General features: G+C 41.3%; 3 protein-coding genes, 2 long non-coding RNA genes and 2 pseudogenes across 19 annotated transcripts; 4 read left to right on the forward strand and 3 right to left on the reverse strand.

Moving 5' to 3' along the window:
• The first annotated feature begins 215150 nt into the window (after positions 1-215150).
• On the forward strand, positions 215151-215247 carry LOC121480858 (annotated as a pseudogene).
• Positions 215248-230115: 14868 nt separating this feature from the next.
• SPATS2L (spermatogenesis associated serine rich 2 like) lies at positions 230116-390063 on the forward strand. 6 transcript variants are annotated; one of them, XM_041737254.1, is made up of 14 exons: positions 230303-230446; positions 251576-251625; positions 268560-268620; positions 309807-309867; positions 331723-331831; positions 335032-335081; positions 337704-337950; positions 352476-352682; positions 354040-354175; positions 374350-374408; positions 380821-380930; positions 383375-383477; positions 386330-386550; positions 389161-390063. In XM_041737254.1, exons 4-14 carry the CDS (start codon positions 309829-309831, stop codon positions 389554-389556), a joined length of 1677 nt encoding a protein of 558 aa, XP_041593188.1. In that variant the 5' UTR covers positions 230303-230446; positions 251576-251625; positions 268560-268620; positions 309807-309828; the 3' UTR covers positions 389557-390063. The 6 variants fall into 6 exon arrangements, with proteins under 6 accessions (XP_041593187.1, XP_041593189.1, XP_041593188.1 ...); XM_041737253.1 differs by lacking the exon at positions 268560-268620 and having other exon boundaries at positions 230116-230446; XM_041737255.1 differs by lacking the exons at positions 230303-230446; positions 268560-268620 and adding an exon at positions 230139-230188.
• LOC121480595 lies at positions 295020-299063 on the reverse strand. Its single transcript, XR_005985022.1, has 3 exons — positions 298935-299063; positions 296727-296805; positions 295020-295233 (listed from the first exon to the last, which is right to left on the reverse strand). It is a non-coding gene; the product is annotated as an uncharacterized LOC121480595 (long non-coding RNA).
• An 11437-nt stretch (positions 390064-401500) lies between the features above and the next one.
• KCTD18 (potassium channel tetramerization domain containing 18) lies at positions 401501-423172 on the reverse strand. Of its 3 annotated transcripts, XM_041737711.1 has the most exons (8): positions 423023-423129; positions 422277-422515; positions 420513-420748; positions 418837-419048; positions 416398-416591; positions 415163-415257; positions 409183-409285; positions 401501-402195 (listed from the first exon to the last, which is right to left on the reverse strand). In XM_041737711.1, the coding sequence occupies exons 3-8, from the start codon at positions 420670-420672 to the stop codon at positions 401781-401783; spliced, it is 1179 nt and encodes a 392-aa protein (XP_041593645.1). In that variant the 5' UTR covers positions 420673-420748; positions 422277-422515; positions 423023-423129; the 3' UTR covers positions 401501-401780. The 3 variants fall into 3 exon arrangements, with proteins under 3 accessions (XP_041593645.1, XP_041593644.1, XP_041593646.1); XM_041737710.1 differs by lacking the exon at positions 422277-422515 and having other exon boundaries at positions 423023-423172; XM_041737712.1 differs by lacking the exons at positions 422277-422515; positions 423023-423129 and adding an exon at positions 421118-421286.
• LOC121480794 lies at positions 402191-420659 on the forward strand. 2 transcript variants are annotated; one of them, XR_005985107.1, is made up of 4 exons: positions 402191-402509; positions 412997-413070; positions 419236-419336; positions 420532-420646. It is a non-coding gene; the product is annotated as an uncharacterized LOC121480794 (long non-coding RNA). The 2 variants fall into 2 exon arrangements; XR_005985106.1 differs by lacking the exon at positions 419236-419336 and having other exon boundaries at positions 420532-420659.
• A 543-nt stretch (positions 423173-423715) lies between the features above and the next one.
• Positions 423716-479548, forward strand: SGO2 (shugoshin 2). Of its 7 annotated transcripts, none has more exons than XM_041737761.1 (9): positions 423716-423878; positions 444768-444902; positions 446353-446528; positions 447295-447372; positions 456212-456297; positions 466054-466187; positions 467689-470856; positions 473007-473157; positions 479214-479548. In XM_041737761.1, the coding sequence occupies exons 2-9, from the start codon at positions 444770-444772 to the stop codon at positions 479227-479229; spliced, it is 3942 nt and encodes a 1313-aa protein (XP_041593695.1). In that variant the 5' UTR covers positions 423716-423878; positions 444768-444769; the 3' UTR covers positions 479230-479548. The 7 variants fall into 7 exon arrangements, with proteins under 7 accessions (XP_041593695.1, XP_041593691.1, XP_041593692.1 ...); XM_041737757.1 differs by lacking the exon at positions 479214-479548 and adding an exon at positions 474794-476231; XM_041737758.1 differs by lacking the exons at positions 423716-423878; positions 479214-479548 and adding exons at positions 439131-439216; positions 474794-476231.
• On the reverse strand, positions 458955-460049 carry LOC121480839 (annotated as a pseudogene).
• Positions 479549-506231: the final 26683 nt, after the last annotated feature.

Below are 506231 nucleotides of genomic sequence, written 5' to 3' on the forward strand. Positions count from 1 at the left end.
TTTCCTGGGTTTGGTCCACATTTTGGCTATAGCAACCCTACTGATGCTAACCTTCACCAAGTTACAGTTTCCTTCTGGGGCTTTTGGTCTCTACTCCATAAAGGGAGACGTGAATACATTCTCAGAGGAGACTAATGGTCTGTGATATCCTGAATTTAGATAAGAAGAGGAAATTTGGTTACTTAGTTCCAGAATCATTGTTTGTCCCAATTTGTGAAAATGAAACTTAAACAATCTGGATCCCCAAATCTTGACTGGCTAAATTCTATCATGATGGATGGCAATGTTTTCATCACAATAGAAGGAAGTTGGTCAATCTGCTCACCCAACCCCTTTTCATCAGTGTGGGTCCAACAGTAACATTTCACTCTGCTCTTACCTCCTTACTTGCCTTGGCCTAGCAAAGCTGTTAATCTTCTGTAGAGAGTAAATCAGCTATTTTACTTTTTTGACACCTTCCTTTTCCATCTCTGCAGCACTGATAGAGGCTATAAACTAACCAGCTGGCATTTTAAAAGAGCCCTTCCTCCTTCCATCCTAAATTATGTCTTCTGGGAGGTAGATGTATCTTACTTGGCTTTAGAAGTTTCTTTTTCAGAACTTAGTCTATCACGCTTGGTAGGTATATTGTAATCCATTGCTAGCTTTGCACTCTGTCTACCATGTCAAGGTGAGCCAAATAACATTTCTAAAGCCGCGAAAGCATTTGGGCTGAAGAATGTGCCATTCTTTTAGGATGCAGGGGCAATGCTTCTAGCCATTGTTGGAAGTAAGATGGAAGAGTATTGAAGAAATGCTTGCCAGGCATGGTTCGGTTCAAAACAATGGACAGAGAGGTTCCTGAGCTTCAAATGCCTCCTGCTGTCACATCTCTGTTCAGGGCCATTTTCCCTTTCCTTTCAAGGAAACGCCCCATGGGAAGAGTGGGTAGCCCTCAGCAGCAATGTTATATCAAGTTGCTTTCCCTTCTGGCTGAAGCTGAATGATACAGCAGTGGACACCTGACCTAAGCTAAGCAAATCAGATTCCAGAGGGAATCTCCAATTTGGGATTTTGAATGGAGACACACAGAGATGGGACCACTAGTTGCTGATTCATGGTGTAGAAAGAAGGTCCATGGAGTCCTGCTGCCAACATTTCAGCCAGCGGGCTTGGCTGTTTTCTTCATCTTCAGATTTTGAGAGCTGCTTAAGCACCCTTTCAATAAGTTACTTTTTTGACTTAACTTAGCCAGAGACTGTTCCTCTCACTCGCAACCAAAAGAATGTTAACTAACATACAGACTATGGCAGAGAATACCAATGTAGCAAAATGTCTGCCACACTTAATGATAGAGGAATGAAGACAGACAGCCTGTACGAAACAGGGCCGTCTTTTCATCATGGGTGTACTAGTGACCTTGGTCTCCAAATGAAGAAGCAGGAAACATGATCTGACTGATATGAATATGCCGATGGGGAAAATACATAACATTTGAAAGCAGAAGTCTCTAGAAATAATGTAAGATGTGGTTACTTGATGTCTAAGTGTACGTATGAGACAAAGAAAAACATAATGGGGCATAGAGAGGAGGGAAATAATAGAGGATTTGACAAGCCATTCTAAAATTAAAATGAAAAAACCCACTTTGCTTCACCCTGGGATGGCCTTGCTTTCTCCTGGTAACCCCAAATTCAACTTTCTCTCAGGAGTAAAGCAGGAACAGCATATTAATGAGAATTCGACTTTACATTCTTATGATCAGTGAGAACAGCCTAATATTCTCTTGATCACATGGGGTCACCTTCCTGTGCTGTTTGTTTGTTTTAAATGCAGCAGAAAAGCTGCTTTGTCTACAGCTCTGGAGGTCACTGGCTCCAAGGAGAAAGGACAGGGAGACAGAAGGAGCCTGTCACGTGTGGCTTGGAAAGGTGCCTTTTCAGATGTGAAGGGTAGTTTGACTTCCTAAACCTGATTATAGGGGGTTGTCCCTAAGGAGAACATACCCTACTCCCCGTCCCTTAAAACAGTTAATATTTCTCCCAAGTCCTGACTCAAAACAAAAGAGTACCATGATGTAGATGCCATGGCAATATTTATGATTTGTCAGGTGATCCATTTTTCTTTGTAAGTTTAATGTTTTCAGTTCGATAGGTGATAACTCTGATTGGATTTATGCATCCAATAATCAACTGGGAAATAGTCCTGATTCAATAAGATACATTATACGGTTGCATCCATTTCAGTAAGTAATGTCTCTGGATTCCTGTACACTACTAGGGAATTCATCAAATTTTTTTAAAGAGGGCTCTATCAGATTTTTAGGACAGTATATCTATCTCAGAACAAAGACAAACTCTTGCCAGTAATATAAGCTGGCTAAGTTAATCTAGTTTGCAGTAATGTAGTCATTTTGAGGTCTAATTCATGGATACCGTTGGTAAAATCTGAAGTGAAATGAAGATGTTCATAGCCTTTGATCAAATGAAGGATGAACCAATAAGAGCAAATGCACTATTCAATATTCCACTAGTAGTCTCACTAGCTATAGTTTATGTAATTTGGAGAAAACAAGCCGGCACTGTAACCACTTCAGTTAATGGGATGTTTACTTTATAGTCATTGGCATGAGAAGAAATGCTTATAACCCCAGTGGTCTTTCCCACCCAACTGTGATATGCAACATAGTGAAACCGTTACTACAATTCACAACTTCTTGACTTCCTGTGAAAAGTTCAGAACTATCTCTTCTCTGAATAGAAACCACCATTTTCAGAGAAATATATGGGCAGTTTCAAAATTCCAAAAGTCCATATATCTTTTTTTTACTTGATATGTTAAAGCTTGTTATAGCGAGTCTATGCATGAGGATCCACTTTAGAGTTCTTTTTTGTTTTTTTGTTTTTTTTTGAAGAACAAGATTCTAACATTTATCAAGTACTTCTTACATGCCAAGCACTTTTTGAGAGCCTTGCATGTGTTAAGTCACTTAATTCTTATAGAGTTCCCACTAAGTGAGTGCTCTCACTGTCACCATCACTGTTTTATAGCCGAGAGGTTAACTCATCTGGGGTCTCATATATTTCATGTGTGCTGGAATCTCAAGGTCAGTGTCTATTACCAGGGTCTCCAGGGGAAGCAGATGTACTAGGAACCCTGGAGTTGAACAACAAGCTGGAGCCTCTTTCCTCTGAATGTATCCCCCTCCGTTCTCCTGTTTTACCGACTCTGCCTTAGTAACTGTTTTTGCCCTCATATATTTTTTGATCAAATAATGTCTTTACTTTTCTCTCACAGTAAAGCACACAGATTGCAAATTCGATGAATTTTGACAAATGTATGCACTTGTAAACCAGTATCCTAATCAAGTTACAGAACATTGCCATCACCCTAGAAAATTCTTACCCTAGAAAGTTCTCTTCAAAGTCTGCAACCACTCCCCTCAGACAACCACTGCTCTGATTTATGTCTCCATATATTACATTTGCCTGCTACTGAATACACCTTAGGGTTCTAGCTCCTTTCACTCAGCAGTCGTTTCAAGATTCATTCATGCCATTGTGTGTATCAGTAGTTTCTTCCTTTTTATCACTCAGTAGCATCCCATTGTATGAATGTGCCATAACTGGTTTATCCATTTTTTTGTTGATGGACAGTTTGATTTTTTTCTGATTTTATGCTACAATAAATATACTGAAATGAATATTCTTATTTCAGTATTTTTCTGGACATGTTTTCATTTCTTTGGGGGTAAATATCTAGGAGTAGAGTTGCTGGATCAAAAGGCAAATATATTGTGAACTTTATAGAAAACTGTCAAATTGCTTTCCAAAGCGATTGTATCATTTAACAATTCCATCAGCGATGAATGGCAGATCCAGTTGCTCTGTATAATCCCTACACTTGGTATTAATATCACTTAAAAGAAAATAATTTAAAAATTCTTGACAACTTCTATCTCCATAGTGTTGTAGTCCCACTTGTGAGTAGAGTAAGCTGACTATGGGCCATGTAAAAATAATGTTCACCCACTGCTTCCCTAAACTGATTTGGAATCCAAACCAAAATGTACTGAGGCAACTACATTTCTGATATCTTCTTTGCTTGCTTCTCTCAGAAATTCTGGCAGAAAAATGTAAGTTATTGCCATCTTTAGAAGTCTTGAAGATTAACGTAGTGGTTGAACTGTTTCTTATGCGTGGTTGCAAGAAGAAATCCATTTAAGCTGGGCTAATTAAAGAGAAGTTTATTGTAAGGATATAGATGCATTTCAAGACCCAACTTTAGCAAGTAGAGTCAAATTTTACAGAATCAAAAAGTGATCAGTAAAATTCTTTTTCTTTCTCTCCCTCCCTGTTTCTCTGGCCCCATGTGCTGTCTCTGCTGCACCTGCTTGATGCTTTTGTCTTTTGAAAAATATACTATTACATATGTCCCTAAAAATAGCAGCTTCCATCTCTGATTACAAATGGCATTCTAGTTTGCATATCCAAAACCAAGAGAGAGAATGTGATGCCCTCAGATTTGGAGAGATTTCAACCTTGGTCCAATCAGCTCACACTGTCTGCTAGGCAAGGACACATTGTTCTAAGGTCCCTTCTGGTCACAGCCAGACATCTCCAAGAGGAGCAAGTGGGCAGCAAGAAAATGATTGGTGGGTAGAATAGTAATCATCTCTAATATGAGGTTTTGGCAAGCTGGTATTCATTTAATTTCTCAATTGCTGTTACCAATTATCAGTAACTATCTCATCTTTAGCTTGTAATTTGGGACAGATTCACCAAATACTGAACTACTCACCTATTTCCATCTGTCAAGAAAATGTTATTGTATATAAACTTTGATTATTATTCCTTCTAAATTATTATATTTATAGATATTATGGAAAAATATATAAATGGTTTATATCCTTCAATAATAATCCTATCTTAACACCTACTCTCAATACCTCACAACAGTGCTTTGTGAAGCCAGAATGATAATTATGCTTATTTTTATTGCCAGTGTAAGCTTTGATAAAAATCATGAAAATGATCATTCTTGATGAATTCAGCTGAGAAATGATACCTCATATGTAATATATATGTTCTCTTTCTGGTATGTGACATTAAAATCATTTACTTAAAGATTATCATCGAACTTTTTCCTTTAAAAACAAGAATTCTCACATATTCGAAGTTAGAGAGAGGCTAAAGAGAATGATTTCATTCCTAAAAGCAAGATTTTCGTAATTACCTTTTAGTGCTAAAATATTACCATAAAATTATCATAAAATCCTTCTTAATTTCTCTCTCTCTCTCCACACACACACACACACACACACACACACACACACACAGAATTACAGCTATCACAGGCATTTAACAATTGGCTCCTAACAAAAATATATATATTTAAAGATTCTCAGTTATCTGGGTGTGAATCACCCATTTGTAATTATTTGTGGCAAATGGCTAATCCTGGGCTAATGCACCACTGCCAACAAGCATATCTGGGCCATTCCAACACTTATAAATTAGTGTGTGGTCAGGGATAGCAAATGAATTTGAGCATTAACCTAGGGAATATGCAATTAGAAAGACCTAGCTGCAAGAAGAGGAAGTAATTGATTATGCTCCCAAACTAAAAAGCAATGCGTTTTTGAATGATCTACTGTTGGGCTTATCTCCATCTTGGCTCTCCCCTGCGAATGCAGCTGAGCAGGGGAAGTGTGTCTCTGACAACAGTACCTAAAAGCAGTCATGGCCTGCTTCTGTGCACTTAAGCACTACAGAGTTAAAAGTTATATTTCCTAAATATCAAAATTTTCTTAGATTCACAAAACTGATTTGATATCCTAACAAAAAAAAAACTTCTCCCACAGGAGAAAATGTCCTTCTAGTTAGTAGGACCTTTTCAAGTTCCTGTATCTTAACTTTCTGCATAGTATAGAGTGGGATAACCATGCAAGAAAAAAAATGGAGAGGAAAGCGATATGCTTGGACAGACTCTGTAATTGCTCATACTCTGGCTTTTCTTGGATTTCTTGGTGAAAATAATTCACTTTGATCACGTTCTTCAAAGCTTCCAATTACCTACAGGATAAGGATTACAGATACCAATTTACATTGATCATAATTTAGAGACTCTAAGTATTTAAATGTAATACTATAGAATGAATGAGAATAATTAATATTAATATTACATATTTATAGCACCTCAGTTTTCAGAGTGCTTTCATTATTGAATTCAATTTCCAAACACTTCTTTGTGATAATCCAAGAACATAAAGATCTGTGAAAATGTACCACTGGTTTACCAACAGTAAGTATGCACTTTGGTCTGTTTTGCCAATACTCCATTTCTTCTCCAGCTATTTCTTTTTTTCTTTTTTTTTTTTTTTAAAGATTTGTTTATTTTAGAGAGAGAGAAAGAGAGCAAGCAAGGAGGAGTGGCAGAGGGAAAAAAATCTCAAGTAGACTCCCCGCTGAGTGCACAGCCGCTGTCCTGGGTCTATCTCATGACCCTGAGATCATGACCTGAGCTGAAACCAAGAGTTAGACACTCAACTGACTGAGCCCCTCAGGCGCCCCTCTAGCCAGTCTTGCAATTGCTGCCTGATTAATCTTCCTTTTATCACTTCTCTCTCCTGCTCCTTGTCACCTTTCCTGGAAGGTAAAGTCTAGACTCCTCAACCTGCTCCATGTTTTAAGTCTTATTTCTCCCTCAACCTCTTCCAGTGAGCCTCGGTTGTAGTCCAGGTGACCATTTCCCAGGACGAGCACTGATCGGGTAATTTCTTTTTACTGAGACTTCCTCCTTCACTCTATTATCTTCTCAATCAGTTCAAATCCTGGTATTCCTAATAGTTTTGGATTAGTAAATTTTGATATTATTCTGAGGCTCATAAGTCAGTACTCTTAAAGCTTTTAATAGTTTCTAGCTCATAAGTCAGTACTCTTAAAGCTTTTAATAGTTTCTAGCTCTCATCGATATCAAATAATCCCTTTCTTTTATTTAATGCACTTCAACTTGAGTTTTATTGTTCAATAGTCATATTGCCATTGCTATTTTGTTGTTTGGTTTGGTTTAGTGTAGTTTTCCCAGTTCTTTGTTTTAAAAAATTTAACTAATTTTATTTTAAGGTGTTCTTTCCTCTCTTGCTCTCACTTTCACTTTTGCTCCCATTCTTCCCTTGCTTTAACATAACTTAAGACATAAGAATCTCTTTTAATTGAGGGATTTAACCCATTCACACTTATTGAGATAATTATATGCTTGGTTAAAATAGTCAATACTTGCAAAGCACTCCGGAGAGTTCCCAGGACAATGCAGGTGCTGGGTCTTTGCTAAATCTATCCTTAGTCACATTTCCTGCCTTCTTGTGTTTTCTATTTTGCAAGACTCTTGACTTTGTTTGGTCTTGCTTACTATTTTGCAATTGTCCTTGTTTTTCCCTTTTGTCAATAAAGTTTTCTTTTTCTCCCCATGGTATCTGAAATTTCTAAATCTTGCTTTTATTGCCTAGTATTCTTAAATTTTCAATAATCATATATAAATGTACGTGTTCTCTTGAAATTGATATTTAATCCCTATCTAAAATCCCATTCCCTACAAAACTAGTCAAATCTTTTCACTTAATTTCTCACCCCATTCCTTTCCCCAGGTTTTGTTGAAATTACTCTGAATTTTAAATTCTAATTATTATTAATTATTTTACATTATGCATACCTTTTCCTAAAAACTGTAGTGCATTTTATAGACACACTATAAATAGTTATTTAACTTTAATTAAAACGTCTTTTAGTTTCTATTTTTTTCTTGAATTGCACGTCTTTCTTTAAATGAAATATACAGTTTGCCCTATTTCATCTTCTAATAATTACTCTAAGAAGGGTTCTTTTTTTTTTTTTTTTTTTTTTTATTCTTTAGAAGAGTTTATTCTCAATTCAGATGTCGGTCCTAAAAAAATTGGTAGAAAATACCACCTCTGCCAACTTTGCATGGAAAACACATCTATTATTATAATTTCTATGCTGGAGGTGATGATTTTACCAAAATGTAAGCTCCATGAGAGCAGTAACTTGTGCTTCTTTTTTTTGTTTGTTTGTTTTATTTTTAATTAATTTTTATTGGTGTTCAATTTACCAACATACAGAAAAACACCCAGTGCTCATCCCGTCAAGTGTCCACCTCAGTGCCCGTCACCCATTCCCCTCCAACACCCGCCCTCCTCCCCTTCCACCACCCCTAGTTCGTTTCCCCGAGTTAAGAGTCTTTATGTTCTGTCTCCCTTCCTGATATTTCCCAACATTTCTTTTCCCTTCCTTTATATTCCCTTTCACTATTATTCATATTCCCCAAATGAATGAGAACATACACTGTTTGTCCTTCTCCGATTAACTTATTTCACTCAGCATAATACCCTCCAGTTCCATCCACGTGGAAGCAAATGGTGGGTATTTGTCGTTTCTAATTGCTGAGTAATATTCCATTGTATACATAAACCACATCTTCTTTATCCATCATCTTTCGATGGACACCGAGGCTCCTTCCACAGTTTGGCTATTGTGGCCATTGCTTATAGAAACATCGGGGTGCAGGTGTCCCGACGTTTCATTGCATCTGAATCTTTGGGGTAAATCCCCAACAGTGCAATTGCTGGGTCTTAGGGCAGGTCTATTTTTAACTCTTTGAGGAACCTCCACACAGTTTTCCAGAGTGGCTGCACCAGTTCACATTCCCATCTAAGAAGGGTTCTTAAGCGGTCAATGAAGACCTTATAGGTCCAAACGTTCTCTTCCCTCCACATGTAAATGCCAGTTTTTTTTAAAAAGACTTATTTATTGGGATCCCTGGGTGGCGCAGTGGTTTGGCGCCTGCCTTTGGCCCAGGGCGCGATCCTGGAGACCCGGGATCAAGTCCCACGTTGGGCTCCCGGTGCATGGAGCCTGCTTCTCCCTCTGCCTATGTCTCTGCCTCTCTCTCTCTCTCTCTCTGTGACTATCATAAAAAAAAAAAAATAAAATAAAATAAAAAAAAAAGACTTATTTATTTATTTATGATAGACAGAGAGAGAGAGAGAGAGAGAGAGGCAGAAACACAGGAGGAGGGAGAAGCAGGTTCCATGCCGGGAGCCAGACGTGGGACTCGATCCTGGGACTTCAGGATCGCGCCCTGGGCCAAAGGCAGGCGCTAAACCGCGGAGGCACCCAGGGATCCCTAAATGCTAGTTTTGCTCAAGAAAGAATTCTATGTTTAAAATAATTCCCTTCATAACTTTGAGGGCATCACTCCATTGTTTTTTCGTTGTTGTTGTTATCATTTTTTGTTTTTAGCATCCTGTACTGTAGGTAAGATGTCAATATGATTAAGTAATCTATTTTTCTTGTATTGTGGCTCTAGGAGTCTCTGTTTAATCTTAGACTTCAGAAAATTCAGTTTGAGGTGTCTAGGTTTATTTCTTTTAAAATTATTCCTGCTCAGCACTCAATTAATTCTTTCAATCTAAGACTTTTAAGTTCAGTGAAATGTTATATAATTTTTTCTTCTTAAAAATGTCTGTTTAAGTGAAAAAACAATATGTAATATATTTTGTTTTGCTTCAGAATTTGCATAATATAAAAGTTACCATTTTGGCTATTTTTAAATGTACAATCCAGTGGCATTAACTATATTCAAATGATGGTGTAACCATCACCACCATCCATCTCCAAAACTTTGTCATCTTCTGAAACCAAAATTTATAACCATTCACCAATAACTCCCCATCCCTCTTTCCTCCAGCCACTGGTGATCACTACTTTATTTTCTGTCTCTACGAATTTTACTACTCTAAACACCTTATATAAGTGGAATCATACAATATTTGTCCTTTTGTCCCTGGCTTATTTCATTTAAGCATAATATTTTCAAGGTTTTTCCATGTTGAAGTATGTATCAGGATTTCATTTCTTTTTATGGTTGAGCAATATTCATATGTATATACCACATTTTGTTTATCCAATTATCCACTGATGGACACTTGGTTTGTTTCCACTTTTTATTTACTGTAAAAAATGCTGTTGTGAATAACAAAGTTCAAATGTCTTTGGAGTCCTTGCTTTTGATTCTTTTGAATATATACCTAAAAGTGGAATTCCAGGATTATATAATTCAATGTTTAATTTTTTTGAGAAAACACCATACTATTTTCCACAGAAACACCACCATTTACCTTCCCACTAGTAATGTGCAAAGGTTCCAGTTTCTCCATATCTTTGCCAACATTTGTCATTTTCTGTTTTCTGTTTTGTTTTGTTTTTTGATGATAGCTATCCTAGTGCATTGAAGCGATTTCTCACTGTGGTTTTGATTTGCATTTCTGCAATGATTAGTGATGTTGAGCATTTTTTATGTGATTGCATAATTATTTATTTAATAATTTCTTCTTGGTTTTCTTCCCTTCTGGAACTCCAATTAGACAAATGTTGGATCTCCTGTAACTATCTTTCCTGTCTCTTAATTTTGCACCTATTTTCATCTCATTATTTTTTATTGCATCCTGAGAGATTTCCTTGGCCAGATATTTTAATTTACTAATTTTATCTTCTGCTATGTAAATTCTGTTATTTGAGCCATCTGTTGTTTATTTTGGGGATCATGTTTTTAATTTCCAAGGATTCTGATAAATTCTTTTTAAAGCCATCTGCTCTTCTTTTGGGTGTGACATGCTCTTGACTCTCTTATGTTTCTTCTATTAACTTTGTTTCTTCAGGAAGTAGTTCTTTCACTCCTGCTCTCTCTCTTTCATGTCCTTCATTTTCTTCAAATTATTGATGATCATTGGCTGTATATTCATATTTATTAATGTTCTATATTGACCTAGGTAGGTAGCTAAAGTGCATTTCCTTAGCCCCAGTGAAAATCTTTGCTTTTCTGGCATTGACAGGTTCTGAATATAGCAAACTTTCTTTTGGCAATTATTAAGTGAAGGTGAGAGAAAGATGTACAAGTTGCTTGTTTCTTTTCTACTGGCCATCACATAGTGATCATATATTATCTAGGAAGCTCCATGCTTTTCTTGTCCCAACAACTACCCTGAGAATACTCTGTATTAGATTTTCATTTATTTGGGCAAGAGAAGAGTATATCCTGGGACAAACAACAGAACCAGCAACTCTGAGAGCAGAGCACAGGTGCAGCTGTTCTGTAGGCTTTAATTATTTACCCAACCTACCTTTCCATACAGGCAAGGCTTCTTTTAATTCCTATTATCCTTGATCTTAGGATTTTAAGATTCTTTTGAAAAATTTATTTCCTTCCTTCCTTTTAAGATTTGTTTTCCTACCCTTGATCTTAGGATTTTAAGATTCTTTTGAAAAATTTATTTCCTTCCTTCCTTTTAAGATTTGTTTTCCTACTTTTTCTGTCTCATCTCTCTTTTTCTCTTTTCTGAGGGAGAATGTTCCTCTCTTTCAACTACATGGAATTACAGGTTCTTCAGCTTTGGGGGGATTTTCCATTTGCTTTATATCTTCCAGAAATTCTTTATTCACTCGGAAGTACTCCTTTCAGGTTTTCAGTACTACAATGGGTTTGTTTTTCCTTTGACATTATCTATATCATTTTGATGGGATTTGGGGGAAAGGGAGAGATAATTTAGATAAGGAAACTTAATCTGAAATGTTTGGTTTAAACTTCATCTACACACTTTTAAGTGATAGTCATGACTTTAAGTCAAATTTCTTTCCCAAAAACCCTTCCTTACCACTCGGCCCACAATCTTCCCTCCTTCATAGGCCTGCACAAAGCGGTTGTAACAAATATTAAAAATATTAAAATATTAAGATCTAGACTAACCATAACCATTTCTGCCTCCTTCCTTTTTTTTTTTTTTTTTTTTTTCTCTGCTTCCTTCCTAACTCTCAAGGATGGATGGTAAGATTAATATCCCTGGGGAAAAAATATTTATACTGGCCCAGTTCTCTTGTAGAGACCAATGAGAAACTAGATGACCTATTGTCCAACAGCTAGAGAATCTTTGGATGTGACAAGGGGGACACACAGTTCTAGATACCAGTTGTTTTGCTTTCACACACACATACACACACACACACACACAGAACACAGTATATTCAGACTCTGAATCATTTTTTTTAAAATATTTTATTTATTTATTCATGAGAGACACAGAAAGAGAGAGAGACAGAGACACAGGCAGAGGGAAGCTGGCTCCATGCAGGGAGCCCAATGTGGGACTTGATCCCGGGACTCCAGGATCACGCCCTGGGCTGAAGGCAGCACTAAACCACTGAGCCACCTGGGTTGCCCCTGGAGCCTACTTTAAAAAATTAAACAAACAAACAAATAATTAATTAATTAAATCCATAACAGTCTGCCCTATAGCTAGATATTGAGGCATTGAAAATGCTTCATTTTAATTAAATGTAAAGATATGTATACAAATAGAAAAATACACAGGAAATATAACCAACAAGTGAACTAAAATATGACTTACCTGTTTTGTTTAATAATCACGGATATTCTAATTCATATAAAAATTTTTTAAAAATCTCTCTAGAAATGGGTACTTGTATTTTTTGTTTTGTTTTTACCTACCCAGGATCCCTTCCCCTTTCTTTGGATAAACAATCATTTGATTTTCCTTTGAGAAATCATCCCTTACCTATTGCAGATTTGATGGGGCATTCAATTAGTGTGTTCCTCATTCTTTGGCCAAGATTTAAGTAGTGCCATTAAGACTCTTCTTGGAATTTGAATGTTAAGCCAATGACTAAAGTGTTAGAGCTGATTCATTTTACTATGCTGCCCTTAATAAGAGTGTCCATTCATTTCTGTTGCCATGATCCCAAGAGCTTCCCTGATTATTGTCTTTTCTGAGTTCTTTAGGTTGTTTGTTTGATTGTTTTTTCTAAACTACTCAAATGAAGTCCAACAAATTCCTTTTTTGCTGAAGTCAACCAGGGTCAGTTTCTGTTGCCTGCAACCAAAGAACTCTGATATAGCTCATATACTGAGGGTTTCTATTCAGAGTTTCTATAAATATTTGATAAATTAATTTTAAAAATGGATGGCAACATCTGCTCAAACAAAAATCGGCTTCCTCAATCAATAACTCTAAGTTACTGGTTATTGTGGCCTTCCATCAAAAGGAACAGAGTATTTTCCAAGACTTCATGAAGAAAAGGGGAAGGGCAGGTATGTTTACTTCCAGAGCATGTAAGTTGATAGAGTAAGAACATATACAAATCAAAATTAGTATTATTTGTATTATGTCGTTTCTACTTTTGTTCATTAATGACATGTCCTTGTGCAGTACAAAGACTAAAACTAAGGCCTAAAATGATGTGTTCCTTGCTTGACTTCTGAGGAAAACTGAGACCTAATCACAAATTTACCTCCCTGCTCTGCTCCTGTGGGTAAGGTCTTCCAGCCAGCAACTTCTCAACACAGAGACCACACATAGTGCAGACTTTAGTTCCCTGTCAGCTCATGGAATTATTATTATTCAAATAAATCAATTACATACTCCCATGGAAATCAAGGGCATCTCACCTACTTCATACTACTGTGCGTGTCTTCCACAGCCTGCCTGGTTGTTCCCTCTGCTCCTGAGTGAATTCTCATGTGGCCATGTGTGATGTACAGTGTCTTCCTTTCCTGGACTGTGAGTATATGTGACTCACAAACTTCTGTTGACCTCATCTGTGCAGTGTTGGCTTCACGTGTTTAGTCATCCACATAACTTTAGGGTGGCAATCCCTCTTTCACCAATGGGGTGAAAGAGATGATTAAAACAACTGCCTCTAGAAGAGCTCAAGGCTTTCTCCCTCAAACCAAGAGAAATGCACTTGAGTGTGAGACAAGGACATAATTTGGCCAACGGCATTCCCTGTGCATCCTTTCTTTCATTGGGAAATAATGCTAATGATTGGAACTGAAACTCCTGTGGGAGAGGCAAAAGCTAAAAGCTGTCACTCTTCACAGAAAACCTCATTTGTAATAGGGCAATGAGAAAGCCCAGGATTATCTTCTGCTTGGCTGCTCTTAGAAGACCACATGGGAACCAGGACTCACAGTGGCCCATCCTACCTCTCAAAGAAACCACATTGGGCTTTGAAGTCAGAAATCAGCCCTGTAATCAGAAAAGTAACTTTATTTAGAATGTTAACTGTACATGTCCTCCTCTCAGGGAAGGATTAAAAGATTCAACGTCTAGGCCATCTTTCTGTTGATCATGAGTGGCACATGCCATTCACAACCACACCAAATGAGTGGCAGTCAAACTCTATGGTTGACTAGGTTTTCTATCCCATTACTTTCACTACTTTTCCCCATCGAGGCCAATCCCGCCTTCTTTTATGTCCTGACTATCAAGATGCATAGAAGGTGTCAGTATCCTTTTTGCTCCTTTGAATATTATTTTAATTTTAATCAGGGGTTTGTTTCTAAGATATTTACTTTATAGCTCACTTACTTGATCTTGTAGTGGCTCAAAAATGGAAGTTGGAGTTTGTAAGATTGTACTTGAATCCTGGCTTGGTGAGGCTGTGAAACTGTGAGTGGGCTCTGGATGTGGGTTTCCTCTAATGTTAAAAGGAGATAATACACCTTCATGGGTGGGTTGCTGTTAATATTTAAGGAGGTCATATATGTCAATCCCTGGCACAGTGCTTGGTACATAACAGATCCGCAGCTCGTGTTAGTTTCTACTCCTCTCCATCCCTTTAATTTGTAAATCTGTTTCTTACTCATCTAAGGTTATTGAGTATAAACAGAGGCAAGAAGACTGTACCTATATGGAGTTTAAGACCCAAAAACGTGGATGAAAGTGTATTGGGGAGGAGGTCTAAGAAGAATGTATACTACTGCCACCCAGAAGTATCAGTAAAGTTAATTCAGCATAAAAGAATGGTCAGTGAGTAAGGCCAGTCCTGTGTGGGTATGAATGCCTTTTATAGGCAGAGGAATAAAAGTAGGCTTGCTCTAAATCTCTTCAGCTAGACTTGGCAGCAGTCATAGGGACTCTGGTTATAGCCTTCTTACAGACTCCCAAAGCCCCTCCACAACCTCATTGCCATCCTTAAACTTCTCATACTCACTCTCCTTTGTTTCTTTGACACACTTTCTCTCAGCTTTTTATCAAGTTATAAAGGATTTGGAAAACTCAGTGACACTGGAGTTGGTGATTAGTAATACCATAACACCTGAACATGTAATCCCCTCCAAATGAGATTGCCATTTAGTAAGGGACTGTATCTTATCCAAGCAAGTGGCTTTCTAATATAAAGTTTAAGAGTAAAGAGCTCAGCATATGGTTCAGAACTTGGACTCTGCAATTAATCATGCTCACATTTGAATCTTGGATCCATTAGTTAGTAGCTATGAGATATGAGGCAATTTACTTATCCTCTCTAAGCCTCAGTTTCATTATCTATAAAATAGGGATGATTATACTTACCTTATAGGATTATCACAAAAATTTAAAGAAATAATCCCTGTGAAGCATTTAAGCCTCAGGCTGGCACTTAATAAATGTTAGTTGCTATTGTCATTATTGTTTTTATTATGTGGAATCCCATTTCATTGGCAATGATCAGTTCTATTTCTATGTAAGGCCAACCCAGTAGCCAGGAAAGGTGGGGAATTCATTTAATCTGAATTACTTGTGGAAAGTGGCATATTCAGGTCATTTGCATTCCTGCCTGCCCTGGGTTGAATTCATGACTCTTACAACAGAGTCAGAACATTTCTTGTTTTTCTGGACAGAGTAAAGAAGCTGCATGTTTCACTGCTGATGACTTCAATTCTAAGATAAAATATCTTACCTGTTTAGCATATTGTTAAATTCGGCTGGTTCCCTATTTTCTAAAATGCACATGTTGATGGTTTGATGGATTTAGACTCACTTTCTCTCTCTCTCTCTTTTTTTTTTTTTTTTTTTTTTTAGGTTTTGCTGAGTCATTAAGCCTTTTCATCTCCTCTTACATGGATAAATATTGACAAAAATATAATCATTGAGTGGCCCATTTGAATAAAATGAAACCATCCAAGGAAGATATAATGAAGCTTAGGGTTTGGTGGTTCTTAGTTTCCAGGTTAGTTTTTCAAGTATAGCTAGTCGGAGGTTGGGGATGCTAGATTTGCCCTTTGTGAATGAACAGACAAATGACCTGGTCTTTCATTTGGCCAGGCCTTGATCTCTTGAGTTAAAGAAAAGAGTGTAAGTAATTCCTCCTTTGGAGCAAGAGCTTCCAGAGACAGCTGTTTTCCAGCTTACGGGGAAGAAGAATTTCTGGCTGCTAATCTAGCTTCAGCTGAAGGCTTTGCAGACTTCCTGCTCTTCCCCAGTTGGCACTAATGCATTCCTGATTGTCTGCAGTCACTGGACTGTTCTCTTCATTAAGAGAATAGGGATAAGGATCAATTTTCAAAACCACAGACATCTATATGTTTGCAGAATTTGGTGATTTTAGACATTTGTACCTAAAGCCTCAAAGGTAGCAGATTATGATTCAAGGTATGGAGTAAACTTTCCTTCTAAAAGAGCTGTCTTAAAGAATAAACAAGGCCTTAAATGAGAGAGAATACCAGTTTCAAAGCTTACATTTAGACTAACTCTACTGAAGCATTTTGACAATTCCAGTCTCTTCATCTCTAACATGAGTGCTATCATTTAAGCCAGACTCACAGACCAGTTGTGAGAATGGTATGATTTCATCCTATTATGTTTTTATTTTTGGAGACAGAAAAAAATTCTGAGCGAAATGAAAATTCCAGAGAAATGAAAGCTTAACATTCACAGAAAAACATGTGCACAAATATTCATAGTAGCTTTATTTGTAATAGCCAAACACTAAAACCAACCCAGATATCCTTTAATAGGTGAATGGATAAACAAACTGTGGCGCATTCACACCATATAATACTTCTCAGCAATAGAAAAGAATTGCTATATATAACAACTTGGATGGAACTCAAGTGAATTATGCTGAGTTTTAAAAGCCAATCTGAGAAGGTCACATACTGTATGATTCTTCCATTTATATGACAGCCTTGAAATGACAAAATCTTAGAGATGGAGAACAGATTAGTAGTTGCCAGGGGATAGAGATGAGGACTGTGGTCATAAAAGGGCAGTACAAGGGATCCTTATGGTGATGGATCCCTTCTGTCTCCTGACAGTGGAGGTGATTATGTGAATCTGTATATGCAATATAAAACTGCATAGAGTTAAATGCATGTTTGGGTGCTTGAGTGACTCAGTTGGTTAAAGCCTCCAACTCTTGATCTCTACTCAGGTCATGAGCTGAGGGTCGTAAGTCCAAGTTCTACCTAAAAAATAAATAAATAAAAATAAATAAATAATTAAATACACGTGAAACTCATGAAATATGTTAAGATTGGTGGATTATACTAATGTCAATTGAGATATTATACTATAGTTGCATAAGGTATTATTGGGGGAAACTGGGTAAGTAGTAGATAGGATCTATGTTATTTCTTTCAACTGCATATGAATCTACAATTATCTCAAACTAAAAAAAATTAAAATTTAAAATATATAGATGGAAAAAAATCTCTTTTCCATGACTGGCCCAGTAAGATATTAATCTCTCCTTTTTAGGTCAGTTGAATTTTTTGGTACTTTCTGTACTTTATCCATCATTGCTATGTGTTTGGAGCAGAGTGAGTTTTCAAAAATGAATTCACACTGCTATATTAGCCTAGCAGACCTAGCTTTAATGAACTAGAGAACCATTAAAAACAGTCCTAAGGCTATAGTCAGTCAGTTCTGGGCAGCAATTCCATTCAGACAGTTCTCCCATGGGGTTAACATCTTCATGCTAATTCGAAGTGTTCACAATTTACTAACTTCTTTACAACAGTTTTATTAAGTTACACGAGTAGTTCATGTTCTCTATAGAAAAGATTGAAATTCAAATAAGCAAACAAAAAAGATCAAAGAACCCAACTAACTTCTAATCTGATTTTAGAGCATAAACTAGTTACCTGAGAATAAATTCCAGGACCACTTGCTCTTAATTGAGACTTTTAGCGAAAGTTTATCAAGCTAGAACATGGATTTTCTTAAATAGAACTCAACTTACAGCCAGCGATGATTTGACTCTTTCCTCTTACTTTCTATTTCCCACCTCTCAATAGAGGTGGCTAACAGATTTTCACAGATCCAAAGGAAAATTTGTGCAGAATGGTAGAGTCCAATGTAAGCGATAGGACAAAACATCATAACATGGAGTATAATCTTCTGGAGAAATACAAAATAAATCAGGTAGTTTAACTGAGATATTCAGAAAAGTACTGCTTTAATGTTCTGGGCCTCAGTTTTCTCGATGGTGAAGGACAGCTGTTAGACTTAATGAACATAATCATATGATAGTAGTTCTATGAGGGAGTGGCATGTTGATATCCATAAAAAGAGATAGAAGACTATTAAAGATTCAAACGAGGTAATAATTCTTTAATAAGTTCTTCTAAGGCTGTAACATTTAGCCATTAGAAAAGAATTTGATGAGCAACTGTCAAGTTTCCAAAATAGTTACTAGTATTTGTATCAGAAGCAATCAAGCACATGTCCAAACCCTGCTGTTGTTACCAGAACACGCAGGGATGGAAATGGCTCACAGGGAAATGGCTCACAATCTTGGCTTAAGAACAAATCATCATCCTATGATAATGAAGTGGGGTTAATGCTGATGCTAGACATATGTGGAAATGCAAGCAGGTGTTTCGGGAGAGGTTTATCTGTGGGGAAATGCTGGTGTCCGCAAACAGTGAAGAGATGATGGGGCTGCCTGTTATCTGACTGGCTTGTGGAGATGCTCTACTTGGTTCTGAGGCCACAATTCCCTAAAGGCTATTCCTGGCAAATGCTGACTCTCTAATAAGCATCTAGGTCTTGCGGTTCGAACCTCCCTAACTTCTGTGCTGGCTAAGCAGACAGACATCTGGGACTCTGTTTACCCCCCATTAACTTAAGGTGGAGATAGATAGGCCTGACAGTAGGCTCAGGGCTCCCTTTCTTCTGGGTCCTGCCCTTTGCCCACCAGGCCCTCAAAAAGGAGAAGTACTTCTCAAGCATGTGGCACCAAGCCCCTCATCCACCCCAATCTTATCTCCAGTTGCCTAGGAGGAAAGAAAACTGGAGAGAACCAGAAGAGGGGGTTTAACTTCATTTTGCTCCTCCTGAAATACCTATACCCTTAGTACCGAAGACCCCTTATACCCTCTTAAACAGTGAGTGTAAGGGATGGTGTCTGGGTGGCTCAGTCGGGTTGTGATCCCAAGGTCCTGGGATCCAGCCCTGAGGTGGGAGGGAGCCTGCTTCTCCCTCTCCCTCTGCCCTGCATTCTGCTCATTCTCTCTCTCTCTCTGTCTAATGAATAAATACAATCTTTAAAAAAAAAAAAAAAGTGAGTGTAGGGGGAAGGGAAGTTATAAATGTGCCCTAGAGGTTGAAGTATTTGATCAAAAGTATAGGAGGAGGGAGCCATTCTCTTCCTGTCCCCTTGTCTATATGTCACCAGCCTGGAGCAGGACACTGGTGAGAGTCTCACGTACTTTGGGTCTCTCCTGGGTGGGTCTAATGTGTCAATGGCTCGTGTTAAACCTTGGCTCACTTTCTTTTACTGTTTGGATTTGTCTGACTTGAGAAGGAGTTGCTTCATAGAACCTGATCTTCTATAGCTACTTTAGACCTTTACCTGCTGGGAAGATCTGCATTTCTCCAGTTTTTTAGTTTCATCAGTGGATGAGTACAAACTGAAGTAAAAAGTCAAGGGTCTGTACACGTTACTCATATCAACTTTGCCAGTACTGTGCTATTTCTCATTTGACTTCTTAAGTCTATTTATAAATTGGTTACAACTGACAAATGAGGAATGAGTGACTGGTCCCTCTCCACTTCTAACAGCAAAGTGAAACAGGGGTGTCATTGAACCTAAATGGGATCAACAGCTCTTGAAAGAGAAGGAAGGAGCCAGCTCTGTTAATTGGAAAGAAAAATCTGACTGGGGCATGGGGAGAACATAGATATGCTAATGTGGTAGCAAACTTCAAGAACTACGTGTAGATGGAATGCCACGTTTGGGCATATTTGGGAAAATGTTGGGTGGGCCACCCAAAATCTATTTAGATGAATTTAAGGAACTTCCTGAGAGAAAACAAACTCATTCTAGAAAAAGGACTCAGTTTCAATACGCTGAATTAGAATGTTACTAATTCTTAAATATTAATGGGAAGGGCGATTCTGAGTAGAGTGTTCATCTTTTGGATTTGTCTCCCGAGCCAGATCTCCACTAAAAATATGTCTCGGTCTGCTGTATTGCCTGCGTGGTATTTTTTTTTAAAACAGTTCAATATGAACAATGTGATATATCTGTGTGAATTGATTTCAGCCTAAATCCAAGGGTTAGTATGTTTTTTGTTTAGCATTTGAAATTTCTTTATCTTTAATCCAAATTCCAAAAGTGATTAAGAAAGCATTTCAAATATCCTTATCAAAGTACAGCCAAGCACACCTCTTGAATACTACTAATTTCACCATTGAAAATTTATTTCCAATATCCTTTATGCTGATTAATCAAGTCACATTGCTCTGATGTCCCTTAAGAGAATCTCACACTGAATGGAAAGAGAGACATTTCCACCTACTCCCCAGTAGCAGCCTGGGAGTCACGTTCCCCTTGAATTGACCCTGGCAGAAGGCCTGTTGGATGAGTGGTATGATCAAAGCAGTGAGAGTGTCCAGCTGAGGCAGTGACATCCAGAAGAGGGAATAGAAACAGCAGAGACAAGGAGAAGCCTTGCTGAGTCCAGTGGGTTCAAGAGAGTCTGATGAACAGGGCAACTCCCAGGGGAAGGAGCAAGAAGAAAGGAACAAAAATATGAGAAGTCACTAATGAGTAATCTCGGAGAATTCCCAGAAATACTTGGTGGATATTTTGTTGGGAATTGAGGGTCAGAACCCTCAAACATAGATTGCATAGATATAATTGCATCGGAGTAGGAGGTTAGACATGAAAATACTTAATTGGCATAGAAATACCAAAAAAAATCTCCAAAACACTTCCAGTTACACACTTGGGCCAACCAAAAACAGTTGTCTCAAGTCCTTATAAAGAAAGAACGAAAGCTGCCTGATAGAAACAGGTTGTCATCGATGTGTCTAGTTCCCAGGAAGGCGTGTAGCTAATCCAACTGAAAAGGTGTGCAGCTGTGACTCCAGGTATCCTGTGAATGACTCGAGGCCTAGCTTGGGGTACCCACCTAAGGTTAAAGCAGTGATTTTTATTTGGGAGGCAGGTTGGGATGGAAGGGGCAAGTATTTGGGTCACCTGGAGAATCTTCAAAACACAAATTCTTCAGGCCTCACTCTGAATACTGAATCAGGATTTCTGGTGGTGGGATTGAGAATGAGTATGGGAACCCAGATAATTCTAATGTGTGTAGCCTACTCTCCTTCCCTACTCTTGTGGAAGACCAGTTTTTTTTTTTTTTTTTTTAAATTTTTTATTTATTTATGATAGTCATAGAGAGAGAGAGAGAGGCAGAGACACAGGCGGAGGGAGAAGCAGGCTCCATGCACCGGGAGCCTGATGTGGGATTCGATCCTGGGTCTCCAGGATCGCGCCCTGGGCCAAAGGCAGGCGCCAAACCGCTGCGCCACCCAGGGATCCCGGAAGACCAGTTTTATTTATGATGTACCATTATCCAAGGAGAGGGAGTTGCAAGAGGAGAAGAGAGAGAATAGATTCACAAGGAAACAGTCAAATAATATCAACAAAGGGAGAAAGTTTACATGTATTTTACAAACATAATCTCCAAAAAAAATATCTTCCTATACAAATATATATGCCAGAAGCAGTTTTCTTTTTCCCTTTTCTCTCTCTCTCTCTCTCTTTTGGATGCAATATATTGGATTAGTTATATCTATTTGCTTGTCTGTGTTTTTTTCATTAGTCCTAAAATCAAAATAAGTATATTATCTCAAATTTACAGACAAGGAAACCAAGAAGTATAGAAGGGTGAGTAAGGTGTTCTTGTTCACACAGCCAGCCAAGTGGTGGGATTGGGCTTTGAACATAACTTTACCTAATGTTTAAGACTCTATAATATAAATGTGAGAATAAAATGAGCAACATAGGGAAATATATTTTTATATTCATGAGAAACACACAGAGAGAGGCAAAGACATTGGTAGAGGGAGAAACAGGCTCCCTGGAGGGAGCCTGATACAGGACCTGATCCCAGGACCCCGGGATCATGACCTGAGCCGAAGGCAGACGCTCAACCACTGAGCCACCCAGGTATCTCAGAAAATATTTCTTTAAATATTAAAGTAAATGTTAGATATTAAAAAGAATATCCAGAGAAGGCAGTAATATCCAGAGAAGGTAAAAGTGAGAGCCAATAGCCCCCGAGTGTCTCCAGAATGAGGAGGTAAATGGAAGGCCAGGGAATTTCAGGGGAGAGATGGGGAATATTGAGATGGGGAATATTTGCTCATGTTGATGGGTGGTAGGGGAGAGGAGAAGCAGACAGCAAATTCAGAGACTGGGATTCCAGAGGCGGTGGGAGGGAAGAAGGGCAAAGACACAGATGGCCTTAAAGGGAACAAGAGGAGTGGCATTCCATTTTTTTGGAATAAAGAGGCAAGAAAAACTGTGGGTGTAGATGGGCCTGAAGCTGAGAGGGGATGCAGAGAGTCTGAGGCATGCCTGGGGGCCCCTGTTTTCTCTACACATGAGCAGGGCTGACGGCGGGCAGGGCAAAGGGAGGCTCTGAGAGGTGAAGCAATGTCCTCCAACTGCTCCCAGGCCTAGCGGCTAATCTGCACTGCGAACAGGTCTGTCCTAGTCCCGATCCCGGGTTTTCTCTGACTCTGGCAGTGGCCTCCGGTCTTATCTCAATGCAACATTGTCTGACCAAACCCTGCTATCACACCTTTCTAGGCAAGTACCTTCCTTGAACAGTGATTTTTGTCACAATTAATTTGGTGGAGGCTGGAGACAAAACCGCTTTTTACATTAAACTGCATGGTTCACGGGTCTCTACCCTGTATCTCTGCCTCCAAACCAGGCTTCCCCAGGTCCCTGGTTAGTTAGATCTGTGATCCTTGTCACTTGATGTGAACTTGAATTGTAAAGGAATCCCTCACTTTCTTGGTAACCATGTACAATCGCTGTACATTTTTGGTCTGCCCCTCTCTTCAATTGTCCTTCTAAAGGGAAGTCTTTCTCTCCCTCTCCTTCTGTCTCAATCTCTCTCTTATCTGGGATTTTTGGCTGCTCTTTGATTCTGAGAGAGCACAATAGGAAAAACAAATTTTCCGTTCCTACCAGCCTAAGCTTTCTCTAAACAAGCCACAGGGCACAGCCTTGCTTCCTCGGGCCAGCGTGTATTCATAGCCCCAGAGAAGCCACCGGACTTTGAATGCTGAGTCCCTGCTGCCCACCCAGCGTCTCTCCCTCCATGCCATCTATATGAAATAACGGTGCTTCCCCTGCTCCTCATAGAAACTCCACCCAGACACCCTAAAGAGAGAGCCCACAGATGTTCAGGAAAATGCACAATAATCCTTGGCTGATTAATTTAATATCCTTTGGAGACATTCTACAGATCACTGGGCTGCTGTTTTATTCTGGAAGCCATAACCTCCACAATTGTCACTCCTGTAATGTTTCATTTTGATTCATCTCTGGGCAAGGCAGATGATACCCAAACGTATGAACAAAGGGGCTGAAACATATATCATTGCCTCCCTGATAAGAATATCAGTGCCTAGGAAAGAAGCCTTTGGCAGCAAAGTTGAAATGACACATGAAAGGACAAATGATGTGGGGATTTGTAAACCATTTTACATCTTGCCAAATGACTTTGTGTATTTGTGATTTTTTTTAAAGATTGCAACTTTTTAAATTTCTATTTTATACATATTCTGTTATTTACCTAGAAAACAAACCTTACTTTAGTTTTCTGTACAATAAACAAAACAAGCGAAGATACCTATCTAAAATCTGACAAAAGGACACCGATTGTGTCGATTGGTTTTATTGCCATAGTAAGTGTGTCTCTAGCAGGGGTTGGCAAACGTCTTCAATACAAAGCCAAAGAATAAATATTTTAAGCTTTTCAGGCTATATAGTTTCTATTGCAATTAGTCATCTCTGCTGTTGTGATACAAGTGCAGCCACAGACAACATATAAATGAATGAGCATGGCTGTGTTCCAATAAAACTTTATTTATACAAATAGGCAATGGGCCAGATTTAACCTACAGGCTGTAGTTTGCTGATTCCTAGAATGTAAGCTATATAAGGACAAATGAGCCCTCTAACATATAAAGTTTGTTAATGACTGATGGGAAAAAATAGCTACTATTACTGAGAACTAATTGAGAACTAATTAGGTGCTAGGCATTGTGTTCAGGATATATAAATATAAATGTTATTTAATGAGGTGGATATTACTACCCCATTTCATAGATTGAAAAACTAAAGCCAGAAAGCTCAAGTCACTCAGCCAAGACCACACGGATAAGTAGTAGAATTGTAGGGTCTGCCTTTCCGTTGGTGAGGGTACTGCGTACTGGGAATAGTGAGCATTTTAGAGCACTGAGCTGGGGTTCATGTCACAGCACTTATGAGATACTAGGGCTCTGGAACCCGGGAATTGTACCCTTAATTTTATATAAAATCCGAGATACTAAGCAATTTTGGGACAAGAAGTATAACCAGTGTTCTTTACGTTTTCCAAGCTGCCCAGTCAGGTGGACATGAGCATGAGGGTCCAGGCTCAAATCTCAGTCCTGTTCTTCACTAGGTGTGACTGGGCAAGTTGATGGAGATCTCTGCACTTCAGTGTCCTTGTCTGCCAAACAGGAGTAGTGGTATTCCTACCCGGGAGGTTTGCTGTGTGGATTAAAAGAATCAATATGTGTGAATGCTTAAAATGGTGCATGATGAGCTTTGCTATTTTAACACCAAATATAGGTCATCGCCAAAAAAAAAAAGCTGCTTCTACCTGTGGCTGGCTGACAAGACTTGTGATCAGTGAGCAGGCAAAGGAGAGAAGGAAGAAAAAAAATGATAGGAAAGATGAAGAAGGAAGGTAAACGTAGTAGGAATATACACGATTGGCATGAGTATTGTTTAGAGTGGAGCTTTTGAAAGTGGCATTTCATGCCTGTGATCATAACACATGTGGATGGAAGGAAGAAATGAATATGCCCATAACCCATGACCCCACTTGCCCCTGGGCAATATTTGGCATATGCCCCGCCAGGATTTTATATCCGTCGCTCCTACCTGTTCCAGAGATGCTTCTTATGTTTTCTGGCCTTTTCCTCTAATGTTGAAAGAATAATCATTTGAGCTCCACTCAAAGTGTATGAAGAAGGGCGTCCCCTTCTTGGGTATTTCTGCCGGGGGGAAGGCTGAGTGTGTCACCCACTCATCCTAGTGGCCCCCCACCCTGAGCCGCCAGCTGCTCTGTGCTCCTCTCAACATCTCTCGTGAGTGCTCTACTAGGCCTCAGCTGCTCACTTACGCCTGCTTTGCTGCCGTGTGGGGACCGCCCCTCCTGTGATTTCCCCGTGGCCCAGCTACAAGGCAGTTGTGTTTAACAGACCTTATATGCCTGGAGGATCACACGAGGAAGGGACACTTCCAACAGGGTACCCTGTGTTGCCAGCTCCAGCATCCCTTAGCCACGTATCCTGCTGGGCGTCTCCTGCCAGACCCTGACTTGCTGCCACTTCCAAGAGGAAGGTGTTAGTAGACTGTGGGCTGGTGAGGACTGGCCAGACGCTGAGCTCCAGGAGCCAGGAACTGTGTTTCCGTGGCCTAATCCTATCTCCCCTTCACCGGGCACAGTGCTCAGAGTGGGGGCCTCAGGCACCCTTGCTATTTAGACACATGCAGGAGCTCTTTAGAGGCTTATATTGCCCTCAGTGAAGGCCGCCTTTGGTAGTATCAAAAAGAATATTTCTTGCAATTGGATTTGGATTTTTCTGCTGGTTCAGAGCTTCCCCAAGGACAGAGCCCTAGGCACCTGCATCCCTCTGCCACCTAATCCCTGACTAACACACATTTCAGCTTCTATCCTGGAATTCACAAACTGCTGAGGTTCTCAGAATAACATCTTTTGATGTCCAAAATGTGTTGGCTATATTATTTTAAACAGTCAAGATCATGGTATACCTATTGTTCTGTATCCTATTTGCACTCCTCCTCTGCTCTCAAAGGGATTTGTCGACATGATTTTGAATGATCGTGTGACGTCCCATAGAATGTGGTAGACATACACAACTTGCTTGATCATTCTTCTTTCATTGTGCATTTGGCTCTTATAAATGATATTGCAGTGAACGTTCTTAGATTTAAATCTTTATCCACGGTTTATACTATTTCCTTAACATAGATTTCTGGGAATGAAATGATGGGATCAAAATATACGAATACTTTTTACAGCCTTTGTATCTCTTGCCAAAATGCTGTCCAGAAAGATTGTTCCAATTTACATTCTCACCATAAGGTATAAAAGTGCTTATTTCATCAAATCCTCTTTAGTATTACCATCATTTAAAAAACCCTACTAATCTGATAGGTGAAAAATAGATGGTTAGTGTTATTTTACATGATGCTTCTTTGATTACTGGAAGGTTGAAAGACATTTTTGGAAGCCAGTTAGCAGTCAGAGTTTTCAGTGGTAATAGATGAATAGATATTACAACTACAACTATTAATATGGGTAAGCTTTTTGTACATAATTTCTTTAGGACCAATACCCCTGCTGCTGAACAGAAGGCTATGAGGGTTTATGCAGCCCAGTCTCTGCCATATGTTTGGTGTTTATTATTAAGCCCAACTACTGAGCAAAGAAAGGCATAATTAGCCTTTTTGGGAATTATTTTAAGCCTTCAGCAGTAAAAATCCTGAAGTTGATTTATTTCCCAGAATCTATTTGTATTTGATGCCTTTTTAAGTCGAGTCAGACTAAATGACCAGGCATGGTTTCAACCTTCTGTGAAGGAGTTTCTCGAGTTCTAGGAGATGTTCAAAAATAATCTCCTTAGTGCCTTTGCACATCTCTGAGATACCATCTGAAGACAAAAGATTGAGTCATTTGAAAGGAGAGAGAGCCACTGGGGCGCTAGCAGAGACAGCGCGAGCTGAATTTATCTCAAATTACCGGTGGCTGGGGTTGAGGCGGTGAGCCCTGGCTTGAGAGAGCCATGAGCTCAGCCGAGGGGAACTTGGCCTTTGCTTCTAAGGTGGGAATTAGGGGAAGGCACTCTCTGTAATAAAGACACATGTTCTTTCATGGGACTGGCTTAATCAAGAAAGCTGCTTCTGCCAGTGATTATCTGAGGCCAGACTTGAATCTGTGCTTCCAAAACAAAAGCAAGTTGTCTGATTCTAAAGCCATCCTACACATTATTGTGCTTCCAAAGACTTCATTGTTTTGCAATGATAGGAACGGATTTTTACCCTCAGAGCCCTTGGAAACACATTGTAATTCCCATCCTTACTTTCCACCCAAATTGTCGCCTAGCTGATTTTGCTCATTTGAGCCATTATTCATCGATGGCACATTTGGAAACAAAATCCTGAGGTTGTCACGGGTCTGCACATATTTACAAAGTTCTCAAATGCCAAAATGACAAACACTGTGCAGATGTTCCACAGGACAGTAACCCAGCCTGCCTTTGGCAGTTTCACACGCAAATGACTAAACACGTCAGCTCTGGAAATAGATGCTACAGCGTGAGTTCACGGACTTTTCTTTTCATGAAAAACTTAGGGGCCAAGATTAATTAAAACCAGGAGCCTGTTACTTTTAAAGATAACATGATGATAACAATTCCAAATGTGCTTCAATCTTGCAATCGCAGCATGCTGGGGAAGTCAGAAAGTTCGAACACAAAAACTGTTGATGGAAGCCTATAGCCAGAGGCCATGCTGATTTGCACACCCAAGCAAATATTTATTGGGCAGATGTAGCATGTAGCATTTTTTGAATGAACAATTGAGTAAATGTACAAACACATGGATGATTGGAAGAGCTTGTCCAGCTTATCACACTGCATATAATAATAAAACGCCAACATTTGGGGGGTTTAGGTGCCTAGCCCTGTGTAGAGTGCTCCCCATACCTCGACTCATGCATCCTTTATGATGACACTGTGAAAGCAGTTACTTCCATTTCTGTCTCAGAAATGCAGACTGAGGCTTAGGGAGGAAGATGTGAAATGTCAGGATCAGGATTTGAACCCAATACTTGGGCTCTGCTGGATTCCAAGGCCTGTGTTTTAAACCCACATCTGAGATTGTTGCTTACTCAATAAGAGGTAGTGTTCAACAAAGGTCAGCGTCTTTTCCTGGTCTCAATTATAATTTCTCCAGCCACCGAACCTGATGTACTAGATTGGGAAGGCTCCCGAGACACCATCATTTGGCCCAAGCTCCCTCATTTTGTAGGTGGAGAATCCGAGGTCCTGACCCACGTCCATGGTCATTTAGCTGACCTGTGCAAGGAAGATGTATGTCTGGAGCAGCTCAGCTGACACTTGATCTGACATTTTCCCCATCGCATCACTTTGAAGATAAGGTCAAAATGGGAACCATGTAAAGTAAAAGAATGAATTTAGATCCTTGCATATCTTCGTTAAAAAGTCACTTAAACCAACACCACAGTAGAATCATCCTTGGGCATACAACTCCCACAGTAAAAATAAACGTTAAGTGGACAGATGTATGAAAAGTACTTCCACTTAAAAACAGCATTAAAATGGCGAGAATATGACGAACTCACTAATTGTGTGGTATTTTAGCAAATATTTGAATATTGGCCTTTTTAAAAAATCAGTGTGTGCTGCTCATGGGTTCTTGACAGTGTGAGAAACTGATGATACATCACTGGTTAAAGCTAACGGCAGGGGGGAGGTTAAGTATGGAAAATATCAGCCACCAGTTCCTGCTGAGTTATCAGTCTGGACTGCGTGAAGGTGTCTCCTTTCCCATCCTACCTCCACGGCTCGCACTGAACCCCTTATCATCCTTCCATGGGACTAATACACCTGCTCCCCATCCCCAAGCTGCTTCCCTCTGGCCCTGCCCCTCAAGGTCCTAAATGGTACGTTTGCCTACAGCACACACTGGGCATGTCTGTTCTTCTACAGAAAGTCTTCGTCAGCTCCCCACTGGTCAAAGCTCCGTTGGATGGCCTCCCAGCCTCCTCTCTTTCCTCTAAGCTCCAGAAACACTTAGAATTGGTATAGCTTCCTCGTCAAGAAGTGGCCATGCGTGACACTCTTGGGAAGATGAGTCTCTGTACTCCAGAATTACAAATCCTGTCCAAGGGCCGACCAGAAGCTCCAGGCGTCTCCCCAGCTCTGTGATGCTATGGTGAGGACAGAGTACATAACTCCCAGCCACCAGAATGCTTATGGAAAAGGCACGCCAGCTGTAAGGAAAACTAGGAACGTTTCTCAAGGACTAAAACACAGAGCATATCCTTAATGCCGAGCCAAGTTCCTGTGCCGCCGTTGTCTGTCTGTCTGCATCTTCCACTGGTACGAGCAACATGGCAAAGGACACAAGGCAGGTTCTTGAGGAACAGTGGAGTCAACTGTGGTGGTTATTAATTTTGCCTGTTTAGAAAGCTCTCCCACCTAGGGTTGCCAGACTAAATACAGGATGAACTGTTATTTGCTAAGTCTGGCAACCGTACTCCCCACCCACCCCATTTTTTGGTTAATAGATGCCATCTCCCCGGCCACAGAAGTAAATATGTGCCAATTCCCATTCCAGCGGAGGCTGGCCCAAGTCATGTGCACATAAACCAATTAGGGACAGAGGCATTTCTTGGGGTGGAAATATGTCCTTTGGCTATGATTGCTAACCTGGGGTTTCCATGCCACCCCCCACCCCATTACAAAATAATGAGTCTAAAAAGGCAAAGAGAAGCAGACTTGAGCAGTGAACCAAATGGACACAGAACACTGGTAACTCTGAGTCCTTAGTTACTTTCTAAGACCCTGGTTCCTGCAGTTTTATCTTCATCGCTGCGCGCCCCCCATTCCAGGCATAGAAATGGGTAAATACTTTTTTTTACCCCATTAACCTAACCTGATTTGGGTTTCTATTACTGTCCTGAAAGAGCCCCTGACTCATATAGAGGGAATTCTATTTCTGGGCTTTATCATTCCCATAAGTAACACATGCAAGATCTAGAAGGGCACGCAGGATACAGGGGCACGATGCCATGAGCAGAGTTTGCCTAATGAAAGTGCTAATTCACCTTGTAAGTGGACCTAATAATTGCACTTGTAAGATTTTGGAAGCATTTGTGGCAAAAACTGAATCCCAGACTCCTTTGGGTTTTGGGATCATCTTCTTTCCCTTTTTTTACCTCATAAAATCAAAGACCTCATTTTACAGATGAAAAATCTTCAGCTAAGTGAGATGGAACAACTTATCTTAGACCAAATGATGAAAACCCAGGTTTAAAATAAATCATTGTGTATTGAGGTTTTGGCCGTCAATTTTAATATGAGCCTAAGATAGTAAAAAATAAGAAAAGCCACTTGTACATCTAAAACTCTAATGTAGGGGATCCCTGGGTGGCGCAGCGGTTTAGCGCCTGCCTTTGGCCCAGGGCGCGATCCTGGAGACCCGGGATCGAATCCCACGTCGGGCTCCCGGTGCATGGAGCCTGCTTCTCCCTCTGCCTGTGTCTCTGCCTCTCTCTCTCTCTCTGTGTGTGTGACTATCATAAATAAATAAAAAATTCATTAGGAATTTAAAAAATTTTTTTTAAAAATAAAACTCTAATGTAGGAGCACCTGGGTGGCTCAGTGGTTGAGCACCTGCCTTTGGCTCAGGTCATGATCCCGGGGTCCTGGGATCGAGTCCCGCATCGGGCTCCCTGCATGGAGCCTGCTTCTCCCTCTGCCTGTGTCTCTGCCTGCCTCTCTGTGTCACTCATGAATAAATAAATAAAATCTTTAAAAAATTAAAATAAATTTTAAAAAATTAAATAAATCCCTAATGTAGTCAACAAGAAAATGTAAATGCCTATACTTTTATGATTATTGACTGCAGCTAATCACATACGGGAAGGATTGATTGTCGGTTACTGAGTCTTCGGGCAGTTGTGTCTGCGATCACCCTCTTTCTTCTGCTATTAGATCCTACTGCTCTGGCAGCTGGGCTGGGCGTGCGACGTAGGTCTCCTCAGTCCTAATGCAGAACTCCATCCTCCGGGTCTGGGGATGGGTCATTGCCTGAAAAAGAAGTGACCAGTGACTAAAGAGCAGGATAATTAGACTCTTACCCCGAGCTTTGTTTTTTATTAGATCTGATGGGGAACACATCCCCTCTCTCTGGTTGTTGAACTGGGAGAATGTGTCTGGAATGCTCTGCACCCATTTCTCCTACCATATGGAAAAAATATGTTTGCATTTGGAGAAAAGAACCAATACAAAGAAAGAAGCAGAAACAAGTCGTAGAATTGGGGTTTATGACTTTCAAATCCCCAGATCCACCCATTTCTGAGGACCAACCCATCCCTGCCCTTTCTTGCTTTATGAGAACCAAAAAAACTGTCTTGTCTTACCAACGTTATTTTGACAGAAATTGCTGACACTTGAAACTAAAAGGGTAGTTTTATATCATGTGTGACACAATTTTCCTTTGTTGGCATTGATTGCTTAAAGTTGCCTGCTTGTAATTTTCTAAGGTAATAACAATCTGGTAGGAAGTAATGGAAAATCTAAGGGTGGGTTTAAATTCCACATACATTTGGGGGCAAAACTTATACTAACCCTGTGTAATATTAAAAAAGAAATTTTAGCTTTAGATTTTAAGGTAAAAAAATCCTTTAAGATAGAAGAAAATATTAGAAATTCTAGAATCTGTCTTAGGGTAGGGGAGGCCTTTACAAGCTAATCTACCACCTTGTAACTGGGACGCTTAAGTGACTCAGTGGTTGAGCATCTGCCTTTGGCTCAGGGCGTGATCCCGGGGGCCCAGGATTGAGTCCCTCATGGGGTCTCCCCTCCGGGAGTCTGCTTTTCCTCTGCCTGTGTCTCTGCCTCTCTCTCTGTGTGTGTCTCTCATGAATAAATAAATAAAATCTTTAAAAAATAAAAATACAATAAAACCTCATAACCATAAAGGAAAATATCGACAGATCTGACTGGGGAAATATTTAAATCATTGGAATATAAAAGTTGCTACCCACAAAAATAAAAGACAAATGACCTAATGGAGACTATGTTTGCAAAATACATAATATATAATGAGTTACTGTCCATAGTACATAAAAAGTTCCTACAAGTCAGTAAGTGAACATAACCCAAGAGGAGAATAGACAACAGTTATAAAAAGGCATTCCCAGAAGAAAGTAGAGTAATGGCTGATTTCAACCTACCCGTGCAAGGAATACGGACAGGACATGTAAAATAAAACTGAAGAAAAATCAGAGATTACAGTGTTTCTGGGCACCTGGGTGGCTCAGTCAGTTGGGCATCTGACTCTTGGTTTCAGCTCAGGTCGTGAGCTCAGGGTCTTGAGATCAAGCCCTGCATCTGCTTAAGACTCTCTCTCCTTCTCCCTCTGCCTCTCACCACCCTCTCAAATAAGTAAATAAATTTTCAAGAAAGAGAACAAAAAGAAAAAGAAAGAAAGAAAGAAAAAGAAAGAAAGAAAGAAAGAAAGAAAAAGAAAGAAAGAAAGAAGAAAGAAAGAAAGAAAGAAAGAAAGAAAGAAAGAAAGAAAGAAAGAAAGAAGAAAGAAAGAAGAAAGAAAGATAGGTCACAGCATTTCCTTTAAGAAAAACCCCGTACCCCTGCTCTCTTGCTGGTGTGCAGATTCATTTTTATTTTTCCATTTCGGGTCCAAGTAGAATCCACTGAGGAGGTCCCCTTTGTACCATCAGTATACTTTGTGCCTGCAGCACTCAGGACCCTTCAGCCACTGCATTCAGTGTTTGCGTGCAGGTTTGCTTTCCCTCTCTGACCAAGGGCTGCATCTGTCACTTTGTCTTAGTGACTAAGCCTTTTAATCTCTTTGAATTCCTGATACCTCCCCTAATATGCATCCATAGACTAGACTCTCCACAAATGTAAATGAATAAATATAATTTTGCAAATTAACAAATAACAAATAAATGTTGGGTTTTATGGCCACTGTTAGATTCAATACCACGTTCGATAGGAAAGTGCCTAACTTTCTATTTCATTTTGACTGTAGATATTAACACATCTTATTTTACTCGTACAAGAAAGGGGAAAAAAGTAACAGGGAAAATTCTCTATTTGATCAATTCTAATTTCCCAATTTGGAGCATCATTGCTGTGCATTTGTCAACTGGATTTTTATTCCTGAGGGTGGGCCTGTACGTTTCGGTCAACAAATGATTCAACTGTCATTTGAGGAAGACCTAGCCATCCTGGTGTTGAATGAAAACATTCTCTTATCATTTCAGAAGATCGAGGAAGGACCAGCAAGAAGAGTGTCAGTGGCTTAGGAGGTCATCCAGCATCTCTAACACTCTTGATGCCTGGGGGATACTGTGTGGAGAAAACACAGCCCTCAGCAGTTATGAGTCAAAAACCAATTCAGGGAGTCAGACTTAGAATGTGAAGTTTAGAAATACCTTAGCCAAATTTTCCACTCATATTTTTTGTATATGCACAAGTGCTATATGATAAAACCAATGCCTCTGTCTAAAAAGACTGTCTTGATGTAAAATAAACGTAAAATAAAAATTCTAAGTAATGAAAAAGCAAAAACTCTCATTTTATAGTTGCATAGTTGAACCAGCAGTGTTGGGTTTTCTTTCCTTTTGTAGTGGTTTATACCACAATGGTACATTTGCAGTCACTGACATTAGATTTGAGGAGGTATGGTAGGAATAATGCCTAACATACATCTAGGCCTGTTTTTCCAAGTCACTTATCCGAGACACTTTATGTCTACTATCTCATTTAATTGTTATACCAACTCTAAAGGCAGACTATGATTACCTTGATTTTATAGCTAATGAAATTGAGACTTAGAGAGATTAATTACCAGCAGAACTAGAATGCTTGCAAGCATTGGAGGCTGTGCTGCTAATCACCATGTGCAGGAAGAAGCAGCAGAGATTTCTTAGGACACATACATTTTTGCAGAGCCTTGGATTGGGGGAAGATTTTCTTGCAAACACAAGGATATATTTTAGTGTCTCTCTTGTTAAGATTATGATGAAATCCAATTAAATAAGTATGAGTGTGTACTCATGTTTCTAAATAATAAATATGAATGTGTCTTGTAAACATGACATGTCAAATGTAAATATTTGTTGTAGACGGAAGACATGTTTGCAGACCTGTGTATGTGCCAACCAGCACAAGTGTGACAGCCCCCCCCCCATGTGACAGATCCAGTCAAGTCTTGTCCCTATGAAGGTGACAGAGCACAGCTCACTCTCCTTCCATCACGGAGCGCCTAGACACCAGCTGCTCTCTGACATTTCAATGGCAATTCTACTGTATTTTAAGATTGACACTTACAGTAAGAGTTCCCAGAATTGGTTCAGTAGTAAATAAGTCAACCTGGAGGAGCCTCCTAATAATAAGTATAAAGTCAAGTTAAAAAATGCTGCAAATGAGAATCGGTTATTGACCTTGTGTAAATATAAACCATCTGGAATGAATCAGCAACCTTAGCTAGAAGTGAATTAACTCTTAAGACTTCTCTCCAACCGTCTAGGAGACAGTCTGTTTTAAACCCTGACTTGACCTTATTAGAAAATCATTTGGAAAACTGCTTTAGTAGCTACAGAAAATCTTCCCAGCTGGTACAAGTCAATACAGAAATGATTTTTAAGACTTCTCATAGGTGTCAGGAAAAGCTGTTTGCTTAAACTCTGACTCACATAGTTTTCTATTTATGAACATCTTCATCGCATGAACTGATAATAGAATGACAGCTTTGTCTGAATGTTAATTAGCTTGGGGATGAACACACGTCTATGTAAAGGTATTACCCGTCGCGGTTAAAAAGCATATTGCTTACTTCCCATTGCATCCAGGCTGCATCCCCTCCAACCATTTTGAGGTTAAAAATACAAGTTTGTATTTTTTTTTCTCTTCACATAATTTTCCTGCTGGTGGGTCGCCAGTGTCAGGAGCAACCGTCCTCGAGCTCTGAAGGTACAGTAAGATTAGTGGTTGTAACTCGGAGGCAGGGTTTTAGTACTTTCTATTTCAAATTCTGTCAACACTTAACCATTTGTGTCACCTAGAGGTGGAGATTTATCATTCCTGCCGTTCCGGGGAGAAATGTGAGGTCTTGGCCATGGGCCTTTGGAAACAAGGGGCAGTGCGTTTTTTGCATCAGGGGGCACGGAGGGGCATTGCTCCGGGTACTTTCCTGTGCATTTGAACTTTGCCAACAGTACAGAGGTGGGTTTGAGGTGGTGTTTCTGTTTCCTGGCACTTATCCCCTGCTCCCCCAACCCTCCTGCCTTACTCGGTTCTCTTGTTTCTATCAAGGAGGAATTTTTCTCAACTCCTTTTTGTAAATACAAATCTGGGCTCCTTACCAGGGTGTCAAACAGCCAGAGAATTTAATCTAGAACAGGTTTAGGTATAAGCCTATTAAGCGGTCTTCTGTGTCCTTTGAAATTCTGATTAGCCTGGGAGCTGGCCTTGTTGAAAGCCACAGTCTTGCATGGAAGGAATTATGCTCCTAGCTACAGTTGGCCAGTAGGATGGTGTTTTTGTTGTTGGTTTTGGAGTGTTTTGTTTTGTTTTGTTGAGCCCTACCCAGGATCCTTTCTCTTCACTCACTATTCTTCCCTATTTAAGAGTTTTTAACCTTGTGTGAGAAAGGCTCAGTGAGTAAACATGAGAGTAAATCTATCAGTTCTGTATCAGACCACAAAGTCTTCTCACTGGATTACTGTGTGTCATAATACTTCAGAGTTAGGAACTATGTCTTGTTGATGGCCAAATCCCTACTTCCTAGAACTGCAGCCGGCACATTGCGGGCATTTAATAAATATCCGCTGAACGAATGAAAGACTCAATGATGGTTTGGCTAAACTTGAGACCACCGTTGCAAGCTGAAGATGATCACTTATTTTCTTTATTTATGATCAAGTTTGAACAGCAGAGGCTAACCTAAATGTCTTTCGAACGACCAAAGTGCTAGAAAGCTATTTCATTATTGTAAGCAGACAGGTCCATCTTTGTGGGAATATCATCTCCAGGTTTGGTGAGGCTGAACTACATGATAAAGGCAAATGGTCCACCTCTGAATCCATCTTCCTGGTACTTCTACATGGACCAAAGGATTTTTGCATTGTCGCAGGGCTCTACTATTTCATTAATTCAAAGGAGGAGACACCAAGAATCCTTTGTTTTCTATGGATGATCCCCATTACCACGTCTGCTGCTCCCAGTTAGACTCCTAATGTTCCTGCTGCACTCTTTCCACTACTGCTTCAGAATCCAACGGTTAGGAATTGAGCAGCATTTGCTTCTGTGCTGGCTCACACAGGTCTTCCAAACAACAAAGAGGCTCCAGACTAAGGGAGTAAACTAGAACTCGTGTCGACAAAGGCAATTTGGAAGGAAGGGTGACAAGCTGGATCCTTTCCACTTTTTATTATAATCTTCCCTCATTTTTAGTTTCCTCTCCATCTTTTACTTGTTTCTATTTATTCCTTTTCTTGCTTTTGCCGTTTTTATCATTGCTTCTTCTTTCTTCTTCTTCTTCTTCTTCTTCTTCTTCTTCTTCTTCTTCTTCTTCTTCTTCTTCTTCTTCCTCTGTCATTCTAAAGAACTTTATTAACTTTGTCTGGATAATTCTTCAGCCAGTGCTGTTTATCTTTCTTTTTCTATAAAGACCTTAAAAAATTATTTCTTTTCCTGAAGATCATGTTCAAATCATTTTTGATCAAATCATTTTTTAGACATTTATCCTTTCCTTCTGCCTCTTTAAAAATCTATCAAATATATATCTAACAACCTATCAGAGCTTCTGATTGGCATGAAATAGTGAATATTAATGTTGATACTCTATCCAAAGTCAAGAAACTTGAAAGTTGGTCTTTTAGGTAACTTATGAAGCCTGAATCTAGGTGATCTTGCTGACTACTCAGGCAATGACAAAGTGTTTTTAGTTAAATTTATCTTTTACCTTGTACAGAATGAACCCAAAGAAAAGGAACCAATGGCTTATAAAACAAGATGGTCAGGACTGAATAATTAAAGAAAATAAAACATAGATTTATATTACTATATTGAAATTATTTAGCAAAATTAACTCATTTTATTGCAAATGTGATGCTGCCTGGTAGTCTTACATCTTCGTTGCTAACACAGGGATGATGGCATTTTCCCTCAGGGAATCAAAAATGAACAAACAAAAATACACTAATAATTTGTCCTATAGGAAAAAAATTTATCCTCTAGGAGTGTTATTAGTAACTTTTAGAAGCTTGTAGACACTGAGTTAGTAACAACTTGAGGACTTGAGGACTTTTTCCTTTTATAATCTTAAGTTGATGTGTTGCAATGTTTGTTATAGTTCCAAAATCATTGGAGGGCTTTCCTGAATTCAGTTACAGGGCTAGAATGTATTTCTGAGCAATTAAAAACATTCATTTATATAAAATATAATAAACTTTTAGATGCAAACAATGTTTATTAAATACAGGAGGAGAATGTTCTTTTCGTGTCTTTTACGTTTTGCTGGCTACATCCCTGAGAGGCTAAGTGACCTTATAGAATACCTTACATTTTCCACCAAATTTAGCAATTACTAGATGAATAATTCTTATCTATCTTGCACAAATGCGGAAGGAAATTATGTTCATTAAGTAATTCCAAACAGAACTATATTAATTGAATAGATCTGTTGTTGCAGCTTATTTAAATCCAAAAGATAGTGGTAGGCAAGGCACTGGATATAACCCAACAAGTTCTATTCATCTGTTACATTAGTTTGACTCTTTAAGACTGGGAGAAAAAGACAGACACCAATTACTCTCAGTAATGAGGATTCATGGTACAGATACAAGGAAATAACTAGCTTTTTAGGCAGCCTGATACTCCTGGCTCCAGACCTTCTGAAAGGGAAAAAGACACCACACAAAAGGAGACCCTCCATTTGGAATACGGCCTAGCCATGTGACCTACATCATAATTTGCATCTTCATTCCCCTAAAGTAAAGGTGCTTTGTTCCCCTCCCACGTGGAATATCCCTTTGGACCAACTTTCAGGTCAAGCTGTCTCAGAGACAGAATGGCAGAAGGTAGAATGGCAGAGAGCTGGTTTCACCCAACATAGAAGATGCTAGATAGGGGAGCTTAATGCAGACGAATATTTCTTGATTCTGTATTTTTTTTTTCCTTAGCAAGAAAGAGTGCTAACAAATGATCACTTGGAAACTTCATGGCTTATTCAATACAAGCGTGGGCTGCAAGGAGGCTAGATAATTTCCCTCAATTATCTGGATGAATCAGGCAAAGTTGTTGGTACTTGACCTCCAAAATGAAGATAATTAGAGCTTAACGGACTGCTTCAGAAGGACAAAAAGTCTTGGATTTTTATTTTCAAAATGATTACCAATAGACTTATGTATCATGTGTGAATTGTAAATGCAGCCTGAAGTAAGGCTCACTTAGTAAACACCAAAACAGCTTATAGGAATGTACTTTCCATCTCAGTCGCCCTCAGGTTTCTTGCCCGTAAAATGGGGGACAACAGCAGTAGCTACTGGGGAGGTGGTTGTGAGGAGTGAATGAGTTCACACACGTAATGCTCTCAGGACAGTTCCCGGTGTGCTCAGCACTTCCTGTATGCCAGGCATTACACGGTCACTACAATCGCAAAAATGAAACAAGCAGCATCGTATGCCAACAGAGGAAAGCAAAGCTCTCCGAAGAAGGTAGGAATCCTCGATCTGCTTTGTTAAGATTCAGTTTTTTTAAAGACAGACCGGGCAGGCATGCTAAAGCTCTGCCCCGCCGTGTGTGGCTCTATACGCGGCAGCTGCCTTAGGTGGGCGCCCACTAGGGGGGCAGGATGTCAGGGGCGCCCGGGGCGCAGCGGGAAGCTTCGCTCTTGCTCTCAGCCCAGCTCAGGTCTGCAAAACTGCTGCTCCCCTCCCCTCCTCCTTCCGCCCCTCCCCCGGCGGGTGTGCACACACACTCTTTCTGTCTCAAATAAATAAATAGTCTTTAAAAAAAAACCCAACGAACCAAAATGCAGGGTCTCAGGCCCCGGCGCGACCTCGCCGTCAGGGCCGCGGGCCCGCGGGACAGCCCGTAAGCCCTGGGGTCCTGGTGCGCGCTGGTCTGAGTCCCACCCGCCAGCGTCGTCTCCGCAGAGGCTCGGTCTCCAGGTTGCACCGCGAGGCCCATTACCTTAGACGTGGAGGGCGCTCACGTCCCGCAGCGTGAGGGCGGGGGACAGAGGAGCCCGGCTGGGGGGGGGGGGCGCAGCGTCCAGGGCCTGCCCGGCTGCCCAGGCGCGGCCCGCGGCCCCCGGTCCCGGCCTCTCCGGCCCGAAGCTCTTCCTTCCGTCCCCGGGGTCAGGGCGGTCAGGGCCCCCAGGCTTCTCGGGGCACGCGCAGCCCAGCCGTCTGCTGCTGCTCGGTCCCCTGCCTGGTCGCGGCGCCCGCCTCCCCCTGCAGGTGCGGGGTGACCTCCGCCAGCAGCTCCCCGCCTCCCCCTGCAGGTGCGGGTGACCTCCGCCTCGGGCCCCGCCTCCCCCTGCAGGTGCGGGTGACCTCCGCCAGCAGCTCCCTGCCTCCCCCTGCAGGTGCGGGGTGACCTCCGCCAGCAGCTCCCCGCCTCCCCCTGCAGGTGCGGGGTGACCTCCGCCAGCAGCTCCCCGCCTCCCCCTGCAGGTGCGGGTGACCTCCGCCTCGGGCCCCGCCTCCCCCTGCAGGTGCGGGTGACCTCTGCCAGCAGCTCCCCGCCTCCCCCTGCAGGTGCGGGTGACCTCCGCCAGCAGCTCCCCGCCTCCCCCTGCAGGTGCGGGTGACCTCCGCCTCGGGCCCCGCCTCCCCCTGCAGGTGCGGGTGACCTCTGCCAGCAGCTCCCCGCCTCCCCCTGCAGGTGCGGGTGACCTCCGCCTCGGGCCCCGCCTCCCCCTGCAGGTGCGGGGTGACCTCCGCCTCGGCCCCCGCCTCCCCCTGCAGGTGCGGGTGACCTCCGCCAGCAGCTCCCCGCCTCCCCCTGCAGGTGCGGGTGACCTCCGCCTCGGGCCCCGCCTCCCCCTGCAGGTGCGGGTGACCTCTGCCAGCAGCTCCCCGCCTCCCCCTGCAGGTGCGGGTGACCTCCGCCAGCAGCTCCCCGCCTCCCCCTGCAGGTGCGGGTGACCTCCGCCTCGGGCCCCGCCTCCCCCTGCAGGTGCGGGGTGACCTCCGCCTCGGGCCCCGCCTCCCCCTGCAGGTGCGGGTGACCTCCGCCTCGGCCCCCGCCTCCCCCTGCAGGTGCGGGTGACCTCCGCCTCGGGCCCCGCCTCCCCCTGCAGGTGCGGGTGACCTCCGCCTCGGGCCCTGCCTCCCCCTGCAGGTGCGGGTGACCTCCGCCTCGGGCCCCGCCTCCCCCTGCAGGTGCGGGGTGACCTCCGCCTCGGGCCCCGCCTCCCCCTGCAGGTGCGGGTGACCTCCGCCTCGGCCCCCGCCTCCCCCTGCAGGTGCGGGTGACCTCCGCCTCGGGCCCCGCCTCCCCCTGCAGGTGCGGGTGACCTCCGCCTCGGGCCCCGCCTCCCCCTGCAGGTGTGGGGCGCCGCGGCAGCAGCTCCTGCTCAGAGGAAATTCGGGTGGAGGGAATCAGGTGACGATGGGACACGCTCGGCTCACACGCGCACCCCCCGCACCGCCGCACCCCGCACGCACCCCCGCCCCCTGCATGCACCCCTGCACACGTGCGTAGCCCCCATAAACATATTCACCCCCCACACCGCACATGCTCCCGCCACATAGGGAAACCACACCACACATGTACGTATGACACACACACACCCCACACACCCCACACACGCGCACACGCACGCTCCTCTCCCAAGGACAAACATCAATTCTCAGAGAAAGTACGACCTGAATCCGTGTTTTCCGGGGGCGTCTGGCGGCCCAGCGGTGGAGCAGGGGTCTTGGGCCCAGGGCGTGACCCCGGGGTCCCGGGTTTGAGTCCTCACGGGGCCCCCTACGTGGAGCCTGCCTCTCCCTCTGCCTGTGTCTCTGCCTCTCTCTGTGTCTCTCATGAATGAATAAATAAAATCTTTTAAAAAATCAGTTAGTGTTTTCTGAACTGTCATCAATGAGCATATTCTCAAGTGTCCATGAGGACATTTTCAAAACAAAAGGGAACTTAGTTTAGAAACACTGGTGTGAACCACAGGAAGAGGTAGAGCTCTCTCCCTAATTGTCCCGTAATTGCTCAAACCTTCCTGTCCCACAATAGGGATATTTTATATGTGTCACAGCCTCATCCCCGCCTCATAATCCAAGGTGACACCCATCTCCTCATGGCTGCTTCCCTGAGCACCCCCCTCTGGGTGAGGACGCGCTTAATCTCCCCTTCCTCTTGGTCTTTGTGTCTCCATCTCTCTGTGAACCCACCTGTCCAGAGGGGCAGGAGGGCTGCGGCCTGGGGGCCCCCAGTGCAGCAGTGGTCTGGGGTCTTGCTCTCCTTGGAGGCCACTGGCGTCACATTGGGCCCCTTTCTTGTCTGGGGTTGAGTTGACTGAAGCATTGACAGGTCCCTGAGGAATTCAGATGGAGCGCAGGGAAAACTCTTCTTTCTACAGTACTAGGCTTGAGATGTTTGCAGACATTTTCCCAAATTCTAAAAGAAAACCATCTTTTAGAGTGTGTGATGTAGCAAAAGAAATACAGAATGGATGTTCCTGAGACCTGGCAATGCACCTCCTTTCTCAGCCTTGAGCCCCTTAACTATAAAATGAGTTAAAATCCTTCACAGTGCTGAAAAAACAGCATGTTGTGCTTAAATATATAGTATATGATTTATTTTATGTTTTTTCATACTACTTATTTTTTTAAATTTATACTCTACCTGTCTCAGAATGGATTTAAGGGGCTTTACAAGGATCCATAAAAAATAGCGAAATAGCATAAATTAGAAATATGTGAAGAACAAAAGGCAAAAGCAAAGAGAGGAACACAAAACGAAGCCAGGCTGTGGCTATCACGTTCAGGCGTCCGTTAAGGCCTTGCCCTCTTGCTTCAGGAAAATGCTGCAGATTGTTTTCACACCCAGGCAAGGCGTGTGGAAGGTAAGGGACATAACTCTCCCTATAGGCCTGGCAGCCAGTGATAGCATCTGCACAAGCCTGCGAGATCTTCTGTTTCTAAGGGTCACTGACCTGCCAAAAATTTCATCAAGGACTTCGTATGAGTCAAAGACTTCTTATTAGTGGGGAGTGATAGATGCAATAGTTCTTTATATTTCTTTTTCATTTAAGAGAAGGCATCTTCTACACGAGAATATTCAATAAATTAGTCCACACAGGAATACCAGTTCCATCGCACGGTCGGTGAAAAGGGGACAGCATCCCGGGGCCAGAACACACTGTCGCAGAGAGAAGGGACACTCGGCCACTGCTCTGAGGAGCTAGGAGGCTCGGGGTCTTGGGTTCAAAATGACTGAGTGGGCGGGCTGATTTTAAAATAAGGCAACCGGATGTTAAAATCTGATTTTAGAACAAGGGCTCACGAGACTGGTCAAAAAGTGATTACCAGAAAGGCTTTTGATGTTTGCCACCAGTTCTGCTGCTGTGGAGGGTGGGAAATACCCTTACTCTACGGACAAAGAACTAAGACCACAGACATCACACAGAAATGAGATAAGGTTCTTATCTCTCTTGCCTCATCCTTTGCTAGCCTCCAGGCTCCTAGACACACCCTCAACTGTATTCTCACACACATGCACACACTCACTACACACACACACACTCACTACATAAGTACACACTTATCCACCCGCGCACATACACATTCATACGTACACACACTGAGCCTTTGCAGAGTGCACAGGCCATGCTCCCACTCACGTCCACTTTCAAGCATACGCTGAACCCCTCTTTGCCAGAGTTTTCTCCCTTTCTCTATCTCCACTACCCTCACTTTTCCCAGCAAACCCCCCTTGTCGCTTAGGATCCACCTCAAGGGCCACTTCCTTCCAGAAGATTTCTTTCTGAATCCCGGAGAGATTCAAAAAGTCTCCTGTGTCAGAGCACATCAGCCCGGGCCCTGCAGACGCCCCTTGGGCCAGCTGTACATGCAAGTACATGGAGTGAGCTCAACCCAGAGAAAGGCCCAGAGAGGCAAAAACTCAGATGGATAGCAACAGATGGGATATTTATTTATTTTAAATGATTTTTGCTGGGAGAGCCACATGAGATGTATATCTTATTTCCAGAGAAGTCTTGGGGAAACAGCTGTCACGCGGCTTCGTTCCAGAACTCTTTAGGACGGTGCAAGCACTCTAACGCAGGACAAACGCAGCCTAAACAGCAGGCCACAGTAGAAAGCTGCCTCGACTGCAGCTCATTTTACCCTATAACTTCTTCTGAACACGAGGGGATATGTTCCCTACAATAAAACAGTGCAGTGACCTTTGGGTATTAAATCAGGTTTCATGCTCCAGGACTATGATCAAAATATCCTCATGCTATTTTTTTTTCCTTTCTGAACGGCACCAAAGTGCTTTAAGAAAATTTACGGGATCCTTGAAAAACTAATGAACCCTCATAGCCTCGGGTAAGTTGCTGTGAAATTTAATTTCTGCTAACCTACCTGAGATTGCAAATGGCAAAATAAATGCATGGTTCTTACCTGTCTGCTGCATTTCTGTTTTTCTCTCCTGACCCACACTCTAGAGTGTGTCATACTCTTGCAAGGCTCAGGGATGCCCAGCGTCTTGTGGTGACTCCTGGCACCTGTGACATTGACTTTTGTCCATCCCAGCTCATGGGAAGAGAGAGTCATGGTTCACCCTTTGCAAGCCCATTCATCTTGTTAAGAAGTTCATTTGATGACATTTCTTTTCTCAACTGGAATGAAAATCAACTTGTTTCTGAGAGTTTGACCATTGGGAAAAAAAAGATACTTAGGATTATATAGAACATTTTGGAAGCATTGCGTCTGTGTATTTAAGCATTTATTGCAATTTATGTATGTATGTATGTATGTATTTATATTTTTGCTGCCTATAATCTAGTTCTCCCTTTTTTGACAACAGCACCCTGATGTCCTTTTGGTGAGTTACCCTTCTTCCCTTTATGGGCCCTTGGTAGCACCATCAATCAAGGCATGCTGCCCTCCCTTAGCCAAAGGACAGCTCCTTGAGATAGTTGAGGCCAATTTTGAGTTAACGGATAGAAGAACAAAATAGTTGGCACTGACCCATTGCCAGGCTGGGACCCTGATGAATTAAGCTACAATTTGGGGCTCTACATTAGTTCCTGTTACTTCATCCTCCAGAACTACCTTGATTGCTGTTCCCTTCCCAGTTTATTTTGTCAGTCTTCCCATCAATTCTGTGAGCAACTGATATACCTTTATTATATATATATATACATATATATATACACACACACACACACACACATATATTTCTGCTTAATAAGCCAGAGTAGGTTGTAGGTTTCTGGAGCTTGGAACCAAAGAATCTTTATTACGAAAGAATTTGCAACCAGATAGGATATTGAAGACAAAGATAAGAAATGTTACAAAAAATTAAAAGAGAGAGAGAGAGAGAGAGACGATAGCTCAGTGTATTAACAGGGAACATTGGAAGGATAGCAGCTAGCACCATGGCCAAAATCATGCCACAGGCCCAGTCTGGGAGACGACCCCACTTTAGCCGAGTGCTGTCGCACGCCCTGGCTCCTGGATGCTACTGCTGCCATCGTGGCCACCGCTGTTTCTGAATAATCGACATGGTTGCTGCCCTCTGTACCGAATGGAACTCTGCATGGACCAGAGTCCGAGATCCGGGGGCTACATATACTTGACAGTTGGGGTCACATGTTCACGCTGCAGCTATCCAGGAGTGGGGGGTTCTCTGCCTCCGAGCAGCTCCAGTGGAAGCGTGAACTCGATGGCGTAGAGCTCTGCATATTTGGCAAGGAGATAGGAGGTTTTGCTGCAGGGGCAGCTCACATCTTCAATTTTCAGGAAACTTAGTTGGGTGGAGTCAGAAATGAGTCAAAAGTAAGGCATTCCAGAAAAATTGCAGCAATGTAATTGATGGTAGAATTTCAAATTAATGAACTTCATCAGACAGTCAAAACTAGACCTGGATGGAACATATAGAATGAAAACCAAAATGATTGATTAATAAATACAGGACTCATAAATTTATTTCCACGTTAGAAGCCCTGAAACAAAGGCATCCAGCTAAGCTACACCTGCATTCCTGACCCACAGAAACTGTGAGATGATAAATGTTTGCTGTTTCAACAAGCTAAGTTTTAGAGTAATTTGTTACATATCATTTGGTAACTAATATACACCCCAATTAAAAGGCAGAGATATTAAATGGAATAAAAAACAAGACTCAACTAGATGCGGCCCACAAGAAACATACTTTTATAAAGACACAAGTTAAAAGTAAAAGTATGGAAAAATCTGTCAGGTTATCATTAATCAAAAGACAGCTTGAGTGGCTCTACTAATAACAGATAAAATAGATTTCAGAGCAAACTATTACCAGGGAAAAAGAGAATTGTATCATAATGATGATGGAGTCAATTCATCAAGAAGACATAATATTCCTGTTTATGTACCTAATAAGAGAGCTTCAAATATACAAAGCAAAAATTGATAAATTACAAAGAGAACTAGATACATCACAATTATACTGAGGCATTAACACCCCTTTGTCGAATAGAACAAATAGAAAATAAATAAGGTTATAGAAGACTTGAACAATACTCTCAACAGATTGATCTAATTGATCTATGGAAAACTCCACCCCCAAGAACCAAATATACATGCTTCTCCAGAACATCTACCAAGACATTCTGAACCATAAAATAAGTCTCAGTAGCTTTGAAAAGATTTAATTCATACAAAGTATCTTGTATATAGTCAAGTCAATAACAAAAAGTGAGCCAGAAAATCACCAAATATTGGCTACTAAATAACACAGTATTAAAAACAAACAAATTCACAGGACAAAAAAGAAATCAAAAGGGAAATAATATATTTTGAACTGAATGAAAATGAAAACGTGCTTGGAGGGAAATTTATAGCTTTAAAGGTGTATATTAAAGAAAAGAAGGAAGGTTTCAAATCAATGATCTCAGCTTCCACATTAAGAAACTGGAAAAACAAGAGCAGAAATGAAAAAGTAGTGTATAAAAGAGTATTTCGAAGTAATGAGTAAGTAGTAAACATTAGAAAAAAGATATAATTAAGATTAGAGCAGAAGTCAATGAAATAACAATTGGAAAAACAATAAAGCAAATGAAGGAACCAAAAAATTTATTCTTTGATAAAAGCAATAATATTGATAGTCTAACTAAACTAATATAGAAAAAAGACAGAAGGCACAAATTACAAAATTATCCTATGTCTATTAGAGAAGTAAAATTTTTAATACAGAAATTTTAATGCTCACAAAGAAAACCAAGCCCAGTTGGCTTTCTGGCAAATTCTACCAAACATTTAGGGAAGAAATAATGTCAACTCAATGTAAAGTCTCTCAGAAAATTGAAAAGAGAGAAATACTTTTTAACTCATTCTATGCGGCCAGAATTATTTTGATACCAAAATCAGGCAAAGATATTACATGAAAACTGTAAACCGAATCCCATATGAACATGGGCATAAAGATTTTTAACAAATTTTAGCAATTTGAGTTCAACAATTTGAGTTCAAAGTAATGCAGCATGGCCGAGCGTGACTTATCTGAAAAATGCAGGGTTGATTTAAACTTTGACAATCATTCAATGTATTTCACCGTATTAACAGATTAAAGAAAAAAACGTATGATTATTTCACTCGGTGAAGAAAAATCATTTGTGAAATCCCAATCTATCCTGATAAAAACTCTGTGGAGCATACTAGGAATTGAGGGAATCCACCAAAAAAAGAAAAAAAAATACAACTAGCATCATACTTAGTGGTGAGGACTAAATGTTTTCCCCCAAGATTAGGAACAAGGTAAGAACATTCCCTCTCATCACTTCCACTCAATGCTGTACTAGAAGTTCTAGCCAAGCCAAGCAGCAGAGCAAAAAATAGAAGGTATCCCTCCTGACAAGGAAGAGGTAAAATGGTCTGAAGTCTCAGAAGACTATGATGGTCTTCAGAGAAAATCTGAAAGAATCTACAAAAAAGGCATTAGAGCTACTGAGTTCCAGGATGTAAGGTCAACATACAAAATCCACTGTCCTTTTCTATATTAGCCGTGAACAACCGGATACTGAATTAAAAAAAAACAAACTATCAGTTATATTATCAAAAAATATGGCTTTGGGATAAACCTCACAGAAAGATGTGTAATATCTGTTAACAGTTCTAAGAAAAAGCAAAAAAGATGTTAATTAAATGCAGATCTATGCCATGTATTTACAAGCACAGAGGACTTTATTAAAGTTTGAGGGAAATAGATGGCATACTTATTTTGGCAACACACACATAAACCTAGAATATTAGAACTTCAAGTTCTTTAACCTCAATCTGGTGGACCCATCGCTGGAGATTTCTCATTCACAGCCTTTCATCAGAGCTCAGAGTCCTGCTCGATGCTGGTTTCCCCTTCTCCTTTGTACCGGCCCTGCTGCCGTTTCTCCCCCAGACTCTTCCTTCTGCCCCTTCCTCCAATTCTGATGAATTTTTTTTGATGAATTTTTTATGAGGTTTGTTTGGACGGTTTGTTTCACTATGCTTTCATACTCTACCCTGAAGATGTCATCTTCTATGCATATCAAAGATGTTTGCTAAATGCAAACACTTCTGTCTAAAGGAACTCACTGGGCCAGCTGTTAAAATATGAATTGTTTCTCCCCACTACAGGCAAAGAAGAATGATAAACAGCACAAAATTTGGAAACTTCTGTACACAGATTATAAGATCTCCTACACTTTGAAGGGGTTGAATGTTTTTATTTCAAAGAAGTTTCACTATAATACACTTGGGAGGCTCATTTAAGTAGTTACTTAATGAGCTAAGGCACTGATTAAGATAGATGTGTTTGTTGCTGCTTCACTAATAAGAAGCAAATGGAAAAGTTTATATTTATGTGTGTGTAAGACATAAGTACGAGCTACAGATGTATATGTGTGTGTGTATATAATGCATTGAGTACTTTGCCAAGTGATGTGTATCAAGTATCTCATAATCCTCACCATCAGGAGGTAGCTACCGTTATTTCCTTCATCTCACAGATAAGGAATTGAGGCTGAGAGAGGTGAGGTGCCTCTCCGGAAGTTCAATAGTTAGTGATAGAACCTGTCTCCAGCAGCATCCCTGCTCTTAACCCTGTGATCTATCCCCGCTGAAGGACATATCCTAAAATGCTGGCAGTGGGCATATCTGGGGGCAGGATAACAGTTGATTAAAAGGTCCCTTTCCAGATTTGCCAAATTTCCTACAAAGAACATATATTATATCTGTAATAGGAAGTCTGCTCCCCCAGCACCAATAAGTGTTATAAAGAGACAACCACACTGGTTTCATAGCTGACTGAAGGTGCAGTTGCTTTTTTATGAAAAAAGTCAACATTAAACTAGAATAATAGAATATTAATGCCTGCTATTTTGTATAGTGTTTTATAAAATACAAGTTCATTCACTTGCATTATCTCATTTAATCCTTGCAATAAGTCTGTGGATTCCAGAGGGTAAATATGATGAAATATAATTATCCACTCACCCCCTTTCTTTTGTCAAATGAAGGTCAGAGAATGAACTGACTCTTTACTCTCATCCGGTCATGGAATGGCCTAGCTGGACTGGAAGCTTCCTGAGGACCAGGGCCCCGTCTGAAATGTCGCCATGGCCATATCTCCAGCCCCTGGAGTATGACACACAGAACACATCACATAGCAGGTGCTGAACGGATATTGGTTGATGAGTGAGTGAAACCCAGTGCCTCACTCTTAGACATGTCTTCTCCCCGTTGAACTCTGTCTCTGGTCAGCTGAGGTAGACTTTTTTCATTGCACTCCCTAGTTGGGCCTACAGGAACCCATCATCTTCATCACCGCCCTCAAAAGGAGTTGCAAGGAAAAAGTGAAAGACTTCAAGAACTGTTTAAGTCCTGCATATGTGGGGAAGTGTAAAATATGCATAACATAAAATTCACCATCGCGACTACTGTAAAGTGTACAATCCGGTGGCATTTAGTACATTTGCACTTTTATGCAACCAACACCACTATCTAATTCTATGACGGTGTCATTCCCCCAAAGGAAAACCCAGGCCCCTTCAAGTAGCCACTCGCCATTCCCCCCTCTCCTCCAGCCTCTGTTCCTCTGGATTCACCTGTTCTGGATATTTCATATAAATAGACTCATAGAATATGTGACCTTTGATGGATTCTTTCACCTGATGTAATGTCTCACTTCACAGTGCACAGACCAGCACTTCACTCCTTTTGATGGCAGAATAATAGTCCATGGCATGGCTATACCTTGTAAGCATTTTTTTAAAGGTTGACAATGGGTCTAGTAGAGCGGAAGACTGGGCTGTAGAAGAGGAAGCAAAAGCATCTGACTTGGACTTCCAATTTAGGAAGAGTTTCTTTAAGGAGATGCCGAGAAGGAAGGCACCTGGGTGGCTCAGTTGGTTGGGAGTCTGACTTCAGCTCAGATCATGATCCAAGGGTCCTGGGATCGAGCCCTGCATTGGGCTCTCTGTTCTGTCGAGAGCTTGCTTCTCCCTCTCCTTCTCCCCTCCCCCTGCTGGTTCTCTCCCTCCCTCCCTCCCCCCCCTCAAATAAATAAATAAAACCTTAAAAAAAAAAAAAAAGGAGATGCCAAGAAGGTATTCTCTCTCTGTGTTTGCAGAGGACAGAGTCAAAGGAAACGAGCGAGAAGGAAAACAAGAGATTCTGGGCTGAGATTCAGGGAGGATCTTCCTGAAGATCAGGGCAGTTAAAACAGGAAGGCACAGTAGAGAGGGAGCTGTGGAATTGGAATCTCCGACCTTCAGAGCGAGAAGGGCATCTCTTCATCCCAGATGCATATTTGTGGGGCATTCACCACCTAAAAGTAGGGGAGGCGTCCAGGCAACGTTTCAAAGTCATGCTCACACTGTAATTCTAGGACCATGAGAAGGAAAACTCAAAGAACAGAAAAGTAAATCGCGGAGGGTTTATGAAGACACAAAACTGACCATTTAGGTAACTGTATAAGTAGCTTAAAATTATGTAAATTTGGTATAAAGATAGAAAGGGGCAGGTGACATTTTGACAGAAAAACAAATTAATTAATGGAATAAAGCAGCAATTGATGGCCTTGATTATAATTTATGGTGCAAAGAAAAAGGTCAACTCATCTTCTGGATTTTATTTGGATTAGAGATAATTATGTTTAGGTAAAAAGAAATGAAACTCCTAATTGCAAGATAATGTCAGTTCTTTAGAGGACATTTTGTGCCTCCCCCAAAAGAGAAAAGAGAGTACAGTTATTATTTCCTTAATTTCAAACTCAAGTTGCATATAAATTACCTGGAAGGGAAAATTAGCTCTGAAGATTAAAAATATTGTAAATTCTCAAATCATTAGACTTCGATGCTTTAAGAAAAACACCCACCAGTGCTTTCAAACCAGTTTTAAGTCCTAATCCTTGCATGCTTAAATAAACATTCCACACACAGATGCAGTGTGTGAAGCGGGCTCGGCTTTAAGAGAGGAAAGATTACGTTTCTGTGTTTACCCAAGAGCCAGCTAAAACACATTCCATTTGGCCCTGACACACAGAAATTAGAGTTTTAGAAACTGGAAAGGGAGCTTTATGTCTTTAAACACACAGACTGAATGTGGTGTGTATTTCACGGATATCATGAGAAGTTTCTCTCTTCCACCTTTTTACTGAGCCATCAAAGAGGCGATTGTGTGAGCAAAATAACACAGTAACATGTCACATTCCATATACATCGATTTACCAAGTTCAGGAAGAAGCCTTCGCTCTTTCTGGACTAGTGATCAGCACTGGACCAGCATAAAAATCAGAGAAATTGAGAGAGTTCAAGGCAAATATGCATCAAAAATAAGCACCAAGAAGTCATCTTGGGGATACACTTTTACTTCCATTTACTTAGGCTCTGAAAAATTAGTCCAGGGCCTCATCATGACTTTCAGGGTTTCTGGCACCTTGGCTTTCGTAGGCCCCTTCCTGATTAAGAAAATAATAATAAAAATGACATTTTATGGCTTTGTTGGTACAGAGAGGAGTATAATCCAGGCTGGATTCTTTAGTATATATTCATTATTATGGCTGTATTCAGGGCTTTTTTTTCCCCCCTGATTTTAAAGGAAATGAAAACCAAACCACTTTCTCAGCTCCCTGGAAGTTTCGGAGGCCATGTGTCTGTGCCTGCAGCACCCAATGGGCCCCTGGGCCCTGAGCCATCTGTCAATAGCTCTCTAGCCCATGCACTGGACTGGGCCCTGGAGGGACAGCCTCCTCCTGGGGGAGGCGAGAAGCCTGCTGGGAACCACCAACGCAAGGGACACTTCCAGTGCAGTTGGGTTGAGGGAAGTTGAGGGGGGAGAGGAGGCCAAGAGTCCGTGGAGGGTGGGGAGAGCCACGGGTGTGTGAGAAGGCCAGGGGGAAACTAGAGGGCCAGGAGCTGGGGGTCATTTATCAGGCAGGAGGGGGTTGCTGCAGTCCCCGCTATTGTTTTAAGGGCTTGAGTGAGCTTGATGACAGTGAAAACCGTAAGAAGGAAAGAGATTTGAGAGAAAAAAACATAAAGTGCAGGAAGAGTAGGAAGTCCCTGATGATGCAGTGGTGTTGGGCGGCATCTTGTACCACGACTCTGAAAGGTTTAATGTCACATTAGTATGATTTCCTTGTGTCTTGGCCTTCAATATTTCATTTAAAATGTTCTCTCTTTATTTCCTCTTCCCACAAAAAGACAGGGCCAGACTTCTACGTATTATTAAAATGTGACTTCAGTTGAGCTATGTGACCATGTTTCCATCTTGTTCTTAGCAGCCAGCTCATTCCCCACCCCCGACCCCCCACCCCACCCTCAAACAATTTGCATTTGTAAAAAGGAAAAAGTGTCATTTAAAAGGAGATTGGTTCAAATTCATGTTCTGGGCCTTTTCTATTATAGCAGCCTGGGTAGAATGTCCTTGCCACCCACCACACTCTGGGCAGTTCCCTGGTAACAGTGAATAAATGACCTATTTGAAGGGGAAATTGAAATAAGCATTTCAATACTATTTTAAGTTTGGTTTCAAAACCATGTGCTCCTTCCTCTGAAACTGGCGCCGATCATGGTGGTAGCTTGTAGCACTTTGGATTAACCTTCCGGATATTTTTAGTGTTTTCTCTGTAAAAAATACTAATGTTCCAAAAAAAGGAGACAAGAGTGGAAAACCCAAGGCCCATGAGATGCTCAGAAATATGCCACAATATAATCAATTATTTAGGGACTAACTTCCCAGGTCCTGTGCTAGGAAATTCATATGCGATGAAGACGGGGCCTATCGTCAGAGAGTTCACAGCCACTGGAGGGGAGAAAGGAGCAAGCCAGGTGATGACGGTGTGATGCAACATACATCTCTGCAGAGATGCCCCTGGGTGCAGCAGGGACACAGAGGAGGATTGCCGGAGCAGGGAGGGACAAGAAGAAAGTGACTCAGGAAGGCTTATGAGGGAAGGTGATGCTGGGCAGACTGCTAGTTGCCTACCCAATATCCACTCCCTTCCTCATTAATCTAATGCCAGTTAGATTATTTATTCAGTGTGGCCATCTGCCGAGCTGAGAAGTTGCATTTCTCAGTCTCCCCAGTGAGCATGTGACCAAATTCTGACCAATGAGATGTAAATAGGCGTTTTGATCAGTTTGTCAGGAAGATGCCTTAAAAGGGAGGACAGACAGCTGGAACTGTCCCTTTTGCTCCCCCCCCCCCCCCCAATCTGGAATGAAGATGTAACCGCAGGAGCTCCTGGAGCATTCTTGTACCAGCAGGTGAACTTCAGGATAGGATCTGAGGACTTAGGATGGCAAAGCAGAACAATATAAAGACTCTGAGTTCTTAACTAGCATGGTGCCCACCGTAGAGCTTCTGGAGTCCCTTTACATAAAAAAATATAAACCCATATATCTTAGCTGTTATTATTTTGAGTTTTCTTAATCCTAAACTACATTGTGCTCATCGAGCTGAGGTTTGAAAAATTCATAGGAGTCGGCAGAGTAGAGAAGAGGCAGAGGATTTTCGAGACAGAGAGAGAACCTTTGGCAAAGCCACAGCAGCACCAAGGCACGTGGGACACAAAGAGACTTGTAGGCAGTTCTAGTTGGAGTTCTAGAGGGTGAAGTTAGGGAGTGGGGCGGTTTTCCTCTTTCAGGCTAGTGACTTCTACCAATGCAGCAATCGTGTAGCCACACCAGGGGATTGCCATTGACTCACTGGTCCTAGCACACGGTGGGGAGCCTTGGTCCTGTGGGGATAGAGAGAGCACCTGTGCAGTAATAGGAAGGAAAGAAGGGATGGAGCAGGTGCCAGCAAAGGTGTGTGCTCAGGACCTGCTGCTCTGGGTGAGCTGATGGTGTCTCTTTCCCCTGTGATGGAGGAGAGGGTGAGCCTGGAAGAGAAAGGATCTGAGGAAAGGAGAGGAAGTTTGAAACAGTTGCTGCTCATTATGTCCTTGTGTCTCTTTTTCTTTTTAAGATTTTTATTTATTTATCTGAGAGAGAGGGAGAGAGGACACAAGTGGGGGTGAAGGGCAGAGGGAGAGGGAGAAACAGACTCCATGCTGAGCAGGGAGCCCAATGTGGGGCTCAATCCCAGGACTCTGGGATCAGAACCTGAGCCAAAGGCAGATGCTTCACTGACTGAGCCACCCAGGTCAGGTGCCTTGCCTTTGTGTCTTGGTTCACCCAATTTTCCCTAATTAAAATGATTTCATGGTAAAAAAAAAAAAAAAAAGAAGAAGAAATTTTTTAAATGATTTCATGGTTTCACTCTAGCTTCTTTCCATCTGATGCAGAACTTGCTTTGATTCCCGTCTTCCAATCCCCACCGCAGAGTCCCCTGAATACTGGGATGGCCCCCCTTCTCTGAAGTCTTCCACTGCAGTCATCATACACAGCGCCGCTTAGTGTTGTGCTTAGCACGGTGCCTCATGTACAACAGGCATTTAACGTGAGGTTGCTTTTAGCATTATTTCTACAATACATAGCATGCACTTAGTACGCACTCTTGATTACGGTGGAGCCAGTCCTCAGGATCCCTGACCCAAGAGATCCTTCAGCTGGAAACTTCCTTCTATAACCCCTTGCCTCCTCAATGACCATATCATGTCTGGATCAGGGGAGGAATCCCACTGCTTGCTCTGGTTTTGGACTAAGGATCCTAGAATCTGAGATGGAGATTGAGGCTCCACAAGAGTAGGAACTGAGTCTGTTCTTCATTTCAGGGTTCATCAATGTGAGGAACATATAGGGGGCACTCAGTGCATATTTATTTGTTGAATGAATGGAAGGGAGGGAGGGAGGAAGGAAGGAAGGAAAGGGAAGGGAAGGGAAGGGAAGGGAAGGGAAGGGAAGGGAAGGGAAGGGAAGGGAAGGGAAGGGAAGGGAAGGAAGTGGGGAGGGAAGCAGAGGGCCTGAAGCAGCAGGGTTTCTCTTCGGCAGCAGTTCCTTTTCCTTTCACTTCCACTTGAATTACTGAAATAGCCCCATCCCCTCAAAAATTAGTACTTGCACATCCTTCAATCTGTGTAACTTAACTCATTTCTTTGTCAATTTTGTTTTGACAGAACAGTAATTAAAAAACAAAGGAAGATCTTTGGGAAAAATAGAACTCCTAAAACGTTTCGGAGAAGGGTGCAGAGCAGGCCAAGTGAACGTCCAGCTCCTACCTGTGCTTAGGCGGGCACCAGTGACACAAAAGCAGGCTCTGTGTTCCTGCTCCACAAAGCACCTGATTCATGATACAGCTTTGCAGGAATTTAATTAGTGAAGGAATGTGCAAAGCTTAAGCACTTCAGATGTCATTAAGCATCGGGGAGGGGAGAAGGAGGGGAGGAAAGCCCAACAGATGTTTGATTCAGCCTCGTTCCTGCGAAACAGATCGTTGCGCACATCGTTTTTCTATTTGGGTAGCTCTTGGGTAAATCTTGTTAATGATATTTCATTCTTTCTGGAGCCTGGTTTAACATGTATCCAGGTTAAAGCAAGTAGATGTGCACCTTCTGCCTCACGAGGGGAAATAAGCTGCTTTTTAAAAAACAAACCTGGATATTTCAGGGTTGCTTTGTAAAGTCATTCTTTCAAAACATCGAATGACTGCTGATGTGTGAGTTGGATGAATGTGAATCTTTAGTCTCAGAAAGTTAAGTTATGGTCAATCTGCGAAAGGAGCTGCATGTTCTCAGTATTTAGCAGCCCTTAGCTCCTCTTAAATCCCATCAGCATTCTCTGAGGTTGTTAGCCCAAGCCACTGGCCACCAGGGCAGCTTCCACCCCAGGCAAAGCTCTGCTAGAAAGGACCTGGGCTGGACTCCAATCTGCTGCAATGGACAGCATTTGCTGCTTTTTCACCAAAACTAAAACTCCCTTTCTACACAAAGGAACAGGCCACTAGGTTGGATGGCATCACTGAAACAAGAAATGTTAGTCTCGAAGCCATCTGATTTATCTATCTACCAACTCCTGTTTACAGCCTATTTGTCAGTGTCTATTCCGAGTTCTCTCTGCTGTTAATGTCTCAGGATACTCAATTTTGGGTGATAGAATTAGAAAAGAAAGGGAAAGATGCATACCAACTAGACCTGTTTTGAATTCCTTGTGTAGGCTCCAACCGACTTTTGAGAAATTCAAAAGAGCAAGTTCCTATGACTTTTTTCCCTAGAAATGTTAGCATAATGGTGTCCTGCCACTGATTGCTCCCAAGCCTAAATCACACTCTTTCAAAGCATAATACTAACCACTGACGAGATGAGAAAAGAAAATCAGCAAAGCAGAGTTCTTGTCCTGGGCTCCTTGATTTCTGGACTTCTGCACTCCAAACCCTTAGAAATTAACACTTAACTACCTGCCACTCTTTTCAGGGCCACTTTATACTCTTTTCTGAGGTTACTTCAGGGCCACTTTATACTCTTTTCTGAGTTAGTAGTGTATTGTCACTGAGGTAATTGCTACCAAGAATAAAAAGGTTTTATAATATTTAGAAATGACACAAAATATTTTCGACAGTTGGCTGTGTTTCTTCCATTGCCCTTCATGTGGAACATTTTTTTTAATTGCATGGATCATTTAAAAAATTTACTCCCTCATTCAACCAATAACTGTCTGTTGAGTGCCTACACTGAGTCAGGCTCCAGAACTATGAGGGAGAGTAAGATGCAACCCCTGTATTCACAGTGAGGGCTGCAAGGAGAAGCACTCAGAGAGAAAGAGAGCTGAAGCTGGCCTGGGGCTAGTTGCACATGAGAAATCATAAAGAGTTGTCAGGATCTAGGTTACCATGTACAGTTGTGTTGGTTGTGCACTGATGGTGCTGTCCAGGCAAAGCAGCCAGTGGGGCTTTGCACCAGTTTGAAAACACCTGGAAACTAGAGGAAGGGAACATTTTCCTAAATCTCACACAAGCATTATACATGTTAGCAGTGAACCAGTCAGGATGCATACAATCATTATTAACCATAGTTTTAAGGTAATTCTATTTTGTATTTCTACACAAAAATCTTTTAATCCTTGAATTTTTATTTTATATTCCTCAGTTCAACTCTTACAGAGTTTGTAGACATTTCTATTGTATGATTAAGTTAATACATCAAGGGGAAAGTGCATTTGTCTCACAGTTTTCATACTGCACGTGGATGAAAGAGCAACACTTCTATACCCCACTTTCAATAAGTATCAGAAAAAGCCAGTTGGTGATATTGCATGTACAATTTTCTGCGTATTTAAACAAAACAAAACAAAACAAAACAAAACAAAAGCAGGTTTAAAACACATTACATTTTTATTTTATTTTATTTTTTTTTCACATTACATTTTTAAATCAATAGAGGCGAATTTAAAACTTTAAAAGAAGATAGACTTGGGGTGCCTGGATGGCTCAGTCGGTTAAGTGTACAACTCTTCATCTCAGGTCATAATCTCAGGATCAGAAGATGGAGCCCCATGTTGGGTTCAGCCCAGAGTCTGCTTTGGATTTGCTATCTCCCATTCCCTTCCCCTCTGCCCTTCTCACTACTTGCACATATGGGCACGTGTGCACTCTTTAACTCAAAGAAAGAAAGAAAGAAAGAAAGAAAGAAAGAAAGAAAGAAAGAAAAAATTTTAAAGAAAAAGAGTATAGACTTCAAGAATAAAACTGTTTTGGCAAATGCTCTCTCAAATGGTAAGTTTTAAAGAAGATTCAAGACCTCTCCAGCTTTCCATCCCCGATCCGATGTGGGGACTTGAAAAGTTTTGTGTTTCTGGTCTCTGCAGTTTTCCCAGCCTGTGGCCAAAGAGGTCCTTGAAAGGAGGGCCATCTGGCCAGTAGATCACAGCCACTAACCTTTAAGGTATTTCTTTCACAAGATTACATAAGGCTGGGCCACCAGTATGTCACTGACTTGCTGATTTGGGATGATTCTCACTGATGTTGAGCACAGAAAAAGTTAGGGCTCTGAACTCTGAATGGTCTGCTGCACAGTCTTGGGCTAGAGCTACATTTGTGGGGCCCAGTTGGCTGTTGCCTTCCTATGTGCTGATCATGGTGCCATGGTCTATAGTACCCACATAGCCCCAGTGTCCTTTATTCTATGCACCTCTTCTGCTGTAGGCACCCAGGAAGGTCCCCTTACCCCTTCCGTGGGCTCTGTGCCACCTGTTTTACAGGCCCCCAAGGGTGCCTGTTCTGTGCTCCGAGAGCTTTTGAGGCTATTGACCCATTGCCCAATGGGCCCTTCTGAGTGATACAGTCTTCTGTCTCCAGTGGATATGATGCTGTCTTGATCTTCAGGGCACATCTTTGTGAGGGGCAAGCAATCCTTAAAGGAATAGGAATGCTCTTCTAACTCAGCTAAAGACTTGTTGCCTCTCTTACTCTCTGGTGATGGTGTACAGGGCTACATCAACATCAAAAGGGATACATTCTAGAAATTCAGTGATTGTAGCCTAAGAGCACTATCACACTACGCTTATGCTATAAAATTCCGAAAAGAAAACCTTATATGACCAGAAAATAAATTATTGTTCACATTTTTTTCTGCATACTCCAAGTAAGACTTGCCTGTTTGGACATTATCAATGAAGCACAGAAACGATCTTTGAGAGAACCAGCAAAGGAAGTCTTTATGGGGGCAGGCTGCATGATGCAGCATCAGAAGTGATTCTGGGACAGACATCAAACAGAGGCCAAAGATCTACATTGTTTCAATATAAACTGGCCCTAAGGAGCTATATCATCATGGGTGATAATGGTATTATTACCTCTTACCTGTGGTGAAAGATATAAAAATTCACAGGACCTGCTCAGTCGACAGTTAAGAACACAAGGAAATGGCTCCTGACCTTCAGTAGGAAAACATGGTGTCTGGACATTATGAAGACTCTTTATTTAAAAGATTTTACTTATTTATTTGACAGAGAGAGTGTGAGAGCACAAACAGGGGAGCAGTAGAGGGAGAGGGAGAAGCAGGCTCCCTGCTCAATGGGGACAATCCTAGGACCCCGGGATCATAACCCGAGCAGAAGGCAGATGCTTAACCAACTGAGCCACCCAGGCACCCCTATCAAGACTCTTCATGCGCTGATTGGCCTGCAAAGAAAGACGTAAGGGCTTCTTTTTTATCCATTAGTCAAAATCCTCATCACTTAATTACTCTACCTCACATGGGCCCATGAGTTTTGTCATTATTTTTATCACCAAACTACTTATCTAGACAAAACTCCCAGAAAAAAATATTTCCCTGGGCTCCACCTTGTCTCAGAGCAGCAGTGGGGGCACATTCTTGTGTCTATCCCCTGTTGCTGGGTGTGCTGAGGCTTGGGACTCCCCGAAAGGCCCCTAAAGAGGAGAACTCAGCCCCGGCCCTATGGGGCAGTGAGTTCCCCATTCACTTGTGATCTGAGGAGAGTGGCCACCAGTGTCCTCACAAGAGTGGCCCCAGTTGATGGCCACAGCTCATTGTATGGACTGGTTTAGGGTTTGGGGGCCTCTCATCAGTCCACGACTCATCCAACAAAGACCCCAAAGCAGTCAGTTCTTGCTAGGGACTGGGAAATGCCATCAGCACAGGACTTCACAAAGATGAATGAGACTTGTTTCATATCCCCTAGAGCTCCCAGTAGAGTGGGAGACAGATCAATGAGCAGGCGGTGCCACAAGCCAGAAGGACGGAGAGTACAGACTGGGCATGGGCAGGGCCTCCCTGCACCCCAGCTGCACACACAAGGCTGCCGACAGCTCCCCTGGCTCAGCCCCTGCCCCCCACACTCACCCCCAGGCCTTAGCCCAGGCCACCCAGCCGAGGGCCTTCGGTGAGGGTGCACCCCCAGGGACAAAGGACCAGATGGCGGCCACCGAGCAACCCCGAGCTGCGGGCCCTGGACGGTGGAGAAAGACAGAGGCACAGGTGGTATTGAGCTTGGAAGTCGGCCTGGAAGGGGCGCCGGGGTGGCTCAGTGGGCTAGGCCTCTGCATGGACGTGGGCCCTGACCTGGGGTCCCGGGGAGTCTGCTCCCCCCACCCAGCTCATGCTCCGTCTCTGCAATAAAGGAAATCGTCCAGCACATCTACCTGGAAGAGGTCAGATTAGGACCCGGGGAGAGACGGAGGGCAGAGGACGTGGGGGGGGGGGGGCTGTGCTCCAGTGTGTCCCCCACCCCTAGAAGCTAGAAGGGAATGAGGTAGGGCTGTGTCGGTGTGAGAGGTCCCATCCTAAGTGACGGAGGTTACAGGCAAGGAGGCTTGGGGAGCCTTCATTAGGAGGGCCGAATGATACCATGATTGATAACATTCACTATTTATTAAGCAATTTTCACGGGCCGTGTCAGGCACCACACTGAATGCCTTGCTTACTTTTTCTCAGCCGATTTCAAACTTGATGTAGATATTATCATCCCATTTTTAATAGGAAAATTGAGGCTCTGGGTGCTTCATTGCCCAAGACAATATGCAAGTCGAGGCATTCCACCTGCATCTCCAAATGCGGCCAGCTCCTCACTGTTGGGCAGCCTTGCCTGGGAGAACCAAGGCTCAAAAGTCTATCATGAGCTGTGACTTCAATGTTGGGGGAAATGCTACTGACCAGGCCAGGATCCTTCGGACAGATCACTTTCCTCTTAGCATCCTGTGCTCACCCCCGCCCCCCATCTGAAGGCAGGAAGCCCTCTGCATGGCCTAAGGGCACAATGTTTTCCCCTTTCCCTTTCCCTGAATCAGGTGACTAATTACCCTAGAGGCATCCTGACCACTGGCTCCTCGGCCAGACCTGCCCTAAGTCTGGTCTCAAACAGCTCTTCCTTGGCTCCCACAGCCCCTGTCAGCTCCCAGAGAATTGTGACTGTTTGCTTTCCTGTTAGAGCCTTGGCATCAGCATTCGCCGCCAACACTACCTCTATAGCATTTTTATATGCTTAAACCCAGCAGAAATGTTGTCAATACTAATTATAGGAAGGCTGGAATAATGAGTTCTTATTTAGAGAAAACTGTAAAAAGGGAGAGAGGAGATTTTTGCTCTTATTTTGGGAGGTCCTGGGTACTTTGATAGAGAGCTTGGAGAGATTAAACGTAGCAGAGGTGGAGCAGCGTGGCTTTGGAAGGAGAAGACGGTGAACAACGCTGGGTTCTTGCCCAGCAAAGCTGAAAAGCTGTCTCTCCTGGATTCCGACAGGGATCGGCTCCGGCACCCGGGCGTTGCTCGAATCGTCTACCGAATAATTGCCCTTAAAAAAAATAACAGCTGAATGCCTTTTCAAAGGCGATTATGGAATCCGTTCTGGCCCTCTTTCAATAAAGGACATTTGCTTATCTCCAGAATTGTTTTATTGGCTCCTCTGGAGGAGGGGGGGCTATGATTTAGGGATGCGGTAAATCTCTCTGAGCCCCTGGATTCCAGTCCAGTTTCCTCCATGGTGGGTGAAAGGCAACTGTAGCCAACCTCTCTGCCTTCTTTCTACTTTTCTACGCTGCCATCCTCCTCGGCTTTAGAGTGTATGCGTTCCCATGGAAACGGCAATGTCCTTGCTGTGGACAGAACTTAATCACAGCCGAAAGGGTGAAATAAAGTACATTTTTATCTTGGATTGAAATTTGTATCATGATTCATGAAATGGAAGAGAGAAAGGAGAAGAAGAAAAGCGGGAGGATAAGGAGAAGGGGGGGAAGGAAAGAGGAGGAAGAAGGGGGGAGCGAAAATGATTCTCTGCGCATCTGTCTGAAATAAACGGTTGGAGCAGAGGCCGGCTGTTGAAAAGCACTGTGTCCCTTACTACACACCAGGCTGGGACTGTCCCAGCTCTCGCAAAGGCCGTGTAGACCTGGAGCTGCGGCTGGCCCTGCAGGCTCTAGCCTGATGTGACTGATCTGAGAGGCACCTGCCCCAGAGTCTCTCCCCCCACTGGTGACCCTGCTTGCAGTTCACCCATGACAGGTCACGTCCCTTAGGAATATTTTTCAGTCGTGACACAGCTCCTACTGGATGAAGTGACAGTGTAAGCCATGATGAACTCATGTTTTTAAAGGATATTTTGCTAGATCTCTTGTTAGTTGAGGCACTCTGATACTTCGTAAACAATAAAAGCTACAAGTCTCCAGAGAGACGCCCACCTGTTCTTGCAGGTCCTCTCTCCTGCTGACTTCATCACCTGCTTCTTGCCATCCGAGGTACCTGGACGTACGTACCCTGTACGTCCACCTAGGAGCAGACCCAGGTTTGTGGATTTTAAAGCTCATCGGATTTTGCACCCTCTTTAAGAAAAAGGATGCAAAATTACAAATATAAAGTTAGGCACAAGGTCTTGAAAAGGGTTTGTGCAAATGAGGAACTTAATCTTCATTAGCTTCATGGTAATTCGCCTCTGCATCTATTATCCAAATTAATCTTTAAAACAACACCATGAGGTACATAATTATCTCTTTCAATACATAAGAAAGCTGAGGGTCTGTGAGAGTCATCAAACTTTACTAAAATTTTACTAAAAAAATCACTAAACTCATAGACACAGTTGGGATTCCTTGGGATTGATATTCAGGAATAAATCATCTGGGGATGTCTCTACAACTAGGTCTTTTTTGTTGTATTTGGGGGTTTTTTTGCATAAGCATCAGTAGTAACATGTTGAGTCAATCCCACTTTTCCTAAATGTGACTTTCATTTCCCCTCCAAATCCAAGCCAGTTGATGGAATTGGATTTCAGCTGTGGTTGGAGGACTAGAGATGGTATCGTGTATCCCACTTGCAAATAATCAATCGGCTTTCTGCAATGCATTGCTTGCTCTCGCACAGAACAGACATGGAAACTGAGACTGTCAATTGGGTGGCTGGTTAATAGCCACAGGAAATGTACGTCTGGTGTTCCAGGGCTGGAAATCAGGGCCCGCCTGCAAAGCAACTGGATAGGGCGGTTTCTGGAGTTGTCCTGGTTGCAATGAATCCCATGGATCCTCTCAGATTAACAATAGAACCAGCCTTCTTTTTCTTTCTTTTATTAGTATTAGCAATGTGATCCAATCTTCCATGTAAATCAGATCAATTTAGGGATGCCTGGGTGGCTCAGCAGTGGGGGGTCTGCCTTAGGCTAGGGGCCTGATCCCGGATTTCCAGGATCGAGTCCCGCATTGGGCTACTTGCATGGAACCTGCTTCTTCCTCTGCCTCTGTCTCTGCCTCTCTTTCTGTGTCTCTCATGAATAAATAAAATGTTTTAAAAAATAGTAAATCTGATCAACTTAAAATAGGTACTTGCACAAATATCCTCACATGCAAAGTTCCCCAGTGTGGCTCCTTTGGTACTATCTTCAAAATGGTAGAAACTCAAATAAGCCAGTAAAATTGAATGCTTTCCTACCTTGTCCTCCCCAGAAAACCATAGTGAGCACAATGGAGGAGGGCCATTTAGCAGCACGTTCCACAGGAGACCAGCTGCCATCCAGAGAGCGCACCAGGAGTGGGGGGCGAGGCAGGGAGCCATCCTGGACAAAGCCACAGAGAACAGGATGGGACAAAGAGATACCCTCCCCCATGGGGAGGGACAGGAACCCGAGGGAGGGTTGGGACCCCTGACTAGAATCTGGATTCACATATTATGGGAAATATTTGCGTCTGAGGCACAAACCTTCAACCCAAATCTTTCCTAAGGGCTTTTGTAAAATGAAGCACCATTCTAGTCTCCGTAACAATAGTTGCTAAGTGCCGGGTGCTGTATAGATATTTTTATATCTATGGTTGAATTTAATCAACCACCTAATTTATTCTCACAACACCATGAAAAGGGAACAGTGGTAAGTAACCCCTTTTTTTCAGGTAAGACAACTGAGGCTCTGTGAGAAAAAGTGATTTTCAAGGTCTCTAAGCTAGTTAGTCAGTGGTGGTTAGGGTTCATACCTAGTTCTGTTTGACTCCAGAATCAGTGTTCCAAACCTTGATGATGTTTGTGGAGTGCTTATCATGTGCCAATCCCCATGCTTGCAATTTACATAGTCTCTTTTTTGGTCTCCACGCTGATCTGTAAGGTATTTTATTCTTGTCTTCAATTACTTATAATCCAGTCTGGGGAAGGGAGTGAGGTCAGTGGGAATGAGGTATGTATTTTAACAACTCCAGTATGAATCAGTAAAGTAAGTGCAAGAGAAGGATGTAGAGCTCACCAAGTCGATGATTCTGGGATGGATTTATAAGCATAGTTGGGATTTTCAGCCCATTAAATTGAAGAAACAGCGGATTCCCCAGGGAAGTATCCATAGGATACAGGAGCATGTTTAGGAAATGGTATGTCTAGTTACTGTGGTCTCACTGCAGCATAGGTTGTGTGTGAAGGATATACGGCTGGGGAGGGGGCTGGCCCTGACCAGCAGGTCGAAAAATTCTCAATCTGGTAGACAGAGGGAGAAAGATGATCGGGTTGTTGGAGCTAAAAAAGAAATCACCACAGCATTTGTAGACTAGACCAATGCAATAACTTGAACAAGAGGTAGCCAAGGTCTGAATTTGAATTTGGGTGGGAATAGGGAGGATGGAGGGAGGGTCATGCAAGAGACATGTCTGAAACCTTGGATCTTCCGTTCTCAACCACGGGGGAAAGACTCCCACCATAACCCCATTCACTCTGCCGAGGGTCTGTAATTATGCCAGGATCCCCACTGGACCCGGAGAGTGTCTCTGGGGAAGACTGTTTCTTCAAAGATGTTGACTCCCTGGAGAGCCTGAGGCCTGCACCATACCACAGGGTGGCCCATCTGCAGTATTGACTGCACACTGTTTTTCCCACATCTGTGAGCCTGGACTCTCAAAGGGTAGGGAAGAGAATGGGAGAGTAAAGAGCTTAAGAAACAGTGTGTGGGTCTGGCAGGAATGTTGGCTGTCATAAGACACAAAATCTATATTTTGTCAGCATAATTGTTTTACAGATTTCTATATTTTCTTCGTTGTTTTTCCTTTCCTTCTCCTTTTGTGTTTTCTGTGGTGGTGCTTTTTCAGATGAAGTTCCTTCTGAAAATACTGCCTGCCTCAGCTAAGCTGAAAGGAAATAAGAAAAACAATTCTCTGGCGCTTGGATCTGTATGTTAAGGGTGCAAGAGCTTGAAGTCTCAGGGCAGGCTGGAGGGGGTGGGGGTCAGCGCCCCTAACTCCTGTGTTGTTCAGGGGTCGGCTGTAATTGGTCTCCAAGCCTAGTTTCTGAACCAGACCATGGACTCCTTAAATACAAACCAGAGTCTTCCTCGTGTTGGTATCACCATCCAGTAGTCACTTGTGAGTGCTCCATAAATGTTTGAAGAATGAATGAATGCTGAAGACTGTTGGGTGTGATGCCGTAGAGATGTGTTAATCACCTGCGCAAGGAGAGATGGCATTCGTGTGGAGGGCCGTTATACTCACTGGGAAACAGATAAAGATGAAAAATCCATAGATAGGTTAAGCGTAGGCTTCATTCGGAATCTCCAGGTTCGAAGCTCTGAGCCCCCTGGTAATTCATGTTTATTGATACATGGCAAAAATCTAGCTTTCTGTTTGGAGAGAAAATGTTTCTCACAAAGCTTTATTAGAATGTTCAAATGGTCTCTCCGACAACAAATTGCTCTCACAACACAACTCTTTAGTGTAAACAATCAGCAATGCAAGGATTAAATTCCCCTTCAAGTGTATGAGGGCTTAAAAAGAAAGAGCGACCATGCTTGACAAAGTAAGCTCTGAGCTTTATTGAACCTCTTTTTAGATGGAAGCTCGACACTGTCAGTCAACCAGAGACGCATCTGGGCCCCACCATGCTGACTGCGAGGAACCAGAGAAAGGGATGAGCCAGGACCCTGCAAGCCAAATATTTTCTTCCCTTATAATAAGGAGAAAAGCTTGAGTAGATGCCATTAGCATACCAGCTGCGCAGAGGACTCATTTTTATTTTTCAAACAATTAGACCTAAAAGGCCAGACCTCCTGGTTATCAGGGTATAATTCCCCATGACATGGAAAAGGGTAAGCAGTTATTTTGTTTCTTGTTGTTTTATTTTTAAATAAACGGTGGTCTGAGAGTCTGAAGTGGGGCACAGCAGGGAGGCAACAGCTACACCTGCTTTCTCAAAAATGCAACAGTACGTGCACACCGAGGCCATCGGTTGTCACCAGTATGTTGTTGTTTCCCTAATGTGACCAATGGAAAGCAAACAATTGGGAAATTAGAAGACAACTTTTCTTGAGAATCTCCCCTTCCGAGGGTCTAGACTGCTCTTGCTTGTGTGCACAATAGATTCACTAACAAAGAAATTTTTGAAAGCACAGCACATATGCCCATATGTACATTCTGAAACCACATAGGATTTTTCTACATTTTAGCTTACCCTCGGAAGCTGAAGCCGTCATAAGTAAAGGGAAAAGGCTGCTTTCAAGCATGAATCATTTTTCACAGACTTCATTAAAATAAAATAAACTTCTTTGCTCGTTAGAGAAAGGCAGTGGGGGAGGGTGGGGATGGAAATTCTAACTCTCCCTCCTGGGCTGAAGATAAGGAAAGATGGTTCCATTCTTGCCATTTGAAAGAGGCGGAAGACAACACAACCATTCTAAAGATAAATAAAATGAAGCATGAGGATGTCACTGGAGACAGCCTAGCCCAGAGACTCAAAATGAATCAACAGCAGAAATGTGAAGAAAATTTAGGTTTTCTGATTCCAAGGCCAATGCCTTTGTCCCCTAGGTTTAGGGATGCTTCTAGAAAATGTCATCCAAATTGAAGTGCAATAGTTAGGCTTACACATTTAAGGAAGATTCTCTTCCCAGATATCTGAAACACACCACAGTATCAGTCTCTAGTTATAATTTGTCTTTCTTTCTACAAGCGTAACAGTATACTTGAAATAGTTTGGGTGCCTGCTTTTAAATTTTGAGATATTTCTGATCCATTAAGAAATTATGTAAAAACATCTGTGTATCCACCACCCAGCTTAAGAAATAAGATATTCAAAATATAGGTTTATATCTTTCTCTTATACCAGTGACCATTCTCTGGCATTTCATATTTCTCATTTGTACTTATTTAACAGATGCAGTTACTCTGACAGGCACAGGTCTACGTACTTTACAAATATTAACTCATTGTTAGTCCCCATAACAATCCGATAAGTTGGATACTACAATTATCTTTATTTAACAAATGACAAAACTGTGACACAGAGAAGTTAAGTCACTTGTCTAACGTTGCACAGTTATCACAATACAGATCTAGGATACAAACCCAGGAGATGGGATCTAGAGTCTGTTATTAATAACCACTACACTACATTGCCTTGTGCCATCTATCATCTACCCATCTATCTATCATCTACCTACTTATCTGTCCATCCATAAATAAAACATCCTAGTACTTTGGCATCATCATAATGTCATCACTATACAGTGTGTATTCTTTTACAATTTTTCTCTTCCTATATTCATGAAATTCATCCACATTGCTGCAGGTAATCTAGCTCACTCATTTTCATTGCTGGCTATTACAGGATGGTGTGGACATACAGAATTACCCATTTTAATAGCAATGAACATGTAAATGTTTTCAGAATGATTTGCCGTTACAAACCTTGCTGCTATGAACATTTCTGGGCATGGTTTCTGTGCACACAGGTTTGTTTTCTTTTTGTCTCAAGAGTATGTGCCGAAGAGTAGAGGATATGTTATCTTGAGGTACACCACATCTTGCCAAATTATCTTCCAAAGGGTTGTACTAATTCATGCTCTTTCAGCAACTGAGTTTCCATTTTCCACATTATTGCCAAAACCAGGTATTGTTTGAAAACTAGTTTTTTAGGTATTAAGTATTTTAGACTTTTTAAATTGTTGCCATCTGGTATTAATTTGCATTTCCTTGATCTCCACGTACATAGAAGAGCTTTCTATATAGTCTCTTCTGAGCACTGCCTGTTCATGTTTGTTTGCTTAAGTAACCTCTACACTTGGTGTGGGTCTGGAACCCATGACCCTGAGATCAAGTGTGACATGTACCAGGTGCCTGGGTGGCTCAGTGATTGAGCATCTGCCTTTGGCCCAGGGCGTGATCCTGGAGTCCTGGGATCGAGTCCCACATCGGGGTCCCTGCATGGAGCCTGCTTCTCCCTCTGCCTGTGTCTCTGCCTCTCTCTGTGTGTCTCTCATGAATAAATCAATAAATCTTAAAAAAGAAAAAGTGTTGCATGTTCTATCTACTGAGCCAGCCAGTTGCGCCTGCCTCTTCATATTTTTTCAATCACTTTTCTTTCAGTTGTTTTTGTACTCTGCCCAATAACCAATGTCCATAATATTCATTGGAAATTTTTTTCTCAGTGTGTTCTTTTAATGAATGTAATGGATACAGGTGTGGAACAGACTACTTCAAAAGACAGATAAATACCTAGAAGTACGATCTCTAGGTCATATGGTAGGTATGTTTGACTTTGTGAGAAACTTCCAGATAGATTTCCAAATTGGTTGTAATATTTTAAACTCCTGTCAGAAGGGTTTAAGCATTCTGGGTGTTCCACATTCTTACCAACATTTGGCATGATGAGTCTTTTTTTATACCAGCCATTCTAGTGAGTGTATAGTGATATCTCCTTGTAGTTTTGATTTGAATTGCCCCAGTCATTTATGATGTTGAGCACTTTTCATTTGTTTTGTGGCCAGTGTGTATCTACTTTGGAAATGCCTGTTCAGACTTTAGGTTGTGTGTGTTTTTAGTATTGACTCGTGGGAAATGTAGTTATCTATATATCCTAGATGCAGATTCTTTGTAAGATAAATGTATTGCAAATATTTCATCCCAGTGCATAGCTTATTTATTTTTTAACAATGTCTTTTTTTAAAAGATTTTATTTATTATTTGAGAGAGTATGAGAGACAGAAGAGGAAAAGGAGATGTAGGCACCCCACTCAGTGGGGAGCCGGACATGGGGCTCAATCCCAGGACCTTCAGATCATGATCTGAGCTGAAGGCAGCCTCTTAATCAATAGCCACCCAGGCGCCCCTAACAAGGTTTTTTGAAATGTAGAATGCTTCTATTACTCCATTTCATCAACCTTTTTTTAAATTGACAGGGATTTCCAGAGGTTCTAAATCTTTCATTATTCCTAAGTTGTACATATAGTCTCCTATGTATTCTTCAAGAAACTTTAAAGTTTTAGCTTTTATGTTAAAGGTGTTAAGGTGTTTTGACATTTCAGCCAAAAGTCAGCAACTCATATAAGCATAGGTCTATTTCTGGTCTCTCTCTCTTTGGCTCCATTAATCTATTTGTTCATCTTTTCAGAAATACCACATCGTCTTAATTGCTCCAACTTATATTAAATCTTGAAATCAAATAGCTTAAGTCTTCTACTTTCGTTCTTCATTCCCAAGATTGTTTCGGATATTCTAGGTCTTTTGCATTTCCATATAAATCTTAGAGTCTGTTTTCAATTTCTACAAAAATCTTGCAGAAATGTTGATTGGCATTGCATGGAATCTACAGATCAATTTGGTAAATAGTGACATCACAACAATGTTTTGATTTCCAACGCATGAACATGGTATACTTCTCCATCTATTTAGGTTTTCTTTCATTTATTTCAGTAATCATTTGTAGTTTTCATTGCAGAAGTCTTAAATATATTTCATTAAACTTTGTCTCTAGGTATTTTGTATTTTTAATGATATAGTAAATGGTGTTTTAAAAATTTCATTTTCCAGTTGTTTGTTGCTAATATATAACATATAACACTATATGTGTTTCATACAGTGACTTGGATCTAGTAGACAGTTTCTTATAACCCCCAGTAATGATCCTCTCTTCCTGTACTCATATCCTTATATAATATCCTCACCCTATATGTGGGCTGGACCTAGTATCTTTTCTCTAACAAATAGAATATGGCAAAAGGGATGGGATTTAGGTTACAAAAGGGCTGACTTTTGTCTTGCTGCTTCTAGCTTGCTTTTCTTTACTCAGTTGCTCTGATGGAAGTCAGCTGCACTGCTGGGTCTGTTCAATGGAGAGGACAGTATGGTGAGGAACTGAGGGAATCTCTAAACACTGCCAGCAGAAAAATGGAAGCCTTCACAGTTCATGAGGAACTGAATCCTGCCAACAACCATAGATTGCAAGTGGATCCTCCTTCACCTAACCTGTGCCTCAACTTTTGATCAGTGAAACTGTGAGGTAATAGATGTTTGTTGTCTTAAGTTGCCAATTTGGAGGTAATATTATGCAACCATAGGTAACGAATATGCCAAACTTGCTAAACTCACTTATTAGCTCTAATAATTTTTTGTAGAGTTTGTAGCATTTTCTACATACAAAATTAAGTTTAATTAAAAGTTTTACTATTTACTTTCAAATCCGTGTTCTTTTTCTTTCTTTTTTTCTTTTTTGTCTTTTTTGTTTGATTGCATTGAGTAGGAACTGAAGTAAATGTTGGATAGAAGCAATGATATTGACTATCCTTTCCCTGTTCCCCATTTTAGGAGAAATGTATTCAACTTTTCACCACTAAGTTATAATGTTAGCTGTAGGTCTTTGTAGGTGTCTTCCATTGATGAGGAAGTTCTCTTCTGATCCTACTTTTCTAAGAGTTTTCATCAGGAATGGATGTTAAATTATTTTCAAATGTTTTCTCTGCATTTATTAACATGATCATATTATATTAATTTGATGATTTACATTAATTAATTGTAGAATGTTAAACCAACCAAGCATTCCTGGCATAAACCCAATTTCATCATAAAGTATCATCCTTTATACATTGTAGGATTAAATTTGCAAATATTTTAATAGGGATATTTGCCCTAATGTTCATGAGAGATATTGTTTCTTCTTTCATGTCTTATTGATTTTGTTATCAGGATTAGGCTGGCCTCATAAAGTGAGTTGGAAAATGTTTCCTCCTCTCTGTATTATAAAAACATAAATTTTAAAAATGCAACAGTGAAACAATCTGGATCTAGTGTGTATTTGTTTTCAATTTTAATTTCAGGTTGAAGTTGTGAAATGTTGATTACAAATTAAATCTAATGGATATGTATAGTGCTGTTAAAATTTTCTATTTCTTCTTGTATGCATTTTGGTGATTTTCTTTTCTTTCAAGGAATTTTTACACTTTGTGTAAGTTGTCAAACGTTTAAAACTTTTCATATCCTCTTAATGTTATTCTAAAGTTATACAATCTGCAATGTTGCTCTTTTATTTTTGGTATTGGTAATTTGTTGTTGTTGTTTTTCCCCCGATCTAGTTGGGGCTTATCAATTTTATTAACCTTTCAAGGAACCAACTTCTTATTTCACTGATTTTTCTCTATTATTTGTTGGCTTTTTATTTTATTTATTTCTGCCTTTATATTTAGTAATTCCTTTCTTCTGATTATTTTGAGTTTAATTTGCTTTTGCTTTTTAGCTTAGCTTTCTACATTGGTAAGTTAGATCATTATTTTTAATAATTTATCTTTTTCAAATAAAAGCATGAACTATAAATTTCCCTCTAAGCATTGCTTCAATCTACAGACTTTTTATGTTGTGTTTTTATTATCATTTGTTAAATATATTTTTCTAATTTTTCTTCACATTTTCTTCTACCCCAATTTATCTCTTTTTCTTTTTTCATCCTAATGTTGTCCCGTACGTTTTCCCATATGGTAAACTTTCTTTTTTTTTTTTTACTTTCTAGGCTTCAGTTTGGATAGATTCCACTGCCTGTCTTCAAATTCACTATTTCAACAGTGTCTAATCTATTGATAAATAATATTCAATCAATATATTTTGGATATTGTATTTTTTAGTTTTATAATTCCTGTCAACTCCTTTTTTATAGTTTCTCTTTCTCTATTGAAATTCCCTATTTATACCTTTAATATGGGTATGTTGTCCTTTATATCCTTAGACCTATTTGTAAAGTCTTTTTCTATGACTTTCATCACCCGTATAATTTCTGGGTCTGTTTCTATTGATTGATTTTCTTCCTGGTTAAGAGTGCCATTTTCTTACTTTTGCACATCTTCAGTAGATTAGATATTAGACATTATGAATGTTAAATTGTTGAAGGCAAGAATTTGTCTTCTTTTAGGGTGTCCCAACACTTAAAGGAACAGGCATTGAGTTACTTATGAATCTGTTTATATTTTTATTTTTTTTAATTTTTAAAAAAGATTTTACTTATTTGTTTGTTTGAGAAAGAGTGAGTGAGAGGGAGCACGAGCAGGGGGAGGGGCAGAGAGAGAAGTAGACTCCCCACTAAGTAGGGAGCCCGATGTGGGGCTCAATGTGGGGTTCAATCCCAGGATCCTGGGATCATGACCTGAGCCGAAGGCAGATGCTTAACTGAGCTGCGAGGAGCCCCAGCTTCATATTTTCAAGCTCATCCTTAAGCTGTATTGGAATGGATCTGATGTAGCTAGGACCAGTTGAGCTCCTTTCTAGGATCTCTCCAAATACCAAGTGGGTTCCGTGAGTTCTCACCATTCTGGCTGGTTGGATATCAAATGTATCCCAATCTTTGTGAGGTCTGCTAGTTGTTTGTGAGGTCTGATCATTAATTCATCCGCTAGTATTTCTTTCTTCCCTGGTCATCTTTTGTTACCCAGCCTGTGGAGTCTCACTCTGCATATGCACAGCTCAGTATTTGGTCAAAGACCCAGAGGATCTCCTGTCTAGGCTTCTGTTTCTGTTTAGCTCCCTTCTTTGGGTGTACTTCCCTGTCAATTCTAGCCACCTTAAGAGCTCTGAGTTCCAATGTCTCTCTCCTTTGTTCAGCAAGACTGCCACGCTGTTTGAGATTGCTCTCCCTATACCACAGTCTGCAAAGTGCATTCAGGTAGATAGCCAGGTGATCGTTTCATTTTATTCCTTTCTCTCAGGGCCTGGGTCATGTGTTATTTTTATCCAACATCTGAAAACAGTAATTAATATATTTCACTTAGTTTTATAGTTGCTTGCAACACAAGAGCTACTCTGCTCCTAATTACTTCATCATGGCCCAATAGTTTTTATTTTTTAGTATTTTATTTTATTTAAGATTTTATTTATGTATTCATGATGTATTCATCATCCCTGGGGAGCCTGATGCAGGACTTGATCCCAGGACTCTGGGATCCTGGCCTGAGCCAAAGGCAGATACTCAACCACTGAGCCACCCAGGTGCCTCGAGTTTTTAGTTTTTAATTGTAAATGTGTTTTAAATTATATTGAATGCATTCTTTTCACCTATCAAGATTATCTTGTGGCTTTTCCTCAATTTGTTATGGTGGTGAATTACTTTAATAACTTTTCTAATGATAAAATGTCCTCATATGCCTAGGATAAATTCAACTTGATAATGATGTTTTATTTTTTTAATATTTGCTTGATTTGTTTTGCCATTGTTTTGTTTAGAATGCTTATTCAAGAATGAGATTAACCTATATACTTTTGTTCTCACACTGACTTGGAATTTGGTAATCAAAATTATACTATTCCTTTAAAAGATACAGGGGGTGTGTTAGTTTCCTTTTGCTATTTTAATAATTTACTATAAACTCGGTGACTTAAAACAACACAAACTTACTATCCTACAGTTCTGGAGATCACAAGTCTAAAGTGAATTTCACTGGGCCAAGATTAAGGTGTCAGTATGCCCATGCTCACTCCACGGGCTCTAGGAGAGAATCAGTTTTATTGCCTTTTCCATCTTCTAGGGGTTTCCTGTATCCCTTGACTCATGGTCTCCTTCCAGCCAGCAATCACATCACTGACCTTTGTTCTGTTGTTACTTTTTTCACTTTGATTTTTCTACCTTTCTCTTTTATCTATAAGTACACTCATAATTCCACCGAATTTACATTGGACCTATATAATCCAGGATAATCTTTCTTAATCCTTGATTTAATCACATCTGCAAAATTCTTTTGCCACATCAGGCAAATATTCACAGGTTCCAGAGTTAGGACATGGATATCTTTGGTGGGGGTGCATTATTCTATCACAAGAAGAGAAAACATTCCCCAATTTTCTTTTTTTTTGAAAAATCTTATATAAAATTTGAATTATCTGTTTCTCGAATATTTGATAAAATTCACCTGCCAAATTGTACGGGTATGTTTATGGGTAGCTTTTTAAAAAGAAATATACCAAAATGTGTGAGTGTGTGTATGTGTGTGTGTGTATGTTTCAAGATAACCATAATAATATTATATTATGTTAATAATGTTTTCAGAATAAGATCATTGCTTTTTAGTGTTTTTGACCATAAGATATCTCTCTCTATGGTATAAATATATGCCATATGTCACCAAAATACTGTGTTTTTAAATTTATTTATTTATTTATTTTTAAAGATTTTATTTATTTATTCATGAGAGACACAGAGAGAGAGGCAGAGATATATGCAGAGGGAGAAGCAGGCTCTATGCGGGGAGCCCGATGAGAGACTTGGTCCCAGGACTCTGGGATCACAACCTAAGCTAAAGGCAGATGCTCAACCATGAAGCCACCCAGGCGTCCCTTAAAATCTCTTTAAATAATTCTTCTCTATGTAATTATGCCACCAACTAGAGATATAGTTGGGTTCTTTTGTCTTTTTATATTTCAGTACTCTTTTTGTCATTTTGATTTAACTTTGCTTTATAATTATGTAAACATTTTCATTGCTCCAATATCAAGTCTATAAAACAGGATTTATTCAGAGAAGTCTAGCTTCTGCCTCCCTCCCAATCCCCTAACCTTATTTCCTTCCTTACTATGTAAGTAATCATTTTCATCAGTGTTTGGTTTATTATTCCGTGTTTTATTTTTAATATGAGCAATTATGTATATGTGTGCATGTATGCATATTCGTTCCTAATTATATAAGTATATATGATTATATGTATTTTTTTACATAAAAGATTGCACAGTAAACACACTGTTCTAAATTTTACTTTTCTTATTTTTTTCATCACTGTATGCAGAGAACTCCCTTAAGACTTTTTATAATTTCATACTACTCATTGTTTGCATGTACCATGGTTTTTTTTTTTTTTCAAATAATTCCTTATCTTTGGGCATTTGGGTTATTTTCATTTTTGTCTAAAAGAGTGTTTCAACAAATAACTTTATGTTATTTCATATATTTGCCAGTGCATTTTGGGATAGCTTCCTAGAAGTGAGACCACCGGTTCAAAGAGTAAATACTTCCCTGGACATCCACAGAATCATCACAGAATATCTTATCAAGTTTTTTTTTTATTATTGCCAGTATGATAGGTGGGGAATGGTATTGCAGTATCTTTTTAATTTTTAGCTTTTGTATTAGTGAGGTTGAGCCTCTTTCCCCAGGTTAAAGCCATTTACATTTCTTTTTTCTGTTTTATTTAAGATAGATAACAGTATTATATGTACTTTTCTTGAGGGCCAATGGCTTTTTCCCTTAGTTTTTAAACACTAGGTATCAACCACTTTTTGTGCTATAGACTAATTTTAAATTTGTCTTTTCTTCTATCTATCTTTTTTAGCTGGACTCACTTTCCTTTGCCTCCTATGAGTAATCATCAAGACAAGACTTCTCTATTCACTTTCAGTTCCAATACTTAAACAGAGGCTCTTGAAAAATATTATTTTACTATAAAGTAATGTATACTTGGAGTAAAAAATACAGAGACATAATATGCTTCTGCAATTCTGTTATCCAAACACAAATATTAATACTTTAAAGTATGTTTTCCTTTTTTAAAAATATATTGTTTTACAATGGTAGATACATGTCATTACATATTTGTCAAGAACAATAGAATGTATAATACCAGGAATGAGCCATAATGTGTGTTAGAGACTTTGGGTGATGATAATGTGCCAGTGTAGGTTCATAGATTATAACAAAGGTACCTCTGTGGTTCAAGATGTTGAGAGTGGGGGAGGCTGTATGACTGTGGAGGCAGGGGGTATATGTGGACACTGTACTTTAGCTCAATTTTGCTGTGAAGCTGAAACTGCCCTAAAAAATAGTCCATTAACTTTCAAAAATATATGTATGTTGTTTTATGTAATATTCATATATTTTTGTGGGCAATATGCCATTTTCACTTAATAATACTATATATATATATATATATATATATATATATATATATATATCTTAAGATTTTTTATTTATTTCAAAGAAAGGGACAGAGTGAGACAGAGCATGAGCAGGGTGGAGAGGGAGAAGCAGGCTTCACGCTGAGCAGGGAGCCCAATGCAGGGCTCTATCCCAGGACCCGGGATCATGACCTGAGCTGAAGGCAGATGCTTAACTCACTGAGTCACCCAGGTGCTCCAATAATACTATATTTTGTGTAGGATTCTATTTTATTGCTTGTTTTTTTTTTCAGTTAGATATTTTAATCTTTTACATTGCAATCAAACGTCCTTATAACCAAGTCCCTGACCATTTCTTAATAAAATTTCATAGAAAAAGAAATAATGGCTCAAAAGAAATGCACAAGTAAGGGTTTGAGACGTTTATTATCATCTCTCTAAAGGCATAATAGATATCTGTTAACTGAATAAATGAAACTGGTAGCTTTTTGTGGGGAGGGAGGAAGTGAGGAGTCAGGACAGCTGCCTATTTCTTGTGAGGGCACCTGATACTGAAGAGAAAGAGGAAGAGTGAAATTTCAAATATTTTCCAAACCATACCCTACCACCCTATCTCCCCAAAACATGTGGCTTTTCTCCAAGGGGAGACTCTCAAATGTTAGGCAGCTGCAGAAATGCTTGTGTCATACCCCTCCTCCACTGAGCCTCTCTGCCCTAGAGGACTTGTGATTCCATGGCACAGAATGTAATGAAGAAGCAAAGCAAATGTATTCAACTTTCTGAGGTGGAAAATTCGATGAAAGAATTTCAGATTTTCAAAATGAGGTCAAATTAGTAGGGGCTTAGTTATCTGTAAGCCTCACGTGGGGCAGTAGAAGGAGTGGGGAGTTTCAGTCAGAGTTATTTCTGGGCTCACGTCTTGGTTTTGCTACTCACTGTCTTTGTGGGTGTGGCCAGTGGACTCTTCTGGGTCACAGAGGCCATCTGTTCCATCAGCTTGTGAGAACAGAGTGAGCACAGTAGTACCCCTTATCCATGGTTCCACTTTCTGTAGTTTCAGTTACCCGTGGTCAACCGTAATCTGAAAATATTACATGGAAAATTCCAGAAATAAGCAATTCATATGTTTTAAATTTCATGCCATTCTAAGTAGTGTGATGAAATCTCACCCCTGGGTATGTGAGTCATCCCTTTGTCCTGCATTTCCACCCCATATTCACTACCTGCTCATTAGTCAATTAGTGACCATGTTGGTTATCAGACCATACATCCTCATGTCGCAGTGCTTGTGCTCAAGTGACTGTTATTTTACTTAATAATGACCCCAAAGCACAAGAGTAGTAATGTTGGCAATTCAGAACATGCCAAGGAGAAGCCATAAAGAGCTTCCTTTAAGTGAAAAGATGACAGTTCTCAACTTAACAAGGGAAGAGAAAGCAATTGTATGCTGAGGTTGCTAAGATCTACAGTAAGAACGAATCTTCTATCTGTGGAATTGTAAAGAAGAAAGAAAAAATGTACGCTAGTTTTATTGTTGTTGATCTCTTTCTGTGCCTAATTTATAAATGAAATTTTATCATAGGTATGTATGTATGTATAGGAAAAAACATGCTACGTATAGGGTTTGGCAAGATCAGTGGTTTCAAGCGACCACTGGGGGGTCTATGGACATATCCCCACAGATCAGCCGGGGGCTACCTATGCTTGTCCAGGGCTTAGCACATCTGTAGCATAGTAAATGTTCACTAAATATGTGATCCCTCCTCCCTTCTGTGCCCCAGGATGTGGATGAATTGAGACGTGATGATCCTTTTCACAGCAAACCCTATTGTGCTTTCCTACATATAAAAATCCTGCTTAGGAAAAACCCGTCCACAGAAATGACAGTATCAGCCATCCCACGCTCCTCTTCTTCCATCCCTGCCACCAAACGCTCACTACTACTTCGGTGGCACTCTCTTCCCTAGCGTGATTCAAGCTCTCCCACACACAGGGTACCACAGACACACTGCCCTTTCTTGGATATCTACTGCCACCACCTCCCACCTGCCTGTATCGCCAGACCCTCCACACCCCCTTGGCCCAGGAGGAGAGCCTCAGCCCCAACCCTCTAAACACTGAACCCAAGGCTCTGTTCCGTTGTCCCTGGATCAACTTGGCTGTCCTCTGGCATTCCCAGTTTGAGCTCCAACAGTGAGAATCTATCTGCAAATAGTGGGGAGGTTGACCCGACTGTCCCAACTTATTTTGTGACAAGCAAGTTGATACGGTAGGAAGCCACCTTAACCATGAACTACCTGGTTTCTAGTTCCTGTTCGGCCACAATCTAGCTGGGGGCCATGGGCTTAGTCATTTTACTTCTCTGTGCCCCAGTTTCTGTACGTGTAAAAAGAAGAGGTTGGGCTAAGTAATGATTCCTCTGGTTCAGCATTCCTCATTTTCCAGTCCCTATGCTATTTTTTTTTTTTATATGATGGGGAGAAAATAGTGGGCATATGTGTAATCAGGTCTCAACTTGAGCTTCCAGGGTTGCAGAAACACTAATGCATCAAACCCCTTAGTCCCTGGGGTAACCCAGCAAAGTTTCAATCACTTGTCAATGCCACACCAAGGCTTCTTTGACATAACATGATCACGATAGGGTGACGAGAGCAAGAAGCAACCCAGCTTTTACATGTTGCCCAGGATCACCTCACTTAATCCTCATGACGAGCTGCGAGGTTGGTATTGTTCTAATACACAAGGAGAATGAGGTCCGGTGGGATTACATCCTCAGTAACATTACCCAGTTAGCACATGTGGTCTGACTTCAGAGCCTATACTTTCTGCCTTGGTGTGTGCTACCCAACCATCTCCAAGTTCTCTTCCATCTTTATGACCCCACACAGGCTTTTTGGGTGCTAACCCGGGAAACTTCTCTGGTGGTGTTTTGATGGATGAGCATGTTTAGATGCCCTAACAATTGACTTTCACATGAAAGTTGTTTGTTTTTTCCCCTGAATACAGGGGCACCTGGGTGGCTCAATCGGTTAAGCATCCAACTTGATTCCAAGTCAGGTAACGATCCCAAAGTTCTGGGCAGCCCTGCAATGAGCTCCATGCTCAATGTGGATTCTGCTTGAGGTTCTCTCCCTGTCCCTCTGCCCCTCCTGCTTGTACTGTCTCTCTCTCTCAAATAAATAAATAAAATCTTTAAAAATATATATAATCCAACTAAAATATAAGCTAAAATATAAGCTAAATATAAGCTATAAGGTTACTTGGTATAAAAACCCAGCAAATCAACCTTTGTCATGTTCAGCTACACTCGCAGCTACCCTCATGTCTGCTGTCCTGCCCTGCTCGCTTTCTTAGTTCCCAACAATGTCATCTTTCTCAGCCACTCTTGACCCTTAGCCATGGCCTGACACTCTCCCTGCAACCGTCCACCCCCTACTCTGCATACATCATCAGTCATCACAACTGAGGAGGTTCTTAAAATTGCCTCCAAAACCTGTCCTGTCCTACACGGCCTCACTGCCACCCCTCATACTTCCCCCATGGCAGCAGCCTACCAAATCCCACACTCTCCTTCCAGATGGCCGGTGAGTATGACTCAGGCACATCAAATGGACAGCAAGAATCAGATCAAGCGTAAGGGACAGGTTTCCTGAGACCTGAAGCCCTGGACCTAGCAACCTCCATATCTTCAAAGAGAGAGGTCAGTGCAAAAGTGGTGTCTAGTCCAGGGTGTCAGCGATGCAAACAACTATCTCCCTTTGAACAAGGACAAGGGGATCTTTCCAGGACAGCCTCAGAACAGAATAAATGATGTCCTTCAATCCTGGAGAGTAGAACATGTTGGGGGGTTCTGAATAGCCCTCTACATCTGAAATCAGTGCTAACCAACCCCATCTCAAGATAGAACTCAGAGTGCTCTACTGGGCAGGCATGTTATCACATAGATTTGGGGCAAAGGAAAGGGCTGGGAACCATAGGGAAGGGAATCTGAGTACTTTGTTAGCCTTCAAATTCTAGACTCTGGGAAGCCCGACTTTCTTTGAGTTTCTGCCCTGAGCCCTGCTAGGTTGCTTATTGTATGTCTTTTAATCCCTGCCCCTTTCTGGGAATGACCTTGAGAGCCTCTCTCTATTCCTTGTTATCAAACATAAGGAGCCCTTCACCTCCCAGCACTAGAACCAGCATTACAGCTGGTTCAGGGCTGTCAGTTTGTGGAGAATGGGACTCCAAACAGCTGCAGGGCAACCACAGCCTCTTAGCAGACTGCCTAGCACATAGAAAATTTGTTGAACTAAATTACTAAAACAAGGCAGGCAGAAGGATTACATTTAAAACACCCTGGAGCATATGTTCCCATGAGGTGCTAGGACTGCAGGCTTCCAGCAAACGGCAGCAGCCAACATCTCAACCTCATAATCAGAAAAGAAGATATCAAGGGGACCCAGAGGTCACAAAGCAGAGACACATATAAGTCCCGTAAACTACAGATTTGTGAGTCAGAAATAAGCCTTTTCAGACACACCCGAAGTCCTAGAGTTTCAGAACTGACAAGTACGTGGCACGCCTGCGGTCACTCCCCATCCACTACACTTAGAGCAAACGTTAATTGTGCACAGGTCTTTTCCACTGAGCCTATAAACAGCCTCAGAATCTTTCTCAACACAATAAATACTTCAGGGAGCTCTTACAAATCAAAAGGATGGCAGCTGGGATAAAACTTATTTGCCACCCCTATGTAACACATCCCTCTTTCTCAAAGGGGAGGAACCTGAGACAGTGAAGTTTACTGAATTTTCCATTTCCCTTGATTATTTGATAAAATAATTCAGAGTAGCACACAGAGCTTTTGACTCCTTTCCCGGTGTTCTTTCTGGTAACGATGTCTCAACCTTCAAATACCCATTTGCAATAATGATGCCTTGGAAACATAAGAGTTTCCCCAACACTTACTACTCAAGTCGTACCTTACAAACAGCTATCTAGCGTTCACCCCGAAATAGAAGAAATGTATACCCAGGATATCTCACAATTCCTGAAAGGATTTAAAGTCAGTGGTAACCATGGAAGGTCAGATGTAAACTTGGGCATATGCTTTTTGTCCCCATTTCTCATCTTTTTGCCTCTCTCATCATTTCTCCAGGGGAGTCTAGCAGCTGAACTCAAATGACCATATAAATGGCAAATACCTACAAAAGATAAATGCTGACGCAAAACTGATGTTTGGGACATTTTAGGATCGATTTCTGTTTTAAGTTTTTTGCTTTGTAACAAGATTACCTTTTGCATGATTTTTCTCTCTTTGGTTGTTCACCTCATAAGGAAAAAAATATTAATATATCTTTTGTCTGTTTCAAACTCTATAGATTAAATTTTTACCATGCTAATATACTATATTGCTGAAAGAAGATAATTACGTGGTAAAATTAAGACATTCTGCAATTATACCTTGTAATATCATTAATTTCCAGATGCACACAAATTATATCTACCTCAAGAAGGATAGTAATTTCCTTTGTTTCGTTCACAAAAGCAGATAATAACAATCTTTCTCCTGCAATTATTTTAGACAAATTTTCCAATTTGTTATCTTAGACCTCTCAGAGCAGTAATGATACATTATCTCAAGTTTCAAGTTTTACTTTTATCATTGTATCGCTAATGATCTTTTAGATTGAAAATGTTGTTTTCTTTTTGAAAAAGCATTGACACTCATTGTCATATCTCTTCCAGCCCCTTCATAATCTTAGGAGAGAGATCATTAATGGTAATGAATGAACAGGCTTATTGAAAAAATTATACCATAGACAACGTGTCCCCATTTATGCTAATACAAGATCTATTTCATGCAAGACATATAGAGAAAAAAATTAATGGCACAGAACAAAAAAGCTTAAAGAAGCATGTCCGTGAGTAGTTTATAAAGTTACTCCAATCTTTACTAGAATTTTGTATTCACACCAAATCAACAAATATTATTGAGCACTCATTCCACGCGACATGCTATGTCAAGGAGTAAAAATATCATTGGACCTCTAAGAGCCCATAGTCTAGCTTGGGAGACAAGAATGAAAGAATCAATATGGAAGAATGAGTTGCAATCGAATGCAAGAGCTGCATTAGTAATACAAGACTATTTACTAGGTGAATCTTAGAGAAAGGAATTCTGTGGTTTCCAAAGAAGAAAGCCCATGGAGTTTGGGAGGTTTAGGAGGAGGTCCTGGAGCAGGAAAGACAAACTTAACTAAATATAAAAGACCCCATGGTCAAAGTTGAACTTGATCAAGTAGGCCTTCTCCATGAAACCCTTTTTCATTGTCACCATCATCTTTCCACACCTCATCGAGACTCACCTCATCTGACATTGCTGTATTTCTCACTTGTTTTCTCTTTGCCATACCACTAACTCTTATGGGTTCAGTGACATTATGTCTTAAATCTGAGTCTCCAACAAATCTGTGTCTCTTCATTTGGACTTTGAATCCCACTATGCTTCCTGACTGCACTGATGCCTTTCTTTCCAACCCAGTATGAACAAATCTTTTCTTTCCAGCCAAGCCAGTTAAGTGCCACCTCCAGGAAGCTTTCTCTTGACACCACCCCCTCCCCAATTGGAAATTATGTGTGTCTACTTTGTTTTTTTTTTTTATTTTTTTTTAATTTATTTATGATAGTCACACGCAGAGAGAGAGAGAGAGAGGCAGAGACACAGGCAGAGGGAGAAGCAGGCTCCATGCACCAGGAGCCCAACGTGGGATTCGATCCCGGGTCTGCAGGATCGCGCCCTGGGCCAAAGGCAGGCGCCAAACCACTGTGCCACCCAGGGATCCCCATGTGTGTCTACTTTGAAGGTGCTGTAGGCAGAACCTTTTTTTTTTTATCACTAGCATGAACAACACTTATTGTTTGCTAGAACACTGAACTACGGTAATTTGCCTCCTCCTTTAAGCATTTGTGTATCCATGTCTCCACCACCAAAAGGCGAGGACCCAGAAGCCTGATTCATACTACATGATCCCATCCTCCTGGCCATAGCTGAACACCTGTCTCTTCTTGGGCAAAGTCAACTTTCTGGCCCAGCAATTGTGACCTACAGAAGCAGATGAGTTTCTGCTGGTTCTTGAATTAAAAATATATTTTGGGGGCTCCTGGGTGGTTCAGTTGATTGAGTGGCTGACTCTTGATTTTGGCTCAGGTCATGATCTCAGGGTCCCCGGTTGGTGGGGAGTCTGCTTGAGTATTCTCTCTCTCCTTCTCCCTTTGCCTCTCCGCCTACTCACTCACTCTCTCTCTCTCTCTCAAATAAAAAGTGGATCTTTAAAGGAGAAGGAAATATATATATATACATATATATATGTATATATATATATATAATCAAAGGACACTTTCAATAGCATGACAAGATGACTCAAGAAGCTAGTGGCAAATCATGTAAGGGTCTGGTGTGAATAATATAAGAAGAAATCTTACAAAGAGTGCAAATAAATAGGTAAATAACCCAGTTAAAAACTGGACAAAGGATTTGAATAGACATTTTCTCAACGATATACCAATGGCCAACTAGTATGTGAAAAGATGCTTAACATAATTAGTCATTAGGAAAATGCAAATCAAAAAAAAAGGAAAATGCAAATCAAAACCATAATGAGATACTACTTCACACTCACTACATTGGCCATAATTTTAAAAATTAAAATAACAAGTGTTGGCAAGGATATGAAGACATTGGATCCCCCACACATTGCTGGTGGGAATGTAAAATGGTGCAGCAGCTGTGGAAAAAAATTTAGTAGTCTCTCAAAAAGCTAAACTTAGAATTATAATATGAACCAGCAATTCCATTCCTAGGTACATATTCAAAAGAATTGACAATGGATGTGAAAACAGTCTTGTACACGAGTGTTTATAACAACATAATTAATCATAGCTCAAAAGTGGAAAAACCCAAATGTCCATCAGTGGATGGATAAACAAAATGTAGTTTATCCATACAATGGAATTGTATTAAGCCATAAAAACAAATGAAGTACTGACACATGCTGCGACATGGATAAATGTTGACATTATGCTACATGAAAGAAGTCAGACAAGAGGCCACACATTGCATGATCCCATTTATATAAAATATGCAGAAGAGATAAATCCAGAGAGACAGAAAGGGGACTGGTTTCAGGGACCTTGGAGGAGAGAGGAAGGAGTGACTGCTTAATAAGCATGGGGTTTCTATTTGAGGGAATAACAAGGATATAGACCGCAACAGTGATGATGGTTGCATAACACTGTGAATGTAATTAATGCCTCTGAAGTGTACACTTTAACATGATTTAAATGATAATTTTATGCTATGTGTATTTATAAAGTCATTCCAATCTTTATTCAAATGTATTCACATTAAATCAATAAACATGATTCCATGTATATTCTATGTGTATTTTACTCTAATAATAATAATAGTAATAATAATAATAATAAATGACATTTAGAGCAGTTGGGTGACTTTGTCCATCATATCCATGAAGAATTAGAAAAATCCAATCCACAAAGGGTGAATGATGAAGCAATTGAACAGAGAGAAATATGAAGCCTTGAGAACAGGAAAGAGAAGTTTCTCGTGTCCTTCAAGTGCTGGCTTCATTTCTCGTGAGGCTCACATATATTTTCAGCCTTCGGCTTCTACACTCTTATGAAATTCCCACTTCACAATTCAGTAATATGAGGGGGCTACTGCCCCCAAAGAGCTTGAGGACGCCCTATCTCAGCTCAAGGGCATAGGAGACTTCATCTCCATTGTTTGCCACAGGGCTCACATAGCCTAACACCCATAGTTTAACTGGCATACAGTATATGTGCATTAAAAAGAAAGAAGGAAAAACAGCTTCAAATGAGCACAGGCAAAAAAAAAAAAATCAAACTTTTTGACCTAAGTAAAAACAGACCTAATGGAAGAATTTCCTCCCATTTCTCATAATAATTTAAATCAGGTTGCTTAGTAACCATCTTCCTTAAAATGGTACATTTATAAAAAAAAATAGTGTTTTTATAAGAAGCTGTGGATTTCCAAGCCAGATTTTATAACCTCATGCAGGCCCATATGTCTTTTTTCCAGGCCAAATTCCAACTGGCTTGCAGAGGGATATGCAGGCTGAAAAGCAATGCCGAGAATGTTGAGGGTCGGGTCAATAGGGGAGGAAGGATTTCAGTGTAACAGTAATATCAAAGGGTGCTTTGAAATGAAAAAGGATCTTGATCTTTATGCTGTGTATTTATTTTCTGGGAAAGAAATTCATTGGATAATATTGGCCAGGGGTGTCGTGCCCCTGACTTTAGGGTGTATGTTCCTCCTATCAAATCACATGAAGGGGTGTTCAAAGGAGGGAGAGAGGAACTTTTAATGATTTGGATTTTATTTTATTTCATTATTATTTTTAAAATATTTATTTACTTATTTAAGAGAGAGAGAGCGAGAGCAAGTGAACACAGGGAAAGGCAGAAGGAGAGGGAGAGAATCCCAAACAGACTCTCTTCACTGAGCACAGAGCCCAATGTAGGGCTCAATCTCATGACTCTGAGATCATGACTTGAGCCAAAATCAAGAGTCAGATGCTTAACCAACTGACCCACTCAGGTGCCCCAAAAGCTTATGAGGTCTTTTTTTTAGTATAACATTGTATTTCTTTATTTGGGGTAGGGCAGAGGAAGAGAATCCTCAAATGACTTCATTTGCATTTTGTATGAAAACCCCAAAGCCCTGAACAAAGTATGACCTAGGAGATGCAACCATTTATTATGTTCTCATGTAATGTAATTTTAGTATTTATTCTCAACTGCACATCATAATAAGAATTGTCATTTAACATTATACTATTGCTATAATTCTTGCCAGATTTTACTGACCAGCTCCTAAAACAGAATATCTCGAGTCAAAGATCAAAATAGTATCTTGGTGTTTGTTAAAAAAAAAAAAGAAGAAGAAGAAAGAAAGAAAGAAAGAAAGAAAGAAAGAAAGAAAGAAAGAAACTAATCCATGCCAATTTTTTGTGCCCTCAGGGCAAAAAGTATATCTCATTGCATCCTTTCTGGATTATGTCTTCTTTCTTGCTTTGATTCGGGACAGAGGCAGAGACTAGAAGGGAAGACACTCCATCTGAAAACATTCTAAATCAAGGAACTCAAAAAGTCAAGTAGGCAGCCCTCAATTGGAGTAATTAGCAGAATAGCCCATCTGATGTTGAAGTGCCAGCAGGTAACCAGAGCCACATCTTGATTATTACACTGTTTAAATGCACTCATAGCATAATAGTGTACTACACCTAAAGAGCCCCTGGCATTTTCTAGGTCTGCTTCTCCCTAAGACTGCTGTTCAGTCATTTTCCCTGGGGTTAAAATGGGTGGACAATATCTCTTTGGAAACAACATGAATTTCAATAAGATCATAAAAGAACACATTTGAGGAGCTCAGCTGTGCTTGAGTTTATTAGTTAAATAATTCAGAAAAACGTCTTCTTTCTGCTTGACATCTCCCTAATTGTGTGACAGGGTGAACTTGTCAGAGAAACTTATGGGTGGCATGTGGAGTTGTCCACGCATGGTGCCAGCTTCCAGACGAGGTGGTTCATGTGAGCATGTGGCATCACGACTCTGTGCGTGTGTGGGTGTGTGCATGTGAAGAGTGAGCCATGAAGTTACCTACAAGGGACAGTTACACCAGGAAGACCCAGCTGAGAGGCCACCTGAGCGGGGCGGGGGGGGGGTGGTGGTGGTGGTAAGAGATGTCACAATGGTCTTGCTCTGGCAGCCGGCAGTGGTAGTAGAGGACTCCCGAGGTGGGTAGGAAACTCTGATGGCCACGTGATCCAGGAGCCACTTCTAGGAGCCACTGCTCCCAGCCCAGCTCGTCAAACAGTTTCTGAACAACAGCTGCCCACTCAGCATGGAACCAGTTACTCTTGGGGTAACTGGAACCTTGAACCTTATAGTTGATGGCTCCTCTTCTCAGACTGCTTACCAGTAGCAGCCACACCTAGATATCAAAAGTCTCCCATGTCTCACTGAATTCCTTTGTATGTACACTATACTATGCCAGGTGAAAAACATGTTTTTTCCCCTCAATTGATAACAAGCCAGTTCTGAGATTTAAGTCATGTACTTAGAAGATGGGGGTGGCAATCTCAGCTTTATCTAGTGGTGTGAACATGCTCACGTCAACTTCTCTGGGCCTCTAGTGCCTTATTTGTAAAATGACACATGGACACCATATGATCTCTAAGTTCCCCTCCAGCTCAAAATTCAGTATGAATGAGTTGAAGTCGTTAATATTTCCGTGGGACCACAAAAGTGACAAAGAGGTGCACTTCATTTTTTAGGGTTTAAGTCCCTCAATTCATTAATTTACAGTACATACAGTACATTTTCATTTCAGTTCCATTAAGAATTTAAGCACTTGAATATTTTATGTGTTATTCAGTTTGGAACATTCAACAAATATTTATTCAGTATCTGCTGTGAGTTAGGTCCTGTGCTGAGTTGGGGATAAATGAAGAATGAAGCATGGCCCCCACCCCCTCAGAGAGCTTACAGCCTCATATGGGAGAATTAAGCCAGCAGTGTGTTGTGGATCACTTAGTAGGTGCTGTGGGGCACAGAGAAGGGGCTTGAAGGCCCAGGTTCATGATGTCCAAGAGAAGACCTAATTGAGAGAAAGGTAGTCAGACAAGAGGGAGACAGAGATAGGGAGTAGTTTGTGCAAAGGCCCAGTGGCAAGAGAGAGCCTGGCAGCTTGGGAACTCTAAGTAGGGGCTGGAGCCTAGGGACTGAGGACTGGAGGGGAATGAGGCTGAAGAGGTTTGGAATTACTACTATTTAATAAAACAAATTGAAAATCAGAAAACAGGGCACCTAGGTGGCTCAGTGGTTGAGCATCTGCCTTTGGTCGTGATCCTGGGATCCTGGGATCGAGTCCTGCATCGGGCTCCCCAGAGAGAGCCACTTCTCCCTCTGCCTATGTCTCTGCCTCTCTTTCTAGGTCTCTCATAAATAAATAAATAAAATCTTTAAAAAACAAAAAAAATTCAGAAAATGGCCATCAGAACCACAATGATGTACTATTACACACTCAATGCATGGGCAGCAATTTTAAAGTTTGACAATACCAGGTGTTGTAAAGAAAGTGGAGCAACTGAATCTCCTACGTGTTGTAAGTACACACCCTGGTACAACCACGTGGTAAAACAGTTCTGAGACCACCTCCGAGCCAGCAAGCCTAATCCACCCATCACAACATTGCTCCTAACACCAGAAATGAAAGCACCTCAAAAGTCCTTTAATGGTGGAATCGATGTGGTAACTGAGCTAGAGCCCTGCAGTGCAATACTGCACCACACCCAGATAAACCATCTACGAAGATGTGCAATGATGTGATTGCGGGTCACAAACTTAAGTCGGGGGGGTGGGGGGACACGAAAATGCACATGGTATTATTCTGTTTACATAATGGTGAAAACTGGTGGAAACGAGACTTTGCCCTTTAGGGATGCATAACAGAAATCTGTTTCATATTTTATGAAAATCTAGTTTTAAAGAAGAAAATTATCACAACGGTCAGAGTAAGGTGACCTCGGGCGAGGGAGAGGGTCTGTGATGGGGGGAGGCCCGACTGGGAGTGTCTGGGGGTGCGGCAGGGTCCTACCTGCTTAGGGGCCCCACACGGAGTGCTGTCTTCAGACTTGTGGGCTGAACTGGACGTGGATGTTGTGCTCTTTTCTCAGTGCCCCTAACACTGCACAGGGACACTCCCGAATAAAAAAGGAAACAGCAGACTCGAGCATGACAAAGAAAGAGGCAGAACAGGAGGGACAGGAAAACAGGAGAGAAGGTTAATGGGGACCTGACCCCGTTACTGGGTTGGGGTAACTGGTACCCAAGGGGGCCTTGGCCAGATGTTCAGAAGCGATGACTGCCCCCACCCTGAGAAGAGCTCACCGTCCCCTCCCTCGGTGGGTCCCTCTCCTCGGGACTACAGCCAAGGACACAGGAAGAAGAAGGACACACAGAGCAGGCCCCTCCTCACCCACCCCGTGGGCCTCGTGGGTTTCCTCACTTCTCCTGGGAGACCTGTTGCCCAGTTCCTGTGTCCTCTCACCCCGACCTGGGACTGTTGCCAGGAGAAAATGCTCAGCCTTCCTTCTAGTCGGTTCTCTGGCATCTCAGGCAGACCAACCATGGGGCTCCAGGCCACTTACTCACATTTTCCCACTTTTTCTGCCGTATTGTTGGAAGCCCTTTCATGTTTTTCTCATCTGATGCTTCAAACAGTCTCCAGATGTGGTTAGAGCAGGTACAGTTATAGTCGTGGAAAAATAATCTCAAAGGAATAGTCCAGGGTCATACGGCAGAGACTACGATGTGGGCTCCCCCTTCTGAGTCTACCCCAGTATGCTGTCCTATTGACTCACATACCCCCAGGATGTAGGGTCCACGTCCCACACCCCAAGTTTATGTGGCTCTGTCCATCTGTGACAACCACTAAAAGCCCAGAGATGCAATGGGGGAAGTTACCTTGACCCACATATTTACACACTAAATGACAAAAACGCTGGTTCCCCCCAAACTTTTGAGTTGAGTCTAAATATCTCAGTAGAGCTTGCCGTCTCTGATGTGAACTTCACACGCTTGCTTCATTTCACAAAGCGCTGAAGAAACAAAAGATTCTGAGGGTTGCCACAGGTGTTACCCTTTCATTGTTTTATCTCAGAGAAAGAGAGAGAAAGTGGGAGATTCTCCTGTGTTTCAAAGACCTAATTTTTGGTGTGAAAGAGTAAATGGCTCAGAGCCGACCCCTTTGAAGCATGTGGCAAAGAATGAAAAAGGAATGGACAAGTGGAAATCAATACTTCTTCACTATTATCTACCAATGCAGGGAAGCCAATCCCAAATGTGCAGTTCTTTCACTGTTTCAGTTGCTTATATACACCATACACTAGTATCAAGTTTTGGGACAAGTTTTCCAGGATTATAACATCATCTAGGAAAATTTCCAATATTTAAAATTTCCTTGTAGTTGCACTTGATTTTTCAGAAATGTACTGTGCTAAAATTGTAACTGGTGAAATAGATGTGTTGGTGGACGATCATTTGTGTTGCAAGATGACTCTTTGCTTTACAGAGGGATTCACTGATCACATAAAATCTTTCTCACAGCTCTCACACTGCATTTTGAAATTGGATTCAGGACCACCTCCCCCACCCCACCCCAAATATAATTACAATCTCTTAGGATCTATCTATTGCATAAAGTGAGAACCATTTATATATTCATTTGATTACAAATTCAACAAAGTCCTTCTTAAACATACTCCAGAAATTATTTCATCACGTTCCTCTCTTTGAAGCCTAAAACCAGCTTGTGCTGTGACTGCAGAAAAAGAAATAAGAATATGGCCAACCTAATGGTCAAGCAAATGTCTTAAGTCTTTTCAAGAGGTAAAAATCAAGCTAGAATTCTTAATTGCAATCAAAATCAGACTGGTGGCAAGGGCACCTGGGTGGCTCAGTGGTTGAGCGTCTGCCTTCAGCTCAGGTCATGATCCCAGGGTCCTGGGCTCCAGTTCCCCATCGGGCTGCCTGCAGGGAGCCTGCTTCTCCCTCTGCCTGTGTCTCTGCCTCTCTCTGTGTGTCTCATGAATAAGTAAATAAAATCTTTTAAAAAAAGCAAACAAAAACAAAATCAAACCAGTGGCTATAATAATTGATTTAAACGATCATTTTTCTAAGTATAATAAATGTATCAATTTTTGCGGGGTTTTTTTTAAGCTCATATAGTCGAACAAAGAAAGTAACATCACTGAATTTTTCAACTTGAGCACATATTCCACCAAATTTTCCATATGAGCTACTTTGCTTATTCTGGCCTCTTCAAAGCCATCCTCCAGACACCAGCAACAAAGCCAAGGGCATCTTCTTCTTCTTTTTTCTTTTTAATAATAAATTTATTTTTTATTGGTGTTCAGTTTGCCAACATACAGAATAACACCCAGTGCTCATCCCGTCAAGTGCCCCCCTCAGTGCCCGTCACCCATTCACCCCCACCCCCCACCCTCCTCCCCTTCCACCACCCAAGGGCATCTTCTTCTGAACACCTACTGTACAAAACATAGAGCAGAAGAGACAGAAATGAAAAGCTTTGTCAATAGATTTCTACCACCATGATGATGAATTTCCTTCTCTCTCTAAATTTTAGTTTCCTTGTCCATAAAATGGAGACAATCATCAGGATCTAGCTCCCAAAGTTGTGAGGCTTAAATAAAGTAATAAGCAGAAGGCTGTTAGCACACCACCTGGCACAAAGTGAATGACAGCTGTTATCCGTCTTGGAGGGGGGGGGAGGTTAGGGAACATAGGCTCTACACTAGCTTTGCCACAACCAGCTACAGGGCCTCGGCGGTAGGGTTGACCCTTACCTTTTGTAGATCTTGGTTTCCTCATTGTGCCATGGAGTTCTTTTGGGGTCACTTATTCAAATGCCTTCAGAGATCAGGCAATAAACATAAGTGAAGCAGACTGGCTGTAAGACCATGAAACTGCTTGGAAGCCATCTGAACTTTGGAGTTTTTCCTAGCTTAATGGCATTTAAATTCTAAATTTGTTTTAAAAAAAAAAAAACCACCAAGCCTGGGGAACCAAACAAATACAAATCTAATTCTGGCAATGAGTTATCAACTTGCAGCATCTGGGGGACACCCTGTAATGCTCTTTTCAGCTGTCGCATTCTCTTCTTCTTCTTTCCCATGTTCTTCCTCTGCCCCAAATCTCCCCTACGTGTAGGGGGATTCGCGTAGTCAATCAACGAGTGGGTCAACCAAAGGGGTTGGTGATTTTTGAAAGTAACGCTGGGCATTTCCCCCAGCCCAGCCCACCCCTGTCCTGTTTCCCTACTTTCCACCTCCACAAATTCATATGTAACCCTCCCCACACATATACCATGTCCTGAAACTACCACTTTGAGTTTCGCATGAGCTATGTACACATGTAGCTCTCTGCTAAACTGCCTTTCTGTGTGTTTGAGGAGAGAGATGACATGTTTTATAGGTTTTGTTCCAGGCTCCACACTCTGTAGCCATTTAAGTCATGATGATGACAAGGAGGGCCATATAAGTTCCACTTAAAAGCATCTCATTTCAGACTTCTAGATTTTTCTTGCTTCCCTAAGCAGACAGCATAATCATATGGTTCATAAGTCTATAACAAAGAAGACATTTTCTCTCTTTTTGCTTCCCATTCAAGGCTTAATTGATGCAGGGCAATTACTTAAAGCTGTCTTTTTTTTTTTCTCATGTGTTATCCACAAAGTACAAACAATATATAGTAGCAACATCCTGGGCTCAGAATATACCAAGAACATCCTATGCCTAGAGAAAGGACTAAGACACAAAGACGAAAGGAGCTACCTACTTCTTTGAGGCTTTGTTCCTCGAGAAAAATCCTTTTCCTATCCCTTTCATTACCTCGGAGATGGAGGCAAATGCTTTAAGAAGGGTCATATAATACTTTGAAAGGCCTTTTGCCACAGTGTGGTTATTAAGCCCTTGGGAAACAATGGGCTTCTCTAAAAGTATATGGAACAATTGTACCCCCTGAGAGTCATCTCAGATTGGAATGAAATAAACTGGTTACTCTGGAGAGCAAAATATGATTGATGAAGGCTTAGAACCAGTGGTGTTTGGGTCTCTCACCTCTGGCTCCTTCTGACTTATTCTGTAGTACAACAGAATTCAGGTTGAGTCTTTGAAAAGCTCTCTGGCTTCTAGCTATAATGTAACATATGGTTAAATGAGCTCAGCACAGAGTTATGTTTTTCTTTTCTTAATCCTCCCAGGAAGACCAAATTCCAAGAATGAGATCGAAAAAGGGAGGCGGACAGCAGAGAAATACAAGCAGGCTGTGGAAGTGAAAACTACATTGCTGCTTTGAGACTGAAGAATCATGCAAAACTCATATCCATAATAAAGTAACTGAAAGCCCCGGATTGTCCCTCCCCAAACTATTTGTGCTCCTTTGCCCAGTCCTGAGGAATTAGGGCAATCTAAGTATTTGCTTAAGTACATGTTTAAGTACACTCAGCTTATAGGTCCAGGGGGAAAATACTAATGTGGCTCCCCTAATGCCATAGAGGAAAATATCTAAAACTTGAATCATCTCTATTTTTTTTAACTTACTCTTTAATGTCATTTTCTATTCTGTAAGATATTTTTACAAGTCAAGCCAAGTCTGTAAGAGGGAAGGGCCTTGAAACAGTACTTTCTCCCTTTTTCCCTGTGCTGCTAGAAGTTCACAGTCAGCTCTGCGGGCTATTTAGTTAGTGCGATTCTCAACAGGCTCTGGCCCAAACACCAAGGTTTTCCCCCTCTTACTGCACGGAGAGGGAAGAAGAAACAATATGCGGAGCTACCAATAGTTTGGGTAAAAAGGGCAGTAGAATGGAAGAAGCAGAAAATTAAATATTTTGACGTATGAAGAGGAGAAGCCATCTATCCAACCACCACGCTCTCAGTCACATGAAGCTGCCTCCCTTCCTACAGCCCCGAATTATGGACATTTACTGAGAGCTTCAGATTAAACGTGGAGCTCCACTGCACTCAATTTTGAATTTAGGAAGTAAAGCCAGTATCCAGTATATAAGGATTGATCGCGTTTTGCAGTCTGTGGAAGAAAGGCACTTGAACTTATACATTTATTGTGTTTTGAATCTGAATACACATCCATTGATGTCTGGCAATTGCAGTTAGTTATAATATTTTAATAAAGAGTTCTGTTTTGACTTTGAAAAATCTATATTAAAGGAATTATGTCTTCAGGATAAATTCTCTGAGATGAGATAATTGGACTTAAAGATATGAGTAAGTGCCTTCCTGCCTCTCTGGGTTCTTATTGCCAAACTAGGTTTCACGAGGACAATAGCAATGCACCTTGCCAGCTGCTGGGTGTGAGTGTACCAATTTCACTAGAACTTGGTCTGCACTGCACTTTTGTTTCACTTCTAAGTATAGAAGGCATTTCAAAGTTACTCTTTCACTGTATCTTAAAGTAGTTTTATCTCATTAATTTATACCAATAGGAAGAAATTGGACTCCTTCATAACAGCATAGTTTCAAGATCTAATTTTCTGTACTTGTGTAGTTGGTACTAAATTAGGCTCTGGATTTAAAAATGAAGCCTGGTATTGAGGCAATTATCTTTCTACTCTCTGCTCTATTTTAGGAACAACAACAACAAAATACTGGTGCTAGAAGTGGTGGTAATACTCTTTCCATCAGGAAACTGGTGATGAATCCTAGGTATTTCACTCATCAGCTAGATGAGCATGGTCAAGTACTTGACCTCTACCCTCAGGTTCATCTTCTGCAAGACAGACATACTATTTGCTTAATTATAATCACAGGACTGTTTTTAGTACTGAAGGAGGTAATAACTGTAAAAATGCTTTGCAAAGTAATGTTTATTTAAAAATTTATAACAAGTAACAAACGAATAATAATAAATAACAATAACCCAGATATTTGTCAATATGAAAGTTACAATATGAGAGAGGAAATAAGCTCAGAATCCAAGAGGGAGAGCTTAAAAGACCCAACAGAAAAAAAAATCATAAAGTAACAATCTCATTATTTCCTACACTCTGGATTTTTCTAAATAGACATGCAGTTTTCAACTGGATTTATATGTGGTGTCAATACTCCTGAAGAAAGTCAAGTAAATATGAATTAAATTCAATGTTTTCAATAAAATGCTTAAAAATTAACATATTTATATATGATGCATTGACAGATGAGACCCACAAATCCTCCCAAAACAGAGATATATTGGGAGAGCAGTATTTGCTAAGGTGGCTTACATTATAAGTCATAGGTTTTGGATTTTCTAATGCTATTGTATTTTTTATTTCATTTTTCCAATTGGTGCTTAAAATTAGAAAATATTGAGAAGAGAAATAAATGGACAAATTAAGACAAATAAAAGGAGAAATATTCCAAGTTCATGGTTTGGACAACTCAAGATTAAGATGTCACTTCTCTCCCAAAATGATCAATTCAACTGTGATTCAATGTAATCATGTTAGAGATCTAAACTTTTTAAAAGTTTTTATTTAAATTCCAGTTACTTAACATACAATATATTGGTTCCCAGTGTACAATATAGTGATTCAACACTACTTTATATCACCTGGTGCTCATCACAGGTACACTCCATAATCCCCATCACCCATTTAACCCTACCCACCTCCCTTTTGGTAACCATCAGGTTGCTCTCCACAGTTAAGGGTATGTTTCTTGGTTTGTCTCTCTTTCTCTCTTTTTTTTCCCTTTGCTAGTTTATTTTGTTTCTTAAATTCCACAGATGAGTGAAATCATGTATTATTTGCCTTTCTCCAAATGACTTATTTCGCTTAGCATAATACTATCTCCATCCATGTAATTGAAAATGGCAAGATTTCACTGTTTTTTATGGCTAAGTAATATTCCACTGTGTATGTATATATATATATATTATATATATATTATATATATATATACACACATATATATATGTATGTATATATGTGGGGGGGTGGGCACACACACACCATATCTTCTTTATCCATCCATCTATTGATGGACACTTGGACTGTTTCCATAATTTGGCTGTTGTAAATAATACTGCTATAAAGATAGGGCTGTATGTATCCCTTTGAATTAGTATTTTTTTATTCTTTGGATAAATACCTAGTTGTGCAATTGCTGGATCATAGGACAGTTCTTTTTTTTTTTTAACTTTCTGAGGAACCTCCATACCATTTTCCACAGTAAGTGCACCAGTTTGCATTTCCATCAATAGTGCAACACGGTTCCCCTTTTTCCACATCCTTGCCAACACCTGTTGTTTCTTGTATTGTTGATTTTAGCCATTCTGACAGGTGTGAGGTGATACCTTACTGTACTTTTTATTTATATTTCCCTGGTAAATGATGTTAAGCATCTTTTCATGTGTCTGTTGGTCATCTGTATGTCTTCTTTTGGAAAAAAATGTCTATTCATGTCTTCTGTCCATTTTTAAAGTTGGATTATTCATTTTTGGGATGTTGAGTTTCAGAAGTTCTATATATGTTTTGGATACTAACCCTTTATTGGGTATGTCATTTGCATATACCTTCTCCCATTCCATAGGTTGCCTTTTAGTTTTGTTGATTGTTTCCTTTGCTGTGTAGAGCTTTTAATTTTGATGTAGTTCTAACAGCTCATTTTTAAAATTTTGTTTCCCTTGACTCAGGAGACATATCCAGAAAGAGGTTGCTATGGCTAATGTCAAAGAAGTTACTGCCTGTGTTCTCTCCTAGGATTTTTGTGGTTTTAGGAGAGATCCAATTATTTTGTGTGTGTGTGTGTGTGTATGGGTGTGCAAATTGACAAGTTGACTCTAAAATGCATATGGAAATGCAAAAGGTCTAGAATAAAGGTAATCTTAATAAGAAAAAGTTGAAGGATTTACACTACCAGATTTCAAGACTCATTCCAAAGCTACAATAAGTAAGACATGATGATACTGGTACGAGGATAGACAAATGGACCACTGGAACCCAACAGAGTTCAGAAATAAACCCACGTGTTACAGTCACTTAACAACAGAGGCAACACTGTTGCCTCTGAAATTCAGTGAAGAGAGGAGGATCATTTGAACAAATGGTGCTGGAGAAACTGGATATCTATATGAAAAAAAGTGAACTTGGACTTCTTTCCCACACTATATTGCTAAAATTAATTCAAAATAGATCATAAAACTAAATGTAAAAACTAATATAATCAATATCTTAGAAAAAACAGAGTATCTTCATGAACTTGAAATAAGTAAAGATTTCTCAAACAGGATGCAAAAAACCAGAAATGACTAAAAACAGAAATAATAATTTGGGCTTCAGTAAAATTAATAACTACTATTCATCATATTGGTAACATAAAATAGAACATTATGTATGTTATACTGATGTACATACATAATTACATACATATGTACATAAATAATATAAATATAATTGTATAAAATTAATACAAATTAATAAATATATTAATGACAAAGACACATCCAGAATATATAAAGATCTTTCACAGATTCATAATTTAAAAAAACTAACAATCCAATTTAAAATGGGAACAAGGGGATCCCTGGGTGGCACAGCGGTTTGGTGCCTGCCTTTGGCCCAGGGCGCGATCCTGGAGACCCGGGATCGAATCCCACGTCGGGCTCCCGGTGCATGGAGCCTGCTTCTCCCTCTGCCTATGTCTCTGCCCCTCTCTCTCTCTCTCTGTGACTATCATGGATAGATAAAGATTAGAAAAAAAAGAAAAAGGCTGCCTCATGCCTGTTTGTACTAGATGCTGCAATAGGATGGTATCTGATGTAGCATGAAGTTATTTGTCTAAAAAAAAAATAAATAAAAAATAAAATGGGAACAAGACTTGAATAGGCATTTCTTGTCACCCATCATAAAAGAATGTCTAAATCATGAGAAAAGATCATTATAATTTGTGTGAAGGAATTGCAAATCAAAACCACAAATGGGAGACCACCACACATGGCTAAAGCTTAAAAGAGTGACAATAATCACTTCTGAAAAATATGTGGAGCAATTGGAACGCTCACACATTAGTCATAGGAATGTAAATTGGCAGAACCACTTTGGAAAATATCTGCAAGTACGTATTCCAAAGCTAAACATATGTTTACCCTATAAATTAACAATTCCACTCCTGGGTGCAAGCCCAGGGGGGGAAATGTGTGAATATGTCCACCAAAAGACATGCACAAGAATGTCAATGGCGGCTTTATTCATAATAGCTAAAAACTCAGAACAACCCAAATGTTCTTCAGTGTGAGAATGGATAAATGAACTGTGATATACCCATACAATGGAATACTATTCAGCAGTAGAACAAGGACTACTGATGTATTCAACAACGTGCATGAATCTCACATATATTATTATGCTGGGCAAAAAAACAAATCTAGACACTATACATACTAGTGGGTCCATTTAAATGAAATTCAAAACCAGACAAAACTAACCAATGTTTACAAAAGTCAAAATAGTGGTTTACTTCTGGGGAGCTGTTGATTGGGAACTTTCTAGGGTGGAGTTCTATATTTTGATTTGTGTGGTTATTACAGGGTGCATATGTATATAAAAATTTATTGATTTGTATGCTTAAGATTTGTGATCCTGACTGCATGTAAGTTATATTTCATCTAGGAAATAAAGAGGAAAAAAGAAATAAATGATCCTTCACTGTAAAGATATTAAAAGTTAATCTCCTTTTTGAAATGGAATTCTAGATTTTCAGCGTTAGAATATACCTTAAAGATCAGTCACCTCGTTTTATAGATGTACCTAAGAATGAGAGGTCACCCCATCCAGTCCAAGGGCAATAATATATTAGTGACAATGTTAGGATCAGGCTGCAAGACTTCCGATGACCCTGTCCAATGGTGTTTCCTCTCCTTCACTCCATTGCCAAAAGCACCCCTGAGAAAGATGCTAGACCTAAATGAGCTCATCAATCAATCCTTATGTCCTAATAAAATGCCTATGGAACTTAGTCCATGCATCCCCTCTGCTGGAATTCTCTTTCTTAGTTTGCCTTTTCTCTACCATGTTTCTATTACCAATTTATCTTTCAAGACTCTGCTCAAGGTTCCCCATTTTTTAGAGGGCTTTCTTTCTTCTTTTCCTCAGTGGAATTGATTCTCCTTTATACCTATGATAATAACATCTATTCTCTTCACCAGTATTTATTTGTCATCGACTATGTACTAGATGCTGTTATAGATGCTTGGAATTTATCAGAAGACACATAAAGTGCTTGTCTCTGTGGAACTTACATTCTGATGAGAGAGAAATAAGGTCAGGAAATGACAAGAGGCCATCATAAGTAACAGTGTCAGGACACAGTAATAGGAAGTACTCTTTAGATTAGCTGGTCAGTAAAGATGTCTTTGAGGAAGTGACTTTTGAGTCAAAGTCTAAATGAAGCAGATGACGAGTTTGCCTGAAAATATGACTCCTCAATGTAACTGTTTATGCAAGAATCTGATTCTGATTGAAGGCAGAAATAGTATCTTAACTTATCTTTGTATTTTGGATCAATACAGGGACTCAAAAATGTTGGTAAAAATAAATGAATGACATAAGCAATAAAAGGAACTATAGATAAAGTGGACTTCAAGATTTTGAATTTTGTGTTTCAAAGGACAATCAAGAAAGTGAAAATAAAATTCACAGAACAGGAAAAAATAGTTGCAGTGACATGTCTGTAATATATTTCAAAAATAGTTGTAAACTGCATGTCTGTAATGTATCTATACATCTAGAATATTTAAAGAATTCCTACAACTTGACAACAAAATGTTAAATAACCCAAATTAAAAATGGACACAGGATGTGAATAGATATTTCCTCAAAGAAGATATTTAAGTGATCAACATGAAAAGATATGTAAGACCATTAGTCATCAAGGAAATATAAACCAAAACCATCATGAAATACCACTTCTCACTTACTAGAATGGCTACAATCAGAAAGTCAGACAATAACAAGTGCTGACAAGGATGTGGAGAAACAAGCTGTTATACGTTGTTGGTGAAAACGTAAAATTGAGCAGCCATTCTGGAAAATAGAATTACACTGATAGGAATACACGGTTTATTGAAGGATTTTAGGGTTACAGTGGACGAGTAAGGAAGGTATCGAGTTCCGATTGCCCTTGAAGCCTGGCACTTCCGAGTACCGTCAGGTGTGAAATCCACAGTCTCAGCACTAATATAGTGATTTGTGTATAGTGACTGTGTATCAGCATGCCACGGCCGTGGTGGTGCGACACGACACGCTTTCGTGTTGGCCGTTGCATGCTGATGACGTAGTAGGCATGACCCGGAGGCGGAAGTGATGTCGCAGGACACAGCGTTGCCTGATGTGACGTCAGACTCCTCCCCCCTCTCTGATTGGGTCGCTCGAATGAACAAACTAACCAAAGATACACTCAAGGATTCGAAAAAAGGCTGGCGGAAGTGACGTCTCCTTCAGATGATACATGTACTCTGCCCACGATTTTGCTCATTTGACTTCCGGCTCTTGCCCCTATTTGGGCGATGATCCCTGATGTAGAAGGGGTCTTCCAGCCTTCTCCACATATGGGCGGGTTTGGTCTAAAACCTCCCCCACCTATGATCCTTATGAAAAATACCCCTGTGCCTGCAGATGTGCTTAACTTTACAGAAAGCCCAGTAAACAGCTTTATTAATCAATGTTCTACGGGGCAGATTACTGTTGAAATGACATGGGAATTAAAGAAAGAAGATTCTAAAGATGGAACCCTGAAGTGCAGCACACAGATCACTATATTAGTGCTGAGACTGTGGATTTCACACCTGACGGTACTGGGAAGTACCAGGCTTCAAGGGCAATTGGAACTCGATACCTTCCTTACTCGTCCACTGTCACCCTAAAATCCTTCAGTAAACCGTGTATTCATATCCGTGTAATTCTGTCTCTGCGCCTTTTTTCGTATCCTTGAGTGTGTCTTTGGTTGGTTCGTTCATTCGAGCGACCCAATCAGAGAAGGGGGAGGAGTCTGACGTCACATCCGGGAACGTTGTGTCCTGTGACATCACTTCTGCTTCCGGGTCACGCCCACTGCGTCATCAACCGTGTATTCGTTTCAGTTTGAATCTGTCTCCGCGCCTTTTTTCGTATACTTGAGTGTGTCTTTGGTTGGTTCCTTCATTTGAGCGAGCCAATCGGAGAGGGGGGGGAAAGAGTCTGACGTCACATCTGGAAACGTCATATCCTGCGGATAGTAGTAGTAGGAGGATCCAACAACTCAACCAAAGACAACCAACCAAAGACATCCTCAAAATGTTAAATATGGATTTACCATAAGACCAAACAATTCCACTCCATATGTTCATCCAAGAGATTTGAAAACTTAAGTCTACCTACAACTTGCATGTGACTGTTCAAGTTCACAATAGCCAAAAAGTGGAAACAACCCAAATGTCCATCAATTGATGAATGGATAAAGAAAATGTGCTATATACATACAATCAAATGATATTCACCCATAGAAACAAATGAAGTACTGATATGCTATAACACGGATGAGCCTTAAAAGCATATGGTAAGTGAAAAGAATCCAAACACAAAAGGAATATTGTATGATTCCTTTATAAGAAATGTCCGGAATAGACAAATCCATAAAGTAAATAAATGATTGCCAGAAGTTTGGAGGTGGGGAAACAGAGTGACTGCCAGTGAGTGTGGATTTCTTTCTGGTCTGATGAAAATATCCTGGAATTAGATAGTGGTGGTGGTTGCACAACTTTGTAAATAAACTGAAAACCACTGAATCATATAATTTCTTTAAAAAAAAAGATTTATTTATTGGGGCACCTGGGTGGCTCAGTGGTTGAGTGTCCGCTTTTGGCTCAGGTCATGATTACGGGGTTCTGGGATCGAGTTCTGCATCAGGCTCCCTATAGGGAGCCTGCTTCTCCGTCTGCCTATGTCTCTGCCTCTCTGTGTGTGTCTCTCACGAATAAACTTAAAAAGAAAAAAAAAGATTTATTTATTTATTTGAGAGAGAGAGTGGGGGGGAAGGAGCATAGGGAGAGGATAGAGAGAATCCCAAGAGCAGATGCCACACTGAGCATGGAGCCCAATCTGGGATTCATGAGATCATGACCTGAGCCGAAACCAAGAATTACATGCTCAACCAGCTGAGCCACCCAGGCGCCCCTGAATCATATACTTTCCAAAGGGAATTTTTCAACATGCAAGTTGTATCTTAATTTTTTAAAAGAACAAATGAATGAATATCTAGGAGACAACTTAGGCCTTGCAAAATTGTAATAGGAGCGCCCAAAATGCCATTTCATGGTATCCACCATGAAATGGCAAAATATCATCATTTAGTTCCCACAGTGTTTCCTGCACTTGGTCAAGAGGCTGCCAGCTGTACCATCACTGAAGACACTATTGGGCCCATCAATAATTGAAGCAGGGAGCCTAAACCAGGGCTCTGGCCCCAGAGTCAACATCCAGCGCCAAAAGCTCCTGAGAACATCTGGATGATGTCAAAGCCCATTCACACTTTACCCACATATCATCCGATCATCTGATTACAGTTCCTTTTAGCCCTAAAATTCTACAGGGGAAAAATTCATTCTGAACAAAAGATGTCTGGATGAGTTCATTCTATAACGAGCCAATCAAAGGAGTCAAACAAAGGAGAACGTAATAACGAAAGATAGAGAGAGGGACCTTGCACAAAACCAGCAAGCCCTTTGATCCAGTTGTTTGTCAGAAATCAATAGAAACGTTTTCTTCCACTTTAGAGAGTGAGAATTGGAATTTGTTGAAATTGGATCTTGAAGCACTTAGAATGTTTTTTTCCCCCTTGGTGCCAGAACAATGGCACACATTCTGTTTACCAGGAAGCTCTGACCACTGGGGCAAAAATTGTAGCAATTATAGTAATTCTATGCTCAGCTTTCTGTGTTCAGGGTTGTATAGAATAGGCTCAGAGATATTCACGGGCAGTATGTGAAAAAAGCCCGTAAGACACTTTTGAAAATATGTAAACTGTTTCCCCTTATATGAATGTCTGTTTCTGGAAATATCATCGGACTATGATGTTGACTGGTAGGCGTTAAGAGCAAGAACACCATTGTGAACTCCCAGTGAAAATTTCACCCCAGAAATAGGAAATGATTATGGTAAATGAATGATCTCAAGATAAAACAGTTTTATGCAATAAACCAAAATGAGTGTGGCGGCACATGTTAGCTAGCTTTGTACGGCTTTGTTTTAATTAAGGACTGATTCCACAGCTGCTGCTCGTTTACCTAATAATAGAGTTTTGGTGTATCCAAAGTAAAGGACCCCAGGGCTGGAAGTGCGGTGCCTGAGTGTGAGAGCGAGCATGTCATGGTTACCTTCAGTGCATAGGCTAGGAATTGCAGTAGGGTTTTGCCTAAAGCCCCATGAAATTCATGGCAAAGAGAGCATTGTGTTGAGCTCTGGAATAAAAAGCAGCTGTCCAATAATGCCTCCAAACAGGCCAGTGTGGGCCTTCTGCATACCCCTGCTGTGACTCAGAAAATTCTTCCTCTAAATCCCCCCTAGATTATTAGGTCTCTAAAAGATTCCCTGTCTTCCCTACAGCAAACACTGTGATCCAATTGAAATGAGGACATTCAGAATTACCTTTCTTCCTGTACAGTGACTTTATTTCCATGTCCCTTCATGTGAGTGGACATATGATCTGTAATAGGTTTTTCTGGGTAGATAGGCCCTTTAGGCTGATCTGCAAGGCAGTACTAGAGTGGACCATGGCTGCAAATACACAAAGAATAATTTGTCAGTTGTAGCATGTGGAACATTCTGTCTAATGGAATTATTCATCCCAGCCAATCCCCAGCAGGCCGACATCTTCTGTCCCCAAATCCCATCCTATCCACCCTTTAAGCTGGGCCTTCCTGAGCTCCGATGCCTAAATCTCCAACTGTGCAGAGGTCTATTCTCTCACATCAGGCAAGACTTGATAAATCCAGATGAAAAATTTCAAGATGAATCCTTTCAGTTTTGAAACAGAAGATGTTGGTCTAGGATACTACATGCGTTGAAAATGTTTTGTATCTGTCCCACCCTCAGCTTCAAGGCAGGTCTTTCTCCCTAAATGGCCATGATGAGGGTCACTGGACCCTGACTTCTTATCTAAAGCTGATTGGGCTGGAGGCCCCAGCATCTTAGCTAAACTCAGCCATCAATAATGGGTACCTGCAGATGATCACTCCCAATTTTGTTTAAGCTGGAACACTGCTATTTTAGTTATCCTTATATAATTTCTGCATCTGGGGTAGCAGATTTTGGATGAAGAGATATCATTGTTCAATTTCTCAGTAAGATAGGTCTCCATGGCTACTTATTTCCCTACATTTCCTAAATCTTTTCTGCATCTTTAGTATAAATCCACAGTATCTCTAAAAACCTGATTTTTATCTCATGGAACCTATTTCTGTTCCTTGTAACCTGATGAAGCTTAACAAGCCAAGGTGCTTGATAAATGCAAGGAGGGCGGAGATCACATCTATTTGTTCACCTCTATAGACATAAGGCATGGACTAGAGTAGGGGACTCAATAAATATCTGCTAAATGCATGGAAAGCAACCACATTGTTTCTGCTTTTCATCATGGATTTAGGATGTGGGAATATACATTAATCTAGGTGAAGGTTCTTAAACTCTGAATATTGTCAACAGTGCTAAATTAGCCTGTCTGAAAAGTATAATTTCAGGTCAAAATGAAAAGCTATTCAATTGAAGTTCAGCTGATAATTGGGAAGAATTTATTGGAGTTAGTAAAGGAGAATTCTTACTTAATGAGTTTCATCAATACAGTGTAGTGTTCTACTTGTCTTATTGATTGATGTAGATAAGAAACTGAATGGTCTCATTTAGGGAACATTTAGGCCTCCTGCGAATGCACAGATAGGTCTGGGGCTCAGAGTTCTTCAGCACTGAGACAAGGGTCCTGGGGCCTATAGGGCAGTGGTTCTCGAACTTGGCTTGCATCAAAAATCACTTGGAGGTACTTCTTAAAACTCAGATTGCTCCAGAATTTCTGAATCAGAGGTTGTACAAGTCAGAGTTCTCCAGAGAAATAGAACCCATTGGTTACATCTGTATTGTATTTATAGATACATATATATTATAGAGTATTATAGAGGATGAGAATTCCCCCCAAATAGACCATCTCCAAACTGGAGGTCTAGGAAGATGGGCCCAGTCCAAGTTCAAAAGTCTGAGATCGTTAGGAGAATGGATGGCTCAAGTCCCAGTCCAGAAGGAGACTAGTGTTTCAGAGCAACAGACAGAGAGAAAGAATTCTCCCTGCCTCCATCTTTTTATTCTATTCAGGTCCTCAATGGATTGGATGAGGCCCACCCACACTGGGGAGAACAATCCGCTCTACTCAGACTACCAATTCAAATGCTAAACAAAAGCAAAACAAAACAAAACAAAAAAAAATGCATTAGCATTTCCGGAAACACACAGACATACCCGGAAATAATGTTTAGCCAGATAACCTGGGCTCTCCGTGGCCCGGTCACTTTAAGGCATACAATTAACCATCACAAGTCCATCCCTTGTCAGGTTGGCAGCCATAAATATCTCCTTAAGCCACGATCTCTAAATGAAGATAATAACAATGTCATATTTCCAACTAACCTGTACTCACCATCCTATATACAACTGAAAATGCATTAGTTCCTTCCTCAGAAGAGGTGGTAAAAACTTTGAATGATGTTTACTGTCCCCTTGATATCCCGTCACTTAAATACTAATGAAAATTAACAGTACTTAAATACTATGACATAAAGTCTATACATTTTATGTTGGGTGATAAGGGGATAAGAAAGGAAAGGAAACAAAGGTACACACACACAGAGTCATAAGAAAATACTTGTGACGATTACAGTCCTCATTTCTGTAACTGGTCATGTGATTGTAGCTGGTATTTCTAACCACCTCCTTCCACCACCCATTCTGTATTACCTTTATATTCAACAAGCACCTCAACTGGTCATGGTTTTTTACTTGGTGGGGTGTCTCCAATCTTCATTCCTAAAGGGCCTGGGCCAGTAGTAGTCCTGCCTGGATTGAGTTGTCATAGTTTTCCATTGATCTTAATCCCAGGGTATGGATGCTGGGACCTATTGGACCTCCATTGTGGAATAGTTGTCCAATTTCCCCCTGTGGTCAGAATCACTCACTCCAGCCAACACCATAACTTCCTTCTTTGCCTTTTGATTGAGAAGCATCAGGATTCCAAGTGGCAAGGTGGCAATCTTAACTGCCAGTTCAATAGAATCATGGTTATATCTCCTGAGAGAAGTATTCTTCCTTCTGGAACTAGGACTACACTGCTAGTGGGTTACTAGGTGGAGTGTGGTGTCATGACACTTCCATTTCTACCTCTTAAATTCTGGGCCTGTGAATCTTGGCTAAATGAGAAACAGCACTATATATTGGAAATATATTAAACAATTGACTCAGAGCATCCACATAGTCTTCTGAAAGTCTGCCCCAGCGCTGCAAAGTATCGCAACCTTAGGTGGCATCATAATTGTCTTCAAAAGACACTTCCACTGCTCTTGTAAGCTAGTTGCTCTAGGCTGGTGATTTCCATGAGCATGAGCCCATTGCCCCACTTCTTTTACCATGAAGTCAGCTCCTTGATCAGAAGCAATTCTGTGTGGAATAGCATAATGATGGATAAGGTACTTTGTAAATCCACAGATAGTACTTTTGGCAGAAGCGTTGTGTGCAGGGAAGGCAAATCTGTATCCAAAGGAAATGTCTATTCCAGTAACAGCAAAACATTGACCCTTCTGAAACAAAAGCAGTCCAATGCAATCAACTCACCAACAGGTAGCTTAGCCGATTTTTTACTTGATAAGGTGACTCCACTGATCACCTTGGGGAATGGTACCGCTCTGGGGACTCGAAGTTGGTCTCTGCTGCTGCCAGGTTGGCCTTGGTGAATAGAAGTTCGTGTTCCTGAGCCTACACATAAACTCTATGGCTGCCACATGGCCATTTTGTTCAAGAGCCCACTCACTGGGTGATAAGAGTGGCTGGGCAAAGAGGCTGCTATCAACGAACAAGTCATTCTATCCAGTCTATCCACTTGACTAGTAAAATCTTCCTCTGCTGAGGTCACCTTTTTGTGACTATTCACATGGGACACAAATACCTTTACAGCTGTTGCCCATTCAGACAGGTCCATCCACATATCTTTACCCAAATTTCCTTGTCACCAGTTTTCCAGTCACATGCCTTCGAAGTTCCTGACCATCCAGCCAAACTGTTGACCACAGTCTATGAATCTGTCTTTAATTGCATATCTGGCCATTTTTCCTTAGAAACAAAGCGAACAACTAGGTGCACTGTTCATAGCCCTGCCCACTAGAAAGATTTTCCTTTACCACTGTACTTCAGGGATACCTCGGAAAAGGGCTAGAATGCTCCAGCTGTCCACTTTCAGTGGTGCCTGCATAGCATCTAGAGCCATCTGTAAACCAAGCCCGAGTTCTCTCTTCCTCTGTCAACTGACCATAGGGAGCTCCCCATGAGATCATTAATTGCAGGCAGTGGAGCAGTAGTGGGGACCATGGGCACTCGAGCCACTTCTTCATGTAAATTACCTGTGCCTTCAGTTTCTGCCCGGGACCAATCGTGTACACACCACCTCCATTTGATACTGGAGGGTTACTGTGCATGCCCAACTTTATCATCCGGAGAGTCAATAAACATCTAGTTCATAATGAATCACATGGTACCTTTGTGGCTCATGGTCAAATATTCAGTCTCGACTAAGACCCAATAGCCAGTCAAGAGCTGTTCCTCAGAAGGCAAGTTATTATCTGCAGAGGATGGGAGGACTTTGCTCCAAAGTCCTAAAGGCCTATGTTATGATTCACCTGTAGGGAGCTGCTAAAGCCTCCAAAGAGCATGGCTAACTGTCACTGACACTTCAAGCACCCCTGGATCTGCTGGACCTGGATCAGCAGCCTGGACCTACTGCAGACCTTCTTTTCTTCTGGGCCCCACTCAAAATTAGCAGCTTTTCAGGTCACTCAGGAAATGGGTTGTAACAGAACCAGATGAAGAGTATGTTTCCGCCAAAATGTAAATAATCTATTCCAAGTAAGCGATCTAGAGCTGGAGAAATAGCCACAGGATGTGTTCAGCAGCCTGTACCCACTGTGAGGTGGACGATGGACCTGAGATAAAACTCCATTGGTCTCCTGATCTCTAGGGGCCCTTACTTTGACCGGTGGACCACAGTGACATTTCAGATCTCCTGGAATCAGTGCTCGTTCAGAACCAGCGTCCAGTAGTCGCCCTAAAGCCCTGATTATTTTCTTTCCCTCAATTCACAGTTACTCTGGTAAAAGGCCGTAGGTCCCTTTGGGGAACACTAGGAGAAAGATGAATAGTACAAATATTTGGTAGCTTACCAGTGTTCTCCAGGGGATTTGGTTTCCCCTTTATTCAAGGGGTTCTGGGGCTATAGACTGGCTCAAATCTGGGAATTGATTGAGGATCCATGACTCTGTTTTTATGATTCAAGTTACACTTTGTTCACTTGTCCTAGAACTTTTCTGCTTATACAGATTAAGAATTTAGTAAGCTTCCTATCTGTTTCACTTCTAGAAACATCACAATCAACATACTAACACCACAGGTCTATGTGAGTCCGTTTATTCTGATTGCTGCTTTGCCTCTGCTGCCCACTGTGGCACCCACCCCCACCTTGCCTTGGGCAGTGGAGCAATGCCTCTTGGTCCCCGCTGCCCTGAAATCCAACTATTCTCACCGCATTTAGGTTTCAGTTCCAATTCACTGACTGCAGCTCCCACTGTGAGGTCTGGCCTCCAGAGAAGAGTAATCACAGAGCTCTTCCAGGGTAGGGATCCCCTCACAAATTCATCTCTCACAGTCATGATGAAAGGTGTGTCTTCTGAAGCCTCCCAGAGTGAGTAAGTAGGTCTTCAAGACAAATCCACTCTCACATCACCATCTCCCTAAGCCTTTGAATCCCTCCCTCTGCATTAAACAAAGGCAGGTCTGGCATTTCCAACTTGCTCAGTGTGGGCCACCTTCCGGTCCATGCTTCAGCCAACCAATCAAACAGAGTCCTTTCTAACAAGCTGTAGCATTAAATGCAGAAGCTCTGCTTAGTGAGCCGTATCAGTAAATTTGGCCTGATCCAATTTTATGTTCCTTCCTCCATTATCTTACACCCTTAATATTCATTCCCACACATGTTCCCTAGATTTCTATCAGAACAAATTAGAAAATGCAAGTAGTTCTCTTGGAGTATAATCTGCATTCCTGAGTTCAGCCAAACACAGAACAATGAGGCACCCAAAGAGCAGAGCAGCAGAAGGAAGTCACTACCGCTCCTCTACCTCAGAACAACAGGTGGAGGTAGTGTCATTCAAATTGAAGAGCGGAGGATGGGGGAAGCCAGAACCAAGGCAGGGCCTCTCTGGTGGAGCTGGAGCCATGGAGGAGATTTAGTAGCTGTGAAAGATGTTGTCCCGGCAGACAGAAAAGGAGGGCTAGAACCTCCTGGTTTCTCTGTACCCATCTCATTCTGTCTGTCTGTCTTTCTCTCACTCTCTACACACACACACACACACACACAGACCCACACACACAGAGAATGGATCTCAGGGCAGACAGGCACAGGTGGAGGGCTTTCCCAGAGAGTCTACTAAGTGACTTGTAGACTAGGATGAGATGGACATGGGCCTTGCCTTCGTTGATCTTACAGTCTAATAGATTGATTGTACAGAGCCTAGCAACCTGATAAGCTACTGAGGTCCATGCTCTGGAGCAAGGTGTTATGAACTGAATATTTATGTCCCTCCAAATTCATGTGTTGAAATTTAAGCTCCAGGGTCATGGTATTTGGAGGCGACATCTATGGTAGTTAATTGGGTAATGAGGGTGGGGCCCTGATGAATGTGACTCATGCTTTTCTAAGAAGAGGCCAGAGAGCTCACGCCACCCTTTTTCTGCCACATGACAATACAAGAAGTTGGTGGTGGTCTGCAACCCAGAAGAGAGCTCTCACCAGCGCCCGCAATACTGACACCCTGATCTCTGACTTCCAGAACTGTAAGAAAGAAATCTGTCATTGGTAAGCCACTGAGTCTACGGTATTTTATTATAGCAGCTCAAACTGACCAAGACAAGAAATATTTAAGTAAGTTGCCACTTTGTGAAAATGTGAAAAGCAAACATATCTATAGGAGAAGCAGGGCTTAAAAATTATTACAATTATAACATAATGCACTTCTGCTTGTCTATATAGGAAGAAAGTTATAGAAAGAAATGTTCTTTTCATTTGCCCAAATAACCATACTCTGTATAAAATTAATGTTTTGGAGTGGAAAGGCTCTGAAAGTGGCAGCGGTTATCTTTTGAATTTATGAATATTGTTACTATCACATGTTACATTAAAATTAATAGGAGCTGAGGATGTGTATTGAAGGGAAAGGAACGGATCCCTCGCTGAGGTTTTGTTGGGGACTGCAGTTGCACCGAGAAATGGGATTTGAGGTACGCTGCATAATCAAGCATGAATTAATAGCATGGTAGAGTGGGATCTACAGTAAAAACACATGGCTGTCTTTCACAGCTCAAGTGCTCTGCTCTGCTCGACATCCTAGAATTAAGCACTTAAATCAGATATCTTTAAGTTCTTGCCAGAAAAAAAAAAAAAAAACATTTCTCTTGTAAGCCCGAATTTTTTTGGAGGGAGTGGGTGGGTGGCAGTATTACAGAACTGTTCCTTTGAATGTTGCTTGTATGGAATTCATTTGAACGACATTGACATTTGGGGGAAAAGATTCTGTGAGGATATGAGAGAGCTGTAGAACTGTTTGCTGGCTGTAGTCATATGGTAATGATATCAGCTTCGCCTGGGAAAAATGACAGCACGAAATTCGGCTGATTTGCCTAGACAAAATTACATGAAATTGCACGTATTTGTCTACAGCATTCCAGTAATAAGCATTAGAGGGATAGATTTTTGTTTCTTGGAGAGCAAATAATTTGGAGGCATAGTTCATACCCAATATATCATTGTAGCAATAAACAAGTGTCAGAAAAACGTCTTGTCTTTCTTTAGGATTACATGTTACTGAGCAGCCTATTTAGCATGATGGCATATTTTCTTCACAATCTCATACGTTAAGTGGACTATTTTATACATCTTACTTTCAGGTCATCAGCTGAGTTTATCTTATCTTTGGGGAAATAATAAAGTAGTGCCTATTAGTGAAAGAACATTTTATTTTTCTCTTGACAGGATTGAGTCAGTGCTAGTCTGCATGCACAGTTATGCCTCACATGATAAAATAAATGTATTCCTAAAAGGTGGTGTGTAAATTGAGTCATTTTCCTATTGGCTTATATTATCTTGTCAAAGATGTTATATTTTCCTTCCAGACTGAACTTTAATTAACTTCCAACACTTTAACTTTCAATTTCTCTTTACTCCTGTATTCTTTCCAAAAAGGTTTTCATATTAGTCTTGGTAATTTTAAAAACTCAAGATTATGTAGGAAACTTCACAATTACTCCAAGAGAGCAAGAAAGAGTCTTGGATATTTCTCAACCTCCACCACTCTGGAAGAATCACTCTTTGAGGCTACTGAGAAAAGCTCAGTAGTCTCATATTTGCATAATTCTGCTTTTTTCCCCCTGGAAAAGTGATAAGGGATTGCTATATGGTACACACTTATGTGCAAAATCTTTTAGTCCCTGTTACCATATACTGAATGATTGAACTCTGAAAGCGCCTCTCTGAAGCATGCTGTTCATTTCTCGGCAACCAAGAGTCACATTAATTTCTCTTTTTTCCTCTTCTTCCATTGCACTCCAGATGTCTTCTATTAAAAAGCCTATCGTGTGGTAGAAAGACTTTGGATTGCAGGGCCCTACAAATCGAGGTTTGAATTCTATCTTTGAAGTCTACACGCCATAGGATGTGTCTGCCTCAATTTTCCTCATCGTTAAAATGGATTTAGACAGCACTATCTTTAGAAGTGTTGCAGAGATTAGTAATGATATATATTAAGTACCTAGAACAGTGCGCGGTGCACAAGTGATACACAACAAGTGGGAGTTATCAACATCATCTTCTTCCTCATGATCATCAGAGTCATCACTAGGGTTAGTTATTGATTTCTCTTTATCACTACTTGATTTGGAGACCTGTAACGTCGGAAGCTAACAGAGCTCCAGGGAGAGCAGGTGCTCAATAATTATTTATTGAAAGAATTCAGAGGTAAAATTGAGCATGTTAATTATACATCTGGGAACTCTGGATTCTTCATGCTCCACTAGCCTATGGATACAAAGTGATCCAGATTTGCTGACTCACACACCTGCTCACCTAGCTCTCTAGTCTCCTAAAATATGCTTCTTCAACATTTCTGAGTCTCCAGGGTTGTCTTGTAAATGCATAGAAAGAAGCTTGCTCCCAGAGGGCTCCTCCTCCATGGCCATCAGGCAGTGAGCCAGAGCCCTGAGGGTACCAGGCTGCGAGGACGTTGACAGCAAAGGGGTGTGGGAGTGTCTCTCTCCATTTGGTATTAAATCCATTACAGGGGCCCTGAAACAATGCTGCTCGGGAACAAACGTTACTGCCACAGGCTCTGGGCACGTGCACAAGATAGGAAGCAGAGACTGCACGGTGTTCAAAACCAGCCCTCCTCCGGCAGAGCTGCTGTGACCAGACCTGGAGCCTGACTCCTTCCTCCTGAGGCAGAATTATCTTCAGGAGGCAGCTCGGCCCTCGTGGAGGCAGGTGCTGCTCAGGTCAGGCCCCAGGGGCTCAGCAGAGCCGCCAGGATGCATTCCAACTCCTGTAGTGGCCACAACAGTCGTTCAGGTTGTGACTCCTGCTAGGTAGCTGCGTGCTGGTTAGAAACCTGGGATGACAATCCATGCTTTACCTGCCATGACAATCCATGCTTGCAGCCAACGGTTGATTTTTTGTTGATTTTCCCCAGCATCATAAGTGTCTTAGGGGAGAGCTGAGGTTTCTTTGTAGGAGCCTCTGTGAAGAAGGCTTGGCCCCAGGGCCAAGAGAACAAGGCCACAGCACAACCGTCAGTCCGAAGTGCCTGGTGCCACACGCATCCCAGGACTCCAGGGGCTGTCAGGGTGCCCAGGTTTCAGCATCCCCTGCAGGGGTCTGTGGGCAGAGCAGAAGCAGCGCCTGTGCAGGCGTGGCCCCAGGAATCACAGGGTTAACCCTCCGCCACCGCACTGGGAGCCAGGTGGCAGGACAGGCCAGATCCAGGGCTTGCTTCTTTATCAATCAAGTACCAGCTAATTGCTGGAGCTCTCAGAATGCTCGAGAACCTGTAAGCCCTGGGGAGGATCTGCAGCTGCTCCAGGAACAGGCTGGGAAGACCAGTGCCCCAGTTCAGGCCGCACACGAAGTGGGGGAATCTGGGTCAATGGCTAGAAAGGGAGCCCAGGAAAGAATCAGCTCTGAGGAAGCACATTTACCAACAAATGAGCGCTAAGCACTTTGCAGTTGTCAAAGTCCTAGGCCCTGAATAATAATGAGAAGGGGCTTGGAGAGGCTAATGACTAATGGCCCCTCAATTTCCTGCTGATGTTGGCAGTTTTGTGTCATTTTGTTTTTATGTTAATTTATGCACACGGGATTAGAATGTAGCATTATGTGGTCATTTAATTTAATTGAAGTATGGAACTTCATGGACCCAATTTTACATTTCCCTTATAGATTTCAGTGATTTTATCTTTAGCATTTAATCTCCCTCCCCCCCCCCCCCGCCCCCCAGATCACCATTCCTAATAGCAATAATAATACATTTACACTTGCATCACACTTTTCCTTTCTGGGAGCTCGAAGCACGTCATGGCCCATTACCCACCAAGAGCTCCGCAAGGCAAATGCCAGGGAGGATTTTAAGCACTTTCCTTAGGTTTAACATACATAAAAAGGTGCCGCCTTTATCACAGAGATAAGTTCCCAGACGGTTAAATTACTTTTGAATGCAGCGAGCAGCTTTGCTTATGCATGAGGCCTGCAGCCTCTGTGTTTCTCAAGCCTCAGAAGGACGTGACCTTTAGGCCTGACAGCCCTGCTGGGGTGCTTGCAACCTATCAGGGGGCTCTCACTGCTCATCCCGCCCCTGGGCTGAAGGCTGCGTGTCTGTGTCTGTGTCATGGGAGCGCCAGGGAACAGGAGGCCGTCCAGTCCCTTGAGCCCAGAGGGGCCCGGGCCCTGGAGCCTGACCCCCTCGGTCCGCTCGGCCCCAGGGCACAGCATCCACCCGGCGCCCTGGCATTCGGCTCGCTTTTTCCTAAAGGCCCCAAAATAAGGGGGACGTGGCAGTGAAGTGTGCCCAGGTGATGAGAGCAGCTCAGGAGCCCGGTGGGGCCCGCCCGTCCCTGGCCACGAAACCAAGGGCCACCTACAGGGGAAAGAGAGGGGGGTGGCCTTCTTCCCAGGCGCCCCGCAGTCGCCGGGGCTTCTCCTCCCAGGACATCAGAGAAGGCGCTACCTGACCCAGGCAGGGAGGGCTGCCAGACGCTGTACAGCCTGGAGGGGTCCCCGAGGCCCAGGAGCAGCCGGTGACAGGGTCCTGCGCACACGGTGGCCTGAGGTTCTGTTTCAGCCCCAGCCACTGGTTCAAGGTTCACTCCTCCTCCTCCTCCTTTCTCCTCCTCCTTCTTCCTTTTTCCTCCTTCCTCCTCCTTCTTTCTTCTTCTTCTACTTCTCCTTCTCCTTCCCCTTCTCCTTCTTCTTCGCCTCCTTCTCCTCCTCCTTTTTCTTCTTCTTCTCCTTCCCCTTCCCCTTCTTCTTTTTCTCCTCCTCCTCTTCCTCCTCCTCCTCCTCATCCTCCTCTTCCGCCTTCTCCTCCTCGTCCTCCTCCTCCTCCTCCTTCTCCTCCTCGTCCTCCTCCTCTTTCTCCTCCTTTCTTCCACTTCTTCCTCTTCCTTTTAAAATTTATTTATTTATTTTAGAGAGAGACAGAGATAGAGCAAGGGCAAGGGAAGGATGGGCAGAGGGAGAGGGAGAGAGAGAGAGTCCAAGCAGACTCCCTGCTGGCCGAGAGCCCGAAGATGTGGGGCTCGATCTCACAACCCTGTGGTCATGACCTGAGCCGAAATCAAGAGTCAGCCGCTTAACTGATGGAGCCACCCAGGCCCCTGGCACTTGAATTTCTAACCAGCTGGCTGCAAACTCAGGGGTGGTCCCATGACCCTCCTCAGGTTCGATAATTCACTGACTCATAGAACTTAAGAAAGTGCTATACCTGTTATTACAGTTTTATTGTGAAAGGTACAGATGAGACCAGCCAAGTAAGAGTCACATAGGGCAAGGTCTGGGAGGGCGCAAAGCAGAGGGGTCTGTGCCCTTCTCTCCATGGAATCAAGGCACGTGCTCTCCCAGTATATTGATGGGTTCACCAACCAGGAAGCTCCACTGAGTTTCCAGTCCAGAGTTTCTATTGGGATTCCATGACATGGTCATGATTGCTTGAATCATTAGTTATATGATTTAACCCAGTCTCTAGCTCCCCTCCGTCCAGGCCCCCCTATATCGTTCCCCTGAGGCTGCCCTGGCTCAGAGTCCCATCCCCCTGACCACTGGTTGTATTTCAGGTGAGCAGCCCCCATCCTGAAGCTCTCCGGGGCTTACCACTAGTCACCTCATTCACATAAAATCAGTTATGATCCCAGGGGCTCATGAAGAACAAAGAACCTGGGACAAAGGCCAGACAAATTCTTTATTAGTATACAGTGAGAGGCTTCTGAACCAGGAAGGGGAATGTGACACAGATATACCTGCTACAGAGGTTCAGAGCCCCAAGGGGGAGAGTGGAAAGAATGAATCCTTGAAATTAACGCCTTAGGAATAGTTATAGCCAGGGGCCAGAAGAAGAAAGACATTTGACTTACTTATTAAAATACTTGGATTCTAGCATCTTTTAGTTCCAGCAACTTTGGACTTATTGTCTTTATCAGCTAACGACTGATGCATAGCCTTTTTTCATTCATTCAACACTAATTAACACCTGGGCCTATATTCTTATTGTCTTTATTTCCTTGGTTTGCGGTGTTTTCCATTTTCTCAATCTAAGGAAATATTGCGTGTCCACTCAGAAGCGTGATGCATACCTACATTAGTAATTATGTGAGTTCTTTTGAAAGCACTTTGCTAAGTTTTCATAATCAAATCATAACTAATGCAATTGGGCATACGATATACCACAAGATAAGGTATACAAAATTATGAATTATGGGTTCAAAATACCTGTAAGCTGCATGAAGTGGACATGAATTGCCACCACAACTGGGTTTGCAAGAATTGTAACTTTATTTTATTTAAATCATATTTACTCTGACTCAGAAATCCCAATACTAAGTTGTAGAGAATTTCATTCTACATCGTTAGTAGGCCTTTCTTTCAATCCTCAGCCACAGAGTCATTACAATAAAATATTGGGGGATCCATGCCCATCTCTGTTCCATACTAGTCATAACTGATAAAGTCCACTGTCAGAAACTACAAGAGCCCTTAAATCAGGGGCATATTAGAAAAAATGTAAATTAAACCCACAAAGAGATACCATTACACACCTATTACAATGGGCATCATAACAAATGCCGACAATGATCTAGTGCTGACAAAGAAATAGAACAATCGAAAGTCTCATAGATTGTTGGTAAGAATGTTAAGTGGTACAGCTTCACTGGAAAACTGGCAACATCTTATAAAGTTAAATGTACTCTTACCATATGACCCAGAAATCTCCCTCATAGGTATTTACACCAGAGGAAGGAAATATATTCATACAAAAATCTGTATTTGAAAGCTCATAGCAGGTTTTGTTTTGTTTTGTTTTGTTTTGGTGATAGCCAAAAGCTGAAAACAACTCAAATGTCCTCCAACAGGTAAGAGATAAGGAGATTGTGGTAAATACTCCTCAGCAGTAAACGAAATGAACTGTTGACCTGCACAAAAACATGGATGAATCTCAAAGATACTGTGCCGGGTGAGAGAAACCAGTCTCAGAAGGATACTGACTTTATGATTCCAGTTAGTTGGCCATCTCAAACAGATGAAGCTATGACGGTGGAAAATTTGTCAGTGGTTTTCAGGGGTTATGGGTGGGGGTGGGATGACTCTAAGGAGATAGCACTGTGGAGTTTTGTGGGGTGATAGAATTGTCCTATATCCTGATTATATGACTCTACACATGTCTTAAGATTCATTGATCTGTACACTAAAAAAATGTTAATTTTGCCTTATGACCATTTAAAAACATTAACAACAAAAAATACAAGGACACTGTTCCCTCAGTGCCATGTTTGGATGTGATAACGCGCAGATCTTGGGGCTCCAGTGGCCGGGGTCCAGTCTCCTTAGGCACAAAGGACATTCCCCCTAGAGAACTTGCCACCTCCCCCTAGGAATGACAAGAGAGACTGTGGACCATTCCTGGCTTTCCAGAATGTTCATCTTTTCTCTGACATTTTTTTAATGGACTCCTTTCCATTCTCTCCCCTATCAGGGGATATTCTCAAGACTTTCAGGAAAGCCAGAAAGTGAGGTTGTTTCAAGCACTTTCTGCTTGAAACCGTGAGGCAAGAAGTACCAGCGCCTTGACCCCTTCCAGTAAAGAGAAAGGGGAAAATAAAGAGAATAAAGCACTAATGGTACTCATTCTTGGTGAACTTTTTAGAAGTAAAAACAAAACCTAAGTTAATAACTCAGTAAATTACCCTGCTGCTCAAGCAGTAAGGAGAAAGTTTTGCCTAGGCTCCTTTTGTTCTGGCCCCTGTAATCAACACAAGCATAAAGTACAGAAAAGATCAGTTAAAAGCATCGTGCACAACCCAAAAATAGGTGCATGAATTTGTGTAAATTGACAAAAAGAACAAGAGACGACCGAAGGTGAGATAGGCAGAGATATTGACCCAAGAGCCTCTGGTACTGATTGTGTAAAACCAGTAACTTACCTACTGGGAGGTGAGTGGTTTCAGGAGAATGTCAGTCCTAAATCCACATGTCTGACCCGATGGTAGAAAGGGGCCCAGGCCAGCAAGTGCTCTGTGCAGCCTGAGGTCAGGATCTGCCCTCAGACTAAGAGACTTACAAGATGGAAAACAGTCCCGGAGATTAAGGGCAATAAGCAAGAGCCATGGCTTAGGTTCATGAATATATTATATTGACAAGAGCAAAAGAGAGAAAAAAATGATGAAGTTAACGAGGTAAAATGTTCATAATAAATGAATCTGGGCAACGAGAACAGTTCTTTGTTTTCTTCTTATTCCTGGAAATTTAAAATTCTTTTCAAATAAGAAGTTTTTTAAACAAAATATTCTTTTATAAAAGGAGTCCTCTTAGTATGATACTATGTCTACACATCATAAATTTGTGACTACATGTCATAAACTTATTCAAACCCCTAAAATGTGCAACACCCAAGAGTGAACCCCAATGTAAACGAAGGACCTTGGATGGTAATGATTTATCAACATAGGTTGGTCAGTTATAACAAATGTACTGCTCTGGTGGGGGATGGAGATCATGGCAGAGACAATGCATGTATGCAGGGGGTATATGAAAAATCTTGGGTCCTTCTGCTCAAAATTGCTGTGAACTTAAAACTGTGAACTTAAAAGAAAAATAAAGTCCATTAAAAAAAAAAAGAGTTGTAATATTCAGAAAGGTTGGGAACCACAAACTTCAAAGAATGAGTAGTTAACATCATACTCCCAATGGCAGCCTTCCCTCTGTTAGATCACAGTAAATGTATGGTTAAATTCTGAAGAGTGACTGAAGTGTTGATAGTCTTTGTTGTGGATCAGAAAATGCCTCACTGTTTGGCTAGCAGACAGTTGGATGGCATTCAGTTATGAAAATGTGGAGTTTCCCCATTCTCAGACCATTGTCCCACTTTTTCAAGGTGGTGGGTCTCTATAATGTCTAGGGTCGAGGTGCCTCAGCCACAGAATTTAGAAAGATTTTTTTGCCTTTTTTTTTTTCACGTTTCAGAAGAAAATCTAAGCTACTTATAAACATGGACTGACACATGAAATCAGTCTTCTTTCCACGCTTTCTTCTTAAGCAATAACTCTGGAAAAAAAAAAAGCAATAACTCTGGGCTGACTCTTCAAAGAGTCCATGATCAATTCTGATGTACAAAAAGTATTAATAAGAATGTCAAGAAGATGGATCTGGCATTTGAGATTTTGATAGATGGAGAGTGACATGGGCAGGGCATCAAACTCAGATCAAACCGGGGGTCATTATCGTCGGGATATTGGTTTCCTATGTAGCTGTGACATTGGACATCTGGCTTCTCACTCATCAGTGGTGTCTTCCTGGCCTTCTAAACACCAAGGGGAAACCCAAATTGGGTTAAGAAATGTCAAACCCTACATCCAGAGGTGAGACTCTTACACTGTAAGAGCATTGTAAACCATGACTTGCCTTTCATCATAACTTCAGGGTCGTAAATCTTGTCCCAAGCTAAATCTGAATCTCCCCAAAGGAGAGGTAGGTAAGGGAGAGGACGAGATTCTGTATTATGTTACTTCCTGAGAATTCTCTTTCATTAATCTTTGCTCTGAAGGTGCCTTTGAATGGCTCTTGGTGCAATGAATAATGTTCACACACAATCATTCCTGTCAAACATTTTACTCACTCCAAAGTCTGACGACAGTTTGGGAGCAGTGTCTTTTGCTATTATGTTTTTCAATTGGCTTTCTATTGTCACTTCAAGAAGTGTGGAAACACCTGATTTATGAGAGCCTGGCTTAAAAAGTGTCATTTCCATTGCTTCCTTAGTAACCGCCTCAAATAAGCAGAGGACAGCAATTTGGCTCGAACTTTCCTTGAGGAGCTTTAAGTTTAATTTATACATTGGATAGAGCTCCAACTCATTGAAATTCTACATAATGCATCCTCAGAAAACACCTGGAAGACAAGAAAAACAAAGCTCTGGGACGCATGACCCTATAGTTAAGGCAACAGCTGTGTGTTTGTGAACACAGTCCCAAAGCAGATTCTTGTTTCCCTTTCTTCCCTACACTGTCAGAACGTATGATAAACAGAATTTCAATGAACTCAGAAACTACACCACAGTTAATAATTAGACCTGCTCCTCAAAGGTGCTTTAATCTTTTTATTTCCTTAAGTACCTATCTATAGTTTGTCCATGTTACTCCTGATGTATTTTCTCCAATAGCCTAATTTATGGGGCATGGCTTAAAAGGCAGCAGCAAAGAACTGACAGTTTGTGCAAAGAGGAGATTTGATTTAATATGTGCAGGCACCGGAGTCTCTTAGAAGATGATTGGTGCCAAGAAATTTGGAAGGTCATTATGTGGAATATCTGTAGCTCAGTATCTTTTGAACCTTTTTAATGGGTAGGGAGGAACATTTATGCATAATGATATGGAACTTATTGTACCCCGTCCTCAAAGCTGTCAGTCACCTGCACGATTTGGAGATTGGTTTTGCAAATGCAGGTTCACACCAAGCTGAACAAGCGGTTTGGAAGCTCAAGTGGTGAGAGTTTCTCAGACCCTACTTCTCAAACTTTAATATGCGTGCACATACCTGGGGAAGAAAGCTGAAAGGCGGAGCCCACTTCAGAAGGGGTAGGACCTGAAATTCTGCATTTCTAACATCGCCCCCAGGTGATGCAGAAGCTTCTGGTCCATTCCCACCAACTAGCAAGGGCTAGGAGGACAGTGCTCCCCAGCTTTGCTCTCATCTGTGGACAAAGGACTGCGATATTGGGGTTTGTACAGTCCTCCTGCTATGCTCTCCAGTTTTATTTCCCATATTAATTCATCCTTTTTTCCCCCCCTGACAGCTGCAGAAGGCCTTCTTGTGAAAAGTGAAGAAAGTAAGGCAAGAATTCAAAACATGTATTTGAATTGCTGAGATTATGGTCTTATGCTTTACTTTGGTTTAGAAACTTGATTTTGTGGGGGAGGGGGGGGTAGGTAGGGGGTGGTGCTCAGCTATTAATTTAAACACAACAGCAGACAAACAGTAATTTGGAGATGGAAAAGAAGCAAAACTTACATACAAGGATGACTTCTCTGTGCGGATTTTGTTCTCAAACGAATAAGAAGGCCAATGTGGGATTGCCAGGTTTTGCTGTAATTCAGACAATTGTTTCCATGTGTGGAAGTTGAATTGGGATTCTCTGTTGTGTTTGTCATTCCCTTTTCATGATTCCATTAGGGCAATGTATGCTTTCAAAAGGGCCAAGATCACACCATCTTACAGATATGTTAGGGATCCTAAATTTGAAAACAATTCAGACTTTTTAGATTTTTTTTTTTCTTTTGAGGAATACCTTTGCAGTTCTGGGTGTTCCTTTTTAGCCGTCAAGCATTTTTCAGTCATTCCACTTGAAGTGTGGAACTTCCCTGATAATTTCCACCAGCCAACAGCTCTTACTAAGTGGGTGTGTATATTAGCGGTGGATTTGGGAAGGGGTGGTCAAAGCCTAGGACAATAAAGCTCCAAAGGGTCAACATCAAAGTCACAATGTCATGGTAACAAACCAACACTGACGTATCTGCATAATAGTTTGCCCTTTATAAGGTTCTTTGTTGGGTGTTTTGATCCTGAGAGTAAGGTTAAAAATGGCAGCCCCGTCCTCATGGATTCAATTCTGGTATAACAAAAGATGACTGGTGTTACCACAGACTATAAAATCCTACAACTACAGAAAATACCTATTATAGCTAAACCAGCTAAACTCGGTTTCACAGAGATCAGCTTATAAATGCTATTCCTGCAGCGCTGATTTACCTTGGGCCAGTATAAAAGCTTTCTCTTCTCCCAGATGGTATTTAATAGTAATAACTGCTAACAGTCGCTGGAACTTGACCATGAATCAGGCACTGTGCATATTTAATATAATCCGACCCCTCCACCACCCAATGTAGTAGATACTATTATTAACCCCATTTCACAGATGAGGAACTTAAGATTTAAATAAGCCACCCATTCAGCTGGTAACCAGGAAAATCAATATTTTAAAAATAGGTGAACTGACTCCACAAACAGCACTCTTATCCAGGGGCTAAATTATCTTTGCTTTGGAAGAAAGGTTGAGGCTTGTTTGGTAAAAAACAAAACAAAACAAAACAAAAAAACAAAAAACCAACAAAGGTATGACTTCTCTTGCTTTGGACTTTGTAATTTTTGCCACAGCCTAGCTTCCTGTTGGCTCAGAACCCTTACTATATCATTATGTCTGGAGCTCCGCTTGATACCATCTGAATGTACTCAGCTAATGCTTTGGCCACCTCAGAGTACGCTCCAGGTTGTTTTTTCTTGTGTTCTGACAGGAAAAGTACTCATCTGAAACCTGCTGGCCAACATTTATTCATTCATTCATTTATTCATTCATTCATTCATTCATTCATCATTCCCCACTACCACCACTACCAAAACAGGGCTCATAAAGGTTACCTAGGACTCCAACATTGCAAAAGCTAAAGGTAACTTCTCATTTCTCATCTGACTTGACTCCATCATTTGACATTGCTAATCACTCCCTCCTCCATGAAACACTTCCTCTAACTGCCTTCTAGGGAACCATAATTTTTTCTTGGTTTTCCAGAAAACTACACTTTCTCCTGGCTTTCCTCCTATCTTTGGGACTGTCCCATCTTACTGCGTTGCTGATTCTTTTCATCTTCCTGACCCCTAGAATTAGTGTCCCAGAGTTCAGTCCTTGGACCTCTTCTCTTTCTTCATTCATGGCCTTGGGGATCTCAGCCAGCCCCAAGGTTGTGTGCTCTTTGATTTATGTCTCCAGCCTACTCCCCTCCCCTGAATGCCAAACCTGTACATCAACAGCCTGTTCCTGGATGTCTAGTAGTCATCTCCACCTTATAAGATCCTAAACTGAACTCATGGTTTCCCCTCTCAGATTCTCTCTTTTAACAGTTTTCACTACCGCGTAAGTGCCAAAGCTATTCTTCCAGTTGTTCAGGTAAATCTTGCATTCATTCTTTCCCTCACTCCTTATATCCAATCTATCACAGTGTCTCTATATTTTGAAAAATATATCCTAGATACCTGTTGACTCAATCTTCCCACTTTATAGAAATGCAGCTACTTACCATTTCTATTGTTACCATTCTGGACCAAGTGTCTCTCCTTAATTAGAAAAATATCCTCCAGACTGTTCTCCGTGCTTCTACCCTTGCCTCACCACAGTCAATTTTGAGCATAGCAGTTGGAATGATCTTTTGTAAATGTGAGTCAGATCATACTCCTATCACCTCCAGACTTCTCCTTTCAGAGGCAAGTCTCAAATTCTTTCAGTGGCCTACAAGTACCTACACAATCTGCACTCCTCCAGTACCTTTCTCAACTCCTTTTCTACCACTTTCCCTCTTGCCCCACATTAGCTGTGCATGTGCCCCTTCCCAGCATGTGCCAGGCACTCTCCTCTAAGGAACTTTCAGTTGTCTTTTTCCTTACCTTGAATAACCATCCAGCAGATATTGCATTGCTCCGTTTCCTCCTTTAGGGATGTTACCTTCTCAGTGTGGACTTCTATTTCAGTTGCTTTTATGGTCTAACAAATAAGCTCACAACGTGGCTTATCTTATTACACTCAAGGATCCTGGAGGTCAGGCATTCAGAAAGGACACAGTGCAGATGGCTTATCTCTGTCCACAATGACTGAGGCCTTCAAGGGTGACAGGATAGCAGGAGTAGAAGTCTCACTCACTCACATGTCTGTCAGTTGATGATGCCTATTGGTGGGTACCTCAGCCAGAATATCTCCATGTGGCTTCTCCATGAGGCTGCTTGGGCTTCCTTACAGTATGGTGACCAAGTTCCAAAAGTGGGTACCACAAAGAATACCGGGTGGATGCCCCATGAGCTCTCATGTCCTAGCCCCTGCAACTTCTAACAGGAAGAGTATCAACACTGCATTGGGAGGAAAGTATGTGGGATGGAAGATCTTACCGTAGCCATCCTTAGAAGATACAATCTGGCATACCTTCCCTGCTTGCTTTATTTTAAATTATAATCACTCTCTGCCCTTGCCCCCTCCACCTCAGAATTCTTGATCTCTATTCTTTGTTTTTCCCATTGCTTTTGTGTTAATTTCCTATTGTTGCTGTAGCTAATTATCACCTATTTAGTGGCTTAAAACAAGTTTTTGTTTGTTTGGTTTTGGTTTTGGGGTTTTGTTTACAATTCTGGGTCAGAAGTCTGAAATCACAGGGCCAAAATCTAGATGGGCAAGCCTGCATTCCTTGGGGAGGCTCTAGAGAATTCATCCCCTAACCTCCCCAGCTTCCATTGGCTGCCTGCATTCTTTGGCTTGCTGCCCCACATTATTCTAACCTCTGCCTCCGTGGTGGAGAACCCACACCCCACACACACACCACCTCTTGCCCACCGACTTGGACTCTCCTGACTCTGACAGGGACCCTTGTGTTACATTGTGCCCACCTAGATAATCTCCCCACCTCAAGATCCTTAATTTAGTTACATATACAAAGTCTCTTTTGCCATATAAGGTACCAGTATGTCAAGTTCCAGGGATCAGGATGTGGACATGTTTGGGAACCATTATTTAGCCTATCAGAGCACTTGTCACCATTTTAAAAACACTATATATTCTAAGTATTTGTTTACTTGCTGTTTATTAGAATATAATTTCCATTACACAAAAGATTTTTCTATTTTGTTATCTGCTGTATCTCATGAGCTTAGAACAGTCCCTGGCACATGTTAGGAACTCAATATATAGTTGCTGAATGAGCTATTTGCTTGTGCAATGAATGGTTCCACAAATCTTATCGAGTGCCTACTATGCACCAGATAATCTGCCTGAATTGAAACCTTGCTAACATCTTTTTTCCCCCTTTTTTCCATCTTTTTTGTCCCTTTTTCAACACCTTGTGTCCATAAAAGAAAGCCCCTTCTGTGGTTCATCAAGGTCAAAAGGAGTCCAGCCCAAAACCACAATAAAATTATAACTTTTTTCATTTCTTTTTAGGTATGATGCAAAAAAAAGTTATTGCCTCTCTGACAACAAGCAGGGAGCCTGAATCTCTGTGATCCCCTGGCCCTGTCACTTGTCCTATAGAAAGAGAGAAGACATCGTGGGGAGAGAGAGCTTCAGACCTTGGGTCTTAATTACCTACACAGGGTTTGGGCACTGCTATTCATTTAGCCCTTAACTGAACTGTCCCAGGGCCATGCTTAGAGTTTTGTTTCCATAACATTTCGTGATATTTCTCCAGACAATACACAAATAAAAATGGTTTTTATTTTGACTTTGAATTTCCTGATTCTTTCTGGATCAAGCCAGATGTGTGGAAATGTCTGTGTTTGTGTGTGTGTGTGTGTGTGTGTTTAGACACCCATCCATATGCTTGCACGGATGTGAATTCTGTGACCTTCTGTTCTTTCTTTTGCTTGATGACTCGTACACACAACCTCATAAGGCAAATCTCATAATTAAGTTGGATCTGGTTCAACCATGAATTTTTCAAAAGATCATAATCATCATGGTTTTCATGTTCATTTAAGAAACAATGTAGTCACATATGTCCACAAATGAATCTCACAAAATACTGCCCTTATCAATTTGGTTTTGGAACAGGGGCCAAATTGGACTTATTTATATTCATCTCAGATGTAATGCCTTAGCCTGTCACTAAACATCACAGAGAAAGCAGAATCTCAAAACAACACAAAATTAAAAGGAGCCAATATTCGTTTCTGCGTTAACTAAAGTTAGAGACGATAGGAGCAGAGCGACAAAGACGTCAAGAGTTTAAATTTCTCTTTAAGGCTCTGTTTTCACAGCTGTGAAATGGGAACACTAAAATCTTCCCTAGCAAACTCTATAAACCTAAATTCTTCATAAAATCGAGATGATGTTAAGACCTACCGCACAGGGAGTTGGTGGGATGAAATTGGTTTCTTTCAACCTGGTACTCAGTAAATTCAATAAATCCTAATCCATTATTATCATCTACTCATAGTATTAGGTGAATTCTAGACATTTGATTTACATTAACTAATTGGTAGCTATTATTTTTGCAAACAGAAAGACTCCTCTAGCTGAAAGACTGAAGAGTCACTTACATAGTGCCATCGCAGAAGCACAAAGACTATTCTACTTACCCTTAGAAGGTCCTCTTCCACCTTGGAAACAAAGCCTGCTGTTTCTCCAGTAAAGCTTAATTTTTCTGACCTAAAATGTTAAAGTGAAAATACACCTCGGAGAAATATTACTTTAAGCATCGTTTGCTATTTACACTTTAGAATGAGTGAGTTTTATGTCTTGTTCTGAGAAATTTCCCCAGGGGTAGGAAGAAACAACATGGAACGATTGGCAACGAGAAAAACAACTTCACCTGCTCCACAATTATAAATAACTTATCTGAATATCAAAGTTAATGACATATGTAATGTGTCGATCTCGGTGCACCTCCCACAACTTCCTCCTGATACCTCAGTTGAGTCATCGGGCCTCAGAGATATTACAAATATAGACAAAAATCCTTTTTATTGGCCTTGATTGGACATCAAAATTATGTTGTTATGTTAAATACTTTTCAAAGGGAAGTTATCACTGTTTCTGGGGGGCATCTATTTGTTGAAGATTGCATGGCTGGGACGAAAACTTGAGAGAAAATAGAGCATTGCTTTTTTGCCTATATACACTTGCTCCTGATTCTCCCTCTTTTTTGCCCTTGCCAGGCACCCGAGAACCACCCATCTCCCCCACAAGGCACCCCAGCCAGGCCTGGGCCTGCCAATAGCTTTCCTGGCGGAAGCAGAAGCACCGCACAAAAGCCACAGAGTACAATTAGGTAGATTGCCTATTGAGGAAGCAGTGAATATTTCACTCAGCTGTGAGGACCGAGGCGCTCATCCCAGCTTTCACAAATGAGCTAACCCTGGCAAATCACGTCCCTTCTCTTGGCCTTGGTTTCCCTACGAGTGAAGTCAGGATTGCACACAATAATTTGTAAGATGATTCCTCTAGTTCTAAGATTCTATGATTACTCCTTGACAGCTTTGTACTTAACTAGATGCCACAAGTCATTAGTTTCTAGGGTTTCACACCCAACTGGAAGGTGGGGTCCTTTAGGTCAGCGCACTGGGCACCAGTGCTCCCAAGCTCCTGGGACAACTTATCTTGTGTTGCCTACACACAGCAGAGATGGTGCCCAATGATTCCAGCCTCTCCTTTTCTCTCCCAGAGTCATCCAAGTAGAAACTCTGAAATCCCAGGCCTCGCTTGAGCAAGTTATCTAAATTCTCTGAGTGGGAACAATAATAAAATGGGAACAATAATCCCCATCTCATTGGGCTGGTGGTGAGAATTAGTTTACATACTGTTCGGAACTTGCCTAGCAGAGTGCCTGGCACATACTGACAATTGTCTCTTCCCTTCAATTACACTGCCCTGTACTTTTAAAATTCTAATTCTTCCTCCACATTAAAGGAAAGGAAACTATTTGGTGAGGCTGAAACTCATTTATACTGGATGATGGTTCCCCCAGGCTCCTCTGGGGTTCAGCCTTTTATCTCTGACCGTGGAAGGCTCTGACAATTCTAAAAAGGATCGCAAGCATCTGGGGTGCAGGTGGAAGTAGGGTTCCCTTGCTAAGCTGGGACATCTCTCTGGCTCTGAGCTCAAATGTCCTCAAAATCAGTTCCTAAGTCTACTTGAGTTATTTCCTAGGAAGCCAGAGAGCCGGGGAAGGCTGAGTCGGAAGGAATGGCAAATCTCTACCAGCTCCACATGCCAAAATGACAACTGTTTGGGCTCCCTCGGGAAGCAGTGGCAGCTGCTGGAGATTCTGGCCTGGGAACCGGTGGTGTGGAGGATGAGGTGCTGGCATCGAGGGTTGTTTGCTCTGAATCGTCTACTCTCTCCAGCTGGCCACAGGAGTCCGGTTGAGGAACAGGTGGAAAGAAGAGGATGAAGAGCCAGGAGCAGCTGGACTCTTGCAAGGATCCCACAGAAAAGGCTATTCCAAGATTTGAGCACTTGGACCCAGTTCAGGGAACTGAGTCCCAGGTCATTAGCAAGGGACTCACTCCCACCGCTGCCTGTTGCCTTCAAAGGGAAGTCCAGACCTCTCTTATGGTGTCCAGGCCAGTTCCCAGCATAACTGCTACCCAGCCTCATCTCCCACGCCAGCATCTCGTCCTCTGTTGGGCAGCCCGCCCATCTCCACGGCCCCTCAGTCTGGAAGGCCCCTCCTTTCCTATACCGAAAACTCCAACACAGTTACAAAGACCCATCTCAGTCTCACCTTCTTTGCAGAGGCCTTCGGGTCTCTGCCCTATGCGTCACCACATCCATATGTCTGCTATGACCTTTCACACCACTGCCTCATTGCCATCTACTTACATGGTCTGCTCCTCCTAGGAGGCAAGCTACTTGAGAACAGGGACCTTGCTTGAGCCTCCCTTATCTCCGGCCCTGAACCTGTGTTGGCACAGGGCAGTTGCTCAACAAATGCCAATTAAATGGCTTTTGAGCCCCAGTTGCAAGAAAATTTATTTATTTATTTTTTATTTTTATAAATGTATTTTTTATTGGTGTTCAATTTGCCAACATATAGAATAACACCCAGTGCTCACCTCAGTGCCCGTCACCCAGTCACCCCCACCCCCTGCCCAACTCCCCTTCCAACCCCCCCAGTTCCTTTCCCAGAGTTAGGAGTCTTTCATGTTCTGTCTCCCTTTTTGATATTTCCCACTCATTTTTTCTCCTTTCCCCTTTTATTTTTTTAAAACATTTTTATTTGTTTGAGAGCACACATGAAAGAGCACAAGCAGGGGTGGGATGGGGAGACGGAGACGGAGAAGCAGGGAGCCCAATCCAGGGCCCCTGGACCCTGGGATCATGACCTGAGCCAAAAGCAGATGTTTAACTGACTGAGCCACCCAGATGCCCCTGCAAGAGAATTTAAAAAGACAACTTGGTATCCCTCCACAAGTCAGTCTAAGAGGACCAAGTGGCTCACAGTACTAAGACTTTAGTCAGGACTGACACTGGGCAGAATCTCTTAGAAGACTGGCCACAAATAAAACTAGAAATCTGGTTCAACTGTTTAAAACCAGCATTCATTTTAGCCATTTTCTTCCATGTTCAAAATATTTTTTCCTTGCCTATGTAAAAAATCCTCGTATTGTGATAGCAGAATTGCCTGCTCAGCTTCCAAGGAGCCTTGTGGCACACTTCACCCCCTGCCTCCTTATCTTTGTTATCCTGGAGAAGCAACAGAGAGAGAGAGAGAGAGAGAGAGAGAGAGAGAGATAGAGAGGAGAAGAACATTCACTGATGGATTCAGAATTCTGTCACAAAATGGGCATCGGAGCAGCTAACTGAGGGTAATTTTTCTTTAAGAAAAAACTGTAATATGTATATTAAACATGCAATAGCATTTTCTAGATTCTCTATCCATTTCCTCCACCCATGGAGGAAATCCAAATCTAATTATAGGCATTTATGGGAACTGCTTTCATTTATGCCTAATTGCCATGTAGTACAATGACTATTATGTACACCACTCTATGTGTCAGATTAACTTTGCTGTAAGTTTTATTGGATTATCATATTCAAGTCTACCAAAGCATGCTTGGCCTAGTCCAGCAAGTTTGTCCACTTTGCATGGCTGACCATTTGCAAAGGACACTTTATCTACCCATATTTTAGAACAAGTGGCCAGGGATTTGGTGAGAGTTATTTCTGATCGCTCCTTTGCACTCTTTACACCTCCTGCCCGCATGCTGTGCCGCTGCCTCAGGAGATTTCAGGAACATCTGCTGCAATAGTCTCCTTACGAGAGAATGTGGGGCTCCGTGAGAAACGCTGGGAACGTGCAGAACCCTCAGGGGCCCAGAAGTCTTTGGAAGACTCCCTGGGACTTCTAATCTGGCAGGAAGAGCCACACATTTTTAAGGGGGGGGGGTGTCTTTAAAAGCCCCAGGGAATATTCGCTGCACCTGTTTGCCAGGCACAGTGTCACCTGCTATGTCCCTATAGCCCTCTAGGCCTTTGGGCCTCCTCTCTCCGAGGTATCCCTTCCTGATTTGAGCTGTAAATGATTGTTCACTCTGACATCTCCGGAAAGCTAAGGAAAGAGAACTTATAAAATCGCTTGTTTGGCTAGGCCTGGAAGGGGGGCGGCAGCCACCTGGCCGCCTAGGGGAGTCATTGGAGGGTCCGGAGCTGGGCCTTGAACCCCCAGTTACAGCAAGGACACAGTCCTGAAAAGCACCGTGTTTGCTGGAAACCACTAACTGAAGGAAGGAAATGCGGGGACGCTGGGGAAGAAGGACGTGGGCAGCCTTGGGGGCCACCTGGGAGCAGGCCTGCAGGTGGGCTTGGGGCTAGGTGCCCTCCTCCCCGGCAGCCCGGCCCCTGCTTGACACCAGGCCTGGAAGAAGAGACCTCGGCTCCAGAAGGCGCTGCCCCCGGGCCAGCCGACGTCGCCCAGGGTCTCCCTGCTGCCCATCCTCGGGCCTCCCCGCCTTGCTGGGTGGACGCCAGACCTACGCCAGCTGCAGGCTGGCCCCTGTCCAGCTGCTGCTGCCCTTTACCTTTCAACAACTTCCCTCAGTTGCTTACACTTCGAATTACGTCCTGCTGTCTGCTTCCTGGGGAACTTGAATTGATAATGGGTATATGGCCCCAAGAAAATCCGTTATAGCTTTAAGAGGCTATTTTGACTCAGAATACAGGTTCATAGTATTTTATTCACAGTTTAAAATCCAAAAATCTCTGACAACATCAAAACCTGATCTGATCTTCTATGAGGTTCGTTGTAGACCATAGTTATTCCACCTGAGTCATGCAGCTTCTTATAGAATTATAAGGTTGTGCCTCAAAGTCTGCTGGACGCATAATATAAGATACAGGATATGCATTATATCCTCTCTGTAAAATATTTTAAAAACCTGAACTCTGAAAAATATGTGACTCTAAGGGTTTTGAGTAAGAGATTGTAGATCTGAGCTATACAAAAATTGAAGTCAATGAGCCATTCAGTCTTCCACCCTTATGTGAAGATTCCAGGTCCTCTCTCCTTGAATCTGGGTGCTTTACCCAGAGCAGGTGACATAATCATGCTCTGAGCCTTAAGAGAGCCTACCACCTGATTCACCAGGAAATCTGGCTGCCCTGACAAGCAGATCATGTCAAGAATCCATGCAGAGAGGGGTCCTAAGGCTACTCAAGGAGCGCCCCATCTGAGTCCATCCTTCTGGCCATCCCACCCGGGAACCTGACACGCTACTTAAGCCATCTTGAATGTCCCAGCTCCTACCATCTGACTACGGTAGCATGAGACACTCTAAGTGAGACCAGAATAAGAACCAACCTCCCGAAGCCCTGGTGAGCTCACAAACTTGTGAGAAATAATAAATTATTGTTTTGAGTCACTAAATTTTGTGGCAGCTGTTGGTTATGTGGCAGAAAATAATTAAAACATATTAAAACCTTGGCTTACGAATGAGTTAAGGGTCACAGAACGGGAAAAAGAAAAGCTAGGATGGCACCAAAGGTATGTAATACTAACAATTTCCACTGACTGCCCTGTATCCCTGCTCCTGAGCTAATATATATTATCTCGGAGCAACCCTGGGAAGAAGGCTTTATTACCTCCATTTTGCAGAAGAGAAAACTGATGGGAAGAGGGGTCCTGTAATTTGTCCAGGGCTTTTCAGCTCATATGCAATGGAGCTAGGCGTCCCACCTGGAAAGTTCTCACACAATTCACCCTGCCCACCTCCCTGCTATTTAGGCCCTAGTGGAAATTAATTTCTTTTATGGTGAGCATGTGTCCTCTCTGCTTTCCTGCCTCCAAACAACCCAGGGCTGCATCCCCAATTTCTCTCTGAGGGATCACCCACACTACTGTCAATGCATATGCTTTGGGTGGAGCTCTGCTCCATGATCTTGGCCTCAGCCCATAAGCACATCCATTCCCGAGGACACAGCTCAGGCTAGGGCAAGGACAATGACATTTATGGGAAAAAAAAAAACAACTCTTCTCTACACTGGACTGGATGACATGTCCCCTATACCTGCCCTTCAACCTCATTAAGGTCTCCACCGGTTTTTTACACCAAGCCTTACTGCATCCTTGGCATTTCCCTGAGCATATCCTTGGCCCCTTGCCTGCAACACCTTCCCCCCACACCTTCTGTTTTTGTCCAGTTGTTTCTCATCCTCAAAGCTCAGTTCGTATGTCCCCCTGAGCCAGCCTGACCAGTCCCACCCACCGCCTCATCCCAGGACCTGCACTTATGCTTCTGTGGTCCCCGTAGAAACTCATATTACACCACTGATCATATTGCTGTATCACCTCTGGTCTACCTGCCTGTCTTCTCTATACTCTGCAAATTGCTCAAGGCAGACAGCATGTCCTACCCATCTCTATAGCCACATCACCTTGCAAAATGCTCAGTCTGTAAATGATAAGGTCAATTAGACGAATGGATGAATGACAGTAGGATTATCATGACCTTCTTCTCTTCAGGTAGCTTTCCTGTGTCATTTAATAACAGCAAATATCTGATGAAAATTTCAAAGTCTGCTTTCAGCTTTCCGGGTGCTCTGGGTGTTGAGAGTTGGCACTGGTGTGTGTGAGAATTGAAATACTGGTTACTTTTGGGGTTGAGAGATCATGAATAACATCTCCTTTTTCCAGTTAACTGAGAGCTGAGACATAAAACAAGAACCTTAAGATTCAGCTACCAGTTTCATTACGGTTAAAACCAAGCAGAGAACATGGCTTTAATTTGGTGGCCAAGCTGGGCCTTCAAATATTCTCTCTCAAAGGGAGAGTTTGGGTCTGCAGAACAAATCATTCATTCAGAATTACTGCCTCCCTTCATGATGGAGAAGGACACTTCAATGTTTGCAGTGTGTTAGTAGTTTCTATCCACACTCAAGGAGCATGACCAATAGATGTTAATTCCTTGCAAACCTGATCAATCACATCATGACTCCTCTCGTGTGGGAAAGTGAGAAGGGTCTCTCGCTCATGGGAGAGGCCAAGAGTATTACTTAGGAGAAGCCCCTTCCAGGAAACACAAAGCCAAGGACACGTATGCACATTATGTGACGGACATGCAGAGCTCAGGAACTCCAGAGCTCAGGAAGCTGGCACTATGTCCCTAGAGAAACACAAATGTGCTGGTTTCTTCGATAGTTGGAAGGAACAACCAAAATACCCAGTGAAAGTGCAATCATGAAGTGCCTATATGAGTGCTTGAAAACACTGATTAGGAATTTAAAAACCGTGCATTTTACCCACTCAAGCAATAGTATTTATGGCATGTAGAATAACAAGGCTCTTTGCTAACATATCCAATGACATTTCTGAAACATGAACAATTATAGCGTTCTTTAGTTTACTTGGATATGTGGTAATTTCTTGGTTTTAATGGAAAATGCTGAAATGCTATATTACAACATTCAGGCTGAAATAAATGAGTTTTTTTTTTATATATTGTTTAGAAAACTTGGGGGAAAAGTGCAACCCTGGCTTACTTCCTATTATAGATTCAAATGTAGCATGTAGTTGAATGATTTTTTTTACATTTCAGGCTCAATTTTGTTCTGAGGTAATAAATGGGAGAAAGAGTTGAGCTGTATATTTTTAAAATGGCACTGGAGACCTAGACTTAAGTGCTAACATGCCCAGGTTATCCATTTCCCTGGAACTCAGTCCCGTGATCCCCATCTGTAAAATGGGGATATTACAATACCTACACCCCTGAGAATTAAGAATTAAATGGGAAATAAGAATTAAAGAATTAAATAAGAATTAAATGGGAAAAAGTGCATAGAAATCTTCAGGTCAATGCCAGACATTGAGCTAGGTGTGTGATAAATGTTTTTAAAAGTGGTCAGCAGGTCATCCCAGGATGTGTTACTACTCCTCCAGCAGCCGAAGGACACGGGGGAAATCCGATTTTATGAGTTTATACCTTGGTGTGGGCTTGGCCCTGTGAACACAGTACAACTGCTAATGTGGTATTAGAGTAACACCAGTGTTCACTCTTGGAAAGTGTAGAGGGGGAAAAAAAACACTTCTAAGGACTTTTTCTAAGCCCTTTTAGTCTCCAGGGAATGGAGACTAAAATTGTTGTAGGGCTACTCAGGATGTAGGGACAAAGGGATGATGGGAACTTCAGGGAGGGAAGTATTTTCCTGTAGCGCATATGCAGTTGGCAAGTAGCTACAGTATGTGAGAAGTCATTCATTCGAACCTGAACACTCAGCATTTTTCATTAAATATTCAAGTATGCATAGTCAAGTATGCCAAGAGCTGAAAGTATAATTGAGGCTGCAGGATATGTGCTGTACAGACCAAGTGACAAGAATATCAGACAAAAAGAGAAGATCTGCAGGAATAGTCATTGCCCATGTGAAAGTTTTCTGTAAACACTGTTTACAATTCAGCTTTTCCCCAGTTGGAATTTTGGACAGTGAACGGAGAAAAAAACAACTAGATAACATGACTGAACACATTTCCCTAGCAAGGTACTGTGGTTCTTGTATTGAAGCACAATTGAACATGATGTGTACAAGATTTCTGTTCAAGAAGGAAGCACATTTATACCTGTCTTCAAATTGACATTCGAGAATTTCATTTCCTAATTTGATTATGTGAATATGAGATTTGCAGACTTAACTTGATCACAAATATTATTAAAACTGTATACAGGATTTTAAGTTCACTGAGTAGATATTATATCTTTCTAATCGTTGCATCCTTCTCAGCACCTCTTCTACAACAGACCCTCGATGCATATCAAATTGATATAAATAAGTATAAATAGGTTTTTAAATACAAATAAGTATAAATAGGTTTTTAAATACAACAGTCTGATTGTTTCTCATATTTTTCTGCATTCTATGAAAGAAAATGAGATGTAATAACACTCATGGTATTAGGGACACCTTAGTTCTGTTTTGAATAAGCGTAATTTCTGACCAATAAATACTATTCTTCCCAAATGGCTGCTTTTTGAGAATATGCTTGACACAACCAATAGGGCAGGTTAAGTGACTCAGGCCACTGGAGGAGCATCTCCTGTGTTGTAAGAGCGCTCAGAATCCCACAGCACGGCCTCCAATACCTCAGCCCTTTCCTGCCTGAGTGTCGCCCACCCCCCCCCCCCACCCGCCTCCTCTGGCTTTGCTATTGCATGGATATCTGGTTTCTCCATTAGAAAAGACAATACAGCTCATAAAAGGTGATCAAAATATTACCTCAAATAAAACCGTTTTAGTTGAGAAAAGAAAGCACCAATAACTTCTCCTCTTCGCCTGCCCTCAAAAGTGTCAGAAAGTTACTCTAACAGGAAAATGAAAAAATGCTCCATGCTGCCATTCGTGCAGGGTTTACTGTGTATTGTCTCAAAAGAGAATAATTACAGTCCACCACCTTGTTTTTCTTCAATATAGGAGGATGCCAGAGCTGCACAGCTCCACTCTGGAAAACTCTGAAATGAACAGTAGGGGAAGTGGATCACCTGGGATCAGAAGTGGGCTGCGAGGTTTTACTAAAAGTTGAGTATTCTTCTGTTTCATTTCCTCCAGGATTTATGAAGGTAGAGCCACCATAAAGTTTTATTTCCCAGGACATTCCCTGGAACACTCCAGGCACTGTGTCTAAGAGAATCGCCTCTAGGTTTTGCTCATTGTAACTTTAACTTGAACTCTCTTCTTTTGCTGTGGTTCACTGCCGGCGTCTCACTCTTATGTCATGATGACCCAAAGTTGGAGATTGATAGCCTGAACTTCACTGAGCCAACACGGTCTCCCAAGGAAACTCGTATATTTATTAACTAAAGAAAAATGAATACTTTTTCTGCTAAGCATGTGTCTCGGAAGCCTCTGAATGATGTCTATAAGACACAGACAATAGAATATCCAAGAAGCAAGCAGGAGAAGGGTAGATAGGATCAACTCAGAACAGCTCAAATGAGACTGAGAACAATACGGTGCTTTGATTGATAAGGTGATTTAAAAATTAAAAGAGGGGAGTCTATCTGTGAGCTGAATGCCAGTTACCAGAGATTGATGGATGGCATGAGTCTTCTTTCCTTTGTGGCGTCTCTCAGATAAAGATGTGTTTTCTTTTAGAGAGGATCTTTATGAGACAATTGCTTGACTAGGAGAGTATGAGTGTGTGTGTGTGTGTGTGTGTGTGTGTGCACGTGTGCAAGCACTGCAGTATTTTAGGGCAGGGCTCTAGACCTAGAAGGCAAGGCTGCTCCATAGCTTTGCAAACTGTCTATGCTTTCCGTAGCTCGTGCACAGCTCGTGCATTCTTTAAAAACATCCTTCCCGGATAAGCCTTCATTTCCAATTGTGTCTTTGTACCATGTGGTAGCCAGCATGATTAAGGAAAAAGTGATTGTGTGAACCTCCAAATCCATCTGTCATGTCATTGGCATTGAAGAGCCTCGCTGAAAAATTAGCCTCCTCCTTCCCCCAACTTGTGTTTTCCCATCCTCAAGACAATACAGGAAGCTCTTAGCTAGGAAAGAAAGGAACAAAGGGGCAAGGAATTCAATAAAAAAGAGATCCTAGGCAAAATGAAATATTGTTTCCCTGCCTGTATTGCTTTCTTTCTCTCCAATCCGCCCGAGCATTAACCACTTGCCTGCTGTACTATGAGGCAGCATCATTTCTAGGATTTGTCTGCAGAAGGCCATAGTCTCTGAAGACATGAGGGATGTCCAGAGTGATGAGTAGTCTGGAACACAAGAGACTAAAATGGACATAAAAATTATAGCCAAATGTGAGAAAATTCTTAGATTTCCTCCTTTGTAATTTCTCTAATATACTTGCTTATTATTTAACTGCACATACAGGCTCAAAGGCTTATTGGATTTTTATAATTCTCGGTACACATTTGAGGACTTTCTGGAATTGCATACCAAATTTTATTTACCTGCAAATGTGTGCATTTTTCTGGGGAGAGGATTTTTGCAATCTTCAGTTTCTTTAGAGGGTCTGTGACCCACAAAGTTAAAATTCACCGCAACAAGGCATTTGCTGTTCTGTTTATTTTCTGTTATAAAAGGTGCACCTTCCTTCTATAATTCATTGGAGATTAGGAGCTGGGGGGGGGGGGTGTGTGGCGAATTCTGGCCACAAAATACTTAGACCACGAATAAACCACAAAAAAATCCACAGGTAAATCGGGCAACAAATGCTGAATTAGAAGATGAAAGAGGATGAGGTGAGGGATATTAGATTTATAAGGCTTTTGTTTCATGTCATATTGCAGTTCATACTCAGTCAAAACATATAACATGAATCTTATATGGATTTGGGGGTTATTTTACTTTTTTTAAAAGAAATTTTCTTTTTAATTTCCCTTATTTCAATTGTTGAGAAGAAAAGATGTTGAGTTATTTGGACTAATGAACTCATTTAAAATTTCCTCAATTGAATATTAGATTTAAAGAAAGTTAATTAAAATGGGGAAATGACAGGTTAGCCAACTTGTTTCAGGTTTGGTGCTTTTGATGGAAAGGATGATTAACATAGCTTGCCACAAGCAGGTCAGTTAATGGTCAATGAAGTTTTTAATCTGTGTCCATTCATCTTCACCAGGATATTTTCTAAAAGTTAAAAAAAAAAAAACCAGCATTACTAGGTATATTTTACAATGGAGTATGTTGGCTACAATAAGAATAAAAGCTTTAGAGGCAAGAGAGAGACCCCTTAATATTGGGAATAATTGAGGGTACTATGTCTCATGAAGAACTGAACCCTAACACTAATTGCTCAGTTATCAGACTATGTTAAGCAACCTTAAAGAGACCAAAAATATCCTTTCATGATCAAAACACTCAGCAAACTAGAAATAGATGGAATTTCCTCAAACCAATAAAAGACATCTCTGAAAAACCAGAGCGAACCTCATTACTCAATGGGTAAGAGTAAAAACTTCAGTCATGAAGGTCAGAATGTTAATCTGAAAAGCCTATTGATTAACCATTTGTGGTAGATTCGATTACTTGTTCCAATTCTTTATTCTCTTGGATGATAATAGTATAAAGTCGAAGTACATGTTATTGACATTTTTGGATAAGTAAAAAAATGGTCAGGTATCAGCGATTTCGTATGGTTTAACCTGTTACTGCTCATACCTCTGGCATGTAGCTTTGCAGTGTTCCCCCAGGGAAGGTGGGGTTTCCTCCATCATCTCACTGATGTAGGGTTTAGGCTTGGCCATTTGACTTGCTTTCAAGTCAAGTTAGTGACTGTTTGTGAGCAGACTTTCAGTGTGCTGGTGTGGTTTGGTTTGTACACCAAACTGTTCACCATGAGAACTTTCCCTGGTAGTCCCTTAGTCCATGGAGGATCAAATACATATGGAGCACAACCCACCATCTGGAGTTGAGCGCAATAGACTTGCCCCCTGAAGCAGAGCCTCCTCTCCCGGGGCAACTGAACCCCAATCTTCCTGCAGATTCTCATGAGTATGAGAATAATTGTTTTTGTTGTAAGCCACTGAGGTTTGAAGTTGTTTGTTACTCAGCATTCTCATAGCTGGAGCTAACTAATACAGCACTGAACAAGGGAAAGTAGCTGAAACAAAAGTAGGGTGTCTGTTCAAGCAATATTCAGAGGAAATGGAATCTTGTTACTTCAACTGGGAGCTTCCCAAGAGGAGACAGGCAGATGGGTGGAGTGCAGCCGTGGAAGCAGACACCCCAAGCAGGAGACCATAGCTTGAAGATAGGTTTTGAATAGTTGGTTGTGTATCACACTAGAGGGAACCAATGACAACCATCAATTTTTAACACTTGTCAATCTTGACCAAGATCTCTATCATCGCCCAGGCTTTAAATTGGGTTCACATAAATAGGGAGGAAAAATCAAGAAAAGCAAGTTGGATTATAAGCAAGGGCATGACATTAGTTATGACTGTAGCATGCTGAGGAACAAACGCCTGGATTCTATATTGCTTTCATTTACTCTGAATTTTATGCTCAGTATTTTTCACTTCTGCAAGTCCTGGAGTTGAGAACAGTTTCAGAAATGAAGCGACAATTAACTGAAGTTGTCGGAAAATGTATAATCATGGGCTCATGCATTTATTTATGTCAACAGTTCCAGAGGAAATTGCTATTAAGTCTTATCAACTGTCATCCACTTGTGCTCTTTCATACCCTGGGTTAAACTATTACAACAATATCCTCCAGTGTCCCCAGTCATAACTGTAGCTGCGGTTTATAAAATGTTTATTACCATATTCCATGAACTCTGCTAGGCACTTTTTGAAAGTTGTATCTAATTCTCACAATAACATTGAAAGACAAGTATTATTATCCCCATTTGAGAAGTGAGGTATCTGTGACTCAGAAAGATTGAGTAACTTCACCAATAATACAAGCAGCTACCAAGAGGGGGAACTGGAATTTGAACCCTGGTCTAACTATAATCCTATTTAACCTTGAGCAAACATCAGTTCAAGCTGGAGGTTTAGTTGTGGAAATGCAAACATTCTATCCACGGAGATTTAGCTACTGGTATAGGAAAAAACCCTTTGTAATAAGTTAGTCTCAGTTACCTTATTTATCTATCTACAGTAATCTATCAACAAGTTACCAGAATTTTCCAATTTGATCTAGATTGTTTCTTCCTTTGTCCAAACATTTAATTCATTTTCACTCTAGTTATCTCCTGTGTCCTCACAACACGTTCATCATGGATCTTTGGATCATTCCAGAATGGAGTTGTTTTTCAAAAGCATAGTATAAATGAGAATTCTAATATTTACTTATATTTCTGAAATGTACAGTGTGGGATATGAGTACAAAATCCCTAACAGCTTTTTAAAATTCTGTGTCTCCTGGGAACCGCTTCCTTTCAACCCCAGAAAATCCCCTTCCCTTCCCTTCCCTTCCCTTCCCTTCCCTTCCCTTCCCTTCCCTTCCCTTCCCTTCCCTTCCCTTCTCCTCTTCTCTCCTCCCCTCTTCTCTTTCCTCTCCCCTCCCCTCCTTTGCTCTCCCTTCCTCTCCTCTTCCCTTCCCTTCCTTTTCCTCCTCTCCTCCCCTCTTGGGTTCTCATAAATAGGGGGGGGGGGGAATCAAGAAAAACAAGTTGTTGTAAGGAGGTTGGAGCATGAGAGGGACTCAACCTCTCCCTTCCCCTCTTCACCCCTCCCCTCCTCTCTTCCTCTCTTCTCTCTCTCCTCCCACCTGCCTTCTTCCCCTGTGCCCCTCTCCTTTTCAGCCTATCAGTCCTAGGCCCTGCCACCTCCTTGGCAACTCCCCCCACCCCTTCCCCACAATTCCCACCCTGTTCCCAGGCACTGGCTGACACTCAATCTATCCAACCCCATAGAGAATTTAGTGCCTCTTTCTTTATGCAGTAACAGCCCTTTTTTGGCAAAAAGCACCCCCAAGGCTCTGATGTCTTCTAACCTTCCCCCTTTCTTCTTCTCTTACTCACTTCTCCCTCACAAAGTTCCAATAAAGCAAACTGACCTTCAGAAGGTAGCACGTAGCTAAGTGGGTAACTCCAAATTATTCTATGTCTGGGAAATAGTCTGGAGTAGAAAAAATTAAAAGGCTGAGATCTCCCTCATTCCTCCATATGAATGTTGTTTGCCCCACCATGTGATGAATTAGTTTCTTCTTGCTGCTGTAAGAAGTACTATGCAGTTAGTAGTTTAAAAAAGGTAGTGTACTGTCTACACTTCTATGGGTCAAAAATCCAACATGGGTTTTACTGGGTTAAAACCAAGGTGCCAGCAGGCTGTGTTCCTTTCTGGAGGCTCTAGGGGAGAATCTATTTTCTTGTTTATTTAGTGTCATTGGCAGAACTCAGCAACTGGAACTCAGACATGGGGACTGATATCCCTGTGTTGTTGCTGCTGTCAGCTGAGAGGCCATTCCCAGCTTCTAGAGGCCACCCACATTTCTTAGTTCAAGGCCTCTTGCTTCCATCTTCAAAATCAGTAAGTGGTAGGTTGAGTCCCTCTCATGCTCCAACCTCCTTCCATCTCACCCATTGAACCGATCCAGGAGAGGTTCCCTGCTTTTAAGGACTCATGACTAGACAGGGCTCACTTGGATAATCCAACCTCTCTCTCCTCCTCCAGGTCTATATCCTTAATCACATCTGCAACGTTCCTTTTGTCATGTAAGGTAACATAGCTGCAGGTTCCTGGGATTAGGGTATGGGCATCTTTTGGAGGGTCATTATTCTACCTTATATACATGATAAGTTTCACTGTTATTTTTTAGATAGAAAAGCTGAGATCATGAGGGCATTGCATAGAAATGGAAGTCCTTCTATCATACCAAAGATAATAGCTGAGAGCTGGGCTAACCTGGATCATGAGCTTCTCAACCGAGGCTATATCCTCAGCCTATATATGACCCTTGTAGAAAAACCAAATAATCATCCTCAAAAGTCATATGATAACTCCGTTTTTTTTCCTTCCCTCCAGATATTTCTATTAAGCATTTAGAAAGTTTTTACTTGTAGTATAATAAAAGATATGAGTTAGAAGATATATGTTCTTAGGGGAAAAAAAAAACTAAAAAACTAAGTACATGTGGTCAACAAAGAGAAAGCCTCATTAATAGTTCTATTAGGCCACCTTTCCACAAGATTTGGTAAATTTTTGCCGAAAGTTCTCCTCACAATGGTCTTCCAAGAAGCTAAAATTTTCCTACAACATTTTCTCTAAATGTTTTGAGTTGGATAGGTTGAGATCATTCCAAAGTTTCAGGCCCCATCACACTGGAACATCTGCTGAAGATGCTGAAGATGAGATATTTTAAAATATGTGGGTAAATGGAAGTCTTGTCAGGAGGAGGTGGGGTAGGGAATATTTGTGTTTATACCTTTTCCGAGTAGCTACTGCTGATGCTTTATGCTGTCTAGGAAAATTAGAAGCCCAGATTATGGCAGGTAATTTCAACGTGCAGAAACAAAGCGAGATACACCACGGAGGCTGCCAGAAGCAACTACGATTAAATTATCAATGATGAACAGGTCCAAAGGAAAAATGTGAAGCAAATTGGGACACCAAAGCTGAGTGAGTTATCATCACACATCAAGAGCTAATAAGAAGGGATCCCTGGGTGGCTCAGCCTGCTTAGCACCGCCTTCAGCCCAGGGCATGATCCTGGAGTCCTGGGATCAAGGCCCATGTCAGGCCTCCTGCATGGAGCCTGCTTCTCCCTCTGCCTGTGTGTGTGTGTGTGTGTGTGTCCCATGAATAAATTAATAAAATCTTTATTAAAAACCCCAAAAAACAAAAGCTAATAAAAAGGAAAGCATGTGGGAATGGGAGGTGTGGCCTAAAAGTGAGATAAGAGGCTCTACATGCAGGACAGTCCGGGGTCTCGCGAACCTTTCTCAAAATAAATAGTGTTTCAGGAGTCTTGGCAGTAGATACAATGGAATGCTGCAGTGCATGTCTTGTTGTGCGGATTCATACGAGAGAGCTTTGTGCCGTATTCTTTGTTGTGTATTTTTATCCCACGTGCCAGAACTTTCTATTTATGCTTTCTCTTTTTCTTCAGCAGAGAACAGGAGAGTCATGATGGGCAGTTGATAAAAATGTGGGGCTGGATTTACATAGTCACTCAGTGACTGTAATGTGCCCTGATGCTTATGGAGTACAATTAAGAGAGCCTCTAATCGGAATAAAAATCTGTTCTTTTCGTTTCGTGTCATATATAATATCACTACAAGCTCATCTACATAGGCTATTATAATGCACACTTTTATACTACTATAGCCTTCACCTAATCAGTCCTCTACGAGCTAATCAGCTCAAATACTGTCACAAGTGGCATAATGCATGCAATTATCCTTAATTCAACTTCTAAACATGGAGGTGAAAGATCAGATTTAACCAAACAGGCTTATCAGGAATTCATGAATTGATAATCATGATTAATGGGAAATCACAGTGCAAAACTTGTTTTAATTTACCTGTTCATGTGTTAGAGAGAAATGCGAACTTTCATCCAAGCAAACAAAGAATGTCTAGACTCTCAAATGAATTTTAACCCCAGGGTAAGAAACATGCATTCACTATTTCAAGGATAATCTTAAATGACAGAAATCAGTGTGGCTAAGTCAGGATTATAGTTTTGAAAATATCCTGACCTTGACTCACTGAAAGAGAAATAATTACTCAGAAATGGAATCTCTAGTTATCACCAATAAACGTTTGAAGGGGAGATTTACTTTGAATGGGATAAACTGAACTGCGTGCCTCTGTAGATCCTCAGATTTCTGTAGAGCTGGCTATTTTTGAAAAATGGCCTTTGAAGATAACTGTGTTAGGTTTTGTGTTCCCCTAAATATCGACTACTTATAAGTCACTGAGAATACTGACCTACAGTTTATTCATCTATTGAAATATTTATTGAGCAAATATTATACAGCACAACCTATGCTAAGTAATGGGGATAAAAATACTGACAAAAGAAGTCTCATCTTTGAGAAACTTGCAGTCCAGCTGGCAAGATAATACAAAGAAACTAGAATAACTGATATAACAGGATGAGACATTGAGGAAAATGCTGCAGGCTATCTTATTTTGTTACTGTTTTGCAACAATGAGTTCACCAGGGAAGAGTACAGCACATGCTACCACAATGCCTGTGCTATGTCTCTGAAAGGCTTGGAATTCCCTTCTATACCTTCCCTGGCAGCCAGAGTAAACACCTTCCCTGTTCCTGGCAGGAATGTAAGGGTGAAAGCAGATTGCGCCAGCGGTGGAAGAGTTGGGTCTGGTGTCCCAGGTTAAAGTGGGAGCGTGGCCCAACCCCAGGGGGCAGCTTCCCCAAAACTGAAAGGGGATGGTGGTCTGTGGGTTCTCAAGGCAGAGATACACCCTCTTTATTCATATACAGCAGGGAGTGATGACCCAGAGGGTGGGATACATATGGGATACTCATGGAAACTGGAAATGGAAAGGTTATGAGTAGGGTCTGTGTTACCGAGTTGTTAGTCCACGGAGAGGACCCCAGGGAGGCACATCTCTGAGCCGACCCTGCTCACACACAGCATGTCAGTGGTGCACCCAGACAGCAGGGGACCCACACCGGGCAGAGCAAGGATGACAATCTTGGCCCCACTCTCTGGGAACTGTTCCAACACAGAAATCGTATACATCCCTGTGCATGTTTGGGGCTCCACAGACATGCCTGAGATTGAATTTCTTGCCTGAGGAATCTACTCTTGGGGAGCAAATCCATACCAGGTGGTGCAAACTAGATGCCCACAGGTATTACAAGTACTACAAAGGGATCTAGTGATGAAGTGGGCCTGGTTTGACTAAGGTAAACCAGAAACTATCCGCCTTTTACACAGAGTGATCGCTACCCAGTGCCAGCCGGTTATGGCCATGTGGGAATGCTGGTGGAGTATAGCGTGAGCTTTGATTTTTCTGATTTGTTTTTGAGAGAAGCTGAAGCATTATGTAAACATCCTGAATTTGAAGTGCTGCAAACTAATTCACATTTTAAAATATTGTGTACACCAAATAAATTTCATTTGCCATATCTGATCCAGAAACTGGTCATTGGCAACCTCTGGGCTACCAGGAGGATAAAAAAATTTTTTTTAATTATGGAAAGTTGTGGGAAGTGAGTAGAGATGTTAGATTTTGAAATGGGACTAGGAGAACGGACAGGGCTTCTGATAAGATGTGAGATATCAGAAACAACTGAAAGAATGAAGCACCAGAATTCTTGTTTATTTTTCACTCAATCAATATTTACTGAGTTCCCCCGATATCAGGCAGTGTGCAAAAAGTTGGTACAGTTGTAGGGGAGTATAAGCAAATGTTGGGCTCTGCAGAGCCCAAGAAAGTCTGTAATGGCTGGATGACAGAGTTCAAGGGGAATGTGGTAAGAGGAGGCCAGAGAACTGATAGAGGCCAGAGCCAGGAGTGCCCCCACACAGAGGCCCTGCAGAGGAGTTTGTTCCCACCCTAAAGGCAATGGAAGATTAATGAAGGTTTTTAAACAAAAGTTCCACAATCAGATGTGAATACTCAAAGATCTCTCAAGGTTAGAGTACAAAACATAGAAATAAAGGCCACGTATTGGACAATGTTATTCTGGTGAGAAAGAAAGGCCAGATAAAGCAGAAAGAAGTGAATGGAGAGAAGTGAATGGAATCAGAGCCAGTTAGGAGGTGGGAGGATGATAAAAGGTAATTGATGAGTAGAGAATGAAGGAAGAAAGGATTTAAGGCTAATTTCCCCAAGTTTCTGATTTGGGCACTGTGTGATGATGGTGTCATTCCCTGAGATAATAAGCTCTCATCCGAACAAACAAACAAAACAGAAGCAGATTTTGGGGGGAAAGTTTATTTGTTCAGCTGTGCCATGTTAAATTTATGATGTCAGAGAAACATCCAAGAAGAGATCTGCACAGGCAATTGGGTGTATGGGCTACGAAGTTAAGAGGAAGCTTTGCACTAGAGATGTAGCCTTGGGCTCCGTCAGCATGTAACTGGGACCTAAAGCTGGGGAGAGAGGGCACTGTCCACAGTTTAGAGGAAGGATATCAGACAGTTAAGGGAAGATCCCTTGGGACTAGTGGTACTTAAGGAATGAGTAGAAAGGAAAAGATTGTAGAGATATGTAGGAAGCAGCAGCCAGAGAGGCAAAAGAAAAATAAGATGATTGTAGCTAGAAGGCAAGAGAAAGGAATTTTTTTTCAAAGAGAGCAAAACAGGGGCCTGGGTGGCTCAGCCAGTTAAGCATCTGCCTTCGGCCCAGGTCATGATCCTGGGGTCCTGGAATCAAGCCCCGCCTCCGGCTCCCTGCTCTGGGGACTCTGCTTCTCCCTCTTCTCCCCCACTTGTGCTAGCTCAGTCACTATCTCTGTCTCTCTCTCTCAAATAAAGAAATAAGATCTTTAAAAAAAAGAGAGAGAGAGAGAGAGCAATACAACTAAAATATCCTTGAGACTTTATGACATGTAGGACACAGGGAATTTAGGCAAGAGTAGTTTCAGTGGTCAGGTTTATCCTTATCCTTGGTGAAGAAATACAAACCCCAAATGTAGACAGTTCTTTAAAGAGTTTATTGTAAAAAATAAAAATAAAAATAAAAATAAAATAAAAATAATTTAAAAATAAATTTTAAAAAAAAAGTTTGGTTGTGAACAAGAAGGATGAGGTTGCTGGAGCCTTGACCAAAAGGTAGCATGGGATTAAGAAAAGGAGTGTGTGTGTCTGTGTGTGAACCGTGAGCTTATCTATATGTGGATAGGAAAAGGAACCAGTAGAAGAAGCAAGGGCATTTTCTCCAGCGTAAGAGATGCCGAGGGGTTTGTAGATGTGGAGACATAGACATATTTCACTCTCACATCTCTTTCCCCGTGCAATGGCAAGCAAGGATATCAACTGAGAATGGAGTGGAGGAGATGGGTGGCCGGAGACTGGAAGAGACTGAGCAAGGTGTGACATAGATGTTGTGAAGAATGAGGATGGGAAATAAAATGTTGGGAGGGTTCAGGAGCCCTGCTGAGATTGGTGCTCATAAACGTGTGGTGACACAGATCTACTGCACTGTGACGTTCTCTTTGGCAGAGCTCGGTAGCCCAGGTAACGGCTACAGCATCAGGAGAGGGGCAGCTGGGTTCCTCCGGGGTTGGGGTATCACCAGAGGACACAGCAGAAGGAGACTGGGGATGGGGGTTCTGGAATCCTAGAGAAAAAGTAATTAAAATCTTGGACTTAACAATCTAAGAGGCCTCCACTAATAATAATATTATAATAATTTTTAAACTGTTATTATTATTCCTACTTAGACAATGCTCTCTATGTTCCAGGCAACATTCTACATACTTCACGTAAATGACTCACAACAGTGTGATGTCAGGGGGAGTGTGTTCCCCATTGTACAAGTGAAGAAACTAAAGCACAGAAGATTTGATTAACTTGCCCAAGGTCACACAGCTAATAGATGAAGAGTTAAAACTTGGACCTAAGCAACCTGGAGGTCATGTTTGTGACATGTTTGTTGATAACAGGTTTGTCACTGTCTCCATCCTCTGCCTCTTTCTCTGACATCCATGCACAGGCATTTTCTACTCAATGGGAGAAACAGATGAGCCAGGCTTGCCTCGTGGAGAGATGAACACATACAGACATAGCCCGAGGCAGGAAGCAGAGTCCGGAGGGTCTCGACTCCTTTTTTCTTTATTCTAAAATACCTAGATCAGACATGAGACTTGCTGTTCCATCCCAGAAGGACTCGGAAGCGCCCTTCTCTGAAAACCAGCATATGACAGTTGCAGCCACACCCCATCCTGACCGCCACATGGGCAGTGCTGGTGGGTGGAGCATCTATCAGTCCCTCATGCTGCTGAAGGGATCACTATCCCCCACCCTCCTCCACTCCACAACATCCCACATCCCCATGGAGATGCACTCCTTTGCATTCAGCTAAAATGCGCACACTCTGCTGAGCTCTAACAGCCTAGTCGTTTGCACCTCCTGGAAGTGTTTTCTGAACTCCAACTTTAATAGATAGGGTTACAGATGACAAGGTCACGCACGAAGGGGAAGGAATAGAGAAGCATAGAGTGGACAAAACGTTGTGCCTACTTAAAATTTTATCACCCAGCTGATGGTGACCATGGGGTTTATCGTTACAGAACAATTAGATTGAACTATTCAGACCAGCTCTAGGACTTAACCTGGACTGTGATTCACTCCTAAATTAGAGGAATTTTTAGAATGAATGTATTTTCAGTGTCTTTTAAACAATGGATTCTTGCTTGGTCTTTTTTTTTTTAAGTACATGTAATATAGCATTTTTTTATAAAGCGTGGTTTCTTTGAGGTCTTTAAAAAGACTCCAGCTGTATAGAAATATCTCATTAGTGACAAAGACAAAGCAGATTTTTTTCTCCTTTGTTTGATCTAACAATGGAGGACTCATCCTACATTGGTGCCTCGGCTTACAATGGATTGTATAAGTTGGGCATTTTTTTTACCATTTTTTAAACATTTCCTCCTCCTAACATTTGTCCAGGTGCTCAGATTTCCTTCCAAAGTCACAAAATACAATATGATTTGAACATCTGGTTCATAAAAGTACTTTGAAGGCAAAGCAGAGTGCCTCTCCAGCCAAAGAAAGATGCAGGAGAAAGTATGCCCAAGGATTCCTACCAGGTATGGCTTGGAGGCTCATCTTGTTCATTGAAAACTGGAAAGTAAAAAAAAAAAAGAAAGAAAGAAAGAAGAAAGAAAGAAAGAAAGAAAGAAAGAAAGAAAGAAAGAAAGAAAAGAAAAGAAAACTGGAAAGTTATCGTCTGTCCTGGATACTTAGCTGCTGGGTATTATAATCAGGAAGTATTCAAAGAATAAGCATCCAGACAAAAGACAGAGTACACAGCGTCACGCCCTAAGCATGCTGCCTAGAGAGGTGTAAGGGGTATTTCCTGCACGCTGTACAACTAGGTGAAGTTGCTCTTGACACAATAACCATCTAAAACCTCCAAGTGTTTAATGACCAAAATATAGAGCTCAGGAAGCAAGAAGGAAAATGTCGAAGCCACTCACACGAAAGGATTATGAAAAAAATCTATATTTGATAAATCCTATATGACCTGTTGAGCTTGAGGCCAAGTCTCTGCTATTCACTTCACAGTACACGTAGGGGTCGTGGGTTTTGCGCGGCCATCCATGTGTCAGCCAGCATGCGGGCCTCTGAGGGCAAGGATCTTGTCCATCTTAATCAACAATTGCATCTCCTTTGCCTTAGACAAGGCCTTGCACCAATTGGGCCCTAAATGATTTGTTGAATCCTTTAAAGACCAAATTACCTAGACTAAACCATTCCATAAATTACCTATGAAACAACTGTCAAAAACACATATTGAAATGTTGTTACTAAGACTTGGCCTCCAAATAAATACCTTATTAAATGGATTTTTTCCCCTCAGCTTTGTCCATGTTTTAATAGACATACTTCATTTACCTCGTGGTCTTCTGTTCCAACAGGAAAGAAACAAAATGATCTTTTCCCTTAGGTAAGGCCTTCCAGAAGGATATATTGCCTCCAGAATTCTTTAACAAATTTCTTACCCTGTTGGGTTCAAATCCTGGACACCCAATTTAGTCAGAAAAGAAAAACTATTGTCTCAATAATTAGAAGGGCGAAAAAAAAAAAAAAAAACAACAACAACCCAAACCCAGGCTCCTATTGCCCAATAAACCTCCAAGCTATGTGACAAACAAATATCGAACCAGCACAAAGCCTGAGAGAAATTCAATAGCATCCACCTTGAGAACAAGCTGGTCTCAGGGGAGGACAATTATCAAGTGACCAGCGCTTACCTCTTGGTTATTTAGTGCGGTCAAGTACGGAGGCATCCCTGAGATGCCCTGACGCTCCCTCCTGCTCACCCGGAGCCCCTGACTCTGCAAAGTCACAGGCACTAACACTCAGACGTGTCCTGGGCTTCAGCAACTTCAAACACACCCCAGTTTCTCATTCTCTCTCTCTTCCTCCCTTCCTTTCCTCCCTCCTTCCTCTGTTTATTTTGATGGTTCAAGGGCTAACACCACACAGCAAGCAGAGGACACATGAAAAAAAAAAGATCATTTGAGAAGAGTTTACTGAGAAGGCTGCGAACAAGAGTACGGCAGCCAGGGACAGTGCAGCACGCACCCCCAGGGGAGCATCGGTGGGACGCCCTACTAGGCCCGAGGGGGCAGGGTGGGCTTGGTGAGACCAGCTGGGCTACGTGGAGAGGGCCTCCTGACAGGAGAGTGGCTCTCCCATCACTTTCCAGGGACCCCACAGGGAGGCAACAGCCCCACAAATACCTGCTTCCCATAGTCTCCTTTCTGTACCTGCTGTTGACCTAACCCAACAGGAAGCCAAGGGGCCAGCAACCTGTTGACATGTTTGGTACAGGTCAGACTCCGGAGGCACACAACAGTGCAGAAAGAGGTCGGGGGAAGAGTCTGGAAGGGGAAACAGGAGACGTCCAACATGGAACTAGACTCCTGGCTCCCACATTTAATTTCTGGCTTCATGACATAATTAAGAAGCCTCTGAGCCCAATTTTTCCCTCTCTCAATTAGATTTCAAGGCATCTTTATTCTTCTGTCTGCTGACTATATGGCCTATTTTATTTTAATTTCATAGACTTTGATTGCCTGCTTCCCAAACTCCATGATTATTTTAGAAGTCACAAACCAAAGTGATCATTTAGAAAACCAGTCTGGTATTTAATATCAGACAGACAATGACGGGTATTCAAATACTCATTGTTAGCATTTTAAATATCTAGGGTTAACTTTAACACACACACACACACATACACACACACACGATATCCTGGAGCCTGCACTAAGAAAGCAAAAACGAAAACCCCTCAGTCCAAAGCTAGACAAAAATGCTAGTTCTCACAAAGTTAACCACATAGTCCTCTCTGTGCAAAAATTCATCCAGGGCGGCTTATGCTGCTAATGCAACAAGGGCTTGAGTCTGGAATGATACTTGGAATTCGAGCTTGGAAACCAGAAAGAACATTTTACCTGCAAAGTTTTTACATCAGGTCCTCTCCTCTCTGCTCCAGCACCATAGTAGGGGCAGAGGTTCTGCTCCCCTCCTCCACATCCCACCCTCACATGACCATAATAAAACTCCCCCCAGTTCAGTTTCCCAGGAGAACCATCATCTGATGGTATCTAGCTAGAGAATCATTTTGTTTTGTTTTTAATTATTTTTAATTTTTAATTTTTTCGTTTTGGTTTTAAACAAAAAATTACTTCAGGTCATACATGGGTCATTTGTCCAGCATGTATCCGTTTATATGAGCGCATTTTCAATCAAAACTCCACGTCCTTCAGGCTAGCTATTTTGGATACCATATTTCGCAAGTGGAAAATAATCACGGTAGATCAAGCCACGTGGCCAGGCGCTCCTTGCCCAGCACTGGACATCCAGCAACCATGACTGAACGCAGATGCCAGCCAATGCCCGAGACAAGTGAAAGTAAATACAAGGAGACACTTGACGAGTAGACATTTGATGCTATCTCTCAATTTGTTCCACGTATCTATTCTCAAACCAGCGTTCCTTGAAAGTAATTGAAGGCCTATCTAGTCCACAATAATGCCAGGAAAGAGGAGTCACTAGCTCTTTAGCACAGATCTCTGTATCTCTAGCTATAGGTACCAGCATTACCTACTGCAGGCCCCAGTTACGTTGTGCTCGGAGTTAAAGCTACGTTAGACATCTCCATGTTTGGTCAAGAATATCTTTACGGTAAGGATTCTAAATGTCCCCCACGATTATAGTTGCCTGTTGTGGAGTTGTGCGTGTCATGTTAAATATTCCTTGACATCTACCCTTGCTCTGGAAGTCATGCAGCAAACTGTAGTCAAAAGCAATACAGTTCTGACTTCCTAGTACACTTGGCTTAATTCTCAAAGCATTTTTTTTTCCTTTGTCTAGTCATTTGGTCCCTTTATAAGTAATCAGATAATAAGCATTTTTAGGTCCCAGCATGTGCAGTATGATGTGGTAAAGAGAAATAAACCTTAGGGAGGGTGCCTGACAGGAAACCACTCCCCCCACCCCGGGCAGAGAAGCAGCCAGCCTTGAAGACCCCCACATGGAGAGAGCTAGTGAAATAAATACCTGATCTCACTACCTTCCCTCTACTTAGCTTGAATCCCACTTTCTCCACTTATCAGCTCTGTGGTCTCAGACACATTTATTAGCCTCCCTTAATCTTGAATTTTTTTTTTTTGGCAAATTTGGGATGGTGATAAAAACCTATTCCACTGGGTTGCTGTGAATGTTGCTGATTAAATGAAAATGTAAATCCCTTAGGATGTCACCTATAATACTGACAAAATGAATAATAGCTTCCATCCCTCTTCCTTCACTTCCCCACTCCACAGAACCAGGCAGAAGCAGCACTTGCTAACAAGCTGGGAATCACAGAATTTGATCCTTCAAAAGGATCGTAGCGGTCACGTACCCTCCCTTCCACGTATCATTCCCATTCAAGCCCCTCTTGCATAAGCTGTGGGGTTTAGGCCTCATTTGGACTCTAGAGAGCTTTGTGGCCTTGAATAAATAAATCAACTTCCCTGGACCTCAACAGATCTAGGAAATGGGGGTGATGACACCTGCACAGACACCTTCGGGGTGGAAGTTGCAAGGGCTTGTGGGCACCAGCTGACAGCTCTGTCATGCACCTCTCTGCTGGCCATGCTTCAACATTTCTCCACGCGACGACGCCCTTGTTTCTTTTAACGGGTTTCCTTTTGAAAATTTTAAAGGACAGAGCATATTTAAAATAGGAGCTGGTGACTAAAAATGCTTAATAAAAAGTAACAGTGAGCAAGGGTCTTCCAGACAATAGGCAGCAAAGAAAAGGTTCTGACTTTGAGAAAAGCACGCAGGACAATAGGGAGATGATCCCAATATTAATAAGGAAATAGCATGCCCTCCTGAGAATGTGGCTGATGGATTTGGGATCCAGCTAAAAAGTTTAAAAGAGATATAATAGAAAATTGGAACTTCTAAAAGTCTTGAAGCCAGAGAAGGACATAGTAAAAGTGCCACAATAAGAAGCGTTTTCTCCTTAAAGGAGAAGACCTTGGTCAAAGCCTGCAGGAAGGATGGGGACCATGAAACCCCAGAGTTAGAGATGCCAAATGTATACCGGGTAGGAATGCCCACGTGAGCTGCTGGAGCCTGCACTAGTGGGGTAGTCGTGACATAAGTCGATAAATGCGCACACAAGACAATCTGAGGAAGCATCCGGTGGGATGTGGGAACTTCCAAGATGCAGGAGACAGCAAGAGGAAGCGTGAGGGTCCATTCCAAACTTTCAAATCCACACACCTGGGAGAATGTGGGGACTTGGACCAGAGGCAGGAAAGTGAGAGACAGAGTTCTGTGGAGTCCACACCAGTCTCCCAGTCCTGTGTGCAGTGGTAACAGACATGGGGCAGAGGGGGGAAGCATAGTTGGTGGCTCTCTCCAAGGGAGCACAGACATGTGGCCCAGTCTGGCTCCTATGCTACACTGGCTTGGTTTATTTTGATTTATTTCTCATCTTCAAGTGGCGGTACTATTGCTGTGTCTTCATCACTCTATTCGTACAGTTTATGAGTCTGTGTGTTATTGTAGCTATTTCTGTCTATCTTGTCCTTAGCGGACTGTAAGCTCTTTGAGAGTAGGGATCCTGTCTAGCTTTTCTTGATATCCTCCAGGATGTCTAGGAAAGCGTTTACGCACAATAGGTGCTAATCAATATTTTGAATAAAGGATGAGCCTAATTGGCTAAGATTCAACGGAATCCTGGAGAGAGACAAAGTGGGCTGCAGCAGTCTCTGATGACATTGAATTCCCTAATACAAAAGACATGAAGGCTGTACAGGAAACTGGTGACATCCGCTAGATCTGAACGCTGAATGACAGATGTTTCTCGTATTAGTCTGGAGCTTTGGTGAGGAAGGGGTTACAAAGAACCAGTTGTTTTTTGGCCCCGGAATAGAAACAATTGTCAGCCTCAAAACACCGTCCTCACTCTTTCTGCCTGTTCCACTCTCTGTCACCATTTTGAAACTGTTCCAGATATGGATGCAAGGCAAATTAGACCAAAAAAGATTACGAAGAATGAGCAAACTCCATTCATCTCATTCTGATCACTTGTGGGCTTTGGTTTTAAATCCCAGACACAGACTGCTGCTGTTCTGTGACATGTTTGGCTGCTTCATGAGTCAGCAAATCCAGTGACTAGGACACAGAGTCAAGGTGCCTTTGTGGAGAGGACTGAGCGTGGACAGGGTGATTTCACTCACCTTTGTACCTTTTTTAATTAATTGTTTATCAGAACACCTCAGAGTCTCTTTCCATCCCTAGGGGAAGGAAAAGGATTATTAAGGAAAGAAAATGACACCCAGATTTTGTTAGCAAATATTAGGAAAATTTTCAATCATGGCAAGAAGAAACTGCCAGTTGCCCTGGAAGCATATAGTAGTGTCGATGTGGGGGTTGGAAGGTAAGAGGACTGCAAAGCCCTTCACTTTGAACCTATGAGCAAAGCAAAAGTCAGAAAAAGAATATTGATTTTTTAAGTAATATAAGGTTCGATACATTTTTTCCCCTGCAGAATTAAATTTACTGTCATTTTCACTGTGATATTTCACTCTAAAGATGTGGATTTGGAATCGAAATGTACATGCATATGAAAAAGCATATAAAAATTGCACAAGCATAATGTGGCCTTTCTAGATGGTCTCTGCTGTTAATCCACGGATGGCTGTGCTAGTAGGTATTAATGGTAAACCGATGACATGTCTTTGAAATAGGTGCTTAATTGAAGAAAATAGGATTGTTGGATGCAAGGCCACGAAGGTGCTAGCTGGCTTATTTTCCAGAAGCACTCAGCCCAAAATGAATATCCTTGCCTATTTGCAACATTATATTCAACATTAATCTGAATGATTTTTCAATGGAATAATTTCAGAGTTGTTAGCTGTGATTTTTGAAATTGCTCATGGTGGTTATTAATAAAGAAGTCTCTCATCCCTCCTCTTACACCCCTCTGGAATTAGTTCTCATATAGTTCTACTTCCAAAGACCTGCCTGAATTTTTCCACTTTTCCCAACCCTCATCCAAGCCACCCTCCTCTCTCACATGACACTCTGGTCTTCCCATATTCACTCTGGCCTCCTCTCTCTATCTGTTCTCCATACAACAGCAGGAGGAATCTTTCTAAAATATGAAACTGGTCATGCAATTTCCCCTTTGAAAAAAGTTTTCTGGCACTTGCTTCCTATTGACTTTAAAATTCATAATATGGCCTAGAAGATCCCACCTGCTGCTTGTGACTCCAGACTCTGCTCAGGCTGCTCCCTGCTTCCTCCAGACACTCCTGCTACTGTGTGGTTTTTATTTTCAATCCAAGTTATAATACACTTAGAGAAGAAAGGAAAACAATTCTGTGAAGTTTGTAATCCCCCCATCTGAGGAAATGTCACACGCCCCTCTTCCCACAGTTTCCATCTCCTCAGGAGCAAACACTTAAAATTATTTCAGCTGATTCCTTGGAATTTTGTGTTCATATCTCTAAACACTATGGTTTTAAGGCTACTTTTATTTTGGTTTTTATTTATTTATTTACTTATTTTTAATAAACCTCAAAGCCCAACGTGGGGCTTGACCTCAGGGCCCTAAGAATCACATGCTTTACTGACTGAGCCAGCCACGCACCTTTTCTTTTGGTCTTTATGTGTTTCATTATTATTATTTTTTTAATTTTTAGAAGAATTTTTTCAGGAATCTCTTTACCCACCATGGTACTTGAACTCACGACTCTGAGATCAGGAGTTGCATGCTCTACCCACCGAGCCAGCCAGGTGCTCCCTATTTTTGTTTTAAGCATATTCTATTGAGTTCGTACTATGCAACATCAAAATTTGTTCTTTAATGCTATTCTCCAGTTCTGTCCCCAACACCATCCTTCCCATTCCCAACATAGTTACCTGGTGATTGTGGTTAGATAATACCCTGTATTTACATTATTTGGGCTATGTAAACATTTTTACAGCTAAGCAATGTGCGTCAGAGATTACTCTTCCTTTCCTGAATTCCTTGTACTTTCCCTGGAGTTAATATTTGTCATTTTTTTTCCATTGGCTTGATTTTCTTATCACTAAGTCAACCCTACACTCCCCCTTAGGTGTGTAAACATCTTCTCCATACTCTCAATTAAGTGTATGTCAATGTTTATTAAGATATTTCCCTTGCCCAGACTTCTACATCTGATGAGTAGCTGTCATCCTGGGTTCTCCCTTTATTCTCATTTTAGTGTAATTTCAGGGAAAGGCAAAGTAAGGGCACATGTACCATTTGCCATCTCAACCCACACTTCTGGCTTTCTTTCAGATCCTTATTCAGAGGCCCCAGGGCCTTCACACATGCTCTTCTCTCTTCCTCAAATCTCTTCCCTGGTCTTTGCCTTATCTCTTCTTGTACCTTAGATCTGAGCTTAAAAATCACTTCTTCAGCAGCATTCCCTGATTTCCCAACCAGTCATCCTCATTACACATTTTCTTAATATCCTGTGCTTCACCTTTATAACACTTACCACAAGTGTTAGTGCAGTGCGATAGAAACTTGAAATATTAGTTTTTTTCCCTCCACAACTTACACATGACCTTTTCCCTAATCAGACACTTCCATTTATTCAAAGAAAGTAAAATTTATATAAAGGGAGTGACAAGAGCAGGAAACATTTCATGCTCAGTTTTTCCACTTCCAATAGAAGCTTGTAAAAATTAAAAGGGCAAGTCATGAGGATGCAGGTAGAGAGCAGAGCTGATGCTGTAAGCTGGGGACCAGATAAAGAGGAAAAGTGGAGTTGGCATCAGGACCCTGCCAAGCATCATTCTTGGCCACTACAGAGAGCCCTGGGAGGGAGCAACACCATATAGTCAACTATTTGGCAATCTGATGCTAATATCCACTAGTACATAAACCAATATATAAATAAAAAATTTTAAATATTCCCTCTTATTGTCAAAATTATCTAAACTAGAGTATGAAAATGCATGTGATGAATGCAAATTATAGTACAAGTTAGTCATTAACTCATTCTAACAATTGCCAAAGCATTTGTTGGGTTGTGACAATTGGTGCACCCGTGTGTTTGATGCAGCTGTCACTAACTGAGGAAGATTCTCCGGGCACCCCCTACCACCACCCCGGGGCCTCCCTCTAATTTCAGTTGCAGCTGAGGTAGTTGGCTCCCGTGCACACCATCAGCATCCCAACACAAGTGTCTGCTAACCTCTTCGCGTTTCTGCTTCCACGCTTTCTCCGAAGCCACAATTCAACCAACCCTTGTGCAGGCAGATCCTGGGAGTACCCAAGAGCAAATACCCCAGGAGCCAACCTCAAACAACAATAACCAGGCATCAATGGGAAACAGTGCCCCAGACTCCCACCCTTTGGGAGGACAATTTTGAGGTGTTCTGCATGGTTTCTCAAAGTGTCCTGGCAGGATCTGGCCCCAGTCGTCCACAGTGAAAACCACCACAATAACAACATCTCATCTGTTGACATCCCTTCTTTTCCCATCCCATTCCCACTCCCCTACTCTTGCTCTCTTGGGTCGACTTCAAATGCACTCCCTGTACCCAAGAGAGTATCCTTGTCTCAGGCTCTGCTTTGGAGAGAAACCCAAGCTAACATGCTCTCTAAATTATTTCCTGGAATGAGTCATGGTTCGATATTGGGTATTGCAGCAAACTTTTCAGTGACTTCTCTCTTGCTGTGATCATCATTAGGTGACTGGAGACCCTGTGAGGACCTGAGTGATGATTCAAGCAGTGGCACTATCTCAGCTCAGCTGTGTGGTGCTATCATCCCAGGAAGACTTCAAAAACTAGAGTGATGGATATGTTCATGAACTGATGGGAGGAAGCCTCCCGTAAGGCCTATCAAATCACGAGGATGTACACTTCACATATCATTTTGTATGTCAATTTTACCTCAATAAAGCTGAATTTTTTAAAATAGAAGACAAATTAAAAAAAAAAAAACAACTTTAAAAACCAGAGGCATCTTTCCAACACCTGAAATAAATAATCTAAAACCCAAAGCAAGTTCCAGTAATCTGCACTCAAATCCAGAAAAACAGTCTCAGTACTCCAGGGCACGGGGTTTCTGTGATAAAGCTCACGTTCTGGGATGTATATTATTTATTCAATTTCATTACATATTGTAGTTATTCTTATATTATTTTACAACTGGTATGAAAGTAGTCCCATACTTTAGCAGTCAGTGCAGTCATACTAGTGGACCTGCCGATGATCGGTCCTGCCTGCAGACTTTTATCTCCATTCCAAGATAGCCCTGTACAGGCCTATGGATAACCCGGCAGAAGCAAAATAAGTCAGTCAGAGAAAGACAATTATCCTATGATCTCACTCATATGTGGGATTTAAGAAACAAAACAGAGGATCATAGGGGAAGGGAGGAAAAATAAAAATAGGACAAAATCAGAGAGGAAGACAAGTCATAAGAGATTCTTAACTCTAGGAAACAAACTGAGGGTCGCTGGAGGGAGGTGGGTGGGAGGATAGGGTAACTGGGTGACGGGCATTAAAGAGGCATGTGATGTAATGAGCACTGGGAGTTACATAAGACTGATGAAACACTGATCTCTACCTCTGAAACCAATAATACATTATATGTTAATTAATTGAATTCAAATTTTTTTTAAAAAGATAAACATACAGATCACCTCTCCATTCCTATGTCTGTTAAGCCCCATCCAAATGTCACCATGTGGAATTTCACCCACACCACCCCTTTCAACACCCCTTTAGGAAGATAAGTCCAGGCCTTGTTTCAGTTTTCGTCTTCTGTATAAAAAAATGCCAAAACCTATGGCTTAAAACAAGCATCTATTATGACCTTTAATGGTTCTGAGGATTGACTGGTCCCAGCTGGGTAGTTCTCAATTGTGGTCCCTCACTGGGCTGTAATAGAATGTCAGCTGGGGCTGCTCATCCAAAAGCTTGACTGGCTGGGACAGCCAAGACGGCTTCTTCACCACATGTCTATACCCTAGCCTGGGATCCTTGGGAGAACTGGAGGTTGTAGAGGCATTTCTCTCCCCACGTGGCCTCCTCACATACTAGCTCAAGCGTTCTTGGTGCCTAGTGGACTCAGGTAAATGACTGGTTAATGTTTCAGCAAGTCTTCCATGAGACCAGGTGAAAGGCTTCTTCTGGCCCAGTCTAGAAGCCACACCATGTACCTTTTCCCATACCCTCCTGCTTACAAGCAGGTTATAGATTAGCCAGATTTAAGGTGAGAGGAAGACTATATGAATCTGAATCGGGATCCTTGGGTGGCTCAGCAGTTTAGTACCTGCCTTCAGCCCAGGGCGTGATCCTGAAGTCCTGGGATCGAGTCCTGCATCGGGCTCCCTGCATGGAGCCTGCTTCTCCCTCTGCCTGTGTCTCTGCCTCTCTCTCTCTGTATCTCCCATGATTAAATAAATAAACTTAAAAAAAAAAAAAAGAAACTGAATCCTGGGAAGCCCATTTCACTGGGGGCCATCTTTTAGAGACTTCCTACCATAGGTCTGGATATTAGAGGGGCTGAGAAAGGTAGTTGGGTAAGACCAGACAATAGTCAAACCCAACCACTTTGCTTAAATATCTATTTACTTGTGTAATCATGTGTTTGATGAATTCTATCAAGACCAGCGGTTGGCGAACTTTTTCTGCAAAGGGCCATATAGTAAATACTTCAGGTTTTGGGAGCCCTGTGACTCTGTCACACTTACTCAACTCTGCCCTCCTGTGCGAAGGCAACCAGAAACAAGTGAGCAAGTGGGCTACACAAAATAAAACTTTCTTTATGAACACTAAAATTAAAATATCTTATAACTTTCATGCATTGCAAAGTACTGCTCTTCTTTTGATTGTTTTTTTTTCAATTATTTACAAATGGAAAAACCATTCTTAGCTTGCAGGCAGAGCAGAAGCCGGCAGCGGGCCAGATCTGGCCTGGGGGCTCTAATTTGCCAACCCCTGGTCTGGTCTGGACTGAAGCAGGGACTATGTCTGCCTTATGCGCCCTTACAAGCCCTGTATTTAGTACATCATAGCAGTGCTCGGTAAATATTTATTGAATGAATAGTTGATTTATAAACAAATTATAAAACCCTGAAATAAGAATTTCTTTGAAACATCTCTAGTGTTCACCTCAACATCAATCTCCTCCACTTAAAACCTAGGTCAAAAATTACATTTGCAGCTTTATTGACATTTTCCTGGAAATATAGCAGTATCAGTACACCCAAGTCTCACTTACCCATGCTAAATGTGCCCAGAGTACCTTGAATAATCTGAGATTTCAATACTGAAGAGTGATGGAGGTTTATTGCCTTCTCAGCTTCTCAGAGGCGCAGGCCGTGAATCAGTGGTCTCATAACTCCTGAGCCACACATCGCTATTGAGGTGCTAGCAATATGACACCGTCGCATCCTAGAATTGCCAAAAGTCATCCTGGAGACTCTTGGTCATGTCCCCTCGTTCTCCAGCCATCCCGCCGGCCATCCCTGCCATTGATGCCCTAACCACAGGACCCGCTGCCAAACCAATGGTCTTCTCTCTCTGTGTTCCAACCTGCTCCTTCTCCTTCCTTGTTTCTATTAAGGATACGGTCAATCCCCAGTCCCTGTGGCTCAGAACTTTGGAATGTCCTCTTTCTTCTCCCTCTCCCCCATTATCCCATCTTCTCATTGCCTCAGACCCAATGTAGATCCTATTAATTCTTATCTAGACTCTAGACTAATATAATCTCCTAATTCCCCACCTCCCACCCCCCTACTTCCCCCACACACACACCTGCCTCTTCTACCTGCAACACAACCTGTAGGTGCTAAACTAGGAGTAACCCTCAAATTACACTTAGTTGTTACTGCCTTACTTCTTAATCATGTTAGTAGCAATCTTCCTAACGTATAAACCTCATCATGTTACTAGCCTGCTCCCAAACCTGTAATGTAGTCCATTGCCAACCAAATTAAACAACATTGGCCTAACATTGAAGTGCTCCTAACCAAACTTTCTAGCTTCACCCATCATACAGAGTCTACCCTTTGGGCAAAGTGGGAGTGGAAGTGGAAGAGACTGTCTGTCTCCCAATACTTGTTCTTTCCTTTTCCTTAGAAATAGCACTCGTGGGGGCAACCCGGGTGGCTCAGCAGTTTAGTGCTGCCTTCAGCCCAGGGAGTGATCCTGGAGACCCAGGATCGGGTCCCACATCGGGCTCCCTGCACGGAGCCTGCTTCTCCCTCTGCCTGTGTCTCTGCCTCTGTGTGTGTGTGTGTGTGTCTCTCATGAATAAATAAAATCTTAAAAAGAGAAAAGAAAAGAAAAGAAAAGAAATAGCACTTTTAGTTTGCACACAGGCACTGGGCCACTGCATTTTCCAGCCTGCCCTGAAGTTAGGCATGTCCATTTGACAAAGTTCTGTCAAACAGGATGTGAGCAGAAATGTTGTGTGCATCTTGTGAGAAATACCCTTAAAGTGTGGAGGGTGAGCCCTTTTTCTGTTTCTTCCATCCAGTTAGGCAGAATGTGAGTGTGACGGTTGGACCTGGGCAGCCATCTTAGGCTGCAGAGTGAGCAACCACAGATGAAGGATGGCGCAGATGGCAATGCGACATGATGGAAGGAGCCTGGGTCTGTGATGCTTGCAGCCATCCTACAAACCCTGAACTCTCCACTCCTTTGCATGAGAAGAAAATAAGCTTCTATCTTGCTTAAGCTGTGGTTATTTTGTCGTCTGTTCTTTTGTTTTATCACTTGCAGGCAAACCTAATCACAGGGATGTCAGGGATCACTCCTCATTTTCTCAGAACTTGTTCTTGCTTCCAGGCCTCTCTTTTGTCAGTGTTCCCTCCTCCCATTGTACTCAACCATTTATGTCCCCATTCCCTTCTTCTACGTATATCTCTACCTTTACAATCGACTCATGATCAAGGTCCATCTCCAGTGTCTTCTCCATGAGGCCTTTCCTAATTGTTCAGTCACTAGGTTCTCCTACTCCTTAGATTCCTCCAGAACTTTCAGTTCCCTTATGCAATGCCTTCCCTCATAGGGGTCATCTGTAAACTAATCTTACCCCATGACCCTCCTTTTCTATGTGAGGGCAGATAGCCACCTATGATAAGTAGGTATCTGTTGAGACATATTTTGGGTGCTGCTCCAGCTCCCAGAGACTCTCCTGTTTTTGGCAACTGCCACTGCCCCACACCCTCTCCCATGACCCCCCCCCCATGTTGTACTATATGACTGCCCAGGGCTCTGGCGGAGTGGACACATGGACACCTCTCTCTCAGCTGACCTAGTCAGAATCTCTCTTCTGAGAAACGGATGTAGAATTCTGAGGCAGCACGTAGACTTGAGAGCTGTGGGCAGCCATGTTCTACCACAGGGGCAGGAGAAGTGGCAAATGTCAGTCTGCAGTATGATAAAAGGTAGATAAGAGATGGACAAAAGTTCTGATGACTTTCCACCTTCTTGGCATTTTATTTAACTGAAATTTCTAGAGAGTCACAGATTAGTTAGCAGCAAAGTAAAGGAGCTCTTCAGCTCTACCGGTTTGGTGGAACAACCACATGGGCTGGGAACTTCATAAATTTCTTTTTCTTTCTTCCTTGGCCCGAACTGTGCCCTCTTTGGGCTCTCTGTGACATTTGTTATCTGTGGCACTCACATGACTTTATCAAGTATTTACTGCCTTGTTTGGTTGGTCTCCACGTGCAAATCTAGCTCATAAACTACAGTGGGGCATGGCTTTCTTACTTATCCTCCTGTTCCTAAAAGCTCAATGAATCCATTGGTGTGTTAGTTTTTCTCTATTTGCTTTAGGAATAAACTGAACACTCACAGGCCAGTGTTTATTATCCAAATTAGATTAATACCAAGATTGAATTTATTTTAATTTAATTTAGTAGGAAACTAAGTCCACAGATGGAAAGAAAGAGAGAAAATGCTATATTTTCTGCACTACCTAAAAATCCTGACCCAAAAGAGAAGGAAAAAACAGAAGTAAGAATGTTGAAGAAAAATAAGTTTCAGTAAGTGAATAACTTTAAGCTTTAACGTGAAATTCACTCTCAAGTGTGCTGTGCAACGGAACACGTATTCTTCTGTTTTCTATGTTCAGCAGACAGCTGGAAACCCACACAGGATGCCAAAACTATGTGACCTACATTTGCAGCTAGACGGCATTTGCTAAAATGAAATCTAAGATTTAGAATCTTTTAGTTTAAATGTCCTTGGGAGTATTATGTATACTGGATAATGGGGCAACAGATGCATTACTTTGTTTTTTTTACAGGTATTTAAAACCATGCTAATCTAGGTCTCCATTCATTTAAAAAGAAAAAACAGAAACAGAACAAAGCACCTCACTTTTTGAAGGACTTTTGTCAGGTATGAAATATTAATCTACTGAAAGTTTAACCACATTTCCGCGTCTTTGGAATTAAGGTAGACTCTAAAATAAATGAAACTTCTTGCATTTTGGCTTACATTTGCTCTTTGTTAGTGTGGGTGAAATAAATAAAGCTAAATAATTAACATTGCAGTCAGATTCATTTTCTCTTGAGGCAAATGGTCTGTGAGTACATTTTCAGAAGCCAAAAGCAACTGTTTTAAGGGGAACTCCACATTTCCACAGGATTCCCTGAATAGGCTGACTCACATCTAGCAGCTAACTCCTTAAAGAGGGCACAGAGTTGGTTTTGATGACTGTGGTAACCATGGAGGTGGGCGGGAAAGTATCTTTTCAGAGGCCAGGTCAGGGAGGGACTTCCCTTAAAAATCAAGATCTGTTCTGAACTCAAGTGTCCACACCCTCTGACTCTCAATCCGCAAACTGAGCAAAGGCAGCCTCAACCTGAAGTGGCCACACATCCTCGCAGCCTGTAGAGCCCACTCACTGAGAGCCTTCTGTTTTCCTGCATGTCCAGGAGAAATGAACAAGCTATTTCCATGTTTCCATGGCTTTCATTTCTGTCTGGAATGTTTTTCCTACTCCTCTTTATTATTTCTTCCCCTCTCCCCCCATTCATCCACCTAATGTGCTGAGATCTGTCTCAAAGGTCATTTCTTCAGGAAGTCTTCACCAACCCACCAAAAATGAATCATTTTCCTCTCAGTGCCACCCACAGTTCTGTTCTCATATCTACAGCTCTTACAAATTACCTTAGTAAACGCTTCTGTCCCCTTTCCCAGGGGGCTCCCTGCCCCCACCCTTCCCCCAGTATATGAAGTCCCTTTGTGATGTGGCCCTGTTTTACTCATGTTTGCATCTCAGCACCCAGACTAGTCAGAGTTTAAGAGTTGCAGAATAAAAGTTAGTTGCTTTGCTACATCAGTTAGGCGCTCTCCCTCCTAGATCTTCCCTGGCTCTTTTTTCTATGCTTATAAATGTGCTTAAGTGTTTTCTTTTGTTCTTTTAAACTACCCATAGTAAGAATGAGATCCTGGGATTTGCAACAACATAAGGGTATAACGGTAGGTGAAATAAGTCAATCAGAGAAAGACAAATACCATATGATTTCACTCACATGGAATTTAAGAAACAACAACAACAACAAAAATGGATAAGTAAAGAAAAAAAGAAGCAAAATAAAAACAACAACAACAAAAACCCCCGACAAATAAATGCAGAGAACAAACTAGCAGTTGCCATATTGGAGGTTGAGTGGGGTTGTGGCGGGGTGGGGGGGGTGGATGAAATAGATAAAATGTATTAAGAGTACACTCATCTTGATGAGCACTGAGTAATGTATAGAATTGTTCATTTATTATAATGCACACATGAAACCAATATAATACTATATGTTAACTATACTTCAATTTTTAAAAACTCCCCATAGTAAATGATTTTAATTGTTTAAATGAATAAAGATCCATGGCTCCACAGTGACATGAATGAATCATTAAATGAATGGAGGAGAAGGGAAAGCTCTTCCTTATACTGTGAAGCCAATTAATACATGTAGAAGGAATAATGAATTTAGAAAATTACCATTTTGCAACCAATATGATAATAATTGATTCAGCAAGAATCGTCAACAGATGCTATAGCTAGGGGTGAAAAGTTGAAGAGAAATGGACTAGTTACATAGACTCAAATGATCTCCCATAAGATTCTTATTAATTATAAAGAGAAAAACAGAAAGTTTAACAGTGAAGAGATCTAGCAAATATCATCACCTTGACCAGATAATTCAAGTGACTGGTGTGAAACCAATCAGCACCATGGGCCTCCTGATATGTATGATGCACTGAGAAAGACCAACATCACTTGCATAGTATTCCTGCCATAAATGCATTAGCAGGATGTAATCAGGAGAAGCATCAGGCTCACTCAAATCAAGCAACATCCTACAAAATAACTGATTTATTCTCTTCAAAAGTGCTAGTCCACTACAAAGTGTAAAGAAAGACTGATGAACCATTCCAAATTAAAGGAGACTAAGAGCTATGACAAATGAATGAAACATGTGATCTGGGATTTTCTTTTGCAAAAGAGGACACTATTGGAACAATTGATGAAATCTAAGTAAGATGTGTACATTACATAATGGTACTATATCAACATTAATTTCCTGATTTTGATTATTTGCTTATTGTAATGTAACAGAATATCCTTCTCTTTTAGGAAATACACTGAAATATGAAATATAAAGCCACGTTATATCTGTGACTTATTCCCAACCAGTCCAGAAAAAATAATGAAGTGTGTGTTGAGATGTGGAGTAGTGGATGGAGAGAGAGATAGAAATAAAGCAAATGAAGAAAATGTGATAAAATATTAACATCCAGGAAACACAGGGGCTAGATAGGGATTATTTGCACTATTGGAAATGAACTGAAGTCTAAAATTCTGTCAAAAAGAAGAAAAAAACCCACAAGTCAATCAAACTTCTTTTAATTCCTCATCCTCCAAACAAGGTTCCAGAAGATGGTGTCTGGAGTCTCTGCACTTCTCAATGACTCTCACCCACTGTAATCTAGTATCCTTATCCATTACCCAACTGAAATGATCTTGATTTACCCTCCAATGATCTCAGTGCCACCAAATCCAATAACATGTCTCTGTCCTCTTCTACTTTTCATCCCTGCAGCACTTGACACTCTCTTTACTTCAGTGTAGAAGTTCAGGTCCTTAAGCCTAAACACAGGTTATGACTTTCTCCTCACCTACTTTTGTAGCTTCCCTCCTGACCATTCCCTGCAAGGAGGCTCCTTTACTATTATTGGAAGTGTAGCACTATTTATGTATGGCTCTTCTTATGCATTTGTTTCACTTACATTGCTCTCATCTTCAGTTAGCAAAATCAAAGCCATCCACCAATTGTCAGCTCACATATCACCTCCTTTGAGAAGTCTTCTCTGAATGCCACATCGAATTTTGGTGGTACTTTTACCCTATGTGACTCCTCTCCATAGCAATTAGCACCATAAAATATAGTTGTGAATTTACTTATCTGTCTACCCACTATCAAATTCAGAGCGACAGAGACCATAGCATATTCATCTTAATATTTTCAACATCTAGAACAGTTCTTGGCACAGAACACTCAGTGTGTAGTGGGTGAGTAACTGATTGACAGAGTAACATGTTGGATCTGAGAAAAGAATCTGGCTTCTAGACATCAAAGAACAAAATCTTATCTAAAGCAGAATGTTGTGGTGGGGAGAAGGCGTTCATTTTTTTTTAAGTAAGCATATTTCATAGTTATGGCTATTTAGTATACTAGAACTGTAATACCATTTGTGGAACTACTGTCTGGCTCCTATAATAACAGACCACAACGAGAGAGCAAAAGCCTTCCATGTAGACTTTCCTTGATGTGCAAGTCTTCTCAAGATTAATGCCAGTTATATTTCTCTTTATACTCGAGTTTCCTAGTGTTTTCCATTTTATAGAGAAAATGAGGTCTGGCATGGAGCATAAAATTTGTTCATTTATCTTACAGCAGCTTCAAAATGATGCTTAAATAATGGCCTCATTTTTCTGAAAAAATATTGGTCAAATTGTTGAAACAAAATGAAACCCTGGAAGAGTTTTGCCAGAGAAGCACATTATTTTTGTCCTCCATAAGGACTCTGCTAGAGACCAGCATTCATAGTTATCTTTCACTTAGAAAAATACTGACCTATAGCGTGTGTATCTAAAACTATAAAGATGTGATAGAAATGACACTTCAAGCCCTTGACAGGGTTTACATGCTATGGAATAACAAGTTCAGTGGTGCTATTCTTTCTTAATAGTAATAAAAATCATTATTTTTTTTTTGAGGGCTATATGGAAAGGCACATTCAGTGCTAAAATGGCCTGGCGCCTAGTTTCATTGGGCTCAAGTTAGTATTCTTCTGTACTTTGGCTTTCTCTGTTATCTTAAGGAAAACATGGCTTCAGCTCGGTGTGGTTTTGTGGGGTTTGGATTTTGGATAGGCATTCTGGATGGACAATAAACTATGAAAGTACATAAAAGTCTCAACAAGCTGGGAGGGAGGAGAATTGCTAAGAATTCAAGAGTTTTCCTCAAAGACTCCTTTTTCACACACCCAAAATGTAAATTCAAATGCTGTTCTTGTGCAATGCTCTGCACACAGAAATTCAATATTTAGTGATGGTGATGATTTAGAACACACACAGTTTCTGAGATATAAAAATGGAAGTGAAACAGAGCAATCTTTCTTGTGCCACAAGAGCACAAGAAGGATAAAAGGTGACAACAAGATCAGTGAGGAAAATTAAGTATTTGAAAACTGATTTTCCAGGGAGAGTACAAAACACATAGGAAAACATCCCCGGGGTAGGCAAAATTTCTTAAGTAAGATACAAAAATAGTGCTAAGCATAAAAGAAGGATGAATAAATTAGAGCATCTTAAAATATATAACTTAGGTTTATAAAGAGATACCATTAATGAAAAGAGAACATACCTTCCCCCAAAAGTGGGGAAAATATTATTAGCGTAAAGAATTTGATTCTAGGACATTTTAAAAGAACCCCCCCCAACAATCAGTAAGAAAGAAAACAGAAAAGTCAGTTAAAAAAAAAACTGGTTATTGATTTGACAGTACTTCATGAACAAAGATATCCAATCGGCCAATAAACATATGAAATGCTGTTCGACCTCATTACTTGTCAGAGAATTAAAATTGCTAGTTTATCTTCAAAGATAAGTGTTTCTGTACTGGTCATGGGTATAACCAACTATTCAAAGATGCAGTAGGACACCTTTTTACTATTTCTATTTACTTCATTCTGCATTGCATAAAGGAAAATAAAAAGGTTCCAAGATGCTATGGCTCTGTCCTGAGTAACAATAACTGAGTCTTGGGAATAGATCTCAGTCATTAACAGCCGTGGCTCTCACTGAGGAAGTAGATGGTGGCTGGCCTCTGACGTATTCATACGTGTTAGTTTCAAAATGACCGCATCCCAATCACATCAAATACCTAGATGAACATAATCACCTCAAACCATTCTCTTTAAAGTGAAAAAGGAAAGAAAAGTAATTTTTTAAAAGTCTAAAATAGCAAATAATTCATCCAAATTCCAAAAACAAATATGAAACCTTAGATTTTAATTATTCAAATATTATTTGATCCTTCCTTCAACGAATCAGTCATTTCTTAAGCATCTACTACCTGTCAGGCACTGTGCCAGGGTTCCAGGGATGCGAGCTATACACGCTTGTGGCAGGTAGGATACTTCAAGTCACTAACTCAGAAGAGCATATATGTAATTTATTTTTTGCTAACTGGAATCAGCTTCTGTCTATCTGTGGGCATAGCCCTTATTTTAGTCATTCCCAGATAAAACCAGTTATTTCAAGGTCTACCCCCAGATTTTCCCTTTCCCTCCTTGCCTTCTGCTGGTTATGGGGTTCTGAGTTCCCAAGGTCTAGCACAGCGGTAGCAGTGGGAAGAAGAGGGGGGATCTGATCAGCAGTTCGATGCTGGCACAGACCAAGGTGACTGATCAGTCCCTTGGGTTCTCAAGCATGACCGCACCTCTGTCTGGGATTATTAGGACAAGCTATTTCTCCAATCCACAGTTCCTGTGTCCTCCTCATCCAGGGATTACAAACCTACTCTCAATCATTTGTATCACCATCTTGGAGCAGAACTGTCAGAAGCTCTCTTGGAATTTTAAGAGCAGTGTCAAGCCTCTCAGTGAGCACATACCATGATGAACATTTCTACTTTATTGATACTACACTGTGGTAGATAGGATTATTTTTCCCAGTTGCTCTTTACCACCTTTTGGATGTGGTCGGCCCATGTTTGTAGCTTGACTAGAGGAGGATCGGAGTTCACGAGAAGAAATTCAGTGGAGTCCAGGGTGGAGTGGAAACACTTTTATTAGGAAATCAAAATAACATCCCAATGAATGCTCTCAAAGAATTTATAGCCTCCTAGGGGAGATAGACTTTCACCAGTAAATATGAGGAAAGCTTTCAGGTCTGCAGTAGATACATTCATGTAAGGAATTTATTGGAGTCCAAAGGAGAAGAATAGTAAGTACTACTGGGAAAGAAACATGAGTGAGAAGTCTCCTGGAGAAGATAATTCTAAAAATAAAATTTAGGGACACCTGGGTGGCTCAGTTGAGGTCTGCCTTTGGCTCAGGTTGAGATCCAGGGGTCCTGGGATCGAGTCCCACATCGGGCTCACTGCAGGGAGCCTGCTTCTTCCTCTGCCTGTGTCTCTGCCTCTGTGTGTGTGTGTGTGTGTGTCTCTCTCTCATGAACAAATAAAGAAAGCCTTTAAAAAAATAATAAAATAAAATTTGAAAGTTGAACACAATTCCTGTGGATGACAAGTTAGGATAAAGCTGTTTGGAGCAGAGGGAATGAGCAAACTCTGAAGGCTTTGTCCTAGATATACCTAATTTTGAAAGAGACGTATTAAAATCTCCTGTTATAATTTTTATTAAGTTCTCCTTGACTTCCCAACGGACTTAGTTTTATTTTCTAGGCCATTTGGTACATATGGATTAATAAGTGTTATAGCTTCTTCATAGATTATGCTTTTTACCTTTGCATAATTTGCTTCATTGTCCTATTTATCACTTTTAACTTAAAATTCCAGCACGTCCAATATTATTTTTCTGCTTTCTTGCTTTCTTTTCTATCTTATCTGGTTTTGTTTTGTTTTGGTATCTGTTCCCCTATTCCTTTATTTTCATCCTTCATTTTAAGTGATTCTTCTTTAATCAAAAACTGAGTTTTGTTTTGATCCTAATTTAATAGTCTCTGTCTTTTGTGGGGGAATTATGTTAGTTCCCACGTACTACCATCACTGATGTAACTGATTTTATTCCATTTATTTCATATTTATTTTATATTTTCATTTCTCCCCCTTTCTCTGCTTTTCCTGATTTGATCAAATTGCTTTTCATTCCATTTCTTCCCTAGTGAGTTCACAGTATTTTTCTAATCCAGTAAATTGCTACCTCTTCACCCTCTTATCATTACTTGTCAACTTTTCTTTTGTTGTTTGAAAGCAAAATAGTATTATATATTAACTTATTGAATTTAAATTTAAAAAAAGAAAATAAGATAGTATTTACACCAACATGATATACTGTTTCCCCATTCATAGGCTATCTTCCCTTCTGTTTCTCTCCTGCCTCGGGAGGTGACCTTTAGAACACTTTTACTTCCCTCTATGCTCTCTCATCCCTGCCTGCTTCCTAGGTTTTTATCAAACAACTCAGCACTTTAGATCTCAGACTGCTTTTGAATTTCACCTGAAGTCTGTCATTGAAGAGTTTTAAACATGAGGCTGAAGTGGTCAAATTTGTATTTTTAAAAGAACACTCTGCTTCAGTGGAGAAGCTTGGATAGGAGACAGATATACTTTACAGCTCACATTTTCAGATCATCCATATGCAGAATAAACACTCAATAATAAATGATGCAAGCATGAATGAGTTATGTGCAAAAATATGTATATTGTTTCCAGTGACAGACATGTTTTTGTATTTTGTGCTTTACAAATATTGCCTCTTATAAGCCTCAAAAGAAGTGGTAGGTAAGCTAGAAGCAACTGATAGAAATTCAGATGATGATGGGATCACGAACTGAGCACTTTAATTTTCTGATCCCTATCTTTAAGTCTAGAATGCCAGTAGCTTAGCTTTATGGTAAAGAGAAATTAGAGTAGTTAGAAGGGGAAGCACCATCTAGAAGTCTAAGAATGTCCAAGAGACTGAAATGAAAGATCTAATTCTACTTCGATTTCCTATGTTTTTTGCTTTGTTTTAATGACATACATGCTATTTATCCTATCATATATATGTGTGTGTATATATATTAGTATTTTATTTATTTATTTGAGAGAGAGAGAGAGAGCAGGCGAGCATGAGTGGGGGGAGGGACAGAGGGAAATCTCAAGTAGATGCCACATTGAGAGTAGGGCCAGAGGCAGGGTTGCATCCCATGATCCTGAGAGCATGACCTGAGCTGAACCCAAGAGTTGGACACTTAACCGGCTGAACCACCCGGGAACCCTTATTCTATCCTATATATAAGGGAAACATGGATATACTTTCTTCATTCAAGTGTGGCATTCCTTTAACATTGTAACTCCTTGTAGTATAACTTTAACAGTGTAACTCCTAAGTCTGATGTCACAGCATCTCAGGATAACTCTAGCTATCTCAAGGCAAAGCAGTCATAGCAGTAATACCTAATGGGTATCGAGTGATTATCATATGCCCAGCATTGTTCTAAGTGCTTTATATGGATATTGAATAATTGTATCAGAATTCTCATAATACAAGTATTTCCGTTTGAGCTAATTGAAAATTCACTGTGTCTAGGTATCTGTCTTAGAGTCCAGCCTAATGAAATGATTCAGAATATGAAAAATACCTTTACAAAAAAGAAAAAAGAAAAATACCCTTTACATGATTATGAATATTGCTCAGAATAAGAAACGGGAAAATAAGTAAAACAGAGCATATCTGCTGGTGAAATATTTGTTATATTTTTTAAATGATCACACAACTCATATTTTTTGGAATTATCTCTTGAAAGCCTAACTGCCCTTTGAGAATGCCATCTGTAGGTCTGTTTTCTTCCCTACTATATTTTTGATGGCTGCATAGGGTGTCTGTACATAATTGGTGCTCACTTAATGATTGTTAAATTATTGGATGAGCCACAGAGAAAGGTGCTCATAACCAAACAGTAGATTAAACAATGAAGAAAGGTCATAATACTGAATTTATAACTATATAAAATATGTCTATGAAAAAGGCTGGTGCAGCCTACTGAAGCTGATCACTTCCCTGCAGGAGCGAGATTAAGGAATTGACTTTCTACTGTTTTCGCAGTACCAAGATTGTAACAGGAGTCTAAATGGAACTTTTCCAGCCTGTGAATTGAGACATAACAATACCTGTTTAAGTGTTCACATATTCTTGTAACATTTCCAAACCACGCATGCATGATTTCCAGGCTCTTCTGCTTTCAGTGTCTCTATATAAGAAAAGGTCAGCATGAGGAGAAGATTAGAAGAGAAGTTATTTTGGGAAGAGATTTGTGGCAGGGCCTTGCTCTTCCTTCTCAGCCACTTTCAAAGAAGGCGGTGTCTCCAGAATATGGGATTTGGCCACCAAGACCTATACCCACTTCTCACTTAGATAAGGGCAAAGTGAGGGCTGTGAGCCGAGAGAGCTGCAGTGGAAGCAGTCTACACTCCCAGCATTTTTCAAGGCCAAGATTCCTGGTGCTTCACATGGAAAAGTGGATGTCACAACAAGTAGCCAAGTATGATCTGTCCTGGGAAGACCCCATCCCAGATTCTGTGGGAAGGGTATTGCCAGAAGCAGTTCCGGCTAAATCACTGCACTGCACAACCCCATGTAAGATATGGTGGCACTGAAAGGTAAACCCTATGTGTCTAGAAAGGGTGCAGTGGAAGAGTCTAAGAGGAAGGTCACCAAACAAACCCCAAAAGTGCCCCATTAGGGAAAACCACTGCTTAGGTAACAAGGAGCAAGAGGAGAAAAGGAGGCCCTCTGTCTCCTTTCCTCTCTGCAGTTGTTCAAGCGTGGGTCAGGTACAGGTATTGAGCAGAAGTGAAGCTTTAGACTGCATGAGAGTTGGGAGATTATGGCTTAAAGTAAGCTGGACCTTTTTAATACTGGAGGCTAGCATTGTTAGTATACACAAGTGACTGGAAAAAAATGACTTGCCTTAGAGACCTTTGAGTGATGGGGAAAAGTGAGTGGATAGAGCAGTTCTGAAACGCTGCGGTATGAGACAATAGAGCTGCTTCACAATACCACTCCACAGACTCTAGCTCATTCGTTAAACTGGTTCTATTGAGCAAAAGAGAAGAATCTGCTTTATGCTTTTTAAATTGTGTGTGTGTGTGTGTGTGTGTGTGTGTGTGTGTGTGTGTACCTACATGCATATATACATTGTGAGGAACAGTGTTTCTTGCAGAAAAATGCAAAGGTAAGGAATAGGCATCTTGATTATCAAGAACAGAAAGGGGAAAGAAGGCAATGGTAAATCTTGGTATAAAAGTGAAGAGAATAAAGGAAAACTTTCAGCCACCAAATATTTATTTATTTATTTATTTATTTCCCTCCTGGTTTGCCTCTGCAGCTCTACCGTCTACTCTCTTTCCCACCCAGAGTCCCAGGGGGCTGACTTCCATGGACTACTTCCCCTAGCCCCTTGCCTTTGATTGTAGAGGCATTACTAGAAGATCAATGGGCTTTAGGAATAGACCAATACCCTACAGTATTTATTTCCTGTCATCCACCCCTCCCCACCCCCGACTCTTTGCCAGGCTTAGGGTTTGGGCAGTGGTTGCATTCCTTTGCATTCCTCTGGATTCCTCTAGGCCTCTTTAGGGCCTCAGTTTTTCTCAGAAGTTTCCTCTTTTAAGGACTCAGTTGTACTGGATTCCAGTAATTCACTCCCCCTCCTCCTCAGGCTTAGGGGTGGTTGTGGCTTCCTGCTAATCCCTGGGTGCCTCACCATTCCCTCCTGGTTCTCCTGATGCCACCCACACCTCTGTGAAAAGAACTTTTCTTAAATGCTATCCATTAAAACTCTTGATGAAACCATCTCATTCTTTCTGAGAATCTAAATAAAACAGTACCTCTCTCTAATCTCTCTTACCATTATACAAGGGGAAGAGACAAGATAACTCCCTTTGGAGAATTTACTTGCAGTCGATGATGAACAAGATTACTGATGTGCCTGGCATAATCAGTAAGGAGGGGGCAGCGGAGGTACGAGATCATGGTAGTGTAGCAGTGAGCTTGGAATCAGAAGAGTTGGGTCTGGGTCTCAGCTCCAACATATACTGACTATTTATATTTTCTTGTAATTACCAGGGAAGAATAACTCTTACTCTAATTGCTTCATAGGACTGTTGTAGAAAAAAAAAAAAAGAAAGAAAGAAAAGAAAAGAAAATGTTGTACATGAGAGTGCTTTGCTTATCAGGCATCTGCATCTTTTCAGAGTTTCACAAGGATATGGCAATGGTGCATTGGCTTCTATTGTTTCCTAGCAGAGAGGGACGGAGAGCACTCAGACTATGGGTGAAACAGTGGCCACGGGAAAATGCTCCCATCATAAACTTCTGTCTGTAGAGGGTCAAGAAGGGTAAAAAGGGCAGGGAGGAGAAATGTGAGCTGGATCTGCTGAGACTCCAGACTTTAATCGGGCACCCTACAGCTTCATTCTGTATGAATCGTCACCATCATTTTTAAAACCAACAAGGCTCCACAATAGCTTTGCCTTTACCATCTTTCTTCTAGTCCAACGATTTCTCACTTTTCCAGATTGCCCACTATTTCCAGACCTCATAAAAGCAACATGATATAAAATTATCTGATGGAGACAGCACACATGTATGCATTTTGTGCATTGTAGGGAACCACTTAGGCAGACTCCTGCAGAGAGAACTTCACAAGGCATACTGCGAACTGAGGCTGGGCCACTGCCATTCAAATGCTCTACGCTGTTCTGAAGTTCAAAAGACATAATCACATCACTTTCTTCAACAATCAGGAATGGTAGAGACAAGATTAGGTGACAGTCTCTAAACATCTGTTTGCTGGCATTACGTATTTATTAATGAGAATTTTTAAACATGTACATACTTCTAAACCACTCAGAAAATTTTAAATACTTGTGCTTCAGAGACTACTCTGGCATATTAACATTTCATTGTGATAAACTCAATTGGTTCTATCATATGCCTCAATATTTGTGGATCTTGAAGATCAATACATGCCAGCAAGGAGTTTGCTAGCTTTTAATTTGCCCTTTAATTTTTAATCCGTGTGATTCTTAAGGAAGAAATGTAATATATTGATTTGAAATTTTGTTCAATGAAAAATTAGCTCTCTCTGGGCTGCAGTTTTAAATTAATCATCAGTGAATTTATTGAATCACTACAAAGGACCTAAATTTCTGTTATATGGGTGGTAACATGTCATTAAGCAGCTTCCTTCTGCAAAGTGGGAAAAGGTGCTCATGCAGGGGGATGAGGGAAATGCTTTTAGAACGGAATGAACTTTGCCAAAGGTTTGAATTGAGTGTGCAGAGTCAAATAATGAGGAAAATAAACAATAAGACTATTTTGAAGAAGAAGAACTTGAAGACAGGTAAACCTTTTGGCCCTAACCTCAATCACCTTTTCTTGGTACTTGATAACTCTTTCCCCTCTAAAATCTCACCAAGATCCCCAATTGTTAAGCCATAAGTGAGAACCAATTAGACTTTAGTAAGTCACTGCTGTAATTTGCCCAAATTATATGCTGTATCCTTAAGAGAAATCCATTCATTTATTCAACAAACATGCATCTTTCACCTTCAGTGTAATATTCGATGAGGTAATCCATACAAAGCACACGGAATAAGTTAACTGCGAGATAAAGTCAGTTACACGATGAAGATAGTCATCATCATGATGATGATTTACCAAGCATTGTGCTAACTGCAAGACATATTTTTGTGAACAAGAAAAATATGGTCCCTGGCCTTGAGTGCCTTTCTTTCTGGTTGGGTAAGACAGAAAATACACAATAAAAATAAGCAAGATAGTAACAGTGTGATAAGTGCTTTGAAGAAAACAAATAGGGTGTTTTGATAGAAAAACTGGGAAAGTCATTTTTTATAGGATTGAGTCTTGTGTAAAGAATTTAACCAATGGGTCTGAGGTTACTTCCTTTTGTTAAAATACCCTGATTTGTTAAAAAAAAAAAAATCATTCGAAACTAAATCTCTTAAGACATTTGTTCATCACTGTTAAGAATCAGGCAATCATCCCTCTCTTCTTTCACTTGGCCTATGTAGGGTTGGATCCGTCTTTACTAACTTTATTTATCAGGAACAGAATGTAATCTACAGAATTCTCTGCGAGAAGGAGATACATGAAAGGAGTCACCCTCCCACCACAAGGAAACAGATACCGGAAATACCCCATCCTAGGTCAAATCTCTTGTTCCAGTCCTTGCCAAAAATTAGTTGTTGGAGTCATTTCCTGGCTGCCCCCCCCCCTTTTTTTTCTTGAGTATAATCCAATTACTAAATGGTTTAGAAGAAATCCTAACGAAGCAAGAGTCCTGGTTAAAGGGGAGAGAAAATGAGACTTTGAAGTACAACCCCAAGGACCAACTTTTTTTTTCTCTGTTTCTCTGCGAGTGCATGATGTTTCCGTGTAATTTAATTGGCTCATTTCTCATTTTTTGTCATCTCTTTCTTGTTTCCTAGCCCAGGGGCAGACCCCTGTACTTTATACTATTGTTTTAACCTCTATCAAAGGCCTTATTATGCATACACCATCATAAGTAGTATCAAAATCCATAATCCTTACCTTCAACTGAGTTAAATATAATTGGGCTTAAAACAACCAATTATGTCCTCAATTCAGCTGGTGTATAAGGTGAAGAATGCAATTTCCCTGAAGGAAATGGGAACACCCTGATTCTATAAAATACTTCTAAAGGAATTTTATAATTGTTCCCGTTCCCTGCCAGGCCTATCTCCCCTCCAGCTCCTGGAGCACAGATTACATTTGTGTATGTTACCTACCCTCTCCCCAAACCCCCACCTTCTTCCCAGCACTGCTTTTGTTCTTCGCTTCCTCTGTAGAGAACCCCTTTCCTTCCTCCCTGCGACCCCCTCCCCCTGAAATCCTACTCATCCTTCAGAGCCCAGCTCAGCTCAGGTGTTACCTCCTTCTCAAAACTTCCCTCATTCCCAGAATTGTTACTGTCCCTTGTTTGCCCCTGTAACATCTAGCATCTCTTCTCACACCATGCCTGATTTTATGGATACTTAAGGTCTTTTCCTAATTTGTAAATTTTTTTTAAAGATTATTTATTTGAGAGAAAGAGAGAGAACATGTGCGTGAGCAGGGGGCAGTGGAAGAGAGAAACAGAATCCAAGCAGACTCCCAGTTGAGCGTGGAGCCTGCCGTGGGGCTCGATCCCAGGACCTTGCCATCATGTGACCTGAGCCAAAACCACCAGTCAGATGCTCAACAGATGGAGCAATCCAGGAACCCCTCTAATTTGCAAACCTTTAAGAACAGGAATTTGGACATGTATGTTTAGATCGCTTTATCCTCTAGCATGTTGCCATTGGCCTACAAGGCAGTCCATATTTGTATTTAGTGAATGAATATCAGCCAGTCTACATATGACACCCATAATGGTTTTCTTATGTTCCAAATCCTGTGGAGTAGAATATGTTTTTTCTCCCAAAAAAGAATTCCATACTAATAAGACTTTTTTCTTCCTATTCACATTTGTAAGAAGATATAAAGCCCGGTACAGAGCAAATGGCTAATGTGGGCTTTCTTTTTCCCCCCAGCAGCAACTGCATATCTAGAAAGCCATTTTTCTCTAATCATTGCAATGAACATGTAACGTACTCTGGTAAACACTGCTGTCTGATGTGAACCTTTCCTGATGTAGGCGGCTCCCTGGCCAGGGCTTTCTTTAAACAGTGCACTACACTGGGAGCTGGGAGCTCTACTATGCATATCCTATGACAAGACATCTGAGTCTTTTATTGACACATATATGGTGGTTTCAGAATAGTAGTTTTTCCACCTCTTAATTATTGAATGCAAAGGCAATTAACATACATTTGCTGGATTGGTGATTTCATTGAATTAATTCCAGATTTGAGAAGACATCTCCTAGAGGATGCCCAGCCCATATGGACTCAGAGTCTTCAAAATGGGAGTGGTCAGACATTCAAGTCATTAAATCAAAGAATGCTCTTCTCCCTCCCTAATGTTTGGATGGAACTTTTAGCACGCTCACACACACACACACACACACAATTGGTTTTTAGGATATTTCATCAGTTTAGCTAATCTAAAAACAGAGCAGAACATTCCGTTTTTACGTGTGTTGGGCTGATCACCAAACTTGATTACCTCTGCAACAAAAGGCTTTATGAACAAGTTTAAGCGAGATGTCCCAGTTATAAAAACATTTGCATGAAGCTCCAGGCTTTCAGCCCCCCTTTTTAGACCCCTCAGACTTGCCCTGTCACCATGGACTGGGTTACCTTCAACTCCAGCAGTTAAATTTTCAGTCAAGCTCGAGACCGTGCTCTCAAGAATGGATACAGTGACCATTTTGGTGCATCTCCCACAAGATGTGGCTCAAGATGAAGCCAGGCTGTGCCGGCTGCACGCTCCCCAGAAGATCGCCTCTCAGTTGTGCTATGGTCGCCCTGTGACACAGCGGAACACTGCAGACATTTTCCTGCAAGCTTGAGACTTCACTGTGTCCAAAAATAACTAGACAGGCCAGGTTTGGATCTAGGAAACTTTTTAGCTCATAGACATGTTTAATAATGGAAACACTGGCCCAAAATTTCCTACAGAGACCTCTGCTTTGGAAATGGTTTTATTTATACACAGCCACAAAAATACCATTTCTGAAATAGTTATGTGGGGCCCAGTATTTAATCTTTTCGTGACTCCTGGAAAAGTTCTTTCAACTGGTAAAATCCAAAGCTCTTCTGTTTTTCCTCAACAGCCACCTCTAGAAGTGTAACCAAGACTACAAAAAGCAAGTAAAACCAGGGCCCATCCGCCTACTTATGATTTGACACTTCCTTGATAAGGACTTCTTTTTCCCAGAAAAATCTAGGTGCATTTTGTTCTGTTTCATACCACCCTATATTTAAACTTGCAAAAATGGTGGTGGATATTTTTTTATGTCATTTAATGCTTAACAATGCTATGCATATTGTCATTATGCAGCTTAAAATAAATGTTATAATTCCAGGGGAGTTTTGAATTCCCTGGAAAACCTTGTAAAATGTTTAAATCTCATTAATTCCAAAAAAATACTCTTTTTAATCACCAGAGTATGCAGTTATTGCTGGATATAAAAGAAAAGGCATCTTCCGACAGCAAAGGCCTTTACAGTGCTCCGGGCTGGTGCTGGAAATATGGTAGCAAACAGGATCCAGCCCTTTATCATCTCCAAGAAGAAAAGGACTTGGGCTTTAAAGTTTTGTCATTGAAGCGCTGGCTTTGCTACCCCCGTACAAACCTAACTTCATGTTACAAAGCCTTTATTTTCTTATCTGTAAAATGGAGCAATTCATTCTTGCTTTCCTCCCGCCAGGACTGTCGGCAGAATGGAATAATATAGCTTGCATGTGCAATGCTTTGTGAGCTATGAAGGATCAAAGAAACACATGTATTACTTTTTTTTACTTTTTAAAAAAGGGAAATGAATTAAGTTACTTTAAAGGCTACTGTGGCTTTCCTTGGATGATGGAGTATGTTGTCTTTCACCTTCCTGATTTCTATGAAGAGGTATCGTAGCAAAGGAGAGCTTTCCTATCTGCTCTCCAGCTCTCTGACAGCTAGGCAAAGGAACCTCATCTGGCCAAAAGAGTTATCAAAAGCCAATACTACTGAATACATGTTCTGTTATTCTTACACATGCAGACAAGCACTCAGAAACTGAATCTGTAGCAGTAATTCTGTACCTTCAACTGTGGGACATCTCTGGATTAATGAGGATAACGCTGACTCTCATGAGGAACAGATCCTCACATATACAATGGCCCAAATACGATAGATTATCTCTTGCTCATGTGAAGACCAGCACAGATGTCCCTGAAAGGTAAGGGCTGTTTTCCAAGCAGCATTTGAAACACAAGCTCCTTGTATCATCTTTTTTTTAAGATTTTATTTATTTATTCATGAGAGACACAGAGAGAGACCCAGAGTCACAGCAGAGGGAGAAGCAGGCTCCATGGGGAGCCTGATGCGGGACTCGATCCCTGGACCGAGATCATGCCATGAGCCAGAGGCAGATGCTCAACCACTGAGCCACCCAGGCGTCTCTCCTTGTATAATTTGGAATCATATTTTAGCGTCTAAATCTACATATGTTTTAAACTTTAAGATGACCATCTGTGGAAACATTGCCTGTAGTTTATATACACCTTTATATACATCTTAAAGAATTTCGAATCTTGAGTACGTTGAAAAATAAGGATTCAGTTTTGTTTTCCCTTTTATGCATCTGTCTTAATCCTGAACTCAATTTTTCTCTTAGAAGATATTTAAATTCTAAAAACATCTTGCCTCAGAAATGCTAAATTTACTTTTAAATCTCCACTCTTAAAAATTTTTTTCTAAACACACAGGTATGCAAAACTCTAAAATGATAGGTGTGCTGCTTTCTTTTATCCCAATGTTATTTTCAAATTATAGGGTCGCTTGGAGAGTGGGCCCGAAGAGTAGCATTTGGAGGCGGAAGAGCATCATCCTCGTCAGAAACACTGCCATCTTGGTCTTGAAGGAAGAATGATCATTAAGAAGCAAAAACATCTCTGAAATGAACACACCCTCTTTAAATTCAATTGCATTTTTATTTTTCTTACATTCTGTGCAAGATTTATGATGTTCTCATGATCTCTTGCCAATTCTTTTGATTAAGAAGATTGCGTGGGGAAAAATGCTTCTTTGAGCACACATCATACATTTTCCTGGAAGAATTGTACTACGCAGGGTAATTAATGTTGTCAATAGTGATTTTTTATTTGCAAAGCTCCTGGGCCCAGGTCCCAGCTGGCTAGGTGAGTGTTTCTTCAACTGGGAAGTGCACAGTGTAAGCACGATGGCATCGGTACCCAAGGTGGGTGCAATGGGAGAGGAGCTTAGGGATACCACTATAGGACGAGAGACTCCCACATTACCTCTAAGTTAGCAGGAGTTGGCTTCCGATCCTAAAATTTGACTGCGTTTTCTGGTAGCATCAATGTGACATCAGGCAATAGCGGTGTACAACGAAGCTGAGAGCATGAACTTTGGGCTCAAACCGAGCTGGGTCCAAGTTCTGACTCTTCTCCCTACAATCTAAATGACTTTGGACAATTTGCTTAACTTCTCCAAATCCTCAATTAATTCTGTACAACAGCACTGCCTGTGTTACAGGATTTTATGAGGATTGAATGAGATAATGCATGTAAAATACTTGGAAAACGTCTGGTATATGGCAAATGCACAATATATGCTATTATTAAGTTAAATTTTAAGACCCAAAAAGGAACTTCACAAGTAACTATGAGGCTTCATTTTTTTTTAATTACTCATGAGCAAATCCCTCTGAGTCAGAGAAGAATTACCATTGTTATAAAACTCCAAATTTCTTTTTAAAGGCCTCTATAGGCTGAATTTGGTCTTCTCTAAAATTTGATAAAAAGGCCCTTTACTGGCATCATGTGGCAAAATAATACAGCAGATTAATTTATATTTAGAGAGAAAAAGATGTGTCATCCGTCTGACGTGAGATACAGATCACATTCCAGAGTGTCATCCCGGATTGTACTCTCCAGGTCATTTGCTTGCCCAGAATCCAGACGAGAAACACTCTTCGGGGCTTTCCTGGATTTCAGCACCGCACACCTCAACAGCTTCACCGTCCTGGTTTGGTGATCTGGCTTGGTGAAAGGCATATCCCTTTGTGCTGCTCAAGAATCCGGAGAAATAAACAATACTAAACTCTCGTGTCCTGTGGCATATCACCTCAGTCATCTTTAAAGGTGGAGAACTGAGACAATTATCTAATCGACAAGCCACACACTGTCTCAGGGAAGTAAATTGAGGCTGTTCTCAATGTGATTTCCCTGTCATCTGGCAGACGAAATCCAGGTTCTTTTCCTGGCTCTTATGCCATTTAAATCTTAAAGACTTAGGAATTTATGAACTTCAAAAATTATTTTCTATTTAAATGCATTACTTATTTTGAGAGAAGATTTCATCTATTATACACCAGTATTAAAGCATGATATTTTCTGCCTTTTGGGAAACTTCCTTTTTCACTCTAGGGACAAAATAATAGCAATTCTATATTTGTTGGTAACTTTCAATTTCTGCATCATATCACATTAGATTGACCCCATAAAATACTTTATTTCAAAGGCAATTGCACAGGAAATGCTAGCTTAACTCTTTGGCAATGGCTACACTACAGCTTTAACAGTTTTGTTCACTGCTGCATCCCAGCACCTAGAACTGTGCTTGGCACATACGTGGCCCACGTACATGAAAATTAATCGAATAGGATAATAATCCATTAAATCAACCTTAGACATAAAATTATATTACATGCTGTAGTTTTATTTTATTTTAAGATTTTATTTATTTATTCATGAAAGACAGAGAGAGAGAAAGGCAGAGACACAGACAGAGGGAGAAGCAGGCTCCATGCCCTGGGCCGAAGGCAGGCGCTAAACTGCTTAGCCACCCAGGGATCCCCTTTGCCATAGTTTTCAAATAAAGATGCCTGCAAGATCATGATGGAATCAAAATAGAAAAAATAATTATTACTCATTAAAATGAGACTATTAAAATATCTTTATTGATTGTCATGCATCTTCAACAGTTAATAGTATATAGTTGAACAGAATCATTGGCCATATTCCTTACACAAGTAAATCTTTGATTCTCAAAGTTCAAAGTCAAAACCATCAGGCACTAGAAACTCTTTTGATCAACTGAAACTATTCCTTTGCTCCAGGAACTGCTCCAATGAACAGAATTTTCTTGTTTGCAATTTTCAGCTGGCAGATGAGAAACGCATGAAGCTTTATCCAAATGGAAAACTCAGTCACTCTTGGTAAAGTAGAGGGAAAAAAACCTGTCACCTCTAAGAATTTGTCACTGGGAAGAATTTTAAAGTGATGCACCTTATTTGCACCTTATTTGAACTGGAACAGGCATAGGCTAAGAACTCCTAATTTTCACATTTAACTGGACTTTCATCACAATTATTCCTTCTCTTCATTCCCCAGTTCTGCTGCAACACTTACACACACACACACACACACACACACACACACACTACACACTCACTCTCATATGAGTGGTTTCTAGGAATTTCTTGGTGGGATTGGAAAGGTCACAGAAGGGGGAGAGATTCTCTCCCACCTACCCAGTCCCACTCAGCCTAGGACTCATGCAGGAGAGGAGAGGTGAGGGTGGCTGTTGTGATTCTCCTTCTGGGTCAGCTCTCCCCTCACCCCGGCCTGCAAGTTGCATGGGAAAGTGCATATTGCTAATGACTACAGAGGCCCTCCTGGGAGGAAAAGCAGTGTTTATACAATTATGACTGAGCTGGATTCCAAACTCTTTATTGTTTTAGCTGTCTGTTTTAAATCAGAGAGAATGGCTAGGAAGTATTTTGGAAACCAACTGAAAAAGAGAAGTGATGTGGACTTCTCAAAAGTCAGGGGTTCCCAGACTTTTGGGTTCCATGGACCAGTAACATGTCAAATAACTTCGAGAACCAAAAGACAGTTGCCTCCTTTTATTTTGCCACGTAAGACAATAAAACAATATCAAGTCATAATGTCCACGATCGTCAGCTCTTCATAAAAGGAGCAACACTCTAATACCAAAACAGCAGGAAGAACATAATCTAGGAATAAAGGACCGTTGTCCTAAGACAGAATGGTTGGTGGCCTTAAACAGCGAGGGAGAGTGAGGGTGGGGAGAGGCTCTGGTAAGGGAGCCCATGGTCACCCTAGATCTCCTCAGATCTCACTCGCTGGTTCTTTGTAGCCACCTTCCAGCTTCTGTGCTGTACTTCTCTGGTCACTCCACCAGCCTCCCTCTTCAGAGGACTCAGGGTTCTAGAGCTGCTTGGGGTTCATGTACAGAAAACTAGAAGTGGCTGCATGTGGCTAAATATGCAAACCCGACTCCCTTCCTTAGAAATGGACAACCTCTGAGGGGTAATTTATCCATGATGGGGGGAGACTGGGATTGCCCCTGAAGTCATGCCCCTACTTGGCTTCCTTCCCATCCTGTCCTACTTCCCCACCTTTTCTCCTGGGGGCCATTCCTTAATATTTCTCATGCACATAAATCCTCATCTCCAGGTAGCTTCTGTGGAACTTGACCCAAGACACTTGGGTAAACACTTCTTCCCAGATCGGTGTCCATGCATCTATGGCCTTTGAGGGAACATCCAGAGAGGAGACTTGGATGAGAGAGTTTGGGTCCTTCACCACCAACCAACTGTCTGCTCTTGGTCACATCCCCGACCTTTGGCTTATCCTGTTTCACATCCGTGTGACATGGTGGCTATGTGGGAGATATGAATGAGGGTGAAGTTGGGAGGCACTTCCACAAACTCAGGGAGGGGGAAAATGTAGCTTCTAGATCAGCTCTAGAGCTGATCTCATTTTGCTTGTAAACCTCTTCCCCACTGTAGAATGAGGGCAAATGCCATTCCAAACTAATCGATGTAGTTCATCCAATAATGTAAATAGACTTTTCACATCAATCAGTCTTTATCAGCCAAGTGCTATTCTTTCAGGTGTCCAGTTCCTTTCTGAGGTGGCATCCAGAAGAACAGAAGGAAGGTGTATGACCTCAGAGTGGCAGGAAAAAGGGGAACCTCAGAGTGTGGGGTGAGGACTAAGATCAGACTTTCTGCTGCCTGGTCTCTTTGGCCTTGTCCACTCAACTCCTGGGCACCTTGCTGGCATTGGGTGCTGAAGTGAGGGCTGGGCCACAGGCAGCAGCTTCCTTGTCTCAATCAGAGCATAACCCACTCCTCTGCAGTCTAGACCTCCTCAACAATCTCCCTGACATTAGAATCCCCAGAGGTGTCCATCGAAAGATGAATGGATAAAGAAGATGTGGTCTATGTATACAATGGAATATTCCTCAGCCATTAGAAATGACAAATACCCACCATTTGCTTCGACGTGGATGGAACTGGAGGGTATTATGCTGAGTGAAGTAAGTCAATCGGAGAAGGACAAACATTATATGGTCTCATTCATTTGGGGAACATAAATAATAGTGAAAGGGAATAGAAGGGAAGGGAGAAGAAATGTGTGGGAAATATCAGAAAGGGAGACAGAACATAAAGACTCTTAACTCTGGGAAACGAACTAGGGGTGGTGGAAGGGGAGGAGGGCAGTGGGGGGGGTGACTGGGTGACGGGCACTGAGGGGGGCACTTGACGGGATGAGCACTGGGTGTTATTCTATATGTTGGCAAATTGAACACCAATAAAAAATAAATTTATATATATAAAAAAGAACCCCCGGAGGTTTGACTGCGATTTCCGTTTGATGGCCACCTGGGTGGCACTCTGTAAGCCTTGTCACAATTCACTATATCCCTGCTGTGGTGACCCCTCTGGTAGGTGCCCCAGCCACACTCTCAGTCTCCATATGTTCCTACAGAGCATGAAGGACATTCAGGTCTCTGTGATACCACAGAAGAGCAGAGCAGGGCTAGCCCCACCTTCCCCTCTGCCCAGTCACACTGTGTCATCACTTTACAGCAAGCACAGGGTACGTGCAGCAAAGGCGTATCTTCCTGGAGCCTCAAACAGCAATATGAGAAGATGTGTTTTTCTTTGAGCTTTCCCCTAAACTTACCCAAATGCTTCACCCTCTGGGATTTCTCTCTGAAGAAGAAAGATCAGGGCTCATAGTCTATCCTTCTCTTACGTCTGTCTTTCTCCTCTCCACAACTCACGGAGGTCCTGAAGGATGAGTTCTTTTTAGCCAGGTCCAACCCTTGGTACATCAGGGGCCACCACGTACACTTGTACAAAGTGCCTGCACAAGAATCCCCAGTGGGACAATGAGTAGGTCTTAAACTCCAGCCTACTCTCTGTTCACCCAGCCAAGAGCTCAGGCCTGGACTTTGTCTCTTTAGAGCAAGAAGGTCCTTTTTCTAGTTGTCATGAAAGTATTGTAAGGGCTACCAGCAGCTCTGGTCATATCTGTTCTCTTCTGAGGGTGCTATCCACCCCTTCCCTGGAGCTTCAATGGCTGTCAGAGGACACCGTTTACGAGGAAGAAGAATGACATACATGTTGCTTAATATTTTCTAAATGCAATCCACATTCTAGAGGCTGAAGGCCTTCGAGACCAGAGGCGTTTGGGTGGTCAGTTAATTCACAAGTAGCTGTTGTATTTTGCCATGAATCAGCGTTGTGCAAGGGCTGGTGTGATGCGGGGTTGGGGGCGGGAGAAGTATGACATGACCCTTAAAGAAGGAAAACTGAAGTGAGCTTTGGGGAACAAAGCAAGAAACCACACAATTAGGCACCAGCTGTGCAGCGTGGGCTTCCATCCCGTGGAACTTCAGGGCGGATGCAGGCCGGTGAGGTCAGGAGCATCCGGGGAAGGCTGATATCTGTGACTGGAATACAGATGAGAGTGGCTCTGCTGCTCTTAAACATGGCACAATCTGACTTCTCTTTTCAGAAGACTTTATCAGTTTGGGTTTTTTCTCTATTCTATGTCTATTCAATCCCTTAAAAAAAAAAAAAAAAGAAAACAAGTGAAACTTCCAGAGGTGGCTGATTTTTGTATATATATACTTAGAACAGGAAGATTCCTGGAAAGTCTACTGATTTCATGAAATCATGAAAGTCTACTGATTTCAACTTGATTTGTTTCTCCTGGTCAGAAAAGATCTGAAACATGATGATGAAAGTAAAACTGTGAGTGGCTAAAACAACACTGAGCGACGGTGGATTTAATCCCACCTCCTCAACATGACGCACACCTGCCATGTTGTTTGTGCCTGACCTTGATCTCATAAGACATGGGCGTGTCCGCCAAGACTTTATTTGGCCAGTGTCCATAGTATGACATGTGGACATCTGAGCTGCTGTGGCCAGGTCCCTCAGGTTGTCAATGACCATGCATTTGAGTGCTTCCCTCATATACTTGATTGTTGCCCAAAGGTAATTTGTGTGGCTCAGAGCAATCGGTTCACTGAGAAGTGATGGGCATAATGGTCCTCCAACACCTCACAGACCAAGCAAGGGTGACATATATCTGAAGAGGGTGCAAACTTGGAAGATTCGTAGAAATCAGTGAATGATTTACTTTTAGTGAACTAGGGCCTATATCTACTTTATTTCTGTAAATAAATAGGTTTATCAATTTATGTGGCATCTATAAGTATTACAGATTGTTTCTAAGGAAGGTGGGGAAGAGAGTATGAGAAAGAAGAGAGAGAAGAGAAAATAAAAAATGCTTTGCTAACAAGGGTGATAAAAAGGTCTATTTATGGCCTTTCTCAGGAGATGTTTTTGGGTGCTTTTTCTTTTCTTATGTTTATCAGAGTAGACACACTATGGAAAAATAATGCACTACCTAAATTCTACTTATATTAGCATAAAAATGAAAAGTAATCACAGGAAATGATTACAGTATAAGTATGCTTATAAATTCAATATTTTTCTTTGCAAAAGATGCAGCACATGATTTTTTAGTAGAAAATAAGAAGCATGTTTATTTCATATCATCTGAAAATGGACTTTTTTTTTTTTAGTTTGAGGAAGGAAAAAATACCCAGGATGCTTCATGTGAGTTAATAGAATTACAATCAGTCTGAATGACACTCCCTACCATCTGAGGCACTCACCAATATTGAACAGAAATGCCAAGTCTGATGGGCTATCAAATGAGAATAGCAATATTCATGGTTGTCCCTGCCCATCCCGTCGGGTTGTTCTGAAAGATAATATGAGCCAGTGGCATGTACAATAGGGACCCAACCCTGCATCAGCACAGGTGCTTTTTTTCTCCATTCGGTCACAGCCCTGACTGTCAAGGCCCAACACCATCTGCATGCAGAATGCAGGGTACAAGAATCTTGAATCCTTGAAAAGAAAGGGCATGCACCTGAAGGGGCTTGGGTGGGGCTTGGCAAAGTCTCTGAGATGTGCCATCTTCCTCCTGATGGTCAGTCCAGGACCACTGTGCAGGTGATGGCAGCTGACAGAAACATACCCCAGGGCCTCAAGGCAACAGCCACCCTGGCTCCTGCCCCTGGCTGACATGCGGGGCTATCTCTAAGTAGGACAGTGAAAGAAAAGAAAATATCAGCATTTTAAGATTTTATCTTGAAGCAGACTTACATTTTTGTCCTCTCAGCTTCCCCCTCTTCCCTACCCTGGAAAGAGCCTTCTCTCTTTGCCAGCCCTGGAGACAGGAGGAAAACAGGGCTCAGGTCTGAGGCTGTGGAAGAGAGTTGACTGGGAGTAAGGGGTAAGAGTCACAAGGACGAGGAGCTTCTGTTCACTTGGTGTCTGAGAAAATGAGGAAGAGAAACCCCCAGAAATGTTCCTAAAGATTGTGAAGCAGACCGTAAAGTCAAACCATACAATAACCAGAAGATAAAAGTTCTTTGAGAAGCACAAGTAAGGCTTGAAGCGCTCCTTAATTACCTTTGGACGCTAGATTGTGGTTTTTCCTGGATGATATACTAAGTAACACTGGACTGCATGAAGCCCTGGTATTAATTTAGGTGTTTATTCAGGCACCTCGCCCCAGTGGCATATATATTGCCTGAATGATAACATACTGCTGACAAAACTCAAATGATAAATCTAGTAAGATTTTAGTAATGAGACATATCTCATGTGACACAGAAATTCTTGAAACAACTAAAAATTCTTTCAGATCTCCACAATGATGTGGAAAGCAAAAGACTGTTTTCCACAGGAAAATGAGTGTTTCTAAGGATGCAATATGCTCTAGTAGGAATTAATATGTGAGTCGTGAGTCTTATCATCTATTTCCAGTTACAACCACAGATTATTTTTTCACTTTGGCTAAGTCATCCTTTCTGACTCTTTATAACTCTCCCAAGGATGTAGTAAGAAAACAAATCAGATTATTGTTTGTATCTGTAACGTTTCAGCAAAATGAGCCATGAGTCACAAGGCTGGTGCATGAGGCAGTGTTCTTGGGAACCATGTGGCCCAGTCAAGTTGACACATAAAGTTAACCATCACAGCTGGGTTTCTAAAATTATAAATAAAACCACATTTTCATTTGATAGAATGTTGCGTATGATGTGTCTCTGCCTCTTTGCCTCAGAACTTGCCAAGAATTCATCCTTTGGGCAAGGGTACGCCAATGTTGAGGGATTCCCCTGATAGATGTTTTCCTACCTGGAATTGCTCCTGAAGAGCTGCCCTCTCAGACAGAGTAAAGGGAGGTCAGATGCAGGGTCAGCAGCAGACTGAGAGCAGGATGGGCAAGGGGGCTGGGAAGAGCCTATGGGGGCTCACAGGATGCCCAGAGCCTTACAGTGGATGCCTCACTAGGACACCTCTATGGAAACAACTTCTTCCCACATGAAACTCCCAAGACCTTGTGCCACCAGAGACTTAAGAACTGGACAATCTTTGAGACCTACAACTAAGGGCACGATGAAGTTGCTCAAAGAGGAAACAAAGGAAGGCCTTGGCTGACTGCTGAGCTCACATGTCAGCCCCAGAGAGCCAATTTCTCTTCTTCGCTTTGTCTCTCAGAGTTCACTTTGTTTTCCAACCAGAAAGAAATTTCATTTTAAAACTGTATCTAAGTTACACCTCCACTCTTCTATATTAGGGGGCACCAGCTCTTCCCAGAGTGTGCCTTGCATCCAGATGAGAAATCCTTAGTGAATATCATTCTGGAGTAATAGCTCCTTTATAATAATGACTTACAAGTAACTCATTACCTTCTCACCAGCCAAAAATATGCACTTCTCCAGGGCATTTCTACATGACAGTAAGTAAATATAGAAGGAAAGAATTAACTGCTTTACATGGAAATATGCATTAATTTCTTTTCATGGAAATTGACTTGACAGTCTGATAGTTCTGCCCTGATTCCTGAGTAGGTAACTGTTCTTAGTCGATTAATTCTCATAAACAAGATTCTGGTATACAAACTTGTTGCTCAGTCCTCAAGCTAATCTCTCTCTCTCTCTCTCTCTCTCTCTCTCTCTCTCTCTCATTTATCTGTCCATTTCCTCTAGATTATCAGCCTTGTGGTATAATTATTGGGGTATACATCTTATCTTTCTGCTACATTGTAACTTCATTTACCTTTGTGTGATTCACCTTTATACCTTACATAGCACTTAGCACAGAGCTTTGCTTTTATTTATTTATTTATTTTTTGGGGGGGGAAGTGCTTTGCTTTTAGTAGGTTCTCTATAAATATAAGCAACATAATGAGAATATGTATTTGCCACGCAAAAGCTAGTTAATACTTACTGAGCAACCACTTAGTAACCAACACTGTGCTATCCCAATGGAAGGGCATCATCTCCAACAAAGTAAGGTTTAAAATGATGTTAGTGAGATGACAATTACTTCTACACAAACAACTAGACATTTTGTATAGAAATTACTAGCAGGCTACTTTCTGCTTCGGTTAGTATCTTCTTCAGCTTGGTGCAACGACAAAAATAAGAAAGTGTTCAAAATAAGGGACACCTTATTATATATACATGGTTTCTGTAATACCATTGCAGTATATTAAGAAAAACTGACATATACTGGCACATACACACATCTTCTTCATCCATTCATCATAAAAAAGAATGAAGTCTTGCCACTTACAGCGACATGGATGGGGCTAAGGAATATAAGAAGTCAGTCAGAGGAAGACAAATGCCGTATGATTTCATTCATATGTGGAATTTAAGACACAAAACAAATGAAAAAAGGGAGAAAGGGACAGAGGAGAAAACCAAAAAAAAAAAAAAAAGACTCTTAACTACAGAGATGAAATTGATGGTTATCAGAAGGGAGGTGGGCAGGGGAGATGGATTAAATAGGTGATAGTAATTAAGGACAGCACTTGCTGTGATGAACTGATATTGTATGGAAGTGTTGAATCACTTTATTGCACACCTGAAACTAATATTGCACTATATGTTAACTGATTGGAATTTAAATAACAACTTTAAATTTTTTAAATTTTTTTAAAAAAGATGTCTGTTTTAGTAAAAAAAAAAATCTCTATAAAAAATGAGGGTATCAAGTTAATTGTAAAGTTCATTTGCAAGAAAAACAAGCAAGAATACCAGAAAAAATCCTTTTTAAAAATTTATTTGTACAAAAAAACAAAAAAGCAAAATCCCACACACAACCAAGTAATAACAGCAGGGGAAAACCTTTAAAAAAGGATCAATTGTGAAGAAGTATATTGAGATATATTACCAAGACTCTATAACTAAAATTGTGTGGTATTGACACATTAAGAGAGGGAAAGACCAATGGAAAGGAAGAGAAAATGCAGAAATAGCCTCAGTTGCACATGAGAATATAATGTATGATGAATTTGAAATCTCAAATCAGTGGAAGAAAAACGTGCATCTTAGTAAATAGTGATAATTGAAGAATTACAAGGAATAATATAAAATTGGATCCATTCCTCACACCACACACCAGGATAAATTTCAAATGGATAGAAGACTTAAATGCAATGAAGTAAAACTGAATAGAAGAAAATGACATGAGTGAATCTATAATCTGGGAATGGGAAAGACTTTCCTAACCAGAACTCAAATATCCAGAAATAATGAGAAAAGTGGATTGCTGCTACATATAATTAGAAAAAAAAAAACAACCTTTGAATGATAAAAATATACTATAAACAAAATATAAAGATAAATAACACATTTGGGAAAAATATTTGATAAAAGGTTAATGTCTCTAGTCTATTCGATATGAAGGAATCGTTATCAACTTTTTAGGTGTGATTCCTGCTCTGGTGATTATGTTTTGGAAAAATAGTCTTTATTGTTTAGAAATTCTTATTTAAATACTTATGGGTAAAATTATATGCTGTCTTGGACTTGCTTCAAAATAATCAAGGGGGGCTGCACTGGTGGCCCAGCGGTTTGGCACTGCCTTCAACCCAGGGCATGATCCTTGAGACCCGGGATCAAGTCCCACGTCGGGCTCCCTGCGTGGAGCCTGCTTCTCCCTCTGCCTGTGTCTCTGCCTCTCTCTCTCTCTCTCATGAATAAATAAATAAAATATTTTTAAAAAATAATCAAGGGGAGGGAGGAGAGGGTAGATGAAATTAGAGCAGACACGAATTGAAAATTGTTGAAATTGGGTGATTGTAACATAGAGGCTCATTCTACTATGTTCTCTCCTTTTGTATATATTTTAAATTCTCCATACATAAAGATCAAATCCTGTTGGGAAAAAAATCCGTATAAAACACACAAGTAGCTTTAAAAAAACCTGTCATTAGAGTCATCCTCAATCCATTTGTGTTCAAATGGAATGCAAACAGTCTCCCACATTTTGCCTGATAAATCCTTATCCACCGTATTTTTTAAAATAAAGGTCATCGCCTTCATCATTATGGCTGACCAGATGCTCTTGGGGACTCTCTGCAAAACAATGAAATCCTATGAAAGACACACTCTGAGGCCTGACTGATTTCACACGAAATAGGTGGTGTGTTGAGAAGTCCTCCCCTCCCCTCTGCCCCCAAATCATTGGAGACCAGAAGTTCCAGGACCTGGAGCAGCTGGAAGGGACAGGGTTACCAGAGTCTTGTTGGACAACAGTGGGCTGATTGGCTGTGGCAAGAGTAAAAAGAACCTCAGACTCTCTGTGCTAGCTGAGACTCTCAGAGAGGATGATGTGATCCCACATACAGAGCTCCCCTGCCACAGCAGAAGCAAATCATATCTGGGGGAAAAACATCCAGGCTCATGTATTTTTGTATTGCCAATAGCTACTTTTTGCTATGGAAGCACAATTGAATAATTGCAACAGAGACTATAAAGCCCACAAAGCCTAAAATATTTACCATCTGGACCTTTACAGAGACATTTTTGCCAACCGTATCTTAGATCTTTAAGGATGATGCCAATTCCACTATCACCTCCCCACTCCAAAATGTATGCTGTGCTTGATTTACTATCTTGGCTGGGCAGAGGAACAGTTTCAGAGGCCTCTGCTTCACTACTTCCCTATCACAGGTAAAAGATCCAATATGGGGATTATTCCAATCACCATGCATAAAAATTCTAACTGTACATTCTGAGACCAAAGAAATGATCATGGACCACTGTGTCAATAAACCCCGGGGAATGCACTGTAAGTTTGACCTTGGCCAGGACTTCATCTGTCACCTGGCTTGCTTGTACTGGTATATGCTAGCTAGATGCTATAGCTACTTTAGGGTAGAGTCCCTTTCTTCCCTTATCAGTACCCTTACATCCCCAAGCTGGTTAATGCCATGACTTAGCCCTAATTATAGGCCAAGTGGTCCAGAGGAGGGTTAGAGGCAGATCCTGAGGGGGCACATGTTGTCATGTTGGGGAGAAACTGCTCAATTGTCTCAAGGAAGGCGAATGTGCTAGTTCTTAACAGGGATGGGTGATACACTTCTGAAAGCTTACAGGGTGCAGGAATCCATGATTCAAACTGTGAGAGGTGATTAATCCAGATGTCTGCAACCCAAAAGTGGAGCCCCACTTTACCCAAACTCGGCCTGACCTGGGCAGAGCAGAGCCATCTTGGTTGGATCGTTAACTTTCTCTGGGGTTTGGTCGTTTGCTTAAGTCCTGGGCCTCAGCTTTATATTCAGCTTTTTCTATCTTTCTGCTGCAAGACATGAGAGCCCCCTTTGTAAGTTATCAGAGAAGTCCTCTGCTTTTCAATTGCTTGTTCAGCATGTACAGCTTTTCATCATCTGTTTCTAGGGCTCAACAGTGCTTAGCAATAGCCATCCAAACTCATTGCACTTAGAGCTGCTATTTCCATATATTTCTCAACGGTCTGGTATGTCATACTAGCTAGTGTATTACACGCCAGTACACCGCCCTAATTCATCTCTGGAGAGAGCGTTAACCAGCAGATCACTACCTTGCATCGCATCAGGTGCTGTAAGTACTATCATCCTACCACGGTGATGGGGGTGCCATTGCCAATAGGGAGGTGTGTGGTCCAACTCCAAAACATCATCTTATCACCCAGTTTCTCTGATTACTCCTAGTACCACAGCTGTCTCAGATGGGGTTATTCCTGCAGGAGAAATGGGGGTTATATAAGGGAGAAGCACACAGATTTATGGAAATTATAGCTAATGTTCCTGTTCTTGGGTTGAGTGGTTGAGATTTACTGTTGTTTATTGAGTTATTTGATAATTTACATATATTTACATATAATCTTTTGGGTATATCTAACAATATTTTTTAAAGATAGGTAGGCAAAAAATAAATTGCTTATTAATTGTTTACAGTGCATAGCATCTTATGCTACCATAATTAGAAAATTATTAAAAAGTATTATTGCAGCAAAAACATTCTCTTGTAGGCCTCTAGATACTTTAAACCAGTATATGTGTTCTTTTGTTGTTGTTGAAAGTATATATGATCTGCTGGACTTAACCAAGAAGAGTGGTAGTTCATTACCTTTGTCACATTTTTTTTTAAAGATTTTATTTATTTATTCATGAGAGATACAGAGAGAGGCAGACACATAGACAGAGGGAGAAGTAGTCTCCCTGTGAGGAGCCCGATTCGGGACTCGATCCCAGACCCTGGGATCACGCCCTGAGCCGAAGGCAGGTGCTCAACTACTGAGCCACTCAGGTGTCCCGCCTTTGTTACTTTTTATTGTAATCTTGGTAATTGATTTTGAAAGAAAAATGGCTCAATTAACTTCTAATAATATAGCCTACTTTAGCCTTTTTTGGAGGAGGAAGGACAAAGGAAGAGGAAGAGAATCTTAAGCAGGCTCCATGCCCAGTGTGGAGCCCGACATAGGGTTCTATCACAGGACTCTGAGATCATGACCTGAGCCCAAGTCAAGTGTCAGACAATTGACCTACTGAGCCATGCAGGTGCCACGAGTCCATTTAAGCTTTTAACCAATTAATATTTTAAGTCTCCATTTTGAGGTGCAGATATCTCTGTCAGAAGTCATGACCTGAACGGGGCTCTGAGGTAGCATTTTCAACAAAGGATAGTTTCCTGGGTCAAATGCTAATAAATCATCTGTGCTGATCTTGCCTCATTGAGTTTCATCTTTCCATAAACTTTATTGCAATGTTAATGTACTAATTCTCAGTTCTTTGCATGATGGAATCCTTAAATTTTGGTAAGATTTTACATGGGCCAGAGTAATCAACAAAAATCTTGGATGCCTATTTTTAGTTTTTTAAGCAAGAGAGTAAATGATTATATCTATGTTTTGTAAAATAAAAAAAAATCTATATTTATACCAGCTATATCTATCTATATCTATATCTATATCTATATCTATATCTATATCTATATCTATATCTATCTCCTGCTGTTCTGTGGATAATGAATGCAAGAGAAGAGTGGAAGAAAGAAAGGAGAGATCCCACTGAGGACTCTTACCAAAGCCAAGTGAAAAACAGTGTCTGAATCAGATGGTGACAGTGATCATGGGGAGGAGGAACTGAACCAAGAAACCTGCATATACCCTGGGGAAGGGCTTGGTGATGAATTCAATATAGAGATAAAGGTAAGGACTACTCAAAGGTGACTCAAGTTTCTAGTCAGGTGGACTGGGTGGAAATGGTGCCATCTGCACAGTCAGGTAATCAACAATGAATTGATAGGTTAAGCAAGGAAAAGATTAACTCAAGTTTTACTCGTATTGATTGTGAGAAGCCTGTCGAGCACAAAGGTAGAGCCATCAGGGATTATCAAGCAAGGACTATTTTAAAAAATTGTTTGTAAGATTTTTAAATTTTTAAAAATTTCTTCTCTGCTGTTACGTCAGTTATACCTTTCCTATTTTTTGAGAGGAAACCAAACAGATCTCGTGGCCCTGTGGGAAGGAAGACAAGATCACCATAAAGACAGACTGAACTTGAAACAGCCCTGGGCCAATCCTAGTACCATGTGCCAGCCCATGGAGGTCTAATACGGAACTATATTTTTCCCGTATTATTGTCTATTCTATTCCTTTTTATTTTTTTTTTTTAAATTTTTTTTAATTTTTTTTTTTATTTTTTATTTATGATAGTCACACACACACAGAGAGAGAGAGGCAGAGATACAGGCAGAGGGAGAAGCAGGCTCCATGCACCGGGAGCCCGATGTGGGATTCGATCCCGGGTCTCCAGGATCGCGCCCTGGGCCAAAGGCAGGCGCCAAACCGCTGCGCCACCCAGGGATCCCCTATTCTATTCCTTTTTAAAGTAATAGCACAAAATATTGCCAAAACTACAAACAGTTCAATTCTTTGTAAGTTTGTAACATACAGCTTATACTTAAAATAAATGGTCATACATTGACGACCACACAATCCATAATTCCCATTTGGGCCAACACAGAAATAATCAATACATAGCAACAGGCCTACCAAATATCAATATACAGCAATAAGCCAACCAGTCCTTTTATAGATGGGATGTATAAAGCATTAGCAGCAGGCCCACTTCTGGCTTTTATTTTTAGTTGAGCTTAGCTGACCTTTAAATAGATTTGCATTGGGAGAAATGTAAAATTTCCTCAAATATAGTACTACTTAATTCTACACAAGCCATGGCAGGGGAGGGGGATGTCTCTGGAGAGACTTTTTATATTCCAGTAACTGTAAAAGAAAGGTTTAATACTAAGCTATTTCCCTGAAATTTTCACATTCTAGTGAAGTTTATAAATGTGTCTTTGGGCTTAATAAAAATGCCATGGAACTGTGTGTGCCCTCAAAGCTGTTCTCTCTTCTAGGATTAGTTTCTGGCATCCACTCTCAGGGTGATTGTTTCACTTTGACAGCTGTCCCTGCAATTATGTTATGATGCCACAAGATGGTGATAAGAAAAAATATTATGATCAAACTATAGAGGCTGCACCACCAGGATGCAAGAAGGGAAGGCAATTAATTGATTAGCTGACACATCTTTTCCACTAATGATTTTAGTTTGTGTAGTCACAAGACACAAATCCATTGCTGTGGGCAAGTCTTAAATAAGTGTCTTCTGGATCCTCAACTTTTACACCCCTTATGATTGTAGGTACTTCTTCCATTCTCTTGCCCACCATCAGTACTTGCCTCTGCTCCATCAACGGCAACCACAATAGCTGGCTTTGCCTTTGGTTGGCTTTATTCCATCTGCACACTCCACATGGTAGGCAAATTTTACATAGTCCATACTTAGAAATCACAGCGGAAAAATAGCTTCTTCAACTGGTGTCCATATATCAATTTCAAAAGTGGATTGTGATTGGCTCTAGTTGGAGCACCTGTCCACCCCTGACCTGATCACCATGCCTTGAGGGACACAATGGTAGAGTCTGAGGAGTCGTGTGCACACGCCAATGGCCAGTGAGGCAGGCTGTGTGATTAAAAGTCTATCGGGATCTCCCCATGTATGAAATGAATCCACTTTTGAAATTGATATATGGACACCAGTTGACGAAGCTATTTTTCCACTGTGATTTCTAAGTATGGACTATGTAAAATTTGCCTACCATGTGGAGTGTGCAGATGGAATAAAGCCAACCAAAGGCAAAGTACTGCTAAGACATGGAGAGAGTCACAGGGCCTGATGACATCATTTGAGCTCTTGGGTATATTACTTAGACTTTTAGTTATATGAAATAAATACTCGTGCACACACACATAAGCAAAACATTTTGTATGCATCCATTTTTTTCAGACTTTACTTACTTGATTGAACTAAAGAAGCAATATAAATTAGGTCGAAAGTATAAGAAGTTAGATTGAGTATATTTTGATCTGTTGCTTGGAACAAGAGTCTTAACAAAGAAAAAAAAACTATGATACCCTTAAATCTAGCAGTTAATGGAGCCTAAACCTCTGAGGGTAATAAGGCATAAAGTAGAGGGCCTGGTGCGGATGCCCTGTTCCTCATTTGCTGTGCCCATATAAACAGCTGTCTTGAGTAGGCGTTCACCGTGTTTCACTGTGTTTCCCAGGTCTCTTTCGGAAGGAGACCATGATGCAAGCAATTTCTGCTGCTCTCTGACAGTATCAAGGAGGTCGCTGAGAACAACATCTTGGAATCCTAAGTACCCAAGCCAGCCTTCACCTCCCTATTAAACAGTTTGAACGGTTTGCCATCAGGTATTGGGACTTGACCCTTTTCCTTGCTCTGACTCTCTGCAGATGCTGAGCAATGAATTGAGTTCGCTGATCTAAGGTTTCTACCTCCACAAAGAGAAATATTTTAGCTCATTCCTGTTAGTGCTGAATAAATAGACTCCCAACTATGAATAATCTGAAAATAAGCATTTTGTGGGCCCTCACTGACCATTGTTAAATTGCTAAGTCATTAATCAATTTCAATTACCTGGCACGATGGGAGGGTGAGGTCTGGAAGCCAACCTAATGGCTGACATGTGGTCCAGGGTGCCCTGGTCTGGAATCTGGCTACCAAAAACATGCAAAAAGTAGCTGGGGTTTCAGCCTCACAAGCTCTGATAATTTACCGCTAAAAATAAACATGTGCTCAAGAGACAACTACTATGTAAACACTCTCAGAAAGATTTTTCAGCATCTGCATACAGAAACTGCCATCCAATACCCAGGGAAGCTGAGGGCACAGCACACAAAGAATGCTTTATCTTTGGGGGAGCCAGCATCTGCTGAGCATGAAGGAAAGGCAGGACAAAGAGTCGCTTCTCTTGTTCAGGCAGGGAAATGAAACGTGATTCATTGTTCTGTCTTAAGCAGTCACACACTTACTGTTCCGTAACTATGCGAAGTCCTGGAGTTTGCCTTTCATTAGACTAGAAGGCCCATCCCTAGCCTTGGTTTTGGGCTACCAGATACTTCCTAGGAAGTAGAGGCACCGATACTCCTTTTGCTCACTGAGTCCTCTGTGCCACGCCCAGCATCTTACCTGGCACTTAGTAGGCACTTAAGAGATTGTATTTCTTGCCCATCTTTCCATTAACACTGTCTACTTTAGGCAAGTACAATTTGTGAAAAGCAAAACCATAAGGCAGCTAAATTAGGACACAAATATGCAAAATCTAAGGACTCTTTCCTTTGCCTCGGGTTAATTTTAAACTGAAAGTTTCCTCACTTGAGGTGCATTTAAAATGCACAATTTATTTTTTTTAAATGCACAATTTATATACAACTCCTCAGCAACACTTTTAGTATGTAAGAAACAGGGCACATATTTGTGCGTGCCGTTTCACCTCCATCAGGATTTGCAAAAGAAGGCTAAAGGAAGAATTGAGCAAAAGAACAGCTGTTTCATGAGGCAAGAAGTTGAAAACTTAAAAGCTTTTAGCTTAAAATTAGGTTTGGGGATTATCTGAGGTCTTCAAATATTCATACAAATTGTATTCTCCGTTATCACGGGTCATAGAGAGACGGTGCAATGCATGAGAATGCACTGCCTAGCATTGTGACGGGAAAACCTCTAGAATCATCAATTCGTGGATTTATGGGTTTTGAATATGAATTCTTTGCCATGGATCACAAACTCAACAAGTTGCATTGGCCGAGCTGTGTGGGACACAGAAGCCCCTGCCAAGATGAGGAGGGGTGGGGAATGCTATGAGGCTGGGGAGGAACTGCATGCTACTGGATTTCCTGCTTTCTCAGCTTGTGTGGAGGTCTGAAAGCCTATGTCTGCCCCTCACCAGAGATCACACTTCTCTGAATAGAAGAGCCTCCCAGATGAGCCCCTAGTTCCTCACCAGCCCAGCCCTGCCCTGCGGTTATTCACAACTGTCCTAGACACTGCAATGAAATTCTCCACCCCGATCTAAGCTTGAGTGTCTCTACAGGTGTCTTTCTAAATTTAGGCAGATGGTTTAGTTTCTTTTCTCTTATTTTGAATTTGTTTATGAATTTGTGACTTTTTATAGTTACACATAACATTTAAGAAGGATTGAGGTTTCTCTTGATTAGCTGAGGCCTGATTCTCATTCATAGCATTCTGGCCACCAGCTAGCTCCTTTCCATTCTTGCTCCCCACATCAGAATTTATGAAAAGCCATCATCTAACTCTTGTGCTCAGTGAGTCTCTCGTGGGGCCTTAATGTCAGAGACCAGAATTTTAGAAACAATCTTGTGACTAACTCCACAGGCTTGAGCAATTCCCAGACTCCAGGACCCTTGTGATAGTTAATCTTATGTGTTGACTTGGCTGGAGCACAATGTCAAGCGATGTGGTTCAATGCTATTCTGGTTGTTTCCGTGCAGGTGTTTTTGGATCACTGCACTTAGTATAAAGCAGACTGCCTCCGTAGTGTAGGTGAGCCTCATCTAATCAGCTGAAGGCTAAAATAGAACGAAATTTCTGAGTTTCTCTGAGCAAGAGGGAATTGTGCAGCAGGCAGCTGGCTTTCAGACTTGAACTGCAACATTGGCTCATCCATGGATCCCTAGTGTGCTAGCACTTGCCAGTCTCTCAGTTTCCATAAACATGTGAGCTAGTTCCTTAAAGTAAATCTTTCTGTCTTTGAGCATGTGCACATGCGTGTGTGTGTGTGTGTGTGTGTGTGTCTTATTTGTTCTGTTTTTCTGGAGAACACAAACTAATGTAACATTTTTTCTTCCATTTTAAATTATGGAGTAAACTGAAACTGTTCTGCAGACACCATGACTGGTATGATGAGCTAAAGAAATAATATGTGCAAAAGAGATTTGAAATAAATAAAGAACTGAACAAATATAAGGATTTACTCTAGTAAATAAAGCCCCGGAGATTTCTTCTTCTGGAAAAAGCTCTTGGATGAATTTCTCTTCTTTGGTCAGGTTTCCAGCAGTGGGGTCAGACAAGTTTGACCTAAGTATGGCCCCAAGGGCCGCAGTAGAAGTGGCACCATTTTTAGATGAAAATCAAGGTTGCTCTCCCTGAATTGCTCACCAAGGTCCTGGGAAGAAGAGAGGTCCTCACTAGTCTCTAATAAGTCCCCACTCTTCAACAGAGTACACAAGGGTTTCCTAGGTGACCCCCCAAATTCACCTACATTTTCTTCACCAAGACCAGACTGATGACACAGAGACCTCTTTGTTGATTAACATATATATATATATATATATATATATATATATATATATATTATTTTTAACCTATTCCTTCAACAAGGCTTTTAGAAAAATCCATTGGTATGCCACACACCAACAGTACAAAGAAGATGAAGACACCATCCCTGTCTAAAAATATACATTATAAATTCTTAACATTTCCAAGGGAGATGACCTGAAACTTCTCAAATCCCTAAAATCGAGAATATGGAAATGCTTTCATAGCATCCTGGCTTTTCTCCTGAGTCATATTTTTTGCTTGGAGTCATATACAATCTATGAATATTTTCACACCGCACCTTAACCTCCTTTTCAACTTGACTTGAGCTTAATCTCTTTAGAAGGTACTCACTCTTTTCCTTACACATAGAAAATGGCTGTTTGTTATGTGTTTGCTCTTGTTACCAGAGATAGAATCAGTGATGAGCAGAGAGGATCAGAATCGATGGGTCAGGAGGTTTATCTCTTTACCTGATGCCCAGACTTGGACCAGAAAATTATCCATTTGGACCTGATATCCAGTCTCATAATTCAAACAACTGAACTGATGCCCGAGTTTACATATTGACATATTTTTTCTCCTGTAGTTGACAAAGTGTGTGTTAAACACTTAAATGCCAAGACTCAACCATAAAATACATCTTTGTTCTCACGCCCAACTTGGCTCTCTGAGTGTTGATGCCATTCTGTCCTCTGGGACTTGACACCTTGCCTGGTCATTCTTTATGGTAATGTTTGCTCCCCATCCACTGATCTCCATTCATAGGTTGCTCTCCCCATCCTACCTGCCCCACAACTGAAAGGCTTTATTGATTTGTCCAGATACTACCAGCCTATTCAGTGTGCCCTAGTCCACACTGCTTCATTTCAGTCTAGTTCCAAACCCTGATAAGAGGCTAGGCCAATTGTTTTATTTTTATTTGATTTGAAGTAATTATTTGATTTTCTATCAAACTCTTCAAAATAGTCTACTGTATTAAGCTCTTCAATATTATTTCTCTTTTGAGCTTGGCAAATAATCTTTTTATTTCATCTTTTGATGTTAATATTGCATAATACAGAAATTGTAAATGTATAGCTCAAGGAATTTTCAGAAAGTGAATATATCTGGTGGATAGGAAGTACCCAGATTAAAAGATAGAATATTATCCTCACTCTAGACATTTTCCTTGTATTCCCTTCCAGTTATTGCCACCATCTTGACTTGCCTGTTTTGTTTTGTTTTTTTAAGATTTTATTTATTTATTTATTTATTTATTTATTTATTTATTTATTCATGAGAAACACAGAGAGAGAGGCAGACACACAAGCAGAGGGAGAAGCAGGCTCCATGCAGGGAGCCTGATGCGGGACTTGATCCCAGGACTCTAGGATCACACCCTGAGCCAATGTCAGGCGCTAAACCACTGAGCCACCCAGGGATACCCTGTTGTTTAATTTTACGTAAATAGGAGCAAGTAGTATTGTTGCAAACATGGGTATGTGCCATTCAGATCTCCCTTTAGGAAGAAACTTGCACTGAGGAGCGTGATGAGCTGACACCCTCTACGAATTGCACAATCACGAACCATTGCAGAATTTCACCAATACCATGCTCTCTCTAGGCTGCACCCAGCCAATGACTGAGCATAGTGCGTGTACTAGAGCCACACTATTTCTGCTTAATGCTGCTCTAATAGGCAATCTTTGGTCTAGGGATCCCCGTGAGCCTGGCTGCCCTATTGTCTGAGAGTCTTCTTACCCACCCACCACCTTCCTTCCCCCTTTTCTTTCACACTCTACCTGACTATTTCCACTCTCTCCCCTTTATTTTACATATTACATCTCTTGGAACTTCAATTCCATTTGGCATCTGCTTCCTAGAGGACCTGAACTGACACACATTTGTTTGTGTGTGTGGTGTCTGGCTTCTTTTGCTTAACATCATATGTTCCTCCATGAGCAATCCTTTTATTATGAAGTCAAATTATATACCAATAAGGCTATTAAAAATCTGTAGATTTATATGTTAAATTTTTATAACTCACTGTAGTCTCTTTCTCATCTTTGTGATTGGATCTATTCTCCCAACTGCCAGCCTCCTTGAGCCTCAGATTCTCCCTGAAAGTCTAACATAGTTTGAAGTGTATCTCTGATAACAACATGTCTCAGAAAAAGCTCATAAACTTTCAATGGCTCATTCATTCGTGTAACAAATAGACATTAATACCCACAATGCCAGACTCCAGGAGGGGCACCCACTGGTAGGTCAAATAAATTCCAAATTCACTGCTGATACCTAGTAGTGGAGAGTCCCACAATGTGGCTCCCGTCTGCTTTTTCAGGTGCACCATCATGAACCCCATATTTACCCTTGAAGATGTATGTTCCTCCATGCCAAGGATTCCTTAAAACTTCCCACTTGTGCCAGTGTGACCCTCAAGGCAGATCTGGGCAGGACTGCAATCCCTCCCTATCTGCATCCCCCCAGGGCAGAGAGTCAAGATTTGACTTCAGCCCTCAGGCAGTGTCTATGATGCTGGTTATAATAAAGGTAGGCCTTAAAAAATAAGGAGGAAAGCACTGAGAACTGAGAGAACAGAGTTCAAGACCCTGTTCTTCCACTTACCGCCTTTGTGATTTGACCTAGTCATGTAATCTTTCTGAGCCTCATTTGTTCAATGAAAAGATCAAACTAGATTGATCTAAAGTCCCTGATGGCCCTATTGAAGACTAGATGATTAGAGAAGAGACAGTACTGGTGCATCTGGCTGCATAATGAACCACAACATGTACTAAATGGTTCGGTCACTTTCATTGTGTCATTTACTTAGAATCTTCTGCACTGCCTTGCCCAAACACTGGGTAACCCTGGTGTCCATCTGGTACCTATTCTGTGGGCATTTCAGGGTCTTTCATTTCCTGTATTCAAGTCTGGAATCTTTGAGAGCCCTAATTTCAATTTGGAAGGGGATAAAATTGGCCCTGCATTTCCAAACTTAGAAAAGCTCAACATTCTATGATCCATCTGTGTCATAAACATGTTCACACACAAACACACCCCAAAATCCAATGTCATTAATATGGAACAGCTGTGTGGCATATTAATAACTTTGATTTTTAACTTGATTTTATACAATTGAATCTTTATATCCTTTTATATGGGTCTAGAAATTTTAATTGTAAGAAGCAAAGTGTTCATGATTCTAGGAATGCAAAATTAGTCATTTCAATAACGTTCCTTTGGTTTAGAATTCCTGCCAATGATCTAAAAATAGTTAAAGAAGTTCTTTTGCTTTTATTTTAAATGTGAGTTCCTTTAGACTTGATCATCTGTCATATGAGCTTCCTAGCTTCCCTCTGAATTGAATTCCATGTGTGAATTTGTAATGCCTGAAAATAGTAGTTAAAAATGTAAGCATCAACAACATACACATAACTATACTTAAGTTAAAATGCTTACTATTAATGAGTATGATTATGTAATATTTTAAGCACTTATTAGCACTTAAAAATCTTCATATAGGGCAGCCCCAGTGGCTCAGTGGTTTAGTGCCACCTTCAGCCTTAGGGCGTGATCCTGGAGTCCCAGGATCGAGTCCCACGTCAGGTTCCCTGCATGACGCCTGCTTCTCCCTCTGCCTATGTCTCTGCCTCTCTCTCTCTCTCTCTCTCTCTTTGTGTGTGTGTCTCTCATGAATAAATAAATAAAACCTTTTAAAAAAAATCTTCATATAGCTCTAATTTTCCTAGGAGTCTTAATTCCATTTTCTTAGCACATTTACTTGGCAGTTTTGAAAATGGCTAGAGAAAATCTAGATAAATTCTGACTGGAAATTTAGTACATCTCTTTACATTTATTATATGACAGGGAAAGAAAGGAAACTAATATCGATTATGTGTATATGTGCTAATGCAAAAGCTAAGTACTTTCACATATATAGTCTCATTTAATTATAAACAAAAATCTTATAGTAAAACAAAAAAAAAGTATAAATGAACTTAAGGATTTAGTAGAAGTCTAATGACTTTACTTTGAAGATTTTTTCAGTGCCTATTTTAAGTTCAAGTTGAATAATGAGCATTTATTTGAGCTCCCTAAAAGTATCACCTCTGGTGTATAATTAAAATAAAATCTTCCAGGATAACCTTGATAATTAAAAATAGGTTCGGCATTTTGACCCTTCTATTTCTCCTGTTCTGTCATGTTCATGTAATATTAAAATTACATTTTATTTAGTCTCCCTTTGTTCAGCTTATTTTCTAGAAAATCTGAGGACAAATTTTCATTAGGTATGATATGTTCTTCATTGAGTGTTGCCAAAATGGGTTTCATTTATATCTAATAGACTTCATTGACATAAAGTAAGACATTTTTAGGTTACTTCTAATTCAAGTTTTGAATTGTTAATGAGTCTGCAGCAAAAAATAGCAATTAAAAAAATAATAGCACTTAAATAGACCTATTGGTACCTCTGAAGTATACTGAAATTGTCTAAGCATGCTATCATAAAATAGAAATTATTGGAGGGGCAAAGCCTCTTTTATCCTGATTGGCAATCAATAGTCACCAAGATAAAAGATTGCAAAAATTTTATCCTTGTACAGAAAGAGCAAAAAAATCCTGCCCCTCCTAGGAGCAATTTGTAGAAGGTATAAAATAAGAACACATTCTTTAATTATGCATAAATAGAAAAACATGGATAAAAGACAAATAAATATTTTCAAATATTAAAATGTATAATAGCAATGGCAGTGGCAATTTTTCTAATTGATTGAAAGTTAGCATTTTGGGGAATTGCCACATGCTATTATAGTTCACTAAAGTGGAAATTTAATAAATAAGACTCAAGTGACTTAAAAGACTCATGTTATTAGAAACAGTTACTGACATTTAGGAGCAAAGAACCACCACATTAGTTTCTGGTTTGATTTGCACAACAGGCCAGGGAGTTCTCCAACATTATCACCATTACCTTATTATAGGCCATGTCGATGTTAGAGGCAGGCCAAAATAAGAATGGCCCCTAACTCCCTGTTGGCCCCATTTTCCAAGAGGTTTAATTGGGGGCATCAGATGTACATAATTATTTACATTTGTTCTCTCTCACCTATGTTCAACTCCTGTTAGCTTAGCCCATCAAGAGATTGTATAAATTATAGGCCAGTGTTTCTCATTACCCACAGAACTTGTTAAAATACAGAATCTTGGGTGCCTGGGTGGCTTAGTTGGTTAAGTGGCTGCTGTTGGCTCAGGTCGTGATCTCAGGGTCCTGGGATCAGGCTCCCTGCTGGATGGGTAGCCTCCTTCTCCCTCTCCAATGCTTGTGCTTTCCTGCTCTCTCCCTCTCTCTTGCTCTCAAATAAAATCTGAAAAAAGAAAGAAAAAAAAGAAAGAAGAAAGAAAGAAAGAAAGAAAGAAAGAAAGAAGAAAAGAAAGAAGAAAGAAGAAAGAAAGAAAAGAAAAAAGAAAGAAGAAAGAAAAGAAAAAAAGAAAGAAAAAAGAAGAAAGAAAGAAAGAAAGAAAGAAAGAAAGAAAGAAAGAAGAAAGAAAGAAAGAAAGAAAAGAAAGGAAGGAAGAAAGAAAATCTCAGACCCAAACCCCAAAGATTCAGATTCAGTAGATCTGTGTGGACCTGAGAATCTGTATTTTAACAAGTTCTCAGGTGATGCTCCTAAATGCCAGTCCTATTTATTATGTTTCTGTGGAGAATCCTGATTAATACCAATACACTATGGGAGCTCCACCCACATCATCTTGACATTTTGGCATTGTGTACTGCCATGCGTGCTACCCAAGGGCTTCTAACAGACACACTTGCAACTCTTAGCCTGATGGATTTCTCAGGCCAACAGAATCTACTTGACTGGTACACAGAGCTGCTGAAAGTGCCAGCCTGTAGGACTAGAGGACACTGAAGCTGTCCATGGCAGCAATGTATTTGAAACTACACTTTTTATTAGGCAGAGATGCCCCTCCCTGTCTCATTTCCTCATAGTCCTACTTGTACTTCTAAGGATTACCTCCTAAGTAAACTGTTTTATTCAAGTCCTTGTTTCAGGGTCTATTCTGGGTGTGCCCTCGCTACAATAGTAGTACATACAGGGTGGAAGAATCAATAAATAACAGTCTGTAACAGTCTAAGCATGTTGTTTACAAGCATTGACAACAATGCCAGAAGAAACAGGTAAAACAGCTGAAAGTCATTGCCTCTGGGGATGAGATCCGGGATAGACCTGAGGAAACAGGTAGGCAAAGAACAGCTGGTGTTTGTTAAAACTTTGTAATATTATTTGATTATTTAATACATGCACATGCATTTCTTTTATGAAAATAAAAGATAATATAGTATGCTTTTGACTTACTTGCAGAATAGGAGCAGCAGGGGAGAAGAAAAAAAAATACTGGTTGATTAAGCAAGAAGAAGAAATTTTCTTGGAAGAAATGTGATTTTAGTAATCAGACCAGAAAGAGATGATGGGAAAAAAATCTACACAGACTTTATCTATACAGTTTAGGAAGGAAAATGTACCCAAGTCTAACTGCATATAAATATGGTAAGATAGAACATGGTGGTGTTTAAGTCATTACTAGCCCTTCAAAAGTGAATGGGGCTCAAAAGAAATGTAAAAGAGAAAGACTCAAGATTTCAGGGAGCAAAGTGGAATGGTATTCCTTGAGAGAGAATTCAGATGCAAGAAATTTTGAAGAGCATTGTCTTAAAGCCATAAATAGGATGTCCAAAAAACACTAACCAAGAGATAGCCCCCTTGGAGAAGGAAATGTCTCTAAGTGATAACAGAAAACTTGAACAGCTTTTGAGAGAAAACAACTGAGAAAATCAAGATAGAATATGCAAAATATTATTTGGTAGGTGGATTTCATGGTGACCTAATTTTGTAGCATGAATCCAGAAACTGCCAGTCCTATGAGAGAATTCACTCCAAACATTCATAAAATTAAGTGGTTCAGCTTCTGGAAAGAACTGAATAAACTCCTATCAGACCACAGACTACAAACTCCAGGAAAACTATAATAACAGAATAATCTGAAGTACTAGAGAGAGAAAAAAAGAAGGCAGATGTTGGAAAGGGGTAGATACTTGGAAGAAGAAGATGAACCAAGGTGAATTTCCCATTTTTTGTGGCTTTTAGTTAAGGGCTAAGCTGCAATTGGCACCACGCAGAGCATATAGAACTTTGAAAGGAAACCAGTTATTTTGCCTTGAAGAACCAGAAGACATAGTGTGCATACATACAGCTGCAAGGAACTGAAAGAATTATCCCAGAAAGTATTTAGATAGATGGAGCTCCAATAGCTCCGTACAAATCTCTGCTGGACCCCTCAAGTCTAGATAATGATAAAAGAACTGAACTGAGATTTGAACTCCCACCTAAGAAACAGTGTTTGAAGTTTTAGTCTAACCAAGTCAATTGCCTGATAAACCAAACCAAAATTAGATAAAACAAGAAGTCAACACTCTCCAGAGGAATTTAATACCATCCAGTCTCCACATAATGATAGCCACATTGTCTGGGATACAGCCCCAAATACTCAACAAATAAAAACAAGGAAATTGCAACCCAGACTCAAAAGAAACAACAATCAATGCAGACCAAACCCCAAATTATTCAGATATTAACATTAGGACGCAAGAGTATTTTAAGATTTTATTCATTCATGAGAAACACAGAAAGAGAGGCAGAGACATAGGGAAACAGAGAAGCAGGCTTCCCATGGGGAGCCTGATGCAGGACTCGGTCCCAGGACCCTGGGACCATGACCTGAGCCAAAGGCAGATGCTCAACCACTAAGCCACCCAGGTGTCAATGAGGTGAAGAAAATATGCTCAAAATGCATGCAAGCTAGAAAATCTCAGCAGAAAAAGAGAAACCATGAAAAAATAAAGCAGAAATTCTAAAACTGAAAAGTGGAATATAAAACATTTGCTGGGTGGAGCAGAATGGAGATAACAGAGGAAAGAGTCAGTAAACTTGGAAATAGATCAATAGAATTGCTCTAACAAATAGACGGGGGGCGAAGGGGACACCTGGGTGGCTCTGTCAGTTGAGAACCTGACTCTTGATTTTGGTTCAGGTCATGATCTCATAGGTCATGGGGTTGAGTCTTAGGTCAGGCTCTGGGCTCAGCAGGGAGTCTGCTTGAGATTCTCTCCCTCTGCTCCTCACCACTGCTTGTACAGGTACTCTCTCTCTCTCTCTCTCTCTCTCTCTCTCTCAAATAAATAAATAAATAAATCTTTAAAAGAAAACAGACAGGAAGGAAGAGCAGGGAAAGAAGGAGGGAGGTAAAAAAGAAAAGGAAAATTAAAAGACAGAAACTCAGAGACCTGAAAGACGATATCAAAACATGTCAAAACACCTTAACGAATTTATAATTAAAGTCCCAGGAGAATAATAGCATGAAGCAGAAAAGAATATTTTTAAGAAATCGCAGCCAAAATTTTTCCAAATTTGGTAAAGTCATAAATTTACAGATTGATGAGGCTCAGCAAGACTCTAGCAAGATAAATATGAAAAAGCCCTTATTAGCACATGATAATCAAACTGCTAAAAAAGCAAAAAAAAGAAAAAGTCTCGAAAGCAGCCTGAGAAAAATACATTTCCCCAGGTTATTGTTAGCTTCATATCTGAAACAATGGAGGCTACAATACAGTGGAGTGACATATTTAAGATAGTGAAAGAAAAAAAAGCTATGTGGAGTGAAAATATCCTTCAAGAATGAAGATGGAATAGAAACATATTCTGAGTTAAGAAAAAGAAACTAAGAGGATTCATCCTCAGAAGTCCTGGACTACAAGAATTACAAAGAACATTCTTCAGCCTGAAGGAAATGGTACTAGATGGAAACATGTATCCTCAGGAAGGAATAAAGAGCATTAGAAACGGTAAAGAGCTGGTAATTATAAACACCTTTTTATTAAACCTTTAAGAATGCATACAGTTTAGAGCAAAAATTATAACACTGTCTTGTGGGATTTATAATATATGAGGCTACAATAAATATGCTGATTATAGCATAAGAGAGAAAGGAGGTAAATGCAACCCCTATGGCTGCAAGTTTTGTACGTTTTACATAAAATGATTAAGAATAGGGACACCTGGGGGCTCAGTGGTTGAGCGCCGTGGGCTCAGGCCGTGATCCTGGGGTCCTGGGATTGAGTCTTCTACCTCTGCCTGTGTCTCTGTATCTGTGTGTCTATTGTGAATAAATAAATAAAAATGATAAAGAATAACTCTAAAAAGGCCATAAAAATTAAGGATAAATATTGGATTTTTTAAAAAAGATATTGTTTATTTATTCACGAGAGACACAGAGAGAGGGGCAGAGATAAAGAGGGAGAAGCTGGCTCCTCGCAGGGAGCCAGATGTGAGGGATCATGACCTGAGCTGAAGGTGGATGCTCAACCACTGAGCCACCCAGGTGTCCCAAGGATAGACATTGTAATTCCTAGAGTAATTAGTCGAAACATACAATAGAAAAAGATATAATTAAACAGCCAATAGATAGATTAAAATGCAATTCTAAAATATATCCAACTGGTCCAGAAGAAGGCATGAAAGGATCAACAGAGGAACAAATCAACAACAGGAACAAACAGAAAACAAGTAACAAAATGATAAACGTAAATCTAACCATATCAATGAAAACAATTCAATGGTAATAGGAGTCTTTCAAAAAATGGCATTGGAATAACTGGATTATCCATATGGAAAAAAATCAAACCCTCGCTCCCACTATACACAGCTAGAATCCGCCATGGATTAGCCAAATCCATAATCAAAATCAAAATCATGGTGCTTTTAGAAGATAATCTAGGGAAATAGTTTCATGGGCTGGGGATGGGCAACACGTCTTAAGACAGGATACAAAAGCAATCAACTGATTTGGAAAAATCAGTTGATTTGTTCACCAAAAACAAAAACTTGTGCTCATCAAAAGTTACTGTTAAAAATAAAGAATAGATAAGCCACAACGAAGTGAAAACTGGGATTTATTTATAAGAGGACTATTTATAAAGATGTGATCAGAGTATAGGGAAACCAAAAGAGATAATGCCAGACCAGAGCTGGAACAGCAAAGGGCAAGCAGAGGTTACCGGAAGCCCGAAAGATAGAATCCTGTACAAAGAGTCACATTTGGAGGAGCTGGGAACTCCAGGATGCAGATCGGTGATCCTTAGTCAAGGAACACAGCCAGCTTGGGGCAGTTCCATAGGATAAGACCTAGGAGAATAAACAGCCTCACATTACTCTCCTCCATCTCTCCCGTCTTTCCCAAAGGCTCCCTCTTGACTGAAACCAACCAGAAGCCAAGGGCAGGGAGACACTGTAGGGGTGTCTCCATCACCTTGGCATTTATATTCCCATATGATTCTCTTCAAAACCACATTTTAACATTTTTATTATATGATCACACAGGACTTGCCAACAGGACCATTCCAGAAGTCCCCACAGACACGTGGTCAGATCTCTGCCAACTCTCAGCTTCCCAGCTCCTTCAGCTCTCACACTACCCATCAGAAGGTTAGGGATTCCAGAAAGCACAGTCTTGGACCGCACATTCACGTTGCCTGACAGACTCTTTTCTGAAAAAGCTTTGGTAACTTTGGTACCCAGAGCCTACTGTGGCAGATTTCCCTACCCCCCGTCACCATGCTTTTTAATGCTTCATCTCATCCTCCAGGGTGGAGTGGATCAGCCAGCTATCTGTACATTTTCCAGGACGTTTTTTTTCCCCCCCAGGGACGTTTGACAGACATTTTGAAATTATGCCTGAGTGACCGTACCAAAATTTGAATGTGGGATAAAGTAGAAGCGTCAGGTAACTGATAGTATTTGGAGCAGAAAGCAGCTAAGTTACCAGTAGAAACAGAGCACTGGAATAGGGTTAGATTCTAATTTCTGAAGAGATTAAAAAAATCAGATCCCCTAAATCTCAACTGCTTCTTGAACCAATTTTCAATTTTTCAAGAGACTTGCTAAGGCTTTGAGCTGTATCCCAAGAAACCTGAAGAAACTCTAACAGACCTCAGTTCTTGCAAACTTAATATACTCAATTGTTTCTTTCCTGCAGTTAAGTGACAGGCATAAAAGAAAAAGGAAACTTATTGCCTCGCACAATTGAGCAGTCTTGAAGTAGTCAAGTGAAGTTTGATCTAGCCACTCAATTATATCACTAAGGACTTTTCTCATTGTCTATTCCTTCTGCCATCGACAATGTTGGCTTCATTTCTAGGTTTCAGACAGAACCTATCCTTTCGTGGTGGCAGCAGATTCAGCCCTTACCATTTTATCATTGAGTGCTTGGAGAGCAGAAAAGAAACTTCTGATAATTTCTGTACAAATCTTGAGATTCACTCTGATTGAATCAACTCCTATCACATTCCTATCCATGAACTAGTCTCAAGCACCAAGGGCATTATTAGAGCTAATATATCAATGTTTTACACATGAAGTTAGAGATGGGTTCAGCTTTTATAAAACTGACTTCCCAAAGATATGGGGGTTATGAAGAATGGGACAGTGGAGAACGGATGCTTGGAAGCAGCACATATGTCCACATATGTCCTAAATGGCTATCCAAAGATTATACCTCTTCCATTGGTTTATTGAGTCCTGGCATTTAGCTTTAGGACTCCATAGACCATTCCAAATATTTCAGGCATATTTTATTAAGCTCTGGTGGGCCACTCCAAAGGGGAATATGGGTTTATCCTAGAACTTCTCTCTCCACTAAATTAAAATAAGATCTGTAGTCAGCCATCTTCTTCCTGCCTCCTACTAAAATACCCAGACATACACATACTATTAAAGGTATTTCATTCTTGGGGTATCTGGGTGGCTTAGTTAGTTGAGTGTCTGCCTTCAGCCAGGGTGGTGATCCCAGGGTCCTGGGATTGAGCCTCACATCGGGCTCACTGCTCAGCGGGGAGCCTGCTTCTCCCTCCCTGCCTGCTCATGCTCTCTCTCTCTTTTTCTCGCTCTCAAATAAATAAATAAATAAATAAATAAATAAATAAATATTTTAAAAAGGTATTCCATTCTTGCATGGGTCAAAATCCACACAGAAAAGATGCTTCATGGGGCACCTGGGTGGCTCAGTAGGTTAAGCACCTGACTCTTGATCTCAGCTCAGGTCATGATCTGAGGGTCATGCCCCACACTAGGTTCCAGGCTGGGTGTGGAGCCTACTTTAAAAAAAAATGTTTCATGCAATAACCCTGAAGTTCCCCTAATATGGCAGCTAAGGGTTTTGAGCATTTTAATGAGGTACCAATTAAATACATTTATCTCTACTTTATAGCTACCTTGTTTCCCATTATTCCTCTCTCACCTGCCTGCAAGACCCAGGATGCTATCTAGATCAAAGCAAGCTACAGAACTCAAACTTGACAAGCTGATAAGCCAATGGAACAGGAGATACAAATTATGCTGATCTATTCCTTTACTATACAAATAAAAAAGGTAATAAGACACCTTGAAAATAGAGTAAATAAAGAATATGTTTTTAAAAATTAGGCAAGCAGTTAGTTTGGGCTGTTGGCATATTATCCTTGATTACAGAATTTTAAACTAAAGGCTTCCACTGATTCACAAGAAAGATTCTCTTATAATTTGTTTACATTTATGTGTTTCAACCAATTAAGTACCCTTTTGCAAAACAATGAACTTCAACCCATACCTTCCAACATATATGAAAATTAACTCAAAATGGATCATGAACCTAAATGTAAAATCTAAAATTATAAAATTTCTAGAAGAAAACTTGGAAGAAGGGTGCCTGTGTGGCTTAGTGGGTTAAGCGGCTGCTTTGGGCTCAGGTCATGATGGGGGATGGCTGGAGTCTGGTTCCCTCCTCAGCAGGAAGTCTCTTTCTATATCAGCCCCTCTCTTTATTCATGCTCTCTCTCTCTCTCTCTCAAATAAATAAAAAGTTGTTTTTTAAAAAAAAAGAGGGATCCCTGGTGGCGCAGCGGTTTAGCGCCTGCCTTTGGCCCAGGGCGCGATCCTGGAGACCCGGGATCGAATCCCACGTCGGGCTCCCTGTGTATGGAGCCTGCTTCTCCCTCTGCCTGTGTCTCTGCCTCTCTCTCTCTCTCTGTGTGACTATCATAAAAAAAAATAAAAAAATTAAAAAATTAAAAAATTAAAAAATTAAAAAAAAAGAACACATGGGAGAAAATATCTATGACCTTTGGTTAGACAGATTTTTTGGATACGCTATTAAAAGCTCAATCCATAAAAGAATAAATTGAACTTCACCAAAATTAAAAACTTCTTCTCTTCAAAAGACAGTTAAAAGTGTAGAACAGACAAGCCACAGACTGGGCAAAAAATATGTGTAAATCATATATATCAGGTAAATAAGTTGTATTCAGAGTATACAGCTGATCTTTGGACAACATGAGTTTGAACTGCGCTGGTCAACTTTATACATGGATTTTTTTGGATAAATACAGTATAATACTGTAGTGTATTTTCCCTTATTTAAGATTTTCTTAGTAATGTTTTCTTTTCTCTAGCTTATATTAATGTAAGAATACACAATACTTACATAAAATAGGTGTTAAATCAACAGTTTATGTTATTGGTAAGGCTTCCAGTCAATGGTAGTCTATAGGTTAAGTTTTGGGGAGTCAAAAGTTATAAGTGGATTCTTAATTCTGTGGGGGGTCTTTACCCCTAACCCTTGTGTTGCTCAGGGGTCAACTGTACAAATAAATCTCATAATAACACATTTTAAAAATGGGCAGAGAAAATGAAGAGACACTTCGCCAAAGAAGATATAGGAATGGTAGGTAAGCACATGAAAAGATGCTCAACAGTATTAGTCAAGAGGAAAATGCAAATTAAAACCACAGAGAGATACCACTTTGCATCTGTTAGAATGGCTAAAATTAAAACTATTGACCACACCAAATGTTGTTGAAGATGTGGAGGAATTAGAACAGACCCCTGGTGGGAATGTAAAATAGTACAAAACTTTGGGAAAAGTTTAGCAGTTTCTTATAAAGTTAAATATGTACCTACCATATAATCTAGTCATTCTGTTCTTACTTATTTATTCAAGAGAAAAGAAAGCATATGGCCACACAAAGACTTTTCCGCAAATGTTCATAGCAGCTTTATTTGTAATCACTAAAAACTGGAAACAACACAAAGGTCCATCAATTGGTGAGTGAATAAACAAATTGTGGTATACCAGTACAATAAAATACGATTCAGCAATAAAAAAGAATGGATTACTGATACATGAAGCAATATGAATAATTAAAATAATTATGATGACTAAAAGAAGCCAGGCCCCAAAGGAGAGTGTATAATATAGGAGTTCATTTATAGAAAATTATAGAAGATGGGAACCAGGCTATAGTGACAGAAATTGGATCAGTGGTTGATAGGTGGTGGCAAGGATGGAGAAGATAGAGGGTAGGGAGGACGTGAGGGATGAATCACAAAGGGGCACAAAGAGGCAACTTTTGGGGATATGACTGTGTTCCCCATCTTGGTTGTAGTGAACATTCAACAGGCGTATATATGTCAAAACATCAAATTGTACAATTCAAATGTGTACAATTCTTTGTATGCCAATTATATTTCAGTAAAGTGTTAAATAAAGAAAGACTTAGTGCTTGCTTCAGGAGCACATACACTAAAATTGGAATGATACGGTGTGGTCCCTGCACAATGATGACACGCAAATTTGTGAAGCATTCCATATTTATAAATATGTACACAAGGGACATTTAAATGTGTTTGTTGGAAATATCCAACCATGTTGTCATTTGACAATATTTGCTGAATGCTTCCATGCACTGAAGGTACAAAGAAAAGGTCTGAGATGTAACCCCTATAATCCAAAGGCTTTCAGAGTTGTTGGCAAGTTCCCATTTTGAACTTGTGGGGTCTGAGCTGTGTGTGGGATCTATGATATAGATTTAGGATCTAGAAGTCCAGAGCCAAGGACAAGGTATGAGCTGAAGGCATAGATACTGGAGTTGGGATCCATCAAGCAAATGTGTTTATTTGGAGAAATGACCCAATAGGACACTGTTGTATACTGGAGCACCAAAAAGATAATGTCTGGGTCTAGTTTTTACTGCTTTGTTCTCTTATTTCCCCAAATAAACATAATCCTATTCTCCTAATTTTGATCAGAATTCATGGCAGGTGCCACTTCGTTATTCTTTTTTTTCTCCTTCGCTCAAGCTCTCCATTCGAATCCCTTATTTCCTTCTAGATCCATCTCTCTCCTTGAAGTGCATCTCTACTCCCTGAGGCTCTCCTCACCATATTCAGGCATCTTGAAGTCTGGTCCTGACCAGAGTGGGGTGAGCTGGTGAGTGGGGATTGTAGTATCAGATCAGGGGTAGCCTGCAGAGTTTCATCACCAGACTGTGGGAAGCCAAATGTAGATTGTTCATCCAGATGAGAACTATAGCATCTCATGAAGTCCTCGTAGGTCTTGGTATCTTCTATATTCTCTGAAATCTTCACTACCGACGCAGTTACTCTTTAGAGTAATGACCTACCTGGTCATTACTAGCCTGAGATGGCCCTTCTCTGTCCACAGCCACCCAGCACTTGACTGCTACCTCTAGACCATCTGCTGTCCTGCCTGTGGCTTATTGGCAAAAGGCAACGTTGGATGGGAGACTTTACAATCTGGATTGAAGTAGCTTCTTCAGAGAAGTAGGCTTCAAGTAGTGTTGCCAGTTTCCCTTTTATCTTATCTCATAGTCCTGGTAACTGTGCCTCTTCCTTCTTCTCCACCTTGTACTAGAACTCTTGAAACAAAATCCCCATCTCTGCTGCTTTCCTATTCCTTAGCACCTGGCTTGTAGGCTGGCTATATCAGACAAGAATTTCAGTTGGTACCAAAGTAGTGAATAACAGTGGCTTAAACAAGATAAAAGTTTATTTTTCTTTCAGGTAAATAACATCCAGAGGTAGACAGCCCAGGAATGCTGTAATGGTTCTTCAATGCTCGGGGACCAAGATTCTGTCTTTCTTTCTAAAACAACATTCTTAGCCCTGTTTCTATTTTCAAGGTTGCCTCGGGGCCCCCATTGTCTGTTGAAGCGCTGGCCATCACTGTTGTCTTTCAAGGAAATAGCAGGAGAAAGAGATAACGGGAGGGGAAGTGTGGGGGGGGCACATGGCAACTTTTCCTCCTCTTTTTACAGAACCTTCCAGAGAGTTCTACCTAGCAACTGCTGCTTATATTTCATTGGCTAGAAATTAGTTACACGGCCAAACCTTGCTGTGCAAACCAAATAAAACAAACATTCTAAGTAAGACGGAGAGAATGGATTTTGGATACACAATCAGAAGTCTCTGACAAAATTGCTCAGCTTAGGAACTTTTGCCATTCACATTATATTCCCCTCTTTCCCTGGTCCAGTGTCCTATCCTATCTCCCTGATCCTAATATCTGCTGATGGACTTCTATAAATCTGACTGCCTGCTGATTACCCACCTGGGTCTCCAAATTTTGTCTGTTTCTCTTGCTATATATATAATTGCTGAAATTACTCAATTAGTCCTAATTGGCCTTCCATGCTGTTGACACCATGCTTGGACTTCCTGTCCATGAATTCCTGGTGAGCAGTATTTTCCAGTATTGCCAAAGATGCTTGAAGTTTCCTCAGGGAGAAGAAGATGAACATATTGCACAAGAGGCAAATGTGGGAAAGGGTGATGACAATCACCATGTCAGACAGGAACGCACATCTGGTCTGAGGCAAGCAGATCCTTACCCTGCCTAAACTACAGCATCTTCCTCTTCTCCTTCCCATCTAATCAGTCCTCCTGTGTGGGACATGCCCCTGTATCCAAGGCCTTCATTCTCAGTTTGGAAACTAAATCGCTATCTTCCAAAATTTCTCCTCATTGTGGCCTCCCTGGCTCAGAATCATTTCTGGTTGTAATTCTTCAGTCTTAGACTTCATCTTAGAAATTATGTTTTCTTGAATTTTTTCCTTCACCTGAGTTGTCAGACACCCATTCTCAATAATAGCGTCTCCAGGCTCTACCCCGAGAATGGTGATAAATAAGTTTGCTGGAACAGGCTCATCCTGGCTTGAGAAACTCAATTGTTAAATCTGAAATATATTAAAAATAAAAATAAATATATAACGCTGTTGAGATGTTGATAGCTTGAAACTGGCTGCGGTAGGAGTATTTACAACACGGAAATTGGCAGATGCTACCAACTAGGGCCTCTTTTCCCCCAAAAAAGTGGTTTACTAGCACATCATTGCTTGTTTCTCCCCAAAATTGTCCCTTGTGCACTCACGTGTGTGCGCACCACACACCCCCCCACACACACACACACATACACAGTGGACAGTTGTAGCTCCAGATCTTCACCTCTTAATTCTACCTTAGCTTCCAGCAGCAGATAGCCTTTTACTAAGTACCTACAACCAGGATTCAACATTTTGACTCCTACTTAAACACTTTTGATATTCAATAACTGAATGAGAATTGATATTTTTGAAATACATTCTAGATCTTAAATACACTTATCCAAAACTCCTGAGCACACTGTTTGAGAATTGCTAATGTAGCACATCTGTCTGCAGAACACATATAACCATATGCAGGAATCATCTGTGGGGGGAAAACCTATATACCTAAAGTGGCGTTTCAGTAGAGGGGTTCATATATTAGCATCAGAGATGATTCACCACGGAATATTAACTTCCATGAACTTAATATTTGGAGAAAGAGAGCCAATTAATTATTATAGGTATTTCAGAAAGCCTTGTGCAAACTGTGCAATCAAAAAGCTTCATGAGCCAACCAAAATCATCAAGTTGCTTTGCCTTTGACAAGAATTATGTCAGTTCAGATAATGCTGTTACCTCATCATGATCAGGAGCTCTGTGACATGTTTCTTTGATGAATAACAATTAAAAAACGAAATATTCCTTATCTTTACAGTATTTTAGTAAATAAAACCATTCAAAATATGGAAGAAAAAATAATAGAAGGATGAAGGAAGGCTGGGGACCACTAGACTATGAATTTTTTAGAGGTTGCAAATACGGTGATTAGAAGCACAGGCTCTGGAGCCAGACTTCCTGGGTTTGTATTAGAGCTTTGTCACTTACTAGCTCTATGATTCAGGGCTAGTTACTTCATCTCTCTGTGCCTCAGTTTTCTCACCTATGAAATGGAAATAAAAGCACCTACTTTACATGATTATTGTAAAACCAAAATGAAATACCCCATAAAGTGTTTAGACTGCTGTCTGGTATGTAGCAAATAACTAATAAATATTTGCTCTCATTTTTATTATTAATGCTATTTTTGGAGTGCTTATGATGTGTCAGGAACTACGCTATATGCTTTAGATTGAATCTCCTGTAACAGTATGAGGTAAAAAGTAAAACCCATTTTGTGAGTAAGAAAACAGACCTTCAGTGAAATGATGTATGTTTTCCAAGTTATCCTGGCTAGTAAGCGAAAGAGGTTGGCTCAGTGTAGTTTCGGAGTTCCCATTTAAATGATAGAAATGTGTAAAACCAATCCAAGCTGCCTGATATTTAGTATTCTATCGGGAAATTCTTTCTTCATAGTCAGCCGAACCCTTGCATGCTGTAGCATAAACTATTCTGTTCTGTCTTCAGCAGAGTCAGAAAAACTCATCAACATCCCTCTGTTTCCACTCAAAGGCATTAAGTTTCCCTTCTGACTTGTCTCCAGGTTTTAACAACACACAGGCTCCAAAGGCCTTTTTCATGAATTCTATTTGTTAACCATAGGATAATTTCCACAGAAGTATTTCCACTTTCTTTACTGTAATTTTAAAATTAGACTTTAAATGTAAGGTTCATTCTTAATGTAAGTAGGGTGCTGTATCCTTTGGCTGAACTTGCTTTGTTTATGAAACAGCTGGATATAAGGATCCTTTTCCCCTGTTTTAGACTTCTTATCCCAACTTCTTATCTAGAAGCTGCTGTCCACAAGTTGTCACACATACTTAATAAGAATTTTTAAAATGTTCAAGTTTGCATGTCATTTTGTTTCATCGGGGTGAGTCTAGGTTCATTTACATTTAGTTGTACAATCAGGAAGACTTTTTTTTTTTTTTTAGGAAGACATTTAAATAGCTGTGAGGACTGGTGTTCTCTAAGAGATGGATATTATGTCATTGTTTATCATTCATTCATTCTCCTTGTCTGGGTCAGCAGTGTGCTAGACTTCAGGAACAAAGGACAACAGTCCCTTATCGCAGGGAGTGTGTACGTTTGTCTCATCAGAGACAAAAATGTGCAATTGCCTAATTACAATGGTAGAGCAAAGTAGAGAAATCAACAGGAACATGAGAGAAAGGGGGCAGGAAGATACCCTCAAATGTGGAGATAGTGGGATCTGATAAAAATCCGGGGTGACTGACCTATCAGAGACCCAGGCTCTAAGTCCATGCTTACAATTTACATCATAATTATGCCATCCATTATGGTTGAATGGTACTCCTCCCATGAAAACATATGTTGGAGTCCTACCTACCCCCAGCACCTCAGAATGGGATCTTACTTGGTGACGGGGTCATTAAAGTGAAGTCACTAGGGTGGACTCAAATCCAAAAGAGAGGAATTGGGATGCAAAGACAGATGCACATGATGGGAAGACAATGTGAAGACAGGGAGAAGTCAGCCATCTACCAGCCAAGGAACACATCTTTCCCTCATCAGTCCTGCTGACACCTTGATCTTGGACTTCTGGCCTCCAGAGCTGTGAGGCAATACATTCCTGTTATTTAAGCCACCCACCCAGTCTGTGGTACTTGGTTATGGCGGCCCTACCAGACTAACAGAGCACTGTGCTGTCATAAGCATACCTCACATCACAGGCTCCACTCTGGGTGAGGCGCTCAAAGTACAACCAACCATAAAACTGTCTGCATCTGCCTTTGGCTCATTTGTATGCTATGACTCAGAGGAATCTTGAGGTTTCTTTAAATAGTGACTTTGAGTCTACAAGATTCCTTTATCCTCTTTAGTGTGGATACCACCCATGGCCCTTTGTTTGTTTATAAGGTAAGAAATATACAAGTATATGGGGAATTCTGGAGCACAGGCAATACCCAACGGGTAAAACCTTACAGTAAGTAACAGATCCCTATGGCACTACTTAAGATAAATGGTTAATAAACACAAAAAAGATGTTCTGTCTCACATGTAATCAGATTTGTGACAAAAGTACTCTTGGTAAATGGGAGATGCTACTACACATCAGAGAACCAACAAATGCACGCATCCAGAGTGAATGACAGCCTGTTCGCATATATCACACACACACCACTGCCATTTGTCCTCCTGTTGAATGAACCTGGAATTATTATCCTGGAATACACAGGGACATGTGACCTTTAAAACCAAAAACCAGAAAAACCCACCTTCCGTTGTATATATTCACTTCAGGCAATAGCTTCTGAGGAGAGATTTTTAACCTGGAAAAAATCTGAGGCCATGAAAAGATAACCTAATATTTAGCTCCTGGATAGACTAAGCAAGTTCAGCCAAAGGACATTATTTGTTTTGGGGTTTTTGTTGTTGTTGTTTCCAACATGTTTTGCCCTTAGGTCGGCAGGGTTCCCCTTTCTTTTCTCATCCCGAGTCTTTCTCTCCCTGGAAAATTTCCAAGCAGAACCCTGGTTCCAGGTCCTAACAGCCCCATCTGCCGCCACTGGAACTCAGAGGGATGACTCATTCCTGTGTGTTTGCCTCAGCAAGCTCTTCAACAAGACTTCGTTCCTCTGCCCTTCCATCCCTCAACCCCTCGGCCTTGGCCAGTGTCCACAGTGGGCTTTTCTTTCAGTCTGTCTTGATTTCTGTCCTTCTACTGGAAAAGAAAAAAAACTAAGTATGAAAACCATATACATAGGGGAAAAAGGAAGTGAATAAGGTTAAAAATGGAAGCCCCTCCTTCCAAGGATTATCAGTAGCATCAATGTGCACATCCTTCAAGGTACACAGATTTCTGTTCCTTTTCCCCTTTTTAGAGTGTGTTCTCTACATATTGTTCTGACTGGCTTTTATCACTCAAAAATATGTCAGCAAACATATATCTCCCTCATTTTTAACAGCTATTATTCCACAGTGTAGATGGATTACATTTATTTAACCATCCCTCTACTCCTAAATGTTGAGGTGTGGTCCGGTTTTTTTGGCTCTTACAAATGGTACTATAATAGACATACAATATAAATATATTTTGCACATTTAGTGTTTCTGAAGGACAAAATACTTGTGATGGAAATGCACGGTCAAAGAATATATGCATTTTTAATATTTATAGATGCTGCAAATTACTTAACAGAATTTTTATCAGTTCACACCCCAGTCAGTTGAGTATGCAAGTTGTTACTTCTCATACACACTCATGAACACTTGATATTAAAGCGTTTTTTTGCCAAGCCAGTAAGAAAAAAGTGCTATCTTGTTTTTACTTACACTCTGATTAACGGTGAGATAGAGTATGTTTTCATATGCTTATTAGCACATAGTCCTTCTTTTGAGAATTATTTCCCCATATCTCAGGTCCATTTTCTTATTTTGCTCATTTTTATTTTGCTGCTTCTTTTTCCTATTGATTTCGAGAAGCTATTTGTTGTTCAACTTCTTCCTGTTGTGTATATATGTTGTATATATATATCTTCTCCCATTAGGTAACATTGTTTATGGTACCCTTCGCTGCATAGATATGTTAATTTTTTGTACTCAAATCTGTTTAATCTTTTCTGTTAATTTCTAGAGTTTTTATAAAGATCACTAATATTGTGAGTCGGTTATATTTTCTTTCAGTCATTTCTATTTTCCTTTGTTTAGGTTATTAATCCATCTGGAATTTCTTCTGGAACATAGAATAAGATAATGTTTTAGTTATGCTTAACAGGTTCTTTTTTTTTTTTTTTTACAAAGATAACAATTCCCTGTGGGTGGTCCGCAAGTAGCTACCATAGAGTGACTCAGAGATTCAGGCTCCTTTCATCTTTACTCTCCTCCAGTAAGTAATCAGCAAATTACCATTCAGGACACACTGACACACTGCCTATTTTTGTAAATAGAGTTTTATTAGATCACAACCATATCCATTTGTACACAGAGTCTATGACTGCTTTCCTATAAAACAGAGTTGAGTAGTTGCGATAAAGACTTTATGACCCACAAAGCCCAAAATGTTTACTATATGGCCCTTTGTGGAAAACGTTTGCTGACTCTTGCTCTAGAGACCCAAGCTCCTGAGTTTTACATGGCAGATTAAAAAGAGAGATCATGTAGTAAGTTTTCCATGGGTGGGACCAGGAAGTGGAGTATAAAACGTTCCATTGGTCAGAATTCAGTCACGTGGCCTCACCTAACTACACAAGAGAAATGTGTAGGGGAAATGTGAATTAGTTGTGCCCCCACAATGAAAGAAAACAGATTTGTGGAATTGTTAGCCAATACCTTACACAGTGTACCCTGCAATGATTTTTTTTTTCTTCCTCTCTACTTTTAATCAGAATAGGCTAGCGTATGCTGCAGAAACATTACAACTCCTAAATCTCAGTAGCTTAGAACAACAAGGTTTATTTTCTTGCTGGTACTACATATCCAGTGAGGGTGAGCAGGGGTGGCATTGCTCATTGTTGTTGCAGTAAGCCAAGCCAAGAATTTGATTCTGGAGCCTGGGAGGATTATGCATTGTGGAAAACCCAGAGTGGGAGCTGACTCTAGAGGAGAGAGGAGGTGCTGGGTTCTCAGAGCTTTGTCTTGGGGCAGTGACCAGTAGGCAGCAGGGCTGCCTCTTAGGCTGCTTCTAGGGGCACAGGGGACTTTTCCCAAGGACCATTGCCTGGTTGTAGTAGAACCAGGCATCACCTTGTAGTAGTAGAACCACCTATAGTGGTAGAACCACCACCAGTAGAACCACCAACACCTTGCTGGTTGTAGTAGTGGAGGGCTAAGAGAGTGTGGTGATGTGTGCAGCTCTTCACTTCTGCCCAGAACTGATACCATCACTTCAAAGCAAGTTGTAAAGCTCCACTGTACTTCAGTGGCATGGAGAAGTGCAATCCTACCATGTGCTTCAAAAGAAGCAGGGCTAGAATATTTGTGGACAGCCCTATTACATGCTACACTCACACACAAACAACACATTCATCTCCTCCCTAAGGGAAATCACCCAGTTTCTACTCAGTCACTCCACCTAGTCAAAGTCAAGGATCTCTAAATGATGACTCTCCAGCAGGTCTGAATAGTGGTTTGGAGCCTAGTAGTCTAGCGGTCTTAGATTAAAGCCTAGCAACTAAAATCACTCTCTGTCCCCATTACATATTCAGATGCCAAAACTGTTATAGAGACAACAACTAATCATGGCCTGTAACGGCCTTCTGGGATTGAGACGTTTGCATGAGTGTGAACCCTGCTCTGAATGTGCAGGGAATCAGGAGCCAGCACAATCTAGGGGGGTGGAATATGGCACTTTGCTGAAATCAATACTGCAGGGAAAGAGTTAGCCTCATTGAGGAATAGGTCAGTGTTGCCCCATACTTATAATTAAGTACATTGGATAAAGGGTTTGAGTGACAATATAGAGGAAAGCACATTAAAAACACCTTTATAGAAACATTCGAATATAAACTAACATAATTTGTTCATCCTAAGAGAACATTTACTCTTAGGATTCTTGTTTGTTTTCTTAAGAAAAGACCTTCATTGTTCTATTTGATTTAGAAAACAGTAAAAAGAGGTTCATGGATTATAATTATAGAGAATCATTTTTGAACAACAGTGTCATCCTAGCATTAGACAGGTAATCCCCAGATCAAAATTTCAAATGATACAATTTTTCAGATAAATTTTCAATATCTGGTTCAAACACTGATATTCCAATATTTTTCCATACTCTATTTCTTTCAACTTTTATATCTCCATGCAATTATAGAAGTGCAATTTGTATGTTTTTAAAATCATTTATGCTTAATTCATCAAAATACTGCTTTGTGAGTTATTTGATATGCAAAAAAAGTTTTTTTTTTTTTTTTTACAAACTTTTCAATAAGCATTTAAAACCCTCTGTCCCAGAAACAGGAGAAATTTTCATTTTTTCCAGAGTAAATAATTATTTTCTTTAGTTACTTTATAATTGTCTTTCCATGGGCTAGGCCATTCCCAGGAGAAGATTAATTTTAGTCCAGTTTGTGGTACAGTGGCCACAACTACACAGCTATTCTCCATTTGTCTTTTTTCATCAATTCAATGCTGTAACATTTTGCTCTCAATACACATGCCAGTTACTCTGATACCTACTACCTACTTGGTGGGAAATAGCCCTCAAATGCAAAATGCCATGTATGGGCTTCTGAAAACTCTTCCCGCTGGTCATATTCAGTTCTTGAAAGCATTTTTCTTTTAGATTTTACTAAACTAGTTAGATTTGGGAAGAGAATGAAGTGGTGGAGGAAAGGAATAAAGACTGAGTTCAATGTTATTTCCAAAGCCTTCCCAGGAAAACAATTTATTATTCACTTTGGAATCCTAATTATAGAGATAACCCCTCTAATTAAATGAATTATTTGGCCACAGAACCTAAAATGTACATCAAATTTAAGTCTAATTGCCACAAGTTATCTTTTACACCTAAGTTTAATAAGCAATGGGATGTTTATCCTTCATATTTCTATGTAATACGGCTTCTCAATGCAAGTTTTTCTATCCATGGCACAGGTAGGGCCAGACTGTATAGATAAAAATCCTCATTCCACCGTTTGCCAGCTAAATAACTTAAGCAAGTTAAAAAAAAATGTTATTTAAATTAAATTAATTAACATATAATGTATTATTGGTTTCAGAGGTAGAGGTCAATGATTCATCAGTCTTATATAACACTCAGTGCTCATTTCATCACATGCCCTCCTCAATGTCCATCACCCAGCCACACCATTTCCCCCCTTCCAGAGGCCCTCAGTTTGTTTCCTATGATTAAGAGCCTTTTGTGGTTTGTCTCCCTCTCTGATTTCATTTTGTTTTATTTTTTCCTCTCTTTCCTTTGGGACCTCTGTTTTTTCTTAAATTCCACATATGAGTGAGATCATATAATTGTTTTTCTCTGATTTACTTATTTCACCTAGCATAATATCTTCTAGTTCCATCCACGTCATTGCAAATGGCAAGATTTCATGTTTTTTTTTTGATGGCTGAGTAGTAGTCCATATATATATATATATATATATATATATATGTCACATCTTCTTTATCCATTCATCTATCGGTGGACATCTAGACTCTCCATGGGTTTATTGTGGACATTGCTACTATAAACATTGGGGTGCAGGTGCCCCTTCAGATCACATTTGTAATCTTTGGGGTAAATACCCAGTAGTGCAATTGCTTGGTCATAGGGTAGCTCTATCTTCAACTTTTTGAGGAACCTCCATACTGTTTTCCCGAATGGCTACACCAGCTTGCATTCCCACGTGTAAGAGTGTTCCCTTTTCTCTACGTCCTGCCCAACATCTGTCATTTCCTGACTTGTTCATTTTAGCCATTCTGACTGGTGTGAGGTGGTATCTCATTGTGGTTTTGATGTGTATTTCCCTGATGCTGAGTGATGTGGGGCATTTTATCATATGTGTTTGTTGGCCATTTGTATGTCTTCTTTGAAGAAATGTCTGCTCCTGTCTTCTATTTCTTGATTAGATTACTTGTTCTTTGGGTGTTGAGTTTCATAAGTTCTTTACAGATTTTGGATCCTAGCCCTTTATCTGAGGTGTCATTTGCAAATATCTTCTATTCTGTAGGTTGCCTTTTGGTTTTGTCCAGTGCTTTCCTCTCTTTGCAGAAGCTTTTTTTTTTTTTATCTTAAGCTTTTGCAGAAGCTATTTTATCGTCAAGATATATCTTGACGAAATATCAATAGTTCAATTGGCCTTTGTTTCCCTTGCCTTTGGAGACGTGTCTAGCAAGAAGTTGCTGTGGCCAAGGTCATGGAGGTTGCTGCCTGTGTTCTCCTCTAGGGTTTTGATGAATTCTGGTCTTTAGGAATTTAGGAATTTAGGTCTTTCATCCATTTGGAGTCTATTTTTGTATATGGTGTGAGGAAATGGTCCAGTTTCATTCTTCTGCATGTGGCTGTCCAATTTTCCCAATATCATTTGTTGAAGAGATTGTCTTTTCCTATGGATATTCTTTCCTGCTTTGTCAAAGATTGCTTGACCATAATGTTGAGGGTCCATTTCTGGGTTCTCTATTCTGTTCCATTGATCTATATGTCTGTTTTGTGCCAGGACCATGCTGTCTTGATGATTACAGCTTTGCAATAGAGCTTGAAGTCTGGAATTCTAATGCCACCAGCTTGCTTTCTCAATAATCCTTTGGCAATGTGAGGTCTTATCTGGTTCTATAAAAATTTTAGGATAATTTGTTCCAACTATGTGAAATAAGTTGATGCTATTTTGATAGAGATTGCATTGAATGTACGGATTACTCTAGGTAGCACAGACATTTTAACAATATTTGTTTTTCCAATCCATGAGCATGGAACTTTTTTCCATTTCTTTGCGCCTTCCTCAATTTATTTCGTGAGTATTCTATGGTTTTCTGAGTCCAGATCCTTTGCATCTTTGGTTAGGTTTATTCCTAGGTATCTTATGGTTTTGGGACCAAATGGAACAGACCCATAACCAGCAAAGAAACTGAAGGAGTAATCAAAAAGCTCCCAACAAACAAGAGTCTCGGGCCAGATGGCTTCCCAGGGAAATTCTACCAAACATTTAAAGAAGAATTAATACCTATTCTACTAAAGCTGTTTCAAAAAAATAAAAATGGAAAGAAAACTTCCAAACTCTTTCTATGAGGCAAGCATTACCTTGATCTCAACACCAGACAAAGGCCCCACCAAAAAGAAGAATTACAGACCAAAATCCCTGATGAACATGGATGCCAAAAATTTCACCAAAATACTAGCTAATAGTATCCAACAGTGTATTAAGAGGATTATTCACCACAACCAAGTGGGATTTATACCTGGGCTGCCAGGGTGGTTCAACATCTGCAAATCAATCAATGGGATACACTACATTAATAAAAGAAAGGACAAGAACCACAGGATCCTCTTGATAGATGCAGAAAAAGCATTTGACAAAGTACAACATCCTTTCTTGATTAAAACTTTTCACAGCGTAGGGATGGAGAGAACATACCTCGATAGCATTAAAGCCCTCTATGAAGAGCCCAAAGTGAATACCATTCTCAATGGGTAAAAACAGAGCTTTTTCCTTAAGGTCAGGAACACGACAGGGATGTACACTATCACCACTGTTGTTCAACATAGTACTAGAAGTCCTTGCCTCAGCAATCAGACGACAAAACGAAATAATAGGCATCCAAATTGACAAAGAAGAAACCAAACTCTCTCTGCACTATGTGGAAAAACCCAAAAGACCTCACCCCCAAATTGAAAGAACTCCTACAGGAATTCAGCAAAAAAAGGTCAGGATATAAAATCAATGCACAGAAGTCCGTTGCATTTCTACACACTAGCAATGAGACAGAAGAAAGAGAAAATAAGGGGGTCAATAGCTTAGGCAAGTTATTTGCTTTCTCCATGCCTCAGTTGCTTTATTTGCAAAACAAAAACAAAAACAAAAACAAAACAAAAAAACAAAGAGAGAGAGAGGAGAGAGAGAAATGGAATCTACCGGATAGGACTGTTTGAAGACCTAGTGAGTTAGCACATATAAAGCACTTACAAATGTTTAAATTATGTGATCAACACACAAATTCAGTGGAACAAGAACCACCACCACCACCAAGCCACGTAAGTAAGTAAGTTCCTTTACTTTGACTCCTCTGTTCATCATGGCTAAGACACAGGCATGTAACCTCGGCAGGTCCGAACTTCACCAGAGAGGAGGCGGATTTTATGTCGGAGTATGAAGTCCTAAACCGGAGCGACGGGCCGTTCCGTACACTCTCTGGACCCATCGCGCAGCGTGGGAGACGCCCCCACCCGGGTCTGGGGCTCGTGGGGGGCCGCCGAGTAAACAGTTACTAGTATTGAGAGAAAGGGAGGCTAAGAAGTCACCTTTTCCAAAAACAAACGGAGCTGGGAGTGCGCCCGGGAAGAGGCGCTGCCTCCAGCGCTGCCGGCGTGAACGAGGGCTGAGGACCTGCCTCTGCTCCCGGCTCCGCGCTGCCAGGTGCAGGCCGTGCGCGCGCCCAGGTGTCTCCGCAACTTGGTGGCTGCGCGCGTTAGTGACCCAGGCCCGGAGCCCGGTGTGAGCGGCAGCCAGAGGCGGCGAGCGGCGGGGACGCTCGGGGTGAGCGTTTCCAAGGGGGGACCCGCGCCCCGGCACTTTCTCAGCGCCTGGTTCTCCGGGTCCTTCCGGAATCGGCATCTTTGTTTGGGCTCCGCGCTGGGCTCGGCGCCGCGGGGCACCACCGCCTTCCCGGCGGAGAAGCATCCAGCAGCGGCGGGAAAGTGCAACCCCCGGGGTGGGGGGCCGGCTCTTGGGGCGCGCAAGGGGGGAGGCAAGGTCTCTGAATGGGGGGGGCGGGGGGCAAAGTGCGTCCCCCCGGGGTGGGAGGTCGGCTCTTGGGGCGCGCGGGGGCGAGGCAAGGTCTCTGAGTGGGGACGGGGGGGCAAAGTGCATCCCCCCCCCGGGATGGGAGGTCGCCTCTTGGGGCGCACGGGGGGAGGGAGGCAAGGTCTCTGAGTGGGGGGGGCGGGGGGCAAAGTGCATCCCCCCCCCCCCGGATGGGAGGTCGCCTCTTGGGGCGCGCGGGGGCGAGGCAAGGTCTCTGAGTGGGGACGGGGGGGGGCAAAGTGCATCCCCCCCCCGGGATGGGAGGTCGCCTCTTGGGGCGCACGGGGGGAGGGAGGCAAGGTCTCTGAGGGGGGGGGGGCGGGGGGCAAAGTGCATCCCCCCCGGGATGGGAGGCCGGCTCTTGGGGCGCACGGGGGGAGGGAGGCAAGGTCTCTGAGTGGGGGGCGGGGGGCAAAGTTCATCCCCCCCCCCCGGGATGGGAGGCCGGCTCTTGGGGCGCACGGGGGGAGGCAAGGTCTCTGAGTGGGGGGGCGGGGGGCAAAGTGCATCCCCCCCCTGGATGGGAGGTCGCCTCTTGGGGCGCGCAAGGGGGGGAGGCAAGGTCTCTGAGTGGGGGGGGCGGGGGGCAAAGTGCATCCCCCCCGGGATGGGAGGCCGGCTCTTGGGGCGCACGGGGGGAGGGAGGCAAGGTCTCTGAGTGGGGGAGCGGGGGGCAAAGTGCATCCCCCCCGGGATGGGAGGCCGGCTCTTGGGGCGCACGGGGGGAGGGAGGCAAGGTCTCTGAGTGGGGGGGGCGGGGGGCAAAGTGCATCCCCCCCCGGGATGGGAGGCCGGCTCTTGGGGCGCGCAAGGGGGGGAGGCAAGGTCTCTGAGTGGGGGCGGGGGCGGCCCGGGGCGGGGGGCGGGCGAGGAGCTAGGTGCGGGGCAGGCAGGCAAAGTGCGGGAGCCGCACGGGGATGCTTCTAGAAAGTGGGGTGGGAGAAGGAGCTGGGGCGGGCGTGGGGAGGGAAGGCATCCGTGTCAGAGCGTGCGTGCGAGCCGATGCAGAACCCGAGGGGCGGGAGCGGCTCCGAGTGTGCGAGCGGGAGCGGGGGGCGCCGGCTCGGGGTGTGCGCGCCCGGGTGAGTGACACCGAGGGGCGGGCTGGCCGGCGGCCGGCGGGCGGGGGCAGCCGCGAGGGGCGGGAGCGTCCCTGCGTGGAGCGGGCCGCGCCGGAGTTGAGTCGGGGCCGGCGTCCAGCCCGGGGGCCGAGGCGGCTGCGCCCTCCGCCGCGAGCGCCCGCAGCCCCGGGCCAGCTCCGCTCGCCGCGCGGCCCGCCCTCCGCGCCGCAGGGGCCGCCCCGCCGGCCCGGGACAGAGCGGCCGGCGCTCCGCGCGGAGGTAAGCCGGTCCCCCGCCCTCCTCGTCCCCGTCCCCGTCCCCGTCCCCGTCCCCGTCCCCGTCCTCGTCCCCGCGCGCCGGGCCCGGGCCGGGCTGCGGGGCTGCGGGGCTGCGGGGCTGCGGGGCCGCGGCGGGGCCTGGGCGGCCGGGACGGAGGCTCGGCCCGGGCCCCGCGTTCCGCCGCCGCCGGCCGCCCAGCCCCCGCCGCCTCCCGGGGCGCTGGGTGTGGCCCCCGCTCGGCGCCGACGCGCGCTGGCGGCTCAGACCGGACGCGGAGGTCGCCGTCCTTCCTTCCCGGGCCGGCCGGGCGGGCGGCGGGCGCGGCTGGCGCGCTGGGGAGGCGGGCGGCCGCCGCGCTCAGCCCGGGACCCGCCCGCCCGCCCGGCGCGAGCGCCCCCTTGGCCTCGCGGAGCGGAGAGCTCGCCCGGAGCCCGGAGCCCGGAGCCGCGCGCCCGGCGGGAGCGGGATGCGCGCCCCCTCCCCGCGATGCCCCCGCGATGCCCCGCGATGCCGCGCGATGGGCCGCGGGCAGGTGCGGGCAGGTGCGGGCGCCCGGGGCCGCGGGACCCCGAGTCCGCGGAGAGCGCCCCTCGCGCCCCGGGCACGCGCCCCCCCCCCCGGCCCTGCCCGCGCGCGCTCCTCCGCCGGGGGCTCCGCGCTCCCTGCGGACCTGCGGCCCCAGGTGCCGCCTCACCTGCCCGGGGCCGCCTCCGAGGCTTCCCATCCCCGCAGGGGCGGCGGCCCGCGCTCGGGCCCGGGGTGCGCGCCAACTTCCCGGGCCCGCTCCCCGCCGCCCCGGGCGCCCGCTCGCAGGACTCCTCCCGTGCAGCGCCTTGCCCGGAGGCGGCCCACGATCCGCAGCTCGAGCGCTGCTGAACCAGCCCTTGAACTTCAAACACAGCCTCTTTCTTTACAGAAAATGTGATCTGTGATATTTTGCACTTGCTTTTTTTTTTTTTTTCTTTTAAATGTGAACCTTATGTGAAAAACTTTTGCCAGTCCTATCAAAACTAAGAAAAAAAAAAAAAGAAAACCGACTCAAATTTTAGAGCCTATGCAGAGGAAGAAAAGGCTTTATTCCAATATTTGAAAGAGTATCGTCGTGCGACCTTTTAGGATGTCGTCTTAGTGTGTCTTAGAGGAACAGTTCATTGCCATTCTGATTGATTTTGTTTTCTACAGATTAAGCAGATGGGCAAGATGGCAGGGAAAAGAAGGGACAGGAAGTCAGAAATTGCTTCATTCTAAAAAAATAAAAAAAGAATAGTCAAGCAGCAAATCCAATTATTGTGAAAGATATTCTGAAAATAAAGACTAAGATTGCTTTCTGGATAAAGTATTTCATTGGCTTTATTTTATTTTTTTTTAGATTTAAATTCAATTAGCCAACAGCTCTGGCTTTATAAAATTGTATCACTTAACTAGAAAGAAAAAACAGTGTGTTGTATGCATGGGGGCAGTTTTGTCAAGCAACTGAACTGTTTAAAAATATCTGTGTATGTTAATATTTATTGGATCTTTAGCTGGGGAAAAATCAACTTTAGGAATGATTTTCTATTTGAACAAGGCAAATATTGCTGCAGCCTCTAATAAGTGTTTTGGATTAAACTCAGGCTTTGTTAGAACCTATTTTATGGAGGAAGAGAATGTAAAACCTGTCGAGTTCTGTATCTGTGTGGCTTTATTTTTAAGATTTTATTTATTTGAGAGAGAGAGGAGAGAGGGCATGGACAGAGGGAAGGGGGAGAGGGAGAAGCAGACTCCCCTCTGAGCAAGGAGCTCCACAGCACTGGACCTTAGGATCCTGGGATCATGACCTGAGCTGAAGGCAGATGCTTAACCGACTCAGCCACCCAGGCCCCCCTCCGTGTGGCTTTAAACACACACACACACACACACACACACACACACACACACACACTAGACTAGCCCCAAAGATAATTTGCATAAAAATACAGATCACTTGAATGCAGGGAATATTTAAGAGGATAGTAAAATCTCAGCATCTGGGAAAGGAATATATTGGCAATTTTCTTTCTCCCTTTAATCCTTGCCTCTGAAAATATTAAGTCATTTCCAAGAATCAGCATAGTTTAACATACTAATTTGAGCAGGCAAGATCATAAACTCCTTTTGTATTCATGTGGTTTGGGGGGAGCTCCCTAATGAAAGTCTTAAATTGATTGTTTCTGTGCTCCCACTGATTTTCAAGTGGCCATTGTGAGGATGGGCTTGTGAAGCTGTTCTACCTACCACTTCATAATGATCAGGGGAAGAAAATGCTTAGGCCACACCATCGCAGGCTTTGAAGCGCTGCCAGTCGGGAGCATCTCATAGATCAATTTTGCTGTGCAGATGGAAATACTTGCCATAAGAAGTTAAGCTTTAGCGATGTCTCATTTTGGGTTCTAACTTCTATCAGTTTCTCAGTCAGCGACCATAGAATTGTACTGCCCTTAACAATGAGTATTCATTTATGGCTTATGTGCGAAGGGCGCCTTGGTGGTCTTTCTTCTATTCTCTTTACACAGTTTTAATCAGCATCTCATGATGTGAGCCAGGATGAGAACTTTTGGGTACAGTGTTGATGAAATGGAAGAAGTTGGGGTAGCTCATAGTAAGATCCAAGTGGCCGCCACCTGTGTGGCCATATGATAAAAGTGGAGTGGGTTTTAGATAATAATAGATAGATATTGCCTACTCACTGCCCTGTCATCTTCTGTAGACCCTTTCCTGACTCCGATAATTGAATCATATGGCTGTTACAATTTTTGTACACAGAGTAGTCGCTTTTATCAGCATGGCACAGAACATGAGAGCAGATACATAATATGGCAAGACTTAAGTGATGGAGTCTGTTTATTGATTTCTGAATGATTGTGCGTAATTCAGCTAATCAATTCATTCCATCCCTGTTCTGCCTTAGAATGTAATCATGCAATTAAAATATGATTTTCGTGATACAAACAGTTAAAAACCCAGTACACATAATTAGAGAAGAAAAACAAACCTTTCTTTTTTCTTTCCTTTTTTTGAAGTAGTCTGCTATGAAGGTGTTATTTCCTTGACACATCAAAATGGCTAATTTGGAGTTGTGATGCTTGTTATGTAAATAGGCCATATGTTGAATTTCTACAGAAGTTTCTTCGTTCAGTGTTGTGGTAATGGATAGGATCCCCTAAGTACCATAACTAAGAAACATCGTCTGTGAAGATGTATCTCTCTACTATTTATATCATTCCCGTTATTTTTGTTTAATAGCTGGTGTTTTTATTTTCTAATAAAATATTCTTAGATGCGATGGTGTTATCCTTACAGCATATACATTTTTATCTCTAGCACTGATGCAAACTCTGCTCCTGTTTATGCACCTGTTTCATGGTGGGTGTCCTGCTGTCAGACTAACCCTGCTGTGTGCCTGATAACAAACTTAGCATATTCTCTGCTAAACCTGTGCCTTCCACAATGAAAAGCCTTCCCTTTGCCTGATACTCAGGGTTCTTTTCATCACCCAGACTTGAGACTCGGGGACCATCCCTGACTCCTCTCTCTTTTCATTCGCTCAATAAAACTGTACATCAAGTCCTGTGAACTTTTGCTTTGTAATAGTTTCTCTGTGCCAGTCCCCACATCTCCTCTGCATTCCTCACTCTTCCTGAGAGCTCAGGTCCTTGGCCATCACTGTTCTGGGATGGCTAGAGCCAGCTACATCTTGATCTCTTAGTAAGTTGTCCCCACTTTGCGTGCTTCCACTGCACCAGCCTTCCTAAACCCTTCTCGTTGGAACTCCTGTCCAGGGACTGTCTTACTGGAAGACTGTGTTGACCTCAGGTTTATCTGATTCTACAGCCAGTGCCCCTTCTACTATTTCAGATACTTTCCATACTGTACCCCCCCCCACTTCAGTCCCATCTCTCCATCAGGCTCTAGTATATACTTCACAGTCTTGCCCAAATTTGACTTACCAACTTTATTTTCTACTTCTTTCCAAAATGAACCTTCTTCTCCTCCTGGTAATTGAATCTCATTGCCCTTCTAAGATGACTTTGTACCCTTTTGTTCATGCTCTGCCTTTTAGAACGCCTTTTCCTTTTCCCTCTAACCTAACAACCGTCTCCAAGTTAAAGTCAACCTGATTAGGTTACTCACTGGTTTCTTCTTCTTCTGCCCTTTTGTCTGCACCGTCCCTTTAGACCATCAGATACTCTCCTATGCTATCCCGTGCTCAGTTCTTGCTTTTCCAACCGGACGGCAAGTTCCTTGAGGGTGCTGATTGAACCATCTACAGGGCTTTGGCACAGCAAGCTCTTGATAAGTATACCAGCAGAATCAATAAGCTGTAAGGGTGGGTTTTTTTTCTAAGTGATGGGCCTTGATATTGCCTGTGTCTTGCTCGCCATTATGTCCCCAGAGCCTAGCCTGCAGCTTGACACCTAGTCATGACCTCAATAAATATTTGTTAACATAGAAATTAATGTTGACATTGGATAAAAGGGACAGGCGTTTGAAGGAGACATCTGTCAAGGAGTTTTTTCCCATTTTTCTTCCGTGGTTCTAATCAGCCTCTCCATTCATCAGCTGTGAGATTCTGAGGCCTCGGCATTTTCCAGAGTTGAGATAATGATGGAGGCAGGCAGTTGTGAGTTGGAATTAAGGAGGCTGTCGTTTTTTTAAGGTGGAGTGATGGGTCCCAGTAGTGAGCAAAAATAAAAGCATTCGGGCCTTATGCCAGTATCTTATACCTAAAACAATTAGGCTGGAGTCCTCAGTTAAGTACAAGTTCAGCTAATCAGCCATAAAATCCAAGACTGTGTTGCAGGGACTGCCCAGCACTTTTCATTTTAAAATTTCCTTGTAAATTAAAAAAAAAAAAATCATCTGGGGATCCATCCACAGATGAAAGGTAAGGTAAGGGAACGTTGCCACACCAATAATATTGTATTTGGGACAGAATTCAATTCTTTAAGCTTGCAGTTAGACTCCCTTTGTACAAGACCCTGTTTTTGCCAGGAAGGAGTTTATAGTTTTAACAGGAGAAATGACATCGTGTGTCCCGAAAATGAAGGTCTAAGAGGGCACAGAAGGGAAGATTTCTTCTTGGTAGGAAGTAGTGGGGATCTTTCTAAAGTGACAGTTGTCTGAGCTGTTTATTGAAAGATCTCAGTAGCTGTCATCGGGAATATAGGAGCAGGGGAATGGTGGCGGGGTGTGGGGTAGTGCTGGGCAGGCATTCTGGAGTTCCGACCGTAACATCTGTACTCTGTGACACTGCCACTGCTCCTAAGCTGAAACCCCGCCAGAGCTCTCCTGGGCCTTGGTGGGCTGCAGTGTTCAATAATGAAATGTAAAGGATCTACAGATCCCTGCAATAATTACTTTTGGTGCCAACTGCTGAACTGACCATGACATAAAGCACAAAATAAATCTTGTAAGCAATATAACCAGTGCATTCCTGGGTAGCATCCAACTTGCTCAGAATGCTCAAAAAGGTTTCCTGCATTATGGAAACGTGGCTGAGGATTGAAACTTTAATAGGGAGAGGTCTGGCCCTCAGCAGCCAGCCATCTGAGACACTGCCTCGTGTACCTAGGAGAGCTCAATAAATGAGCAAATATACTGTTCTGTAGAATCCTGGTTCTGATTCAGTAGAATCAATATTATCATGAGCTGTAAAACTAGGACAGATGGGTCTAAGTTTCGGGGAGACAGATTTGGGGTCAGTGTAAGAAAGGTGGCCCTGATATGGATTGTGCTAACCCCCCGCCCATGACAAAATGTATTTGAGCACAGGCTGTAACAGGCAGCATCTCATTTAAACACATGCCTTACCTCCTTTTTTTCCCTCAAAACAGTGCTCTGAAGTACATCCCCTTATTACCCCTGTTTCACTGAAGCACAATACCCAAGCCTGGAAAGGTTGAGTAGCAAGTTAGGGGTAGAGCAGGTGTCAGGCATTTGAGGGTTGAGACTAAATATGTGCCGTGATGAAGGAAAGACACCAACACTGGATGGGCATTAGGATTTTTAATATATTTTTTAAAGATTTATTTATTTATTTTAGAGAAAGAGCTCAAATGAGTGAGAGTGAATGGGGAAGGGCAGGGGGGTGGGGGGAAGAGATTCCTCAAGCAGACTCTTGAGTGCCGAGCCCAGCCAGGGCCTGGGCTGAGATCAGGAGGCTGCTGCTTAACCAACTGAGCCGCCCAGGCACCCCTTGGCCGTTAGGATTTTTAGGGCCCTTCCTAACACTAGGACTGGTGGTGTAATTCTCCTTAGGGATCAAGATATTGATTGTTGCAAAGCACAGATTCATCAACAGCAGCACCCAATTCTAAAAATTTGGAACAAAGTGAATACAATCCTCACCATCGTGATAGGTATCATCTCCTGATCATCTCATTTAAACCTTGTGGTGATTTTGCAAGGTAGGAATTGCGTATCCTTTTATGAGAGAGACACAGAAGTCAGGGATGTTACATAACTTGATTGAATCTGCAGAGTTGATAAGTGGTAGAGGAATCTGTTTGGTGTCTGACTCCCCCCTCCCTGCTCCCCAAAGCCTCGGCTCTTTTCTTACACCGCTCTGCGAGATAATTCGTGGAGATACTGAAATATTTACCTATCAGTTCAGCACAGACACTGACCGACCAGAGGGGCCACAAGCTATAAAGAACTGCTGTGGCTCTTCCGAGTAACCAAGGTGACAGAGGTAAAGCCCAAAGGTATGCGAAAGGCTTGGTCGCACACCAGACCACAGATCGGGGGCTCCAGGAAACCAGTGCCTTCTGTGTTCAGCATTTATCTGATTTTATACATGATAGGTAGTACTATTTTTTTAAGTCTTTTTATGTAATTATATTTCATTTATGTTTCTAAATAAAGAGAAATAGTTTGGCAACTAAAATGTTCTCTCTTCCTTATAAATGGTAGGTCTATCCTCGCACCTTTTCTTCCCTTTTCTCTCTTTACTCTGAGGCTAATCTTTCTGAACACCTTCCCCTCTTGCTTCCTCTGGGACTTGGCTCTATTTTCTCTCTTTTCTTTAGGGTCTCAACCAACCTTTTCTTTCAGTGCATGGACATGTGTAAATCTCCTCGTGTTTTATAAAAACAGGAGACAAGACAAAACTTCCCTGGCCCCTTCCCTCTGGGTCTGGTTGTGTTCCATCCCGTTCCCGGTGTTAGGAGGACAGGGTCTTAGGCAGCACCTGCACCTCCCCTTCTCCCTGCTCAGTCCTGGCCTCTCGTGACAGCCGCGTCTGACCTTCAGACTGGCAGATCCATTGTCCGGGATTCTCTTCTGAGTTTTGACCTATGTGCCTTAGAGATCCCTCTCTGCTCTTCAAATCCTTGCCCACCTGTTTTCTGAGTCACTTCTCTCTCCTGATTTCCCCTTACAGCATATTCCTAATGTATTTTCTCTCCTGATCAATGAAACCCACTTCACCAATTTTTAAATTGGGAAGTTGTTCTAGATTCCTCCCTCTTCCTCAACCCCTACATTTCATTGGTCACCAAGCCCTATAGAAACCATCTTTCTCAGCTCTGGAATCCACCCTGGCGAGAGCACCATCGCCGTTACTGCTTTGGTTCGGGCCCTCAGCACTTCTCTTGAGGGTCACCGCAGTGGCCCTGTAACTGGTCTCTCTGCCTCTGGCTGGCCTGCCTCCAGTGTGTTCCCCACACTGCTGCCTTTCTAAAAGGCAAATTTGATCACGACTCTGCTGCTTAAAATCCTCCAGCGGAGTCACTGCTTCTCCACGATAAAATCTAAGCTCCCTAGCATGGCACAAAAGCTCCTTTGTGATCTGGGTTCTCCCTTCGTGTGTGTATCAAAGTCTTCTCTAATGTCCTGGTCTCTGCCCCTGCCCATAGCATCCTTACTAGAGGAAATGAGTTGTTACGGGAAAGAAGTGAGAGAAAAGATGGGAACAGAGAAGAGATTATAGAACCATGCTATCTAGTACTGCAGCCACTAGCTGCATGTGGCTACGGAGCACTTGAACTATAGCTAGACCACATTGAGATGTGATGTGAGAGTAAAATACACCACAGTTCAAAGACTTTTTTTAAAAAAGATTTTATTTATTTATTCATGAGAGAGAGAGAGAAAGAGAGAAAGAGAGAGGCAAAGACACAGGCAGGGGGAGAAGCAGGCTCCATGAAGGGAGCCTGATGTGGGACTCGATCCTGGGTCTCCAGGATCATGCCCTGGGCTGAAGGCAGGTGCTAAACCACTGAGCCACCCAGGGATCCCTCCAAAGACTTTATATGAGAAAAAGATGTAGACTATTTTGTTAACAAATTTAAATCTTGATTACGTACTGAAACAGTAGTATTTTAGATATAGTAGTTTAAATAAAATATGTTATTAAAATTAATTTCACAAATTTATTTTTACCTTTTAGAAACATGGCTACTAGAAAAACTTAAATTACCTGTGTGGCTTGCATTATGATTCTGTTGGACAGCATTGTTATAGAGCATCTCGTTCCCGGGAGGTGGATCCTATATGAGCCAAGCCCATGAGCTTCTTGAATGATTAAGTCAGCCCTACAGGTATAGAGAAGCAGCAATTGCTCGGTTTCTTAAATCCAGAGATACAAAGTGCTTTAGATAAGATTCAGAATCAAACAGACAGATTGTGAAAGCTACAGCCAGGAGTCATACTTACAGTGTGCACAGAGCTGAAATCATGATTAAAGCACATCTGTCTCCCTTGGCCTACCCAGTCACCGTCAGGAGTGGGAAGCAAGGATACTTGCGTGGTAGAGGGAAGATTTGAGATAGACAGGATAGGGGCAAGAAAGGGCAAGTGGAGTCACATTCCTGAGTAGCCTCCAACATTATGGCACCAGCTGGAACGACGAGAGTCTTGCCTCGGTCTCTGAGATGCCCCCATCCTGCCATTGATCTTTCCTGGTGGTCTAAGACCCAGCTCCCCCACTGTCTAGCTCTAGGATTCTGAACAAACTAATGAGCCACTGGGCTCTAACAATATGTATGGCACAGAGTCATTGTGCATCAAACAAATTGACGTGCCAGGCAACCGTCAGGTACTGAGGGCAGCAGTCTGTGGATCAGTTGGCCCACAAGGCTTTGAGGAAGGGCATATAGACTGTCAGAAAGACCCAGAAGATATTATGTTGTGTCCCAGGAGATACGCAGAGCTTTGTGTTTTCACAGTGGAAAAGCCAACCAGTGATAGGAAACCAGAGCTTATCAGGTCGGAGCAGCAGGGAGAAACCTGGAGGTGAGGGGAAGCAACCATGACCATCAAGAGAAAAATTTAGCAGGATCAGATTCCAGTGAGGTCTGATAGGCAGGGTGACTCAGCGCCCTCTCTCCTGCTCGTTTGCAGATTGTGTTCTGTTGAGCCCCCTCCAGTTCAGGGAAGAACCCCCTGAGGAGTTGTTTTTACTTGTGTCTACATATTAGGCATTTGTCTAAGATTCTCGTAAGGAGAAAGTTTCATGTGCTAAAAATAAAATTTTGAAAGTGGTGTACCCACAGAAAATGGCCACGAAGTCGGTGTTATTGCTGTGCCATCTGTAGGATCTGGGGCCAGCCTAGGCCTTTGCAGGAGGGTTACAGCTCCCTTGCATTCGTACCTTAGGGGCTCTCCATGGGATTGGCCCCATAGTTTGCCTTGCCCAGGCAACTTACCTAGGAAGCCGTGACGCATCCTCAGTCTTGAGTAACCGCATTTTCACTTTGTGCCCTAGGTTTCACTTGTCTCCTCATTCCCAAGTTCCTGCTTTGCGTTTTTGTGTAGGAAACCCAAATTGCCTTCGATGAAGGTGCGTCCTGTATCTCTGTGCCTTCTTAAGACTGTAGTTTTGCTGCTGAGCCACAAGCCCCAGGGTAAGCCCCTGCTACTTCCTTCCAGGCTTCTTCAGTACTGACACCTGCCAGCAGTGGGCAGGAAACTCCCTGAGATTGACAGCCTCCCTGGACCCTGGCTGTTACCTGGTTCCAGACCCCTAACAGCAAATACTACTTACTAATGAGCTGTCCCCCTGGTCTCTGGGTCCCATTTGTACCATATGTGCAACTTGGGAAGAGAAGGGGAAGGCAAAAAGACCCGGCTGTTTTTCCTAAATTATGATACATCCTCTTCTTTGTCTCCAGTGGGAAGGCTGGTCTCACGTGTAGATGAGAAAGGTAGCAGCCTTCATGGTGTGATTTCAGAATCCGTACTACTCGAAAAGGCACTTCAAATATCAACAGCTTCTCTTTCCTGCTCTCTAATATGTGAAAGCTTACATCATACAAATTCTGTTCCCTTTCTTAACATCAATAGGATTTATCAGAAAAAAAGAGGACAAATTTGGTGCTTGAAAGACTTGGATTTGGTTTAGGTAATTGGCTGTCTGTATTATATTTAAATTATTTAATCTTCCTGAATCTCAGTTTCCTTATATATGAAGTGAAATTAGTGATACCTACTTGTTTTGCTGTAACTAAATAAAATAAGATATCAAGTGCCCAGCAGCCGGGGCTCAAATGCAAAGGCCAGGGAAATGGTAACTTAAATGGGGTTGGACACATGCTCCTTAGGTGGAATACTTTGATAGACCCTTCCCTGAGACTGATTAGGAAGAGAATAAGCAAACTGGGTCAAGGGGCCCAGACTTTACCCATCCAGGGGTGAAAAAGGGCCATAAGGAAGTTTCGCTCAAGGCCAGTCCTACCTAACGGTTTGCATCGGTGGAAGTATTCATCTGGGATTGAGTACAGCTTGAAGGCATGTTTACATCCTCTGCCAGGATAATATAAGAATAAACAAAGCAAGTTTTTAAATCTCTGAATAGCCAGGTGCGCCACCGTCAAAATAAACTTTTATTTCTATTCTTTGCTGATAAATTACAAATAAAGGAAGTCACTAAAATACCCTGAAAAGGACGATTCATAGACAAATTAGACACCAGGGACAGATTTCACACTTACTTTGTTGGAGCCGTTCTTTCCTTAACTGTGGGTGTTTGGGAAGTTCTTTTGTTGTAGTCTTTGTTGCTTACAAGAAGTGGAGAAAAGCTTTAGTGTACTAAGGAAAGAATGGTTTTGATTGGAGGCAATATTGTTCTCAGTGTGGGCTGACTTTCATATATTACAGTGATTGCTAATACATAACTGAGAAAACCCATTTATTGAAGTGCCATAAACAGCGGTGGGATAGTCTGATGTGACATACCGCCACTTCTGATCGATGAGTGTTTATTATAGGATTGTGGGCAGTCTTCTAATTTTTAAGAGAGAAGTAGAAGATGTTATGCTGGCTCTTGTAGCTGCTAATGTCCAGACCTAGAAAGTCTTTGTCCTTTCTGTTTACTTCCCCTGTGAAACCTGAACGGTGGGCTGGATTCAGGGCATGCACGGGGCTCCCAGCGACTTTCTCAGCTGTTGATGAAACTGAACCACCCCCTTTTGATACCGTAGCCTCAGTACAGTGTCATGTGAAAATAGTGAATGCTCAAGGAGAAAATGCAAATCAACGGCCTCAAAAGTTAAAACTAAAAGCATTACGAATATTATTTAGTGCTGGTTTGTGACATTGAATATATAAACCCATTTATTGTTTTGATAGTCCCAGAGCAAGAACTGTTTCAGCTGCAATGGCTGATATCAACTGAGGTTGCCATGACAACATTAATTTATAATTTCCAAACTTTGGGAGAATTTCACCTTCTGGACTCTTCCAGATTGCATTTAAATTTATAGCTATTTCTCATTTACCAAGGCAGGCATATTTGGATATTGCTTACATAAATGCCCCAGGACTATCTTCATGAAAGTCACTAATGTGAAATTAGAAGCATAGAGTGTGTGTTGGAAAGGCATAGTGGGTGATACGGTTTTTTTGAGTACCTCCCCCCGCCCCCAAGTGCAGGATTCCCCTCCACAGCATCCCAGTCAGCCAACTGCCAGTTGAACCCTGCCAGGAATGAGGACTTCACAATTTTGCTATGCTGAGGAATTCTGCTGACAGTCGCCTGCCATGCTTCTAAAGCACCTTAGATTTGGACCTTGTCTCATGTGTGGTGGATGGACCAGCACTCATTATGAGGCACAGGCAGACAAAAAATGCTAAAATCCACCTCCCTGCAGCTTCTCCGTTGACCCCCAGAGTACCACCTTCTTGTGGTAGCTTCTTCAAGTATTTGACCACAGCTCTTGGACCTCCTACTAAGAATCTTCTCTTTTCAGGGGGACCTGGTCCCAGCTCTTTCAGCTGAGATTTCTCATCCTGTTGACCCTCCTCTGATCACCCATTGCCCTAGCCATGCCTCCCTCTGACTTCTCTAAACAGTAGGAAACAACCTCGTTCAGGGCACCCTTCTTTTATTAATCTAGTCAAATAAGTGTTCTGTTGGCCTCGACTTTAAATCTAGGGCAGCACCTCGTTAGTTTATCTCCAAAGTCAAATAAAATTTCCAAGTCTTTTTTTAAACAACTACTACAAAGCCATGTCTCCCTTGCTCTGTACTTGTGCAGTTGATTGTGTGAACCTGTGTAGGTGATTTAACATTTGTCCTTATTACATATTGTCTCTTTTTGTCAAATAATTTTTCTCCTCTAACAAGACATTTTTGAATCCTGATTTTTTAAAATTCAATTTATTAATGGTACTTCTTTCACTTACTAATTACACACTTGAGAATTGCAGTTTCTCTCTCATTGATCAAAAGTTGACCAGGACGGCCCTGTGACTTTTCTTTCTACAAGAGATTTGGCATCAATATGTGAATTTTGTTAGTTTTTTTTTTTTTTTTTAACTAGTTTGTAGTCTTTCACTTGTGTTTCCTTTCTTCTCCCCAGGCTGTCTAAGAGGATAGAGTCAGGAAATATTTAGTGAGATGCCTCAGTAATGCTATCATTGTTGATTCACTTATTGCCAATCATAGAACCTCTATTATGAAGGGAAACAAGATTAATTTGAGGTCACCTTTAGATGATATTAATCAGGTTTTCTTTTGAAAAATTTACTAAAAGCATACCTAAATAACCTTATTTTTAATTTGATTTAAAAATAACAACTTTATAAAATAAATGCATCCCTCATCTATAATTTCAACTCACATGAACTTGTTTGGTTCAAAGGAATTGCTTTTTTGTACATCATTCAGTTCTCTTTATAGAATCATTGCTCTGAAAACGAATTGGTGGTGTGACAGGAAATCACTCCTTAGGTGTCACTCCAACACATCATTATATTCACACCTTCTGGGATAGACAGTAATCAGGCTGAGGCATGTCCAAACAGTGTGCTGGTGTCTACGTAAATGGCTCTATGACAGTATCACTTAACATGACCATGACAGAGTATGCTGATGGCATCATGTCACTAATGGATGTGTTTTCTCTAAGTGGAAAATTCTGTATTATTTGAAAAGATTTTTTTTTTTACCCTCACACAAGCTCTTTGAGGTTTTGTATTAATATCAAATATCTGTCAAATATACATATGGCGCTTCCTGTACTATATTTGGTTGTATTCATATTCAGAATAGTTTTTTACATGCTTTTTACCTTGGACTCAGTGGAAAGAAAAAAATGATGTAAAAGAATAGAAGCACTGAAAAACTCACATTTTTTTTTTAAAAGAACTCTGTAAGTCAAGGAACAAACTATCACGTCATAAAAATACTAGTATTTGTGTAATACTTTACATTTAACAAAATATTCTCACACCTTTCCTTCTTTGAAATTTTCTTTCTGATTGTAAAAACAACGCATACCCATTGAATTGGAATTTTTATCATTGAAATGGATAAAAAAATAATAATTAGAAGTCAGCTAAAATTTCACCACTCGGAGATTGTCATTGCAAGCAGCTGGTGTGTTTTCCTTCCAGATATATGTGTGTGGGGGGTTGAGTATGCATATGTGTATGTGTGTTTAAACTAGCCCCCTGGTAGACCTAGAAGTTTGTATCGAAGAATTAGTGTGACCTAGTAGTTAAAAGGGCTTTGGGGGCACCTCGGGGGCTTAGTTGATTAAGTAGCCAACTCCTGATTTCAGCTCGGGTCATGATCTCAGGGTCCTGGGACCATGCCCCATGTTGAGCTCAGCACTCAGAGGGAAGTCTGCTTAAGGATTCTCTCTCCCTCTTCACCTGCCCCTCCCCCTGCTCTCTGTCTCACTCTCTCTAATAAATAAATAAATCTTTAAAAAAATAACATAAATAAAAGGGCTTTGGAATCAGACAGTTCAAGATTCCAGTGCTGGCTATGCTATTTAAGACTGTAAATTACCCAGACTATCAGAATTTCAGTTTCTCTTTCTCTTAAATGGAGATGATAATAGTATGCATCTAATAGGTTTATTTTTAAGAATTAATAAGATAATGCATATAAAGTACATAGCATGGTGCGTGGTTCATAGCCAATGCCCCGTAAGTATGAGCTGTTATTATTATACAGGTTTTCTTGTCTATTTTCCTCACTTAAGTTCTAGGATAGCAATTTCCCTTGTCATAAAATATTATTGGAAAAATATTTGGAATGACTGCATACATTTCAATATATGAATATACTTTAATATAATCATTTCCCTATGCTTAGACCATTTCCAATTGTTCGCTATCATAAAGAGCACCAGCATTAATATCCTTTATATTATTTTTTGTGCATAGACACAGATTCAAAATGAATCACTAATGGCATTTTATAGAGAGGTGGGGAAAAAACTAACAATTCCTTAGTGTATACTAATATACCAGGCTGTATGCTAGTTTTTTTACAGTAAAATTCTTGTTTATCTCTTCCACAACCCCTTTGAGGCAAATCCATTACCCCCATTTTTCAGATGAAAAAGCTCTGAGGGGAGATAAGTAGTTTGCCCAAGGTCATAGAGATAGTGGTGGTGGAGATGGTATTTGAAGCCAGCTGTCTGATTTCAAAGCTTAAGCTTTTCCATTCTGGCATGCAGCTCATGCCTATCCTTTTAAGGCTGGAGGAATGAATAGTTACCATTGTGCTTTTTACAAAATGTCACTTGGTACCACGTAAAAGATAGGACACTTGGCTGGAACTCTTGGCTTACTCAACATAGTACCTCTTGTGTGCGTATGTTCTTATATGTTTTGGAATTAAGCCTCATTAAAATAAGGTGTTAACTAAAGGAAATCAGACATTGATATGATTATTTGATGAAAGCAAACATCAGGGAAGAAAACATTTATTTAGTCAAAAATACAAAAGTCATCTTTGTTGTAGTTGTATGGACTAGGCCAGAATTACTTCTCTCCCTCGGAATCAGAGTATTTCACATAAATCAGTATAGGAATTAAGTGATTAAAAACAGCCAAAGTAAATTGATGGTGTCAAAAGAAATTGTAAGTTTCATTACTTTTACATTAGGGGTTGAAAGGAAGAATCTTTAGCTTTAGCTATAAGATGATGCATCAGGAAAGAGCTATAATATTTGCTCAACATGTAAGTATAGGTATAGGGGAGACATCGAATATATTGGGATAAACCCCCAAAGAATTATTTGGTGAACTGACAAGTTGTCTTTAAAAAGCCAGCCATTCGGAACATTTATCTTGGCAGCTCTCAAATCTGACTTAGAGCATGTAGTGTGGCAGTCAATTTTGTAGGAAAAATGCATAATTAATATGAAGATCAAGGTGTAGGTATTGCCAGTCAGTACCTGACACAGTTTCTTAGAACAAAGGAACAATTGAAGTTGTCTTTTAATAGGGTAATCCTGGTTTGTCATTTTGTAGGCTTCAGTTCTTACTAAAAATGAACAACAACAAAAAATCCTAGTAGTAAAATTTCACATTGAAGAGGTACTTTGTTGCAGAGTTTATAACCAACTATTGTCTAGTCAAGAAAGCTATCTTTGCCTAAGAGAAAAAAAAAGAAAGCTATCTTTGGTTTTGAGTTCTTGAATTTTTATAGCCTTTGAGCTTACACATTCTTGCCTTAGAATTGTTCCAGTTCTCCTTAAGTCATTTTAGTACTTGCAAGGGATCAACAGTGTCAGCCACAGCCCAAAAACTACAAAGGTTTGGATCTTGACAGAACATGCCTACCAGCTTGACCTGTTGAGGGTATGGTATGTCCCCTGTGGCGATGTCTTAGCTGCAAAGGGCCCAACAAGTTAAATTTGGGCTCTGTATGCAATTGTTGAGTAGTCGTAATATGAACAGAGAACTGGATCTGAATCTGCAGACTGGATTCAAGATGTGGCTCCATTATGTGTTGGCTGTCTAACTTGGGGCGGAGTGCTTTACTGTCTCTGACCTGGGCTCCCTCAGCACAGAGGGCATAGAGAGGATTAAACATATTGAGCAAACCATTTGGTTAACTTAAAAGTACTTTTTATAATGAGTTTCCAAATTATTAATTAATGGCCACAGGTCATCCCTCTGGAGGAGAAGCCCATTTACCATTTAAAATATTTTCAAATGAATAATGGGAGTATTTGTAAAATGTATGTAAAAATACACCACTCCTGGGGCTAACCTCACCAGAAGCTCCTAACTCTTTGCCCCTGCTTTATCCAATACTAATGGGATAGGCCCTTTCTCTGCTCTGGAAACCCCTGGTGCCTTGCTTGGAGTCCCTCAAAGCTCATTCCCATGGTTCATTCCTCTGATGAGGGAAGGAAGCCCTTGGCATCAGTAGGTGATTCCTTTGAACACAGTCAAGACCTTTGTGAAAATAGGCATTTAAGATCTATTATGTTGTTCCGAGTTAGAAGCAAATTTTTTATATTTGATATGTTATGTACCCTTCAATAAAAAAAGACTCAAAGAAAAAAACTAGAAAGTGGAAAAACATATTCCAACTAGATTGCTTTATACAAAATTATAGGAAACTCTTTGATTATTAAAGTAATCATTGTTGCTGGAGGGGAAAAAGGAAAGAGAACAAGAAGGTAAGAATTTTGACACCAGGCAGTGTCCATGCAAGCTCTTCAGAAGTCCCTCTTGGTTTTTCCTCCAGCCCTGACTATGTATGTCCTAGTTAAGGGCACAGAAACTACTTCTGAATCCAGCTGTAAGAAAGTAGCTCCCAGTCAGTCCCAGGGCTGCTGTGGGCCAACCTCTCTGCCTTTTATTGCCTCCCAGTCATGGTGGTCCTTTCTTTCAGTCCTTTAGAAGGACACAGTTTGACCATTAGCTGCCCTAGGGCTGAAGGGGGCTGTAGGACTCTTACAAAGGTGTTTCTGGCAATTAATGATTGAAATGTCTCTGTGGCATTCTGCAGGGATGGGCATGTGTAAGCTGGGTGCTGGACATTTTAGACAGGCCTCCATGACCGTTGAGCAATAGGGAGCCACCTGCAGGCAACAGGTCCCCAGATGACTTGAGCATGCTAGCTGGGAATGGCTAAACCTGCTTGCTATACTCATTTTGAATCAGTTTCTAAAATTTATCTCTCTTACACTGGAAACCATTCTGAATTTCCCCTCATTTGCTTTGGTACCACATTTTATTCAGCTCATTTCTTCATCAGCTATTCCTTGCGTGTCTATTCGATTCTAGGCACCGTGAGAGGAATAAGGAGTAATCAGACACTGAAAAGGAGAGAACATTACATACCTTGGGTGGAAAGTGAGATATGCCTCCAGAGTTGGGAAAAGGGGGAAGTTAAATCCATAATGATTTTACTTTTTTGCTGTACTTTCTACAATAAATTGTACTACATAAAAATCTATACCAATATTCATTTATGTAGCAAATCCCATTATAATGAAAATTCATGTTATCTGTGACCGGGGCAAGCATCACCAGAGCACAATACCAATACAGCAGAAGACTTTGGATGGTGCCTCGGAGGGAGCTGAAATGGGACTTGACCTATATATCAAGCTTTTCATGGTTTTGATATTTTTCATTTCCACGTGTCAACAAATACCTGACTTGATATTAAAGCCAGTTAAATCAATATTTCTTCCTGTAGTGAAGGTACAGCAACATATATCCAAGGGCAACATATCCCCAACAGCCATATTTTGTTGAGTACATATATTTTGTCATAAACCTAACTGATTGAACTACCTTCAGCTGAATAGGATGAAAATATCAACATAGCTAGCATTAAAAAAAAAGAAAAGAAAAGCCATAAAAAAATCTTCTCTCTCACCCCTCATTTAAGCAATCACATAATTTATTTTGCTTACTTTAATCATCAGGAATGACAAAATGGAAAAGATCTTGATTGTGGTAGCTGTGGTTTCTCCTTGTGCTTCAGTGGGTCTGCCTTAACCCTTCCCCCAACTTCCATCCCAACTGGAGGATTTCTGAACCAGAGCAGCATAGTAATGGGTGCAAGGGACTCCCAAGAGTTTTAGACTGTAGGGTCCTAATAATTGTGATGGAAAGGAGAGTAGGGTATATACTCATTCCTACATTTTTTCTGAACTTGTAACTATTAGAAGATTTCTGAAAGTTACCTGTTAAAAATTCCCAGTGTTTCTATAAATAAATGGCCCGAAGTCAATTTATACACACACATTTATTTCCTGTTACCAGAGAGGGCTTACTTCCTTGCATACCATGGAGAGAAGAGGGATTATCATTCACTGGGCTCCTACTCTGTGCTAAACACTGACAGTATCTCACCTCTAGTAGTTGTTATATCCATCTTATGTGCATCATGGGCTGCTGAGTAGTGTATCTGAGGGCACCAAACCAGAAAGGGATTTGAACCCAAGTTTGTCTGATTCCCAAATCTGTTCACTTTTTATATCAGGTGATTTTCCATAACATAAGGATTGAAAAAACATTTTTTAAAAAATTGGTAAAGTAACACATGCTTATTATAAGGAAGTTCGGAAGGCAGAGAAATTCTAAAGAAAAAGAAAAAAAAAACACCCGTAATTCTTCACCCAGGGGTTAATCACTACTAAATTTTTAATTGTTTTCTTTCCAAGCTTCAAAAAACTATCATTTATAAATTCAAATGAGTATTGTACCTCAGAGTTGTCATCTTTGACATTTATACATGTACTCCAGCAATGTTGCTCAAAGCATTTTTAGAATCTCAGGGCCAATTTAGAAACCAAACTCTCTATAGACGTCCATGCACAGGGTACTTTATCTGGATACCTATCAAAATAATACTTTTTGGGGGTACGTTCTTCCATGTTTTGCCTTCTAAATTTATATGCTGAAAATACTTAAGCACCCTGCAAAGAATACCATTGTCGCTGTCTTTAAGAACCATAAACATCTTGTGCTGACTGACTTCTGTTGTGGTGGGAGACAGACTTTGCCAAAATGCTACTTCCTCCCACGTCAAAGATTGATGGACATTTTGGGGCATGTTTAAAAGTCCATCTTAAACATTATATCTATAAATGTTTAATAGCTTATTTGACAACTCTTGTTATTTATTACATTGTCTCTACAACTTTGTTTGCCTTTTTTAGTTCATAAAATCAAAAAATTGCTTCTGTCAAAAGTTTGAAAAGCATATTTTAAAATCCATTTCTTTTTAATGGAAGTATTACACTCACAGAATTATTCCCCTCCGAGGAGTTTCTGTGAAAGCAAACATGTTTAAGTGTGATGAACTGATCCTTAAATAAAATCAGTAGCATCTTGTGTCAAAATAGATGTTTCTCAAAGAAGCAGTCACGTATGCACACACACACACACACACACACACACACAGAAGATTGCTACCAAAGTGGCCATTCGTATACCCTGATGAAGTCAAGAAAGTCAAATAAAGTGTCAGACGAGTTCTCATCCCTTTGGTTTATTGCGTCCAACACTATTACTTTGAGAAAACAAACCTAATGCTCAGCCCAGGCATTTCACTGCTTGTCTGGTTTCTGCCTTATTTTTCACAGACCTTTTCACCTGCCCCCTCGTCGTAACACCTCCTCCCCCAGCGTGGGACTCCAGATTTCGGATTGATGCAGAGTTCACTGGGCCACTCCCAGGGTTCGTAGAGGGCAGGATGGGTGCGTGCAGCTATCCTCAGGGCTGCAGCCTTCCCTGGGCTTCAGGTTGCCAAGGTGGCCGGGATAGGACTTGAGCACCATGCTCACAGAGCCAATACAAGGCGCAGGCCCGGCGCAGTGCCTGGCTTTGTGTTCCCCGAGGTGGGCTGGAGGAATGAGGGATTAGAATATGTTCTCTCAAAAATGGACTATTGAGAGGAGGTTAGTTAGAGTGAAAGAGAATCAGAATAGAATTGCAAATTGGGATCTCAGGGAGTAAGAGCCTCTAGGTCGGTCCCCTCCTTTAAACATGAAACCCAGAGAGGTCAGCTGACTTGGAGAAGGCCGCCAGGAGGGCTGGTGCCAGAGCCAGGCACAGTGTCCCACATCCTGACCTCCTCGCCCGTCCTTTCTGTGCTTCCTCCTTGCTTTCACTCCCCATTTGCCTCTTGGAGGTTGAGCTGACTGCAGGATCAATGACCAGAGCCCCTGCAGCCCCACACAGTGTTTAGCAGGGCATCGGGTGTCCACGAGCATTCTCGGGGAACACCTGAAGAGATTGTTGACTTAGTGAGTGACTTATGACCCTGGCACCTATCCCTGTGCCTAAGTGGTTACTAGCTAAATGGTGAGCTCCCTGGGGTTTGGTGAATATTATAGACTGTCTCTTGGAGAGTGTTATAACAGTAACAATAAGAGGAGTTAACATTTGTTTGTAATAAATTAGGCAGGATATCACTGTATAGCATCCAGCTTTGGAGGCCAGATGGCCCCATGTCCCCCCTCCACCACTTACCTGGTATACTTTTATGACTTGACCTTCCAGTGCCTCATTTTCTACATCTGCAAAATGCCAATGGCAGTAGTGCCTACCTCAAGGTATTGAAGAGTCAGCCTATTTGAAGCCCTGGAGCAATGCTGGGCACTTTCTAAGCAATAAATGTTAGCTATTTGTACTTATTAAAACAGCACTGTTGTGTTTTGAATTCGTTGCATGAATTCTATATTACCCAGTCTTCTCAACAACTCTGTGAGGAGAGGGTAATGTTAGTATACCCCATCTCACAGAGAGGTTCATCTACCTAAAAGGTAGGAAGGTTAGGAAGGACCAATTCCATGTCTGCCTGCCTCCAGATCCTGTGCTTGGGTGTGGATGTGATGGAACGGGGTGATATGGCTGCTAAATGTGAGATCTGACCTCCCAAATTAACTTTCTTCCTAGAGCATCCCGGGATCCAGGCTGCTTTCAGGAATATCTCCGTGGATTCTTGGGTAAGTAGAGATGTTCCTTCCCTTCTCTGTGTTCTCTTCTGTTGCCCCTGGCCGGCTGTCCCTGCACCTGCAGCTGACTCCCAGAGGGCCTCATCACTGCCTTTGTCAGCCTCTTGGGGTCTCAATACCAGTTCTATTTACAGGGGTATAAACCGAAGGCACTCTTGATGGGGTGCAGGGCAGGGGCAGTGGCCTCACCCACATCGCCCTACTCCACCTCCATGAGCACTTCAGTGGATTTCTTCAGAGTAGTTTCACGCATGCAAAGTACTTCAGCATACCAACAGGTATTTTATAGATGCCTTGTGATGGAGAAGGGAATCATTCTTTCTACAGAAAAGAAGAATGATTTCTGGAGCCAGGCTGCCTGGCTGTCCCTCCTTGCAATGATTCTATTTTTGCTGCTGCTGCTGCTGCTGCTGCTGTTATTATTGAAGAACTTGCTCTGTTGCCTCTAGAAGTCTGACTTGCAGTCTTCACTGCTCACCCAGGGTTGAGTGGCAGCAGAAGGACATAGGCTTTTGAGCCAGACAACCTGGCTTTGCATCCTGCTTCGGCTGCCTAGTAATTATGCAGTATTTGCGTGTCAGCTGCTTCTCTGAGCCTTAGTGTCCTGCTCTTCGAGATGTGGTAGTTCTACCCATCTTGCAGAACTGTTGGGATATTTCTAGCCATGTGTGTAACGTGAACTGCACAAGATTGCTATTCCATTACACACTAATTATGATGATCAGTCATTAGTATTTGAATGGGTTCATCAAAAGTGTCTGCAGTACAGAAAGCATATTGGTATTTTTGATTCATCATACTTTACCTGGAATATTTTTTATTCTTCCCCCAGTAGTCTTGCTTGTTTAAATTAATGTGCTTAGCAAGCCATATATTAATTGTGAAAAGATCATCACTGGTCCATCTGGACACTGTCAAAGGATTGTCAATTCTAAACTGAGGTAGTCCAAACGAATGAGGTCTCATTGTACCTGAATATTTCCATGAATGTTAAATCTGAACTTGACTTTTCTCTATAACCCTGAAGCTTTAGTAGTAAGATGACTGTAACTTTTCGAAAAGAACCATTAACATTGGTGGGAATTGGTAGTTTTCCATGAGTGGACTAGAATAAGTTTACTTCCTCATATCTGAAATCTGAATCACCATTGAAAACACTTTGTTTATAGTTGTTCAAAGAGAATTATTATGGAAACTACTGGCTGGATTCCTTCTCTCTGTCTCTCTCCCTCTCTCTCTCTCCCTCCCTCTCTGTCTCACACACACGCACACGCACACACACACACACACACACACACACACACACGCCTGCTGCTTAGTTTTTCTTTGAGTTAGGCCACTGAAGAGTTACTGTGTAAATTCTGGCAGCCTTCTCCCCATCAGACAAGCAAGGGCACAATCAATTACTGTTTTCTTGGAACGTACCAAATAATCAGAAACTCTGATTATTCTGCTGGAAGGCAACAAACAGCTTGATGGAAAGATATACCAATTGAAAACAATTCTGATCATATTTTTGTCAGGAGAATGAGATGCCTCCAGCTGTCTGTCACTAATCATATTAGATGTGGAAAGCAGGAATGTTTTGGCCTGCAAAAGATTACTCCAATCGCATGTTGGAACACTACTTTTACTGGCTGCTTATCCCAGAACAGTGACATTGGACATCCATTCTGTAACTCGTCTTGCCAGTTGGTCTGTAGTCTCAAACATATGTCACATGAGCACACTTAAGGAATTTTCTAATTACAGTTCAAAGGCTTTTCTTTTATCTTTTTATGCCCGCTCTGTACACATCGCTGATTGAAATGATTTCTCCCTTAGCATAATCCTATTGCCAGCAGTTACAAAAGAGTAGGGAGATGGGGAAACCCACAATAACTGAAGAGGTGTCCGAATTCAATTAAGAAGAGGCCTCTCCCATGTGGATGCATAAGCCATATAAATCCATTTTAATTGTGAGCTTGTGGTACTTATCTGGTCATGTTTATTTTGGATGAAAGTGCCAAAGCTGGATATAGACCAGAACTCCAGATCTTTGAGCTCTGATGACTAATTTGGGTATGCATTGAATCCCTTAATTCATTTCTTAATTAGTTCTCCCAGAGTTAGAGTTGCTTGGTTACAATCATTTTCACAAAATTTTCATAAATCAAAACAAATGTACATGGATTTTTTTTCCCTCCTATTGGTTCACATGTTTTGCTCTGCTTTTGTTGGTATCAAAATAAATAACAATGCCAACAGTGATGACAATGAAACCAGTATGTTGCCAGGCATGTCTTAGAGTATGGACTGAGACACCAAATAGTTATACCTAACTCAACCACTTACTGCCGTGGACCTTGGTCAAGTTACTTTCCTGTCTGAACCTCATTTCCTTTTGTAATTGGGAAGAATAATAGTACCTATCTTAAGGATTGTTTTGAGGATGAAAATAGCATTGCGTATATGAACTAATTTGCAGAAAGTACCTGCCACTATAATAAATATGTTTGCTACTATGCTTTTTGTCGGTAAGATAATGAGAGACTGATGAGCAGAACAATTTTGCTGGTTCCACAATATTGTCATCTAAGTATGTCCTGTCCCACTTATGCAATCCATTTGGAGATCATTCATGATGGTTATGAAACATTGGAAACTCTAAAGTTGGAATTAATCTCTTATTTGCATTCCTCAGTTTGGCTACAGGATTAACATTTTGGCTTTTCATGCTTGATCAATATGAGTGTTAACTTGAACCCTTTCGGTGTAAAATTCCCTTTAAGATTTGAATGAGCATTTTGTAGATACAATGTTGGCCCTCATTAAAAGGAAAATTGTGATCACAATATGTAAAAAATGTGGGGAGGGGTCTTGAGAGAATTGGCTTCAATAAATTCACTGGAAATTTTCAAACTGTTTTTAACAGCATTAAATGGATTTAATATCGTGGTTCAGATTTAATGGTTGTGCAGGAGTGAAAATCCAGGGAAAAATAAATTTAGTAATTTAATGAGCTTTCATCTTGGCTTCAGAAGAGTTAGTTAATATTAAAATTGATTTGCAAGAGATTACCTTCCCTTAGGTGTATTTTGTTTTCTGGGGGTTTTGATTTGCAATCTGTAGTGATCTCTATTGTCTTTTCTTTTTTAAAAAATAAGTTTAAAAAAATAACATAAATGTATGTTTCAGATGTATAGTTTTAGAATTTGACATCAGTATACGCTACAAAGTGTAGTGTAACAAGTTTAGTTACCATCCATCTCTGTACAGTTGACCCCCATCATCCATTTCACCAACCCTCTTCCCCTCTGTTAAGCATTTGTCCGTCCTCTATATCTGTGAGCTTGTTTGGGCTTATTTTATTTGTTCTTCTGTTTTATTTTTTTAGAGTCCACATATGAGTGAAGTCATATGATATTTATCCTTCTCCATTTGACTTATTTTGCTTTGCATAATACCCTCAAGGTCCATCTCCGATGTTGCAAATGGCAAGATTTCATTCTTTTTTATGGCTGAGTAGCATTCCATTGTGTCAAAAGACCACATCTTCTTTATCCATTCATCTATTCACAGACACATGAGTTGTTTCCATATCTTGGCTATCGTAAATAATGCTTCAGTGAACATAAGGAAAAAACTTTTTAAAGGAGAAAATTAAATAGAACTGCCATATGACCCAGCTGTTCCATTTCTGGGTATTTTTCCAAAGAATACAAAAATACTAATTTGAAAAGATAAGATGCACCCTTATGTTCACTGCAACATTTTTTGAGGAACCTCCATACTGCTTTCCACAGTGGCCGCACCAATTTACATTCCCACCAGCAGTGCACAAGGGCTTCTTTTTCTCTGTATCCTCTCCAACACTTGTTTTTTGTCTTTTTGATAATCACCATTCTAACAGGTGTTAGGTGATATGTCATCATGGTTTTGAAATGCATTTCCCTGATAATTAGTGATATCGAGCATCCTTTCATGTGCCTGTTGGCTGTTTGTCCTTTTGGAGAAATCTATTCCGATCCTATGCCCATTTTTTAATTGAGTTGTTTGTTTTCTGTTGTTCAGTGATATGAATTCTTTATGCATTTGGGATATTAACCTCTTACTGGATATATGGTTTGCAAATATCTTTTCCCGTTCAGTATGTTGCCTTTTCATTTTAGCAGTGGTTTCTTTTGCTGTGTAGAAGTTTTTTACTTTGATGTAGTCCCATTTATTTTTGCTTTTGTTTCCATTGCCTTTGGAGTTGGGCCCACAAAGATGCTGCTAATACTGATGTCAAGGAGCTTACCACCTATGTTTTCTTCTAGGAATTTTATGATTTCAGGTATTACATTCAAGTCTTTCATCCATTTTGAATTAATTTTTGCATATGGTTTAAGATAGTAGTCTAGTTTCACTCTTTTGAATGTGACTATCCAGTTTTCCCAAAACCATTTATGGAAGAAACTGTCCTTTCTCCATTGTATGCTCTTGGCTCCTTTGTCATAAACTAATTGTCCTTATATGTGTAGGTTTATTTCTGGGCTCTCAGTTCTGTACCATTGATCTACCTGTTTTTGTACCAATACCATACTGTTTTGATTACTGTAGCTTTGTAGTATAATTTGAAATAAGGCACCATGATTAGTTTTTTTAAACTATGATAGGACCTAGCAGTTCCACTTTGTGCACAGATGCACATGCATATGTGTATATATTCTGCAGAAATGTATACCCATGTGCATCCAGACACAGGTGTGAAGTGCCCTTAGTAGCATTGTTTATATTCATCTCAAGTGAGAAACATCCAGAATATCTATCAGTAACAGAATGGCTGAATATATTGTGATATAATAGTAAGATGGAATACTATGCATCAGCGAAAAGGAATAAACTACAGCTACACACAATAACACAGATGGATCTTATAGACAGGATGTTGGAAGGAAGAAGATACAAAAGAATATATAACAATCTTATTCTGTTTATATGAAATATGAAAACAGATAAAACTGCACTCTGTTGCCAAGGGGGGCATACATAAGTAGCTAAAACTATGAGGAGAAGCAAGGAATTTATTACTGAAAGAATGAGGATAGTGGTTACCTCTTAGGGGAGGGTGTGCTAGGGAAGGAAAGGACTTGGAGGGCTTGCAGGGGTGCTGGCACAGGTCCTGTTTTTTTTTTTTTCCAAAGGTCCTGTTTTTTGACTGGTCTGGTAATTACATGGATAATATGCAGCACATTGCATCAGACATTAATATTTTATGTGTTTCTCAGCCTGAGTTATAGTTCATAATTTTAGAAGTTTTTAAAATGCAAAATAACTTTCTTTGTGCCCTGAGTTGGTTTGTCCTTGTCCTCCATAGTGTTAGGCCTGTCATTGTAAGATGCCCTGGAAGTAAACTATTGCCTTGTTGCATGGAAAAGTGGACTCCAAAGTGGGATGTCGACCCTGGGGACCTCTTGAGAAGATGCATTTGAGTGGAAAAGAAATTGATTAGAACCTACATTTACATTCATTTTATTTTCATAAAACATTGTGATAACTGCTGGTGACTATACTGATACTGACATAATCCCTAGGTCCACAAATCGAGTGGTCGGTTATCACCTGGAGAGAGGGAGGCAAGGCCAGGCCCTTCATAGTGGCTTCCCCACTGGTTCCTCGACTTATTTATTTTGCGAAATATATTGTGCCTGGTTAACTGGATTTACAAATTTTCTATTTTAGTTTTAATGAATCCTCACAAACTAACAGAATCTTTAAAAGATTCTGTAAAGAATTTCATATTCTTTTGAAAATGGCAGAGTTTAACATGAACTCTCTGTCAGGCACATTGTGAAGTAATGACTGTGACCCCTGAATCAGATCTTGCAAGAAGCTGGCTGTGAAAATTCTAAATTATCTGGGAGACCTATGGATTTATGTCCACTGTGGTTAATTAATCCTTGACCTTGTCCTATGTATATTTGCCTGGAGGTAGTCATGGTTAACAAAATCTGTCCTTTTCTATTTTGTTCATGTTATTCAAGGTATATAACATGTTAACATAATAATATAGGTATATGAATTGCAATTAAATAATCACACATATTTGGGGATACATGTTGGAAACATCTTGAACACCCCTGCTGTGTAGCTCAAAGGATACACCCTGCTAATAGTTAAAATATGTAGAAGATGGTAAATTTGCTACCCATATCAAAAGGAGGCACCTCTCAGCCCTAATGTTTTTTTATTGGCAAATATAAACACTAAGGCAATAGTGTATATATTTTACTTGATTAAAACTTTTCTCAGGAGTGGGAGAGATGAAAAGACATGCACACACACTCAGAATAGTTCTGTTTTTCTGTTTTGTTTGTATTCTCTGTACAAACATATCATTTTTTTTTTAAGATTTTATTTTATTTACTCATGAGAGACAGAGAGAGAGAGAGGCAGAGACACAAGCAGAGAGAGAAGCAGGCCCCATGCAGGGAGCCCGATGTGGGACTCGATCCTCGGTCTCCAGGATCACACCCTGGATGAAAGCGGCGCTAAACCGCTGAGCCACTGGGGCTGCCCACAAACATATTCTTTTAATTATGGGTTTTGTATGTTAACAAATAAAAAAAAATTGAATACCATCAGGTAGGCTTCCCCAAAGCCAAAGTAATAGAATGTACTAGATGGCACATGCATCAAGGCTGCAATGGGAAGGGCACTCTCCACCAGCCGTCAGTAGGCACGGGTTCTCAGCCTGGTTCTGCCACTTGCCAGCAGCCAGGCCACAGCACACAGGTAATACCCTTTCTGAGCTACATTGCCTTTTCTCCATTGTGAGGGTGATAATAGCAACCCTTCTTCAACCCTTACGGGAATCACATACGAGAGCATCTGAAAATGTAGGGTTTCCTACAAATGTGATGAATTATGATCACGTCCCTTTTCTTCTCCTTTAACAAAATGTACCTCTTTATTGAAGTGGTGATGTCCTTAACCTACCAGTTTCTTTGGTTGGAAGACACAGAAACTTGACTGATTAGTTTAAACAAACAAACAAAACCCCAATCGTTTTTAATATTTCTTATTGGGAGTATCCTGGGGCATCTCACCATCTTGAAGGAAGGGTGGAGCCATGAGCTACATGAAGGGTTGCAAGCAAGGAAGCTCTGGCCATCAGTGTCTGTCTTCTCCAAGATACTGCTATTAATGTGACCAAGCACTGATGACTTTCACCCTCTGTGTTTCATAGTTCCAAGTTTGAGGCCCTTGGAAGAGAGAATCTTAATTTGTCCAACTTAGGTTGATTGACCACTTTTGACCAGTCAGCCTTGGGTGAGGGGACAGGGTCACCGAGTATAGACAGCATTCCTGGGAGGGCTAGTCCCGCATACCCTGGGCCATTCCAGAAAATCAGGGATCCCTGTGAGCTTCTACCTACATTCGTGTTATTAGTATTAGTGTTCCAATAATTGCTAATGACTCGACTTTCTTTAAAGAATTTACATTAAAAGCTTCAGATATAAATACAGAATTATGTGAGCGATTTCTTCAGTAAATGTCAACATACCAACCCAAGCCCCGGCTGCTTCTCATGCTCTTCTTTAGGTGTACACTGAACTTGAAATCACTTTCATTGTTGTGGAAATTTCTGTGTAGGTCCCAAGGGGCATCCTTTTGCTCAGGCTGCTTCTCCAGGGTTTGACTCTGTGTCTCCCTTAGCTGCTGCTTGACCTCTTGTTAGAAGGTATTAAATACACGTTAGCATTCCTAATGCTGACATTCCCTTCACTGACAGCCCGACTTGCCCTAACATTTTATGGCAAAGTGTAAAGATGGGAAGAGAAGTGCACAGAGTCTGTGTACTACAGATGAGTTGTCCCACTCTTAAAGGATCACAACTTTTTTCTCTTGGTAGCCTCTTAAAGTATATTTGAGTATATCCCAGCCATTCCTCACACCAGACAGGTATCTGATAAGTAGCATTTGTCCCACCAGGGCTTAGGCAATTCTTTGTAATGTTTCAAGAATGGAAATGATAAAAAAACATTTATATGCCTGAAAAAGTGATGACAAGCTTCCAAAGCAAGCTACCCATCACTTTCAAATATTGCCCTGACAGGTCCTAAATAGGATATTGTTTCATTTGGATCATTCACCATAAAGCATTGAGAGTTCTGAAATTCTTTGTCTTTCAAGCACATATACATCCAAAATCACCACAGTTTTTATTGTTAATACAAAGGGATATATCCCTCCCCTAAAGAAGTTTCTTTCTTAGAGAATGCATGCCACGAAAGACGGAGAGACAGTAAAGCAGTCACCATTTACTTAGCCTCCATCGTCCAAAGTGCTGAGTTACAACACAATCTACAGTATGCATTCTTTCTTACCAATTCCCAATATATTACCAACCAAGTGCCTCCCTGGTTACAAGGATGATTTATTATTTGTCATATTTTAAGTGCTGAGCCACGAAATGTTAAACTTGTATTGGCAGCTGTTGTCTAAAGGTTTGCAGTGCCCTGTCTAATGCTTTGAAAATCTAGCATTAGCAATAAATCACAGCATACATAATTTTTCAATAAAGTAATGGAAAGGATTTTGCATTCTGGTTCCTCTAAGCTTTGGTATTTGGAAGTTACGTGGGAAATTCAAGTCAAGGGGTAAAACATTCTCAGGCTTTAACCCTTGAACTTTGGGGCAGCCATAGTCAATAGCAAAAGCATCTTGGTAGCTTTGTTCTCCTAACCCTGAGATCTCTTGGCTCTGGGAACTGACAGAGTGCCAAGTATAGGCCTGATTGCATTCCTTGTTACTGAGGAAAAAACAGTCAAAGGAATTTTCACTTTCTTTTCAAGGGGGTACCTTGAGCATTAACATTTTCCGGAATAGTGAAATTGTCTGTAAGACTTTTGCCAAGCTTGCTGAAAAGAGCGCTTCAAGAGGGCTCTGGCAGCCAATTAAGAGGACATGTGTTGCTTACCTAGAGTGACAAAAGAGTTAGGGAGATTAAATCAGAGAAGTAGGAGAGATGTGGCTTTGTCCTCTGGGAGCTTGCACTCTGATTAATGAGCCCATGTCCTCTTTTCATCTTCTTTCTCTGTGGTTGGCTCAATGATTTACTAAGAGTGCATGCCATATTCAGCTAGCCCCGTAAGAGACCACCGACCATCCAAATGTAAACTCTCTTCACAGTATCCCCAGTGCTGTGCCCCTTGCCTGGTACATAGGGATCTTTAATTAGTGCTTGTTGAAAGAAGGAATATGTTCTGGCAGTTGTTTCTGTGATTGACATATTGAAGAATTGATCATATGTTGGGCCCAGATATACTCGGGACCAGATAAACTCTGATCAAAGAATCAGTGCCCAACTCTAGTAGATTGGGATCTTCCAACCCATGGAGCTAACATTCTAGTAGAGGAGCCAGACACAGCAAAACCCGCAAATGATAAGGGCTACAAAACACCTCAACAGGGTGAGTGCTGTGATGAGGACTAAGGGACCTGAGAAACCAAAATCTAGAATAATGTAAACACTCAGTGATACGGAAGGAATTGATACAAGTTTCCAGAAGGCTTAGTTTACTTCAGTAGTTAACATATCCAAAGAAAAGGTTTCAGCTGATCGCAGCATTTCTTAATGTAAATAGTTTCACAGAGTTGTCACCATGCTGGCAGTGGGAGTTTCTACTTTACGGAATTTTGCTTTAACCCATCAGTTGATTAGTGCCTGGTGCCAAGGCCAAGGGTCAGCTCTCTGCTTCACTTCCCTCCTCTAAGCTGCAGCTTCTCGCCCAGAGCCAGGCAGCTGTCTCCCAAATGTACGCTGTCAGTCACATAGGAAACCAGACGACCGAAAGAGGGTAGATCAACACAAACTTATCATCAAAGCTGAAAGAAAGAAAGAAGCTCAGAGCGAATGCTGTGCTGACTGTGGGCCAGAAGTGTTATCTTTGTATCTCAAGGACAGAACGTTTAATAAAGATTTGGGTACAAAGTACACATCACCCTCCAGGCACGCTGAACTATGTCAACCGGAAAACTGTTCCTTAGGGTTTACAATTTCCCCTTTTTCCTAAATTAAAAAATGCTAATGTGAACTCTTGACTCTCAGCAACACATGTTATTATTGTATATAGGGCAAAGAGTAAATAAGACACTTGCCTAATGACATAACAGTTCATTTTAACTCAGCAAGCTGGAAGTAATTTTAGCTTGTTTTCTTTTTTCCATGCTTCTTTAATGGAAATAGGCCACAATCATTTTTATCCTACCATTCTTCATAACCTTCTAGCATGCTTCCTGTTTATGCTATTAAGAGCTGTTTTTAAAGACCCTTGAGGGATATCTTTTAATATATTCTTTTAAAAATAATTAGTCATCTATAGTACCCCCTTAGAATGTCTGAGGGCTTGGAAATATAGAAACTTCTTAATGAGGTACGCTTAATGGTCTATGCGGAGTATTGCAATGTTTACACCTAGTTCAGCTAATGTAAATTATTTTTAATTAGTCATTCTGGAAAAGTAGTAGATGTAGATGTTTTAGAATAGGTTCAGTACCTAAAATGCACCATTTGGCTTTTATGTGTGATATTTATAGATAAAATTCCATAACTAGTATTTATAGACTTTTAAAAAAAATCACAAAGCCAATTGTTAGGGACTCATAATAATGTGAAGAATGTGTCTTGTTGGGGCATGAAAAATACCCATGTGGGACGGGTGATCATTTTTATTAAAATGCTTTATAAACTTTAAAATCCTATACAGATGTGATATGTTATTGTTCTTTTTACACTGGTGACATGCAGAACTTCTGGAGTGAGCATAGCTTTGTGTTTTAATGCTGAATATGTTCCTGTTTTGAGTGAGTCTTTTTTTCACATCTAACTCTTAGGTCAGAGATACCCTTGAGTTCCCTTTCCGGGTTCCTTCATACTACACTTGACTTTTGAACCGTCCAGTCCACACTTGTGTCACCAGAAGCACGTGTCACATGATGCTTTAGAAGGAGCTGCCATTTCTAGGAAGGAATGTGAGCCGACCGTAGATGATGGCCATCTCCCCATCCCTCACTTGCCCTAGAAGAAGACTGAGCAATCACTCAGTCACTCATTCCTGGTCTTCTGTGGCTCCTCTCATGACCTTCTGACATATCTACTCTTCAGAACCTCTCTACCGTAACACTCTTTGCTCTTTGGCATGATACTTTCTTTGCTGCTTTGGTATGCTCTGCAGCCTGGTTCTTTTTTCTTTTTTAAAAAAAGATTTTATTTATTTGAGAGAGAGAAAACACAAGCTGGGGAAGAGGCAAAGGAAGAGGGAGAAGCTGACTCACTACTGAGCAGGGAGCCCGGGGCGGGGCTCGACTCCAGGACCCCAGATCCTACCTTGAGCCAATGGCAGACGCTTGACCGACTGAGCCACCCAGGCGCCCCTCGTTCTTTTTTCATAGTTCTTCTAGGCACCTGCAGTTTGCATCTGGCAGCCTTGCGTGTTGGTTATTTCCTCTGTTCCTTCCTGCCTTCCCAACACCACCTTCTCTGCACTTCAGCCTCTTCCCTCCTCACCCCCACCACAGCCACAGGAAACTACAAACAAGAAAATGTGTTCTGGTGATACTCCTCTGCTGATTTCCCACCGCCCTCTTCTCTGAGGGAAATTGCTCTTTTCCACAGCACTCCAGAGTTGCCAGCTGCAGCTTTGTTCTCCTCCTTTCACAGAAAGCTCACGTGGAGTGGGCGAGCAGGAGGCGGGAGGGCTGGGTTGGGGGGCGGGGGCAGGCCCAGCCCTCTCTCCTCAGTGCTCCCCGGGAGAAGTGCTTCATTGTCCACATCAAGGACCAAGCCATGGGAAACAGACTCCCCGACAGTCACTATGGGCTACACAAATATTACTTCCATTTAGCTTGACCTTTCATTGTGCTCAAAAATGACTGAAAATACTTAAATCGTGTACAGTATTTTTCTGGAAACAGAAATTAATGGGGTTCTTTCAAGAAACCACACTTGAACTTTTGCCCTTTTCTCTCTTTTTGACTCATTATATCCAATTCAAGTTTTCCTTTTATCATGTATTTTCCTTTTGTGAGAAATAGCTAATTTCTCTACTGATAAAATCATGAATTACAGAAGCAATGTAATTGTTAAAAATAAGGATACCATTCGGCCTTAAAACAGCTCTGGGACCTGACTCTTCCAAACATTTTTGAAGTGCTTACCATGTAAGCCAGACTGGCTTTCTAATTCTGTAACTACTCTAATGTATTAACTCGATTAGTTCTCAAAACAACCCTGTAAGGGGCCCAGTGCTGTCCTCTGTCAACGTTTTACGACATAGACACTGAGGCCTGGTGAGGGTAGCTTGCTCAAGGTCTCATAATTAATGGTGGGTAGGACCTGGACTTGAACGAGGTGGTCTTGCTTCAGTGTCCATGTTCTTAGTCACTGAACAAATAGCCTGAGTGACTCGACCGTGTCCTGTCATCTTTGGGAGCCTGACTTTCCCCATCTCTGAATTGGAAATAGTAACACCTGTGGTGAGGATCAAACACAATAATCATTTGAAAGGACTTCATACCCTGTGAAGAGCCACAGTATGAGGTTTAGGTTGGGGTCAACTGTTGATACTTTCTATTAGTTGGGTGAATTTGGCCCTTGCTCCTTGGATATTCTGCTGGTTCAGGGGAAAAGTAACATGTTTCTCTTGAGGTTTTCTTGAAATCTCAGCAGCCCTCAGATTTCACAATGAAAATGATTTTTTTTTCCTTCCAAAATGGTGGCATTCGGGAATATTTAGCGCTTCGGCAAACTCGGCCTAACACTTTTAACATGCCAAGGAATTTCAGTGACACTTGTTCCCTTTAATTCTCCCTTATTCATGTAGTCCTTAATACCCTTTCCTTTTTTTTCCCCCCAAATCATGCAAAATCAATTTTCTTTCAAGTCTGCTCACCACATACTGGTGACTTGTCTTTGAGTGTCCTTCAAAGTGTCATATAGGATCTGGGACTTGTGTCTTACTGCTCGCAGGGGCCATGAAACAGAAGAGGATGTCAGACAAGGTTTAGACCAGTGGAAATGGAGTGGAAATCAGCTGCAAACATGAGGATTTAGAAAGGCCATGGCAAGAAAGAAAAAAAAGAGGCTTCACAATACAGAACAGGAGAGCAGAGCTAGACTCCAGAGAGTTGTGATGGGTGGTACTGGAAGAGGAGAACCAGGGAAGAAAAAGGGAGAGGAGACTGGGAGCGACAAGTGGTAAAGGAGATGAGTATTTCCTTGCCACTGGTCTAGGGAAGATGGAAGCTTCCTCCTCCTTCTAATGCTAGACCTGCTTTCCTGGCAGGCTCCTGCATTTTCAGGTCTGCAGTTCCCTCACAAATTAGAATGTTGGGGGATCTGAATTCTTACAGTCCCTTGAGAAGAATGAATAGCCTCAGGGCCTGACTTTTTGTGATTCGTTGGAGCTTTTATGCTTCTTAGATACTGAGTTCTTCTTATTTTCTTTTAATGGGACTTGTATTGCATACCCAGGGTCACTTTGTTTCAGGGGGTCTTCCAGGCAGGATTCATGATAATAATGAGTTATTTTTTCCCCTTTTCTGGATAAGAACAATATCCTTGTCATTCAGTCTCCAAATATAGCAAGCAGTTATGATAGAAGAATATCCTTATGTTAGGAAAGAAGTTGGCAGCCTCAATGATGTGAAAATGTCCAATTTAGAAAACATGTTTAAAAGGAAAATCGGCTTTAAGTCCTTTTCGGAATCAGGTGGAATAAAAAGGAATTTAAAAACATTTTAAAAATGTAAAAGAAAACGTGTGGTCTGACAACACATTCCACTTCCTGTCTTTAGTCTTACAGGTACTTGTTGATTTTGCGGGAACTTCAAATGTCATTTCTATCATTTCATTAAAATGTCAGACTGCAAACTGGTTCTGGCATCTAATTGGGAGCATAACTTGGATGATAGATTTTTTAGCTGATGCATGTAATCAGAGCACTACAAGAATGTTGCCAGGGACTGTCTAGAATCGCTTTAAGAATGGTGTTAAGTGTATAAAAAAGACTACTTAACACAGGGAAGGGGAAAAAGACATCAAATCCTAAAGAAAGAGTCAAAATGAAATATAGAAGTTAATCCTGGCTAGAGGTATATAAATAGGGAGCTCCTAGTATAAAATTATCTGATTGATTAAAGTGTCTGTAGTTAACATTCATCAGAATTATAGGTATAAGCACATCTATCACATTTGGCCAACCCAAACATGCCTGTAGTTCCTCTTTCTGAAGTGCTGAACTGACCATAGCATTTGAAATGCATATAACTCAAGTAAATAGAACCGTGTGAGTCCCTTTGTAGAGGGTAGTTTGACAATGTGTATTTTTTAATCCTTTATTTAAAAATTTTATTTTATTTTAAGTAGACTCTACACCGCACACAGGGCTTGAACTCATAGCCCTAAGATCAAGAGTCACATGCTCAATGGACTTTCATCACAGAACTTTTATCTCTAGGCATTTGTGCTGAGAAGATAAACTAAGGATACATGCAAAGGTTTTAGCCAGAAAGATGTTTAGCAAAGTACTTCCTACTGCTAGACATACTTGCCAATCCTGCATTTTTAATTGTTAAATCCATTATTTACAATAGGGTACATAAGAAATGTACAAAACAGACTAGTTACAAATACTATGTCTAGTACAAGAGTGAAATACACTGTTCAGCTCCTATAGATGATATTGTAGATAAATGTTGATAAAGAAGAAGTTCATTCTATGTTAGGTGATGAAATCATGTTCTAGAAAAATAAGGATGTACAATGTGATCGCATTTTTGTTAATGTATGGATGTATTCTTAGAAAATATATTTATTTTCTGAAAACCCGGAAATATATTTAAGGGTTTTGAAAGTGGTTCTCTGGGTGGTATGTATGATCATGGGTATTTAAAATGTTCTTTTTTGTTTATCTGGGTCTTTAATTTTCCTACTCTAAACACATACTGCTTTTACAACAAGAAAGAACCAACAAAGTTTATTTTTAATTGAAGAAAGGAAAGTATGTGAGCCAAACCATATGAAAATGACTGATTCTGGATAACTAGAGACCTCATGTGATGTGTTTCAGCTGAATATATTTGTAAACATATTTCAGATGAACATGTGTGCCTTGATTTGAGAACAGTGATCACTGTTTCATGCACCTGATTTAGCAGAGATTATGAGCTTTTTTTTTTTTCCTAATCTCTGCAAAATGAAGGAACTCAACTTTGTAGACCAAGTGTGGGGTTTTTTCCTACTTCCAAACCCCAGGTCTATACTTTCTAAGTTTACACAGAGAAACTGTTGAGTTAGAGACTCCTGCATTTCTCATATTTACAAGCTGCCAACTGGTGAAAGCATATTAATAAGGATTCACCTTATTATTTGTAGTACACTAACCTACTCTGCAGGTTTTTCCCTGGTGTCTTTTTTCTGCTGTTTTGAAGAGAAGCTTTCAAAAGAGCTAGTTTTTCCATTATTCGATGGCTACTCTAGTTTTGAACTTTTGGGGGAAAGCTTATGGGGAGGATCACACAGCCAAGAACTGCTCTGTGTTCCAGGGGAACTTTGGCAATAGGTGGGTAGCGGTTGAAGCAGACGGTGGCAAAGAACTCACTTCCTTAGCAAATAAAATTCAAACCAGCTGTTAAACCCTCATGACCTTTCAGCCTCGGCCTTTGGTATCATGGAGGCCTCTGTCTGCCCACACCTTCTGGGCCCAGTTTAGCACAGGGAGGGGCAATGTCATATGATTTTACTCATCAGTCACTCTTGACAGATGTCATAGTATTCTAATAATTTTCTCCTGCCTTTAAAAGTATAGTTTCAGAAGGAGTCCACAGTCATCAGAGAGGTAGATTACAGTACACCTCTGGCAGACAAGCTTCCTCATCCTCTATCTTCTGAAATGGGAGTTAGTGCAAAGAGTGTTGTGTCATGAGTTAGGAAACCCGTGTTTTGACTCTAGCTCTGGCATAAACTTGTTGTAAAACATTAGAGGCATGACCCAGTCTTTTTAGGTCCAAGGTTTTCTCTGTACAGCGAGTGGGCTGAATTTGGTGGTTTTCAAGCTTCCTTTCAGCTCTGAGATTGTATGAAAATGATCTACAAAGGCCATTTATTGTTGTCTACATAACTCAAGAGTGAAGGCAGGGCTTCTGTTAACAATCCAGCCCTGTGACTCCCCTCCTTCTTATCTCTCCTGGTGCAATAAACCATTGTTTTCTTGTTTATCTTCCTTTTCTCATGCCACATGACATTATTTCAGAGAGAATCTCATTCTGGCATTCTCTATATCCTCTAATGTATGATGTGTTTTTGTGACTAGTGAAAAAAAATTCTTAAGCAGCTACTTCCATTATTCTCCAGTTTTAAAAGCTATCCCCTGGGAACTAAATGTCAATTCAAACATTCGTACATTTGTTATCATTTCTAACCTAACCTATAGAAGTCTAAGGCATAATTTGAAACAGAAGAATTCCTGCCTTGAGACCGTGGACTCATAAATATGTAGTATGATTTATCCCTACAATTTAAGAAGAAATTAGGATATTTAACATTTTTAGCAGCATTTTCTTTCAGCATCTATGTTGAATATGAAAAATTCGCCTGCTACACATGCTTGCCAATCCTGCATTTTTAATTGTAGATAGCATATTTTAAAATTGAGTAACAATTTCAGATGCATCTACTGTAAAAGAAAAATCAGGTTAATCTAATGAAAGATTTACAAATCAGAGATTTTACTTGGGTGTTTAGTTTGATATCTAATTTGTAGACTCTGAAATATGTAACATCTCCTTAACCTATACAAGGTATCTGTTTTCTGTAGTAAGCACAGAAACCCCAACCTAAATAGGCCTCAGAAGAGACTGGAAACTGCTCACTCAATACCCATTCTTTCTTCCTTCCTTAGTTGTACAACCTGACTTTATTCAAGGAGCCAGTGTGCCCAGCCAGAAGACTGCCTCCTGCAGGTAGGGGTGGCCAACAGAGAAATCTTTAGACAGGACTTCCAGGAAACCTCTACAGCAACAGTTGTCTGGGCTGTGCATTCCTTGACTCTGCTTCCTCTACATTCCTCTATGTTAGCTCTTCTCTGAGCTCCACATGTTCACAAGATGGCTAAGGCAGCTTTAGTCCCACCACTGTCTTCATGCAAACCTAGCAAAGAGAAAGTCTGAGTTTTCTAGTAACTCAAAGTTCCAGATTTGCTTCTCTTTGGCCCGATTGCCCATTGAGGTTGCATCAAAGCCATGACTGAGGCACTTAGAATGATGATGTGCTGATGGGTTCATCCTGGGTCATATTATCTCACCCCCAGACCCCTTCTGGATGTAGCTTTACTGAGTCCTCTAAAGCAGAATAGAGCAGCTGTGGGAGTGGTTAGATACCGGAATGTGGATAGATGCTGGTGGCACAAATATCCACCCTACCAAGTTTGCCAGTTTCTTCTCCGAGTTATTATAGTCTCCAGTAATGAGGTAAACTTGGTTTGCAAAGTTACAGTACACAATGATTTGGTCACTGGATTCATTTATGGTGAATGAAATTGAAGTCTCAAGGCCACACCATTAATCCAGATTAGATATCAAAATATCTGTCTTTAATTTTTCAGATTAATGCCTTGCAATAAGCCATACAATTTCCCGCTCTCATTACCATCCTACATTTGGCCCTCTGAAAGGGTAGAATCAGTTTGCTGAAAAATGTTTTTAAACCCCAAACAACTGTATTTTCCAGTATAGCTTGTTGATGCAGCAGAGGACATTGTTTCCAAACATAAAGTTGTATAACTAGTTAGAGCTAAATGGAATTTAAAATGACTTGTGATAAACCCTGAAAAAGTGGTACTTTAAAACAGTAATGTCAGCAAGCTGCCTATTATGTTACCATAATACCAGTGCTCTGAGTTTAGATGGAGGAGCTACAGGGCAATGACAAAAAAATATTGTGGGCTTCTGTTTTGTATGAGTGAACATGCAGAAGTGATTTTCAAGTGATTTACTGCAGTTGCATGTTGGGACATGGTATGCAACAAGACAGATGATTATGGCCACAGTTCTGAAAATGTTCAGATGGCTTTCAATTAGCTTTGGGCAAGGCTGCTTCTTGCAGAAGCCAGTATTGATTTTTCAGAGTGCCTTGTAGCTTTTCAGCAGAAGGGCTGATCATGTCAATCCTTTGAAGCCACAGGAAATGTCATTGGAGAGTGGACTGCAGAAAGCTCGCCTGCTGGGAGACTGGCTATCTGGGACCAGAGTATGGGTTCAGTTAGAGGGGGATCTAGCTCCGACCCTGGCCCCTCCACACGTGCCAGTAGATCACTCAAACTCTTGGAGCCTCGACTTCCTCATTTGTAAAGTGGAGGTACATCAGAATCTCATGAGAAAAGGCAAGTGAAGCTTCTAGCCAGGGCCTCAGACCTATCTAAGTATTTAGTAAATGTTAACTATTGTTCTGTTTTCAGAGAGGACTCTTGAAAAGAGGGAGGGGTGTTGAGTTTTTCGCTTTTTTCTCTTTTCTGGCGTTTCATTCAGAAAAAAAAAAAGTGTGAGAATGAAGAAGTTGAGTTTGGGTTGGCTCCACCTGATGATGCTTTTACTTTGTCATATGAAAAATGGAGAGTTGATATTGGCATTTTGTAGGTGCTCTGTCCTCTACTTACTTAGGACGCAGGTTTGTTGAAAACAGCCTCTCTGGAAGGATGGTGTCATTGCATCACATCTAAGAATGGCAGCCATCTGCCGTGGGAGCAGCAAGGATTTCAAGAAGTCATTGAAACTTCAGGCTGCAGATGGCACCACGTTAAAGACCCCTGACATTCTTTCTGTTTGTCATCAGAGACCTGATGGGAAGAGTGAGCATCTGAAAATAACAGGACCCAAGGACTGGAGACTGAAGCCTAGAAAGAAAAAGTGACTCAGAGGTCACGTTGATGAGTCAGTGACAATTGCAGGACCTAAAGCCGAGGGTTCCTGATACCCAGGTTAGAGGAAATAATGACTGTAACCACTGGATAACTATTGGTTATCCTCAAAATCTCTCCTTCCTCTTGCCATAAGCCATATAAATTCCCTTTCTCACTACCACCCTATATATGGCCCTCTGAAGGGGCAGTTGCTGGTCTCACCCAACCACTGAAGGATAGGAATTCACTCCCTTTTGCAGATTCAGTTTGTTAGAAGCCACCTACCCCCTCCCCAAATGTCAACATTTGCAGATCTTCTTATTGTCACTCTCTTTTCCATGAATTGAAGCCACATCTCTTGCTGGAGTTCTCAGAGTAGCCACCCTCCTAAGCTGGTGAGTTGGAGAAGGGCTGGAGGTCTCACTGTGAGTGCCTCGACTTCCTCCTAAGGCCCTTGTTTCCAGCCTGGTGCCACACACAGCCCTCCATCATACCTGAAGCCTCCTGTTCCTTGGATTCCATTTTTCTAGAGAATAAACCCATGTCCCGAGGGCTGGGGAGGGTGGTTGCCTGGCTGCTCTGAGTGGGGTGGATCTCTTATCCTCCTGAACCTTCTTGGGGTTGGAGGAGAAGCCAGCCATTTGGGGTCCCCAACTGGCGGGCTTCTCCTGGACATTCTTATCTCGGGGTCCTTGAGTTCTGACCACCTCTGCAGAGTCCATTTTGCTCTTCACTTTGCCTTCCATCTTCCCAAACTTTTGTGTCACATCTCAGCCATTTGTGTCTCCTCACCCATTTGTTGTCCTTTTGGGCTTTTGCATTTTTTTGTTTCTTTCTCACAATACTAGCAGGTTTTGGAAAGAAGCAGACATCAGTGTATCTGTTACCTACCTCCTGGATGTCAGTACCCTCCCCCTTTCCATATGTTGTCCAAAACTTCATCTCTCTTAGTACGAAGCTCTAATATGGATCTAAAGCCCAGTGAGTAGCGACTGACCAGGGATGACTGTAGTTTATTATGATTATAATTATAATTATAATTAGGGTATTGGGGATCTTGACCTTCAGCTACAGAGAATGGGTTAAGAAAATCTCTCAGTACTGATGTGTGCATTACCCCCAGCAAGGAACACACCATATGTCCAGTCACTACCAAGAACTTTCCAAATAACAAATTCAGGTTTTGTGTTATCACCAAAAATTAACCTCACAATCATGTTTATGAAAGTGTTCTGAAAATGAAATGCACCACTCTGAAATCAATGGATGGAAATCAATGAGAACTCTGAGGGAGAGGCAGATTTGCGTGTTCTTCTGTAGCTGAGCACTTGCAGGGAGGAAGTGCTGAACCTCTCTCTCAGTGCTTGTGTTTTTTAAATGCATAAACCAGCAGCAGAAGGCTTTCCCACACGTGTGCATATATCAGGGATGCAGGAAAACAAAACGTGTGTTTAGTGTTAACGTACGGTAGTGGATTTTTGTGACTACAGCATGTTTGCAGTAAAAATATTTCAAGGCAAGACGCTTTTCAAAACCCTGAGAAATTAAAGTTAAGTGAATGGTGCATATTCTATTTTGCCAAGGACTAAAATTCTCCATTAACAAATAAATATATTAGCCTGTCAGTATAATTTTTCCACCACCTGATGTATTTTAGTTGATACTACATTATTCCTGGGTACTGACATGCATAATTGTTACTGAAGGGAGTCACTAATAGTGTATTCAGAATTGACGACTGATTTACATACCTTAAACTGAAAGGTGAGACCAAAAATTTTGGCATTTCCCCCTCCCCCATTCCTCCAGTGAGAGATTATAAATTGAGTTTTTGCTTTACTACAACTACCGTTCAGCCTTGAGAAAACGTAGCTAACGGTAATGTCGACTTCAGCGTGAGATAGCCCCGTGGACTTCATTCAGAAAGTGCTGGATTCTAGAAATATCTGAAGGGCCCGGTGGTAAATCTCTGCCTCTTGACATAGTTCTTTAAGAGGGTGGATCTGGTTCAGTATTGTTCAATTAATGGTTGTTTCCTACGATCCTTTAATGGATTCTGAGAATGTTGTTATATCTCTTCTCCAGTCTGTTTGGCCATCTTTCCAGTTTGGGTACATCTCAAGTTTTATGTGTATGTGCTTGAAGAAAGAACCAGAGACTGATGTCTTTCTGTGTCCCACCTCTTGGGTTTTGTTAGCGCCCCGCCAATGAGACAGTGCCTCATGGTTAATAGCCACAGAAGCAGCTGCATTTGTATTCTGAGTTTGTGTCCTTGTGTGAGCAAAACTGGCAATTTAAGGACGATGGAAAGGGCATACACTTAAAGACATAAGATGAGTTTTGCAAGCTGTCTATAAAATACAAACCCTTTTGATTTTGAAGCCACTATATAACCAGCATACGCTAAACAAAAAGTAAAGGCAAACAAGCAGTGTTTCTTCTCTCTCTTAAACATCATCCCAAATAACTGGTTTAACCAGTTTCTCCGCCAGTCTATTGATCAGTTGCTCTGGCCTTGTGCAGATGCGGCTATGGAATGCTCTTGTGAACCTGCTGCCTTTTTTTTTTTTTTTTAAACCCTTGGCTTTAGAATAGCTGGATTTAATGGCAGGGGGCCTCAGCCTTGGTCCCTGAAGGCTCTTTTCCTCCAACTCCTTGGAGGGGGAAGCATGATTAATTTCTCCCCCTTCCTGATGATAGGCAAGATCGGCAGGCCATGGGTACCCCCGTGCCAGCACACCTGAATTCAGGGGGCAGCTCCCCAGACAATTGCTCTCTTGTTCCTTAGTCTCTTGGGCCTGGGGAGCAGTGAGGGCGAAAGGGTAATGAATTCCTCTAGGTGGTGATAAGAGCTACATTCCAAGAGGATTAACGGCACAAAAACCAGCTTCTAGGAGGAAGAAACTGAAAAAGCGAGGGAAGGGAGACACCCACACTGATGCACAAACATAGACGCACAGTGAGCTTTTTCCAGTGTGCTCAAAACCACATTCCGATTTTAGCTGTCAGAAAGTGCAGCTACTTTGACAAGAGCATCTACATGCTTTAAAAGGCTTGGGAGCATCCTGGTTTGCTGAAGGGAATTGTGGTCATATCCTCCGCTTCGCCGTAACAATTACATCTGGTGACTATCATGACCTCCTCCTTGATCAAGACGCAGAAACATTTTCCGAATACCTTGATTTCAGAGTTTTCAACCTAGAGGAGCAGAAGAGGGGAAGAAAAAGTTCACATAATTCGTGAACCACATCTGAGAATGGTTCTGTCAATAGAAATTTGGCCCCATTAAAATGTTCCTCAAATGGCAGGATCACTGCAATGAAATTTGGGATCCTACTTGTGCAACTCAAGTGGAGGCCCCTTGTATGTGCTTCAATGGATATATCTGGTGAAACGTAACGGCAGTATCATTCCTGTGTGCTAATCGAGGGCCAGAACCAACCCACACACATCTGCCTAGCGATTCCTCACTGCTGTTATGAAAATAAACCTCTCATTTTTTACAGGAAGTCACTACCCCCAAAGGGGAAAACGAGAGCACATGGCTGTGGTCCTTGATTTCCTCAATCACTTCCAACCCTTTACCACCCCCTCCCCCCAGTTGTTGGGATACCCTAAATGTTCAGATTTTATTTTATTTTATTATTTTTTTTAATGTTCAGATTTTAAATCTAAACACCTTCCGTCTTGCCATTTCCCCTATTGCTGCACGTGCGTGTGTGCACACACACACACACACACATCGGACTTAGTTTATCTCCACAAAAATAATTCTGAAAGTGTTTGCTAATCAGACACATTTCTTGAGAAATAAACACATCATCAGCTCTTAGGAAGCAATGACTTTTACAAGTACTGTGCTATAGCCTAAACCAGAAATACATCACACTATTGTAGGAAACTACAGCTTTTACATTTTCTTGTCTGAACTCTGCTCCTCTTTTTAGTGAGAGGAGGACATCCATCCCATAAATATCCAAGCAGGGCTTCGGTAGAGAAGCCTGACCCACACTTTGTGTGGCCCAGTCCATCGGAAATCTACCCTCTTGATGTCAGTACAGGCTTAATGAAGTTAAACATTTGCCTAGTGAGTTTGTTTTTGAGAGGAGTCACTTCAGGAAGGCATGTTGGAACAAATCTAAGCTTAGCTAACCATGAGTAATTCTTTGCCCGTGTCCATAATTTTAACAATGTGAATCATTAGCTCAGACCCTGTTTTTTATCCCAAAGAAGAAAAGATGCATTAGGCAAGACCACGAATTTTAGTGAAGGCTCTTTGTGCTTTAGTAGAAAAGAATGTTGATGTTCCTCCCCTTTGTGCAAGGAGATGACTTTAGCCTTGGCCTCATGACCCTTAAAAAGGAGCCGCAGGTTTTCTGCAGTGTAACCTGCTCTAGTAATGAGCCACATTTGGCCATTTCCATCTTGCTTACGTGCTTTGGTCTCCTGCCTCTGGAGGCCTCACCAAAGTGGGAGGCTAATTATTGACAAGGATTCTTGTTTTGTTTTGTTAAGATGTTATTTATTTATTCATGAGAGACACTGCGTGAGAGGCAGAGAGACACAGGCTGAGGGAGAAGCAGGCTCCCCGAGAGGAGCCCGATGTGGGACTCGATCCCAGGACCCCAGGTTCACACGCTGAGCCAAAGGCAGACTTCAACCGTAGACCCACCCAAGGTGTCCCACCAAGGATTCTTGTTAATATCCTTTCTTCCCATTTTGAGGGAAAGTTTGTAGAAAATACAAGTAGCTTTAAATGTATTTTAAAGTGATTTCTGGGATACACATGAAAATGCTTTTCAATTGAGTTTGTTAGTTATTTGCTATGACCGAACAAACCAGATTTTAGCAACAAAGGCATACCTTTGACGTCTTGCCAGGGTTGTGTTTTGTAGCTAAACATGACATTTAGGAAATGTCAACTCTGAATGACTTTTTAAAAAATTGTAGTAAAGTACGGTTGGATATACGTACAATCTCTGATTTACAAGAACTTGACAAACAAGTTTCCAGTGGACATAAAAGGCCGCCCTTCCTCCTTCTCTCTCCCCTTTCAGGATCCCTTTCATTTCTCCTCTTTGCCCTTCCACCCGTCTCCCTCCCATCCCCCTCAGTGTCAGGCCACTTCAAGCACTGCCATGGAAACTGCTTGTGGAAAAACTTGGCTGTTCTGGAAAATGCGTGGTTTCTATAGAAAAAAGTGGAAGAAGAAACTGTGTAATAGGCACAATTGAGCCTGGCCCCAGAGATCACTGCTGGGGAGGACCAAGTGGACTCCCCAGTATTTTCTTTAATGTGGCATGATTCCTTTTTATTCCATTTACTTTCTTTGTCTTAACTTACAAGTTTTTCTTTCTTTCTTTCTTTCTTTCTTTCTTTCTTTCTTTCTTCTTTCTTTCTTTCTTTCTTTCTTTCTTTCTTTCTTTCTTTCTGATCTAGCTGCCTTTGAGAGAGCCAAGGAAAACCGCTTTCATTTGGTGGATTGGGTCAGGCTATAGTGACCATACTCATACACAACCCTTGTGTATGTTTAGCGCTTTTTGTCTTACTGTTTACAAAAGATTTCCACACACACATTTGTTCTTCAGCTGCTTTACAAATGGTGAGACAGACTCAGAGAACTTGAAATATTTGAGCTGCTAGAAGCAGAACTAAAAACTGCAAATTTAAATTCTGAATTTAGTTCTCCTTCCATTCCATATTCCATTGTGTGTGTCAGTATTTTTATGCATTATGTTTTTGTATATTCACACATGTGCACACATCTCTGCCTTTTTAAATAGTGGAGCAAACCTGTTTGCAGATGATTAAGAAACAGTACAATTCACAGACTCTCAAACCATCTCTCACCTCGATATTTTGTTATCTTATAAGATCCTTATGCCTAGACGGTGAAAATTAGATAACTGGGCCTTATTTTGAGAGCTTTAGAGATTGAGAATGTTGTGTGTGTCCATAAAACATACTTAAAAACCTGAATGTTAAGATTTTACAAGTTGACTAGGAAATAGCTATGTAACTATTAATTAAAAAATTAATAAAATTCATGAAATATATCTTTTCAATAACAGGCCTAATCCCAACACTAATAGTATTTTTACGTCTGTGGTTTTGCACTCCTTACGTATAGTAAGTCAGTACACTCTTGGCAAATGGGTATCATTTGTATCTACAAAATATATTTGAATTCCATACAAGAAAGCCAGGTTCATTAGATATTTTCATGTGTTAACCTTCTGATCAGGGCTTAAATAACACAGTTCTGAAACTGAAAATGATGATACATGCAGAAAAACACATTTTCTAGGTCTATTTATAGTAATAATAATGATAGTTCTAAACAGATTGTCTCACTGGCAATGAACATACAATGGGGACATGATAAGAGATGAACTGGTGCCATTTTCTGAGATAGAAAATTCTCACATTTTACATAAAGCCAGAAGTAAAAATGGTTCCAAGAAAAAACATGTGTTAAGAATTATAAGTGTTTAGCTTAGAAGGAGGGAAAAAAATTGGGTTATCACAAACATTGCTTTTTTTTCCTCCCAAAGTATAGAAACAGTTTCCATTCTCTGACTCCATGATGTCATACTCTGAATAAGAAATAGTGAAGGAAATGGAATTATGCAAATCAATGACAAACTTGGTATCAATTAGATTTAAATAGGAAATGAAAATCTGAGCAGTGTGGTAAATATCTACTAAAGCCTTAAAGATCGTGGAATTATTATTTGTTAGAATCTTGTTTATGGCTAAAATTGTGTAAAGTTCTACCTAAATATTTTTCTCAAACTATAGCATCATCCTCCATCATTATTAACAGATGTTGAATTTTTGTTCCATTCATTTTTATTTTATGGCCGGGTTTTGGGGAACATACATTTACCTCTCTAATCTACCTCACTTATAGGTTACTGCTATTGCTGATGGTCATCCCAATGGCAGTATCTATAAGATTACGTACACTTGGGCTCTGCTGCAGCCTTTAGCATTGCTGGCTAAGTGAGACCACTAAGAAATGAAGCCAACCCCCCAGTGACATGGAAAGACTTCTCCCTATCTGAACCTGACAGAAGTTCATAGGCTCTAAATCTCGGCTCACCCTCTCACTTTCTTTGGAGACTGGTAGGCAGTTATGGAGACCAGCAACTTCTGCCTTTCGAAAAACCTGGAAAGGGAGAAAAGCCACTATGTAACTGATGTGATTTTTTTAAAAATGCCTCTTTTCTTAGTTTAAACAGGGTTTGAAAAGCCAACCCAGACCAAATTATTTTTTCCATACTTTGATACATCTTGGCTGAATTTTAAAGCACAGGTTGTATTTTATATAATGAGGACAGGGAAACTTTATTCCCATTTCACACAAAATTCCAAGTACAGTGACTTGGTCTGGGTCCATTTACATGCAAGTAGACCATCATAATGTTAACTGTGAACTAGCATTGGGTTTTAAAGTCTTTGTAGTTAATTTTAGAGCAGCAGTATATACGTGAAAGCAGTACCTGTCTCCAAGTGCATTGCGGACATCATGTTTGAGAGGTGACAAGGATAATCAGTTTGACTTCATAGCTGAAGGCATCCAAGCACAACAGAGCCTGGGAGAGACTTACTTAACCAGAGACAAAGAAACTGCCCTGATGTCAGGCAGCTAATGTCCTGTCACTTGCCAAACATTCCTGCTACAGATTCATGTTCTGAAATTTTCATGAACCAACTAGACGAACAAACTGTGTGGTCTGGATTAAATAATATCTGCTGAAAAAGAAAGGAGTGAAGTTAGCCAGAAGGCCAGATGGCAGCTGTATTTTCTGCAGAACTCTATTTGGAAAGTGAGCTTTATGTAATTTTTGGTCATTTCTTCCTGTCTTAGGAGTCCGCTTTCAGAATAAGTCACACAGGTTTCAAAAAACAAATAGCATAGACATAGGCTTGTCATACAACCCGTCCACACAGCATTCTAGCTATTTGATGAAGAAGCTTGGTTTCCATTTCTTCCAGCATTGTTGTCTATTCTATCCTCTGTCCTTTTTGTTACCCACCTCTCTGAATTACCCCAGAGCTCACCTCCACAGCTTACAATACCGTGGAGTTCACATAGAGGAAAAATGGGGCTGAAGAGGTCATGAACTTATCACTAGCTCTTTGTGGTTGACTAACGTTGTTCGCTTATGTGCGGGAAACCAGCAGTTGTCAACTGCATACACACAAATGTGGAGTTTCCTTTTTCTTCAAGGCGGAGTGCCATTTCTTGGCTGTATCTTCTAGCAAACTTAGAAAGTAATACCTTGGACTCATGAAAATTTAGTTCCTGTTCCCTGTTTCAGAATTTTCTCCTGCGGTTATAGGGTGAGCTTCAAGCATTTAAACAGGAACAAAAAAACACCAACTCACACCCGGATTCCTGAACCATAGCAAATCAAGAGAGAGGAAAATGTCCAGAAATCAATTAAGGTTGTTCATTTTCCAAATGGTGGGAACATCTCTAGGCATATTTTGTTTCTTCTCTTTCTTCCTTCATTTCTTATTGGTTACCAAGACTTGATCATATTCCTTCTAACTGGCTATTTGTTTCATAGTTTCTTCACCATGATCTTCTTTATCACTCTAGCCAGAGTCTCATGGTCTCATTCTAGACTCTTCAGAGCTGCTCCAACCAAATGCAAATATTGTTCCATCTGCTATGCATCCTAACCCTAGTCTGATCTTCATAAAACATAAAACATGATGGTGTTCACATCTTTAGAGAGGCTAGCCATTCCATAGTTTGTTCTGCAGGAAATGCGATGCAGATAGATATCTCTGCCTAGACCTCATGGCCTGAGTGACCTGCCAGCTCCTCTCTTTTCTCTGTCCTCCAAGACCCAACTTCATTTCCCGCTGCTTCACATTATGTTGGTTCTGAAGTCAGCGTCTGATGAAAGCCAGCCTGTATCCCATTTCTGTGATGTCTGTTTTTGGAATAAAGTGTTCCAAGAGAAGTCTCACTTGGAATACCCTTCCCTTTTTCCTTCTAGCTCAATAAACATTCATCCACTTTCTCCTTCTATTTCAGTTCAACACATACTTCCTGAGCATGTGCCATTAAATAGTGCATGGTGGAGTGCAAGGCTGTGTGAAACAGGGTCCCTACGGTACTTGTCCGGTACTTAAAGTCTAGACCAGCAGGCTACAGAGTGGAGTGCTCAAAATAATCCACTGGGGTTATTTTGAGCACTCCAGGAAGAATGTACTAGAACTTATATTTACATGTTTTCATGTCATTTTAAATTTCTCTGTGAAGTATATAACATATTAGTACATGGTATTAGGCACATGGTAGACATTTACAGATAAATGGTATACACATATTGTGTATCCACGTGTGAAGCATTTCTACTAATGGAATGAATAATAAAAAAAATATAGAGAGCCTCAGGGGCCCCTGGGTGGCTCAGTCATTTGAGTATCTGACTCTTGATTTCGGCTCAGGTCATGATCTCAGGGTCCTGGGATCGAGCCCCACATCAGGCTCTGTGCTCAGCAGGGGGTCTGCTTGAGATTCTCTTTCTTCCCCTCTCTCTCTGTCCCTCCCCCTGCTCTCTCTCTCTCTCTCTCTTTCTAAAATAAATAAATAAAATATTGAAAAAAAATAGAGCCCCAAATTCAGAACTTTAATTGGGGTTGTAGGAGGTCAGCAAATTGGCCCACTCCAATCCATTTATTCTCCATTTAAAAAATTATTTGCTAATCCTGTACAGTGTGCCAAGCAGTGTGGAGAGAGAGAGAAGTCAGGTAAGAGATCAAAATCTCAGCTACATTTCTGACAGATGCTCACTGGAAAATGTGGCTTTATATCAGAGCCAGGATGATTAGATAATACTTTACTCTTGCAGTAAGCAGACCCAGTCATAGGCAACATAGGACATTATAGGACATTTTCTACCTCCCTCCTTCTTAGCCCAAAGCTTACTAGACCAGGAGTAGCTAAGAAGTCACTCTCTTTGTTAGAAAGATCCTAACAGAGGGGAGAGTATGGGGCATGCTCAGATTTTTTTAAATGCACCTGTGAGATAAGCCGCTTCCTCATGGGGGAGAGAGCAGGTGGAAAGAGGTCACAGTGTTTCTATAATATGCAGGTCCCTTCTGATAAGTACGCCACTTTTGTCCAGCTTTTATCACCTCCTAATAAGTAAGATTTTCTGTTGTTTTGAACGTATCTCCCTAAAAAAGAGCACTCTTTTCACCAAAAGTATAAGCAAAACACATAAAACTTGATGACGGGATTTTGAATTGTGTGCTTGAAGGCCTAAAATGTATCTGGACTGAGGCCTAGAACCTGATGCCATTATATGGCCCTTCCCCAGAATTCACTACTTGATTTCTTAACCCTGCATTAGAACACAAAGTGTGTGTGTGTGTGTGTGTGTGTGTGTGTGTGTGTGTTTGAAAAGAATGGTGTGGCTGTCAGTTTCATCTGACTAACTTGTGAAACTCCTTTCCTAGCTCTATCCCTCTATTCCTCATCATGTGTGCACAAAAGCGCACACACACACATCCACACACAGGATTTCCTACAGTTAAATTTTGCAATTTTTGGCACGTTATGGAATCAAAAACATGGGTGAAGCCATGCGGTCCTGGGGGGGGGTGGGGAACAAAGAACGACAAAACTTATTGCTTCTCAATGCTAAGCACAAGGTAATTTAGTGTCATTCTAGAAAGAGAGGAAGGGAGAAAGAGAAGATGCATTGGAAGGACATCTCGTCTTGGAGTGAGGGACTTCGTTGAGGTCCATTCTAGTCCATCCACACTCCTCCTGCCTGACCTCCTAGGGCAAAACTCTAACATGACCTTCTGAAAGATTAAAATCTATCCAGTTTTTAAATATCTACAGAGAAAGATTTCACAACTTCCCTCAATAACTAATTCAAATGATTAAAATATAGGTTTAGAGAACACCACAAACTGTCCAGGCATTCTTGCTTCAGTTTAAAATGGTTTTCTTTCAGTACTGGGAGAGACAATTCATCACCATCCCTCGTGTGATATCATGGTATTAAGTTGACCACTAGATTTACAACTGAATATGCCAATCCAATGCCATCATATACCTCCTTTTGTTTACTTTGAATCGTCTACATGGTGTCTCTGTCTTCTTCAATTTTCTGCACCCTGCTTTAGATGTGGAAACTAAGTAAAAGGATTGTATGATGGTTTCCATGTGCTTATCCAAACTAGTCAGCTTAAAAAAAAAACAATGCTAATTTAAAATCAGCTTTTTGCCTGTCCCTTTTGATTTCTTCGAGGTATTGGTGATGTGGAAAACAAAGGCAGAAGAGAAATTATTAAATTTCCTTACTACCCTACAGCCCATTGACAAGTCCTTGAAACAGGCTGAGTGACATTCCTCTAGGGGCTCAACTGCCTTGATGTTGATACTTTGCTAAGGGCAAGAGGCAGTCCGATCCCCAGGACCCTGCAAGTCTACCTTAACATATAAAAATTCCTTTGGAAACTTCCTTTATCTCTGCCCTCCAAGATACATGCTGGCAGTCATCCCCCAAGCATCTGACCCATCGATATACATCTGAAGGGTCTCATGACTGACTTTTTACTAAACAATAATAAATGACCTTTCGTAATAATAACTAGCCCCTTTGGGATCCTGGAAACCTTATTTCCAAAATCCCTGAGAGGTTTACGCTCTCCCCAACCCCCTCCCAATTTGAAACTATAGAACCAGCCACTCCTCGTGACCCTAGTTCAGCTCCTTCTGCCCACGGGTCCTCCCCCCTACTTTAATAAAAACCATCTCTTTTGCACCAAAGATGTCTCAAGAATTCTTTCTTGGCTGTCAGCTTCAAACCCTAACGTCCTTCCTACGTCATTAGGACATTTATACATAGTTCTTTAGATTACCAGAAATCTTCTTAATCCAAAAATGTGAATGCTGGAAATTTCAAGAAGGTCAGGGAAGGAAATTTTTGAGCAGATCTTAGTTAGGATACCTATTTGACTTCTGAGATAAAAACAAAACAACAGTGGCTTTAAAATGTAAAGGTCAGTTTCTCCCTGTGAAAGTGTCCACAGCGTGCAGGCTGACGTAGAGGCTCCACAGTCAAGGGGACTCATCTTCTTACCTCGTTGCTCTGCTCTCTTGCCCTGATGGCTTCCATTTCAAGATATTGTCACATTTTAGCCAACAAAAGAGTGCAAGAGGAAGAGGAAACCACACCTTTGTTTTTAAGGGGACAACCTAGAAGCTGTGCATCTTCCTTCTGTTCACATCCCACCCGCCAGCACGTAGCTGCATGAACATACTAAGCTATAAGGGAGGCTGGGAATGATGCCAGGTGGTCTCGTGCCCAGGTAGGACTTCAAAGCTGTATTACCAAAGAAAGAAGGAGGGGATAGATGATGGGGGTAACAGTCCTGCCTCTGGCTCTGTCCATCCAGCCTGAGAAGCACGTTTTGACCATGACGTCAGCCAGGGGACCTTTAAGTAGTGTAGAAAATACCTAAGGATATGAAGGAGAAAATCCTGCTGTCCAGTAAGAGCCCAGACCACTGGAGAAGATTTGTGTTTCAGGCTAGCGGATCTCAGGCCTGGCCTTCAGTCTCAGGCCTAGCCCTCTCCTGCTACTAGAAATGAAGTTGAAGCTTAATTAACTCCAAGAATACTTTGGCTACTGTACCACCTAATTAAAATATATTATCTAAGTGAGGTTTCCAAACTAAATAGGTTCAATATAAAACCAAGGTCACAACTTTGCCTGGTTACTCTCATATCAGGCCACAGAAGCCACGCTGCTCTGTCGCTCCTTGATCTAGATCATCTTGTTAGTCTAAAGTATTGCTACACTTCCACGAAAGGGGCACAAACATGTATCTGAGGCTTGTAATAAAAAAGATATAAAACTTTTTAAATGCCAGTAAATGAAAATTTTAAGTTAAAAAACAAATTGTACTACTGCTACCACTCCCCTTGTAAGATCCGTATTACTTTAAGAATGTTCTAGGAAAATACCCATAAAAAGACATTTTGCTGATTACAATGCTATACATATTCCATCTGGGACTTGCAAGTTCTATTTGTTTATTCGATTAACCAGGTGCTTTTTCCTGTTAGTGTCCACATTCGTCTTTTTCAAATGTAACCCTGGTTTTCATCTCAGCCTGACAAGACCAACCTGGATTTTGACAGTCACACTGATTTTTATCTATTTAAACTGCTAGAAGCAAAATCTGATTTTGTTCCTGGCTTTTGTTATTGAGAAAAGTAATAAAAACCAAGGCGGAATTAGATCAGGGACATCCATTATTTTAGCCAGGAACAAAAAGTAAATATATAGCTCTACCTAAGTATTGGATTAATTTAAGTATATGGGGGATATTAAAAATTGCATTTAAAATGTGTTTCTCAGCTGATCACTTATTTGACATACAAATTTAACACTTCTATTGTCTGATGTGGAAATAATAATATAATAATAATGAAAATTCTCATGTGTTGAGTTCTCAGTATGTACAAATTTCTCTGTGCTCAGTGCCTAAGCCTCGAATCAGTCCTATCCAATCTGCATGGCCGCTAACAAAGCAGAGGAAGGAACTTTGGGTGGAAGATAAACAACAGGTTCTACCTCAATTAATGCTCCCGATGGAATAGATTATGCATTCTCATCAAAGGCTACATTGCCTGCAAGGGGGTGAAAATTCATTCTTGAAGAGTGAAGGAGTCAGATATTATGGCTGAAGTCAGATTGGGCGGGGAGGAGATGTGACAGTGGAAGAGTGGCCGGAGAGAAGCTACAATGCTGACTTTGAAGATGGACGGGGACAGGAGCTAAAGCATAGAGATGAACTCCAGAATCTGGAGTTCCAGATCCTCCTCTGGAACTTTCAGAGTTGAATGCAGCCCTGATGACACCTTGGTTTTAACCCAGTGAGATCCGTGTTGGACTTCTGACCTACAGAACTGTAAGAATAAATTTGTATTCCTCGAAGCCACTAACTTTGTGCTAATCTGTAATAGCAAGCTAATACCCCAGTTTCCTGTCCGGAAGAATAGAATGATCTATGTCACAGGTTTTTGGTAAGCATTAAATAAAATAGTCCGTGAAAAGCACTTAGCATAGGGAGCAGAGTGACATCCTGACTTTGCCAGTGCTTGGATGGTCAAGGTTTGCACTCAGAGCGCACTTATCCCATGTTTATGTTGCTGATAGATCTTTCTTTCTCTTTCTTTCTTTCTTTCTTTCTTTCTTTCTTTCTTTCTTTCTTTCTTTCTTTCTTTCTTTTTTAAAGATTTTACATATTTATTCATGAGAGACACACACACACAGAGAGAGAGAGAGAGAGAGAGAGAGAGGCAGAGACAGAGACACAGGCAGAGGGAGAAGCAGGCTCCATGCAGGGAGCGCGACGTGGAACTCGCTCCCAGGGCCCCAGGATCACGCCCTGCGCTGAAGGCAGATGCTCAACTGCTGAGCCACCCAGGGATGCCCGACCTCTTTCTTTATATCAGTGACAACAGTCAAGTTTTATACTGGCCCTGTCACTTTAAAAAGATTCTGTAGATTTCTCCTTAGATTCATGATACATGATTTTGTATTTCAATTATGGGAAATGCCTTTTATTAACTTCTGTGAACAACCAATCCTTAGGTCCTCCCCCAAAGCTGTTCTCCTGTGTCTTCCCCCTCTCTGCCCTGTCTGAATAAATGCCTGCAGCCTTGGTGGGGTCTGTGGAGAGGTGAGAGAGCAAATCCCCAGCAGTAGCAGAGAGGAGAGAAGGGCCAGCTACCAAGCACCCCAGTAAGGGAGAGGGAGCACCAGGTGAGGCTGCCCTTTCCGAGAGAGGCTTTCCAAGTTAGAGCCTGGCTGGCCTGGGAAGGCTGAACCTCGGCTGTATTGTTTTCTTTTCTTAATTTTAAGGAAGTGTGTGTGTTTTCATTCTTGCTTTTTTAACAACCAGGACAATCCCCGCTGAAAATGAGAATCTTTGCAATGAACATTCACTGACTTGCTTCATTAAGTCAGTTGGGTAGAGCCTAGTGTAAATGAAGTGAAGTCCACAGGTTTTTCTCTATCTTTGTTGAGTCAATTATTTTCACAGAGAACAGATTTTGCATTATCACAGGAAAAGAAACTAACAGCATTATATTCCTACTACCCGAGTGTTAAAACTGTGTGTGTTTACATATGTTATCTTTTAACTCACAGCATTGCTGTGAAATAGAAATTACTACTCTCATTTCCTGCTGAGGAAGAGGGAGTGTCCTCACGGTATCATTATGAAGTAAATCAATAGGTATTATTACTCCTGTTGTTAGCCAGGAGCCTAGGGGCTCAGGGAGGGTGGCATCTGTACTGGTTTGGCTGGGACAGCAATGTGGCTGTTGTCTGGGGCTGCTGCTAGCTGGTTGCCCAGGCAGGACCTGTTCCTGAAGCCATGTTTCAATGCCTGGTTGTTAGTCTTTAAGATCCATGTATTAGACTTCGTCTGTGAGCTGAGAGATGCTCAGATTCTACAGTGATACACTCAGGCTAACGAAGTTTTAATAAGGATAATGAGCCAGCCTTTATTTTTAGGGCATTTCTTTCTTTCTAAGGACCAGGACATCCCCTTTCCAATATTAAGGGCTCATGGACTTCTCTTGCTCCCCACACCAGTCTGATCCCTGCACTGCCCTAGCATTCTTTCTGAAATGTGCATCTGGCCTTTCCCCTCCCTTGCTTGTGGCCTCTCAGGGACTCCTTGCTAACCTCAGGATAAGGCTGAGGCTCTACATCCTATTCACAGACTTCTCTTTATGTAGATTCATCTCCTCTTCTGGTTCTCGGATAGTGAGCACCAGGCCTGAACATCTTTTGCACCTGGGCTTTGGTGAATTCCAGTCCCTCTGCTGAGATCATGTTCTCCCTTTTCATTCCCTCTTCGCTGCACCCCATTCATCTGAATAATCAGGGTCCAACTTAGATCTAACATCCATCTCAAAGCTTTCCTTGAACCTCTTAATGTTACTTATTTACCCCCCGACCCTCCACCCCAGTCAAAATGCTCTAATAAAATCTTGTACTTCCTCTGTAATAGTGTGTGCTGACTCGTGTCCCGTTTACCTGTCTGGTAACCCTCACCAGAATCAAAGTTCCCTGAGGCCAGGGTTTGTATTCCACTCACTGTTTTTCTAGTACTTGGCACAAGTCTACGCATGTAGGAAGTTCTTGGTAAAATGTTCTCAAATGAATAAGGAACAGAAGACCTACATTCAAGTCCTGGGCCTGCTGCTTTCTAGTTGTGACTAGAAAGTTGACTTTGGAAGTTCCTCATGCACTTAGGGTCTTGGTTTCCAAATTTAAAAAAAAGAGAAATTTTTCTGAGATGTTATGAAGTTCTTTTCAAGCATGAACATACTGGGATTCTAATGCAACTCATTAGCCATCCAGAAACCATAAATCAGCAATCATGTCTTGCAAATGAGAAGCTGGGAGCATTGCCATGGACTTAATTTCTTGAACATGGATTGATTATTTCATTCCATCCACTTATACACATTAATGGTCAACAGATTCATACTTGTTCTTATGTTGGTATTTTTGTTCTTGACCCAAGGGTTTATTTTCTTCAGGATACTCTCTTCATTTTATACTGACTGGCACATCTGAAAAGAGCCCCTTAAGCCCGAGAAAATAATAAAGCCTGTTTATGTCTACTTTTTTGTTCTTATGTCCATCTGTTTTTACACAGAGGGAGTTAATGAAACTTATTGCTGTACTAAGAATTTCAAGTGAAGGTAATTTAAAAAACTGTTAGATGAGAAACTGTAGTCTCAAATAAGAAACAAAATCTGCAATTTTTGCTGATTTTCGTGGACTTGAGTTGGTAATAGATCTAATACCATATATAACTGTGTGAAATATTTGATATGAAAATAGAGACGCCTGGGTGGCTCAGTGGTTGAGCGTCTGTCTGCCTTTGGCTCGGGTCATGATCCCAGGATCCTGGGATCGAGTCCCGCATCAGGCTCCCACGCGGAGCCTGCTTCTCCCTCTGCCTGTGTCTCTGCCTCTCTTTATGTGTCTCTCATGAATAAATAAATAAAATTTAAAAATATTTGATATGAAAATAAAAGGAAAAAAGAGAACATGCCAGCAGCAAAAGTGTTAATGTCAAATGTCAAATGTAAACCATTGCAGTAATTCACATGCAGTAACTTCACTTTCCTGGTGAAGGAATCCATGTCAAACTAGGGGTTATCTGTGCTTATACACTTTGGAGGTTGCTTCCTTCTATGTTCCCAGCACTAATTATCATAGGAATCAGAATCTAAGTATATCTCAGATACTTGTTTAGATATTTCACTCATATTTCCTACATAATAATCTACAGTGGTAATTTACTAAGAGTTTCTATAGGTATAATTAATTTTTCCTAAAATTTGCTATATATTTCCTGGTAAATGTGACTAATTCAAACTTGAAAATGATTTTTAACATTTTTTGAAAGTTACTTCTTAACCTTATTGCAAAGTCTTGATCAATATTATTAAAATGTTACATCTAATGGGATAAAACATCAGTACTCTACCCAAACCCACTACATGCGATTTTTATTTTCTGCTTTTAATTGAAAGTTTTTCTTGCCCAATGCAGAATTCCTTTTATCTTTGGACAAAACTGTATTTGGCCTAGCTTATAGGTTAATTAGCATCAGGATCTTTTCCCTGTATCTCCATTATTTTTATGCATTGTTGCTTATTTAGCAATCCATGGTGATCTCTGACCTCCTGACTCAGCAAAGCTCACTTCCAGGTCAGGTGGCCATGACCTCTTGTAGACAGAACAGTTTGTTAGCACACCGGGAAAACACCAAAGACAAATGGATTTGTTGTTTCTTTAACAATGAGTTACTCAGAGCTCAAATCACAGCCAATGAAAATTATTTGATGACTCAAATACTTGGTATAGAAACCTTGATGAAAATATATACTTTTCAAGAAAATAAGAATATATCTTTATTTTATATGGAAAATAAATTGTGGTGGTTTATTTGGGAGACAGTTTTTGCATTTGATTACAGATGACTTAAATTACTTTGCAACATCTGAGTGTGGAAAGTGAATTCCAGTTTTTTAGGCTGCATATAGGGTATATGGATGTGTAAATGAAAGTTCAAACCCTAAAAGTTACTGGACACATTGATGATCCACTAAATAATACTATTAATTTGGCTATATTCTTTAGCATGTTAATTGTTTCCATCATTAAGATCAATGATTTTTTTTAAGGTTTTATTTATTTATTTTGAGAGAAGGAGCACAAGCGGGGGAGGGGCAGAAGGAGAAGGAGAGAGAGAATCTCAAGCAGACTCCCTGCTGAACTTGGAGCCCTATGTGGGGCTCAGTCTCACAATCCCGAGATCATGACCTGAGCCAAACCCAAGAGTCTGATGCCCAACCAACTGAGGCACCCAGGCATGCCCCAGGATCAATGATTCTTAATGGCAGGTGATAAATGATGCAGTTCATAAACAGTGTAGTGCTTTGTCTCATAGGTCTGATTTTTAGAAATTACTTAATTTGATATTTCAGTAGCATTATAGGAAAATAAGAATGTTTTCTTTATCAAAAGATTGAGAAACCTTCCTTTAATTAATCTGCAGTTTAAAAAAAGGTTGGTAAATGGCAGGATTTTTGGCAGAGAAGAAACAAGGAAAATGAGTTGTTCCCGTGCAGCAGGAATCCAGATATTCCAGGGCAGGCAGAAGTGTGGGTATCTGTAAACCCAAGAGAGGACACGCACTTGTAAAAGGAGGAAGGGAAAAATACAGTGTCCAGGAGAGTTTCTTGTGCTCAGTAAGCACTCAGTAAATAGTTTTGAGCGAATAAATGAGCTGAGGCCACCCAGCCATATCAAGCATTGGTATAATTTACTTCTGATATAGCATACAAAAGTGACACAAAAAATAGTAAATGGGAGTGACGAGAAACTTAAATTATTTGGGCATCTGCTAGAAGTCTTATTTATGTTCAAAGAAATACAGGGTTTCAGATACCAATTTACCTCATTTTCATCCCTAAGAAGATGAAGGAAATGAAGGGAACTGCTATTTTGGATCTAATTTTAACCAAGAGATTGGTTGGTGGAATAGAAGGAGAAGGAAACGTTATTCACTTATTCAGTGAAAGTTGAGCGTCTACTATGTGCCAGACTCTTGGAAGATGGTGACCGTGTCATTTTAGCTCTGTGATAATCAGCGAGCAGGTGATGGATATAGCCAGATATGTATCACAGATATTGGGAGAGAAATTTCAAATTTCAGAGAAGAAATAGATATGATTCTGTAGGTTGAGACTCTAGACTAAAGAGATAAGAACCTCAACTTTTAAAACTGTGATTAGGGCTCTTTGAATGTGCTCTCGAAGCTTCTCAAACCCCCCTTCTCAAATTCAGTATCATACCAGGTCACTATTGCCTTTGTACTCACTTATCTATTTGTTGTGAAACTTTAAGCTTCAAGAGGGCAGCCCTGTATCTGTCATGTTTATCTTTGTATCCTAGTAAATGGGACAGGACTTGGCACATAGCTGATACTCAATAAAGCACATGTATACACTCATACACACACACACACAGGCACACTTCATTGTGTATATAATGAATTAAGCAATAAACAATAATGAAATTCTGATAATATAATCATGAAAGTTTTTCCAAATTATCAAAGATAATGCACACACACACATACACACACATTCGTTAAGTTGAAGAGTCCACATTTTTTTGAATGATTAGAACTAGAGGTTTGAAAGTTCTAAAAGGGTGAGGAAAAAAGATGGCTATGGCTGCAAAGGGCATACTCAGGTTAACTCAAAATATAAAAGACCATTTAAAGAAAAATGCAAGGACAGGCAAATAACCAAGAACAGATACCAAAGAGAGAGATAATCCCAATAGAATGGTGTCAGGAAGCCTAGAGTTCAGAGTGAGCTGAAGTATGTAAAAAAAAAAAAATTCTAAAAACAACAAAAGGGACTTAAAAAGCTGGCAAGGAAGCGTCCTACAGAAAATGAAGGTCACAGAATAAACCAGATGTAGAAAATTGGAATGCTTATGATGTCAACTGTGTTGTTCCCATTTTTGATAATGACATAGTTACAATTTCTGTCAAGAGTGGAGTATTATTTTTAGTTGTACTTCTTACTGTAGAATTTTGTTTTACTTCTGTAGAAAAAAGAACAAGAAAAGGACAGGACCTCTGATGAGAAAAACAAAGGACTGTTCAGCTCTTCTTATTCTTGGCTTTTAATCAAGGATCATGATCTCCCATCTGATAAGGTTAGACTAGAATGAGGGTAAGAGGGAATTGAGGGGGCAGCCCAGGTGGCTCAGCGGTTTAGAGCCGCCTTCAGCCCAGGATGTGACCCTGGAGATCCGGGATCGAGTCCCACGTCGGGCTTCCTGCATGGAGCCTGCTTCTCCCTCTGCCTGTGTCTCTGCCTCTCTTTCTCTCTGTGTCTCTCATGAATAAATAAATAAAATCTTAAAAAAAAAAAAAAAAGAGGGAATTGAGGCTGATGGCAGCATAATACCAGATCCTTAGCCCTTCCTTGTAGATTGGGGTCTCCTGGCCCAGATTGTAGCCACAGGCCTGAGAATGCTCACACCTGTGATTCCCCCGCTCCAACCAGCCATCTTGAGGGAATGTTAGCAAACACAGAATCTCAGCAGAATTTTAGAATTTATTCTGAAATTTTTGGGAACACTCAGAAAAGAAAGCGATAATCATTAGGCACCAATAAGAAATCAAGAGGGACTAAGTGATATTCCTGTTCCGTAGAGAAATTAGAATGCAAGATGAAGAAAATGTGGTAGTTAAAGGTGTGTAGGAATATCATCCAGCCAGTTTTCACAGTATCTCAAGATTTTATTGTCGATTTAATAGAGAAATATGAAGGGAATAACAATAGTTAAGTGGATTCACAAGTAGGTTTCGCATAACCAAGCCCAAAGAGTGCTAAAGAATGGATCCATGTGATCACAGAAAGTGATGTATAGACATTTACTTCTGTTTTATTTTAGGTTTTTCTTTAGCAGTGACGTTAACGATGATGAGTTGGATGAAAATAATAGGAATGACAGATGCCTGTTGGATTCTTAATGTGTCAAACACTGTTCTATTACTCTGCATTATTAGTTTATTTAATCCTTACAACAATCCTATGTAGTCAATACTTTTATTTCCACTTTATAAATGAGTAAGCTGCAGCACAGAGAGTTTAAGTAACTTCCTCAAGGTCACACATTTCTTAGGTGTCAGAGCTGTGATTCAAGCCCAGACTGTTTATTAATGGCATAAGTTACATAAATGATATCCTTCAGGCTTGTGAATGACCAAAGTGAAATGTACACCTGAAGTGGAAAGCTGTAGATTTGATATCCAAAAGAATTCCAATAGACTGGAAAAATTGGCTAAATTAACAAGACAAAATTAATTTAAAGTAAATATATCCTCATGCACTTAAGTTCCCCCAAAAATCAACTATGAAAGTAAAGATTGGGGAAATGGAACTTACTAATGAATCAAATGAGGAAGTCTTGGATTTCATTAATAGAGGCTTATTATAACCAAAGTATAGTCTGGTGTAGTTGTCAATGAAATGCAATCTTGGGTTGCATTAAAAGAAGAATAAAACCATTAAATGAATATATATATGTGTGTGTGTGTATATTGGCACATAACACGATACAACATAATATATGGTGTAGATATCATATATACCAGAATGAGAATACACAAAACTATGTCATGTGAGGAATGAATGCTCTCTCAAAAATAAAGTTCTAAAGATCTGACAATACAAAATGTTTTGCCTATAAAATAATTTAGAGATTTATGAAGTCCTTACCAAATCTAGCCTGAATGATCCTGTACTAAAATAGAGAAAGTATACATAGGACAAATGTGACACATGGAGAAAAGTGGTCAGATTTATGGACTATCTGAAAGCATAGCTAGGAGCATTGCATGGGAAATTATAGGAAGGCAGTTGTTTCAATTTTACCTAAGAATTTGTTCACAACTAGTCTCATGCAGAAGCAGCTACATTAAAAGGCATGGAGTCCCCATCATGGAATTTGAGCAGACACCGGATGGCCACTTAATGAGGGTGTTGGAAAGGAATTGACTTGTAGGTCAGGAAGATGGGAGACCTCTGAGTCCCTTCTAACTTCAGATTCCAGAAGAATGAACAATTACTCGACCTCTCTCTATGAAATAAGGAGTGAGGGATGGATGTTGAGTGTTGAAACTGTTCCAGCTTACAGAACTATGGGTAAGTTGAGACCTGGAGATGGGCTCCAGGGGAGTCAGATTGAGTTATGATCCAAATCAAACAAAAAGTCTAAGTTACACAGGAGTTATCCATGCCTTTCTGGTGATAGTTTTCTCTTGATTTTATCTCACTAGTAAGCCACAAATTATTTTCCAACAAAGCCATAGATTTGGAAGCATTTCCAGTCTTGCCTGCAAGCAGGCTTTTTCTGTGACCATCTCAGATCCTGGGCACAAGGAACCCAAAGAAGTATTTCACTTCTAGGAGTATGCCGCGAAAGTATCAGCTAGACCTAATAACTTGGTTTCAGTATTCATGTCAAGCTTTTAGACAATACACGACTAAGGCAGAATGAGACCAGTCTAGATACTTCATGGGAAACTTAGAGGAAGACGCTGAAGAAAGATTATAAAACTACCTCGTCTCCCCTTTTGGAACCCTGAAGTTTCAGAGGGACTCTGAAGTCCCCCATTTTCCTGAATTACAAGTGAATACCCTTTCAGCGTCTCACTAAGTGGTCTTCCAGTCTATGCTTGAACAAATCCTATGCCAGGAGACACGTTACTCTTAATGACAGCATCTTCCATTTAAAGACACCAGATGTTAATATGACGTGTCAACTATACTTCAATTGAAATTTAAAAATGGGCAGCCCCGGTGGCGCAGCGGTCTAGCGCCGTCTTGCAGCCCAGTGCGTGATCCTGGAGACCCTGGATCGAGTCCCACGTCAGGCTCCCTGCATGGAGCCTGCTTCTCTCTCTGCCTGTGTCTCTGCCTCTCTCTCTCTCTCTCTCTGGATAAATAAAATCTTAAGGAAAAAAAAAAGAAAATTAAAAATGTTTTTAAAATAATAATAAAGATATAAGACGTAATGGGAAGAAGGGAAAGGGAACTCAGGGAGATAATGCAAGTGAAAGAAAGGGTGAGCAGAAAGATGAGAAATGGTTTTGGCAAATGTATTCCACCGTGATTTGTCCTCACTGGGAAGTGGAGAACAAAATTTAAAACACTGAGAAAACATTGTTCTTCCCATTAATAACTTTTCTATCCCATTTGGCTTTTCTGCCAATCCGGCTTTATAGTTCTGATTATAATTGTTGCAAATGCTAAGATTTCCTAACTGGATCGAACCCATTAAGTAGTTTTTAAACAATTTCCTATATTTGCATCAAACCAAAATAATGGCAGCTGTCTAGTAGAATAAGGACAAGCTTGGGAATCAGTTTCAGAGATGTGAGTCCCTGAATTGCTATTGACTGGCTCTGGGACCTCGGCCTTAACTTCTCTATGCCCACTTCTCTCATCTATGAAATGAATATAGTAATACTTACTTGTGGGAGCACTGAGAGGACTCGGTGAAATAGACATAAAGGGATAAAACCCAACATGGTGCTTGAGGAATTTTTGTTTTGTTTGCTATTGCATTCCCCAGCATCTAGGGTAATGCCTGGCCAAAGGAGATGCTCACTAAATGTTTGTTAAGTGAATGAATGAATGAATGAATGAGTCAGTGAGCCAGCTCAGCATATGACCCTTCTTGCTAAAGGCATGGCAGTGTTATCAGACAGGAGAAGTCTTTGTAAAGCAAGAGGCTGACTGATTAGTCAGAGGTTTGAGGAAGGAGAATGCTTTGTCACAGATAAATGTATTTTTTCCCATCATGCAGCATAGCTTCAGGATCTTTAAAAAATTAAACCAAAACTCTGAGCATTGGGTTGTCTTTATAGTCTTTCCTCAGTCCTTCCTTTGTGTTTTCCATGAGGTTGTCTGGAGTGGTCTCATTCTGTCCAGTCATATTTTGTTAGAAAGCTTGAAATGAAAAATGAAACCAACTGAAGTCTGGCTGGCAGCCATTCAGAAATAGACTTTTTTAAAAAAGTAGATTAATTTTCAAAGGCATTTTCCCTCTTTAATACTCAGATTTTTAGAAGAACCACTTAGTAAAACAAACAAGAGTGTCTTTTCAGTGTCTGGTTATCTCTTTTTCAAGACTGAGTTTGGTAAGTTACATAATATTAACTGTTGTTTATTCCCGGGGTGCAAAGCCAGGTAAAAAAAACCAAATGAAATATTTAATTTATGAGTTGCTTTCCTAGAGTGAAATGAAACTCAGCTGCATAGCTTTTATTTGTTTTAGAGCACATATTTAATATTAGTCAGATTAAAGTATATTTTTGCAAAAATAAAGGAAAAAGAATCAAGTTGCATCAAGTTGAAATGGTTAAAAAAAAGTCAAGTTTCAATTCATATCAAAACTAATAGAGAAAATTGAGTTTAGTTTCATTACTCATAACCATAAATGACAGGGGAGTGGCTCAGAGAATTGGCGTGCAGTGGAGATGGAAAGGAACTCTCTCTCGTTTGCTAAAAGGAAAACAAAACAAGGATGTTATCTCTTTGCTTCAGTATGAACAAGACAAGTGTGTAATTGAAACCTCACCATATAACACCTTTCACAAACTGATTTCTGATGTCATCTGATTGCTTACTGCCTGCTAATCTTATCTCTGTTCAAAGCTAATCTTAAAATTATACTGCATTACAGTAAGCTAAACACATTGCATCTATCTGAGGTGCATAGTGGACCCCCAATAAATATTTATCAGTTGACTTTTGTGCACTATGGAGGCAGGCTTTCCTTCTGGCCTTACATGTGACTTACTTGTTTCTGCCAGAGAGGTTTCAGTTTTGCTTTTCCTCTTACCTGAAATGCTATGCCCATCATTGTCAGTACTTCCTTAAAATAGTGTAAAAGAGCCCCGCCCCTCAGAAGCCCTAATAAAGCCACCTAAACGAAAGCCTCCTTGCCCCTCTGGAAGCCCCATTATAAACATGATTATAGACATTTCAGAATGGTTTAAGATTCTGCTACTGGCATTCTTATTTCTCTTGGTTCTGACACACCCCCAACTAATGCCCCACAATAGACATCCCTCAAGAATGATTATCATTTCTCATGGGGACACACACGTGTGGACATCCCTCCACATGCAGTGTCCAGCCCATTGGGGGCACACTCACAGGACATGTTCTCTGGCTAGATAATGAAAGTTTTAGCCTTAGTAAAAAAAAAAAAAAAAATTAACAACCCCAATTGCTTGTTTCTGCCAGTCTGCCAAAAATGGGTATAAGTGGAATCGAGGCTGTGAGAGATGGATCTTTTTCATCAAACAAGTGATCAAAACCTAATACATTTACACCTGAAAATTGCTTTAAGGTAGATTGGATGACTAAAAGAAAGTCTTCCAAAGGGAAATAATATATGGTATTATATTTATTTGAAAGGCCTGTACAATATTTGAACTACTGTACAAAAACCAGTTTTGATTCAATCTTTAGAAAAATGATTTGGAAGAGATTAAACTACATATCGCTGAGGCCTAACAGACCATCGTAAGCATTGGGTATTTTCTGGACTTCCCCCAGTGTGAGTTGAGCCACAGGGCAGGCTGGAGCTCAGTGCAAAGGAAAGAGGGTGAGGTGTGTGCTCCCACGCCTTTCATGCTGTAAACTCAAGGAGTAAGCAGGCTTGCCATGGAAAGGCTTACAAAGAACCCACAGCATACATATGGGTGTATGCAGCAATGAAAATCTGTATCTGTGGGTAGAGTTAACAGGCATATATAAATGGTAAGGTTAGTGGTTAAATGTGGTTACCTTTGGACTGAAAACCAATTAATTTTTGTTTTCTCATATTCCATAGTAAGGGTACAGCTTCAGCCTTTCTCTTTTGGGCAGAGTATAGGTTTTGATGGAGGGGAACTAACTAGAGGGCTAGTCTAGTGACCTGGTTACCCCAACTACAAGACTATATGTGCAGAAGAAATAAAATAAGTAGAAGACATTGAGGAAGTTACCTGGTTAAAGAGATGGGACACCTGGGGTTTGATATGGGAAGATGTGGAGGACTTCAGTGCTCATGGTTGGACCTTGACCCTGAGAATGACCATAATATTACAGATTAGACATACAGGCTGGGGAGGAGGATAGGGAATTGATTGGAGGGTATGTAAAGTGACGTGGCTAGAAGAGCATTGGACAATGCTGGTTTTCATGGTGGTGTATAAAGTGATAACCCAGTCTTCGATGTTGAGAACTGGGGAATTTCTTGCAATCAAGAAAGGAAAAATAAAATAAGAGGACATTCCTTGATTTTCATGTCTTTACTGAATATTTAATTGTCTAAGGCACTCTTCTACACTACTACTTTGGAAAAGAGGAAGAAGTGGAATTTATCAGAGATAGGCTTTTTAAAGGGAAGGAGTTCTTTTTGTAATTCATTGAATCTATTAATATCTTATATATTTGAAGTGCTTTAAAAGTCTTTATTTTCTCATCATAGCATATTTCAGGTGGCAAATTTTTATTTTTTATTATAGTTAGAAACTGAAAGAAAATTTACTAAGGTAGTAAATATGACCTGTAGAATTTTTAGCATATCATAAACTGGTCAGAATGAGTTTTTTATTATCAGTGATTGCATTAGAATAAACTCAAGAGCATTAAAATCATATTAATTCTCTCTTTTATCCATCTTAATATGGTTACTTGAAATCAGAAGGTATGAAAGGAGATTTAGTAATTTTTAAGCTGCTCTCTAATTAGCTCTAAGACTTTATTTGAACTTTGCTCTTTCTATATTTTTACTGCTTATTGTCCTCTGAAGACAGGTACCTTAGCTATGAATTTAGTCACCAGAGCACCTATCACATCTGGTTAGGCACATGGCCAGAAACTGACCTAGCATGGGTTTCCAAGCTGTTCTGCAGGGAGGAGGTATTCATGAAAAAGAACACGAAAAACAAATGACCCTTTGGGCACAGTCAGAGCTGTGAGAGTTTACATCTTTCTTGGCAATGCTGCAACCAGGCCTCAGTCTGCCACCCACGCCTCTCTGGAGTTGCCCTAGGGTGGCAGTATTCAGGGGAGGGGAGGGTGTAGCCCTGTAAGGGCAATTTGTGGTCAGAAGGTTGCATTTCAAGGGTCAGCCCCATCACTGGCTAGATGTATGGCCGTGACCTCTCAGGCTTAGTTTCTCACTGTAAAATGAGGATTATGGAAAAGCAACCACACAGGCTATAGAGGGATTTAGTGAGATGATTTCTCTATTTATATTTATTTTATAACTCCTACTGTGTGCCAGGCACTGTTTTAATCACTTTTACAAGTCAGAACTCATGCCATCCTCATTACCACCCAATGAGGTCCTTATTATTATCACCCTCATTTTACTGATGAGGAAGCAAAGCCATAGAGAGTGGGGTAGTCACCCAAATCCCAGAACTACTCAGAGGCAGGATTGGGATTCCAACTTGGTAAATTGTAATTTTTTATTTCCTATCATAAGAAGATAAGTAAGGAAGAATCTGAATAGCAAAAAAATAGGCCGGTTCCTCTCTGCAATTATTTAAGGGCCAAAGGTGCTCTGGATGTTGACAGAAGCACCTTCACTTGTGCACCTGCCTCTACCAGTCTAGTTCGGGGCCGGCTGCACGGGCTCCTCAGCGGACTTTGCCTGTGGGCAGTTTAACATGGGCTCTGATGGTGGGGATCCCGACAGGCCTGACCCTAAAAAGAAATAGCGCCTTTCTGTGGACATGTTGAACTCACATACTAGTTTTTTTTGAAAATCAAACCAGCAAACAGAGGTAACACATACAAGACTAACTTGCCTATAGGGAGAACAGGTGTTCACAGGTAAGAAGGCCCTCTCCATTTGCCGGGCCCCGGCCATGGTTATCCCCACCCCCATACGCCTCACATCAGCTTTTCACTGGGAGAGACTGAACGTTCTCCATGAGCATCTCATTCCTCTGGCTGAGAGCATGAGCCCTCATGAAATGGATATACCCATGGATATAGTAGTACAGTATTCATTTAGTGCAGAATTAGCCAACAGATGCTTCCAGTTAGGCCTAGAACCAGGGGACAGGTTTTAGAAGGGGGAGGGGAGACAGCAAGCCTCAGGGGCAGAGCCAGGAATGTTTGCTAATTGATTGATGCGCCTGCACTAGTGTCGCAGGAAGATTAGAAGCCTTTAGCCGATGACCAGACCCAGACCTGACCTTTGGAGCGATCGCTAGAGTCCCAGCCCGTACTGTCTCTCGGCCTCCGAGGCCGCGGAGGGTATGCAGGGCCCGTCTTCTGGCTCGGCCTTCTCTGAGAGAAGAACGGAGAACTCGGCGTTCGCTGACAGGCCGAGGGCGCAAGCTCCGGCCAGTTAACAGCCGGTCCTCAGAAGGTGAGTCCCTCTGAGCCGCAGCTGGCTGAGGCCACTCCGGGCCTGAACCTACTCCGGGCCACACCCAGGATCCTGCCACCTACCCTGGTTGCTGACTCCACCTGCATCATGATTGAGATGACTGGTCACAGTAAAAGCTTGTTGATAAAGGTGGCCAGTTGGGGAACAGGGTTGATCTGCCTGTTGAGAAAGCCAGAAGCTCGGGCCTTGGCCTGGGATCCCTGATTTGGAACACACTGGGAGGCCTGAAAAAGTGAGTTGAAGTTGACTTTGTTGGAAAGCCTCAGGAGGAACAGTCACTGGGGCTGCGGGGGCTGGAGTGGAGGGAGGCGGGTGGGCAGGTGTCGGTGCGTTGGACTGGCTAGGCTGCTGGTTGCTTCTCTCCTGCTGGATGTTCAGGGGCCGCCTCAGCTTCCTCATATTCCCTCCCAACCCAAAGCCAGGGCACGTGAGACAGTCATCCTAGACGGTCTTTACCCAGTCAGGGCCAGTGCCGTTTCAAGGAAGTGGGAAAAACCTTCCTCTGCTACTTTGAGAAAATCATTACGTGTTTACTCAAAGAATTCTGACTTAATGGATTAGGAATATTGCGCGCTTCTTGGAACAGAGGTTTTTGAAACCAGACTCTGCTCTGAAAAGATGATGGTTCCTTTGCCAGGTGTATTCCAGGGCAAATGAGCCAGCTTCCCCAGAGCTGGCTTTGAACGTGTGGCTCCTCTTTGCCAAGTTTAGTTAGGATTTCTCTTTGCCAGTCCAGAGTTATGTTGCAGAACTGCAGTGCATGTTTTCTTTGGAGATGCATATCAGTGTTTTCTTTATAAAGTTGCTATAAAAAATTTTAAAAAGCCTACAGCCCCCACTGATGGCAAGCCTGCCTCCAGCCCTCTGCTATGCCTGGTCTCTGTGACGAGACTTGCAAGCAGCCCTTAGTGCTGCTCTGCCCAGAACCTTGAGCCAGCTCACTGCCAACTCTGATTTCCTGAGTCCACACTCTGATTTCCTTCTCCACCTCCTTGTCTGGCTCTCGTCTATGTTTTTGTGTACATGTCTGTCTCTATCCAGTGATGGAAGGAGTCGGGAGGTCCAAGTCGAGTGCTCAGCTCAGGCACTCATTAGCAGTGGGACTTGAATAAGTAGCTTGTTCTCTACGCTTCCAGTCCTTTTTCTATGAATTGAGGATAGCGCACTCCATATGGAGTTATGATGAGAATTAAATGAGTTAATACATGCAGAGTGCTTATGCAGCGCCTGATATACAGTAAGAGTTCAGTAAGTGCTATTTTGTAACCGCTGCCAGCATTCCCAGTAGAGCCTGGCACGTCGTAGGTGTTTAGTGAATGTCTGTCACGTAGTAAGAACAAGCATTGCCCTCTCTGTAGGAACCGCCCATAGCTAGTTGAAGAGCTGGGCACAAGGAAGTAAAGGGAAAGCGTGTGCTTTCTCAGCATTGAGGCTGGGAGTCGTCTGTGCATTTGGTGCTCAGCTGTGTGAAGGAGAACTGTGCTTGGTATTTTTGTCCACACCCCTCCGGGATCAGAGATTTGCTCGAGGGGCAGCAGAGGGATGAGGGGAAGCCAGTGTAATCTGTGGGAAGAGAGCCTTTGATGGCATGCTTGGACAGAGTGAAATTTCTCCTTCTGAACCTCATAACACCAGTCACTTCACCTTTCCCAAGGCCTCTCTGAGGATGGGCATGTTTTAAAGACTTGAGCTGACATCATTGCATCTTGAAACATAATTGAACTGCTGGTACAAGTGGGTACTTGTGCCAGGCCCAGGGTCACCCACATCGCTATGGAAACACATGTATGCTTGAAAGCCCGCGATCAGAAGCAGAGCCTTCCAGGGGCCCAGCACCAGGTCACTTTTAGAAAAAGGCATTTATTTATATTCGCAAGCCGTCAGAGACCTATGAAATGAAATAATTTCAAATTAAATAGAAAAACCATGCCACAGCTGAATGCTAATAAAGCCTGCCACACGCCCACCCCGTGTGCTCGCAGTGCCTGGGATCTGCTGCATTTATTTTAGTTGCCCTCTGCTCTTTTGCCTCCATTTGCATTCTGCTGCCGCCCGTGGGGAGGTGGTTTGGCTCTTGATGCAAAAATGGTTCATCTTCATTCACACGCATTTGCCAGTACCAGAGTGGAAAAATGCAAAGCGGGGCCTGCTATAGAGTGTGCTTTGTGCTCTTGCTCTCTGTGTCTGTGTGTGCAGCACATACAAGGGCGTCCAATTCGGATGACTGCCTCCCACGCCAGTGCTGGGCTGTTGAGTGGAGATGTTCTCCCGTGGAGGCCTGAAACTTGCATCAGCACATCTTGCCCTAGATGTGCTCGAGTGATATTCTGAGTGATTGGGAGCTTTTATCTGCCTCTGGAAGCAGGCCTTTTCAAATAAGTATTGACTGTTAATGACCTGTTTAAATAAAACATTCAATTTTCTTTCTTCTCCCCACAAAGAACTTTGTAGGCAGCGACATTTCTAAACCAGAGGCTAACCCGGCCTTTCAAAAGAGGCAGAGCCTGGGCTCTTAAATGTGAAATTTTTTCCTGACATTTGCCCTTAAAATGCTTCTCAGCGAAGTTGTTCTAACGGTGAGTTTAGTACATTGAAGTCTCTTTGAATGGAAATGCAACCTTGAGAGGTTTTATTCCCCCTCCAAATTAAACAAAAAAGTCCAGGTAAAGTATCCTTATATGAAATTCATATTTCAGTCACCATTCTCTGTTTCATTGTTTATGTGTCCTCATTCCTAATAATTAAAGGAGCTTTCCTCCAAGGAACAAGGCACTACACAAGAATTTTTATTAAACTGCAGGAATTAAACCACAGAAGAAAGAGCTAAAGCACTCGGAGCATAAGAGACCTCAGTAATTACGACACCAGATAAGGAGCAGCAAAGGACGGAGGGGAAGGGACCAGAGCACAAAACAGAAGAGAGGGATTAAGCAACAGGAAGGTCAAGCACCAGAAACCCCACATAGTGTTAAATTTAGACGAAGTCCCAGTCTTATAAATTTATAAATTTATTCTGAATTGTGTAAATGTAGACGAAGCCTTCAGCTGGCATGAAGGTACCCCTGGTTGTGCTTGGCGGACTGGACAGTTAGTCCCTGACCAGTTTAAAGGTGATCTTTACAGGGAGACAGCCTAGTACTTTGGAGATGACACCCATGCCTTTTTTTTTTTTTAAGACAAATTTTTAACTTTCTGCTGCCTTAGCTGTTGAATGCATCCATCCCAGGGCCCGTACCCCCTTGTAGTACTGAGAGCTGGGAAGGACCACAGCAGTCATGCTCTGAAGGGTAGAGAATGTGTGGCCCCGAGTATGACTGTAGGAATTCAGGACTTGCTTCCAGAATCTGCTCCTTTGACCTATTGATTTCTATGAGCTGTAGGCCCTTGGAAAACAGCAAATGCAGGGAGAGGCTGTGTCCGAATTCCCCTTGGGCAGTTTTGTCAACCAGGTAAGGCTGTTGTGTCCTGTCACAGGAGAAAGAGGAGCCTAGAAGTTGACAGCACATTCAGACACACTTTATCACAAACTATCATACCTCTCATCTTTCCTAAAACTCATTTGCTCTTCCCTGAGAGGCCTACACACACACACCCCTCCCCTTTCCTGGTAAGATGGTATTTAATTCTGAATTCTAAGCCACCTCAGGTGCTTCCCCACTTTTCCTTCGATATCTCCCGTGTCTACACAAGGTACACATGTCAATAAATTTCTGTTTGTTTTTCTCTTGTTCATCTGTCTTCTATTACAGATTAACAAGAGAGCGTGTCAGGTAGGAACTCAGGTAAAATTATTTTTCTTCCCCTGTAACTCCAGCCTCTTGTTCTGTAGCTGGAGACCTGAGGCCCTCGTGCTGTATGGTACGGATCTAGAACCTTTCTTCAATTGTCCATCAGGACGAGGCACCCCATGTAGACAGATCTAGTCGAAACTTGCCTGACCTGTTTCTCATTCCCTCAGAACACTGCTCTCTGCTAAGAGCCAATCAACGGCAGAAGAGAAGGAAATAAATTAATCGGTTGTGTTGCACCTTCTTCCAGAGGTACCAGCATGCTGTACACCGAGTAAGAATGCAGATGGCTCTTTAAGTTTAGACAGGTTCGGAGCTGGCACTCTGGGCGACTGTTGGACACCCTGCTTTGACTGGGTTTTTTTGCTGCTTGCGTCGATCATGTTGAGTAATTGACTCCCCACCCACAAGCTCAGTCCTGAGTCTTCCTCTCTGAGGCACCCATGAAAACGTCTCCAGGGCCACCTTCGTGATCACACGCTGTCAGGGCTGCACCAGAGTCAGATACGTGGACACTTTAATTACTTTAATGTAGAAAGAAGAAGCAGTTCAGCCTTAGACCCTGGAATGTCCTGCAGCCCCTGGGCAGCATGGAGGAGTGTAGGAAACACTTTGTTGGCTCAGGGCCAGCTAAATGCAGCCTTCTACACGCTCCTCCGAGGTAGGAAGCCACAGGAAAGCAGCCATCTCTTTATAACAAGTCCATTCCTGTCCATTCCTGTGTGAGTCGAGTGGTTTTGCTCTGCAGTTTGTGTGCCCTGCGTAGACAGGCCCAAGGCACGTGTCCCATGCCTGCCCTGCTTGAGGAGCCAGCGCTCGGACGGCCTCCACTCTCCCGCAGAATTCTTGCGGCACTTCAGCAACAGCCCATGACTTGTTCGTGATGGTTTTGAGGGGCTGTACGCACAATGGCCGTGTGCTCCAAAGTCACATGGCCCGGGTTTGAGTTCTGGGCCTGCCACTTACCTTGAGACCCAGGCTCAATTATCGAATTCCTGCGTCTTGGCTTTCACATGTGCAAAATGGGGGATAATCATCATTTCTACTTTATAGGGGGAGGGTTAACTGAAAAAACAATGTTTGTTGAGCACTTAACATAGTGCCTGGCCTTATAAGTGCTCCATAAGTGTGTTAATTATTATTAATAATATGTTGGTGGCCAGATCCATCTTTAATGTAATCTGTGGGAAACTGGGCCCCTATTTACGTGTCTAGGCTTCTGTGAGAGTCTGTGTGTTGTGTGTGGTGGTTGAGATCAAGAAAGAGGCCCTTTCTTAACATTCCCAGGATGGAGACTTGAGAGTAGTGGTTCTCAAAGCCTAGGCCATGTGCCTCTGAATGCCCTGGGGGGGCCGCCTAAACACTGACTGCTGAGCTCCCCACCAGAGCTTTGGCATCGGTCGGCCTGCGAGAGGTGGACAACTGGCGTTTCTAACAAGTTCCTAGGTGACGCTGATCTCCTCTAGGAATCAAACTGAGAGCAGCTACTCCAGGATAGTGCTTCCCAATAGAAATACAATGTAAGCCACCGTGGTCATTTAATATTTTCTAGTAGCCACCTTTGAAAGAGTAAAAAGAAATGAGCGAAATTCATTTTAATGTTGTATTTTATGTAACCCAGTATGTCAACTATTATCATCTCAACACGTAATAGATAGGAAAAATATTGAGACAGTTTACATTCCTTTTTGTAGTAAGTCTTTGGAATCGAGGGTATGTTTTACGGTCCCTGCACATTCTGGTTCAGCCAGCCACATTCAAATCTGGCTTTGCATGAAAATGACCTGGGGAGTTGCTTTTCTCAGGCCTCAGCCCCCTCATCCCAGTTGGCATTGGGTTCCAGAAAACCCTATTTCTGAAAGTTCCCCAGTTGATCCTGATGATTAGCCAGAAAGTCAAACTGATCCCGTCTTCTCCCAACCTGCTCATTTCCCTCTCTGTGCCTTATTGTCGGGATGTCCGCCACTTACCTATCTCCTTCAGCTACATTATGATAATTTGTGAAATACTCTATTAACAGCTCCAATTATGCGTTATGATCTTTATGCCTTTATAAATCATGGGAGAACTTTGCATAAATGACCTTGAAAAAATTTGCTAAAATCATTATTTTAACATTTTTCTTATGTATTACCTCTGGTTCCCTGAATCCATTTCAAGAAAAGTGATGTAGTACCTGAGAACAGGAAAGTGAATCTAAAAGCAGTAATAGGTTTCAGAGAAACAAAAGTGAAACTTCATTACTGTCTACACAGTAAAACACAAGGGAAACAGGGTCAGAAAGCAATTTGACATTTCAATGTCTTGTTTTCACTTTTTGTGTTGTATATGATTGCCTGAGAATTAGAAATACATATATTTCTTAAACTCAGAGTTTGGTAGTTGGACAGATTGTCATATGCTGAGTCTCACTGAATTGTATTAATTAGAAATGCTGAAGCATATTTTCCAGAATTTGTTCTGTTCAGGTTTTTCATAAAGAATATTTATCTTTGTTATAAACTAATAGATTTTCTGACTGGCATTAATGTATATTAAGTAAGATCTCTGCATAATGAGTAGTTCAGTTTGATATAACTTTGTACATGAAGTGACTAGTGGTAACCCTATTTGTGGATTATTAATTTTACACCAGAGAAGTGTATAGATGATATATTGGTGATAAATTGTGAAATTCTTTTCTTTGGATTGATATCTTTTCCTAATAAATTTTTGACTATGGAATATATATATCTAGAATGAAATGAGAGATTAATCTGTTATTTCATAAATAAAATTTCAGTCAACAACTTTCTTGATCTTTATTTTCTCTAGGATATATATAAAACTTAGATGATATCTCTGTATGTTTGTAATATTATTAATGAAAGCTGAAGTACAACTTTAAGGAAAGGAATTTCAAGCAATACCTAAGTTATTGAAACGTTACATCGATATCAGGAATTTCTGGTTATCTTAATTTTATATTGATTGATTGATAGGCACAGAGTATGTATTTATGGATCTGAATAATTGGGCTTCAGTAACTGGTAGAACTGAGAACACTCTTAAGTGATAGTAGGAATTAGAAACAGAGGCTTTGCTAGGAAGTCAGAGATCCCTGTACATTTCTTGTGGATTTAAAGCTCTTTTGATCAAGGTATGTTAGGATATGGGCATCCATCCTGTCTGATAGTGATAAACAAGTAGTGTGATGACCAGGTGTGACATGAGGGAAATAAGGAGGTCTGTTGGTCCCAAACACCTGTCACTCACAGCATTAGAGGCCTCTTAGGTTAGCTCAGGGGTCTGCAACTCTAAGTTGCCAAACTCTCTGGGTTTATTATTTTGGTGTGTTCTTTACCTAAGTTAAACAATCAAGATTAGATCAAACTGATCCGACTGTCCAGATGGAGTCCATAGCAGAAAACAGAATCGCCAAAGAATAGGAGCACAGCATAGTTTCATTGTCATAGAGGAGAGGAAGTGAGCTCAGGAAGGGTAACGAGCCTCTGATACCAGGCCACTTGGGGTGCGCTTCGCAGTAACCCAGTGGGACTGGTGCCAGACTGAGGGTGTGGACATTTAACACGGGTCCTCAGCTGGTGATCACCCCTGCCCAAACCTTGTCCTGACCGAGAACTCAGTTTGACTGTGTAGCCATTTAAATTCTTAATTCTTTAAGGCAAACCAAATTTAAGTTCTATTTATATTAAAATCCTTCATCTAGTTTCCATAACTGGAACTACAGCTGATTCCCCAATCTCCCTGTTAGGCACCAGCCAGCCGAAAGCCTTGACATAGAGAGAGCATTGGAATCCTCCTGAAAGGTAGAGCCTGTAGACGCAGCGCTCCATACAGGGGGAAAAAATTAAGAGAATAAAATGGGCCAAGAGCAGCCCCTACAATTATCTTTATCTTAATCTTTTCCATCTGAGAAACCTATAATAGCCCCTTTCTAACCTCGGAGCCAGCTTTTCCTCACACACAGACTCACGTAATTAATCCACTGGCACCACTACCACAGAAGAGTCTTCATGAGTTAGACGTTGAGGTCAGAGAGAAAGGGAATTGCCGAGGAAATGTATGTCAATATGTATATTAAGTAAAAGAAAGGTATATGTGTGTGTATTGTTCATCTCCAAATACAGCTCACCTTTCAGTGCTGCTACCTCCTCAGATCTCAGAAATGTTCTGTCCTCAATGGAATTCTTCCCTGATTCCTCCGTGGATTAAAACACTCCAGCCTTAGGAAACGCTTCACACCCAAATCCTAGACATCAAAGCACAACAAAAACAAGACGCTTTTTCTATCCGATTTCACACATCTATAACGGCAAGAGGAGATGTATCCAGAAGATTCAGCTAATCTAGTCTAATGAAAGGAACTGTGGCTCCCAGATCTATCCTAACAAATAGCACTAAATCCATCTGTCACCTTTGAGCCTTCATAGTTCCATAGGTCTGACCCGTATCTCCCCCTCCCTCACATCCTCGTTGCCACACACACACACACACACACACAGAGTAACATGCAGAAAAATCCACATATGTGCACAGTGTGTGTTTACATGCCAAAACTTCCATTTGAATAAGAAAATCAAACATCCAAATGTTTTCAAATATGATTGTAGACCATTTGGCAGGTATTGTGATGACTGATCAAAGGTTCCACTTTTCATCTATGGCTTATCAACAAAAATGCTTGCTTATTTATCCTTGCACTTCACAGACCATGTCTCTTCACTGTTACAGATCATCAGAAAATAATCCCATCTCTGTTACTAGTAACTGTCAGGAGTAGCAATAAATGAGAATGAAATTCAGGTATTATTTGCTGGCTAGTATTTTTTTTTTAAGATTTATTTATTTCAGAGAGAGAGAGAGAATGGTGGGAGGGGCAGAGGGAGAGAAAGAGAATCTCAAGCAGACTCCCCACTGAGCACAGATCCAGACTCAGGACTTGATCTCAGGATTCTAAGATCACGATCTGAGCTGAAGCCCAAGAGTGGGCCGTTTAACTGAACTTTGCCCCCCAGGAACCCCCCAGCTAGTATTATTTGCTTTCTTCCATATGCCAAATCAGAGGATATAGAATTTGCAGTCAGTTATGTAAATGGGAACTGTATTCAGTGGGATGGACACTCATTGCAGCCCAATATGAGAAGGAGCTGTCTTACTGGAGATTGAGTTTACAGAGTCTCTCATGCTAGTGTGCCCAAATGCATGTGTTAGTGGCATTATCATTTGGAAACTTATTAACATGAAATCTTACTGTTTATAATATCTGATAATATGTAATAATATATGTATGTGGATTCCTATTTGAGTGGTAATAGAGTAAAGAATACATATTGCCAAGCTTTCATCCTAAATGAACAAAAGATAATGGATCTGAATTTATGTTTTATTTAACTTATTTAAGACCTAGGTTTAGGGGATCCCTGGGTGGCGCAGCGGTTTGGCGCCTGCCTTTGGCCCAGGGTGTGATCCTGGAGACTCGGGATCAAATCCCACGTTGGGCTCCCGGTGCATGGAGCCTGCTTCTCCCTCTGCCTGTGTCTCTGCCTCTCTCTCTCTCTCTCTGTGACTATCATAAATAAATAAAAATTAAAAAAAAAAGACCTAGGTTTAAAAGGAAATGGTGAGGAGAAATCAGAGACTTATTGCAAGTTGTCCCCGAAATGTATCAACTCTAGATACACTCATTGTAGCCTGAATCAAAAAAGAATGTAAGATAGAGTTTCAGTGGTTCTTGATTGACAAAAAGTATTAATCATGCAAATAGGGAGTATAACGATATCTTGGCCTATCCTGCTGCTAATTTGAGCCAATCTGTTTGCCCACTGAAGTCATTTATGCTCTATTTCAAAAAGAGATTGAGACTATTAAAGGATTAAGTCCTGTCTTCCATAGTAATGGTGAAAGATTTAGACCAGATGAAAAGAAAGAAAACACCACCGATTCTTATTAAGAGTACAGATCTTTCCTGAGTGGGTCATTTCACAAAGAAGTTTGGGCTCCAGAGGTGGAAACCCTAAAGAATTTAAGGAAACAGAAAGATTGTGGGCAATTTTAAGACTCCATTTGATAGAGATCATGAATTTATGGTCATTAAAATTATGGTGAAGTCATATATATATGTATGTGTGTGTGTGTGTGTGTGTGTGTATATGCATTTATCTGGAAGGATGTTCATATGTTGATAAGTGAAAAAGCCAGTTTAAAAACTTAGTACATGGGGCACCTGAGTGGCTCTGTCAGTTAAGCATCTTCCATTCTGCTCAGGTCATGATCCCAGGGTTCTGGGATGGAGGCCTGCATCCAGGTCCCTGCTTCTCCCTCTGCGTCTCTCTGCTGCGTGTGCTCTCTCTATCTCCCTCAAATAAATAAAATCTTTTAAAACTGTTATGTACAGTGTTTCTTATGTTTAAATTTGGAATCATTTCTCCTGTTTTCTTCCTTGAGTGCTTTCGTATAGTTATGTATATGCAGGAAAGACTCAGTAAATGTTTGTTTTATTAACTAGAGGCTAATAAAAACTTTGGGACAGCAAGGATTGGGATGACAATGCTCTGTTAAAATAGGTATGCTCTCCCTCCTCTCACTGTTCTTGACCACCTTTCTTTTACTTAATAAACACGGTTTGGGTGCACACCCTCCTGTCCTTGTCATTTTTCATGTCAATACAGTATGAATAAAAAATTTTACATTGCCTTCTAGAGTTATCATAACATGTTTTTAGAACATATCTAAGACAAATGCTTAGCTTTAAAATATTTTTATATTCTAAAATGGTATTTATGATTATGACTGAATGAAATTGTTTACTGTGTTGGGAGAGAGCATGAAAATAACACATTGAGAAATCAATTTTAAAACTTTAATCTTTTTTTCCTTTTTTATAGGGCTTATTCCACTAGAAGCAAAATGGCTGAACTCAATACACATGTGAATGTCAAGGAAAAGGTACGATACAGTTATAAATTGGTTATAGAAACTCCAAACTGTGTAGTCTCTAGCTGGTAAAAACTCAGTTACAATGGAAGAAGGGAAAAATGGTTTTAGGGGATATACAATACATTTGACAACTAGAAAACCACCCAACAGAAAGAATCATAAGAAGCATTTACTCATTGTGTGTTAAGCATATTACTTTCATTTTCTCACTTAATCTTGACCATAACTCCATGAAGTTAATAGTGTTGTTATTCTCATTTTATAGAGAGAAGAACTGAGATATCAAAAAGTTAAGTAATTAGCCTAAGTTCACATAGCTAGTAAGCTACAGAGCTGGGATTTGAATCCAGGCAGTGCCATCCTACAGCTCATACTCTTAACCACCATGCTGGGTTACATCTGAAGGCTAGGGTATTATGTCACATCTCCAGAATAGCCTCATATAGAGATGTCCACAGCATTACCTAGTGGTTATGCTGGATAACCTATAATGTTTCTTTCAATGCAGGGAGTTGATGACTCTGAAAATCTCCCCCTTCTCATTATTTGTTGGGGGCTGATTATACTTCAAAGCCCTCCCATGTCTTGTCCTTCTCTGTGAAGGTTCCTCACTGTTAGGGTCAAAACCCCTCACTTATATATGCTACCGTGCACTATTAGCACTTAATGATCATAAACCGTAGACCATATGAGACCATGGAGACAAATTTGTCCAAGCCATTTATCTGGCACCGTGGAGACTGAGGCACTACAAGAGATTTGTCTGTGGTTGTATGACAGAGTGGGAAGGTCTCTCCACCTTCCACAGGGCCAACTCCCATCCTCCGCTAGATTGTGAACTACTTGAGGGCAGGAGTTTGTCTTTCATGTGTTTGTATCCTCACAGTACCTGAAACACAGAGTGAAGGGTTAGAGAAGTAACATTTGTGGAGTCCTGACTTTTTCCCTTTCATTTGACAAAGAAGTGTTGAACTCCTCCTTTGTGCCAGACACTGTTCTAGATGCTGGGATTATGGCACTAGGAACATGTAGGTGAGGTTCCTGCTACCATGGAGCTTGCTTTTTAGGGCAGAGAAACAGAGTCCGTACTGAGAACGTATAAATGCATATAGTCATTTCAGACAGTGGTGTGATGAGGCTGGCCTGGGGAGGGGGTCTTTAAGATGGGGTTGGTCAAGGCAGCCCTCGGCAGAGGAGGGGACACTTGGGCTGAGATGAAGACAACAGGAAAGAAACACCATGCAAAGATCCAGAGACAGAGCAGATAGAAAAGCAAGAGCCTGGAGGTGGGATAATTTGAATGTGTTTGGAGGCCAAGTGGTCAGTGTTGCCAGAGTGTCCGACAGAGGGATGGCGAGGGGGGATGAGATCAGTGAGCATGGCAGGATCCAGTGTTGGTAGTGTTGGCTCTTCTCCTGTGTTGCTGGACCTCCACAGGATCCGTGGGTGGAGTCCAGGGTTCCACAGACTTGCATGAGAAAAAACACATTTTCGACTTCACTCACATCTAAATGAAATATAGCATCTCCTGCGATCATGAATGCAGGCAAAGGAAGAAACCCACGGTTGCAGCAGGAGTATCTGCGACTTTCACAACTAGAGGTCACAGATACCTTCATATCAAATTACACTCGTTACAGATGTCCTGAAATGTCGTTTGTTCATGACCACTTCAAAACTACTGTAGTTACTGGAACTTCTGCTGCGTTGTGTTATTCGATGTTAATAGAGGAGCACAGATATTACTGTAGCATGACTTTTTAAATTTCAACTTTATTTCAGTGTGAATGGTGGTTTCCTTTATAATCATATGTATTTTATTTAAAACTTCACCAGACTGCCAAAGAGGGCCTGTGCCCCAAAAGGTTTAGGATCTGAAATAGCCATGTAGGGCTTTATTCAAAGGGCAAAAGTAGATGCTGAAAGTTTTTAAGCAGGAGCCTGACCTGTGTGATATTTTTTTAGAGCTCACCCTGGCTCTGTCAACTACTATGCTACCTATTTTACAGATCTTCGTATTAAATAACATTCTGAGGACACGGAAGTTTACAGTAAAGTGACTTGGTCAAAGTCAGACTCTCAGGAAATGTGGAGGAGCAGGGAGGGATTCAAACTCACCTGTGTCTGGTTCTAAAGCCTATTTCCTTTCCTCTGCATTTCTGCTTCTCAGAGTTTTCCACCAAAGTACCCCCAGGACACAAAAGAACACACTTGTGACCCCAGGTCTCTGAGAAGATGGCCAAAACCATTTTCTACATCATACAATTTATTTGAAGTCTTTCGTGTTATCTTAGAAATTAATACAAATTTTTTAGTTACTATATTCTATAAGATATTCCATATATTATGTTAATACAAAATTATTTTTACTTATTAAGCATTGAGCAAACAATAGCAGAAAGATGTGCCTCTTTTACATCATGACTTCACATTCTTCCTGACTCACAGTCATAGTCTTAGGTGAGACTGTGTTTCCCAGTTTGAGAAGTTGGGTCTGGCACCACCATGCTGACCCAAGATTGGCCCCTTTCCAAATGTCTGTTGATGAATAGATTGGACAGCTCCTGAAGTTGGATTATGGGAAGGAAAAGCACTTTAAAGAATCAGAGTCATAGTAATCGATTCTTTGTAAAACATGGCTAGTTGGACAGACCAATATGGTAGGCTCAGCAGAAAGAGTGTCTTATTCAAAACAGAGGTGGCATCCAGCCAGTAAGGGGAAGGAGGCTCATCTGTCAGCACCCAGACCACAGAGGTTCAGTGTGAATGCTCCATGTATTGGCTTAGGCGTCACATTCATCCACTTGTCATGATCAATGGAACATATGTGCACGAAGATTAACAGGAGATGGTGTTTCTGCCATCACACTTCAGTAACTTATCAAAATGCTGGCATTATTTTGAAAGAGGGTGATGCTTAAGTTGTAAATATTATCAATCTGCATGACAATGAAAGTAGAGCTCCTCTAACTCAATTAGTAAATTCCATCTTCCTATACCAAAAGGTTAATAGATTTCTCAACTCAATAAAATAAATCATCATAAACAACAGAAAATTCTGATCATTTATAATTTTACATTGATTTATTTTAGTACATGTATTTCCTTTAGTTATTAGCTTTTATGGCCTTTTTATGATTAGTTTGTTTTTCAATCTGTCACATGAGCAATGACATTTTAGTTTTGAAAATTAAGAATAATAACAACTGTTATGTCTTAAATTATCAATTATAAGCTTTTACAGACCTGAGAATGGATCTATGCAGTATTCTTATAAAAACCTAGCCAAGCACTGTGGGAAATTAATACTTAACAAAAGCCTTAAAAAAAAAAAAAAAAAAAAAAGCCTTGTGATGAAATGAGTACAGTAGTTACCTCTAGTGGATCCCCCTGTTGGATTAATCAAAAAGGAGTAGGTGCTTGGTGAAGAAATCATTTCTGTCCTCGGGAAGCTTTTAGTCCAAAGGAGAAACTAATAATTGAAGGTTTAATATCCAAGACAACTGAAATTTGTAATTGACGCTCTCTGTGGCTGTTTTATTTTAAACTATCATTATATTATCGGATTATAAGGATTTAAAATCAAAGTTATCGTTGACTCAAAAGTTCAGTCTCCTTAGTGTGACCTACATCCTCTGAGATCTGACCCTGTTGTCTTTTACACCTTGTTTATTGCCATTTACCCACATGCCCCCTTCAGCACCACTATCCTGACCTTGAATGTTCCTGCCTGGGGGCCTTTGCAAAGGTGGTCTCCTCTATATGGGAGGTGTCCTCCTCAGGAACCTGGCCCTCACTCACCTCCCTTTCAGGAGCTCTTTCAGGGGAATGTCTCCCTTGTCTTCCCTCCTGCCCCATTTGAATTCTCTATCCTCTTGTTCTCCTTTGAGTGGCTGCTTTCTGATCAAAACCATTATTCAGATTGTGATTGTTAGTTGTCTTCTCAGCAAGCAAGGCTTTGTGCTTCTTAGGGGACGGGATTGGGCCTCTCTTATCTTCATATTCTGGGACTTAACACATAGTTGACCCCCAAATACAATTGTATAAATGAATGGAAAATGAATGAATCGAACATCCCTACTTGAATAATGAAGTTCTTTAGAGACTATATGTCCCATTCACAAAATTTTGCGAAATCTGGAGCCTTCTTAAAAACTAAAATATAGGTTAATGGAATTGTCATCTTATTTTAGTACTCTCTTTGCTATGAGATAAAGCAAGCCTTGAATTGCTTCTTAAAACAGAAAGTAGGGTTACTTAGGTTGACGGTGGTTTTGCACAAAAAATGCAGCATCTTTATAAGATAGTTATCAAATACAGGTGGCCTCAGATAGGTTTCACCATAACAGATGAGGTCCTTTGGTGAATAAAACTAGTCAGCCTGATGTACAAAAAGTAGAAGAAGATGAGGAAGAAGAAGAAGAAGAATTCCACATCTCACTTTGTTAAGGAAAGAATACCAGAACAAAATCTTTATGCTAATCAGGGACCTTATATTTGGGACATCTTCGCTTTTTACAACTCTTCTAAATGACATATTTTTTAAGGAGTTCAGTACTAGAAACTCATGGATGAATTAGGAAAGAGGCTCAGTAGTGATCATTATATTATTTCTCATGTGAAATACTTGATTGTCAAGCTAAATTGATTAATAAAATTTTATATGTAATTCTCAACTAAAAAAAAATGATTAGAACTGGCAAAGACAAAATAAAATTTCTAGTCAGATATTTTCATGCATTATTATAAATCAGTTTAAATAGACTATAATTCAGCAATACAATTTGGGGATGGAAACCAGAGGGGAATCCTTGCTTATAAAATGGGATTACAAAATAATATTTACTGACTGTCCAGTAATGGACTGATAACTCATTCCAACAAAGAGTGATCCCCAAGCAACCTTAGGGAACCATGTATGCTTGGGACGTGATCTCCAGTGAGGTAAGGTCATGGAGTTTAGAGACAGAGGCAGAGATTATCAAGTCACCTAACTTTTCTGGGCCTTGTTTCCTAATCTGTAGATTGGACATGGTAATAATACCACCTAACAAGTCAGCAAATACAATAATAAATTGAGTGTATGAGCTCTTAAACTCTAAAAGATCTTGGGGGAGCTCATCTGTTTTCATTTTATAACATAAAAAATGGAAAAGGAGCTCTAATTAGCATTCTTGTTTGGAACTCAAAATACAAATTTACACAGAACCAAGATTAGAAAAAAATAAATAAAAAAGCCCAAATGAGAAAATGAATATAAAACTGGACTTGACTTTTTCAAACAAACATTTTATAGCTATTGCTGAGCCTCACAAAAAATAAGTGAGGCTGGAAAACAGAATGATATGGCAATGGAGAATAGCTTAGTCTGGAATATCCTTGCTGAGCTGTACCACTTATTGTGAATAGCTTTGAGAGCTCTTAACATTATAGAGGTAAATTGGGCTGTAAACAATAATCATAGAGAGTCATTAAATTGAAGAAGGAAGAAAAGGAGGGAAGAGCCTCTAGTCCACCATGAGGACGGAGAGGGGTCATTTCTACAGATGACCGAAATAAACTGTATCCTAAAGTCTGTCCTCAACAGGTGGGCAGATGTCCCATTTTATGTCTCTTTTTTCCTATTAACTGCCTTGATCTACGTTTTACAACGTACTGAAATATAGTTCAAGTCTTTTTTTTTTTTTTTTAAGATCGTTCAATTCTTTATGTGGGATGGGGTATGGTCAGAAAAACCTAAGCATTTGATTAAAGAAATTTTAGCAGGGTCAAAGCATCTGTAAGATATTAGCTTCGTTTAACAGAGAACTCATTTCATAGGATGTGGGACAATTTTAATGATAGGCTGTTGTGTTTGTTTGTTTAATTCCAGTGTAGTTAACACACGGTGTTATATCAGTTTCAGGTGCATGGTACACAGTTGTTTTTAAAGACCAAATCATGCCAGCTTTGGGGCAAATCTTAATTTCATGATTTTGTAGGGATGTGTAAATCAGTTGAGCCCAGTCCTTGGATTCAAACAGCAAAAACACAAACCACACAAACGGCTTCCAGGTTTCACATGGACAGGTTCTTGTCATCATTTTCTCATAGGAAAGGGTCATTAAATTTCCCTTTCAGAGAAAGGAGAAACATTGACAATAGTTATTGCCTAATGCTTATGTACAGAACTGCTGTTATTGTTGCTTGGCAACTAGAAGAGATTTGACAGGGAGTCTAAAGGAACTGAATGAATAAATGGAAATGTCAGCATCAGTTTCAGGGGATAAGAAGAAATTTACTATTGCAGGATTAGCATCACATTGCTTTTTCCAGGCTACATGATTGGAATTCACAGTGTTTCTGTTCTGCTTCTCTTGCCCCCCTCCTTCCAGCCTTTTGCTGGGAAAGGAGCCCCTTTTGCACTGTGGCTGAGAGGTATATGTAACATAGATGGTTAGTGCTAAAGTATACAAGGGCACGCCAGAAATTAAAACCTTTGGCAGCAGGGAAAAAGTTACTTCTGTTGGCAATCCCTTGGAATTTATGGGCACTTCACCAATATTCTAGCTGTTTCTCACAATGATCCTTCGGATTAAATTATCCAATTGATAGGGATTTTTAAAAAATGACAAGGCTACAGTGGTTTCTTCTCTTCTGACCTTGAGCACTAAAAATCTGTCCAGATATGTTGGATTAGATTAGATTAGATTAGATTAGATAGATTCGGCACTTAAAAGTGTGCTGCTTATGCTGTTATTGAAGCCACTCTTTCTCTGGAAGTCATTCCTCTACAACTTGATTACTTGCTCCTTACAAACACAAATGGACTTTTAATTTAGTTGTGTACTCAAGGGCTCCTGTAATAGTAATATCATAGACTTTATGTCCCTAAAATATTTGTTAATCAATATTTAGCTAAATAAATGAGCCAAGATTCTGTAATGGTGGTTCTCAGCTCCACCCCCAAGAAGGGTGGAGGGAGTGGACCATGCCTCCCTGGTTTGGGGCAAACATTGGAATGTCAGTGGGGAAAAGACAGGACTAATTAGAAAAAGCATATTTGTGTTCCTTTGCGTCCTCCAGGAAGCAGATGCCAGTGTGGAATTAGATGAGCAGGAGATTTCTTGGGGGTAGGGCCAGTGACAGAGTGCTTATAAAAGAGAAGGGAGAGGAAGCATGAGCAAGCAGGAAGCATCTACACACTTCCATGCAGGTCTGGCATCTTTGAAAGAAGAGGGAGAAAAAAGGAAAATCCGGTAGGAAGAGTCTGAGCTTGCAGTGCAGTTTTAAGGACATTTCTGCTGATAGAGAATCCACTGACTGAGTCCCACATCCCTTAGAAATGAGTTTCCACTAATACCTGCCACCACAGTCACTGGCTGGGAGTATCCTGTGGGGAGTGTGGCTTGGGTTCCGTTGTGGCTTCCCACAGTGAGAGATTTTCATAGCACCACAATAATTCAAGAGTATAACATTTTATATTTAAAAAAAATGGAAATACGTATATTTAAACTCAATCATATAAGAGAAAAGCATAAGATTTACATGTTCATTGTAAAGAGTTAATAAGAAGTTTGAGAACCACTGTTAATTAGTAAATTAAAATGCAAACTCCAGTATCCCCCTACTCCCTTAGCAAGCTAAGCCATACTGCCACTGGTATTAGGGAGCCTTAACTTCTTTGGCAAATAATAATATTTTCTATTAAAAATGTATTCTATTTCTAATCACATTTAAAGAAACAAAACATGTTAATTCTGCTGAAAAACTGTGTATCCTTTGGTAGATTGTATAACCTTTCTGGCCTTCAGTTTCTTTATCTGCCAAATGAGAGAATTCATGTAGAGGATTTCCAAAACCCTTTCCAACTCTAATGTTGGAGAAGTTCATAGTCATTCCCACCTTATAGGTATTTTATAAGACCTTCAAAGTGGACTGCATCGTGGGTCAGAGAACATGGAGGCAGTCATGGCTCTGAAGCAAATTAGCTGCCTCAGTTCAAATGTAGGACATAACCTTCCTGTACTCAGTTTCTTGTAAAATAAAGAAATTTTATTAAACCAGCTCTAAGGTCCATTTGTGGCTCATTGGTAGGGCATTTCTGATGTCACCCTGTCTATAGACCCTTCAGAAGAACTCTGCTTCTCAGTCCTTGAAGATAACTGTCAATAAAAATGTACTGAAATGATGATGGGGATCAGTTACATAAGCTAAAGTTAATGTTTTTTCTTTTATTGTGGTAAGAACATTTCACACGAAACCTCCTGTCTTTAAGTGTACGATGTGTTTGTTAACCGTAGGCACAGTGCACATCCCTAGGACTGAATCATCTTGCATCATCACTGAACCTTTGTACTCATTGAAAAGCAACTTCCCATTTTCTTTTCCCCGAGGCTCTGGGAACCCCTGTTCTTACTCTTTGCTTCCATATGAGTTTGACTATTTAGATACCTCCGATGAGTGGAATCAGGCAGTATTCACCCTCTGGCTTATTTCACATAGCAGAATGTCCTCAGAGTTCCTCCTTGTTATCACATATGACGGGAAGTTTCCTTCTTTCTTTGAGGCTGAAGAGTATTCCATCCTATTTACATACCACATCTCTTTATCCACGTATCCATCAGTGGACATTTGTTAATGTTTGGCTTTTTTATTGGCTGAAATTGTAATTTTAGCTATTCAACCAAGACTGAATATGCAAACTAGTTTTAACTCTTTATTACTGCCTTTAGAGGAAAAGCAAACAAATGCATAAAATCATCAGGAAAACAAAATCGGATGATAATATTTATGGATGTTTAAACCAGTATGCCTGTTTTGAATTTGTCAAACCTGTTAGAATTAAAACATAGTATAAAGGTGAACAGCTACACTTCCCCCGTAGCAAGTGTTCCTGGTTTCCATGGTGTTTAGACAGTCTCCTTACTTCACACCACAGTGAAAAAATATCCAAGGTTGTGATATAATTTAGAGATTAACTTAACTCCTTTATTCCGGTATTGACTAACAGGTAATTAACTTCTTTATTCTGGTATCGATTAAATGGTAATCGTGATCTACATCTTCCTGGTTACTCTTTATCTGAAAAGTTCTGTGAATGAGCGGGGGGGGGGGGGCAGGGGGGACCCCAGAGGGAGAGTGGACGTTAATAATTCCCTTTTTCCCCCAAGTGGAGACCTTAAATTCCAAAGAAGAGGTGGAAAGCTTTTTACTGAGTATTCCAAGTTAGAAGCAGATCAATTAAAAGCATCTTACTTTTCCATTCTGATTAAAATCTCAAAGACAAAATCCCTTGAAAAAAATAACATTGCCTTTTTTTTTTCTCACTAATAAGTCGAAATGTGGAATCCATCAGAGAAAGTAGCCAGACAGAGTATTTACTCAAGTCCTAATACTGTGTGGGTGCAACGGGCTGCTGGAAGCACTTCCAGGGGACCCAGGGGCTTGCCCTGGTCTGAATTATGTACAAGTCTAGCTGGTAGTTCTGGGAAAGTATGAGGGGTCAAGCCCAATTACAGCAACACACAGGTATGTACTGAATCCATGCTAGCTAAATGGGTAAAATGAAATGTGTATGAAGCTCTTTGCTCGTCTCCATATGGATGAGAGGGACCACTGCTGCTTATAGCAGCCATTTGATATATATATTTTAAACCTGGAAGTATCAGATTAAAGGTCAGAATTTGAATTATGAAAAATTTATCATGGACTGAAATTAAAAGATTTAAGACACTTTGGTTATTGGATTTTAATTTCACTATTTCTTTAGATAGGAGAAAAGTCCACATGAGTATCTCTTGCTCTCCAAGTCATCAGGTCATTTCTAAGAATTAAAGAAGTTATGTAACTTTAAGCTATTGGTTTTCATTTAGTATTATAACAACAGTTCAGTTAGTTCGCCTCCCTCCCCCACCTTCAGATGTTAAGTGACTTGACAAAGCGTAGACCTAGAATTGATGGAAAGAAGTCTGGGTGGTGGTTGTTTTTAACCCTTGTGTGCTATTCTTCAATGGCTGGAACAACATTTCTCCCATTGAGAGATGGGGTCTGTGTCCCTCCCCCTAAAATTAGGTAAGTTTTTGGAACTGGTTGACTAGGGCAGTAGAAAGGAAATAACACCGTCGTGTGACTTCTAAAGTGGGTGATTCAGCATCTTTCTTACCAATTGGAACACTTGTGCTGGTCCTCTGGGCTGCCATATAAACAACTGAATTATTCTACTCCCACCGTGGTGTGCAGAAGCCCAGGTTAGCCCATAAGGAGAGGCCACATGGAGAATGCCTGAGGCTCCATAAAGAGAGAGGAGAGATGCCCGGCTAGATCCCACCCATACCTGCGTCCCTCGGCCCGGCTATACCCGCTCCTCCATCTGTCTGCACAAGAGACCCAAGCCAGACCTGTGCAGCTGAACTCCCAAATTCCTGGCCCACAGAAATGTTGAAAAATTACAGACTGATTGTTGTTGTTGCTGCTTTAAGACTTTATTTATTTATTCATGAGAGACACAGAGAGAGAGGCAGAGATACAGGCAGAAGGAGAGAAGCAGGCCCCATGCAGGGAGCCCGACGTGGGACTTGATCCCTGGTCTCCAGGATCAGGCTCTGGGCCAAAGGCAGGCGCTAAACTCCTGAGCCACCCAGGTGTCCCTGATTGTTGTTTTAAACCACAAAGTTTGGGGGTGACTTTTTATGAAGCAGTAGCTATCTGGAGTACGCTCTCTAAAAGTAAAACTGTCATAAACCAGAACTGATATTTTTGAAGTTATGGTGTTGCGTAAGTAGTGGAGAATGACTAGATGACTAGATGGTACACACAAGTGAATTAGTGGATAGGTGAGCAGTCTACACCTAAAAAGAGGTCTGCCTTTCGCGATCCTCTTTTTCTTCCGTACTGTCCCTTACTCTTGTGTTTCTCATTCGTGGTTCTCAGTTTCTGGATGGACATTAGAATCACTTACGAAAACAAAAAAAGAATCAACGACCAGGCCTAGATTTAATTGTCAGAGATGGGACCTAGGTGTAGGAATATTTTTAAAATTCACCAGGCAATTCCAGTTTGCAGCTAGGGCCGAGAATCGCTATTTGATGGCGAGACGGTGCCCAAATCTGTTTTTCCTGGCTCGGTTCTTTCTTGGAACTGCAGATTCAGAGATTGAGCTGCTTTCTGGGTATCTGCATATGTAGAGACCTCACAAACCCCTCAAGTAGAGTGCTACACCTCCCCCAGAGCTCCTTGTCTCTCAAATGACACCACTCTCCACATAAATGGTCAAGCCAGAAACCTGGGTCACCCATTGTCTTTTGTCTTCCTCATTCCTTGCAGCTACATAATACAAATTAGTCCCTTCTTCTGACTAATTTGGGAGTCATTCTCTATAAACTGCCCAATCTTGCGCTATTTTCTGTCCACTGGACACTGCATCAGAATCCTGCCATCCACTTGACCTCCTCCCACTCACCCAAATGGAAACAACAGTGACCTTCTTGAATATGCAAGTATCACTCTCCTCTTCTGAGTAAACCATTCAGTGGCTTGCCCTTAAAATGATGAAGCGTGCTCAAAATGAGAAGATGCCTTACAGAGCCCTACACATCTTTGCCCCATGCCTTTTCGATCCAGCTTCAGCTGAAATCCCCTTCCTTGTAACATGCAATGCTCCCACTGTCCGGAAGCTTTGAATGTGCTTCTAGTCACTCCGTTAATAGATGTTGTATGCTCCTCTTGGAACACTCCATTTCTCCCTGTCCCCGTCCCTCGTGGCCTTAATCACCCTTCATCCTCAGTGCTCAGATGGCGCCTCCCTGACTCTAGATGAGGATAGGCTTCCTTGTGATGGCACCCAGAGCGTCTCTAGTCTCTATGCCGTCTGTAGCATTCCTCAAGCATCCGCCTTCCTACCTTCCTGCCTTCCTGCGCTGTGAACTCCAAAGCCGGTCAGGGAGTGTGTCCGTCACCACCTACAGTCCAGCCTTTAGCATAGTCTGTACATTGTGACTGAATGAATGAATAAGCAAATGAGCATGGGTTAAGAGGTGAACATCAGCTCGGAAGGAAGTTCTTGTAGTAATACTCTGGCCTCTGTACTTGGCTCTGACCCATCCAAGCTTCAAATCAATTGGGATAAGGTATAGAAGACATCAACTGATTTTAAAAGCGATACAAAGTTAGAAGGAACGGCTAATGCATTCTCTGTTTTTTTTGGGGGGGGTGGGGGTTGGTCAGGGGGATGGCAAAAGCAAGGTTCCAGGGGATAACAGCTGGCTTGAGGGATGGGTCAGAATTTACAGATTGAAACTTAACAAAGATGAATACAAAATCCTACACTTGCATTCTGGCTGCTGCACAGTATAGGACAGGGGACACTTGGCGAAGAAACAGTCCACGGTGTGTTCATTGCAAAGGAAGCTCCATTTCAGCCAGTAATTGATGTGACTTCTAAAAGTGCTAATGCCATCTTGGATTCCTTTAATGGACAAATGGAGCCCAACCAGGACAGCTGCAGGTCCCACAGTCCTCTGCTCTGGTCCAGCCACTCCTGGAGCAGTGTGCTTCATTTAGAACCACATTTCAGTCAGATGCTGGACCACGGTGGTAAAAGCTTGGGAAGCACAAACAAAACAAAAACAAAAACCCAAACTGCGGGGATCCCTGGGTGGCGCAGCGGTTTGGCGCTTGCCTTTGGCCCAGGGCGCGATCCTGGAGACCCGGGATCGAATCCCACATCGGGCTCCCGGTGCATGGAGCCTGCTTCTTCCTCTGCCTGTGTCTCTGCCCCTCTCTCTCTCTCTGTGACTATCATAAATAAATAAAAATTTAAAAAAAAATAAAAATAAAAAATAAAACTTCAATATACAATGTACATGTTAACACATATATTAAAATTGCATATTTGTGTATTTATATATTTATATTTAAAAAAAAAAAAAAACCCAAACTGCTGAAAAGAATACATAGAGAATACATTTACTCCATACAAGATGGCATTCTGGGGAACACTTTGGTCCCTCAGAAAAAGTGAAGGGCTGGCTGGAGGGAAAGGATTATATTTACACCCCAGAAGACTGGGACCAAGGATTGGCGTATCTAACATCGCATCTCTGGCCACATCCTTCTTATCATTGGCCTCTCTCATCCTCCATCCTCTCCCTCCCTTTGACATCTGCTCTGTGTTCTGGACAGGATCCCTCATCCCTCAGCCTCTCCCTTCTCTCACTCCATCACCCCCCTTCATAGACCACAGAAGCCTCCATCAGCTCCATTTATGATTCTCAGCCCCACTATCCTGGAGTCCTAAGATGTACCACCATGTTCCATAGGGTCTGTAACCTTGAATCATTCCTTTTCTCTGTTCCTGCTCCTGGCTTACTGAGAAGTGCTGTGAAGACCATGACAACTCTGTGTCCAGCACTTGTGGAGACCCTCACTCCTGCTCTTCATTCTTCCATTCATCAAGGCCACTCCTCTCACCTTCCCTGAGGCAGCTCTAGGCCTGTTCCCAATATTTAAGCCCTGAAGCGAGCTGTAAAATTCACTCAGGAAATCATTTCCTTACATTCTCCTCTTCACAATTTCAAGTTTGTATTATACCCTCCTTCCTCTTCTTTCTCAAAATTCTGAGAATGAGAGGGAAGACTGTCCCCTCCTTTCAAAAGCTTGCTTTCCCACATGGATTTTGATACCAGTTTTCTTTCATTTCCTCTGGGGCTTTGTTTCATAATTCATCTCCTGTCTTTCCTCTGCTCAAATTCTATCTCATTGCCGGCTCCTTCCCTCAGTCTGATAAACATACTCACGCATTTTGGAGAGGCTAATTGTGCAGTGATTGTTTTAAGATGGTTTGGAGAGACATAAAAACCCAGCCAGAGAATTCCATCAGAAGGCTTTTTCCAGAGTCCAGGCGAAAAGCAAAGGGAGCATGTGAGGGGTAGTGAAAGGAAGCATAGAGAACATGTGAATCAGAGAGGATTTCATTGTCAGAATGACTTTTGTCTGGTTGTAATTTATGACTTTGCCTTATTTTCCCACTGTTTTGTCAGTTCCTGGGGGCAAAGATTGTGTCAGATTCATGTCACTTTACCTTACAAAATCTGGCTTGAATGAATAGTTGGAATTCCCTCAAAATACATGTGTGTGGTAGGGAATGCTGCCCTTTGAAAGGCATCTTCTTTTAAAAGATTTTATTTATTTATTCGAGAGAGAGCACAAAAGGTTGGGGAGCAGGGGCAGAAGGAGAAGCAGACTCTCAGCTGAGCAGGGAGCCCACCACGGGGCTCCATCCCAGAACCCCGAGATCATGACCTGAGCCCAAGGCAGATGCCTAACCGACCGGAAGCATCATTCCTGGAGGGTAGACATTTTCTTAAAGAGGTTAGTTGGCAAGCCAGGGAAAGTCATTCCTGTATTAGGAAGAAGAAAGGAGCAGACCTTTGCTCCTCAATTGTGCTCCCCTGTATTAGTTTCCCTTCGTTGTAGCAAGTCATCACAAATTTAGTAGCTTTAAACAACACAAATTGATTATCTTACATTTCTGAAAATCAGAAGTCCAGAGGGTTCTCACCGGGCTCAAATCAAGATGTCAGCAACAGCTGTGTTCCTCTCCAGAGGCTCTAGGTGCAGAATTTGTTTTCTTGCCTTTTCCAGCTTCTAGAAGCTGCTTGCACTCCGTGGTCATGCCCCCTTTCCTCTTCAGACTTAGCTGATCAGGTCTTTTTCACATTGCATCACCCTGACGTTGACTCTCTTCCTCTTGCTTCTACCTACAAGGACTCTGTAATTATATTGGGATCACTGAGATAATCCAGGATAATGTCCCCATTTCAAAGTCAGCTGCCTAACAACCTTAATTCTGTGCATCCTGAATTTGTCAGGTAACCTAATATATTCACAGGTTCCAGGGGACCAGAGCATGTATGTCTTGGGGGTCCGTAACCACGCTTACCACCTCCTTGGACAAGCAGCCTCTACATCACCCAGGAGCTTATTAGAAATGCAGAATTTGGGGCTCAGCCCCAAGCATCTGAATCAGATTCTGCATTCTGATCAGATTACTAGGTGATTTGAATACTTTAAAGTTTTGGAAGTCACAACTAGACTATCTCTAAGATCTTCTCTACTTTAAACTTCCCATGATTTTATGAAAATTGCATTTTTTCCCACCTTCAAATCTTCATTATTCCTTCTAATCCTGGTTTCCTGCCAAAAAAAAAAAGTTAATTTTGATTTGTACCCCTGGTGTTAATTCCCAAAAAGTCAGCCAAGTAGAACATGACAACACCTCATGCATATTTTTTTGCTGGCAGAAAGTAGATGTAAGAAAAGGCAATTAAATTATAGAATTATCCATGATGCAGAGGTACTGGTCTACAAAGAGTATTTTCTTCCTCAGGATTCATAAGAGAAGTGCCTTCATTAGTGTGAAGATATTAGTGGTCCAGCAAGTGAAGCAAAACATACACAGATGAGCTGTTTTTAAGGCATCTCTGAATGGCTCAGCATTTGAGAAATGTGACCAAAGCTGATTATAAAATTCCTTTCAAAGTTGCAGGAATGGCAAACTCATAAATAACTCTGGCTCTCACTGATGTGAAAAGGAGGTTGCTGGCTGTTTGATTGCTGTCCTTGTTGTAGGGGATACGATTAAGCTGCAAGACTACAAGCTCCTCAAGGCCGAACCAGCCATGTACAATGCCTGGTACCTAGGAACTCCATCCATTGTGGGCTTGAATACTTTTTAATACTGTAATACTTTACACTGAATTTCAGAAATGCACCGGGAAAGAAGTGGATAAATAAAACTGGAATATTTCATTGGCCATCTTCCTAGACTTCCTACTCCCTTTGGTTCATTCACTTGTTCATTCATCTATTCAGCAAACATTTATGGATCATTTACTGAATGCCACCCATTGTTCCAGGCCCCTATCAATATAAAACTATGGTCTCTGTCACTCAGGAGCTCATATCCCAGTGGAACAAATAGTCACATAAGTAATTATGCCAACACGAGTGCAGAAAGCAGTATGTGAACAAGGCTCATGGGCCTTTTCCATTCTGTTCCTTTCACATTCTAACTGGATTTATCTGGAAAATCCTCTATTTCTCCCCTTTGCCAATAGAATCAATTATTTGGGTTTATTATTTTTATCTTCAGCCCTTGCTGCTAGTGTTGCATCTAGGCACTTGCTGCTTATCGTGGAAAATGAAACCCTCTCAAACCAGTGCAAGTAAAAGAGGGGTTATTAGAAAGGTCCAGTAGGGTCTCGTGGGACTTCAAGGAAAGTGAGAGGAGCAGGAAAGGCAGGAAATGAGGCAGCTCCAGAACAGCCCCGCTTCATCTCCACTCTGTTCTCTCTCATGGTGTCAGATAGTCCAGAGTCCCAAAGGCTGACAATCCGATGAGCCCACTTTGTCTTTCCTGACAGGCTGCTCCCTGACCCCTGTGACCAGTGTCACTACATCTTGATTGCTTCCTTCATATCACTCACTTAGTGTGAGTTGCAGTTATATACAGTTTAAATTTACACATTCACACATCTTTTCCTGTGTACATTTGTTGTGATCATATCTGTTTCGTTACTGCTGTATCCGGCCACTAGTACGGTGCCTGACCATAGAAGGCATTTAGTGAGGGAGTAGTGAAAGCCTTGGGTCTGCTCACCGTTCACTAAGGCTGTGCAGGAAGTTTCTTGAGAAGTACCAGCACCCTGGCCACATGTTCTTTCCATGTCAAAGACACTCGAGAGGGACCCTTCTCCTTTGTGGCCCAATGTAAATGCACCAAGACGTCTCTTTTTGAAATTTATTGAGCAGCTAATATATGCCAAATTCTATATCAAACACTTTACATGCATCATCTCCTTTCGTTTTTACTGAGACTCAAGCAGGTAGTATCCTCATTCTACAGCGACAAAACCAAGTTTTAACAGCTTAAGCAGTTCATCCAAGGTCCTAGGGCTTGTAAGTAGGGGGACCGAGGTTATACCGTAGGTCAGTTTAAGAGCTGTGTCCTCTGTAAAGTATTCCCTCCAGGCAGGCCTTACTGCTGCTCTCTCTGTGGTACCACATACCTTGTTCATGAAGACGGCACTTTCACGTGCAGATGGCTCTGGCTCCCCTGCTACACTACGCTGTCCCTCTTAGGGCAGGAACTGTATCCTGTTCCCCTTTACATCCTCAGCACCTGTCACTTTGTGGGAGCTCAACCAGTCTCTGTCTGTGGGGCTGACCTTTGCAATGACAGGCAGTTACTATGCTATTTCCTATTTTTTAAATCTCACAAAATACTATGAGTACCTAAAAGGAAGTAAAATTACCAAGTGTCATGAATAATCCATCCCATCTCTGTTATTGAAATTTAGAGGACATACGCAGATCCTCCCCACCCCTGTAACGTTGAGGTCATATCACAGTCAACTGACCCCCACCCCCATGTTATTGTGGATGGTACATGCAGAGTGATGGGATGGCTCAGACCTGCTGGCATGATCTTCCTTTGACTCTGAACGGCAGATGGATACAGCTAGGAGCTGGCATTCTCTCACTCAACAAATTAAGTACCTACTACGGGCCCGTCGTTAGTCAGATGGGGGGGCGTGTTGAGCATGTGGAAAAGTCTGAGAGGAGAACTCTTGCCCTCATGTCGCTTACCATTGAATAAACACAGTGCGTATGCGCTTAGGATAGAGAGCAGAATGTGCTAAGTGTAAATAGGCACCTACTGATAAAGTCTGTGGGAATTGAAGGGGGGGGTGATTTCCAGCAGGGCCAGTAGAAAAGGACTTCGTGAAACACGTGGCATCTCAGCTGGACTCTAAGATTCGGACAAGCAGACACCTTTCGTGTCAAGGGCAAAGCACAGAGGTGGAGGTGGGGCCTTTTGGAAGGGCAGTTGAATGTGAGACCGTAGGGATGTAGCTTTATTCTTAAGAAAGGGAGGAAAACGCCACGGCTGTGCTCTAGGAAGTGCAGTCTGGGGTGGCCTCGGAGTGAATTTGCTGGAGACGCTGGAAGCAGAGGGAGCAGTCATTCTACGTTTATTTGATAATACTGGGTCTCTCCTGATCACACAGCTGTGTAGGTGGATTGAAAACTTTGGTCAGAGAACCATTTTTTGAAGCCCAGACATAGTCTTAGTGACTCATCAGTAAGCCAAGAAGACTTTCTAAGGAGTCATCACAGAGAGGCTCAAAAAAAGCACACTGTGAACGAGGAAACCTGCTAACAGCTCTTAAACCAGACAACTCAAGTCCAGGGGAGGTCGGGTAACGTGGGAAACTGCAACCAAACAGCGTCTGTGAACGCCAGGCTGCCTCGCTGCTCGGTGCGGGCGGGATGCCAGCAGGGCGGGCCTGAGGCCCAAGCGGGCAAAGCCTGCTGAGCCAGATAGAAGGCCCCAGAGAGAGGAAGAAGGAAGGGGAGCTTAAAACTCAGAAGGTAAAATCAAAACAACTTCTGAGGCGCAAAAGGCAGATTTCGCAGTTGCAAACCGAATTTGCCAGGCTGGGCTTAACTTGGTAGAAGCCAAACGAGGGAAGTGTGATTTGAGAAAGCTGAAGCAGCTGCTGAAGGACCCGCCGGCTAAGCGGTCCCCACTGTCACCCAACAGTGCGCCCCTGAGGGGCCCGGCGAGGGCCCGAGAACCCAGAGGGTGTAGCCGCAGGGCTGCCAGCCAGCCTCCATGGGCGCTGCTGCTGCAGGCACCCGCTCGGGCCGCGGGCCAAGTGAAGGCCGCAGACCCAGTGAAGGCCACAGACCCAGTGAAGGCCGCGGGGGCCGAGTGAAGGCCGTGGGCCAAGTCAAGGCCGTGGACCCAGTGAAGGCCGCGGACCCAGTGAAGGCCTCAGACCCAGTGAAGGCCGCGGGGGCCGAGTGAAGGCCGAGGGCCAAGTCAAGGCCGTGGACCCAGTGAAGGCTGCAGACCCAGTGAAGGCCGCGGGCTCTACCAAAGTCCCTGCAGGCCTGAAGTTTACGAGCGACCCATCTGGGACCTACCATCAGTCACGCGTTGATTGTCCCTTCCTCCAGGAGCTTCAGTTCTCTACCTCCTCACTGTAACCCCGCCTGTGTCGCCCACTCCTTATTTTTAGGGTCACTTCATCATGAGGCCTCGCGAAGGTTTAAACGCTTAGACCCCTCATTATGACTCTACTGTGTCCTGAATCTAGTGACACCGCGAGGTTCCTGTATTTTTACGCGCACATCTGAGCACATAGGACTTCTCCGTCTTTCTCAAAGACGTTTTCATTGGAAAATAGATGGTAGCGAATTTATAAATAAGAAGGTGGAAAAACAATACTACACTCTTCACATTAGCCAAGCCCTGTGATGAAAGCGAACACAGAGCTTGGCCTGGAAATTCACTAGAATTCAATATTACTGTGGAATATCTAAGAATAGGCAGAAATTCTTTTTTCTTTTTTCTCGTTTCTTTACAACTTGACGTCCATGTCTTAAGTATCTTCCTCTGAGAATTGTATGCAATATTCATTGTTAGATTTGATATCAGAACTCAGTTATTGGCAATTTTCTTAGGATATGTTTGGAGCTAGTGTATATAAAATGACAAGGATGGATGTTTTCCATATCTGACTGTGGTTGTATTTTTTTTCCTTTTAAAGAGGAATAGGCAAGGGCTGTATAAATGTCTACAAGGGAAGTGTCTCTCCTAACTCTGGGAAACAAACTAGGGGTGGTGGAAGGGGAGGAGGGCAGGGGATGGGGGGGGAATGGGTGACGGGCACTGAGGGGGACACTTGACGGGATGAGCACTGGGTGTTATTCTGTATGTTGGTAAATTGAACACCAATAAAAATTAATTTATTAAAAAAAAGGGAAGTGTCTCCATAAGCTGTGGTTTATATATTATGTTTTACTTTAACATAATAAAAAATATGTTCTGTAGAGGAGAGATTGGAAGCAGGGCCAACACTTATTTTATATTTATTCCATAATTCTGTGTCTTTACTGATCAAACAACTATGCAGGGAGATTGAAAACTTTGGTCTCATGTAATTTTGATGCAGTTAATATAATTAATTAATAATTATTGCATTATATAGAAGGGTATGGCTGATAGTGTAATAATAATGTAATTATCAACCATGACGGCTTGAAATACTAGAATTTTATTTAAAAGAACTACAGGGGCACCTGAGTGGCTCAGTCAGTTAAGCATCTGACTCTTAGATTCAGCTTGGGTCATGATGTCAGGGTCCTGAGATCAAGCCCCCTGTTGGGCTCCGCACACACTCAGCACAGAGTCTGCTTAAGATTCTCTCTTGCTCTGCCCCCCACCAAATAAATAAATCTTTAAAAAATAAATAAATAGGGATGCCTAGGTGGCTCAGTGGTTGAGCGCCTTCCTCTGGCTGAGGCCATGTCCCAGAGTCCTAGGATGGAGTCCGCATGGGGCTCCCTGTAGGGAATCTGTTTCTCCCTCTGCCTAAGTCTCTGCCTCTCTCTGTGCATGTCTCTCATGAATAAATAGATAAAATCTTTAAATACGTAAATAAATAAAATGTTTCTTGTTCTATCTCTATCTCTGTTAATGTATAAGTGAAGATATCCTTCTAATGTAGTTCTTTTATTTATTTAAGAACCATAAAAGGTGAGAATAGAAAAAAAAAGGAATCTTGAGTCGCATACATATAAATATATATATTGCATTAAAGTCCTTGGTAAAACCCACATGTTTAGCATTTATGATTGTCAAGTTTCAGAATCAGCTTTCTCATCAATAGTGTCAAACTTCTATACGTTAAGTACTTATAGCTTATGCTGTTTCCTCACGATAATCTAAATACTTTTGTTTAGTGATCTATGTGAAACAGGCCGCCTATTTTCTGACATGATTAGAAAATGGGCTATATTGCTTAACTAAATGTTCTGCTCATTAGAGTCACATTACACATATCTTACCCATGTAATCCATAGTCCATGAATCTGATCACAGTGAACTGTATATAACTCTAAAACTCAATTAGCTATAATTTAACCATGATTTCATGATCATCATTATGGATACCACTTACCCTTGCACATGCAGACTAGAATCTATCAGTAGCAGCTACAGTAATCCCCATGATAGAAAGTGGGGTGAGCTAGGTTTTGCTCAGGTAAGTAGAGCATCCTGTAGTAATTCCAAGTTCTGTGGGATAGAGGCCAACTGATTCTATTAGTAAAGAGTATGTGCTAAATTCGATTAAGAAATACTTATAGGTCATTAAAATTTTATTATAAACTTGACCTGTTGAAATCCTTAGCCCTTACTTTTACAACGTTTTAAATGTTTGATTTTTCAGAAATACGTTTGGGAACATTCTATATTATGACTAAGATTGCCATTTCAAAAGTATAGTGCCCCACATTTTTATAACTCTATAAACATTAACGGAATTTTACAACACACTGGTATGAGCCTTGACATGACTGCTTCCACTGTGCAGATGAGAGAAGCTGAGGCATGAGGCTATTTTTTGTAAATTTTCCAAAAATACCCCCATGAGCCAGTGGAGAGGAGAGCCTGGAACAGAAAACAATCTGTGTCTTCACTGAAAACACATCCTGTATGCATCTGTAGTCTTGGGGGTGGGTTGGGGGTGGTGGGGTAGATCACAAGACCAGAGCTGGCTTTTCACACTCACTAGTACGGTTCCCACAAGGAGCTCTTTGTGAAAATGTGTACACAAATAAAAAGGGTATCGAGGTGATTACTAGGATGAATTTTTCCTCCTCTGAAATACTTGAGTCTGCTTAATGGCAAGAAGATAGATGAGTTGGCTTTTTAAGGCCTTTCTAACAATTATACTTCTATCCAGTGAGAGATTCATGGATGAACAGTATTTAAAGTGTTTACCTCTCTTTTTCTTTTCTTCCTCTTCATAGATCTATGCGGTTCGATCAGTTGTTCCCAACAAAAGCAATAATGAAATTGTCTTGGTGCTACAACAATTTGATTTTAATGTAGATAAAGCAGTGCAGGCCTTCGTAGATGGTAAGTATACATGACCCCTGAACCTGTTAGAACTAAATATTTTATACGTTCTGGATTTTTTTCCTTCAATGCATTGAATATCAATTAGTTACTAATAATTTAATCCTCATAAAAATATGCTAAGCTTTAACAACACCTTTATAAGCTCAATAGAGCAGAATTTGGGGTTTCTTTTTCTCCCATTAAAAAAAGAAAAAAAAAAAGATTGTAGCTAGTTTCCAAGGGATACCTATTATAATGACACTAATTCTGTTGTCCACCAGTCTTTCCAATGTGTTATAAACATGTCCTTAACTTGATGGTGTCCTTGTGCATGGAGAGTAGTGCACTTCCTTCCTGATGAACTCTTCAGCCAGCGTAGTTCTCCGTGGCCTTACTGACTGCCATCCTTGAACTCGATGCTTACATAGTCTGAAAGGACTGGTTTATTCTTTAATACCCTTAGTTTTTGATTTTGAGATTGCCTAATTAATCAGAATATCAATTTATCTCCTCTACCTTTAGAAACTTTTTGCTGCCTAAAAAACAATTTTCTTTAGACAGCCCATTGCCAGTGATGTTATAGAATCTGAAGTCTCAGGAATAGGTTTGTCTTATAAATTTATAACCTACTCCCTTATATTTTCTATAAATTATGGGAAAATTATTCTCCTCTCCTATTTGAACGAGCTCCATTTATGCACAGAGATCTCGTACTTGTCCTTAGTTACCATATGTCTTCTGTGCTGGTAATAGTTTCTATGTTTTAAATATGGACTAGCGAGACATAATCTGGGTCAGGGAAGACCTGTCACACATTTCTCAGCTATATCCTATTTGTACTTTATTTGTTAAGGATAGTTTGATTTACTTACTTTTCCTAGGACTAGAATAATTTTCCCAAGGTTCTTACAAGTATAATTGCAATTCAGGCAAAGTCTTGAAACCAGGCAACATTTTCACATTCTGATATCCACAATCAAGGTTTAGAGTCCTAATTGAATTTAAAAATGATTGTCATTCAAAAATAGACTTGCAGGCAGACCTAGAGTGAGTAACTTTTCTGGTTTTTTTTTTCTACCTCATGTACTAGCAGATATAGAATTTTGAGTTGGAAGGAACAAATAGTAGAGAATCTGATATTAATCTGATTTGTGGCATTTGGTGTGATTCGTCCCAAGAAAAAATTTTTGGAAATCTGCACATCAGTTCACTTGCCAACATCACTTGCATGGAAAAAAGCTTTAGGAAAGGAAAAAAGTTATTATCCCCATTCCTCCCCCACTCTTACTGGGATTAAAGCCCCCACATTCCCTGTCATGAAAGTTTTTTTTACAAAGTGACCCTGATGAAATGCACAGATGCCCAGGAACTGAAAGGCTGTCATCAAATCCATTGGTACTTCAGTAAAGCACCTTTTGCTTGTCCTTGAAATTGTCACCTTGTCAGTATTGAGATCTGGTTAGAGAAACTCATTGATTTGCTGAGAAACCTCATATGACCTTTGGTTGGGGACCAATTGGAAAACTTGTTTAAAAACCACTGAGATTCAAAAATATTTGTTAGGAATCACTTACGAGACATAGTAAAAGCACTATTTCCAAGTGGCTTCAAAAGCTTCAAGCAGTTTCAGTGTAATTAAAATTTAATAATAACAGTTTCAAAATTCCCTGTGAACATGAGTATGTCTTCTTCAGAATTACTTTCTTAAAGCTCATTGTCCAAATTGCAGATAGAATTTATGTCAAAATATGAAAATTAGAGGAATAATTGAATATTGCACTTAAAGCAGTAAGCAACTCACCTCCTTTCTCTGATTAAAAAGAGCAGTACTTAACACTTTTTTTTTAATTTAATTTTATTTGGAAAACTGAAGTTTAGCTGTAAGAAGAACTACCCTAATGATTATTAGCCTGGATTGAATAACCGGGAAGTCTAATAAAAGTGACTTCTTAAGTTTCTTCAAAAGGAAAATATGGTGAAACACTCATTCTCTGGGCAAATGAGAGAGGGACCAGCTCAGTCAATAAAAAGTCTGAATTATAGCTTACTTTTAAGTGCAGTCTTATTATTTCAAGTACATGTAACTCTGAAAGCCTAAGAGGGGCATTGAATTGGAAACTTTGAATAGATGGGAATAATTAGCCTGTCTAAATGGCCTTCTGCTTATCTAACAGTGACAGTGGACCCAATAATTGGGACCCTACTAATTTGAAATTTGTTATAAAGACCAGCCTGAAGTTTATCTTTGTTTAGCCAACACACTCATCGTAGAGAACTGTTAGTATAATGAGATTGTATGAGAAGGCCTAAAATTGTTAAAAGAATACATTTAAGAGCTACTCTTTTAGCAGTACTACTATTTATATGAAAACAACCGATGTACTTACTACCAATAACTTATTGTTGAAATTACCAGCACCAGCACCACCACCCTGCTCCATCCAGTCGGAATGAGCAGAGAACTTTGTTAGACCATGTGGAAAGTTATCATAGCCGATCAGCAGTAAACATGTCTTTTAAAATATTTTACTGCTTAATCAGGTTAGGCTTTTCCTCTCTGAGTCTGTGCATTGCCACATATGTACGTGAACAGCACTGAGAAAACCTGGGATCAACTTGTCATGTGAGGAACTTCCTTTGTTTGAAAGTGGAAACCTTCTGAAGAGCACATCCCATCCCCACGCACGGTAACTAGAACAAAACCAACATCAGATAATCTGTCCTCCTTATCACCCCGAAAGTTGTGAACATAGTGAGTGGAGGCAGAAAAAGAGCAGGAATGGCCAAACAAAAAGCTTTGATTCACTTGGTTAATAATATTCAAAATCCCATGTTTGGTCTGGAAGATTACAGGTATTTTGATTCATATATCAAATAGAACAATTTTAATTCCACCTATGGCAACGAAGCTAACAGAACATTCTCAAGATATATTTCATTTTCTCTAAGACAACATAATGATAAAAAGGTAAGCTTCATGTAGTGGGGCTTAATACTTTGATAAAACCAAGATCATGCAGTGAATTAAATGAAAATCTGGAAATAAAAAATGAAACTGGCATTTTTATTAAGGTAGGATGTCTCAAAACAAATGAAAAAGCAAAAAAAAAAAAAAAAAAAAAAAAAAAAAGACTTGCTACCAGGATCTAAAGACAGATGAATTTTGTGTGGTGTTTTATTACGTGAATACGTGTTGAAGACTCTTTGTCTTTGTCTAGGCAGTGCAGTCCAAGTGCTAAAAGAATGGAATATGACGGGAAAAAAGAAGGTAAGATTAATATTGATTGTAAATTAATAACATCTCCAGTCAAAACTTTCATGGTTGTTACCACTTAAACAAGGTTACCCATTTTACACTTCTTTCAAACATGTTGATATGTATACGCAGAGAGCTTGCAAATTCAAGCCTCTCTTCACTTACCAGCACCCTCACTACTAATAATGCCCTTGTTTTCCTTTAGAGCGTTTTGAACCACCAGGTGTGCTTTAGAAGTCCCAGAGTTTTCCTTTTTAAGTATTAAGGGGAGCCCAGCCGGTGAATTCAAAGGATTCAAGACGTTAACTTGCCTGAACATATTCCATAGCACAAAGGAAAAAATTAGGGAGTGTTTTAAAGATACTTGAAAAGCTCTAAATATATTTTCACATGTTTTTCCAACTGAAAGAATCTGTCCAAGGCTGCCCTTTTTTTTTTTTTTTTTTTTTTTTTTTTTTTGCCAAACTCTAAACTCGAGCTTTAACCAAAGGGAAAGAAAAGAAAATACTTTAAAGTCATAGGAAGTTAGGGACCTGTTTTTCCTTCTTGACAACCCTGGCAAACTGCTCTTTGAGAACAGAGAGGAGGAGATTTTACTCTGCCCTATTCGAATCATTTGCTTTCTTGGCTAGTCACAGAGTCTGCGTTGCGGGCACATGGGGGGTGTGCCTGGGTGCACACGGGCCCTCTGTGTCCTGCGTAGAGGCCTGCCTCCTGTCGTGAGCACGTGTAGAGCTCACTGGCTCCTACAGGGCGCACCACTCTTGTTCCTGGCCTGCAAGCTGTTTTATGACTTTCACAAGAATTCTGATTCTCTTTTCAAAGTCACTGCTCCACCCATTCCCATTATTCCCCAGCCAGGCCTGGTGTTTTGGGTATCCCACAGTATAATAGGACCAGTCTATACCCTTCCCCACCAGGGAAGATCACAGGCCTGCCAAACAGGTTTTCAGCCAACAAAAAGCAGCATGACTTTCATAAAATCCTGAGATGACTGAAATTACCCTTCCTCTTTTCTTTTGCCCCCTACTTTCATGTGGAATAGGAAGAATTACCAGGCTTTTTTTTTTTTTTTTATATCTCTGTGAGTCACCCTCTTTGACAGTCTCTGCTTATCTCGACTCCTGGCTTCACTGGCATCTGCGAGTGACGATGACTTACGAGCCATCAAAAGGCAGTAGTTACACGTCCCTGGAAAAATTTCAGATGTGGGGTTTGGGGATCAGCCTTCTCTGATGTGAGAAAAACAGGGCAGACAGCAGCTGCCCACCCAACTCCCTACTCAGTCCCCATCGGAGAGGTTCATGGAGAGTCTCCCCTGCCCGGCAGCCGCCAAGCTTGTGTGGGAATCCCCGGCGCCAGCCCTTCCCTTCGCCCCGTGAATGGCTTCTCTCAGCGAGACGAGCACTACTCAGGGGCCTGATTGGGGTTTCAAAGGGAGAGAAAGGGAGTGGGGAGAAGTAAGAGAAAACAGTCTCCTTTTATTTTTTTCTTTTCAAATGTGTTAAAGAACAAAGCCGGGCTGATGTTCAGTGGGAACTCGCTGCTGCAGCAGCGGGCAAGCCAGGGTCTGGTCTGAGGGGTCAGGCGTCTGCTCTGATTGGCCAAGGCCTGCCCCATCCTGAATGTCCAGGACATAGAGCACCCCCTGGGTGCAAAACCCAAGTCAAGGAAACCATACAGCACAATTGGGAACATCTTCTTGATTTACTAGAGATGACCATGTATTGACCACTAGGGCCTTTTAGGAGAGCTACAGTAAGACGCTGCCTTATTGTGATAATTGGGGTCCAAAAACAATTTTTAATGGTCTAAAATGCAGGGGTGTGTTATTTCAAAGTAAATAAAGTGAAGCCCTGTAATGTAGTCTGACTAGCTGCTGAGAGGTCCAGGGTTCCGGCTGCGCAGTCCAAGTCCAGGTGGACCCCGATCAGCTTGGCCTGGCACGAGAGCAGTTGTCTGCTGCAACTGAAGTACTCACGGGGGTGACTCTGTGTCCTGTGGCTGTCTTGCCCTCCGTGGACAGTGGCAGTCATCCCAGGAACCTCCTGCTTGATTGCTGCCTATCTCACGGACTCAACCTGGACTTTGGGACCTGCCTTCAACTTCCTCATTTTGCAAGGACTTGTGGCCTTTTTCATCCTGATTCTCCTACTCACGCTCCTGTCCTCTCCTGGAGGATCAGAACCCCAGAGTCCTCCTTGCCTCCCCACCCACCCACCATCACCTCTTTAAGAAACATGAGCTCTTCTCCAGTGGCACTATATCCGGATTCAAGTTCTTTCAAAACAGTACTCACAAGATTTTACTATATTACCATTCATATATGGAGGGCTTCACTTTGCTCAAATAATATTTCAGCTTTTGAGCCATTCCCTTCTCCTTTTCCCTTTTAGGGGAGCCTCCTTTGTTTACTGTGTTTATCAGGTAAAAGTTTGCTACAACCTACTGTAAGGAAAAAAGATACTCACATCCATGTGGGCAGTCAGTAAAGATGCAGGTGCTTTCCTCCATTCTATTACGGGGCCAGAAAACAAATAAGATAACACACTTGATTTTTATCTCCCATGTTCGCCTTCCATCTCAAGAGTCTGAGCTGAATAATACTATCTTCTCATTTGATTTTCATTCTAGAACAACAAAAGGAAAAGAAGCAAGTCGAAGCAGCATCAAGGCAACAAAGATGCTAAAGACAAGGCAGAGAGGCCTGATGCAGGGTCCCTGCAGTCGCCGCCACCCCAGATACAGAACGGCCACGTGAACGGCTGTGAGAAGGACAACTCATCCACAGATTCTGCTAGTGAAAAACCAGTCCTTATCCCTCGCGAGAAAAAGATCTCGATACTCGAGGAACCTTCAAAGGCACTCCGTGGGGTCACAGGTCAGTAACTCTTATATAAAATTGCTTAGGAGAGAAGGAGGCAGAGGGAACCCACGGAGGCAGTGGTGGCCGCTGCTGATACTGCGGGAAGAGAGGGGTCTCCCTTCAACAAGGACTCCTACATCTTCCTGCAGGAATGGGGTTGGGGTGGGGGGGATGTTACGGGGCCGAAGAAGAAAGCTCAGCTTAGTCCTGTCCTAAGTCAGAGGAAAATTTTGTCTAAAGAACATAGTTCTAGTCTGTATTAGGATCATCGGGAAAACGAATCCCACTTAAAAGAAGTTTTCTTTCAAGACACCTTTGCTGGGATAAGGGAGGAATAATTGGTGATAACAGCAAATGTTATTAAAGGGTTGATCAAATTATTTTAACTCCTGGGACTTTATGTCAAGTGCAGAATGTCACCTTCCAGGGTGTTAGGACCTGGAATGTTGATTATTTGTGCTATAGTCATATCTTAATTAATCCACAAAAGGCTACTTTTTAATCAAATGTATGACCTTGGGCACATCATTTCATCTCTACTGTCCTGTTTCCTTTCTGTGAAATAAGGAAACTGTGCCAGAATGTACTAGATCAGTGGTCCTCAACACAGGCTAACCGAATGCTCCACTTTTATACCAAATCCTAAAATAAAAATCAGAGATAATATAATCTACCTAAAAACAGAATTTCAGTAAAGCAAAAAAAAATTTAAGAAATCAGGAGCAACTAAAATAGAAAAACCTGATAAAATGGTCAGATATTCACACCCACTTATAATGAATCACTTTGCATTTAACACAGTGGTCTACAGGATATTGTGGACACTGTATTTTTATATTTGACATGTGAAGCAAGAGCCAAAGCATGTTTGCGTGTAGACATACAATCACTATGAAAGCAGCTAGCTGATGCAGGGTATCAAGTCAGATACCAGGACTGCATGCGCCATTGGCCATGTGATCTCCCAAATGGTGCAAAACTCTTGGTCAGTTCTGAACACCATAAAGTACCATCTTTTCATCTTTTCTTAATTTACCCAGTATTAAATCCTGGAAATCCCAACAAATCCTGGAAATCCATAGGAGAATTATACAGAAAATACTTGGTGTTTATATGTAAAGCATCCAAGAAGACCTGAGAAGGTTCAGGACACAGGGAGATCCTTTGCTGTGCAGGATTCCTTGATTGTAAATCACCTGGCTATGGATGCAGGCCCCTCCCACACGCACAGATTGTAAAAAATGCCCCATCAGTTTTTCAAAATGCCTCCTAAGTGGTAGTAGATCCCCCAGAGAGGGCCACACTGCCAGGTAATTCCCAAAGTCCTTCTTCTAGTTATAAAGTCCTGCATTTATTGACTCGGAGACTTTCTAAACTCCTCTTACATGCAAAGCCCCGTACTGTTACACCACAGTAAATTCAGAGAAGAATATGATGCAGTTGAGGCCCAGAGGGAATCACTTTCTGTTATTCTCGAAGAGAAGGCTGACTTTACTGTCTGGGGAAGACAGGTGCTACATCCTACATCCGTGAGTGATCCAGGGAGGTTTCGTGGGCGTAATGGTTATTGAAGGATCCAGAGCCTTGAGGCGGTAGAGGGGCTTTGGAGGGAAGAGCCTGACTGCCCCCAGGTCGGCTGTTGGTAAGGGAGGCAGTGCTGTCCTCTGACAAGGACAGATGAGCAGGGCGGGGCTCTGGCTAGGAGGAATGCAGTCTGGCAGGAGAGACCAATGCAAACAGAACATCCCCTGGTGACATGCACCGAATCAGGGCTCCGGTGAGGAAGCAACAAATAACTGACATGCTGCACAACACACTAGTTAGCTTTTAGCTTGCTCACAAAGCACCGATTTTCTTCCACAAACACATTACCTACCAACTCTGTTGATAGTGCTGTGATTTCAGATAATCCTTCCTGCACGGTGCTTCCTTACAACCAAACGGACAAACCACAAAAACAGCTTATTTCCATTTAGAATCTAAATTTTCCAGGAATTTTTTAATTCGGTTTTTATGATCCCTACAATTTTGAGGGTGTCTTGATTTATAGTAAGGGCAGGGTAAAGAAATTAAATAATTGAGTGGCAGATTCCCAACTTTGGTTGTTACTGCTTTCCCATGAATTACTTTCAAAATCTAATTACTCAAGTTGCTGTTTTGATATCAATCATAGACTAAAAGCCTACCACGTACATTCGTTCATTTCCTTATAATTTATACCTTCTTTCTAAAACAATTTCAGTAACTCTATCAAGTATACGACATTAGAGCAAATTCAATATTGAAGCGCTTCGTTTCACAGTGGTGAGCTGCCTTGAAAGTTAAGTACCCACCAGAGGAGTTCTCTGTACAAGGAGGCTTTTGTCAGCTCCAACATGAAACTTTCTGTGAAGACTCCTTTATTGCGCAAAGAGCCATCCCAGGGTCCTTTCGGTTTTATTAAGTTCAGCATGCAGGTGTTGCAGTGTGTCAGTATTATTTGTTAATATTACTGGGTCAGTACAAATCCATGCTTCATGTCAGTTTTCCTGTTAAAGAATAAATGATGATAATGGAAGGTCATTAGATGCTTTTGCAAAAAGGAAGGGAGCCCTCCTGGTTGACCATTAACTTCATCAGCAGCTCACTTGTTATGACCATAAATTTAAAAATAAGTTTGTAACTAGTTAGGTTTTCCTCCCCAAAGACAGTGAAAGTTTATCAGGAAGTGGTGCGAGAATTGGGAAATGACTTTGAAATGCTCATCCAATCCATCAGCAATCCCGAGGCCTCTAACAGATATTTCACAGATGGGTGTTAGGTCTTGGACATTCTTTATTTTTTTCAAGACTTTATTTATTTATTCATGAGAGACACACAGACAGAGAGAGAGAGAGAGGCAGAGAGGAGAAGCCGGAGGCTGAGGGAGAAGCGGGCTCCATGCAGGGAGCCCGACGTGGGACTCAATCCCGGGTCTCCAGGATCACGCCCTGGGCTCAAGGCAGGCACTAAACCGCTGAACCCCCCAGGCTGCCCGGTCCTGGACATTCTGCACCCCATTTGGAGCAGAGCCGTGGAACTGGAAGGGATGGCAATGATCCTTTAACCTCATCCCGTCACTGAATTGCTGAGGAAGTCAAAGCACCCCCTCCACCCCCCAGGTTGAGAAGCTGAGAAGAGAACCCACACCCCTGGGGTAACTCTTGTTACTTTGCAAAAACCTGACTCAAATCCATGCAATTTAATGCAGGCATTGGAGAGTTTCTGCTGAAACCACAGGCTCCCTACTTCTAAAAGATGTATAATTGAAAAATTAGGATAAAGGAATCATAACAAAGCCATATAATGATATTCTGTACTTGAGTGGGTTCGAAGTATAAGCGTAAAAGAAATCTCCCGTCTGCTTGCAGTGGAGCATTTATCAATCTTCCCAATAATGAAACTGGCTCAAGGAAGCTTGCCCCGAATGCCCAGCTGGGCAGCAGGCTGTGAACATGTGGAACGTGTGTTTTATCTTTTTATAACACCTTGACATTCAAGATCTCTCTTTTTAAAAAATTTTAAACAGAATCGTTTTCTGGTAGGGGAGAAGTTCACTTTAAGATACGTGCAGGTGGTTCAGGGGTGTTAGTGTGACTTCCTACGTGAAAAAATCACCCAAAGCAGCATCATTTCAGGCTGTAAATATAGCATGGTCGAGTGGGACAATGCAGCCTGTCAGCATGTAGCTTAGAAGTTGGGGAGTTTGATTTAAACTTAGTACAAAATGACTTCTTTAAGCCGTGGAGTAGTTTTTTCTGTATTTCAGAATTTTTAATAACAGCTCAAATTAGATATTTTACATAATCCAATCAAGATCATTCTGCGTCCAAGTACAAAGTCAGACAAGGAGTAGATGAAGATTTATTTTTACCAAAAGTAATGCCAGGGATCATTTTTATTCCTGAGGCCCATCTAAATGTCTAAAGCACATGATGACTTTAGGGTTCAATTTTTCCCAAGTATTTCCTGCTTTACTTTTCTTAAGGCTCTGGTCGCTGAAATGTTGAGGCGCTTATCCCTGTGTAGCCCAGGATAGGACTGCAGATCTCTGTGTTGTCTTCCTCCCACTGGACACAATCCCCCCTTGAACGGGGAAGGAGCGGGATGCCGGGCCACCGGCAGGCCCCATTGGGATAAACTTTGGGGTGGGCCTTCCAGTTCGACTTGCCGGCCAGAGGCTTCCTTGATGTCCCCTCATCTTGTGAAGCTTCCTGGGAAGCCAGCTCTTCTGTTACTTGTTACCTGTCTCAAACAGAAGGCTCCATGCTGTGTTCACTGACCTCTACAAACCGGACTTCGCAATCTGCTCGGTATCCTGGAACAGGAGCGGCCCAGTCGGTTTGCCTTGACAACGCAGAGTCTCTGTGTTGGCGTGGGCCTGGCACCGAGCTGCCTTCTCGTTCTCAGAGTGAACTGAACCAAATGTGAGAGAAAGGGTCCTGTTATTTTAGAATTTTGGCTGCCTGTCTCTCATTTGTGCTTCTTGTTACACACACACACACACACACAGACACACGTGCGCGTACATCTCACCAGACCATTTCACGGTATTTTTATGGTGTGAGGTTCCCTATAGGATTTCCAAGCAGATTTTTTTTTTTATGCTGCTGTTGGTCCTAGCCTCAAGATTATCTCCCCCGCTTCTCTAAGCCCTATATTGGACCAGAGGATTAGAAAAGATCAACAAGATGAAAGCAGCTTGCCTAGAACTTTAATAGTAAAGCCAAATGTGTATATTCCAGGATTTCAGCAGTGCCAGCTCTCAAATGGAAGCAATATAATATTGTAGCAGAGAACCAGGCTTTAGCATTAGGGGTGTTTGGATTCGAGTCTTGGCCTTGTCACTTCCTAGGTGTGTGACCCTGGGCAAGTTAACCCCTCCGTGTCTCAGTGTGCCCTCCCCAGAAAAATCACAACCATAACCCCACTTTGCCAGATTGTGGTAAGCGATAAGTGATTAGCACAGCACCTGGCGTGGAGCAAACCCTCACATCATTTATCTACCTAGTAAACATTTTTAAGCATCCTGTGCCAGCAATTCTTCCAGAGGAAGTGAACAAGACAACAAAGTTTCTGCCCTCGGGGAACTTGTGTCCAATTTGGAAGGTGAGGAGAAGAGATACACAGTAAACCAGAACACAACTAAGTCACCAAGAGAATTCTAGAGTATAATAAATGTTGTGAAGGCAGTAAATAGGGCAGAGACCGGGGCAGGGGTGGAGGGAGTGTGCGGGACTTGAGATAAGGCCCTGCTGTCCCGTGAGTGATGGAAGAGGAGACGCCAGGGCCAAGACTGATGTCCCAAAGCAGGTTCTCTCACACCAGCTTACAGTGGCCCGAGCAGCCAATATTTTATTTAAACCTTAATTAAGGACTTCAGCTGAAACTCTTGCAGAGTTATAACCAAAGAGTTTTTTTTTACTATTTTTTTAAATTAAAGATATAATACTTTATTAACCTCTACAGCTGATAGTATGTCCTATTCTATGAACATGCATTTAAAAGTTCACATTTTAAAGCACGTTCATTGTTATTATCACTCCTCCTTAATTATTGTGTTGGCATCTAAATACTTAGCGTAGCTCCTGTGTAGGGCTGGGTGCATTTCAGTCTCCACATCAGCTCCTGGGGGCACCGGGTGAGGACCATTCAGGTAGCGTTAGGGGAGGCCTGCGACTGCATCTTCCAGGACTAGGACCTCTGCTTCCTTTCTCTGGGTATGATAAAGCAGAAAGAGACAGAGACCCACACAGGATGGAGTGATACCCAGGGCCCAGGAAATGCAAAACCCCTGGGGATATTTTCCTGTCACCTGGGTAGAGTGAAATCCAGAGCCAGCTCCATTCTCCTTCTCATTTGAAAACTACTTTTGTGGGATCCCTGGGTGGCTCAGCGGTTGAGCCCCTGCCTTCCGCCCAGGGCCTGATCCTGGAGACCAGGGATCAAGTCCCACATCGGGCTCCCTGCATGGAGCCTGCTTCTCTCTCTGCCTCTCTCTCTCCCTCTCTCTGTGTCTCTCATGAATGAATAAAATCTTTAAAAACAAAAACAAAAACAAAAAAAACCTACTTTAGCTGCAACCCTGCAGCAGAAGCACAAAAACTACTCATCTCTGAAGAGCTGATACCTTTGTAACTTCCCACCCATACCTTGTTGGGTGACTTCAGTTATAAACCAGCTTAATTAAATGGAATGCACTCCTTGCAAAGAACAAAAGGCTTCCCCAAAAAAGCCTGTTTTTTAAATTTTTGAACAGATTTAAATGGCTCTATCAGAATGCAATGAGAATTGAGCCTGTTTTGCAGGGAAATAACTGAAACAAATGAAGAGAACCTGCCTACCTGTGTCATTGACAGATCAATTCATTGACTTTATTATCTTTTTTTTTTTTAAAAAAGATTTTACTTATCTGTTTGAGAGAAAGAGACAGAGAGAACTTGAGCAGGGGAATAAGGGGCAGAGGGAGAGGGAGAAGCAAACTCTCTGCTGAGCAGGAAGCCTGACCCAGGGCTTGATCCCAGGACCCTGAGATCATGACCTGAGCTGAAGGCAGCCACTTAACTGACTGAGCTACCCAGGCGCCTCTATTATCTTTTAACATAAATATACCTGTAAAGGTATTAATGACATATGAGACCTTGAAAGGTCATGTAAATAAAACTAAAAGATTTGTTTCCAATCTGGAAGTTACCAGCCCTATGCCCACGGAACTGATCAAATTTCCTAAGACTTGAAATAATAAAGTCCATCTGTAGTTGATAAAGAGGTTATGAAAAAGCAGAACTGACCAACATTATGTCTGAAGTAAACCTGTCCATTTTGGTCTCTATTTCAAAGCCATGGGTTCCTCTGACTTTCTGTTCATTCCCCTGTCATGCAGTAACAGAAGAATAACGGACCATGCAAATCCAGGTGCACCGTCACTGTAATGTGAAAAGAATTTTCTTGGGGTTTCATCACCAGACCATTATTCTGTAACATCTGAAAGAATTATCTTTACTTAATGTCTCCGTTTCTTCACCTCTGTCTGTCGCTGATCAACCAATCATTACAGCTTACAGCTTCATCACTCCAAAGACACTGCTCCCACTAGTTTATCAATGGCCTCCATATATTGGATCAAGCAGGCATTTTTCAATCCTTTATCCTTTTTTCTTTCTGCAGCATTCAGTGCTGTCGATCACTCCACCTTAATGCTCTATCTTTCCTTTTTGGCTCCAATGAAATGTCAGTCTCCTGATCTCTTCTCCATCTTCATTGCCCCTCTGTTTCCTTTGAGGATCACTCTTCTCTACTTGGCCATTAATCAGTGAAGCTTGTCAAGGCTTGGTTGGTTCCAAGTCTTTTCTCCTATAAAACATACCATCTTCCTTAGATCATTTCAACCGTGCCTGAGTTTTAATTATGTAAGCTGGCCCACAAATTCATCTTCCCAGTCCAGGCTACTCTCTTGAGATAGATTAATTAATTAATTAATTAATTCCAGGCTCCTACTTGACATTTTCACTTTAACAGTTCAAAGCACTTCAACAACATGCTTCAAGCAATCTCATGATCTCGGCCTCGGCTTTCTTTTAGTGTTCCTGATCTTAATGTCCTACCTATTTGATGTGCAAGCCAGAAATCTAGCATCAGTCCTGACATCTTCCCCCTCTCACCCCCCACATCCAATCCATCAACAAGTCCTGTTGATTTTCTTTTCCAAATATTACTAGAACACATCCATTTTCACGGTCTCTTCCTCTGCCTTCCCACCTCATCCTCTCTTGCTTGTGTTGCTATAGGCGTCCACTGATTAATTTCCTAGTATTTACATCGTTCCTCTCTAAGTCACTCTGTATCCTGAAATCTTTTCAAAACACAAATCTGAACTCTTAAGATAAAAACCAAAAGTCTTACCATGGCCTGCAGGCTTAGCATGATCTGGCCCCTATGTGTTGCTATTCTTTCTTGCTCTCTCTGTTCCAGCCACCCGGGTTCCCTCTCAGTCCCTCATGCTGGCTGTATCAGTCAGGTTCAAGTTTGGAGACAGAAGCCACAGAGTTTCTTTGAATGGGAGGACTATAATACAGAGAATTACCAACTACAACACTAGAGAAAGGCCAGGAGGTGGTTACCTACTCAAAGAAGAGATAGATGAGAAAAAAAAAAAAAAAAAAAAAAAGAGATAGATGAGGACTCCGAGATCTAGACATGCAAGAGGGCAGTTGCTATCTCTAGGAAGGTTAGACAAAAAAAGAGAGCCCTCCAATCCAAGACTGATATTCTGATGTCACCGAAGGGATGTGGCCATCAGAGGAACATGCAGCCTTGTGGTAGCAAAACAACAACATCCAAAACTCACAGGGCATGGACTGTGCTGTCCATTGCTGGAGGTGTCGGTAGGCTAGAATTGCTGAAAGCCACTGCCAGTGCACGAGTCGCAGGGGACAGGCACAAGTGCAGCTGGAGCTTCTGACTCCTGCTGCTGACTCCTGGGACAAATAAGCATAATAATGAAGAACCAGAACTGGAAGAGAAGAATATTCCTACCCTTTTAGCCTTTCATGGTCACTTTATTGCCCTCTACTGATAAAGCTGACATTGTGCTGGCTGGCAAGAGAGAATCGTTCACAGGGGCCAGCTCCATTGGCACAAAGGAAGGCAAAGAAGGGTAGATTTGCGCCGAGAGACAATAACTTCATAACTGGCACACAGTGCTTACTCCCACTGCAAATGCTATCTCTGTCTGGAATGCACTTTCCTGCCCCCTTACCTGATTAGTTCATGTGATTAGTAGGGCAATGGAACAGTTTAAGATGTTTCATTTCCCTTTGCATTTCTCTTTTTGTGAATATTTAAGAACACTAAGATTCTGATCAGAGAACTATTGTTATTATTATCAGTTATCATAAAACACTAACAGATTAACTTAATTACTTTTAAGTGAATATAATATGCTTTGAGTAACACATGCATTAGAAATTTTAGGTGTAATTTTATGACAACAAAATTATACTTTGGGTTTTTTTTTTTTCAGTTTTTCCTAGGTAGAACTACTTTAAAATACTACATTAATCATCATCAGACAATGTACTTTACTGTGTATAGGAGGCTCTTAACTCAATGGGTTAAAATAATTTTTTTAGACCTACTCTTATATATAATACATTTCTTAAACTTAGATTTGAATTCCATTTATACTCCCTTCAGTCTCCTTAGAAGTACATAAAGCTTTCACTGAAAAGTAAAATCTAATAAGAAAAAAAAGAGTTTTCAGAAGTTTTCAAGTCTGAACACATACACGGCTGTACATATATTATGAAAATCTTTGAATTCAAGTCTTATATTTCTCCCAAGAGGAAGATTTGTTTTCTTTGGTACTGTTAACAAGAAACAGCCACCACAGTTTATGTTTTGCTGTGTAAAATAAATCCACACAAGAAGCAATCAAATGTGACCTATAATAGAAAGAAAGATTAGCCATTAGAAGCAGAACGATATCGCTTATGAATGAAAAAGCAAAATCTTCAGCAAAATATTAGCAAGTTTAAGCCAGCAATATATAAGAAAGATAATACACTATGACCAATGTGCTTTTTTCCCAAGAATGCACCATTGGCTTAACATGTAAAAATTGATTAGTGTAATTTACTGTCAACAAAATAAAGGAGAAAAACCATATGATCATCTTAATAAGTGAAACAAAATTAAATCATTTGGCAAAATAATAAAAACTCCCAGAAAACTAGGAATATAAGTGAATTTCCCAATAAATGTGTGAAAAATCTGCTCTGTAGTTAATATCATATTTTATGATAAATATTCAGTGCACTTTCCCTAAGATCAAAAATAATGCAAGGACACAAGGATACTTATTCTACATTGTACTAGGGTTCCTAACCAATTTAATAAGGCAAGGGAAGACTGGAATGAAAGAAGCTAAACTGCATTTGCAGGTGTCAGTATTGCCTATATAGAAAATTGTAGGAAACCTACAGAAAAAAAAAAAAACTAGTAAGGAAATTAGCAAGGTAACTAGGTATAAAGTTCAATATTATAATAAATCAGTTGTAATTTTGCATTCTGGCAGCCAACAACTGGGAAATGAAATTTTTAAAAATATTACATACAGTTACCTAAGACATCTAAAATACCTAGGAATAAATTTAGCCAAAGATGCACAAGACACCTAAAACCGTAAAACAGTGCTGAGACCAATTAAAGAAAAGCTAAATAAATGGTGTGTTGTATCATGTTCTAAGATCAAAAGATGCAATACTGCTAAGATACTAATCATCTCCAAATTGATTTATAGATTCAACTCAAGCCCAGTCAAAATCCCACCAGATTTCTTGTAGAAATACACTGTTTTTGTAGAAATAAACTGATTCTTAAATTTGAAATGCAAAGGACCTACATTAGTCAAGACAATCTTGAAAAAGGAGCAAAGTTGGAGGACATATATCACCTGATATGAGACTCATTGTATAGTTACAGTAAGAAAATAAAAAAATTTAAAAAGTGTGGTGTTAGGGGTGAGGATAGACAACTGTGTCAGTGGAATAGAATGTAGTCCAAAAATAGACCACACATATATAGTCAATTGATTTTCAACAAAGATGCCAACATAATTCATTGGGTCAAGGTGAACTCAGATTTACTGCTATGATCTTAAGTTGCTTTTTCACATTTTACATGTTAGTTGTTAAGGGCAGAGAGACTGTGTCCCATGTATCTCCTATGAGGAAGCTAGGGCTGGCACATAAGGGTACTCCATATAAATCTGTTGAGTCAGATTGAATCAGAAACCAGAATGATACTCAGGAAGATATATACAATCTGTGTTGGGATTTGATAAGTATTTTTAATAAAGGGAAAACTCAGGTAATAGTTAAATTCAAAAATATATAATTTTCTAGGATCCATTTTTTAGGGTGAAATTAAAATGTATATCAATTAAAATGTATATAATATTTATCAAAATCTGGGCAGATTAGGTGTTTCCAGAGACAACTTTTTTTCCAAGATGTAACTACTTTGATTCAAGTATTTGATGAATATTGGATAAAGACACAGCCAGAGACTCATATCAAACGAGGCTCCCTATAACTAGAAGGGCCCCAGGCGTGAAAAGTACCAAAGTAATGCTGATTCATTCATTCATTCATTCAGTATTCATCATGTACTTACTAGGCACCAAGCATATAGTTATGAACAAGACATATATCCCTCTGTCGCCACTTTTCTCATGTAGAAATTGCAGAGGGTATTTTAAGGTTTCACTGAAATCAGTACTCTCTTAGTCTAGAATATAAACTAGAGTGATTGCAGATTTTAGACCAATAATTTCATGCTCCTTCTGATTTATATTAGTGCTGCCCAATAGAAATATAATGTGAGCTACCTATGTAATTTTAAAACTCTGAGTAGCCACATTAAAAAAGTTAAAAGAAACAGGTGAATGAGATTGCATAATATATTTTATCTAACTTAACACATACAAAATATTATTTTGACATATGATCAGTATTTTTTAAATTATCAAAGTAATATTTTTAATTCCTTTTTTTTTTTTGTACTAAGTCTTCGAATCTTAGTGTGTATTTTACAGTTACAGCACATCTCAGTTTAGGGAAGCCACATTCCAAGTGTTGAATGACCACATATGGCTAGTGGCTACCTTATTGGACAGGGATAGGAATCAACTCTGAGTCAGCTACTGTCTGTTGAAGTTTCTAAGTAGATTCCAGAAAGAGAGAATTGATGGTACTTCTGGCCATAATGTTAGAGGGAAATCACTGTATCTAGGAAAGAACCTCCATTATCCTGTTGCTAGAAATATCAGGATTTGTGGTTAAGATGAAACTAATTCTGTTATAGCTGAATAACTTAACCACCAGCTTTCATCTGAAAGAGCCCCAGAGTTTTACTATATTTGGAGACAGATCTGAACAGCCAATGTGCAAATATATCCAAGTCGTCTTTGAGAATTTCAGATCTTTCCAGTGTTCACTGATTTCTACCAATAATAAGACAGCTTTTCAGGACCCTAAAAAAAACTCTGCTATTCATATTTCTCAATGAATTCTTGTTGGATGAATGATGAAATGAACCAGCAGCCCACATACCAGTTCTCTGAGACACAAACAAAATATTTTCAGCTCTAGGTTAATGAACCCATGTTCATTTGCATGCTTGCCTTCCATTTAAAATTCTTACACATGCACCAGAATAATGTTTTCCCTTCATTCTAAGGTCATTATTTCCATTAGGCTATAATATAAATCCCCTTGTTTTCAAGGATAAGACTGATTTACTATACCATGCTCAATGAGCTATATTTTAGATTCTCAATTTATAATATTTCATCAAGGCTGAATCTTCACTATGATTTAGAAAGGGACTGAGTTGGAGCCAGCCTGTACTTAATCATTATTTTAACCAAACATTTACAGATTCATCAAAAAAATTAGTTTTTCATCTTATGCAGTAGAGTGTCTTCAGGTGGGGGTGCCACCCATCTTCACCGCAGCAGAATCACCTGGCAGGTAGAATCTTGGGCCCATTGCTGAATCAAAATCCCTGGAGGTGTTGTCTGGGAATTTGCATTTGTAAAAAGTACTAAGGGAGACTTCCTGTACACTAACTCTTGACAACCACTGCCCTACACTGAAGTTCTTTAGTATAACAAAATTGCACACTACCACTTAAATCTGTTTAATCACTGGAGGAAATGCTATTTTCAGTACTTAATTTGTTCACTACCTTTGTTGAACATCTCACTGTGTATTGTAATTTCCCTCTAAAGAGTACTCATCAATTGAGCTTTGGGTGTTATACTATATGTTGGCAAATCGAACTTCAATAATAAAAAAAAAAAAAGAGTACTCACCATTCAGCCCATAAAATATATGCTATGCTTTCTTTTTTTTTTTTTTTTAAGATTTATTTATTTTAGAGAATGAGAGAAATACAGCAGGGGGGGCAGAGAGAGAGAGAAAGAGAGAATCTCAAGCAGACTCCCCACTGAGCATGGAGCCTGCCTGAATTGGGGCTCATTCTCATGACCCTGATATTTATGACCTCAGGCAAAATCGAGGTGGATGCTCAACCAGCGGAGCCACCCCAGCGTTCCTCTACTTTCTTGATATAGAAGTTACGAATGATGCAATCAACAAAGTCGGATTTACACTTGTCTTAAATGTCTAAAATCAAATTGAGTAGGATGCAGATCATATTCTTTTGCACCTTCCATGTGTAATCTCTATAACGTTTGTGGCAAATGTTAGGAAAGGTGTTCTTTGTTCTTTGTTTTGTTTTGTTTTGTTTCCCATGAAATCATTTTAAGAGTACTTTAATTCAGTCACAATTTTACAGATAGCCACTGAGCCAAACACAAGTACTAGGGCTTCAAAAATGAATCAGGTTTCAGTATTTGACTTTAAGGGAGCCCTAGCCTCCTCAAGCAGGGATGAGGGGCAGACACATAAACCTTGTGTTAAAATATACTACAGTAAATTTTTATGAGGTGCCAGGGGAGTAGAAAGAAGTGAAGCAGGATGAAAAGGACCTGCAATTCATAGAAATGACTTTGCTCTGAGTGTGAGCCACAGCCAGCCGAAAAGTGAAGTCATTCCTACAGGCTCATCCAGGACACAGGGAAGCTCAGCACATTGGTCTCCTGGATCTAGCCCTGTACTCTTTCTCCTACACTCAGCTTCCTCCAAGAGCCTGGCCTTCAGAGCACACTGACTTCCCTTTATTTTACACTCAAAGCTCTCTCTGGTTGTAAGATGTTAAGGGTAATACATTTCCTCTTCCAGCCACTAAGGTATCATTTAATTCACGCCAGCAATAACTAAATAGGAACCTACCTTTAAAATATGCTGAACGCAATGTGCTGCTAATTTACTACCACATCTTATTAAAGCTCCAGAGAGAATTTGACTCCCTAGATTTTAAATATAGTTGAGAATATTATGTTTCTCGATTTAATCCTCCATAAATTAAGTGAAATGATTATAGTACCTGTTGTCACTTCATTCTTGCCCTATCTTCAGTCACTCTCCTGCCTTTATTAATTCATAATAAAATACCACAGGACATTAATGCAGCACTTGGAGATAGTAAGGCTGCATTTTTATAGCCTCAATATGAAATCATACTTAAAGATGCTTACACCTATACTGAATGAGGAAAAAAACAAAACAAAACTCTGCTCCTAATAACCTTCATAATCAGTGAGGAAACCAAGCCTCAGAGATGCTAAGTGGCTTGCCCAGGGCCGCTGTACAAAGTAATTACCAGAACCGAAATGCCCACTCAGGTCTTCCGACTCCCAAGTACAAGGCTCTATTTCTAGGATATCCTCAAATCTTCTGGAGATTCTATTAAAACAGTTTCTTCACTGTTTGCAATGAAGGGCATGATTGCCAACATGTAAACAAAAGCAGAAATCTTGGCATTCCCGCCAGTCACTTTCTCATCAGTGTTTTTAGTTTATCACTTCACAGTCATTATTTGGTGTTTTCTTACAGAAGGCAACAGACCACTGCAACAGAAACTATCCTTAGATGGGAACCCCAAACCTATACATGGAACACCAGAGAGGTCAGATGGCCTACAGTGGTCAGCTGAGCAGCCTTGTAACCCAAGCAAGCCTAAGGCAAAAACATCTCCTGTTAAGTCCAATACCCCTGCAGCTCATCTTGAAATAAAGCCAGATGAGCTGGCAAAGAAAAGAGGTAAAGTGATTTCTTTTGCACAAATGATTCAACACATTTTGCACACCCAGAGAAGTGCCAGAATGATAGAACTTTCCAAAAGATGCTGCTTAGTGAAGAGAGATACACATGCAATTGCATTTCTTTCTGTGACCCACATAGATTAAAAAGTAGATGTGATTCCTCCCATGTTAACCAAAGGCCTCAAATATTTCAGAGGAATTACATCCCCTTTCTCTGCCCCTCTGTGGTCATTCTTCTCTCTGTAGGCATGGATAAATTTGCACCACAAATACTTTCTACCCTCATATTTTATGAAGCAAACAGAGTTTTTTTAGTAATATGAATGCCGAATGTTTCGCTGGCACACAAGTTCTTAACTTACATTGAATGAAGATGAATCTCGAGGCTGATGTGTCTTCTTCAGATATGATCTTTCTCATGGAAATTCAGTTCTGTATTAGAACTTTCAGACAATGTAACACTGAAAGAGGATTTTATATTTGACACACTGTGTTTTTATTATCCTTTGAGCTTTGCTATACTTTATACATAATTGGTATTAAACACGAAAGGGGCTAAATCACTTCCTTTTTGATTCCCAGAGGATTAAATAATATTCTTCTCATTCAGCCTCAGTTGTACCCGATTTCCTTGGCTTTGATTTGACAGACTTTCATACTTTTCTTGAGGGAGATTTCTTTCTCTAAGAAACATGACCTTGTTGGGATAAGTACAATTGGCCTGTTTGCTCTGCAGTATCTGTATACCTTGGTGACGGTTTCAGGAAATCAGGCAAGATTGGCACCCATCGAGCAGCTCTAAGTGCTGCTGCTATAATTACAGGCCTGGCTCAGAATTGATGGGGCCGGAGCCAGCATACCTGGCACCAAAGCTCCATCCTCTCTCTAGCTCATTTGTACCTCTCCCAATCTCCATGTCATTTTCCTCATCCAAAAGCCCTGCTGGCTTTTAACCACGCAGAGTGGTGAGAGCCAGCAGCACAAATGGTCTTTAGACATATCAGATTCTAAGAAACTGCAGTTCATAATAGAACATAATGATCACAGCCTCTTTCCAAAGCACAAAGGAGGCACGTGTGCCCAAAATGGCCCACCCACAGAACCCACTGGTCAAATCACAGCAGTCTCAGGGGCCACACAAATCACCCACTGTGGATTTTTAAAACTCTGGGTTGTAAACACATAAACATCTCCTTGACAGAACTTTTTTTTTTTTTCCATTGAGAAACAAAAGATAAATCTCTCTCTTTTTATTAGGGGGTATGGGAGTTAGCTGCTTTTGCTGTTGTTGTTTGGCTCAGGAATAAAAAGATAAAGTGTTCAATTTAACAGTTGTTTCATGACATTACTTTTAGGCCCAAACATTGAGAAATCGGTGAAGGATTTGCAACGCTGCACTGTGTCTCTAACAAGATATCGTGTCATGATCAAGGAAGAAGTGGATAGTTCAGTGAAGAAGATCAAAGCTGCCTTTGCCGAATTACACAACTGGTGAGTAATTTGACTTAGAAACTATAAACTTAGAGCACTTGAGCTATTCCTACAGGTAAAAGCATCTGATGGGAAACATTGTTTATTTAATACATAAACATCACAGAACAACTCCTCAGCAAATTTTTTAAGTCCTGCAAGCAGAGGCATATATCATGGGGATAAAAAAGAAGGGAAAATGTTTGAGTGAGAAGAAACCCGATACACATAATTCATTGGAGTTTGAAATTGGCCCCAAAGTGCATGAATGATGTAGAACACAACCTCAACAAATGATATTTTTGACAAATTCCTGGAAGGCTTATATCATGAATGCTACTGAGAAAACAAAATATTTTCCAACCTTATCATTAATAAATAAGAAAGACTCCCTTAACAAAACTCAGAAACATCTTAGACAAGCTTAGTGATAGAATTGCATTCTTGGGTATCTTGAAGACTGGAATTAAGAAATGGCACACTGGTGTGGTTTTGGTTGTGCCCTGCCCTGCCCTACTCTGCAGCTGACGTTGATGGAAGATGTTTCTTGGAGCCCTGTATATTTGCTCATGTCCACAATTGAAATGAAGTATCTAGTGGTGAAAGTTAAGTTATTACCAGTAGAAAAAGTTCTCAGTGTATCACTCAAGACTCTCCCAGTTTCAAGTGATGGAAACCCAAGTCACACTAGTTAATGACAAAGGAAAATTTATTGGCTGATGAACATGAAAAATCGAGAAGAGTCCTTTAGGCAAATTTGGTTCTAAGCCCAAATTGTGTTCTGAGAATTCCATTTCTCTCTCCTTCCCTCTCTCCTTCCCTCCCTCCCTTTCTCCTTGTCTCCGTCTCTCCCTCCTTTTCTTTCTCAGCATCTCCTATAATCTCCTGGTTCCACTTATTCTTGGCTTGATTCTTGGGTGTGATCTCTTCATGTGGTAGTAAAGATGCCCCTGTAGCAGCTCCATGCTTACATAATCCTTAGTCCCTGTGATCTGAGAGAGACCTTTGTCTCCAGTAGTTCCAGCAGAAGCCCAAGGGCTAATTCGCATTGACTGGGCTGGGCCGTGTATCTGTCCTTAAACTGGTCACCGTGGCAAGAGAGACAGAGTCTTCCCACCAGCCAGGCTGGGGTCTTGTGCCCTGCACAGAGTTAGAGGTCTGGTGAGCCCCACCTGAATCCCGTGGACTAAGAGTTGAAGGGCTGTGGTTCCTGAAGGAAAATCAGGGCGCCAAGGAGAAAAAATAGAAAGACCAGAAAAACAAACCCGCAGTGCCTGCACTCAAGCGTGTTCTCTGTATCTCATTGGCTCTCCATGATTCTAGAAGTTGACCACGTGTTCCGCCTCTCTTTCCTTTCCAAGTCCTTTCTTTGACAGAGATGCGCTTTTTAGCAGATTATAGAGTTGTGTAAAACCAAGGATCACACTTAACACAATCTAAAATTCCCAAAATTTAAACCATCTGCCACCTAGAGCTTAAGATCCCAATGTGCACAAGGTACCAGAGACTTGAAAGAAAACCATCTCCATCAGTTATTGTGCAGTGAGGGACCGTGAAGGGCATGACAGGGCTCTCTACCCCGTCACATCAGCTGGACCTTAGCAGAGCTCTCCTCTCTGCCACCAGACGAGAAACTAATTGTTCAAAGTACACTCCAGGAATATGTTTGAAAGTTCTTAGAGAAGGTAAAGATGCTATAAAAATGAAAGGTATTATTATTACTGGTTTTTAAATGCTATATAGTTCCATGATTTTTTAAAATCTATCCTTAAGTTACCCCAATATATATCTAAGCACACTCAACTTCCAGGCCTGGTCTCTGGAGCCAGAGTCAGCCAACTTTACCTCTAAATGTAAATGTAAATGTTTTGAGCTTTACAGTCTGCGGTGTCTGTGCAGCTCCGCAGCTCTACTGCCATGGCACGAAGCAGCCCGAGAAACGCAGGCAGGCAGTGGGCCGGGGCTGGCTCGTGGGGCCGGAGCTTCCAGCCCCCGGAGGCCCGAGACAACTGCTCGGAGAAGGCCACTCTGTCTTACTCTTTTGTGTGGCATTTTAGAGTAAACTCTTCCTCTGGGGCCTCGGTAGGATACCTTCCATCCGAGTGACTCACACACCAATTGACAAAGTGTAGCACTGACCTCAAATTACCTCTCTCCTCCAGCTGCTCCGAGTACTTTTTTTTTTTTATTTCCTTAGTAAAATGAACACCACATGGGTCACGAGACATCTTGAGATTTATAGCAGACTCTGAGTGTTTCACTCCTCAAGAGCTGGAAGCGTAGGGCCGGGGAAGTCAGCACCCAGGGAAGTTGTGTATCTTTTCTCTGCTTATATGTCACGTTTTGTTTTAAACCGATGGGTAGGATGGTTTCTGAATGAGCTCTGCCAAGCAGTACTGCTGTTTAAAAGTCACCTCGTAGCAAATGGCACTTTTCCTCCAAACTGAAGAAGAATAAATATAGATTAACCGGTTTTCTTTAACGTGCTCTTGCTACAAAACGCGTCAACACCAGCACTTGTTTTCCGATCTAAACTTTAATAAAAATGACCCCCAAATAATCACCTACATGTTAACTTAAAAATAACACAAAATTAAGTCTTTCTTTTCGACCATTAACATGAGTTTCTGCCAAATGGAAAAACGTTACCTCTCTGTTCCAAAGAAGCCTGCGGTCTAGCCAGCAGGGTGATTGATGTCCTTGGATAAAGTCTTCCTCCCATTTTCTGAGGGGGAGAAATGGATGAATTTTAGGGATTGTGGTGCTCTTTTAAAAGAACAGGTCACAGAACCGAAGACAAAAACTTAAATGTGTTAAAAAATGAAGCTTTCCTGTTGGTGGTGACATCATGGACTCTAGACATTAGAGAAAACTTTGAATGCAGTGCCATTCGTTTTACACAATCAGAGCCTGAGGATTACATTGTAAGGCTTACCCAGCTTGAGAAGATGTGGGACAAGCCCTCTGGAGATTTCCAAAATGAGAGCTGGTTCTGAGATAGATGTCGATTCACCTGGTGCACAGGCGATGTTGTACTTGTGCATCTTCTCTCCTGGCCCGGCGCCATCAGGTACCCTCACCAAAGTGTTCAACAGGCACTGCGTGTGGCTTAGAAATGGATAGAAACTCTCAGGTAAGAAATTCTAAACATTCAGTCTGCTACCCAGCTTCAGGAGGTGAATCCTCCCTGGTCAAATTCTCCAAAAGCCTGCTGGGATTCGCGGGAGTCGTGGTTGTGTAAGGCTGGGCTTAAGCCCTTTGCTTGCACGTGCCGGGGGCCCAGTGAGCACACATCTGAATAAAATGAACCAAATGCTTTTCCTTCCCCGTCTGGCTGTGAAGAACACTTTGTTCAATACAGTTATTGAAGAAAACCATCCAGTGGCTAAATCATGATATCGAAATTGGCACAGTCAGGACACAGTTACATTAGGCTAGATGACCATTACATGGATCGTTCTCATTTTCCCAGAAAGACTTGGGGATCTGAGAGGGCAGCAAAGATGACACGATGCTCTCACACCGTCTTAACAGAAAATATATTTTGCAACATGAGTGTCTGTGCGAAAAGTCCCACCAGGAACCAACATGAAACAGCTGGTTCCCTTTCTATACGGTTGGCCCCCTACCACAACTGGAAAATATTCATCCTTTGGAATCATAGCTGGCAGATTTAATTGCCTTGTGTGCAGACTAGTCTAGCTTCTCACTGCAGATTTGTGTGCGCGCGTGTCCAAGTTGATGCTGAAGGATTAAAATGAACAATAAACATTAAATTCAAGAAACATCGAGGAAGGAGAATAATACTTGATAGCTGTGCCATATGCTGGGAGGAAAAGTATTCCAAAATAGAGCTGTAAAAATTGCTAGGTGCTCTTGTCAATTTAACTTCTAATTAAAAGCACTCCTAAAGGAAATGGAAGATGGTAATGAGCCAGAGGGTCGAGCTTGTGCTGGGGATGGGGTAACAGGGTCATAGAGAATGGCGGCTGGGAGGGACAATATTTCTAGATGCTTTGCTTTCACGTAGGAAAAGGAAATCAGCCAAAGCCCCCATCCTTATCTGTCATGCTTATTTTTTCCCCAAAGTGATGCCAGGGCTTACTTCAGCAGGATTTGGAGCAGGTCAGGAGATCCAGGCCCTGCTCACCCCAACCCACCCCTACCCTTCTTGCCTCTTTCTCTCCATCTCGGAGCAAAGACAAGTGCTCCCCACAGGCCTGGGGCTCCTCCCCACAACACCACGCACTGCAAGATAAACCTGTAATGGTTTCCCCATAACTGCTTTCCTTTTTTCATATCGATGATTGACGCTCGTTATTGTGTCACTGATAACCTCATATCTTTGGTGACCATGGGTCCTCCTTCCCAAAGTGACATACTTAATTTTTGCGTTAGCAAAGGTTCGCGGAGTGTTGAGACTCTCTCCATCAGCCAAAAGAATTACCCTCCAAGTGAGAATTTCTGGCTGCAGAAAAAGCTGTTCTGAGATGATGTATAGCTTCTTCCCGCATCCCTCAAATCCTCCTCCAAGGTGGGCCTCTCATCTGCTGTGCAGGCTCTTGGTGGTAGCCAAGCGACACCACACACGACCACCAGGGTGGGCGGCAGGGTGGCCCCACACACTGACCAGATAGCATCGCTGGGACATTTTAAACATTGTGTCCTTTTCCTGAGAAGGCCTCCCAAGGGGGAGTGGGGCCTTTCGGAACGAGCAGGGCAGGGACGTGTCCCATATTCCCCGTCTGCTGCTCCTTGGGTGCCCCAGTAGTGTAGCAACCGTGGGGCGTACGATATTGCAACCACTCCACTTTGAGTCCAAATAAGACAGTTCTTTCCTTGCAGGTTTATCACATAGCAGCATCCTTTCCTCCTGGGCTGGTCCCTGCCCCGCCCCCACCCCTGCATTCCCCAAACTTTTAGCTGATTTTTGGTTAATACCTAGCTTTCCATTTTATGCCAAAAGCCTGGTTTTCCTGTGTTCTTGGGTGTTTTTCTTTTCTCTTTGTGAATAACTTCACATTGACTGAAATATTACTTCTCTGCACGCCGGAGCACATGTGTGTGCACTAGAATTAAAACCTCCTCGGGCTTTGCCTATGAACCACCACCAGAGCTGCGGATGGCACTGGTCGGAGGGGGACTCAGAAGTAGGTGGTTGGTGGTTTTTTTAAAAGAACTCCGGGTGATTGTTTTGTGCATCGGTGGCTGAAAGCTGGCTCAGTGAGAGTCCTCAAAGGGGGTGATAGGTCTGTGGCTAGAGCACCGTTCTCAGCTGGATGCATTTGCCTCCAGGAGACAGTTGGCATGTTTGGAAGTATTTTTGGTTGTCACAGCAGCAGAGAGGGGGTGCTCCCAGCACCTAGTAGGTGGGAGCCCGGGATAGGCCTAGAGATCCTAGAATGCATGGGACAGCCCCCCATCCCACCCCACCCCACAACGAGGAGTTACTAGAGATGTCAGGAATGCTGGGAAAGCGGGGGCGGGGGGGGCGTGGAGAGCAGAGGAAAGTGAGAGGAAGAGTCCATCGCACATGTCCTGCTGTAGCTCCTGGAGGGGGGAACCGGGATTCCTCCCTCGGCAACACCTCCCAGGACCCACCTGCCCCTCCCCCAGGGGCCCTCCTAACCCACCCACCTCAGGAAACAGGAGAGAGGGTGTTTCTCGTCCAATCATTTCCACACCCCCCAAACATAAGCCCAGTGTCCTCTCTTTTCTTACCGGTGCCGTAGGAAATTTTGCACGGAAACTCTCTAGCTACACATTTTATAGGTCAGATGACATTTTTGTCTTCTTATGACCAGAAAAGGAATTACATTGAAGTGTAGAAAATTGAGGGCTTTGCTTTTTTTTTTTTTTTTTTTTGTCTACTTTGCATTGCAGAATTCAACTCTGTCCTTAGGAGCAAATGGAAAAATTAAGAACCGAAGGTTGTTGCTAACACCAGGCAGTCACTCTCATTAGCCATTCGGTCTCTACCTGAGTCTTTTTCTCATTTTGCAATAAAACCAAATATCACAGTGGGGGCTAGGATGAGGATGAGGTATGTAAAGATAAATACAGTGGGGGATTGTTTCATTAAGTGTCTGTTTAGAGGATTATTCTTTTTCTTTGGCTTCAGCCAGGCAGCAATATTACTTGGTGTTCCTGGGCACACATGGCCTGTGTCCAGCGGCTGTAGTGCCAGTGACATCCGCAGCTGTGCCAGCCCTTGAGCTGTTCAAGCTGAATGAAAACAGGTCTCTCTGTACCTTACGGTGCAGTCGCAGTTGAGCAAATACTTGGTGACCATCTAATTGGCTGAGTCCTGGAAAACTGTGGTGCCACGTATATCTCGATGGGTGAGTATAGGAAAAATATGTATTAGTGGACACAGTTCCCAGAATCAGAACTGGGTCACAGAATTAGATGCTGTGACAACCAGCAAACTTCATTTTTGAGTTCGGTCACATGGCAGGTATTGACATAAGCGCAGATGACGAGCGGAGGCTCCATTTTAAAACCATTGGCAGGGATCCCTGGGTGGCACAGCAGTTTAGCACCTGCCTTTGGCCCAGGGTGCGATCCTGGAGACCCGGGATCGAATCCCACGTCGGGCTCCCGGTGCATGGAGCCTGCTTCTCCCTCTGCCTATGTCTCTGCCTCTCTCTCTCTCTCTGTGACTATCATAAATAAATTTAAAAAAAAGAAAAAGAAAAAAATAAAATAAAATAAAACCATTGGCATTCCTCGTGTTCCCGTGAACATGGAGAGTTCTGGAGGAGGGTGTTTGTCCGGTTAGGTTACAAAGTGCTGCTTTTCTCTAGGCCAGTCAACATGGGTTGTTTGTCAAGGGATTACCTGGAGGGGAGCTGACGTGGGGAACCTTTCCAGCCACTCGGCCTTGTCAGTTAATGCCTCAGACTTTGGCTTCCTGTTAAATGACAGCAAATGTGTCAAATGATTGCCAGATTTTGCCAGCGCCTTAGATTAAACATGTAATGAAGACAAAATCAGGAATTTGCCTTGTCCTTTTTTAATGGTTTTTAAAAGAAATTTAGTAAAATTCTCCGAGTCCTTCTGCTTGAGAGGTAGACATAGTCTTCCCATTGATGGAAACCTGCCCCAACACAGACTTCCCAACTCACCTGCGTGTGACTTGTACCAAGAACCGTGTGACGGAAATGAAACAAACCCGAACCCTCTCGGCACACCCCGCGTTCGAGGTTATGCCAGCAGGCTGAAAGAACCCGCAGCACGGAGATGAACACACACCTGCAAAGGATACCAAGGGGCAATGATGGACGAGGCTAATAAACGTATTTCTGCCCCCGGAGGACCCTGTGCATGGTGTCTGTCGCTGTCCTAGCTGACGAATTGCCCAGAATGACTCCCTTTCCTTACTCTGTGCCAGTCCAGTAAATAGAAATAAGCTCCGGGATCCACTCTGAACTGTGCCAAGGGTAAATACCATAAACCATGGAGAAACACAAGGTTCCTGTGACTTTGTGACTAAGGCAAATCCCCGCCGTGTTTCAGATCTCGCCTCGTTTGTGAATATGTGTCATTCTAAATAGGTGTAGCTCGCTCCTTGGAGGTGAGGGCTTCTCCTTTCCTATTTTCTTTGCTCCCCGAGGTTTTTCTGTGCATTAGATGTTTCCCCAGGGCCGCTGCCAGCAGCCCGAGTGAATCACTTGGCATGCAGGAAGCGAAGGTGGATAAATACAGAAAGTCCAGACCTGGCCTTTTCCGGGGTGGAGTCTCCAGGAAACCAGCGCACGTGGCACCTTGTCCCGGCCTCGCTGAGCTCCGTGCGCGTTCAGCCCCATACGTTTGTCCGCCACCTGCGCGATGCTGGAGGTCAGCCTTCCTTGCGGGGTAACAGGTCCGCAGGAAGAGCGGATTATGGTTTCAGCTTGAAATCTGAAAAGATCTCTGAACCTTTTCAGCAAAGGAGGGCTGCCAGTCCCACCGGCTCGGAAACGTGCCCCTGATTAGGGTTCATTTTCGTGGTAGAAAGAGAAATTTTAGAAAGGAATTAAGCAAATTGTTCTTTATCTGGACAATCCCAGGTGGAGAGGGGGGGTGTGTGTGTGTGTTTTAATATATAGTATAATCCCTTTTCACTGGGAAAAATCAAGACAAATTTGTTATATATAGTAGTGTAAATGGAAAACAAATTCTTGTTTTCGAACTGGGATGTCCCGGATCACAAGCTCAGAATGGATCTTAGGAGTGATTTCTGTTTATTGCACTAATACAGAGTAAGACTCCGTATTCTCTTAGGGGAAACTAAGGAGTCATTTTGGGCAATTTGTCAGCCAGGACAGCAAGAAATCATATAGCAGGCTGTGCCTGAAGTCAGTGGAATCCTTACTATGTCAGTCCTGGTGTTCTTGCAGTGACTGTAAACCCGTGGTTCTTCGCAAGCCATATTCTAACAAAAGTCACACCTTCCACGGTTTATTAACCACTTAATTAGAAGGTATGGCGGGTAGAGTTGGAATAGGGTTTAAATCTCATCTCCGCGTATTCTAGCTCTGAAAGTGATTGAGGTTCTTAACCTCTACTCAGCTATAACACGGGGTACTACTGTCACTTTCTAGGGGTTTTGTGAAGATTTTCTGTGCCGAAATGCACGTCTCAGACCATTCTAAGAAATCTCTAGTCTGACCCACCTAGTTGGTTCTCTTCCTTTCCAGATATGTATTTCGTCACTCTCTTTCTCTCTGGGCCAAGACGGTGGGAAGAGCTCTCTCTCTCCACCTTTCTGTGTGGCGTGTGGTGGATCACAGCTATGAGATATGGAGGTCTCCTCAAAAGGTCCTATTGCTCGTTGCTTGATGCAGAGAGAAGTGAGGCAGAAGGACTCCCTGATTCTGAGCGGCCACCATGGCCAGCAGAGCAGCCCTCCTGCTCCGCTCAGGCCCTGCCATGCCTTCTCTTCCACTTTCTTCACTCACCCCTCCAGCGGGGAGACAAACATGTCATGAGCTGGTGCTCTCAGACTTTGGCATGCATGGGGACACCTGGACTCCATTCCCGGAGGCTCTGATCCTGTGGGTGCGAGGCGAGCCCAGGAATCTGCATGTGATGAGTACCATCACATGGGGGCCAGTGTAGGCAGCCTAAGGACCACACTTGAAGAAGCGCTGCTAGAAATACTGAGGGATAAAAGATGCTGTCTTTCCAAAAGGAGTCCAAGGTGTAGTGGGAGTCGATAGAAACAGGCTTTGTGATCCGGGATGGCAGAAACTGTAAGGGAGCACCCATGGGGACGGGTTTACGGCTGGCTGGACCTGGGTCCGTTGCAGAGGTGGTAGTGGGCTGGCCCTCGAAGTGCGGCTAGGACTTGCCAGACTGAGAAAGGAGAGAGAGGAGTCCATGCAGAAGAACAGCTCGAGGAACCAGAAGCAGAGAGGCCAGCGTGCTCTGGGAGGAGTGCATTTTCTGGGTCTCCCACCATTAATAAATGAATCGTGAACACCTCTCTCTCAAACCAGCAAACTTATTCATAAGTCACATTTTCATCCGTATACTAGAAGTTAGAAAAAGTCTACTTTCCAAAATAAAGAGTAAGTACCTAAAGTTTAATATTGCATTTCCCCCCACACCCTACGAGAAGTTAGTGGACAAGGGAAGGTGGCAGTGAGACTGGAGATGCTGGCAGTGGTCAATCACCTTAGGGCTCAGACTGAGAAGCTCAGGTGCCCATCTCCCCCTCTCACACACGCGAACCCTGGGAGGCCAGGGCCTAGGGCCGGATGCGAGCCAGCCATCCCCCATTCCGTGACTTCTTGTGCCACGTCCGTCTCTTCCAGTGTCAACAGCCACCACGTTGGCTTCTGCATAGGTGGCTCCCTTCCCCCCTCCAATAGGAAAGAAATGCCACACTATTGCGTGTTTGACTCTCTTGGGGGGTGTGAAACAAAGAGATACTTTGCCTTGTTTTATTTTGAAATTTGTCTTATTTTTTCCAGCTTTTTTAAAGAGCATGTAAAATGCAGTAAAAATACGAAGAATGTCAACTCGGCTCTTTAAATGGAGCTCCTCGGGCCATCAGACCGTTAACATCCACAGATACAAGTTTACTTTCTTTTCCGTAGTGGTAGCATTAATTCTGGTTTTTCTAAAGAGTGTGGGAGTAAATGATATAATTTTTGTAGCTACAGAAACTGAAATACAGTTAAGTTGCTTTCCCTGCACAGTGGTATCCATGGAAAGGAACAAAGCTAAGAAGTAATTAGCAAAGATAAGAAATTATATCATTAAGTGAAATCATATAAATGATGCTAGATGGAGGTATACAAGGAGTACAGATGTTTCAGCTAAACGTGGTATTGTGGGATTTGTGGAATTTACAGGATTTCGCGAATCTGATATCATTTTTCAGACTCCAAGAAGAAAGAATCCCTATGGGTTGTTTTGTTTTGGTTTGTTTTGTTTCTCCAATTACCTATTTGCTTTTTGAGGAGCTCCTGGGTTTTGTACGGACTGGGAGTCAGTCCGTAGGTGGAATCTGCAGTGTCTCATTCCAGAAGCGCACCTCAGACGGCGCGATGAAATATTCATTGACTGTGATCTAAATCATCGTAGGATTCCAACATAAAATACACAACTAAGAGATATTAACATTAACAGGTGATATTACCTAGGATAAAAGAAAGAGAAATAAAACGGGCTCACCTGATTGGCAAATCGAGTGCTGTTACTGCGTTCATTGCCAGCCAGAGGGATTTTAACTGCTGTGTTTTAAGTATGATTCACGCGCAGAGGCCCCGCCGCTTCACTTCCCTGGTAATCCCGATTACCAGGCCCCTCTTCCAAGGGCTGTGTCCCACCCCAGGCTACACGCTGTGGACACGTGTGTTGGGTTTTGCTTCGTTTACCAAAGAACAGTGTGGAGTTCAGGGCATTTTTAGAAAGACCAACTTGTCACCACTGTCACATTCGGAAAAGAAGAGTTCCAATTATTGGAAAGAAGGCAGGTTGTTGTCAAACCCCAGGGAGCAAAGCACAGGGGAGCAGGTGACAGCCCCAGGAATCCCAACAAAGCAAAATGAAGGAATTGGACCCAGCCAACCAGTAAATAATGAGCGTGGCAAGAAGCGGCCACGGCGGTAGGCTAGGGGGGTGGGGGAGTCTCCAGGGCCACTTCATAGGCGGGGACCACGTGGGGGCAGAGGAAGAGGAGTCGCGACAACTGGGTGAGTGATGATACCAGTGACCAGTGCGCAGGGTACGCGGCAGGGACAAGATGGGGATGGGGGCAGGAAAAAGAACTTTCCTCTGCCCTCGGGGCTTTGGCCGAGACCCCTGTAATAAAAGACCAAGAAGAGAAAGCCGAGCAAGAGCCTATTACCCCGTGCGCCTCACTCAGACCCGGGAGCACCCGGGGCGCAGGGTGCCAGTCGGGTGCCAGTCGGCTGTGGCGCCGGCAGGGACCGAGCGGGAGGTGGGGGCCTCTCGGGGACGGTACGGGGTCTCAGCGAAGATGCGTGGCCCTTAGCAGGACGGCCTGGGGCGTGATCACTCGGACAGTGTGTCTGGGTGTGTGTCGACTCGTGGGCCCCCCTCCTGGGACGGGAGTCGGGGATCTTACCTGCTTGGCGCGCTAGCAGGACACCTGAGCCCCTTGGGAGGCTCTGCTTGGCGGCCCTGCAGGTGTCTGCAGCTCGCGATGACCATCCACCTCAGCACCGGGGCGGGGGCCGGCCTGCGACCCTTCTGGAAGTGGCAGGGAGGAGGGCTGGGGAGTCGGCAGCTCGCTGGATCATGGGTGCCATTTGCAGATCGTGGGTGCCGTTTGCAGGCACCTGCTGCAAGTGCTGGAGCTGCCGAGCGCCTGAGCCGGGGACGGAGAGCCACACGCGGTCTCGTTGCGTCTGTGCCCATCAGGCCCAGGACAGCAGCTCTGGCCACCTCAGCAGTAGTTGGCAAATGGGTCCTGCTGCCACCCCTGTCCGGCTCTACCCTGGGCCCCAGAGCTCCTGGTCCCGCTTGGGGAGCTGGACTGGACGTGGTGGCCCTGGGGACAGTAAAGTACACCCCTAAGGTCCAATGGAGTGAAAGGCATCGTCCTGCCATGCACCTGGTGGGCAGGACTGTGGGGGCGCCCACAGGAAGGGGCCTCGCCGGCGGCGCCCCAGCTGCTGCTCCCTGGACGTGCCAGCTGCCGGAGCCGGTGCGCAGGAGGGAGCGCAGAGCATGGCAGCGGCGGGTTTATGCGGGCTCTTCTCGGGGCAGGAACTCTGGCCCATGACCTGCCGTTCCCTTGCCTGCCTTGTGCGGCCCAGTGCCCGACGTGCGCCCCTCTCTCCCCGTCCTGTCTGTCTGGGCTGGGGGACGGGGGCTCCCCTGCAGCAGGCCCGTCCCCCCATCCGTCCAGGCTTCACCTCAAGGAGCCTCTGGACGCAAGCACTCCATCCGCAGAAGGCCCTGAAGCCAACTGTCGGGGATCAGAATGTCCCCACGCCATCGGGGATCAGATGGTCCCTGCGATTCCTCTGGCTGCGGCCCCCAGAGGCAGACTGAGCGAAGGGAGCTGTGGCCTGGTTTTAACTCTAACACCAAATCCAGCCCTGGTGCAGATGGAGTTCCTGAAACTCCCTTGGGGTCCCCGCTTGCATCGTGCAGGCCCTTGGGGTCCCCGCTTGCATCGCTCAGGAGCCACCGGCAGGTTCGCTCCCGGCTTGGCAGCCCGGCCAGTCCTGCGGCCGCTCCCAACCTCCCGACGCAGCAGCTTTGCTTAGGACGAACCGGACTGGACCTGGCTCCCCCCAGCAGCCAAGTGAAGCGGTTTTGTCACTCAGTGTCTTCGTCTCCGGATTTAAAGAAGAGTCTGTCACAGAGCAGAAGATGATAAATCTCTTCCGGCTAAAGTGCCTTTCTGATTCTCCTTATTTTTGTTGTTAGAAGTCCTCTACAGAAAAGAAGCAAGACAGTGGAAACATTTTCGTAAGATGACACTTTATCTCTGTGATTAACTATATAATAAACCGTAAAGGCTTTGCCATGGTAATCTCCTCCTTACACCTTATTGCTTTAATAATAAAAGCTTTTTTTATGGCAGCAGAATAAAATTTTACTATCCAGACAGTTTAGATAAAATGAGAAGATGTGTTTTTGGAAGGATAGAGGGCACATCCGAAACACGTGAGGTCAGCGTGGGTTTTCTGTGAGCTCAGTGTCTGTAGAGCGTGTTCGGGGTGTCGTGAGGCAGGTGCCCTCGGGGGGACTTCATCCAGCCATTTAGAGGACTCTCAGTTGGGTGTCTGGGTGGCTCGGTTGGTTGAGCATCAAACTTGGGATTTCGGCTCAAGTCTGGATCTCAGGGTCATGAGATTGAGGCCCACATGGGTCTCCATGCTCAGCAGGAGGTCGGCTTGTCCCTCTCCTTCCCCCTCTGCAGCCCCCCTGCTCGTGTACATGTTCTCTCTTGCTCTCTCTCTCTCTCTCTCAAATAAATTAAGAAACTTTAAAAAGAAAGGAACTTTTAGTGGTCAGTGAAAGGCTAAAGAATTCTGTATTTCTGTCAAGTATGGAGGGTTAATGTTTCAAAGCAAAACTGTTCAAAACCCAAGAGTTACAGATGAGTAGTGGGAGAAAGCACAACTTTTAATAATTTATTACGACCCTAATTTGCATACAGAATCATCAACTACCTATTTTGATCCTGAGCCAAAGCCTGTGTGGTTTGGTGATTATCATCGCACTTTTATTCATAAGCTTCTGTCTCAAATGATTAGATTCTTTCAGTGGCAAAAATCCTATAAATTTTTGCTTAAACATGATTTGTATGCGAGCACTACAGTACACCAATTAAGAAGCTTCATTACTGTTATCCCACAAAAAACAGAATACATTGTCTTTCCTGCTCATCACTGTTGAGCAATTTCTTTTTCTTTCTTTTTGTTTCAAGTTTTTGTTTAAATTCATGTTAGCTCACATGGACTGTAACCTTGGTTTCAGTAGAATTGAGTGATTCGTCACCGACATGTAACACCCAGTGCTCATCCCGACAAGCCCTCCTTACCCCATCACCCGTTTAGCCCGTCCCCTGCCCACCTCCCGTCCAGTGACCCCCAGGCTGTTCTCTGTAGTTAAAAATCTCTTATGGTTTGTTTCCCTCTCTTTTTCTCTCTTCCCCTTGGTCATCTGTTTTGGTTTCTTAAATTCCACGTATGAGTGAAATCATATGGTATTTGTCTTTCTGTGCCTGACTTATTTCACTGAGCATAATATACTCTAGCTCCATCCGTGTTGTTGCAAATGGTGAGATACCATTCTTTTTGATGGCTGACTGATACTCCAGTGTGTGTGTGTGTGTGTGTGTGTGTGTACACATATATATGTATACACTACATCTTTAAGCATTCCTCAGTCAAAGGACATTTGGGCTCTTTCCATAATTTGGCTATTGTTTCTATGGAGCAGTTTCTTGTGCAGCGACCCACAATAGTCTAAGACCACAAGGTAGAACAGAAGTTTTGTAGAATTCCGAGTTTCCCTGGAAAAAGTGATAATTTAGTGGAGACCTGAAGGAAGACTCCCAGTTAATGAGACAAAGGCAGGGTTGTGTGGGAGGGTTGTCTTGCAGCAGAGGGAAAGGCATGTGCCAAGTCCTGTGGTGAGGAGAGAGCAGAGCTCATACCTTCTGGGCTTTCGTGAGGCTTAAACAAGGCCATTCCTAAGGTGCCTACTGAGGTCCTAGCACGCAGCAAGCCCTCAGGATGTGCTGGTTATGATCAGCTCTCATTTTGAAGCAACTCGGGGCGGATCTCTCTGTGCAGCTGTACCTAAAAAGCAAACCTGTGACCTTTCTGCTCCTCAGTGGGAATGTGGTCCGTGACACCGCCTGGGATCTCTCTATGACTCTTCCACTCTCTGATGTCCTTCCCCTCGAGACCATCGCTCCCATCCTGCATAGCTGCTAACTCTGTCCCAGGGTTTGGCCCAGCACCCTCTGTCCTTGCCAGCCTGCAGAGTTTTTCACGAGGTGCACTCAGTGTACGTGTCTGTCCCAGGACCTCTAAGGAGACCCAGTAGGACTTACATGCGGCACTGGATGACAGTGCTCGTGGAGCTGGATATGACACCGGGCCACCAGGGCATCTGGAAGGTTTTAGACACAGCATTTCCTCTGTGACCCCTCCTCTGGCCTGATTCTCAGCTCAGTGTGACGCTGGCTCCTCGCCGTCTGACGGGCTGCTAGGGACCAGGCTGCCCTTTGCCTACATATCCTTCATCCTCCCTGTCTGCTTCCCACACTCTTCTTCCCTTCCATGGTCCTGCTGCCTTGGAAGTGAAACCCAAAGAAACCCTGGGGTGTACCTTGTTGAGATTCCAGAGGGAGGCTGGGAGGGAGCCGCTCCAGGCTGGCACCTGACCCTGCTCTGCATTCAGTTCATCAGTTCTGCACAGGGTCCTGACTCAGCAGAGGTCCCTGGCTCGCCTTTGAGCACCTGAGTTTTGAAAGCGGTCGTACATAGGTGCTTGAGTTACTAAAATGCTTGAGGACAGTCTTGTGTGGAAACACCCAGAGGAATGGAAGCATGGTTGGATGCCACCCTCACAGGCTCCTTCACATCCTCAAGTGGGCACTAAGCAGGTTAACAGTTCATTGTGAACCTTCGTCCCTCCTGCCGCTAGCCCAGAAGTCCCCAGCTGACCACTGTATGAATATCCAGCTTTGCTGCGTGAGTGTTGCACCTGAGGATATGCCTTATCCCCCAGATGTCCATCTTGTAAACTCTCTGGGCACATCATCATGTGAACAAATTTCACCAACAAAAATTTACCACGATCTCGTGGCGGGTAAAGAAATTAGCAGAGACCCCTTCTTCCACCATCCGCCCCCCCCGGACCTCCCCAACACACACATAGGCTGCAGGTTCCCAGCCTCCAGGGCCTGGGCCTTGTTTGGGAACTGAGTGGGCGGGAGGACCGTGGGAGGCTGCCCTGGCATTTACCCTCAGGGCGGCTGCCAACACCCACTCTTGAATCGTGTGTGTGTGTGTGTGTGTGTGTGTGTGTGTGTGTGTGTGTTCCCTTTAGTTACGTACCTTGCAGGCTCTCAAATCCCAGAGACTCTAACTAGAAGCCTACCGGCTACTTGAGAGTGCAGGAATTTCTTCTTGCCATCATCATTTTTCTTCCGTGTCCGTCCAGTCTCACTTTCCTCCACAGTAAGTTGGGCAGGTCGTCTCACCTTCATGTCTACTTTCCCAACAAGACCATAGGCTCCACGGGGCTGGCAGGGGGGCTTCATTCAGCTGGAGCATCCCTTCCCCCAAGTGCCCGAGTAGCTGTCCCGGACTCCTGTTGGTGTCCAGTGGAGGCCGAAAGCCCTCTAAGATCTGCGCCAGTTCCCGGGGTGTGAGTGTGGGCTTCAGAGCCTCACGCTCGGTCTGCCTTCCTGTCTGTCCAGCCTCATGTTGACCCAGATGTGGAACCCAGCCACCTCCTCGGTGTCTGCGGGTGTGCGCTTGCACACATTCAGACCACGCACTCCACGCACAGTGAATATCCACACATCCCGCCAAGGCTCACGCCACACTCCTTACATCATGGGCCTTAGACCTTCTGGCTGCCGCCCACCACCGGCCATCTCCCCCATCTTCACCCTGCACAGTTCCCAGCCTTGTGGTTGGCCCTTCTCCCTCTCCCCTCTGCCTCTCTTTCTGTAGGGGATAAAAAATTCACAACAGTTTATCAGGCAGCGTAGCTTCCTCGTACTGCTACAATTGGGGCTCCTGACCCCACATGTCCAGGTTCCCACCTCATCTTCCCCCACAGCTCATCCATTAGCCTTGTTTTCCTTTTTGTTTTTAAAGATTTTATTTATTCATGATATATACTGAGAGAGAGAATGAGAGGCAGAGACACAGGCAGAGGGAGGAGCAGGCTCCATGCAGGGAGCCTGACATGGGACTCGATCCCTGGTCTCCAGGATCAGGCCCTGGGCTGAAGGCTGCGCTAAACCGCTGCACCACCCAGGCTGCCCCTAGCCTTGTTTTCCTAAACTAACATGGCACTGCCCTCTCGGGGAAGGTTGTTTAAAAAAAAATTGCTTGGCCCATACTGGCAATATGTGTGAACTTGACAGAAAGGCTAGATATACCTCGTAATCACAAGAACACAGGCCTCTTTTGACCCCACTCAGCATTTCGTAGGACTAAGAAACATACTTGGGTTTATGAGTAGATGGTGTCTGGAAAGAAATGCAAGAAGCTGGTGATGGTGGAGACCTCCAGGGAAGGTTGCTGAATAAGCTGGGACAGAGACAAGATAAAGAACTTCCTTATCTTGTATTTCCTATATTTAAACCACACTGACATCATACCTATTTAATGTCAATAAACAAGGTACAGGTATCCCGATGTGCTAGTTACACCAAAGTGATTGTATCCAGTGACCTTAAGCGATATGCGTCATGGGGATAGTTAATATCTACACCTGACAGATTAGGCTTAGAGCCCAGTTCTGGAGAATTTGCCATTTACTGTACACGTCAGTTCTTTCCATGAGAATTTCCTGGTTGGAAAGAGCTGGGCTTCTCAGCACACGGTCCTTACTCTCCAAGCGTTCAGATTCCATCATCTGGATGAGGAGCCCCAAAACTCCTACAGACATATCCCAAGGACACTTCTTGGATTGACAAATATTACAAAATATTCCTCTTAAGAGGAAATAAATTTTCAAGATGCTTTAAATTTTAAAGGTCCACCTGATGGAGGGAAAGAAATTACATCTGTTGGAACAGAGAGGTAATCATTACGAACGATAACTTCAGTGTATTGAAGCAATTAATTAGTTCATAAACTATGCAAATAAGCAGGAAAAAAATCTGATTGGTTACCTTGGAGGGGTGCTAGAGAACCAGCTATCGTTTTGAAAACTGATAGACCAGCGTTTCTGAGAGAAACAGCGTTTCTCCTGCCTTAGCCATATAAATTATACTACATGTTAACCCAAGTGGTTGAAAAAGGAGAGTTTCTCTTTATGGACGGCTTCAGAGTAAATAAATGAAAAAAGAGTAATAGAATTTGAATATCCTCATTTTTAAAACCCGATTTTTCGAGGCAACCATCGTGAGTGACTGCTCCTATCATAAAAAAATAGAGATGTCCTTTGTATTTCCTATAAATTTGTTATGAGATGTAGGAATTTGAATACATTCAGGTTTGATTTTTTCCCCAAGAAGAATATTTATAACTGTGTTGTGTCATTATATGTCTGCTGATGGAAGTAGTTAACTAAGGTATTCTTCGTGAAATAAAAACAAATCTGAATCTAATCAAATGTCTATATCTCAGGCAGCCCGGGTGGCTCAGCGGTTTAGCACTGCCTTCAGCCCAGGGCGTGATCCTGGAGACCCAGGATCGAGTCCCGCGTCGGGCTCCCTGCATGGAGCCTGCTTCTCCCTCTGCCTGTGTCTCTGCCTCTCTCTCTCTGTGTCTCTCATGAATAAATAAATAAAATCTTTTAAAAAAATGTCTATATCTCATAACAAATTCATAGGAAAGTTAAAAGAATGAGTTAAATAATACCACGGAGATGCAGTCAGCAAAATTCAGACCTTGAACAACTTAAGAGGACAAACCACCTGGCTTCTTCAACAAATGAGTGCAAAGCAGGGAGAAAAAGAGATGGAAGGGAATCTATAGATTAAAACAGATTTATTTCACAGACAATCAGCCAATTGCAGTGCACAGAACTTATTTAAGTCCTGGTTCAAACAAACTTAAAAAATACCTATGGAACAATTGATTTGAACACTGCGTAGATACCTGATAACATTAAATTATTGTTAATGTTTTTGGGTATTCTAATAATACTATCGTGATAGTCCTAACAAGCCCTTATCTTTTTGAGATATGTATTGAAATATTTATGATTGAAATGAAAATTTAAAAACACTTCACATCTATGCTTATATATACATAAAAATCTGTGAAAGGATATACAGCTGACCCTTGAACAACAGGTGGGGGGGCTGCGGTGCCCACCCCCTGCAGTCAAAAGTCTGTGTATAACTTCTGACTCCCCCAAAACTTAACTCCTTGCCTACTGTTGACTAGAAGCCTTACCCATCACATAAAGGGTCAATTAACATATTTTGTATATGTATTATATACTGTCTTCTTACAATAAAGGAAGCTAGATAAATAAAATATCCTTTTTTTTAAAGATTTTATTTATTTATTCATTAGAATACACAGAGAGGAGAGAGAGAGAGAGAGAGGCAGAGACACAGGCAGGGGGAGAAGCTGGCTCCATGCAGGGAGCCCGACGTGGGTGGGACTGGATCCCAGGTCTCCAGGATCACGCCCCGGGCTGTAGGCGGCGCTAAACCGCTGAGCCACCAGGGCTGCCCTAGATAAAATATTCTTAAGGAAATCATAAGGAAAATACATTTATAGCATGGTGCTGTGTTTACCCAAATAAAATGCATGTGTAAGAGGACCTGCATGGTTCAAGATGTTGTTCGAGGGTCCCCTGTATAAGGGAATTGTGATGCTGTGTTCTGTTGTGAGGGGGACCAGGAGTCAGGATGGGAGAGAAAGGAACTTTTGGACAGATCATTATCTACCGTATGTAGGTAACACTTTTTCAAAGAACCAACCAAAAAGTAACATAGTGGGGGGAAAAAAGTTAAATAGAACTTGAAATGCTGCTTCGGGAATAAGAAGGCATAGACTTCTGTTATAGAACATGTGGATGGATTGGCTCAGACCGAATTTCCCAAAGTAGGCCCCAAGGCATCGGAGACGGGCCCACCTCCCCGCCTCCCAGCCAGTATCTGGAGGAGCAACACACACACACATTTGAGAACTACAGGCCTTGGTAACCTGAGTGCCAGCTTTTCAAATACTCATGATGTTGTGGAACTTTGGAATTCCTAGGGCAAAAATACTCCGAAATTTAAATTCAAAGCAGCACAATGCTGAAAGTCTGAAAAGGCTTTTTTTCCCTAGATTTGCTGACAGTGATTTAATCAGCAGATGTCACTATGAAATACTTGGGAGCATCCCTTCCGTGTTGCCTCATTTTTGGAAAGGCAGAGGGTGCTGCTGGCATTGTAACATAGAAGTATTTATGGTAATTTTGTATTTTGTTTAATGAAAATAATTTTTCTTTTGCTTCCAGTGCTTATTAAAAGGTTATCTTTGATTAAGCATTCTTTGCTTTTGTTTTTGTTTTTCCCCTCCCAGCATCATTGACAAAGAAGTTTCATTAATGGCAGAAATGGATAAAGTTAAAGAAGAAGCCAGTAAGTAGACACATGGTTGTTTGGTTAGGAGCCTCCTAGTCAGAAGCAATCCATAGGCCGACTGGCAGTGATATGGATTCTGAGTGAGGTCCTCAAATTCACACTGAAATCCCAGCAAATGAGCTCTGTAACCTCAGGCAAGTCCCTTAGCCCCCAGAAACCTTGGGAACGAGGATGACCTCGTGTGGCTCCAGGATAGAGTAGTAGCACTGCTGAGCGCACCGCGGAACAGGTACTCAGCAAATAATAGGTGCCAGGGGAGTTAGCGAAAATTTTGGGCATATAAAGGACTACTTACAGTTAATCAGGTTTAAAATGACTTTGAATTTAGAATTAAATTTTAAAACGTTAAGTTTGATGCTTTCACAGCTTACACATCTTGCTGTATTACTTATACAGTCCTTTTCACTTGTTCTTTCTTAGGTTCAACTAAGTTTAACAAATTAAATTCCCCTAAAAAAAAAATCAACCATTTGAAACTTACTTAAATCCTCCTTAACATTTTGAATTATGTTTATAAATTTAATGTATCTGATTTTTTTTTTCCGAGCACTTCAGATGCCTGACAAGGCAAACTCACCAACCTAAGAGCAACATGCTCCAAGCTTTTAAGCAGCTCTTATATAAGATTAATAATTCAAACTTAGAGATGTACTAAGTGAAGTTTTCTTAAAACACTCTGATTCTGTTTACAAACTCAGTCAAATCCACTGACAGCTGCCAACTTTAACACCTCAAAAAAAAAAATCAATTACATGTTTTAAGTTGAAATCACAAATGAGACTATTTAATGTCCCAAACACTCTGTTCAAATAATAAACACACTTGAGACAATCTTGATCATTGCAAAACTTTTCCTAAATTTAACACAAAATATTAGTATACCCCGGGTTGGATTTATTGTATTATATTTATGCTTATTTCTAATTCTAAATTTTTCCAACGGTTGTAAAGCTATTCAACAGATAGTAGGACAGATTTAAACTATCTCAAAGAGGCTGAGGTTCCTGGGATGGACATTTTCCGTGAGACTGGACTAATCGTCAATTCTAACACCGAGCCCCAGTGGAGCTGCTGAGCCCTCTCTTGTTATCAAATGCGGTCTGCTGTTGTTGATGGGAATTCTAAGACATATTTTTCAGCTGAGATATAGTCTTACAATTTTTGTCTCCTGGGCATTTTAAATTCTTCATCCTTAACCAAATTTATCTCTTTAGTTGAATGAATGGCCGTCTGTACCCCAGCCAGGTTTCAGCTAAATTCCTTCATTCACCTTTGACTATAGTGCCTTTCTTTTTACCAGAATGAGGGATCTGACCAGATTCTTCATTCTTTTTATATTTTTCTTGCCTGGCCCTGGCCATAATTCAATAGTCACTTTATGAAAAATAGCTATCAGTATTTTTTGTTACATAATTTTTTAAACATTTTATGTATTTATTCATAAAAGACACACAGAGAGAGAGGAAGAGATACAGGCAGAGGGAGAAGCAGGCTCCCCATAGGGAGCCTGACGTGGGACTCGATCCCAGGACCCCAGGATCACACACTGAGCCAAAGGCAGACACTCAACTGCTGAGCCACCCAGGTGTCCCATGTTACACAATTTTTTTAAATGATTTTAAGCAACATGTTAGAATGTAAAAGACAGCATGTTTTATTAAAGAAAACTAACTGTGATCCATGGTTCAGCTATGGAGTATTTAGGTAGTTACACAATCCGCTTGATTGTGAAATTATTTTATTCTTATGAAATCTGTTGATTCCTTCAGTAAAAGTTGCTTACCACATGATCAGGTAAAGCTTCATCTTTCTTTTCAGTTTCATGTCCTATTGATAAGAATGTTAATAAGCCAACACAGAGACAAAAGTATCTCTAGCACCAAAACACAGTTACTAGCACATCACTCCCTAAGAGGTTAACAGTAGACCTCAGAGGTCACATGCTCATTCTGTCTTCTTGAGACGATTCCAGGTGCCAAGGTCTGTGGGATTTGGGGCATCTCCGGAGAGCATCCCCGTTTTTCAAATTCATCCAATCAATAAACATTTACCGTGTGCTCACTTCTGTATTAGGCACTATCAGAAACTGGGTTAAACAGGAAACAGCAAATTTTAGGACCTGCATACAGGGAGCTTTCAGCTGAGCCAAAATGGTGAGATTGGTTGGAGGGATTTTCCTGACCTCAGTCATCGGTGCCACAGCTCCTGGTTTTAGAACCACCTAGAGCCCCAGAGAAGCCATTCGGCCTGCATTGGAGGCAAGCAGAACTGAGGTCGAATCCAGTTCCACCCGTCTACTGGCTGCATGATCTTGAGCCACTTTGTTAACTTACAATGGCTTCGTTAAAGTCCAAGGTTACTTCAGAAAAGGGGGCATAAGAAGAGTATCTATCTCAAAAAATTATTGCAAAGATAAAATGAGAAAATACATGCCAGGCACTTAGCACAGTGCCCGACACAGTGTGTGTACAAAAAGGGAAAAACACTTACCGGTGAGGGGGTCAGTCCAGCCTCCTCATATGACAGCCAGAAAATGACAGCCACAAGGGTTAGCATCTTTCAGTGACCCAGGCGTGTGTCTCCACAGGTAGAAGAAGTCACTGAGTTGCCCTCCACTAAGAATTGAACTATCTTTACAACCATCTTGAGCTTGCTCATCTGTGTCCTCCAGAGTCCCTTCCACATTTTCTATGTGCTGCGCATACTACAAACCTTATGTCCTCAATTATAACAGAAGCCCGTCTGTCTGTCATGGCACCTAACATAGTGCTGAGGAGACTGGAGGCACCTCATAATATTTGTTAAAGGAATGATTATGATTAATTCAGTGTCTGTAGGCTGTGGGATCCAAAACTCAATAATTGCTAAAAAAAAAAGGGGGGGGGTATGATCTAGATGAACATATCTCACTTTATTAATAATATTTGAGGTTAGCATGTGATAGCATATGATACTAAACGTGTCGCATATTTCATTTAGTTCCACAATAGCCCTACCCTACAAGGTATATATGATTATTATGTTTACAGATGAAGAAACAAAGCATGTGCTATGGTCTCAGACTTTGAGGGGACTGAAGGCCAAAATAGGTGTGTTCTTGAAGCATCAAACTTATTGGAGATCTGGGAAGAAAACATATTAACAGAAACACAGATATATTGTGAGGTAAAATGCAGAATTCACAAGAATAAAAAGGATTTCAAAGGATCTTCGTGCTTGAAAGCTGTGTGTCCCAGCTCCTCCACCCCCCAGGATTTCAAGTCCACCCTTGCTAAGAAGTATTATTTGAGAAGAAGCCCTAAAATTTTCCATGGCTCATGCAACAAGAGCAAGCTTCCAATGTGTTTCAAAAACTTGAAGGAATTTATAAATCCTATTGAGAAAATGGATTTCAGCATACCAGATACTGTTTCTAAAAGTACCCAAATAATATTAATGAAGTCCTGAGTTCAATGAAAATTAAAGGTTTATGAAACTGTCTCCCTCTACAGATTTCTGACAGGATGGTGCTTTCAAAACATAACTTATTATTCTATTTTAAATTTTAGGATCAATGAATCTTAGGAGCTGATCTGCTTTTGTTTTTTGCTTTTTGTTTCTGTGATTGATGTTTTTTGAGGTGAAAATGTTAGTGTCCCCACAGAATATTAGCTTTAGATCTCCAGTTTTAAGGCTTTTTCATAATGAAAGGCTTTGAAATGTTAATGAGACTATATGTAAAACTCATCCCAACACTTGCTGATGCAAAAGTATTCATTTCCATATACATTTGCATGAGGGTAAACTCAGAATTTATTGGTGATCTTGCACCTGCATTCCTATTTTAGGGTCCATTTATATCTCTTCCTACAAAACCTTTTGTGTGAATGCCCAAGTCCTCAAAAAAGTACAATTATCCCTAATTGTCACCAATCCCCCTAATGATCCATTACAGAAAGTCAGCTTTGTTTAACTGTGTAGCTGTGCAGGGTCTGCTGACCCCTTACTATCTGCTCACCGAGTCTGGGCCTTCAGAATTTCTTTTTTATCTTTGTAAGAGCAAAGTACATTGTTTCATCTTCTTGCTTGAGAATCGTTTTTCTATACTGAGGACTTTAGTCCCATTCCTGTGTTGAATGGTAATGGAATACATATAAATAATCAAGGTATAAGTGCTAAATATGTGTAAGTGGTTCTTCTAGAAAAGGAACTTCTGTTCTTTGCAAATTCCTTTTTTTTTTTTTTGAAAGATTATTTATTTGAGGAGAGCACAGAGGGGAAGGGCAGAGGGAGAGGAAGAGAGAGAGAGAGAGAGAGAGTCTTAAGCAGACTCTGCACTAAACAGGGCTCAATCTCACGACCCCAAGACCATAACCTGAGCTGAAACCAAGAGTTGGATGCTCAACCGACTATGCCACCAAGGCGCTTCACATATTCCTTTTAAATAATGGGTTGATGCATTCATCCAATCCTTCACTCACAAATGTACATTTTGGGCACGCACTTTGTGCCAGGCCCTAGGCATGGTGGACAAAAAGAACTGTAAGTGTAGCCTCTGCCATGATTGGAGATGACTCTACAGGGGACAGGCTGGGAATTAATGAGCCAAGCAGGGCAGGGAGTGACCATGGCACGCTGGGTGCCATGCTCTATCTATCAAGGGCAGCAGCTCAAGGGTAGCCAGTTTTGCCACGTGGGAATGTTGGCCAACCATGGCCAGAAGTTGGAATATTTGAAAGAAGCCAGGAACCCAGCTTCCAAATGGAATCTCCTAATTTTCAAATGTGGACAATTAATTTATAAAAGTAATATGTGGACCAAACAAAACTCTATGGCCAAATATGATATTATGCCACCTTTTTGTGACTTCTGGTCTGACTGGGTAACTGGGACATCATTCAGTAATATAGTGTCTGTGTTCAGGTGGAAATTCTTTTCACAGCCACCATGGGGACAAGTTTTTACTAACTCCTCTGCATTCTGAAAGACTCCAGGCACAAATCAGCCTCTGCTCAGCTGCATGGGATTGTAAATGGGAGGCAGGAGGAGTCTTGGTAAATAACCAAAGCATGATTAGAGTAGTTTGGCAAAGAATTAGGCTTTATGAGTTATAGATTACTTATTTTATCGACATCTCAACATTGGTATCAGCATAGAAAAATAATGTTTCTCAGTCTGTCTGCAGAATGGTTTATAGTTTACAGGAAATCTTAACTCTTGATTGCTTTTGAATGTTTTTTGTACGGGGGAAGGGTTTGAAGTGGCTGTTTTTGACATTTATAAGTTAAGAACCTTTACAATCAGAAATCATTGTTTGGCTCTGCATGTGTGCTATGAATCTAGTCTAATAAAGCAGTTGACCTTTGTTCAGCCAAGAAAGGAATGTGAATCCAACATGCATATCATCTTGGTTGAATGGACTTCTTTTTTCTCATAACTCAAAATGCTGTTCAAAAGAAATGAAGGCAATTCATCTATGACTAAAAATTAGAGAACAACAAGTTATCTTTCGGAAGATGAAATTTCGTATCTAAATCTCACCCTACATGTTTGTAGGCATTGCTTTTGAGCTTTATGATCTTTTGGAAAACACACACACACACACACACACACACACACAAACTCACCTGTGGACTACTACATTTGCTTGAACCTTTAGGTCATCTGACAGATGTGAGAAATGGGGCACCAGAAGAGTCCCTGGTGTCTTCTCTGCATGTGCAGATGCTAAAGAGTATACACAAATCCAGTCCAAGCAGGCTTTGACCCACCCTTCCATTTTTCCATGGGGGACACTTAAAGACAAAGACAAGACATTCTGGTCTGGAACTTCTCTCTGGTTGCAAAAATGGAAACAGATCTGCAGAGTATCAAAAGCAGAGGCATTTTTTAGCTCACAAAAAGCTAGTAGAGTAAAACTTCTATGTCAAATTCCAATAATACAGCTAGTTGCTCTAAATGAGTAAGTGTGAAAGTTTAGAAGGTTTAACGCTGTTAGAATTTAATAGTTCAGCACGTACAGAAGAATGGTTTTTGCTCAGTGGACTCGCTATCTTTGCAATATCATTCAGACGGGATTTTACCAAGTATCTTTTTTTGGTGGTAGCTGTTCTGAGTAATGCACAAGTTGAAAAGTCCAAATTCAGTAAGTGAGATCAGATGCCCGTGAGGAAAACGAAGATGACTACGGGTGTACAGTGAATCAGAAGGGACCATGTTTGGTTTGGGGATTGGTGGATAAGGACATATGGAAATGAGTGATTGGTCATAAGCACCAAGGGCAAACCCACCTCAGTAACCAGCTCAGACAAACATAGTCATGGTCCAACAGAGCCATCAGTGTGTGGAGGGAGAACTGATTCCAAGAAATTAGGTCATTTAATATGTTTAGATCTCTGGCCCTAACGTATTATTCTTTCTTCTTTGGCAGTGGAAATCCTGACTGCTCGTCAAAAGAAAGCAGAAGAACTAAAGAGACTGACCGATCTAGCCAGTCAGATGGCAGAGATGCAGCTGGCTGAGCTCAGGGCAGAAATTAAGGTCAGTTCTAAAATATCAGAGCCTGAACCCTGAGTGTGAGATCTGATCCCCCATTATGTTTGCTTCGCGTCCACAGAGTGCTGCTCTCTGAGGATCTAACGTCGTACACCCAGCTCTCTTTCACAGTGTTCAACTAGGGAATACAGAAGGGCGAAGAAGCAACTAATCACTGTATTTAAGTATACTATGGTTTCCAGGGATATATTATTACAGAGGAGAAGCACAAGCTATTTTCTTAGTCAGTGGAGACTGACCCAAATAAAACATATTCAACCATGAATTAAGCTGGAATGGAGGATATTATTTTCTCCATATGTAACTTAGGTGTATGTGTATAAACACTCACACCTGTGAACGCACGGTAAGTGTGAAGCCAGTATAACTAAGGACTCTAAAGCTTACACAATATACAGCGACTTCTTTCCTGTATCCCTTTCTAGCTTACTTCCCCTTTTATTAAGAATACCACACCCAGATATGTATTTATTGGATCTCTACAGTTGCAAGCGATAGAAGCTGACCCTGGCTAACCTGGAGAACAAGTGGAATTTGAAAGAATATGAGTGTAGCTCACCAAAGTGTGATCTGAAAACTGCAGGCTACACTAAGGCAGAAACCCAGGCAGCCACCTGGGTAACATAGACAGCTGTAATTACCAGACTCTCTTCAGGGCACCCTTAGAGTGGGTGACCTTCAGATGTCGTCATCCTTTTTGCTACCCCACCCGATTCACATCCCAAAGAAAGAGATTCTGATTGGCCTTCACTTGGATTGCATACAGACCCACCAACACTGCTGCACTGGGATACAGTTACCAGAAAAAGAAATGGTTACCAGAAAGGCAAACACAAGTATCTACAACAAAACACACGGAAGTTAGTTTACACATTTTACCATATCTTCTTCTTTTTTCCCCAGTACACTAAACATACCCACATATATAGGCCCTCAGCTCTGACCAGCTTCTAGGGTCTAGAGAGCTTTGAAGACACAGTTGCTACTAGCTTTCTAAGTAGGACTCTCTCCTCATCCAGGCATAAAAGTGGTTGGGTGGGTAGAAAATAGCAAGTGATTTTTTTTTCCCTCTGCCCTGGTTAGGAGTGAAAGGGAGCTCCTTGGGGATAAGAACCTCCTCTTAGGGTCCTGAGAAGTCCTAATGGTCCTTCCCTTCTCATCTGGTCCTTTTGCTGCCAACCAGTCAACTGCAGTGTCCTCCTACCCAGTCTTTCTGCCTCCACTGTCTCCGTCCAGCCTAAGACCAGAGTAATACCCCAGAGCAGATCTGGGTCCCCTAGTATGGCCTACCTCTCAGAATAAAATTCACAACTAGACTCCAATATATATAAATATATATATATAACTCCCGTGCTCATCTGGCTAGAACATCAAGTGAGGACTATGGAGTCACCAGCTTCTGGGTCTGTTGACATCTGTTTATTTTCCAAGTTTCATTTCTGCCTACCCAAATCCCACTCATCATAAAATGGTTAGCGGCCCAGGCTTTGGAGTGAAACAGTTCAGCTCCTGTGACCTTGGGTAACTTAACTTTTCTCTCAGATTCCTAGAACCTCGATTCAGCCTCTCTAAAAGAACAGTACTGACTTTGTAATAATGTGATCGGATGAAAATGAGATTATCAAAAAAAAAAAAAGAAAAGAAAATGAGATTATCTGTTAAGAATTTGGCCCACGTCTAATAAGTGACCAGTATATTTTTTTGTAATGTTCCAGCACAAACGCTCCCTGTGACATAACACTTCCTCAGTTCCCCTTGGTAGGAGATACTTCTTCCACTTTTACATTCGTGAAGCACCTACCACATTCTACCTTTAATCGTGTTCGGTGGTATCTGGTTCCCTTGCCGTGTGGTAAACTCCCTGGTAAGTTCAAGAGGGACTGAGCCATAGTTATTTCTGTATTCCTCACTCTGTCATCTACACACAGATCTTAATTTTAAACAAATTGAAAACTAATCTCTTTCCCACTTCCTTTAACAGCACTTGAAATTCTAACACTCAAGATAATGTCTTCTAGTTACTAAGGGCTTTGTGGACCTCCTGGGTCCCTCTTACAATAGGGAAGGGTAACAAGCAAGCCATGGGCCAAATGAGGAAGACTGCCAGAAAGCAACCCCAAATTTGTAACAGAACATGCTAGAAGGAGGGCACGGGGCACTAAAGCTTAAATACATGAGTCCAGACACACATGTTGCCCCATCACAGTTCTCTCCAGGTCTAGGCAGGAGCAAGGCAAGACCCTCACATATTCCCAGAAGAAGGTGCTCGTGCTCCAGTCCTGATTGAACAGAGCCACGCGGTCCAGAACTGGCACGACCGGCCTCCCGCTTAGCAGTGGTAGCAGAGAAGAGCAGAGTGAATGAACCCGCGGTGTGCCTCAGACACTTCTGTAACTGTGGGGCTCCTGTTCTACTTCTCTTTCCTCCAGCACTTTGTCAGCGAGCGTAAATACGATGAAGAGCTCGGGAAAGCCGCCCGATTCTCCTGTGACATTGAACAGCTAAAGGCCCAAATCATGCTCTGCGGAGAAAGTGAGTTTTGCATACTTGCTAAATAATTCTGTGTGAGTAAGCTTGGTGCTATTTGGAGTCGATATGGGAAATGTCAGGTGCGCGGTCCCCCAGCGGGGTTAAAGCGAGGTCTAAAGAGATTTAATGATCTAAGGTCACGACACAAGTCACTAGAAATGTCAAGATTTGAACTTAGAGTCTTCAAATGCCACTGCCCATCAGTAAATCCCCAGGATTTATTAAGCAGAACAGGTCAACTCTTCTATATCTTTTGCAAACTTTTCTTAAGCACTGCCAGAGAAACTGCCTCTCTAATTTCCAACAGCCTGGTTCCACGGAGACCTGTTACACTGAGAGCCAGTCTCCCTAACAAGTCTGGGGACAATCGGCTCTTCTGTAAAGGGCCCAGCTGTTGTATGTGTGCTGCTCAGCGGTGCCCTGAGCCTCTCCCCTGGTTGGTTCTCTGCGCTTGCCGAGTGAAGTCTGCAGATAATGAAAGACTTCACTTCAACCATTAGCTTTAGTCTTGTTCCCTATTAAGCCTTAATTAGAGCAGTTAATGTGCAACAAAATTGGCTGATCTTTTTTTTCTCCTACTCCAGCCTACCCACCAGGGGAGGTGGGAATGAGCAGTGGAATGGCATCAAGGAGGGGCACAAGGAGGGAAAGGAGGACTGGTGAGGGACATGGAACAGCCACAACCCCAGAGTCAGCTGAAAATTTGAGATTGGGCTGCACTTTTTTTTTTTTACAAAGTCGAAAGTTCTTTTCTTTACGGAGTATAAAAGAATAGAAGCTTGATCTAAAAATTAGAGGACTGTATTAAATAGAACATGACATTACTTTTATGTATTTTTTGTACTTTTTATGCGTGTTTCATTTGTGTGAGTTATATATTACATTTATCGTTTAATTTCTTATACTCTACTATGTAATATATGGTAACAGGATTTGCTTTTATCATTTCACAACATATGGTTGTGATTTTTCCATGTCAATGTATTTAATTCATAATTTATATAAACCTAATTGATGCGACCAGTCCCCTGATTGTGGATACTTAGGTTGCTCCCAACTTTTCACCATTAAAATAACACTGCTGTGAACATCCTCATTCACATACTTTTGGCAGTTATCTGATTTTCTGACTGCATTTCTTTTTTCTTTTTTAAAGATTTTATGTTTGAGTAATCTCTACACACAACATGGGGCTTGAGCTCACAACCCTGAGATCAAGAGTCTCATGCTCCACCAACTGAGCCAGCCAGGAGCCCCCGACTGCATTTCTTTGCAATTATTTTCCTTTTTTTTTTATTTTTCTGTGTGTTCCCTCCCTTATGTGAAAATCTACCCCATTTATCATTCTCTACTCCCAGCTTTTGCCTCATCTCTAAAAAAGCAGTTTGGTTCATAGTTGGAAATACAACTGTCCATGCAAGTTTCCACTTGTACCTGGTGGTGAGCAAGACCCTGATGCCAAGTGACCTTCACCCTCTGAGGAGGGGTGGCCCATGCAGCTTCACCTGCTTTCCTCCAGAGTACTTCCAGTGCCATCTAGTGGGAGGAACCATCCCTTACCAAATAACAAGTGCCCACGTGCAAGACGGCCTCCCCTGCTGGAGACAGGAGTCCTCAAAAGGCCCTTCCAGCTCGGCTTTGTAGAGAGCACATTGAAGATCCCCGCTAATGAGCCAGAAATTGTCATCTCCAAGTCGTAGGACATAATGACCCCCATGAAACTGAGCATAGTGAGCACAAGAGCCACTGAAATCCCCTAGTCATGTTTGGACACCCCCCAGTGTGCCGTCACACCTTACCTATAAATGAGGGGACTTGAGATGCATCCCTGTCCTTTCCATTTCTAATGTTCTTTGATCCCTAGTAGTAACTGCTAATCCTCTGGAAGAACCCTAGGATTAAGTCTGATCCAACACAGGTAGCAGAGAAAATTGCTTTTAAAAATTGGTGACAATTTTAAGATTCAGAGGTCTTACTGTCCAGCATGGCAGTCAAATTCTGGTGAAGGGTGAGTGGGAGGTCAGAACTTTATCCTTGAGTGATTCCCTGCAGCCCAGATTCAGCATAATCACATAGAAATCATCTCCTCCAAAACCACCTCTTTCAAAACCAGCAGGGATGGTGATGATAAGCATTGAACAGACCTGCCTGAGCTCGCTGGGAATCTGTAGTTTAGTCACATCGACTTCAGCATTGGAATCGGTGCTGATCTGTAGCGGAGCTGTCGAAAATGGGATTGAGAAAAGGCCAGATAATGTGGCTCTCATGGAATATGAACGATGCTTTGGGGCATGTCTGGGGTTGGCAGGCCTGGCCCTGCTGTCACAGAATATGCATGACCCAGGGTGACAAAATTCCTGACACCCAACAGAACATCATGGCTCTCATGAGCCAAGTGTCCGTCTGCCTCCCGATCTCCCTGTGTCTCTATAGCACCCACTGGCCTAGCGATCGGACAAGGACGGCACGCACGGGTTAGGTAACGGGGAATCCAAGAGGCACAGTACGCTTGGGGACCAGCATGAGAGGGCACTTCAAGATGTCATTGTCTGTCTTCCTTTTGTGGTTCTTAACCTAAGAATAGTATCATAGTCGCTCATATACGTTTTATTTCCTACAAATGTTTCCCAACCTGGATGATGATGCTGTAATCACAGTTCAGTGATTGTCACAGAACTTTGCTGGTCTCCCAAACGTGCAAGAGCCCTTTCAAATGACATCTTTATAAAAAAACAAAACAACAACAACTTAACATTTTTATGAAGCTCCTGCCAGTGTCTCCCATCTGCTAACAAGTTCCTGAGGCAGGAGAGTCCATGGCACAGCCCCTAACCGCGCACGCTTTCTTGTTGCAGTTACACACCCAAAGAACAACTATTCCTCAAGAACTCCCTGCAGCTCCCTGCTGCCCCTGCTGAACGCCCACGCAGCAACCTCTGGAAAACAGAGTAACTTTACCCGAAAATCATCCAATCACAACAAACCCTCTGAGGGTAAAGGAGCAAACCCAAAAATGGCGAGCAACCTTCCCAGTACTGCCGACAGCTCTCACCAGGCCATGCCAGCTAATAAGCAGGTAAGCCCCTGTGGGGAGGCCACCTTGCACTGCCTCCCGGGGTCCTGCAGCCCCTGGTGCAAGGTGCCAGGAAGAAACTACCTGCCTGACTTCAGAGGCCTCCATCTGCTGGCTGGTCCATCCGTCCACGTTTCACAGAGGGACAAAGTAGCCTTCATACGCTTTCGCATTAGCAGTGACCACCTCAATGAGCCACCTCTTCTGGTGCCCTTGAGGCCACCACCTCGAGCCCTGGTAACTGGCTCATGTGCAGAAGGGACTCAGACGTGGGAACAAGGTTCCATACCTGGCCACCGACACTACTGGTGAAAGGCCATCTGGCATTTGTTTTTAAAAATCCTTAAATTCCCATGTATGTGTAGTTTATCAGTAAGAGGCCACAGTCAGTTCAAATTTCTCTCTCTTCTTTTGGGCTTTCGGTAAAGAAAATCTATTTCAAAATGACATTATTAATCTTATCTGCTGTAGCACCTAAAAATATAAGTGTCCAAAGGTCAGTCTTCCTTCTTCTGTTCCTCCACTATATGCTTGAGAAATGATTTCCCCCTTATCATTAGAGAATGAACAAGAAACAGAATTTGATGATACAGACATTGGGTGTGCTATAAAGACACCTTTCATGGTCTCTAAGAAAGAGAGCTCAAAAAAAGAGGCTTTTTAAAGGCATTCCAAAATCCTGGTTTCCTAACAAGTGCCTTGTTGGATTCTGTGGTCTGCATTTTTTAGAATTCTCGTTAATGACACTGACAAGCATTTCTCTGGCCCTAGATGTCTTCCTCACCTTTAAAACAGCACTTTGACCAGGAGCATTTCTTATATTCATGGATTAAAGATCATAATCAAATCTGTCTTGTCATCTAAATACATCTTCACGCTTTCGTTCTTTGGTCATTAATAAACCCCAGATGAAAAGTAAGTCTAAAATTTAGTTTGGGTTTCCCTTTCACTTCTTTAAAAACAAAAGAAGCCAAATTGAACGCTATCTACATAGATACTTTTTCAGCTCACTGTTACCATTTCCAGTAAAGCAATTCAGGCAATGGCTCATTTAAACGGAAATACACTTAGAAGCCAGAACCCTGCAGACGCAGGCAAGAAGGGCCTTTGCACGAGGCCCTGCACTTTGGGGTAAACCCTCCTGGCCCTCTCCCGGCCACGGTCCTCCCTATGGAGCAAGACCGAGTAGACGTCATAACTCTGAATCTCTATGCTCCCTTCTGAGATCCTGGAATTCTATTTCCAAGTGGTCTCAAGCCTGCTCTCAGGGTCTGTTTGGACAGCTGCCTTGCATATATCACCTCGAGAGCTGACCATACTACCTGTATGCACACCCCTAGATTCAAAGGTGATTATTTGTTGGCGGGGGAGGGGAGGACAGAGCTTAAGTGTGCAGGCTGGAGTGTCCACATTCATGTGTGCAAGGCCCACTCACAATGTGGCAAGGAGTCAGAGGTAGGAAGAGACCGTATTCACTCGTGTGGTATAGGGGCCTGCCTTCGTACTCTTGCCCTGGGTCCTGAACGATTGGGAGTGGGTCTGCCCTACACCGATACCATCCAGTCACAAAGAACACAGTTAGAACCTTATATATTTGAGTCATAAAATCACATTTTAATAATAGAAATTTGATTTTTCAATAAAGGCCTATGTCCATGGAATAACACATTTATGAATCTTGTCAGGAGACAATATGCAAAACAGGAATGGTTCTGTCATTTTCTAACTGTAGACCTTGGGCAAGTCGTTTATATTCGTTATCCTCATCTATAAAATGAAGCACATAATAGCAACTAGGCCCAGTGTGATGACACACGAGACCGTGCCTTGCGTGATGCCTGGCACACTGCAAGCACTCAGTAAATGTTGGCTGTTACCTCAAGGAGTTCAGAAATCCTTCCCTGGTACAGGGACAGACAAGCTAACCGTTGCTACCTCTCTGCTCTCCCATTTATGTTCTTGGTTGCTGATTTGTTGAAGGTTGCCAATTTTCCAGAATGATGCTTCAGAACTCATGTTGGCTGAGGATTACAAAAAGTTTAGAAGAAGAACTAATTACCTCTGTGAAAATACACGTTACTTCCACATCCTGCCAAGTTCTACCAGATAGACCTCATCCTTGTATTTACCCAAGATAATATTTCTAAGCTATGATATTTGTTTGGAGATAAAAATAGAAAAACTGCTTTAGAGAAGAAAACTTACAAAATGAATTTTAAGCAGAATTCTACATTTTTCTTATATAGAGAATGAGAATTCATATACATAATCTGTCTAGAAGGTCCAAGAAATTTGCATGGTAGGGAATCATCATTGTCCTGCCTCTGTGTTACATTTCATTCCATTATATTTTAAGCGTACTTTATGGGGTTTATTTGGCTCTTGAATTGTGTCTTATGCTTCTGAACCCTCTCGTCCAACATCAGTAATTTTCTTGGAGCTCTACCTACAAGACAGTCCACTATTCTTTTTAGCTTGAGGATTTTATCAGCTTGACCCCATCTGCACATTGTCCTATTCTTCTAGGGTATAAGTAGCTTAGAGTTTTGGTTTCCCTGATGTCATCTGGAGTTTGCTGGCATCTAATACCTAGCTCTCTTCTTCTTTTGGCAGAATGGGTCTTCTAGCCAAAGACGAAGGTTTAATCCCCAGTACCATAACAACAGGCTAAATGGGTCTGCCAAGCCACAGGGCAGCGGAAATGAAGCTGATGTGATGATGAAGGGCAACAACCGCCATGAACACAGAAGACAGCCGCACAATGGCTTCCGTCCCAAAAACAAAGGCGGCGCCAAAAACCAAGAAGCCCCCTTGGGGATAAAGACCCCCGAGGCCCCAGCCCATTCGGAAAAGCCCCGGCGAAGGCAGCACACTGTAGACAACTCTGAGGCCAGGCCTTTCCGGGGTAACGTCGCTAGGGTTTCACAGTGCAATCTCTGCCCCACAAGAATAGAAGTTTCCACAGATGCTGCGGTCCTCTCAGTCCCAGCTGTGACGTTGGTGGCCTAAGCTAGGAGGAAAACAAAAAAAAGCAGTTTTCACCCAGTTTCGGTTCCCTGCCTGAGGTGCTGACCCAATTCGCTGCCAAAAGAGAGTCAATCAGAATATATAAACCCTATATGGTTGTGTCATCCTCTCTTAATCATTTTTACTAATTCTAATAATCAGCTCTAGCTTGCTTTCATAACTTTCATGGCTTTGCTTGATCTGTTGACGCTTTTTCTCATCAAGACATTGCAGCATTTTAGCCAGGCAATATTTACTCATTTGTTAGGAAAATCAAGATGTGGCTAAAGATCAGAGGCTCAGTAGCAACCTGTGTTGTAGCAGTGATGTCAGTCCATTGATTGTCTTTAGAGAGTTAATGTTGGAAAAAAAAAATTCTTACTGATCAGACAAACATGATCTGCTGAAGACACATGCGCTTTTGTAGAATTTAACATCTGGTGTTTTTCTGAAAAAAAAAATATACATATATTGCTTTATTTGAAACAAATTAAAATATGCTGCATTTGACACCTGGTTTGCTTTTTTTATTGATGCCCACTTTATTATTAAATGTGGGCATTCACGGACTTTCACGGAAATTGAGAGGTTGTGGCACAGAGCTCTCTCCACAATACTTTTTCACTTAGGACAAGTATTTTTTTCAGAAGAAACCAATGCCTCACAATGGCCCCTGCCACTACGTTGCCCACATATAAGTGGGTATGAACCCCAGTCATCTTAGACACCATGTGGTAGTTTGGAAATGTTGGTTGCAAGTAACATAGACCTCAGCTCAGTCTCACCTAAACGATAAAACAGTTTAATGGTTCAGTGCCTGAAAAGTCCAGCAACAAAGTATGCCTTAGGTCCAATTTGATCAGGAATCAAGCTCATTTCTCTTGATTACCTCAGCTCTCCTTCCTCCTTAGGCAGACCTTGTGTTCAGAATGGTGGCAAGTAGCCACCTTGCTTCTTAAGATTCAAGTCTATCCCCTACACTGTCCAGAAGAAAAGAGATGCTCTCCAGGTAGCATCCATGTGGAGCAAGGATCTTTGTTGAAAGTCCCTGCAAAAAAAAACCCTTTGCAAAGGTCTTGAAAATCATTGGCCCAGATTGCTGGCTACCAAACCAAACACCAAAATGGGGGAGGGAGCAGCAAATAAGATGTACTAATTAGTATAGACTGATTGGATCCCAGCTCTGGAGCTGGGGTGTGGCCAGCTCCCCAGGAGCACAGGGGCTGTATAGGAAGGGCTACTGTTGCCTCAGGAAGGGAGAATGGATGCTGGGAGCCCAAGCCCCAAATAACCCCAAGTCCTCTATCTTTGACTGCAGCTCAGTTTGGCCACTGCTTCCATTGAACTTCTTTGGGTGCTACAGTTCTTTTGGCCTTTTTCAAGGGCAAATGCTTATTTTCAGCTCAACATTAACATTTTTTCTGGCAACCCAGGTTCAGTGGTTCTCTTCCACAGAGCAGCCCTGAGCAGCTGAGCCTACATGCCACACAAGCATCCATTTCTTTGGCCAAGCACAGGAGGATGTTTGCTTTTTCTGCGAGAGCTTTCTGAGGTCTCTGGGTGTACCCAGAGATTTAATAGGAATTTTAAATGTTAAGGCACATTCCAGGAAGGAAGGAAGAGTTGTTCGTTCAAATAAGAAAGATAAATGTTCAGGACTGCAATCCCCATTTACTCTATCTGAGGCCCCGAATTGATATTTTACAAGACAGAAGGACTTTGCACAAATTTTGTGTAGCAAGATTTGGCCTGCCCCTGAGAAATGTCAGTGTACATGGGACAGCTTGAAAGAGGAGTCAAATAATTCTTACAACAGAAAAACAACAGATTTTCCAGACCAGGAGTGCACCTTCTTTTGTCAGCACTGGCCCCAACCGCTCTCAGCCTTGACTGACTCACTGGCTCCCATTGCTCTCAGGGTCAAGACAGTTCAGACACATTCCTAAGCACATTGCAAATGCACCCAGGTCACAGAAAAAAAAGAATGTGAAAAAGCGTTCAGACCTAATTACATTTTTTCCTAGATTTTGCCTATCATATGAGCCCCTGAACATGTGAGCTTTTACTAATTTGCATGTTTGAAGTGGTAATTTCAATATTGTAGTGCCACTGTCAGGCCATTTCAATACTATATTACATCTATTCAGGTGGAACCATTGTGATCTTAGCTGGGCAGTAGTCTGCCGTTCTTTTAAAATGCTTTAAATTCCTTTAAAAAAAAATCCACAGGCAGGAGCACTCTCATGTCTCTACTTAATGCACAAAGCCAGAAGAATAGATTGTTCACTCTTAAACATTTCTCTAGTAGAGGTTAAAACATTTTAATACCCATGAAGATTGAATAACTTCAAAACTCACCTACGTTGTACCAAAACTCCATCTGCGAAATTCAAACCTCCCTGTTGGGTTTCCATTACATTCCAAATTTACATTCCATTTGAGAATCTGCATACCCCAGCTCTGTCCTGTTGAGCCTATCCTAGGGGTGCTGAATACAGCAAGGCTCAGAAAGTTAAACACAAATCAAGCAAAATTCACCCTCAATAAAAGATGTACAGGAGTTTGAGGGAAGAAACTACAAACACAACATATCCAATTTAAAGCTCAGTTCATAAGTAGTTCAGTTCTGCTGGCATCAGAGAGATTCTAATTAAATATTCCTGGGGAAGCGACATCAAATGAGGTTAATGGAAAAAGTTGCCAGACCAAAAGCGACCTGCAAATTTTTTGCCAAAGTAAGAGATTTGGAAATTGTGACTCGGAAAGCCTAGATTTGAGCCTCGATCTCAACTGAATCATGAGAAGAGGGAATCTAGGACTTGGTCAGTTCTTTTTCCTGGGTAACTGGGAGGAGGAGGTGGCTGTGGAGAAGGGGAAACAGAGATAGTGACATGAGAGGCTCCTTTGCCAGAGCTTCACCCTCCCTCCCTCCCTTTTTGCACTGTACCCTACCCTGTCTGTTTAGAGTGTCCTCTTGGGTCTAGAGAGGGTAAGATTTTTCCCTTCTCTGGGGACAGGCTAATGGTAGCATCCGGGAACTGTGTAGCGGCACCTTGGTTACTACGCTGGCTTCAGAGGCCAGACCTAAAATTCTGGCACAGTTGGGCTGGGACTCCAGATTTCCTCCAGGCACCAGAAAACTAAACAAAGGAGAAAGAACCAGTTACCTGTTCCCACATTTCCTAAGCAAACTCATCACCACCCTCCAAATCACTCAACTGGCTGATACACTGCTCTAGCATTTTCCCGAAAATAGTGAGCCATCGTAACTGCTCTAATTTGAGGAGAAAAAAAAAATACCTCTGGGATTCTCTTCTTACCTCAAAATTTGAAGCACAATTTTACTACTACTCATTGCAAGCTATTACAAGGATTTTTTTTTAATCCTTTTGCTTTTCAGAACGAGGCTTATAAATCCTAAGGAAGTTCTCTGACTGTTCTTAGTTTCAAAGAACCAAGTCCCCAGTCTTTGGCCGTGGATCAGCCCAAACCAGCGTTCAGTCCCATTACAGTGGCCCCTCAGGCAGAGGCGCTCTGCTCTAGGCCTGGCCCCGCTGAGAAGCGCACAATGTTGCTCTCACCACGCAGTTTCTTATAAATTATTTCTGGTGATTGATGTTTTCAGGAGCCCCCTCCTTTGTGAACTCTGAAGCTCAGAAGAGCTTCTCACAGCTCAGAAGAGCTTTTGGTGCTACCACTACATTCAACTCTCACAGCCCACACACAGTTTTTAGGGAATAAAGAAATCCTAAGCAAATTTCTTTCTTTGCTTGAGAAAACATGTAGATTTCTCACCCAAAAAACGGTATTTCACGTTTTTTGCACGTGAGTGCAACAATGACCAAAGAATTTCTACAGAAAATGGGTGTAAAAGGTACCTCCCATCAAAAACACAAAACTATCCTATTTTTAACTTCAGATGCTCAAGTTTGAATTAGATTTACCTATGCCTAGTCCTCTGTGAGAATACACTTTCTCTAAAACACCATCACTATGTAATAAGCTGGCTAATATTATTACCCCTCTGCCAATGCCTGACACACAGTACAAATGCAATAAATACAAGAGAGCAGATAGGAAAGAGTGGTCAACTCCATTGCCCCCAGAAAATTCTGGAGTCTCAATGGCTTTATGCAAAATAATCCAGTAAGCCAATTCTAGAGAAGATGGGAAGAGAACAGAGCAACTAAAATGCTGACCCTAGTTGCAGACTGCCTGGATTCATTTCTAGGCCCCACCACTTCCTGGCTGTGTAAACTTGGGCGTGTTTCTAAACATCTCATTACCTCAGTTTCACCATGGGCTGATAACCACACCTACCTTGAAGGTTAGTTATAAGGACTGAGTAAATTCATCTTTGCAAACCATCTGGAATAATTCCTGGCACTTTGCATGGATCAGGTTTTGATCAGGAGACTGTAACCACAAAATAATTTAAATGAGGAAGCTTTATAAATTTATATGAGGAAACTTCATATGTGTGTCGTGTGTGTGTGTGTGTGTATGTTTGTGAATGAGAGAAGGAATAATAACTTGGTCCTGGGATCAAGTACCACGTTGGGCTCCCTGCATGGAGCCTGCTTCTCCCTCTGCCTGTGTCTCTGCCTCTCTCTCTGTGTGTCTCTCATGAATACATAAAAAATAATTAAAAAAAAGAATGTCTAAAAAAAAAATACAGGAATAGTAGATACAGGGACAGTTACCATTGGAGTAGAGACAGAATGTCCAAGGAAAAATAAGTTTGGGTGAGCCTCCCACCCCTACTCACCCTGGCTGCCCAGGCAGAGATTCCAATCATCTGGAGGAGGGTGTATCTGTGGCCCATTAAAGGTCAAGAAGCTCACTGAGGTGCTGGCAAGCAAGAAGCCACCCATGGGGCACTGGAGAGCCAGTCAGCTTACCCCAGAGGAGGTGCTGGCCAATCTGCCAGGGGTCTGCCTGCAGGGGTGCCACTGAACTCTGGGAATCTTGCTGGGGTACCAGCAAACCCTTTCAGGAAGGCACCTGCAAGGGTACGGTTGAATTATCTGGGGAGCCAGCAGGGGTACCCACAGGACTAGAAGCTGCACCAAAATTTACTGGGGGTGAGGGTCTTTGGGGTTCCCACACCCCCACGGAGCACCACAGGAGCAAGAACACAGAGATGCACACTGAACCAGCAAAAAGGCCCTTCCTCCTGCAGAGTCCCCCAGGGACGAAGTCAGGGAGCTAAAGAGAAGTGTTTGTAGAGCTCCTGGACCAGGAGCAGGGCAATAGAGTGGATTTGGAACTGCAGGGACCAAGGCAGCCCAGCCCAACAGAACCGAGAGGCGAAGAGCTGATAATTGGCATACTCTTAGAACGCGCTATCGGAGAATTTGATGAATACGTAGCTATGCAGCATACAGAAGACTATGCAGGAACGTGCAGAAGTCCTGCCCAGCTCATCTTTGGAAATGGAACAGCAAGGTCCCACAGGAGGAGGCCTACCGTAGTGCGTGAGGGCTGGTCCTCCAGGAAGAGGATATGCAAGTGAATCCTGTCTTTGCCTCCTACTAGCTGCTGGGCCGCTTACCAAACCCCTCTGTGCCTCAGTTTCTGCTACAATACCAAAACCAAAAATATAAGTGGGAGCTAATAGGATATATTTTTTTAATTGATGGGCCCGAGATACCCTTTCTTTGGTATCATCCTCTCCCTTGGTCCCCACGGCTCCATTCCTGCCTGTGACTGACAACAGGGATGTTTCCTCACATACTCATGGCCTCCAATTAGGGGAAGCAATTATTTTGCTCTGGTTAAGTCACCCACCTAAACCAATTGTTCTCAACTGGGGGTAACCAATTTTGTGCCCACCTCCCACCCATAGGAGACACTTGGAAAAGTCTGGAGACATTTTGATTATAACAACTGGGGTAGGGGTCACTGGCCAGGGATGTTGCTCAACATCCTACGCTGCACAGCAGTTACCCACAATAAAGAATTATCCAAAACGTCAATAGTGCCGCTGTTAAAAAAAAATCCTCATCTGGAGGGAACAAGGGATCTGGAGAGAGGGAAAGGGACAGAGCTGGTGAGCAGGTGCATGTTGCCTTCTTCCTCTAGCTACACCAGGTTCCTGATGGGTTCCTGATGGGATCGGCCTAGCTTACCAGTAAAATCCGGACTGTCTGACCCGCAGCTGACGTCTAAATGTACCGCTTCTGAGGTCCTTGGGCTATTCCTGTCATCTACATAAAAGTTGAGTTTCCACATCTTCCAAACCAAGAAGTTAGGGGATGCGTTCTTGAAAGAGCTGCCATTGAAACACAACGTCCAAATTGTTATTAAAGAAATCTTGGCAGAAGGAAGGAATGTTTGCCTCTTCCCAACTTGAGCAAACACACAACTGTTTCCTTTCAGTAACACAGTTTAAAACACATTTCTCTTCGAAGCTTCGAAGCAGCTCCCCCCCACCCTTCATTCCAGCAGCTGGGCAAAATTTTACTAAAGTAATGAGGGCTTCAGGGTAAAAGAAGGAAATGAAAAGCCTGAGAAGCAACAATAGAATGAGAAGTTGTTAACTACACGAGGGCAAAATACAGTTACCATAAAATTCTGTCTGTCTTAGCCACAGCCTACCTCAGGAACCATCTAGCTAGCAAATATGAGATGTCTCTGGGCTGTCTGGGGCAACACATGTGAACAAAGAAAACTGAGCTTCTCTGTAACAATGTGTGACAATGTGTGAGCCATGTGTACCTCATGAGGCTGACAGGACACTAGGTGAAAATGGCCCTTTTGAGACTGCACTACCAACCAGATTCCATGAATAGGAAATTCTGAAAACAGCTGGAAACCAATTTTTTTTCTTTCTGTTAGCTATTCATGTTTCCTTTTTTGGCTGTATTACATGCTTGAAATCCCGCATACTAACTGCAGCCCCCGACAAAGAATCACTCTTCACCGAGGAATCCACAACTTGTTGACAGTTTTCAAGGGAGTTTCCACATATGGGAAAATGACAAAATGACAGTATTTTCCATCATTAGAAAGTTCCTAGTTAATTTGGGAATACGCACATGTAAATAATTTGAAAATGCTTTCCATTTGCTAGAGTAGAAATTTTTTCCCTTCGTTTTATCAAATTCATACTTTCCACTTAGTATCTAACCAAATATAAATGAAAGTTATCCAAAGGAATTGCAGGTATAAGGCAATCCTTTCGAAGGTAACCCCATATTCATACAAATGTCAGCATTCTCTCCTTTACAGAACAATTTACTACCACAAGTCTTTGTGAACATTCAAACTGCTACTTAGATCAAAATTTTTCTATGAACAGTTTCTCAGGTAAGGTCAAATATACTTGCATGTTATTTCTTTCTTTAAAAAAAAAATGAGGAATAGCTGGATAATTATACTATATTTAACCACAGACTGGGAAGTGAGTCAACAATTTTTTCAGTGTTAGCACTTGAATAGGATTAAGTCTGTGAATGAAAAAGAAATGGCATCAGCAATTCTAGCAGAAGCAATAAAGCAGGAGGAGAGAGACCAGGCCGCTTTTTTCCCCTTCTCAGAAGTCAGGCAGTATTGGCATCCAGCTCTCTGAGATCAGCTCTCTGAGATCTCATGATCCGTGGTTCTGGATTACTTTAAACAACTTGACAAGTTATATAACTGTTACGGTCATAACTAACGGTAATTTTGGTCATTAGCAATAATCACCCTACTAAGGAACTTCCACCTCTTTTGTTCTGACACTATATATACTCTGCAAGGTCGGAAATCAGTTTCCACAGCTCCTGAAGATTGCTACCAGACATATTTTTAAAAATCCTTGTAGGGGGAGAGTGGGGGATTGCCTAACCGTGCAGAAATTTACCGCGGGACTACCATGTACCAGGCACTGCGCATATGGAGGCAACAGAGTCCCCTCTCTAGTAGGAAACAGACATGTAATCCAATACTTCAATACTTTTATGCTCAAAAACTTTAAATATTAAACAAATTCACATTTTTAGTCTACTTCCTCTGTCAAGCTTTTCCTTTGGTCAGTGGTGTTGTGTCATTCTGTGGATACCAGGTTATGGGTTTGGGATGGGGGTATCATTATTGTACAGTTTTTATTTTATTCAACCTCATTTTTTCCTTGATCTTTAAAGAACTGGGAAAGACTTCCTTCATTATGTCGTTGTTCTGAAACTAACAAGCAAAATGAACACAATAAAAAAGAATATATGAAAATACTTTATAAACTGTAATGTAATATTGAAACAAAAACTTATTATTTACAAATATAAAATAAAAATTGTCAGCCTTAGGCTCTCCATAACACAACTAACCAGTTTTAATCTGGGCAAACCAGTTTTCAACAGACTACCTGTAAGGGCATAGTCAGATATCTTTTCTTTGTTATGATCAGTAACTAAATGTCCTACTCATCATTAAAAATTTCTATTCTGTGTCCTCTGACCCAACAACTGCACAAACTTACATTGCCAAAGTAATGACACCAAACCATTATTTATAAGGCACACTTTTCCTTTTCTTATTTTTTATTTTCCAGGAAGAGCAATGGGTTATCATGGGTTACTCCTTTGTGTCTGCAGAATCTGTATTTTCATGCAAAGGTACCTAATCCCCAGGGAACCACTCCAACTAAAGTTATGTTCAAGGTATTTGAGCATTCTGAATTTGACTTTGACGACTGATACACAAAAGGAACTAGGGGCTCCTTTCCACCTTAGCTGCCCCATGGCCTAGAAGCGCTTCCGGAAACTCTGCTTATAAAGACTAGATGTGCTAAATCGACTTCTTTTAAACTGCTGGCGGTGGCGAGCCGGCTGTTCACAGAATCACCCATGAGGACAGGCACTCCTCGTTTAACTGCACTTTGCTTTATTGTGCTTCACAGACACTGCATTTTTTTTTATTTTTTTTTATTTTATTTTTACAGATTGAAGGTTTTGTGGCAACCCTGCATCAAGCAAGTCTCTTGGTACTATTGGTATAAAATATTCTTATATGAATCAACAATCCAAAATGTCCTACATCAAGCAATACTAGGAACATCTGAGATGCAAGTTCTCAAAATTCGCTGAGATCTTTGATTTTCAGAAAGTTTGGATTCTTTATAACAGTATTTTTCAAGGTGACTAAATATTTTTTATATTCTACAGGGAAATGTCATTCACGTTTTTCTAGCCAAAAAGAAAAAAAAACTATTTTAAAAGGCTGCTGGTATCTGGATAGCTACCCAAAATTGGTTTAATTATTTCATACATCACCTAAACAAGAAAGCAATTTCGTAACCAGAAATAGATAAACTGCATAAACAAACAACTCTCAAACTACCAAAGAGCTCTAAGGCTTACAAATAAGTAGAGTCATGGAAAATGTTACTTTTTCTGGAAAAGTTTTGCTTTATTTTGTAAAAAAGTAATGTTCTGAGTATATTTACTCTCTCAAAGTAATGATAAGCACTGAGTAAAAAGTACCCTGCTTTATGAACTTATTTTTAATACACCGAAGGCATACAGCCTCCTGAAGGTAGAAATCTGGGATCCAATTATAAAACTTAACACGTAAGAGTAAACACATACAACTGAATAGTTGTGAAAAAATAGAGGATCAATCCAAATAGTTTGTTTAAAAATATTAAGTTCAAGTTAAGTGGGGATTTTATGCATAAAAATCTTACTGTATAATACTGTATAATCAGAATGACTCCTCAGTGGTCCTCCCTGAGAAACAAATAGTAACTTAATTAAAAGCTAACATTTAACTTCTTTCCCAGAGGGCTTTCAAAACTTCACTATTCAAATATTTTAACGATTCATCCCGAAGACATGTTATATAATTCTCATCCCAAGACATGTTCTTGTGATGTATAAATAAATCTGCCAGCAAAAAAAAAAAAAAAAAAAAAAAGTATGGAAAAAATCTGGGAAAAGAAAATAGTTCAACAGAGTCAGAGTCAAAGTGTGTGGTCTTAAATTACTGTGCCCCCCCCCCCCCATTTCCTTTCACGAAGCCTTCTGAGACTGAAGGGAACCTGCGGGGCCTCACCTAGGTCCGCAGGTTCTCTCCAACCTTCCAGCTACCACGCAGCCCAGAGGAGCCTCGGGGTCACCCAGTGTCACCAGGCCGCGGGCAGCCTCGGGGTCACCCAGTGTCACCAGGCCGCGGGCAGCCTCGGGGTCACCCAGTGTCACCAGGCCGCGGGCAGCCTCGGGGTCACCCAGTGTCACCAGGCCGCGGGCTGCCTCGGGGTCACCCAGTGTCACCAGGCCACGGGTAGGCTCGGGGTCACCGAGTGTCACCAGGCCGCGGGCAGCCTCGGGGTCACCCAGTGTCACCAGGCCGCGGGCAGCCTCGGGGTCACCCAGTGTCACCAGGCCGCGGGCAGCCTCGGGGTCACCCAGTGTCACCAGGCCGCGGGTAGGCTCGGGGTCACCCAGTGTCACCAGGCCGCGGGTAGGCTCGGGCTCACCCAGTGTCACCAGGCCGCGGGCTGCCTCGGGGTCACCCAGTGTCACCAGGCCGCGGGTAGGCTCGGGGTCACCGAGTGTCACCAGGCCGCGGGCAGCCTCGGGGTCACCGAGTGTCACCAGGCCGCGGGCAGCCTCGGGGTCACCGAGTGTCACCAGGCCGCGGGCAGCCTCGGGGTCACCCAGTGTCACCAGGCCGCGGGCAGCCTCGGGGTCACCGAGTGTCACCAGGCCGCGGGCAGCCTCGGGGTCACCGAGTGTCACCAGGCCGCGGGCAGCCTCGGGGTCACCGAGTGTCACCAGGCCGCGGGCAGCCTCGGGGTCACCCAGTGTCACCAGGCCGCGGGCAGCCTCGGGGTCACCGAGTGTCACCAGGCCGCGGGCAGCCTCGGGGTCACCGAGTGTCACCAGGCCGCGGGCAGGCTCGGGCTCACCCAGTGTCACCAGGCCGCGGGCAGCCTCGGGGTCACCCAGTGTCACCAGGCCGCGGGCAGCCTCGGGCTCACCCAGTGTCACCAGGCCGCGGGTAGGCTCGGGGTCACCGAGTGTCACCAGGCCGCGGGCAGCCTCGGGCTCACCCAGTGTCACCAGGCCGCGGGTAGGCTCGGGGTCACCCAGTGTCACCAGGCCGCGGGCAGCCTCGGGGTCACCCAGTGTCACCAGGCCGCGGGCAGCCTCGGGGTCACCGAGTGTCACCAGGCCGCGGGTAGGCTCGGGGTCACCCAGTGTCACCAGGCCGCGGGCAGGCTCGGGCTCACCCAGTGTCACCAGGCCGCGGGCAGCCTCGGGGTCACCCAGTGTCACCAGGCCGCGGGTAGGCTCGGGGTCACCGAGGATCACCAGGCCGCGGGCAGGCTCGGGGTCACCGAGTGTCACCAGGCCGCGGGTAGGCTCGGGGTCACCCAGTGTCACCAGGCCGCGGGCTGCCTCGGGGTCACCCAGTGTCACCAGGCCGCGGGTAGGCTCGGGGTCACCGAGTGTCACCAGGCCGCGGGCAGCCTCGGGGTCACCCAGTGTCACCAGGCCGCGGGCAGCCTCGGGGTCACCCAGTGTCACCAGGCCGCGGGTAGGCTCGGGGTCACCGAGTGTCACCAGGCCGCGGGTAGGCTCGGGGTCACCGAGTGTCACCAGGCCGCGGGCAGCCTCGGGGTCACCCAGTGTCACCAGGCCGCGGGCAGCCTCGGGGTCACCCAGTGTCACCAGGCCGCGGGCAGCCTCGGGGTCACCGAGTGTCACCAGGCCGCGGGTAGGCTCGGGGTCACCGAGTGTCACCAGGCCGCGGGCAGCCTCGGGGTCACCCAGTGTCACCAGGCCGCGGGCAGCCTCGGGGTCACCCAGTGTCACCAGGCCGCGGGCAGCCTCGGGGTCACCGAGTGTCACCAGGCCGCGGGCAGCCTCGGGGTCACCCAGTGTCACCCGACGGCCTACCTAAGCCCACCCACCCTGGGCAGCGAGGAGGAACATTACTTAATCATTCAGCCACAAAGGGGACTTCTCTAGTGATTTTATTGTACTGCTTCGTTGCCTTAATACTAATCAACCATCAAAAAAAAATTTAAAAATTAAAAACCCGAAATTCAACTGTCCGGAGACAACCGCGGCCAAGTTGGGGAAAGGAGGCGGGAAGGCAGGCCCGACGGGCCCCGCCTCCCTCTTCCCCTCCTAGGGGACGCGGTCGTCTTTCCGTCTTTCCCGCGACGCCCGGAGAAACGCGAGGGGCTCCCTCCTGGCCCCGCCGCGGGGGGCGCTGGGGGCGGCCCGGCCGCGTCGCCGTCAGTCGTTCGGGCCTGGGCCGTTTTCAGTCCGCGCGTGCGCGGCGGGGGCTCCGGGGGGCGGCGGGGGCGGCGGGGGCGGCGGGGCGGGCGCGGCGGCGCGCAGAGGAGTCCGCTTGAGCTTTATGACCCGCGGCCCGGCGGCCTTCGGCTCGGAGGGCGGGACCCTGGCGGGAGGAGGGTGCGCGGCGCCGTTCTCGGCGTTCTGGGCGCGGGCGGCCCCGCCAGGAGCCGCGGCCTTGGGCGGCGCCCTCGGGCCGGGAGGCTGCGGGGCGCAGGCCGGGCGCACCCGGACCGACGCCGAGTTCTTGACCTTGATCTGGGTGCTGGTGGAAGGGCCCAGGAATCTGACCGGCTTGGGCCCCGGCCTGCAGTGCACACCTTCCTCCTCGTCTTCGCTGAACGCCACCAGCCGCCTGTGAACACAGAAGCAGGTCACGGTCAGCGGTACAGCCCGGGCCTCTCGCGGAAACCTCGCCGCGGCTCGTCCTCCTCCGGGCAGCCCCGTTCTCCTCAGGAGTCGGGGGCCTGCCCCGTCTCTCGCCCACCCAGGCCTACGGAAGACAGACTCCGAGCACCCCGTGTCCACACCGACGACGCGTCAGGGCTCGGCGGGGCAGGACGCCCTCGCTGGGCTCCCAGGCATCCTCACGTGACCCAGAGGACAACCCGGCAGGATCCCGACTGGCGGTTCCTCTCCCCCAGGACAACAGTACTGAGCGCTTCCCAGGTAGATAGACTCCTTGGGAAATGCTGCTGCATGTTCTCCTCTTGAAACGTCACGATCTCTATCAACAAAGGTTCTGGGGTCTAAAGTAAAGACATGCATTTAATCTTGGTCCATATTGTTCCCACTAATTCTGTGATGCAACATGTGGCAGCCCGTAAAATTAGCACTTTGTGACGCCGATTCTGGGAGCTGCGAGAATGGTCAAACCCACGGTCTAAGCGTTGAGTGCTTACTGAATTTGAGGTATTGGACAAACCTTCAAAGATTCCTGAATTGAGTTTGCCATTCGTTATAAAAAAGTCTGAAGAAGGTACAGTGTTGTTGGTTTTTTAAATTCTAATAAAATTCTATTTATTTAAACAATAACAACAACAAAAAAAAACCCCAAACCACCCTAGTTTACCCACTTTCCCCCTTTCCCCACCCCAACCCTGCCTCTGGCAACCACCTGTCAGTTCTATCTACCTGGATTTTTTTTTTTCCTTCCCTCCACATATTACATCACATGGTACTTGTCGGTCTTTGACTTATTTCACTTAGCATAATGCCCTCATGGTCCATCCATGTTGTCACAAACGGCAAGATTTCATTTTTATGGCTGAATAATATTCTACTGTGTGTGTGTGTGTGTGTGTGTGTATCTGTGTTATCCATTCATCTGTTAGCTGACACTTGGGTTTTCCCATATTGTAAATAATATTGCAATTAACGTGGGGGTGCATGTATCTTTTCAAGTTACTCTGCATTTTCACCCAGAAGTGAAATTGCTGGATCACACAGTAGTTGTACCTTCAATTTTCTGAAGAATCTCCATACTATTTTCTGTGGTGTCTGCACCAGTTTACATTCCCACCATAAGTGCGCCCTTTTCTCTATATCCTTGCCAACATTTGTTATCTCCTCTCTTTTTGAAAATAGCCATTCTAACATATCTGAAGTGATAGCTCATTGTGGTTTTGATTTGCATTTCCCTGATAATCACTGATGTTGAGCATCTTTTCATGTACCTGTCGGCCATCTGTTTGTCTTCTTCAGAAAAATGTCTATTATGATTTTCTGCTCATTTCTTTTAATCACTGTGGGGTTGTTTTGCTACTGAGTTGAGTTCTTCATATATTTTAGATTTTAGCTCCTTATCAGATATACGATTTGCAAATATTTTCACCCATTCAGCAGATACTCTTGATTTTGATGGTTTCCTTTGCTGTGTAGAAGTTTTTTAGTTTGATACAGTCCCACTCGTTTATTTTTGCCTTTGTTGCTTTCGCTTTTAGTGTCAGATACAAAAAAAGTCATTGCCAAGTCCTATGTCGAGGAACTTTTACTACCTCTGGTTTTTTTCCAGGAGTTTTATGATTTCAGATCTTGTGTTCAAGTCTTTAATCCACCTTGAGTTAATTTTTGTGTATGGTGCAAGATAGAGATCCAGTTGCATTCTTTTGCATGGGGATATCCAGTTTTCCCAACACTGTGTATTAAAGAGACTGTCCTTTCCTCATTATATCTTCTTAGCTCCTTTTGTTGTAAATCAGTTGGCCATATACGTGTGGGTTTATTTCTGGGCTTTCCATTCTGTTCCTCTGATCTATGTATCCAGTTTTATGCCAATACCATACTTCTTTATAGTTTTGTAATATACAGTAGTCTGCCCTTATACACAGTTTCACTTTCTGTAGTTTACATTACCCAGAGTCAACCATGGTCTAGAAGTAGAAGATCCTCCTTCTATGACCAGAATGTTAGTTATAGCCTAATGCTGTGTCACAATGTCTATGTCATTCGCTTCACTTCATCTCATCACAAAGGCATTTTATCATCTCACATAATCACAAGAAGAGTATAATAAATAAGATATTTTGAGAGACAGATCACATTCACATAACGTTTATAGTATATTGTTATAACTGTTCTATTTTATTGTTAGTTATTGCCATTAATCTCTTACTATGTCTAATTTATAAACTAAGCTTTATCACAGGTATGCACGTATAGGAAAAAACATAGTACATATACGGTTCAGTACTATCTGTGGTTTCAGGCATCCACTGGCAAGTCTTGGAGTTTATCCCCTATGGAAAAGGGGGGGATACAATGCTAGTTTGAAATCAGGAGCCATGTGTTTCTAGCTTTGTCAAATCTTTTTTCTCAGAATTGCTTTGGCTGTTCAGTATCTTTTGTGGTTCCATACAAATTTGAGGATTGTTTGTACTATTCCCATAAAAAATGCCTTTGGAATTTTGATAGAGATTGCACTAAATCTGTACATTGCTCTGGGTAGTATGGACATTTTTACAATATTAATTCTTCCAATCCTGGACGACAGACTATCTCTTCATTTATTTATGTTTTCTTCAATTTCTTTCAGTTCTTTCGCATCTTATAGTTTTAATACACAGGTCTTTCACCTCCTTGGTTAAATTTATTCCTATTTTATTCTTTTTGACGCAATTGTAAATGGGATTGTTTTCTTAATTTCTCTTTCTGATAGTTCATCATTTGTGTATAGAAACAAAGATTTTCATGTATTAATTTTGTATCCTGCAAATTTACTTAATTTATTAGTTCTAACAGTTTTGATGAAGTTTTAAGGTTTTCTAGATATACTATCATGCCAACTGCAAATCGTGCCAGTTTTACTTCTTCCTTTCTAATTTGGATGCCTTTTATTTCTTTTTCTTGCCAAATGCTCTGGCTAGAACTTCCAGTACTATGTTCAAGAAAAGTGGTGAGAGTGGGCATCCTTGTCTTGTTCCTGATCTTAGAGGAAAAGCTATCAGCTTTTCACCATTGAGTATGTTGCTAGCTGTGGGCTTGTTATATGTGGCCTTTATTATATTGAAGTGTAATCCCTCTATTCCCATTTTGTTGAGAGTTTTTATCATAAACTGTTGTTGAATAAACTTTTGTCAAATACTTTTTGACATAAACTTTTGTCAAATACTTTTTCTGTATCTGTTGAGATGATCATATGATTTTTGATATGATATCAAAACCGTCTGATAAATTTGTTTCAGTTCATGATGGTGAGGTAGGAAAATCTTGAATTTATCTCCTCCCATGGATACACTGAGTCTACATCTACATATGGAACAATTTCCTCTTAAAAAATAAAATTCTAAAGAATAGCTGAGTGACAACTACACGTCATTGGCAGAATGAAGGAAATAAAGATTAGAGCAGAAGTAAATAAAGACTATAAAGACAATAGAAAAGATCAATGTAACTAAGAGCTGGTTCTTTAAAAAGATAAACAAAGGGGAACCCTGGGTGGCGCAGCGGTTTGGCGCCTGCCTTTGGCCCAGGGCGCGATCCTGGAGACCCGGGATCAAATCCCGCGTCGGGCTCCCTGCATGGAGCCTGCTTCTCCCTCTGCCTGTGTCTCTGCCTCTCTCTCTCTCTCTGTGACTATCATAAATAAATAAAAAAAAAATTTTAAAAAAATAAAAAAAATAAAAAGATAAACAAAATTGATCAACCTTTAGCTAGACTCCAAAGAAAAAAGAGAGAGGACTCAAACAAAGTCAGAAATGACGAGGAGATGTTACAACTGATACCATAGAGATACAAAGGCTCATACGAGCTTACTACGAATAATTAATTACACACCAACAAATTGGACAACCTAGAAGAGATGGATAAATTTCTAAGGGATTAAGAGATACAAACTTCTAGTTATAAAATAAGTCATGGGAATGAAAAGTATAGCATAGGGGATATAGTCAATAATTAATATTGTATGTGACAAATGGTAACTACATTTAGTATGGTGAGCAATGCATAATGTAGAGAATTGTTGATTTACTATGTTGTACACCTGAAACTATATAACATTGTATGTCAACTATACTTCAATGGTTTTTTAAAAAGGAAATAAATAAATTTTTAAAAGTTCCTAGAAACATACAACATATTAAGACTGACTCATGATGAAACTGACCACCTGAACAGACTCATTACTAGTAAGGAGACTGAATTAGTAATCCAAAAGCTCCCAGGGCACCTGGCTGGCTCAGTCAGTGGAGCATGTGCCTCCTGATCTTGAGGTCATGAGTTCAAGCCCCACACAGGGCCTAGAGCTTACTTTAAAAAAAACAAAAACAAAAAGCAAAAATAAAAACCTACCAACAAACAAAAATGCAGAACCAAATAGTTTCACTGGTAAATTCTACCAAACATTTGAAGGAGATTTAATACCAATCCTTCTCAAACTCTTCCAAACAACAGAAGATGAGGGAACTCTTCCAAACTCTTTTTATGAGGCCAGGACAACCCTGATACCAAAACCAGATAAAAAATGCCACAAGAAAAGTAAATTACAGGCCAATATCCCTAGTGAACATAAATACAATATACTCAACAAAATATTAGCAAACCATATTCAACACAATACATTAAAAGGATCCTACACCATGATCAAATAGGATTTAATCCAGAGATGCAAGGATGGTTCAGCATCTATGAACTAGTCTATGTGATATACCACATTAACAAAATGAAGGAAAAGTCACAGGGAGCATTATTTGGAATGACCTGAAAACTGTCAAACAACCACTGCTGAAATACTGCCTGCTCCTACTGCTTGCATCAGTTTCACTTCATGAAGATCATGTCCTGACCAGGAAGTGTAACAGCAATCCCCCAAGTCCTCTCTCTTTCATCAGCACTGATGTGTTTTCAGAGGCTAATAAATATACCATAATGAACTTTGATCTTGGAAATAGGATCATAATGGCATGGTGATCTGAAAACTGGCGTGTAGTAGAGAATGCAAATATAATACATTCAAGCCTAAAACTACTGAACTAAATTTTCTTAAGTGAATCAAATGATTCTTTGGGACCTCACGGTTGCCTTTAAATCATCATTATCATTATCTTATCCATGAATCAAAAATAAAACCCCGATGTTTATAGCAGCAATGTCCACAATAGCCAAACTGTGGAAGGAGCCTCGGTGTCAATCGAAAGATGAATGGATAAAGAAGATGTGGTTTATGTATACAATGGAGGGATCCCTGGGTGGTGCAGCAGTTTGGCGCCTGCCTTTGGCCCAGGGCGCGATCCTGGAGATCCGGGATCGAGTCCCACGTCAGGCTCCCGGTGCATGGAGCCTGCTTCTCCCTCTGCCTGTGTCTCTGCCTCTCTCTCTCTCACTGTGTGCCTATCATAAATAAATAAAATAAAAATTAAAAAAAAAAAACAATGGAATATTCCTCAGCCATTAGAAACGACAAATACCCACCATTTGCTTCAACGTGGATGGAACTGGAGGGTATTATGCTGAGTGAAATGAGTCAATCGGAGAAGGACAAACATTATATGTTCTCATTCATTTGGGGAATATAAATAATAGTGAAAGGGAATAGAAGGGAAGGGAAAAGAAATGGGTAGGAAATATCAGAAAGGGAGACAGAACATAAGACTCCTAACTCTGGGAAATGAACTAGGGGTGGGGGCGGGGAGTGGGGGTGAATGGGTGACGGGCACTGAGGGGGGCACTTGACGGGATGAGCACTGGGTGTTATTCTGTATGTTGGCTAGTCGAACACCAATAAAAAATAAATTTATTATTAAAAAAATATGTTAAAAAAATAAAAAATAAAACCCCAGAGGAAAGACATACAGAGGAGAATCTCCTTAAAACCATTCCGGTTTGTTTTATTTTCTGTCCACATCTTCCACCAGAGAAACCAAGGTTTCTCAACCTTAGCATTATTGCCATTTATGGTGGGATTAAATCTTTGTTGTAGGGGCTGCCCGGTACATTCTAAGATGTTTAGCAGCATCCCTGGCCTCTACTTACTAGGTGCCAGTAGCATCTCCCACTCCACAGAGTCTCTAAATATTGCCAAATCCCCCCTATAAGACAAAACTGCCCCCAGTTGAGAAAACCACTGCTCTAGACCCAAACAATATTTGCTAACTCTAAGCTCAAAATGCAAAATAAATAATGATAGTAAAAAAGGGCCTTTAAGAAAAAAGATCTGTTTAAACAAGAGATAATGAACTACTAAAAACTAAACAAAACTCTGCATTTCTGTGGAAGATCCAAAGGGGGAGAAAAAAAGCAATCAAGAGATTCCATAGGGGCATTGAATCAAATTCTAGAACAGATGACCAAGAAATCAGAACATCTGAAAACCATGAATAATACCCAGACAATGAAAAACAAATATGATCTTAAATGTACTTAAAGTACAGTGAAAAGCACAGATGTGGAGTGAATTTAATGCTAACAATTCCATAGAATAAATGAAATGTCATCAAATAAAAATGCTATTTGTGGCAACAGGAAGGAGAAAAGAATTCAGAATAAGTCACAGGAAATTCCAAATATTAAGTCTAATAAGTAAGTCTTTGACTACTGCCAATAAAGCCTAGGATTTCACTCTTATAGGGAAAAATACCACAGCATACACTGTGTCCACTAGTATTCTTAAAATCATACTCTCCCAAAAAGAACATACTATAACTCAATTCTAGAGAATTATTTCCAGTTTTTACATAGTTTTGAATTTATCATGACTTACCTTTTGGTGGTAATGCAGAAAACTTACCTGGGGATTAATAAGTTTAGTAAGGTCAAGAACTATTATTCATTTCCCCAATAAAGGCAGTAAAGATACAGGTCACATTAAGAAAACAAAAAACAGTATCAACACAGCACAGACAACCTCTTCCGAACTGGGGCCATGTGACGGAGGCTTCCAAGTAAAGGCCGCTCCTCCAGAGTCCAACATTCTATCAGCTCATGAGGCACCCGCCAGTAGCTAACACCTGGAAGATCGAAAGGCATAATTAAGAGAGCCACTGTCCGCTGCAAATGCTTCAGCAGGCAGAAAGAGTTTGAAGTTCATGCCTCCTACTTGAAGAAGGTAGGGTGCTCAGGAAGCGTTCCCATGAAGCGCCGAGGTAATCGGGGCACAGCTCATAACCCAGGTCTAGGAATCGCTGGCTACCAGCCCCAGCTCCACCACTGATAATCGGCAGGTCGTTAAATGGGTCCTGGGCAGATGAGTGTGTGCTGGTTGAAGGCACAGGCTCTGGAGTCAAGACTCCCTGGGTCTGAATGTCACTTCTTATCATGCACTAATCATGCGACCTTGGGAAAGTTACTTAACTTTTCCGTGCCTTAATTTTTTCATCTGTGAAATGAGAGTAATAGTACATAGGTTTTTTGTGATGATTAAATGAGTAAATTAATGCAAAATGCTTAGTATATGGCCTGGCACTTAAACAATACAATATATGTGTGTGTGTGTGTGTGTGTGTGTGTGTGTGTGTGTCTATATGTCTATATATATATATATCTATAGGTGTCTTTATTTTATAATAATATACTAATATTATAAATTGTAGTGTTGACAGTAGTATAAGGATTGGACACTGAGGGTTCTAACTCCCACCCTGTCCACCTCACTGGGTTGCAGTAATCATCAAATCAGGGAAATTTTGTGAACCACCCTGTAAGGGCAACCAGTATATAAATATGAGCTGTCACTACCCTACAAGCATCTTTTCAAACAAGAATAGTCTTGAGTTAAATGTTAGGCCAAGACTGTGGTCAAACATATTTTCATTTTTAAATCGTAAGTTTCTGAATGAAAGTTGGAAATGTATTTTTATGAACTTTGAAAACATCATGCTGAGTGAAAAAGCCAAACACAAAAGGTCAGATATTGTATGATTCTGATTACATGAAATATCCAGAATAGGCAAATGCATTGATACACAAAACAAACTGGTGGTTGCCAGAGGCTGAAGAGAAAAGAGAATGGGGAGTAACAATTACAGGTACTGGCTTTCCTTCTGGGTGATGAAAATGTTTTGCAACTAGAGATGGTAGTTATATAACATTGTTAAAGGAGTAAATGCCACTAAAGTGTATACTTTGATTCTATGTTATACGAATTTCACCTCAATTTTTAAAAAAAGAGAATGATAAAAAAAAAAAGAGAATGATAAAAAATTATATGTAGATGCATTTAAAAAGGCTTTAAGGGATCCCTGGGTGGCGCAGCGGTTTGGCGCCTGCCTTTGGCCCAGGGCGCGATCCCGGAGACCCGGGATCGAATCCCACATCAGGCTCCCGGTGCATGGAGCCTGCTTCTCCGCTCCGCCTGTGTCTCTGCCTCTCTCTCTCTCTGTGACTATCATAAATAAATAAAAAATTAAAAAAAAAAAAAGGCTTTAAAAATGATGTTGAATAAAACCCTTTTTAAAAAGGAGCTTTGAAGTCCCAGGAATGGATATGGTGTCCTGGTTTGTTTGTTTTTTTAAAGATTTATTTATTTATGAGAGAGAGAATATGAGCAGGAGGGGCAGAGGGAGAGGGTAGAGAATTTCAAGCAGACTCTACACACCAAGTGTGAAGGCCAATGCAGGTCTTGATCCCACAACCCAGAGATCATGACCTGAGCCAAAACCAAGAGTTGGATGCTCAACTGACTATGCCACCCAGGTGTCCTGGTATCTTGTTTTTTAATCATTAAAGATTTAGTAATAAATATTAACCAATTTAGCAAGCTGGGCATATAAATTATTATATATAATAGATACGTCCAATATTCACAGAAGCCTATGAGACTTATGCTACAGAAACATTCCCAAATCTAATCCATTAAGACTTTTTAAAAGTCAGGTATATATAATTTACATAAAATAAAATCCACCCTTTTAACATACTCAGCTCATTGAGTTTTGATGAATGTATACAGTCAAGTAATCATAGCCACAGTCAAGACATCGAACATTTCTATCACCCCAAAAAGTTCCCTCTGCAATTAATGCCCTCCCCTTCATCCCCTAGTTTTGCCTTTTTAGGGGTGGCATATAAGTGGAATCATATAGTATACAGCCTTTTGCGTCTGGCTTCCTTAGCATGATGCTTTGAAGATTCATCCATGTTGATATACACATTAATGATCATTTCTTCTTATTGTTGAGTAGTATTCCATTATATGGATAGATCACAATTTTACTTTAAAAACTTTTACTTTTTTCCTGCCTATAAAGTAATTCACTTTCATTGTACAAAACATTGATAATATAGAAAATTATATATTTAAAAAATCACTTCTAATCCTAAAAGTAGGAATCATGGTTCATGACATTTTGATGAATCTGATTCCAATCTTTTTCTTATTAATATGACAGACACATAACTGAAAACAATTTACATTTCATTTTGTTTCCTACTTTTGATCACTCCATAATAGCTTATTTTATCATGGGCATTCATCTATGTAAAAGATTATTCATAATAATTTTATTTATTTATTTTTTTATTCATAATAATTTTAATAGCTATAGCTCAACTATATCCCATAGATGTACCAATAAGCATTTAATCCTCTATTACAGATATTGATCTTGTTTTTATATTTATTCTATTATGAATAATGCTTAGCTGAACACTGTTCATAAGCCTTTGTCTGCATTTGATTATAACCTTAAGGTAGGTACCTAGAAGTACAATTAGTGGGTCAAAGAATATGAACAATTCTGATGTTATGGATATATAATGATAAATTATTTCCCAATAAAGTATTATTAATTTTTACTCCTGCCAAGAATTCATGAGAGATCTTTATTAATCTAGTATAAAAAGAGAAGCCTCATCTAATATGTATTTCATTGATAAATAATGAGTTTGAACCTCTTGCCACATGTTTATCTCCTTTCCTGGAAATTTTGGGGTCATGAATCTTGCACATTTATTTACAAGAGGGGTTGAGCTGATTTTCTAATCAACTTAAATCATAAATCCTCTCTATTTTAAGGATATTCTTTGTCCAGGTAACAGAACATATTTATCTAAGTTTTTATTAGCCTTTTAATTTTATTTATGCTTTTTTTGTTTTAAATATATTAAATATCACATAATAAAATTTATTCATCTTTGTCTTTATGATTTATTTCTCGGTTAAGAAATCAATTATTTGCTTACGTTTCATTATAGTTTATTATAGCTTCATTTTTCATCCATAAATTCACCTGGAATTATTTTGATAAATGACGTGAAGTTAAAGTTCTGTTTTCTCCAAGGATATTTCTCAACTACTTATTAAATCATCTATCTTTTTATATTGGTATTTAATACTCCTTTATCACATAGTATTTTTATTCTTATAACTTCATTGGGGTTTACTTCTGATCTCTGCATCTATTCTTGTACCAGAAACATCTGGTTCTTATTATTACATGTAGTTCTTGTTATCCATATGTAGTATTTTTTCTATCACACAGTTAGACTCATTCCTCTAACGACGTCTACTTCCCAACATGTTCTTGGTGATTTTACTGGCTTATTCTATCAAATGTATTTTAGAATCACGTCCTCAAGATTCCCAAAAGCTCCACTGATATTTTGGTAGGAATTGTATTAAACCTATAACTTAATCTGAGAAGAACTGATGCCTTTACATGAAAAATATAAAATATATTTGGTATATTTCACCATAATCTTTGTGTCTTCTTTTTTTATAGCTGGATAGATGAACTGATGAATGGATAAGTATATTTCAACAGTTTTCTTCACAAAAGACTCAAGCATTTGATAGGTCAGTCCTAGTTATCTTGTTGTTCATTGCTATTGTGAATGGGATTTCCCCCTAAAATTTCTAACTAATCTATCATAAGTAAGCTGGTCTTTGTTTACTTATATTGTACCCAGCCAGTCTGGTCTATTAAACTCCTCATTTAAAATACCTTTGGTTGATTCCTTTGGGTTTCCTAAAAAGGCACACTGTCCACAAACAATAATTGTCTTCTTCCTTCCAATAATTCTTTCTCTTACTTCTGTTTCCTGTCTGATGGCTTTCCACAGGCCTTCCAGAATTGTGTTAAGTACCACTGATACTTCATTACGTGTTCTCTAAAAAGTTAACATCAGTCTTATGCTCTGTAAGCCAGTAGTCTCAGCTCTCCGCTTCAGCTTCCTGAGTCCATGGAGAAAGAAGCCCCGCCAGGGCCCTCCTGAAGCCTCCTGGGCAGACTGCCAGTCCAGAGGCACAAGAGGAAACACAGAGAACACCAAGGGGGTTTTGTTCCTCAATTTAAGCCTAAGTGCCTCAAAGTCAATTAAATCTAAAATTAAAAAGCTTAAAGAGAACAGCACTTTTTCCTATCTGTTTGCAGGGTATGTAGAAAAAAATAAAGGAGGAAAAGTGAGGCGGACAAAGCTGAGGAAAGGAAGGGCTGGTACTAGCACCCTGCCTGAAAGAGAAACAGGTGATGGGAGAGCTTTTAAAAGCCTCTTCCTCTCCTTTTACTCAATCTTATGTTGCTTGCAGTGTCTGTCTCTACCAGCTTTTAAGATCATTTGAGGACCAAGATGTGTCCTATTTCACTGTGGATCCAACCTTAGAACTTCTTATAGTGTTTGCACCTAATAGACACTCAATACATACTTGTTAATTAAGAAAAAAATAGGCATAGGGACACCTGGGTGGCTCAGCAATTGAGCATCTGCCTTCAGCCCAGGGCCTGATCCTGGAGACCAGGGATCAAGTCCCACATTGAGCTCCCTGCATGGAGCCTGCTTCTCCCTCTACCTGTATCTCTGCCTCTCTCTCTCTCTCTCTCTCTTTCTCAAATAAATAAATAAATATCTTAAAAAGAAAAAATAGGCATAGAACAGTAACTCTTTGTGATCCTTAAGCAAGTGTCATGGCCTCTCTGAGACTCAGTTTTCTCATCAATAAAATGGTACATAGTATCCAGAATTGTTTTAAGACTAAGAGGTACAGAATGTAAACTTCTTATCACACTGGATACTAAATAGCATTATTATTATCAAATAATATAAGCAGTTAATAAAAATGGCCAAATTTTAAAGTGTGCATTTAAAGATGATGTTTCCTAAGCATTCTTCAGACATCTTCTGTGGCATTATTTTCAGTTTTTAAATTTTTTCTTTTTTTTTTTCAAGATTTTCCTTTTAAGTAATATCTACCTAACATGGGGCTTGAACACTCAACCCCGATATCGGGAGTCACACATTAATTAAATCTAAGATTAAATTTATCCATATGTAGTATTTAGTAGTTCTGGCAGGCACCCCTCCTTTTTTTCTTTTGATTATACATTGTATGCTTAATTTAAAGGTATACTTCCTAGGAACAGTGCTAGGTCTATAGTAGATGCTAAATAAACCCTTTTTAAACTGAACTAATTTAGCACAACTAACAGATGCTGAAATTATAAACCATTTTTCAGGTTACTAGGTTATGAACTATTAGTAATATCTAGCAACTCAGGAGTCTAACCATTTTTTAAAGATTTATTTATTTATTTCAGAGAGAGAGAGCAGGGGGAAGGGCAGAGGGAGAGGGAGAGAGTGTCCCAAGCAGACTCTGTGCTAAGTGCACAGCCTGACACAGGGCTAGATCTCATGACCCTGAGATCACGACCTGAGCTCAAACCAAGAGTCGGACACTTAACCAACCTAGCCACCCAGGCACACCAAGAGGTCTAAGATTTTTAAGCAAACTGCCTCAATCAATGATACTATGAGGTGATAAACATACAAAGAAATACCTGACGTATAGAAAGAAATACTTTCTCAAAAAAAGAAATGCAGCATTTGAGCTTACTTTGTTTTATTAAGGAAAAGTCTACCTTATGCCATGAAATAAAAGAATTGTACTATACCTTTTCCTTCCCAGGCATCAAAGGCATCCATCATTTTCTTCAGTTCAGCTACTGAATAATAGCTCCAAATATACTGAACATTATTTCCCGCCTCTCTAGAAATATTGCAAAAGGTGATTAAAACATACTACCTAAGTATGAATGTGTGTATAGACACACACACACACACACACACACACACACACACACACACACACACCCCTAACAGATACTCACCAAGTACTTGTTAAATTAAGGGGAAAAATATGTTGTTCTTGAATAGCTGTTCTTCTGTGACCCTTCCTCAAGCACATAGAGAACATACTATATATTATATACTATGAGTATACTATACTATACTCATGCTAACCTGTATTTCATCTCTTTTTACTGTGGTAAAGTACTTGTTAATTCTGCAATACAGACTGTGCAGACAAATCAACAAATCTTTAAGAATAAGTTTTCTAAAAAAAAAAATTACCTAACCCGAGGAAAATTTTTAAAGGATTCACCTTTGGCTAAAACTTTCATAGCATTATGCCAGGCACTCATATATCTTATTTAAAAATCCTGTAAAGAATTCAGAAAACTATGACATATTTAATACCTACTAAGCAAGTTCATGTGGTCATTCATCAGTCACTAATATGTGACCCAATCCAAACACCCAGAGAATTTAAAAACAACAACAACAACAACAAAAATCCAACCCAGAGCAGCTAAGTGAATTGACCAATGTTAAGTAAGTTTACAGAAAAAATATTAAGAGAATAACCCTTAAGAATTTGACATGTTCAAAGAATAGAATTTTAAGGCTGGGAGGGACCAAGGAAGTCCTTTATCATTTCTCAGAACAGGACACCAAGGCACAGGCCTGTCCTGGGTCACTCAGAAGGCCTGCCGACTTCTAAGCAGTGCTTCTGCTACTGGACTGTAGTCCAGGGGAGACAGCCAGGGAGGTGGCTTTGCTCTCCTTTCTTTCCTTTTTTTAATAAAGCCTCTCAGGGGATTCTGATGCCCAGCAGAGAGGCAATCTACTAGACCACTGTGGATGTCCTATAGCTTACATATATGTGAAATGGTCTTAATTACAATCTCTTCATGAAGCAAGCCTGTCTTGACAGCCATGAAAGCTCACACTGCTCGCCAGGTGTTGACGATCTTTTCTAGTCAACCACGTACTCCATTCAGTTAACACCTCTTACTAGAGACCAAGACTTTATTTTGTTCCTTTTCATATTCAAATATGGACGTACCTTTTAAAAATGCTTTTACTGTGAATTCTTCCTCCCAGCTGCTTATCAATAGCATCTGTTCCATCAGTTTTTGTGGAATATACACCAATAATTCTACTCTCACAGCTTGCACCAGATGTGTTAAGATAGTGGAGAACCCAAACTGTTGGTTTATTGCAAACTAAACCATATGAATCACAGAAGTCTGTTAAAGCCTGAAGCAAAAAAAATATACAAAATTTGAATTTAATTCTGGAGGAAAGTAAAAATGAATCTGCTCTATTACTTTCATGTAAAGCTGCAATTTCAGTTGGTCATAAAGGAAATAAAAAGATCATAAATTTCAGCCTAGTCTCTATGCCTTGAAAAACCAAACATGCTTTTGTTGAATATGGGGTGGGGGTGTGGCAAATCACAAAAAGCACCACCCAAAAACCCAACACCTTTTCATGTATAGAACCTTTTTCCACAGAGAAATTGTACTTTCCTCCCTCCCCCTTTAGCCTCACTACCAACATCACTTTTAATTTTAAAATCTTTGTAATGACTAAAAATTAGACCTTTTAAAACTTTATTTCCTCCCCAATTTCCCATTTGACTCAATCTCCCTTTCACCTTCTACTCATTAAGACCCATGGTTGATGCTTATTTTTAACTCCAAGGCCAATCATGAATTAACCAGATTAATGTGTTCTTTTCCACTGAAAGATATGAATATAGGAACTCACTGCAAACTGCGGCCTTTATCTACCATTCATTCATTCATTCATATGAATATTAAGAAACTACTAATGTGGTAAGCAGTGTCCAAAGTCCTGGACACAGAGTCCCAATCCTCCTTAAGTTTATAGCCAATGTAAAACACAGAGAGACAATACCCCTCAGCACACAGTATAAGTGCTACCAGGTGAGCTTATGATGTGCCAAGGGACACACAGTAGTATGGCTTCACCCAGTGGAGTGGCAAGGGCCTTCCCGGGAGAAACAGCACTATTCCTGAGAAAGCCCTGAGGACCGGCACTTGTATCTGCTTTATTTGGTATGCCAATTTCCTGGAATAGTGCCTGACACAAAGGAAATGCTTAAAATTTACTGACTCGGTGAATGAAAACAGGACCCTAACATGTCTTACATTTTCATTTAATATTGCTATCTAACTATATGTTGTATTTCTTTGTGTCCTACACAGTCCCTAAGGCAGTGCTCTATACACCAAAAACATGTGAGATAAGTATGTGTTGGTTGACATAGGGAATATACACACGCTATGTCCCTTTTGCATACAAATCAGAAATAAAAGACTATAGAGTTGAGACTTCAGAAGATGAAATGTTACCCTACCCCAACTTTCTAGTTTGGCTCATTTAGCCTCATTCTGCAGATAGATGTGGCAAATAACACCAAAGAACTGTCCAATGACTCAATTTCTAAATAACTTCAGTAGCAGAACCAATGCAAATTCCATGTGGTTGACTTAAAGGGGATCTGGAACCAAATCAACTTTCTCTTCATGCTACACTAATAACAATACCCTCAGCTTCCTCTCCTAAGCCAATGTCCAAATCAAACCAATTCAGATCAGTTGTTACTATTATTAATTATCTAGAAAAAATATTTTCCTTTGAGATCCCCACAGGTGCTAAAGGCAAATATAATACTTAACAGTAAGACAGAAACAAGTAATGAAGCTTTTCAAGTCATATAAAACTCTTTAAAATGTGATTTAAAGGAAGAGCATCTTGGGCAGCCCAGGTGGCTCGGCAGTTTAGCGCTACCTTCAGCCCAGGGCCTGATCCTGGAGACCTGGGATCGAGTCCCACATCGGGCTCCCTGCATGGAGCCTACTTCTCCCTCTGCCTATGTCTCTGCCTCTCTCTGTGTGTCTCATGAATAAATAAATAAAATTAAAAAAAAATAAAAATAAAAAAAATAAAGGAAGAGCATCTTAAGAAAAGATTGATCTCAAAGTGAATTAAACAAACCAATTACTAAGTTTTCACTTAGTAACAAACTGCTACACTCACTAAATCAGGTAGGAGATTTTATACAATCTTTTACTTATCATGACCATTCTTTTAGTCCTTTCAGTAAACAAAATAATACCACTATATCCTTACATACTACAGTATTGCTGTTAATTTACGAAGAACCTAAAAAGCAGAATATTTCTATTAAAAAAGCCATCAAAAAAATATTAAATCTTCAATGAGAAATAAACACCCCATAAACCTCTGAGTGGCAATGTAATATACTTTCCTAAGAAGTACACAGAATTTTGGCTTTAAAAAAATTAGTAGTAATTCAGAAAAGTGTCTTCCAAAGTTAGGAAAAGTAAAACTTTCTCTAGTTTGGTTTATGTGACAACACAGGCTATGCAAAATAACACACATTGCTTTGTGTATAAAAATGTATATATATGTACACATATATATTTTTTAAAACTTAAAAAAATGCCAAGACCTTTTTAAGTTCTATATTTGACCTTAAAGAATATGTCTCCATTTCATTGGCCAAGTGGTCGGACAGGCTGTATGGATAAGGGATGCCAAAATAATCAGCCTCTTCCTGCAGAGCAATTCGGGTTTGCTCATCTGTGGGAATGTGAACTTCTCCGTGAAGATAATCCAAAAGGTATTTAAATAGATGTCCATCGCGGTCAATCACACAAGCCCCTAGAAAACATTCACTTCAAAAATGAGTGCATAGATACATATGACCATGGATAAAATCATCAAACTAAAATCAGGCTGAAGACCTCTCCAATTAGAAATGTTTCTTTCTCACAAGAGAATTAATAGCTACTGTTCAAAAGGGTTTAGTCAAATTTGGTGATCCTCTGTTTTCTCACCCACCACATAGGAAAATGTATCCCAAGGTCCATCTGGGATTTTGGATGCAATGACTGTATTCCCTGCTATGGCCATTCAAAAGCCACAGAGACCCCAGATGGCTTCTGAAATGTAAGCTTACCCCCAACCCCAGCCCTGCCCAGCCAGGGGACACATACGGAGTTCGTCCCTAATGAGGGCATGCCCGTTAATAAGTCATGTTCATCTGTAAGTCAACCTGTAGTTTCACTGACATATAAACCCAGGGCTCGGCTCCTAATGCTACACTGGTACTACTTTATGACCAAAGGTTTTTTTAGACAATTTAGCAGAGTTGGTATGAGGTTACTCAATAATTCCTTTTCTCCCTCGATTGGCTTAGAATACAAGGGATTAAGAAGTTAAAACTTGGAGACAGAAAAACCTCAATCCCTGCTTATCATCTTTTCACCAGCCACCTTCCTGCCCACATGGCCACCAAGCCCTGGACGCCAGCCGTTGGTGTTTTCCATTCTTTCAACTGCCCGTCAGCTGGCAAAGCACTCTCTCAAAGCCCAGGGTTACTAACAGCCCCTCGTGCTCAAGACTCCTCACTCTCTCTCTTCTGACACGGAAGCAAGAGTGGGTTCTCTGAGCCCCAGAACAGTGCAGGTGTGCAAAATGCCTTACTCGAGTTGCTGAGGTTTCTCTACAACCAGTCGTAGGTTCAGTAAACACCAGAGCACTCCAAGCAGGGAGAGCAGCCCAGGTCCCTACCCTTGTGTTTTAGTTTTTTCTGGAACACTAATTTTCAGTCCCCTACCACCAGGTGACCGATGGTACACTGCACTAACATTTTCTCACGTGTACACATCAGCCCACACAAGGCTACGCAGCCAGATTAGGTGGCAAGTCTAACACCAATTCTACACTGCCGGTGACTGCCCTGTGAACAAAGAAGGCGGCTGCTCTCTCCAGAGAAATCGAGGTTTTAACTTGAAGAACACAGAGAGAAGCCTCAATACCTTTCCCCACAGAGTTGCACGACTAAAACAGCTTTCCAGATATAATCAACCCCCGTCCTGAGGTCATGGTAGGCCTTTACACGCAGACGTCTTTTTGTCACCTTTTAGTGACAGCATCGCAGATTCTGGAAACTGGCATTTCATTTCTCCCCGTATTTAATAAATCTCCAAACAGCTTTAATGGTTTCAATAATTAGCATACTAGTCGAATATATTCTACTGTAATTAGGAAAACCGAAGGGAATTTAAACTAGACTATTTTAGTGAATATTTATGATCATGCTTACAGACTTTAGATATTTACCCGATTCATCTGTTTTTAGAGGGAAACGACCACTGAACATGGATGCCAGCATCGAGTCTTTAAAGCGGCACAAGGACTCACGTCTGGCTGTGTAAATACAGCCACCAACGTTCAGTCGAAGAATATCTAACACCTTTTCTTCTGCCTCGTGACCTTCCATCGCTCCCAGCAACACCTGGATTTTTGCCTTCAAACACTCTCAGAAACTGCACAATAGCAGTGGTCCTGGTCCACCTCTGTAAAAACAAAGAACCATCACTGCTGACACCGCCAACAATACACTAAGTAGATAATAAAACAAACATATTTTAATGTGACTCAAAATAAATTTCTCAGCACTGACAATATTGAAGGACTTTATGTAATATGAAAGAAGTTTGAGATACCAGCTGAGAAGCTGGACAACTTTGGCTCTGAGTATTCGTAAATGCTGAACCCTCACCAACCAAATCATAGCTACTGAAATGACTGTTTAAAGAATTAAACAAAATAATGCATTGTCACCTATAAGGCAGAGGTGAGGTTAGCTTAGGTTCTTTGATCTTCCCATGACTTTACAGTAAGCCTGAGGGAGCTGTCTAGCCTGCAGAGGGGTCAGCACGTACCTCGGGATTAGGCTGCTGGGCTCTACTGCCTCTGAGGTGGGGCAAATTACTCTCCTCTGCCTGCTTCCTCATCTGTAAGATGGAGCCAGGGATGGTGCCCACCTCAAAGGACTATCAGAGGAATAACCGCAGAACATAAAAACTGCATCTAGAACAGTCTCTGGCTCAGGGACAGTCCTCCATACATGACAAATATTGTCTTTAAGGATATAAATTTCACCATAAGGTGTATACTGAGGGATCGATATTGGCCCTGGAGATTTCAGGAAACGTAAGAGCAGAAATGATTAACAATGGTTATTGTAGTTCCTAAGTTAGATAACTAAGGAGTGTATAATTTAGCAACTGAGGTCACAATTTGATGTATACCAGTAGCCAGACTGGTCCAGACAAGCGACTGATAACATCCCTAAATCATCCGGCTTCTCCATTCTAAAATGGCTGAAGCTTTAAAGAAGTTTTAAGGACTTGATCCCTTAAGCAATTCCAGGAGCTGGATGAACCCCAGGTGACCGTGGGGTTTCTACGGAACCTAAAACAATGCTGGGATGAAAGAGGCACAGACACGCTCCCTGATGTCACTGCGTATTTCATAGCAAATGTCAAATGGCTGCCAAGAGGCTCCATTATATCCATGGCAACTCATTTTTACTATGTGATCAACTAGCATCCTTTTGTAGACGCTCCAATTTAGCGGGTCTCCAATGAATTGGGGACAGGAGGCCAGTGGTGTCTGATGAAAACAATGTGTGTCAAACATGCTCGGTGGACAGAGACCCATATGGACCAATGATCCAGCTTTCAAGGAGCACTTGTCGATGGGACTTCTTTTGCTGCCTACAAGTCCTAGGAGCAGCTGGGCGATGATCCATGTGAGAGAACCGCCTCTGACCCCTGGGGTGCAACTGGCTCTCGCTGCCCCAGGTAGCAGCTTCCTGAAATCCATCTATTCTTCAAAGCCACAGGCAGGTGTCTCTACTGGCGTGACCTTCCCAGGGACCACCTCCCACCCCCTCCAGTTAGAATCTGTGCACAGTCCACCTAATATACTTCATAATCGCTCTTAATAATTCCCATTTCCTCGGTGCTTATTATGCAGGAGACACTTGGCAGCAATTATCTTATTAAAGCCCTACTGGATAGGACTGACCGTCCCTACCGACAGACGAGGAGAAAGCGAGCGATGGGAGCAGGGTCCACACTCGGGCTGCCCCGCTGGTACGTGGTCAGCAGGGCCAGCTGCACCCCTCGCTGCCTACTTCTGCATCCCTAATTCTCGCGACCTGGGCGCTTCAGCCGCCAGGCACCTGTCCACCTGGAGGCTTCTGGTCGACAACAGGAGCACGGCAGCAGCCTGAGTACAGGGATGAGGAGGCACCCCGCCTAAGTCAGCTTCTCCTACGGCAGAGAACCATCCATCACCGTTCCGAGGCCCCAGCCTCGGGTGCGCCCCACTTAGACCCCCTGCTGTGTCGGAAGCGCCCTGCCCCTGGGAGGTGCCCCCCATGCGGCTCCGTGACCACCTGCACCAAAACCATCAGAGTCGCTTGCTGCAAATTCAGATTCCCGGGCCGCAGCACGGTCGGGTTCAGAAAGTCCCACGCGGGGTGGGAAGTCCGCCCGCGGACCCCACTTGGAGAAACGCTGCTCAAGGGGCTCGCACTCCTCCCACGAGGCGGGACGAAAGCGGAGGGGCCCCGCCCAGAAAGCCCCGCCGGGGTCTCCCCGCTGCCCGGGGACCCCGAGTCGGCCCGAAGCCCGAGGCTGCAGCCCGGGGCGCCCGTGACGCCGGCGCGATCCGGGCCCTTCCCCGGGAGGCCACCCGGCGCCTCCCGGGCCCGCGGCCCACCCGTCGCCCCGGTCCTCGGCACGGGCGGGGCCGGGTAGGCGGCCTCCCCGACTGACCTGCGGCCCGCCCGGCCCTCGGCGCGGCCGCCGGACGCCGCGGGGCCCGACGCGGAAGTGAGGGCCTCCTCCGCTGCCCGGCAACTCGTGCAGCAGCGCGGCCCCGGCGGCGCCCCCCTGCGGCCCGGCCCGGCGGCGGCTACGGCCGGAAAGACGGAGGCCCCGCCCCCGGACACGCCCGCCCCGCCCCGGGATGGCCCCGCCCCCCGGACACGCCCCGCCCCGGGATGGCCCCGCCCCCGGACACGCCCCACCCCGCCCTCTGGGCAAGCCCTCTGGACTCGCCCTCTCCGCCCCGGGCTGGCCCCGCCCCCGGACACGTCCTGCCCCCGGGCTGGCCCCGCCCCGCCCCCGGACACGCCCCGCCCCGCCCTCTGGACTCGCCCTCTCCGCCCTGGGCTGGCCCCGCCCCCGGACACGTCCTGCGCCCGGGCTGGCCCCGCCCCCGGACGCGCCCTCTGGACACGCCCTCCCGCCCCCGGGCTGGCCCCGCCCCGCCCCCCCGGACACGCCCCTCCGCGCCCCTGGGCTGGTCCTGGATACGTCCCGGACGCCCCCCGGGCTGGCCCCGCCCCGGACACGCCCCGCCCCGGGCTGGCCCCGCCCCCCCCGGACACGCCCTGTTCTGCCCGGGCTGGCCCCGCCCCGCCCCTCCGGCGGCGTCGGCCTGCGGGCGGTGGGGGCGGCCGCGGGAGCGCTCGGTGCCTGCCGGAGAGGCCGAGACCTGCCGGAGACACACCGCTGGGCCCCAGGGGAACGTTGTGTCCGCCGAGGGGCCCCATTCCCCCGAGGCTGCGATTGCTCGGGGTCACTTCGGTGGTAGGAGTTAGGAAGAGCTCCGTCTTCTCACTCCCAGGTGAGGACCCTTCGCTCCAAGCCGGGCTGCTCGGTGCCGAGGTTTAGCAACACGCCGCACGCTCTTGGCTAAGCCCATTCGCGGAGTGTCTGTTGTACTGCCCCATATTTTATTCCCATCACAGCAAGGAAAATTGAGGCAGGAGCGAACATCTAGTGAACACTGATGTCCATCTGACGTGCTGAGCCGTTTACATGACCTTAATTTTAGCCTAACAACAACCCCAAAAGAGTTCTTCCAGCTTCCAGCAGCACCCTGCCTTGTGCAAAAGACTTTTCTAGGTATTTCAAGATGAATAAAACATAGATCTGTTTTCAGGGTACTTTCCTAGAGTCAATAATAATTGGTTCCCAGTTCCTCTGTCTGGGTCTTGGAAGGGAATAAGCCAATAAGACCTATGCCCACCTAGTGCCTCAGGTAGTAGTGGGAAGATTGATTCCTCCTACAAATTGCGCATTAGCTGTGGACCAGGCACTAGGAGTGAAGGACTGCACGAGACAATCAAGGCCCCTGACCCATAGCACTCACATTCTGGTGCAGTGGTCAGAACACCTTTTCTGGGTGTGCCTGGCTGACTTCGTCATTAGAGCATGTGACTCTTCCTCTTGCAATTGTGATTCCAGTTCCATGTTGTGGGCAGAGATTACTTAATAAATAAAGGTTTAGAAAACAAAACCTTTCCTGTAAATGTTTAGGTTTTGTGGGCCACATACAACTACTCAACTTTGCTGTTACGGTGTTAAAGCAGCCGTAGATAACACATAAATGAGAATGACTGTGTTCCAACTGTACTTGCGCAGACTGGAATTTGAATTTCACATAATTTTCATGTGTTGTGAAATAGTCTTTACATTTTTTTACAACACTTAAATATGTAAAAACCATTCTTAGATCATGGGCCACACAAAACAGTTGGCTGTCTGTGGCCATAATTTACCTGCTCCTGTTCAAGTCGGAGAAACAGACACTGAACTAAGTAGTTACAGATAGTGGTAACTACTTGCAGGGAAATAGGATAATGTTGGGTGGAGATATGGCTGGGGTGGAGCAGGCCCTGCTGATGAGGAGACATTTAAGTTGAACACTAAGGATGAGAATGAGCTCACCTGCCATGATGGGGGGAAGAGTAATTTATGCAGAAGACGGAGCAAGCAGAGAGAGCCCAAGGCAGGAAAGGATTTGACAATTTGTTGGAAGAGAAGGGACATTAGTATGGCTGGAGCTCGGTGAGTGTGAGGGCATGGAGGAAGATGATATGAGATGAAGCTAAAAAGATGGGCAGAAGCCAGGTTTTAAAGCATCTGTGGCAGTTGTGGGAGTTTAAATTTTACTCTAGGCATAATGGAAAACCATCGAAAGGTTTTCAGCAGGGAAGTGGCATGATTGATTTACTATTTAAAAAAAAAAAATCACTCTGGCTACTGTGATGAGAATGGATTGGAGAATAGACAGCCGTGGCAGTAATCCAGGGGAGAAATGGCACAGCTTCTACTCAGTGATGATGGCAATAGAGAGAAGTGGATGGCTGCAAGAGATATATTTAGGAAACAGAAATAACAAAATTGCTGACAGTTCAGCTGTGGTATATTAGTTCAGGTTCTTTGAGAAACAGATTGTAAGGTCAGATTAGACATGTGAAAGACATATTGGGGAAGACACCCATGAGGGAAAAACAGGGAGGGCTGAAGAGGACTGGGGAAAACCTTTAGACTGATGCTGATTCAACTCTCATGGAGGTCAGGAAAAAAAATGGGTAGAAAAAGTTGTGGGGATACGTATAACATATATACACACACATACATACAAAGATGTTAAGTATCTTTTCATGTATCTGTTGGCTATCTGTATGTCACCCATTTTTTAATTGGATTTTTTTTTTTTTGGTGTTGAGTAGTAGAAATTCTTTATATATTTTGGATATCAATCCCTTATCAGATACATCATTTGCAAATATCTTCTCCCACTCAGTAAGCTGCCTCTTCATGTTGTTAATGGTTTCCTTTTGCTGCACAAAAGCTTTTGATTTTGGTATAGTCCTAGTAATTTGTTTTTACCTTTGTTTCCCTTGCTTGAGGAGTCATATCCAGAAACATGTTTTTAAGGTAGATATTCAAGAGATTACTGCCTATGTTTTCTTCTAGGAGTTTTATGGTTTCAAGTCTTACAGTTAGGTTTTTAAACCATTTTTTAGTTTATTTTTGTGTATGATGTAAGAAAGTGGTTCAATTTCACTCTTTTGCATGTAGCTGTCCAGTTTCCCCAACACCATGTATTGAAGAGGCTATCTTTTCCACACAGTATATTCTTGTATCCTTTGTCATAGATTAATTGAGCATATGGGCATGGGTTTATTTCTAGGCTCTCTATTCCTCCTATTGATCTATATGTCTACTTTTGTGCCATTACCATGCTGTTTTGATTACTGTTGCCTTGTAGTATATCTTGAAATCTGGAATTTGTGATACCTCCAGCTTTATTCTTCTTTATCGAGAAGCTTGAGAAATAGCTTTGGCTATTCAAGGCCTTTTGTGGTTCCACACAAATTTTAGGATTATTTGTTCTAATTCTGTGAAAAATGCTATTGGTATTCTGATAGCGATTGTGTTGAATTTGTAGATTGCTTTAGGCAGTATGGACACTCTAACAATTTTAATTCTTCGAATCCATGAATATGGCATATCCTTCTATTTTTGTCATCTTCAATTTCTTTCTCCAGTGTCATATAGTTTTCATAGTATAGGTCTCTAACCTCCTTGGTTAAATTTATTTTTAGGTATTTTGTTCTTGTTGCTGCAATTATAAATGGTATGATGTAAAATAATATATTATTTTATTAATTTCTCTTTCTGCTACTTCACTATTATTGTAGAGACACACAACAAATTTCTACGTATTAATGTTGTATCCTACAACTTTACTGACCTCATTTATCAGTTCTAATAATTTTTTGGGTGAAGTCTCTAGAGTTTTCCACATATATGATATCATCTCCATCTGTGAATAGTTACAGCTTTACTTCTTCACCAATTTGGATGCCTTTTGGATGTCTGGTTGCTGCAGCTAGGACTTGGCATACTGTGTTGAGTAAAAGTGGTGAGGGCAGATACTCTTTTCTTACCAGAAAGCATCATACTTGATTTCAAGGTTTCAGAGGTATTACATTACAGTGACTATAATGCCAAGGCTCCAGGCTGAGATGGAGTGGAAGAAAAGCTAATGGAGGTAAGCAGTTTAAGGAATGATTATTTTTAGATGAATTATCCCCATAAGTAATAAAGTCAACAAGAGTGGGAAGAAAGAGGAAACAGAAGCTAATGTCATCAATAATGGATAATTAGAAGAACTTTAGAGGGCTACATTGAAGAGACAATGAGAGACACTATATCCAGATGGCACATAGTTCAGATTAGCTAGGACTAGAGAAAGGAAGGAGGAAAAAGTGTTTAACAGTAACAAGAGAAGACACCAACCCACTTCACCTCCTGACCCTGATGTATGCAGGGAATGGAAGGAAAAGCAGTCAGTACTTGAGAGGGCTGCAGAGGAAGCACACCCTCTCAGAACAGACAAGTTTCAATTAAAAAAAAAAAGAAAAAAAGATGAGAGAAATTATGGTAACATTTAAAAAGGGAATTCTAAGAGGCTCATTGGAAATGTTTAAGAGGAATGAGAAGAGTTGAGGATGGATTCAGACTAGTGGACATAGTAGCAATACGAGAATGGGAGCCCATTTGGCAGTAGACAACTTGTGGGGGTGATTAACATAAACGGGGATCTGAGCCAGGATGGGGACAGTCCTATTGGTGCAAGATTCAACCAAAGCCCAGATTCTTAGCTCAACAGCATTGGGGTGACCCTATGCTCTGGCTGTTCTCCATTGTGTGGTAGACTGAATCGAGGGGAAGGTCTTATAAGGAGGCCAAGCTTCCAGAAAGCCCTTAACTGACTATACTCTCTACCACCTCTCCTGGAAGTAAGGATAATCCCAGCTCTGATGCACAAGAGCTTGAGGGGTAGGAAAAGAGGAAGCACCATACAAATCAAAGCCTGAATCAGAGACCTGATCAGACTTAAGACTACTCTTCTCTTCTGACTCTTCCTGGGATGGGAAAGATAGAGACTTGTCGTGATTGAGAAGCAAATAACTTTATGTACATCCTTAGGGAAAAAGATTCCCAAACCAAGGACAGCCCTGGTGGCTCAGTGGTTTAGTGCCACCTTTGACCCAGGGCATGATCCTGGGGATCCAGGATCAAGTCCCACGTCAGGCTCCCTGCATGGAGCCTGCTTCTCCCTCTGCCAGTGTCTCTGCCTCTCTCTCTCTCTCTGTCTCTCATGAATAAATAAATTAAAAAAAAAAAAAAGATTCCCAAACCATAAATACTTCCCTCCCTCTAATCCAGGATAAAGTATAGGAAGGAGAATGAGAGAGTCTGGTTGCTGGTGCAGTCACTCTGGTTTATTTAATCTGGATGGGTTGCAGTGTTTCTCTTTTTAAATGCCTGGTGTAAGTGTGCATGCCCATCAAAATAATACTAGTATAGAATTTTTGTGTAGCCAAGTTAATAGCAGCCATAGCTGCATTAATCTGAATTCCCTAATTCCTTCTCCAAAAAAATAATACAGAACAATAAAAAGAACAAATAAAACTACAGGAACCTCATGCCACCTGCAAAACTAAAAGAGAACTCCCAAACTTCAAATTATCATATTTAGAGAAATAAACACCAAACCTCAGCAGTGTCTCTTGGTCCTACCACAAGTTGTCCTACCACAAACTTGCACAAAGATAAAGGGCAGTCTGGAAAGAATACATAGGAGAAAAGGATAACTGTTGACGGGCCTATAATTGATCTAAATAACCAGGACAAGGAGAAGTCTAGTCTTGTGCTAGACTAGTGGTAAAGAACTCTGGTAGATCAGAATATTTACTATATATTAAAAAATTTTTTAATGAACATGATTCAAGGTGACAATGTATGGAAACCATTGCTTCTAGAGGTATAGAAGGTAAGAAGGGAATGGAAACACATCCTTTGGGGCTTGGTGAAAACAAAAGAAGTAAAAGGAAAGTTTAGGGTCAAGTTAGGGTAAAGATATCCAAAGCTGTAAAAATATGTAATCATTAATCTGTATCACACACACACACTCACACACACACACACACACACACACTATCCATTAAGAAATTATTTCACTACAGAAAAGGGCACCTTTGAACTTGAAATCTTACAAAATATCCAAACTCTTTGAAATAAATAGGTGGAAATAGAGTAAATATATATAAAGCTATTATAAGAAGACAACAGAAAAGAAGACCACTCCAGCTCTGATTAAAAAAAGTACCGCTCCAACAACAACAACAAAATAACCCCAAAGCAGAAGAAAACAGCAACACAAACTCTCAAGTAAATTAAATATCCACAAAGAAGCTTTTGAGGATATGATAAATTACCTTAAACCCAAAATTTTAAAAACAAAATTCAATAATTGTGAAATAGAAATGGATGTTTTATAAAGGAAGAAATAAAAAGATTGAACCCAGGAAGAAAAAGACCAAAATTATCACAGAAATGAAGCATAAATTGCAAAGTATTTGGAGGAAATAAAGTCCAGTGAAAATTTAATAAGTGGTGTTGAAAAAAGACAGGAAAATGCCAAGATAATGAAACAGAGATACAAAATGAAAAATACTTAGGGTCAGAGAGAAATGAAAGATGAAGAAGAAACAACATACAAATAATGGTGGGACTTGAAGAAGACAAAATGACACTGGAACAGAACTATAGAAGAATATAGAAATCTGTATACCGAAAGGACCCATCAATTACATGGGAAAATTAAACCAGAATTATCAATTTCAAGATATAGATAAGTAAAACTATTGAGCTTCAAAGATAAAGAAAAATACCCAAGCCTTCAAGCAAAAAAAGATAAAGAAATTACAAGAATGAGAGTATTAAACTGACACCAGACAGCTCAAAAATGACACCCATGAAAGGCAACAACAGAAGAGCACTTTTTAAAACCTCAAGGAAAAAATTGTGAGTTAAGAATATTCAGTCAGGGGGATCCCTGGGTGGCTCGGTGGTTTAGCGCCTGCCTTTGGCCCAGGGACTCCGGGATTGAATCCCACGTCAGGCTCCCGGCATGGAGCCCGCTTCTCCCTCTGCCTGTGTCTCTGCCTCTCTCTCCTCTCTCTATGACTATCATGAATAAATAATAATAATAAAAGAATATTCAGTCAACTTGTTTTTCAGGTACTAAAGCAAGAGGAAATGAACTTTAAACAGGAAAAAATCGAGGAATTTTATATATCTGAGCCCTCCTTGAAGAATATGTGAAAAGATGTTTTCTATCCTACCAAGTGACAAAACTTTATCAAAAGGACTGATGGTCAACATAAGAATGGATAAAGAATATGTGGTGTATATATACGATGGAATATTATTCACCCATAAAAAATAATGAACTCTTAACATTTGCAACATGGATGGATCTAGAAAGTATAATGCTAAGTGAAATAAGTCAGTCAGAGAAAGACAAATACCATATGATTTCACTCATGTGGAATTTAAGAAACAAAACAGGTGAACATAGGAGAAGGAAATGAATATAATAAGATGAAAATAGAGAGGGACAAAAACTATAAGAGATGCTGAACTCTAAGAAACAAAGTGAGGTTTGCTGGAGGGGAGGTGGTTGGGGGAAGGGATAATTGGGTGATGGACATTAAGGAAGGCACCTGCTGTAATGAGTACTAGATGTTATATGGAATTGATGAATCACTAAATTCTACCTCTGAAATTAAAAGACTGATGGTGATCATTTACTATATTTAATTATAGATCTAAAATAACACAATGGTGAGAACAATATTTAAAGAATAACGTGTGATAGGTTCTAACAAAGTAAAAATAATGTAAGTAAAATGGGAGACACCAGAGAGAAAAAAGAAAGTAGAATAAGTTCATTGATTGGTTCATTGATTGTGATATAGGCAATAAATGGGGGTTAAAGGATAATGTTAAAATTGATAAATCAGGTAAGAGAAGGTTAAACAAGAAAGAACTCTAAGGGCTTCATAAAGGGTATAAATAAAAAGATAATCACAAGAATTACACTACAAACCTTCCTAAATGCAAAAAGAGATTTTAAAAATAAAAAGAGCAAAGGAAATGCATCATATACAGAAAGAAACCCAACAATTATAACAATGTTACTATCATTACTTTATATAAAATATTTTTAACATAAAATGATGGTAGGACTAAGTATATGTCATATCAACCAATATGAATAGGTTTAATTTATCTGTTAAAAGAAAGATGTTTTCTTTTGGTTCACAAAGAATGCAGCTGAAAATAAGAAACCTGTCTAAATCAAAGTGACTCAGAAAGTCTAAAACTAAAGTAATGAGCAAAAGTGTGCTAGGTAAGTGGAAACAAGAAAGCAGACGTTGTGATCCTGATGTCAAAGTAGAATATAAGACAAAATGCATTAAATGAGGCAAAGAAGAAAATAAAATAAATAAAATAAAATAAATGAGGCAAAGAAGGACATGTTTTAATATCACAATTCACTATGAATATATACCAGTTATGAATTCTATTCACCAGACAACTCAGCGACACATAATGAAGCAAAAATCATAGGGCATGCAAAGAAACACTATAGAAATATGCTAATAGTAGGAAACTTAAATATACTACTTCCAGTACAGATGAAGTAAACATATAAAATAAGAAAGGAAAATAAATAGATATGTAAATAACATAATCAGGAAGGTAGATCTTAGGGGTATATTTATTATACACCCTGAAAATAGAGAATACAATAGTAACAAAGAAGATAAAACATTTCAGAATAAAGTTATCAGGAAATGTGCAAACCTTACACGAGAAAAACTTTAAGGCACTCTTGAAAGATAGAAAAAAGGACTTGAACGAATGAGAAGACATTCCAGAATGTTATAAAGATACTACTCTTCTCTAAGTTAATTTATAAACTTAACAAGTACCAACCAAAATACTAACAAGATTTTTTTTAAATTTTTTTTTTTTATTTATTTATGATAGTCACACAGAGAGAGAGAGAGGCAGAGATACAGGCAGAGGGAGAAGCAGGCTCCATGCACCGGGAGCCCGACGTGGGATTCGATCCCGGGTCTCCAGGATCGTGCCCTGGGCCAAAGGCAGGCACCAAACCGCTGCGCCACCCAGGGATCCCCTAACAAGATTTTTTATGGAGCTAGACAAGTTGATATTAAAATTCACTTGGAAAAATAAACATGCAGAGATAGCCATGAAAACACTGAAAAAGAAAAGTTTATGAGAGGAGACTGGCCCTACCACTCATTAAAATACACTGTAAGTCTGTTTTTTTATCTAAGTACTGGTGCATAAATTGACAAAGGAGTGGAATAAAATAGAAATTTACAGAAATAGATCCAAATACATATGGCAATTTAGTATGTGATAAACATGGTATCTCAAATTACTTGGGAAAAGGTGGACATTTTAACAAATGTTGGTGGGACAACTGGTTTGCTATTTGGAGAAAGATAAAATTAAAACCAAGTGTCAAACTATAATCAAGAATAAACTCCAAAAGGACCAGGGATATAAATGTCAAAGATGATATCATATAAGTACTAGAAGAAACCATGTATGATTTTTCTCTATAACCTGGAGATAGGAAAAGACTTTCTACGACTTTTCTACTTACTATGACTCAAAATTCAGACATAATAACATATATTGATAAATTTGACTATGTTTAAACATATTTTGAACAAAACAGAGAAATTCCTGTAAGACAATTTACACACACACAAACCTTTTTCACATATTTCTCAAAAATAGGAAAACATATTCAAACTCACTTATATATGAAATGCATATTAAATCAACCTTCATGGTATATCTCCAACAATATGAATGTTCTATGCACAAAGTTAGTGATTATAGTATTGTAATTGCAAAATACCAGAAGAAAACTAAATTCCTATACATAGGAGAGTGTGTAGATAAAGTATGATACATCCATATAATGGAGTACTATGAAGTTATAGAAAAGAATGAGGTCATTTTCTATGAACTAATGTAGAGTGATTTCCAGGATATTTTAATAAGTGAAAAAAGACAAAAATGCGAGAATTTTGCTCATGTCACGTTTTGTATAAGAAAGAATGGGAGGAGCGCCTGGGTGGCTCAGTCCATTAAGCAGCTGACTTTGGCTCAGGTCATCATCTCAGGGTCCCAGGATCCGCCCCATAGTCAGGCTCCCTGCTCAGCGGGGAGTCTGCTTCTCACTCTCCCTTTACCCTTACCCCCTGTACATGCAGTCTCTTTCAAACAAATAAATACAATCTTTTTAAAAAAAAAGAATGGGAAATGAGAAAACCTACATATATCTAATCAATTGTACAAATAGATGCATAGGAATGAATCATAAACAAACTATTAATTGCCTACAGTTGGCTACTGTATTGGCCACTGTATACCTACAAATTTCTGTTGTTTCAAACTATAAGTGTGTGGTAATTTGTTACAGCAGCAATAGGAAACTAATGCAGGCAGTTTGGAAGTAGGAGAGAGAAAGGAAGAGTGATGCTTTTGAATATATGCATTCAGAAAGTTTTGACTTTTGAAATTAATGTTTCCCATACTAAAATGCATAGGTGAGTATAAACATACATGCATATAAAGATAGGGGAAAAACTAAAACTATATACAAGTAGACATAAGTAAACCTAACCATAACTCAAATGAATATTGTGGTCAGCCACTTTGAATAGAGGCGAGAAAATTCATGAATCTAAGGAACTTTATTTTTTTTTAAATATTTGTTTATTTATTTATTCATAGAGACACAGAGAGAAAGAGAGAGAGGCAGAGACACAGGCAGAGGGAGAAGTGGGCTCCATGCAGGAAGCCTGACATGGGACTCGATCCTGGATCTCCAGGATCACACCCTAGACTGCAGGCAGCCCTAAACTGCTGTGCCACCGGGGCTGCCCATCTAAGGAACTTTAGATCAAAGTATGTGACCACATCACCTCAAGCAAAAGATTAAAGCAAGAATAGTAAACAAATCTTCAACTCTAATTAGTCAAGTTTTCACAGAGTTATGGATTAGCAATTCTGAAATTACTTTCTGTGCAGTCTAGGACTGACAAAAAAGTAAATATATTATAGTTGGTAGGAACCAGATTCCTCACTTTTGCTGTGGTTATATACATTGGAAAGGAAAATGGTAGAATGAGTCCTTTTTTTTTTTTGGCAATGGAAGTATCAGTGCAAATGGATGGTTTTTAAGACAGATAAGGTAATGGATAGAAACAGTAGATGATAAAGATAGAAATATGGATGTTTATGTACATGCAGGTATGTATATATAAAGGCATGTCTATTTTCAAGCTCTGTCTCTTTAGAGAGCCTAGAACTAATGACACCCCAGTAGCAGTGGGCCCACCAAGTGCCAGATTTTTGGTTTCTAAATCCATTCTGCCCATTTTTTAGTAAAAAGAACAAAACTTCTTGGTGAAACTGCTGATTGATTGCAGGGCTGGGTCTGAGAAAGTACAAAATGAGCCAGAGGTTGGCCTCCAGGAGGCTTGTGTCTCTTCCTCCCCTACACTGCCTCTCTGGCTGCCCTTTCATCTTTCTCCACGTTAATGTTCACCAGGGTTCTGCTTTCTACCCTTCTTGTGCTTCTACACGCCTTCCCCCCGTAACTTAACTCCAGCGGTATCTATTACTGTTCACTGCTGACTCCCAAATCCAAATATCTCTTGGAGTTGCATGTTTTATATCTGTGTGCCTGCTGGACGTTCCCACCTATATATCCCGAGGGGATTTCAAACAGAACTCATTATTGTCCACAACTGCTGTTCCTTTGCATTTGCAATGAGGAGTAGAAGGAATAATGGGTATGTTGAGCACAGGTGTGGATGGAGGTCTTCTGGGACCCTCTCCAGCAGCCTGGGGGATGTCCATGTGGAGGGAACTCTGGAGATGTGGGCTTTGGGGCCCTGCACTCTTGGATGGAGCATGCTAATGTTAGTCTATTAGTAAAGGTAGTGAGCACCACAGCTCAGTTTTCAAGCCCTCCCCAAGCTTCCAGTTTATATGGTTCAGATTTTATCATAGGAAATCTTTTTTTTTTTTTAGATTTTATGTATTTATTCATAAGAGACAGAGAGAGAGAGAGAGAGAGAGAGAGAGAGAGAGGGAGAGAGAGAGAGAGAGGGAGGCAGAGACACAGGCAGAGAGAGAAGCAGGCTCCATGCAGGGAGCCCGATGTGGGACTCGATCCCGGGACTCCAGGATCACGCCTCGGACCGAAGGCAGGTGCGAAACCACTGAGCCACCCAGGGATCCCCTTATCACAGGAAATCTTGAGTAAAAAAGATGTTCAAACCTTTTTGGAAAAACCTGTGGAGGCCCAAGATAGAGACTGGGAAGTAGACCCAACCCCAGTTTCTCAATGTAGCCTAGCATGGGGACCAGGGAGGAGGCAGTGAAAGAGCCCTCATAAGACCTGCTGGAGATCATCCAGCCAGCCAACCAGTTAGATGAGACCCTTGGGTATTTTATCCCTCCCCCAGAGAAACCTGCCTGCCACACGTACTTACACCTACATCAGAAATAAGAATGCTTAGTGCTCCTGTTACATATTCCCTACCCCTGCCTGAACCAGAGAAACAGTGTTGAATCATCTTAAGTCTCTACTTGCCATAATGTATGGGAATGGATTGTTTGCTTGTCTTCCTTATCCCTTAGGAAAAGAGGATTTGCCTCATCCACCATCACTCCTGGCATAATGCCAGGTGCAAAAGGGACGTAAGAAAAGTTAATCAAAGAAAAGAGGTGGCTGGTAAGCAGGTAACACAAGTAGGCTTGCATGATGAATGCCATGCCTTGAAACTGAAGTAACAGAATGGTCGCGGCCAGACTGCCTGGGTTCAAATGCCATCTATACCACATACTAAACTTTGCAGAAGTTATTTAAATTTTTGTGTCTCCATTTCCTCAAGGAAACGGAACAAGGAAACAATAGTATAACAAGGAAATAATAGTATCTACCACATAGGATCACTGTGAGGATTAAAAAGCATATAAAGGTCTTGACACAGTGCCTAGGACATAGTAAATGCTTGATACATGTTGTCTGTTATGATTATTACCTATCCCTAACCTGGCACAGCAGGAAGTCTTTTCAGTAAAGAAAACAGAAATAATTATTGTAATACAGTAACATAAAATACTGAAATGAACCTTTGTCATTCTTTTGGCTGCCCAGCTCAAAAGCCCTTCCTGAGACTAGATGGAAGGCAGAGATGGCCTCTCACTAAGAAACTACAAAAACCAGCCCCAGGCTGAATGTTCAGGACTCCCTTCCAGCTAGAGTTTGTAGCATCTGATCCAGGCTTGACCCGTCAGACACACGCAACTCAGGCCTAGCACCCGGAGCTAGTGGTGCCAGACAGAAGGGATGGAGAACTTGTAGCAGTCTTGCCCACTTTCTCCAGAGGTAGCAGCAGTGGCCATCCCAGTGGTAGCATGCAGAGCCGCCAATGGCTATGTAAGATCCGCAGTATCCTCACAAGACTGCGGCTGGCTCTGTTGCCAAGGTCCTCTTGTTCCTGTTTTCAAGCTCACATCTCTATCCTCTCCAGAAGTTCTTTAAAACACCCACTGTTCTTTTCTGCTTTCTGCCAGCCTTAGTTTTTCTTGGTGTAATTCAACCTGCCAGATTGATATAGGTGATCAGATCAGATGGTTTAATAAAATGTAAGTCCGCTATTTCTACTTTGTTTTATTTGTTTATTGATTTGCAGTGTGTCTTCTACTCAGCTCCTGTTGAGGGTCTGTTTTTCTAGATGATTTTGTGGTGTGGGGGTGTGAGTGAGAACAATCAAATTTTAATTGACTGGAACCTACCCTTGGAGAAAATCGGAAGACTAATGAGTGTAGGAATAAAGGAAAATGGAGGGTGAGAAGCAAAATCCACAAAATGGAGTGCCTTGTGCAGGAGAGTATCGTAACAGAACTGAGACTGCATTTAATTTAACTGGTTTGCTTTATAGATAAGGAGCCCAAAACAAAGAACACACAGCTAAAGTATGTTCAAGATAAAACCAACTCTCTCTTCACACTCTTAGTCCAGGGCTCCTGCCTCTATCCATTCTAAGAGGCAAGTGACCTAAAAGCAAGCTCAGATCAGGTTATATTCAGTTCAATTAATTATACCTTTTAAGTTTATGGTTGCTTATGAAAAGAATTTACACTATCAAGAGCTTTTTACAATTTACAAAGCACTGATTAAGTTCTCTCAACTACTCTGAAATAAGATAATCATCACTTTTTAAAACAAGGTGTTGGGGGGCAGCCTAGGTAGCTCAGCGGTTTAGCACCACCTTCGGCCCAGGGCGTGATCCTGGAGACCTGGGATCGAGTCTCACGTCAGGCTCCCTGCATGGAGCCTGCTTCTCCCTCTGCCTGTCTCTGCCTTTCTCTCTCTCTCTCTCTCTTTCCCTCTGTCTCTCATGAATAAATAAATAAAATCTTTTAAAAATAATAATAAAAAATAAAACAAGGTGTGGTATTTATGTCTTGAAAAAGTTTGTAACATTTCTTTTATCTGTGGCTGCGCCCCCTTTTCTATTTCTTTTGGTGTTGAAGTTGTAGCTACAAAATAAGTCAAGAGGAAAGCAGTATTAGCGTATTTGAACAAAATGGTCTGCTGGTTGGAACCATCGTAAAAATATACTGGATGTTGTTATTAACCTCCATATTACAAATGAAGAAGCAGAAGCGCGACGAGATTATATGACTAGGCCAAGATTAAATAAACACTAAATGGCAGAGCCATGACATGGTTCATTTAAAAAACATATTAACATATATTGAGCATTTAATGTGTCAGACTGGATAAACAAGATATAGTGGTAGTTAATCCCTAGATAAACCAGAAATTTCTGTAACCAGCATATTACATTCTAAACCACTTTTATGGAAGTTTTTTACTGAACCATAAACTAATGTTAGCAGCTGGCCAATCAATAAATACTCTTCTACTTACACAAGATTCATGTAGCCAGATCTCTTTGGTCACAGACTATGAAATATATTATACTAAAAAGGTCTAACTCAGAATCATACTTTACATGATTTCTAGATTCTCTAAAGTAAAATGGAAATTTGTGATTCTCAGATGTCCCCCCAAATGAACAAAACATTGACAAGAATATGAAGTTGACTATATCACTGTTTATAACCAATCATTAAGATCTAGATTTAAAAAGCTATTTTCAACTTCAGTTTTTTCACTCTAATGTCATACAAAGAGGGAATTTTATTGTCAGTATAGTTTTTCCAAGTGTTTCCACAGATTATGAAAGTCACTCGTCAGAGGAAAACTAAGCTAATTTACTTGGACATAAAGAGAATAATATATTTTTTAATGTAGTTGCAAATAACGAAAAACTTTCCCTTTCGACGTTTCATAATGCAGTATTTATTTTCTTCGGGTGATTGATTCCTTTGACCTGGCGTTGTAGGTTTTCACCATTTAACCAGTCCAGGAGCTAGCAGACCTGCCCTTTTTCACTGACGCTATACCAGATGCTCCCAGATCAATGACAAGAGGGGAAACACTTTATTTTTTCACAATTAAAATAAGAGTTGTAGATTAATACACAGTGATCATGCATGGGAAGGAGATACACACTTTTATTGACTGTAAAATGGAATTTAAAGGAAGGTTTGTGTTACTTGTTGAGTTGAAATAAATCCTTTATACTGGGGGGAAAAAATCTCGTACATCTAGCTGAGCCAAACCATTTGTATTAAGACCTAAATACTGAGACCCAAGGTTTTAAAAAAAAAAAAAATTTTTTTTCATTGCTGCTTTTCCTTGAGCAAGTTGAAAGAAAAATGGGGCGTGCTTTTAAGTGAAAACTAAAGGTCCTGGCATCATAATGCAAAGATGACTGCCACGCCTTCCGGACATCTAATAGGGGTGTGTCTGTTAAAGGGACGTTTCCTTTGGGTTCAACGCATCAGCAGGCGCTGCAGGGCAACCTGCCTGGAGCCGTCCTCGGGTCCCGCGTTGCCCCAGGCTCTCCTGGCCACGCCCGCCCTGTCGCTCAACTCGCGGTCCCGCCCCCTTCCCCCTCCCACTTCCTGGTAACCGCGCTCCTTTGCGCGGCCTCCTGGGCATCTGATTGGTCGGCGTGGTAACCGCCAACGGCTGCGGGGTTTAAACCGAGCGCTCGCCGCGGGCGCCGCGCCTCAGGAGCTGGGTGCTCGTCGCCCCCGTGCTGAAAGGGGGTAAGTGCGGGGCGCTTGGCGCGGCCCGGCTGTGGGGGGAGACCCGTGCCTTTCCCGGCCGGACCCCCGGCCCTGCTCGCCAGTCTCCGGTCCGGCGGGCCCCGCGCGGCCCGTGGTCCCGCCCACCGCCCGCCCGCCCTCCGCCCGCCCTCCGCCCTCGGATCGCTCCGAGGGCCTCTCCCCGACTCCCTGGCTTGGACGTGAGTGGCGGCCTCTCGTCCCTTGGCGCCCGGCTCGCGACGGGGACGGGGACGGGGACGAGCGGCCAGTTAGGTCAGCTTCCTGAAAGAAGGGGCTTCCGTCAGCGCCCTGATTTTTAAGAACATTTTCTACCTCATCATTGTGAGCACTCGCTCAGTCACTGCTGGGTGAACTTTAGAGACTGCTTACCCCAAGTTCTTTCCTCTCTTTCTTTTTAAGATTTTATTTACTTATTCATGAGACACAGGCTGAGGGAGAGGCAGGCCCCCCAAGGGAGACCTGACGTGGGACTCGATCCCGGGGCTCCAGGATCAGGCTCTGGGCGGAAGGCGGCGCTGAACCGTTGAGCCACCCGGGCTGCCCTCCCTCATTTTTTTTTTTTAAAGATTTTATTTATTCATGAGAGACACAGAGAGAGAGAGGCAGAGGGAGAAGCAGGCTCCCTGCAGGGAGCCCGACGTGGGACTGGATCTCGCGACCCCGGGGTCACGCCCTGAGGCGGAGGCAGGTAGATGCCCAACCGTCGAGCCACCCAGGCGCCCCGGCTTAGGCAAGTTCTTTGGGGGAGCCCTCTCCGTTAGGCTCTCTACTGCCAGGAAGGTCGGCTCAAGGCGAACGGGTGATGGAAGACTGGGAAACTTAGAACTTGTGCTGGGTCTCCATGGGCAGGTAGGGTTTCGGGAGGGAATAGGAACGACAGTTTCTCTACCTGACGGATCCGATTCAGGAGAACCGAATTTGGAGCTTAGTATTTCTGATGTAGAGTTAGCCGGGATGATGGAGACCTGAGCTGCAGAACAAATAATAAAGAAGGCCTGTTAGCGAGGGCTGTATGCCTAGTCCTTCGGCAGCCCCGGTGGCTCAGCCGTTGGGCGTGATCCTGGAGACCCGGGATCCGGTCCCACGGCGGGCTCCCTGCATGGAGCCTGCTTCTCCCTCTGCCTCTCTCTCTCTTTGTGTCTCTCATGAATAAATAAATAAAATCTTTTAAAAAAATACATGTCTAGTCCTGTACTAGACTCTGTAAGTACATTGTTGGTTTGTTTAATCCTTACAATGAGATGCTCTTACTATTACTTTGTAAGTCTGAAAGTTGAGACTTAGAGATGTTAAGATAACATAGCTATGAAATGTTAAAACTGGGATTCCCAACACAATCTCAACCGCTGTTCATAACGCCTCACTTTTGATGTTAAGTCCCCCATGAATGGTACTCCAGTGGTCTGCCTAGGTTCCTTGAGTGTTACTTGTGGGGCTGTTAATGTGCAGGGTGACAGGGCAGTGTTAAAAGGAACACTGATTTTCTGGCTTGAGCATTTGGGTGGATGATTGCTAGTGCCATTTATTAAGTTAGGAAACTAAGAACCAACTTATGGGGAGGACAATTCAGTAAAATGAGATTTGATCTTTCAGACTGGATTTTTTTTTGGGAGACACACAAGATTTCTATGTTAGTATCTCTTCAGAGGTGTGAGATGCAACCATTTGTTGGGAGTTTCTGTATGTGCCTGTCTTCTATCTATGGAATATGTGATCTTTGATTTTACTTTTTTTTTCTTTTTGGCAAAACTTTTATTTATTTTATTTTTTAAGATTTTGTTTATTTATTCATGAGAGGCACAGAGAGGCAAGTTCTTGGGGGCAGAGAGAGGCAGAGAGAGGCAGAGACACAGGCAGAAGGAGAAGCAGGCTCCATACAGGGAACCCAACATGGGACTCCAGGATCATGCCCTGCGCTGAAGGTGGCGCTAAACCGCTGGGCCACCAGGCCTGCCCTTGGCAAAACTTTTAGAAGAAACATTGAGCCTTAGCATTGTAAGGTTTCTAGTTAAACTGCCCCATTGCCAAAAATTCTTCTAAAACTGTCTTCTCATTATTTGCTTGACATCTCCCTATCTTCTGCTCAACATTTGCAAAGGAGACTCATTCCAGTATTGGTCAGTTTTTAGTATTCATTTATTCATGGTTTTACAAATGTTTATCCAGTAGCTACTATATGCCAGGCACTCTTGACACACTTAGGGACAGTAGCAAACAAACCTGACAAAAATCCATGCCCTTATGAAACACATTTTAGTAGGAGAAGACAGAATAAAATAAGGAAATTATGTGATCTTAGATCAGCCAATGATGAAAAATACAGGAAGTGAAATAGGGTCGGGTGTGCAATTTTAAATAATTTGGTCTGTAAAGGCTAAGAAAGTAACATTTGAGTAGACTTGAAGCCACTGAGTAAGTAAACTAATTATTTGGAGGAAGAGTTGAAACAAAGGGGCAAAAAAAGGAATATAAAGTTTCTGTAGTGGGAGTATGCTAAGGTAGCTAGTGTGGCTGGAGCTTAGTGAGAAAAGGAAAAGAATGGTGAAGAGGTCAGATAGGTACTGGATTGGGAATGGGGAAGGGGAGAAGTGTCAAATTGCATAGTACCTTACAGGCCATTATGACTACTCCAATGAGATGGAAAACCACCGGAGTGCTTCTAACAGAGGAGTGACATGAATTTTCATAAGGTTTAAAGGGATCATTTTGGTTACTAGATTGAGAATAGATAGTAGGGAAGAATGTGGAAATGGACACCATTTAGGTAGTTATAAAAATAACGTACGTGAGAGGCAATGGCAACTTGAGTGATTAGGTGGCCCTAATGGGACATGTGAAAGTTGGGCCAGCATGACTAGTGGTAGAGTGGATGTAGGATATGAGAGAAAGTGTTCCAAGCTGAGCAAGTGGAAGGGTGGATTTACTATTAAATGAGATAGAGAAGACCCAGTGGAGCAGGTTTGGGTGGGGTAAGTTTAGGACATGTTAAGTTTGAGATACATATTAGACATCCAAGTTAGAGATGAGGAGTAGGCAGTTGGATAAATAAGTCTGCAGTTGATTTGGTTATAAATTTGCAGGTCATTGGCATTTAGATTTAAAGGCCAGAACAGTAGAGGATACCCTCACAGGAGTATATATACATAGAAAATGATGAGACCTAAAGATTGAGATCTGATGTACTCCATTGGTAAAAGGTTAGGGAGATACAGAATAATCAGCAGAAGAGACTTAGAAGAAGTGGTCAGTGAGGCAGAAAAAAACCCAGCAGAATGTGGTATTTTGCAAACCCACTAAAGGTATTTCAGAGAGAATGACATGATGTCATATACCATGATTAAATTCATAGATTAATTGAGAACTGGATCTTGACTACTGTATCTGACTTAGTAACATTGCAGTTTAGTATCTTTAATGATCAATTAATGTTGGTGAGAGCAACAACTTGATTAGAGTAGATCAAGAGGGAATAGGTCCTCCTATGTATTGGAGACAGCAAGTGTGGACAAGTCTTTAAAGGAGTTTTGCTATTAAGAAAAACAGAGATAGGGTAATAGCATTCAATCATCAAGAGATCACTGGCATCTTCTTAAGTTTTCCATTTTCATGCATTTACACATGCCATTCCTTCTTCCTGGAATACCCTTTCTAACCTTGATGCCTGACAAATTCTTTGTTTTTAAGACTTATTTATTCACTTAAAAAATATGTATTGTGTTCATATTATTTGTCAAGCACTAGCCTGTGAGCTGGGAAATACGTCAGTGAATAAAACAGAAAAAAATCCATGACTTTCTAGAACTTTCTAGTTGGTAGGAAATTAGTAAATTCTGTAGTATATTAGAGATTTAGATGCTATGGGAAAAAAAATAGAGACGGGTAAGAGTAATCAGACATGCTAAGGGAAGGAGCTGCAGTTTTGAAAGGCCTCACTTAGAAAAGCAAAGACTTGGAGGAGAGTGAATTTGCCATTTTTGTATCTGGAGGAAGAGCTTTCTTGGTAGAGAGAATGACCAATAGAAAGGAAAGGACCTGAAGCTGAAGAATGGATGCCGTCTGCCAAGCAGTTAGAGCTTGGTGGCCAGTGTGGTCTGGAAGGAATGGGCTGGGAGACAAAAGGAAAAATTCAAACTGGAGAAATGGGAAGAAGAGCAGATGATGGAGGGACTTGACCATTGAAGGACTTCAGTGTTTATTCTGAGAGAAATGGGGAACCATTGGAGACTTTTAGATTGTGTAGACTAATAAATACACTGTAGTGAGGGCAGCGGTGGAAGCAGAAGTATAAGAGGCTATTAAAATAATTCAAGTAAAGTGTATCAGCACCTTGGTCTAGGCTGATAGTAGTAGAGATAACTGAGAAGCAGTCAGATTCTAATGTATTGTGAAGGTTGATTGGGATATGAGAGATTTTTGGCCAGAGCAATTAGAAGGATGGAGTTGCCATGAACTGAAATAGAGAGGGCTCTGAGTGAAGCAGGTTTGGGCAGAGTAAGTTTGCTATGCCCTGTTTTAGTTACTCAAGTAGTGCTACTTAATGTATGGACACTAATGGAGAGCATTTGGAAGCCTAACTTGATAGAATCCAGGACAGTCTTCCCATCACAAGATCCTCAACGTAAACATATCTGTAAAGACGCTTTTTCTACATGAGGTTTAGAATGATGGGGATTGGGACCTGATATCTTTGGGGTATCATTTTTTAGCCTACTATGGAGCTGGAGAAGGATTAGGATGAGGGAGATGAGGGTGACTTGGGGGTCCGGAGGTTCTGTGATTGAAATAAAGAGGAGAGTGAGATTAGTCCTGTGGACTTAGGCAGGTAGTGGAAAGAGGCTGAATATTAGGAGTTAGGTAGCACAGGTTTCTCTGAAATGGAAGCAAGGAGGCTTGGGGAGGGGATAGGAGTTTACAGAGGTTGGTCTTGTCTAAGTACATAGCTTAGCATCAACTGTACCTTCTCAATAAAACCCTTCTGGTTCTTTTCCTCTGCCCAGGCAGATTTAATTACTTTTATGCATTGTGTATTATATCAGTTATTCTTGTCCGAGTATGATGTGATTATCTTCTTCTTTCCACTATTAGACTTTAAAGTCTAATAGACCTTAACTCAAATGGACAAATAGACATGTTCAAGATCTCCTGCTTATTCCTCCAAATTAGCTAGTCCCCAATCCCATAAGATTGGGTTTATCTATTCTGTGCATTCTCTAAGGTTACACTTCTTACAATGTATCAAAATAGGATCTGTACCCACATTGAACTCTGCATTCCATGACTATGCATTCCTGTACGACCATATCCTGTTTTCTGTCCCCAGTGCCTAACCTAGCTCCTGATACATAGATATAATAATATAGGTTTGAATGAAAAAACAGTCCTTCCCTTTTTTGGATACTACTTTAAACCACTTTTGACTAAATGCATACTTTCAGATTTAGACAAAGTGTTTTTACAAATACTATCAGTTATCCCTTTTTCTTTTATTAATCAATACTCTGATTTCTTTCTTTTTTTAATTTTACTTTAGTGATGGAGCACCCAGTGATGGACACTGGCTCACTTTATACTTCTGGAATTAACAGACGTGAGAAGGACAAAAGAATTTCAAAGACTGGGAAGTTGAATGTTTCTCTTGCTTCAAAAATCAAAACAAAAATCCTAAGTAAGTACCATTAGTTTTAAAGTATGCTCACATTTTTACTTTCCCCTGGAGAATTGATATAATGTTTGGTCCTTTATTTTATCGAGTATGGAAATTATTAAAAAGATTATTTTTGTTAATTGATGTTTTGTCCATTCAATCTTTCCTGTCTCCTTCAACTCCTGTTAATTGAGGGGTTATGATGATTTACTCTCAGTGCTGACAGTAGAATTTTCAGCAGTAAGGCTGACGTAGCCTAAGGCAGCTACCTCCTACACAACAAAGAAAATACCATGTGATGTTGCTGGAAAAGAGCTTAAAAAAAAAGTGACCTTGTTCTAGCATGCTGTAGCAATAAGATGATGGGTAATCTAGATGTGGTGGGCCCAGATAGAGTGTTGTAGTGAATGATTTTTGTATAGCTAAAGCTCATGAGGGTACTAAGCATTTGGAGATAGGGTTTCATGGATTCTGGAATTAAGGTTTCAGAAGTAGGGGAAAAAAGAAGTAGGAAAAACTGCCAAGATAAATTCTCATCACTTCTGAAAATGATCTCCGTGGTTTGTAACCCAGAGTAGGAAAAGTTTCCAGCTGATATAGCACCTGTGAAGGGTGACTGTGTGTGCCCTGTGAAATTGCTAACATCCTGCGTATCTTTTCTTTTTTAAAGATTTTATTTATTCATGAGAGAGGCAGAGACACAGGCAGAGGGAGAAGCAGGCTCCATGCAAGGAGCCCGACATGGGACTCGACTGGGTCTCCAGGATTAGGCCCTGGGCCGAAGGCAGCACTAAACCACTGAGCCACCCGGGCTGCCCACATTACTGATTTAAATTATATTTACATAGTGCTTGTAAAGGGAAGGGGTCAAGTTTAGGTTGCAGTAAATGCCTAGAGATAAGAGTTGAATATTTAGAATAGAGATAGAAGATCCCACAGGGTTTAGATGATCTGTCCAACCCTAGAGTAAGTATGCTCCCTTTCACTCAAGATTTTGAAAAATGGACTTTGAGAGCATTAACTGATTTGTTCAGTTCTGGAGCCACAGAAACTGGCTTTAAAATTTTGACAGATTGGCTACCCTAATACCTACTCCAGTTAGAGCTTTAGAATCAGCTTCTCCATTCTACCTCCTAGTCAAAGTAGGAAGGAAAGTAGGGCAACAGGTAGCAAACTGAGTTTTGTAACTGGTATAATTATCTAGCATACTATGTCTATCCTAGATGTCTTTATCCCTGACTCCGTATTTACAACATTCTGCATTCCTCACAGCTCTTTTATTCTTCTTCTGTCTAGCTTTTATTTCTGTGGATCCAAGCTCGATACATTTTTTTCAAAACTACATCTAGACTGTCATTCTATTGTTTACCAACCCTAGTTAAAACTTGTATTTTACCTAAAATAGTTTCATTAAGGATATAAAAACTATGAAAATGTAAGTTCAATATTAACTTCTAAAATTTTTTTACAGACAATTCTTCTATTTTCAAAATTTCTTTAAAGCACAACAACAGAGCATTAGCTCAGGCTCTTAGTAGAGAGAAAGAGAATTATCGAAGAATTACAACTGAAAAGATGCTATTGCAAAAAGAAGTAGAGAAACTGAATTTTGAGAACGCATTTCTTCGCCTAAAACTAAATAATTTGGTATGGAAACTATATTGTGTTTGAATTCTAAATTATAGAATAATTATTAACTATATTATTATAGAAGCTCTAAAAATTTTTTCAAATCTCAAATTATTGTAAAAAACTATTGAAAGTATGCCATATTAATTGACAGACTCTTAATGGGTAATAAAACAGATATTGTAAGTCTACATTCTGAATGGGCACTTAGGGCTCTGCAAACCAGTATAATAACATGATCGACATTTGATTGTTTATCATTAGCCAATCTTGATGCATTAATACATTTTAAAAGGATGGGCATAATTCTTCCAATGAAAGGAGGGGAATTCCCAGAGTGTTTGTATTTTTTTTTTAACCCTAGCATTCCCTTGGCTACACACAAAATAGAATGAAGATTGTAGTAGTTGCTTTCCCTTCCAATTTCCATCTCTGTCCACAGAATGGTCAGCTAGGCCGCAACCATAGATCTAACTCTGAAATGCAGAAATTAATTTAAAATGGAAAAATTGATCTCTTCCTGAGTGTTAAATTGCCTGACAAACTATGTTTACTTGCCATGGGATGTATTATTATTGGAAGATAGAGGAATGTTTATAAGAAAATTTAAAATTGAGAGCTCAAAAGCAGTTAAGGAATGTGTGTGTCTTTTAGCTTAGCATGATCTTTTAGCTTAGCATGATCTCAGTTATTTTCTAGTCTTCTCAGCTGATGATATCCATAATTGTATGATACAATAAACCCTGAATCTTAATTAAGAGAGGTCTTTATTTTACACATACAGAATAAGAAGCTTATAGAAATAGAAGCACTCATGAACAATAGCTTGATAACTGCAATTGAAATGAGCACTCTTTCTGAGGTAAGAGTTTATGTGTAAGTAGTAGTATTTTTTAAGCATTACTTAGGATAATTGAGATTCAGTGGCATCAAGGTTGGAGATTCATATTTTAAGCTTTGTGTGAAGAAATGTTGATAGTTCAATTTTAACTGGCTAACAGCATATTATCATTTGGTATACTTGGTTATTAAAACTTTTATATAAAAATTAGGTTTTGATTAGAAGTAACACAGGATTAGATGGTTCAGTGGAACATAATGGCCCCCAAACTGTTAAAAAAGTAGAAGACATTCATAGAACGTATTCATAGTATTTCAAATTAGGAAATAATTTGTATTATTAAAAAAAGGATGAGCACAATTGAAAACTATTTGGGGAAAAAATAGAGGCAGTTCCTACTATACAGCAATCTCTAAAATAAATTCTAAATGGATATTTTTTTTTTTAAGATTTTATTTATTTATTCATGGGAGACACAGAAAGACCTAGGCAGAAGGAGAAGCAGGCTCCCTGCTGGAGCATGATGCTGGACTTGATCCCAGAACCCCTGGATCGTGACCTGAATCAAAGGCAGATGCTCAACCACTGAGCCACCCAGACATCCCAAATTCTAGATGGATTTAAATAAAAAAAGGGAATCTTATAAAGTACAAAGAAATTACAAATAAATTCATGTTAGATATGAAAGACTTTTATTTTTTAAGATTTTATTTATTTATTTATTTATTTGACAGAGAAAGATTGTTCCAAGAGAGCCAAGCAGGGGGAGCAGCAGAGGGAGAGGGAAAAGCAGGGAGCCTAACACAGGGCTCAGTTCCAGGACCTGGGGATCATGACCAGAGCTGAAGGCATATGCTTAACCGACTGAACCACCTAGGCACCCAGGAGAGGCCTTCCTTTACCCAGAAACAAACATAGAAAGATAGAAGCTTTATAGGAAATTATTGATGGATTTTCTCAAAAGAGATTTTATTTTTTATTTATTTTTTTTTTAATTAATTTTTATTGGTGTTCAATTTACCAACATACAGAAAAACACCCTCAAAAGAGATTTTAGAAGGCTATAAAAATATAAATTAAAGGCCAATGGCAGACTGGGAAAAATTAAGCATATAGCAGATAAAGTATATATAACTTTAAATAAATATATATAAAATATGCACACAACACACATAATTTTTTTTTTTTTTCTTTTTGAGATTTTGTTTATTTACTTGAGAGAGTGAGCGCGAGAGAGCAGGAGCAAGGGGGGGGCAAAGGGAGAGGGAGAAGCAGACTCCCTACTGAGTAGGGAGCCTGATGTGGGCTCTATCCCAGGACCCCAGGACCTCAGGACCTCAGGATCATGACCTAAACAGAAGACAGACACTCAACTGACTAAGCCACCCAGGTGCCCCAAAGCATTAATAAATATTAATATTAATATTAATATCTCTTATAATCTATTATGAGGAAAATCAAATCACTAGAAAAATCAGGAAGGGAAAAGGGCCAAATATTAGTGAAATTAAATCAGTTATCTAAATAGGGAAAATAATTGCTATGAATTAATAATGAGAAGACAAAATATACATAATAAACCTGAAGAAAGGTTAGTAAAGTCTCAATTTAGGTAAATTTCTTGATAGATTCTGGAGGCACTTGAGTGCTTTAGAGGACAGCTTTTACTTTATTTTCTTTAAAGATTTTATTTATTTATTCATGAGAGACAGAGAGAGAGAGAATGAGGCAGAGACATAGGCAGAAGGAGAAGCAGGCTCCATGCAGGGAGCCGGATGTGGGACTCGATCCCCAGTCTCCAGGATCAGGCCCTGGGCTGAAGGCAGCACTAAACCGCTGAGCCACCCGGGCTGCCCAGAGGGCAGCTTTTAAATGAGTTTGCCCGTAGTTTTTCGATCCCAGCTCTGTTACTTCCTGGTCCTGTGATCTTGGCCTTTAGCTATCTGAACCTTAGTGTCCTCTTCTGCATGATGAGGATAATAGTAGTATACCTAACGAAGAATTAGTGTAATGTTAAATGTGGCTAGCATGTGTCCTGGCAATAGGAAGAGTGTAATAAATATTAGGTGTCATTACTTTTTTAATTATTGTGTGTGTATCTTCCTGTTTTTTTCTAAATTTCCTGCAAATCTCTTCTTTTAAAAACTTATAAAAGTCCTTTTTAAGGCTCCTAATGCATAGTCTTTATAGTTAGAAGATAGGAACTCTTTCAACCTATGTGATCAGTGTTTAGCTCCTTTGAGAGTTTTATAAAAGCTAACCAAAGAGTATGTACTATCACCAAACTTAATCCACATTTGGATAAAGAAAGGATTTGTATAAATGTTCCTGTAGAAGAATGTCCACAGGTTGTATATTTACTAGTGTTATTATAAATTTGATGTCAGTACAACCGGTGAGCAGAGATAGGCCTTATACATTTAGTACCCTCTAAGGAGAAGAGATGCTTTTCACTGAGTGGGTGGGTAGGGAAAGTCAGGGAGGGGGCTCTGTTTTGCTGATCAGCTTGCAGGGCTGAATTGAATTGCCCTGAATAAGTTACTAAGACTAGAATCAGACATAGCAGTGGGGAGTGTAGAGTTAGTACAAGAATTGACTTGGAGAGTAAGAGAAAGAAGTTAATTAATTAGTGAGTTATGTGATATAAAGCTCCTTCCTCCCACTGGTTCTTTAAAAAAAAATCTTTAATAAAGTCAACATAATTGCCAGATGCTTTTTGTGTTCTCTTTGGAGTGCTCGAAGAGGGCTGAGATCAGCATCTGGATTTAGGAGAAGTAAAGGAGAGTAAACGCAGAAGCTGGAAGATGAAAGGACAGCATACAACTTTGTTGTCTACTTTCTTAGACTTACTGTTTAACAGACTAACTTGCACATCAGGTTTCGAGATTTGAATTCCTTTTCTTTTTAGTTGAAGGAGAGGATGTTAGGATGTCTACATTAGAATGTAGACATTCTAATAGAACAATATATAGCCAAGTATAGAATGAAGGCTTATATATGCTTCTGTTCTGCTTGTAGCTGCTTTCTTCTTTCTCATTTTATCTCCTCATACTCATACAGGGAACTGCTTTGTTTCTTTGTATTAAAACAAAAACAAATATTTTCTTAATTTTCTTTTTTACGCAAAAGATAATATACTATCTCTAATTGTTCTATACCTTGCTTTTTTTTAATGTGACATATCTTGAATATCTCTCCATATGATTACAAGGAGTGCTTCCTCATTCTTTTATAGTGCTCCTTAAGATAGATCTAGAATGGACTTCTAAACTATTTAACTAGACTCTGGGTTGGACACTTGGGTTGTCTTTTGCTGTCTTTGGCTTGACATTAGTGTAGAATGCCTTTTGCTCTTGCATTGTTAGTTTTTTCCCTCCCTTCTGGATTATTCCCATGCAAAAATGTTGTCTCCTAGCTCCCATCTTTAAAAAAAAAAAAAGAAACCTCTTACTCAGATAAATCCCCTACCCTTAGCTACTCTCTCATTTTTTTCCTTTATAACAAAACTCTTTGAGAGAATTGTTCACACTGTCTCTGGTTTCTCTTGAACCCACACTAATTGGGGTTTTACCACCATTCCACTTAAAGTGCTCTTCTGCAAATTGATCTCTGTATCCAAAACCTAGATATTTCTTGGTCCTTATGCTGGCCTACACGTGACTTTTACAATACTACACTCTCCTAAGTTTCTTTTCACCTTTCTGATTCTTTTTTAGTCTGTTTGCTGGTTACTCTTTATTTTGGGTACCCCAGAACTCAGTTCTTGGACTTCTTTCTCTCTTCTATTTACACTTGTTCCCTAAATGATTCATTCATTCTCATGGATTTAATTATTGTTAAATACCCATGACTCTCAAATTTATACTTGTAGCCTGGCCATCTCCTCTGAATTCCAGAGAACACCCAGCCAACTACCTATTTGGCATTTCTCTTTGGATGTCTGAGAGGCATCTTAAATTTTACATTTGCCACCAAACCAGTTCCTTTTGGGTTCTTCATCTCAGATAATTGCAAATCTGTTTTCCTATTTTTTCCTCACACCCCATATTGGATCCTTTTAGCAACTCCTTTTAGTGTTGCCCTAAAAATCAGTGCAGAGTTTTACCACTTCTCATGTAACCCTGATGTTCACCACTCATCCAACCCACTGCTCTCTCTTACCCGAGTTCTTGGAGTGGCATCCCAACTTGGGCTTCTTGCTTCTGCTCTTGCCTCTATATTTGCCTCCCAGTATAGCAACCAGAGAGAGCCTATTAAAAACATTAGTCTCTCCTGAAAACTCTCCAGTGGCTTCCCATATCATCTATTGCTGTTATTGTCTGAAAACTGAAACTTGTGTTCTTTCTCTCACCTTATTGACTACTCAGATCCTTCTACTCTTTAACATCTCCAATCCGCAGGCCTCTTTCCACTTCTCAAACATAGGCAAGCTGCCACCTCAGGGCCTTTGGACTTGTTGTACCTTCTTATGGCCTACTCCTTACTTCAGTAATGTTAGGTAAGCCTTCCCTGGCAACTTGTATAAATCTAAATCCTTCCCCAAACCTGCCCAACATTTCATACTCTGCTTCTCTGCTTTAATTTTTCTCCTTACCACTTAATTACTATATGACATATAATTTTTTTATTCAGCTCCCCAGAGCATAAAGTTCTTGAGTACAGGATTTTTGTCTATATCACACCAATGTCTAGAACATACTAGAAAGCAATAAATTTTAATAAAATGTTGGATAATGTTTCCCAATTAGGAATGATCCTGTTTTTTTTTTTCTTAAGGGTAATGTACATCATATTTATCGTATAATACTTCTGTTATTTAGTTTTTTAAATAAAAAAATAATATGAAATACTTTTTTAGCATCTATGGTGATAATCATGTGGTCTTTATTTTTACGTGTATTAATATGATGATTTACTTTAATACCTTTCCTAATTTAGCAATTATGGAATAAATTTCAGAAATGATTTAATATGCTCCTAAATTCTTTTCACCAGTATTTTGTTAGGAATTTCTTTATTATTATTTATAATTGAGGTTTTCTTTTTTTTTCTTTTTTTTCCTTTTTTTTTAATTTTACCACTTCATTTATTGGTGTTCAATTTGAGGTTTTCTTTTTATATAGTCTTTAGACATTGATAAAAATATTATAAATATGGAACTCATAAAAAGAATTTGGATAATTTCCTTTTCTTGTGATCTAGAAAAATGATATAGTATTAGAATTATTTTTTCTTTAAATGCTTCCTAGAGTTCTTTTTTTTGTTTTGTTCTTTTAATATTTATTTGTTCATGAGAGACACACAGAGAGGCAGAGACACAGGCAGAGGGAGAAGCAGGCTCCAGGCAGGGAGCCCGAAGTGGGACTCAATCCCGGGACCACAGGATCACACCCTGAGCTGAAGGCAGACGCTTAACCGCTGAGCCACCCAGGTGTCCCAACTTCCTAGAATTCTTCTGTGAAACCTGGGTCTTGCTTGGTAGAAATGGTCATTCTTTGTTTACTTTATTTCTTTGTGGATATGGGTTTGCTTAGGAAAATTTCTATCTTTTGTGGTCAGTTTTGTTGAATTGTATTTCCTTAAAAGTAATTTTTTCATTCATGTTTTCAAATTGATTTGCACAGAGTTGACCAAAATAGTCTGTCATTTAAAAATTTTGTCTGTGGTATATTTTCCCAGTTGACTAATTTTATGTATTTGGGCTTTTCTTTTATTTTTTTGCCCCACCACGTTAGGTAATTGTTGTTTTTCTATTTTTCTTTTTCCTTTAAAAGAACCATCTTCTGGGTTTTTAATTTTTAATTCTAATTTAGTGTTTCAGACTTAACTAATTTTTGCTTCTGTCTTTAGTAGTAATTTCTCCTTTCCTGTGGTTTATTTTATTGTTACTTCTTTAAGGCAGATGCTTATTTTTTTATTCTTTTTTTTTTAAGACTTTATTTATTTATTTATGAGAGACAGAGAGAGAGGGGCAGAGACATAGGCAGAGGGAGAAGCAGGCTCCCTCTGGGGAGCCTGATGTGGGACTCAGTCCCAGGACCCCAAGATCATGACTTGAGCCAAATGCAGATCAGATGCCCCTATTTTTTTATTCTTAATTCTGTAGAAAGGTACCATTTTTTTCACATTGCTCTGAAGAATTTTGTCTTTAGTTTTGGAAAATATATCCTGGCATGGAGTTCTTGGAGTTTATCCGTTTTGGGGGTTCACACAGCTCGAATATGCATATTGGTTTCTTTTGCCATGTGTGGGGGATTTTCAGCCATTATTTTTCTTTTTTTAAAAAAAAAAGATTTTATTTTTATTTATTCATAGAGACAGAGAGAGAGGCAGAGACACAGGCAGAGGGAGAAGCAGGCATCATACAGAGAGCCTGACGTGGAACTCCATCCAGGGTCTCCAGGATCACGCCCTGGGCTGCACGCAGCGCTAAACCGCTGCACCACGGGGGCTGCCCAGCCATTATTTTTCTAAAACTTTGTCAGGTCTTCCCTCTTTATCTCCTTCCTGGAACTTCAGTGACATGAGTTCTAACATCTTTTGTTAGAATTCCATAAATCCCTAATCCTCGTAATTATTTTTCAGTATCTTCTCTGTTGCTTAGATTGGGTGCTTTCTGTTGCTTTATCTTCAGGTTCACAGATTTTTCTCCCCGCTCTGAGTTTGAGTCATTGAGTTTTTAATTTATTTTGGTTATTGTATTTTTCAGTTCTAAATTCCCATTTGCTTCTTTTATCTTTATTTGCTAAGACTTTCTGTTTCTTTGCTGAGATTTTTTTTTTTCATGTAAGCAAGTTAGTGATTTCTTATTAAAGCATTTTTATGATGGCTGCTTTAAAATCCTTGTTAGAGGGATGCCTTGGTGGCTCAGTGGTTGAGCGTCTGTCTTTGGCTTAGGGCATGATCCTGGGGTTCTGGGATCGAGTCCTGTATTGGGCTTCCTGTGAGGAGCTTGCTTCTCTCTCTGCCTGTGTCTCTGCCTCTCTGTGTCTCTCATGAATAAATAAATAAAATCTTTAAAAACTAAAAAAAAAAATCCTTGTTAGGTAATTCTAGCTTCTGTGTCATCTTGGTGTTGGTGTTTGCTGATTGTCTTTTCATGTTCACATTTAGAATTTTCATATTTAAGCCTTTTCCTAATTCTTTGTCTAGTAAGTTATTTTATATTATATCTTAGGCATTTAGGTCATGTATTATGAATCTCCAGATCTTATTTAAATCTTCTGTTTAAGCAGGCTCCCTCTGATACCATGCCAGTGGCAAAGTGCCACCTACTGCCAAGTTGGAGGGGGTCAAAGTTTAGGGTCTCTACTCAGCTTCTGTTGTCACCCTGGTGATGGATGGAGCAGGGAGTTCAGACACCACCTTGGATGAACAGAGCAGGGATGTCTCATGACTTTATGGCTTCCAATGACAGCAGGATTGTGGGAATTAGGAAGGGGGGAGATTGTTACCATTGAAGAGTGGTGAAAATCCTAACTTTCTACTAGACCTTTCTGTCACCACCCTAGAGGAGAAGAAGAGGGACTTCTTGTTACTACCTGGTAAGAATGAAAGTCTAGAGTCCCCATGTATTCTCCAACAGTGTTGGGGGTATCCTTCTTACCGCTGAGCTGTTCCACCTCTCTTCTTGGCCTTTTCTGACAGTATTCCCAGTTTGAAGGAGAGTTGCCTGGTTATAACCTGGTGAACACGGAAGTCTAGGCTCTCCATTTGGCTTTTGCATGTTTGTCAAAAATTAATTGACCAAATGTGTGTGGGTCTGTTTCTGGACTCTGTTGTATTTCATTGATCTGTTTGTCTGTCTTTACGCTAATATTATACTGTCTTAATTATCATAGCCCTCCAACTTTGTTCTTTTTTCAAAGTTGTAGCTATTCTGGGTCCTTTGTATTTAAATTTTAAAATTAGCTTGTCAACTTGGCCATACTCCTGTTTCTATTACAGGTTAGCAGTGTAATAAGAAAACATGGTTGTGTGTTGCCTAATTTTACAGTCTTTATTAAATATAAATAGTTAAAACATGTTCAAAAAATGTGTGAGAGGGGCAGCCCTGGTGGCTCAGCGGTTTAGCGCCACCTTCAGCCCAGGGCCTGATTTGGACACCTCGGATCAAGTCCTGCATCAGGCTCCCTGCATAGAGCCTGCTTCTCCTCTGTCTGTGTCTCTGCCTCTCTCTCTCTCTCTCTCTGTGTGTCTCTCATGAATAAATAAATAAAATCTTAAAAAAAAAAAGTGTGAGAAAATTTCAAAAGTATAGATTAAAAAAAAACCTAAAAGATACATTAAAATCACCTAGATTGGGATCCCTGGGTGGCTCAGCGGTTTGGCGCCTGCCTTTGGCCCAGGGCATGATCCTTGAGTCCTGGGATCAAATCCCACATCAGGCTCCCTGCATGGAGTCTGCTTCTCCCTCTGCCTGTGTCTCTGCCTGTCTCTCATAAATAAATAAATAAAATCTTTAAAAAAAATAAAAAATAAAATCACCTAGACTTTTAGTTTTAAAAGATCATTAAAATGTAGATTATAAAATGCAATTATACATAATACATATGTAGACATGAACATATTGAGTATTTATGTAGAGATATATATGTGCAGATATACACATATTTATTCATATACAGAGAAGACAGTTTGGGAGTTTATATATCAAAATATTAGTAATGATTATCTTTGAGGGCATGATAAAGGATAAACTATGTTTAATCTTACTGCATTACTCTCATTCAACTATTGAAAACTAATGGAAGAATTGTTCTATTACTATTGGTATACTTGTAAATCTGGTATAGTAAAAATTAAATGAGATTAGAAATTATTTTTCCTTTTCATTTTCTTTTTTTTTTTTTCAAAATAGTTTCATCAGAGTCCCTTTCTACTGTCAAGTATCAAGAAGAAACGGGTTAGTAAACAGTGCAAGTTGGTACGTCTTCCATTTGCAAGGTAATCGCTTCAAACTTAGTTAAATACTTGCCTAGATAATGCTTTGCACAGTTTTTATTTGGTCTTCTTTCTTGAAACAGAGAAAAACATTTCAAAGTAAATAACGAAATACTTGTTAACGTTGTACCAGTTTCTTGTTAACATTGTACCAGTAAAAGAAATTGGAGACATAGTCTAATAGAACTGAAATAATATTCAGTTTTCCCATAGACTCTAGAGAAGAAAGAGGCAAAAGTGAACCTTTAGTTTCATGGGTTTGAATTATACTGGTTCAGAGGGTTTAGATTTTTATATAGCACATTCATTATTTGTGTGTTACAGTGTTTGGGTTTCATCAACATGTGGTTGCCTAGTAAAGTAGGAATGAGATGATCTGTAGTTCTTGGTACAGGTTATATCTCCAGGGTTCCAAAGAGACTTATGCATCAATTCAATAACCACAAGCATGTGTAGTATGCTGGTACTCTTTGGTTCTTTTCTTTCTTTTCCCCTAGGTCCCCACTGGCATCATGTCTTCTGCTGGGTAAATCTGATAACTATTTCTATCTTTATTATCTTGCATACTGCTCCAAGCTTCATCTATTTTTTTTAAAAAAGATTTTTATTTATTTGATAGAGAGAGAGAGCACAAGCAGGGGGAGTGGCAGGCAGAGGGAGAGGAAGAATCAGGCTCCCTGCTCAGGGCTCAGTCCCAGGGCTCAGTCCCAGGATCCTGGGATCATGACCTGAGCTGAAGGCAGACGCTTAACCAACTAAGCCACCCAGGCACTCCTGCTCCGAGCTTTAAAATTAACTTTGACCATTGCTATTCTCCTGACCAAAATGACCATTTCTTGATTAATTTGATTATAAATCATTATAAAATTGAGTGTTCTATCAGTGAACATGGTATATTATTTAGATATTATGGATTTTCTCTGTTTTACTGAATAGTTATTGCACATCTTAGATTTTTCTTACTTATTAGATGTTTAATGGTATTCTGAATGATATTGTTTTTAAATTTCATTTTCTTCTTATGCTAGTATGTAGAAATACAGTTGATTTTTAAATATTGACCTTGTTTCCAGTGACCTTGCTATTAATTTTAATAGTTTATCTGTAGTTTTTTTCCCCATTTTCTATGAATGTAATTTTATTATTTAGAAATAGGACAATTTCCCCTTCTCCCCTTCAGTTTGTAGGCCTTTAATTTTTTTCTTACCTTATTGCAGTGACTATTTTTTGTTCAATAATGAATAAAAGTAGTAATGATGGGTATCCTTATTGTGTTTGCCTTATCTAATGTTATGTTTGCCTTTGGTATTTTGTAGATTCTTCTTAACAGATTGAAAACTTCCTTTGTACTCCTAGTTTTCATGAATGGCTTTTTAATTTTATCAAATGCTTCTTATGTCCTATCAAGACCATATTACTTTTTTCTCTTTTCTATTATTTTTAATATTTTTTCTATTAATATAATGAATTTTAAGGATTGATATTTAAATATTAAATCAATATTACAGTTCTACAGTGAACTGCTCCTAATGATACATCCTTTATATATCACTAAATTTTACTTGATTATTATTTTTTTGTTAAAGATTTATTTATCCATTCCTGAGAGACATAGAGATACTTGATTATTTTTAAAGTATTTTTCCTTGTATGTTAATAATAAAGATGTTTTATAATATTTCATTATTAAAATAATTTGTCAAATCCTGGTATTTATTATGCTGGTCATAGTAAATGAATTGATAAGTGCACTTATTTTTTATTTTCTATAAGTATTTGTGTAAATATATTTTTTTCCTTTAAGTGTTGGGGAGAAATTATCCAGGCCTTTAGGTTTTCTTGTGGAAAGGTTTTTTTTTATTATATCCTATTTTAATAGATACAGGAATATTCTGATTTTCTATTTTTTCTTGTGTCAAGTTTGTTATTTTTTCTGTTTTTCCATTTTATCTAAAATATCAAATTATTAGCATCTAATTGTTTATAATTCCTCTAGTTACATCTTAAATGTTTGTAGAGTATGTAGAGATGTTCTCTTTTTCTTTCTTAATATTGAGTGTATTTTATCAATATTTTCTTGATGAGTTGTGTTCTAGGGATTTATTAGTTTTATTCATCTATGCAAAATGAATCCTTTTTTGGACTATGTAGATCTTTCTTTTTAACATTTGTTTCCTGTTGCATTTAATCTGCTCTATTATTTCTTTCTGTTTTGCTTTTTCTTTCTTTTCAATTTAAAAGTTTTATTATTACTGCTATTATTTGTTTCTTGAGCTAGTTTAAATTATTAATTTTTAGCCTTTCTTTTCAAAAAAAAAATTTTTTTAAAGACATTTATTCAGCGTCATGATCAGACTATTACATTTAGCAATCAATAGCATGGGTGCAAAAAAAAAATCTACATTAAAACCCTTTGTTGGAATGCTTTACACTTTCCACAGAACAGAAACTAAAATAACCTGTTAATACAGTTAGTCACAAATACAGTCCTCGAGTTTTTTGCCCATACACATGAGTATTGTCTAAAACATGTCTTCTTTGTAGCAGCTAGGCCCTGCCACCACTGTGCTTGGCTGAGTTCACAAATCTGTTGTAACCTGTAGCTTCCCTGTCACTTCTCTGGCTCTCCTCTCCTGCTAAGCTTTGTTTCCTGGCAGTAATTAAAACCTTCTGCCACTGTCATAGCTGCTGCTGCTGCTGGAACCGCCATAGCCACCTTGGTTTCGTGGTTTGGCAAAGTATTGGCCTCCACCACCATAGGGGCCAGAGCTTCTGCCTCCAAAATTTCCTCCTTTCATGGGTCCAAAATTTGAGGATTGATTGTTGTAATTGCCAAAATCGTTATAGCTTCCGCCACCTCCAAAGTTGCTTCCACTACCACCGCCATAGCCGCCTCCGCCTCCTCCGTTGTTATAGCTGTCATAGCTCCCACTCCCGCCATAGCCACTGCCCTGGTTTCCATAACCCTGTCCACCACTTCCATAGCCTCTGCTTCCTCCAGAGTAACCAGGGCCGCCTCCTCCATAACCACCATCATTACCAAATCTGTTATAGCCATTCCCACTGCCACTGAAGCCACCTGGACCACTGAAGTTCCCTCCACGACCAAAGTTGTCATTCCCACCAAAACCACCTCCACGACCACCACCAAAGTTTCCAGAACCACTTCGGCCTCTTTGGCTGGATGAAGCACTAGCCATCTCTTGCTTCGATAGGGCTTTCCTTACTTCACAGTTGTGGCCATTCACAGTATGGTATTTTTGAATGACAATCTTGTCTACAGAGTCGTGGTCGTCAAAGGTCACAAAAGCAAAACCTCTCTTTTTGCCACTGCCTGGGTCAGTCATGATCTCAATCACTTCAATTTTCCCATACTGTTCAAAATAATCTCTTAGATGATGTTCTTCAGTGTCTTCTTTAATGCCACCGACAAAAATCTTTTTCACAGTTAAGTGGGCACCGGGTCTTTGAGAATCTTCTCAGGAGACAGCCCTCTTTGGTTCCACGACTCTTCCGTCCACCTTGTGCGGCCCAGCGTTCATGGCCGCGTCCACCTCCTCCACGGTGGCCTACGTGACGAACCCAAAGCCTCTGGAGCACTTGGTATTGGGGTCTCTCATTACCACACAGTCCGTAAGCGTCCCCCATTGCTCAAAATGGCTCCTCAGACTCTCATCGGTTGTTTCGAAGCTCAAACCTCCAATGAAGAGCTTCCGCAGCTGCTCGGGCTCTTAGGGAGACTCTGACTTAGACATGACGGCAGTGGGAGGGGAGACTTTAACGATGCTTTACTCCGCAGCGTCCAGGGGCAGAAAGGAGTAATCTAACGAACGTATCTTCAAAAATATTTTTAAGGGCTTATTTAGCTGCACCACACAATTTTTGATGTGCCATATCCTTATTACCATTGAGTTTAAAATATTTTCTACTTTCTATTCTGATATATTCTTTGAATCATGGATCATTAACAAGCATATTAAATTTCCAATCAGCTGGATATTTTTTTTCTAATTACTTTTTTTTGCTGATTTCTAGCTGATGTCCATTGTAGTTATGGAACATGAATCAAATGATTTTGATCTTTTGAAATATATTAATATTTGCATTAGGACACTGCTTGGTCTAACTTGGTAAATATTTTGGGTACACATAAAAAGAATACGTATTTTGTGGTTGTTGGATACAGTACTTTGTATCAGTTGTGTCAAGTTTATGGATTATATTGTTCGAAATTTCCATACCCTTCTTCTGTCATCTCTTCTATAAGCTACTGATAGAAATGCATTAAAGTCTGCCACTATGATTATGGATTCATGTATTTCTCCTTTTAGTTTTGTCAGTTTTTGCTTTACGTGTTTCAAAGTTCTTAGTAAACACATTTAAGTTTAGGATTGAGGGATGCCTGGGTCATTCAGTGGTTAAGCATCTGCCTTTGGCTCAGGTGATCCCAGGGCCCGGGAATCAAGTCCTACATCAAGCTCCCTGCAAGGAGCCTGCTTCTCTCTCTGCCTATGTCTCTGCCTCTCTCTCTCTGTGTCTCTCATGAATAAATAAATAAAATCTTTTAAAAAGTTTAGGATTAATTTGTTTTCCTGATGACTTGTTTTATCAATATGAATTACTTCTAGAAATGATTCTTGCTTTAAGTCTACTTGTCTGATACAGCATTTCTCTGGTTTTCTATAACTTTACTTTTAAATTCTGTTAATTTAAAATGCATATAAGTTCTTTTTAAAAAATTAATTCATTGTAACATCTTTTAATTAGAATATTTAGTATGTTTGCATTTAATATCATTGACGATATAATTGGATTTATATATGCCATCTAGTTGTTTTCTATTTGAGCAATCTGTTTTATATTGTTTCTCTTCTTTCTTGATTTCTTTGGAAATAAAATGTTTTCCATTATTTTTCTTATCTATTAACTTGTTATCTTCTACTGTTCTTTTATGAGTACTCTAGTGACAGCAACATTCATCCTTAGATTTTTTTTTAACTCTCATACATACATATATTTTATAATCCCACAAATTACTACTTTCATTGTTTTGTGTAGCCAAGATTCATTTAAATCACATACATATTTAACTTTTCTATCTTTTTCATAGTTTCCTATATTTTTAGTTGTATACCCATTCACAGTTGTTTTCCTCAGCTTCAATGAGGTAAAATTCACAAATAAACTGCTTTCATTTTGAGATTCCTTTTTAAGATAATTTTTCTAATACTGAAAGAAATTCTTTTTATTTCTTTTAATGCAGGTCCTGGCAATGCATTCATTCAGCTTTTGTTTTTCTAGGAACATACTTATTTCATCTTCATTTCTGGAGTATGTTTGCAATTACAAAATTTTAAGTTGGGAATTATTTTTAGCAATTTAAAAGTGTTATTTTATTGTCTGTGGCATCTGTCTTTTCTTTTGAAAAGTTAGTACCTTTTTTGCAAATTGAAGAAAAACTTTCCTCTTTATTCTGGTTTGCTTAGTGTTTTTATAATGAATTTATATTGAATTATGTCAAATTTTTTTTCTGTATCTGGAGATAATCATGACTTTTCTCCTTTATATCTGGTTTCATCCATGTTTTTTATCAGTTTTTTTTCTATTTCATGTTTCATTGGTGACTGCTCTTTATTATTTCCTTTATTCTACTTAGTTTTAAAAAATGAGATCTACTTCATTTATCAGTGTGGTGACTTCAGTTTATTTGCATTAAAACAAACTTCTGTCTCAAATTCTACGTGGTCATGGTGTATTATTCTTACTATATATTAATAGATAAGATTTTATAACTTTTCTTTAAATTTTTTTATCTGTATTTATAAGGGATATTGGTCTATAATTTTCTTACTGTATCTTTGATGAGTTTTAATAAGAGTTGTGCTGGCTTTGTAAAACAAGATTAGAAGCATTCCCTCTTTCTCCATTTTTTGAAAGAGTTTGTACAACTGGGATTTCTTCCTTAAATGTTTGAAAGAATTAAAGAGAGAACATATTTGGACCTGAGTTTTTAATTATTAATTTGATCTCTTAAATAAATATAAGGCTTTTCAGATTTTTTCTATTATTTTCAAGTCAATTTAGAAAATACTTGTGTTGGGACGCATGGGTGGCTCAGTGGTTGAGCGTTTGCCTTTGACTCAGGGCGTGATCCTGGAGCCCCACATCGGGCTCCTTGCATGGAGCCTGCTTCTCCCTCTGCCTATGTCTCTGTCTCTCTGTCTCTCTCTCTCTCTCTCCATGTCTCTCATGAATAAGTAAATAAAATCTTAAAAAAAAATTTGTCTTTCCAAAAATTCATCTACTTCTTCTAGGCAGTCAAGTTTATTGGTATAAAGTTGTTTATAATATACCCTTATTATTCTTTTAAAGCCTGTGACATCTGTAGTGAGGTTCTTTTCTCTCATCGTTGATATTGGTAATTTGTATCACTTTTTTTTTTTAAATTTATCAAGCTAGCTATATTATTGTCAATTTTATTGATCCCTTTAGAGACTCAGCTTTTGGTTTCATTGATTTTTTTTTTTAAAGATTTTATTTATTTATTCATGAGAGGCACAGAGAAAGAGGCAGGAGAAACAGGCTCCCTATGGGGAGCCCAATATGGAACTTGATCTCAGGACCCCGGAATGATGACCTGTGCCGAAGGCAGATGTTCAACCACTGAGCCACCTAGGTGTCCCAGTTTAATTGATATTTTTTGTCAATTTTTCTTTCATTTCATATTTCATTAGTGTCTGCTCACTTTTTTTTCTGTTTAAGATTTTATTTATTTATTCATGAGAGACAGAGAGAGAGAGAGAGGCAGAGACACAGACACAGGCAGAGGGAGAAGCAGGCTCCTTGCTCCTTGCTCCCCTGATGTGGGACTCGATTCCAGGACTCCAGGATCAGGCCCTGGGCCTAACGCAGGCGCTAAACCGCTGAGCCACCCAGGAATCCCATGTGTTTGGCATTTAAATTTTTTTTTTTTTTTTTAAAGATTTTATTTATTTTTTTTTTTTTTATAATTTTTATTTATTTATGATAGTCACAGAGAGAGAGAGAGGCAGAGACACAGGCAGAGGGAGAAGCAGGCTCCATGCACCGGAAGCCTGATGTGGGATTCGATCCCGGTCTCCAGGATCGCGCCCTGGGCCCAAGGCAGGCGCCAAACCGCTGCGCCACCCAGGGATCCCATGTGTTTGGCATTTAAATTTTTTTTTTTTTATAATTTTTATTTATTTATGATAGTCACAGAGAGAGAGAGAGGCAGAGACACAGGCAGAGGGAGAAGCAGGCTCCATGCACCGGAAGCCTGATGTGGATTCGATCCCGGGTCTCCAGGATCGCGCCCTGGGCCAAAGGCAGGCGCCAAACCGCTGCGCCACCCAGGGATCCCATGTGTTTGGCATTTAAATTTTTTTTTTTTTATAATTTTTATTTATTTTTTATGACTGAATAAGTTTCTGTTGTTTGGCAATCCCTGGATGGCTCAGCGGTTTAGCACCTGCCTTCAGCCCAGGTCATGATCCTGGAGTCCCGGGATCAAGTCCCACATCAGGCTCCCTGCATGGAGCCTGCTTCTCCCTCTGCCTGTGTCTCTGCCTCTTTCTCTGTGTCTTCCATGAATAAATAAATAAAATCTTAAAAAAAAAAAAAAAGTTTCTGTTGTTTGCATATATCTTATTTTGTATATCCATTCAGTTAATGAACATTTGTGCTATTTTTACTTTTTGACGATTCTGAACAGTGGTGCTATGAACATTCATGTAAAAGTTTTTGTGTGGACAGTTTTCAGTTTATGCCAACAAGTAGAATTACTGAGTCATATAACTGTATAACTTTTGGAGGTGGTGCCAAACCATTTTACAAAGCTGCTGCGTTGTTTTACATTTCCACCAGCGAAGTATTAGGGTCACAGTTTCTTTGCATCCTTACCAATACTTGTTATTATCTATGCTTTTGATTATAGCCATCTAGTTGGTATAAAGTGGTATTTCATTTTGATTTTGATTTTGATTTCCTTGATAATATTAATAATATTGAGAATTCTTTCATGCTCAATATTTTCATTTGAGCATGTTTTCATGAGTGTTTTTTTTTTTTTTTTTTTTTTTTTTTTTTTATGATAGTCACAGAGAGAGAGAGAGAGAGAGAGAGGCAGAGACACAGGCAGAGGGAGAAGCAGGCTCCATGCACCGGGAGCCTGATGTGGGATTCGATCCCGGGTCTCCAGGATCGCGCCCTGGGCCAAAGGCAGGCGCCAAACCGCTGCGCCACCCAGGGATCCCTTCATGAGTGTTTTATATCAGGAACATTCTCTATTGGTTATCTTTTTCCCTTGAGTTTGAACACTTTTTTCCTGTTGCATTATATTTTGAATAATACTGGATTATATGCTGGACATGTGAGTCCTATGTTATAGAAAGTCTGGATTCAGGTGTGTTCCTCCAACAAATTTGTGTTTTATTTTACTAGGCAATTACCTTGTCTGAACTCAAACTTATTATTTTCCTGTAAGTGGCAACATATGAAATCTCATTTTAGTTCTTTTATCCTTAGCTGGCCTGGTTGGAATCTTCCTCACATATGTATGATTTTTGGGTCAGCCAGAGATGGGGAGGGGAACAATTTACACACAAAATTTGGGTCTCCCCTCTCTACCTGTTATTTCCCCATCACACATACTTTTGCATCTGTCTTAATTGTTGTTAATTCTTACCTTGAATCAGTAAGAATATAGATTTCTAACTTTTTAAAAATGTGGCACTGACTGAGGTTGTAAACTCACCTTTTTTTTAAGTATCACTCGCTGTTTATTATCTATTTGCTTTTTGTTTACTCTCCAGTTACTTTAGGTATTTTTTAAAAATATTTTATCCAGAATTTATAGTCATTATGTTTGATAGGGCTGATTCAAAAATAGCTATTCAGCCATTATCAGAAACATAACCTCTTAAATATCTGTGATGTGTTTGGCATTTAAATTTTTTTTTTTTTATAATTTTTATTTATTTATGATAGTCACAGAGAGAGAGAGAGGCAGAGACACAGGCGGAGGGAGAAGCAGGCTCCATGCACCGGAAGCCTGATGTGGGATTCGATCCCGGGTCTCCAGGATCGCGCCCTGGGCCCAAGGCAGGCGCCAACCCGCTGCGCCACCCAGGGATCCCATGTGTTTGGCATTTAAGACAAAATCTTTATCATTGGGGCATATTAATTCTCATTCTTTGAATTCAATGTCAGTTTAATTATTTCTGTCTGTTTATATCTCCCTGCAGCCAAATAGATTTAACTACTCTAGGAATATGGCCTTAGTTTACATGGATACCTTTTGGCACATAGGAAACTTTAGTTCACACTTAACTTTACATACAACTGTACTTATTGAAACTATAGAAAAGTTGTTGGTTATTCCATAAAATTAACTGTAAGAAAGCTATAAATATTATATGAGTATTTGTTAGTATGTTTGAAGTTTATTTGTTTCATTAGTATTATTACTCTTAATAGCCCAACCAGTGGTTATATCAGTTATCTCTTTTTAAGGCCACTGGGGCTCTGGGGTAAGAAGCATTCCTGTTTTATTCCAAGTTCTATACTATTAGAAACTATCTCTTTCCTACCTATAATTGTCTTCATTGAACATAAAAAGATACCAGAGTGGGCTTATGGTTGGATCTTAAATAAATGGCATATAAAAAGAACTATGTATGTAATTTTCTAAATAATTTTTGTAAAATACAAAATTCGTCATTCGTTTCCACCTGCATTTAGGGTTCCATTAACTTCAAATGATGATGATGATGATGATGAGAAAGAGAAAGAGAAAATGCAATATGATGACAGTGCTATATCAAAGATATCACCTGATATTCCCTCTTCGGTATCAACAGGGCAACCTTTATCAAGTCAGTATGATTTGTAATTGTTATTTCTTAAAGAAAATAATCATAATATGTGTGGTTTAGATGATTCAGACATATTTTTTCTATTTTTGATATGTTTCCCAAAGGTAAGATTTAAAAAAAAATTGTAATATCTATTAAAAAGTTAAATTCATCAGACTTTTTTGCTTGAGGCCCATGGTTTATAAACAGTTAATAAGGTAGCTCTCTTATGTTATAGATTTGCTAATAACTTCCATCATTTAAAACTACTGGTGAAAAATGTAATTTTATTGTATTTTTTTTTTCTAAAATTTTATTTATTTATTCATGAGAAACAGAGAGAGAAGCAGAGACACAGGCAGAGAGAGAAGCAGGCTCATCACCAGGAGACTGATGTGGAACTCGATCCCAGGAGCCTGGGATCATGACCCAAGCCAAAGGCAGATTCTCAACCACTGAGCCACTACCCAGGTCCCCCTGAAAAATTTAATTTTTAAATAAACATGCTGATAAATATCAGATCCACAGTGGCCTAATGCTGTTATTCTGCGAGCAGTATTTAAAAATGAGTCAGCCTTGGGATCCCTGGGTGGCTCAGTGGTTTAGCGCTTGCCTTGGGCCCAGGGCGTGATCTCGGAGCCCCGGGATTGAGTCCCATGTCGGGCTTCTGCATGGAGCCTGCTTGTCCCTCTGCCTGTGTCTCTGCCTCTCTGTGTCTCTCATGAATAAATAAATAAAATCTTTTTTTTAAAAAATAGAGTCAGCCCAAAGAGCTTTTCTTGGTATCTTTTTAGTTTACAAATTGAAAGATGCCATATATTTATTTAGTTTCATCTTCTCCTTTTCATAGACACACAAAAAAAAAAAAATTGGAGGGACCTAAATAGATTTTGTTACTTTTTCAGGATCAAAGCCAAAGCAAAAACTTGAACCTGGGTAATAGTTGAGCCACAGGAAATGATGATACTTACGTTTTATTTACACAGTTATTTCTAAAATAATCCTTCAGGGGAGTCTGGCTTATGTATTTATCATAGATTTGCAGATTGGATTATAGAACCATAAGTATATTTGATTTAGAGCTTAGAATTGTTTTTCCTTTATAAAAATTTATGTGTGTATGTATAATTTATATAAACTTTAGTTGCCTGCTGATTGTCTTTCAATAGTAATACTTGTCAGACTTATCACTGTTATTTGGGTTCATTTGCTGGCCTCCTCTGACTTTAGAAATGTAAGTTAGTGGCTCTACCATCAGATGTATTCCACTCTACTGTTGGGGCCAAGGCAGAGTGAATTCTTAATATATATTGTCCATAAATACAATGTAAAATGTAACTTATGAATACTCTGGTCATTTCTACTTTATTTTTATCAGCATAGATTCTTTGTAAGTATCTGAACAGAATACACTATCAGGATCCTTTCTGTGAAACAGCTTGATTTTTACTCTGTTTGTTTAAAATAACAAATTCATTGTCATTACTTCTGAATTTTCTTTCCCTTTATTTTTTCCACTCAGACCAAAATTCCGTTAGTTCTCTAATGAGTGAGATGAAAAATGCCCAGTTGATCAGCCACAGAAAGGAGAAGCCATCTCTCAGTAATGTAACTGAAAGGAAGAAACATGTATTACCTCAGGAATTAAATAATCCTGTCAGTCCTCATATGACAGATTTAGATCAACAACACATTTCAAGTCCAGAATTAAATTGGAATAATAAGATAAATGATCATACTAATGAAAAGAATATTGAAATGCAAGGAAACATCCAATGGCTTCCTGTCTCATCTGAGTCTACAAGCGAACCTACTGCAGAGTACAAGAATCCATTTCAAGGTAGTGATGACTTTCAGTTGCAGAAAACTGTGTATGATGCTGACATGGATTTAACTGCTAGTGAAATAAGCAAAATTGTTACAGTTTCAACGGGCACTAAAAATAAAAGCAATAAAAAATCAAATGATTGTGAAATAAAAACTTTCAGAAAAGTGAGGGATTCAAGCTCTGAAAAAAAGAGAGAAAGATCAAAGAGACCATTTAAAAATAGTTCAGATATCAATATTGAGGAAAAGATTGAAAATGGACCAGAAAAAAGATCAGTTATCTTGAATGGCAAAGGGGATTCAGACGATCCAAATTTTATGTTCAATACTGAGCAGCTGACTCAGTTGAACATACTGAAGAAAGTAACCCTTCATGATGACTTTGATCAAGATAAGAGACAAACTACACAGTGTAATAAAAAAAAGAAAATACATGTAACAAATGAGCAAGAAGAAGCATACTCTTTCTCTCAAAGTTTAGATAAATTCCATCAGGAGAGTAAATTTAGTATGGGTCAGAGTTCTCTAGCTTGTCATAAAAGTAAAGCTTCTAGACAGACTGTGATTTCTAAGTTAGAAAATGATAACTTACTCTCAAACCAAAAGAATAAAGAAACCACTTCTGAAAATCCAGAAGTCACAAGTGAATTTCAAACAGCTGATCTTTCCACTAAAGATAATGAAAGTTTATATGATTATGAGGCCCAGAATATGTCAGATTTGAAAAAGCATGTCACTGATATGCAGCCTGCTCAGCAAAATGAATCAAAAATAAATGAGAAGCTTAGGCAGAAAATAAATCGGAAGACAGAAATAATTTCTGAAACAAACCAAATATTTAGGGATAGTGCTAAAGTTGTGCATGGCCCAGGAGAAGGTAACTTCTCCTTCCAAACCCAAGTGAATAAAGAAATTATTAGAAACCTAAAAGCTTCAGATGAGTTTCAAAAACCTGCTCTTTCCACCATTGATAATGGAAATTTGTATAATTGTGAGATCCAAAATGTATTGGATTTGCAAAAGCAGATCACTGATGTGTATCCTGTTCAGCAAAATGAATCAAAAGTTCATAATCTTAGGCAGAAAGTAAATCGGAGGACAGAAATAATTTCTGAAGTGAATCATTTAGGTAATGATAAGAATGTGTATTGCCCAGAAAAGGGTAATTCTTTCTTCCTAAGCCAGAAGGATAAAGAAATCGTCCCTGAAAGTCTAACAGACCCAAGTGAGTTCCAAACACCTGCCCTTTCTACCAAAGATAGTGGAAGCCTATATGATTATGAGACTCAAAATGTTCTGGGAGTAGAAGAGCATGTCTGTGGTATGCAACCTGCTTGTCAAAATGAATCAAAAATAGGTAAGAAGCTTAGGCAAAAGGTATGTCAGAAGACAGAAATAATTTCTGAAAGCAACCGAGTATATGAGAATGATGACAAAGGTACACATGACCCAGAAAAAGATAACTTACTTCCTCTTAACCAAAAGGAAAAAGAAATCATCCCTGAAAACCTAAAAGACTCAGATGAGTTTCAGAAAGCCGATCCTTCCAACAGAGGTGATATGAACCTAGGTCATTATGAGACTCAAAACATTTTGGGGGTGAAAAAGCATGTTACCTATATGCCACCTACAAAGCAAAATGAATCAAAAATAAATAAGAGGCTTAGGCAGAAAGTAACTCGGGAGACAGAAATAATTGTGGAAATGAACCAGGCAAATGAGTTTAAAAAAAAAGGTATTCATGACCCAGAAGAAAGTAACTTCTTTTCTCTAAATCAAACAGGTAAAGAAACTATTTCTAAAAACCTAGAAGTCACAAGTGAATTACAAACAGCTTGTCTTCCCACTCCCAATAATGGAAATCTATATGATTATGAGGCACAGAATGTGTTGGGTTTGAAGAAGCATGTAACCGATAAGCAACCTTCTCAGCAAAATGAATCAAAAAATAAGAAACTTAGGCAGAAAGTAAATCAGAAGACAGCAATAATTTCTGAAAGGTATGAAACATATGGGGATAATGATAAAGATGTACAGGATCAAGAAAGCTATACAAAAGATCTTGCTTTTCAAGTAAATAAATCTAAACAAAGACTTGAATGCCAAAGTATTATCCGTGGATGCTCTATGGAAATAGATAGTAATGAAAAGGAAAATTGTGACCAAACTTCAAATCCTTATAAATTAGTTAAAAAGCATGGGAAAGAATCATCAGGCAAGTCCAAGATTTTGGCAAAAGGTAAAAACAAATGTATTTCACAGTTACCAGATTCTTTACAGACATCTGTCTCCTTAGAATCAGGTTTAAAATATATTACTAATGAAGCAGATTCTGATCCTGATAAGCACATGGACCTACAGGAGAATCTGAAGCAAAGCCCTACAACTCTGAATGAAAAAAGAGATAACCCCTTTGTGGAAGTGGTAAAAGAAGAAGAGTGCCAAGACAGAAAAGTAAACAAAACGTCATCTAAATCAAAGAAAAAGAAGATCATCTATCCTTCTTCAGATAGCCATAAGGTGATGCAGATAATATCTGACACTGACCCAGGAATATCAGTTGAATCTGGACAAGATGCTAAGGAAAAAATTTCAGAAAATGAGGAAGTTGTCAAAATGAAGCCAGAGTTTTACACAAAGGCATTTCAATCTTTTTCTCAGGTATATTCACCTAACATACAAGATTCTTCCTTTAAGAGTGCTCATGAGGATTCAGTGCCTCTGAGTATTTCTCCTAGTAAAAATTTGATGATAAAAGAAAATTTTGCCCTGGAGAGCTCACCAATCTTTCAAATAAGTGGTGATGTACATGAGAAGATGAAAGGGATGAAATTCAACCAGAGAACACAAAAATCAGGAATAGGTAGGTTAATGGCTGAAATGATCAAATTTTAGAAGTATTTTCTTTTTTCAAACCATTAAAGTATTTTGTTATAACTGATATTTTTATGGAGTTAAAAACAGTATTTAGCTGTGTAACCTGGTATATAGAAACTATAAAAAATTTTAAAGAAAGTGTATTATTTTAGGAAAGATAGCAGAGTAGTGTCTTGGATATTTAAAACCTAAAAAACAGATTTGGCCTTTACCACAAAGTTGTCTGATTTGGAGTTTTAGAGGATTAAAAAATCAGTAATATCAACTCCCTTTCCTCAGAATGCATGTTTCAAAATAGCAAACAACAAATAGATGGTAAATGTGATAAATGCTCTAATTAAAGCATATATGTGCTAACACATATTGGGAGTGATTTGGACCAGAGGACATGAAATACGTAGCATTTTAGGCCCTAAAGGATAGGTAGGATTTTTATCTTTAGTGTTTACTTTTATTTTCTCCCAGTTATTAAAATAATACTCATTGCAGAAAATGGAAAGTAGAAAATCAGGAAATTGTAGGAAAAACAATCACCCAGAAGAACTGCAGTCAGCATTTTGGCATGTGCAAACAGAGTTCAATCTATGGAATTTAAATATATGCCTGAAGTCATGCTGTATGTAACATTACTTATCCCATTTTTCCCCTTATACATCCAAAGGATATTCTTTCATTATTAGAAATTTTATGACTTTGGACTTTCCCATATCAGTCAAAATTTTCTACTGGGTGACTTAACATTTGAATATATATGTGTGTAGAATACTAAAAATTTTTTCCCATTTTGAGAAATAATTGACATTACTGTATAACTTTAAGGCATACAGCATGATGATTGGATTTACATGTATTATGAAATGGTTACCACAGCAGGTTCAGGTAATAGCCATCATGTCATATGGATACAGTAAACAGAAAAGAAGAAAAAAGCTTTCTCCTTGTGATGAGAACTCCTAGGATTTACTCTCAACTTTTTTTTTGAGAGAGAGGGTGTGGGGTTGAGGAACAGAGGGAAAGGGAGAAAGAGAATCCATCCTAAGCAAGCTCCACACCCAGCACAGAGCCCAGTGGCGCTGCTTGATCTCACAACCCTGAGATCATGACCTGTGCCTAGTCAAGAGTCAGATGCTCAGCTGAGCCACCCAGGCGCCCCCTCTTAACTTTCTTATATATCATAAAGCAGTGTTAGCTGTAGTCATCAGGTTGTACATTGCATCCCTAGTACTTATTTATCTAAGTTTGGATGTTTGTACCTTTTGACTGCTTTCCTCTTATTCTCCCTTTCTCCACCCTCTGTCACCTCTGGTAATCACAAGTATGATCTCTTTCTGGGTTTGGGTTTTTGGTTTTTGGTTTTGATTTTTTTGTTTTGTATTGTTCCCTGATGTAAATGAGATCCTACAGTATTTGTTTTTCTGTGTATGACTTATTTCACTTAACATAATGCCTTCAAAATCCATTTGTGCCATCTCAAATAGGATTTCCTCATTTTTTTATGTCTGAGTAATATGCATCTAATATTAATATACATGTACACACATGCCACAACTTCTTTATCCGTTCATCCATCCATGGAAACTTAGATTGTTTCTATGTCTTGACTATACATAACACTGCTATGAACATGAGGGTACAGGTATCTTTTCAAGTTAGCACTAGGATTTTGATAAGGCTATTCCACGTAAAACGAATACTAAAACAAAAGTGCAAAAATCCAGAGTTCTAGTACATGATAGAGGACTGGTCAGCCGTCTTGCATCTCTAGTCCTCATGGTACCTTTCATAGAGTAAGCAATCGATACAAATGTTGAATGAATGTGTAGTATGATTCTGTGACTAGAGTTGACCTATAAAGAATTTTTATCAGCCTATATGTGATTTCAGAATAAAAATGTTATAATCTACTTTGATAGTTTAAAATTTTAAGTCTCTTTTCCCCTCATTTTGAGGAGAAAAACTTATTCACAAATAATTTCATTGCTATTATAGTACTTAAAATTATAGCTTGATTATTGTTATGTTTAAAAATGTGCTACCAGCAATTTGTAAACCACTATATCCCATATCTATTTCTATATAGAGATATCCCATATATCCCACATTTATAAATATTTGTGAAAATAATATTCTTTGCAGGTTGTAGAACACTACAGGACTTGACAAATACCAATTTTGTTTCAAATAATGCTGCTAAAGCTGAAAATAAGTCAGAAAATCCATCTTTAGAGCAACCAAGCCGGAGAAGAAGGTGTACTCCTCTCTATTTAAAGGAGCCAAATCTCAAAAGGTAAGTATTTCAGTGATATTAAAGTGATTTCAGTGTGATATTATAAACTATGTGCTTTAAAAGAAATTCCTGCCTGATGAGTTAGTATTTGAACACTTCTCAATATCGGTATATTTTTGACATACAATAATCACAGTTATAATCTGGGTAAGATTTGAAGAAATGTCTTCTTTTATTCTTTAAACGGGCTTTATAAAGAAACTTTGTTGCCTATGATTTGCAAACCACTATTTCTATGTCTCTTGTCTTCATTTGTACTCTACCTTGTTCCCTAGAGGAATTCAAAGTGGCTTATTTGTTCTTTGGCCTTAAAGAATTTCTTTCTCTTTTTTAAAATTTCAAACACAGGGTGCCTGGGTGGCTCAGTCAATTAAGTGTCCAACTCTTGATTTTGGTTTCGGTCATGATCTCAGGGTCGTGAGACCGAGCCCCAGTTGGGCTCCGTGCTCAGCGGAGAGTCTGCTTGAGATTCTCTCTCTCCCTCTGCCCCTACGTGTCCCCATGTGTGTATGTACTCTTTCCCTCTCTCTAAAATAAATAAATCTTTAAAAAATATATCAAACCTCAACAAAGGGAAAATAGTACTCTTATTATCCATCCTGAGCTTCAACTGTTACCAGTATTTTGCCTTATATATTTTATCTATCCTTTTTTGTTGTAGTATTTTTAAAACAAATCCCTAATATTGGGTCATTTAATTCCAAAAATACTTCTGTGTGTATCTCTTTTAAAAAGGAACTTCTTAACAAAACTAGATAACAGTAATCACTCAATTATCTGGCAACAATGAATTAGCAACAATTTCTTACTGTCAACTACCCAGTAGGCAATCCCTATTCAAATTCCCTTAATTATTTCAAAAAATGTCCAAATGCCTTTTACATGTGTTCTATGGAAAATCTCACTTTTTAAAAGAATAAATGAAGGAGCCTGTTTTGCAGAAATCAGTCATATTTTCAAAAAGAGAGAAAACTATCCTTAAATTTTCTTATCCTTTGCATTGTGTCAGTATTTACTTCTTTTATAAGATGAAAGGCATTGATGGTTCTGACAGATATTTTGAAGCAATAACAGGTATATTTCCACTGCTAGTGGGAAAGCCAAAGGATACAGCTATTTTGCAAGACAGCTTGGTGGTCTTACAAAACTTAAGGTACCCTTACCATACAGTCCAGCAGTCACACTCCTTGGTCTTTACCCAAAGGGGAAAACATGTCCATACAAAAATCTGCACATGGATATTTATGGCAGCTTTATTCACATTACTAAAACCAGTAAGCAACCAAGATGTCCTTCAGTAGGTGAATGGAGAAATAAACTATGATATATCTAGACAATGGAGTATTACTCAAAGCTAAAAAGCATTGAGGTACCAAGCTATGAAAAGACAAGGAGGGCCATAAATACAGTTTATTAAGTAAAAGAAGCCAATCTGAGAAAACTACTTATTGTATAATTCCAAGTATATGACATTCTGGAGGTAAAGCTATGAAGACAGGAAAAAGATCACTGTTGTCTGGTAGGGATAGGGGAGACAGATGAATTAGGTGGAACATGGAGGATTTTTAGGGCAGTGAAAATACTCTGATATTATGATGATAGAAACATGTCATTACACATTTGTCCCTACCCTTAGAATGTACAATACCAAGAGGGAACCCTAAGTACACCATAGGCTTCAACTGATTGTGATGTGTTAGTGTGGATTCATCCTTGATCCAGTATATACAATGCCTGTGAGTAATTGACAGTGGGGACGGCTGAGTACAGGTAAGGGCAGAGGGCATGGGGGAAATCTCTGTACCTCTCTCTCAATATTATTGCAAACCTAAAACTGCTCTAAAAAAATAAAGTCTTAAAACACACACACACACACACACACACACACACACACACAGGATAGCAATACAAAGGAGGGTAAAACAGAAACAAAATGAAATAAAAGATCAAGTGGTTTTAAAAAAAAAACAACTGTCAAGCTGTAATTCACATACCATGCCTATCATCATAAAACTTCAGAAAGAAACCCCATGCCCTTTGTGTGTCGTTCCCATACCCACCACCCTGCCCCCAGCCCTAAGCAACGATTCACCCACTTCCTATCTCCATAGATTTCCCTGTTCTGGATATTTCATATGAATGGAATCATGTAATATGTGGTCTTTGTGACTGTCTTCGTGCACTTACCATATGTTTCTAGGGTTTATCCGTCCATTATATATATCAGTATTTCATTTCTTTTTAGGACTGAATTAAATTCTGTCATATAGATAATAACCACATTTTGTTTATCCACTTGTCTGTCAAAGGATGTTTGGTTGTTTCCATCTTTTGGTTATTATGAATAATGCTGTTATATCATTTGCAAGTCTTTGTGTCTACATAGGTTTTCTTTTCTCTTGGATATATGCCTCCTTATTGAATTCCTGGGTCATATGGTAACTCTGTTTAATCATTTGTGGAACTGCTTAGACTATTTTCCAAAGCTGCTGTCATTTTACATTACCACCAATGATGTATGACGGTTCTGATTTCTTTAATTCCATGCCAACACACTTGTTATTATTTGACTTTTTGATGATTCTAACCATAGTAAGTGGGTGTAAAGTAGTATATGAAAGTTTTGACCTGAAGCTCTCTGATGACTGATGATGTTGAGCATCTTTTCATGTACTCATTGGCCATTTGTGTATCTTCTTACACAAATGTAAGAGTGTAAGGCTCAGTCAGTTAAGTGTCCGAGTCTTGATCTCAGGTCAGGTCATGATCTCAAGGCTGTGAGTTCAAGTCCCGAATTGGGCTTCACGCTGGCAGGAAGCGAAGGAAGAAAGGAGGGAGGTAGGGAGGTCAGTCTATTCAGATCTTTTTCCCTTTTTAAAATTGGTTGTCTTTTTTTTTTTTAATTGAGTTGAGAGTTAAATTTTTTTATATTAAACTAAACTTAGACTTAGCAAAGAGTTATAAAAATAGCACAAAGTTTCCTCTCCCAGCTTTCCCTTATTTTAGCACCTTACCCACAGTACAATGATCAAAATTAGAAAATTAGCATTGGTATAATACTATTAACTAAACTATAGATGTCCATTAACATCCTTTGCTGTTTTAGAATCCTATCCAGGATCCCACCTTGCATATTGTTGTTGTTTCTCCTTAGCCTCTTCCATCCTATGACAGTTCATTTCTTCCTTTCCTTTTATGACTTTGACACTTTTGGAGACTATTGGTCAATTATTTTGTAGAATATCCCTCAGTTTTGTCTGATGTTTTTTCTTTTTTTGTGTGTGTTTGATGTTTTTTTCATCATTACAAAGCAGTTATGCATCTTTGGTAAGAATTCTACAGAAATGGTGTGCCATTTGCATCATTTTAAGGGGTTTATCATGTCAGGATGTCTCAATAATGTTAACTTGGATCACTTGATTGAGGACCATGGTGTCTACTGGGCTTTTTTCACAGTAAATTACCATCTTTTCCTTTATAGTTAATGGACACTTGGGCAATCACAATGGGCGATCTTATTTGTCACCATGCATTCTATTTTTCGTCAAACATTTGCTTGCTAATTTTAGCATCCATTGATGGATCTTGCTTGCAACAGTTATATTTCTGCCCAATAGTGGCTTTCTGTTTCTCTCTTTCCTTCAGCATTTATTAGAATTCTATAAGGAAGAACTGTCCTTTCTCTCTCTCTCCTTCCTTCCTTTCCTCCCTCCCTCCCTCCCTCTCCCTCTCTCCCTTATTTATTTATTTATTTATTTAGTTAGTTAGTTAGTTAGTTAGTTAGTTAGTTATTTGTGTTTATTCTATCAGTTAAAATCTAATACTATCAATAGTTATTCCATTGCCCAGATTATTCCGGCTTGGCAATTAGGAGTTCCTTCAGGGTGGCTTCCTTCTGTGTTCTTTCAACAAGACTTCATAATATTTTGAGCACTTCCTTCTTTTCTGACACAAGATGTTCCAGGCTTATCTTAGAGTTTTTCCTGCCCCAGCCACCAAATCAGGTACTTTTGCAAAGAACCCAGTTCCCCTGAAGAATTGTGTTTAGAAACCAAGATCTGGGCATTAGTTATTTGTACTATGTATATAGTGTTATATTAGCTATTGCTGCACAACAGTTGTTACCTATAAACCTAAGAGCCCAAAACAGCATCCATTTCTTATCTTTCCATTTCTGTGGGCCAGAATCTGGACTAGCACACTGAATTAGGTACTCTATGGCCCAGGTCATGATCCTGGGATCCGGGATCGGAGATCAAGTCCTCCCTGCGTGGAGCCTGCTTCTCCCTCTGCCTATGTCTCTGCCTCTCTCTCTCAGTCTGTGTCTCTCATGAATAAATAAATAAATCACACAAGTATATTTCCTTGTAGTTACAGGACTGAGGGCCCCAGCTTCTTGCTGTTGGCTAAAGGCTATCCTCAACTCCTAGAGGCCACACTCAGCTCCTTGCCAAGTGGGCCTCCCAAAATGGCTACTTATTTCAAAGCTAGCTAGAAAGTCTCTAGAGCAAATCCTTTAGCAGATAGATTACTATACAATGAAACGTAATCTTAGAAGTGAGACATTCTATCACCTTTGCTGTCTTCTATTGGTTAGATTGAGTCACAGTTCCTTAAAGAGGCAGTTATACAAGAGCATGAACATCATCCTGAGTGTGGTGGCAGGGATCCTTCTTAGGGTCTGGCCACCACCACCAATACCAGGGGATATTGCTGTTAGTTAGGTCCTCTCAGCCGACAGAGCTAGGAAACATACACATGCATACTAATCCATGCATACACACACTTTTATATTTCTCTATCTGTATATTAAGTAGAATCCGTGATGAGTTTATATATTGATAACCTCTGATTCAAAACCACAGCGTTCATTTTTGCTTTACTTATTCATAATTTCTTCATCAGTGAGAAGGCTGCCTCTCATTATAAGGAAACAAAAGCCAAATCCCACCCCACCCCCCACCCCCCAAACATATCTATTAGCTAGAAGAGAAGAAGAAAGCAAGCTCTTATCAGAGACTGAATGAGAGCAGGAACACAGAAAAGGTAGGTGGACTCTGAGACTGGCTTTTGCCTGAAGGCGTTTACCAAACGAGGTGAACCTAAGTATTGAATTCACAGTATTATGGGGCTGGGGCAGAAGGTATATCCCAGGGTTTAGCTAAAATAAAGTCTAATAGTAGATCACCTTCAATAAAGTTGAGCCTACCCTCTCAGTAGGAGAGCAAACTAAAAATAACCTTCCCATCAGCTTTTTTAAGCTCCAGGAAATAATTCTGGCACTGAATTGAGAAGGAAAGAAATCTTCTGAGAATTCATAATCAAAATCAAACTCTCATGCATTGCAGCTGGAATTTACAATTATCTGGAAGTCACAGAAAACCTTAAGCTGAAAATTTGTATTAGTCCATGAATTGTAGTGCCCCCTGTTGTCCATCAGAAGCAAATGCAAATATTTTCTAGAGTTCTTCTCAGTCCTCTCAACAAATTTTCCACAGGTAGAATTCCCAGGGAAATAAACAGATCACAGTAAACTAACAGGTACCAGCAGAAACAACTGATAGAATTAGATACAGAATGTAAAGTGTGAGCATTTAATGTTTCAGTAAAGGAGAGACTTGGAAATGAATAAAGGTGTTTAGAAAAATACCTTTACTATGAAGAAAAGCAAGGAAGAGATGAACACAGTTCAGGATAGCAGTTACCTGTTGGGGAACAACAGGGATGTGATCAGAAAGGGGCACACTTGAGGCTTCTGAGGTGTGGTAGTATTTTATTTCTTACCTAGGTGATAAGCACATCATTTAATTACTGTTTTTAAGTTGTACATTTTCATATATTCTATGTATGCTGAAGTTCATAATAAAAAGGAAATATATAGTAAAACGTAAAAATCTAAGCTGGTCAATTTTTCTTAAACCTTATTTTATAATTCCTACTATCATAGAGTATTCCAGATATATGATGCATCAATTTTATTCTCCATGCTTCATAGCAAAAGCATCAGCTTTGAGTTGTTAGTATTTTTCATCTTCCTTTTTTTTCCTACTTTGCAGGAAGATGAGAAGATAAGATATATTTATGGATTCTGTTTTTTTTTTTTTAATTCAAACCATACCAAGTCAAAACAGGGATATAACAAGATTCCAGAAGATGAAATGAATGCACGATGGATGCTTTTTTCTGCTCCTCCTTTTCATGAGTATTAATTTATCCATTCTTATGTTTACATATATGTGTTTAAGATAGCTATTTTGTAATATTAAACTTCTGAAGTCATTTGGTCATCCTGTAACTTATGTTCCTGTTTTTGTAAGCTTCTTTCGACCTGACAGCCTTCAACTAAGTAAAAGCTGTTAACCTTTTAACCAAATAAAATGTGTTGTAAATATTTTTGCATTGGTTATCTTGTTGCATACCAAGCTATCTTGTTTTGTTGTGTTTTTAAACCATCCAATATATTTGAACACCTAGAAGATTTTAAAAGCTGCCTTGTGCCCTTGGCCAGTTTTCTGGGACCCTTCATTCTTACACTTCAGAATTACCTGTTAGGTATCAGTTTCTGTATTATTTCCATTCTGTGTAATCTGATGACTTGACTGAGGGGCTTAACCTTTCAGGCTCTTTTAAATTTGGTTTTTCTAACTTTATTTTAAAAATCATTTACTATACTAGTAGAAAGTAAGAAATCCTATTCAGATCTGATAAGATCAATGAACATAACTTACTGTATTTAAGTGACAAGTCAAATTCTATTGTGCCTAGGTAGAAAAGCTTGCTTAGATAATGTCTGACAAATGAAAGGGTAGATTCAGTGTTTCTAACAAACACTTCAGATTATTCTGGAGCAGACTGTCCCAGGACCAAACTTTGAGGAACTGCTGTAGGAGTGCAAAGTCCCATAGAACTTACTTATAATGTCAACAATGTGGGTTGAATGGAGAGGCCTTCTTAAAGGAACAGTTTATACAATGATTAAGAGCTTGGCACCCTGACAGTCTTTGTTCTCTTTCCTGCAGACCTATTACTTGGAGACTATGGACCTCCAAGAGTTACTCTCCAGTATTATATTTTTTTTCCTATTGCTTATTTCTATTTTTCCTCCTTGCAAATTGTTTTTCAATTTATGTAGCCAAATTTATCAACTTTTATTGCTGGTGGAATTTGGTCACAGTAAAAAACAATTTTCCTACTTCCAGAGTATAAAGAACATTTACCCATGGTTTCATTGTGTTCTTACATTTAAATTTCTGACTCATGTGGATTTTTTTCTATTATATGGGATATGAATGCAATTCCAACCTTTTTCCAAATGATTCCCCCATTAATTAGAATAAATGCCACCCTTTTTTATGTTGTATTTCCATGTGCACTTAAATTTATTTCTCCATTTTCTGTTTTATTAGTCTGTGTGTGTGTTTATGCCCCACTACCATCCTCTCTAGACGTTAGGAGGAGTTTCAAAGTTTCCCTCCTAGAACTTTTACATACTTCTTAATAAGTTTATGCTTAGGTATTTTATTTTTTTTCTTGGTAACATAAATGGAACCTACCCTTTGATTCTCTTACCTAATTATTATTTGCATATATGTGTTGATTATTGATTTCTGTATGTTAATTATACCCATTGTTTGTAGTACTTTCCAGACATATGTCCTGAAAACTAAGCTATCTTTTACCTCTTTTTTTCCCTTCCAAATCTTATTCCTCTCATTGCTTTCTTTTGTCTAGTTAATTGTATGCCTGCTACGTTAAGTAGCATGTTAAATGGTAGTGAGAAGACTAGGTATCCTTGTATTGTTACTGATTTTCATGGGAATGCCTCTGGTTTTATCCTAATAAGTAAGATGCTGGATTTTGAGCTGGTTATGTATAATTTATAATCACATTAAAATATTGCCTATCAATTATTTTATTGAGTGTTTTTTGTAAAAATCGTGCATGAGTGTTGAATTTTTGTCAAGTGACTTCTGGCATAGATAGAGATTGTATGAGTCAGGGTCTAGCCAAGAGAGAGACCACACTTATTTTATAAATTGTTAGCCACATACTAGAGAGTTAAACAAGAGCTAAAAAGGCAGAAGGGACCACTCGAGTGTCATAGAGAAAGTAACTATGGGAGGTATCTCAGGGGCTGGGGAACAAAGAAAAAAGGTTGGAATTTCTGAAAGCTGAAGGCTTAGAGAAAGAGTTCCAGGGTTCGGGGCAAGTGTACAGGGGGCAGTGCTGTTTCCCTTGAGAGCGATGACAGGCCTGGCCTGATAATGTGGAAAAGCTGCAGACTAGACTCACCTGTTGTTTCTGAAGTCACTCATTCCTGCAAGGGTGGGTCATTCCTGTGATGATGCTGGCAGGAGCAAGAAGCAAATGGGAAGGAACACGTTTCTTCCCACCCCCACCCCCCCACCTGCAGTTTGCTTCTATCTCTTCATATTGCCAAAGACTGAAAGGGAGCCTGGCAAACCTAAAAATGGGGTTTGCAAAGGCCTGGCTTTAACAAAGTGGAGTGAGATGTGGATTTGAAGCTGACACGTAACAGCTTAATAATTAGCACCATGATATGTGATGATTCTCCTTTGATATATTCATAGAACAAACTATATTCACTAATTTGTTAATACTATAACATTCTTAACTTTCATGGAATAAATTCCACTTTTTAGTATGTGCTAGTGATTGTCTCTCACCTCCAAGCCCATCTCTACAATTTGCTATGTGATGCTGGAACTCTACAAATCATATATTTTCTTTGCTAGATGACCTTTTAAGCTTCTTTCAAACAAGGGATGATAGAAACAAAATCAGAAAGAGGGGACAGGACTTGCTGTTCCTTGTTTGCCTGCTTTACCTATCAGCGTCACCTCAGCCATGATGATGTACTCCGGGGCAGCAGTTGGTTTGTCACCGGTTGGTTTAGCATTCCTAGAACCGGCCTCATTACACCCCCATGGAGGTACTAGCACTCCTTGGGCCCTGCCCTCTCATAGGCCTCAGGCCTCGCTCCTCAGGGAGTCTCCTTCAGGCTCCCAACATGTCACAGCCATCTGTGCCACAAGCCATCTTTGAGAAGAGTTCCTACTCCTGGATGCTCTTTATTTCCTAGCTCCTGAAGTATTAAACAGTGGCTGAGCAGTGGCCTCTTCCTCAGTCACCGAGGTTCTACTTTACAATAATCCAAGCCTCTTCCTGTTATTACCCAGCTGGTTCCTGGGTACCTTGATGGAGGGAGTGCAAGATGATACAAACTTTATAGAAAAGATTTTGACAGTATCTAGCACAATTATATAGGCATACACAATCATACAACCCTGTAGTCTCACTTTTAGGAAACTAATGAAAATTTTCTTGAAAAAATACAAAACTTTCACAGGCTCCTGGGTGGTTAAGTTGGTTGAGTGTCCAACTCTTGATTTCCGCTCAGGTCATGATCTCAGGGTCATGAGGTCAAGCCCCACATCAAGCTCCACATTCAGCAGGAATTCTGCTTGGAATTCTCTGTCCCACCACTCTGCCCCTCCTCTCTCTCTCTGTCTCTGTCTCTCTCTCTCTCTCCCTCTCTCTAAAATAAATACATCTTTTAAAAAATGTTTCACTCTGTATCGTTTGCAACAGCAAAAATGGAAAAGGAATAATCTAATATCACTAGAAGACAGCTAACTCGAAAACCAACTGAAATGAATGAAAAATGCTATCAAGTTGGTGACAGAAATACTCAAATCTTACAAAAGGTATTTTGAATTTGTATCTTTATTAGGGTATAGTCTAAGGGTAAAAAGAACTATCACAAAATCTTAAACTTTCATTTACTAGTCTCATTGCTGCTATAATATTGATGCAGCTACTTTGAAATCTAAGGACAGATTAAAGCTATTAGATTTCAGAATCTTGCAGAAACTTCAGAATCTGGTTGCAGAATCAAATTCTGTAATCTTAAATCTTAATTAGAAATATTAGCATGAACTTGTGCTTTTTCCACTTTAAAAAAAGTTATGAATGGTCTAGCTCTGTCCACTAATGATGTCTAGAAACAGTGACAACTAAGTAGCAATGAGTACTTCTAGCATCTAGATTGTGGTTTCTAAATACTATTTCCCATCACAGAAACCAGGGCTCTTTGGAGAAATTGCTGATTCCTAGTTTGCAAAAGGATATAAACAAGGTGAGCCAGGGATGTCTTGTTCCAGAAAACAAGGACATTGTTAAAAATGAATGTGAACATATCAAAAAGACACGAGTTCCAATTTAAAGGTGCTTCCATTGTTCTAAGATGGGACAAACTGAACATTAGTATGAAAGATTGTAACTGATTAAAACACATTATACAAAAGTCACAAATTCATAATGATACTCAAAAGAAACAAAAACACTGGATGCTCTGAAAATGTGTAAAAGAAAATAATAAAGATGTATTTTGCCTTTCAGGTATTAATTCTATTTGTGCATAGTCAATGGTCTCGTGAATAGTGATACTTCTGTTCAAAACTATCTCAGCTGAAGAATGCTGAAGGAATGTTAGAATTAGGAAAATTACTATTTTGCGACTCCTAATAAAATACCTGCTTCAGACAGTGGTCAGCAATGGTTGGCAAAACCACGAAATGAGATGTTGATGGAGAAATTCATCAGGAAGAGATAGCCCATCGAACCCACCGATCAATCTTAGCATCATTAAGAATGAGACAACTGGGGACGCCTGGGTGGCTCAGTGGTTAAGCATCCGCCTTTGGCTCAGGGCATGATCCCAGGATCCGGGATCCAGTCCCACATCGGGTTCCTTGCAGGAAGCCTGCTTCTCCCTCTGCCTGTGTCTCTGCCTCTCTCTCTCTCTCTCTCTTTCTCTGGGTGTCTCTCATGAATAAATTATTAAATAAAATCTTAAAAAAAAAATGAATGAGAACTGGACACCGTAAGCTTCCTGGTGTGCTGCAATGCAAAGTGTATGGCGCCACCTGCGAAGTATTCTTATTACCTCCCCAACTCCAAAATGGAACTGGAATTTAATCAAGGCTTTAGATCGATAGGCATGATGTGATTTGAAATTTGGGTCCAGTAGCAAATGGCCAGGAAAGAATTCTTAAGACGTTTTTAGTACAAAAAGGTGATTTTATTATTGCATGAGGACAGGATCTGTGTGCAGAAAGAGCAGCACCTGCGAATGTGAGCAGCGACTGACTATATACTTTTTAGTTTGTGGAGGGAGGGCGGTAGAGAGAACTAAGTTTCTAAGGGATTTCTGTATGCTGAAAGCAGAGTTTTACAGGACCTTGAAGATTTAACTATTGTCAAGATAAGGTTGCGTTTAGTCTAACAGAATATAAACATTGAGGCATTAAGGCAGCCATGACTCTTTGAGGAATGTCAGGCTCTGCACGTCTCAGGTATCTATCTATCAGTATGCTGCAAGCTGTAAGGAGATTTAATTTAAGCTACATTTCTCTTGCTTTGTTTTCCTCATCATTTTCCCCCGTGAACAATTTTGACCCTTAAATCTTTACGGTTGTTGAGGGTGGAAGGTCTTATCTTCTGTAACTTCTTCTTGCTGAACAAGGGCGTAGAGATGTCCCTACTTATGGGTCAACATGTCCTACATCAGTTGAGGATGTAGGAGTTACAAAAGGCAGAGGCAGCTGAATCTGAGCTAGACAGCATATATGAATCTCCCTGAGTAAAAAGGTCCATCTGTTGATGTGCAGTTACTATAGTGACAGAGTCTCAGCACCAAGCAAAAAAATATTGAATTAAAATAGCTATAAGAAGTCCAACAAAGGGACCCTTTATAGTTGACCGGAAGTAGTCCCCCTCCAAACTAGGAACTTAACCAATCATTGAAAGAGAGGGAAGGATTTTGTATAGCCTCAGTTTGAGTACTCATATTTTCTAGTAGTCCTGTGATGTTTTTATGATATTTCGGGATGTATACACAGCATTCCGTTTTAAGAATGGCACGTGTACCTCCTTGTGCTGCTGCTAGGACATCTAAAGCCATTCAATTTTGTAGAACCACTTGCACATTTGTGTGACCTCAGTATTAAGAAAGGAGATGATGTTTTATGAATCATTGAGTGCTTTTATGATATATTTAATAAGAGCTTCCATATGCCAAATTATGCTTCCCAGCCCTACAGATGCAAAAAAAAAAAAAAAAAAAAAAAAGGATGCCAAATGGTCATACCAATGAAAAACAGATCGCATCCATCTCTATCTTAAATCGGGAGGATTAGCTGGGTTGGTAATGGTTTTGGTAACTCACCCATGAATCCAGGCAAAGACTAAGGTGCAATGACCTACCCACCCTGGAGGAAGCCAAGGCCATAGGTTAGTTTCACATCACCGATGGGTTCTGTCTGGGGCTAGCCATCTGGTTCCAGGTCACCTTAAACAATCTACAGCAAACCAATCAGTAGGCTAGAGTATAGTGGTTTGATCACATGTTTCTTTCTGTTTCTTTTTTAAGATTTTATTTATTCATTAGAGATACAAAGAGAGAGAGAGATAGATACAGGCAGAGGGAGAAGCAGGCTCCCTGCGGGGAGCCCGATGCAGAACTTGATCCCAGGCCAGGATCTCGGGATCATGACCCGAGAGGAAGGCAGTCGCTCAACCACTAAGTCACCCAGGTGCCCTGAGAACATGTTTCTAATGATAGCCATCCTAAATGGCATGTGCAATTTGCCCAAGTATCATATGTATGATTTTTTTGCTCCCAGCACCAGCAAAAAGTTGCCTTTTGACTGAGCTGTCCAATGGTAGACATGAGCAGAAGTATGTATCCCAAATTTGATAAGTACCATCCTCAGTATACTGATAAGTAGGATTTTGTAACTCAATGGGCATCAATTTGTGGGCTTGTCAAGTCAGTCAATATTTTAATAGTTTGAGGGTATGAAAAAATCTGGTTAAGCCCTGGTAAATTCCATGTCATACTGATCATGGGCCAAGAAGAAACATTCTGATTAGTGATAGATTTATCACAAAACAAGGTATCATTATATATTATTTCTGAAGTATAAGTATATACAGAGTGCCAATCTGTGCCTTGTAAAGGGGAAACCCACCAGTGAAACCCGGATGTACTTGACATGGGCAAAACTCCACATATCCAATAAGCTGTTTGACTTTGTAGTTCAGTTTAATACTGTGCCCATTGTAGAAAGGAATTGTCAGGGATGCCTGGGTGGCTCAGTGGTGGAGCATCAGCCTTTAGCTCAGGGCGTGATCCCAGAGTCCTGGGATCAAGTCTCACATCAGGCTCCCCTTGAGGAGCCTGCTTCTCCCTCTACCTATGTCTCTACCTCTCTCTCCATGTCTCTCATGAATAAATAAAATCTAAAAAAAAAAATTGTCAGTTAAGATAGGTGAACAGAGAACGAAAATAGGCAACCTTCATCATCATTTGAAGAGGACTTTGAGATCTTCTACAGGTGTACAGGAGTAAGCAGGTACGTTAGTTTGCTCATGGGTTTCCTGTGAAAGAGGTACAGGTTTTATTCTAGATATGTGAGCTCATGAAGAGTGTCCTTCTAATTTTACTACAGTGGGAGTATATAATATGACCCGAAATGGACCTTCCCATTTTGGATTTAAGTCCCCCTCTGTATTTGACTTCCAATCGTTTAAATAAACCGTGTCTCCAGAACTTACATGGGGTAGATTTTCAGTTACAGTTAAATCAGGTTTGAGGGGCATGTGATCAGTATATTCATGAAGTAACTTAAGAATTAAGCCAGTCTCAAGTGAATAATTTAATAGAGCATTATAACTTTCATCTAACAGGTCCACTATAAGAAATGGCTTTCTATATAATAAAAGAGCTAAGTCTTACAGGTTGTTTTGGAGCAGTTCCCATTCTGAGAAGTCCTACTGGTAAGAGAGGGACCGAATTTTCCTGGGTCTCTAAACTAAATTTAGTTAGGTGCTATTTTAAAGTATGATTAACTTTTTCTACCTTTCCAGAGGATTGTGGATGCCAGGCTGGATGTAGAAAATATCTAATTTTTAAAGTTTGTGCTATTGATTGGGTTATTTGTGCAGTAAAAGAAAGCCATTATCACTTTGAAGTTATCATGGAAGGCCAAATCTAGGAATAATTTCTCACAACAAAACTTTTGTGGCTCTTACAGTTTTACAGGGAAAGGCCTGGACCCATCTCCAGTAAAGGTATCAACAAACACTAGTAGGAATTTGTAGCCTCTGCAAGGAAGCATTTGTGTGAAATCAAGGTACTGGTCCTCTCCTGGATATGTTCCATGCCTTTGGACTGGTTTTAAAAGTTGGAGAGGGTAGACTCACCTTCCAGATTTACTTGTGCACAAATAATACTGGATAGGCAGACCTGTTTCATTGGAGTTCTTAAGTTCATTCCAGCAAATGTATTTTAAGTTAAATGTTCTAAAGCACCTTTACCCAAATGAGTAGCCTGGTGTAAACCATGTATTACCTTCCATTGGTTATTTTTGGATATAAAATTTTTACCCTCATCATTAACAAGCCAGTCTTGTGTATTTTTTGAATCTCCTCATTCCTGGGCTATGTGAATTTCTTGGTCTGAATAGACTGGAGCTATGGACTTTATTGGAGTTAAGACTGGCATAAGACTTCATATTTGTTTATTTTGTGCTGCCTCCTTGGCTACGTGATCTGCCAAATTATTTCCTTTAGATTCTAAAGTCATGACCTTGGTGTCCTCCAAGATGAATTACAGCTATCTCCTTAGGTGTACAGTTTCATTCCAGGCTCGTATTTGACTGGGGAGTTACAATAATCCCCTTTCCTTCCAAATTTCCCCATGGGGATGTAGCACCAAGAATGCATATTTGGAGTCAGTATAAACATTAATTTTTAGCCTTTTACCAATTGAAGAACATGGATAAGTGCTATTAATTCAAACTTTTGAGCACAAATATTTGTTGGAAGGGCTTTTGCCTCAGTGGTTCTCTTTTTTTTTTTAAGATTTAATTTATTTGTTCATGAGAGACAGAGAGAGGGAGAGACAGAGGCAGAAGGAGAAGCAGGCTCCCTATGAGGGGCACCCAGGCACCCCTGCCTCAGTGGCTTTTAATTAAGCTAAATATAGCACATCCAGCTTTTCTTTCTCCCTTATCCCAGAAACTACTGCCATCAATAAACTGACTTTCATCTGCATTTTTGATAGGGGATCTTTTAAATCTGGTCTGCTAGAACAAACGAGATCGATAATCTCTGAGAAGCCATATTCTAACACAGATGTATGATGGTCAGGTGCAGGCATAAGGGTAGGTGGGTTTAAAATTGGACAGGTTTTAAGTATTATTTCCAGTATGTATACAAGTATAGCCTGGTATCTAGTAAGTCAGCCTCACAGCATCCATGGTGGCCTTTGGTCTCTTGGACCTGATGTGGAGTCATCACTGTCAAAAACTGTGCCAGAATAAGTTTTGAAGCTTCTTTTACTGGGAGGCCTGTGCAGCCACCACTTGAAGACAAGCCAGCCTTGTGTTACATTATCAAGTGACTTTGAAAAATAGCCCACTGGTCTTGTTTAATTTCCTAAGTTTTGGGTAAGAACTCCCAAACTTGTCCCTGACTTTTTGCAACATATAAAGTGAAAGGTTTTTCTAAATTGGTAAGGCCTAAGCTGGGGCTGACGAAAGCTTAGTTTTAATGTTTGAAAGGCTGCTTGCTGGGCTTTAGTCCAGAGTAAAGGTTACTCATCAGGGCCTTTAATTAAATCATACAATGGTTTGGCTAAGAGCCCAAATCCAGGAATCTGCAGGTGGCAAAATCCTGCCATACCTAGGAAAGTAGGGAGGTTTTCTTGTAGCTGGGGGTCCAAGCCTTTTTTTCTGTCTGTAGACAGGATACGATGACCTGGTGTTAGCTCATATCCCAAATATTGTACTTTCTGTTTAGATATTTGCACCTCTTTAGGCGAGACGTGATACCCTCTGTCTGCCAAGAAGTTATAGAATTATTATCAGACACTTCTTTTATGGGACTACAGATTACAATGTCATCCACATATTGGATTATAGTCTCTTGCGGCAAGAAGATATAATGGAGGTCTTTACTAAGGGCTGCCCTGACTAGTGAGGACTATCTCTAAATCCCCGTAGCAAGATTGTCCAAGCTAATAGAGCAGCCTGTGGGCTTAAAGGTGAGGCTCATTCAAAGGCAAATAGTGGCTGTGTTTCCTCACTTAGATGCAAAAGTGTCTTTTAAATCAAGTACTGTAAACCACTGGGCATCACCAGGGATCTGGGTGAGAATAGTATATAGATTTTGTACTATGAGATGAATAAGCACCATTGTTTCATTTATAGCTTCTAAATCTTTTACCATCTTATAGTCCCCACTTGGTTTTTTTTTTTTTAAATAAATTAATTTTTATTGGTGTTCAATTTACCAACATACAGAATAACACCCAGAGCTCATCCCGTCAAGTGTCCCCCTCAGTGCCCGTCACCCATTCCCCCCCACCTCCCGCCCTCCTCCCCTTCCACCACCCCTAGTTCGTTTCCCAGAGTTAGGAGTCTTTTACTGGTAAAATTGGAGTGTTATAAGAAGATTGACAAGGCCTTCAAATACCATGTTTGAGAAACTTTTCAATACATGGCTGTGATGCAGCTTTTGCCTCAGGCTTTAAGGATACTGTGTTTTATGAGGTATAGTGGCTGGGCCTTTCAAGGTCACTTTCATTGTCTGGGCTCTAAGAGCCCGTCCTGGGACATTCCAGACCTATGGGTTTCCTTCCTTCCAGATATTAGAAGGGATATCAGGGTAAGATGTTAGTTCTCTGGTATTAAAGAGAACAAGCCATCCTCTTCTTTAGTAAGAACAAACCTTCTTCCCAGTTTATATATCAAGTCTCATCCAAGTAATGGAGTAGAACAAGACAGACCAGAAAAACATGAGTAACCAACTGACTTTTGTATTCACGGGTTAAAAGAATTGTCTAGAGGCATGTTTTAGTTTCCCTTCTATGCCAACAATTTTATGGCTAGAAAGACAAGTTGTGCCAGAGTGCTGAATAAGAACAGAGTAAGCAGCTTTTGTAGGGATAAAAAAATCAACAGACTTACCTTCCATATCCAGGATAACCTGTGGCTCAAACATCTTGATGTCAGAGAGCTGGACCAGCCTCAGGGCCCCATCATGCTGGATCTTCTGGTTCCTGCTCTTGGGTGGGGAAGTGAGTTCCTGTCTTCCTCTCTCTCTAGAGACGAGGACAGTCTCTATGTTCCATGACCTCTCCCAGGGTAGGAACCTCCATACACTTCTGTGCTCCTCTCAGCACCAAGTTGATCACATAGTAGTTAGTTAACTATCTTTTCTTGAAATGAAATCCATATGCAATTTCAGGAAAAGTCATTCAAATGGTATATTTTATCAATGTCCTTTTTTTTTTTTTTTTTTTTTTACAGACAGGACATGGTCCTGGGGGAGAGCCTTTTTTGGACATTCTTTGCTCCAATGTCCAGTCTGGCCACATCCATAACATGGCATCCTATCTGGTCCTTTGTCTGAGATCGGCTTTTCATTTGGCCCCTGGCTAGTCTAGTGTTATGGGAGATCTGAAGTAGCGCCAGCCAATATTTGAGCCCATATCTTACCCTGCAATTTAGCTCTCTGGTCCTTTTCTTGCTCTAAAGCCACATGTCTCTGGTTAAAGATTCCAGCAGCTACCTCCAGTAGATGCTGAGTAGGAGTTTGAGGGCCACGAGCCATTCTAGTCAGTTTTCAGCAGATGTCAGTTACCAACTGACTTGTCAGATGCATGTTTAATATAGTTGTTTCCTCAGGTGAAGTTGGGTCCATGTTTAGTGTATTAATGAATAGCTTCTATTAAATGACCCTGAAATAGAGCTGGATTTTCATCAGCTCCTTGAGTCACTTCCTGAATTTTATCAAAGGTTACAAGTTTGGAGGATCCTTTTCTCATTCCTTCTATTAATCAAGTGATCATATGGTCTCCTCTCTCCTTCCCAGTCTATCCTCTTGCTAATTCCAGTGTGTTGGTATTTGGGACAGCAGCACTCCACCACCATCAGATAACTTTCCCTATCTCTTGTTGCCATTTCATCAGCAAACTCTCTTGGGCCCCTGCCCAGATGTGGTTTTCTTCAGGAATTCAACAAGTTAATATGATGTATATATCCCGCCAGGTCAGATCAAACATAATAATAGATAATTGTTGAAAGCCTTCAATAAATTGTTGATTTATCTGAGCCAGGTCGGCCATAGAGAATGGGACATGGACTCTAAATGTGCCTATTTCTCTATTAGCAACTTCCCTAAGAGGATGCATTCCAGATTCTGGTGGAACTCCTGGTAGATAGGGAGTTCCCCTACTAGTCTGTTCAGCAGGGCTGGGAGCAGAGGGGTCTTGGGGTTTATAAGATTGGCAGCCATCCTAGTGACTTAGGTGGTTGCCCTGTGCCCAAAAGACAATTCTATATAAAAATAGGGAAAGTAGCACCTGGATGGCTCAGTTGGTTAAGCAGCCGACTCGTGGTTGCAGTTCAGGTCATGATCTCAGGATCGTGAGATCGAGCCCTGCTTCAGGCTCTCCACTCAGTTGGGAGTGTGCTTGAGATTCTCCCTTTCCTATCCCTCTGCCCCTGTCCCCCTCAAATAAATAAATAAATCTTTTTTTTCCCCTTTTTTAGAATAGGAATTAAGAGGGCATCAAGTTTCTGGGTCTTATTTCCATACAACCAGGGTACTGCCTTCCAGCCAAAAGGCAGGTAGGTCTCTGGTCCTCCCTGTAGAATAGCCATGGGCTAGAGGAATGTAGCCTGAGTAACTGACATGAAAGTGTTCCAATAAGACCATATTCTTTGAAAAGCCCCTAAATTGAAAGTAAAGGGAGAGGAGAGGAAGTACTCGCCAAGTTTGTACTAAGCCTTGGAGTCTAGATGGGAAGATTTGAGCCCCACGTTGGTAAGTTGCCAAAATGATGTGATATGAAGTTTGGGTCTGGGAGTAAACAGCCAAGAAAGAATTCTTGAGACTTTTTATTTATTTGTTTTTCCATCCCCCCCCCCCCACCCAATCAACCCTCAGTTTGTTTCCTATAGTTAAGAGTCTCCCATGGTTTTTCCCCCTCACTGATGATTTCCCATTCAGTCTCCCTTCCATACCCTATGATCCTCTGGGCTGTTTATTAAATCCCACATATGATGGAAATAATATAATTTTCTTTCTCCAATTGACTTATTTCACTCGGCATAACACCCTCCAGTTCCACCCATGTCAATGTAAATGCTATTTGTCCTTTTGATGGCTGAGTAATATTCCATTGTGTATATACCACATCTTCTTTATCCATTCTTCTGCTGATGGACATCTCCGCTCTTTCCAGAGTTTGGCTATTGTGGACACTGCTGCTACAAACATTGGGGTGCAAGTGCCCCTTTGGATCACTACATTTGTATCTTTGGGCTAAATCCCTAGTAGTGCAATTGCTGGGTGGTAGTGTAGCTCTATTTTTAACTTCTTGAGGAACCTCCATGCAGTTTTCCAGAGTGGCTGCACGAGCTTGCTTTCCCACCAACAGTGCAAGAGGGTTCCCCTTTCTCTACATCCTCACCAACATTTGTTGTTTCCTGACTTGTTAATTTTAGCCATCCTCACTGGTGTGAGGGGGTATCTCATTGTGGTTTGATTTGTATTTCCCTGATTCCAACTGATATGGAGCATTTTTTCATGTGTCTTTTGGCCATCTGCATGTTTTCTTTAGAGAAATGTCTGTTCTTGGCAAATTGAACTCCAATAAAAATTTTTTTAAAAAAATAAAAGAAAAAAAAGAAATGTCTGTTCATGTCTTCTGCCCATTTCTTGACTGGATTATTTGTTCTTTGAGTGTTGAGTTTGATAAGTTCTTTATAGATCTTCGATACTAGCCCTTTATCTGATAAAACATTTGCAAATATCTTCTCCCATTCCGTAGGTTGCCTTTTGGTTTTGTTGTCTATGTCCTTTGCTGTGCAAAACTTTTAATCATGACAAAGTCCCAATAGTTCATTTTTGCTTTTATTTCCCTTGCCTTTGGAGATGTGTCTAGCAAGAAGTTGCTGCAGCTGAGATCAAAGAGCTTGCTGCTTGTGTTCTCTAGGATTTTGACGGATTCCTGTCTCACATTTAGGTCTTTCATCCATTTTGAGTTTATTTTTTGCATATAGTGTAAGAAAAATGGTCATTTCATTCTTCTACATGTGGCTGTCCAATTTTCCTGGCATCATTTATTAAAGAGACTTTTTCCATTGGATATTCTTTCCCGCTTTGTCAAAGATTAGTGGACCATAGAGTTGAGGGTCCATTTCTGGATTTTCTGTTCTGTTCCCTTGATCTGTGCGTCTGTTTTTGTGCCAGTTTCATACTGTCTTGATAATTACAGCTTTGTAATAGAGCTTGAAGTCAGGCATTGTGATGCCACCAGCTTTGGTTATTTTTTTTTTTTTTCAATATTTCTCTGGCTATTTGAGTTTTCTTTTTTTTCTGGTTCCATACAAATTTTAGGATTATTTGTTCCAGCTCTGTGAAAAATATCAATGGTATTTTTATAGGGATTGCATTAAATATATAGATTGCTCTGGTAGCATAGACATTTTAATAATATTTGTTCTTCCAATCCATGAGCACGGAATGTTTTTTCCATGTCTTTGTGTCTTCTTCAATTTCTTTTATGATTGTTCTGTAGTTTTTAGAGTACAGATCCTTTACCTCTCTGGTTAGGTTTGTTCCTAGGTATCTTATGATTTTTGGTGCTATTATAAATGGGAGCAGTTCCTTAATTTCTCTTTCTTTTGTCTCTGTTACTGTATAGAAATGCAATTGATTTCTGTGCATTGATTTTATATCCTGCCATGTTCTTGAATTACTATATGAGTTCTAGCAATTTTAGGTTTTCCACATAAGGTATCATGTCATCTGTGAAGAGTGAATGTTTTGACTTCTTCTTTGACAATTTGAATGCCTTTTATTTCTTTTTGTTGTCTGATTGCTGAGGTTAGGACTTCTAGTTCTATGTTGAATGACAGTGGTAAGAGTGGACATCCCTGTCGTGTTCCTGGCCTTAGGGGAAAAGTTCTCAGATATTCACTGTGGGCCTTTCATAGATGGTTTTTTATGATATTGAGATATGTTCCCTCTATCCCTATCCAGTGGAGAGTTTTAATCAAAAAAGGATGCTGTATTTTGTCAAATGCTTTTTCTGCATCAATTGAGAGGATCATATGGTTCTTGTCCTTTCCTTTATTAATGTGATATATCACGTTGATTGATTTGTAAATGTTGAATGACCCTTGCAGTCCAGGAATAAAGTCCACTTGGTTGGGGTGAATAATCCTTTTGATGTGCTATTGGCTAGTATCTTGGTAAGTATTTTAGTATCCATGTTCATCAGGGATATTGGTCTATAATTCTCCTTTTTGAAGGGATCTTTGGTTTTGGGATCAAGGTAATGCTGGCCTCATAGAGCAAGTTTGGAAGTTTTCCTTCCATTTCTATTTTTTGAAACAGTTTCAGTAGAATAGGTATTATTTCTTCTTTAAATGTTTGTTAGAATTCCCCTGGGAAGTCATCTGGCCCTGGACTCTTGTTTTTTGAGAGTTTTTCTAATTACTGCTTCAATTTCCTTGCTGGTTATGGGTCTGTTCAGATTTTCTATTTCTTTATGTTTCTGTTTTGGCAGTTTAAAAGTTTCTAGGAATGCATCCATTTTTTCCAGATTGCCTAATTTGTTGGCATATAGTTTCTCATAATATGTTCTGATAACTGTTTGTATTTCCTTGGTGTTGGTCGTGATCTCTCCTCTTTCATTCATGATTTTATTCATTTGGGTCCTCTTTTCTTTTTGGTAAGTCTGGCTAGGAATTTTATTATCTTATTCATTCTTTCAAAGAACCAACTTCTAGTTTCATTGATCTGTTGTACTATTCTGATTTCTATTTCATTGAGTTCTGCTCTAATATTTGTTTCTCTTCTCCTGTTTGATTTAGGCTTTATTTGCTGTTCTTTCAGAAGCTCATTTAAGTGTAAGGTTAGCTTGTGTATTTGAGATTTTTCTAATTTTTTGAAAGAGGCTTGAATTGCAATATACGTCCCTCTTAGGACTGCCTTTGCTGTATCCCAAAGGTCTTTGAACAGTTGTGTTTTTGTTTTCATGAATTTGTTAAATTCTTCTTTAATTTCCTGGTGGACCCATTCATTCTTTAGTAGGATGCTCTTTAACTTCCAAGTATTTGAGTTCCTTCCAAATTTTCTCTTGTGATTGAGTTCAAGGTTCAAAACATTGTGGTCTGAAAATACACAGGGAATAATCCCCATCTTTTGGTATCTTGCAATGTTTTTAATTCAAAAAGGTGATTTTATTATAGCAAGGGGACAGGGCCTGTGGGCAGAAAGAGCTGCATCTGTGAGTGTGAGGAGTGATTGACTATATACTTTTTAGTTTGCGGAGGGAGGGAAAATAGAGATAACATTATGTTTTTAAGGAATTTCTGTATGCTGAAAGCAGGGTCTTACAGGTCCTTGAAGATTTAGCTATTGTCAAGATTAAGCTGCTTTTAGTCTTTAATAAAACATAAACATTGGGGAATTAAGCCAGCCATGACTCCTTGAGGAATGTCAGGCTCTGAGTGTCTCAGATACATATCAGTATGCTGCAAGCTGTAAGGAGATTTAATTTAAGTTACATTTCTCTTGCTCTTCTTTTCCTCATCAGGCACAGTATAGGTAGTAAGTAGAATGTAAGAACAAAGAATACTAGAAGAAGCAATCAGCCACCAGAAAATATGGTTCATTCTATAGGATAACTCACCAGACATGTTAATAGCATTAAAAAGGGGAGTGGGGATGCCTGAGTGGCTCAGCAGTTGAGCATCTGCCTTCGGCTCAGGGCATGACCCTGGGTCCAGGGATGGAGTCCCACATCAGGCTCCCTGTGAGGAGCCTGCTTCTCTTTCTGCCTGTGTCTCTGCATCTCTCTCTCTAATGAATAAATAAATAAATCTTAAAAAAGGGGGGGGGGATGGATGAGTGGACTGTTCTAGATTAAAACAGACTAAAGAGACAACGAACAAATACATTCAATAGCCTTTGTCTGATTCAAAGAAATCAAAAGTAAAAGGGCTCTTTTGGACACTGAGAAACTTGAGGATACTAAGAAAATATTTTGTTAGGTGTGATCATAGCACTTTCTCTGAGTAAGAAAATATCTTTTTAAAAAATGTATACTATAGTACTTGGGGATAAAGTAATGTGTCTGAGATTGGCTTAAAAATACTTCAGAAAAAAAAAAACTTCAGGAAAGGGCACTTGGGTGGCTCAGTCGATTAAGTGTCTCCCTTGGACTTCGGTCAGGATCTCAGGGTCCTGGGATAGAGCCCCTCACTGGGCTTCCTGCTGGGTGTGGAGTCTGCTTCTCCCTCTGTCCCTCCCCACCCTTGTGTGCTTCTCTCTCTCAACTAAATAAATAAAATATTTTAAAAATAAAATTAAATACTGCAGAAAACGTTAAGTCATTATGGCAAAACATTGACCATTGTTAGAGCTCGATGAGGTATGTGGTGATGCTAGTTGTACTCCTCGCTTTTAAGAACAAACTGGAAATTTTCACAAAGTTTTGTGTTCACATAAACGGAGTGACATGGCAAAGTGTTCTAGGTATATTTTTTTAAAATATTTTTTATTATTTGTTTTAGAGAGAGAGTGAGCATACCTATGAGTGAGGGGAGGAGCAGAGTGAGAGGGACAAGTAGACTCTGTGCTGGGGATCAGCCAGACCAGGGGCTCCATCTCACCACCCTGAGATCATGAGAACTGAAATCAAGAGTTGGAGGGTTGACCAACTGAGCCACCCAGGCGCCCTGGTGTTCTAAGTATATTAAGTGACAACAAGTCCGGGAAAAAATTAGTTTGGCTCTCTTTGAGTTTTTAAAAGGATTTGTGGGCAGATTTCAAAAATGTAGATAGACCCCAAATTAATACTGATAAATTCTAAGTTGTAGGCTTACGGATGAGTTTTCTATTTACGCTTTTCAGTATTTTCCAAGTTGCATTAAAAAAAAAAAAAAAGTTTTCCCAGGACGCCTGCGCAGCTCAGGGGTTGAGCCTCTGCCTTTGGCTCAGGTAGAAATCCCAGGGTCCTGGGATCCAGGCCCGCACCAGGCCCCCCACAGGGAGCCTGCTTCTCCCTCTGCCTATGTCTCTGCCCGTCTCATGAATAAATAAATAACACCTTTTTTTTTTTTTTTTTAAATAAAAGAGTCATCCAAGAGTTCATATGGCAGTTCAATATTTACCAGATAAACTTCATGGTTATTTACTGGATAAACTTTGAATAGTGATAAAGCTGTAAAAAAAAAAAAAAAAGTTTATATGAAGGTAGCTCTTGATTTTAAAAATAAACTCGGATAACTATTTCTAAAACGGTAAAGTTGGGGCAGGCCGGGTGGCTCGGCGGTTTAGCACCACCTTCAGCTCAGGGCGGGACCCTGGGGACCCGAGATCGAGTCCCGCGGCGGGCTCCCTGCACGGAGCCTGCTCCTCCCTCTGCCTCTCTCTCTCTCTCTCTGTGTCAAACAAACAAACAAACAAACAAATAAAACGGTAAAGTAAAACCAGTCGCTGTCCTTAGGTTCCTTTCCTGCAAAGCTGGACTGAACGGGGCTGGTTCATTAGGACCGCGCCAGGTGGCGGGAGCGCGGTGGGAGCAGGGGCACCAAACAACCCCAAACAACCCCCACTGTTCCCAGACTGCACATCTGGCTCGAAAGCCCCTTTAGACTTTTTTTTTAATTTTTAATTTTTATTTTATGATAGAGAGAGAGAGGCAGAGACACAGGCAGAGGGAGAAGCAGGCTCCATGCACCGGGAGCCCGATGTGGGATTCATCCCGGGTCTCCAGGATCGCGCCCTGGGCCGAAGGCAGGCGCCAAACCGCTGCGCCACCAGGGATCCCTGGAAAGCCCCTTTAAATACGTACCAAGGAAAAACGACCGAAGAGACGCCGCAGGACCCGCGGCACCTGCCGGGAGCGGGGAGCGGGGAGCGGGGCGGGCGGGGAAGGTCCGCCGCGGGCATCCGGAGCCGCCAGGTGGGCGCCGCGGACCTGCCGCTCTCCGCCCGGGTTTCCCGCGCTGGCCGGGCGCTCCGGGGCTGCGCTGCCCCCGGGCTCGGGCTCGGGCTCGGGCTCGTGCCCGCAGGGAGCGGCCGCCAGGTGAGCGCGGCTGCCAGGTGAGCGCGGCCTCCCCGCCCCGCCCGGAAGCGGGAGCCGGAGGGCTACGGTTCCTCCCCGCGGGCGGCGCTGCCCGCACCCCCGCCCCGCGAGCCCGCAGGTGGTAACGGGGGGGGGGGGGGGGGAAGCATCCGTCGCTCCCGGGGCGTCGGGTGCGCAGCGGGCAGCTTAGACCGGAAGGACGCGAGTTCAGACGCGCCGGCAGCCGGGCTTTGGGGAGGTCACAGCTGGTTCCGGGGGGGGGGGGGGGGGGGGCTCTGCAGAGCCTCGCGGCGGGGGCGGCGTTCAGCCCTGGGCCCGAGCCCCGCGAGCCCCGCGAGCCCCCCGAGCCCCCCGAGCCCCCCGAGCCCCCCTTAAAGCCCCTGCCGCCCAGCCCACGGGCGGGAGACTCTCTTCACTGCTGTTCCGGGTACTGGCGCCACTTTGCACGGGAGAAACTGAGGCAGGAAAGCACTAAAAGGGCCACCTGGAGAGACGACCACCAGCGGGCCGAGCTGCCCGCCTGTCCACTGCGCCAGCGGCTGGGGGCTGCCTGTGCTCCCCGGGGAGCGGGGACGCCGGAGAAGCCAAGCCCAGGCATCAGGGCCTCTCCTCCGAGCATGCTCTTACACTTGTGCCTTTGTATTATTTTTCTTAAAGAGGACCCCTCCCCAAATCGTGCCAATACTAGGCCCCCTAAAACCTTCCTCTGACCCTGCGGCGTGGGCTCCACACTGGATAACAGCAGCTTGTTTTTCCCGACCTGTGTGCTGGGGGATTCGAGGATCCTCTCTGAGCACTGCCAGGAGAGGCAGGAAGGCAGTGGGATGCGGTGTCAGCACCACGACACTCTCTTTGCATGACTGAATGGCCAGGAAGCAAAACTCTGGCCCTTTTATTTAGACAAGCAAAGGTTCGACTCCAGCTGTCTTACTGAGATGCCTGAAACTTTTAGAGTCCCAGTTCCTCTATTAAAAGGGAATACTTACTACTTAGATCAGACTCAGAATGAGTCTTTAACTGGTTTCTTAAGGGTCTACTCTGTAAGGCAGTGTTCCGGGGCTCTCAGGGGGTGCAACTGAGCACCCTGCACGATGAAGTCCCTGTTTGCATGGAGTTTGCATTGTGCTAGGGAGGCAGACAACAAGCATGTAAGTGAGTGGACATGTGTAAGGTCAGGCAGTAAGAAGTGCTAGGATAGAGCCAAGTGAAGGGACAGAGAGTAAACAGGAGCTGATAGTTTATTTTTTTTAAGATTTTATTTATTTTTTTCATGAGAAACACGCAGGCAGAAGGAGAAGCAGGCTCCAAGCAGCCTGATGTGGGACTTGATCCTCGGTCTCCAGGGTCACACCTTGGGCTGAAGGCAGGCGCTAAACCGCTGAGCCACCCAGGGATCCCAGGATCTGATAGTTTAAGTGGGATGGATGTTTGGGTCTCTCTGGAAGAATGACCTTTGAGCAGTGACAAGTATGAAGTGAGGAGCAAACATTTGGGGGAATGGGGGTGCAAAGATCCTCAGACATGGGGATTTCTGCATGCTAAGGGATAGTAGCAAGGAGGGTAGTGGGGCTGGAGATGTGGCCAGCGGCCAGATTGTTAGGGCTTTGTAGGTGATGGTAAAGGTCCTGATTAAATGTGGAAACCGGTTTCTGAGTCTTACTTCTTCCTCATCCTCCCTCCCCTAGCCCCAAACAAACCGTGGTTGGATCTTTAACATAATAGCTAACAACAGTTGGTGCTCTATTGGTTTTTTAAAAATAGATAAGCTGGTTCTTATCTATGGGCTCAATTTTATCCATGGGTCAGATGTCCTGTGATCGTTTGGAAAGTACATTCTAAAGATGTCAATTCAATTTTTGTAGTTACCCTTTTAAAAGAAATCAGGCCACTCTTTCCTGGCAAGCAACCCTGATTGCCACATAGATAGAATAAAGTTTCTGGTCCAGAGGATGAGGGGCTGTTGAGAAAAGTGTGAGAGAGAAACCACCAGGGAAGAGGGGGTTTAAAGTCAAACTTGAGGTCCTCTGCCCATTTTTTTTGGTCGAATTATTTGGGTTCTTTTGGTGTTGAGTTGTATTAAGTCCTTTATATGTTTCAGCTATCAACTCCTTATCAGATCTGTCACTTGCGAAAATCTTCTCTCATTCACTTGGTTGCCTTTCTGTTTTGCTGATGGTTTCTTTTGCAATGCAAAAGCTTTTTTTTTTTTTTTTTTTTTTTTTTTTTAATTTTGGTGTAGTCTCAGTAGTTTGTTTGCTTTTGTTTTCCTTACCTGAGGAGATATATCTAGAAGAATGCTGTTGAGGCAGATGTCCAAGAGATTACTGCCTGTTTTCTTCTAGGAGTTTTATGGTTTCACGTTTTACGTTTAGGTCTTTTATCCATTTTGAGTTTATTTTTGTGTATGTTGTAAGAAGTGGTCCAGTTTCATTCTTTTGCATGTAGCTGTCCAGTTTGCCCAACACCATATATTGAGAAGACTGTCTTGTCCCCATTGTATATTCTTGCCCACTTTCTCCTAGCTTCATTAATCATGTAAGCCTGAGTTTATTTCTGGCCTCTCTATTCATTTCTATTGATCTAGGTATCTATTTAGTGCCTTATATTTTGATTGCTACACCTTTGTGATATTTCTTGAAATCTTGGATTGTGATGCCTCCAGCTTTGTTTTTTTCCCCCCCTCTCAAGATTGCTTTGGCTATTTTAAAATAAGTCATGTAGAGAAAGACAAATACCATATGGACTCTAAAAAGAAAAGCAAACAAATAAAAATAGATACAGAATCATAAATGTAGAGAACAAACTGGTAGTTGCTAGAAGGGAGAGGGTTGGAGGGATGGGCAAAATAGCTGAAGGAAATTACGTATAAACTGCCAGTCAAAAAATAAATAAGTTGCAGAGATGAAAAGTACAGCAATATTATAACATAGTATGTTGACAGATGGTGACCACACTTATCTTGGTGAGCATTGAGTAATGTATAGAATTGTATAGAAGCCAGTTAGGAGACTCCAGGTGATGTGATGAGCCTCCAGTCTGCTTTTTTTTCAAAATCCCCTTAGGTCATCAAAAGGTGTTGTCAGGCAGAGTCTAAAGCCATCTGGAAGGAAAGCCAGTGCATATTGGTCAGATATTTCTAGATGCAGAAAGATTTATGAAATTTTACTTGCTCCATCAGGGGCCCCCAGAACAGGTGACTCACTTAACACAGAGTTTGAGGGAGGAAGAAGCCATAAATAAGTTATACCCCAGATGCAACTCTCTAACACAACTCAAGAACTGAAGCATGTCATTCTACAGGGAGTGAGGCATAGAGGTCAAAGGTGTTTTGGAACTACTTAGTCATGGGTTTGAGTCCCATGCTCTCTGCTCTGCCACTTGGCAGCTCTGTGGCCTCAGGCAGGCTGTTTTAGATCTCTGAGCCTCAGCTCTCCCCTCTGCAAAATGGGGCTAATAACCATAACTTCTCTCATGGAACTGAGGTAAAGAATAAATGCCACGGGGAGTGGCTAGCAGGGTGCTTGGCACACAGTAAGCACTCAGTATGTAGAAGTGATTATTAATATCTGCACCAGAAAATAACCTGCTTCATGTGCAGAGCCAGACCTGCCTGAAAGTGCAAAGGGGACTGAAAAGCAGTCATCGAGCATTATTTGCTCAACAAAATGTGGGGGTCTTGATATTAGTACAGGAATCTGGAAAGAGCTGTCCATTAGCTAGTTTTCTTTGGGTTCTTGGTCTGCAGAACTGAGGAAGGAGATTTCTGGGATCGTTAAAATGATTCAGAGAAATGGGGGGAGGGGGTGCAGTGGTGCTTTGGCAGGAAGAACCAACAGTTAAAATGAACTTTAAAGCCACCAAAATCTCAGACAGAAGTGTCCTTGCGGCCTGTCTGCTTGGCCTCCATCTCTTTTGTAAGGACGCTGAGGGTTATTGCTTTTCTCTACTGGGTCTCACAACACACATCTCTTTCTTCCCTCTCCTTGTGCCTCTCAGCCTTGTCCTTTCACACATATCTCTTTCCCTTTCTTAGTTTCTATTCTTTCACCACTTTCTAGCCCCTCCTCATCTCTCTTCTCTTTCTTCTTTCTGCTTCTGTCTCGGACATGGTGAAGACCCCTCGGGGTCACTAGTCCCTGACCTGGCACAGAGGAAAGTGATTTCTCAATCTTGTGCAATATGACCTTGAAATCTCACAGAGGGCTGATGGAGATACGGAAGGGAAGACTCTGCCCTTACAACACTCCAAGCTATACTGAGCCAGGAACAGGTAATGACCCTGACCCAAGAACTGGCATCATCTCCCCAAACCAGAGTCAGTGAGAGTAACTGTTCCTCATTCCCTTCCCACCCCCAGCCACCAGCTTGGCCTTGATCTCACTGTTTCACTCCAAGACTTGCCAGGACAGGGTGCATGCCATGTCCCTGCGCCTCCCTCCTCCCTCCAAATACCATCCGTCAGATCAAGAACAATAAACACATTTCAAGGCAGGGGCACATTGAGCCAGGCTCCAGTCTCTTGAGACAAGTACCCAAACAGGCAAGGCCTGCTTCTTCCATTAATTCCTTCCAGAAATATACTAATATCCCTTAAGCCCAAGTGCTCTTCTTTACTATCTAAGCTACCCTAAGATCCTGTTTCATCATTGAAATGGGTCTTCTGTAAAATTTGCCATTGCATATACTAGTTAGGATTATTTTCAACTGTGAATGGCACAAACTCAGAACTAACAGTGGTTCAAACAAGATACAAATCATTTTTGCTTTACATCAAAGTATGTCTTGGGGCTGGACCAGAAGCTTCATGATGTCATCTGAGACCCAGATTTCTTCTCTCTTTTTCTTCTGCTGCCTTTAATATATTGCCTCATGGTCTAAGATACCTGCTGGAGTTCTAGCCATTTTGTCCCTTTTCCAGACAGCATGAAGGAAGAAAGGGAAAACGCATGCTGGGATAGACAACAACAGTTTCTGTCGTCATACTTGGCACTTCTGTTTTTCTTGCTTTTCTTCTGTTGAGATGCCCCAAGACTGTGAGAAATCCTCTCTCCTCAGTATTCTCATAGCAAATTGCATGCATCAGGATCATTTATTAAAGTTAATTAATACATATTATGTCCCAAGATATATCCCCAGCACCTAGCTCGGTGTTTGATACAAAGAAGAATAATAGAAGGTGGTGCTCCCAGGATCAAGAGAGGCTTACACACACACAGATGATTAGATGATTATGATGCAGGATACAGTTCTGTCCCTCAATTCCAATATGTGGGTGGTTTCTCCCCACAGCATCAAGTAATTCCCTACTCTTGAGCATTTTGCAATTCAACTCAATCCTTACACTATCTACCCAGAGACAGCATCAAATTCTGTTATGGATTCAGTCCCACAAGAATGCCCCTCCTGCCCTCAGATGCCAATCACAAATCCAGGTTGTTACCTGAAACTTCTGACTGACAGGCTATAAATCAGATTTCCACAGCCTCCTCCTTAGGCTTGATTAATTTGCTAGAGTGGCTCACAGAACTCAGGTAACCAGTTTAGTCACTTGATTACTGGTCATTACAAAGAGTATTAAAGGATATGAATCAGGGGCACCTGGGTGGCTCAGTTGGTTTAGCATCTACCTTTGGCTCAGGTCATGATCCCAGGGTCCTGGGATGGAGTCCTGCATCAGGGTCCCTGCTTAGCAGAGAGTCTGCTTCTCCTCCCGCCTTTCCCCCTGTTCATGCTTATACTCTCTCTCTTTCTCCAAAATAAATAAATATTTTTTAAAAAAAAATAAAAGATATGTATCTATAGCCAGATGAAGATATAGGATGAGATCCAGAACAAAGGAGCTTGAGCCTGTGGATTTGAGGCCTGGCACAGGTAACAGATGGGTGTGTTCTGGTTCACCAACCTGAAACCTCTCTAAGTCCATCCTTTTTGGGCTTTTATGGGGGCTTCATTACACAGGCATGACTGATTAAATCATTGGCCATTGGTTCCTCTCCCCTTTCTGAAAGTTCCAACCCTTTAATCATATGGTTGGTTCTTCTGGCAACCAGCCCGCATTAGGTTAATTCCAGAAGTTACACCATTAATATAACATGAACACACTCAACACGGGAAATTCCAGGGATTTTAGGAGCTGTGTGTCAGGAACAGTGACTGAAGACTGAATATGTATTCCTAATTATAATTCACAATGTCACATGGAGTACAAAATTTAATGACAGATGTGTGGACATTGGCCATAGGAGCACAGAGGAAGCTGGTTACCTGGAGCAGAGAATGGAAAGGTATATTAGATGGCAGCACCCCCACAGAAGAGAGTATTTGAGCATGGCTTTGAATGACATACCAAAATTCTGCCAAGTGAAGAAGATATGAAGGACTTTAACAAGGAATCCTATATCCTTAAATGTAGTTAGGGGTAAAAGTCCTGTGGGCCCAGCCAGTTCTCCCATTGTTCAAGATACATGGGTTGAGTGGCAGGAGAAGGTGGGCATCTGTCAAAAAGGCCTTGTAGGCTATGCCACAGGGTTTGAATTTCTTCTTGTATTCCAGGAACTCTTGAACATAAATGTCCCTAAGACCCATACAGTGTGCTCATTAATGATGCATATTTTCTTTTTCTTTCTCCTAGAAATTCTGATTCCATAGGGAATTCATTTTAACAGGTGCCTTGAATGATTCAGGAATTCCCAGTGTGGTGGTTTGGCAGCCAGGAGGCAGTGTTGAATTAAAGCAAATGCAGATGATCAGACTTGGATTTTACAGAGGTCATTCCAGTAGTGGTATAAAGAGTGGCATTGTGAGTGCCAGGAATGGAGGCAGGAGACATATTAGGCAGCTCTGATAATTGTTCAGGCAAGAGGTAATAAGTGTTGACCCTGAGGAGTGACAGTAGAAGTGAAGGGTATTTAGAGAATTATTTTGGAAGTATCAGTGACATGACTTGGTGACACTGATTGTGATGGATTGAAAGAAATAGAAAGTTGAAAATAGCTCAGGTTTTTAAGCTTGGATGACTTAGCAGATGGTAAGGCTATTAAACAAGTTAGTGAAAAGAAGGGAAAGAGTAAGTTTGGGAAATAAAGAGTTTCATTTGAATATGAATATTCATGTTAAGTTGGGGATGCCTGGAGGGGCACTTTTTTGTATTACAGTATGGGTATGCATACTCTCCCCAGAAACACACAGACAATCATACCTCTCACTATATTGCAGATTCCTCTAGGGCACAGATCTGACATTGGTAGTTGGCACATACTTCACTTTCCCTGGCATATGGCCACTTAGAATTGAGGGTGAGGAGACATCCACAGAATAAGCATATGTCCCCTCCTCACCCAATTCCCAAAAAGGTAGCAGTATAACATGGTGAAAGATGAACTCTACTTCTGAGACTGTGAAGCAAATTATGATTCTCTTTGTTCTGTAACTCTAAAAGAAATCCAAAGTTTTCATCCAAAAAGAGAAAACCTGATCATTTTGGGAAACATAACCAATCATGACATTTCAATCTGCTGCTGTTCTATTGCTGTGCTGCTAGGCTTCCCACACAAACCTGCTTCTTAAGTATATCGTTCTTGCACATCTTTGTATTACTTGGCATATACATTTTATCTTCTCTTTTGTTTCTTTGACTTGGGAGTCACGGTTGATTGTGTTCTCTTTCTGAAAACTAATTCTTTGAACATGATAAATAAGATTTTTAAAAAATTATATTAGTATCTCTGGGGCTATTCTTTCCCAGCATCCACCTCCTACTTCTTTCTTCCATATCTTTTCTACTAATATCTTTTCCCTGTTTCAGACTTTCTAAGAGAAGCTGGACGGGAAACAGTAGTATTCTGTTGGTAGAAACAACCACTGCCTTAGCAAACAG

The sequence above is a fragment of the Vulpes lagopus genome, chromosome 22 (genome assembly GCF_018345385.1).
Source record: "Vulpes lagopus strain Blue_001 chromosome 22, ASM1834538v1, whole genome shotgun sequence".
NCBI lineage: Eukaryota > Metazoa > Chordata > Mammalia > Carnivora > Canidae > Vulpes > Vulpes lagopus.

What these genes read in the sequence shown, in the direction of transcription:
- KCTD18 (XM_041737710.1), bottom strand. Translation starts at nt 420,672, where the DNA reads ATGGAAGGTCACGAGGCAGAAGAAAAGGTGTTAGATATTCTTCGACTG. An exon ending in AGTAAAAGCATTTTTAAAAG is followed by an intron (nt 415,258 to 416,397) that starts GTACGTCCATAT and finishes CAATATTTCTAG; the next exon opens with AGAGGCGGGAAATAATGTTC. An exon ending in TGATGCCTGGGAAGGAAAAG is followed by an intron (nt 409,286 to 415,162) that starts GTATAGTACAAT and finishes TCGATCTTCCAG; the next exon opens with GTGTTAGCTACTGGCGGGTG.
- SPATS2L (XM_041737253.1), top strand. Translation starts at nt 309,829, where the DNA reads ATGGCTGAACTCAATACACATGTGAATGTCAAGGAAAAG. An exon ending in ATGTGAATGTCAAGGAAAAG is followed by an intron (nt 309,868 to 331,722) that starts GTACGATACAGT and finishes TCCTCTTCATAG; the next exon opens with ATCTATGCGGTTCGATCAGT. An exon ending in ATATGACGGGAAAAAAGAAG is followed by an intron (nt 335,082 to 337,703) that starts GTAAGATTAATA and finishes TTTTCATTCTAG; the next exon opens with AACAACAAAAGGAAAAGAAG.
- SGO2 (XM_041737757.1), top strand. Translation starts at nt 444,770, where the DNA reads ATGGAGCACCCAGTGATGGACACTGGCTCACTTTATACTTCTGGAATT. An exon ending in AATCAAAACAAAAATCCTAA is followed by an intron (nt 444,903 to 446,352) that starts GTAAGTACCATT and finishes ATTTTTTTACAG; the next exon opens with ACAATTCTTCTATTTTCAAA. An exon ending in GCCTAAAACTAAATAATTTG is followed by an intron (nt 446,529 to 447,294) that starts GTATGGAAACTA and finishes TTACACATACAG; the next exon opens with AATAAGAAGCTTATAGAAAT.